We start from the raw sequence: 576716 nt of genomic DNA on the forward strand, positions 1-576716 counted from the left end.
TCTCTTACGTTGTCGTTTTTTTCCGCTAGGAAATGACGGCTCCGAACAGGACCAATGAGGAGTGTGCGTAACCAGCGCGAAGAAAGAGGAAGAAGGTTGAGAGGGGACTGGCTTTAGTACCTGGACTGGACATAATAGAAGGACTAATGTTGGAAGGCTCATGGGAGCTGTAGTTTGTTCTGGATTCACAAACTTTAAAGCTGTTTGTTTCCAAGTTTTTCCTGCAGTTTGGACATGGATTTTGAGCTTTTCTAAGGCTGCTGTGTTTTTCCTAATTGTAATAAAGCGAAGGAAGAATAGCATAATCCTCGCCTCCGTGTCCTTAATAGAATTGAAACTTACCGTTACATAAGCTAGGCAAATTTCGATTGTGCTGCAACTAAATTCAAATTATGCACTAGACAACAGTAAAATGCTGCCTGAAAAAAAATGAAGAACACCTTGAAAAAAGCAAACACTCATAAGGAATGCAAGAATAAGCAAATCATGTGAAATGTATTCAGGAACAACATGGTTACCTTAACAGTTTTAAACTCATTATTCAGAAATGTAAGGGATTTTTCCTGAAAAATTCAGGACATGGCTACAGGACCAGGAAGGAACCCGTTTTAATGTCCATTGCTTATATCCTTTCAAAATGTAAGCAGTTTGGTTTAAAAAAAAAATCACATCCCGGAACACAGAGCCGCAGTACACATTTTATAAGCTAAAATAATTAAAACAGTTGAAAACGATTGTATTAAACATTTCCACTTCACCCATCAACCAGGTATTGCAGTCCCTTTATGAATGGTGCACTTCCCCACTCTGGGAAAACAATCTTGTTCAAAGAAAGAAGAAAAAAGAAAGCGCTTTCACTGGAAAACTCTGTAAAGTGGTTCTAATATGTGTGGATGTAAATAATAATCTGGCCTGTCTGCTGACCACTCTGTATTGCTTAATTTAGGTATTTCATTTTTTTTCTCTCCGTCCCGAGGTTTTTCTTTGGATTATAAAACGGTCAGTAAATGAGGAAATATCCAGCCAAAGTGTCAGCCTATTTTGGATCCATTTAACAGAGAAACAAATAAAGAAAGGGTGATGCAAGACAGAGAACATAAGGGCTCTTGAAGTCAGAACCTAAGCAGGAGCGAGACAGAGACAGAAATGGGTATGAAGGAAAAGACTGCATCATTCTGGGACACTAATAAGCGCCCCAAACCATGGCACAGTGGCTGCTGCTTATGCAATTCTCGTTATACATAGTCATCCATATTTATCCGTTTTCATCACTTTTACTCCATAGTTTAACTTTTTCATCCATCGGTACTCCATATGCAAGGAAATGCCATTTCCTGTGTTTCTCATATTCAAGCTGGGCCTTCCGAACCTCTTCATGCAAGAATACGTACAAAAGCCAAGTTCATCTAAAAGCAGTTTATTCAAAACCCAATGCATTTCGGGGCTCCAAGGCCCCTTCGTCAGGGGTAACTGTAAAGTTAATTAAACAAGCATTGATTAGCAATCCGCCTCTTTGTATACTGAATAACATTATTATTAGATGCAATTCATATGAAACCTACATGTGATTTAATGATGTTGTGTGAATTAAAAAACGTGCTAATATCTCCCTCTTAGTGTAATCACTACTATAAAGTACATGCTTTTTTAATTTTTTTAAACTTTCCTTAGTAATCACCAGATTGCCTACACATTTTTGTGCTCTCGTGTCTATGAAATTCACCCCTCCCTTTATCCCCGTCATCAACAACCCGCTACGACAAGCTCCCTCTCCTAACAATTCGCATTTCTATGCCTTTCTCTCCTAACCGCTATCGGAAACATGCTGTTCATTCTCTCTCTTAACACACCCACACATACCCCAATCATACTAGTTCACTACTAAATCCCCCGTTCATCTTACACTCTTCAGCTCAAGCCGTCCGTATCTAAATCCCAATTCATCAGAACGTAATTACAAAATGTTTACAAATCCCTGCTTTCATAACACTTTCTCCCGCATCTCAACTTTCAAAACCGCCACACGTACCTGCTCAAAAAATATCTGTCTTCCTCACTGCGTGACAAAAGAGAGTATTCTCGGCATTCGAAACGCCCAACCTTTAAACCTTTAAACCTTTAAGGAAAAGAGACAGCATAACAAAGGGCAGAGGGCGGGTGGCCTCTTTGACTCCAGGCAGATCAAGTACAGGGCCATTAGGTAGCGCTTTCACGCGATAATGGACCTGCCACAGACAGGAGAGAGAGGGGAAATTCTTTTGTCCCCTCGTCCCCCCCACCCTTGTCCCCCGTGTCCCCCCCCACTCCAAAATCTGGGGGGATACATCCCCCGCATCCCCCACACTTCCTACGCCCATGAGCAGTGCCCCCCGGCCCCCCTGATCTCCGCGTGGCCCCCCTCCTCTGTGACCTCAGACAGACCCGAGCCCCTCCACCCCCTGCAGACGCTGCTTAATTTCTGCCCCCCCCCGCGGGCATCGTAGGAATCACATGACCCCGAGTGACGCACTCAGGCGCGGGGGAGGAAGTGACACGGACGCGACCCCAAGGCTCGGACCCGGGTCTGCAGCACCAGCGTCGGAAGCTCTGGCCCACGCGCCACACCCGCTCGCTGACTCAAGGCTGCGACCAGCGTCCACGAGCACGGGGAGGGAGGCAGCTCTGCCTCCCAGGACACTCCGTCACATCCTGAGCCTCCTTAGACCCGCGGAGACCCCGACCGAGAGAGGACAAGACCCCGTAAAACAACACCATGAACACCCCCCCCAACTGTGGAACCGCACTCACTAAACAACCCCTCAGACACCGTGCGCACCGCCGACACCGTCACACTACTGCGCTCAAGGCTCTATACTTGCACCCACATTGTTCAATCTCTATTTAGAACCACTGGGAGATCTCCTAAGTAAATCCGGGATCCACTATCATCTCTATGCAGACGACACTCAAATCTACCTCAAGGTCGCCTCCACTCACGATCTCTCCGTCCTAAGCTCTACTCTGGACTCCATTCAAAACTGGATGTCAACTCATCAACTGATTCTGAATCCCTCCAAAACTGAATTCCTCCTCTTCTCCTCCTCACTCTCTCCTCCCCCGGTGCAATCATGGATGGATCAGATGAATCTACTTAACAATAAACCCATCATTGTTGACAGCGCAAAATCCCTTGGTGTCATACTCGACAAAAAACTCAATATAATCTCCCACATCAATTCCATTGCAATGTCTGCACGATACCAACTGCGCCTTCTTTGGGGAATCCGTCGCTTCTTCCCGGAGCAGGACCTTATAACCCTGGTGCAATCGCTGGGCCTCTCCAGACTAGACTACTGCAATTCTCTTCTTACTGGCCTCCCCAAATCCCACTTGTCCCCCCTTAAATCTGTTCTCCATTCAAAAGCTCGTTTCATTTATGGGGCCAAAAGAAGCGACCACATCACACCGATGTTATCCACCCTCCGCTGGCTTCCCATCGAGGCTAGAGCTATCTACAAGACTGCCTGTATCACCCACAAAGCCTTGCACTCCTCCTCTCCTCCCTACCTGGCGAATAAACTGAAACTCTCTGGAGGCTCTAGACCATCACGTAATGCGGAAAATCTAGTGCTCGAACCTCCCACTTTCAAGAAGGAAAGAACGATGGCCCAATCCTTTTCAGGCAACGCGGTGAGAATCTGGAACTCCCTTCCGCCTCAGCTCCGGACCACCACCCCCTCCCAGGCCTTCAAAACTGACCTCAAAGTTCTCCTCCTCCAAAGACACTTCCAAACTTAATTCACGCCCTCTCTATTATCTGAAGGAAGACCTTTTAGTATAGAAAATGTCTATTCTCCATGACTATGGAAGTGCCTTCCCAGTGTGTTCATGTGGTTAGAGTGAATGCCATTTATTGCAGTATTATCCTTCTACCTGTGTTTGGTACTCTTTGTAACATGCACACGTCACTTTTCTCTTGTAACACATTGTTTGCTACCTCTTATATTTTGTTTGCTTTTGATACTTGCACAAGTGCCACCATTGCCTACGTAAAGTTTGTTCTTGTGTTTGAGTGTCCTCCATTTATTGCAGTATTATACCTCTAATTGTACTTTGTACGCTTTTGTAACTTGCACACGTCACTTTTTCCTCCTGTAATGCACCGTTTGCTTCCTGTTATATGTTGTTTGCTCACAATTGTCACTTTTGCCTCATGTAATGTAACGTTTGCTCTTGTAATTTGTTCACCTGTAATGTTCTCTTGTATCAGTTCTGTTCCTATTGTGAAGCCTCTGACACCGGGTAAAGTCCGCGCGAAATAAAAACGCATAAATAAATAAATAAAGTGTGTGTGGCTGTGCTCAGTGTGTGGTTGTGTGTAGTGCATGAGTGTGTGTGGCTGTGCTCAGTCTGCTGTGAATGGGGAGAGGCGGGATCTTCTTCACTCGCGACATCCCCTCTTGGTCCAACAGTTTTTACAATTCCCTTAACGTCGTCTCCTCCTCCTCTATCCCTTATGGGAAACAACAAAAAATTTCCCCCTCTGGGTGCTTCAATGGCTACCTCACTATCTCACTCTATAACAACGGTACTGTCATGATCCAAGGCAAAGACTCTTGCCTCTCGCTCTTTGACCACCTCTTCCCCACCTTACTCCCCGTCTCTGCAACCGGGTTTCCCCTTGACTCTCCTTCCAGCTCCACCCATTACTCCCTTTCTCCTCCGCCGACCCCACCCCACTCCAATTGGCTGCACTCTCGAGAAGCGCAGGTCGGCCCTTTTCCCTTCCCCCCCCAACTTACCTCATCGCCTATTCCTCCCCCCCCACAGTATGTCCCCTCCCGCATTACTTCAGCCTTACCACTAGCTAACACGCTCCTCGTCCCATCTGCACTATCACGATACTCCAATCTATTCTCCTCCCCCATACTTCTTCCCATCACCCCCTTCTTTAGTCCACCTCTCCTCCAACACTCTTCCCCAATTAACTGTCGCTATGCTCCCCTTAGCCCTCCTTCCGTCCCTCCTCTCAACCCCTTCATTCCCTCGTCATTCACCCCGTGTTTGCCACATTCCCACTGCATCTCGCTCCTCCCTCCTACTCCTCCAGTACTGCCGCACTACCCCCTTTCCCCTCCTAGGAACACCTTCCTTCTCCCTCCCTCGGGCCCAGCAGAACCACTTCCCCTCCTCAACTTCCCTTTCTCTCAACCCCCCTCACTCTGCCAGATGACCGTTCCCTCGCTGCTTCCTCTCCTAACTGACAGGACCTCCGCAACCAATGCACCTCTTTTCCGCCCAAACCTCCTACACTCCCATGACGCCACACAGGCCTCCCCCCTCCTACTTCCCTGCCGACGTGTTCCGCACATTTCTCCCTCTAAATTTGTCCCTAATTCCTCTCCCTCTTGCAACACCAACAATGACAACTCTCCCTTAACCCCCAATTCACTTACTCCCGCTCCCAACCTCCACCTTTCCCCACCTGTGAACCCCACGCCCGACTCACCTCCTGTCCCCCAACCTCTCCCTGCCTTCCACCACCAATTCCACCCCCCCCTTATTTCAATCGAGCCACCCAACCTTCCATGTTCTGCCTCTTTCTCACTGGAAAATACGCTAGGCTCCCTGATCACCTCCATCTCCCAGCTTACAGCTGCCATTTCACTTTTATGCTCTAAGATCTCCACCCCTCCATGCACCTCTACTCCCTCCCAACTTCCCCGGAGTTGCACCTCGCCCCCTCACCCCAACACAGCCAAGCTCAACCTGTCGTCTGCAAACGTCGTTAACTCACACAAGCCCTTGAACGCCACCCTTCTTCAACAGGCATACCCTAGCAACCCCACTATCTACACTATTCCGACCATCACCTCTGTCAGAACAAAGCGTCCACCTAAACCCTCCCGAGCACCCCCGCCAATGTACAATATCCCGATCACTCTTCAGAGCCCAAGTGCCCCCGTCACCAAAACAGTCTTGACGGAGCTGCGCTGCATGCTTCACAACTGCAGATCTGCAGTAAAACACAAACTTGAAATCTCCGATACCATCACCCTTCATAATATTGACATGCTCTTCCTCACAGAGACCTGGTTCAAAGATACATCTCACTCTATATTTGATCTCCTATTACCCACAGGCTACTCTTTATTTAGGAATGACAGAACTGACAACACGGGGGGGGTGTTGCAGTCACCTTTAGAAACACCCTCCAACTCAAGGCCTCTCCTAACAGCTCCTCCAAAACCTTTGAATGCCTTTCTCTTGAGCTTCAATTGCAACACCGTTCACCGCTCAGATTCCATGTCATTTACCGCCCGCCTCGTAGTGGCCCTTCGTTTATGGATGAACTCACCGACTTCATCAGCGACCAATACTCGCGAAGTGACAATCAGACCTTCGTGGGTGACTTCAATCTCCACTGGGGAGTACCGCAAGACTCCTCTGCGAACTCATTGGCCACTTTCCTATCTACTAACGATCTTATCCAACACTGCACTGAATCAACCCATTCTAAGGGCGCAATCCTGGACCTTGTTATATCTAAAGCAGGCATGCTTTCTACCACTACCCCAATTCATGTAGATTGGTCTGACCACCTCCTCATCCCATTCTCTCTTCAACTTTCACACTCTATAACTCTTTGCCAACCCAAGAGGGCCATCTCATGGTTCCGGGATGCTAAAAATATTGATGTCGGTCCCCTCTGTGAATCAGCTTTGCTATCCCTTCCAAGGCTCGACCCGAACCTAGATGTTGACGAACTCACCTCTCAAAGCCTCACAGTTCTTGCAGCTGAAATTAATAAAGTCGCTAAAAAAGGTTAAGGCCCACTCCCTCAGCACCTTGGTTCAACAAATCCCTTTATGAGGAAAGGAAGCAGCTAAGATCCCTGGAGAAACAATGGAGGCAAGTGCCCTCCTCCGACAATTTGGCCAAGCTTCGCTCAGCAAGATCCAAGTACCACAAGCACATCTTCCTTGGGAAAGTGGCGCACTTCAAAACCCTCCTTGACTCAGCCAAAAATAGACCCACAAAACTATTCGATCTCATCAAGATTCCTAGCTGCTCTCCCCCAACCTCCAAGTTGGAGGATTCTACAAAGAGAGCAGCGGATTTTGCTATTTTCTTTGATGAAAAAGTGAAATCACTTGTGGATCAGGTCGCTCATCCTACCCCTCCAGAGGAGCGCAAATCCTTAGCCATTTGGCAGAACTTTGACCCTATATCTGAAGATGCCCTTCTCAAGTGCATACGAGAAACGAAGCCATCCAACCATTCTCTTGACCCTATCCCCAGTGCCATTGCCATTGACTTCTATACCCATTCCCTCTCCTATTGGACCACTCTGATCAACCTCTCCCTCTGGCAAGGCTCCCTTCCTGCCTCCTTCAAAACTGGGCAGGTCACCCCTCTTCTGAAAAAACCCACTGCTGATGCGAATGACCTCAACAACTTCCGCCCCATCACTAACCTCCCCTTTCTGGCGAAGATCACAGAAAGATGTGTAGCAAAACAACTCTCTTGTCATATCAAGGACAATGACCTTCTAGACCACTGTCAGTCCGGCTTCATCCAAAACTGCAGCACTGAAACAGCCCTACTGCAAGTTGTTGATGACGCGTTGAGGATACTCGATTCAGGGGGGTCCTGTCTGCTAATTCTCCTTGACCTTTCCGCAGCCTTTGACACTGTCAATCACAATACCCTCCTCAATATTCTTCAACAGAGAATGGGCATGGAGGGCACTGTGCTTAAATGGTTTGCATCCTTCCTTTCTGGCAGATCCCAAATGATCAAAATAGCGAACAGTCTTTCACCTCCTGTGGCGGTAGGTCAAGGTGTTCCCCAAGGCTCGATACTTGCTCCCACACTGTTCAATCTCTATTTAGAACCACTGGGAAATCTCCTAAGTAAATCCAGGATTCACTATCATCTTTATGCTGACGACACTCAACTCTACCTCAAGATTGCCTCTACTCACGATCTTTCCATCCTAAGCTCCACTCTCGACTCCATTCAAAACTGGATGTCAACTCATCAACTGATTCTGAATCCCTCCAAAACTGAATTCCTCCTCTTCTCCTCCTCACTCTCTCCTCCCCCGGTTCAATCATGGATGGATCAGATGAATCTACTAAACAATAAACCCATCATTGTCGACAGCGCCAAATCCCTTGGTGTCATACTAGACAAAAAACTTAATCTAATTCCCCACATCAATTCCATTGCGAAATCAGCTCGATACCAACTGCGCCTTCTTTGGGGAATCCGTCGCTTCTTCGCGGAGCGGGACCTTATAACCCTGGTGCAAGCACTGGTCCTCTCCAGACTCGACTACTGCAATTCTCTTCTTACTGGCCTCCCCAAATCCCACGTGTCCCCACTTAAGTCTGTTTTCCACTCAGCAACTCGTTTCATTTATGGGGCCAAAAGAAGCGATCACATCACACAGATGTTATCTACACTCCGCTGGCTTCCCTTTGAGGCTAGAGGTATCTACAAGACCGCTTGTATCACCCACAAAGCCTTGCACTCCTCCTCTCCTCACTACCTGGCGAATAAACTGAAACTCTCTGGAGGCTCTAGACCTTCACGCAATGCGGAGAATCTACTGCTTGAACCTCCCACTTTCAAGAAGGAAAGAACGATGGCCCAATCCTTTTCAGGCAACGCAGTGAGAATCTGGAACTCATTGCCGCCTCAGCTCCGGACCACCGCCTCCTCCCAGGCCTTCAAAAGGGACCTCAAAGCTCTCCTCCTCCAGAGACACCTCCAAAAGTAACTCTCTTTTATCTGAAGGAAGACCTCCCACTACTGATAATTTCTACTTCGCATGTCCATGGAAGTGCCTTCCCAGTGTGTTCTTGCGGTTAGAGTGTTTGCCTTTTATTGCAGTATTATCCATGTACTTGTGTTTGGTACCCTCTTGCAACTTGCACTCACCACTTTGCCCCTGTAACACACGGTTTGCTTCCTCTCACAGGTTTTTTACCTTTGATACTTGGACAAGTGCCACTTTTGCCTACGTAATCGTTTGTTCTTGTGCTTGAGTGTGTAACATATACTGCAGTATTATACCACAAATTATACTCTATTTTCTCTTGTAGCCTGCACACTTGTCACTTTTCCTCTTGTGCACTTTTTACTACCTCATGTATTTTTGGTAGCCCACATTTTTACTACCTCATGTACTCTTGGTTGCTCACAATTTGTTGCTCGTGTAACGTTCTCAGTTTGTATCATTTCTGTTCCTATTGTGAAGCGCTCTGACGCCTTCGGGTAAAGTCCGCGCTATATAAAAATGCATAAATAAATAAATAAAATAAATAAAATAAAGACCAAGACTCAGGGCAAGGGTCTCTCTGCACTCGAGTGGAAGTGCGAGCCCCCACTGATGTTTGCGGTGGTATTTGCTGGGGGGATGGAAGGGGCTTCCTGCCCAGGGCTACCAAAGGGAGAGAGTCCTTTCTCTCTCGCGTGGCCACCAGCCACCTCCCTTGATGGTTCACAGCTCCGGCCCCCTAGGGACCAAAAGGGGTACTGCAGGGGTCCAAGGTGGGCTCGTCTGCTGCCCGTGCGTGTTCCTCTCGGGGGTGGGGGCGCCTCTCTGGGGTCAAGGACAAGGGGCGCAGCTGTGGCCGTAGGGCCCGGCGGGCCTCTGTGGGTTCTGGTCGTGGGCTCACAGCCCAGGTTTCCTCGACGGGGTCGGCTCCCCCCCCCCTACGTGCACCCAAATTCCTCAGGAACGACCGTGTCCTGTAGCAGCGCTTCGCCCCGGTGCGCAGCCTTGCTCAATTTTTACAATTATTGATTTTACCAATGCTTCTTGAACGCCACACAAGAAGCAACTTACACGGACATTTCCCTTAGTAAAGTAGTGTGCCTAACTACGGTTCGTGCCTTCCCACTAGCGGGCTGATACTCTGGCCCCTTCGTTCTTAAATGTCCGCTCTTTATCGTTTTCAATGCCACAAAGAGCCCTGCTTTAAGTATGAAGTAAAGCAGCGTTATGTGGCGCGCACAGGATTGTGGGTATGCAGAGTGCTGTTGACGCGCTGACTCTTCCTCTCGAGCCTCCCGACCTCTAGCGACAAGCATGGGCGTTGCACCTCCCGCTCCTTCGCGCAGAACACAGCAGCCGAGGAGGCTCGCCCGCCCTAAGAAGCTCACATTTCACACAAAACACGGAGTTTCTTGAACAGAAACCCTCCAAAAATTGATGTGCAGCTTCCGCTTCTCACGGCCCCTCGAAGTGCGCGTGATCCGCGGAACAACATTGACCAAAAGTTACATGACATGTAGACGTGTTCGCGCAATCACAATCAAAAATATCACTTACTACTAGTAGGGTGACTTTGCAGCGTTGACGTGCCGGTCATTTTCATGAACGCCTTTGCATGCAGAGCTAAAAATACTCCTTCTGCTATTACACAAACGCCTGCGTCGCCTGTACTGATGAATCGGGTGTTTGCCGCTGAGGCTTCTGGGTATGCAAATGATGGTGCTTAGGCACGCCCCCTCCAGTACCAGCAAGCCTCCTGCAGCAGCCCCATGGTTTCTTGTGCCCTGGATCCAGGCTGAGAAGAGTCTCAAAATCCAGCAATAAAGGGAATGTGTGAAGCTAATTTAATAGTGACAAAAAGTGACACTAGAAGTCCCACCAGAAGTAATGCTGCTGGAATAAACAAAAGAAGCATTGGCATAGCCAATAGGTCTTGCCTTTGGGAACTAATAAGTGTTAAGGCAGAGATATTGAGTTTGTGTTTGTTTTTAAGCTGTGTTGTGCAGAAGTCTGCAGTATGCTGAAATGTTATAATAAAGAAGTGTGAGAAGCATTTTTGTTAGTTTAGTTATGATACAAAATGACGATGATAAAAAACTATTAATTAGAAGTAATGATTTGAGGTTTTTTTATGTTTGAATGCTGGCAACTTGTATCTGCCTGTTCTATTTGTTGCTTTTTATGGTGTTTATTGTTAAAGGGGTGGGTATAAATAACAGGAGAGTGAAGGTTAGTTAGTTAGTGAGAGGGATAGATTTAGTGAGTTAACTAGTGAGAGATAGTGAGAGATTGAGAGAGTTAGTTAGTAAGAGTGATAAAATTAGTGAGAGAGTCAGTTAGTGAGAGTGAGAGAGTTAGCGAGTGACTTAGTGACAGAGAGTTATTGAGTTAGTGAGAGAGAGTTATTGAGTTAGTGAGAGTGAGAGAGTTAGTGAGAGTGAGAGAGTTAGTGAGTGAGTTAGTTAGTGAGAGAGAGTTATTGAGTTAGTTAGAGTGAGAGAGTTAGCGAGTGAGTTAGTTAGTGAGAGAGAGTTATTGAGTTAGTGAGAGTGAGAGAGTTAGCGAGTGACATAGTGAGAGAGAGTTATTGAGTTAGTGAGAGAGAGGTATTGAGTTAGTGAGAGTGAGAGAGTTAGTGAGAGTGAGAGAGTTAGTGAGTGAGTTAGTTAGTGAGAGAGAGTTATTGAGTTAGTGAGAGTGTGGTAAAATTAATTACCTGGTACTGAATTTCTATGCGGTAAAGTCAATAAGAATAACTCATAATAAATAAGAGGCAAAATCCGTGATATTTGAGGTTTCTCAAAAGGGTTTTATTCCTATAAAAGGAATTGGGATTAGCTTTGGCTCGAGCCAAGGTGGCATAGTATTCCGTCACCACGCAGGTTCGGGAAGGGACAGACAGAGTCAATGGTAATATGCAAGTAAGCAAGTATGCGACAATACATTATTGACAGGCATTCCTATATATAGTCAATGCATTACAGTAAAGGAATATGCAGGAGGCGTAACATCTGAGAGAAGAGATAAGAATGCATGTACGTAATACAATAAGGCGTTACAATAGGCGTGCATGAAGGCGTGAACAAGAACGTCATTTAACATGATGTCACAAGTAGGCGGATCCATGAGTGAATCCGGCAGTGTCAGCAGAAATACTTGGCAGAGATGCGCGCGCAGCAGGATGACGTGTAATGTACGTGCAACTTGAGGGGTGAAAGGGAACTTGACATTTAGCCCTACATGTGGAGACAGAAGTCTGGATGTCAGATCAACCTAATCCCGAATCGTATCTAATATCTCATGTTTAAGGAACTGTATTATCTGGAAGGGAAAGGTCTCTCGGACAAGAGGCTATTCTTTACTGACTGGGAGTGCGTGTATAAGCGTCTACGTGTCTGTATGAGATGCGAGGGAGGGCATGGGCTTACCATGGAAACAGAGCCATGAATTACTTGTATAGAGACAGTAAGGCCAAGCCCTTTACTCTGCAGCTGGAAGGATGTTGACATGAAACTACTAGACAGGAATGTATTTTTCGAGGAGTGGAGCAGATAATTCGAAGGTTGAATACAGTCTTGGCAGGCAACAGGCTGGGCTAAGCACCGTTAGCCGCATAGGAAGTAAGACAGAGGTCACGGGTACAGATGCAAGTCCAGGTTTGAGATTCAGAGTCAGAAGACAGGAAAAGCTCGATGGCACATTTCAGGGCCTACTTTGCCAGAGCTGGTTAACGTGTAAGATACACTCACATAAAGACGTTGGCATGGCATATTTAGGAACGGACTATTCGACCCATTCATGGTGGATCTGAAAGAGGACATATTAACGTTGGACGCAAATGTATTTGCGTCTTCATAGCTTGAAGGGGAGGGAACATACATGTACTTGTAACGTGTACACGGAGTCGTTGGGGTCTAAGATAGGGGACACAATTGATCACAAAATTTATATTTCCTCATTCCCTCCTTGTCCCCTACGGACCCTTCATGATATATCGATCTGCATAAATCGATCAATCTGTTCATGTAACATCATTTGCTCTTCTTTTTTCTTTTGTCGTTTTGAATGGGAATTTGGATGCGGAATGCATGACGTAGCACACAGGCCGCAAATCGCCGGTCCACATTGCAAACATAGGCAGCAACTGAATACTATGAGAAGGCCAATACCTAGGAAGGATAGGATCTTCCATCCCCAAGCTGTTAACGTTGTCCAGAACCAACCGGACCAAGTCCAGGTGCCTGGATTCTGATGTATCAGACTTGCAATTTTATGGAGTCGTGTGATGGCTTTGTATACCGTCGGCGCGTTTTCTGGGATGAAAACACAGCAACTTGACCCGATGACCTTACAGGCTCCACCCCTATCAGCTAGGATGACGTCAATAACGAGACGATTTTGAAGGACAACAACCCGCATGGCGGACTGCTCTTCTGTTAGGTTACCTAGAGCGGAGGTAGTTTCATTCACTACTGCTTCGAGGGTTCTTGTTAATTTGCGTATCAGTTTACTATTGAAGACAGCACCTAAGTAGGGAAAGAAACCTTTATTGAAGTCTGTGTATTGCTCCCATGCCGTTTCAGTGTAGTCGACAATCGGGAGATCTCTTCGGAATCTATTGTATTTCTGTGATAATCAGGAGGAGCTAGGAAAACAGGGGGCAGAAGGAATGCAATGTAACACGTACCATCCCAATCTGGAGGCAAACGTATGTATGCGGTATGGCCACAAACGAAGTAGGAATGACGTGTAGCTCTAAACGTGGATTTGCCTTGATCACTGAATTCGATCACAGTAGTACATTTACTCTGACCTAAGTGTATGGAACCATTCTTTCTGATACATAATTCACCTGTGACTGGTAATACTGACATAGCAGGCAATACTGGTGCGGCTTCGGACTCAACAGTAAGAATCATGAGATTAATTGTGTAATTACCTAATCCATATACTTCATTTTCTAGATCAGTTCCTGTTCTAATGGGGAGTCCCTTCTTGTCAGGGTAACAGACTTTGAGTAGAACTGAGTTCAAGTTTCCCCAAACCCAATTCCCATCGTGGACAGCAATGTCAGAATCTAAGGAATTAATCAATCTAAACCATGCTCCACAGGAGCCATTGTGAGTGAACGGGTACGGAAAAAGGGGCAGAACTCCCTTGTATTTCTGGTAGGGAGGGAGTCGGCCACATATCCAACAGTTCGTAGCATTATTAGTCTGGTGAGAGTGATGTAACATACTAATGAATGTGTTGTTGCGCAGCGCAAGTCTGTAAGATAATTCTTGAGGAGGCAATTCACTAAAAGAATGTTCAGCGGAAACGTTATAAGCAGATTGTGCTCGCTTGAAAATAGGGTAGTAGATGTGCAGTAAAATACTAGCAGCAATAATTAGAAGACTTAGAAAAAACATAATTAGTAACGTCACTATACAGTGACTACGAAGTGATTTACGATATGCATTTTTCTTGATTTGTCTCTGTCTATCTCTCTCTCTATCTCGATCTAGGGGATACATGTCAGAAACTAATTTAACCGATTCACCTAGGGGAGGACTTAAACAATTAAACTGTCTGACTTGCTAGATCGTAATTTCAGTCTATATTCTTCAGCGGCTGTTTTCTCAACCAAAGGGAGTTTTGAATCAGTTTGTGTAGGAGGGCAGGGCTTAGAGTCCAAGTCCGAAGGGAGTCCGTGGAATTTCTTGACGTGGCTGGAATGCAGCCACCCTTTCCTGCCCTCAATCTTCACAGCTGTCCTTGTTGTTAGAAGAACCAATTTCGGAGTTTGCCAGCGGGGCTCCAACGGACTTCTCCGATCGAAGTTGCGCACAAAGACAAAATCCCCCGGGACCACCTCGTGGGGCTTCACATCAGTGTTGTCGGGAAAAGCTGCAGCTACCTGTGAACGACAAGATTGTAGTGCAGACATCAAGGAGGCAAGGTAATCTGTCAGCATAATACAGTCAACATCGGTAATTTTACGAGGAATAGGCGTCCCCCACATATTCGGTGGCCTACCAAAGACCACTTCATACGGGGATAGCCCGGTTCGAGAATGTGCCACCATCCTCATGTAGAAGAGGGCAACCGGTAAAGCAACTATCCAGTCAACACCCTTCTCTCTACAGATCTTGGAAAGTCGGATTTTCAGGGTCTGATTATGGCGCTCCACGAGACCTGCTGCCTCGGGATGCCGGACACAGTGGAACTTCCACTGATAACCTAACAGGAGTGTAATGTGTTTCACAAGTTCGGATGAGAATGGCTGACCATTATCTGAGTACACGATACGGGGCAAACCATACCGTGGGAAGAATTCACGAACCAGCTGCTTGGCAGTGGTCGGAGCAGTATAATCTGGGACTGGATATGCTTCTGTCCATCGGGAGAGAGCACATACGACTACAAGGACATATTTGAAACCTCGACATCGGTCCATCTGGATATAATCCATCTGGAGAATTTCAAAAGGGTGATCGGGAGGCTGGAATCCACCTTTCTCTACAGGAACGCTTTTACCTGGATTGAACTGACAACAAATCATGCAAGTACGCACTTTTTGTTTCGCTGCTGCTCGTAAATTCTTATTGTACCATATGTGTTGAATGCTGTCTAGCATTGCCTTTTCTCCTAGGTGTGCTGGGCTATGTATCGTGTTGATGATGACCTGAACCATAGAGTCGGGGAGAAACCATATAGATTTTCCCTTCGTCATCCATCCTTGATCTGTTTGGATCCCTCCTAGTTCAGTCCACTTCTTGATTTCGTCTGGTGTGGCATGCGTCTGTATGTCAATTACATCATGGGCGGGATCCCTGACTGTCATGTAGTGTGTCGGTATTCCTATCTGTTTCTGGTCATTTACATGAGTTCGGTTTTGAGCAGTCTGCTTTGCTGTTTGGTCTGCCAGGTCGTTACCCTGGGATATTGCATCGGTAACCTTTGTATGTGCCTTACACTTCATAATAGATATCATAGTAGGTAGATGTATTGCATCTAACAAGGCTTGAATGAGGGGACCGTGCTGGATGTTGGCACCGTGAGAAGTTAAGTAACCTCTTTCTCGCCAAAGAACTCCGAAATCGTGAACGACTCCGAATGCATAACGTGAATCAGTGTATATGTTAACTCTCTTATTCTTGGCTTGAATACAGGCTTGTGTCAGAGCAATGAGCTCTGCTGCTTGAGCTGACAGGGTGTCAATACAATTGGTTTCTATAACTTCGGTTTCTGTTGTTACTGCATACGCAGCCACTAACTCTCCTGTACTTGTCCTCATACATGAACCATCTACATAAAGTGTCAGGTCTGGGTCTGGTAATGGGACATCTGTCAAGTCTTGTCTAGGTTTTGTCGTAATATTAATGACTTCAATACAATCATGCTTCAGTGGGTCTACACCACTTACTGGCAAAAGTGTGGCAGGATTCAATGTACTGCAGCGTCTGATTTCTATGTGTGGTTGAAACAATGTCAATTCATAACCTGTCAGTCTTGCTATGGTCAAGTGTTGGGTCTGTGTACGATTTAAAAGGACTTCCACAGAATGTGGAACTTGTACTGTCAATTGATGCCCTAATACAATGGAATCGCTCTGTCTGATTGCTAAAGCTGTCGCTGCGACTGATTTCAAACATGCAGGCAGTGCTCGGGCTACTGGATCTAATGTGCTAGAAAAGTAAGCACACGGTTTGTGTGAACCTGCTTGTTCCTGAGTGAGGACTGACAAGGCAGTACCTTCACGTTCTGTAACAAAAAGTGTAAAAGGCTTATTATAACATGGTGTTGCTAAAACTGGTGCTTGACATAAGGCTTTCTTTAAGTCATCAAAAGCTTGTGTATGTTCCTGAGTCCAAGGAAGGACAGCCGAAGTCGCTGCCTCCTGAGTTGTCAGCTGAATGAGTGGTTTTGCTAGAAATGCATATTGGGGAATCCATTGTCTGCAGTACGAGGTGAGGCCTATGAAAGCCCGTACCTCCTTTTGTGTTTTCGGCGGTGACATGTTTACAATTAACTGGATGCGGTCTGGAGTGAGCTGTCTCCCCACTTTGGACAGCAAGTGACCCAAGTACACAACTTGCTGAACACAGAATTGTAGCTTTGAAGGGGAAACCTTGTGCCCCTTGTCAGCTAGAAAATTTAAAACCTTCAGTGATGCTTTTTCACATTCGGGTTCGCTTCGTGCGGTGATCAACAGATCATCGACATACTGGAGTAGGGCGGTGTTAACAGGCATGTGAATACTGTCGAGTTGTCTTTTCAGTGCTTGGCTATAGATGCTGGGGCTTTCTGTGAATCCTTGAGGTGCGCGCGAAAATTTGAAACTTCGTCCATTTAAACTGAATCCGAACAAGTATTGGCTTTCTGGATCAATAGGGACGCTAAAGAAGGCGTTCTTGAGGTCAATTACAGTGAAGAACGTCGCTTCGGAATCAATAGCTGTCAATAATGACGAGATATCTGGAACCACAGGATACTGTGGTACAATGCATTTATTCAATTCGCGCAGATCAATAACTAATCGATAAACAGGTGGTGCTTTTGGATCAGTACGTTTAAGAACTGGGATGATAGGAGAGTTACATACATTGGAGTCGGTCTCCACAACCACTCCTTGTGCAATGAGCTCGTCAATTATTCTCAGCAAAGCCACTACAGCATCTGGGGGTAGCTTGTACTGCCGAATTCGTGGTAATACCACTCCTGCTTTTAGTGTGACTCGATATGGTGTAATGTGCATACAACCTACATCAGTGGGGCCTTGCGCCCACAAGTGTGCAGGTACATTCTGTAACCGGGGATCTATGTCTCTTAATACATAATGGCCTTTAAAATCTCGTAAGAATAATCGTACTCCTTCCGGAGAGCAGCTCCTAGGGCTTTCAGTGTTTTTATACCTAATAGGTTTTCTGGGCATGCTTTCGTAAGTAACAAATCTGTAGTCTGTGTCAAAGGACCAACTGCAAGGGGAAGTGGCTGTGATACTTCATTAATAATAGGCTTTCCTGAAAATCCAAGGGAAACATTCTGTGAGCCTGAGAGGGGTGCCCCTGGAACCTCATTGTGACTGATTGTGGTCCTGCTTGCCCCTGTGTCAATTAAAAACTTCCTATCTTTTCCTAACACTTGACTGTGTACATAGGGACCCTCTTGATCTACAGGAACTTCAATAAGGGGCAAGCCAAACTCCCTCTCTAGGCTGTTTCATGTGTACCGTTGATAGTCAGGGTAGTCATTCTGTGCATACTGGTACATCTGTTGTGTCGTGTTCTGTGTTGCAGTAATAGGCTGTTGCTGTGGCACTGCTACTGTTTGTGATGGAGCTGGCATAGGCGGAATGTGTTGTATATTCTGTTGTACTTGTTGCTGGGCTTGATCTTGTCTAGGTACACGCGGTCTCTCCTTGGTCTTACCCGTGGAGATATTGTGTTTCAGAACTGCACAATCGTTTACATAATGACCTGGCTGCTTACAATAGTTACATGTCCCTTTCACAGGAGCCGTCGAATTACTAGGCTGAGTCGTGCCCTTTTTGTGACCATCAGCAGGAACTGACTGGGCACCTAACATTTTCATTTTCGTGTCTTTCATACGTCTTTGTTCGTGTTCTTGTTCTTCTCTAATTCTATTCTGATGGTACTGTAACATTTGTAACATTTGTGAAGGGGTGTTAGCTTGCCATGTGCTTTCAACTTTCAGTACTCTGTTCTTAACCTGGGGCAGTGAGTTCTCGACTAATTTTGTTACAAAAAGGTGTGGGTATGACTCGCTACTTGGTTTCAGGCCGCTATTAATACCAAAACATTTCTCAAATCGAGTATAGAAATCACTAGTGTCTTCCTCAGGTTTCTGTTTACAGGCTGTGATTGCACCCCAATCTTCCTTTTTCGTACTCAATAAACGCGGCAATACTTGTACTAACAATCCTGGTAATGCCTTGACTTTGTCTCCAAGCCCTACGCCGGCAATTCGGACGTTTTCTTCGTTTTCTAATGCAGCCCAATCAATTTTTGTGTCTCCCACCTCCCACTCCTTTTTCTTTGAGTTTCTCATATATACCTGGAGGTAGTAATACTTTCAATATTTTCATAAGGTCTGGATAAGTGTAATCGCCCATTAATAACATATCTTTTATTTCACGGTGAAAACCTGCGGGATCCTTGTCATGGCTAGGTACTAATTTTTTCATTTCCAATAATTCTATTTTAGTTATGGGTGCGTACACAAACACGCGTCTGAGCGTATTGTCTGCATTCTGAACTGGGTGTACTTCTCTCAACGGATTCTGTCTGTCCATGTAATACATTTTCCTTTCCCTGCCATGTGTTGTATCGGTCTGTGGGCATAAGAAGGCACTATATCTGTGTCGTTGTTCTAGGATTACTTTAATTAGATCGGTGCCTAGACCTCTCCATTTATTCATGAGTAATTCTGTTAATATATCATGCAGGGGGCCTGGATCGGAATGTTGGCTTCTATACAATAGAAGTAGGTGCTGTATCATGTATGTACCAGCTAAACGCTGTTCACTTGGTGTCATATTCAGGAATGTGTGTGCTAACGCATCATCACTATATTTCTCGGGACTGTCAGCCCATTGTACTGCTGACCTCGCTAATTCTTGTTCGTCCATAGAATCGAGCACATGGTACCCCATTCGTTCTCGGAGCCTGTTGTCAGTGGCTTGGAATAAGTGTTCAGGAGTTCTCGGGTTACACATAGCTTCCTGAAACATTCTTTTACTTTCTGGACGCACTGGGCGTATTGAATTATTAAAAGATCTTCCTTTACCTACGTAAGCTATCATTTCTCTAACTGGTAATTGTGTGTGCTCTGCTGTCTCGTCTTGTTCGTTCTCCTCCTCTGACAATTCAAGTTTGTCTGAATCAATTTCCTGTGGTGGCTGTCTTTGTTCATGCATTTTTATTACTGCACCTCTGATTCTTCGGTACATATTATCTATACAGGCCTGTTTATCGTGATTCCCATCTGCTATATTCTGGCCCCACCTGTGGAGTGCTTTTACGTCATCCGGGTTCATACCCGGCCTATCCACTTCTCTTATTAAACAGTTTATGAAAAACCGTAATATCTTGGCTTGGGTATCTACTTTCTGGTAGGCCATGGCCTCCTTAATACTTTCAGGTCCTATCCCTGTTTGGACAAACCGATATATTTGATCTAGATGATCTACCATTCCGGGTAACGTTAATAAAAAGTTTGTGACTCGTCGCAATCGTACTGATGCGAGCAACATTCTTTCGTCATTCTTTTTACCGGGTACTGGATCATATCTACAGTCTGCTAGACGATCTCCATATACTGTTATATCGCCTGTTCTAGGTGAACGTTGCTGTGCTAGGTCTCTATAGGTCAATCGATGGCCAGATGGCGGGGTCTGGAAACCTGCCGCTCCTCCGGACGCACCACCTGAGGTGTCGGCTCCGAAGGGGTTCGTTGGGTGCAGAACAGGGGGGGCAGGTCCTGGAAGAGGTGGAAGGACGGCTGGAAGACCTAGAGGAACGGGGGGAGGAGTAGCTTGTCGGGGAGGAAGGAGCTGGCCAGGAGGAGAGGTGCGTGGCGGTGCGGTATTTACATATTCGGGAGCTACATCGTCTAGATAGGAAGAAAGGAAAATGTCCTTTGCTGTTTTAGGATGCACTTTGATTGGGAGCATGGGAGGTGGTAGGTCTTTTGGTACTTCCGGAGTGGCCTTAGGTAAACCTTCGGCCAGGAGGGGATACATACCATTTCTAAGGGTGTTCAGTTGTCTGTCCACTTGTTCTAATTTTACTCGGATACCTTCCTCGACTAATACGTTTTCTTGGGCCTTGTCTGGATCCTCTTTCCTTTTCCCTTCTTTTCTAAGTGCTTTTTCTATACGCCTATGCGATTCTTTACGCCACAATTCGATGGCATCTTTCTGTGACTGTCTGGCTTTCTTTTTTCGTAATGCTTCTTCTACTCTCATGATGCAATCTGCATCCCATGTCCCAGCAGCGGGCCATCTCTGATTCTCTGATAGTTCTTTAGTGTAGTCCACCCATAAGTCAAGAAATAAAACAGCATCTAGGCCGTGCTTGTGGTACATAAAGTACCCTGGAGTGTCCCTAGGTGGAACGGGAACAGCTTCCTCTAGTATCCCTTTTCTAGTCTTTATCTGTCTTAATTTAGAGAATAACGGCATCTTAAAAATCTGGCTACTTGATTCTTACTCAGATATGAACATAATGAACACATTAATCACAATAATGACGATCGAACAATCACTCATACCACGACATTTTAAGACACATTAAAACATTTTGACATGAATAATAACAATCAGAATGAAACTAGCTAACTGCATAATACTAGATACACTATTCAATAGTGCAGACTGGATATACTGCTAAACAGTACAGATACACTGTCTAAAACAGTGCAGACCAGGTCTGTGTACCCAAACCTGTCTTGACCGGCACAACCTAATGTGCACGTCTAGATGCGTCCCCAGCAACGGTACTCACCGGGAAGCACGGAAAACAGAAGGCCTCGGAAACCCTGGACTGGACTCGACTGGATTCGGACTGGATTCGAACTCGACTCGTGACGCAGATACTTCGGAACTTCGGAACCTGGTGGGCCTCCGTATATCTCGGATCTTGCTCTCTCAGCTGGGCTCTGGTCGGGATCCTCCGCACTTCTCACCGCCTCGTCTGGGTGTCGATCGCGGCCTCAGTCACCTCCGTTGGCCTGAGGGAGATACAGGAAATCCTGCGGGTACGCGTAGTTTCCGTCCGGCTGTGGCAGGGGGCTAAGCCTGCAAAGCACCTCCGGCGGGTGAGAGGGGGGAGGCGGTCCCTGTTCGGGCGCCAATTATGTGGTAAAATTAATTACCTGGTACTGAATTTCTATGCGGTAAAGTCAATAAGAATAACTCATAATAAATAAGAGGCAAAATCCGTGATATTTGAGGTTTCTCAAAAGGGTTTTATTCCTATAAAAGGAATTGGGATTAGCTTTGGCTCGAGCCAAGGTGGCATACCATTCCGTCACCACGCAGGTTCGGGAAGGGACAGACAGAGTCAATGGTAATATGCAAGTAAGCAAGTATGCGACAATACATTATTGACAGGCATTCATATATATAGTCAATGCATTACAGTAAAGGAATATGCAGGAGGCGTAACATCTGAGAGAAGAGATAAGAATGCATGTACGTAATACAATAAGGCGTTACAATAGGCGTGCATGAAGGCGTGAACAAGAACGTCATTTAACATGATGTCACAAGTAGGCGGATCCATGAGTGAATCCGGCAGTGTCAGCAGAAATACTTGGCAGAGATGCGCGCGCAGCAGGATGACGTGTAATGTACGTGCAACTTGAGGGGTGAAAGGGAACTTGACATTTAGCCCTACATGTGGAGACAGAAGTCTGGATGTCAGATCAACCTAATCCCGAATCGTATCTAATATCTCATGTTTAAGGAACTGTATTATCTGGAAGGGAAAGGTCTCTCGGACAAGAGGCTATTCTTTACTGACTGGGAGTGCGTGTATAAGCGTCTACGTGTCTGTATGAGATGCGAGGGAGGGCATGGGCTTACCATGGAAACAGAGCCATGAATTACTTGTATAGAGACAGTAAGGCCAAGCCCTTTACTCTGCAGCTGGAAGGATGTTGACATGAAACTACTAGACAGGAATGTATTTTTCGAGGAGTGGAGCAGATATTTCGAAGGTTGAATACAGTCTTGGCAGGCAACAGGCTGGGCTAAGCACCGTTAGCCGCATAGGAAGTAAGACAGAGGTCACGGGTACAGATGCAAGTCCAGGTTTGAGATTCAGAGTCAGAAGACAGGAAAAGCTCGATGGCACATTTCAGGGCCTACTTTGCCAGAGCTGGTTAACGTGTAAGATACACTCACATAAAGACGTTGGCATGGCATATTTAGGAACGGACTATTCGACCCATTCATGGTGGATCTGAAAGAGGACATATTAACGTTGGACGCAAATGTATTTGCGTCTTCATAGCTTGAAGGGGAGGGAACATACATGTACTTGTAACGTGTACACGGAGTCGTTGGGGTCTAAGATAGGGGACACAATTGATCACAAAATTTATATTTCCTCAAGAGTGAGAGAGTTAGTGAGTGAGAGGGAAAGAGTTAATGAGTGAGTTATTGAGAGCGAGTTAGTTAGGATCATCAATTATAAGTGAAATGGAAATGTCAGAATTTCATTGTTTCAGTTTACTCCACCCAGGAGTAAAGAAAAAAAACAACTCCACTAACCCATGTCATACACTAACTACAGGCCGCCAGTACAGCTGTACCGGGTCCACACCGGTGTGACGGTGAAGCACCCTCTACAGGGACAAGCTACAGACGGTACATTCTCTACTCTGTCCACCCGACGGCAAGGACAGGATACAGCATCCATGGCAGAGTCTACTCAGGACAGAGGTCAGGGACCCGAAGGCATGCACTAAATGCAGCAATTTGTTAATATGCTTTATAAGGTCCACCCTGGACCAACAGGAGCTCCCCTAGCAGGGGTGGATAGCAGACCCTGCTCTGGGAGGAGTAAAGTTTAATAGATGACTGACTGAGAAGAGGTGTGCAGAGAAGGATCGGGTTTATTCCAAGCCCCATCCAGTGAAGATGTAGTGGCAAGAAGAGGAATTTGCCCCAGAGCTCGATGCCCTGGCAGTGGAGGGCAGGTAGGGGCAGTGGAGGGCAGGTAGGGGCAGTGGCGGGCAGGTAGGGGCAGTGCAAGGATTTCAGTAGCGCAGGCGCGTAGTGCAAACAGTATGCATGGGAGGGGGTGGGCCAGGTAATTAGCAGGGACACCAGCAGGTATCTACAAGGCCTTCAACTCCCACTCCACTCAAAAACAGCCGGTGTGGAAGGAAAAAGCAGTATGCACCGCACAGCACACACGGCCTACAACTCCCACTCCACTCAAAAGTGGAAGGAAAAATCAGGATGCACCGCACAGCTCACACGGCCTACAACTCCCACTCCACTCAAAAGCAGCCGGTGTGGAAGGAAAAAGCAGGATGCACCGCACAGCACACACAGACTACAACTCCCACTCCACTCAAAAGCAGCCGGTGTGGAAGGAAAAAGCAGGATGCACCGCACAGCACACACCGCCTACAACTCCCACTCCACTCAAAAGCAGCCGGTGTGGAAGGAAAAAGCAGGATGCACCGCACAGCACACACAGCCTACAACTCCCACTCCACTCAAAAGCAGCCGGTGTGGAAGGAAAAAGCAGGATTTACCGCACAGCACACACGGACTACAACTCCCACTCCACTCAAAAGCAGCCGGTGTGGAAGGAAAAAGCAGGATGCACCGCACAGCACACACGGCCTACAACTCCCACTCCACTCAAAATCAGCCGGTGTGGAAGGAAAAAGCAGGATGCACCGCACAGCACACACGGCCTACAACTCCCACTCCACTCAAAAACAGCCGGTGTGGAAGGAAAAAGCAGGATGCACCGCACAGCAGCCGGGGTGGAAGGAAAAAGCAGGATTTACCGCACAGCACACACGGACTACAACTCCCACTCCACTCAAAAGCAGCCGGTGTGGAAGGAAAAAGCAGGATGCACCGCACAGCACACACGGTCTACAACTCCCACTCCACTCAAAAGCAGCCGGTGTGGAAGGAAAAAGCAGGATGCACCGCACAGAACACACGGCTACAACTCCCACTCCACTCAAAAACAGCCGGTGTGGAAGGAAAAAGCAGGATGCACCGCACAGCACACACGGACTGCAACTCCCACTGTACACGTCGAAGTGGCCGGTCACCTGTGGACTGCGGTAGCGCAAGCAAGCAGCATCTCGCCAACCTCTTAAGTCACAGCAGAAGCCTTTCATGATCGTGGCCTCCACCTAGCATGCACCTCACCCGATGAACAGTGCCTAGACGCCGGCACAGCGCTTCATAAAGGTTATTATTGGTGCAGACGAGACAGCTCTTGTGGTCTCACTTCACCAGATGGTGAATAGTGAGACTAGTAAAATATAGGGCGAGGGAGACACTTCTAGGCGTGGCTGGTCCAAACAGATACTCTTGATGTTGAGGTTCAGTCTGCTGCCGGTGCTCGCCAGGTAGAGAGCGAGAGGTGCAGGACGAGACATTCGTGTCACAGGTTCATGCAATCGTGGTCAAGTGGAGAAGCCAAGGTTTGGATCACACCCTTCAGACATAAGCTCATCAACATCGCCTTTTACTGATCACCTTGAATGATGTACATTTAGGGGTCACCTGGGGTGGGGACAGTGCCCCCTGAGAGCCCCCCTCCATGCAGGCCGAAGCAACAAACTCTGAGTTCCAGAAACAAAGTGGGGACTGTAGGAAAAGCACCCCCTCGAGTCTGCATGAACATGCCACAGACTGGCCAGCACAGACTTCATTGCACGTCTACAAATAACAAATCCCTCGATTCATGCAGCCCTCCGAGGCTCTAGCTTGCTGCATGAGTTCTTACCAACAGGAGCTAATAACAAGAGCAAGCAAGCATTTGCAAAACCAATGGTGCTAGCCTTGCAAGAAGGTGGAACTCTTAGTTTTATTGGAAGCATGTGTCACAAACTGAAAGCAAATGATAAACACTGCCCCCATGTGCTTGCAATAAAAACGTGCAGTGTAAAAACAGTAACTCGTGGTTGTTTTACTAGTGATGTTTTACAAATGCCAATGCTTTCAGTTCTCACAGGCATTTTATCATTTCTTAAGTAGACCACACTTAACCCAGCACTTAAACTGCAGGCAGCTGAAATGGCACTTCACAGAAGCTAGTTGGAACAAGAGACAGAAAAAAAATGCAATCAAAAACAGAATTCTATGTTTGATGTTATGAAGGACCGTGCTTGTTTTTGCCTTTATGGTGCAATCACCCAGATGAAGGTTTACCCGGGAGTGGCGAAGCCGTATGAGAGTACTAGGCAGTCACCTACGACACAAGCTAACTGGGTCGCCAATATATATCTAAAGAACCCAGTTCCAGAAATTAAAAGAGACACAAAAACTGGGGCACATACTGCATGGTCTGCCTATGGAGATAGGGTTCATTACCATGCACCCATGTGTGGGCTACACAGAAAGGCAGTGAGTGGAGCGGCCACACTGAAGACTGCCGAAGGGCATCTAGACTCCAATCCACTCATCTCCACATGACCAAAATGTGGGCTTCGGAGCAAAGAGATTATCTCCCAGCCCCCACTTCTCCCAGATGCAAACAAACAAAAAACACACTGGAGCACCTAGACAATATTTACCACCTGCCAAGCCACCCTCTACGTGTACCATTTGAAATGGCAAAAGTTGGCTCTTTCATTTGAACTTCACGCCTGCCAAATTATGCTACACTGAAGAACACGAGTGCAAAGTCAGGGCATCCCAAATGTGCCATTTACACGTCAGAAAATAAAACAAACTGTGCTTAAACATAACAGAGTCTGGATAAAAGGAGTTTCGTGTTTTCGGGGGTCTTCGTTTTCTGCTCACAGAGCGCCCAGCTCCCGGGACAGAACTGTATTCTTCGCTGCAGTCTCCCACGGATAGGACACGCGTATCCCAACACCCATAACAAGAGCTTCAGCACACACACCACTCACACTGGACAAAAGTAACTCCCTGGTCAGGACACGTCATCTTTGAGAGAGTCAATGGACGGCAAAGCACGGCGGCCTTCCAGCATCTGTGGACACAGTGGTTCAACAGGTACCGACTGGTATATATCGGTCAATGTTGCCGAAGTGTGAAGATTAGCCAGCTTTGAATACTGACCCAGTGATCCCCATTGTGACAGCTTGTGTAAGTAAGAAAGAGTGAGAAGGGACACGCCGCCCTCCCTAGCTTGAGGAATGCATGCACTTACACATGTAGACAAGAAAGGCACAGCAAAGTGAGAACAATTCACGTATTTGATTTAAAACAAGCCCAGCCGCGAATACAACTGCAGCGTCCCGCGAGTGGTGCATGTACGCTTGCGAGACGCTGCTCATAACAGCAAGCCATAGACAGGAAGTCCCGCGAGTGATGCACGAGCACTTGCGAGCCGATTCACGTAACAGCAAGCCGTAGGCAGGAAGTCCAGAGCAAATCCAAGAGGCCATTTTTCCTAGAGCAGCGCATGCTCGCTGCCTGGACAAGACCTAAAAAGGGAGTGACAGAAGGTCACATGGATGGCAGGGGTTCAAAGATCAGTTATGGCTCCAAAGTGAGCAGTATAGACGCTCTGGTACCTCTCGACTGTCAACAGTGTCTCTATGGTTACACATTATTCAGCGCCTTGAGACCCTCACGGGTATGTAGTGCATGTGAGAAGTTGGCCTGGTATATGATGTCCACTATTCTAGTGGGCACCTTACACCAGTCCAAACGACCCTTATTGATGGTAGGTTATAAAGTCAACCTTATAGAAAGCTATTCTAGTGGTAACTGTTGAGAGCTGCCGTCAGGCTAAGACTTTGAGATGAGTTAAGCAAGTTGTTTTACCAATTATAATCTCTTGAATGATCAAATGAAAGCACACCACACAAGGTCTATATTAAATATATATGTATTTATTCTAAACACAACCCCTCTGCACTCTTTATAAGGTCAGAGATAAAAGTACAATAAAAGGAACTTAATTAGCATACGGTAAGTTGCACAGTATATGTTACGCCCTAGGGGCCTCACAAACCATATAATAAAATAGAGGTATAAGAACCACGTCAGGAATAGAAAGCAGGCCTGGGCCTGTGGAATCACTGGGGCTATTCAGGACAACCAAAGGTTAGGAAGTAGGAGACCTACGGGAGACGCGTGCAGTGTCTAAACACAGCTGGGGGTTACCATTGAATATCTATGGAGAACGAACAAGTTACAAATTTACATTTCAAGGACACTTCAAGGTTAACTACGATGGAACACTTTTAGACTAGAACACTTTGAGAGTCAAGAACCACTGTAGCATTGGAGTACTCGTGGCACCTCACCAAGGGAAGCCGGGTGCATAGATCCCTTTTGGTGTCAGGTTTCGTCGTCGATTCCAATGGAGAGCTGTGAAGACAACCAGAGGAAAAGTGTCCAGGTGGATCCAAGGGTGGATCGAAGATCTGAAGAACCTGAAAGCAGAAGGGACATAGTCTGGGTCACTAGCCAGTGACCAGGATGTCGATGGGAAGCTGCCAACCAATGTCGGGTAAATTCAGGTGAAAGAGGTGAAGTTTGTCTCTTCAGCCACGTGGTCCAGGAGAGGAGATGACAACTATGAGCTGGATTCGAGCTGTTCCACAAAGGATCTATCTGGTTGACTGCAGTGTCGGATTCCGAATTGGACCCAAAAAGCCTTGGCAGGTGCAATCCACGCAGAATGTCGAGAATGGCTTCGGTGCAGACCAGCAAGAAACTAAGAGGATGAGTGCTGCAGTCTCACCGTTGTCCAGCATGGTCCTGATGTCGTCGATGGCGGCGATGAGGGCGGTCTCGGTGCTGTGGTCGCTGCCGAACCCTGATTGGGAAGGGTCCAGGATTCTGTATTCTTCGAGGTATCGAGTTAGCTGTCTGTTGGTGATCTTCTCTATGACCTTGGCCGGGAATGGGAGCAGAGAGATTTGCCGGAAGTTCTTGAGGTCTGTCTTGGGTTTTTTGAGTAGGGCGTTGATCTCGGCATGTTTCCAGCTCTCTGGGAAGGTCACGGTCTTGAGGGAGAGGTTGATGACGTTGCACAGGTGGGGTGTGATGGAGCTGCTTACTTTGTTGAAGACGTGGTGCGGGAGTGGGTCTAACGGAGAGCTGAGTGGATTGTGCTCATAGTCTTGATGGTGTCATCGGTGCTCAGGCTGGCCGAGGCTAGCATGGGGTCGTGGTCGAAGATGTGCTGAGAGTCTGTTGTGTTGCTGTCTGATGTGTCTGTCTGGGTGTTGAAGCTGTCGTGGATGTCTGCTATCTTGCGGTAGAAGAAAGTGACGAGGGAGTCGCACAGGGCTTGCAACGGTGGTATGTCGTTGGTGTTGGAAATGGGGTTAAAGAGTTCCTTCACGATGTTGAAGAACTCTTTGCTATTGCGTGCAGTGTTGTCGAGTCGGTCTTTGAAGGATGTCCTCTTGGCAGCCCTGATGAGATGGTGGTGGTTGCGGAGGGCGTCCTTGTGTGCTGTGTGGCTGTCCGGGGTCTGTTCACTTTGCCATTTCTTCTCTAATTTCCGGCAAGCTCGCTTGGAGGCTAGGAGTTCTGGGGTGAACCAGCTGGCCCTCTTGTTGGTGTCTCTGTGGGGGGATTTCTTCAGCGGGATAAGGGTGTTGGCACAGTCCTCGATCCAGCGTCTGAGGCTGTGGGCAGCGTCGTCGGTGTTGGAGGGTACAGTGGGTGGGCTGAAAGCGAGGTTTACAATTGGTTGGTCTTCGTTGATATTGCTCCAGCAGCGGTGGGGGATCTGTTGGATGCGATGGTGAGTGGTGGGTTTCTGGAAGGTGAAGTGGATGCAGTGGTGATCGGTCCAGAGGAGTTCGGTGGTGTGGTTGAAGGAGACGTGCAGGCTAGAGTAGAAGATGGGGTCAAGCGTGTGGCCGGCGGAGTGGTGGGCGTTGTGACGAGTTGTGTCAGTCCGAGGTTGGTGAGGTTATCGATTAGAGTTGTGGAGTTGCTGTCTTTGTTGTTCTCAAGGTGAAAGTTCAGGTCTCCGAGGAGGATGTAGGTCTTGGTGTGCGTGCTGATGAAGTTGGCGATGGAGTCGCTGTACTGGGGGCGGAGTCCTGGGGGTCGGAAGACGAGGGGGCCTCTGAGGGTGGAGTTGGGGTCTGTGTGGTTCTGGAAATGCATGTGTTTGGCGGTGCTTAGAGTGTCATCGTGCTGTACGAGACGCTGATGGTGTTCTTGTGGATGATGGCAATTCCTCCTCAGAGTCCGTTTGTGCGGTCTCTGCGGATGATCTTGTAGTCGTCTGGGATGGCTATGGCAATGTCGGGTGCAGAGGAGTCGTTCATCCACGTCTCTGTCAGTTAGGCGACATCTGGGCATGTTGTGTCAAGCAGGTCCCAGAGCTCGATGGCGTGTTTGCGTGCAGAGCGGGTGTTTAGGAGAATGCATTGGAGGTGGTTGAGGTATTTCTTGGCAGGTGGTTCGTTGGGTCTGAGGCTGGTGTAGCTGCAGTTCTGGCAGGTGAAGGGGCCTCGTTTGCGTTTCGGGGCAGCCTTGAGGCAGGTGTGGGTCCATCCGGGGTTGAGGGTGTGCAAAGTGCTGTCATCGTAGTGGCAGCATTCATTGTGGTGGGTGCGGGGACCAGGGGTTCTCGCGCAGGGCGTGGTCCAGGTGCGGACGGGCACAGACGGGCTTGCCTTTGGCGCTCCAGTGGCACGCCCGCTGCACACGGCCATGCAACGGGCGGCATATTTGGGGAGGTGGGAGGGAGGAGGCAGCTGGGAGGTGAGGGCAGCAAATGGGGCGGGGCCACAGGGGATGCAGCAGCGGGAGCAGGGCGACTAAGGGAACAGAAAGCAAAGGGCACAAAATAGTGGGGCAGCGAGTAAAACAGAAGGCCAAATGGCACGAAAATGCAGTGGCAATGAATGGACCAGAAGGCAAACAAGCATTTGCAATGCAATAGGTCTCGCATTAATAAAGTTTGAGCTTTTGGCATTGCTAATAATAATGCAACACCAATAGCTCAAACATTCAGTAATGCGAGACCTATTGCATTGTTAAAGCCAATTGCTTTGCTGTACAATGCCATTAGCAAAGCAAATGGCTTTAACTTAATCAAAGGCGAGACCTATTGCATTTTCAATGCTTGTTGTTAAAGGCATCTATTAAGAATAAAGGCCTGGCTTCACAAAATTAATCTCCTTTATTTATCCTCTGAAAAATGTATAGGCCATTTTGCTCCCTTGTTTATGACGCTTAGGGTATGCTACATATGTAAATTTGCAACTTTTATTACTGTGTAGCATTTGTGAGCTTTAGAAGTTAAGGGCAGATAGCTCATATTATTATGGTTGAAAAGATTGTGTTGCTTGTGCGACGAAGAAGTAGAAACTGCTGTACATATGCACTTCTTTCTATGAAAAGTTTCCCTGTTAATGATGGAATGTGCGGGAATTGTATTTTAAGCAAAAATCAACTAATTTTGTTAAATAATGCCAGCATTTTTATTTTATTTTATTCTTTTCGAGAACGAATGCCTGCGTCCCTTTCTCTTTACAGAGTCCACATTTCGTGGAACTTGATTCATCTCTCTAATCCTGCTGGGATAGAGCCATCACTCACACAGGTGAGACGCCGAAACTAATTTTGTTAAATAATGCCAGCATTTTTATTTCATTTTATTCTTTTCGAGAACGAACGCCTGCGTCCCTTTCTCTTTACAGTGTCCACATTTCGTGGAAATTGATTCATCTCCCTAATCCTGCGGGGATAGAGCCATCACTCACACAGGTGAGACGCCGAAACTAATTTTGTTAAATAATGCCAGCATTTTTATTTCATTTTATTCTTTTCGAGAACGAACGCCTGTGTCCCTTTCTCTTTACAGTGTCCACATTTCGTGGAACTTGATTCATCTCTCTAATCCTGCTGGGATAGAGCCATCACTCACACAGGTGAGACGCCGAAACTAATTTTGTTAAATAATGCCAGCATTTTTATTTCATTTTATTCTTTTCGAGAACGAACGCCTGCGTCCCTTTCTCTTTACAGTGTCCACATTTCGTGGAAATTGATTCATCTCTCTAATCCTGCTGGGATAGAGTCATCACTCACACAGGTGAGACGCCGAAACTAATTTTGGTAAATAATGCCAGCATTTCCATTTAGAATTATACTTTTGAATCTTGAATGCACTTCATTCAACTTGCAGGTTGTCGCGATTATCATACAACTCACCAGCACTGTTTGCAACAGGTAAGACTGAGTCCATTAAAATCGCCCTCGTTAATGTATTTTAAAAATTCTATTCATTACAAAAATTCCATATTTATCAACAGATGCATCTGATTAATCGCTTGACATTACGTGTGCTATTGAATTAGTACAATCATCAAAGTAGGTAAGATTGCTTCCTATAATACTTAGACATCTAATAAAAACAAATCACTAGTTAAACCTCCCCAACAACACAGACAAATAACGTTTTGATGAATTAAAATGCTAATAAGATAATAATAACACAAAAAGGCATCGATTTAATTAGTTTCCTTATTGTTTTCCTTTCCACAGAACCCCTGAGGAAGGAACATTTAGTTCCGAAATACATTGGGTTAGGAGTCAAAGGATGAAATGTATAATGTTATGAAATGTTCTATGCATAATGTTTGAAACAAAATGTAATGAAAAGATAATGTAAATGATTATTCAAGGTTGAATGATTGACTTCCTTGTATACATGATTAAAATGTTTTCAAGGAATACCACTGTCAGAGTCCTAGCCGCCTCAGGGGCTAGGCCACTTACAAAGACACATGCATGCCATAAGCGGTCATCGTGGTGACACTCTTGGTCGTGGGCCCACAGGGGGCTCACACACACCTAGTAATCCAGGTCAGCTACTATTACATTGGAGACGCAGGTGACGTGCGCAAGGAGGCAGCTCAGCTGGTAACTGTTATGCAGCACTGCCAACGGCAGTGCCCCCAGTACATGCAGCAGACGTGCATAGTACAACTCCACGTGACTGGAGTCGAGCATGTGTCCGGGATGGTCTGCCATTGCGTCAGTGGCTCTGCATGAAGCGGCACTGGCTTGCCCTGAGACAGTCCGGTGGATGAAATGGCACAGCTCGATGCAATGAGCAGTGTCTGTGTGCAATGGGTGCAGGCCTTGGTTGGGGTGGGATTACGTGTGAAGGCCATTTCACGCACACCAACAATGACCAAGGACTACTGCGTGTGGGATGTGTACACGTTGGACTCATGTCGGGCAGTGCGAAGTGTGTGAGTCGCAAACAAATGCTATCGTATCTGTCATGGGGTGCTAGGCACATGCAAGTTCCTGCTTAGAGCTGCAGATGTGCTACCGCCTGATAGTACCGACAAAGGACCGTTCAACCCTACAATAACTTCAACAGCTGCATGCATACCAGAGACATACAGAGGCCGGTCGTGGGTGTGGTGGGACATCTGCAACCTGGGATTTATGGATGACATGCCCAGCACGATGCACATGAGCGGACTCTATGTGTCACGTTGCCACACAGCTGCACCTCCCTGCCACAGGCACCCACACTTGCGTGCGATGCATGGTTGCATCACTTGCACTCCTATTGGACACCATTCTAATGACCGTCCGTGCATGTCCAGCGCCATGCCAACAAAAACGTTGGCCTTTGAAGGTTTACGCCCACTTGGGTGTAGGCCAATGGTCCGCACAGGTCGGACACAGGTGTTCAGCACATGGCTGACTGGGATCGCGCTGCGAATGAGGCCAGGCAACAGACTAATGCATCTGCAAGACTGATACACATGACACCTGGCATGCATGTGCCAAGAACCCAAGCGTCCTCGCGCTCCTACATGCCCCCGTACCCGCGGGCCTGCCCTCCTGGTACATGCCACACTGCAACATCGTGTACTGTGGCCCTGGTGACAACAACACCCCAAAACAAAGACACACTTTCCATACTTCATGCATCAGCACATGTTCGGACCACCCTCTGCCCCCCTGCCGAACCAACACATGCAGCCTGTGCATGCAGCGGGGCAGGTGTGGGGCTACATGTCAAGGGCCACTGCCAATGCTAAGGTGACATGGCAACGTCCGCAGAAGACAGCACACTGTGATGTTGCGGGGCCCGTGCCCATCATGCTGACACAATGAACACACGGGCACACTTGCTCAGATGTTTATGGGATTTGTAAAGTGCCTGACTACCCATGGGCATCCATCTCAGCGCTGGGGTGATTCAGAGGTAAAGGCAATCAACACTCAGTCCTACGGGATGAGCCATGTCTTAAGTCTTTTCCAAAAGGAGGCTTCATTTTCAGTGAGTCGGAGCTCTGGGTCTAGGCTGTTCCAGAGCGTGGGAACCAGATGGGTGAAGGATCTTCCACCCCATCTGGTTCTTTTGGTTGTAGCCGCTTTCATCAGGAATTTTGAACTTGATCTGAGATGTCGGTGGGGCGAATAGTGAGGAACCAGCTTTTGGATAAGGGCAGGGCCCCTCCCGTACTTGGCTCGATGGGCACGGCTTAAGGACTTAAATTTGATTCTGGCTTGGATCGGGAGCCAATGCAATTCCCTCAATCCTGATTTGACTGATTGACGTCAGGGTATGTTCAGAAGCAGTCGGGCAGCAGCAATCTGCACAATGTGTAGTCTGTTTGTTACATATTTAGGAGAGCTCAGAAAGAGAGAGTTGCCGTAGTCCAGTCTCGATATAACTAAAGCCTGGACTATGGTCCTCCTTGCCTCCTCTGGGAGTAGGGATATGATTTTTCTAATCGTAACATCCCGAAACAGGTCCCAGACAATTTTTTGGCATGTACCTTGACGGGCGGGGGGCGAGGGGGGGGAGGGGGGGAGCGACAGGCTCTCAGAGCAGCTCTTTCACCACTGCTCACCAGGGGGGGGGGGGACAGGCTCTCAGAGCAGCTCTTTCACCACTGCTCACCTGGGGGACAGACTCTCAGAGCAGCTCTTTCACCACTGCTCACCGGGGGGGGGGGACAGGCTCTCAGAGCAGCTCTTTCACCACTGCTCACCTGGGGGACAGACTCTCAGAGCAGCTCTTTCACCACTGCTCACCGGGGGGAAAGACTCTCAGAGCAGCTCTTTCACACTGCTCACCGGGGGGACAGACTCTCAGAGCAGCTCTTTCACACTGCTCACCGGGGGGACAGACTCTCAGAGCAGCTCTTTCACACTGCTCACCGGGGGGACAGACGCTCAGAGCAGCTCTTTTACCACTGCTCACCGGGGGGGACAGACTCTAAGAGCAGCTCTTTCACCACTGCTCACCGGGGGGACAGACTCTAAGAGCAGCTCTTTCACCACTGCTCACTGGGGGGACAGACTCTCAGAGCAGCTCTTTCACCACTGCTCAACTGGGGGACAGGCTCTCAGAGCAGCTCTTTCACACTGCTCACCAGGGGGACAGGCTCTCAGAGCAGCTCTTTGTCCACTGCTCACCAGGGGGACAGGCTCTCAGAGCAGCTCTTTCACCACTGCTCACTGGGGGGACAGGCTCTCATAGCAGCTCTTTCACCACTGCTCACCTGGGGGACAGGCTCTCAGAGCAGCTCTTTCACCACTGCTCACCGGGGGAACAGACTCTCAGAGCAGCTCTTTCACACTGCTCACCAGGGGGACAGGCTCTCAGAGCAGCTTTTTGTCCACTGCTCCCCGGGGGGACAGGCTTTCAGAGCAGTTCTTTCACCACTGCTCACCGGGGGGGGGGGGGGGGGGGGGACAGGCTCTCAGAGCAGCTCCTTCACCACTGCTCACTAGGGGTGGGGGTGGGGGACACGCTCTCAGAGCAGCTCTTTCACCATTGCTCACCGGGGAGGCAGGCTCTCAGAGCAGCTCATTTACCACTGCTCACCGGGGGGGGGGGGGGGCAGGCTCTCAGAGCAGCTCTTTCACCACTGCTCACTGGGAGGGACAGGCTCTCAGAACAGCTCTTTCACCACTGCTCACCGGGGGGGGGGGCAGGCTCTCAGAGCAGCTCTTTCACCACTGTTCACCAGGGGGGTGGAGAACAGGATCTCAGAGCAGCTCTTTCACACTGCTCACTGTGGGGGAGGGGGACAGGCTCTCAGAGCAACTCTTTCACCACTGCTCACCAGGAGGGGGGGGGGGCAGGCTCTCAGAGCAGCTCTTTCACCACTGTTCACCAGGGGGGCGAGAACAGGATCTCAGAGCAGCTCTTTCACACTGCTCACTGTGGGGGAGGGGGACAGGCTCTCAGAGCAGCTCTTTCACCACTGCTCACCGGGGGTGCAAGCTCTCACAGCAGCTCTTTCACTACTGCTCACTAGGCAGGGGGGAGGGGGGCGCAAACAGGCTCTCAGAGCAGCTCGTCTTGCACCACTGCTCACCTGGATCCTGTCTGGGACGGGGGTAGTGGAATGGTTTAAGATGAGGGATGAATGCCCCACATCCTGCTACTGTTCACCAGGTGCTACCTCAGAGGTGGGGGAGGATGCTGGGGGTAGGAGGGGTGGGGTGAATGCCTTACATTCTGCCACTGCTCGCCAGGCTCCATCTGGGGCCCTGGACTCCATGCCTGGGGGAGGTTGGGGTAAGAGAAGGGATGAATGCCCCACGTCCTGCCACTACTCACCAGGTCCTATCTGGGGCGGGGGGAGGTTGGGGTAAGAGGAGGGATGAATGCCCCACATCCTGCCACTGCTCGTCAGGTCCTATGTGAGGCGGGTGGAGGTTGGGGTAAGAGGAGGGATGAATGCCCCACGTCCTGCCACTGCTCACCAGGTCCTATCTGGGGCGGGGGGAGGTTGGGGTAAGAGGAGGGATGAATGCCCCACGTCCTGCCACTGCTCACCAGGTTCTATCTGGGGCGGGGGGAGGTTGGGGTAAGAGGAGGGAAGAATGCCCCACGTCCTGCCACTACTCACCAGGCCCTATCTGGGGCGGGGGGAGGTTGGGGTAAGAGGAGGGATGAATGCCCCACGTCCTGCCACTGCTCACCAGGTCCTATCTGGGGCGGGGGAGGTTGGGGTAAGAGGAGGGTTGAATGCCTCACATCCTGCCACTGCTTACAAGGTCCTATCTGGGGCGGGGGAGGTTGGGGTAAGAGGAGGGATGAATGCCCCACGTCCTGCCACTGCTCCCCAGGTCCTATCTGGGGCGGGGGGAGGTTGGGGTAAGAGGAGGGATGAAAGCCCCACGTCCTGCCACTGCTCACCAGGTCCTATCTTGGGCGGGGGGAGGTTGGGGTAAGAGGAGGGATGAATGCCCCACGTCCTGCCACTGCTCCCCAGGCCCTATCTGGGTCCCTGGACTCAATGCCTGAGGTGGGAGAGGGTGTTGGGGTAGGAGGAGGAATGAATTCCTCACATTCTGCCACTGCTTACCCGGTCCTATCTTGGGCGGGGGGAGGTTGGGGTAGGAGGAGGGATGAATGCCTGACATCCTGTTAATGCACACCAGGTCCTGGCTGGGACCAGGGGTGGGAGAGGATGTTTGGGGCTACAAGGAGGGAAGAATGCCCCAAACCTGCCACTGCTCACCAGGGCCCATCTGGAGCCCTAGAATCCATGCCTTGGGGCATGGGGCGGTGGGAGGAGGAGGAATGGAGTCCACATAACAACTGATGATGAGGGAGCACTACCATGTGGGCTCCCTCAGGTGACCATTGGAGACGTGGTCCCCTCACAGAGTGCAAATGACAGATGGAATTCAAAACAATGTCATACATTCACCCCAGGACACAGATCCGCGTCTGAATCCATCATGTATTTGCTCTCCATGCCATTCCAGCTTGGACCCAGCCATATGCAAATCAGTCTTGACCATGTGCCTCATGGGAACAGTCCAGCCCGAACTGGCAGGCCAGGACCTCCCTGGACAGTTGTCTGGTATCATCTCTCATCAGTGTAAACACAATGGAGCTGCTCCCAGTGAGGGGGAAATAGGTGCAAGTGTTTCCTAGTCTGTGAGTGCAGCCATCTCACAAAAAGTGAAGGCCTGGTCTCACACACCACCTAGATCAGTCCTCGCCCTCTAGAAACTCGAGGCCATGTTATCAAGACTCGGAAATAAAATTATTGCTGTTTTATCGGCAGGAAACTGCCGCTAAAGCGGCGATAATGGGCTTGATAATATGGCCTTGTGAATTCCCATAGAAGCCCAGGTTCTGGTGTTAACCTGGGATTCTATAGAAATTCACAAGGCCATATTATCAAGCCCATTATCGCCGCTTTAGCTGCAGTTTCCTGCTGATAAAAGCGGCAATAATGTATCGCCCTTGGTTTGATAGAGGGCGGGTATACACCTGGAGACAGGGATGCGCTTCTAAACTAAGTGGGGGCCCTTTGAGAAAAAAGTGAGTTATAAAACCATTACAGATGTCAAATTAAGTTTAATATTGCTTGCATTTATATGGTGTTTTAAAAATGTGGTCGGTGTGTTGGGGATGTACTTGTCCCCCCACCGATGTCAGAGGGTTGACATGTTTCTGCCTGGTGGACCAATAGGGTCCGCAGCATTCATCAGGACCTAAGTGAGAGATATTGTGGCCTCCGCTCCTACCAAACTGTGGTGAGAGGGTATACACTGTGTGGGGTGAGCAGGATCACACTCCACTGCGAGGTGGCCTTGGTAACTAAAGTCCTAAGGATGGGACCAAGAGCCCCATTGGAGGGTGAGGCTACATCGAGGAGAGGAGCCAGCCGACAAGTGTTTCATCAGCAGGACAATGCCTGTGACTCATCAGGTGAGCGGTGGGTCCGGTGATAAAGACGAAAATCACGTTGAGAGAGTGAAAAGGCAAAGGTCGATGGGCGACGGATGTCTTGCACTTGCAGTCAGATACGACTGGGACGCGGTCTCCTGGAGAGGCGGTGTATCTCCTGGTCTGGGTCAGACGGGATGTGCTGATGAAACACGTGTCGGCTTGCGTTCTGTAAGGATACAAAAGAAAGAAGACATATATAAAGTTTAATATAGTCTTCACGATTCTATTGGTGCCCATTGTTTTGTCTCAATCTACCAAACTACATAGTATTGTTTGTACCTAGCGTGTGCCCAGTACCTGCGGTTGAATTTTGTGTGGTGTTCAGGCATTTTGTGTCTGATCGCCTCTGAGAGGCTTCAGGGTTTTCCTCTATACTTGTGGCACCGCCCTACACTTATTCTTCCTGTCCATCACTACACACCCTTACTGCACTGCGTGAGCGCCCTATACTGTACAATCCAAACCCTCAGCAGAACTCACCCGGGACCAGAACTATGCCTGGGATCACAGAACGTCAGTATGTAGGAATGAGTCACCATACCACATCAGTACCTCAGGGCCTCTATCCAGAGGAGCGCATAGTGCCTCATCTGCCCTCCTAACCTTCCCAGAGTAACAGGTAAGTTGGCACCCTAGCACACAACACTCTAGTCCCCTCAGGGACCCACGGTAACAGATCACCACCTCTCATTCTCTCACTCCGGCATGTACATAATAAACAAAAATAAGACACAAGAACAGTTTACAATATTTATTGAAACTATTGTGCATTATTATGAATCAACCGTGCTGCAACTAGAAAGCAAACAAAACTTAGTAGTGTAATTAGCATCACTAATTAACCGTACCCAATGAAAAGCCTATCATGGTTAACAGTGCATCTGCATAAACCTGTCCTCACAATAATATATCAGTGATCTCTCGGATGATACTGTGCGTCATACCTGGCATTTGCCGTTAGCTGGTCTGCCTCTCAAATTGTGCAGAGCTGGTGAGCTCGTTCCCGGACCTTTCACCTGCTAGAAATTCTTCTCTCTATTTTGAAAATGGCAAGTCTCGGCCTTGGACGAAACGTTCAGACTGACTCCCAGCAGAAGAGCTGGCTTATAAAACATGTGCAACCTATTTCTAAAATAACAGAAATGCACAAAAACAAGCGTGTTACCTCGTAACGTGTGCAAAGCAAAAGCAGCCGACAACATGTGTAGTCAGGCTACCATAGGGGAAAATGACAGTGGACCCTATGGGGACTCACAACAGTCGGTGGAAAGGTTTAAGTGAAGACCCTTCGGGGTGGAACGACAGGAAGCACGCAAGGGTGGAAACAGTGGAATCAGTTCAACTGCTGCCTCTTCTAGTGGGGTCCAGCTTGGCGGCAACATCACAATTCAATACACGATCCGTCATACTCAGGAAATGTACTGATAAATCATCAAAGACTTAGGGGCATATTTACAAGCCCCTTGCGCCACTTTTGCTTCACTTTTCCCATGTTCAAAGTGATGCAAAAGTGGCGCAAGGGGCTTGTAAATCCGCCCCTTAGTGTACCAAAAACTTCGACCCTCAATCCATTGAAACCAGCCGAAATAGCAGTTCCAGTTCATTTGTAATACAGAATTCCCATAAATTGAACAATGTTACACAATTTGCATGAAAGCTCACAATTCAGGCTAAAACTAGCGGTGTCTTTGCAGGTTGTAGTGCCATGTTGTACAAACACGGTGCAGTACCAATACCCCCACCCACAATCAAGTCGCCGCATGAAAGAAGTATGGGGCATATTTTGAGTTCTGGCGCATCTCTGTAAATCAGCAGGGATGCGCCAGAACAAATGCGTCACGCAAAACTACCCTTGCGTCACGGCGGGTGCGCCGCGTTTACAATGCGGCGCGACGTGGAGCAGATGTTTGACGCATCTCGTGACGTAAAGGCGGCGCATCGCTGGAGTCGTGTTGCGCTTGCAACGCGACTCCAGCAATGCTCGGGTGTGCCCTATACTTAACGTGCTGCGTCAGTCCTTATGCCTGCTTCAAGCAGGCGTCAGGAATTGACGTAGCAGCGTCGCACAAGTGCCTGCGTGAAATCTTGTAGATTTCACGCAGGCACTGTTGCGAGGCGCTCCTGCCCCGGAACGCCCACCCCGCGCCGGAACGCCCACATGTGGCGCAGGGCTTTACAACGTGACGCATCTGCATAGTTGTGTCACGTTGTAAATGGGTGGCAGGGATGCGCCACATTTACGCCGCCGTTGCGTGACGCAATGGCGCCGTAAACGTGGCGCAAGTGCCTTGTAAATCTGCCTATAAGTGTCAAAGAGACTGAGGCTGACGACAGATCCTACCAGCTTCATGTTTTTATCCCAGAATGAAGACTATGAAAGTTGTCTGCGCCATCTTCCCTGTCCTCTACTCCTTCTCTCTTTCTTTACTTTCCTCCTTCCCTTTTGAGGGCGATATATAACAATGCCAATTGCAAGTACGCCGCCTACTCTAACCTCACTGGCGTACCACATCTGTACTGTACTTACAAAATTCTTGTAATAATAACTTTTGATATATTGAAATAATAAATAAAATTAAAAGTATTTTCCATCAAGAACCTAATCCTACTTATTTAAGACCATGGTGGAATCCGAGACCTCCCTGATAATGACATTGCGGAAATTTCCAAAACCCGGACGCGTCTTCGCACCCCTGATGCGTGGTGCTCGGCAGGCCAAAGAAGAGGCGCAACTGTCTGGAAGAAGCTGCAGTGTCAGTCTGGACGGTCCTGTCTCACTCAGGTCTGTTAGTGGGTAAACACACGAGTACATAGTGGAAGTACCCTAACCCCACGGAGCCTGTCCGCTCTTTATCGTTTTCAATGTCACAAAGAGCCCTGCATTTAGTATGAAAGTGAAGGAGCATTATGAGGCGCGCACAGGATTGTGGGTATGCAGAGTGCTGGTGACGCTGACACTTCCTCTCGAGCCTCCTGACCTCTAGCGACAAGAAGGAGCGTTTCACCTCCCGCTCGATCGCGCAGGCGCGCGTCACTCATTACGCACGGCGCCTCGTTTTGCGTCACGTGACGTCGTGACGCCTTCCGTCACCCAGTGTTACACGCGCTGCGATGAAGCCTTCCTGTGGGAAGCAGCGGGCGCTCCTCTCCCCGGCGAGGACGGACCGCCCCTCCCCCCACACGCTCACATTTCTCAACCAATCACGGAGTTTCTTATTCAGAAACCCTCCAAAAATTACAATAACTTCCGCTTCTCACGGCCCCTCGGAGTGCGCGTGCATCGCAGAGTTCTATAACAACATACAAGATACACGTTCGAAAGTTGTGCTATACACATAATCACGATAACTTACTACTGGGAGGGTGACTTTACAGCGGTGACGTGCCGTTCACTCTTATGAATGCCTATGAGTGCCCCGCTACATGCGCTCCTTCTACTCCTAAACAAACGCCTGTGTCGCCTGTAGTGATGCATCGGGTGCTTGCCGCAGAGACTTCTGGGTTGCAAATGTCTGTGGCTGGCCACGCCCCCTCCAGTGACAGCAAGGCTCCTGCAGCAGCCCTATGGGGCGATCCATCAGTTTCACTTATTTATTATTCAAGGTCCCTCTATTGGGCGCTAATGGCTTTGCCAGTGCTTCCTTTCCATTTCCATTTAGTACAATACACTAGTAACCCGAATTTCCCTTAGAAACGTAGTATGCCTACTTTCGTGCCTTCCTACTTGAGGACTGATACTCTGACCTCTTCGTTCTTAAACGTCCGCTCTTTATCGTTTTCAATGCCACAAAGAGCCCTGCATTTACATGAAAGTAAAGCAGCATTATGAGGCGCGCACAGGATTGTGGGTTTGCAGAGTGCTGGTGACGCACTGAATGTTCTTCTGGAGCAACCCGACCTCTAGCGACAAGAAGGAGCGGTGCACCTCCCCCAGACGCGCGTCAGTCCTTACGCACGGCGCCTCGTTCTGCCGCACGTGACCCTGTGACGCCTCCCGGTAACGCCTTCTTGAGGGAAGCAGCGGGCGCTCCTCTCCTCAGCGAGGTCCAGCCTCCCCAGGGGCCCACATATTTCAACCACAAACGGAGTTTCTTGTTCAGAAACCCTCCACAAATTACAAGACAATCCGCTTCTCACGGCCCCTCGGAGTGCGCGTGACCCGCGGAGTTTGCAACAACATAGATACAGAACAGAAAGTTGTGCTGTACACATAATCACGATAACTTACTACTGGTAGGGTGACTTTACAGCGGTGACGTGCCGATCACTCTTATGAATGCCTGTGTGTGCACAGCTACAGGCGAACATTCTAGTCTTAAACAAACGCCTGTGTCGCCTATACTGATGAATCGGGTGTTTGCCGCAGAGGCTTCTGGGTACGCAAATGTTGGTGCCTGGCCACGCCCCCTCCAGTGACAGCAAGGCTCCTGCAGCAGCCCCATGGGGACTTGTGCTCTGGATCCAGGCTGTGAAGAGTCTCAAAATCCAGTAATAATCACACAGGCACCATATCAGGACAGGGAGGGCGAGATTTAAAATAGAAAATCAGGAGAATGAAAATCCCCCATTGACTTCTGTTGTGGAAAATGCAATTTCAGGCAAGAGACGGCTAAAAAAAAGGGCATTTGTGGCTTGAAAAATCGGTAGTCTCCCGCCTGAATCGGGTCTATTATCATTAGGGCTCCAGGTTTTATGGTATTTATTTTCTTAACATTTCCGTCTGTATTTATCCATTTCTATTTTGTGTTTTGCGTATAAATGTAGTTGAAAAACAGTACATTTCCATATTTATTCAAATGATAGACCCACATTCATACTTTGATGTCTGTTGTGTTTTAGCTATTTGAGTTGCGAAATATTACATAAAAGTACACCCACTGGCAAATATTAGCATTATACCACAAATGTATGTTGACAAATGCAGTTATTTCAAGAAATGTCATCCAGTTATTTAATTTTCCATGCTTTCATATGCTCAGCTGTTGGGCGAAATTCATGAAAGATAGCACAAAGGGTCGCTGAAAAGAAGCATATTTTCTGTATTTATCCATGTTTACAAATAAATGCAGACGGAAAACACAATGTTTTCTGTCTGTATTTATCTGTAAAAATCAGTAAAAACGGAAAACAGGGAGCCTTAAGTATCATGTATGAATAAAAGGCTCCGTGGGGTTAGGGTACTTCCACAATATACTCGTGTGTATACGTGCCAACAGACCCGATTCATACAGGACAGTCCCGACTTTTGAAGCCAAAAAGGCTATCTCTCCCTGACATGGCAGCTTCTTCAATGCAAGTCAATGGGGAAATGCATCTAGCCCTGCCCAGTACCACGCATCAGGAGTGAGACTGATAGAGCGCGCAGGTCGCCCGACTCCTTGATTTACCAATTTACACGCATTGGGCCCATGACGTGCTTATGACTGTATTTTTATGAGTCGGACGAGTTTACACGACAACCATCAGTAATTCGCGTGTTTTTCCTTGCCACTATTATCAGAGTACCTGACTTACCACCTTGACACAGGTACCTATATTTCCGATAGATCAGGAGCTATCAGAGGATAAAAGATAAGACTAGCGAATATATTTTATACATTTAATAACACTTTATACCTTTTGTAATAACCACAGACACCTGAAGAGTTTTAAGAATTTTATCTAGAAATAGTTTAAAGTGCATATGCCATGAGAACTAAACTCATACAGATTAGAACATCAATAATCAGGAGTAACCCTAAAATGCAGCTAGGGATGGGAGTGAGTAACATCGAGTTTCAGCAATCTAAAGGAAAAAGGTAACAAGGAACATGCTATTCAGTTTCAGGCTTATACTAAGGCAGGTAAGTGGAAAGAACCTACTACTTGGCTGGAACACTAACATTCATCAGTGAAAACCTGACCTTATACTATCTCACTACTTGAAGGCTTTGATACTAAGGGAAGGTAAAAATGGAACACACTGTATAAGCCAACAGTTCAATAATATCCTACCGGGAAGGGAATAAGTGGAACAAACTAAATAAACATTTGCGTGTAAAGTTCTTTCAGAAAATGACAGGGAAAATATCATCGGCAAGAATGCTTTATTAAAAGGAAGAGAAGAAGAATAGAATGACGAACACCCACACTTAGATATTTACCTAGGACAGGAATGAGGACTAACCCTGGCCACGGGTCAGTTGGGGAAAAGGCGAGGACAAGGACCCTCAAGGAATTAGAATGCCAGTAGGCGAGCAGGTACAGCTCATGGACAGTCAGGACAGGATAGCCCTCAGGATTTGGATCAGGACTGGGCTCGTCACTAGGGTACGACCAACACCTGCAGCTTCGAATGCAACGCCTGCGCTACTCCCTCTCTGCACGGAATCCGCCAATAACCCCAATTGGGTTCTCGAATCTCCCAGCAAAGTGCTCTGCCAGCACTTAAGACTATTCCACCCCTTGGAGTTTGAGGAAATTACGGACAGAGTTCTCCGCAGCTCTCTGTATCAATCACCTATAGAGTTCGTAGGGTCAGTGACAGGTCAGCTACTCGGACAAGTCGGACAATTCCCCTTGCTAAACCTAGACTAGTTATACTGTTTTCGGGTCAGTGGACCACCCACAAATGTTGCAAATGACAGGATCCCCAATTTCGGATTGGACAAGAGAGGTGGTTAGGTCATTGTCACCACCTAAAATTTTGTGTTCCCACAATGAATATTTAATTTTCGTACCCACCCCTTTACATTCCCGTTCCCATGGCATGTGAAAGGTGTAATACAATAGAACACACATAAAATATGTACATTTGTATCAATTTTGGGTACAGCCGAAATCTTCTCCTGGTGCAATGGTGACTTTCCCAGGCGCATCTCAGCTTCAGTAGCCAGCTGGCTTGGTTTCACTTCTGCGCAGTTTGGCTTTTCCCTCATCACGTGATATGGGTGACATGGGTTTCAAAGATGGAGTGGCTCCCCACTCCCAGGCCCACAGATACGCGGTACATGAAAAGTAAGCGAAAACAAATTAGAAACACAGAAAAAATGAATACACTGTACACCATGATCAGCTACACTGCACCCTTTACTTTATAATATCTATAGCACTAGGGTTTTAGGCAGAAATAGACAGCTGAGCCAAAGCGGCGGTAGCAAGCAGAAGGCATGTTAAAAACAAAGCGGCCATATTAGCAATACTGCGCATGTGCGAAAAATCCCTCCAGAACTACGAGTGCGTCACATCACATGAGTATGACCGACGCATGCGCAGACTGAAATCCCGCATAGCAGCGGCCATGTCAGTTGCAAGCTTCGTTAGTATTAATAGACACATAGGCAAGCATCTCTGGGACACCCGCGTTTTGTGTGAAAGTGCATTATTAATTACAAAACTGATTGATTAATTACTTTATGGGTTATGTGAGGTTCTTGAATGTGAGCAAGTCGCTTTACGTGCGAATCCTTGCTCCATCAAGACTAACACATTTTACTGCTGGTGTCCACATCAATAGACTAAAATGCATTAGTCACGCAATTATAGCGCTCGGGGAACACTGCAGGAGCCGTGCTCGAGGAACAGCTGCGCAGCCCTGAGCGATCGCTCTGGCAGGCGTTGTGCTAGTAGAGCATGCTTTCTCACTTGTAATGTTTACACACTGCAGTGCCTCCTAATGAAGGATCTCAGGTGCCCATGGAGAATTAATCAATCAATCAATCAGGGGGCAGGTGTCTGTCAGTAAATATTCCAGGCAGACAGTCAACCGTGGGGATCCTGGAGGCAGCACCTTGCCTGTTGTTTGTTCCCGGCAACGCACCTGCCCCACTGTGACCTCGCACGGGCTGATTGACCAGAGTCAGACACCTCCAGGCAGCAGCTTTATTTTAAGTTGCTGCAACAGCACAATAAATGCAGAAATCACCCGCCGTCACCCGCTCCCAACCTGCTGAGGGTTTCAGATCGCTATGAGTAAAATTTTAATAAATTCAGTGTAATTATGAGTGACATTTCAACAGCTATGAGTGACACTTACTCAAAAGCAAAATCAAGCAATGAAGACGAGGAAAAACATATAAATATCAGAAGTTACACCCATTTGAGCAACAAGAAACTCTAAGTAGATCTTAAAACTGCTGCAATGCAGCAGAAATGGAAGGGCAATAGCCAGAGACAGACTGCACTTCAAAGTAACAGAGGGCAGGGGGCACTACAGCTGCTAAGAAGAAGATCTCATTGGTGTGATCATTCATTGTGCAACTAGGGGATTATACCATGAGGCCCAAGCACAGGCATATTTGTAATTATACCACCATATTGCCGAATCCATCATTCAAGTCTTAAGTATTGATGCGTGTAAGTAAACACTGTAAAAACCCTGTGAGTGACACACCCATACCTTTACATTCTGTCCTTGCATCTCCTGGCTCCAAGGACAGGGTATGTGCTCTGCAGTGTTTGCTGGTTACCCCTACATTTAGTAATTGAATAATGTGTTGTTCACAGCGTGTCTGCGTCTCCTCTTCCACCGCGCACTCACCTTGAGCAATGCAGTGCTGCGGGCTTATGCGTGGGTGCACATTAAACACACTATTAACAGTTTCCTGAACACATCCAACAGTGCAGTGCGTGCAGGCTCGGTGTCATACTGTAGAGATAATACACGGTGCACTGCATGTTAAGAACGACTCCACCTCCGATAGGTAATATTAACTTCAAAGTGTTTATTCATGGGTTCCTGGTTCCTCATACATAGAGAGTGATGCCAGCAAGACCCAGCACAACAGCTACTCCTGGCCAACTGCCCCCAATGTTCCTATTCTAATACCGATCATGTCCCTCACCAACCTTCCACTCACAAGACTTCAATGTCCCACACACAATACGAAAAACAAACACAACAAAACAACAATAGATGAATGACACATGCCCTTTCCCCCCTTAGAACTCCAACTACCAGGAAATAAATATGCACACTTTAAGTAACTAAAATATAATATTATTCCATCACAAACGTCTTAATATGACCAGGCAATTTACTGTCTCTCGCACTTCGAAGTACTCTCACATCTGGATCCCTCTGACCTCCACCATTGGCCACCCCACAACTCCCACACATCTCACTCACCCAAGTGTTTGTTTCAACCCTTGAATACACCTCATCACCCATCAAGTATCCACTAACAGTGTCATGCATGCCACACTCCTGACCATTATGTCCTCTAACCTCCTTGCAATCACTAACATGGCATAAATTCCGCACTCTCCCATCTTCAAGCTTCACTGCACCTTCCAACACCTTTACGATCCTCACTGGATCAGACCAACGAGGTGCCCCCTTTTCCACTAGGCCTGGTTTCCTCACTCGCACATACTGACGTACCAAAATATTCAACATCTTCTTACCCATATTGATTCTGTTCTTGACCTGAGTTTGACTACGTTCCATATTCCTCTTCATCAGAAGCTCAACCTCTGACTTCCCCTTCTCTTCCTTCTTAATCCACAAACACCAAGGTACAAGTTTTGAATAAGGTTACCTTCCTCTTAACCCCTCAAATGGCATTCTACCTGTTACTGAATGAGGTGTAATCGTGTTTGATAACAACATACTTTGAAGAGCTTTCTTCCATGATAACCCAAACTTAAGTGCCAATTGTATTGTCTCTGACAATTCCACTGAACCGCTCAACCTGGCCATTACTTTCGGGGTAATACAATGACGCCCTTACATGATTTCACTTTTCCAAAAACTACTGCATCTTACTTGATGTAAGCACCACCCCATTATCAGAAACCAACGACTCTGGTACACCTTCCCTGGAAAAACATAATTCAAAAAATAAATAACCACCTCCGTGGTCACACTGCCATCCATATGAACTTCCGCCCACTTAGAGTAATGCCCAATGAGAACAATGGCATATGCCTCCTTGAATGGTAACATGGTAAATGGCCCCATAATATCAATTGGTACTTTCCGTCATGGCTCATCAGATAAATCTACTGTTTTCAAAGGGACCACCACTGGTTTAATCACTTTTTCACTATTCCATAAAATACAAAGGGAGAAAGCATGTTACAATGCTAAATGGAAACAGGTTTAAAACATACCTATATTTCAGCCTCCCTTGCTAGTAGGTTATTTTATATCTACAGCAGGTCTCATAGGATTACATGGGCGGCCCCATAACTCTGGTATGAGCAGAAGTGGAGCACATTGAGTTCTGCACAAGCTCTCAGCATGCGAATGTTCTCCAAGTGTGTGTGATCATGCCTGCACAGTGCACTATTAAACGCGCCAGTATCAGAGCTGGCCACAGCTGCATGTGTGTTATGTCTAGAACATGCGGTGGTCATACCGAACAACAGACACGGTGACCAAGATGACCTTGACTGTCACGGCACTAACTGTACAAACAAAACTCACGAAACAGTTTAGAAGTGCATAAAAACAAGTTATTCTCGTGTGAAGTAAAATACTCAGCTTCTCTAAAGAATAGCGCTGTTGCGTGCCGTGTGCAAAGCAAAGCAGGAAAGTAAAAATGGCGTTTAAACTTCTAATAAGCCATGCTAACTTAACACTGTGTGAAATGCAAAGCTCAGCTCCACTACACCCTCCCTTGATCGGAGCACGGATAAGAACGTGGGCAATTTAGGAAAGCAGAGTTCAAGTTCAAAAAGTTGAATCAAGTTCCAATTTGCCATAAACGAACATTTTTGTGTGAACTCCGAATTATGGAACTAAACACAAAGTCAATATACACCTCTGGCGTGTACAAATCACGGTAGGTGAGAAAAAGTCAAATTTAGAAAGTTGCTGTTAATACACGACTGCCGTCGTGAAAAAAGAGAGGGTACGAAAAAAACTGTCTCACTCCAACAGCGTGTAAGCACAGTACGTTGCAACAGCCTCCAACAGGAAGTCATTGTTCTCATCTGAAAACATTTCAGCCATCCAGTTCAGTAATGGAAAGGAACGTACATGTTCTTCAACGACTGAGCCTCCAGCACCACCAGAGGACAACTCGGGTCTTCCTCAATGTAACTGTGTGCCAAGAAGTCATGCGTCGCTGCAAAAACATTCCAATGTCCCAGTATTTTATTTATTTATTTATTTATATAGCGCGTAATCACCCCGGGGTCTCTAAGCGCTTTTTCAGGTATGTACCAACAAAATTATACAGCCGATCGTCAGAAATTACAGCACACCCCATGCTTGCTGAAAAAGCATTGTTTTCAATTTTTTTACGAAAAGGCAACAAGTTGGATTCTTTGCGCAGTTCGGTAGGTAAATTATTCCAGACAGCTGGAAAGATGTTAGAGAAAGCACGACCACCCAGGGTGGATAGTTTGAAACGCGGTTGAGTTAACAAGGTAGCATCTGAGGAACGCAGCTGTCTACCAGGCTTGTATGGGGCCAGACGGGCTTTGATGTAATTTGGCGCCTTACCATATAAAGCTTTATGCGTGATACAGAGCCCTTTGAACAAAACCCTTTGTTTGACCGGTAGCCAATGGAGTTCACGCAATAAGGGAGAAGCATGTGTTCTCCGAGGTTTCTTGAAAATCAATCTAGCGGCATCATTCATGACAATTTGCAGCTGGTTCAGATGTTTTTGAGGGAGCCCTGCATAAAGTGAGTTGCCATAATCCATTCTGGCTAGGATCAGGGCAGAAACAGCGCATCTTAGGGTGGCAAAGGACAAGAGTGAGGAATTTTTTCTAAGCTGTCGAAGTAAGCCCACACACGTGCCCCCCACTCCAGAGACTTGCCTTTGCATCGTCAAACTCCAGTCCAAGGAGATGCCCAGGCTTTTCACTACAGCTGCTGGTTTTGGAGGCACTCCTAGTTCTGATGGCCAGAACAGATCATTCCAGGGGTTGCCCATGGTGGTAATTGGCAACACCTCTGTCTTATCTGGATTTCTTTTCAACGAATTTAGAGACATCCAATTGGCAGTGTATCTCAGGATGTTCTGCATTCTTGCGTGTGCATCCGAACAATCCTCCATCTGGATGACAATTTGGGTGTCGTCGGCATAGTTGTAAATTTGGCAGTCCATCTGGTTAAGGGCCGAAATCAGGGGTTGTAAATAAACATTAAATAAAAGAGGGGAAAGGGCAGAGCCTTATGGTACACCACAGTTGATAGGTACTGTGGTTGAGGATAGGTCCGCCAGTTGAACTCTCTGAGTTCTCCCTTGGAGAAAAGAGGCGAGCCAGACAAGGGCTGTGCCCTGTATGCCAAAGTCCCTCAACCGCAGCAGCAATTGACTATGACAAACGGTGTCAAAAGCCGCGGAGAGGTCTAATAGCACCAGGGCCCCAGGAAGTTTCTTGTCAGCTCTATTCCTTAACTCATCCAGGATGAATTGCATCACTAGCTCCGTGCTATGATGCGCACGGAACCCAGCTTGGTTTTTCTCAAGTAAGATATTTTTCTCCAGGTAATCAGAGAGATATGTAAGGACGTGCTGCTCCAGAACTTTGGCCAGAAATGGGAGCTGAGAGATCGGCCTAAAGTTCTTTAAGTTCTTTACGTCTGCCCCCGTTTTTTTCAGCAGGGGGATCAACCGTGCCTCCTTAAAGGGGGATGGGACCAGTCCTATTTATAGGGAATTATTGAGGAGAGACAGAACATCTTCCTCAATGCTAGGCATGGCTAGTTTAAAAATCTCCAGGGGACACGGGTCGGCCCGAGAGCCTGATTTAACCCGCCCTACAAGGTTTGCCAATCTGTCCTTTGTAATCAAGGGCAGGGTGACTAAGGGATCATCTACTGGGCGGATGATCGGGACAATCTGTAAAGGACAGTCCAAAATTGGGGTAGTAGCTATATCCGATAAGAGATCTTTAATCTTGGTGGAGAAGTAGTCCTGAAATTTTTGGCAGTCTTCTTGCCTGAACTCAGGACTCTGCTCCTTATTTTTCCTGAGTTCCATAAGGACCTTGAAGATTTCTTTCTGTGGGTCCGGAGCTCTAGAAATCCTGTCCTCATAGAACTCAGCTTTCCTTGTCAAGATAGCATGTTTATAGGAAGCGAGCTCTTGTATGTAAAGACTCCGTGTGTTAAGGCTGTATCTCTTCCGCCATGCTCTCTCAGATTTACGTAGCATCCTCTTTTTTTCCCTAAGGGATTCATTATACCATGGGTCCCCCGCTCCTCTATCTACCAGTTTCATCCTTCGAGCTGGTGCCACGAGATCCACTACCCTATTTAATGTGTCTGTTAAGGCTTTGCAGATGATCTCTGGGTTCTGTTCCATCTTGTTAATATGAGGACGGGCTAGGAGATGAGCTACCATTTCATCCCCATCTATACGTTTCCATTTCCTCATAGCCCTCCATCCTGCTCCGGGCTTCCCCTTCTGTTCATCTACCGATATCATACCTTTCACTAGATAGTGGTCTGACCATGCACAAGGCTGCCCAACTACTGGGCCATGATCCCGGCCATGATCCGGGATTGTTATCCAAACGAGATCCAGGGTGTGGCCCTTCTGATGTTTAGGGCCCATTACCCTCTTAACTAGCCCAAAGGACCTGAGAGCCTCATCTATCCGATTGGCTTGACCTTCTTTAGGGGACTTATCCCAATGGAAATTTAAGTCACCCAAAATAATTACATTATTGTATCGAGATCGAACATCCTGGACCAATTCCAGGAATAAATCCGAGAAGACCGGCAACGCCCAGGGGGGTCGGTAGACTAGCAAAACAATCCAGAGTCCATCCCTATCCCGAGCTTGACACCCAAGACCTCGGCCCCTCCCAGGCTTTCAGCAAAGAATCTTTCGCCAGTACTCCGTGTATCGCTGCTAAGATCATAATCCCTTCGCCAGAACAAAACAAATCATGAGCAACTAAGGGGCTCATAAATTGATCATAATCCACGTCACGAGACACCGTACTGCAGAGACACATATCCAGGGTCCAGTCAAAATTTCAGCTCAGGCAATGAAAGACAGGCTGGACGCATGTGAAAACCCAAAATCGAAACGATAATCCATAAGCTGCGCTCAATGTAGCCAAAGGCAGCGCTACATATTAACTAAGCATTTGGTTACGGAGCAGCAACAGCCAGGACAGATTGTTGTGTGGCACAGGATGCGCATCCATTTTTAAACAAACAAATTAGCAGAAACACACTGCCAACTAAAGCGAGCATTAAGGGAACGCCACCAAAAAGGCTTGAAAAAATCGAATGAAAAAATGCCAGGAACACACCAAATATAGTTTGGAAAGAAGTCACAAGGCCACCACTGACAACTTTAAAAAAGTGTGCTAACCCTGTTGTGGAGGAGGCTTTAAAGATATTCTGAAGTAACTCCCCAAAATGCAGGGGTAGATCCGTATCCAATAAAGCATGCACTTCTGTGCGGGTGTTTGCTACGTGAAGGACAAATGTTTCACGAGCAGATGTAAGGGCAACTTATTTCTGAGACAATAGAGCTCTTATTCGACTCATCTTGTGGAACTCTGCTTTCAAGGTCGGGATCGACGGCCAGATGGAAACATCCAGCTTCCCATGTGGAGGAGGAAACAGAACGTTTTTACAACAAACTACTCTTTAGGAAACGGTAACCACGTAAGGAATTCCGCTGAGCATCCCACAACACTCTTCATTATTTAAAAGTAAATAACTCCTGTTTGCAAGTAAAGTAAATGTCGGTTTAATAGCCGGTGTAAGTGTGCCTTTCAAAACACAAGCCAAATTTGGCTCGTTCTGATTACATGAGCCATGCAATTGGATATTCCTACACACGAGTGAGTGATCAGGTGTTGTAGTGCAGTCTTCACCATTCAAATAAACTTCTTTACCCTCCCTCAGACACCTATAGGTAAATAGTAGCGACCATGCTTCATGGAGATAAGCACTGCCCAAAGGTTCATACCTGCCATATTGGAGGCTTTCCTTAAATCTGGAAAAACACAGCCAGAGGTGACCGGATACTGGTGATAATAGCGTTATAAATTATCGCCTTCGGTTCAATCCGTCTCTATGGGATGCGGAGTATTTAATTCTCCGGATCTTGTCGGTGTAATACGGCCTCCCTGCTCCACTCGTAACTCTTCAAAACTGGAGAAGATAGGAAAGCCTACCCCAAGATAACCAAGGAAACGGTGGCTCCCACTACTCTAACACAAAAGTTTATTATATCTAAGAAATGTATCTTGCACTAATCTGAAACTAGTGGCACGTGATCTCATGACGAATGGTATTGAGAAGAATATCGCCTCTAATTTAATACAGAGGAAGACATTCCTTTCCCATAAATCTAAAGAGCTTTTTGTCCTGATGAAGGTGCAATAATAAAACCGAAACGCTGCGTCGACAACTTTTTAATCAAGTTTTTAACATGCTCTTCATGTGATTTTTAACACTGTATTTGTAAACGGGACTGTAACTATTGTTGAATGTATTATTTTTATACTGAATGAATTGTACAATTTTTTACATAACAATCATCATTGGACATTGCGTTTTTCATATTTTACCTATTTGAATGTGTCCTTAAACATTGTGGTTTTCATTTATAAGGGTTTAAGTGTTCGCTAAAGGCGTTATTGTCAAGACAGTTTCTATGTCTTCAAAATAGGGACTCCCCTGTGCTCTTTAAGTTCAGCCACTCGAACCCAGATCATTTTATGTTTTATCGTACTACCTTTGGAATCGCGATATTCATTTTGAGTCCAAAAGAACAGATTGTAATTGTAAGTCTGGACACAGTAGTAAGAGCCACTTACAATGAGAGTAGTCACACCAGGATCTGCGTACTCCAATGCGAGCAGAAGAGCATGGAGCTCTGCCAATTGAGCCGTACAGTCTCTAATGTCTGTGTATGCACGACATCGGAATTGAACTCTTCATACACCATTGTACCGACCACATTTGTGCAGGCTAAGATATATGCCTGCTTAGACCCATGCGCAACTTGCACAGAACCGTCAGTGTAAATGATACAACGGAAATCCTCCAAAGGACGCATTGTCAGAGGAGCAGGATGAATAAGTTCATACTGTAAGTACTCCTGCAACTGCAAGGAGGCATCAAAAACAAACGTGACAACTGGAGACGTCAAAGATGTTGCCCATTGTATCCACAGTGGGTGCAAAGCTTTTGAACTTAGTACACTGGCCTTTGTCACTGCTTTTAGGGCAGGATACGGGGTAACAAACAACATGCGTTTTACCTGTGACAGTGCACGTTCCTTCAGATTCACCATTTGCACTGCTGTCAAAACTTTTTCCACAGTGGAAACCGCATTTCAGCCGAAGTGTACAAGGGTGACTTGTAAGCGATAGCTACTGTGTCTCCTTCGTTAAAAGTAAGGTATGTGATACCCACCGCCCCAGGGACGATTCTTATTACCAGGCTGGTGCGGTTATCACGAGTCAGCAAGAATTTAGATTCTAGAAGATCAGCCTGCAATGATTGCAAAAGGGCTGTATGTTCAGGCAGCCAACACGATTTGGAAAATTATAAGTACGCCCTAAATTCAAGAATCCCAGCAAGGATTGCAATTTTTTCAGTGTTGTTGGAGCGTGCAATTGTGCGCACTTCTCCAAGAAGTGAGGAGCCAAGCCTCTACCTTCATTGTTGAGCTCATAGCCCAGGAACAACACTGTGTACTCTGCAATGTGAGACTTTGCAAAGTTAAATTTGTAACCGAAGTCCACAAAACAACATATTATGCGGTTAATGCGACAGAGATGCGCCCATATTTCATAATCTGTGAGATAGATGTCATCCAAATACGATCACGCATCTGGGTCAAAGCCCTCTAAAAGAGAGACGATACGGGCAGCATACACTCCGGGACTATTTTATAGCCCATGGGCAGTCTTTTAAATTGCAGTTGTTCGCCACCACTGGTAAAACTGTTCCATTGGGAACTGACACCAGATAAGTTGTGGGCAAAAAAACCATTGGAAATGTCAAGTGTGGTTTTAAACCTTTTACGCACAGACCATCCACTAAAGCAGAGCCGTGGGTATCATGTACTGCGCAGGTACGGCTATGTGAGTTTAATTGCCGGTAATCCAATACCAAACGGTGAGAACTGTCAGGCTTGGTCACAATAAATAACGGGTTTCAATTACACCTTGATATTCCAATTGTTCAAGGATTTCTGCCACGGAAGCTTTCGCTTCACGCCACATGGGGTATTGGGGTTGAGGCTGTGGCATAGACCATAAGTGAATCTCGTGTTGGGGGGAAAATGTATCCCACCCACAGTGAGTACTGTACAAAGCTGGCGCAAATGCCTTAGCCCACTCTTCTGCAAAATCAGCGCATGCTCTTTCGATACCGTGTGCGCGAAACTAGGGAGGATTACCTCCTCCCCTCTCGGAGCTGCGAGAACAAAAGCTGAGGGTCAGTCAGCCTCTGCTAACAAAATGTCATACGTAGTTGTAAGATTTTCCCCAAAAAAACCTTTTTATAGTACGTTGTATGTCACCTTCGATAAAAAGGACAATCTCATAAAGCCTGTCAGGGGTAGCTACTCTAGTGTCAGCTGTCTCAACAACTACATATTCGTCAGTCGCTGTCACCTTCAGTAGTGGAGGCAGGGCCTCTCTCCACTATGGTAATCTCCGCTGCGCTATCCATTAGAGTCAGCGCCCATGTCTGATTCCGAAGCTGAGTGCTCACTATCTGTGGCATATCTCGCTGTTAAAGCGGCAACTATCTTTTTCTGAAACTGGGGTCTCTTCTGCGATGAATCATCCTGCTTGCCTTTCCCGTCTTTCGGGCGAGCTGGTCGCGATTCTGCTGGCCACCCCATCCTCTGCCGCCGCCACCACCACCGGACAATGAGGCCAATGTGTCCTGTTAAGAACGAGGAGAACGTTGATCAGGAACCTGAAATCGATCAGGTAACTTAATCATAGCACGGTCGCGCAAGTCATAAGCGCGCTCAGTAGACGTAGGCACTGGAGAAGCGGGATGTGACTCCTGTTTCTGTAGCTGTTTAACCTGTTTTTTGTTGTTACTCCAATTTTCCTTTTGAGATTTGGGCTGAACATCTCTATCTGATTTCTGGCTCTGAGGATGTTTTTTCTCTTTAGTAGAAAAGGGCTTGCCACCTAAAGTATTACGGTCTATGGTATTAAAAGCCGCCGTTATAATTCTCGGTAACTGACAGGTTTATCGGCATCGGGGTCCTGGGGGGGGGGTTGGTGGGTGTTGTGGCCCTCCTGGTGGTCTGAGCTGCATGATCGTTGGCTCCATGGCATTTGTTGTTCTTCAGGTGTGGCTCTGGGCTGTGGTGCTGACTGTGGTTCGACTTTACACCAGGTCAGAGCAGGTGTTAATTTCCTGGTGTTAACGTGCCTTATCGCCTGTACTGTGTTCTTAGGGCCAATCGGGCTGTTCATTGTGAATGTTGAGGAGTGTTGTTGTCGCGGCTTTTGGCACGGGAACGCCTACTCTACATCTCATTAGTGACAGTTGCTGTGGTCATCTGTGGCGATGTTTATTGCGGCTGCTATTGCTGGTAAACTGGTGCTATGCGGAGTTTGCACCAGCTTGTGAATGGGATTATGGGGCATATTACCAAGCAAAAGCAATAATTATCGCTATTGCTTAGTTAGAGACAAAAATTTACCGCTGCGCTGCGGCGATTTGTACCGCAAATAAACCTTGGTATTACCAAGGTTTATCGCAAATGCGATAAAAATCGCCGCAATGCATGAATATCGCTGAAAAGTCAGCGATATTCATGCATTACCGAGCTAATGCTCTTAGCCATGTTATCCACCTCCCATTGGCTAACATGGCTAAGAACTGCTCAGGGCAGGTGTTAGCTTTTGGAGATATTCGCGCTTAGCGCGAATATCTCCAAAAGTTGGTAATAGGAGATAGCGATGTTAGCAACTGTTTTCAGTCGCTAACATCTTGGCACGCCCACTTTGCATGTCATTAGTGATAAACTGGTGTTAGCGACAGCTAGGTAATAGAGAGATAATTTTATTTCCGCTTTCTTGGCTTTTAAAGCCAAAAAAGCAGAGATAAACCCCCTTGATAATATGCCCCTTAGTTTTTATCGTAAGTTTGGCTGCGATAAAGTGCAGTTAACTCGGCAATAGCTCTTTCCCCCTCAGTGTGTGTGAATCTAGTAATGAAAAACTTTGACGGATGGATTACAGCTCGGCGAGTCAGCAGCAAGGATTGCTACGCCATAGTGGTGGCCACATCTCCCTTACTGTCAAGATCATTTGCATGACCAATCCAACCGCCTACCGCAATAACATACATTTGTGCAAATGGTTCCTTAAAACGTACAGTCTTTTTATCGGAACAGCGGCAAAGACATCAGTTACACTTCTTAACCAAAGTCCCTATATTGGGAATTATTTGCTCTATCAATGCTTTCTTCTGTAATCTCTAGCACAATACTTCAATAACCCGGAGTTTCCCTTAGAAAAGTAGTGTGCTTTGCTACGTTTCGTGTCTTCCAACTTGAGGACTGATACTCTGGCCCCTTCAATCTTAAATGTCCGCTCTTTATCGTTTTCAATGCCACAAAGAGCCCTAATCTTAGAATGAAAGTAAAGCAGCAATATGAGGCGCGCACAGGATTGTGGGTATGCAGAGTGCTGGTGACGCGCTGAAGGTTCCTCTGGAGCCTCCCGACCTCTAGCGACAGGAGGGAGCGTTGCACCTCCCGCTCCTTCAGGCAGGGGCGCGTCATCATGTGACCCCGCGAAGGAAGCGCTGAGAACACCTCGCGCGAGGCCGACCGCCCTCAATAAACTCACATTTCAACCAATCACGGAGTTTCCTGCAGAGAAACCCTCAAATAATGTAAACCGTTTTTCGCTTCTCACGGCCACTCTGAGTGCGCGTGATTCGTGGAGAGAATATATAGAACTATCTACTGGTATGGTGACATTATACAGGTGACGTGTCAGTCAATCTCATGAAAGCCTCTGTGTGCTCAGCTACAGGCGCTCCTTCTTCTATTAAACAAACGCCTGTGTCGCTGTACTGATGAATCAGATGTTTGCCGCAGAGGCTTCTGGGTATGCAAATGAATGTGTGTGGCCACGCCCCCTTTATTGACAGCACGGTCCCTGCAGCAGCGACTTGTGCTCTTGGGATCCCAAATGTATAATTTACGTCTAGAGTCGGTTTCAAACAATGGGGGTGGGGGCGAATATTTATTTATTTATTTATTTATTTATGCAATTTTATATAGCGCGAACTTTACCCGAAGGTGTCAGAGCGCTTTACATAGGATGCAGTTGAAAACATAAGGACTGACGGTTACATGCGTAAAATGATTGCACATTCTTGCATTACATAAGAACCAGTTGAAAGCATGCGGACTTAGAATTACAAGCGTTACAAATACACTTTATTTGTTTCGGGCGTCATTTTGGACCGTGATCCAATGTTACACTCATTATTGAAGGTCCCACTATTGGCTATGCCAATGCTTCGTTATTGATAGTATATAGTACAATACACTAATAACCCGGAATTTCCCTTAAAAACGTAGTATGCCGAGTTTCGTGCCTTCCCACTTGAGGACCGATACTCTGGCCCCTTCAATCTTAAATGTCCGCTCTTTATCGCTTTCAATGCCACAAAGAGCCCTAATCTTAGAATGAAAGTCAAGCAGCATTATGAGGCGCGCACAGGATTGTGGGTATGCAGAGTGCTGGTGACGCGCTGACGGTTCCTCTGGAGCCTCCCGACCTCTAGCGACAGGAGGGAGCGTTGCACCTCCCGCTCCTTCAGGCAGGGGCACGTCATCCTGTGACCCCGCGGAGGAAGCGCTGAGAACACCTCGCGCGAGGCCGACCGCCCACAGTAAACTCACATTTCAACCATTCATTGAGTTTCTTGAACAGAAACCCTCCAAAAATTGAAAGGATTCCGCTTCTCACGGCCCCTCGAAGTGCGCGTGATCCGCGGAAAGTATCGAGCTAAAAGACGGAGAGGAGTGCTGTCCGCACAATCACCATGAAAATATAACTTCTTAATGGTAGGGTGACTTTACAGCGGTAACGTGTCAGTCACCCTCATGATACCTGTGTGTGCACAGCTATAGGGGCTCCTTCTCCTTTTAAACAAACGCCAGTGTCGCCTGTACTGATGAATCGGGTGTTTGCCTCAGAGGCTTCTGGGTATGCAAATGTCTGTGGCTGGCCACGCCCCCTCGGTGACAGCAAGGCTCCTGCAGCAGCCCCATGGTGACTTGTGCTCTGGGTCCAGGCTGTGAAGAGTCTCAAAATCCAGTAATAATCATACAGGCACCATTTCAGGACAGGGAGGGGGAGAAATAAAATAGAAAATCAGGAGAATGAAAATCCCCCATTGACTTCTGTTGTAGAAAATGCAATTTCAGGCAAGAGACGGCTAAAATAAAGGCATTTTTGGCTTGAAAAATCGGTAGTCTCCCGCCTGAATCGGGTCTATTGGCATGTATGAATAATGACCAAAGGCTCCGTGGGGCTAGGGTACTTCCACAATATACTCGTGTGCATACGTGCCAATAGGCCCGATTCACACAGGACAGTCCCGACTTTTGAAGCCAAAAAGGCTGTCTCCTGCCTGACATGGCAGCTTCTTCAATGCAAGGCAAAGAGGGAATGCATCTAGCCCTGCCCAGAACCACGCATCAGGAGTGAGACTAACACATGTTACTGCTGGTGTCCACATCAATAGACTAAAATGCTTTAGTCACGCAATTATAGCGCTCGGGGAACACTGCAGGAGCCGTCCTCGAGGAACTCAGCTGCGCAGCCCTGAGCGATCGCACTGGCATGCGCTGTGCTTGTAGAGCATGCTTTCTCACTTGTTGTAATGTTGACTCACACTGCAGAGCCTCCTAATGAAGGTGCTCCGGTGCCCTGTGGAGAATCAATCAATCAATCGATCAGAGGGCAGGTGTCTCTGTCTGAAAATATTCCAGACATGGATCCTGGAGGCAGCACCTTGCCTGTTGTTCGTTCCCGGCAACGCACCCGTCCCACTGTGACCTCACACGATCTGATTGACCTGAGTCAGACACCTCCAGGCACCAGCTTTATTTTAAGTTGCCGCAACAGCACATTAAATCTAGACATCAAAGGCCTTCACCCACGCCCAAATGAAGCCTACCTGCTGAGGGTTTCAGATCGCTATGAGTAAAAAAAAAAAAAAAAATTCAGTGTAGTTATGAGTGACATTTCAATGGCTATGAGTGAAACTTACTCAAAAGCAAAATCAAGCAATGAACAAGAGGAAAAACTAATAAATATCAGAAGTTACACCCATTTGAGCAACGAGAAACTCTAAGAAGATCTTAAAAACTGCTGCAAAGCACCAGTAATGGAAGGGCAGTAGCCAGAGACAGACTGCACTTCTCAGTCACAGAGGGCAGGGGGCACTACAGCTGCTCAGAAGATGATCTCATTGATCTGATCATTCATGGTGTAACTAGGGGATTATACCATGAGGCCCAAGCGCAGGCATATTTGTTATTATACCACCATATTGCCGAATCCATCATTCAAGTCTTAAGTATTGATGCGTGTAAGTCAACACTGTAAAAACCCTGCGACTGATACACCCATACCTATACATTCTGTCCTTGCATCTCCTGGCACCAAGGACAAGGTATGTGCTCTGCAGTGTTTGCTGGTTTGATGTGCCGGGTTTTTAGGAACCCGGTGGTGCCAGGGGAACAACACCCAGAGACCTCTTGGTTCTTCCTGTTTTGGACCACAGAAACACGGAGTCTTCTAGCTGATGTCAAGGATCGAGTTTATTGGCTGCAACCAAGTAACAAGCGTCCTAGAAGTACAACAGCACTGTGTGTATATTCTCAGGAGACTGTTCATTTTTACAGAGCCAGCCTTCTCTTCTTATACACAATATTACACTTCAGGCAAGAATTCCTAGGTTTACAGTTTAGTCATATACATATTTTCACAACAAAGGAAAAGCAAAGTCATGAGGGCTAGCCCATATTTTCGTTTGTCCAGTTTGTGATGGATTACCCAGCAAGGCCCAGAACTACCATCAGATATCGATGAAACCCCAATAAAATCGGGTACCTCCTCCTTGTAAAACTAGCCATAAAGAAGAAACAGAGACAGGTGTGTGTATGATAAAGCGTGGTTTGTATGCAGTGAATGGTTTATGACATGTTGCGCCTTGATGTTAATCTCGCTTGGCCATTGGGTTGGGGACTGCCCGAACAGGTTTGGCTGGAGGCAGTGAAGGCAGCTCGCCCAGGTCAGAGAGGAGTCAGGAAAGGTCTACGTGTCCTTTCAGCTCGATTGACTATGTAAGGGCAACCACAAGATGGATGCCGCTCACAAAATGGAACCCGAGGGTTCAAAGACAGAAAGTACGATTTTAAGGTGATTGCATCACTCGATCGTGACGCAAATGCTCAGGCATAATGCCTTAATCATTACTGGTCTGCCGATACCAAATTCGTCATAGTATGATGATGTTTTCTGACACAAGTGTTGGGCTTCGTTACCACATTATAGCAGGGTCCAGATTTTCAGAACCACAGACCCTCCTTTTGCCCTTATATAGGCAATAACTCATGCTAATGTGAGTCCAAATCTGTATTCATGAAGTCATGGAGATGCTGCTGTAGCATCATCCTGTTGCTCAGTTCATCTCTTGACACAGGCTTCCTTACACATGATGTAGCACAGAGGCCACATATTGCAGGAGCACACTGTACACATAAGCAGAACAGGAACAGAATGGCTAAGATCATTCCAATGAATATCAGAATTTTCCATCCCCAGGCAGATATCAGTTCCCAGAACCACCCCAGTAAGGACCAGTCCCCTTTATCCACGTGAATGGAATCCGAGATCCTGTGTAGTTTGGAGATGGCCTGGTATACTGTCGGAGCATTGTCAGGGACGAAAATGCAGCAACTGGATTGGATCACTCTACATACCCCACCACGATCTGCAAGTATGACGTCTAGGGCAACCCTGTTCTGAAGTGTCATAAGGCGGTCCGACTGGAGCTCCGCAGTCAAGTTACTAAGGGCACCAGCCGTTTCAATCACGGCGGATTCAACTACCCTCGTCAGTTGGCGAATGTTCCTGCTGTTCACCATAGGCCCCCAAAACGGCAGAAAACCTTTTGCGAAATCTCCAAACTCCTGTTCCGCAGTGTCGTCTTTACTCACGACACCCCTAACTGTCCTTGTCCAATGGTAATCTGCCTCTGCCGTGTAGGTGGGTGGCAGCAGAAACGAGATTAAACATGTGCCCGAAAAGTCAGGGGGCAACCATGTGTATGCTCTATTGTGGCAGACGAAGTAGGTACCCGTAGCTGCTAAAAATGAAGGAGATGTCTGAGATGAGAAGACATAAGTTTCGGTACAGACACTCTTCCCTAGCTGGGCTCTGGGGTTTTTGCCATTTCCCTGCAGACATAGGTGACCTTGGTGGGGTACTATCCAGATTGGGGAGGATTTCGTTGATTTCTGACTCTCAGTCAAGGAAATTCCATATTGAGTTACATTCCATTTACTGTAAGGCGTCAATTCACCTCTGGGGATCGTTTTAAATGTCTCGATATCCCTGCTCATATTTCTAATTCCCGCCACAAGTGCCTTGTTGCTTGAGTTTTTTCCTGGGACATATGGTTCGAGGGCAAACAGGAACATTGCTCGAAAAGCCCATAGCGAACCATTGTAGCCAAATGGCAGGACAAAATACGGGATACCCTTATCTGTCGTGTGTGGCATGAGTCCATATACCCAACAATTTGTTGTGTTCATTATAGACTGGTGCTGGTGTAGGAGTTGGACGAATGAGTTATTTACAAATTCTAGTCTTCTGGCAGGCTCGTGTTCAGGTAGAGGGTGAAAGGAGTGCGGGGAAACAGTAGTAGGAGGTGATGGTTGTGTAGTGTATGCAAATGAAACTCGAAAAGTGAATAAAGCATAACCAATCAAAAACATCATTTTGCTACACAACATAAAAATGCATGTTATTGAAAACTGTTTTCTTGCCATCACAGTGCATATTTTACTTTCAGAGTTCGTTGATCTGGCAGGTCTCTCTATTTTGGGAAACTCCATCCTCTAAGTTGCTGCCCGCGGCGGGAGGTTGATTCTGCTAAGGAGTGCTTCCGTCAGTTTAGGGCAACTCCCTTAGACCGACCAGAACCGTCGACCTAACCGTCTTCGGCTGCACCCCAAAGACTTTGGGCAGCCGCGGCCCTAGCAGCAGAACCGGATGGCGGTTCGAAAATCAAAAATGAGCAAGTTTCCTGGATGAGAGAGCTGCACAATCAAAAAAAGAAAAATGTGTTTATTTGTCCATAGTCATAGGTCTTGGCCTTAAGTTATAGCGATTTCGACCAGGAGTTGCATGGTCTTGAAACAGGAGTTCAGGCTCAGGAGTGTCCAATTGCATTGACGGTGGCACAGATCCTTGCAGAATGTTGTCGCTTTCCTCTTCAGAAGTAGTTCCGTTCAAACGTGCATCACTGAACGGCAAGAAGCGAGGCACAGTCTCGGTCTCAGAGTCAGCAATTCCCTTCTGGACCCACCGGTCATAGGGCAAAGGTAAAGGTACTCGTTTAACGTGCACGCCGTGCACCCAGCTTTTCTTGCTGTGCACACGGACTGCGGTGCAGGTTGCCAGCAGCACTTGGTGGGGTCCCGTCCAGCGAGGCTGTTCGTTCTTTGTTCACTGGAAGTTGTGTACTAAAACCCATGTGCCACGTTCAATAGCGTGGCCTGGATCATCAGAAGCTGGTGGTAGGGAACTGTGAACCTGTTGGTGCAAAATACGTAATTTAGTTGTCAATTCGTACAAATAGTCAAGCAGCACAGGATGCTCTACCTCACTAAACTTTTTGGGTCTAGGCACTCCCCATATGTTGGCCGGACGGCCGAAAACTATTTCATAGGGACTAAGTTTCACTCTACAGTGGACAGTCATTCTCGTAGATAGGAGCGCCAAGGGCAGAGCGTCAGGCCATTTAAGACCTGTGCTTGCTTGGATCTTGGCAAGCTTCAACTTCAGAGTGCTGTTATAGCATTCTACTAATCCAGCTGATTGGGGGTGATTTGCAGCGTGGAACTTCTGGTGTATGCCTAGACTCTCACAGACTCTCTTCATCACTCGTCCCACGAATTCACTCCAGTTATCACTCCAGATCATTCTCGGCATTCCAAACCTAGGGAAGAATTCCTTGACAAGGGCTTTCGCTGTGGATAAGGCAGTATTGTCCTTAAGGGGATACGCTTCCACCCACCTGGAAAAGGCGCAAACAACAACGAGTACGTACTTCAGATTGTCGCACCTTTCCATGTGGATGAAATCTAACTGCAAAACCTCGAACGGGTACGTTGGAGGTGCAAAATGACCAGCTGGAGTTGGGGTTCCCCTACCAGGATTGTACTTCAGACACATCATGCAGTTCTTGACCACGTTCTCTGCACATTTGGGTATTCCACTATTCTGCCATACTGGAGCCAACAACGTACAGATCCCTTTCACACTGATATGAGCCATTCCATGAGCCATTGTAACCACTGCAAGCACATACGCATCAGGTAACAACCATCTCTGATGTTCTGACAATTCGACCCAACAACCATTCGAATCCAATTTGCCCTTGCTTTCTCTCCATTCATTCACCTCTTTCTCTGTGGCATCGGATTGAATAGACTTCACACTCTCAATCGTGTCTTCACACATGCCAACGTCACCAATCCATCTCGCGGGGCCTGCAACATACATTCGACTCATCACATTCCTTGCAGTGTCTTTTGCAACTTCATCTGCAAATGCATTCCCATGACCAACATCATCCGTCACCTTTCTGTGTGCACTGCATTTCACAATCGCCACTTGTAGTGGCAAGGTTAGTGATTCGAGAAGCTCATTCACTAGCTGACCATGTTGAATCTTTGCACCATGCGATGTCAGGAACCCACGTTCACGCCACAATCGTCCAAAACTGTGAGCCACGCCAAAGGCGTATTGGCTGTCTGTGTACACATTCACTCGTCTTCCTTTTGCTAACACACACGCTCTTGTAAGTGCAATTAGTTCTGCTGCTTGCGCAGAATTGTGTGGGATATGTGCAGTTTCTACAATCGTATGCAACGTTGTCACAGCATATGCTGCTGTTGTATCACCATTCGGAAATTTGAAACACGAACCATCAACCCATAAAGCATCATTACATTCAGGAAGGGGAGTATCCTGCAAGTCTACTCTCCCTTCTGTCTCTTCTTCTGTCCTAAAACAGCAGTCGTGTTGTTCGACCTCATCTGTCTCTACTGGAATGGGCAATAACGTGGCTGGGTTGAGTGTATCACACCTCTTTATGTGTATGTGACTCACTAACAGTGTCAGCTCATAACTTGACAATCGAGCACTATTTAAATGCTGTGTCCTTGTTCTGTTTAGCAAAATGTCTACTGCATGTGGGACCATAACGATCAGAGTGTTATTCATTACTAACCCAGCAGACTGTCGAATACAGACAGCTGCTGCCGCAGTGGCTCTCAAACAACTTGGCAATGCCTTAGCTACGGGATCTAGAGTTGCTGAAAAGTACGCGCATGGACGCTGTTTGTCCCCAAAGGACTGTGTCAGGACTGATAATGCGCAACCTTCCTTCTCATGGACATATAACGTGAAAGGCTTACTGTAGTCGGGGTTACCCAACACAAGAGCCGAACACAATGCATCACGTAATTCGTGAAAACTTTTCTGACAATCTTCAGACCACGGAATGGGTTTTGGTGTATCCTTGCAAGTTAATGCCACCAAAGGTTTGGCCAACAAGGAGAAATTTGGTATCCATTGTCTGCAATATGATGTAATGCCCAAGAAAGCACGCACTTCTCTCTGTGTCTTTGGGACACTCAATTTTGCAATTGCTTGTATTCTCTCTGGGGTCAGCTTCCTTCCCTCCTTCGATAAGATGTGACCTAAGTAGGTCACGTCTTGTCGACAAAATTGTAATTTTGAAAGAGAGACTTTGTGCTTCATATCACATAAATGGCGTAACAATGACAAAGTGGCTTGCTTGCAAATCTCCTCAGTATCTGCAGCAACTAGTAAATCATCGACATACTGAATGAGAGTCGCACCATCAGGTAAAATGATCGTGTCAAGCTGTGATTTCAGAGCCTGACTGAATATCGATGGACTTTCACAGTAGCCCTGAGGAGCGCGTTTGAAGCGGAAGCTTCGGCCTCCTAAATTGAAGCCAAAAATATCTCTGCTCTCCTCGGCAATCGGGATGCTGAAGAAAGCATTCTTCAAGTCAATCACCGAGAACCAAGTGGCTGACGCTGGAACCATAGTCAATAGGGCAGTGATATCAGGAACAACTGGAAACTGTGGCACAACAATCTTATTCACTTCGCTAAGATCAATCACAAATCTGTAGACAGGTGGTTGAGACGGGTCAGTTCGTTTCAAAACAGGCAGAACAGGGCTATTGCAAATGTTGCCTGTTGTCTCTTCAATAACATCTTTCTCAATCAAATCATAAATGATCGCCAACAACGCTTTTTCGCCTTCACTGGAGATCTTGTATTGCGGAATACGTGGCAACCTAACATTGGCTTTCAATGTTATAACATATGGCGCTATTTCCAAAAGACCCACATCATTGGATCCAGTAGCCCACAGTATATCTGGAAGGGAAGACAATTCTGTTGGAATATTTTCCCTTGACAAGTATATTGGAGAAATCACTTTCTTACCTAAGGTAAGTTGTACTCCCGAAGGAGAACAGTACAAAGTCGCATATAATCTTTTTAACAGATCCAATCCTAGCAAGTTTTCACCACAACCTGTTGTAAGAATAAGGGGTGCTTCTAATTCACATGGCCCAACAGAAAGGGACATCGGACTAGAGATCGGGTTCCTAACCGGGGCGCCAGAAAAACCTACTGAAACATTCATTTCGCCAGACAGAGGTGCGCCAGGGCGTTTTGAGTGCATCATAGAACTCTTTGTAGCACCAGTATCCAACAAAAAAGGTTCTGGCACACCTGATGTAATCACCTCAACATAAGGTCCATTCTGATCTACTGGAACTGAAACAACTCCCTCTCTCTGTCCATGGCTGTCCTAGCAATCATTACCCTCATTCTCATTCTCTGCATAGTAGTCGTCAGTATAGTACTGAGTCGTCCTGGAAGACGCATTATTCTGTTGGTCAAAGCTGTTCATGGAATTCTGAGGCGGAAAAGGACGAGTATTCTGGGGGAAATTTCCATGGCCCCTACCTCTAGGAGCCTGTTGAATACCTCTACCTCTTGCACCTGAAACACCATTCAAACGTCGCAATAAAGCTGGACAACTACTCTTGAAATGACCCTCTTCCTTGCAATACGCACACTGATTCGGACCATACAGTAAACGCTGTTAAGAAGACTCGTTTCTTTGCGAGCTTCTTGAATACTGCTGAGGTTGCTGATAGTCGTGCTGACTAGCAGTACGAGGCGGAAAAGCTTGCTGGAGAAGGACTTTAGTTTTCAATTCTTTAGTCTTTTTATCTGCCTTCTCTAGCTCGTCTTTGCGTCTATTTTCGTAGTACTGGGCTGTGGCTAAAATCTGTGCTGACGTGGAAACAGCCCAGGCACTCTCTGAATCTTTCAATTTATTACACAGTTCAGGAAGTAAGTTATGTACAAATTTGTCTACAAACAATCTCTGGCCACCTTCTGTAGCCATATCCTGACCACTATGATTGGTGAAAGTCTCTTCAAACCTCGTGAAAAAGTCAGACACATTCTCGTCTTTCTTCTGTTTGCATGCAGACAACTTGTCCCAATTTACGCGCAATTCGGGCATCAACGTCTTCATATACGTGATAATTCTACCAGGGAGTTCCGCTACTAAAGGCTCAGGTTTAGCGCCACCAACTTGTCTAGCATCAGTAGCGGCGATATTTGCCCATGTGTCACCTAACTCTTGATCATGATCTGCATGATGAATCTTTCCCCATAAAGGCTGTGGAACAACATTTCCAAACAACATGTCTACGTCGGCTAAATTCATGATACAGGAGCTGGCAGTTTGTGATAACTCCTTATTTTAACCTGCAGGATTCCTACGGGGATCAGGCAATGTCTGTTTTAGAGCTAAAACTTCAGATCTTTTCCAGGGAACGTGTACCCATACACGCTGAAAATGCGGCGGAATTGCTGGATTCGCATTCGCATCGCCTTCCCTCCAAACTGGAGGAACCTCTCTCATGGGATACTGTCGCGCCTTTTTCCTACCTGGCATGTCATGATCGGACAGTGATCTAGAATTGCTTCCTTTACTCCTGTAAGACAACAACATCTCTATTGCTGGTTCAACATCAGCACCCACAATCATGCCTTCTGCGAACTTAAATCGTACACAGAATAATTCATTCATATCATATCATATTCTGGATCATTTCCCCTCAAATCTTCACGGAGATATACACACATCTGTTCAAATACATATCTCTGTGTAGAGGCTTCCCACTGATGGAAAACTTCCATAACAGACTGAACGTCATATTTTACAGTATCAGTAACCCATTTACGTGCTAACTCATTCAGAACTTCTCTCTCGTCTTAGTCAGGCAGTCGACTCCGCAACTGTCTACGTTCTGTATTAGGGGTCGTCTTAGGCGACCCAAAGAAAGGTGAGAAAAGACCAGTGACAGTGGTTGCTACTCTCTGTCGAACGGAAGGAGAAACTGGTGGAACGGCAGAAACGTCAGAAAAGACAGGCTGATGTAAAGCAGAAGTCGAGGCAGTAGCAGAAACAGTATTAGGATAAGCGATTGGAGCAGTAGGCGAAGTCATAGAAGAGGTAGATGGGGTATGTAGCAAAGGTGGCGGCCATTGAGAGGGCTGCGCCGGAGAAGTAGAAACCAGCTGAAGAGGGGCTGGTGCTTGAACAGGGACTGGAGTTCGTGCGGCGGGGCGTGGTATAACAAAGCGTCGCGGGGGTGCAGTAGCATCTTGTGCATAGGGGGGTGGTGAACTTAGTAGATGGGACATTAAGGGATCGCTATCAAGTTTCTCAGTTGATCCTTGTCCTTTTTGTGGCAGAACTGGGTAGCATTTATCTACTGCTAGCTTCCTACCTCTAAGCATTTGTTCATTCTCTTGCTCTTCCTCATTATCCCTGTATGCAACGGCAGCTTGTACCATTGACATACCTCTTTTATTTTTCTTTGCTAATTTCATTTCTTTCTGTTTGGCTTCCTTGCGCCATAGGCGAAAAGAGTCAAACATCGCCGGCCGGGCTTTCTTCTTAAAAAGTTTCACCTCTATATTATCTAGGATTTCTGTATCAAAGCTACCGTATTTAGGCCATTTTAAAACACCATCATTTCTGGTGTATTTTATCCACACTTCATTGTACGTGATAGGGCCTACGCCGTGCTTCACATAGAGCTCATATGTTGGAGTTCCAATTGGAGGAACCGGACACGAATCCTCTAATCGGGAGTCCTTACTATAACCAAGACAAAACAAGTTTCCAAGTCTGCTAAGACCAGGCATCTTCGCTCTCTAGTCTAGTTTCAAACTTCAAAGGATTATCGATTACGATATTCTCGTGAATACACGAGTCCCTTGGTTTTGGCGCTTGCAAGTTCCAAACAAAACGTATCTCAAGGATACCAAAAACTAAGAATCAAACTAAGGACTGGGAGACGCTCCACTTATACTTAACTGAAGTATTGAAGATCGATGACGTCACTAGAAGACTCGTCTATCGTTTCGCTCTACCAAACATCAATGGGTCCAAAACAGGGAGATAGTCAGGGCAGCAGTCCTTCGTAGCCGTCGGGACGCGGTGAACCTCGCAGCAAAGACCTTCGGAACCACGTCAACATACAGGGGTCGCTGAAGTGGCTGGCTGTCCTCTGGAATTTTCACACGAAGCTCCTCACGAACATCTGGCTTGGACCGACACCGCTTGATACCGCCCCGAGTTGGGCGCCAACTGAGGTGCCGGGTTTTTAGGGACCCGGCGGTGCCAGGGGAACAACACCCAGAGACCTCTTGGTTCTTCCTGTTTTGGACCACAGAAACACGGAGTCTTCTAGGTGATGTCAAGGATCGAGTTTATTGGCTGCAACCAAGTAACAAGCGTCCTAGAAGTACAACAGCACTGTGTGTATATTCTCAGGAGACTGTTCGTTTTTACAGAGCCAGCCTTCTCTTCTTATACACAATATTATACTTCCTAGGTTTACAGTTTAGTCATATACATATTTTCACAGCAAAGGAAAAGCAAAGTCATGAGGGCTAGCCCATATTTTCGTTTGTCCAGTTTGTGAAGGATTACCCAGCAAGGCCCAGAACTTCAATCAGATATCGATGAAACCCCAATAAAATCGGGCACCTCCTCCTTGTAAAACTAGCCATAAAGAAGAAACAGAGACAGGTGTGTGTATGATAAAGTGTGGTTTGTATGCAGTGAATGGTTTATGACATGTTGCGCCTTGATGTTAATCTCGCTTGGCCATTGGGTTGGGGACTGCCCGAACAGGTTTGGCTGGAGGCAGTGAAGGCAGCTCGCCCAGGTCAGAGAGGAATCAGGAAAGGTCTACGTGTCCTTTCAGCTCGATTGACTATGTAAGGGCAACCACAAGATGGATGCCGCTCACAAAATGGAACCCGAGGGTTCAAAGACAGAAAGTACGATTTTAAGGTGATTGCATCACTCGATCGTGACGCAAATGCACAGGCATAATGCCTTAATCATTACCGGTCTGCCGATACCAAATTCGTCATAGTATGATGATATCTTCTGACACGAGTGTTGGGCTTCGGTACCACATTATAGCAGGGTCCAGATTTTCAGTACCACAGGTTAAGAATGACTCCACCTCCGATAGGTAATATTAACTTCAAAGTGTTTATTCATGGGTTCCTGGTTCCTCATACATAGAGAGCCATGCCAGCAAGACCAGCACAACAGCTACTCCTGGCCAACTGCCCCCAATGTTCCTATTCTAATACCGATCATGTCCCTCACCAACCTACCACTCACAACACTCCAATGTCCCACACACCTTCCCCTCAATACAAATAACAAACACAACAATAGATGAATGACACTTGCTCATTTCCCTCTTAGAACACCAACTACCAAGAAATAAATATGCACACTGTAAATAACTAAAATATAATATTATTCCATCACAAACTCTTTAATATGACCACGCAATTTACTGCCTCTCGCACTTCGAAGTACTCTCACATCTGGATCCCTCTGACCTCCACCATTGGCTACCCCACAACTCCCACACATCTCACTCACCCTAGTGTTTGCGTCAACCCTTGAACACACCTCATCACCCATCAAGTATCCACTAACAGTGTCATGCATACCACACTCCTGACCATTATGTCCGCTAACTCTCTTGCACTCACTCACATGGCATAAATTCCGCACTCTCCCATCTTCAAGTTTCACTGCACCTTCCAACACCTTTACGATCCTCACTGGATCAGACCAACGAGGTGCCCCCTTTTCCACTAGGCCTGGTTTCCTCACCCGCACATACTGACCTCCACCATTGGCTACCCCACAACTCCCACACATCTCACTCACCCTAGAGTTTGCTTCAACCTTTGAACACACCTTATCACCCATCAAGTATCCACTTAGGGTCATGCATACCACACTCCTGACCATTATGTCCGCTAACTCTCTTGCACTCACTCACATGCCATAAAATCCGCACTCTCCCATCTTCAAGTTTCACTGCACCTTTCAACACCTAAGCAATTTTAAGCTTTTTTAAGCAATTGTACTGAAAGTTTTAACTTTCTCAAAGGTCTGATGGATAGGAGATGACAGGGCAGATTTACAAGCCCTTTGCACCACTTTTGCGTCACTTTTACACTTTAAAAATTGGTGCAAGGGGCTTGTAAATCTGCCCGAGATGTTTGAAGTAACTCTTAAGTTGATCTAAGCAACTATATCTTTCCCATTGTTATTGAAAGGCATTTTTGCATGAAGCTAAATCCCTTAATTCATTGCATAGAACGTGACTAGGAGAGTTGTCACAGGAAACAAAGTCACAGTCGCGTTAGGAACAGCGAGCAAAAGCGTCATAGGCGGTAGAGATACGTGTGGGAGAGACCAGAGAAGTGGCTCCCTCGACCGAAGAGGATTTTCTCGGCGGGCTTTAAACCGCTATCAACTTCGATGTGCAGAAGTCCCGTTGGTGTTCTAGAGCGTCTATCCCAGGTGCTGTTTTATTTCTTCTGTAGTCGTCTTTTCCCATTTACTATTCACCATGTGTGAAACAGTAACAATGATGGCACTGAAGACCCAAGGCCCCGGTGCTTTGCCAACAAACATTGGCACCTGAGTGACCGCTGAAGGGAAACATCCTTTACAACGCAGTGTTTACACCGCGGGGCCTTTACGACGCAGCCTTCACAACGCAAGTCGTTACTAGATTCCAACACCTTCCTTACTGTTACGTCGGCTGGAGTTGGAATAGAAAATTAAAATAATCCACAATCCAGCGCCCTCCAACGCAAGTCGTTGTAACGACTTGCATTGTGATAACTGCGTTATAATGGTAGCATGGTGTAAACACCGCGTCGTAATGACATACATCCCCCCTGAAGGCTCCTTGAAGCCCGACCGCTACTTCAGTACAGTTGCAAGCATTAATACTTTTTTTTCCGTTTTGTACTTTCTTAAATGTGATTGGGGGTCAAAAATTGTAAATTATTTCCCTTACTGACCACTATATGAACTCTGTCACTTCAACCAAAAATGAAACGCATATTATTTGCATAGTGGACGTTGCCCGTTTTGCTTGTGATAAACTGCGCACACTGTAGTTCATTGCAACGTTCCCGCTAACTTCTGCAATAAGAACTGCTTGCCTACAGCTAGCACTGGACATTTCGAGGAGTCTAAATGAGTCCATGCAAAGCACTGTGGGGCATATTACCAAGCAATAGCGATAATTATCGCTATTGCTTGGTTAGAGACAATAATTTACCGCATCGCTGCGGCGATGTTTACCGCAAATAAACCTTGGTATTACCAAGGTTTAACGCAAATGCGGTAAAAATCGCCGCAAAGCATGAATATCGCTGAAAAGTCAGCGATATTCATGCTTTAGCGAGCTAATGCTCTTAGCCATGTTATCCACCTCCCATTGGATAACATGGCTAAGAACTGCTCAGGGCAGGTGTTAGCTTTTGGAGATATTCCCGCTTAGCGCGAATATCTCCAAAAGTTGGTAATAGGAGATAGCGATGTTAGCGACTGTTTTCAGTCTCTAACATCTTGGCACGCCCACTTTGCATCTCATTAGTGATAAATATCACTGACATGCAAAGTGGGGCCCAAGATGGTCGCTATCTCCTACTAGCTGTCACTAACTGGTGTTAGCGGCAGCTCGGTAATAGGGAGATAATTTTATCTCCGCTTTCTTGGCTTTTAAAGCCAAAAAAGCGGAGATAAACCCCCTTGATAATATGCCCCAGTATTTCTGAAATCCTGTCTCTTGGTCCAGTTGGGGAGAGAAGGCATTTTTACTGCGGATTCTTCTCAACGTGCTCTACATATAACAGGTTTAGCTAAAAAGCCTCATCTAGTCCGTCTCCAAGGCAATCAGTGGAAATCTAGATTGAGGCATCATGGGAACTAAGAAGTATTAAAAGAAAATCTCATTAACCCCATCCCATTATGCCACCTTTTCCATGAGCTAAAAGGACTATGATAACAAAAAATAAAAACATTAACACATGACTGTCATTTGGCCATATTTGGAGTGTGAGACCAACCAGCATTGAGAAAAAGGAGAGCCGTAACCAGATTTGTATTGCTTCTCCACGAGGCAGCCATGCCTCTGAGTGCCCAGCTGTAGCGGGACAGTATCTTTTTACACTTTTCCTAGCTGAATGATGGTCTATCAGCCATTGCATTTCCTTCAGGTGTTACTGTTGTAGAGCTAATGGTTTGAATGTTTATGACACAGCTTTTGCATGTGAGGAAAGACTAGCTTTTGCCTGACCCTGTTTGGTGACATGCATCATTGGGCTAATTTGTTTATAAAAATGCAATCAGTGCAACACATGGCCAATACTGGAAATGTTAAACTAAATGAATGTTTCATGATTACATTCCGTGTTTATGATCCTTTAGACATGATCCAGTTCACCAGGTGCCACACTACCTTGGATGTTGTTTGATTTAAATTGTGGGTTGCCAAGAAAGAGATAATTTCAGTGATCCTCTGCTGACTTAATCTGTTTTTATCCAAAAGGCAATCTGATAATATAGCATCCTGTACATCTTGTCTTTTTTTGTTTCCTCCCATGGAGCACCTGCCAAGCACTGTATCCTTATGCTTTTGGTGTTTATGTGTTCCTTTGGGGACTCCTTTTTTATTTCTTGCCTGCTCATGTTTAACCGTGGGTGCGTGTTCTCTACTCTGACTGCCAGAAGCACTTCTTATAAGTCTTCTGTTTTGCCTTTTGTTCTCCTGGCTCATCGCAGCGCTCACTTCACGGCTGCCTTGATTATTTATTTTGTGTGCCTCATGCTCAGCACACTGCACACTTCAAGTCTGCTGTGCTTTACATTCGTTTTGTGTTCCTAATCCTTTACATGCTCGTGTTACACTGAGGGTGCATGTTATGCTTTGGTGCCTGATGCAATTCACTTAATCTCGACCGTGCTGCCCTCCCACCACCACCTCCTCCTCCCGCCCGGATTAGATCTAAATTCATCCTCGCTGCACAATGTTTGTAGCTTATTTGGAGAACAAACCCTACTGTGTGGTTTGCTAATAAACCCGCCATCTTAAAACTGCCAATATTCTCACTTTCAAAAAACACTAAAGCAGGAAAAGTACATACATAAAAAAGAGGAATAGGATTTAGACAATCATATTAAAAATTTCTTATATTTATTCATCAGAGTTTTGTGATTTATGTCACTTTTTTTGCATACAATATACCTGTCACTAAACCAGAAAAAAAGGATTCATATAAATAGTTATAAAAAATATAGACGCATATTTTCTAAATATACATTGGCAGCAGGCATTAATAACAGCCATATAGTGAAGGAACAAGGTACACATCTTACTGGCTAGACGGCCAATGTCAGAATTACATTGGTGGGAGTGCACTTTCAAGGCGGGCTAGGAGTGAGGTCCGTTCAGCAGTTTCCTTGCACTTTCTTGGTGCTGCAATGCTGCAGAAACTTGTCCTGGAATTGATCTAGCGGTACAATGGGGTGTTTTGAGCCTTTCGGCACTGCTCAAATCAAACAAATTCTACACCCTAACAAGTGAGCATCTGGGGCTTGTGTAAGCAGAGGACGTGATTTGTAAAAGTGAGGGGAGTTTTAGGGTTTGATTAACTGGTGTGGTTGAAGTGGAATCTAGGTAACTTGTTTATAACACTTCTTGCCACTTGGTGCTCCCTCATTATGCATCTGTAGCATGCTCTCGCCTTCTTACTCTCTCCCTCACACACTTTCTGCTACTCCATCTAGAGTTCATTCATCACTTCTTGCATAAACTACCTATCCCTCTATATCTTAATTTCTATCTATTCTATACAGCTCTCACCCACGTATTCAACATGTGACGTAATTGCACGACATAAATATTCTGCACACCACACAATTCCACCCCATAAAATTCCACAACTAAGAATTCCAATTCAGCCCAAATAGCTCCACTCCAAACCACATACATCCAGTCCACTCCAAACCAAAACACATAGATAAAATACATTGTCATTTTCAGTAAGCACGGGCCAAAAATCCGTTACGCTCGCGAAATTTGCAGATTTTTGGCAATTTCGCAATCAGCGAATCTCGCGAAATTGCCGAAAATTCGCAAACTCACGAGGCGGTGGATTTGTAAAAATTTTTTATGAACAGCTAACTCAAGGAACCCCTGCGCCCTTCGGCGCGATGACATAGCAACACACACATGGTCACTGGAGACAACTCTTCTGGCACTTTACGCAGCTGTAGTGTAGGAAAAGCACTATACATTTACCCAACAAGGTAGCACTTACTGTTAGCCACTGTAGACAGTGGGAAACAGTCTTTTGGGCAAATCCGCGAGTTCGCAAATTTTTTGCAAACTCGCGGTTTTATTTGCCGATTTTGCGTGAATTTGCAGATCGCAAATCCGCAAAATTCGCCCATACTTAATTTTCAGTGCAAATAGCTCTCTCACAAATGCAAGACCTATTGCATTGTAAAGGCTTGTTTAAATAGTGAAAGATTTTACTAAACCGTTCGCATTATCTAGCATGATCCCCCTTACTCAGGAACTCTGCAATGGACTATTGGACTTCTTTCAAGATAAAATGTTAGACATTTACTCTACGTTCGGCCCTACTCTGGATTGCCCGGTTCAAAACTCAGTGGTAACCAATAGTGAGCCATTCACCACCTTTCACCCGATCTCCACTCATTTAGCACTCCAGAAATTGCTTGCCTGTAAATCAAGCTCAACAAAGGACCCCTGCCTGGCATTATTATTTAGCTCTTTAGCCCCCCTCATTATCTCTCCTTTGAACTTGATTTGGAACACCTCCCTGTGAACTGGGGCTTTCTCTCTTTCTCTTGACCTGGAAAAAGGCCATGCTAATGCCTATTTTGAAAAAAACGGATGCGAATCCTTCCGTTTTTAAAAAAACACCGCTTATCTCCCTGCTACCTAAACGAGGCAAAGTATAGGAAAAAGTAGTTCAGGAGCAATTATCGAGCTATCTTGAGACGTGCCATCATTTACACGACTCACAATCCGGGTTTAGAGCCAGATATAGCACAGAGACTGCACTGCTGGAGGTTTCTGAAACCATTTGTGAATGTTTGGACGCAGGTGAAGCAGCGATGCTGGTGCTTCTCGACCTGTCCGCGGCATTCGATACAGTCTTTCATGATATTTTGCTTGAGAGACTATACAGTCTCGGGATTCAGGGTACCCCTCTAGCCTGGATCAGATCCTTTCAAGATCGCCGCACTCAACAGGTCTCCCTTCAGACATTTGTGTCCGAGGAGAAACCACTGAACTGTGGAGTCCCTTCGGGCTCCGTGCTGGGCCCGCTATTTTTGTATGCATGTCTCCCTCCTCTGGCCTCAGTGGTAGAATCTTGTGGTGTCAGAGTGATCTCTAATGCTGACAACACACACTTGGTGTTCTCATTTAAGGATCACTCTGAAGCAGCCTCCTCTAATTTTAGACACTGCTTGTGCAACATCTCCACCCGGTTGGCATCAAACATGCTTAGGCTGAACTCTGATAAAACCGAGGTGCTGTTTTTTCATCAAAAAACCCTCCTACACCTCTATTTTTTTTAATTTTTATTTACGTCATTTATAAAGCGCCTGAATCACCCCGAATGGGGCTTGTCCGCACTAAGCACATGGGCTGGGTAACAAAATTAGAAGAGTATCGTTTAGAGCTTCTTTCTGAAGTCTAAGTAATTGGTGGTGAGACGAATCTCAAGAGGCAGTTGAGTCCACAGTTTAGGGGCGAGGTAGGAGAAAGATTTTCCTCCCAACCTGGTTTGCCTTATGCCCGGGACCGTGAGCAGGCCCTTCCCTTCAGAACGAAGGGAGCGGGCCGGTAAATATTTCACTAGCTTATCCGTGAGAGAGGCAGGGCCCATCTGGTTTATGGCTTTAAAAACGATGCAACAGATTTTAAAATGTATTCTTTTGTGAACCGGCAGCCAGTGAAGCTTACGCAACAGGGGAAGTGAAGGCGCACGGTGGGGGACGCCAGTTTCCAGGCGAGCAGCAGTATTATGGACCACCTGAAGACCTTGCAATGCTGATTCCTTAGCGGCAATCAGCAAAGCATTGCTGAAGTCCAGACGGCTGAGTACCAGAGCGTGAACAAGGGTTTTACGGGTGGATACGGGTAAAAAATTAAAAACCTTACGGAGGAAGCTAAGTGCATAGAAACAACCATTTTTTTTAAGCTATGTTTTTACCCATGTTAAGATCTTTGTCCATTAACACCCCTACGTTTTTGACAACTTTCTTTGGCAGAGGCGATGGTCCCAAGTTATCAGGCCACCAACTGGGGGACCAACTGGTGTTCGCGTCTTTGAAGAGTATGACTTCAGTCTTTCCTGCATTCAGCTGCCGGAAGTTGCTGCTCGTCCAAGAAGTTGTGGCTCTCATCCCTTCTCTGAACATGTTTTGGATGTCAGGAGTATCTTTCTTGTAAGATAGGATGAGTTGAGTGTCATCCGCGTGGGAGGTTGGGATGAACCCAATCTTCCTAAGCAGAGCTGAGAGAGGAGCAATATATACATTAAACAGGGATGGGCTCAGGCAGGACCCCTGCGGTACCCCTTTGGTGACTTGGGTGGTCTTAGAAAAAAAAGGTCCAAGTTTGACTGTTTGCGTCCTGAAGCCAGGCCAAAGCAGAATTCTGGATGCCTTTAGAGCTCAATCTGTCCAGCAGGATTTGATGAGAAATGGTATCAAAAACGGCGGACAGGTCAAGCAGTACAAGAATCACTGCTTGACCATCGTCCGCCAGCATACGAATATCCTCAGTTACGTTCACCAATGTTAGTTCAGTGCTGTGCAAGGGGCGAAAACCTAACTGGGAATGATCAAGGCAGTTTGAAGCTTCTATAAAAGTAGAGAGATGGACGTTAATATGCTTTTCCGATAGTTTGCTATATAGAGGAAGTAAAGAGATAGGGCGGTAGTTGGACACCTCACTAGCAGATAGTTTTAGATTTTTCCTAATGGGCATGATCTTCGCATCCCTGCATTCTTTAGGGAGATGGCCCTGTTTAATGGAGCAATTGAGGATGGAGCAGATAGGCTTCTTTGGTGGGTAATAAATATATTGGAGAGCCCGATTTGGCTCCGGGTGACGAAATGGCGCGGGCGCGCGCAGACGGGCTTGCCTTTGGAGCGCTGCTGGCGCGCCCACTGCGCGCGTCCGCTGCACGGCGCCCTAGCATCTGCTTTTAAAGGGAAAGATGTTAGAACGCTAGAACGCTCATCTCTTCCTACCGGAAGTGTGTAAAATGCCACTGAGGAGAAATAGAAAAGAAGGAGAGACTCCCTCCACAACAATCGAGCAATGCTCGTGATGGACCGGGGAGTTTGGAGCAGAAGAATAGAACTGAATAAGTAAAAAAGATTTTCTATTTAAAAATGCCACTTGTTAGCCGCTCTGACTAACAAATTACAAAGTGCTCAAAAACGAACCATTAAAACATTATTGCTGCATCCCAGTGTCAGCGCGTCCATGATTTATGATGGTGGCCATTGGAGTTAAACCCCCTCCGGAACCTGTGGACTCAGCCAGGAATCTCGGATTCTGGTTCAACAACGAGTTATCCTGTAAATCTCAATTCAACCAGGTTTCATCAGCGTGTTTCGGTAAATTGCACATGATTCGCAAAATTCTCCTTTTTCTCCTTTGGGAATTTCGCCGGACCAATGTTCACGCCCTGATGACCTCACATCTGGACTATGCAACCTGTATCTACGCTGGGGCTCCTGCCTACCTGATCAAACGCTTACAGATTGTTTAGAACGCGGCGGCCAGGTTGATTGATAACATCCCATATCGCCACTCGATTTCTACCCACCTGAAGAAGCTTCACTGGCTTTCAGTGACCAGGCGCATTCAGTTTAAGTCACTGGTTTTGGCTTTTAGAGCAATGCAGGGTCAGGGACCGACCTACCTTAGAGCCCGACTTAAGCATGCTTTGTCTAACCGCTCACTCAGATCAAACCAACTCCGCCTTTTGGTGACTCCCTGTTTTCGCCGCTCCAGAATGGATGTCAGAGCTTTCCCAGTGATCACGGCCAAAGCCTGGAACAGCCTGCCCATGTCCTTGCAGATGGCTGAATCTGAATCTATTTTCCGATGCCACTTGAAGACCTGGCTGTTTTCCAACTTTTAGCCCTCTATGAGTAGCCGCACCTGCCGCCTGTCTTAGAGCCGGGAAACGCCCGCTGGGGGTAGCTGTGCACTTTACAAGCTTCAAATAATAATAATAATAATGTTGATTCTGTTAATGACCTTCTTTTGACTCCGTTTCACATTCCTCTTCATCAGAAACTCAACCTCTGACATCCTTTCTCTTCCTTCTTAATCCTCAACAACCAAGGTAGAAGTTTTGAAGAAGGTTACCTTCCTCTTAACCCCTCAAATGGCATTCTACCTGTTACTAAATGAGGTGTAATCGTGTTTGATATCAACATACTTCGAAGAGCTTTCTTCCATGATAACCCAAACTTAAGTGCAATTGTATTGACTCTTTGACAATTCCATTGAACCGCTTAACATGGCCATTACTTTTGGGATAATCCAATGACGCGCTTACATGATTAACACCACACTTTTACAAAAGCGACTGCATCTTACTTGATTTAAGCACCACCCCATTGTCAGACACCAACGACTCTGGTACACCGTCTCTGAAAAAAACATCCTCCAAAAAATCAATCAATATCCACCTCCGTGGTCACACTGCCATCCATATGAACTTCCGCCCACTTAGAGTAATGCCCAATGAGAACAATGGCATATGCCTCCTTGGATGGTAATGTGGAACCCAGCTACAACCTTTACCATCACAGACGCACATTTGCACTTTCGCGAAATATATCCCCAGATGAAGGCATAATGGAAATGCCGAAATGCATTGGGATGGTATGAGTGCAAAATGTTAATGGAACAGGAACAGCAGCAAACGCTTGTGAACATAACAAGCTATGAACACATGTGAATAAAACATTCAGACTACAACTCTTGGAGTAGAGTCATAATCTTTTTGTGAAACCTTGATTCAAGGACATTTCTGGATCCTAGAGGACATCTCTCAGTGTTGAGAGTGCAGCCCTTATTTCAGTACATTACGCCTCCAGACAGAAGGCGATACTCTGGAGATCCATACAACCTTAAAAACTTATTAAAAAACGCTGTGCGCCCGGCAAATAACCCTTCTTTTCATCAATGTGGTAAATGGTCCCATAATATCAATTGCTGCTTTCTCCCATGGCCCATCAGATAAATTTACTGTTTGCAAAGGGACCACCACTGGTTTAATCACTTTGTCATTTGACATGCATGCATTAGATTCCCTCACCCAATGATCCACCATACCATCCAAACCTGACCTCCAAATTTCTTCTTAAACTTTCCACCTCATGCTTGACATCCTCCAATGGTCTTCATGTCTTAACTTGATGATGTTCTTGCCCTTCCCAATAGGAGGTACAAATCTATCTCCTCTTAGGACAATACCATTACAAAAGGATAATTCCTCCTTTACCTTCCAAAATGTGCAAAATTCAGCTTGCAATTGCCATTCCAATGGCCACCCATTTACAATTATTTTTTTTTACATCCAACAGCACCACATTTTTTCCATTTCCTCTATCCATTTCACCTCAGACAACTCCAACCCATTTGCCACATCTCTGTTCCTACAACACATCACATCTTCATACATGTACGCCACATCACGTCCACTCTCCTCCATTTCCTGTGCGTTGCACCATTCCACTGGTAACTGTGACAATTCATTAGGAACACAAGTATTTTTGTCTGGAACACATACAATATCATAACAATACATTTACAACTTTGAAGTCAATCGTGCTAACTGTGTTGTTATATTTTTCCCACTTCCTGGTTTTGAAATATTCACTAAAGTGTTATGTTCTGCACAGATTCCCAATTTCCTTCCCCAAACATGCATCCTGAAACACTTTACAGTCCAAGTTGGAGAGAGTAATTCTTTCTCTATCACTGAATAATTTCTGCTCACTTGTGTAAGGGTGTGAGATGCATATGCAACCACCCACTTATTACCATCCTTCTTTTGTGATAGAACAGCTCCTACTCCGTAACCACTGGCATCCACAGATATAGTAAATCCAACCCCATGGCGCATTTACAACCTCATTCTTGATTGCTACAAACTCCTCCTTGCCAACAACCAAATGTTGCATTTTTCTTTAATAACGCTCATAAATTTTCCACCTTCGAGACATCATTTTTCACAAAATGGGAATAAAACTCTGTTAGCCCCAAAAAAGACATTAATTGTTCTTTAGGCTTGAGCTCAGGAGCATTCACAATAGCTTCAACATGACTGACGGCTTCCTTAGATAGAATGTGCCCCAAGTATTCCACCTGCCGTTTTCCAAAACCACATTTCTCTTCCTTCACTCTCAGAACATTTTTCATTACAGCATGTAAACCCTCCTTCAATGTCCCATCATGCTCTTTTTTGTCCTTTCCAACTATTAAAATGTAATCCTAAACACCTTCCCACCTGTTATGCCTGATAATACTCTGGACATCTCCCTCTGAAAATGAGCAGGTGCACCTGCCGAACGTAAAGGCATTCTTCTATACTGGATCCTGCTTTCAGTTGTTATAAAAGCTGTGCAATGCCTAGAGTCCGGACCCATCCGGATTGGCCAAATCAATTGTAGTGAATACAGTAGCCTCCCTGTGAGTAGTTGACCTGGTATATGCTGTCCGCTGATTAAAGTGGGCAGCTCGCACCAGTCCAAACAGCCTTTAGGCTGATTTAAGAGGTCAACGATAACCTTAGAAAGCTATCCAAGAGGTTGCTGTGGAGAGCAGCCTTCAGGCTTAGTCTTGAAGGAATGTTAAGCAGCTTGTTTTACCAGAATGCAATCTTATTGTATTAATTAAATGAAAGGAGAACCATACAGTAGTTATAAAAATATGTATTTATTTATATAACACTCTCTCGTACGACACAATATCTTCTACATGAATATATTCACAAAGCAAACAATACTGTAGCACAGAAACGATAGTAAGTAGCAATAAAAGACAGTGAGCCCAGAGAGGGACCAAACCATATATTAAATAGTGGTATAAGAACCACAACTCGAGTCAAGACAAGCTCTAGAGTAAGTAGAATCGCTGTGACCCCGAGGAACCACCCAAGGTGAGTAAGTAGGAACCCCACGGAGGACAGGTGCAGTGTGGGAACACGACTGCGTGATCCGTACGATTCTATGGGGAAGTTGAGGTTGAAGTTCTAAAGTTTAAGGACCCTTCCCAGTGTGTAATGTAATGTAAGATAAAAAGTTCTTATATAGCGCAAACTGCCACCCTATGGGTATTCTGGCGCTCAGACTAGAAGAAGTAACCGTCAAGCGGAGGGTCCAGAGAAACTGAAGATGGAGGGATCATGCCTTGGGGAATAGCCAAGTTTTCAGGCTCTTTCTGAACTCAATTAGAGAGTTGATTTGCCTAATACTCTGAGGTAGCTCATTCCAATGGTGAGCAGCAGCCACGCTGAAAGCCCTTCCCCCCTTGCCCCCATCCTAGAACGCTTGAATCTAGGAATTACCAGCAGTCTTGCGCTGGAGGAGCTAAGCTGCCTCTTAGGAAGGTACCAGGTAAACTTTTCCTGTAATGGGACTGAGCCCAGATCGTGTACCGCTCTGTGCACCAGACAGAGTGAATTAAAGTGTGCTTCGAAGAAACCCAGTGGAAGTTAGGAGGTTGGAGAGTTACCCCATTCATGGATACTGTAGTACCAGAGTTACCTATCCCAGGGAAGCCGGGTGCATAGGTCTGAAGTGGCGTCGGAAACCGCCCATCGATCTCAGTGGGAGACTTCAATGAAGAGTCACTGCTGGAAGGATGAAGAACGTCCGGTGGAATCCAAATGTGTATTCGGGATGAAGTGTACCTGAAAGCAGAGGGGACAGAGTCTGGGTCACTGGGAGTGGCAGGGGCTCAGTAGACAAATGCCCACCGATGCCAGGTGCTTCAGATGTGTTGACGGTGTTTGTGAATCAGCAGCCACGGGGACCTATAGATGTTGAAGACAACCAGGAGCCGGATGCAAGATGTCCCATAAAGGATGTCAAATGCTTGGGGGTTCGGTGTCCTGCATGGGCACCAACAAGCCTTGGCAATGGCACCCCACGCAGAAGGTCAAGAAGTGTAACGGTTTGGACCAGCAAAGTCCAGGAGATTCACCACAGGAAGGGGAGTCAGGGCAAGCCTGGAGCAACTAGGGAAGCCAATGGAAAACAAATTTGAACCTCAAGTGCATTCACAGGCCAGAGGCACAGGAGTTTCGAGAGGACCTCAGGTGGATTCACAAGATGACAGTCCATGGAGCACTCAGTGTGAGGAGGACAAAGATCTTGGTAAGAAATGTGCCCAGAGATTGGGGTTATCAGTAGCCCAACATACTTGTCTGGAACAGCCAACAAGTATATGCCCTTCCAAAGTATGCAGTGCACAGGGGTTCAGGTTTTGCAGCCCCAACAAGGGAGTCTGACCTGAAAAGTGGTGAAAGGGCACCTTGGACCTTGAGAGATGAAGGGACCTGCCTCCTGTTTTGCTGGGATCCTTGGAGTCCACAGGAGCTCAGGAACAGCAGACTGGTACTTTGGGATGCTGTGCCTGTTGATGCAGGGGAGTGACTCCTTCCCTCCAAGGGAGATGTCTTCAGCTGTCCTTGATGCTCCACAGGTCCTGCACAGATCCTGTACGGTGCACTGGCACAGACAATGCAGCAGACTGAGTGGGAGATGAAGTCGGGCCCAAACAAAGTCCAGCGAAGTCCAAGTGTCCAGACGGTCGAAGTTCAGTGGTTTCTGGTTCAGAATCCGAATCTAGGGTCCTACAGCCAGGTAAGCCCCTTTGTACCCAGAGGAGAGGGTTGGACAGATTCTGGGGATCCTCCCAGGGGAGGTCTGGACAGTGGGGAGGATACTCCTCTGTCCTTTGTCCAGTTTCACGCCACAGTGGGAGCCATCGGCTCCTAGAACTGGTTTGAGCTGGACTATGAACAGGGACACCAAGTGTGCCTCTTGTGCAGACTTTCAGACACTTTGGAAGTGCACCCACCCAACCCCAATACCAAATCCTGTCTGAGAGTTGGCCACAACTCCCTGTGACAGGATGCCTATTGTTCTGCCATCCCCTGCTCGAGCTTGGCTCAGCAGCAGGAGGGCAGAAATGTGTCTCTGGTCGGCAGCAACCATTTTGTGCTGTCTGGTTCGAGAAGGGTGGTACCGGGAAGACCAGGGACCCCACAAAGCTCACTTCAGAAGGGTGGAATCATACATCCCACACTCACATAGGAAGCAGAGCACGCCAACATCGAACACAATGTGGTACAAACACCAACTTGTGCACAAAAAAACAAAACAAACCAAACAAACTTTATGTGTCACGTTTCCACACAGCTGCTCCTCCCTGCCACGGGCACCCACACTTGTGTGCTATGCACGGTTGCACATCACATGCACTCCTATTGGACACCATTCTAATGTCCGTCCGTGCATGTCTAGCGCCATGCCAACAATAACGTTGGACTTCAAAGTTTTACGCCCACTTGGCTGTAGGCCAATAGTCCGGACAGGTCGGACACAGGTGTTCAGCACATGGCTGACTGGGATCGCGCTGCGAATGAGGCCAGGCACCAGACTAATGCATCTGCAAGACTGATACACATGACACCTGGCATGCATGTGCCAAGAACCCAAGCATCCTTGCGCTCCTACATGTCCCCGTTCCGGCGGGCCCGCCCTCCTGGTACATTCCACATTGCAACATCGTGTTCTGTGGCACTGGTGGTGACAATACCCCAAAACAAAGACATACTTACCATATTTCATGCACCGGCACATGTCCGGATCACACCCTACCCCCCCTGCCGAACCAGCACACTCAGCCTGTGCATGCAGGGGGCAGGTGTGGGGCTACATGTCTAAGGTCACTGCCAACGCTGAGGTGACATGGCAACGTCCACAGAAGACAGCACACTGTGATGTTGCAGGGTCCGTGACCATCATGCTGACACACGGCACACTTGCTCAGATGTTTATGTTTATGGGATTTGTAAAGTGCCTGACTACCCTTGGGCATCCATCTCAGCGCTGGGGTGATTCAGAGGTAAAGGCAATCAACACTCAGTCCTACGGGAAGAGCCATGTCTTAAGTCTTTTCCTTAAGGAGGCTTCATTTTCAGTGAGTCGGAGCTCTGGGTCTAGGCTGTTCCAGAGCTTGGGTACCAGATGGGTGAAGGATTTTCCACCCCATCTGGTTCTTTTGATTGTAGCCGCTTTCATCAGGAATTTTGAACTTGATCTGAGATGTTGGTGGGGCGAATAGTGAGCGATAAGCTTTTGGATAAGGGCAGGGCCCTTCCCATACTTGGCTCGATGGGCAAGGCTTAAGGACTTAAATTTGATTCTGGCTTGGATCGGGGGCCAATGCAATTCCCTCAATCCTGATTTGACTGATTGACGTCAGGGTATGTTCAGAAGCAGTCGGGCAGCAGCAATCTGAACAATGTGTAGTCTGTTTGTTACATATTTAGGAGAGCCCAGAAAGAGAGAGTTGCCGTAGTCCAGTCTCGATATACCTAAGGCCTGGACTATGGTCCTCCTTGCGTCCTCTGGGAGTAGGGATATGATTTTTCTAATAGTAACGTCCCGAAACAGGTCCCAGACAATTTTTTGGCCTGTACCTCCATCGTTAAAATCTGGTCCAGCCACATGCCTAGGTTTTTTATGGCTGCTTTGGGGGTGGAGATGGCCCCCAACTTGCTAGGCCAGAGGATCTCTAATCGAGGATTGAAGTTGTTACCCAGAATCATCAGTTCTGTCTTATCCCCGTTCAACTTGAGTCTACAGTTCGACATCCATGATCCAATTTTTTCGAGGCAGGGAACAAGTTGCCGGTGATCTGAGTTGAGAGAGTCTGAGATTGAAAACACTAGTTCCACTTCATCTGCATATGACACAATAGAGATACCGAATTCCTGTATTATACGGGCCAAAGGACTAGGGCTGAATATTAAAAAGAGTCAGATTCAGAGAGGATCCCTGCGGGACTCCCCATGGTGCTGAGAGAGAGTCTGACTCAAAGCCAGCCTCCATACATTGGAAGGTCCTGTCGCTCAGGAATGACGCACCCATTGCTTCACTGTTCCTCCAGTTCCAAGGTTTTCCAACCTCTAAGTCATTACTGAGTGGTCAACCGTATCAAAAGCAGCACTCAAATCTAAGAGTACCACAGCCGCAGTTCTTCCTTGGTCAAGGATAGATTTGAGTTTTTCGGTGCCCACCAACAGGGCTGACTCAGTACTATGAAGCCTATTAGGATGGCGGACGGACCTGCGTTCCCGCCATAGGAATTAGGATGTGACCGCCACCCTGGCAGTCACATCCTGTATATTTAACATTGCGGCGGTTGCTGCTTAAAGCAGCACCCGCCATAAAGTTAATGATTGCATGTTTCCACTCACTGGGTACCTTGCCTTTTTCAAAAGAGGGGTTAAATAGGTTGCATAGTTGGGTGATAATGGGTTTTCCCCCCTGTGCAAGGATATGCGGTGTGGCCATGTCCATTGGGGATCCTGACTTAATTTTCTATAGTAGAGAAGATATATGATCTGTATTTAATGGCGGGTGGACATGAGAGCAGGTGAATTGATTCCCTATGCTCACTTTGTGACATATTATAAGGGTTTTGTGGGGCTCCTAAGGTCATCATTGGATTACGGGGGAGAGAGTTGTAGATATGTTCCACTTTGCTTTTAAAGAAAGTGGGCAACCCATTGCAGCTTTCTTTGGAATATTGGGGGCTGTTTACTCCCTGGTCTACAGTGGTAAGTGATTTAATAATTTTTAAAGAGCTCCTTAGAGGAGTTGGAAGATTTTGCTATTTTTTCCTCATAGAAAACAGCCTGAGCTTTCCTAATGCTCTTATGATAGAGCTGCATAGCTATTTTATAAGATATTTTTAGTTCAGGGTCATAAGAATTCCTCCAGTCTTGTTCCAATGTTTTACCGTTTTTTTATGCAACTAGCATAGGTGAGAACCAAGAGGATCTATTCGAATTTTTGTGAGTTAGAGGGCCTGGCTTCCTAAAATTCCTGTCAGTAGAGCTATTGATCCATGTTAGCCAGTTGCATTGGGCCTCTTCTAGGTCTTTTGTGTCTGGAGGCACAGAGGACTCCAGGTCGCAGATCCAGGCCTTCAGAACTGTCCTAGGCCATTTTCTTCCTACTATTGTGTCTTCTTTATTTTGCTCCCCTACCAAAGGTATCCGGAGATGCAGTGGAATCAGGGCATGATCAGTCCACGGCATCAATATGGGATCTAGTACCTTCAGCCTCAGGTCATTTGAGAAAATAGGGTTTAAGAGGTGGCCTTTCTCATGGGTGGCTAACAGTACAAATTGTGAAAGCTGTAAAGCTTCCATATCAGCCAGGCATCTCCTGGCTGCAGGATCATTAGGCTCATCCAGGTGGACGTTAAAGTTGTCTAACACTGTAATGGCACTCTTCTCAATGAGCATGCTTGCCAACAGGTCCGGGGTCGATTCTAGAAACTACCGGCATGGTCCTGGGGGTCTGTAAATCAGTCCCCCTGAGAAAGAACATGTCACGAAAAGAGAAATTCTAAAGCTGAGGGCCTCAGATTTGACGATATTAAAGGGGGGTGTTGTGCATCCTAACTGCGCCTTGTGAATAATTGCTATGTCTCCCACTGTGGCTCCCGCTCTATCAAGGCGGGAAATTTCATAGCCCAGGGGTAAAGCCTCTACTATTTCAGGGGCTGAACTTTCCCTAAGCCAGCTTTTGGTTAGGAAATAGGACCTCCAATTCCTCGTCTTCTATTAAGAGTATGATTTCCACTGCATGCTTGGGTAGGGATCTGCTATTAATTAATCCCAATTTATTTCATGACTTTACATTGGGCCGTTCTGGCATCCAGTCCCTGTACGTGGTGCTCCCTCGTTATTCCCGTGAACCCACAGGCCGGGCAGCACAATGGTTGTGCTTACACGGTGGCTGGGCTGCTGTGTTTAAGGCTAGAAGCTCTGTGTTAGTGTAGGTAAATAAGTTTCCAGGGAGTGAGGCAATTAGGGCAGGGTTGCTGGCCCCTGGTCCCGGATGGACGCAGACGGGTGCAGACGCGCCTTAGGCACGCCCTCTGCGCATCGGTGCCATGCTTGATGTGATCTGCCCCCTAATGCGGTGATAGACTAGAGTGCCAATTTCAAAGATGGCCATTGCTTGATGGCCACCCGGAAGTCGGGAAGTTAGGAAAGTGAGCCTCCCTCCACAACAAGCAGCTCTGAAAGCTGTGGTGGACCGGAGAGTTACAAGAAGTGTATCAAAGCCCCAAGGTATTTAAAAGCAGATTTAGGAAGTAAAAACGATTAAAAGATGTGCGCGATCGCGCTGTGCAACATGCGTTAGAAGCAAGAATAAGAATTCAAATAGCAGCTAAAACAATACTAGACAGCGTAGCGCTTTCTCTGGCCAGCGAGCTATTGTTAGAGGCTGCCTCTACCTTGTAGATAGAGAAAATGGCTATGGGCACGTGCGTACGGCCACATTTATTATCAGGCACACTTACCGAGTGACACCTGTGTTGGTTGTGTGTGGGGTGTGTGCACACCAGTCAGCAAGGGCTGCCTGGTGCAGTAAGAAACCGACAACAGTGTACAACATAAAATACATAACCATTCAACCATAAAGGCCCCATGATTTGTGCTGCACAGAGTTAGTAGCTATGAATGCAGTGTGTCCTGCATGAGCCTGCCACTACGGGCCGCTGACTTGCGGTGCACTGGGGCAGGTTCACAGGTGCAGAGCAGGTTCACGGGATGACAAGGGGCCTTGTTGCAGAGAGTATCGATGGACAGTGGAGGGGGCAGAAAGCAGAGGGCAGGCCCACTCTGATACAGTCACCATGGTGGAGATGAATGGAACAGATACATGTCGGACACCAAGTCTAGTCCAGCGAGAAGAAGATGCAGAAACCCACCAGGCCATGGGCTCTGATGCCACCAAGGTCCAACCATATGGCGCCCATGACTCTGCGCACAGAGTGACACCAGTACTGTTAGGGGATGCCACTTGCAATGGGGCGTGTCCAATGGTGTGGAGTCCTCCACATCTTACCCAAGACACAGTTCCACATGTGTGACCTAATGGACCGCGGTGTAGGCCTGTGGCAGCGGTCAGCACAGGCCATTCACCAAGTGTCACCAGCATAGGTTGGATGGCCCCACCAGCCAGCGTAGTTCAGCTTCAGTGGCACCACGGGACGCATACTTGCAATGAACAGGGTTGATGGCACCACGTATCGCAAGATGCCCATATGGAACAATGCCTCACTGATCAGGGGGTCTGGAGCTGTGGCCACTGCCCCTGCTTTCGGGCCACTGCCATTCAGGCCTCAGGACACAGTTTCACATATGGTACCTACTGGTGTAGTATGTGAATGAGGATGGAGTAATGTGGGCCATCGTCGGGAGGCCAGCAATGGTCTGAAAGGCTGAAAGGGTCGCGACCCTCGGGCTTGGAGCTTTCACCTGCACGTGGTCGGCCCTACGTGACACACACTGGTGTCGGGAGGTAATCAGTGTGGCGTGGCTGCGCAGGAGCGGTCCTGACGGGTTTGGAGTCCAGCTGGCCAGGGCAGGTGCACAGGATCTCAGGCAACTCCGCTCACGTGGATGGCATCGGCCTTGTGGAGCGGCGCCACCCCAGCAGAGATATTGGGCTTTCCGGAAGAGGACCACTCCCAGGGCTACGTGCTTTTTATTCACACCCCTATGCTGACCTGGCATACACCGGGCCATCCCACTCTGCGCACGCTTAAGGGGAGGACATAACAGGCTACATTTCTGCGTACTCCCCTACTGGCCAGGATGACATAGTTGCATCCACTGTCCACTACACTACATACACCAGAGGTGTATGTCGCCATGGATATGGGTGTGTTCTGCATACTGCAGTATGTCTAGCACATCTATCCCACGCTTGGCATTGTGTACTTTCCCAATCATAGTTCTCCTGTCTCCTTCACACATGCCTGGTTGCCACCTCTCCTCATATTTGGCTATTGTGAGGCTGAGGTGCCATGCCGTTGATGGCTCATCTGTAGGGCTTGCCCAGGTTACCATTGTGAGTTGTTCGGTCATTTCTGGTATGGATCAAACGCAGATCTTTTGACTGGGTGTGAGTGTTTGATTGGTTCAGATGCTCCGTCCATCACCACCCCTTTTTGTACCGCTTCTGGTGGGTGGGCATGTTGTTTTGCATGTTGGTTGTGAATTTGTGATGTTTGCATTGCAAGGGTTGTGGGTTGCATGGTTGTGGAGTTGAGGTGAATGGAGTGTTAATTTGGAAATTGCCAAGGGGCTGTGCATTTCCCTTGGTGCCATCCTGGGAACGCTGGTTGCTGATGGACTGTCGGAGGATGGAGGTATCATGCACACTAGCTAGGTAGTTGGAGGCGACATTGGTGGGGATTCCACAGTGTTCTGTTATTGCCTGCACATTGATGTGAGACGTGTGCTTTCTGTTGTGGCGATTGTGTGTTATGTTGGCAGGGGGCACAGGTATAACATGTGTGCTGTGGATTGCCCCCAATACGTGCGTGCATCCATCTATGGCGTATGGTCCCTGCTTGGTGTCCATCGGATCCTTCGCATTGTGTTGGACTTATATGGACTGGGGTACCTGGCTGTGGTGATGTCAGGACAGGTGTGAGGTACTTGGATGTGGCTGGCTGTGTGACTCCTCCGACTCTTGCGGGTGTTGGTTGGAGGGTACCAGGGGCCAACAGGTGCACCACAGCCAGCAGCTTTGTGTGGAGTGGGATGTTGGTTGTGCGCTGTGTTGGTTCAGCCGGCCTATTGGGCCTTGTTGGCCAAGATGCGTTGGATGGCTGTCCTTTTGGGCCTGTAGTTGGCAATGACATTGTCAGGTGTTGGGTCTGAGAGGCTGGTGCATTTCCTGGGGGTCAGTTGTCTTTGTCTACGTTGACTCTGTGGTGTTCTGGAGGGGTGTTCCGGGTGTGCGTTGGGTTCCTGGGGTAGCGGCGGTTGGTGTTGTGGCCCTCTTGGGTGTCTGGGCCGCATGACCAGTGGCTCCATGGCATCTGTTGCCCTTCGATGTGGCTGTGGGCTGTGCTCCCTTTTGTGGGGCAGGCTGTGGTCTGAATTTGCACCAGGTCAGAGAAGGTGTCCAGTCTCTGCAACATAGACACCAAACTAGACCTCATGGCCAGTCACCTCAACAGAATAAAGGAACAGGTGGATAAATACAATAATAGACTAGAGCACCTTGAAACTAGAGTCTCTGACGTACACAATGACCAAACAAAGGGGAATGAACAACTACTCAAGATGGAGAAAATACTTGAAGACCTAGAGGCACAATCTAGACAAAATAACCTGAGAATTATTGAAGTCCAGAAGTCCACGGCCATTGACAATAAGGAAAAATATGTAACAAACATGATCAAGGAACTGTTTGGAGAAGTGTTCTCTCCTGATTCATAATAGAGCGGGTTCACACAACACTGGACCCCAGACCACCAGCAGGCGCACCGCCCCGTCCCATTATAGCGTGAATCCTAAACGTCAAGGATTGAGACACAGTGCTGCGATTTTCAAGTGAATGTAGCAACCTACAATACCAAGGAAATACAATCTCCTTTTACCCGGACTTTACGATTATAGTTCAGACTGACCGTAAGGAATTTTTACCAACTAAAAAATTACTCCAAAAAGCTGAGATAAAATCTGCTCCTATCCACCAATCCAAATGACGCATAACACATGGTGGCAGTGCTCATCAGTTCACGGACGCCAAAGCAGCGCTCAAATTTGCTAAAGGGCTGATTGCAACGTTGTGCAGACACTCTCCAAGGTATCAAGATTATGGAATCTGGACGAAAGTGACTGAACTTTCAACTCAAACCTCTCTGATCCACTTCAAACAATCACCACAGTACAAAGCAGCACTGTAACTGGTGGGGAAGACCTCTGCAGAGCCCACTTCAGGGTTACTTAACACAGTTTTTGTGATCTACCGCCAATGGAGCCATCCACAAGGCATGAGCCACTGTTTCACCCACGAGGAAGGCTGGGTGTACGAGAGGCTCCTCTTCGCCCCCAGGAATGAGCCCCACGCTCTTCTATTCAGACCGGGGAGGGGGTGGGGATGGATTATTCAACCAAGTTCAGGGATTGGAGGGGGAGGTTGAGGGGGAGGGGGAGGTAGGGGGGTTCATTATTCTACTGTTTTGAGAGTGTTAGATTTTGTCTAAGTTTTAGAGGAGGCCCCTGTCAAATACACATAGGTAAGCCACTGAAGCAGACAGTCTATAGGACAGATCCCATACTACTGACCTACTGTACCAGACTAAGCTCACCTTTACCCCAACCGAGTAGATGGCACACCAAGATGATGACCCTACATACCATCACCCAGATACTCATAACATACCAATGGCACCCAGAGGACTTAGGCTCCTAACGTGGAATGTTAGACGGCTCAACAACCCAAGGAAAGCTTGCCTTGTCCACTCATACCTCAACAGACACCACACAGATATCTGCTTCCTTCAGGAAATCCACCGGACCCCACCCACCTCCACTCGCCTAGAGGTGCGCTGGTGTGCAGAGGTGCACCACTCCCTGAATCCCAACTATGCCAGGGGCACTGCAATACTTATAAGGAAAGGTATCCCATGGATGCTCAGTCAGATTAAAAAAGATACTGAGGGGCGGTATGTTATAGCGGCAGGACAACTCCAACAGCAATCCCTCATACTGGTTTGCATATATGGCCCTAACATAGACGACCCCGACTTTTACACTGAGCTGTGGCACCAAATAGTGATAATGGGCCACGGAGCTATAACCTGGGGGGGAGATTTTAATGTAATCCTAGATCTGAACTAGACAGATCAGGAGCTGCTCAGCGGCCCCACCCTAAAGCAGTGGCACAACTCCATGCTTTAATGCAAGATTTCTACATAAATGATGTATTTTTATATAGGAACGGGACACGTAGGTAGGGATCATGAGTGACATTAGCACAGGAAGTGTGGTCGCGCATAGACTACTGGCTGACCACCAGAGACATGACTACATGGTCAACAGCAACAGCCATGACACGCCACCATCGGACACTGTCTGACCATGTTCTAGTGCTTCTAGAGCGTACCCTTCTCTCGACCTCAAACTGCGCCTTCACATGGCGCCACATGCACGGCGCACTGCGTGATCAGGTATTCTAGGCTGAAATACACTAGGCCATCACAGAATTTTTTGTAGTCAATGAGGGCTCAGTCAGCTTCCCCCAGATACTATGGGAGGCCTTCAAGGCGGTGGTAAGAGGGGCTTGTATCACAAAGCCGACTGGGGTGCTAAAAGCAATCCATTCCTGACTTGCTGGAAAAAGATCTGCGGGAACTCGAAACGCTACTCTGTGACATGAGGTCCCCTGCTACACTAGCTTCAATACGAGAGAAACTCACCGAATACGAGGAAGAAGCAAACCGCTAACTTCACTATTTATCCACAAATCCTAAGCGAGACAGTACAGGGAAGGTGAAGGTGAAGGTGCCAGCAAACTCCTGGGAGATATGCTATGCAGGCCTAGAGCGCAACACTATATTACGGAATGCCAAGATGAGCAATCAACAAACCAGACTTCCCCACAGGCCATACTCGACACGATGACCTCCTTCTACTCTAATCTCTACCATACTACGGAAGAGATACCTGAGGAAATGCTAATAGAATACTTTGATTCCATTGAACTGCTGTGGCTTGACGATGTGAGGTGACAGTACTTGGACTCACCCTTCACTGAAGAGTAAGTCCTGCAAGTCAACCGTAGTCTCCAGAACGACAAAGCCCCTGGTCTGGACGGCCTAACTGCCTCTTTTTATAAAGAATATGCCACCCTGCTTGTCCCTCATATGATAGTTATGTACCAAGGATCGTTAGAGGCCCAAATGCTGCCACCCTCCTTGAAAAACAATGATCATTTCCTTACCAAAACCCAGGAAATCACCACATTTATGTGACTCTTATCACCCGTGTCAGTATTTAACAGTGATAAAAAAATCCTAGTTAAACTGATTTCCAATCGAGCATGGCCCATTTTACCAGACATAATTCTCCCCGACCAATCAGACTTTGTCCCAGACATATCGACAGCACATCATCTCAGAACACAGTTCACACTCAAGCAAAGTGTGGAGCCCACATTAGCGGCGGGCCCCACCCTCCTAGGCGCCTCAAAGGCGTTTGATTCCCTGGAATGGCCATTCCTGTTTGGTCTCCTCAGGCGATTAGGATTTTGCCCCCAATTCATCCACCTCATTACTTTGCTTTATCAGTCCCCGATGGCACCCTTACACCTTAACGGAATGACATCAGCCCCATTCCAAGAGGTACCCGACAGTGATGTCCTCTTTCTCCAATTATGTTTGCCATGGCAAAGGAACCACTAGCATCCTGACTATGACAACACCACACACACATCTGCTCAAAGTCCCGAAAATCAATAGGGCAAGGATGTGTGCAGGCTCATTTGACTATCTAACAGCCAAAAAGGGGAACACTCTGCCTGGAAGATCTGCACAGGTCATCTAAGGCCAGTGTCAGGTTCTTGCAGGACCTCAGGGTTACCAGGGACCTGGCATTAAAAGGGGAGTTAGACAGGGTTGTATAATGGCCCCATTCTTATTCAACTTACATATAAATGATTTGGACAAAGTCTTATGTAACCTTGAGGTAGATTTCCCATATGTATGGCGCCGTGGACTTCCTGTTCTACTGTTTGCGGGCAATGCCGTCCTCATAGCGAGGATGGCATTAGGCCAATAAACTTTATTGGAGGCTTTTTCTAGCTTTATGTCCGACTGGGATCTGGCTATCTACCACTCAAAATCATATGCTATGCTAGTGCGACTGCGTCCAAAAGAAATCTTTTAATTTAGGGTTGGCTCATCCCCCATATGAATGTTTTCTCATACCGAGGGGTTTTTCTGGATGATCAGCTACAATAGGGGCCTCAAATCATTAAGAACAGGGGGGCTCTGATCAGGGCTAATGCGGCAATTACATTTTTCCACAAAGATAGGAAGGAAACCAATAGGTGCCTTGTTAAAGGTATATCAGGAAAAAAGCCTGGCTATGTTGTAGCCATCCTCAGCTAGGCCCACTAATGCAAGGGATTTGCCCTTCTCTGCATAAAGTCCTTTTGACCAATAGTAAGAAGTTGGCACAGAAACTGGAATAGAAAATACAGCGTTAATTAAACCTCAAGAGGTGGAACTACATTCACACAGCACCCTTCGGTAAAGTATGAGGTAGCATTCAGAGAGTGTGCCAGCAACAAGTGGGAAGGGCTATCTGTTAGCCTATTCTCGTGGACACATCTTGACAGTTACATATCAGTAACAGTTGCAGACTGAACAGGGCATGCGCAAAGTAGTGGAGGATAAATATATCTTGTCTCTAGGCAGATTTCAGGAAGGTAGGACCAAACACATGGCAGCCAAAATGGCCGACAGAAATAAAAAATGGATTCCGTAAACGGACAAGATAACGTCTAAACTCTGTCTTCTGCTAATGCTTAATCTAATTATTGCTAAATTACCACAGCTATAGCCAGTTACGGGAGTGAAATCGGGGGTCACACTATGATGAGCCCCTTACAGGTGGCAGAGAACACATTTTTAAAGCGCCTGATGTGCGCCCCACAAAGCCTTTCTAATTTGTCGGCCTGCGAAGAACTTGGGGTTCTGTTTTTGTGTGATACTCTAGCCTCGGGCCCTATTGTATTCTGGTTTAAATGCTGGCTGAATCCTGAGCTAAATCTCACTCATATTATATTGAGGGAGTGTTTGACTCTGGATAAAGCCCTCCAGATTCCATGGCTTAATTTCATCAAAGGAAACTTGGAAGAGATAGGACGTGTAGAGCTATTTTATAAGCCTGAAACAATCACCAGGAGAGATGTGGAGTCAGTAAAGTTATCCTATTTGTCTTTAAAGAAACTAGATAGGCACGAGCAGGAACTCAAGAAAGTAAGTGTCCGCAGGTTTATCATGCTCAAAATAACCCAATTACGGAGCCCGACCTCCTGGGGTCCCTGTCCACTCACGAGAAGTTTCTTCAAACCAGGTTCAGGATGAATTTGTTTCATTTTTTGCTGGCTAGACCCAAGGGCTGTCACAGAGGTCACGTGGTAGCGTCCTGTGGCTGCGACGATTTGTCTCCACAGGGTTTGCTGCACTTTATGTTCTTCTGCAAATTTGACTCTGTTCCACGGAAACATTTCCTGGTACCTCTCTTGAAAAAGTTGAATTTTAGACAAGTTCGCCCAGCCCTCTTGTACCTACAACTGTTGAATGATGACTGTTTGTTCTTTGTTGTGGAGTTTCTAAAATCTACAATGAAATCAAGGGCTTGTATGGATGTATAATGTGTGGGCCGTTGGCCCACGGGCATTTCATGGTATGTTAACCTAGCTTTCTTTAAGGTGTAAAAGAAAAGCAGGCCCATTTTTAACTTTTTTAACTTGTATGATGTTTTATGGGGCGTCTCCTCTTTATGAATTAGTACCATTGTATATTCTGATATTTTTGGCATCTCGCACTTTATATTGAGCAGTATTTTGGAGTGGGCTCGTTTTTTATGCTGTTTTTAATGTCTGAATCTTTCTATGTATTGTAAAATTTTAACTTTCATGGCTGCCTTTGTGTAACCGAATAAAGTTTATTTGGATTGGATTAGATTGGAACACTCAACCACCGTTGCTGCGTGCATAAAAATCTTAGAACACCTTCTGTAGAGGCCTAAAAACCTGGCTTTACCAGTTAAAAGCCATGCCTCCCGGTTTGCCTCCAGCTTATAACCAATGTTCCCTCTAAATTTTTGCTTGCTAAGACCAGTCCAGTTGGGGGGGGGGGGGGTTGTGTCATGTTCGAAATGAGAAAGTGCAGTGCAGGCATCTGCAACCACAGCAAAGCTACGCTAATATATGTTAGGAAACTGGGGCAACCGGCCTCCTTCCACAGTGCCAGTAATTTGTGTGGAGGATATGTTATTCAGTTTTTTGGCTACAGAAGGGTAGGCGGTGGGATAGAAGAGGGAAAGAGGTTTGTATTTATATAGCGCCTGAAACCCGTGATGGGATTTTGAAGCACTTTTTTGGGCAAGTAGAGTGCTACTTGGGAACCTATAAGGATTAGCGTTGAATTAGTATAGTGAAATATGAAAGTAGTTTGAGTGGTGGATATGTTAGTCAGTTATATGGATTGAGAAGGTTGGGGAGGGGTTGAAAGGGAAAAAGGTTTGCATTTATATAGCGCTTGTAACCCTGTGGGGGCGTTGATACACTTTATTGGTGAGTGGCACGCTACTCTGGAACTCATAAAGGATTAGTGGTGAATTAATATAGTGGAATATGGAATTTGAATGGATGAAGAGAGCCGGATTAATGAGGCCCCTACAAAAAAATACATTATCTATCTTGTTGTGCATTATGTACAGAGTATTAAAAACAAATGGTTTTGGCAAACAACAGACACAAAAAGAAATATTTCATGGTAAATCTTGTAGGGCTTTAACTGAGGAACCCATGGCTTACCATCAGTGTTTCCCAGATGTGACATTAACAGTTAAAAAAGTGGAACACTCACAATGAGGCCCTAAACGCGTGAATGTTATTACGAGCCTCTCTCCTATCCCTTTTCCAACAGCCCACATGTTGAAGCTCCACAGCAGGAGACTGGAAGGAAGCGCCATACCCAGAGATCAATAACATAACTTAGACTAATGTCTCTCTAGTAATTGATGCATGCTCCCTTGATAGTACGTACTGGGAGGAACATCCTGCTATCCTTCGTCTATGGTGGCAGCATTATGCACCCTCGTCAAGTGACGCGTCAGAAACCCCCTCCCCCTTAACTTTGAGTTTGGCTTTATGAGGAAGGATTCTTACAATATCGTAAATGCTCATTTTTGTGGAAGCCTAGTTACTCTCGCTGTGGTTATCTACCATTCTCTTCACTTCTTCTGTCCACCAAACCTCCTCCATACACCCTCACCTCACTTCCTTACATATTCCTCTTCGGAACTCTCTCTCCACTCTCCAAAACCTATACCGACTTTAATGCCCCTGTTAAGTCTACCTATCCCCTTATCACTCATTTATTTATCCTCCACTTTGCGCCCCCCGTCTTCATTCCAGTGTCAAAAGCTTAACACAATCCGCTCACCATCCCCACTAAGGCCACGGGGCCTTTATGTTCAAATCTCCGCTTTCTCGTAACTCGACTTTCTTGCTGACATCCATTTTTTCAGACGGCTGCAGTCGACACTGCTACACCTGTTACCCCGGCTTTTATAATCTCTTCTTAAGTTTCCGCCTCATGATCCTCTTTACCCGCCTGCTATACTCTTTCAGTGCTTCCTTTAAGGGCCACCCCTACCACCCTTCTGTCTCCCTCCCCACAGGGCACTTTTCTTCCTCTCCGAGCTACCTTACGTCTTTCCCCTCATACCACTGAGCTCATACACCTCCAATGCCCACCGTCCAGCTCCCCAGCCATAAAATGTTAACGTGTCCCTTTACGGTTGTGCCTCTTACGTGTTTCTCTACTGTCCCCTCTATTCTTTGTTTCTACATCCAAAGCATCACCAACTAAGTCATCCGAAGCAAGTTCCAATGAGGTGACCTAGAACTACAACTCTTAGAAACCACTGGGCGGTGAAAAGAAATGCCCACCGCGGGGGCACAGCTGCCCTAAAGAACAAGCATTGGCATAGCCAATAGGTCTCGCCTTTGGGACCTTATAAGTGTTTAGCCATGCAACAGTTGATGTTGTTGCACCAAGGATATTGTACTGCATAACTAAATACTTAGAAGGTTCCAAAGGCGAGTCCTTTTGGCTATGCCAATGCTTCTTTTATTTTATGTATTTTACTCAATCTTGCATTCCATAGGAGTGCTATCTAATTCCAGGGTGTTGTTTTTTTGTATTTTTTCAGTGTAGCAGATTACTCTTCTATAGTTCCTACTTTAAACAGAGCTCTCCATGTGCTCATAATGGGCAACAATTGATAAGTCTAGATTGGAGGCTGAATGCAGTGCTTGTTTTGACGGTGCTCGTCAGTGGGTTAAACAGGTGTTCAGAATGCGTGGTCATCCAATCCTTGGCCCCTCTGCAGGGCACACAGACAATGGTCACATATTTTAGTTGTAATTGTGATTCAATCCAGATGTGTGTGATGGAGGTATACAGTTGTTAAAATATTGCATATGGTGAAAGTAAAAGAAATTGCAGTATTTCTAGGTGAGTGGGTACGTTGTGTTTGGGGTAGTGAAGTGAAGAAGATGCGAGGAAGGGCCTTTAGTTAAGAGTGAAAAGAGGGTGATGAAGAGGAAATAGATGGGGAGTAAGATATGCAGATGAAGGAGCTGTGGTGGAAAAGGGCACACACCTCCAACACACAGTGAACAGAACAGAAGAGACCGAGTTACTCTGAAAACCACTACCCCTTCCACAGTCCTCAGTAATGTTTAATTCAATCTCACAATTTCAGGATTGAAATATTTCCAATATTAATTATTGAGAACAAAATAATTGCTATTACTAATTTATTTTAAACCAACCAGAAGTCTTGGCTGGTTTTAGGTGTATGTCAGTCATGTGACGTCCCATACACTTCCCTTGGGTCTCTTTTGTCCTCCTTCCACGTCCCATTCCATTGCTCTCTAGCATTTATCCTTACAATTTCCCTATACAGTCCCAATCCTGTTTGTCATTATTCCAATACACCAGATACGTTTCCGCTCCCAGACCTATCATATGTAAGAACAGAAGTGAAGGTTGGCAACTCTATTGTTTTTTGTAAACTTATACAAGACTCAGCACTGTACATGCTGTGCGCACTTCTCTAAAGTGGAAAAGACACAGGGCCTAATTTATGAGAAATGACGCATCGCTGTGTGAAAGCAGCGATGCGTCACTTCTCAGTGCGCACTCCTTGCGACAAACCTGATGCGTCATATTTAATGTTTGACGCATCATGTCGCAAGGAGTTACAGATACGTCAGTATTTCTGACGTATCTGTAAGCGCAAAAGTGACGCATTGCTGGAGTGTGTCTCAAAAGTGATGCAACTCCAGCAATACGTCCTTTCACATGGGGAAAGCCCCATGTGAAAGGTCTTGCATCAGTTTTACACCTGCTGTGAGGCAGGCGCAAGATTTTGACGCAACAGCGTCCTAAAAGTGACGCAGTGAAATCTCATAGATTTCACTGCGTCACTATTACGAGGCTTTTTGCGGGGGAACGCCCCCTCTGCATACATTATACCTGACGCAGGTATAATGTAGCGCAGGGGTTTACAAAGTGACGCATCTGCTTAGCTGCGTCACTTTGTAAATAGTGCGCAACAGGAGGCATGTTTTACGCCACCGATGCGTCACAAAAAGTGACGCATCAGAAGCGCAAAACTGACGCAAGGCCTCATAAATGAGGCCCACAGGCTTTATTTTTTCCAGTGCAGGAGGGGGTGGGGTGTAAAGGTTCACTGACTTCGTAAGGCATCTCCTATCTTAAACTATCAAGAGTGCACAACAGCAGCAGCCTAAAGGAGGGGGCAGGGGGTGGGGCGTGTGCTTTCTGGGTGTGAATTAAAACACTGCCTCAATACGCCAGACCGGCCCTGTGTAGCGCTGCACTGATAAGGACATTTCTAGTATATGGAGTGAAAACCACCATGAGTCACCGCATTTTACGTCTGTCTGTGGTACTTAACGTAAGTGTCAGCTCCTTGGGCACAACCTCCTAGAACATAGTTCTCACAGTTATTCCATAATTTTCAATGAATTCTCCACAAAAAAATATGTATTGAATTCCTTGTTCTTTTATTTCATGTTGTTTTCACATGAAAGTAGATTATTTTCTCAAATAATTATAATCCACAAAGTTCATTCCTTAAAGTTGATACAACACATGTAGGTACAACACGACCCAATGCATTTCGGACGGTCTGTCCTTCATCAGGGGTATTCTGTAAATAAGATAAACATACTATGTATATGGTCCTCCGAAAATGTCTAATAACATTGAAAAACATCGTCAATATGGTAAAAGTGAAGAATTTGCTAATGAGCAATCCTTATATCCCAAGTTACAGAAAATAGTTCTCATTCAACATGTATATCGCCGTGCATAAGTTAAGAAAAAAGTGACAAACGAAATAGAATCAAATGCGTATATCCGGTGAAAGTATAACCCATAGTGCTGGTAGCCCGACCATCTAAGTAAACGTAGTTGCGTATGAAAGCTAACAAAGTATAGCGTAACCAGGAAGACACCATGAAAACCCGAACGCTTGCAATACTATTCGAACTTACTGGTGAAGTAGTTTAGACGCTCGCGTCTATCTCCTACGCCCTTCGCTCCCAAGTGCAGTGAATTCAATCATATATACGGAAGTGAAGATCACCCGTGCAACAACATAGAAAAAGGACACTGTAAATAGTGGCCATCTTGAAATGGTGTGAACTCTGAATGAGTGTGAATACAAAAGAGTGATATCGGTAAAAGATCAAAATACAGGATAATCATTCAAAGGGTTTGAACATAAATATGTTGTGATGAAATGTTTTTACATATTAAAAATACTCTGTCTCAAACAAATATTATTCAAAGATAACATAGAAACTCCATCCGGTCATTCAAACCAAACGGTTTTAAAGACTGCAAAAATTTGATCCAGTGGTTCTCACGTTTAAGTAAAAAGTTGTTATTATCCCTGTCATCACGCTTTTCCACGACCTCTACAGCAGCAAATCTAAGTTGGCTGACGTTGTGTTTGTTCTCCTTAAAATGCATAGCTAGAGCGGATTTTACATTCTCAGTTCTTATATTACTCTTGTGTTCATTAATGCGTTCTTTCAATTTACGTGATGTTTTCCCGGTGTAAACCAGTCCGCATGGACATTTTTTTATGTAAATTACATTTTCCGTGTCACATGTAGCGTTCAGTCTTAAGTTGATGTTCGTACCCTTCATTGGGTGTTTCATAGATGATCCTTTTATTAAGTTGTTACAATTTTTACAGTGCAGACATGGTTGGTTGCCTTTGAAAATGACAGAAGAGGTTTGTTTGGGTTTTTTGATGATTTCTTTTAGATTGTTTGCCCTAGTGTATGCAAATAATGGTTGATCTCTAAAGACTTGATTAAAATCCTGTTCGGTGCTAACAATAGGCCAGTGTTTCAATATCGAAGTTTTGTAAGCTTTTGAAACTACTGAAAATTTCGAGACAACCACCGGTCTCCTCATGTTCTCTTTTCTTCTGACCGCCAAAGCATCCAGACGGTTAATCTTATCACATCGTTCCTATGCATTGGTTAGGATTGATTCAGGATATCCTCTTTGTTTAAAACGTTCCATCATGTTGGTGGCTTGTCCCTCATTTTTATCCGGATCCGATACTATCCTTTTAACCCGTAGTAGTTGGGAAAATGGAAGATGGTTTTTGAGAGACTTTTGATTAAATGACGTGTAGTGTAGTACTTTGTTTTTATCTGTCTTTTTTCTGTATACGTTGGTTTCCAAATGGTTATTCACTCTTGTGACACTCACATCCAGGAAAGTGATAGTGTTTTGACTCCATTCAAAAGTAAATTGAATTCGATCGTTGATTTGATTAAGTTGTTTAAGTGCTGTTTCCAAAGTTATTTGATCACCTTGCCATAGGACAAATATATCATCGATATATCTCAGGAGAACCACTGGATCAAATTTTTGCAGTCTTTAAAACCGTTTGGTTTGAATGACCGGATGGAGTTTCTATGTTATCTTTGAATAATATTTGTTTGAGACATAGTATTTTTAATATGTAAAAATATTTATGTTCATACCCTTTGAATGATTATCCTGTATTTTGATCTTTTACCAATATCACTCTTTTGTATTCACACTCATTCAGAGTTCACACCATTTCAAGATGGCCGCTATTTACAGTGTCCTCTTTCTATGTTGTTGCACGGGTGATCTTCACTTCCGTATATATGATTGAATTCACTGCACTTGGGAGCGAAGGGCGTAGGAGATAGACGCGAGCGTCTAAACTACTTCACCAGTAAGTTCGAATAGTATTGCATGCGAGCGGGTTTTCATGGTGTCTTCCTGGTTACGCTATACTTTGTTAGCTTTCATACGCAACTACGTTTACTTAGATGGTCGGGCTACCAGCACTATGGGTTATACTTTCACCGGATATACGCATTTGATTCTATTTCGTTTGTCACCTTTTTCTTAACTTATGCACGGCGATATACATGTTGAATGAGAACTATTTTCTGTAACTTGGGATATAAGGATTGCTCATTAGCAAATTCTTCACTTTTACCATATTGACGATGTTTTTCAATGTTATTAGACATTTTCGGAGGACCATATACATAGTATGTTCATCTTATTTACAGAATACCCCTGATGAAGGACAGACCGTCCGAAATGCATTGGGTCGTGTTGTACCTACATGTGTTGTATCAACTTTAAGGAATGAACTTTGTGGATTATAATTATTTGAGAAAATAATCTACTTTCATGTGAAAACAACATGAAATAAAAGAAAAAGGAATTCAATACATATTTCTTGTGGAGAATTCATTGAAAATTATGGAATAACTGTAAGAACTATGTTCTAGGAGGTTGTGCCCAAGGAGCTGACACTTACGTTAAGTGCCACAGACAGACATTTGATTGCCACACTTCTCACGTCGGGGGTGATATCCCTGGTGCACACCACAATCATTCAGTTTGGAACCAAATGAGGAGTGCGTAACCCGTATCTTTATTGTGAATTCACCGCATTTTACCTCAGCTGCTTGTCATATCAGCTACCTCCCAGCGAATACAAGAGCTAATGGCTGGTGAAACAATCTGAGCATAGACCGTTCATTGTGGCCCAATAAAGTGTTCCACTCTCCAGAAACCCTGTTCGGAAGTCGAAAGACATTGCTTTATCTCTCTCAAACGACAACGTGCATTGCACCTGGTCAAATTTCAATGCCCGTACTTCACTGCGCAGAATCAATCGATGATAAAAAGCCCTCTGCAGCACTGAGATTGATTCTTATAACGACTGTATACAGCCTCAGGTGAATACGGTGAGAACCTAATAGGATATGGAACAATGCATATTTTTGGGCTGCCTACCGGTGTGACGCTGAAAGCTAGCAACCAAAACTGTGCATGTTTAAAGTGTGCAAAGAAAGTTGGTTCACCCTAAGAATCGAACCATCTTGATTTGGACACCTTTTATGGGGCTAAATGAAAACAATGTGTAAAGATGGCAAAAAGCAGTATTTGTTACAGCAACAAGACTCTTCCTTAAGACATTAGTCTAAAATATTCACCCCAGTTTGCTTACTCTCAAAAAACCAATAGTATTCTTTCTATAGTGCTCGTATTTTTCCGATTTTCTTTGGAAAAATTGCAAACTCAATATTCTCCTGGAAGCCAAGCAGTCACAGGTGATCCATTAGAATACCGATGAGAAGCAACGGAGTAGACGTACACATCAGTACAACAAAGTAGGTGTGGGCGTCAAATTCCGTTCCGCGCACGAAACATGAAAATGTCAAAACTTCCGTGATCCACGGCGGAACGGAAGCATCTTCATTGATAATATGAATGGCAAGATTCTTTCTGGCACAGTGCTCCTGACACAAAAATTAAAGCTCAACAGGAAGCACTTACAGATATAAATAAAGCAGGTGCCCGAGTTTAAGCTCAAATTCAGTAACTCATTAATCAGCCCAAAAAAATCATGAGCTTTGTTGAGGTTGGGCAGGTGTGTTTTCTACCCATATCTACCTTCAAAAATTAGCAGGGATGCTTGATTGAGGCCTTTGCAACCTTGAATTTCACGAGCACAATCCACGTGCAGTTCCTGTGACCAGTAGCTTCTTTCTCCTCATCTGCTGCTCTGAACAGTCTCTGACCTTTTATAAACACAAGAGAGGCATGTGAACTCGCAAAGAAACCCGCCCGTTTGGCCCCACCACACACACTAGCGGTGTGCACCGTTTTCCCGCCATTTACCCACTATGATGGACAGCTCACTCTAGGGACCCTGGCTCCTTTCGGAGCGATGGGAAAGTTACACACACATGGTCACTGGAGACAACTCTTCTGACCCTTTACGCAGCTGTAGTGTGGGAAAAGCACTATACATATACATATATACATATACAGGGGTATTCAGACTAAACAGACTAAACAGGAGACTTCAGTCCGGATCTTACATGCAGCAGAAACTACAGGCTCACGGCAGCAGGAGCAGCAGCCGCGGAGGCCGCGGAAGGGCGGCGCCATGAAACGCGTCCCGCAACCCGGGACCCGCGAATTACGACCCGGGTGCCTGGAAAGGCTTGAGGCTTGTGGCTTGAGCATACCGTGACCGGGGTATCCGGGCTTGAAGCGGCAGGCCTGAGCCCGACGGACCCGCGGACCTGCGGACCGGAGGCGTTGGACTCACGGCCCATGATCCGTGGCCAGGCGCCGGGGGAAGCAGCAAGTCTCTACCATGAGCAGCAGCAGCACCAGAGGACGCGCAGTGCGGTGCGGCGACCGGTGGCATTTCCTGTGGGTCCTGCACTGAGTGGAGTGGAGAGCTGCTGCAGGCCTGCTCGCAGGAGCAAGAGCGGGAAGAGGCAGTCAGCCACCGGGGTCTACGGGGGGGCTGTGCCCGCCTCGTTGTTGGCTGTATCCCCCCCTGCCCCGCCCGCCTGCTCACCCATTGCCTGCCGCCGCCGCAGCCACCTTCAATCCCCGGCCCCAGCCTCTGCCTCAGCCACTGCCATCCTCCACCCCAAGCCCAATTCGAGCAGGGCATGAGAAAGCCGGGAGCAGGGAGGAACCGCAAGAGGCGCAAGAAGTGGGGTAGCGGCGGCGGCAGTGGTGGCAGGGGCTGCAGAGGTGCTGTAGTGCAAACTAGAGGCACCGGCCCGCACCCCTCCTGCTTCTTAGCCGCTGAGCAGGCCTTCACCAGGCAGTGAGCAGGGGGCAGGGGGCCCCAGGAGCAGTGGTGGATGAGGGAAGCACATAGTGGCGCCCCGCAGTGCCGGTGTTTATAAGAGTTGTTAAGTGACCAAATAGAGGCAGGGCGGCAGCTGAGAGGAGCGCAGGAGACGCACAGACATTCTCAGTCCCCAGCCAGAGCCTGCATAGCCCCTGCATAGCCTGACATTGCCAACTCTAGCGAGCAGGAGGATTTGTTTTAGCAGGGGAGGGCGCCTTGCTGCAAGGGACCACACGTGCAACCGGAATTGAAAAGCCTGACCACGGTCCCAGGCCATCAGCAAGAGGCCGGACCTATCTTACCAGCGAATTCACCAAACAAGGTAAATGTAAATGTACATTGATACTTGTATAGCGCACTACTCACCCTCAAGGGTCTCAAGGTGCTTGTACGAATACCACTGTGGAACCCATCCTGGCTTTCCCTGTGAAGCGTCCACTCCTGGGCACCCCCAAGGTGGAGGCCAGGCAGCCGTAGCGTTGTGGGGGCCATTGTGGAGATTAAGCAAGCTGTTGCCCAGAGTTGCAGAGTGGGACTCCATGATTGGAATAGGCACCGAGGCGAGAATAATCAGGTCCGTGGAATTTTGAGCCCAAGACCCGTTGAGGCGGGGAATTGAACCCTGGTCCCGGGCTAGACCTCTGCATCAGGGTCTGCCGCTCTAATCAGTGAGCCACACTTCTCCAGGTATACAAATAAACCAAAAAACAAACCACACTGCATCTTACGGCCAGATTCTCATGCAGGATTAAAGGAGGGTAATCCACCCATTCTGGAAATGAGGTCAGGGAAAATGCGTCAACCCGCTGAAAGAAAAATAAATAATAAAAAATGGAGGAAGCTAACCGCGGAAGCCATACTGCCTTTAGAAACAGGGAGCCCGCCAAGTCCTAGGGCGAGGTTGCTTTCAGCACCAACCCCCGAATCATAATTGAATCCCAGATGGAAAACTGGTCTTTTAAAAATTTTCTACTTAAAGGATCCAATTGCAGCGATTTACGCACCAACAGCTGAGGCTTGTAAATTACCAAGCCTCATTGTGCCACTTAATGCACTCTCCCCACGGACCAATAGCCCGTCGAACATGAACAGCGACCGACGAGGGTCCGATCTCCCTCACTTGCGACCAGCATCCTTACCCAAGTTAAAATTGGCATTAGTCACTGCTCAAGTACATCATGCCAACACTCCCACAGATGTAAGGGAAAAAATGGGAGGTAAAGTCATAAAGGTCACCACAGAGGATCCCCTCACAAAGGAAAACTGCTTAAATCTGTGTAAAAATGCAACAACCGCAGAGTTAGTTGAACCTTATGACTATACAAAGGCAACCAAGGGCGCCAAGGAGGAAACTATACTACATAGCAAGGTAACCAATTCACTTTCACAAGAAGGTAACCCATGGCTCAAACCTCTTTTTCTATCAAACGACTCTCAACTTGAGGAACTTACTGAGAGGATAACTAAGTACATAGATTTCCAAGGGAGAGCCCCACAAACAGAGCCTGGTTTTATTGACCACCATTTGAGTTCTGGCATGGTGGTTTCCACCCCTAGCTGTTCTTCCGCAAAAAGAGTCCAACAAAAACTAGCCATAAACGACTGCATCATTTTGCCAACAAACCAACTTCATCCTAATGATTCAGCGCCGATTACTATTTCATCAGGGCGCACGCTGGACTCAGAATTTAAGGACTCGAGCAAATCCCAAAGAGATCAGCCCTCTACGTCATGGACTCAATCCTTGCTAAGCACCCTTGACCAAGCAAAAAGGGTGTTGAATTATCAATCGGACAAAATGGAGGTACAGATTGATCTCATCAACTTAGTGGCGGGCCACATTTTGGGCATAAATGCAAAATTGGACTCACTGTCGCCGCTCTTAACAAAGCGGGGAAAATCAGAGGAACATACTTGCTCCAGTAAACAACAGTGTAACTGTGGATGCGGAAGCATAATTGAAAAGTTAGCAAGCCTCCCGGACATCTTGACGGACATCCTAGGGGAGGTAAAGCAAACCCGCAATAGTACCCAGGCGAAAGAATTTGAACTTAATCCGGACAAATCGCAAACAGTAAAGAAAAATTACACGAACAGGTTCTCAAGAAATAAAGCTATAACGGATCCAGAACATATTTCAAGGGAAGCAGTTTTAGAAAGATCAGCAAAAGCAACGGACGTTACTCAGCTCACCCAACAGTCCACCATCGAGAACAAGCCAACACAGAGGCAAAGGAAAAAGACCAGGAAGGCTAGACTAAAGTATAAAGAGCAACAAAACATAGATCCAGGTAACATCATTCCCATGTTCAAAATGAATATCTCCCACGAAAACAAAGTTAAATCACCTAACACTTCACGATGTGGAGTGGCTAGACAAACCGGCCCTTCAGACAAGACAATTCTATCAATCTCTTTAAGGGAAAGGGGTTTGAGTTCTGGAGCCACTATCACCCCCACCCATAAACACAATACCAAGAGTCAATCCTCCACTACAGTTCATAACCATTCGAAGGAAACAAGATCTGTCCTGATAACAAAAGAGCAAGAGCCGCGTCAAGGAAAAACGCAGCCTACAAACGTGGCTGGTTACGGCGGGTGCGTGCAAACAAAAACCAAACTAGCCCCGGTAAAAAGAAAGGGTGTACAAAATGTGCCCAAAGAAGACACCAACCGGGGCCCAAAAGTAAGAAGCACGCAGCATACATCCACAACTCCAGAAAAAAACTCAAACGAAATACATGGAGAAACAGCAGCATCAGAATCCAAATCCGTCCTAATCCCCATGCGAGTTACAGTTTTTGAAAAAGAGCGTAGATGTACGCTACTCCAAAAGGAATCAATCTTGGTCCCAAAAAAAGTTAAGTGACCCTGGATCATCACATAAAACAAAAAGCAATAAAATAGAGGTAGCAAAGGAAAGGCAAGAACAAGCCACCTCTACAACATGCGACATCAAAGAATTACACAACTCTTTAGCTCCCAAAGTAGATTCAATACAAACGTCGAAAGAGATCCTTCATCATTCAGAATCCCTTGAGTTTTAATTAACTTTTATTCCCGAATATCCAACAAAGGGGATGCAGGACATTCTCAATCGAGGTAACCTGATAAAATTGTTTAAGAAAATATCAGTATTGAAAGAGATAACCTCTAAGGACCTTTTAGTCGTCGAATTCCAACCAAACAGATACAATGCGGATGTTGAGGAAACCGTAACAACTTGGGCCTCAAAGAACCTGGTAGATAAGATATGTTCTGCAGGACCCCAGTTCGAAATATGGGGCATATCCATCGCACGACACAAACAACTGAGGTACCCCTATCCCTTACAAGATAGTAAATGCAATCAAAAAAAGGGAAACTGCAACAGAGGAAGTCAAAGCACATGCTTGCGAAGCACCCATGCTTCCTCGCCTTCAGCGCCAAGTATAAGGACCAGGGTCCTCCTGAGGTAATAGAAATTTTAAGGTATCCAATGTGTCCCCCACTCGCACCCCATCCATACACACGTGTCCCATGTATGTCATGTAATTCCTTTTTCCGTACCTGCTAGAAAGACGCATATGCGTTTGTGTCCAACGTTGACATATCAGTTATACAGTCCTCCAAGTAAATCACGTTAATTTGGCTTCTAGGCCTATGGTGCCATCGTCTTTACATGGTACACTTCTGAATAAAGCACACGTTTTCTCCATGTTTTCTGGCCCAGTCGAGCCAGGCTCTTAATCGAGGCTCCGAGTTCTTTTCTGTCTCTGAAAGCTGCAGTTTAGGTATGCATCCCTGACCTCTACCTTACATCCTGCCCAGACGAGCGGTGCCCGGCCTGGCCTGGCCTGCTTGCCAAGATGATATTTTGCCTACAGTTATCTGCTCAGCCTCCGCGAAAACACATTCCAGTCTAGTGAAATAGGTAAACATATTCCCGGCTGCAGAGCAAAGGGCCCTGCCTTCCTTTCTCCATGCAAGTAATTTACTGCTCCCGTTACCATGGTAGGCCCATGGCCCCCGCACTTCGCATGAAGATCCATATGCACGCACTAGCATTTAGTGATGAACGGCCTCTGCCCGCGAGACCTTTTACTTCAGACACTACATCCTTAAAACACAAGATACCAGATATGCTATAGGTACGGGTCGTTCTGACATCCCAGACATTAGTCTCCTCTACTAGTGCTAAAGTCAAAGCCCCCAGCTCTCCCCAGTTACACGTCATGCTCAGTTGCGCGCGCATGTATGCCAAAGTTTTCTGCTGATCCTGCAAACTTTCTCTAAGCATCCACCCACTTGTGACGTTTCTTGTGACGTTTCTCTGACATGTCAAGTGTACGCCCACGTGTACGCCTTCTTACACGCCTCCTGTTACGCACATGTGTTCTTATCTCTCTCTTTTCACCTGTTACGCCTACTGTATTCATTTCAATTATACTGTTTTACTATATATAATGTGTGATGTTAATAAAATGTTGAATGTCCCTTCCTGAACCTTAGTGGTGATGGAACCCGATGTCCCATGCCTAGAGGCATTTCATTAAAGCCCGTATGACTCAGATACCACGGACTCTGCCTCTCATTTGATTGAGCTGTTCCTATTTTCCTTTAATGTATAGAAAAATGGTTCGGTAATTTTATTTACCACATAATCTGGCGCCCGAACAGGGACTCCTCCCCTTCCCCACTCGCCGGCGATGTAACGCAGGCGCCTGACCCCTTCTACAGCCGTGACGGATCCAGTGCACACCTGCGGGTTTTCCTGCTATCTCCCTCAGGCCCACGGAGGAAACGGAGACTGCGGTCCGGCATCTAGACGAGGCAGTGAGGAATGCGGAGGATCCCGACCAGAGCCCCAAGTCGAGAGAGCAAGGTCCGAGGTATCCGGAGGCCCACCTGTTCCGAAGCGCATGCGTAGTAGCAGCCAGACGTCGTAGCAGTCCAGTCCAGTCCAGTTTCCGAGGCCTTCAGTTTTTGCTTCCCGGTGAGTACCGTTGTTGGGAACGCATCTAGACGGGTTCATTAATTTGTGCCCGGTCAAGACAGGTCTGGGTACACAGACCTGGTCCAGACGTGTTCACTTAGGTGGACACGGTATGAAGTGTCTCTTAATGGGACCGGTATTGTCTGTACTGTTTTAGCAGTGCATCTAGTAATTCAGTGATTCAGTATTCTAGTATTGTTTCTCGAGATTTTCAAAACTTGTGTCTTCTAAGTAACAGGTAACATCAGTCTGAAATGTTTTAATGTGTTTTAATGTCGTGGTATGAATGATTGTTTGTTCTTCATTACTGTGTTTATTGTGTTCACGTTCAAGTCAGCTCAAAAATGCAGCTGTTCTCGAAATTACGTCAGATAGGAACTAGGAAAGGGATACTCGAAGAAGCAGTTCCCGTCCCGCCTAGGGACACTCCCGGACATTTTATGTACCATAAGCATGGCTTAGATGCCATACTGTACTTAGACTTATGGGTTGACTACACCAAGGATCTGGAAGAGAAATATAGATGGCCTGTCTCAGGGACATGGGATGCTGATTGCATTATGAGAGTAGAAGAAGCATTATGGAAAAAGAAAGCCAGACAATCCCAGAAAGATGCCATAGAATTATGGCGTAAAGAAGCGCATAGAAGAACAGAGAAAGAAATCAGGAAAGCAGAGAGAAGTAGAGAAGAATCCGAAAAAGCTAGAGAAAGAGAGTTGCTAGAAGAAGGAGAACGAGTCAGAATAGAACAACAAGACAGACAAAGAAATGCCCTTATTACAGGTCTGTATCCTGTTCTCGCCGAGGGCCTACCCAAGGCGACCCCGGAAGTACCCCGCAACTTGCCACCACCATTGGTCCCGACTAAATTCCGTCATAAACAGACCGCAGGGGATATTTTCCTTTCTTCCTATTTAGATGATGTAGCTCCAGAATATACCAATGTACGCGTAGCACCTGCTAATAATATACATCAGCCTATTCAGTCTGTTCCAGACACGACACCTCCACCTCCCCAAGATTCGACTTCCCCACCTATTGTCACTTCCCCTCCTGTCACTACTACTGCTACTGTCCCTCCTGCTATTGGTCCTACCAATCCTTCTTCTACACTTACAACCCAGAGTCTGCCTACATTACCAACCCCTGCTTTTCATGCCTTGACACCAGTAGTGACAACACAGTCAGTTGATGGTTACGCTTCCGCTTCAGGAGGCGCAGTAGGAGGTCTCCCTGTCACCCCACCTCAAATTAAACGAATGACGCTTAGAGAATCAGCATTACAACGTACACCCAAAGCTGCGACATTCGCAGCCCTTAAACAGTACCTTACTGATTGCAGATATGATCCAGTACCAGGTGAAGACGAGATGATACTATTCTCAATACGTTTACGATGAGTCACAAATTATTTGACTATTCTACCAAATATGAGACAACATCTAGATAACATATATAATTTCATTAGAACAGGGGAGAGACCAGAATGCATTCACGAGGCTATGGCACACAATAAGGTTGAGACACAAAGAATGATCTTACGGTTTTTGATACATTGTTTGATAAGGGAACGAGACCGACCAGGTACAAGCAAAGAGGAGATGGACATCCTGATAAATTGGAGTAACAACATAGCTGATGGTAAACATAATACACAAGGTTGTATAGAATCCATGTACAGAAAGATCCGTAAAGAAATTGTAGTAATACACGAAAAAGAAAAAGCAGCTAGGGAAGCCGAGAAAGAGGAGAATGAAACTACAGAGGATGAAGATATAGATGATACAGAAGGAGACAGAGATAGAATAGCGTACGTAGGTAGAGCAAGACCTTTTGACAGACCCATACGCCCAGAAAGCAAGAAACGTTTTCTTTCTCCCATACCAGAACAATGTTCTCTTGAACATTTATTCCAAGCCACTGATAAAGTACTGAAACAACGAATAGGTTACAGTGAACTTAGTACCATGCGTGAGCAAGAACTAGCACGATCAGCAGTACAATGGGCTGGAAATAACAGTGTATATAAAGATGATTCAGTAGCGCAAACATTTTTGAATCTTTCTCCAGACGAACAGCGACTAGCTGGTATGTACATGATCCAGCATCTCATTACACTATATGAAAGTCAGCATTCTGATCCAGGCCCCCTATATAATATATTGGACGAATTACTGCTAAATAGATGGAGAGGTCTAGGTACCGATTTAATCAATACCATTCTAGAACAACGCCACAAATACAGAACTTTCCTGACTCCGCATTTTGTACCCCAACCCCAACCTATTGCTGCCACGCAACATGTCACGCAACAAATGTACCAGTATGCACAGTCAGATTACCCTGATTATCAGCAGTACTCATGAAACAGCCTAGAGAGGGAGGTTGGCTTGCCTCTTATCGAGGTTCCTGTAGATCAAGAGGGTCCCTATGTACATAGTCATGTATTAGGATAAGATAGAAAATTTTTGATTGACACAGGGGCGAGCAGAACTACCATCAGTCATGACGAGGTTCCAGGGGCACCCCTCTCAGGCTCACAGAATGTTTCCCTGGGTTTTTCAGGAAAGCCTATTGTTAACGAACTGTCAAAGCCAGTTTCCATAGAAGTTGGTCCATTGTCCCGTACCACAGACTTGTTACTTACGAAAGCATGTCCTGAAAATCTGCTTGGTATTAAAACGTTGAAGGCACTAGGAGCGGTAATATGTTGTTCTCTGGAAGGAGTGAGATTGTTTTTACGTGATTTCAAAGGTCATTATGTGTTGAGAGATTTTGACCCAAGATTGCAAAATGTACCACAGCATTTATGGGCACAAGGTCCAACTGATGTAGGTTGTATGCACATTACACCTTATCGTGTTACACTCAAGCAAGGAGTTGTACTACCTCGAATCCGACAATACAAATTGCCCCCCGAGGCTGTAGCAGCCTTACTGAAAATTATTGACGAACTGATTGCCCAAGGAGTAGTTATAGAAACTGACTCCAATGTATGTAATTCTCCAATCATACCGATTCTTAAACGAACGGACCCAAATGCACCACCGGTCTACCGATTGGTGATTGACCTTCGAGAATTAAATAAATGCATCGTTCCCCAGTACCCAGTAGTGCCAGACATTTCTTCCTTATTGACTGCCATTGATTCTGAAGCAGCGTTCTTCACTGTAATCGATCTCAAGAACGCCTTCTTTAGTGTTCCCATTCATCCAGAAAGCCAGTATCTTTTCGGATTCTCTTTAAATGGCCGAAGCTTCAAATTTGCACGTGCACCTCAAGGGTTCACGGAAAGTCCTAGTATTTACAGTCAAGCCCTGAAACGACAACTAGACAGTATTCACATGCCTACTGACACTGCCCTGCTCCAATACGTTGATGACCTGTTAATAACTGCACGGACCGAACGTGACTGCGAGCGCGCGTCACTGACTGTCTTGTATTTCTTGGCCGAAAAGGGGCATAAAGTGTCCCCTTCGAAGCTACAATTCTGTGCCCAGCAAGTGGTATACCTTGGGCACTTGCTGTCCAAGTGGGGGAGACAGTTGACACCAGACCGCATCCAGTTAATTGCACATCTGCCACAACCCAAGACACAAAAGGAGGTACGGGCCTTTATTGGCCTCACTTCTTACTGCAGACAATGGATCCCTCAGTATGCATATCTAGCCAAACCACTCATACAGTTGACAACACAGGAGGCAGAGACTTCGACTGCCCTCCCCTGGACTCAGGAACACACACAAGCTTTTGACGAACTGAAGAAAGCCTTATGTCAAGCACCTGTTTTAGCGACACCATGTTATAGCAAACCTTTTACACTTTTTGTTACTGAACGCGATGGCACAGCATTATCTGTGCTTGCACAAGATCAAGCAGGAAAACACAAGCCTTGCGCCTATTTTTCTAGTACATTGGATCCAGTGGCCCAGGCTCTGCCTGCGTGCCTCAAATCAGTTGCAGCAACAGCTCTAGCAATCAGACAAAGCGATTCAATAGTGTTAGGACATCCCCTGACAGTACAAGTTCCACACTCTGTGGAAGTTCTTCTGAACCGAACCCAGACACAACACTTGACCATAGCAAGACTGACAGGATATGAATTGACATTGTTTCAGCCACACATAGAGATCAGACGTTGCAATACATTAAACCCTGCCACATTGTTACCTTCGAGCACAATTGACCTGACACCACATGACTGCGTAGAAGTCATCAATACTGTAACAAAACCCAGACAAGACTTGACAGACATTGCATTACCCGACCCAGACCTGACACTTTACGTGGATGGTTCATGTATGAGAACAAGCGCAGGAGAGTTAGTGGCCGCCTATGCAGTGACCACTGAAACTGAAATCATAGAAACACATCGTATTGACACATTGTCTGCCCAAGCAGCAGAGCTCATCGCTCTGACCCAAGCCTGCATCCGAGCCAAGAACCTGAAAGTAAACATATATACAGATTCACAGTATGCATTCGGAGTTGTTCACGACTTCGGTATTCTCTGGCAAGAAAGAGGTTTTTTAACTTCTCATGGCGCCAAGATACAGCATGGTCCCCTCATTCAAGCTCTGTTAGAAGCAATACACCTACCTGCATCCATTGCTATCATGAAGCGCAAGGCACATACGAAAGTCACTGACACCATTTCCCAGGGTAACGACCTGGCAGATCGAACAGCTAAACTCACAGCTCAGACTCAAACAGACATACCGACAGATCCGACAAAGACTGATGTATCATCACAGACACATTGTATGACAGTGAAGGATCCCACTCTAGACGTACTCGACATACAGACACATGCCACTCCAGACGAAATAAAGAAATGGACTGAACAAGGAGGGATCCTGACAGATCAGGGATGGATGACGAAGGGTAGAGCCACATGGTTCCTCCCCGACTCTATGGTTCAAGTTATCATTATTACAGCACATAGTCCAGCACACTTAGGAGAAAAAGCCATGTTAGACAGCATTCAGAACCTATGGTTCAACAAGCATTTACGTGCAGCAGCAAAACAGAAAGTGCGTACCTGCATGATCTGTTGTCAGTTCAATCCAGGCAAAGGCATTCCCGTGGAACAAGGTGGTTTCCATCCTCCTGACCATCCTTTTGAAGTCCTCCAGATGGATTATATCCAGATGGACAGATGTAGAGGATTCAAATATGTCCTCGTAGTTGTATGTGCCCTTTCCAGATGGACAGAAGCATACCCAGTCCCAGATTACACTGCCGCGACCACTGCCAAGCAGTTGGTTCGTGAATTTTTCCCACGATACGGCTTGCCCCGTGTCGTGTACTCAGATAATGGACAGCCATTCTCATCCGAACTTATGAAACAGGTATCACTCCTGTTAGGTTACCAGTGGAAATTTCACTGTGTACGGCACCCCGAAGCAGCTGGTTTGGTAGAGCGACACAACCAGACTCTGAAAACACGATTAGCAAAGGTCTGTGCAGAAAAAGGTGTAGATTGGATAGTAGCCCTGCCAGTTGCCCTCTTCTATATGCGCATGGTAGCTCATTCCAGGACCGGACTATCTCCCTATGAGGTAGTTTTCGGCAGACCTCCCAATATGTGGGGTACGCCTATGCCCCGCAAAGTAACGGATGTTGACAGTAATATTCTGACAGATTACCTAGCTTCCTTGATGTCTGCACTACTATCTTGTCGTTCACAGGTCGCGGCTGCCTTCCCGGACAACACTCAAGTAAAACCGCATGAAATCGTTCCAGGGAATTATGTTTACGTCCGCAACTTCGATCGCACAAGCCCTCTGGAGCCAAGGTGGAAGCAGCCAAAGCTGGTGTTGATGACCACAAGGACCGCAGTGAAACTGGAAGGCCGTAAGGGGTGGCTCCACTCTAGCCACGTGAAGCGATTTTATGGATTGTGTCCAGAGACTGTAATCAAGGACTGCCCCGTTTCAGACACTGACTCTAAACTCCCCCTGTTAGAGAAAACTCCGCAGCAGGAGTACCGAGCCAAACTGAGGTCTAGTAAGTCAGACAGCGTTTAATTGTTTAAGTCCCCCTCGGGTGAAGCGGTTAGACAGGTTTCTGACATGAATAAGATAGACCCAAGTAGTCAGAGAGATAGGCGAATCGAAAAGAGAGAAAAATATTGCAAAAACTTGCATAGCAGATGCATCATAACGTTAATTTTCATGTTTATTCTGAGCATTTCGATTATATGTATAAGTTTCATGTTACATGTTTTCTTTCCTCCTTTTGGTTCACATGCACACAATTCCTCTAATGACTCTGTAGAGCACACTTTCAGCGACCTGCCCCCTCAGAATTGTCCTATCGATTAGCAATGCGCAACAATACATTCATTCGTATGTTACACCATACTCACCAGACCAGCAATGCCACAAATTGCTGGGTGTGCGGCCGACTCCCACCTTATCAGAAATACAAGGGAGCTCTGCCCCTCTTTCCCTACCCGTTTACACATAATGGTTCATGTGGAGCATGGTTTGCTTTAATGTCTTCCTTAGACAGTAAGTCCAAAGTTTCCCAAGGCAATTGGATATGGGGGAACCTGAATACAGTTATGAATAAAGCATGTTTCCCAGACGCACACGGTTTTCCCCAAAGGAAAGGGACCGATCTAGAAAATGAAGTGTATGAATTAGGTAACTTTTCCCTCAATCTCATGATCCTGAACGTCCAGTCTGAGACTAATTCGGACGTGCCGTTTATAACAGTTTTACCAGTGAAAGGCGAATTATGCGTTAGAAAGAATGGTTCAGTACATCTAGGACACAGTGATTGTAATACTGTGGTCGAATTCAGTGATCAAGGAAAGTCTACTTTCAAAGCCTCTCACCATTCCTATTTTATTTGTGGTCAGACCGCTTATGTACATCTGCCCCCTGATTGGGATGGGACGTGTTATATTACGTTCCTATTACCACCTGTTTTTCTAGCCCCACCCGATTATCATCGAAATTCACGCCTTGTGCATGTAAGACATAGAAGGGAGATCAAGTCCCCAATTGTCGATCAGACTGAGACAACGTGGGAACAATATACAGACTTCAATAAAGGATTCTTTTTCTTTGTAGGTCCTGTCCAAAACAGTAAATTGATACGCAAATTAACTAGAACACTGGAAGCGGTAGTGAACGAAACTACCTCTGCTTTAGGTAACTTGACCGAAGAGCAGTCTGCTATGAGACTTGTTGTTCTTCAAAACCGTCTTGTCCTTGACGTCATCCTGGCCGATAGGGGCGGGGCTTGTAGAGTGATCGGATCCAGTTGTTGTATTTTCATTCCAAATAACGCACCATCAGTATATAAAGCCATAACCAGGCTTCATGAAATAGCTCATCAGATACACCAGAATCCAGGCACCTGGACATGGTCCGGTTGGCTCTGGAGTGTGATATCGGCCTGGGGATGGAAAGTACTGTCATTCCTAGGAATAATACTACTCATAGTATTCAGTTGTTGTCTCTGTCTGCAATGTGGGCCAGCGATTTGCGGCTTGTGCGCCACAGCTTGTATTCCCCATCCAGGTCCACGTTCCCGTTCCCGAATGATGAAAGATGAGCAAATGATGTTATATGAACAGATAGATGGTCTCATGAGAATAGACATATCCTAAAGGGTGAAGTAGGGGCCAAGGAGGGAATGAGGTAATAGAAATTTTAAGGAATCCAATGTGTCCCCCACTCGCACCCCATCCATACACATGTGTCCCATGTATGTCATGTAATTCCTTTTTCCGTACCTGCTAGAAAGACACATATGCGTTTGCGTCCAACGTTGACATATCAGTTATACAGTCCTCCAAGTAAATCACGTTAATTAGGCTTCTAGGCCTATGGTGCCATCGTCTTTACATGGTACACTTCTGAATAAAGCACACGTTTTCTCCATGTTTTCTGGCCCAGTCGAGCCAGGCTCTTAATCGAGGCTCCGAGTTCTTTTCTGTCTCTGAAAGCTGCAGTTTAGGTATGCATCCCTGACCTCTACCTTACATCCTGCCCAGACGAGCGGTGCCCGGCCTGGCCTAGCCTGCTTGCCAAGATGATATTTTGCCTACAGTTATCTGCTCAGCCTCCGCGAAAACACATTCCAGTCTAGTGAAATAGGTAAACATATTCCCGGCTGCAGAGCAAAGGGCCCTGCCTTCCTGTCTCCATGCAAGTAATTTACTGCTCCCGTTACCATGGTAGGCCCATGGCCCCCGCACTTCGCATGAAGATCCATATGCACGCACTAGCATTTAGTGATGAACGGCCTCTGCCCGCGAGACCTTTTACTTCAGACACTACATCCTCAAAACACAAGATACCAGATATGCTATAGGTACGGGTCGTTCTGACATCCAAGACTTTAGTCTCCTCTACTAGTGCTAAAGTCAAAGCCCCCAGCTCTCCCCAGTTACACGTCATGCTCAGTTGCGCGCGCATGTATGCCAAAGTTTTCTGCTGATCCTGCAAACTTTCTCTAAGCATCCACCCACTTGTGACGTTTCTTGTGACGTTTCTCTGACATGTCAAGTGTACGCCCACATGTACGCCTTCTTACACGCCTCCTGTTACGCACATGTGTTCTTATCTCTCTCTTTTCACCTGTTACGCCTACTGTATTCATTTCAATTATACTGTTTTACTATATATAATGTGTGATGTTAATAAAATGTTGAATGTCCCTTCCTGAACCTTAGTGGTAATGGAACCCGATGTCCCATGCCTCGAGGCATTTCATTAAAGCCCGTATGACTCAGATACCACGGACTCTGCCTCTCATTTGATTGAGCTGTTCCTATTTTCCTTTAATGTATAGAAAAATGGTTCGGTAATTTTATTTACCACACTCCCGTCAGAAAACCTGGCAACAACTGGTCATCATGGTTTGGACAAAATGGATTCGGCTTGGATACCCTTGGCACTGTGCAACACACCTACCTAACCTAGAGCCTAATTTGTCCTTGGCAATTCAAAACGGGAAGCCTCCTCAGAAGTTAAAAAGGCCACAAAATGTTGCGTTTTGTTCCTGGAATGTCCATGGCTTCCAAGAAATGGCTCACGACCACGAAACGCAAGCCTTTTTCCAACAACAAGATGTAATCCTGATTCAGGAGTCATGGAATCTAAAACCTATCTCAATTTCAGGATTTAAAGAACATTACATATTTTCAGAAAGATTTTCAACCTTCGGGCATCCCCGCGGTGGATTATCAACCTACGTAGCCCAAAAATATAATTGGGAAACAGAAGAGCTGAACGTGGGTCTTAACTGGGCCCAAGTGATCAGAATTACCGAAACCCCGCCAACCGGGACTCAACAATGGCAACTTTTAATAATCAATGTCTACATCCACCCTGATAGGAAGTCACAGAAAGAAAAACACGCAAACGTAATATCATTGATAAAAGTGATGCAAAGAACTTACAAGCGATGCCCACTGTTTATCTCTGGGGACTTCAACCAAGATCTTATTGGAAAAAAACGGGGGAAGGCAAAGACTGCATCAAGTAGCGGTGGACAAAAGTTAACAACCACCTTAAGGGATCTAGGACTGTCAGTTTTCAATGGATACACAAAGGGGGATAGACTGGCAGGTATTACATACCTGAGCGGCAGGGTCCTTTCAACTATTGACTACACTACACAATTGTAAGTAAGGAGCTATTTGCCGGTATTGAATCATTTCAAATTGACCAACGCGTAGAAAGTGATCACTTTCCCCAAATAGCGAGACTGAACATCGCGCTCCCCTTGGCACCAAGCCTGCCCTCTCTTCTACACCACGCAATAAAATTCAACTTTAAAAAACTAAAATGGCGCGGGGAAGGGTTTGAAAAAATTCTGGACACTGTAAAATCCTTCATGTCCAAGATATGGCCGCAAAAAGAGGAAGAATGTGTACCCAACTGGGAGCAACTGATTCAGGTTCTACTACAAAAGTACTAGTACTAGTTTAGTTACTTGGTGCGGCAAGGAGGCAGATCTATTAAATGACCTACAGATTAAAATCTACAAAGCTGTCTTTAACCTCCCAAAATCAGCATCGCAAGTCAGGCTTGAATTTGGACTGCAAAATCAGAAATTCCGGAGCATTAGCGGCTTTGTGAAGCTCTGTCACAAACTACGCTGTGCAGACCCAGACACAATGGACTGGCTGAGCTGGGAAGAAATAAAAAAAACAGGTCGACAGAGCATCCCCGAGCATCTGGGGATCGCATTTGAAATCCAGCGTGAAAGAGCTGGATCTGGAATTAGTATGGACAACTGGGTCAGACAAAGCATGTTTAAGTAGATCAGCTAACGCAGCGGCAAAAAGGAAATCCTTTTTGGAGGACAAAAATACTCTTACGAAACGTCGGCATGGATGGACCATCATCAACTCCTTTACTGCATTAAAACCTCAAGCTTATCTCTCATCTCATTTTAGCGGGTATCTAAAAAGAGCATTCACAGACTACCAGATGGGTCTGCACGTTTCAAAAGATTTATTACTATCCTGGAAACGTACACAACAGACGGAGCAATGCCATCTTTGCGGTTACAAAACCGAAACTCTAGTCCATCTCTTATGTGTATGTCCAGCACTCATGGCTCATAGGCGACGACATTTGAAACCTATTTTTAATGAGCTAAACATTCGATCAGGCAGGCACGCAGTAACAAGCTGGCTGGGAGGTTCCTCCATAATCCTGGCATGCCGGGGAGTCACATTCCTGGCAGAGATAAGAAAATGCCTAGGTCAAGTCGAGCAGGGGAACACTGAGGAGCTATTCCATCGGAATTTACAAATTGTAAAAACTCATTAACACTCTGAGACGGCTTGAGATACCCTGGACGAAAGCTTTTAAAAAATTGTATTTTACATGATTACTTAGACGCTGAGCAGTAACAAGACCTGGAAACTTTATTTCGTAATGTTATTTTACCATGTGAAATTTTTAATAATTTTAATTAATTATGCAATAAATCTTTTTGACTTGACTATACATTTACCGAGGTAGCACTTACTGATTAGCCAGTAGAAAGTACTCCAGTTGAGTAGAGGTATCGCACAAAACTGTGGCGTCTTCTTGGATAAATATGAAGGGCAGGATTCGTTCTGGCATGATGCTCCTGTCACAAAAATTATTGGTCAGCAGGAAGCACTTACAGTTAAGATATAAGAAAGCAGGTGCCCGAGTTTAAGCTCAAATTCAGTAACTCTGGCACAGTGCTCCTGTCACAAAAATTAAAGGTCAACAGTAAGCACTTACAGATATAAATAAAGCAGGTGCCCGAATTTAAGCTCAAATTCAGTAACTCATTAATCTGCCCAAAATAATTATGAGCTTTGTCGAGGCTGGGCAGTTGTGCTTTCTCCCAATATCTACCCTCAAAAAATAGCAGGGATGCTTGATGGAGGCCTTTGCATCCTTGACTTTCACGAGCACAATCTCCGTGCAGTTCCTGTGACCAGGAGCTTCTTTCTCCTCATCTGCTGCTCTGATCGGTCTCTGACCTTTTATAAACACAAGAGAGGCATGCGAACTCACAAAAAAGCCCGCCCCCGAAATTTCTGCGAGTACGTGAAATTCCACGTGTTCGTGGAGATTTTTTACCGTTTCACGACATTTTGCGAAAGGCAAATACCGCCCACCAAAGCTTGCATCACGTAGTGATGTGTGACAGTGAAACTTTCCATTCAAGGTTAAAAGCTGATTGCGGGCCATTGTGAAAATATTTATTAATTGCTGCACCGTAATGCACCGCAATTAACATCAATATTTTCACTATGGCCCGCAATCATCCCGCAGCCGTGCTCCTTTGAGAGAAGAAAGGCATCACAGTCGTGCTTTCGGCTGCATTTCTTCTCTTAAAAGAGCACGGCTGTGGGCTGATTGTGGGCCATTGTGAAAATATTGATGTTAATTGCAGCGCATTACGGTGCTACAAATAACAAATATTTTCACGATGGCCCACCATCAGCCCTCAGCCGTACTTCATGAAGGAGGAAATACAGCAAGTGCAGGAGCCACCACAACCAGGAAATTATCATTTTTCGCGCCACTCACGTTATAAAAACGGCAGCACAAATGATCTCCTGGGATGTGCTGTGGGTGCTCGCTCCACATGAAGCACTGCGCGCTCGTTGGAACAGACATGCGCGCCGGCTTGGCGCGCACGTTGCTGAGAACACTGCTTATAACCGTTTCGATAGTGCAGGGACACACCAGTCGGTGTAGCTAGGCACATTACAAATGACTTTATTATTGTTATTATATGCACTATGTGCACAGGCTCTATATGCCCACTACTGGGCATATCCCATCAAATTTCAACCGCACGTGGCTGTGGAGGCAGACCTGCTAAATCGCACCCCCCTATTCACGGCACTATATCATCCACCCTTACAGAAAAGACAGATGTTACCACGACTGACTGTGTGCGATGGGTATGGGACGGCCTAAGACGTCAGGCATGGCTCCCATGCTTTTACGCTCCCTCCATTCTAATAATCAATAACCCACTGATACCGGCACTGGTGGACTCCAACACTAAAAACAAGCATTTGCAATGCAATAGGTCTTGCATTTGCGAGAGTTTAAGCTACTGGCATTATAAACGACAATGCCTTTAATTTATGTTTTTAAAACCAACACATAAATAACAAGCATTTACAATACAATGGTTTCGCCTTTGGAAAAGTTAGAGCTATTGGCATTGTAAATGACAAAATTTGTATTTATGTGTTGGTTTTGAAAACAGATAAATAAATGGCCTTGTTATTTACATTGCCATTAGCTTAATGTCTCGCAAATGTGAGACCTATTGCATTTGCACCCACACATACACACAGAGCCACACACACACACACACAGAGCCAGCCGCACACACACACACACACACACAGAGCCAGCCACACACACACACAGCCAGCCGCACACATACACCCACACACAGCCAGCCGCACACACACACACACACACAGAGCCAGCCGCACACACACACACAGAGCTAGCCGCACACACACACACAGAGCCAGCCGCACACACACATACACAGAGCCAGCCGCGCGCGCACACACACACACACACAGAGCCAGCCGCACACACAGAGCCAGCCGCACACACACACACACAGAGCCAGCCGCACACACACACAGAGCCAGCCGCACACACACAGAGCCAGCCGCACACACACACACACACAGAGCCAGCCGCACACACACACACACAGAGCCAGCCGCACACATACACACAGAGCCAGCCGCACACACACACACACACAGAGCCAGCCGCACACACACACACAGAGCCAGCCGCACACACACACAGAGCCAGCCGCACACACACACACAGAGCCAACCGCACACACACACACACACAGAGCCAGCCGCACACACACACACACACACACACAGCCAGCCGCACACACACACACAGAGCCAGCCGCACAGACACACACAGAGCCAGCCGCACACACACACACACAGAGCCAGCCAAGGCTGCAAAGAAGATAAAAAGTAACTAGGTAATATAAAGGAGGTGCAGGAATATGAGTAGTAGAGATTGAAAAGGTGTGTGGCACATGAAGAGGTCTGGCAACAGGTTATGAGGTAAAAAGGCTGAGTGGGTGTTAAGTAATGGGTGGGATCTGCAGAGTGGGAATGAAAGTTGTCAGGGGTGGAAGAAAGGAGCCCAGGCTGGGGTTCAGGATGAAGGGAAGAATAGCAAGCGACACAGAAGGCAAGGAGCAGCATTAGCACTCCATGTGACCTCACACTGGACAACCGGACAGAAACCGCAAGATTTCCAAACCACATATTTACATATTCTGCGCACTAATGCACCCATCACTGGAGAGACTAAATTGCATGCATCCTAGCATCAGAGGGCAAACAGCAATGGGGAGGGGCAAATGGAGAAAAGAGGCGGGAGATATTACCTGTAGCAATGGAGGAGGGGGCACAACTGGGTGCCCTGGGCCATTACCTAGAGCAAAATGCTTGATCTCAAAGAAAGTCCTGTGCACCAATTAAGCATTATGGCTAGTTTAATCTGATTTAAAAAAAATCAGCTTAGTCCGTTCCTCCTACCTCCTGGCTCCACCCTCAGGTCTGCACCCCTTCACCCCTTGCCTCTCTGACCTCTGCAGTCTGTAACCTCTGTGAAAGCTCCAGGCAGTTTCCCGGTAGCTTCACGCCAGGAGGTTTCGATGCGCCGTTTGTACTTCAATTGCTGGTACCTCACCAGCACCTCCAGCTGTTAGGATGCCGGTCCAAAGAAAGCGTCCACGCTCTGTGCGTGCATTCGGGTGTCTTTTCCACATAAACCACTGCAGAAACCTACTAGAAAGAGCACGAAAAGCAGCACAAAAGCGCAGTACCTCTCTTCAGACACTGGGTGTACACAACCGAAGACAAGAGGCCGCATTAGAACCGAAACTAAACCCACGGCTAGAAACAGGGTGCAGGGGCAAAATGTGGCGTCGACAGGGAGTCCTCTGTAGACAGGCGCAGGCAGTCACTGTTCATCTATCCTCCTGCGCTCTCCTAACCTCGCGTCTTCTTTCTACAGCACGGCTGTCCTTGAATGTGTTTATACCTTCTATTTATCCCAAACTGCCACTCAAACCAACGCGAAAACATGTATAAAGAAAGTCCACAACCGAACATTACCACTAGCAACGCTGCCAGTTGGTGTCACCCAGTGCGGTAACTCATGGTGTCACCCCCGCATCCCCCTGTGTCTCATACCTACGCATTCCTCCGTGCCCCGTACCTCAACCTCTGCACTCCCCAGTCCTTGTACCTGTTCTGGGGTTCATTTTGACCCTGCGGGGATCCCCTGCAGTGAGCCCCTGTGAGACCCTCTACAGTGAAAACCCCCTCCTCCCCCCTCCCGCCCCGCCTCTGCTCTGAATACACCCACTCCTGCCACCTGTGGGGTGGGAAGGGGGGCTCGAGAGTAGTCTACTACTTGGAATCAAAGAAACTGCACCCTGGACTCAGAATCAAAGAGCCTGGACTATGAATCAAAGAACTTGAAGTAGGACTCGGAATTGAAGAATTGTCACCAGGACTCAGAACCAAAGTACTTGAACCAGTACTCATTATTAAAAAAAACCTTCACCAGGACTCGTAATCAAAGAACCTGCACCAGGACTCAGAGACCTCAAGAACTATAAGTTGGTTTTCAGAACTAACCACTTCCAGAAACCTGAAGTTCTTGGGTGTTTTCAGCTTTTTTCCGGCTTCAAGGTCCCCTCCAAAGCTCTGCTAATGCCGCAGAACCCCAGCCCTCCATCCTTTTGGCCCGATACCTGCAGAAACCCCATCTTAAGCCACAGCGCCCCCCGCAGGACTCACCTGCCCCAGGATGCGCTCGATCTTGTCCACCGTCAGTGAGTCTCCTCTCCTGAGCTGTGTCTCGACAGTCTCGGCCGTGGGCCCCGCTGCTGCTGGTTCCGCTCCTTGGGGCCCAGCTCTGGCACAGGAGTATGAGGAGCAGGCCACTCCAGCACACTCCCATCGTCTGGAGTTGGGGTTGTACTTGGAGCTGGCTGCTAACAGCCATTAACTTTAAACCTCCTGCACCAACATTAAAACCATGTCTCCACCCCCGGCCTTTTAGGATATCTAGACCATTTACCCTCACTGCTCCACTCCCACTGACCCTACCTAGGACCTCCAACGTGGTCTCCCCAGCAGGCGCTTGCACTCACCCAATGGATGGAGACTCACGGGCTGTGGCCTAGTACTGTCCTGGTGCTGCTGGGTCTCCGCGCCGGCTCTCGTCTCGGCCTCTACTGGCTCACCGCCCAAAGGTCGCGCCACCATTTCCCCCCTCCGCTTTCAAACACCGGAGGTGCCTTTGGCGCGGTGCAGCATCATGGGAGCCGAGGGCACGCCCCTCGAGTGACCGAGCGATGGCTTGCGTGACAACCAACACGAGCTACAGGCTGCAGGCCACGGTACACATCAGTTTAACTCACACTTGTGTCCAAAATATAATATTTGGAAAAAACAATCCTAGTTATGGCGTCACCGAAGAACTAATAGGGCCACTAGAGAGAGCAGGTGTAGACATTGTAAAGGGACAAGAGACGCCGGTGGCATTTCTTCAGGGGAATGCGGCGGCAATCTTGACTGGCTCACACAAGACATAATAAAATGTACAACGGAAGTTTACCTATTTATAAAAAAAAACACGAGCAAAGTAATCTTTACGTCTATCTAGAATTAATTATTAGAAAATGATGCATGTCGGCGCACGTTAATAAATAAAAACAACGCCCTGACTTTTGTTTTAAAGTCAAGGCAACGTTCTTTTCTTGACACGAATCCCTTCTCGTATCATTTTAATGTCTTCGAAAACTCAGCCCTCGTTGCTATATTTTCTGACCTATCGCCGCAGTATACTCTCATGTTCTAACATTGTGCTTCGTTGCATGCCCTATAGACTATAGACTCAGGTCCCAGTCCCACCCACACTTGAAAGCGTATTTCTGACGCACTAAAGTAACTGCAAGGGTTGGGCCAGGCGTTGAGCAGTGCCGAAGGAAGAAAGTGCATATTGAATGAAAAATGTCCTAGTTAAGGGCCGTGCAGGCTGGTCTGCGGGGTGGGGGGTTCCATTATTTTGCATTTTGGTCGGTGTCACGGTGTCACCCCACGGTGCGGTCCGAACCCCCCCCCCACGCACCTCCCTAGTGACGCCACTGGGAACAGGTGCAGCACGACGGCTCCAAACATGCAGATCAGGGTCGGGAAATAGCCAGACTGCCGAATTCATGTGGAGCTTCAAAGCAAAAATTAAGAAGAAAAAAACCGGAATTGGCCGTTTTGTGCGACATAGTTAGTTACCCTCGGCACTGGCTCAGGGTGACCCGTCTGCTGGTTCCGAATGAAAAGATGTGTCTGAAAAGATGGGGGACTCCCTGCCCGGCCTCGACCGCTCCATCAAAGACACAGCTCTGCAGACGACCGGCTGATGATCCGCACTGCATACTTCTGCAGGTAGCCTCAGCGCACAACCACCCGTGCTTCGGGATACTTTTCTACCACCAGAAACCCATCTCCGTCCTGTAATATTTGTGGGTGATTTCAAAATGAAATTCTGAAGTATGATATATATGTTTGTGTATATATATTTCAGATATATTTATATAGCAGTAAACACTTCCAGGCTCCGATTGTGCCGTCTTCCTTGGTTGCCCCTCTCTGATTGATTGCTGGACTGTAAGGGCAAAATCCGGAAAAAAATATATATATTGCATTTAGTCACAATGAAAACCGGTATTAATACGAAATACTGCTAATAAGAAAAACATGTCAGGTCCCGGGCCGGCAGCCAATCACAGCGCGGCCCGGGGAATGACATCACGGGGTGTCCCGGCCGGCAGATTCGGGGGCATGTTTTTCGCCCTCTCCCCTTCCCATTGGCTGGAAGGTAAAATTCCAGCCAATGGGAAGAGGAGAGGGCGGGACTTAAAAAAAGACACGGAAACGCCCCCGAATCGCGTCAAGGCGGGCCCTGAACTCAGTGACGCTCCTCTCCTCCAATGGCTGGCCAGTATTTACGAGGCCAGCCACTGGAGAAGAGGGGCGTGTTCAGGCCCCCCTACTACTAACAAAAGATTTCGGCTCTGCCCACCCACTGCTTACGCAGTGGGACGGTAGCCGAAACCTAAAAAGTAAAATCATTTACAATACCTATAGCTCAAACTCTTGCAAACGATTGACCTATTGCATGGTAAATGCTTGTCTCCCTAGGCGGCGGTGCTTCTTGTTAAGATTACTATTTTGTCTCGGCTCTGAGTTATTGCCACCCCTCCTTCTTTTTTTAGGTCGAGCCTAGGCAGTGCAGCTGCCAGGTGATCTGCTGAATGTACTTTGTGGGGTCTGACCCATCCCACTGGTTCGGATTGGTTTATGTCTGTGTCATTCCAAAATCATAGCCTACAATTGGTTAATGGTTGGCACATGCCCAACCTTTTCTTGCAAGTTCAATCAATCAATCAATCTGTAATTAGTTAAGCACACTACATATCTGCGAGGGTCTCAAGGCGCTGGGAGGGCCGCTACTGATAGAACAGGCAGTGCCCTCCCGAAGGTCAGCAGGTCTTGGGTCTGAAGTAGGCTCAGTGGGAGGGTGTTCCATGTCTTGGCGGCGAGGTGGGAGAAGGATCTCCTGCCGGTAGTTGCTCTTTGGGCATGCGGGGTGGTGGCGAGTGAGAGGTCGGCAGAGTGTAGCTGGCGGTTGGGCGTGTAGAAGGAAAGTCATCTGTTGAGGTAGGCTGGACCGGTTTTGTGGAGTGCCTTGTGTGCGTGGATGAGGAGCTTAAAGGATATCCTCCTGTTAACGGGGAGCCAGTGCAAGTCTCTCAGGTGGGGGGTGATGTGGCCGTTCCAGAGTAGCGGCGGCCAAACTCTGGAACTCCTTGCCATTATCCCTAAGGAGTCTTGAGGATTTCTTAGCCTTCAGAAAGGCTTTAAAAACCTACCTTTTCCCCAGGACAGGCTAAGTTGCTGAATTTGCTGGTTCATTGTTCAAAGCGCCAGGATGCCGTTGGTGGTGACAGGTTTGTGCTATACAAATATACCACAATACACAATACAATACGTCGAGGATCCGTCGTGCCAAGGCGTTTTGGATGCGTTGTAGTCATTTGATGACCTTGGTAGGGGCTCCTGCTTAGATGGCGTGTCCGTAGACAAGTCTGCTGCTGACGAGAACCTGGGTGATTGCCTTTCTTGTATCTGTCGGGATCCATCTGTAGATCTTGTGGAGCTTGCAGAGGGCATTGAAGCAGGAGGAGGCGACGGTGCTGACTTGCTTGATCATTGAGAGCGTTGAGTCGAGGATGATTCTCAAGTTGCGTGCATGGTTGGTGGGTGTCGGGGCTCCCCCCAGTGCCGTCGGCCACCAGAAGTCATCCCAGGCTGAAGGGTTGAAGCCGAGGATGAGGACCTCCGTTTTGTCTGAGTTCAGCTTCAGGTGGCTGATCTTCATCCAGATCAGCCACCTGAAGCTCATGGAGGTTGGCTTTGGCGGTGATGGGATCCTTGGTGAGGGAGAGGATCAGATGAGTGTCGTTGGTGTAGGAGATCATGTTGAGGTCGTGCTGTCGGGTGACGTCTGCAAGCTGGGCCATGTAAACGTTGAACAGTGTCGGGCTGGGGAGGATACCTGGGGGACGCCGCAGATAATCTCAGAGGCTGTGGATCGGAATAGGGGAGGCAGTCACTCTGGGTTCTGCTGGAGAGGAAGGAGGTGGTCTATTCCAGAGCCTTGTCTTGAATCCCTGCTGCGTGGAGGCGTGCAGTGGCAGACGGTGTCGAAGGCAGGGGAGAGGTCTAAGAGATGAGTGCTGCAGTCTCACCGTTGTACAGCATGGTCCTGATGTCGACGGTGGTGGCGATGAGGGAGGTCTTGGTGCTGTGGTTGCTGCGGAACCCTGATTGGGAAGGGTCCAGGATTCTGTTTTCTATGAGGTATCGAGTTAGCTGTCGATCTTCTCAATAACCTTGGCCGGGAAGAGAACCAGAGAGATGGGCCGGAAGTTCTTGAGGTCTCTTGGGTCTGCCTCGGGTTTTTTGAGTATGGCGTTGATCTTGGCATGTTTCCAGCTCTCTGGGAGGGTCACGGTCTTGAGGGAGAGGTTGATGACATTGCGCAGGTGGGGTGTGATGGAGCTGCATGCTTTGTTGAAGATGTGGTGCGGGAGTGGGTCTAACGGAGAGCCGAGTGGATTGTGCTCATGGTCTTGTAGGTGTCATCGGTGCTCACGCTGGCCCAGGCTAGCATGGGGTTGTGGTCGATGATGTGCTGAGAGTCTGTTGTGATGCTGTCTGTTGGGGCTGTCTGGGTGTTGAAGCTGTCGTGGATGTCTACTATCTTGCGGTGGTAGAAAGTGACGAGGGAGTCACACAGGGCTTGCAACGGTGGTATGTCATTGGTGTTGGAGCCGGGGTTAAAGAGTTCCTTCATGATGTTGAAGAGCTCTTTGCTATCGTGTGCAGTGTTGTCGAGTAGGTCTTTGAAGGAGGTTCTCTTGGCAGCCCTGATGAGATGGTTGCGGATAGCGTCCTTGTTTGCTGCGTGGCTGTCCGTGTCTGATCACTGTGCCATTTCTTCTCTAGTTTCCGGAAAGCTCGCTTGGAGGCTAGGAGTTCAGGTGTGAACCAGCTGGCCCTCTTGTTGGTGTCTCTCATGGGGGGGTTTCTTCAGCGGGGTGAGGGTGTTGGTGCAGTCCTCAATCCAGCGTCTGAGGCTATGGGCAGCGTCGTCGGTGTTGGAGGGTACAGTGGGTGGGCTGAGATCGAGGTTTGCATGTAGTTGGTCTTCAGTGATATAGCTCCAGCAGCAGTGGGGGGTCTGTTGGATGCGATGGTAAGTGGTGGGTTATTGGAAGGTGAAGTGGAAGCAGCGGTGATCGGTCCAGAGGAGTTCGGTGGTGTGGTTGAAGGAGACGGCAATAACATCAGCATCTGGACCCCAAAATGCTGGCCAAACTCCTTGGGTCCTCTACCTGTTCCCTCTACACAGGTGAAAAACTTGGGAGTTTACCTGGATGACAGATTGGATATGAGGAAACAAATTAACACAGTGGTTTCTTCTACAATGTTCACTATTAGAACCACCAAGAAAATTCTCCCTTTCTTGCCTAAGGAGAGTCGGCAGACGGTGGTTACTGCACTTGTCTTGTCTAGACTTGATTACTGCAACAGCCTCTATTTAAACACCCAAGAGAGGCTGTTGCAGAGGCTACAGCTGCTGCAGAATACTGCAGCCAGGCTGATTTTGAGCTTACCCAAATTCTCCTCCATCTCTAGCGAAATTCGTAAACTTCATTGGTTACCAGTAAGACAACGGATACATTTTGAATCTTTGTGCCTTGTCTTTAGATCGCTTAAGAAGCAGGGTCCACTCTATCTTTAGGACCAACTGCAATTGTACTCACTTCCTAGATCTCTGCGCTCATCAGCGCAAAGATTAGTAAGAGTACCACCGGTAAAAAAACTCGCTGGGGTGGTAAGAGATTTGTGGTCGGGGCAGCAAAACTCTGGAACCAGCTCCCCGCCCACCTGAGATGCCGTACCGAATTACTCCCCTTCAGAAAAATGCTCAAGACCTGGTTATTCTAGAATCTTTTTCTGATTGTGCATCTTTCTTTTCCTGAAAGACAGCAGACAGCGCCAGGACACCTCCGGGTAACAGTCGCGCTATTCAAATTAATTAACATAACATAACATAACGTGCAGGCTAGAGGAGAAGACGGGGTCGAGCGTGTGGCCGGCAGAGTTGGTGGGCATTGTGACGTGTTGTCTCAGTCTGAGGTTGGTGAGGTTATCGATCAGGGTTGTGGAGTTGCTGTCGTTGTTGTCCTCAAGGTGAAAGTTCAGATCTCCGAGGAGGATGTAGTCAGAGGAGGTCAGGGTGTGCCGGCGGAGTCCTGGGGGTCGGTAGATGAGGGGGCCTCTGAGGGTGGAGTTGGGGTCTGTGTGGTTCTGGAAATGCATGTGTTTGGCGGTGCTGAGAGTGTCATCGCTGCTGGACGAGACGCTGATGGTGTTCTTGTGGATGATGGTAATTCCTCCTCCGACTCCATTTGTGCGGGTGATCTTGTAGTCGTCTGTCTATGGCGATGTCGGGTGTAGAGGAGTCGTTCATCCATGTCGCTGTCAGCAAGGCGACATCCGGGGATGTTGTGTCGAGCAGGTCCCAGAGCCCGACGGCGTGTTTGTGTGCAGAGCGGGTGTTTAGTAGAATGCATTGGAGGTGGTTGAGGTATTTCTTGTCGTGTGGTTCGTTGGGTCTGAGGCTTGTGTAGCTGCAGTTCTGGCAGGTGAAGGGGCTGTGTGTGCATTTTGGGGTTGCCTTGAGGCAGGTGTGGGTCCTTCCGGGGTTGAGGGCGTGAAAAGTGCTGGCATTGTAGTGGCTGCATTCCTTGTGGTGGGTGCAGAGACCCGGGGTTCTGGCACTGGGCCTGGTCTAGGCGCGGACGGACACAGACAGGCTTGATTTAGGGAGCCTTTGGCACTCCAGTGGCGCGCCCTCTGCGCGCGTCCATGCAGTGGCCAGCATATATGGGGAGGTGGGAGGGAGGAGGCAGCTGGGAGGCGGGAGGTGGGGGCAGCGAATGGGCAGTAAGAGAGGCAGTGCCGTAGGGGAGGCAGTAGCAGGAGCGGGGCGACTAAGGGAACAGAAGTCAAAGGGCACAAAATAGAGGGGCAACGAGTGGAACAGAAGGCAAAGGGGCACGAAAATGCAGGGGCAATGAATGGACCAGTAGGCAAAAAAGGGCAGAGGGTTACAAGGGCAGCTTAAGGACCAAAAGGCAGAGAGACACAGAGACAGCAAGGGGTACAGAAGGAAAAACCGGGCAGAGATACACGGGGACAGCGAGGGGAACAGAGGGAAAAACGGCACAGATCAAGTACCAGCAGTGTGGGAGGACAGAGAACAGCAGTCACAGACACAACAATGACAATAACGGCAATACAGGTAATACAGTGAATACAATACACTACAATACAATAAATAGCGAAAAAAAAAACAGAGATGAACAAACCTATGGCCTACCACTGGCCAGCAGGGATGAGGCGCAGGAGGGAGTCTGCGGGTGGAGGAGGGCCTCAAGCTTCCTCAGCAGCGGCGGCTGGGGCAGGGACACACAGGCGGCGCTGTGAGGAGGGGGAGCAACCTCTCTGGTAGGGTCAAGGGTCGTTCTCCTCACCACCCAGCGGCCAGCATATATGGGGAGGTGGGAGGGAGGAGAAGCTGGAAAGCAGGAGGCGGGGGCAGTCAGGGGGGTGGGCCGCAGGGGATGCAGCGGCGGGAGTGGTGAGGGGCGACTAAGGGAACAGAAGGCAAAGGGCACAAAATAGAGGGGCAACGAGTTGAACAGAAGGCAAAAACGGGCAGAGGGTTACAGGGGCAGCTTAAGGAACAAAAGGCAAAGACGGACAGAGAGACACAGAGACAGCGAGGGGTACAGAAGGTAAAACCGGGCAGAGAGACACTGGGACAGCGAGGGGAACAGAAGGAAAAAACGGCACAGATCAATTATAGGCTGCAGTGTAAGACAGAGTCACAGGCACAAAAAAATGACAATAAAGGCAATATAGTAAATACAATACAATAAATAGCGGAAAAATAGCAGAGATGAACAAACCTATGACCTACCACTGGCCACCGGAAATGAGGCACAGGTGGTAGCCTGCGGGTTGAGGAGGGCCTCAACCTTCATCAGCAGTGGCGGCTGGGGCAGGGACCCACAGGCGGTGCTGTGCGGAGGGGGAGCGACCTACCTGGTAGGGTCAAGTTAACTCCCATGGAGTATTGCCTCTGGATTGAGCAGCGCCGTGCATGCTGCTTGAATGCCTTTATCCTCTTTCCTTTCTTTCTTCCTTACGAAGAGCTTATATTTTAAAGTGTTGTATTGTTAACCTAGCCATAAATCCCCAAAGCTTTCTTTGCTATTTGGGGATTTGGAACCCCTTTTTTGTCTCTTGTTATTTTCTGTGCGCACGTTTTGGGAATTTCACTTCAAGCACATATGAAAACATTCAGTTTACTGCTTTTCGGAACATCATGTTGTGGATAATTACCTTTTATGCTACTTAAAACACTCTCAATGGACATGTCGGAAATCACACAGGTCAAGCCCGAGTTATAGCTTTAGAAGACCAAGAGCCTCATGCATCAAGCATCTTTGCCCTCGCGAGAGCAAATAGGACTTTTCTGAAGCATGAAAGGCTTTGTATTTGCAAATTAGGTAATTGCAATTTTTTGAAATTACCTATATGGCGAATGCATTCAGGAAATTGCAATTGGTCATTCCCGATGCACGTAGCCTAAATGCGAACCGTGCACTTAGAAAACGCTGATTACCTTCAACTTCAAGTTGATGGTAATTTGCACATGTATTGAAAATGCAGAAAAATGCATTTTTCAAAGTGATATGTGGCACAGTTGGGGCCCTAGGCAGCATGCAGTTCTGTGCCATTGGCGTCCCAGTTCAGTCCATCCCTAATTGACATACTAAGCCCTGAACAGTATTTTTTAATGGTGTCGGAAACGCTTCTGTTTTCTAAAGGTGTAATATCTGACATTAGTTTTTGTCCATTTTAATCCAGAAAATCCTAGCCACTGGCGGTCGTTGGATCACTCCTGAATCTCCAGAGCTCAGTGTGTGTGAATCTACTAATGAAAAAGTTACACGGACGGATTACAGCTCCCTGAGTCAGCAGCAAGGATTGCTGAGCCATAGTGGTGGCCACATCTCCCCTACCGTCAAGATCATTTGCCCTACCAATCCGCCCGCCTACCACAATAAGATACATTTTGTGCAAACTGTTCCTTCAAATGTACAGGGGGCCTCATTTATGAAAAGTGACGCATCACTTTTACAGCAGGCATAAGAAATTGACGCATTTGTGTCCTAGAAGTGGCGCAGTGAAATCTCATATATTTCACTGCGTCACTTCTACGACCCTTTCTTGCGTCAATACGCCCCCCTTGCATACATTATACCTGGTGCAGGTATAATGTGGCGCAGGGGTTTACAAAGTGACGCATCTACTTAGATGCGTCACTTTGTAAATATGGCGCAACAAGGTGCATTTTGTACGCCACTGGTGCGTCACAATAAGTGACGCACCAGTGGCGTAAAAGTGACGCACAGCCTCATAAATGAAGCCCAGTCTTTGTAGCTATTTGTGCGTGCACTCAGGGATGTCAGTGGGGCAGCAACACACATTTCAGGTCTTTCTGTGCTGCACATTGTTCCTTTCCATGCCCTGTCCAGCTGGTGTTAGTCTGCTAAGGACATCCACTGACTTCTGCCAACATGTTTTGCACACTTTAACCTCTTACACTTTAAAGGCCGGGCATAGATTAAATGTTAAAGTAAAATGTTCTTTCCTTAAGTGACTGACAATAAATCTTGAAACTCTGAGAGTTGTAAGAGTGTGAAGAGTGCATACTTTATGTTGTCTAACCGAGGTGCAGCAGGGGAGCCCAGTTCGAGCCATGCATTTGTTTACTGTATTCATTCATTATCTTCATTAGAGCCAGAGGTAGGTCCCTCCTGCCTCTGTCCTCTGCATCCACGTTGGCTGCGTTCATGATAGTCACTCGCTTTGGTAATCTATCAGTTGGGTTAGGTAGGTCTTCCATTTGTCCAGCCCACTTCATGTCCTCGTCCATTTTCTTGGTATAGGGCTTATCTCTTCGCATCTCAGGGGGATCTTCTCAAAAACGTGTGATAATCATCGGCGAAATCGGTTATCGCAATGTTTCATATCGCCGTCCTTCATGGGAAAATAACTCTGTGTTAACGTTCTATTTCCAACACGGCGATTACATGCGATATGCTCCTGATAACGCGTCAAATGTCCGCAATAAAGTCACCAGGACGGCAATAAAAATGTAAACCCCAATGCAAATGAAGTTGCGATGGGTTCAACCGCGATAAATAAATCAGCAATAATCTTCACCGGGCCTGCAAGTCACACACGGCAGGTGGGAAAAATCACTATAAAAGTAGAAAAAAACATACAAACAAAAGCAAAACATCAGCGAAGCACAATCGAGGTAGCCGGAGCAAATACAGAGGAAAACCAGAACCCCACAAGCCCCCCGGAGGACCAGCCTGGGACCTTGAGGTCAGGGAAGGCCAAGGACAAGAAGAAGAGGAAGACGCAGTTCAGTCCGCAGGCAAACAGGATCCTGATATCGGAGGTGGTAGAACACCATCAACAACTGTTTGTCACCTCCACTGCGTCATTGGCAACAAAAAATGGAATATGGCAGTCCATCGTGGACAAGGTGAATGCAGTCGGAGTGCTGAAGAGGACAATGGAAGAGGTTAAGAGGCGCTGGAAGAATGTGAAGCGCAAAACCCAGCAGAAACTCGCTAACAACCAGAAGGCAGCAATGCAGACTGGAGTTGGGAGTCCAACGCCACAGGAGGAGCTGGACGAGATGGAGGAAATGGTGTCCACCGTCATCAGTGGGGAGACGGAGGCAGGAGTGGGGGGACCGGACACCGCTCAACATGACCTGACACAACAGCACCAGGGTGAGTAACAACCAGGGACTGGGGGGACGGTAGAGATGGGCACATTGGCACAAATGCACAACTAAGTATAGCACATCTGCAGACAAACCATGTCCCAGACCCCCAACTCCCAACAAGAGACCAATGTACCCAAATCTGCAACATCTCAGCACTGTATAAGCAGAGAAGTGAAAGGCAGACCGCATGAAAAGGATAAGGGGCAGCAAAATTAGAGCTGCAGGGGTGACTATCCCGAAATGCAGCACAAACACATAACATGCAGAGCACATCACGATGCATCAACATACATGTGAACACAATGTTAAACTACATCTCCCCTTCACATTGCAGAGGGCAAACCAACACCTCTGCAGAGCAGGCAGAACCTCTGTTCTCTGATGATGAAGAGGACCACCAATCCTTCGACACCGACGCCATCCAAGAGTTCATTGACAGCCTCCGCACCCCACCTCCAGGAGCAGGGCAGCCCACTGGATCTATGAGACCCCACCCCCTGCACTGACCACACAGCAGGCACCACCACAGCTGCCTCCCAGGAACCCCACAAAGAACACCTGGCCTTCCAACACCGTGTATTGGGATGCCAGGAGAAACTGGCTGACCAGGTGTGGGCGGGGTTCGACCGCATGACAGCCAAACTAGATACCATACATGTGTATCTAAGTCCCATCAGGGACCACTCACAGTCCCTAACGGACACCCCCAGTCCGCTCCATGTCCTCCAATGATCCATGGCTGTCATCGCTGGAGTCCTCACTCAGAGACAAGAACAACTGTCTAGTCAGAGTGGATCTAGCGATGTCAACCGGGAGTTGGCACACATGCGGAGGATAATGGAGACCATGAAGCGGATGCAGGGGAAAAGAGCGGCTGCCATGGCTGCACACCAGCGAGAGGTATCTGGGATCCTCATTGCCCTAAACACCCTCCTCATGACATTGCTTCCTCAAGGCCTTGCGATGATATATGCTGCTGCTACGACTACATCCACATCTCCGCCCCCTGAAGTGTCCGTGCCACACAGCGTGGCAGACATTCCACCTCCAGCCCCTGAGGCATCACTGCCACCCAGTGCTGGAGACAGAACACCACCCACATGTGAGGCACCTGAAACAGCAGAGGATGAAGATGCAGATGAATCTGCCTTCGTGGTAAGCAGGACGCAGTAGCATTCATCTCCGCCATATGGCTGGTTTGTGCTTGGTTCTGCCCTCGTCATCATCACCTTCCACTGTCCCCAGATACACTCTGCGACACTCACCTTGGACCTTTGACATGAACTGCCATATTCTTTTTGGTCACCAATGATACTACATTCAGACTGCGGACTGTACTCTTTCTCTTCTGATGAACTTGACATTCCCTAAATGACTCTGGCTGGCCCTCCACGGGCCAAAAATGTAAAGTGGGGTTTGCATCGCCCTGTACTGCTTCAGCAGCAACACTCCACTGAATGTGCATTAAACATTCATATTCACAGAGATGTGTCATGTCTATGATCTTTCACGTGTAGAAGTACGGATGATGTAGGGTCAGTGGTTCCCACTTACGTCCATGTTGCTCATGTTGTGGGATGTGGGTCACAGGGAGATACATTGCCAATTGCGGTCCGGGTGGCGCGACACTAAAACAGAGATACACGCATTTATTACTTCCTTGTTCAGCCCAGGATGTAACCACGCCCCGAGCCCCGGGGTCATTGTTCACACCCTTGCGTTGGACTGGCATACGCCAGGCCAGCCCACTCCTCTTACGCTCACAGGCGTGGCAACAACGCTTCATGTCCCAGGTCTTCCCTGTAGGGATCTGCTGATCACAGGTCTAGTTGTCAGCATGTCACAGCCACTCCCTCATGGCTGATTTACACCCACCCCACACCCATCCGGGACATGCTTCACAGGACATGTGGCCCTGCCAATTAAAAGGGCAGGATGCACTTGCTGGACACCATTTCCACTCTCTATCTGGGTGTATCTGTGTGGTTATTATTTATGCATGAGGGACTAGGGTCCTACCACATCACATTCCCTAGTGCCGGAGGTGACATGATGGTGTCTGCACCACGAGACTCAATCATTAAAGGTCCATGACTTGTGGGGCACAGACTTGGTGGCACTGGATACACTGCGTCTGGCACAGGCATACCGCTTCGGGGTGGTGACTTTTAGTGCACTGAGGTAGGGACACTTAAAGAGCTAAGCGGGTATGCAGCCTGCGATGATACCCCGTCCTGGCGGTCCGGGCTGGTAAGGATTTGTTTGAGCCCTGCTGGACTGCAGTGTTGGCCTGAGCCAGCAGGCAGTGTGGGCCTACTGCCAAGTGACATTGCCTCTCGGGCAACAGAGGTAGTGGCACCTAAAGGGCTGAGCAGGTGCGCAGCCTGCGATGATGCCTTGGGCACTGATATGAACTCTGCCATTGTGAAATCAAGACCCAGACTCAAGTGTGTGGCCTGGTGGCCTGTGGTGCGGGGTGCATGATGCTGAGGCTGCCATGAGTTCGGGTTCCAGGCTTGAAGCATGCACCAGGACGTGGTGGGCCATCTTGGACACCCGCCGGTGTCAGAAGGTGAGCTGTGAGGCCTTGATGCGCAAGGGCGGGCAATTATCGCTGGGTGGTGGGAGGGGCTGGGGTGCAGCAGCCTGTGTGCGCAGGGGCGGGCAAGTGATGATGGCGTGTGCAACTGTATGGACTCTGCCGTTCATGACTCTGGACTCAGATAAGGGACCTGGTGAACTGCAGTGTATACCGGCACGTGGTTGGACACACACCGGTGGTAGCAGGTGAGCAGTGAGGCCTGGGTCCTCAGTGTCGGCACTCTCTTTCCCTCTCCTTCCCTCTTTCCCTCTTTCTCTCTCCCTCTCTTTCCCTCTCTCCCTCTTTCTCTCTCTCCCTCTTTCTCTCTCTCTCCCTCTCTTTCTCTCTATCTCTCTTTCACTCTCTCTCTCTCTCTCTATCCTTTGATAAGAGCATGACACACCTTCTTATCTAAAATGTTGTCTTGCAGACTGTGACTTACAGATTGTCCGGAGAAGACATAGTTGTTTTGACTTTAAAATGTTTTGTTTGGTGTTAGAAATGGGGATCTCTGACTGGCAATGGCTATCGCCAAAGCCAGGCAAAGACCACCATTCTAGTCAGGGAAAGGGAGTTACACACCAAAGATAACCCCTTCTCACCACCTTGGTAGCTTGGCAAGAGCAATCAGGCTTATCCCAGTAACAACATACTAGGAACACCACAAAAGGAACTCCACACAAGATTATATGTAAAAATAGCCTTTGTATTATCATAACCATATTAGATGGTAATCACACAATATAAACTGTGACAACTGGCACGGGCAATATTTACAGGGGATTATTTACACACGACAGGGCCACATGGGCCACTGTCAGAATTAGCACGTGGTAAAGAATAGTAAAAATAAGAACATATCATAATCTCAGAACACAACCAGTAAACACTGGCAGACTCAATACTCAGCGCCAACCTGTAACATAAATCATAACAGGCACAGTATCCATTAAGGCGACAAACTCTATTCTGCGCCAACCCCCTAAGCTAAAATCTGGTAAGCCATAATCTCCCAAACATACCTTGCCTTAGAAATAACCTCAATACCATAACCTGAGATAGGGAATACATCAAACCTAGACCCCTGGTAGAGAAATAAAACATCAGACAGTAGTAAAACCTAATAACCATAAAAGCACATCTATAAGTTTAACTCAAGGTGCATAACACATATTACAAACATTACATTTCCTAGCACCTAAAAAAAAGTACACTAGGGCTTTGCGCCCTACAAAAACTAATAGTCCCCTGGGCCAGCTAGCCATCTCTAAGGGGCTCAAATACCCTCTGTCCAAAGTCAGGACACGCTGCCAATGCAGTGACAGTCACGGGGTGCACTTGGCGCAAACCTAAACATGGCAGCTGCCCTCTACTTGCTGGGCAGCTGGGAGTCCGAAATGAAGGGCCTAATTTTAGCAGCTGGAACTAAGTGCTGCGCAGCTGTGCAGGTCAAGATGGGGGCAAAGGAGTGCGTCTCACTCCTTGGTCCAAAACATGTCCCCTAAAATGAAGTAAGGCCTAAACGGTGCAGCTGCCCACTAAATGCTGGGCAGCTGGAAAAGTTAACAATGCGGCATGGGCACCGGAGTGACGTCAGCGGCTCTTTGGTGCCGCGGCGGTGATTTTCTTTTCTGTGTTCAAATGAGGGGTAGGCTCTCTCGAGTTTAAAGATAAAGGTAGAGGCGGGGTGGGCACCCGTACTGGACCAAAATAGCGAGGTGGGCACCCGTATTAATTATTAAATACAGGCGAAGATGCTGAGTTGGCACATGCGCACTGGGCATCATCAAATGAAAGGCAAGCGGGCAGAACGAAGGGTGGGCACCTGCAATAGAGTACAAAAATAACAGAGGTAGGCACCCACAATGCCATGCTAAATGCAGCGCTGAAGGGTAGGCTCCCTCAAGATAAGGGGATAATTAAGATAAAGCGCTCCCGGGTGCGAAGGGCAAAAGACAATCAGTTCAAAAGAGCAGCTGGAGCAAAATAGTCCTAGGGCATAGCTCGTCCAGGAAGAAGTGTCCCAAGGAGTCCTCCAGGCACCCAGGGGCTGGGCAGGGCCCAGGGAGGCAAGCCTTCCCCTGGACCCCAGCAGCAGCAGGCCCCTGGTAGATTCAAATCACAAACAAGAACATCTTCATGGGGTCACAGCCCCTACTTTTATAAAGCTAAATCCTTTGTTCTCAAAGGTGCAGGCAAGGGGAGAACTAGATACAACTGGTTCTGGAGCACTCTGTTTTTCTCAGATCACCTCTCTATTCACAAGACAGGCCAGGGACATCAGACGCACCACAGGAGGTGGAGCCAGTATTGTGGAGGGAAGGCCCAGCCCTATTCAGGTCCCAGGTGCAACTCCTCCCTCCCCTCTACCTGCAGATCTCCCTATTCACCCCTGGACAGACTCATCCTGGCTCCTGGAGCCAAGCACAGCAGCCAGCCCCTGCCACTCACAAGCTAGACAGAAATGCCAACTTATAAAAGTAGCACTTCTACACTAGACACAATAAATCTTCGCACACCATTGTGCAGCATTTATCCTCACGAGTTCGCACATTCCAAACTCGACCCTGCACTCCTCACATATCAGGAACTACCATGGGCACACAGATCCCCCATGCATTCCTATGGGAGGGCAGGCCATCTCACCACACGCACTCAGAGGGCCCAAGCACTTAACAGTGGGCCACAGTGCTAAAGTGCGCAGTGGCCTAAAATCACTACCACCACGCCAAAGGCTAAAGGCAAAAAGTCTAAGGGGGAACCTGTCAAAAAGGGCCAAGTCCAACATTTGGTAATTCAAAGATGAATGAGTGATTCTCTTTTTTCTGACCACACATGCATGTTAAGTGTTGTATTTGTGCAACATCAGGCAAATTGTTTTGTTCATGATTTCGTGAAGTTGATGTGACATTTGACCTTTGACCCTGTCACCAGGAAGGTTACCCTCTCAGCTGCCACATGGTCCCCCTGTGCCGCCGCTGCCCCGCTGCCCGCTGCCCGCTTCGTCACCTGTGAGTGCTGCAAGTCCTCTTATTGCCTCAGACTGTTTTTTTCTTTTTCCTGTTCTCCTTTCTTTGCCAGTTTTCTGCCGTTCCTTGTTATCTTTATTGCTCACCTCTCTCTTTTTTCTCCGTCGCCCCTAGTGCCTGTGCCCTCCCCCACCCAGCCCCCACCCGCTCCCGTCCCTTGCGCTTCCCACCACTGCCACCCTGCGGCCTGCCCCCCTGGTGCCCCATTTGCCACCCCGATCCCACCTCCCAGCTGCTCCTCCCTCCCTTAACACTTCTCTTGGAGGGCGCACAGCGGCCGCGCCAATGGCGCGTCAAAGGAGCGCCAAAGGCAAGCCCTTCTGTGCCCGTTCGCGCCTGGACCGCGCCCAGCGCCAGAACTTCTGCCCCCCGCCGAAACCAAGAAACTCGACTGATGTACAACACCACCATCCTCCACACACTCAACACCGGCCGACCAGCCGCCTGCTCCCAAGCCACTCCGAAGCACACCCACTGACCCTTCTCCTGTCAAACCTGCAAATTCACCTGCGTCCAAACCTACATCCCACCACCCAGACCAGGCAACAACAACAACCAACTCAAGTGCATCCTGTTCAACACCCGCTCCGTCCACAAGCACGCCGCCGAACTCTGGGACCCCCTCGACACAACAGCACCAGACGCGTCTTCCTCACGGAAACCTGGATGAACGCCTGCTCAACCCCTGACATCGCCATAGCTATCCTGGGTGGCTACAAGATCACCCGAAAGGACCGCGTCAACCAAACCGGAAGATGAATTGCCATCATCTACAGGAACACCATCAAGGACACGACCAACTCCGAAGATGCCCTCACCACCACCACCGAACACCTACACTTCCAGAACCACACCGACCCCAAGACCCCCCTCATAGGAACCCTTGTCTACAGACCCCCTGGCTCATGTACACAATTCAGTGAAGACATCACCGACTTCATCAGCCCACATGCCCTCGCCTCATCAGACTGCATCCTCCAAGGGGACCTGAACTTCCACCTGGAGAACAACAATGACAACAACACCACCTTCCTGCTCGCCAACCTCGCCAACCTCGGACTCAAGCAATTGGTAAACAGCCCACCCACTACGCCGGCCACACGCTCGACCCCATCTTCTCTGCCAGCAGCCACGTTGCCTTCAGCCACTCCACCGGACTACACTGGACCTACCAAAACTGCATCCACTTCACCTTTAAGAAGATCACATCCCACCACCACCCGCAACAGATCCCCCACAGATGCTGGAGCAAAATCACTGCAGACCAGCTAACCACATCACTGAGCCAGAACCCACCTATCACCACCACTGACATCAACGACGCAGGCCGCACCCTCACACAGTAGATAGTCAACTGCGCCAACACCCTTGCACCACTGAAGAACCCTCCAGGCAATCCTGGCAACAGGAAAACAACATGGTTCACCGACGACCTCAAAGAATCAAAGAAATGCTGCAGATCCCTCGAGAAAACCTGGCACCGCGAACAGACGGCAGAAAACATGACAGCCCTTTAAGAACGCTACCCGCAAACACCTCCAGCTGATCCGCACCACCAAAACGACATTGTTCAAAGAATGGCTGGACAACAACACACACAACAGCAAGGAGCTCTTCAACATCGTAAAAGATCTCTCAAATCCCAGCGCCAACAGCAACAACATCACAGCATCACAATACCTCTGCAACTCCCTCGCCACGTTCTTCCACCGCAAGATCGCCGATATCCACAACAGCTTCGGCGCCCAGAATCCGCCCCCAGCCACCGAACCAACGCCCCCTACATCCACCCTCAGCGCTTGGACCCCATCAGCACCGAAGACACCGCCCACGCTTTGAACACCATCCACTCCGGCTCTCCTTCCGACTCATGCCCTCACCACATCTTCAACAAAGCCGACACCATCATCGCTCCCCACCTACGTAACATCAAAAACAACTCCCTCACGCCCGCCATCTTCCCAGAGAGCTGGAAGCACGCAGAGATCAACGCCCTACTGAAGAAACGCACAGCGGACCCTAAAGACCTCAAAAACTTCCGCCCCATCTCTCTTCTTCCCTTCCCGGTGAAAGTGATCGAGAAGATCGTCAATAAACAGCTGACCGCATTACTCGAGGCAAATGGATCCCTCGACTCATCCCAGTTCGGATTTCGAGCCAAGCACCTCACTGAGACCGCCCTCATTGCAGCCACCGATGACATCAGGACCCTACTCGACAACGGGGAAACCACTGCCTTCATCCTCCTAGACCTCGCAGCCGCCTTTGATACAGTCTGACATCGCACCCTAATAACCTGCCTCCACAACGCCGGGATCCAAGGCAAATCCCTGGACTGGATCACCTCTTTCCGCACCGACAGAACCCAGCGAGTCCGCATCCCTCCCTTCCGCTCCGCGGCCATCGAGATCATCTGCGGCGTCCCCCAAGGCTCATCGTTCAGCCGAACCTTCTTCAATATCTACATGAGCCCCCTCCCCACCATCGCACTCAAACACAACATCAACATCATCTCATACACCGATGTCACCCAGCTGATACTCTCCCTCACCAAAGACCCAGCCACCGCCAAACTCAACCTCCAGGAAGGAATGAAAAATGTCGCCGAATGGATGAAACTCAGCCGTCTGAAACTAAACTCGGACAAGGCGGAGGTCCGCATCCTCGGACCATCCCCATCCGCCTGGGATGACTCCTGGTGGCCCACAGAACTGGGCACCGCACCGACACCCACTGACCAAGTACGCAACCTGGGATTCATCCTGGACTCCTCTCTCACGGTGACCAAGCAAGTCAACGCCATCTCATCTTCATGCTTCCACACCCTGCGCATGTTTCATAAGATCTTCCGGCGGATCCCTACCGGAACTAGAAAGACGGTCAACCAGGCCCTCGTCACCAGCCGACTAGACTATGGGAACGCCTTATACGCAGGAACCACAATCAAACTTCAGAAAATACTCCAACGCATACAGAACGCACTTCCCACCCTCCGCCCCTTCAGCCCCTTGAGACCCTCGCGGGTGAGTAGCTGGCTCTACAAGTGTACTGATTGATTGATTGATTGATTTGGCTGGTGGGAGAGGGGGGGAGTTGCCTGGGGTAGGGCCCCATGGGGGGGGGGGGGGCAGGAGGGGGGTGTTGGGGTCCTGGGGGTGTATAGTAAGGTCGTATTTAAATGTTTTATTATTGTTACTTATATGTGTCTTTGTAGAGTCATTGATTTATTTCAATCCTATTGACATCACGATGTTCCAGAATGTTAACAGTAGCTTTCAGATGTCTGTGGGATTTTGCTGTGACCAGTCGTGGGTATTGTAGTGTTCTTTACATTACGTTATCTTGGAATGCTCTTTGCATTCTTGTTACTGGGTTCCATTTGAGGTGGTTGTCAGATCTACTCTTGACATCTAACTGGAATGGTTGTCAAGTTGTCTTCATATAACAATAAACTTACCTGCAACCCACAACATCATCTGCAAGCGATTACTTCAGGTATATTTTATGGAATAAACTACAATTTATATCGTCAACCAATTCTCTTGGATTTATTGGATTGACATGGTATATCAACATACTACAGGATCGTGGCGGTTGCTGTTGTGGCCCTCTTGGGTGTCGAGCTGCATGATCGTTGGCTCCATGGCATCTGTTGTTCCACAGCTGTGGCTCTGGCCTGTGCTCCCTTTTATGGTGCAGGTTGTCGTCCGACTTTACACCTGGTCAGAGCAGGTGTTAAAATCCCGCTGCTGACGGGCCTATCACATGTTTTGTGCCGATCTTGCTGGTCGTTGAGAATGTTGAGAAGTGATGTTGTTGCAGTTTTTTTCACGAGAACGTTTACTCTGCATATTATTAGCGATAATTGCCGGTGTCATCTGTGGCGATGCTTTTTGCGGTTGCTATCGCAGGGAAACTGGTGATATTGGATGTTAGCACCAGCTTGTGTATGGGCGATAAACTGATCGCGACTTTGGCTGTGATAAAGTGCCGTTAATTTAGCGATAAGTCCTTGAGCATATGCCCTCCAAATGTGTCTTCTCATCTAAACAAAAAAGTTACATTTCCACCTTCTACAACAGTTTTCTGATACATGCTTTCCTGCAGCGGTGTGATTGGTTTTCCCATTTTCCTCCACATGTTGTTTCCGTACTTTTCCTCTTTCCTGTTGATGCTGGAATTTTCTTTTTTTTTTATTTCAAAAACCTTTATTGAAGTAAAAAAGCATATTTACATTTTAGCCAATCCATATTGCAGGTGGCACGACATCTTCCTTGTGAAAACTGCACACAGTGCTTAGTTCTGCACAAAGAATCACAATATGCTTGATATAATCAGCAGACTAGAGGTAACTATACAGTAAATTTAGGTCACCATCAAAGGATTCTATGGGGCAGATTTATGATGCCCTTGCGCCTCTTTGCGCCGCAATTGCGTCACTTTATTTGACGCAACAGCGGCGCAGACAATGCGCCCTATTTACAACGTGACGCATCCAGGTGATGCGTCACATTGTAAAGCCCTGCGCCATAAGGAGGCGTTCCTGCGCAGGGGTGGGGGCGTTCCTGCGCAGGAACGCCTCCTGAAAGTGGCTGAGTGAAATCTATGAGATTTCACTCAGTCACGTTCTGGCCAATGCTGCGTCAAAACCATGCAGGTCGCAGCATTGTGAAGATGGGGCACCCCCAAGCCTTGCTGGAGCTGCGTGGCGCTTGCGACGCAACTGGCGCATCCCTAGGGATGCACCAGTTAACATAAATCTGCCCCTATTTGCCTAAAGAAAAAACTTCTAACTTGATAAGCCAAGGGTTATGTATGATTCATCGGAAAAAGAAGAATTCTGTTTAAGAGATCATTGCTGCCCAGTAAGACCAAACTTTTGCCTGTGACAGTGACTGTTTCGTTTCACCGCCGATACAAGACGCTAATTAGGCCGAAATTTCCCTTAGTAAAGTAGTGTGCCTAGATTCGTGCCTTGCTACTAGTGGGCTGATACTCTGGCCCCTTCGTTCTTAAATGTCCGCTCTTTATCGTTTTCAATGCCATATAGAGCCGTGCATTTAGGATGACAGTAAAGCAGCATTATGAGGCGCGCACAGGATTGTGGGTATTCAGATTGCTGGTGACGCGATGAAGGTTCCTCCGGAGCTTCCTGACCTCTAGCGACAGGAAGGTGCGTTGCACCTCCCGCTCCTTCGCGCAGGCGCTTACGCTCAGAGCATATTTCAGCGTCACGTGACCTTACGCACAGCACCTTGTATTGAGTCACGTGACCCCGTGACTTTTTCCGTCCTACAGTGGCACCTCCTCAAGAGAAGCAGCGGGCGCTCCTCTCCTTAGCCAGCCCAGACCTCGCTCCCATTAACCAACCACGGAGTTTCTTTGACAGAAACCCTACAAAAATTAGACAAGCTCCCGCTTCTCACTGCCCCTCGGAGTGCGCGTGATCCGCGGATAGCAGGTCTTGTAAAAAGACATGAGGATTCTTTTGTCCGCGCAATCACAATAATAATATAACTTCCTACTAGTAGGGTGACTTTATACCGGTGACGTGCCGTTCACTCTTATGAATGTCACTGTGTGCACAACTACAAGCGCTCCTTCTACTGTTAAACAAATGCCTGTGTCGCCTGTAGTGATGAATCAGGTGTTTGCCGCAGAGGCTTCTGGGTATGCAAATATTTGTGGCAAGCCACGCCCCCTCCAGTGACAGCAAGGCTCCTGCAGTAGCCCCATGGTTTCTTGTGCTCTGGATCCAGGCTGTGGAGAGTCTCAAAATCCAGTAATAATCACACAGGCAACATTTCAGGACAGGGAGGGGGATATTTAAAATATAAAATCAAGAGAATGAAAATCCCCCATTGACTTCTGTTGTAGAAAATGCAATTTCAGGCAAGAGACGGCTAAAATAAAGGCATTTTTGGCTTGAAAAATCGGTAGTCTCCTGCCTGAATAGGGTCTATTGGCATGTATGAATAATGACCAAAGGCTCCGTGGGGTTAGGGTACTTCCACAATATACCCGTGTGCATACGTGCCAATAGGCCCGATTCACACAGGACAGTCCCACGACTTTTGAGCCAAAAAGGCTGTCTCCGCCTGACACCGCAGCTTCTTCAATGCAAGTCAATGGGGAAATGCATCTAGCCCTCCTCAGAACCACGCATCAGGAGTGAGACTAACACATTTAACTGCTGGTGTTCACATCAATAGATTAAAATGCATTAGTCACGCAATTATAGCGCTCGGGGAACACTGCAGGAGCCGTGCTCGAGGAACTCAGCTGCGCAGCCCTGAGCGATCGCACTGGCATGCGCTGTGCTAGTAGAGGATGCTTTCTCACTTGTTGTAATGTTTACACACTGAAGTGCCTCCTAATGAAGGAACTCCGGGGCCCTGTGGAGAATCAATCAATCAATTGATCAGAGGGCAGGTGTCTCTGTCAGTAAATATTCCAGGCAGACAGTCAATCATGTGGATCCTGGAGGCAGCACCTTGCCTGTTGTTCATTCCCGGCAACGCACCCGCCCCACTGTGACCTCGCACGGGCTGATTGACCAGAGTCAGACACCTACAGGCAGCAGTTTTTTTTTAAGTTGCCGCAACAGCACATTAAATCTAGACATCACAGGCCTTCACCAGGGTCGGATTGGGATCACAATTCGGCCCGGGCACTGATGAAAAAAGTGGCCCACATTCAAGAGGCGTGGCCCATATTTAAGGGGCGTGGCCCACATTCAAGGGGCGTGCCCTTTCATGAAACACCATTTGCACAGACAAGGAATGAAAGTGGGAGGATACTGTTCTTGCACACGACACAGGGCCAAGGTGACAATGACCTACATGCTGAGCAACTAAAAAAAATAGCAAAGCCCCTTTTTGTCACAAAATTATTCCAGCCCTCCAGCACAGGAGCACCTGAAAAGCAGCAAAGCCCCTGCTTGTACTAACCTACTTAGCCCTCCCCAGACCTTCAGCTCAGGAGCACATGAACAGAGGTAAGCCCCCTGCAATTAGTAAATTAATCAGCCCTCCAGGCCTCGGGAAAATGTCCTGGCAGGGGAGCACAAAACACAGCTTTCTGGGTCATCCAAGGTAGCCAGGTAGCCAGGGGGAGGCTGAGGTGAAGCTGGTGCATGGGAAGTGCCTTCCCAGTGTGTTCTGGCAGTTTGAGTATTTACCATTTACTGTAGTATTACCTTTGTACCTGTGTATGGTACCCTTTTGTAACTTGCACACGTCACTTTTCTCTTGTAACACACTGTTTGCTACCTCTCACTTTTGTTTGCTTTAGATACTTGCACAAGTGCCACCATTGCCTACGTAACGTTTGTTCTTGTGCTGGTGTGTCTGCCATTAATTGTAGTATTATACCTCTACTTGTATTTTGTACGCTTTTGCAACCTGCACACATATCTCTTTTTCCTCCTGTAATGTATCGTTTGCTCCTCTTGTATTTTGGTTGCTCAGTATTGTCACTTTTGATTCATGTAACTTAACGTTTGCTTTTGAATTTGTCCACTTATAATTTTCTCCTCATGTATTATTGCTGTTCCTAGTGTGAAGCGCTCTGACACCTTCGGGTAAAGTCCGCGCTATATAAAATTGCATAAATAAATAAATAAAGCAAAAAATTCCAAACATCACCTGGCCCCCACAGCGAGACCCATTCTTCCTCGCCCACTATGCCCTGAATGTGAAGGGCTGTGGGCGAGGTGTTAAGACTAACACCGTTTCTGGGCTGCATGGGCGCCAGGGGGCCGAGGTGCAAATGACTCAAAGGCCTGAGAAACACCTGGCCCCCAGGGAGGCTGATTATTGCAAACAATCACCCCTCCCCAGCCCAGCCTCAGCTTGATTGCTTGGCAGGGTAGGGGTGAAGGAGAGGCCACATCTGACAATCGCTGTCTGGCAGCACTGCGAGGCTGCTTTCATTTTCTCTGTGCACTCTGTGGGACGTTTTTTTTTCTCCCCTTTCCTAGTCCACTCTCTGTGGACTGGGACAGGGGAGAAAAAAAACGGCACACAGAGGGCACTGAGGCACCGGCCCTTCGGCCCATGCCCGAATGCCCGCCTTGCCAATCCGCCCCTGGCCTTCACCCACGCCCAAATGAAGCCTACCTGCTAAGGGTTTCCGATCGCTATGAGTAACATTTTAATAAATTCAGTGTAGTTATGAGGGACTTGTGGGTTTTGCTGTTCACCCTATGTGGGAAGGGTATGCCCAGACGTGGGTCCCTTGCTCACTACGCCACTGGAGTCAAGCTATCCTGGCTGAAGACGGCTGATAGCCAGAAACTGGTCCTAGGATGCTTGATTCCGGTCCAGGGAAGACATTGCTTGGTAATTCGGGCTGGACTCTTCCCATGAGGCACAAGGGCAAGACTGATTTGCATATGGCAATGTCTGAACTGGGGTGGCTTGGTGAGCAAAATAACAATGGATTAAACCCAGATCTGTGACTGGGGGTGAATGTTTTGCCATTGTGCAACATTCAGTCCATCATCTTGTGTGTTTTGCTGCTCTAGCGAACTGCTGTATTTTCGGGACGACCTATTGGCCTTGCCTTTTTGGAGATTCGCCTGCTGCCTGTTGTCTCCCCTGCCGCCGCTGCCTAGTAAACATCAAAGGCGCGGCCGCCGAGCGGGGAGACTGCATTGACCAGCACCACCTGCATTAAGGAACACGCCCCCCTACGCGTTATGTGACGCTTAAATCCAAGCCTGACCTCCGGGGGAGCGGGAGCTCTAGCGAACTGCTGTATTTTCGGGACGACCTATTGCCCTTGCCTTTTTGGAGATTCGCCTGCTGTCTGTTGTCTCCCCCGCCGCCGCCGCCTAGTAAACATCAAAGGCGCGGCCGCCGAGCGGGGAGACTGCATTGCCCAGCACCACCTGCATCAAGGAACACGCCCCCCTACGCGTCTGGTGACGCTTAAATCCAAGCCTGATCTCCGGGGGAGCGGAAGCTCTAGCGAACTGCTGTATTTTCAGGACGACCTATTGCCCTTGCCTTTTTGGAGATTCGCCTGCTGCCTGTTGTCATCCCCCGCCGCCGCCGCCGCCTAGTAAACATCAAAGGCGCGGCCGCTGAGCGGGGAGACTGCATTGACCAGCACCACCTGCATTAAGGAACACGCCCCCCTACGCGTCCGGTGACGCTTAAATCCAAGCCTGAACTCCCGCGTCGCGGGACGCGCACGCGGACGAAGCCCGGGTAAAGGGCGGGCCCTCTGTGGCCCTCAGAGGCCTGAGGAGACTGGACTGGGCCATAGACCCTGGATCTCAAACCCAAGCCACGGACATCAGAACTGTAAGCACGCCCACATTTTCCTGCGCCTTTTGGTAATCTACGTTTGGGTCTTTTACTGTCGACCATTTGCCATTCTGCAATTTATTCTATACAGGATTTTTGTTTGTTATTTCTCTTGTGTCCCTTGTTATTTCTGTTAAGCAAAATGACTACTCGTGAAACAAGAATCAGGGCTGCGGCGGGAGGCAAAAACTTGACGGGCACATTGGACGATTTCATTATACGCACCAATTCTCTAATTGATCAAGGAATCGTATTAAGGGAAAGAAGGGTCTCTCAAGACCTTGCACTAGCTAAAATGTCGTCCCTGGGCTATATTGCCTCTGCACGCACCCCTGATAACACCTTAAGTACAATTAATCTTTTGCAGACCCATGCTGAGGTCCACAATACTATCTGTAACCAGCCAGCCTCTCGAGACTTACTGTCCCTCGATCCCCAGGCCCCTACCCCTTCAGAAACCAGTTCGGTAGTTTCATTAGTAGACACCCAAGTTGAGAGTAGTAATACCCAAAAGAGGGGGGAACGGGAGGGGGCCATTACCAAATCTAAGCGCACTAATACCATCACCTCTGGAGCCAGGAAAGCTAACCTAGCAAAGGGAGGGAGCTCTAGTGATAACACCAGTGTTAGGGGTAGCATAGAGGAGGGGAGGGAATCAACTGGGCGAATAAAAACTGGTACGGAAGAGGCCCGATCTGTTACTCTACAACCACCCCTGAGCATCCTTGATGATACCATTTTGGACAATACCCTGGCTGACATCCTTGCAGATAGCACCACAGCCGATAGTACAGGAGCCATAGAAGCAAGGGATGATTCCCTAGTTTGTACCCTAACAAAACTTATCAAAACCCTACTCACTCCTCTAGAAGTAAGGCTTCACGGCATAGAAAAACAGCTCGAGGAACTACACAAGGTCATAAAATCCCAGAACACTAACCATGCAAAAGGGCAATTCATGCAACTGTTCCAGCTGGTAAAACCCAAACAATGAATAAATGTCCATCAGTGGCAAAAAAACAACACTCAAACCCCCCTGCCGACTCTCCCTAACCCTGAGTGCAACAAAACATGTGCCAAACCCCCTGCAGCAAATGAGTCCACCAATCGAATAAATTCAGATGGTCCTATAACACAGGCTTTAATTCCTGACATAGTCCACCACGATAAAACCCAGAAGCGTCGCAATGCTAACTTACCGCCAGATGCCTGTCCTTATGTGATAGTTTTGACAGGGGTTCCGGAATTGGCCACCTCAACTATAGAACCCTTTTGGGCACTTAAAAACAAGGTATGCCACTGGCTAGACAACAATCATCCACTACCACTAAATATCTACAGTAAAATCTTAATGGTTGAGAGAGTCCCTTAGGTGGGACATAACAGGAAAAGAATACAGGGAGATTGTGTAGTAGTGACCTTTGAGGACCCCCGAACTGTGGAGCATACCTGCTTGGGGGCCTACCGAAACAACGGTACTATGATTACGGCCAGACCTCTGTCCTACTTCTACATGCCTGTCGAGCAGCCAGATAAGGGATGGAGTTGGATGAGGGATATTAATCCGGTTAGGGGAGGGAGGAGGCGTGAGGTACATAGGGATTTGAATCTCCATAGCTGGGGACGGGGTGATGAAGAGGGTTGGAATTTAATACAACGTAGAGCTGGGAGGATCCACCAAGGCGGCAATCAGTACAGTGGAGAATGGCTTGGCCCTCAGTTCATCCCCCCCGTATCCCCTGTCGTAACCGGTACAGCGAATTGGAAGCTGTCGACTGACCCCCAGCACAGGAAAAGGAATCTCCGGTCTTCCCTGTTCCATCTCCTGCATTAGACAAAACGGTTAGAAGTCGTTTTAGGTCTTCAGAACGCCTTGACAACCTACCTCTTATATTGCCTCCCTCGTTATGCGGCGATAATAATTTTAATGCCCAGTGCTCAAATTCCACCATGTGTTCGATGATGGATGAGGACCACTCTGCCCTGACAGGTATTGGCAAATGCGGACAAAAGAATCTCATAGAACCTGACAACCCATCCCATCTGGATATAACTGATGGTAGTGGCAAAGACCCTGTTTTAATACATAGTAATGGCCAAAATGGTTATCTGAACATCATTTCTTGGAACATAGCGGGCCTGGGGAAAAAACTATTGCTTCCTGACTGGAATGATTTAATTGGAAAGTATGACCTGTGCATTTTTCATGAAACTTGGTGCCTTGAACCTGTGTACAAGTCTGGTTATTCCACTTTTTTCGTTCCAGCCACCTCTTCCGGAAGGGGTCGCCCATCTGGCGGCCTGTTAATTTGGGTGAATATTTCTTTAAATTGTAAAATAATCCACCATATAGTACCTCTTCTGATATGATGAGGCTAACGATCCGGGTTCCTCAAGCTGCAGTGATTCTGGAGCTCTTTAATATATATGCCAGAAGCCTGAAAGGGGGGGGGGGGGCATATCCCCAATCATCTCCCTGCTAGCAGACTCACTCCATTCTTGCCCCCCAGACTCTTTGCCCATAATTGCCGGCGATCTTAATTGTACTTTTGAACCGCTGGCAGTGGACGGCGTGGAGGGTTTCTCAGATGAGGACGCAAAATGGGGAATTCCACAATTGACGACTGTGCCAATTAAAAAATGGACACCAGTTGTAATTCAATTAAATGCCTTGGTAATGGAGCACGCATTGGTTGCTGTGAACGGGCGCACGCCATCTGATTTTGCCGGTGCTTGCACCTATAACAGGGTTACTTGCCCCAGCAGAATAGACTATATCTTGGTCGACAGGAGGCTGTGGAGATATGTGTCAGACATGATAGTTATTCGATCCATCCATAGTGACCATAACCCCCTATCTCTTAGCTTGCGGAATTTTATTACTGAGGGGAAGCCCCTGCCCACTAATAGATCGACGCTGGCGACCAGAGAAATTGTACCTTCAAACTGCAAAAGATTCATTAAATGGCAAAAATTTGCCATTATTGAACAAAAGAGCAGTGCCCTAGGGGAGATCGCAAGAGCTCAAACGGAGAAGCTCTCTGCAATTTGTACTAACGATCTAGGTCTTGCCCAGGCTGATGTGGTCTATGTGGAGACAATTGACAAGATGGCCGCTCTCTTCCTTGACTCTCGCGGGTCTAGTCAATTGAAGAGTAGGAAATCCACAGCCAAGTGGTACAATCAAGAATGTAGAGGGGCCAAATCTAAATTGATAAGGGCCATCAAAACCCGTGATGCTGCCGAGGTTCGCTTAGCTCGAGCCGCGTACAGGCAAACATTATTGGCGGCAAAGAGGGCTTGGGATGACTCCCATTGGGAAGAGTTGAAGCAGGCTAGCCAGTCCAAAAATGGCAAGCGGTTTTGGGCTTTAGTTCGAAGAGCAAACGATGGTGATACCGAACCATTACCCAATCATATAACGGATAGGGACTGGTTTGAACATTTCAGGAGGCTGTATGAAGGGCTAGGGGTACCCGATAGTAGTGCGCCACCTGTATACTGTATACCACCTTTGTTCGCCACCGCGATCCCCATTGATCTTGTAGGACAAATAGAGGTTGAGTCAGCTATTAACAAAATTGTCCAAGGCAAGGTACCAGGCCAGGATGGCATCCCTGGCGATTTGTTCCATTCCAGCCCTAAGCAGTGGGCCTAGTTCTTCTCTCTTTTGATCAACACCCTTCTCCTTGGGTCCCCAGTCCCGAGCTCATGGAAGGGGGCTGAGGGTACCCCATTTACAAGAAGGGGCCAAGGGGTGACCCTGCCAACTATCATCCAATCAGCTTGATCGATGCTGGGCGGAGGAGAATAACATCATCTCCCAATTTCAGGCAGGCTTTAGGGCTTGTACAGGCACCGTCGACCAGGCATTTAGGCTTGTACTACTCCATTGGAAGACAGTATCCATTGGTAAAGGCGGCCTGTACCTGTCCTTTATTGACCTGAAGACGGCGTTCGAACTGGTCCCTCGAGAGCGCCTGTGGGTGGTTTTGCAGGAGATGTGGCTTCCATTGCCCATTCTGAACTTGTTGGCCTGCATGCACAACGGAATGTATGCATGCATCCGGTGGGGCACGCAGGAGCAGAAAACGGCTAAAATCCCGGCAAATAGAGGTGTCCGCCAAGGATGCGTCCTGGCGCCGACTCTCTTTTCTCTGTTTGTAAACGGGGTTGTCTCCTTTCTATCTGACATCGACGCTGATGCCCCCAGCTTGGCTGTTGTTAAAGTCCCCGCAATGCTTTTTGCCGACGACAGGCTATTGGTTTCTAAAACGCCCATGGGGCTACAAAAACTTCTGAATCGGTTTTGTGCCTTTTGCAGTTTAAGGGGCTTGGTTATTAACACCTCCAAAGCAAAGCTCCTCTACTTTAACCCTAGTAGGAAAGCAAACCGTACGCTCACACTAAATAAGGAGCCTCTAGAGCGTGTTAAATTGTTTGACTACCTAGGAATTAGGATATCCGATCAACTTAAATGGAACCCACATATTGAAAAAATGGCCCTAAACCATAAACGTGACGTGGGCGCCATCGGTAGGGAGCACAGATCTTCATTATCCAGACCCATAGCACCTGCACTGGAGATCTATTCTGCTAAAGCTAAAGGTAGTGCACTGTATGGAGCGGACCTCTGGGGCTTCAATAATGTCGATTCCCTTGTCCTGGCTGAAAATATTTTTTTTAGGGAGCTTCTGTCCCTACCTAGGGGCACGCCTTACAAACCTCTCCAACAAGACCTTGGCCGCAGATCTATTAAAGACCTTATAACCCTGCGTCCGTTCCTCTATTGGGCTAGTCTGTGGCGTACACCTGAGCTAGCTAACTACGCAGACGGCCTTAGAGAAGTTATGAATATGCCGGGGTCTCATAAAATTGTCTGGCTATCAAAGGTTAAAGAGCTGTTAAGAGCTATTGGTTTTAGTGCTGCATGGGAGACCGGTGCATCGGTTTCTAAATTGGAGGTCAAGCGAGCATATTGGTTGTGGGTCGATGGCCAAGATGCTAGAGCTGAAAACCTGGGTAGACTCACAGACGAGTTTTGTCTGCACAAGCCAGTATACTCTCTTGAACCCTACATGGACTTCATCAGAAAGCCTAAAGACAGGGCCTAATACATCCAGTTTAGATTGGGAACCCTACCGGTACGAGAACGCACTTCCAAGTGGAAACCCCCTCACCAAACACCTGCCACTTGTCCGTTCTGTAACGCTGCACTAGAAACTATTTCACATCTTTTTTTCGCTTGCAGCGCCTATAACAAACCCCGATCGAAATGGCTAAAACCTGTTTGTCGGCAGCTTGAGACTAGGAGCCATGTCTCTGCCTTAAGAATCCTACGGACAGATCCTAACACTACACTGGCCTGTGGGGCAGCAAAATTCCTCAGCTGGGCATGGGTGATTAGACTTAAAGGCCTATGACAAATTTCAATAGGTGATTTTTTACTTTTAAAATCATACTCAAAGCTGGAAATGATTTAAAGTCTTTTTATTCTCGTCTTTTAACTATTTATGAAGCGTTTTTTTAATCAAAAATGTATTGTATTTTTGTTATGTGCTTTTAAGATATTTTTTATATCGAAATAAAGCTTTAATTGATTGGTTTTGCTGTTCACCCTATGTGGGAAGGGTATGCCCAGACGTGGGTCCCGTGCTCACTACGCCACTGGAGTCAAGCTATTCTGGCTGATAGCCAGAAACCGGTCCTTGGATGCTTGATTCCGGTCCAGGGAAGACATGGCTTGGCAGTTCGATCTGGACTGTTCCCATGAGTCACAGGGTCAAGAGTGATTTGCATATGGCCATGTCTGAACTTGGGTGGCTTGGTGAGCAACCTAAGGATGGATTAAACCAAGATCTGTGATTGGGGTGAGTGTTTTGCCATTGTGCAACATTCCGTCCATCATTTTGTGTTTTTGCAGTAAATATTCCAGGCAGACAGTCAACCATGTGGATCCTGGAGGCAGGACCTTGCCTGTTGTTCATTTCTGGCAATGCACCGGCCCCACTGTGACCTCGCACGGGCGGAATGATCTGAGTCAGACACCTACAGGCAGCAGATTTATTTTAAGTTGCTGCAGCAGCAAATTAAACCCAGAAATCACCGGCCTTCACCTGCGCCCAAATAAAGCCTACCTGCTGGGGGTTTCAGATCGCTATGAGTAAAAAATTTTATAAATTCAGTGTGTTTATGAGTGACATTCCAACGGCTATGAGTGACACTTAATCAAGAACAAAATCAAGCAATGAAGACGAGGAAAAAAACAATTAAATAATAGAAGTTACACCCATTTGAGCAACAAGAAACTCTAAGAAGAACTTAAAACTGCTGCCAAGGTCCAGAAATGGAAGGGCAATAGCCAGAGACAGACTGCACTTCTCAGTAACAGAGGGCAGGGGGCACTACAGCTGCTCAGAAGATCATCTCATCGGTCTGATCATTCATGGCTACGCACTATCCTAAAACGCACATTCGATGGTATAGCATAGCAAGTGCAACTAGGGGATTATACCCTGACGCCCAAGCATAGGCATATTTCTTATTATACCACCATATTGCCGAATCCATCATTCAAGTCTTAAGCCCCCCATAGATGTATGGATGCGTGTAAGTAAACACTGTAAAAACCCTGTGAGTGATACACCCATACCTTTCATTCTGTCCCTGCATCTCCTGGCGCCAAGGACAAGGTATGTGCTCTGCAGTGTTCGCTGGTTAGGAACTTCTCCACCTCAGATAGGTAATATTAACTTCAAAGTGTTTATTTATTGGTTCCTGGTTCCTCATACATAGAGAGCCATGCCATCCTAGCAACCCTAGAACACACCTCATCACCCATCAAGTGTCATGCAAACCACACTCCTGACCATTATGTCCGCTAACTCTCTTGCACTCACTCACATGGCATAAATTCCGCACTCTCCCATCTTCAAGTTTCACTGCACCTTCCAACACCTTTACGATCCTCAATGGATCAGACCAACGAGGTGCCCCCTTTTCCAATAGGCCTGGTTTCCTCACCCGCTCATACTGACGTACCAAGATATTCAACATCTTATTACCCGACACGCGTAGATGTAAGGCACTCGCACTATTTGCATTTTAATTTTGAAATTGAGACTAATATTTGTGTTTTTAACGGTTTTTAAATAAATTGCAGACACATTGCACTTTTGGTTATCTTGCATGTAGGGCCGCTACCTCAGCCACTCTTTGCCTCTTTTCCTCTTACTCCGGTCCACGGCGGGCGTGCCCGTTTGTAGTGGACAGTATAGAGGACTGGTGGCTTCTCTACTTCCGGCTGCCTCTGGGGGCGGAACAAGCTGGTTAGCGCACTAGCGCCCGCTTACTACTTAAACCTAGCATTTCCGCCGTGCAGCGGACACGCGCAGCTGGTGTGCCAAAAGCAAGCCCATCTGCACCCGTCCGCGCCTGTTCCGCGGCCAGCGCCAGCCATGCTGCTGGGTGCCCCTCCGGTGCCCGAATCCTTTGGTCCAGGACGCAACAGCTTGAAGTGAGAGATAAGTGCTGTGGTGCCCGACCTTATGTGAGATTTCTGGGCCCCTACCTCAATATAATTGTGCCGCTTGTCTATTCACTTTTAAGTTAGGTCCCATAGCCCCTCCCAGACTACACCCAATGCGCTTTGGACCCGCAAAAGTGCAAATTGGTCTTCCACCCCCATTAAAGCCTGTATACTCAATTGTAGATCGTTTCCCGCCATTCGGATGACATTTGGATTTCCCTTGCGCCTGTGGTGCTTTCAGCACCACAGGTGAGTGCTGATGTGAGACTTTACTCCTGGCGGGTCGTTGCACATGACTCTGGGTCTTAGCAAGCGAGCACCACTATAGTAATTTACCCTTGCCATGTACAACGCTTTATGGGTGCAGGCTTCCAGATATTAAAGCCAGTCCCTTTTTTATTAGTATATTATGACAATGTTTTTACATTTTTTCTTAACGCACTCGTTAAATAACATTTGAAGATACCATAATGTGTGTGTTGTTTGGAGTGGACAACGATATATACTTGAAATCATGTTGCCTGAAAACATCGTGCGTTTAATGTCTTTGAGGCAAATTGCATTAACACCATCGATGCTAGTGTTATTTTCCTCCTGTGCTGTAACTTGAGATTCCCCATTGTTCATGACGAGCTGAGCTCGTCATGAGCGTAGAAGGAGTTAAATGAACTTTGCAAATGGGTTCCAGGTTTAATCTTCAGGTACGAAGGTTTACTGTGGAAAAAAGCTGAAGTCACACAGACTTATATTAGTTAAGTCTAGCAAATCAATACAATTACAGTTATACCCCCTCGTTGGCGTTTTTAAGCAATTGTACTGAAAGTTTTAACTTCCTCAACGGTTCGATGGATCGGAGATGACGGGGCTGATTAACAAGTCCTTTGCACCACTTTTGCGTCACTTTTAACATGGAAAAATTGGCGCAAGGGGCTTGAAAACCTGCTCCGAGATGTTTAAAGTAACTCTTAAGTTAATCTAAGCAACTATATCTTCCCCATTGTTATTGAATGGCATTTTTGCATGAAGCTAAATCCATTAATTCACTGCATAGAACGTGACTAGGAGAGTTGTCACAGGAAACAAAGTCACAGTCGATTTAGGAACAGCGAGCAAAAGCGTCATAGGCGGTAGAGATACATGTGGGAGAGACCAGAGAAGTGGCTCCCTCGACCGAAGACATCACAGGTATGGGTGTGACGTTTGTTAGCTTGCACCAGTGAATAGATGGGGCAACCACTTTATGTTTCAGTGTTTCATACCAATTTATGTGAGATATCCGATTTTTCTTTTTACACCTGTCAGTAGCAAGATTTTCTCAGCGGGCTTTAACCGCCATCAACTTCGATGTGCAGAAGTCCAGTTGGTGTTCTAGAGCGTCTATCCCAGAAGCTGTTTTATTTCTTCTGTAGTCGTCTTTTCCCATTTACTATACACCATGTGTGAAACAGTAACAATGATGGCACTGAAGACCCAAGGCCCCGGTGCTTTGCCAACAAACATTGGCACCGGAGTGACCCCTGAAGGGAAACATCCTTTACAACGCGTTGTTACCACCGCGGGGCCTTTACGACGCAGCCATCACAACGCAAGTCGTTACTACGACTTGCGCTGGATGGCGCTCTTGCTCAAAGAATAGTTTAATTTTCTGTTCCAACACCTTCCCTACTGTTACGTGGGCTGGATTTGGAATAGAAAGTTAAAATATTCCACAATCCAGCGCCCTCCAACGCAAGTCGTTGTAACGACTTGCGTTTGGATAACTGCGTTATAATGGTAGCGTGGTATAAACACCGCGTCGTAATGACATACATCCCCCCTGAAGGCTCCTTGAAGCCCGACCGCTACTTCAGTACAGTTGCAAGCATTAATACGTTTTTTTTCCCGTCTAGTACTTTCTTAAATGTGATTGGGGGTCAAAAATCATAAATTATTTCCCTTACTCACCACTTTATGCACTCTGTCACTTCAACCGAAAATGAAACGCATATTATTTGCATAGTGGACGTTGCCCGTTTTGCTTGTGATAAACTGCGCTCACTGTAGTTCATTGCAACGTTCCCGCTAACTTCTGCAATAAGAACTGCTTGCCTACAGCTAGCACTGGACATTTCGAGGAGTCTAAATGAGTCCATGCAAAGCACTGTATTTCTGAAATCCTGTCTCTTGGTCCAGTTGGGGAGAGGAGGCATTTTTACTTCTGATTCTTCTCAACGTGCTCTACATATAACAGGTTTAGCTAAAAAGCCTCATCTAGTCCGTCTCCAAGGCAATCAGTGAAAATCTAGATTTAGGCATCATGAGAACTAAGAAGTATTAAAAGAAAATCTCATGAACCCCATCCCATTATGCCACCTTTTCCATGAGCTAAAAAGACTAAGGTAACAAAAAATAAAAACATTAACACATGACTGTCATTGGGCCATACTTGGAGTGTGAGACCAACCAGAATTGAGAAAAAAGACAGCCTTAACCAGATTTGTTTTGGTTCTCCACGAGGCAGCCATGTCTCTGAGTGCCCAGCTGTAGCGGGACAGTATCTTTTTACACCTTTCCTAGCTGAATGATGGTCTATCAGCCATTGCATTTCCTTCAGCTGTTACTGTTGTAGAGCTAATGGTTTGAATGTTTATGACTCAGCATTTGCCTGTGAGGAAAGACTAGCTTTTGCCTGACCCTGTTTGGTGACTTGCATCATTGGGCTAATTTTTTAGAAAAAATGCAATCAATGCAACACATGACCAATAGTGGAAATGTTAAACTAAATGAATGTTTCATGATTACATTCTGTGTTTATGATCCTTTAGACATGATCCAGTTCACCAGGTGCCACACTTACTTGGATGTTGTTTGATTTAGATTGAGGTTTGCCAAGAAAGAGATAATTTCAGTGATCCTCTGCTGACTTAATCTGTTTTCATCCAAAAGGCAATCTCATAATAGAATATCCTGGGGGGGGGCGTGGCTACGGAGGCAACTAAGATGGCTGCATCCGCTTAGAGCTCCGCCGATCGGGCGATTACACCAGCCCCGATCCCGGGATGTGAGAGCCTTTCCTGGGGTGCCTTCCAGTTCCCAAAGATCGCGAAGCCCTGCTGCAGCGTCTGATGCCTCCATAGCCGCTAGGTCCAGCTCCAGCCGCCGCCAGTGCCCGATACCATCTGGGTCCGGCCCGGGCCTACCATCCGCCATCCTAGTGTTGCGAGGCCGAGGTGAGTCCGCGCCCCTTGCCGCACCCTTCCCAATCTCCCTCCCCGCTCCCGCCCAACCTGTTGCCTGCTCCGGTGACCCGCTCGTTGCTTGCAGCTCCCCCGCCCGGTCCCCGCTGCACGCATGGGTATTTTGGCCCTTGGGCCTACCGCGCTGCTATGAGCCGGGGCCTTGGGTGGGTGGGCTGGCCGGCCTCGTTCTCCGGTTCCGGCGGTGGTGTTGCGGGTCGTGAGTGGTAGTGCGGGTGGGGTTGGGGTTCGGTGTGGGTGGGTGACTGGGCTCCCCCTCCCCTTGGTGCCTGGTGGGTGCTCCGTGGCCGGCTGAATGGTAGGGACCCTCCGGGCCCCCCTCCCTTCCAGCCTGGGGCCTCGCTACGTTCACCTGAGCCCTGGCCCGCCCAGCTAAGCTGACGACTGCCTTCGCTGCGTGTGCCCCATCTTTTCCAAATGGATGGGCCTACCTGCTCTTCTTGCCTTCCCGATCTGGCCGCTGCATGACTTGGTCATCTTGTGTCCGGGGGACTGCTGGCCACCGTCTTCCACCGCGAGCTGCCATGTGAGCTCCTCCTGGATGTCCTGCCATTGCTCTGCTGGTGAATACTGACCCAGTGAGCCGCGTCTCTCCCGTCTCCTTGCTACTCCCCTCTGGTGGCATCAGGTCGGCCCTGGTGCGGCAACGTCCTGGAGTCACACAGTGAGATCCTATAGTTTGGTCACCTTCATTGCTGTTGCGACCATCCTGCCACGATGGTCAAGAAAGACCCTCAACAGCCTAAGCTCCAATTCGACAAGATCCCTGGGGCCATGGCGGACCCCACCGCAGGCTCGACAGCGGAGGCTGACCCCCCTCATGAGACGCCATGCTCACCAAAATGAGGGCGGGCTTCAAGGCCCTGGACGCTCCGTTTGATGATCTGGACAAAAATCTGGCCGATATGAACTCCAAGATCCAGGGTCACGATCGCAGGCTTGATGTGGTGGAATCTAGGGTGTCTGATATCGAGGACGGGGCCTCCTCCTCCCTTAAATGACTCGAAAGAATGAAAAAGATCCTTAAAGATGTGGCTTTAAAGAACGAGGCTTTGGAGGCCAGGGGGCGCCGCAATAACAGTTGTATTCTCAACGGCCACTGGCAGACTGGACACATTTGTGGAACAGCTCCTTTCTGATTTGTTTGGCAGGGAATCTTTCACGGAGGGTTTCGTTGTTGAACGTGCACACCGATCCTTTGGCCCTCGCCCCAGACCGGGCTTGCCTCCCAGACCAATTGTGGCCCGGCTCATGAACTTTAGAGATCGGGACACTGCCCTTAGAGCGGCATGTAAGAGGGGTGAGATCCAGTGGCAGGGCAGCAACCTCTCCTTCTTCCCAGATTTTACTGCCATGGTCCAGGAGGCCCAGTGCAAATATCAAAGTGTTAATGCCATGCTTAGAAACCTGGGCTTTCGATACGGCATGCTCTATCCTGCGCGTCTCAAGGTGGACATTAATGGCCGTCCCAAAATCTTTGACACTCCAAATGCGGCTCAGGAGTTTTTCCATGACTTTAAGAACAACTCGGGCGGGGCATCGAACAGATTCCAGCCCAATTCCCCGCCGCAGCAGGCTTCACAATCCAGCGTTGATCTTTCCTCCCCAACTGGGAATGATTGAAAACAGTCTCTTTGCTTTCTCCTTTTTTCTTCCGCTCCTTTGATTGTTAATTGAAAGTAACACTGTTGTCTGGTTTAGGCTCTTTGCATATGCTATTACATTCATTTTTTTTTTTTTGATATTTCACTGCTGGTTTGCCCGTCCGGCGTGGCGTTGCCATGCCTCAGGGTGGATGCCTCCATGATTTATTTTTTGGGTTGCGATGTAGGGATATTCCTCTTATGGGTATATGAGAGGTTGGGTGGTGGGTGGAGGGGGGTTTTTGTTTCTTTTTTTATTGGATGTTTCAATTTGGCAAAGTTGAGACTTGCTTTGTGTGATGTGGTGATTTTTTGCACTGATTTGTGTTTTTTGGTACAACATAGATGGTACGGTTAGGAAGTGTGCCCGGTCTTTCCGGGCTTTCGTTATTAACGTAGAATGTGCGTGGATTGAATAATAACAGGAAATGTAGGCAGGTTTTAAATTATGTTATGCGTCATCATGATGATGTCCTTTGTATGCAGGAGACCCATTTGGCTGGCTCGCAAGGCGATTTGATGGCTTCTGCTTGGGTACTGCACAGATGTTGTTCTAATTACAGCTCATATTCCAGGGGTGTTGCCATTTTGATACATAAGAGACTTTTTTTTTTTAAACTTTATTTTTGTTGCAGGAGGTACACGAATATTATCAGTCCCAAAGAAACAGGATTACCATCCAATCCCCGCGGCTTTTCACAGGGTATGTCTTATCACACAGCCATTCAGCCCACATCCCGGAGGCCGGGCGGCGTAGCTGTGCTTGTTTCCAGTAGCATTTTGCACCTTTCCCCATTTGGGCTTGTCGTGTCACGGCGGATGCCTGCATTTTACATTTTTATCCCCCTCCCACCCAACTGTGGTCTGTAGAACCAAGAAAACATTCCCCAACTTTTAGCTTGCCACATCGTATCTGTCGAGCACCTTGATGTGTAGTCATTGGTCATCAAGTCCCGAGTCCCGCCCTCTCACCCCCTTCTCCCCAGCAGTATTCCGTAGCCCAATACAGTGTACCCTTGGCTCTTCTTTACTCCCGTAGTCATGTCCTTACGGGTTCATGTTAGGTCCCAATCCAGTCTCTTACATACAATGTCTAGTGTATTGCTTCTTACTGTCCGACTTCAATCCCGTGATATTGCCTCCATTTGGCCCACACTCTTCTGAACTTCTTGGGGCAACCCCTCGCCTTATATGTCACCCTCTCCGCTACCATGTAAAGATCCAGGCCCCTTCTCCATTCCTCAATCCCTGGTGTTTCTGCGGCCCCCAGTACTTCGCTATGTCCCTCTTAGCCACCACTAGTGCCAGTACTAGGAATATTAGTTGCGGGCGTGGCAGGTCCACTTCGTTTGTCATGCCCAGCAGAGCTAACTTTGGGTCTCGTACCAACTCTACCCCCAAAACTTCTCCCAATTCCGTGAAGATGTGTGCCCAATATATTTGTATTTTGTCGCATGACCATATGGTGTGATAGAAGTCTCCTTGACATTGTCGACACCTGAGGCACGTGGGGTCAGTGATTTTCCCGGTCTTAAGGAGGCGCATTCTATCAAAGTAGGTCCTATGTAGCACATTCAGTTGAATGAGCCGCAGCCGTGATTTGATCGCAACCTCCCGGGGTTGCATCAGGACCAATTCCCAATCTAGGTCTTCCATCTCCCCCACCTCTGCCTCCCATTTTCCTCTCAATTTCAAGAGGTCGCCCAACATGTGATTAGTTAGTGTCTTATATGTGAGGGAGACGCCTGATGGACCATCTGTTCCTGGAGAAGCCTGCCTTCCAGTGGTGAGTATTCCGGCACGTCTGCCAGAGTGACATTGTGGGCCCTCCACGCATGAGCGAACTGAGTGTGTTTAAATAGTTGTGAACGGTGCAAGCCAAATTCTGTCTGTAGCATGCGGAATGATTTCAATTCACCCCTGTACACCACATCCCCGATGTGTGAGATCCCTATGTCATACCATCTTTGGAACCCCTTCAATTTCTTTATTTCTGTTAGCCATTGGCAGTGCCAGAGCGGCGTCTGACGTGTCAACCTCCCCTCCCAGCCCATGCGTTTCGTGGCACGTGTCCACGCCCTCAGAGTGATCGTTGTGGCCGGCAAGAGCGACCTCCTCACCTTACCCCCGTATAGGTAGTAATGTATAGTATGTGGTGATAGCTTATGTCTCTCCACCGCATATGTCGGGTGGTCTGCTGGGGTGTGTATCCAGTCATTAATGGGGGTCAGATGTTCTGCCCAGTAGTACGCCTCAAGGTTGGGTAGTGAGATCCCCCCACTGTACTGATGCCATTGGAGTGTTTGGAGGGCAATACGGGGTTGCTTCCCCAGCCATAGGAATGAACGTAAGTCTGCATGTATTTTGGAGATTGTGTTGGCTGGGAGAGGATAGTACTCATTCTGGAGGGCATAGAGGAACTTAGGGAGAGTAATCATCTTATACATGGCCGCCCTGCCTAGTAGGGTGAGCGGCAGTTGCCTCCATCTGGTCATGTCTTCAGTTGCGTCTGTCATTACTCTTTCTATATTCTTACAGAATGAGCGTGCCCTATCTATCGTAATATATGTGCCCAGGTACTGAAAGCCGTCTGCAGTAGTGAGCAGCTGCTCGGGTATGGCCCCCCAGTTATCAGCCCCCCGTGGGTCATAGAGAACAGACTTGTTCCAGTTGATGGTGTGACCCGCCCTCGCTCCAAATCCCTCCAATTCCTCAAACAGCGTCGGGATCGAGCACTCGGGTTTGGTGATGTATAGTAGGACGTCATCGGCGTACAATGATATTTTTTCTTGTGCTCCCCCTAGTCTGTCCCATGTGAAGCCGCTGATGTCTGGGTTCTGCCTGACCCTTGCCGCCAGGACCTCGATCGTTAGCGTAAATAGAAGAGGGGACAGTGGACACCCCTGTCTCGTGGCCCTGGAAATCTGGAACTCCCTGGATAGTCGACCATTCACCCTGACGCGTGCGGTTGGTGCTGTATACAAAAGTCTTACCCACCCCTGGAATTTCGGGCCCAGGCCGAACTTCTGTAGTGCTGCCATGAGAAAGGGCCAGTGTACCGCATCGAATGCTTTTTCTGCGTCCAGGGATAGGAACCAGTGGGGTTCCTCTCTGTCCTTAACCTCTTGGAGCCAATTGTGCGTGCGTCTAAGGTTCAGTTTAGTGGCTCTGTCTGGTAGAAATCCGGATTGGTCCGCGTGTATGAGATCTGGGAGCACCGATCTCAAACGCCCCGCCAGGACCGTAGCTAGAATCTTCACCTCCATGTTTAGGAGGGAGATGGGGCAATAGGAGGCACATTCGTCTTTGGGCTTTCCTAGTTTATGGATAGGGACTATGGTAGCCAGTGTGAGGTCTGGTGGTAGGCGGCCTTCCTGGTAGGAAGCTGCGTACAGGGCTTTGATGTGGCGTGACAACAGATCTGCGGTGCACTTAAAAAATTCCGCCGGGAACCAGTTTGGACCCGGTGTTTTCCCTGTTTTAAGTTTATTTACTGCCTCTGATATCTCGTCAAGTGTGATGTCCGCCTCCAGTGTTAAACTGGTGTCGGGAGGCAGTGTAGGTAGGTCAACCTCCCCCATGTACTGAAGTGCCTCGTCCTCCGTCCCAAGTTCCCGCGCTGTGTAGAAGCGCGCATAGTGGATTGCAAAAGCATCAGCTATCTCTCGGTCTGTATTTACCAGGCCTCCGTCTAACTTTTTAATCTGTTCCACCCATCTTGCTGCCCTTTCCTTCCTGCCCAACCAGGCTAGGAGTTTGCCGGACTTGTCCCCTATGTCGTATAACCGATGTAGTGTTGCCAAGGATTGTGTCCGTGCCTCATTCAAAACTATCTCCCTATATTCATGCTGTTTGTCTAGCAGTCTTCTCAGGGTATTCTTGATACATAAGAGACTTGAGTTTGCACACTGTTTTACACACCGGGACAGGTTTATTGATGGGCCATAAGGTCTCCTTTGTATGTATTTTTGGCCTGAATACCGATTCTCCTTCCTTTTATCACTCCCTTTCGAACCATCTCCTAGCTGCAGACACTGGTCTTCTCATCATTGGTGGGGACTTTAATTTCCTTTTGAATCATCTTAGAGACAGGACGACCTCTACCCCTAACTCCAAGCCCCATTCCCGACTGGCCCTTCGTGAGATTTGCACACACTACTCCTTGGTGGATGTTGAGGCCCATCTAAACGCACACCATCCTTCCTTCAACCATTATTCACGCTTTCACAACACATGGACAAGGTTAGACTACTGGCGGTCTCTCCTGAGGTGGCTGGCTGGTTGGGGGCAGTCCAGACTCTTCCACGCACTCTTTCTGATCATTCCCCGGTTCTCCTTCAGCTTTGAATTCCCCACGAGGGAGGTTATGAGCGGCAATGGCGCTTTCCCGGTCAGGCTTTATTGGACCCTGTCTTCACTGAGGACGTTAGGCAGGCCATAGAGGATTATTTTGATCTCAACACTGGCTCAGTTGACACCTGGGCAGTTCTGTGGGAAGGTTTTAATGCATATATTAGAGGGGTCTGCATCTCGAAACATGCCGTGGTGCTTCGGGATCTTCGTTCCACTTTGGACCGGGTGGAGGAGAAAATTGCAGCACTAGACCGGGAATTGCTTAGCTCCCCTTCTGATTCCCTTGCCACGCGCCGGCTGGAGTTGTGTGTCGAATTTCATGATGCCGCCGAGAGGGAATTGCTTTTCCTCACTAAACGATGCGTGGCTCGGCGGTACGGGGAAGGTGAGCGACGGGGCCGGTTATTGGCTAACACGCTGCGTCCCCCCAGAGGCCCCCAGTACATCATTGCAATGTCTGGAATGGACGGCTCCCCAGTCCACTCCACCCCCGCGGTGTACGACCTGTTTCTCACTTATTATAAAGACCTTTATACCTCTCGTCTCTCCGGGGATTCCAGCGGGCGGGCAGGAAGATTACTTATCTGAGGTGGCTCTGGTCTACCTCGAATGTTACATGCAGGAGTTCCTTCTAACCCCCACCACATCGGACAGTATAGTGGAGGCGATAGACGCTCTTCGCGCCTTTTCGGCTCCTGGGCTAGACAGCTTCTCTGCGGACTTTTATAAAGCATACAAAGACCTGTTGGTTCCGAGATTAGTAGAGGTATATGCCGAGGCTCTTGAGGCGGGAGTCCTCCCTCCAACATTGCGCGAAGCGGTGATCATCTTATTACCCAAACCAGGGAAGGATCCTATGCAATGTGGTCGTATCGGCCTCTTTCCTTATTAAACTTAGATTTTAAAATCCTGGCCAAAGTCATCGCCATTAGACTTTTACTGTTGATGGAGTCCATAATTTCCCCGGTGCAATCGGGCTTTGTTCCACACAGGTCTACCTCGCTTAACCTTCGCACGCTGTTCATGATTTTGCATCGCATTGATCCCTCCATGCCTTCCGCCGCCATTTTGGTGGACGCCGAGAAGTCTTTTGACTCAATTGAGTGGCCTTTCTTCCTATTGGTAATGCGCCGAATGGGCATACCGGAGTGCTTCGTGGCTACAGTGTCCCTTTTATATAATAAGCCCACGGCCCGGTAGCATCTGAATGGCACTCTCTCTGACCCTTTCCCTCTGCACCGTGGCACGAGGCAGGGATGCCCCTTATCCTCACTCCTTTTTATTTTAGCCATGGACCCCCTAGCTAGACAGAATCATCTCCAGCGTGGCCTGCAGTTTCGCACGGGATCTCTGCTGATTTCCATGTACGCTGACGATATGGCATTGTATGTCCGCCTGCCTCAAGATAACCTATCGCCTCTTATTCGGGAAATCATACGTTTCTGTAATTTTTCTGGACTTCATATTAATTGGCACAAGTATGTCATATTTCCACTGATGGCCAGCACTGTGCCTTGGGCATTTGACTTTCCGTTAGAATGGTGTGCGGATTCTGTTAAGTATTTGGGTATCCATATTCATCTTGACACTGCCTCGGTCATTCGTCTCAATTATGGCACCGCGGTTGATGCGCTGGAGGTGCAGGTCACCCGATGGCTATGCTTACCCCTGTCCATGGCGGGCAGAATTGCAATCATCAAAATGATTGTTTTGCCCCGGTTTTTATATTTTTTCAACAGCATTCCTATTTCGTTGACTAAAGTCTTTTTTTCGCAACTTCACTCAAACCTGATCCGCTTGGTTTGGGGAGACAAGACTCCTCGAGTCAGCTGGTAGGTCTTAATTTTAGCCACAGAGAGGGGAGGGCTGGGAGTACCAGATCTATATTTGTATTATTTAGTAGCTCATTACTGTTATGCATACGCCTGGTTCCATCCGGATGCCTGCATCCCTTATTTGCGACCAGAGGCCGATCTGGTCTTACCTAGACAACTTCTCACAATTCTTCCAATGGACTTCCCTAGGGACCCCTAGGACATTCCAACGGTTTCCATGTGGTAAAATTAATTACCTATGCATAATTTATAATCGATAATCAATAAGAATAACTCAGAGAAATAAGAGGCAAAATCCGGGATATTGAGGTTAACTCAAAAGGGTTTTATTCCTTTAAAAGGAATTGGGTTATTGGCTCGAGCCAAGGTGGCATACCATTCCATCACCACACAGGTTCAGGAAGGGGCAGACAGACAACATATTGTTTACAGAAGTACATATATATAGTCAATGCATTACAATGTATGAGCATGCAGTAGGCGTAACAGCTGGAAAAAGAAGAGATAAAACATGGATACGTCATAAAGGAGGCGTTACAATAGGCGTGCATGAAGGCGTGTACTAGAAACGTCACTTATCATGAGGTCACAAGTAGGTGGATCCATAGGAGAATCCTGCAATGTCAGCAAAAATATATGGCAGAGATGCGCGCGCAGCAGCTTGACGTGGGTCTGACGTATAACTGGAGGGCGAAGGGGACTTGACATTTAGCACTGCAAGTGTAGACATAAGTCGTGTAAGTGTAGACATAAGTCTGCGATGTCAGATCAACCTAATCCCAAATCGTATCTGATATCATATGTTTAAGGAACTGTAGTATCTGGAAGGGAAAAGGTCTCTCGGGCATAGACGGCTCTATACTGGATATGAGTGCGTGTACATGTGTCTACATGTCGGCATGCGGGGTGAGGGGGCATGGGCCTACCATGGCAACGGAGTCTATGAATTACTTGCACGGAGACAGAAAGACCGGGCCCACTGCTCCTGCAGCTGGGAGGATGTTTACTTGAGCTACGAGACAGGAATGTATTTTCGAGGAGTGGAGCAGATAATTCGAAGGTTGAATACAGTCTTGGCAGGCAGAGGCTAGGCTATGCGCCGGAGCCGCGCAAGGAGTAAGGCGGGGGTCACTGGTACAGAGGTAGCCTGGGCTGAGGCCCTCAGAGTCAGGAAGCAGGAAAAACTAGGAAAAGCTTGATAGCTTGATGGCAGAATCAGGGCCTTCTTCGCCAGGGCTGAAAAACATGTAAAGTGTACCACAAAAAGACGGTGGCACAGCGTATATAGGAACTGAATGTTCAATCCGTTCATAGCGGATCTGAAAGAGGACATGTTAAAGATGGACGCAAATGTATTTGCGTCTTCATAGCTGGCACAGGAGGGAAATTACATGCACTGCAAGCTAGTACATGGAGACGGTGAGGTACGCGCTGGGGAACACTACTCGATCAAAAATTATATTTCCTCATTCCCTCCTTGTTCCCCACGGACCCTTCATGATACATCGATTCTCATCAATTGATCAACTTGTTCACTTAACATCATTTGCTCTTCTTTCTTTTCGCGTTTTGAATGGGAACTTGGATGCGGAACGCATGAAGTGGCACACAGGCCGCAAATCGCCGGTCCACATTGGAGACACAGGCAACAACTGAATACTACGAGAAAGCCAATACCTAGGAGGGATAGGATCTTCCACCCCCAGGCTGATAACGTTGTCCAGAACCAACCGGACCAAGTCCAGGTACCTGGAGTCTGATGAATTAAACTCGCTATTTTATGGAGATGTGTAATAGCTTTATACACGGTTGGCGCGTTATTTGGAATGAAAATACAGCAGCTTGACCCGATGACCTTACAAGCTCCACCCCTATCTGCCAAGATGACGTCAATAACAAGACGATTTTGAAGAACAACAACCCGCATGGCGGATTGCTCCTCCGTTAAGTTACCTAAGGCTGAAGTGGTCTCAAGTACCACTGCTTCGAGGGTTCTGGTTAATCTACGGATTAGTTTACTATTTGAAACAGTACCTAGGTAGGGGAAGAAACCTTTATTGAAATCTGTATATTGTTCCCATGTGGTTTCAGTATAATCGACAAGCGGGAGATCTCTTTGGTATCTATGCTTTACCAGATTGGTGTTTCTATGATAGTCAGGAGGGGCTAGAAAAACAGGCGGTAAAAGGAATGCAATATAACAGGTACCATCCCAATCTAGAGGCAAACGGACATATGCAGTATGACCACAAACAAAATAGGAATGACGCAAAGCCCTAAACGTGGATCTACCATGATCAGTGAAATCGACTACAATAGTACATTTACTATGACCTAAGTGTACGGAACCATTCTTGCGAACACAGAGTTCACCAGTAACGGGCAATACTTCCATAGCAGGTAGAACAGGAGCGGCTTCGGATTCGACAGATAAAATCATGAATGTGACTGTGTAATTACCTAATCCATATACTTCATTTTCTAGATCAGTTCCAGTATCTACGGGGAGTCCCTCCTTGTCAAGGTAGCATACCTTAAGCAAGACTGAGTTCAGGTTTCCCCAAACCCAGTTACCTTCGTAAATAGCAGCAGTAGAAACTAGGGAATTGAGCATTTTAAACCATGCACCACACGTGCCATTGTGAGTGAACGGGTACGGGAAAAGGGGCAAAACACCCTTGTTTTCTTGGTAAGGAGGGAGTCGACCACATATCCAACAATTGGTAGCATTGGTAGACTGATGGGAGTGATGTAACATACTAATAAAAGTGTTATTGCGCAGCGCAAGTCTGTAGGACAATTCGTGAGGCGGTAATTCACTAAAAGAATGTTCGGTAGTAGCATTATAAGCAGATTGTGCACGCTTGAATATAGGATAGTATATGTGCAGCAGAACACTAGCAGTAATAACCAGCAAACTTAAAAAAAACATAACAAGTAGTGTCACTATACAGCGACTACGAAGTGATTTGCAATATGCATTTTTCTTATGTTGTCTTTGTCTATCTCTTTCTCTATCTCGATCTAGGGGATACATGTCAGAAACTAATTTAACCGATTCACCTAGGGGAGGACTTAAACAATTAAACTGTCTGACTTGCTAGATCGTAATTTCAGTCTGTAATTTTCTGAAGCAGTTTTCTCAACCAAAGGGAGTTTCGTGTCAGTTTGTGGAGGAGGGCAGGGCTTAGAGTCCAAGTCTGAAGGAAGTCCGAAATTTTTTTTAATATGGCTGGAATGCAGCCATCCCTTCCTGCCCTCTATTTTAACAGCTGTCCTCGTCGTGAGCAGGACCAATTTCGGGGTCTGCCAGCGGGGCTCCAATGGGCTCTTCCGATCAAAGTTCCTGACGAAAACGTAATCTCCAGGAACCACCTCATGGGGCTTCGTCTCGGTGTTGTCGGGAAAGGCTGCAGCTACCTGTGAACGACAAGATTGTAGTGCAGACATCAAGGAGGCAAGGTAATCTGTCAGCATAAGACAATCAACATCAGTTATTTTACGTGGAATAGGCGTCCCCCACATATTCGGTGGCCTACCAAAGACCACTTCGTACGGGGATAGCCCAGAACGGGAATGGACCACCATCCTCATATAGAAGAGGGCGACCGGCAAGGCAACTATCCAGTCTATACCTTTGTCTCTACAGATCTTAGAAAGTCGGATTTTCAGTGTCTGATTATGGCGCTCCACGAGACCTGCTGCCTCGGGATGCCGAACACAATGGAACTTCCACTGATAACCTAACAGGAGTGTAATGTTTTCCACAAGCGCGGATGAGAACGGCTGGCCATTATCTGAGTACACGATGCGGGGCAAACCATACCGTGGGAAGTATTCACGAACCAGCTGTTTGGCAGTGGTCGGAGCAGTGTAATCGGGAACTGGGTATGCCTCTATCCATCGGGAAAGAGCACACACTACTACGAGGACATACTTGAATCCTCGACAGCGTTCCATCTGGATATAATCCATCTGGAGTACTTCAAAAGGGTGTTCGGGAGGCTGGAATCCACCTTGCTCTACGGGGATGCTTTTACCTGGATTGAACTGACCACAAATCATGCAAGTACGCACTTTCTGTTTGGCTGCTGCCCGTAAATTTTTATTGGACCATATGTGTTGAATACTGTCTAGCATTGCTTTTTCTCCAAGGTGTGCGGGACTATGTATCGTGTTAATAATGACTTGTACCATAGAGTCGGGGAGAAACCATGTAGACTTTCCCTTCGTCATCCATCCCTGGTCTGTTTGGATCCCTCCTAGTTTAGTCCATTCCTTAATTTCATCTGGGGTTGCATGTGACTGTATGTCGATCACATCATGTGCGGGATCCCTAACTGTCATGCAGTGTGATGGTACCACTATTTGTGTCTGGTCGGTTACATGAGTTTGGTTCTGAGCAGTTTGCTTTGCTGTTCGGTCTGCCAGGTCGTTACCCTGGGAAATGGTGTCAGTAACCTTGGTATGTGCCTTACATTTCATGATAGAGATTGCAATGGGTAGATGTATTGCATCTAACAGGGCTTGAATGAGGGGACCGTGTTGAATATTGGCACCGTGAGAAGTTAAGTAACCTCTCTCTCGCCAGAGGACTCCAAAGTCGTGAACGACTCCGAATGCATAACGTGAATCAGTATATATGTTGACTCTCTTATTTTTGGCTTGTATACATGCTTGTGTCAGAGCAATAAGCTCTGCTGCTTGAGCTGACAAAGTGTCAATACAACTGGTTTCAATGACTTCCGTGTCTGTCGTGACAGCATAGGCTGCCACTAATTCACCTGTCCTTGTTCTCATACATGAACCATCCACATACAGTGTCAGGTCTGGATCTGGTAAAGGAACATCTGTCAAGTCTTGTCTGGGTTTTGTTGTGATAGTAATAACTTCAATGCAATCGTGTGCCAATGGATCTACTCCACTTACTGGTAATAACGTGGCAGGATTCAATGTGCTGCAGCGTCTGATTTCAATGTGTGGTTGAAACAATGTCAGTTCGTAACCTGTCAATCTTGCTATAGTCAGATGTTGGGTCTGGGTACGATTCAAAAGGACTTCTACAGAATGCGGAACCTGTACTGTCAATGGATGTCCTAACACAATAGAATCACTCTGTCTGATTGCTAAAGCTGTCGCTGCAACTGATTTCAAACATGCTGGAAGGGCTTGGGCTACTGGGTCTAATGTGCTAGAAAAATAAGCACAAGGCTTGTGTGAACCTGCTTGTTCCTGAGTGAGGACTGACAAGGCAGTACCCTCACGTTCTGTGACAAAAAGTGTAAAAGGCTTACTGTAACATGGTGTTGCTAAAACAGGTGCTTGACATAAGGCTTTCTTTAAGTCTTCAAAAGCTTGTGTATGTTCCTGAGTCCAAGGGAGGACAGACGAAGTCGCTGCCTCCTGTGTCGTTAACTGAATGAGTGGCTTTGCTAAAAATGCATATTGGGGAATCCATTGTCTGCAGTATGAAGTGAGGCCTATGAAAGCCCGCACTTCCTTTTGTGTTCTGGGTGGTGACATGTTTATGATTAACTGAATGCGATCAGGTGTGAGCTGCCTCCCCACTTTGGACAGCAAGTGACCCAGGTACACAACTTGCTGAACACAGAATTGTAGCTTCGAAGGAGACACCTTGTGTCCTTTGTCGGCCAGGAAGTTCAAAACAGTCAGTGATGCATTTGCACATTCGGGTTCGCTTCGAGCGGTGATCAGCAGATCATCGACATACTGAAGCAGAGCAGTGTGAACTGGCATATGGATGCTGTCGAGTTGTTTTTTCAATGCTTGACTATAGATGCTGGGGCTTTCTGTGAATCCTTGAGGTGCACGGGCAAATTTGAAAGATCGTCCATTTAAACTGAATCCGAACAAATATTGGCTTTCCGGGTCTATAGGGACACTGAAGAAAGCGTTCTTGAGGTCAATTACAGTGAAGAACGTTGCTTCGGAATCAATGGCTGTCAGTAACGAAGAGATATCTGGGACCACGGGGTACTGTGGTACAATGCACTTATTCAATTCGCGCAAATCAATAACCAATCGATATACAGGTGGAGCATTTGGGTCAGTACGTTTAAGAACAGGAATGATAGGAGAATTACACACGTTAGAGTCAGTTTCCACAACCACTCCTTGTGCGATGAGCTCGTCAATGATTCTCAGTAAAGCCACTACAGCATCTGGCGGTAACTTGTATTGTCGAATTCGTGGTAATACCACTCCTGCCTTGAGTGTAACTCGATATGGGGTAATGTGCATGCAACCTACATCAGTGGGGCCCTGCGCCCACAAGTGTGCAGGGACGTTCTGTAACCGGGGATCCATATCTCTCAATACATAATGGCCTTTGAAATCTCGCAAGAATAATCGTACTCCTTCAGGAGAACAACAAATAATAGCTCCTAGAGCTTTCAGTGTTTTTATGCCTAACAGGTTTTCTGGACATGATTTCATGAGCAATAAATCTGTAGTCCGTGTCAGAGGACCTACTGCAAGAGGGAGGGGTTGTGATACTTCGTTAATAATGGGTTTTCCCGAAAATCCAAGGGACACGTTCTGGGAGCCTGAGAGGGGTGCCCCTGGTACTTCGTTGTGGCTTATCGTGGTTCTGCTTGCCCCTGTATCAATGAGGAACTTTCTGTCTTTCCCTAATACTTGACTATGTACATAGGGACCATTCTGATCTACAGGAACTTCAATAAGAGGCAAGCGGAATTCCCTCTCTAGGCTGTTTCATGTGTATCGCTGGTAATCAGGGTAATCGTTCTGCGCATACTGATACATTTGTTGTGTTGTGTTTTGTGTTGCGGTAATGGGCTGTTGCTGGGGTATCGCTATTGTCTGCGAAGAGGCTGGCATGGGTGCAATATGTTGTATATTCTGTGGTACTTGTGTGGAAGTCTGATCTTGTCTAGGAGGACGCGGCTTCTCTTTGGTCTTACCCGTGGCAATATTATGTTTCAGAACTGCACAATCGTTTATATAATGACCTGGCTGTTTGCAATAATTACATACACCCTTTACAGGAACTGTCGAATTACTGGATTGGTTCGCACCCTTTTTCTGACCATCGGCGGGGACTGACTGAGCAACTAACATCTTCATTTTTGTATCCTTCATACGTCTTTGTTCGTGTTCTTGTTCTTCTCTAAGTCTATTCTGGTGATACTGTAACATTTGTAACATTTGTGAAGGGGTGTTAGCTTGCCAAGTGCTTTCTACTTTCAGTACTCTATTCTTAACTTGGGGTAAGGAATTCTCGACTAGTTTCGTTACAAAAAGATGTGGATATGACTCGCTACTTGCTTTCAAACTGCTATTAATACCAAAACATTTCTCAAATCGTGTATAAAAATCACTAGTGTCTTCATCAGGTTTCTGTTTGCATGCTGAAATTGCACCCCAATCTTCCTTTTTCGTACTCAATAAACGTGGCAACACTTGTACTAATAAACCTGGTAACGCTTTAACTTTATCTCCAAGCCCTAGGCCTGGAACTCGAGTACTTTCTTCATTCTCTAATCCAGCCCAGTCAATCTTTGCATTTCCCACCTCCCACTCTTTTTCTTTGAGTTTCTCGTATATGCCTGGAGGTAGTAGTACTTTCAGTATTTTCATGAGGTCGGGATAAGTGTAATCGCCCATTAATAACATGTCTTTTATTTCGCGGTGAAAACCTGCAGGGTCTTTGTCGTGACTGGGTACTAGTTTCTTCATTTCTAACAATTCAATTTTAGTTATAGGTGTATACACGAACACACGTCTAAGCGTGCTGTCTGCGTTCTGTACTGGGTGCACTTCTCGCAACGGATTCTGTCTATCCATGTAATACATGGTCCTTCGTTCCATAACGGGTGCTGAGTTGATCTGCGGACATAAGAATGCACTATACTTGTGGCGGTGTTCTAGAATTACTTTAATCAGGTCAGTACTTAGACCTTTCCATCTGTTCGTGACCAGTTCGATTAGTATATCAGGCAGAGGGCCTGGATCAGAATGTTGGCTTTTATACAATAAGAGCAGATGTTGTATCATGTACATACCAGCTAAACGCTGTTCACTCGGTGTCAAGTTCAAGAACGTATGTGCTAGCGCATCATCACCATATTTCTCAGAGCTGTCAGCCCATTGCACGGCTGACCTGGCTAATTCTTGTTCATCCATAGAATCGAGTACATGGTACCCCATGCGCTCTTGAAGTATTCTGTCAGTGGCTTGGAATAAGTGTTCGGGGGTTCTAGGATTACACATGGCTTCCTGATATATTCTTTTACTTTCTGGGCGCACTGGGCGCATCGAATTATTAAATGGTCTTCCTTTACCTACATACGCTATCATTTCTCTAGCTGGCAACTGTGTTTGTTCTGGTGTCTCGGCTTCCTCCTCCGCCTCCTCCTCTGTGGATTCCTGTTTGTCTGAATCTATTTCCGGTACGGGCTGTCTTTTCTCATGCATCTTGTTTATTGCAGTTCTGATTCTTCGGTACATATTATCTATACAGGCCTCTTTGTCATGCTGTCCATCCGCTATATGCTGACCCCATTTGTGGAGTGCTTTCACATCTTCCGGGTTCATACCCGGCCTATCCACTTCTCTAATAAAGCAGTTTATAAGAAACCGCAATAACTTGCCTTTAGTATCCACTTTCTGATAGGCCATGGCCTCTTTAATACTTTCAGGCCCTACTCCTGTCTGGACAAACGTATATATTCGATCTAAGTGATCTGTCATTCCAGGTAATGTCATCAGGAAGTTCGTGACTCGCCGTAAACGTACTGATGCGAGTAACATTCTCTCGTCACTCTTTTTGCCAGGTACAGGATCATATCTACAGTCTGCAAGACGATCTCCATAAATTGTAATGTCTGTTCTAGGTGTACGCTGTTGCGCTATTTCTCTAAAGCTCAGACGATGAGTTTGTGGCGGAGTCTGGAAACCTATTCCTCCGGACGCGCCTCCTGAGGCACCGGCTCCGAAAGGGTTAGTCGGGTTCGTATCAAGGGAAGTAGGAGGAGGTGGAAGATCAGGAGGAGGAATCCGGGGAGGAGTAGCTTGTCGGGGAGGAAGAGCATAAGGATTCTGACCGTTAGGCGCAGGCACTGGTGGCAATGCGGTATTAACATATGTGGGAGCTACATCGTCTAAATAAGAAGAAAGGAAAATGTCCTTTGCTGTCTTCTGGTGTGTTTTAGTCGGGAGCAATGGGGGTGGTAGGTCCTTCGGTACTTCTGGAGAGGCCTTAGGCAGGCCTTTTGACAAGATGGGGAACATGCCATTCATAAGTGTATTTCGCTGTCTATCTACTTTTACTCTGATACCTTCCTCAACTAATGCGTTTTCTCGGGCCTTGTCAGGCTCCTCCTTACTCTTTTCTTCTAGTCTGTGAGCTTTTTCTGTGCGCCTATGCGACTCTTTACGCCATAACTCGATGGCATCTTTCTGTGACTGTCTGGCTTTCTTTTTCCATAACGCTTCTTCTACTCTCATGATGCAATCTGCATCCCATGTCCCTGCAGCGGGCCATCTCTGATTCTCCGACAGTTCTTTAGTGTAGTCTACCCATAAGTCGAGAAATAAAACAGCATCTAGGCCGTGTTTATGGTACATAAAGTACCCTGGAGTGTCCCTAGGTGGAATGGGAACAGCTTCTTCTAGAACCCCTTTACGGGTTTTTATTTGTCTTAGTTTAGAGAACAATGGCATACTGAAATCTGGCTACTTGGTTCCTACTCAGATATGAACATGAACACACTATACATAGAACACGTTTAAGCACAATAATGAAGATCGAACATTCACTCATACCACGACATTTGAATGACACATTAAAACATTTCAAGAACGAACCACATTAATTGATTACAATGACAAACCTACCAACCTAATGTAACAGGATGTACCGCTAAACGGCACAGATACACCTTGTACGGGTGCAAACTAGATATACTGCTATACAGTACAGATACACTGCTGAACAGTGCAGAACAGGCTCGTGTACCCGAACCCGTCTTGACCGGCACAAACTAATGCGCACGTCAGGATGCGTCCCTAGCAACGGTACTCACCAGGAAGCACGGGAACAGAAGGCCTCGGAAACCCTGGACTGGACTCGGCGCGGACTGGATTCGGACTCGACGCAGATACTTCGGAACTTCGGAACCTGGCGGGCCTCGGTATACCACGGATCTTGCTCTCTCAGCTAGGCTCAGGTCGGGATCCTCCGCACTCCTCACCGCCTCGTCTGGGTGTCGATCGCAGCCTCAGTCACCTCCGTTGGCCTGAGGGAGATACAGGAAATCCTGCGGGTACGCGTAATTGTCCGTCCGGCTGTGGCAGGGGGCTAGGCCTGCAACGCACCTCCGGCGCGTGGGGTGGGGGAGGGGTCCCTATTCGGGCGCCAGAACTGTGGTAAAATTAATTACCTATGCATAATTTATAATCGATAATCAATAAGAATAACTCAGAGAAATAAGAGGCAAAATCCGGGATATTGAGGTTAACTCAAAAGGGTTTTATTCCTTTAAAAGGAATTGGGTTATTGGCTCGAGCCAAGGTGGCATACCATTCCATCACCACACAGGTTCAGGAAGGGGCAGACAGACAACATATTGTTTACAGAAGTACATATATATAGTCAATGCATTACAATGTATGAGCATGCAGTAGGCGTAACAGCTGGAAAAAGAAGAGATAAAACATGGATACGTCATAAAGGAGGCGTTACAATAGGCGTGCATGAAGGCGTGTACTAGAAACGTCACTTATCATGAGGTCACAAGTAGGTGGATCCATAGGAGAATCCTGCAATGTCAGCAAAAATATATGGCAGAGATGCGCGCGCAGCAGCTTGACGTGGGTCTGACGTATAACTGGAGGGCGAAGGGGACTTGACATTTAGCACTGCAAGTGTAGACATAAGTCGTGTAAGTGTAGACATAAGTCTGCGATGTCAGATCAACCTAATCCCAAATCGTATCTGATATCATATGTTTAAGGAACTGTAGTATCTGGAAGGGAAAAGGTCTCTCGGGCATAGACGGCTCTATACTGGATATGAGTGCGTGTACATGTGTCTACATGTCGGCATGCGGGGTGAGGGGGCATGGGCCTACCATGGCAACGGAGTCTATGAATTACTTGCATGGAGACAGAAAGACCGGGCCCACTGCTCCTGCAGCTGGGAGGATGTTTACTTGAGCTACGAGACAGGAATGTATTTTCGAGGAGTGGAGCAGATAATTCGAAGGTTGAATACAGTCTTGGCAGGCAGAGGCTAGGCTATGCGCCGGAGCCGCGCAAGGAGTAAGGCGGGGGTCACTGGTACAGAGGTAGCCTGGGCCGAGGCCCTCAGAGTCAGGAAGCAGGAAAAACTAGGAAAAGCTTGATAGCTTGATGGCAGAATCAGGGCCTTCTTCGCCAGGGCTGAAAAACATGTAAAGTGTACCACAAAAAGACGGTGGCACAGCGTATATAGGAACTGAATGTTCAATCCGTTCATAGCGGATCTGAAAGAGGACATGTTAAAGATGGACGCAAATGTATTTGCGTCTTCATAGCTGGCACAGGAGGGAAATTACATGCACTGCAAGCTAGTACATGGAGACGGTGAGGTACGCGCTGGGGAACACTACTCGATCAAAAATTATATTTCCTCATCCACCACCTGCTGGGCTTGGATTAGACTGCGTAGAAAGCTGGGTTTGGATCTGTTATATTCCCCAGCTTTACCTCTGCCCAACTCCTCCCTGTTTCCTATTACTGGCGAAACTTTGGTGATGCGTACACTGGCGAAATTCAATATTAGCACCACTGGCGATTTGTTCCCAGATGGACACGTCTTCCCCTTGTCGAAGGAGGCCAGATTTAATGATCGGTCCTTCATGGGCACTTTCAATCTTACCCAGTTGTGCTCGGCATTGCGGGCTGAGTATTCCTCTTCCCCATTCGCGCCTTCAGAGCTCCCACCCCTCTCCTTATTGATTCAAAGCCCGAATAACGCACATTTGATTTCTAAACTGTATAAACAGTGCTGCGCGCTCAAGCGGATGCTCGACTCCAGGCTCCGCGCTGCTTGGGAGGGTGACCTGGATGGGCCCATCTCTAACGATCAGTGGGCTTTCTGCTGCAGGGCCACATCTGACATTTTTCTGAACAGCCGTCACAAGCTGCTACATTTCAAATTCCTTCGGCGGGTGTATTTCACCCCTGCCCATGCGTACCGGATTGACAATTCTAGGCCTCACCATTGCCGCAAATGTCTTGCCCCATTCGCGGACTTTGCACACTTAACCTGGACCTGCCCTAAAATTCATGACTATTGGCTTGATATTCATTCCACCTTAGGAGACATATTATCCATACCTCTTTCTCCTTTGCCTGAAATCGCTCTTTTGAGGTTTGTACTAAATTTCACGAAGAAGGTACGCCGACTTGTGGCCTTGGGCTTCCTTTTGGCTAAACGTGAGATTGCACTGCTATAGGATAGTAAACGCGCCCCTACTCTCCGCGCCTGGTTAAATAGTATGGCGTTTTGTAGCGTGAATAGCGAGGAATATAGCACTTTACTTCCTACTTCCTCCCAACCCATCGACATTAGGGGCCAATACAGAGATTACATATCCCAACGCCAGCTAACAAGTGAGTCTCCGACACAAGCTGGCATAACCCCCTCAGGAGTATGATAGTCTCATTCTGTCTCACATAATGATTAGGATAATGGTGTATGCTGTATATTTAATTGTTTTTTCAATTTTCTGTTTTTGTTTTTGTTTCTGGATGCATAGGTCAGCTTTTCCACATGATCATTTCACGTTGTATATATATTATTATCGTTGGTGCAAATGTATCATGTCTCCTTGTTCCCATAATAGAACATCCTGTATATCTTGTTCTTTTTTGTTTCCTCCCATGGAGCACCAGCCAAGTACTGTATCCTTATGCTTTAGGTGTTTATGTGTTCCTTTGGGGACTCCTTTTTTATTTCTTGCCTGCTCATGTTTAACCGTGGGTGTGTGCTCTCTACTCTGACTGCCAGAAGCACTTCTTATAAGTCTTCTGTTTTGCCTTTTGTTTTCCTGGCTCATCGCGGTGCTCACTTCACGTCTGCCTCACTTATTTCTTTTGTGTTCCTCATGCTCAGGACACTGCACACTTCAAGTCTGCTGTGCTTTACATTCGTTTTGTGTTCCTAATCCTTTACATGCTTGTGTTACACTGAGGGTGCATGTTAAGCTTTTGTGCCTGTTGCAATTCACTTAATCTCGACCGTGCTGCCCTCCCACCACCACCTCCTCCTCCCGCCCAGGTTAGATCTAAATTCATCCTCGCTGTACAATGTTTGCAGCTTATTTGGAGAACAAACCCTACTGTGTGGTTCGCTAATAAACCCGCCATCTTGAAACTGCCAATATTCTCACTTTCAGAAAACACTAAAGCAGGAAAAGTGCATACATAAAAAAATGAATAGGAGTTAGACAATCATATTAAAAATGTCTGATATTTATTCATCAGAGTTTTGTGATTTATGGCACTTTTTTCTGCATAGAATATACCTGCCACTAAACCAGAAAAAAGGATTCATATAAATAGTTATAACAAATATAGACGCATATTTTTTAACTATGCGTTGGCAGCAGGCATTATTAACAGCGATATAGTGAAGGAACAAGGTACACATCTTACTGGCTAGACGTCCAATGTCAGAATTACATTGGTGGGAGTGCACTTTCGAGGCGGGCTAGGAGTGAGGTCCGTTCAGCAGTTTCCTTGCACTTTCTTGGTGCTGCAATGCTGCAGAAACTTGCCCTGGAATTGATCTAGCGGTACAATGGGGTATTTGGAGCCTTTCGGCACTGCTCAAAACAAACAAATTCTACACCCTAACAAGTAAGCATCTGGGGCTTGTGTAAGCAGAGGACGTGATTTGTAAAAGTGGGGGGAGTTTTAGGGGTTGATTAACTGGTGCGGTTGAAGTGGAATATAGGTAACTTGTTTATAACACTTCTTGCCACTTGGTGCTCCCTCTTTATGCATCTGTAGCATGCTCTCCCCTTCTTTCTCTCTCCCTCACACACTTTCTGCTACTCCATCTAGAGTTCATTCATCACTTCTTGCATAAACTACCTATCCCTCTATATCTTAATTTCTATCTGTTCTATACAGCTCTCACCCACGTATTCAACATGTGACGTAATTGCACTACGTAAATATTCTGCACACCATACAATTCCACCCCATAAAATTCAACAACTAAGAATTCCAAATCAGCCCAAATAGCTCCACTCCAAACCACATACATCCACCCCACTCCAAACCAAAACACATAGATAAAATACATTGTCATTTTCAGTAAGCATGGGCCAAAAATCCGTTACGCTCGCGAAATTTGCGGATTTTTGGCAATTTCGCGTTCAGCGAATCTCGCGAAATTGCCGAAAATTCACAAACTCGCGAGCCGTTGGATTTTTTAACATTTTTTATGAACAGCTAACTCAAGGAACCCCTGCGCCCTTCGGCGCGATGGCATAGTAACACACACATGGTCACTGGAGACAACTCTTCTGGCACTTTACGCAGCTGTAGTGTAGGAAAAGCACTATACATTTACCCAACGAGGTAGCACTGTAGACAGTGGGAAACAGTCTTTTGGGCAGATCCGCGAGTTCACAAATTTTTTTGCGAACTTGCGGATTTTTTTGCCGATTTCGCGCAAATTTGCAGATCGCAAATCCGCAAAATTCGCCCAGACTTAATTTTCAGTGCCAATACCTCTCTCACAAATGCAAGACCTATTGCATTGTAAAGGCTTGTTTAAATAGTGAAAGATTTTACTAAACCATTCACATTATCTAGCATGATTCCCCCTACTCAGGAACTCTGCAATGGACTATTGGACTTCTTTCAAGATAAAATGTTAGACATTTTTACTCTACGTTCGGCCCTACTCTGGATTGCCCGGTTCAAAACTCAGTGGTAACCAATAGTGAGCCATTCACCACCTTTCACCTGATCTCCACTCATTTAGGACTCCAGAAATTGCTCGCCTGTAAATCAAGCTCCACAAAGGACCCCTGCCTGGCATTATTATTTACCTCTTTAGTCCCCCTCATTATCTCTCCTTTGAACTTGATTTGGAACACCTCCCTGTGAACTGGGGCTTTCCCTCGACCTGGAAACAGACCATGCTAATGCCTATTTTGAAAAAAACAGATGCGAATCCTTCCGTTTTTAAAAAAACACCGCTTATCTCCCTGCTACCTAAACGAGCCAAAGTCCAGGAAAAAGTAGTTCAGGAGCAATTATCGAGCTATCTTGAGGTGTGCCATCATTTACACGACTCACAATCCGGGTTTAGATCCAGATATAGCACAGAGACTGCGCTGCTGGAGGTTTCTGAAACCATTTGTGAATGTTTGGACGCAGGTGAAACAGCGATGCTGGTACTTCTCGACCTGTCCGCGGCATTCGATACGGTCTCTCATGATATTTTGCTTGAGAGACTATACAATCTTGGGATTCAGGGTACCCCTCTAGCCTGGATCAGATCCTTTCAAGATCGCCGCACTCAACCGGTCTCCCTTCAGCCATTTATGTCAGAGGAAAACCACTTAACTGTGGAGTCCCTCAGGGCTCCGCACTGAACCCGCTATTGATGTAAATCTCCCTCCTCTGGCCTCAGTGGTAGAATCTTGTGGTGTCAAAGTGATTTCTTATGCTGACAACACACAATTGGTGTTCTCATTTAAGCATTACTCAGAAGCAGCTTTCTCTAATTTTAGACACTGCTTGTGCAACATCTCCACCCGGTTGGCATCAAACACACTTAGGCTCAACTCTGATAAAACCGAGGTGCTGTTTTTTCACCAAAAAACCCTCCTGCACCTCTATGATGGTGGCCATTGGAGTTAAACCCCCCTCCAGAACCTGTGGACTCAGCCAGGAATCTCGGATTCCGGTTCAACAACGAGTTATCCTGTAAATCTCAATTTGACCAGGTTTCATCAGCGTGTTTCGGTAAATTGTACATGATTCGCAAAATTCTCCCTTTTCTCCCTCGGGAATTTTGCCATACCATTGTTCACACCCTGATCACCTCACATTTGGACTATGCCACCTGTCTTCACGCTGGGGCTTCTGCCTACCTGATCAAACACTTACAGATTATTTAGAACGCGGCAGTCAGGTTGATCAATAATCTTAGAGCCCGACTTAAGCATGCTCAGTCTAACCGCTCACTCAGATCAAACCATCTCCGCCTTTTGGTGACTCTCCGTTTTCGCCGCTCCAGAATGGGTGGCAGAGCTTTCGCAGTGGTCACGGCCAAAGCCTGGAACAGCCTGACAATGTCCTTGCGGATGTCTGAATCTAAATCTATTTTCCGATGCCACTTGAAGACCTGGCTGTTTTCCCACTCTTAGCCCTCTATGAGTACCCGCACCGGCCGCCTGTCTTAGAGCCGGAAAACGCCCGCTGGGGGTAGCTGTGCGCTTTACAAGCTTCAAATAATAATAACAATAATGTTGATTCTGGTTATGACCTCAGTTTGACTCCGTTCCACATTCTTCTTCATCAGAAGCTCAACCTCTGACTTCCCTTTTTCTTCCTTCTTAATGCTCAACAAGCAAGGTACAAGTTTTGAAGAAGGTGTCCTTCCTCTTAACACCTTAAATGGCATTCTACCTGTTATTGAATGAGGTGTAATCGTGTTTTATAACAACATACTTTGAAGCGCTTTCTTCCATGATAGCCCAAACTTAAGTGCCAATTGTATTTCCTATTTGACAATTCCATTGAACCGCTCAACCTGGCCATTACTTTTGGGATAATCCAATGACGTGCTTACAGGATTAACACCACACTTTTACAAAAGCGACTGCATCTTACTTGATGTAAGCTCCACCCCATTATCAGACACCAACGACTCTGGTACACCTTCCCTGCAAAAGACATCCTCCAAAAAATCAATAACCACCTGTGTGGTCACACTGCCATTCATATGAACTTCTTCCCACTTAGATTAATGCCCAATGAGAACAATGGCATATGCCTCATTGGATAGTAATGTGGTAAATGGCCCCATAATATCAATTGCTACTTTCCACCATGGCCCATCACATAAATGTACTGTTTGCAATGGTACCACCACTAGTTTAATCCCTTTGTCACTTGACATGCATGCATAAGATTCCCTCACCCAGCGATCCACCAAACTATCCAAACCTGACCTCCAAATTTCTTCTTAAACTTTTCACTACATGCTTGACATCCTCCAATGGCCTTCATGTCCTAACTTGATAATGTTCTTGCGCTTCCCAATAGGCGATACAAACCTATCTCCTCTTAGGACAATACCATTAGAAAAGGATAATTCCTCCTTTACCTTCCAAAATGTGCTAAATTCAACTTGCAATTTCCAGTCCAATGGCCACCCATTTACAATTGTTTTTTTTTACATCCAACAGCACCACATCTTTTTTCATTTCCTCTATCCATTTCACCTCAGGCAACTCCAGCCCATTCACCACATCTCTGTTCTTACAACACATCACATCTTCATACATGTACGCCACATCACGTCCACTCTCATCCATTTCCTGTGCGTTGCACGATTCCACTGGTAACTCTGACAACCTATCAGCACCACAAGTATTTTTGTCTGGAACACATACAATATCATATTAATACATTTGCAACTTTGAAGCCAATCGTGCTAACTGTGCTCTTTTATTTTTCCCACCTCCTGTTTTTGAAATAGTCACAAAAGAGTTATGGTTTGCACAGATTTTGAATTTCCTGCCCCGAACAGACACCCTGAAACACTCTACAGCTCAAGCTGGAGCCAGTAATTCTTTCCCTATTATTGAAAATCTTCTGCCCACTTGTGTCAGTGTGCGAGATGCATATACAACCACCCACTCATTGCCATCCTTCTTTAGGGATAGAACAGCTCCTACTCAGTAACCACTGGCACCCACAGATTTTTTTGTTGTAAAAATATATCTTTATTTGTAAAGATTTTGGTGCATGATAAATTTTAACCAATCCCTTGTAGGGTGGTGTACTTTTTACCAGTCCAAAGTGTGGTGCTCGCAAACATGTACTTTGGTGACCGTCCTGAGCTCATCAGAAGCGGTTGCTCCTCACCCTGCTCCCTGCTCTGAATCTGGTATTGTAGCGCTATACTGCCATCCTGCTCTTTGACTCTGAAATCAGTTGCGCTTTGCTCGCATTGCTCCTGCAATTATTTGTGCCTGATTGTAATTGTATCGTAGCGCTATACTGCTGATCTACGCATTAATTGCTATTCGAGTGTGCATTGCTGCCTTTACCTGCTTTATTTATTTGTGCCTGATTGTGCCGGTGACGCTTCCCTTTTCATAGCGATTGTTGGGACCCCAGTCTCGTCCTGTTTGGCTTTTGGCTTGCTGCCATTTTGTTGTTTGTTGTTGTGCCTCCCAGCCCGGCCCTCCATCCCGCTCCCGCCTCCCAGCTGCTCCTCCCTCCCACAGAAAGGTTAGGCTCTACCCTCCAGAGCAAGCGCTGTGACCGTCTTGAGTTCATCAGAAGCGGTCGCTCCTCACGCTTCTCCCTGCTCTGAATCTGGTATCGTAGCGCCCGGCCCTCCACCCCGCTCCCGCCTCCCAGCTACTCCTCCCTTGCTCCGGCCCCCACCACTTTCTACTAATGACAGATGCACTTACGCGCAGCGTCCACGCGCAGCGGACACGCCCTATGCGCGCCGAAGGTGCGCCAATGGTAAGCCCGTCTACGCCCGTCCGCGCCTGGACCGCGCCCAGCGCCAGACCCCCTGCCCCCGTAAAACCCACTCCACCCGCATAACGTACAACGCCACCACCCTCTCAGCACTTAACCCCGGCCGCCTCCCAGACTGCTACCAAGCTGCACCAGGACACACCCATGGACCCTTCACCTGCCACTCCTGCAAGTTCGACTGCATCAGGACCCACACCAAATCGACAAACTCCAAACAGAACTCCGACACTAACCACCTGAAGTGCATCCTGCTCAACACCCGTTCAGTCCACAGACACGCCATTGAACTATGGAACCTACTCGACACCACTTCGCCGGACGTCGCCTTTCTTACAGAAACCTGGATGAACGCCTCATCAGCACCCGACATCGCCATAGCCATCCCGGACGGCTACAAGATCATCCGAAATGACCGCATCAACCAAACAGGAGGAGGCATCGCCATCGTCTATAAAAACACCATCCACATCAAGACCAGTTCCGACGATAACCTCGCAGCCGCCGAACACCTTCACTTCCAGATCCACACCGACCCCAAGACCACACTCAGAGGCACCCTCATCTACAGGCCACCAGGACCCCGCACACAATTCAGCGAAGACATCACTGACTTCATCAGCCCACACGCCCTCCCCTCCGAGGAATACATTCTACTGGGAGACCTCAACTGCCACCTGGAAAAGAACAACGACAGCAACACCACCACCCTTCTGGACAACCTCGCCAATCTCGGACTCAAACAACTTGTTGACAGCCCCACCCACTATGCCGGGCACACGCTCGACCCTATCTTCACCTCCAGCAAGCACATCTCCTTCAATCACAGCTCTCCATTGGACGGACCACAGCTGCGTTCACTTCAACTACAAAAAGACTACGACCCACACCCACCCACAACCAATTCCCCGCAGAAACTGGAACAAAATTACCACCGACCAGCTCTTCACATCGCTCCACCAAAACCTTCCTGCCAAATCTTCGGACCCAAACCAAGCAGCCACCAACCTCACACAATGGATCACCCACAGCGCGGATGAATTAGCACCCTTGAAAAACCATCAAATTAAGCAGGGCAGCAAAAAAGCCCCCTGGTTCAATGATGACCTTAAGAAAACCAAGAAGATCTGTCGCACCCTCAAAAAAGCCTGGCGAAAAACCCAACCACTGACAACCTAGCTACCTTCAAGAACGCCATCCGCAAACACCACCAACTGATCCGATCCACCAAGAAATCAGCATTCAAAAGATCGACTCGACAACAACGCCCACAACAGCAAGGAACTATTCAACATCGTCAAAGAGTTTACCAACCCCACCGCCGGCACCAACGACATCACTCCCTCCCAAGACCTCTGCGACTCTCTAGCCTCATTCTTCCACAACAAAACCACTGACATACATAACAGCTTTTGAGACCAATCCACCCCACCCACCTCCGAACTAAAAACCCCCTCCAACAACCTTTACGCCTGGAACCCAATCACCACTGAAGACACCATCCGCCTGACGAACACCATTCACTCAGGATCGCCAACCGACCCATGTCCCCACTACATTTTCAACAAAGCAGACTCCATTATTGCACCCCATCTCCGAGAAGTCATCAGCTGCTCCCTCAACTCCGCTACCTTCCCGGAAAGCTGGAAACATGCCGAACTCAGCGCCCTCCTGAAGAAACCCACAGCAGACCCCACTGAACTTAAGAACTACCGCCCCATTTCGCTCCTCCCATTCCCCGCCAAAGTCATTGAGAAAGCCGTCAACAGTCAACTCGCCGCCTTCCTCGAATCCAACAAATCCCTCGACCCTTCGCAGTCTGGCTTCCGAGCCAAACACAGCACCGAGACCGCCCTCATCACAGCAACAGATGACATTCGAACTCTACTGGACAACGGAGAAACAGCTGCCCTCATCCTACTTGACCTCTCCGCAGCCTTCGACACAGTCTGTCACAGCACCCTTACACACCGCCTCAGCAACGTCGGAATACAAGGAAAAGCACTGGACTGGATCATCTCTTTCCTCGCCGGAAGAACCCAGAGAGTCCGCCTCCCCCCTTTTAGATCAGAGGCCACCGAAGTCATCTGCGGCGTACCACAAGGATCACCACCCTCTTCAACGTATACATGAGTCCCCTCGCATTCATCGCTCGCCAACACAACCTCAACATCATCTCCTACGCAGACGACACCCAGCTGATCCTCTCCCTCACCAATGACCCAAACACCGCCAACACCAACCTACACAAAGGGATGAAAGAAGTAGCCGAGTGGATGAAGAACAGCCGTTTAAAACTGAACTCGGACAAAACGGAAGTCCTCATCTTAGGATCATCCTCCTCCGCTTGGGACGGCTCATGGTGGCCACCGGCCCTGGGAAATGCACCCAAACCAACGGACCACGCACGTAACCTGGGCTTCATCCTAGACTCCTCCCTCTCGATGACCAGACAAGTCAACGCCGTATCATCATCATGCTTCAACATCCTACGTATGCTAAAAAAAAAATTCCGCTGGATCCCCACCGAAACAAGAAAGACGGTCACCCATGCACTGGTCACAAGCCAACTGGACTACGGAAACACCCTTTACACCGGAACCACAGCCAAACTACAGGAAAAAACTCCAACGCATCCAAAACGCCTCAGCCAGACTCATCCTAGACGTCCCCCGCCAAGCTCACATTTCCTTTCACCTGAAAGACCTCCACTGGCTCCCCGTCAACAAGAGAATAACATTCCGTCTCCTCACCCACGCACACAAAGCCCTCTACGACCTAGGACCCGAATACCTCAACACGCGCCTGTCCTTTTACACCCCCACCCGCCAACTTCGATTGTCCAATCAAGCCCTTGCCGCAATTCCACAAATCCAAAGATCCACCATGGGTGGAAGATCCTTCTCCAACTTAGCGGCCAAGACCTGGAATTCTCTCCCCACCCACCACCGCCTTACACAGAACCACCTCTCCTTCGGAAAACAACTAAAAACTTGGATATTCGATAAGTAAAGTACCGACCCCCCCCCCCCCTCCCCCGCCCTCAAGCGCCTTGAGACCCTCTGGGTGAATAGTGCGCTATACAAATTTTAAACTTGAACTTGAACTTGAACTTGGTGGTTTCCATCTAGATTCATTAATATATTAAGACTTACCCCATGTTGGGGGGTCTTTTGTGATGCTTTAATTAGCCATTTGGCCCACTCTTTATATTTCCATGTTTGGCTAGCTTCCGCCTGGCCTAAATTTTTAATGTCATACATTACATATATCATTGCTTTATTGAAACATAACTTTAATAATTCAATTGTGGTCAGTTGTTTGTGGGAGAAAAGTAATAGGTTTGTGGAGAGCTACAGGGTTTCTTTCCCTGCGTTGATTATTTTTCATGCGGTCTCTTTGTCTGCGGAGGGTAGAACCAGGCCGTAGAGAATGGAATGTTCTCATGTTGTAGGTTTGTCATGGAGGTGATGTGTTTTAGGAGCTTGCCCAGCTTCTTCCATAGTTTCTGTGCATATAGGCAGATCCACATCAGATGAGTTGTGGTTTCTTCGTGTAGGCAGCTTTCTCTGGGACATTTTTGTTTTCTCGCCATCCCTCTGGGATGTTGGAACTGTCTGGTGGGGAGGCATTTGTGGACAACCATCCAGGTTAAGTCTCTTTGCTCATTGGTCAGGCGTTTCCAGCTTACTTGTTTCTACGTTTCAGCTGTCTTTTTTTCCGGTCAGTTGGCGATAGTGTTCATTGTTGTTTGATTTTCAATGTCTGTGGTCAGTTGTCTTGCTGTAGTTTTCTCCCCAATGTCTTGTAGTAGAGCTTTGTTTTTCACCATGAGGGGTTCTAGGCATATGTACATTGGCATCATTTTTAAATGGAAAGGGACCCTGCAGCAGCTCAGATCCCTAAGTGACACCTATAACCTACTGGGCATCCTGCACAAGGAGGAGGGTTCGGGAGACGAATCTGGCGTGCCCGTCACAATCGGCGCCCCCGACAAGTGCTAGAGACGGCTGGCAAAAAGTGAGGCACAAGCGCCCTAAGAAAAAGGTCAGCAAGCCGGACCCAGAGACCATGGCACAGGAACACGCAGCCGCTATCCAAGAAGTGACAAAGGACACAGCCAGCACACCATGTGACATTGTGACTGGGGCCCCTGATGAGCACAGCCGCCAAGCGGCGAGAGGGTGGGGGCGGGGAGCCGACAGGTTGCCGTTGCCATTGCCTACCCGTCAACGCTACACTTTACCACGGATCCAGTTGGACTGATGACTGGACCTGGGACAATGTTCGCTTATGACTCACTCACAGTTGGGGTCGGGGTAGGAGGGTGGGGAATGGGAGGCTGCAGTGGGAGTTTGGGAGCTAGGGGTGTTGGGGGAAGAGAGGGAGGGAGGGGAGGTTCTCCTCCTGGCGGTATCGTTTTGTGAACAAGCATTTTCAGCGGTATTTGTTTATTTGACTGACCCTCGCAGCCTAGAAGCGCTTTGCTCGCGCAGCGCCGCAATTTTCTATTTAATTAATTAATTGCTAGCGCGACCTTGCTGAGGCTGGCTGAATTGATTTTGGTACATTGAGGCTTGTGTATTTACCTGCAATTGTCCTGCACACTCGGCGCTGTAGTGTATTTGCTGCCCCTGGCTCCATTAGCCTTTGACCCTCCATTTTGTTGTTTGTTTTCCCCTGGTCCGCCCCTCCTCCCGCCACCGCCTCCCAGCTGCTGCCCCTCCCACGCTCCGCCCCCTCCAACATCCATTTATGGCCAATGTCCCCACGCGCAGCGTCCACGCGCCCAATCCGCGCCGAAGGTGCGCCAAAGGTAAGCCCGTCTACGCCCGTCCACGCCTGGACCGCGCCCAGCGCCATACCCCCTGGCCCCCGTCCCTCCCAGCCCCCCCGCATTACCTACGATGCCGCCACCCTCCTAGCCCTTAACCCCGGTCGCGCCCCCAACTGCGTCCAAGCCGCCCCTGGACACACCCATGGACCTTTCTCTTGCTACTCCTGCAAATTCATCGGCACCGACAACATCTCCGCTACGACCACAACACAGATTCCCGACCCCAACCACCTAAAGTGCATCCTTCTCAACACTCGATCGGTCCACAGACACGCCATTGACCTATGGAATCTACTAGACACCATCTCTCCAGACGTCGCATTCCTAACAGAAACTTGGATGAACGCTTCCTCCGCCCCAGACATCACTATTGCCATCCCTGAAGACTATAAGATCACTCGCAAGGACCGTACCAGCCACACAGGAGGAGGAATCGCTATCGTCCATAAGAAATCAATCCGCATCTCAACCAGCTCTGACGCCAACCTCGCTAACTCTGAACACCTTCACTTCCAGATCCACATCAACCCCAAGACCACACTCAGAGGCACCCTCCTCTACAGACCACCAGGACCCCGCGCAAAATTCAGTGAAGACATCACAGACTTCATCACCCCACACGCGCTCCCCTCCAAAGACTACATCCTTCTGGGAGACATCAACTTTCACCTTGAAAAGATCAACGACCGCAACACCGCCACCCTCTTAGACAACCTCGCCAACCTCGGACTTAAACAACTAGTCACTTCCCCCACCCACATCGCAGGTCACACACTCGACCCCATCTTCACCTCCAGCAATCATGTCTCCTTCAGCCACACTACGGATCTCCTCTGGACTGACCACAGCTGCGTTCACTTCACCTACAACAAACCAAAACCCACCAACCACCTCCAACCAACTCTGCAAAGAAACTGGAACAAAATCACCACGGACCAGATCTCCGCATCGCTCCTTCTAAACACCCCAGCCCACTCTTCTAACGCAAATGAAGCCGCCGCCAACCTCACCCTATGGTTATCCAACACCGCCGACACCTTAGCACCACTGAAAAAACGTCTAAGCAAACCTGGCAGCAAAAAGGCCTCATGGTTCAACGATGATCTTAAGAAGTCCAAGAAACTCTGCCGCTCCCTTGAAAAGGCCTGGAAAAAAGACCCAACCACTAGCACCAAGGACGCCTTCAAAAACGCCACCCGCACTCACCACCAACTAATCCGTAAGGCCAAGAAAACAGCATTCAAGGATCGACTTGATAACAACGCCCACAACAGCAAGGAACTTTTCAACATCGTCAAGGAATTTTCCAATCCCTCGGCCAACTCCAACGACATCACCCCCTCTCAAGCCCTCTGCGACTCCCTAGCCTCATTCTTCCACAACAAGATTGCAGACATCCACAACAGCTTCGACAAACAACCCGGAAACCAACCCACCCTACCCATTGCTGAACATTCTCCCCCCGTGAACACCCTTAACGACTGGAACCCAATCTCCACTGAGGACACAATCCGCCTGATGAATTCCATCCACTCAGGATCCCCCACAGACCCATGTCCTCACCACATCTTCAACAAAGCAGACTCCGTCATAGCACCGCACCTCCGAGACGTCATCAACTGCTCCTTCAACTCCGCCACCTTCCCGGAAGACTGGAAACACGCTGAACTCACCGCCCTTCTGAAAAAACCCACAGCGGACCCCACCGAACTCAAAAATTACCGCCCCATCTCGCTCCTTCGATTCCCGGCCAAAGTCATCGAGAAAGCTGTCAACAACCAGCTCGCCGCCTTCCTCTAAGCCAACAAATCCCTCGACTCCTCACAATCTGGCTTCCGAGCAAAACACAGCACTGAGACCGCCCTCATCGCAGCAACAGACGACATTCGAACTCTACTGGACAATGGAGACACAGTCGCCCTCATCCTCCTCGACCTCTCTGCAGCATTCGACACAGTCTGCCACAGCACCCTTTTACAACGCCTCAATAACATCGGAATCCAAGGAAAAGCACTTGAATGGATCACCTCGTTCCTCACCGGAAGAACCCAGAGATTCCGCCTCCCACCATTCAAGTCCGAGGCCACTGAAGTCATCTGTGACATACCACAAGGATCCTCACTCAGCCCCACCCTCTTCAACGTATACATGAGCCCCCTCGCGGCCATCGCCCGCCAACACAACCTCAACATCATCTCTTACGCGGATGACACTCAACTAATCCTTTCTCTCACCAATGACCCCAGCACCGCCAAAACTAACCTACACGAAGGAATGAAAGAAGTTGCCGAATGGATGAAACAAAGCCGTCTGAAACTGAAACAGAAGTCCTCATCTTAGGTACATCCCCCTCTGCATGGGACGACTCCTGGTGGCCGGAAGCCCTCGGAAAAGCACCCATCCCGACAGACCACGCACGGAACCTTGGCGTCATCCTGGATTCTTCACTCTCAATGAACAGACAAGTCAGCGCCGTATCCTCTTCCTGCTTCAACATTCTTCGCATGCTCAGAAAAACATTTCGCTGGATCCCCACCGAAACAAGGAAAACAGTCACCCATGCTCTGGTCACGAGCCGACTGGACTACGGAAACACCCTCTACGCAGGCACTACCGCTAAACTCCAGAAGAAACTCCAACGAATCCAAAACGCCTCAGCCAGGATCATATTAGACATCCCACGCAACGAACACATCTCTGGTCACCTTAAAGACCTCCACTGGCTACCCGTCAATAAGAGGATCACTTTCCGACTGCTAACCCACGCACACAAATCACTCTACGACATCGGACCAGAATGCCTCAACTCACGACTGTCCTTCTACACCCCCTCCCGCCAACTACGTTCTTCCAGCCAAGCCCTCGCCACTGTACCTCGCATCAACAAGACCACCATGGGAGGCAGATCCTTCTCATACCTGGCTGCTAAAACATGGAACTCACTCCCCGCTTACCTTCGCCTTACCCAGAACCACCTAGCATTCAGAAAGCAACTTAAAACGTGGATATTTGACAAGTAATCCTCCTCCCCTTTCTAAGCGCCTTGAGACCCTCTGGGTATGTAGTGCGCTATATAAATTCTCTGACTTGACTTGACTTGACTCCTTGTCCACGGAATTCTGAGTCCACACTCTGGATCCATAGGCCGGTCCACGTAGGACGGGGGATGACCCCACTACAGACTTTTGCAGGCCCGGCGCGCGCTTAGCTAATCCCGCAGACCACTTACAATGACACATCCCTTGACAGTTCTCTCGCTCAACGTGAGAGGGCTTAATAACCCTGTCAAGCGCAAAGCGGTCCTATCCTTCCTGGAACATTCGAAAGCAGACATTTGCCTCTTACAGGAAACACATTTGGTGCCTAGAGATCAGCATAGACTCAAGTCCCGATCCTTTCCTTGGCAGTTTTTTTCCTTTGCCCATAAAAAGGTAGCCGGGGTAGCGATACTAGTAGCCAAATCCTTTGGGGGGAGGGTCCTGCAGAAGGAGGCTGAGATCAGGGGTAGGTTACTCGTCCATCGCTTCCAAGTAGCGGGCCAACCGTTTTTAGTGGGAACTGTATACGCTCCCAATGCAGGTCAAGAGAACTTTCTGCACACTGCTCTAGAAGCGGCCATAGCCACTACACATCCACACTTACTACTCGGGGGTGATCTTAATCTCGTGTTTCACAACACTGCGGACCGCTCTGGCCAGAGGTCCGGTCAGGTGGGGGCACTGTCAGCAACGGGACACACTCACATTTCGGACTTAGATCTCGTTGATCTATGGAGGCATGCTCACTCACACGCAACGGCGTACACGTACTACTCAGCGGCCCACAAAACGCATGCGCGGCTTGATTATTTTTTGTGTTCTTCCCAACTGATCCCTCAGGCACAAGATGTGGAGATACTCCCGGCCTCTTTGTCTGATCATTCGCCGGTAGTGGCGTCCTTTCTCGTCACGGCCGCACCCGTTCCCCAGAGGCACTGGAGACTGCGAGACAGCCTCTTACAGACTCCGGCCACGCTGGAGAGGATTAGAACAGCGCTCGCTCAGTTCCTTATGCACAACGCCATTGAGGATGCATCTAAAGCCACACAAAGGGCGGCCCTTAAAGCGGTCCTCCGCAGTGAATTTATCTCTATAGCTATAGCTACAGCTAATAATGGAGAACGCGTGCAGAAAAGAGCCGAACTCACTCAACGATTGGCGGAACTGGAACAGATGCATCATCGCACCGGGGCAGCACTGGCGTGGCGCCAACTATGCACCGAAAGGAAAATGCTGGCTGCCCTGGACCAGGACGTGGCGGAATACGCCACCATGCGCCTCAGACATGCGTACTATACCGGAGGAGACCGCTGCGGGAAACTGCTGGCGAGCAGACTGCGGGAGCAGCGCCAGAGACAACATATACGAACCCTTCAACCTGACCAGGGTGCCCCCATCACCGATGACGCGGCCATCGCCGCAGCCTTCGGCGACTATTACGCTGCTCTCTACACCGCTGACCATCTCGACCCACAAGATGGCCATGACTACCTGCAGGGCACAGCCCTCCCATCCCTGAACGAGGCGCAGGCGGCGTTTCTCGATCGCCATATAGGCCTCGAGGAGGTCATATTGGCGATTTCTCGCCTTAAATTGGGGAAATCCCCAGGTGCGGATGGCTACACGGCGGACTTTTATAAGACCTTTTGCCCGCAAGTGGCCCCCCTGCTACGTGACCTCTTCAACACATTCGATCAGCCTGGTGCCATCCCCCCCGACCTCCTAGAAGCGGCCATCTCAGTAATTCCCAAACCCGGGCGGAATCCCGCCCGTTGCAGCTCGTACCGGCCGATCTCCCTATTGAATATCGATCTGAAGCTCTATACCGGCATCCTTGCAGATCTACTAGCACCGTATATGCAGCAACTAGTGGAGCCTGATCAGGCGGGCTTCATCCCACAACGGCAAATGAACGACAATACCAGGCGGGTCCTTCACCTCATCGAGGCCGGGTCGCGGACGAGGCCGGGCTGTATCCTCCTCACCATGGATGCGGAGAAGGCATTTGATAGGGTGCAGTGGCCCTATCTAGACCTGGTGCTACAGCGCTTCGGAGTAGGAGAGACCCTTCGCAACCGTATATTTAATTGTTATCGCCAACCTAATGCTGCAGTCCGGGTTAACGGCCACACCTCCCCGCGGTTTGAAATTGGCAGAGGGGACCAGACAGGGGTGCCCACTCTCTCCCCTCCTGTTCGCGCTCTATATGGAGCCGCTGGCGCAGGTAGTGAGGCAACATGGCCTCATTTCTGGCGTCCCCTTTGGCTGAGACACGCAAAAGATCAGTCTATACGCTGTTGATATCTTACTATCCCTGACCAACCCGATGCAGTCCCTCCGGGCTCTCTTTATAGAGCTTCACACCTTTGTGCTTGCGTCGGGCTTTAAGATCAATGTGGAGAAATCAGAGGCCCTGAATGTATCACTGTCACCGGAGGTATTGGAGGACGCCAAGGCAGAATTCGATCTACAGTGGTCGGAGACCGCCATCCCTTACTTAGGAGTCCTGTTGGCGCCGACGGTGCAGACCACCGCGGAGGCCAACTACGCTAGACTCCGGGACAATCTCAGGAGGTGGAAACACCTCACCTTATCCTGGCTCTGCCGGATCGCAGCCGCCAAGATGACCCTGCTGCCCCAGATTCTTTATGTATTCCAGACCCTCCCTTTACATCCACCGGCAGGGTGGCCTCAGAAGGCACAATCGGATTTGGAGCGCTTTGTTTGGAACGGTCGACGTCCGCGGTTTAAACATGCGATTGCCATGCTCCCCCCTGAACATGGTGGTGTAGGCGTGCCAGATCTCACGCTATACTTCCAGGTGACGCAGCTGCGCACATTAGTGGAATGGCACCAACTAGAATCAGGCAAACACTGGCTCTTTCAAGACCAGGCGGTGGTGGGCCGTCCACTCCAGGGCATCCCGTTTTTGGCCGTGGCATGGGGTCTCACCTCCTTCCCCTCACCGATGACACCGATCTTCGACAATCCTGACTTCACACCTGGCCTCGACTCTCGGGCCCATGCAACCTGGAGGGGGACTCCTTGCAGAAACGTGGGACATATGTTCGACCTCAAAGGCATTCTCCCTTTCCAGAAGGTGAAAGAGGACTATGGTGTTCCCGAGACAGATCGTTGCCCTACCTGCAGGTCCGACACTGGGTTCTACAACCATCGATCCAACCCGGGGCACATCTCCAACTCACCCCATACGAGAAGTGGCTGTTGACACGCACATCTGACAAAAAGCTGATTTCAGACCTCTACCAGCACCTGCTCCTCACTAACATACATACCTACAACGCTGGGAGGGTCAGATGGGAGAGGGACCTGGGGCGACAACTCACATGGAAGGAATGGGAGGGGGTTTATTAGAGAGCCAGGCACTCGGCGTACCACACAGGCCTCACCAAAATCATGACCAAAGTTTCCACCTACTGGTACCATACACCCAAACGGCTACATCGATGGGACCCCCTGGTTAGCGACCGCTGTTGGAGAGTGTTAGACGGAGACCCAGAGGGTCGGCCGAGTACTGGGGGAGAGGCCTCCGGTGAGGGCCGTCTCCGGCGATCGTACAGACAAGTAACTTCCCCCCCACAAATGGACACCACAAAAGGATGCGATCTACACACTTTATATAGGATTCTTGAGGCAAGGTTGTCAACGATACAGTGGGGGCAGGACACGAGGATCCTCCCAATTCTAGTCTCTGCAAGGTAAGGGGTAACGGGACAGTCTTGGTACCGGTCCAGTACAGGGGCGGCCAGAAAGAGCTCACAATCCTCGAGCTCAGGGGTCCGTAAGGTCGGGCCGCGGCAGCGCCAGCAGGCTAGGATGATAGTTCTCGGCAAGGAGGGCCGCGGCAGCGCCAGCAGGCTAGGATGATAGTTCTCGGCAAGGAGGGCCGCGGCAGCGCCAGCAGGTTAGGATGACTTCACGTTGCAGAAGGCCGCGGCAGCGCCAGCAGGCAAGAGCGATGATTCACAAGGATGGGCCGCGGCAGCGCCAGCAGGTCCAGACAAAGATGCACGTTGCAGAGGGCCGCGGCAGCGCCAGCAGGCTTCGGAGAGGGTTCACAAGGCAAGGCTGCGGCAGCGCCAGCAGTCCGTCAGGGATGAGTTCTTCAAGGTGTCTCTCGACTCCAGGATACAACTGCCTTCCTGCTCTGGAGCGGCCCCAGTTATAGGTCTGGTCTCCTTTGATGTCCGGACCCTCGCGCTTGGAGGTCGGGAGGTCCGGGATGAGGGAGTCCAGACACCCAGCAGGGGGGTGGAGCCAGCGCCCGGGGAGGCTGGGGGCGATCGGCACCTGGCGGGGGAGAGCCATCGACACTCCTTTCTCCCATTGACCTGCCAAGTGGTCTCTTCACCTCCTGGGTGGATGGTGGTGCCTCGATGTCGGGGCCTGGCCAGGCCCAGTGTTGGGGTCGAGCCGAGGCTACACGGCCTCGTGATGTAGTGTCCAAGATGGCGGCTGGGCCGGGACAATGGTGCTGATGGAGGCCCGGGCCAGCCGATACGGGGTTGTTCGGGAGCAGGCGTCCCGTTGGGGACGGGTTGCGGGTTGCCTCGGTGGGTTGCCGGGATGGTTCCTTCTGAGGATACAGGGAGAGCCGGTGTCTGGGCCCTATCATGCGGGGAGGGAGCGGGCCTTCCACGAGGCCTGTCCAACATGCGTCCCCCCCAGCTGAAGGCAGGTAGAGTCACCCATCCTCTTGGGTACTCTCCTCGCCGAGGCGGAAAAAGCGTGACAGGCCGTCCGCATTGGCGTGGTCCTGGCCAGGACGATGCTCCACAGTGAAGTCCATCCCCTGTAAGGAGATGGACCATCGCAACAGTTTTGGGTTCTCCCCCCGCATTTGCATCAGCCACTGCAGGGGTCGGTGGTCTGTCTGTACCCTGAAGTGAGTACCGAAGAGGTAGGGCCGGAGTTTCTTGAGGGCCCATACCACTGCGAAGGCCTCCCGCTCGATGGTGCTCCAACGCTGTTCTCGAGCTAGCAGGCGTCGGCTGATGAAGGCCACTGGCTGATCGACTCCCTCGGCGTTGAGTTGAGAGAGGACTGCCCCAACGCCATGATCTGAGGCGTCCGTCTGGACTATGAATTCCCGGCTGTAGTCGGGGGCCTGGAGCACGGGGGCTGTGCACATGGCGGTCTTCAACTTCTCGAAGGCCGCTTGACAGTCCGGAGTCCAGTTGACTGTTTTGGGGGTTTTCTTGGATGTGAGTTCTGTGAGGGGCCCCACAATGCTGCCATAGTCCTTTACAAACCGCCGGTAGTATCCGGTGAGCCCCAGGAAGGCTCGGACCTCGGTTTGGGTGACAGGTGGTTGCCAGGACTGGATGGCAGCGATCTTGAGCTGAAGGGGGGCCACCAGACCACTCCCCACTTGGTGTCCGAGGTAGGTCACGGACCCCTGGCCAATCTGGCATTTGCTGGCTTTGATGGTGAGGCCGGCCTGCTGGAGGGCGTGCAGGACTTCTCGGAGGTGGTGGAGGTGGTCAGCCCAGTGGCGGCTGTACACAGCAATATCGTCCAGGTAGGCGGCGCTGAATTCTTCGAGGCCCGCCAGTACCTGGTTCACGAGTCGTTGGAAGGTAGCTGGAGTGTTTTTCATGCCGAATGGCATCACTTTGAAGTGGTAGTGGCCATCCGGGGTAGAGAAGGCGGATCGTTCTTGGGCCCTGGGGGTGAGGCCGATTTGCCAGTAGCCCGCTGTTAGATCGAAGATGCTCAGGTAGCGGGCAGCCACCATGCGGTCAACCAGCTCATCCGCCCGGGGGATGGGGTGAGCGTCGGTTCTGGTAACGGCGTTCAGGCCCCGATAGTCCACACAGAACCGGAGCTCGGGGGCAGCGCCTGGGGCGGCAGCCTTGGGGACCAGTACGACTGGGCTGGCCCAGGGGCTGTCGGATGGCTCGATCACTCCTAACGCTAGCATTTTGGTGACTTCGTTCTGGATGCAGGTGCGCACCCGATCTGGCACCCGGTACGCCCTGTGTCGAGTAGGTGGACTATCCCCGGTGTCCACGTCGTGAAGGCACCAGGGGGTGACCCCGGGGGTGAGGGAGAACAGGTTTGCAAATTGTAGCAGGAGAGCTCGGCAGTCTTGGCGTTGCTCCGGGGCCAAAGCGTCGGAGAGTCTGACCCCTTCCACTGAGCCATCCTGTTCACGGGTCCTCAGTAGGTCAGGGAGAGGCTTGGAGTCTTCTTCCGTCCCACTATCTGTTGCCATCAGTAGGCTGAGTTCCGAGCGTACGAAGTGGGGTTTGAGTCTGTTGGCGTGGAGGACCCTGAGGGGGTTCCGGGGGGACTCCATGTCGATCAGGTAGGTGACGGGGCCCTTGCGCTCTATTACCTTGAAGGGTCCTGTCCATTTGTCCTGCAGGGCACAGGGATCGACCGGAGACATCACCCAGACTTGTTGTCCCGGTTCGAACTCGATGGAGGAGGCATGCTGATCGTACCATTTCTTCATGTCCTCCTGGCTGGCCTCAAGGTTGGCTTTGGCGAGCTCCCTGAATCGCCGGGTCTGGTTGCGGAGGGTCAGGAGATATTTATACACATCTGGAGGAGTCTTCTGGGGGGGCCATCTCCCATCCTTCCTTGACCAGGCTGAGGGGACCCCGGATGGGGTGTCCGTACAGGAGCTCAAAGGGGCTGAAGCCGAGGGATTTCTGGGGGACTTCTCGATAGGCGAATAGGAGGCACGGGAGCAGCACGTCCCATTGGCGACGTAGGGGCTCTTCCAGGCCCATGATCATTCCCTTGAGAGTGCGGTTAAACCGCTCGACCAGTCCATTTCCTTGCGGGTGATAAGGGGTCGTGAATTTGTAGGTGACCCCGCACTGTTGCCAGAGAGACCTCATGTACTTCGAGATAAAGTTTGTGCCCCTGTCGCTGACAACTTCCCGGGGGAAGCCCACTCGAGAGAAGATCCCCATCAGGGCTCGGCCTACCACAGGCGCTGTCACGGTTCGAAGGGGAATGGCCTCGGGATAGCCGGTGGCGTGGTCCACCAGGACCAGGATGAACCGGTGCCCCTGTGCCGTTCGGGGGTCCAAGGGCCCCACAATGTCTATTCCCACCCGTTCGAACGGGGTGGTGACGACGGGAAAGGGTTGCAAGGGTGCTTTGATCTTTCGGCCGCTCTTCCCGCTGGCCTGGCAGGTGGGGCAGGCCCGGCAGTGGTTGGAGACATCATTTCGCATTTTGGGCCAGTAGAAGTGAGTTACTAGGCGGTTGTACGTTTTGTCTTGCCCCAAGTGCCCAGCGAGGGGGACATCATGTGCCAAGTTCAAAAGGAAGTCTCTGAAGCGGAGGGGTACTACCAGCACCCGACTGGCCCCCAGCTCGGCAATTCTTTGCTCACTGTAGAGCAGGTCATTGTCCCAATAAATCCAGTGGGCCCCTGAGGTGTCTCCTGTGCTCTGGGCGAGGGCTTGCTGCCGGAGTCCCTCGAGGGAGGGACAGGTTCTCTGCTCTTGTCGGAATTGTTCCTGGGTGGGACCACCCTCTTGACGCCACTGGGCCAGTTCGGGAAGGTCCTGGAGTCGAACGGGCCCTTCTTCGTTGTGTTGGGGGGGATTGGCCCTCAGGGTGGCTCCCTCTGGGACGATTGGGGGAGGAGGCTCTGGCCATTCTGGTTCTTTGGGACTGGGGATGGCGCGGGCGGTCATGGATCGGGTCGTTACCCAGGCCCCTTCAGGGAGGCCCAACATCCCCAGGTGCTCTCTTCTTTCGACGGCTGCCCAGGGGGAACTCTCGAGGTCGTTCCCCAGGAGGCAGTCCACAGGTGCATCATCGCGGACAGTCACTTTCAACATTCCGGACACTCCTCCCCATTTGAAGGGGACGCAGGCCATCCGACACAGGCTTTCTGAGTTGTCGGCTGACCGGACGGGGCAAAGGATGTTTGGCAAGATCTGATCCGGGGTCACCAGATGACAGCGGACTGCCGTCACACTGGCCCCGGTGTCGCGTAGGGCTTCAGCCCGGCGCCCATTAATGTTGACCCACTGGCTGTATTTCTGCATATTGGCGGGTAGGGGGGCCCGCGGGATCATGTCCCTTTCCCCGAGGCAGACCAGGGACATGGCGGCTGGTTCCCACTCGGGCTGGTCGGCCTCGTACTCCTCAGGGTCTTCTGGGGTTTGCTCTTTCCCCAGGGCGGCGGCAGCGACCTGGCGGGGCATAGGGTTCTGGTTCTTCGGGCAATTAGGATCATTGGCGTAGTGGCCGGGTCGCTGGCATCGGTGGCAAGTAACGTTGGCCCGGAACCCTGGACGCATCGGGGGGTTTCCCCTGCCGGCCGGGGGCGGGGTGTTGCTGGCGGGAGCCACCGGGACGGCGTCTCTGCCCCGACCCTGGCCTCCTCCTCCCCCTCGGGGGCGATGGGGTCCTTGGTTGGTTCTGTTCGGTTCGCTGGGCCCGTTTTGGGCAACTCGGGTGCTTTCCCATCGGTCAGCTTCGGCGGCGAGTTGCCGAGGTTCAGTCAGTTTACTGTCGAGGAGGTGCTGCCTGAGCTCGACAAAGCAATTGTTAGAAAGGTGCTCCCACACAATAAGGTCAAAGAGTTGCTCGTAAGTGGTCACCTTGCTGCCCTTGATCCACCCCTCGAATGCTCGGCTGAAGAAGTTTACGTACTCCACCCAAGTTGTACCCGGGATCTGTTTGCAGTCGCGGAACCGCTGGCGGTACATCTCGGGCGTGAGTCCGTATCGAGTGAGGAGGGCGGCTTTCATGTGGTCGTAGGATGTCATCTGATGGTCCGGGAGTTGCAGCAGGGCGTCTCGCCCTTCGTTGACGAACCTCCCCCATAACCCGTCTCCCCAGTTGCTCCGGGGAATCCGGTGGGAGGTCATGGCTACCTCATAGACTTTGAACCATTGCTGGATATCATCGTTCCGGTAATACTCTCTGACGACATCCTTGGGGATGTGGACTTTAGGGTCTGTAGTGGCAGGAGTGTTCGGGCGCTCGGGAACCCCGAGATCTTTGTTTTGTTTCCGAAGCTCTATTTCTTTTAGGTTGCGCTCATGTTCGTAGGCTAGCTTTTTCTCTTCTAACTCTCTCTGTCTTTGTTTCTCTTCCCGCTCCTCTCGGAGCCGCAAGTGTTCCAACGTTATTTTTTGTTCCGCCAATTTCAGTTCTCCATCCAAACGAAGTTTAGCCAGCTCCAATTCATGGAGCCTGCTTTTTTCCCGTTCTCGGATCTCCTCTGGGGAGAGACCCAATCTTCTTTCTTCCGTCGGAGGGGTGCTCGTTTCCGGTGCCTCGAGGCTTTGGTTTTGGGGTACGGCCGTACCCGTCTCTGCCCAAGATTCCAGGGCCTTTTTGAAGTCCTCTTTCGTGCTCAGTCCTGTGGTAGCAATGCCTAGTTCTATGCAGAATTGCTTTAGTTCTCTGTGGTTGTACTCTTCTAGTTTCTCCATCTGGAATTTTTCTGTGGTTCCGCTCTCTTTTGTTGTCATTGTGGTTGAGTCGTGGGGTGAGTTACTCTCTGTACGATTACGCGTTGGTTCGGATCGCGCCGCTGGCCACCAATGTTAGACGGAGACCCAGAGGGTCGGCCGAGTACTGGGGGAGAGGCCTCCGGTGAGGGCCGTCTCCGGCGAAGTAACTTCCCCCCCACAAATGGACACCACAAAAGGATGCGATCTACACACTTTATATAGGATTCTTGAGGCAAGGTTAACAACGATACAGTGGGGGCAGGACACGAGGATCCTCCCAATTCTAGTCTCTGCAAGGTAAGGGGTAGCGGGACAGTCTTGGTACCGGTCCGGTACAGGGGCGGCCAGAAGGAGCTCACAATCCTCGAGCTCAGGGGTCCGTAAGGTCGGGCCGCGGCAGCGCCAGCAGGCTAGGATGATAGTTCTCGGCAAGGAGGGCCGCCGCAGCGCCAGCAGGCTAGGATGATAGTTCTCGGCAAGGAGGGCCGCGGCAGCGCCAGCAGGCTAGGATGATAGTTCTCGGCAAGGAGGGCCGCCGCAGCGCCAGCAGGCTAGGATGACTTCACGTTGCAGAAGGCCGCGGCAGCGCCAGCAGGCAAGAGCGATGATTCACAAGGATGGGCCACGGCAGCGCCAGCAGGTCCAGACGAAGATGCACGTTGCAGAGGGCCGCAGCAGCGCCAGCAGGCTTCGGAGAGGGTTCACAAGGCAAGGCTGCGGCAGCGCCAGCAGTCCGTCAGGGATGAGTTCTTCAAGGTGTCTCTTGACTCCAGGATACAACTGCCTTACTGCTCTGGAGCGGCCCCAGTTATAGGTCTGGTCTCCTTTGATGTCCGGACCCTCGCGCTTGGAGGTCGGGAGGTCCGGGATGAGGGAGTCCAGACACCCAGCAGGGGGGTGGAGCCAGCACCCGGGGAGGCTGGGGGCAATCGGCACCTGGCGGGGGAGAGCCATCGACACTCCTTTCTCCCATTGACCTGCCAAGTGGTCTCTTCACCTCCTGGGTGGATGGTGGTGCCTCGATGTCGGGGCCTGGCCAGGCCCAGGGTTGGGGTCGAGCCGAGGCTACGCGGCCTCGTGATGTAGTGTCCAAGATGGCGGCTGGGCCGGGGCAATGGTGCTGATGGAGGCCCGGGCCAGCCGATACGGGGGTGTTCGGGAGCAGGCGTCCCGTTGGGGACGGGTTGCGGGTTGCCTCGGTGGGTTGCCGGGATGGTTCCTTCTGAGGATACAGGGAGAGCCGGTGTCCGGTCCCTATCATGCGGGGAGGGAGCGGGCCTTGCACGAGGCCTGTCCAACAGAGAGGGTGTGGGGAACTCGGAACATTAGAACACCTGCTTTGGAGCTGTGCCTGGCTCCAGCCTTACTGGACCCCAATCCTGGATTTGATAGACTCACACCTAGACACTCAACTACCTAGATTCCTGGCCTATGTCCTGCTGGGCCTTCCTAACGCCCTGATGTACCCCTTGAAATCCTGGAGAGGGAGGCTTATTGCGTTATCACTAGGGGCAGCCGTACAGAATGTTGTAGCACATTGGAGAGCCGTCCAACCCCCACTGCAACTGGGCTGGCAACATAGGCTTTGGGCGATCCTGGGAACGGAGAAGCTGTCGTTGGCTAAGGCAGGGAAAGGGGCAGAATTTGCAGCGCTCTGGCGGCCGTTTCTGACCCTGCTGACTGGAGTAGCCCCGCTACTTACGACTGCTGCATCTTGCGGACACCCCGCTTCCGGAACCTAAGACGCAGCCGCGCAAACGCAAGCGCTACACTTGATGACGCACACTAGAGAGTTGACCAACTATGGTTTTCGTTCTTGCTCTGTGGACAAGGAGAGGGGTGGTTGTGGGAGGAGGGTGGGAGAGGAGGGTTTGTTTTTTCTTTCTTTTGTTCTCTCTGTTCATCCCTGCTTCATTATCAGCGCCATTTACACCTGCATTGCAATCCTTATGACGCGGCCGGCCCGGATGGGTTGTAGGCGGCTTGCTGTGTTAATCCTAGCGGTCGGTGCTCCCGATAGTCATGTATACACAGTGGAACTGTCTTTGACCGCCTCGTGCTCGGGCTGGTGCAGATGGCTGTATAAGATGCAACGTTCTTTTTTGTAGCTCAATAAAAAAGATTTAATACTAAAAGTAGCCTGTTCAGTTTTTATGGCATGGCTTTGGTTGGAGGTAAACCACAGCTATGTATAAAAGGATTGGTAGTACATCAGCTTTTGTGACCAAGATTTTCCCTTCCAGGTTTAGCTTTCTTGTGCCCTAGAGGTCTAGTTTGTTTGTTTTGTTGCTTCTTGTCCGTTTTTTCCCCCTTTGTGTCTTGGGAGAAGTGGATACCTAAGATTGTGGTGGGCTCTGTGGTGGTCTTGACGGGTAGCTTGGTTAGGTTGCCCCATTGGCCCTTGGTGAGAACTGTTGTTTTCGCCTCGTTTAGGGTTAGTCCGGATGCTTGGCTGAAGATTTGTACATGCAAAATAGTTCTCCTCACTGCTTGTGGTGTTTTGCAGATTACTGTGAGGTCGTCCATGCAAGCAATGCATTTGGCCTCCAGCCCTTTGGCTCCTGGTAATAGTGTCCCTCTGATGAGTTTGTCTTTTCTGATTTGTATCAGTAAAGGTTCCAGGGCACATATGACGAGGGCTGGGGATAGGGGGCAGCCTTGACGTACTCCTGTCTGGATGCAAAAGGGGATAGACAGTGATCCATTTATATTTACACAGCTAGTTGCGTTTGTAGATAGCATTTCAATTGTTTGTATGAAGACGTGGGGGAACCCCATCTTCTTCAGTCCTTGTAGGAGGAAAGAGTGTGCTACTCTGTCAAAGGCTTTATTGAAGTCTATTGCAAGGATGCCGACTGCTTCTTTCCTGTCTTTGGCTGACCCGATTCTATCCCTCAGTGTTATAAGGTTGTCCCAGATTTGTCTGCCTGGGCTGCGCAGGTTTGATCTTCGTGTATTACGGTTCGTAATACTTTCTTCATCCTGTTGGCTAGAACCTTTTTGAAAAGCTTGTAGTTCACGTTTAAAAGGGAGATTGATCTCCAGTTACCAATGTTTTTTTCTGGTACTTTTTTGTGTATCAGAGATATTATCCCATGACAAAAACCGTCTGGGATGGAGTTGTTCCATACACATTTATTGAACATTTCTATTACATCGGTGGCTATGATAGGCAGGCAAACTTTGTAGATATCCCATGGGAGCCCATCCACCCATGGGCTAGATAGCTTGTTACATTTCTGTAGAGCTTGCAAGAACTCTTCCCCTGTGAGCTCTTTCTTCATAAAATCACTTTCATTAGATTACCAACAGTTTTTAATTAAGTCAGCATGTTGTGAAATTAAATCCTGGCTTTCATTTCCTCTTTGGTACAGTTTTTCATAAAACATTCTTGCCACTTGTTTATATTTTTCTGTCCCTTCCTGACTTTCCTCTTCCTCGTCTATCAGCTCCTGAATTTCTTTGTGAACTTGTGTTTTATTCCTAAGCAAAAAGGAGGTGCATTTTTCTCCCTCTTCATAGTGTTTTATTCTGGCGTTGTAGATAGTCTCCTTCCCTTTTTCTTCTAACCATGTGTTCATTTATTGTTTTGCCTTTGTCATTTCGTGTTGTATTTTCCTCTCTAGGCCATCTAACTTGTGAAGGAGAGCTATTCTATCTTGCAGGATGTCAAATTGTTCTGCCTTTTGTGCGCTTCTTTCTCTCCCTATGGTTTTGAAATGGGTGGCTATATGTTGTTTGTTTGCACCCACCAGTCTGCCATGGATGTGTGATGTAGTTTGTTGTCTCTTAGGTCTTTGTATATTGCCTCAAAATCCTTCAGTGTGCTTTCTTCTTGGAGGAGGGCAACATTCAGTTTCCAATACCCTTTCCCTCTTTTCGTGTTTGCTTGTATCTGGTAGGTGGCGGTTATCAAGGAGTGGTCTGAGAAGGATGTGGTATCGGTTATCCCCGTTATTATGCAGGGACGCTAATGCCGTTACGAACTTGTGGATGCCACTTACAATTATAAGGTGACATATAAAACCTTGGAGCCCTCCGATATTACCCGCTATTTGGAGCTAAGCGATAGGAGATTAACTACTTAAGATAAGCAGTATTTACGAAACTTACACCTTTACCACATCGTCATTACTCTTCTGTGGATCACAATTTTTTAAGCCCTGACGAAGTTACGCATTGTAACGAAACGCGTTGGCTGTTTCATCTGGTATAATTACCGAAATAAAGAAGAGAACTTTTTTGAACAATAACATTGCCTTCTTGATCCTTTTGAGTGCGCCTCCTACCTTTCGTTTATTGTCTTGTGTGGTGTTGATGTTTTTGTTGCAGAAGATGAAATCAATACGTGATTTAGTGATGCCTTTGTCTGAGTGCCATGTAAAATGTGAGCCAGGCTTGTGTTTGTCTCTGTATGTGTCTTTTAGGTTTATGTCTTTAAGGAGAGCGTGCAGTGTTTTTGCTGATATGTCTAAGTTGTAGTTGGTTGCTTTCCCTATCCCGTCTTTTTCCTTTAAAATGCAATTAAAATCCCCTACTAGGAAGGTAGGGTGTGAACCTGTAAGGAAAAATGTGATTATGTTAAACAATGCTTCCCTTTCTTTTTTGTCTGGTGATGCATAAACATTAAATATTTGGAAACGTTTCGGCATACAAGTTAATTCTGGTTAGCATTGCCCTTCCTGCACTTATAATAGTTTCCTTGGTTATTTGTGTATTACAGTTTTTGCAGAGGATCGCAATGCCGGCATTTCTGTTCCCTCCCCCTGACCATGCAGTTGGAACTAGTGTCCGCCAGTTTTTTATCTCTGCATAGTTTTTTTAGGTCTAAAGAACATTCTTGCAAGCATATGATATCCACATCAACATTTTTGCAGTATTCCATTACTGTCAGTTTCTTTGAGTGTTGCCCAAATCCTCTGATGTTTAAAGTAGCGAGCGTGATCGCCATTAGTATTATTTGTGTACTCATCGTGAGATGTGTTTTTTTATGATGGTGACCATGGTGAATCCATATTTTCTGACATCCCACCATTCATTACGGGGGTTAGTGGACCATATTCCTCTGTTATCCCGAAGAATGGAGAAAAGATGGCGTTGTTTGTGTCCTGTGATTTGGCTGGTAATTGAAATTCCTGGGTTTCTGGGATCTCAGGGGCAAATTACCAAGGGCATGTAGCACCGCTTTCTCAGCGAATTGTGCCAAGAAACGGCGATACTGCTAGAGCCCTATTAACAAGGGCATTTTAAAGCCTGGCGCAAGCCCACTTTGCATGTCGGCGATTAACATTGCTAATGACATGCCAAGTGGGCGTTCCCACGTCCAACCACATGAAAAATGTGGTTGGAGGTGGGAACACCCTATTTCCTAGGCAGGCGTTGGGAGAGGGAGACCTGCGATAAACTCTTTTATCGCAGGTCTCCCAACGCCTGCTCTGACCAGGTGTTAGGGCATTGATAACATGGGGGAGTGGATCATAACGCTGAATCCACCCCCCCCCCCATATTATCAAGGCACACATTAGCGCATAAAAACAACGTTTGTTTTCATGCAATAATATGCCGTATCGCCGACTATCGCCGGATTTCAATTTGCCTACGTGATGCGTGTTGATAATTGCGTGCTAAAACGGCAATGAAATCCGGCGATAGCCAGCGATATGGGGATGTGCGTTGTGCGTTTACTAACGCACTTCTTGGTAATATGCCCCTTAGTTTCCTCCTGAACCTCCTCTTCATCAGAGAGGTTTTGTAGCATGTTGAACTTCCCCTTTACTACTATCTCTTTTGCTTTGGGGAATTAGTTTTTTGGGGCGTGGTTTGGCGTTTTCCTTTTATGGTTTCTGTGACCTTTTGGGAGTTGCCACCCTTCATCGCCCATGTCATTTTGAGTATCAAGCTTCTTTCCCTCATGCTATTTTTTCTATGACTGACTCCATCTGTTGAACTGCTATCACAATTTGGGTGTGTTGTTTCCCTGTGGTTCTTGGGTTGTGTTGTTTGTTTTGGTCTCTTGCCTTTGTGAGTTATTTCCTTGTTGCTGTTCTGTGTTATTGCTTTCACTGTTCATGGGATCTGCTTGTTGGTTTTGTTCTGTGTCTTTCATGATTTCTTCTCTGAGTTTCTTAAACGCTTCTAGATGGTCAGTCTATGTCTATTTCTTGATCTTGTTTGGCCCCTTCTGTTTGATCTATAACATTGAAGGGGTAGTTGTTTTTGCTTGTTGATGCGCTCTATCCTTTGTCTTTTGTTACCTGGACATAGGAGTTTTTCCTCATGGGGCATGAGTTGAATAAGTGTTTGTCGCTCCCACACATATTGCATCTCTTAGGTTTGGGGCATTCAAAGGTTTTGTGCCCGGTTTCATTGCAGTTCTTGCATACTTCTTTGTTGCAATTTTCTTTGGTGTGTCCTAAAGTTTGGCAGGATCTACAGAAGGTGGGTTGGTTGGGATAGTTGAGAAACCCTTTGTTTGCTCCTATAGAGAAGGTAGCGGTGGGTGTATGAGGTTCCCCATGCCTGTTTCATCTTGTTTACGTTTCCATAGGTACCTCATTTTTCCATTCCACACTCCCAAGGAACTTTTCAGGTGCCACCCCCTCTGATTTTTTCACAGTATTTACGTAAGAATAGCTCAACATCTTGATCAGGGACATAATGGTTATACATGTGGATTGTTATTAGGATTTCCTTTATCGCAGTTGCATTGTCATGGTTATTCCCTTCATGGCCTCTTCATTTTTAAAAATAAATGTGCTATACATTACGTTGCCTACTGTTGCTTCGTTAGTGAAATTAAATTCATGCACTCCCCTACTGGGATATTCCTGAATACATCTTAATTGATCTATTTCCACTTAAACAATTTTTCGAGTAAAACAATATATTGTAAACCTTTCACATTTCTTTCCTCCTCCTGGACTTCAATTTTAATTGTGTTGTGTCCTTGCTTTGGCACATTTTTATGATATTGCGAGTCTGAGACCATTGCGCTCCATACTGGCGCCATCTCCCAGGGAGAAATAGTTCCTGTTTATGTGCTTGTTTGGTCAGCCACTGCACAGCCATCGTTGTTAAGAGTGAGGGAGGGAGAGAGGGTGACCGGCTAGGAATGGTGAAATAAGAAACCCCTGTTCAACTCAGTAGCACTCGGTCTGTTGTCCCGACACTCACTGTTGAGCTCCTGTTCGTGTGGAGCTCGGATGGGAGGCGACAGACGTGCGCTCGATTTTGCAGTGGGGGGGCAAAATCCGACGATTTAAGTCTGGAGCTGTGTTCTTCCGACACTGGGCAGTCTGGTCCTGCGGGTGTAGGGCAGTAGGGGCCCGAGGTGGAGTCGTCGCAGCAGGCAGGGGTGGCGGGTGGGTGGACATGCGTCTCACAGGTTCCTGGCTCAGGTGCGAGATTCCCTCAGAGGTGGGGGGAGCCCAGACGGCCGGCGGGCTCCTGGTTGCGGTAAAATTGGAGCCGCCTTCGGTCCTTTCGTCCCTCAGCTATGTGCAGTGACCAGTCGTCCGCATGATGCAGGTGTCCCTCAAGTTTGGCTTTCCCAGGTAGCGCAGCCTCACCAGATGCGAGTCCCAGCCCCTTAGTTGGCCTACCCCGAGTTCTCCCTGGACTCTTCCTCCCTCTACTCGTTGGTGCGCAGCCCGGTCTCAGACAAGCCAAGGAGTGCAGGCCCAGCACCTTCAAGTGTTGGGGAGCGGAGTCAGACCTCCCAGCCAGACCCCAGACTAGGTGAACCTACCTGAATCAACCCCCATTACAAACAACTTCAAACACGGCGCATTTACAACCTTATTCTGTAGTGTAGTTCCTAGTTTCCCACTAGGCCCTGCGCATTGGAATAACATAAACAGTAGTATCGACGTGGAACTGCGGATATTCCAGGCCTCCACTGACTATGCTAAACTTAATTGGGTGTGTTACCAACTAGCTCAGAGGTCACTGGAAACTTTCTTCTCTGCATGGGAAGTGATCAGCTTCCCTGGCACAGACAAGAAGGGATTCAGCTTTCCAACAACCGTGCAACATGACAACTTTGCTCCTCAGATCAAGAGTCGATCTCTAGGGTCGTGTGAAACAATAGACAGGTATTTCACTCAGTCAGTTTAGTGCAGTTTACTTTCACGGTATGTAGAGAATAGAGAGACGGGCGTTTGTCAATAAAAGGTTAACATTTATTGAACAGTCTTTCTTCTCGTACAAGAGAAATGTATTGCCACAATTGCAAGACTTGTTATTATAAAAAGTACGTACAGTAAGATAAGTATTGCGAAATAGAACTGTAAAAGCATTGATATGGTTTCTTAGCCATACAATGGTTTAAAAGTAATAAAACATATATACAGTCATATATACATTAGGCTAACATACTCAACTGGTGCTTCTAACTAAGCCTACCCCAGTGTGCCTGACCTAAGCCTAACACGTGGAAGGGGAGTAAGTAAGTAGCTTTAAGTTAAGTTGGTTTTGCCAAGGTTTGCTTCAAGAATTCTCGTCTAAGGGTTTAGTCAACACCATACCTCTGAATAGAATGATGGAAGTCTGGTATTTCCTTCATGGGGCACTCAATATCCCAGTCACCCGCGAGGGCAGACCGGAAACGCTGGAGCTGGATTTCTCTGCAGGAGAAAGGCAGCGGCTCTCTTCTCAGCGCGTCGGGAGGAGGAGGGGGGACAGCGTCCGCGGCAGCTGGAATCTGCTGGGCTCTTCGCAGAGGGACGGCTGTTCAGCTCCTAAGCGTACTGCACCATCGTTCGCGCTTTGGCAGCGATAATGGTATCAGTAGCTTCACCACCAAGGGACAGCAGCAGCAGCCTACTGCCTGCAGCAGCAATGGGATGCACACAGGGTGCACAGCAGCATACAACAGCACGACAGCTTATTGCTTAAGGCAACGTTGGTAATATTTATACCTGACAGGTGCCGGGTTTGACGCAAGTCTGCTGGACATAAGACGTCAATTAAAGATGTCACTAGGAAGTGATAGTTATCAGTTGCTCATTAGAGTTCCATTACTAATCAAAACACAGCAAGCGGGGATTTCCAGGTTTGCTGAGTTTTTATCTTGTTGAAGAACTCGGAGTGTTAATCTAGGAATATCAGATAGTGACTTCTGCTCTGTCATTGCACTAATTGGTTGCAAAGGAAGGGGCAGAGAACTATGCTGGAATGTGGCTCTGTTCGTGTGAGGCCAGAGATGACTTTCTGAAAATCGCACTTAAACGGTTATGCCAATATAGGGAATAAATGGATTTATAGCCGAATAGGGGCATAAGGTCACAGTATCGATCAGGAACCTAGATAAACACGCAACACCCACTCCACGTATTCATGTCCATCAAATTACTAAAACTAGAGCAATTAGATGCATGTGTAACATTGCCCACCCCAAAATACATATATGCATTCGAAATAGGCGTATTTGTAATACATGAAATTTAGGTAATGTACGTTTTTTGAAGCATAGAAATCATTCAAAAAATTATTGCATATGAAATCAATGAACGATTATGCAAAAGAATTACACATGAAGTATCTCTGACAGAAGAAGGGCGAGATAAATCATCACATATAAATGCATTGTAATAACATGTGCTAGAGGCTGATGTAATGTTGTTATGTCTCTAGATGTGTTTAGAAATAGAAGTGTGAAGCTTCTGTTCTCTAAGAATAGTTTTTACGTTAAGCAAAGAATTGTTCGTGCCAAAAAAAAAAGGTGAATATTAAAAACGTCCAATTCAAAAAGAATTATTGCTTGAACGGGGAAATAGAGTTCCAAAGCTTTTTGCAGTTTTTGTTGATCAAAACTGAAGGCCGAATTCAGAGTTCATGGGAACGCTGTGAGTCGGAAAGCTTCTCCAAAGTTATTGTTTCTGTACGGGTGAGAACATCGTATCAGACAGGCTCTCAAAGAATTGGTCTACAAAATCAGGTGACAGTTCAACCAAATTCGATAGCGCTGTAACTTGGCGTGTGAGAATGATTGCTGTCATCGTAGTCAGGAGCAGCAATGCTCACAGATGGTCGTACCTGGGTGATGCTGCTTTTGTCGCTTGCTCCACTGTTACCACCTAGTCGTAGCACAGGAGTCTCAACGAATGCCGTCATCAGGATTGGTAGCCGCTGGGTACAACACAATGCGTGAGCCGTTATTGGACTGAGCAAAGTATCGACGTCCATTGGTACTGCTGATGAAAGTGAAAGACAGATGTCCAACACGCACTCATCTCCGCATAGCATACATCGTAGTACCGGTAAGATACAGTTCTGCCATATAGGTCTGAATGAAAGGAACCAGGTCATGTTTAGATCTCTCAGCCTGGCCAATCCAAGGACGTTAGTTATCCTGTCCCGGTAGCGCATTGCTAGGATTGTTTCTTCCATTCCCATGGGAGCTATGTCTGATTTTCGGCTTGCCATAACGAAGCAGGAGGGTCAAAAATAAAATCCCTGCTACAAGTCCCAAAAATAATGGTATACCGCCAAAAACAGAGTGTACAAAATTAGGAACGATTCCCAAAATTGCCTGGAAGGGTGTTAGCAGTCCCGTAAAGACTGTCTTAAATATGCCTGGGATGCTTGTGGCACTAGACACGTTAAGAAGTTGGCTAAGCATTTGTACGAAATGCACGGGGCAATTTGTTGATAAAAGGTCATGAACTTCAGTAGCTGTCCTTGCAACTAGAAGATCATACGTCTCTTTTGATGACGTTATAGGCACTGTTGTCTGTAAAAGTACAGATTTCATTTTGCTTAAAGTATCAATTCGTATAGAATAGAGATTCAGACGAGGCCAGATGGGAGTCACTGTGTCTGCAGGCCCACTCTGGAACAATGCTTGCATAGAGCATTTGACCATGGATGTTACGCTTACTAGATAACTTTTCCCTGGCACAAGGCCACAACATCTGTGATCCGTTCTAAGAATGTAACTCCCGTTTGAAAGTTGCATAAAGAAGGGCTCTATCTGAGTTGCAGGTGTGACTAGCTGGTGGCATGAAAGGTTGTTAGAATTTCCATCACATGCTCCGTGTAAATTAATACCCTGACACAAAAGTATACCGCTTAGTGAATGTTTACAGTTGTCACCACTAAGAAATACATTTTTGTCGCTGTCACTATAGCAAGAATGTGTGTATGGTAATTTCCATTCAGATTTTACATATCCTTTACCCAATTGTTCATACTGGCAAGCAGGTATGTACTCAAGGCACTTTTTAAATTGGAAAGTTGTTATCGGAATTGTGATAATTCCGTGTATTATCCATTCAATGACAGGACTCTCTGACATTGTCAATGGTAATCTCTCGAGTTTTTCGATGCTCAGGATTGTATAGTCTGCTCCTTTCTGTGCCAAACTGATCTGTTTATCAGTAAGGTTAAAAATGGAAAATAATGACGTTGTGTTGATTAAACGCCAAGGCACATAGCCTGAACGAAGATTTTGCAGCGTCCAGCCTAATTCTATAATAGAACGCAATTGCGACTGGCCATGTTGTAACATTAGCAAGTCTCTGTCTATCACATCAAAGGCAGATGATACAATATTGTCCAACGAATATATTCTGGAAGACAGAGTCATTAACCCATTGTCTACTACAGAAAGTGATTTCTCCAAATTAATACGATCAATTTCTCGTATTTTTTCAGCAGTTTCAATTTGTTTGACTTTCCAAGCCTCGTTGTAAGCAGCATAGATACTGGTCGCTATGAAACGCTTTTGACGCTGTTTGCGTGGTCCAAGAATGAAATCGCGCAAATCAGCACCATCTTTTAGTAAAGACAAGTGTTGCTTAATTTCAGCCAGTGTGGATGATGTTAGCCATTCAAGGCAGAGTTTCCCTACCCTGTATGTTGTTATTATCCCTGGATGTTGTCTCTGGGAGTATCTCGGGTCTAATCTGGTCATTTTTAACCCCTGTGTTTTATTCAGGAATCTATCTTGACAGCTTTTTGTGTCAGTAGGCCAGATTAACCACTTTTTCCAATCAGGATGTGTTCTGTTAAAATGTAAAATTTGTGACACGTCTAACTCAATATCTGTAGTTGCATTTTCAGGTATTGGCTTTGGTATAGACGGTGTTTTAAGGTCTTTGTTCTTAGCTAGGCCAAGACAAGATGTTTGGTGTATTGTGTCATTTAAAAACAACATTTGTTCTGGTATCGTGCAGGTTCTAAATAGTGCTTCAATGCCTTGCACCTGCCAATCTTTTGTACCCCAAATTGTTTTCGTTTCAATATTATTTTTCCAATAATCAAAACCAAATGTCATCATTTTGTCATAAAATGCTTCTGAATATATCAATTTAGAATTTGTCAGCATTGTTTTCATTCCTGTTTTATCTAACAGTTTGTAATAAAACGTTTCTGCATTACTGGTGTTAAAACCTGAGAAGTATTTGAATTTCTCAAAAAATGCTTTAGAACTGCTTTTAGGTGGTGTAGCACAATGTTCCCATTGATTATACATAAAAACATTTCTAGGCTGTGCAGATTTATGCAAATAATGATCACCATAGTGTGTGTAACAGAATAACTGCTCATAACTAGATGAACCTTGTAAATAATCATGATCTGTGAATCTAGCTGACATTACTAAATCAGACATCATGTCATTAATACTGTTAAAGTCCCAATCATCAGAGAATGTACTAGGTTTTACAAAGTCACTTAAGGAAATCTTCAGTTGATGAGGATACTTCAAGATTTCGACCGGACCATATATCTCATAGTCTGTTTTCTCCCATACTACCCCACCAGGTATTGGAATTGCTGTGACATTTACTGTTGACAGTTCTCTTTTCTTCACGTGTGATGATCTGTGTGGTTTCAGGACTAGGTTGATGTTCTGACTTGCTGTGTCCATTCAATTGTAATGAACTTTCCTAAAATTAAAACTAAAATTAGGCAGAGTAGGAGTATGAATACCCCTGAAATAATCCAATGCTCAATCAACGGTGAATCCAGATATAATTCTTTGATTTGTTGAAGGAGTCCTGTTGTATTTTCTTTAGAATACTTTTTTGTTTCTGGCATCACTTCGGGGTCGTTTTGATCTTCAGAGAAGTTGTCAAAGTTGATGAAATAACCAGAGGCAGTTCTGTCAATTGATGGGATTGTTCTTTCAATCTCTCTTTCGGTAGCACTTTCTGATGCCACATTAGTGTAGACTGGTGTTGTTTCTTGACGAACTGTTTCAATCTGTGTCTCAAGAGGCACGAGTTCCATGGCATTATTGCATAGTCCTTCATTGTGCACTGCAGGCTGATCGAATGTGATTAGTCTTTCAGTTTGAACCTCTTGGATTGTTGCAAGTTTGGGTATTCTGTTGTTTCTTGGGAGTCCACTGGGCCTACTGTTGATTATAGGCCACATGCTTGTGGTTTTACCAGGTCGATGGACACGACTCTGTTCTCCTTTTTACCAGCAAGGGGCGGTAGTACAACTGATCTTGTTCCGGTGACTGCCAAGACAGGTACTGCTTTTCTGTAAGAAGGCCCAAATTCCTTCTTAACCGCGATCTTTTCTCTGACTAGATCCCCAATCTTTGGAATCCAGACAGGCCTTGCTGGGGCTGTTGCTGGTGGTGCCTCGTCAGTGGTACCTGGCTGTTGCTTTAACTTTATGTTGCTTAAGGATTTTCTTGTTTCATTCAGTTCCTGTAAAACAGCCAAACGATCTTTGATGTCAAAGTCTGTTGTTTTTCTGACTATCGAGGTCCTGAATACGCATTCTAATTCCGAACAATAGTTCGTATGGGCTGAAACCTTTTAGAGAATTTCTTGGCATGTTGTTAAGACTAGTCTGGACACTTATTAAATGTTTGACCCACCCAGCGCCTGAACCTAATACCTTCGCTGTTATAGATCGCTTTATGTCCCGGTTTTTTCTTTCTACCACACTATTCCCTTCGGGGTGCGACGGACAAGAATACCGCAACCCAATTCCCATGCTAGCCATGGCCTCCCTATAAGCTCGAGAGCTAAAAGCAGGACCCTGGTCAGAATGGAACGTGGTAATTGCGTATGTGCCGATAAAGACTCGCAAATCTTTTATAACCGTTCTAGCGTCAGCCGAGCGCTGGAGGCCTCATCCATATGAACCTCGTACAGGAATCCACTGCTACCATGATATATCTATAGTTGCCGTCCCTTTGTAGGGGACCACAGTGGTCCAGGTAAACACATGCAAATGGTTTATCCGAGATAAGAAGGGGTGTCTGCGCTGGTCGTTTTACTGTTGATACTTTTATCCTTTGGCATATGTCGCATTCTAATACATACTTTTTAGTTTGTATTCTCAAGCGAGGCCACCAATATCTCTGTTTTAATAGTGATATTGTTGCGGAAACGCCAGCGTGTGCAGAAGCAAGCCCTTCGTGTGCCGCTTTGATTAGTCCTAACCTGTGTTCCCTGTTTGGAATTACTCCATCCCCCACTCCAGGGATTCGAGCAAAAGGAACGGAGTTTGCATCGATTACGTATGCATAATTGAGTGGATAGTTCACGGGTAGTGCTGCACAGTCACCTTTTACGGTCGTTTTTACTGCCAGCATGGTTTCCCCGTCTATGTATTTATCTGTACGCTTTTTTGTGGCTACGGAAGCCGGTTTAGTTGCTTCCGCTGTGGCTGTATTAGCCAATGAATTCCCTGCAACGTGAACGCCATCACGTTGAAGACTCTGTGCGTGAATCACGTGAGTCTTTTGTAGTTCTTTGTGTAAAAGAGCTACCTGTTTCCAGAGCATTTTATGCTTTATTGTGGCACCTGTGTCATCTTTGTAGTCGTTTTCGATCCAACTCTGCAGCTTATTGTTGTAAGAGTTGACGCAAAAATGAGAATCGCACACTATAAGTGTCGGGAATTCACGTTCTGCATTTTCGAGCGCCATCTTTAAACATCTGATTTCAGTTCTCTGAACCGAACAGTTTTTTACAGATTCAGTTTTTGTTACTTTCGGTCTGAATTTACCGCACAGCCAACGACCTTTAATAATCGCACATGCTGCATCGTAGGATTTTCTCTCTACGTTGAAATGCTGTACAAAGCTATCTGTATATATTATACAGGCGTATTGTGGGAGAGGCAGAATTTCGATTGGCAGAGGATATTCTTCTTCATATTCTAAATCAATCAGTTCTTCGAATTGCGGGGCGAAATAGTATTTCACATCTTCCGCTCCTAGAGAATCTATACACTGTATCCATTTCGGATCCAGTGACACTGTAGGCAGGTTTACTGGGCTGAATAGCGCCTCGAAGGCGGATTCCGCTGTGAGGATATTAATCCGTTTGCCGTGTGCTAGTTCTCGTTCATTTGCTAATGCGATTTGCACTGCTTTCACAGTTCTTTCTGTGTGACTGAATGTTTTTTCTGCTTGTGTGTACAAGTGAGATTTAATTGAAATTGGTACCTTTTCTCCCTCATTAGAGGTTAGGTACGTGAATCCGCATCTTCCTGGGATGATTCGGATTACAAGATCGATCGTGTTGTCACGTGTATCTAATTTTGTTTTTGCTAACAAGTCTGTTTGCAATGATCTCAAAATTTCTGTGTGTTTTTGAGTCCAATTGATTTGTTTAAAATCAGGTTTTATTAGTTCGTAGAGAGGTTTAACCCTCTCTGCGTAATTTAGGATGTAAGTTCTTCCAAAATTCAGAAAACCTAGAATGGATTGTAAATTCTTCAGCGTTTTTGGAGCTTGGAGTACAGCGCACTTCTCTAAGAAGTTGTCCGCTAGGCTTTTCCCTTCACTTGATAATTCGTACCCTAAGAATAGTACTGTCAGATGGGCAATTCGAGACTTTTTAAAGTTGAATTTGTAACCCTCTGCTGCGAACCCAAGTATAATGGTGTTCACTCTTTTCAAGTGAGTATCCAAGTCGTCGTCTGTGAGATAGATATCATCTACGTAAGATAATGCCTCGTCATCATAGATTTGTAGTAACTCTGTTACCCTAGCTGAGAATAGTACTGGGCTGTTCTTGAACCCCTGTGGGAGTCGACAGAATTTTTCCTGTGACCCAAATGCAGAGAAAGCGGTCAAATATCTGCTTTCTGGTGCAATGTTTTGACAAAAGAAACCATTAGATATGTCTAATGTAGTTTTATATTTTTTCCTAACTATGTGAGTTTTGTACTGCAAATGTTTTGCAACATGTATTAAGATGTCTGTAGTCCAAAACTAGACGATATGAATTGTCTGGCTTGGAGACAGGAAACAAAGGATTGTTCATTTGAGAGGTGCATGTTTCAATCACCCCCTGGTACTCAAGTTGATCTAAGATCTCCCTGACCTGTTTTTTAGCTTCTTGCTTTATGGGATACTGCCGTTGGGCAGTTGGTTCAATTTTTAGTTGGATTTTGTGAGGAGGTGAATCCTCATCCCATCCTACATGATTTTTATACAATGCAGGTGCCTGGGCTACTGCCCATTTCCTTGCATAGGTATATTTTTTGTGAATCGGAATGTGATTCGAGAAGGCAGGCATAATCACTTCTTCGCCACGAGGGCACTCCCTGACAAACTCTGGGGGCCAATCTTTTTCAGCTAACAGAATATCATAGCCTTTTGAGAGTTTATCCCAAAACAGACCCTTTATTTTCCTAGTCTTATCACCCTCTATACGCAATGTTATTTCGTATATTTTATGGGGCTCGCTAAGTCTGGTGTCGGCAGTTTCAACCTGAATGTATTCATTCGTGTCCACTGTCTCCAGATGACTCATCAAGATCTTGCGCGCTATACTGATTTCTGCTGCACTATCCAACATTGTCAATGCCCACTCCCCGTTTTTCAACTGTGTCCTCAGTATTCTCGGCATGGTTGATTACTCTAATACTGGCTACCTTCTTTTTAGGAAATTGAGATTTTTTACTCTGAGCAGGTTCCTTGTCTTTGGACTTGGTGTGCTCTCCTGGGTCAGACCGTCCTCTTCTTTCCGAATTCTGTGGAAAAGATTGAGAGGGACGTGTATCAATACTTTGATATCTATCAGGTTTTTTCAGATTATCCCTATTTCTAAGGTTATATCTTTTCTCAGAGGGCTCCCTCTGGGGAGACTGGTGTTCTCGAGTCGGAGTTCTTTCCCTCAATCGAGGAGACCTTCCTCTGGACTGGAAAACTATTTCCTTGGGAGTGGATTGTTTATTTCCATCCCAGCTCTTTTTAGGAGTGTTTAAATTATTTTTAATGAATAATTTTTCAGGATTTTCGAGCAGTTGGGGCTTTACTGGTTTCCAACCCAAGCTGTCTCTACCTAATTCTTCATAGCATTTTTCTATGATTTTTGCAAGCTCAACAGGATCTTCTATAACTGTTTCCTTCAACTTCTGGCGGATCGCCACAGATGCTGCTTCTCCTTTTATGTTGGCTAATAATATAGCCGAGACCTGCTTGAAGTCTTTCAGTAATTTCATACCTAGATTTAAAGCGGGCTCTGGACCGTATTCATTTTGAATCTGTTTTAGCACTTCTGGTATTACCGCCATAGACGGAACACCGTGTGTTTTTGTGTAAATGGAAGCAAAGACTGTACCCCAAGTGTCGCAGTCCTCCACGTGTGGTGCGATTCCCATTGGAAGGCAGATGGTCAAGATTCTGTGTTTCTCTATAGGGGTAGTATCAGGAAATACTGCCTCTATTTGAGTGATTTTCTGTGCTAACCAGAAAGGAATTTGTTCCCGTTTTACGGGTGTTTTACCAAGACATGACTGTATGTTCTGTGGTGTAATTTTATTTGTATTCCCCTGATGAGGGGTCAGCTGTGGTGTATTAACAGCTGGTTGGACTGTTGCAGTCCGCATTACATATTGGACTAATTGCCTATGTATTTTTATTAATGTTTTTAGCTGTACTAACAGCTCTTCTTTAGACATTTTTACAATGTCCGGATGTGGTGTGTAGCTGGCTAGAACCGGCCACGTTGCTCCTGGTCTACCTAGTGGACCGAGCCTAGTTATGTGATCATTATGTTTTAGGGCGCCATTAAACCAGAGCAGGTGCTCTTGAAATTTAAGTGGAATTTCAATCTCCTCGAAAGGTGCGTACTCTTCCGGAGGTTTCTCTATTTTGTAATAGTGAAACTCTTTTGTTGTAGCGTTTACCGCTGGAAAGTTTATCCATGAATAGAATACCTCTGTCTGCCGATACTCGTGAGCCTCTATCACAAAAATTACTGTACCACCTTGAGGTGTCAGTCCGTTCTCTATAATTTTTAATCTTATAGATCTTCTTAACTGGACCGGGATTATTATTGCATCCGGTTCTGTCTGTAGGAGGCTCGAGTCCTCCTCAATTAGTAGGGATGCCAGCCTAGCTGCTTCCCTTTCTTTTTCACTGTCTGACATTTTATAAATGCAGGCTTTGCAGAGCAGGTCTCCAAGGAGACAAAGATTAGGTGCACAATATTTTGGAACACTGTATCCTTCAACGTTGAATAAACCAGAGCTTTACATAGGAATCTCTTCCTACTGAGTTCGGGCGGATTTTAACCTTTCACCCACTCCAGACGTCTATTGGAGTATTTACGGGAGAATGGGGTGTGAAATATGCACGACTGAGTTACTCTAACGTCTTGCGTTAGTTTATCGCCTTACCAAACGTTGGGCGCCATGTAGTGTAGTTCCTAGTTTCCCACTAGGCCCTGCGCATTGGAATAACATAAACAGTAGTATCGACGTGGAACTGCGGATGTTCCAGGCCTCCACTGACTATGCTAAACTTAATTGGGTGTGTTACCAACTAGCTCAGAGGTCACTGGAAACTTTCTTCTCTGCATGGGAAGTGATCAGCTTCCCTGGCACAGACAAGAAGGGATTCAGCTTTCCAACAACCGTGCAACATGACAACTTTGCTCCTCAGATCAAGAGTCGATCTCTAGGGTCATGTGAAACAATAGACAGGTATTTCACTCAGTCAGTTTAGTGCAGTTTACTTTCACGATATGTAGAGAATAGAGAGACGGGCGTTTGTCAATAAAAGGTTAACTGATGTAAATGAAGATGGATTGACCTGCTCGTGCAGGTTTCAAAAAATGCTTGGCGCTTGTGCAGATTTTCGAAAAATGCTCGGCGCTTGTTAGAAGAATGCGACGAGTTCCTGAGTCAAGTTTACCACAAATGCAAAGTCCCAAAAATCGATCACAAGTGAACGATCGATCGGTGATTTAAATAAAAATAGAGGTTCACTCATTTGACAAACAGATTAGCTAAAACAAAGTCTTACTGATGCACTCACCGCGTGTTTAAGCAGAGTGATGACTTCTTTAGTTTCTTTAAAAGTCGAGTTGGCTTGCACTTGAATTGTGAAATCAGGGTTTGCACACAGAGATGTAGTTCTTTGTTTCAGGCTGTGAGGAGTAGGGTTCCAACGGTTGCAGGTTACTTGAAATACCAGTAGCTGTAAATTATTACTTTAGTATCTTGGTTATTCACTTATGCAAATGTCTTTCTTAGTTTCTTCCAGAATGAGTTTTCTTCTTCAATCTGAATTTCTCTTCTTCAATCTGAATTTCTCTTCTTTAATTTGAATTTCTCTTCAGTCTACAACAAACAAGATTTTCGCGTGGTTCTTTTCTCACCAGTAGAGTTTCACTCCCTCTGTAGTTGTTTAGCTTCTCTGCCCATCGTCGCCATGTGATGTAAATGAAGATGGAGAGATCATGGAAGGTTATAAGGCATTTATTATGCACTACAGAGAAAAGCTGGTGATCCCATCAGAAAGCAGAGAGCTAACTGACTGGGCAGAATACAGTGGATAATGACATCAAGGAAATGGAATGTTAAACTTAAAGTGATACAGCAAAACATAAGTGAAGAGAATACAACATTAACATTTATTGAACAGTCTTTCTTCTCGTACAAGAGAAATGTATTGCCACAATTGCAAGACTTGTTATTATAAAAAGTACGTACAGTAAGATAAGTATTGCGAAATAGAACTGTAAAAGCATTGATATGGTTTCTTAGCCATACAATGGTTTAAAAGTAATAAAACATATATACAGTCATATATACATTAGGCTAACATACTCAACTGGTGCTTCTAACTAAGCCTACCCCAGTGTGCCTGACCTAAGCCTAACACGTGGAAGGGGAGTAAGTAAGTAGCTTTAAGTTAAGTTGGTTTTGCCAAGGTTTGCTTCAAGAATTCTCGTCTAAGGGTTTAGTCAACACCATACCTCTGAATAGAATGATGGAAGTCTGGTATTTCCTTCAGGGGGCACTCAATATCCCAGTCACCCGCGAGGGCAGACCGGAAACGCTGGAGCTGGATTTCTCTGCAGGAGAAAGGCAGCGGCTCTCTTCTCAGCGCGTCGGGATGAGGAGGGGGGACAGCGTCCGCGGCAGCTGGAATCTGCTGGGCTCTTCGCAGAGGGACGGCTGCTCAGCTCCTAAGCGTACTGCACCATCGTTCGCGCTTTGGCAGCGATAATGGTATCAGTAGCTTCACCACCAAGGGACAGCAGCAGCAGCGTACTGCCTGCAGCAGCAATGGGATGCACACAGGGTGCACAACAGCATACAACAGCACGACAGCTTATTGCTTAAGGCAACGTTGGTAATATTTATACCTGACAGGTGCCGGGTTTGACGCAAGTTTGCTGGACATAAGACGTCAATTAAAGATGTCACTAGGAAGTGATAGTTATCAGTTGCTCATTAGAGTTCCATTACTAATCAAAACACAGCAAGCGGGGATTTCCAGGTTTGCTGAGTTTTTATCTTGTTGAAGAACTCGGAGTGTTAATCTAGGAATATCAGATAGTGACTTCTGCTCTGTCATTGCACTAATTGGTTGCAAAGGAAGTGGCAGAGAACTATGCTGGAATGTGGCTCTGTTCGTGTGAGGCCAGAGATGACTTTCTGAAAATCGCACTTGAACGGTTATGCCAATATGGGGAATAAATGGATTTATAGCCGAATAGGGGCATAAGGTCACAGTATCGATCAGGAACCTAGATAAACACGCAACAATTCTTGATTGCTACAAACTCCTACTTGTGTTCTTGCCAACAACTTAATGTCGCATTTTTCGTTAATAATGCTTATTAATTATCCAACATATATGGAACAAAGCTTTTGGATCATCAGTGTCCCAACAATGACACCTAAAGGTTATACCAATGCTTTTTAGGTCTTGCGTATAGCGTTGCTGTGCAACACACTGCCATCGCTCTGTGAGGCATTCTGTATACACTATACTGGTTAAGCTTAATTTAAGCTCCGCCGACTCTACACCCATGTTTTGATTGGGTTACATCATAAATGCAGTGTTCTCATTGGTTTTCCCATTATTAGTCCCTCCTCTTAACGGTCATGTTGTCATTTGTAGCCTTCCGAGGCTATCAGCCCCTTTACCGTAATGCTATTTTTTCCTTGTGTCCCCCCCTCTCCTGCAGTCCGTCACTTTTCAACCCCCTGCACCACTCCCCCCACCCCTCCATTTCATGCCTTTTTCGACTCCCGCACTTTAAAAAAAAATGCAATAGGGCTTGTTTAAATACGAGTCCTATTGCATTTATAAATGCTTATTTTTCCTGGGATTGGCTGACTCAATGCGCACTCTATTTTGCCTGACTTCCTCCCGGCCTGCCCCTCACTTCCGTTTCTCTTGTCCTTCCTCCGTTTGTCATCACTCTGCCGACTCGTGAAGTACTTCAGCGCACTTCTTCAAAACATGATAATTGATGCCTTGATCCTGTTAGTTATTTTGAAAACGTGTGGTGTTTGTTCTTCCAATATTCATGGTGCGGTTTAGAGGAAGGCTGTGACAGGTTAGAAAGAGGAACCAGGGACGGCTTTTGGAACTTGAAGGCTTTGGTAGGCCTTGCAAGACGCCGAGCTGAAAGCGGCAGTGGTTGGAGAGGTGAATTTATTTGGGGAACGACTTGAAGAGCCTTTTTCTAATTTTACATAAACAGTTCCCCCCACTTTTTGCTTTAATAAAACAACCAGCACGACTCCTGAACAGTTAGGGCCCGATTCACAGAATGAATTTAAGGCTAAATCCTAAACTTCGGTATTCACAGAATGAACGTACTACTTTCGGTATTCACAGAATATATTTAAGACTACTAACATTACGTCCGCACTGGGGCCGGAAATTCCGGCCCGGGGGTGAAGGTTCCGGGCCGGAGGCGGTGCTTCCGGCTTGGAGGCGGAGCTTGCAGCTTGGAGGCGGAGCTTCCGACTCAGAGGTGGGGAAGATCTGCCTCCGGGCTGCAAGCCACGCCCCCAAGCCGGATGCTCCACCTCCGGGCCGGAAACTCCGCCCCCCGGCCGGAATTTCCGAGTGCAGACGTAAAGTTAGTAGTCTTAAATATATTCTGTGAATACCGAAAGTAGTACGTTCATTCTGTGAATCCCGAAAGTAGTAAGTTCACTCTGTGAATCCCGAAAGTAGTAAGTGCATTCTGTGAATACCAAATAGTAGTAAGTTTAGGATTTAGTCTTAAATTCATGCTGTGAATCGGGCCCACAGTGCCGACCTTGAGGTGCCGATAAGGTGCCGCCAGTATTTTGACTCCATGATGTGGTAGGCGAGGGAGAAACAAGCCTGGGTGCCTGCGCCCCGAAAGAAACGTAAATGTAAAAGTGCTGTCCTTCTGATTGAAACTTATATTTTAAAAAAATGTTTGCACTAGGTCTGTTTTTATATCACAAACACAAAATTTGGAAATACTTGTTTTATTTGAAACACTGAAGGGCATATTAGCAAGGAACCTCGATAAAATTATCGCAGTTTTATCGGCAGGAAACTGCCACTAAAATGGCGATAATGGGCTTGCTAATATGCGTTATAGAATTCCAATAGAATCCCAGGTTAGATGTGCTGCACATGCGTGCTTGCCTGTGAGTCCTCTTCCTATTGTCTCGTGCAGTGGTGCAATTGCAGCAATGGGGTGCACTTTACATGTGCATAAATGTAGGGGCAGATTCACAAGCCCCTTGCGCCTCTTTTACACCGCCTTTGCGTCACTTTTGTGACGCAGCGGTGGCGCAAAAGATGCGCCATGGTGCGGGGTATTTACAACGTGACTCATCTGGGAGATGTGTCACGTTGTAAAGCCCTGCGCCAGAAGGAGGCGTTCCGGCGCAGGAGGGGAGTTCCGGCGCAGGAACGCCTCCTTAAAGTGGCTGAGTGAAAGTTACAAGATTTCACTCAGTCACTTTGGGGCCCATGTTGCGTCAAAACTCTGCGCCTGCTTGAAGCAGGCGTAAGGATTGACGCAGCATTAACAAGATAGGTCCCCCAGAGCATTACTGGAACTGCGTCGCGCTTGCGACGCAACTCCAGCAATGCGCCGCCTTTACGGCACAGATGCGCCGCGCTTCTGTGCAGTTTTTGCCCCATCAATGGTGGCGGATGCATGGCGCACAATAAGTGGTGCATCCCTGCTGATATGCAGAGTTGCGCCACTTATTGTAAATCTGCCCCAAAGTCTTTCATTTTGATTTCAAACCCCTACTACTACCACCCCTGTTCTCCACTGTTTCCTCTCCATCCCATTTCCTAGGGCAAATGATCACTCCACCGCAAACAAAAAAGCATAACTAAAAACAGTGTAATTTGCAACGCCAATAGCTCTAACTTTCTCTGATTGCATGGCATACTGGTGCCAGTGGTAATTCCTCATTCTAAGTCCCACCTTCCTCTTTTTGCCGATATTGCCTGCATTGGCAAAGACGGAATGTGCCAGTACTTGGGGTTTAGGGGGTGGGGGCATTATTTTCCCATACGGCGGCCTTATCTAGAGGGTTAAAAGGGGCCTGAATGGAACATTGGTGTTAAAGAGGTGAGAGTGTGGGCGTCCTGTGCCTACTTTGTGACCTAAACATCCCAAGTGTTCGCCTTTTCCTCAACTGTGCCAGCCTGCGCTGCAAGAGGAGATACTGAAACGGTCCATAAAGTCAAACCAGTTGCATTGCAAATGCTTGCTTTTCTTATAACATCATTAGTTTGCGCACGAAACACTAATGAGGCGAAATCTCCCTTAGTAAAGTAGTATGCCTAAGTACGGTTCGTGTCTTCCTGCTTGAGGACTGATACTCTGGCCCCTTGTTCTTAAATGTCCGCTCTTTATCGTTTCAAATGCCACAAAGAGCCCTGCATTTATATGCAAGTAAAGCAGCATTATGAGGCGCGCACAGGATTGTGGGTATGCAGAGTGCTGGTGACGCGGTGACTCTTCCTCTCGAGGATCCTGACCTCTAGCGAGGTAAGGGAGCGTTGCACCTCCCGCTTCTTCACGTAGGAGCGCGTCAGTCCTTACGCACGGCACCTCGTTCTGCGTCACGTGACTGTGTAACGCCTTCCGATGGCGCCTGCGGGAGCTTCCCCTCGTCAGCGGCCGAGGAGGCCCGACCGTCCCTGGGAAAATATCATTACACCAACCACGGAGTTTCTTGTACAGAAACTCTCCAAAAATTGAAGACATTTCCGCTTCTCACGGCCCCTCGAGGTGCGCGTGATCCGCGAATTTGCTTACTTAAAATGTAAAAAAGGTTGGATGGTTGCTGACCCGTTCGCGCAATGACGATAAAAAATATCACTTATTACTAGTAGGGTGACTTTACACCGGTGACGTGTCAGTCGCTCTCATGAGCTACAGGCGCTCCTTCTACTGTTAAACAGAGGCCTGTGTCACCTGTAGTAATGAATCAGGTGTTTGCCGCAGAGGCTTCTGGGTATGCAAATGTTTGTGGCTAGCCACGCCCCCTCTGGCAAGGCTCCTGCAGCAGCCCCATGGTGACTTGTGCTCTGGATCCAGGCTGAGAAGAATCTCAAAATCGAGCAATAAAGGGAATGTGTGAAGCTAATTTAATAGTGACAAAACGTGACACTAGAAGTCCCACCAGAAGTAATCCTGCTGAAATAAACAAAACAAGCATTGGCACAGCCAATAGGTCTTGCCTTTGGGAACTAATAAGTGTTAAGGCAGAGATATTGAGTTTGTGTTTGTTTTTAAGCAGTGTTGTGCAGAAGTCTGCAGTATGCTGAAATGTTATAATAAAGAAGAGTGAGAAGCATCTTTGTTACTTTAGTTATGATGTATAATGTACAACAAAATGACGATGATAAAAAACTAATAATTAGAAGTAATGATTTGAGGTTTTTTATATGTTTGAATGCTGGCAACTTGTATCTGCCTGTTCTATTTGTTGCTTTTTATGGTGTTTATTGTTAAAGGGGTGGGTATAAATAACAGGAGAGTGAAGGTTAGTTAGTTAGTTAGTGAGAGTGATAGATTTAGTGAGTTCATTAGTGAGAGACAGTTAGGTAGAGATTGAGAGAGTTAAGAGTGATACAATTAGTGAGAGAGATAGTGAGAGTGAGAGAGTTAGCGAGTGACTTAGTGAGAGAGAGTTAGTGAGAGAGAGTGAGAGAGTTATTAAGTTAGTGAGAGAGAGTTATTGAGTTAGTGAGAGTGAGAGAGTTAGTTAGTGAGTTATTGAGAGTGAGTTAGTTATGATCATCAATTATAAGTGAAATGGAAATGTCAGAATTTCATTGCTCCGGTTTACTCCACCCAGGAGTAAAGAAAAAAGCAACAAAAAAAACAACTCCAGTAACCCATGGTATGCACTAATTACAGGCAGCCAGTAAAGCTGTACTGGGGCCACACCGGCGTGACGGTGAAGCACCCTCTACAGGAACAGGCTACAGACGGTAAATTCTCTACTCTGTCCACCCGACGGCAAGGACAGGATACAGCATCCATGGCAGAGTCTACTCAGGACAGAGGTGAGGGACCCGAAGGCATGCACTAAATACAGCAATTTGTTAACATGCTTTGTAAGGTCCACCCTGGAGCAACAGGAGCTGCCCTAGCAGGGGTAGATAGCAGAGCCTGCTCTGGGAGGAGTAAAGTTTAATAGATGACTGACGGAACTTGTTTATTCCAAGCCCCATCCAGTGAAGATTTAGTGGCAAGAAGAGGAATTTGCCTTTCTGCCCTGCAACGGACACCAGATCTCGATGCCCTGGCAGTGGAGGGCAGGTAGGGGCAGTGCGAGGATTTCAGTGGTGCAGGCGCGTAGTGCAAACAGTATGCATGGGAGGGGGTGGGCCAGGTGGATAGAAGGGACACCAGCAGTTAGCTACAAGGCCTTCGGCACCCACTCCACTCAAAAGCAGCCGGTGTGGAAGGAAAAGGCAGGATGCACCTCACAGCACACACGGACGACAACTCCCACTTCACTCCAAAACAGCCGGTGTGGAAGGAAAAAGCAGGATGCACCGCACAGCACACACGGACTACAACTCCCACTCCACTCAAAAGCAGCCGGTGAGGAAGGAAAAAGCAGGATGCACCGCACAGCACACACGGACGACAACTCCCACTCCACTCAAAAGCAGCCGGTGAGGAAGGAAAAAGCAGGATGCACCTCACAGCACACACGGCCTACAACTCCCACTCCACTCAAAAGCAGCCGGTGTGGAAGGAAAAAGCAGGATGCACCGCACAGCACACACAGACTACAACTCCCACTTCACTCCAAAACAGCCGGTGTGGAAGGAAAAAGCAGGATGCACCGCACAGCACACACGGACTACAACTCCCATTCCACTCAAAAACAGCCAGTGTGGCAGGAAAAGCAGGATGCACCGCACAGCACACACGGCCTACAACTCCCACTCCACTCAAAAGCAGCCGGTGTGGAAGGAAAAAGCAGGATGCACCGCACAGCACACACGGCCCACAACTCCCACTGTACACGTCGAAGTGGCCGGTCACCTGTCGACTGCAGCAGCGCAAGTAAGCAGCATCTCTCCAACCTCTTAAGACACAGCAGAAGCCTTTCATGATCGTGGCCTCCACCTAGCATGCACCTCAGCTGATGAACAGTGCCTAGACACCGGTGCAGCGCTTCATAAAGGTTATTATTGTAGCAGACGAGACAGCTCTCGTGGTCTCACTTCACCAGATGGAGAATAGTGAGACTAGTACAGTACACGGTGAGGGAGACACTTCTAGGCGTGGCTTAACCCAAACAGATTCTCTTGAAGTTGAGGCTCAGTCTGCTGCCGGTGCTCGCCAGGTAGAGAGCCAGAGGTGCAGGACGAGACATTCGTGTCATAGGTTCATGCAATCGTGGTCAAGTGTAGAAGGCAAGGTTTGGATCACACCCCTCAGACACCAGCTCATCATCATCGCCTTTTACTGATCACCTTGAATGATGGACATTTAGGGGTCACCTGGGGTGGGGATTACCATCCACAGCGCCCCCTGAGAGCGCCGCCGTGCAGGCCGAAGCAACAAACTCTGAGTTCCAGAAACAAAGTGGGGACTGTAGGAAAAGCACCTGCTCGAGTCTGCATGAACATGACACAGACTGGCCAGCACAGACTTCATTGCACGTCTACAAATAACAAATCCCTCGATTCATGCAGCCCTTCGAGGCTCTAGCTTGCTGCAGGAGTTCATACCAACTGGAGCTAATAACAAGAGCAAGCAAGCATTTGCAAAACCAATGGTGCTAGCCTTGCAAGAAGGTGGAACTCTTAGTTTTATTGGAAGCATGTGTCACAAACTGAAAGCAAATGATAAACACTGCCCCCATATCATATGCTTGCAATAAAAATGTGCAGTGTAAAAACAGCAACTCGTGGTTGTTGTACTAGTGATGTTTTACAAATGCCAATGCTGTCAGTTCTCACAGGCATTTTATAATTTGTTAAGGCACAGCTTTCCAAACTGTGTGGCGCGACACGTTACTGTGTCGCGCCCCACACGTAGGTGTGTCGCGCGATGCAACGCAATAACGTCTGCCCAATTTTAGGCCGGGGAATGCGACTCGAGCCCCCTCACTTAAGGATTGAAAAGTGCACGCGACGTGCAAGGCGTAAGGTGGAGCAGCTGCAGAGAGGAGCCTTGAGGTCAGGCGCTCGATCCCGGACTCAGTGGGTGTAGTGTTGCAGTGAGTTCTGGATCCTACAGTGGAGGCATTGTTGGAGTGTCACAGCGCGTATCATCTGCGCGGTGTCACGGTCTGCAGGTGACTAAGCCGGGATTCGCCTGCAGAACGGTAAGGAGAGGGCTCAAGGGGGTGAGCGCTTGGAGAGCATTAGGCGGCAAAGACCCGATGAAGGCACCTTAACGCTAGACTTCGCTTAAGCGTTTGTAAACAGAGGTGCACATCGGGTGGTGGAGTCGTCTAAGGTAACATTTTCTCCCGTATTTACTCCATTTCATTCCAGATTGTGTTCCTTGGCGTCCCTCTCACCGGACACCAGTTCGAGTTTGTAAATATTATGAACTCGGTAGGTGCACAACTATATGTACACTCTTTTCGAGTGGGGGCGCTGAGATAGGATAAGAAGAAGGTTGTAGTTTAATGACAGCCCCATGAACAACAAGGGGGCTAGGTATAAGATACGAATGACCATGTTAAATGTGAGGAAACAAACGATTGAAAGGGCCTCCTGCATTCTCCATACATCAGGTCAAGAATGGGCAAGTGATAAGACATATTTGAGCAGGACTGAAGGGTACAATTTGTTACCGGGAATATAGCTCTACGCTAAATAATGGGGCTCTAATGGTTTTTACCTTAGAGAGACATAACAGAAAAGGAATGATAGTAAGAATAAGTGACTACTAAGAGTGTCTGTACTATCTTCTCTTTTATTACGACAGTGAATGTTTTCCCGCATTTGAGGGAACTGTCTCCACACTCATCACGGGAGGGGTACGGATCTAGTGGACCTACCTCATCCGAGAGGTATCATTCTCCGAAGTACGGAGAAACTGAGAGTGGCACTGAATGCGGCGGTCCTGAAGAAGACCGGAGTGACCCGATGGGCACATACAGAGCTGTCGAAACATGTTGACTCTGGCAGTGGTAGGAGGGAAGCTTTGAGATCACTTACTTGCCGCCGAGAGTCATAACCTGGAACCAGTCTGAACTTACCTGTCAGCCGCCACCGCCGAGAGTCATTCCAGGCCATAACATCACGCCAGAGCTGACGCCCAAGCCGCCACCGCCGAGAGTCACACCAGGCATTTCGAAACCGCGCCGCCGCTCCGGGGGGACTACAGCTCCCGGCAGGCCTCGCGGCGGCGCGCGAAAGTGACGCGAGACGCGCTAGCTGAGCGCGCAGAGGCTGCATAAAGGGGCAGGAGACCGGCAGAGCGGGGGAGAACACTTACTTGCCGCCACCGCCGAGAGTCATAACCTGGAACCAGTCTGAACTTACCTGTCAGCCACCACCGCCGAGAGTCATTCCAGGCCATAACATCACGCCAGAGCTGACGCCCAAGCCGCCACCGCCGAGAGTCACACCAGGCATTTCGAAACCGCGCCGCCGCTCCGGGGGGACTACAGCTCCCGGCAGGCCTCGCGGCGGCGCGCGAAAGTGACGCGAGACGCGCTAGCTGAGCGCGCAGAGGCTGCATAAAGGGGCAGGAGACCGGCAGAGCGGGGGAGAACACTTACTTGCCGCCACCGCCGAGAGTCATAACCTGGAACCAGTCTGAACTTACCTGTCAGCCGCCACCGCCGAGAGTCATTCCAGGCCATAACATCACGCCAGAGCTGACGCCCAAGCCGCCACCGCCGAGAGTCACACCAGGCATTTCGAAACCGCGCCGCCGCTCCGGGGGGACTACAGCTCCCGGCAGGCCTCGCGGCGGCGCGCGAAAGTGACGCGAGACGCGCTAGCTGAGCGCGCAGAGGCTGCATGAAGGGGCAGGAGACCCGCGTCGAGGGACGCGAGCGGGACGCCCGGGGCGAAGCCCGGGCAAAGGGCGGGCCGTCTGAGGCCGTCCGAGGTCGGCCAAGGTTGGGTTGGGCCAGGAACTCTGCCCATTCATCTACAGGCCTGCAGACGATTACTGTCTTTCCAATCCATCGACCTCCAGGTAAAACATTAACTACTATTTCAGGCTCTAAGTCTTGTTATTGCATCAAAGCCATCTGCACATATGCCTGGTAGAAAGTTAACATCAGCCACCAACACCATGGAGAATTATTTAGTCCAGGTAGTGGCGAAAATAAATAGTGATAGAAGGTCTTCTTTGGGTTTGGATTCATCTACACAATCTCCACTAGTAGACAAAGAGACAGAGGACTCTTTTGACCTGATAAACAATAGCCTCTCTGGAGTGGCACATGCCTCCGCACAGGACACTGTTACCATTCAGCCCAGTGGCATAGTAGCCAGTACTGAAGATAACAGCGATAATGAAGTAGTGACTCTGAGCCCTATGACCTGTGAGCCCATCATCCCTTCTACTGTTCCTATTCCGGCACCGAGGGTTACAGGGGCTAAAAGAAAAGCTATACAAAAACGGGTGGGATTAAGGTCAGCTAAAAATAAAATTGCAACACCACCAAGGAAAATTTCGGACGAGGAGGAGGACGATCTGACGGGGGAAACCTATGTGACCTTCTCTAATATTCAATTTCAGAAATTTTGCACTTTGATGGACACAAAAATCAAAGGGATAGTCAAACCCTTGATAAGCAAAATTGATAAACTATCCGCTGAGGTGACTAAACTGGAAGGTCTTCTTGGAAAAACTCTGGGTGAAGTGGGGAAACTCCCAGAAGTCATTACGTCCAGTGTTCAACCTTTGGTTAATGATATTCAAGCAATTAAATGGCCACCTATTGTTGCCCCAAACCCCCCAGTGGCTCCTCTAATAAACTCACTGGAAAATACCTCTGGTGCTGCACCCTCCGCCCATTTTAATGGTGAACCTAATACCTCGAAAGGGTCATTTGAGCTGGTGGTGGAAGCTTCGCCACTAGTTCTTGTATTAGCAAATGTGCCTCCTCTGGCTCCCGGTGAAGTTGAAACAACATCATCACTTCTAAACAAATCTCTATCTTGGCTAACCAACAACATGGCCATATCTCCGTGGGGTAACAGCAATTGGCTGAGGAACTGGTAAATGCAAGAAGAGTGGAGTGGATTGGGAACAGGGAAAAAAAGTTCAAGGGTGATTGCGTTGTGCTCAATCTCTCTGACCCTGAGGTACTACCAAACGTATTGCCTAACATTTTTCCACCACAGAGACGATCTACTTCCATTGTACCACTGACTCTTGACTTCTTTTACCCCCGGAAAGGCAGAGGCCCCAATCCAAGTACCTTAAGAACAAAATGGAACGTTGTAACCAAAAGGGGTAGCAAGAATTTTGGTTCCGTTGAGTGGGGTCTAGGTTTGGAAAACAGATTTTCTGCTCTTTCCAATCTAGATGCTTGTGATTGACAAATAACTAATTGTATGCCTCAGCTGCAAATATCTTCAGCCACTTGCACAATAGGGGGGCATAATCGAGCTATGGGTTCACCAAATGAGTCATGTAATCCAGATGTTCCAGTAGGATTAACTTATTCAATTGTAAATGACAATGTTAATGTTGATGTAAATTTGAATGGGCTTGATCACAGTTCTGAAATATGTGCGGAGTATGCCTCCGGGAACTTTCTATCTTGGAATGTAGCAGGGCTCTGTTCCAAAATGGACTGTGGAGAATGGTTTGTATTTGTCAGCAAGTATGACGTTTGCATTTTTCAAGAAACATGGGCCTGTGATCCTGTTTTTGCTTTGGGGTATCTGAATTATTATGTACCGGCTATTAAAGGTCCCAAAGGGAGACCGATGGGAGGACTCACTATATGGGTCCGTCAGTCCCTGAAGATCTTAGTAAAAAATCTAGAGCTCAATCACAAAGATATCCAGCTCATTAGACTTATGAGGGACTCATCCACCTCCATTGACATTTATAATCTATACGCTAGAGGAGGAAATGCTGGTAAATCAGTGGTCCTATCGTCTCTGTATAATTACCTAGATATCCACTCTTCTGGGAATAACATCATATTGGCAGGAGACCTAAACCGTACTTTTGAACCCCTTGATACTGGTGAGGCTTTTCTAGGTGCGGAGGAAGACAAGATTTGGGACATCCCTGCACTTGACCTAACCCCAATAACTCGCTGGACCGAGGATATCTTAGGTCTGAATGCCATGTGCCTTGAACATGGGTTAAGGGCTTTGAATGGTCGTACTAAGTCAGACAGAGTATCAGCCATGACTTTTAATAATGGAAGATCTAAGAGTCGTATTGACTATGTTATATGCAGTATGTCCCTATGGTCATCTATTATTGATATGGAGGTTAAGGAAATGCTCGAGAGTGACCACAATCCTCTTTGTGTTCTCCATAAATGGTGGCTGTCTGATGTTACTGCCCCTAGTGCTTCTGTTGATCCCTTACCCCCGCTGATTGTGCCTACAAATGACTTACGCAGGCTGAGGTGGACTAGTATTAAAACAGATCAGCTGGTTCTGGAAAAAATAAGTATGGCAACTGACAAGGCTATCAAGGCCCTTGAGGGTGAAACTGGGCTCCCTCCTAGCAAAAATACTGTCACCAAGGTCCATGAAGTTCTCTTTAATGAAATCAAAGGCCATTTTCTGAAACCGGCAAATAAAAAGATCTGTGCCCACAGACCAGCACGATGGTACAATCATGAATGTAGGTTGGCAAGAACCTCCTTGGGTGATGCTATCAAAAACAAAAATCTAGAGGCTATTAGATCTGCCAGGAAGCAATATAAACAGTGCATAGCAAAAGCGAAAAAAGATTGGGATGAGGCACACTGGAACAATTTAAAAAATGCAAGTGATCGTAAGGACTCCAGGTTATTTTGGCATATAGTCAAATGGGGACATGACAGGATAGAAGAGGCAAGCACTAATAATGTCCCCCAGGATGCTTGGGTTAAGTTTTTTAGCGAACAGTATGCTTCTAGAGATCAGGCAGTGGATAGAAGGTGCCAGCACTTCTTACCAACTGAGGATGACATCTTCACCAAGAACGAAATAGTCACTGCCCTTAAAACTGTTCGAAGTGGGCGGGCCCCTGGTATTGACGGGGTGCCGGCAGATGTTTTTCTGAATGACACTGATAGATGGTGCAAATATATTCATCTGTTGATAAATTTGATTACCAGAGGGGCAGATATTCCAGTGACCTGGCGGGGTGCTGTAATCATCCCTATATACAAGAAAGGAGATCGAGCGCAGCCCGGTAACTATCGCCCCATTAGTTTAATAGACACCATCCAGAAAATAGTGGGGCGAGTAATTGTTAATAGGTTGCTCGATTGGGCTGATGAATACAACATTTTATCCCCCTTTCAGGCTGGATTTCGCAGGGCAACCAGCACTGTGGATCAAGTCTTCCGTTTCCAACTGATACAGTGGAAGACCGTGGTGCTAGGCGGAGGTAGCCTGTATGCAGCATTCGTTGACTTGCGGGCTGCCTTCGACCTGGTACCTAGGGCGAAACTGTGGGAAGTGCTTGAGACACTAGGGGTCCCTGGGGATCTGTTGATTTTAATTATGCGACTGCATGAGGGCAACTATGCCAAAATACGATGGGGAGAAGATATGGGAACGACACTGCCGAATTTCCAGTTGAGCGCGGGGTTCGGCAGGGATGTTCAATGGCCCTTACTTTGTTTACCCTTTTTATTAATGGTATTGTTTCCTGCATGCAATCTTGGGCTGTGGACGCCCCTTCTCTCGCTGGTGAGAAAGTCCCCATTTTAATGTTCGCCGATGACACTTTAATTTTATCAAAAACCCCTAGTGGTTTACAAAAAGCATTGGCAATATTTGACGAGTTCTGTGTTGATCAACGACTTGAGGTGAATGCGTCCAAGACAAAACTCATGGCTTTTAACCCACATAGAAATTTTAAATCAAAAATTACCATGAGTGGCCGCATTCTTGAAGTTGTAAAATCCTTCACTTATCTGGGGATCCTGATCTCCAATGACAATAAGTGGCAGCAACACCTTAATATTGCTACATTAAGGCACAAGCAGCTAGCCGGCACTATAATCAAGGAGCATAGGAAGTCACTGACAAAACCCATTAAACCACCCTTGATAATATATGAGGCAAAAGCAATTGGGTCTGCTTTGTATGGTGCGGAGCTATGGGGGTACGAAAACCTCCATGAACTCCAACTATCTGAAAATAAATTTTTGAGGTCGTTGACAGGTACCCCACAGAGCAGTCCGTTATTGCCCCTGCGTTATGAGTTAGGTAGAAGAGAAATCACGGAAAAGGCCAAACTACGTCCGATATTATTCTGGCGTAGACTTTGGACTACGCCAGAGCTCTCTCATTACGCGGAAGGGTTTACTGATGTTATTAAAGCTGACCATTATAACAAAATCAGATGGTTTAAAACACTAAAGATTGCACTGTTTAACCTAGGACTACATGCTTTATGGACTGATCCTACTTGGGCTTTATTTCCCTCAAGTCTGTTTTAAAAGACATATTTTGGGAATACGTTGCCAATAGGAGCAGGCTCAATACTAACAGCGGGACCATGGCCACTGGCTACCTAGAAGTTAAAATGTACCCCATTTATGAAAAGTATTGGGATTACATAACGAACCCCTTGGACAGGAAATTGCTATTTCAATTGAGGGTAGGCTCGCTCCCCCTTCGTAATTTAACAGCCAAATGGAAATCAGGGGGGGTAGCACTATGTCCAGCCTGTGGGGTAGGAAAAGAAACCCTAGGTCACTTCCTGTTTTGTTGCCCAGTATATTTTGCCCCAAGGCAAGCCTGGTTGGCTCCTATGTGTAGGAATTTAGGTACAAAAAGTAGTATGGTGGCACTGCGTATAGTAAAATCCACTACCGAAGAATGGATCAATATTGCAATTGCAAAGTACCTGGGGTGGGCGTGGGTTTTAAGGCAGAGACTGTTGGTAGTTAATCACTCGCCATCAAGTTGATCAGAGACTGCTAGACAGTTGTCTATTCTCTGTAACTGCTTAGTAAATAGTCAGAGACTGCTAAACTAATGTTTATTCTCTGTAAATCTTTTAGTTGACCAGAGACTGCTAGACTTTTGTCTATTCTCTGTTTATGTTTATGTAATGTGTCATTGGCTTGAGCGTTGAACTTTTAATGTAATGAATTTTTTGAGGATTTTTATATTGCTATTATGAATATCACCCCTCTGGTGTTTCTCTTCCGACGGTAATGATTTTTGCACCTGTATATATGATGTGTCATTGTTTTTAATTCTCTAAATTGTGTATAGTTTTTAATTGTTAAAAATGTGTAATGTGCTTGTCTGATTGAGTATGTAAATTTAATCGGTTTTTATTATATGTTTGTTTGTTTTGCTTTTATGAGTAATACTCGAATAAAGCACTTTTGAATCCGAATCCGATTCCTAACTATCTCGTTGTGGCTTTTTCCCATCCTCTTCCTTATTTTTAATCTTGATAGGGGTGTCAAGAAAAGCTTAATAAAGGTTGTGTTCTGGTTGACATCCTTAATCAGTTTTAATCACCTTTCCTAACTGCACTTTTCGTCGCACTTTTTCAGTGGTGGTCACTTGGTGTTCGCACGGCTTTCACCAAGATTTGTGTTACATGTCGTTTATGTCCACTTGTCTTGACTGTATGTCTTGTTAAGTGAAGTTTATTATTTTTTCCCCCTCCCTAATGCTCCGCCCTGTGTGTGGCTACACCAGGGCGTATTGCAAGCAGGCCCGATGATGAAGCATGTCACATACTGCGGTATGTGAGTGAGGGTAGTTTTTTCAAATGGAGTGATTTGCCTTATTGGGGCTTTCTCTGTTTATTTTTGTTATTCACTCTATACACCCCCTTTGTGCGTACATTAGAGTTTCTTGGGGGTCTGGGGTGGTAGAGTATAAATAGTCTTGACACTCACCCCTCTTCTGTGTTTGATATTTTGAGAGCGGCAGCTTATCCGCAGGGGCTACTAGGTTTTAATTCTACACCTCATTCCAACTAGGGTAGACATTTTAGTATCTTACCTTTCCTACACGTTTCTTACATTATTAGTGCCACCTCAATTTCTTATTAGTCGCCTCCGAATAAACGTCACTGATGGATCTAATTCCAGGTCTATCCTTTGGGGAGGATATTGTCTCTGATATCCTGGCAGGACCCTCCCTTTTAGGTGATAGGACTGTCACGGCAGTGTTAGCTCAGGGGGAAAAGGTTGGAATACTTATTGGAGCTCAATAAGAACCAAGTTAGAACTATCCTTCATGGGGCAATCCTCACTGAATACTTGCGGGTTAATGCTACCCCTAGAGGCCTTCTTGTGACCAACGAGCCTCTTATCTTCTTGGAGGATGAGGAATTCAGACGGGACTGGGCTCTGGTGTCATGGAAATGCACCAGAGACTGGTTGGTGCTAATCATTCGAACAGCGAAACGATTGTCAGATGCTCTATTGATTAAAATACAGACGACCGAAGCAGGTCTACAGGCGGATATCGTCATGGCAACATTTGACCATAAATTAGATCAGATTAACACGAAACTGGCGGAGTACAGGGACCATTTGATTCACTCTAAAATCTCCAAGTTACAAAAAGATTTGAAGAATTTTACAAGGGAAAAGGCATACCCTTATACATCAGACGAGTATGCCAAACAGAAAATGGCAGAAGGTAATAAGAACAACCAACAAGGCCGCCCTCGCCAATATACCACCAGCAGTTCAAGTGAAGGGAGTGAAAATGAGGTTGCGGTAATTAGAGGGGCCCGAGACCCCAATTTTTCCAACAACCCTTCCAACCATACCCTAATCAAGCCTTTAACTGGCCAGTGATGGGCTTTCCACCTGCGGGGCAATATCAAAATCAATCATATGGGAACCAACAATTCCAGAACCCGGAGTTTCAGAATGCTCAGTTCCAAAACTTCCAAGGGCCTTTTTTAGGGGGGGCCCGGGGGAGGGGACGAGGCAAGCAAAAGACATCAGCGAGGGTCAACTGGTCCAACCAGGACCCGGAGATTACCCAACGAATCACCAGGAGCATGGCACAGGGAACGACACTGAGCACGAGCCGAGACAATCATTAGTGGTCAACTTGTCTTCTCACTCCTTATCTAACCTTCAGGAACAAGTTCTTGAAAAGGGCTTGGGGTTTGTACCTACGAATTATCCTGATTACGACAGGATTTAGCGGTCTTTTTCCGGAACGTAAGATGGAAAGTCTTCTTCGAGAACCAAGACTCATTGGATAGACATAAAGGCGATACACCCTTTCGCCCTAAGTCGACTTTTACACCGCAATTAGCAGTCCTCCCACCCCAGATTGCTGCTTTCGAGGAAGCAGTGATCCACGATCTAGAGTCAGTAAATTTGGCAGACTCAGGATATTTCTTCAACCTCTCGAATCAGGAAAAAGAAGCACTGAAGGAATTGGGGTCAAATAAAGAAATCATTTTGAAGCCTGCAGATAAGGGCGGGGCGACCGTAATCATGGACATTGATACTTATCGTGGCGAATGTCTCCGCCTTTTGGCTGACCCAAGAACCTATCAACAATTGAGAGAAGACCCTACCGAAGAGATCACCACAGAAATTGTAATTATGGTAGAGGAGGCGAAGGGGAATGATTGGATCACACAGCAGGAAGCGGAGTTCCTTGTGAACAAACAACCAAGGACTCCGTATTTCTATGCCTTGCCTAAGATCCATAAAGCAGTGCGACCCCCTCCCGGGAGACCCATTGTCTCCGGGATGGGGTCCCTGCTGTAACCCCTCTCTGAGTTCTGCGACTTCTATTTAAAGCCAATGGTCCAAAAACTACCGACCTACTTAAGAAATACTTTAGACGTTCTGAACTTGTTGAAAGAGATACCGTTCAACCTGGACGAGGAATTCTTGATAGGGCTTGACATAGAAGCCCTATATACAAATATACCGCAACGGAAACCCTCAGGGTTTTGGAAACATTACACTTTGAGGGGGAGTGGCCCTACAAAACACCTCGGTCCTTCATCTTACATCTGACCGAAATAGCCTTGACCAGGAACTTTTTCGTATTTGAGGGGTCATTGTATCTCCAAACCCACGGGACCTCAATGGGGAGTGTGTTCGCCCCTAGTTTAGCAGGGCTATATGTGGGGGCTTTCGAACAGATGACGATCCTTGATGCCAACGGTCCATGGGCTAACAATCTGCGACTATGGCGGCGTTATATCGATGACGTCCTAGTGATTTGGAGAGGCGAGAGAACATCTGTAGACCGTTTCCTGGAGTGGCTCAACGCCCAGAATCGTTCCTCCATTTCACTTCGACTATCACCAAAACCCATTTACCATTCTTGGACCTAGTGATCGAATCCTCTAATGGCACCCTGAAGACCAAAGCTTTCCACAAACTAACAGACAAGAACTCCTTACTGGCATTTGGGAGCTTCCCCCGCGCTCCTTACGGGAGAATTTACCAGTGGGCCAATTCTTCCGTATCCGCCGGAACTGTTCAGATAGGGAGGATTTTGTGGCCGAATCGGAGATTTTGACAGAGAAACTGCAACAGAGGGGCTACCCGCAGAGAGTGATTAAGAAGGCTAGGAAAAGGGCCCTTAATGCTAATCGGGAGTTATTACTCACGAAAACTGTTAGACTGGAAATGAAAAAGCCAGTGTTTGTGTCTACCTTTAACACGGCAACACATCAAATAAAACGTCTGGTCCTACAGAACTGGAAAATTCTCAACACGGGAGTATGAATATGGAAACACCCCTCTTCTCCTTCGGGCGCAGCCAAAACTTGAAAGATCTCCCGATACACACTAGACCCAGGGATCTGGGAGGAGTGAGGGAAACTAACACACTAACTGGCTTACCAAAACTGACTGGTCACACCAGATGCGGTTCATGCAGCGTCTGTCACCTTACGTGCAACTCTAAAACTCTTGATCTCGGCCTCCGTACTCCCTGGGAACAGAGATCCCATACCAACTGTAATTCCCAGGGAGTAATATACCTAATAACATGCCCCTGCCAAAAAAGGTATGTGGGGATGACAAGTAGAAAAGTGCGCGTGAGAATCACTGAACATCGGAGCACGATAAGGTGTGGAAAGACTAATACAAGACTCACTGCCCACTTTCTAGAAAAAGGACATGATATTGATGACCTAAGGTGGACCGTTATTGAGAATATTCAATTAGGTAGACACCAAGCTGACGAACAAAGCCTTTTGATCCAGCGGGAGCAGAGATGGGTGTACCCGTTGAAGAGCCATGTGGTGGGACTAAATGATGATATCCCATGGCAAGCATTGAGCAGGCAGTGAAGTGCTATGAAGCAATAAGGCTGGATAACTTTGATCACCTTGTACATTCCATTGAAAACAATGAGAATCCCTTATTGGCTGTTGTATGGCTCCATGGGCTATTACCGCCTATACATCATTTCCCCTCCCAAATCCTAAAGATTCCCTAGGAGATATAACATCTAAACGCGAATATTTATTCTCGGGCTCTTGGGAGTTAACAATGCGACCGGGGAGAGACAACTATAATGGTCCACAGGGGTTTGAGCTCGACCTTAAGGAAGTGATTCACCTGTTGAGCTGTAGTAATACAGTCCCTATGACATAAAGCACACATTACAGCCATGGCAATACCACATATGGAATGGATGGGATTGTGTCGTGAGTTGCCTTACCCCGGAATGACTGTTCTATTCCTATTGACCGACTGACTCTATAATTCCCCAGGGCTATCATTGGCAGGGTTACCCCATTAATTATTACTTTGACACCTAGGGGGCACACTGCGGTAAAATAAGAGCTATTGTAATGTCATGTATTAGACTGCAGAGCGCTTGCTACGCAATGCAACACACACCGTGGCGCCATAGGAGCCTCGAACCTACGATTTGGTCCGTTACATGCCTGTAAAACTACATTTCCCATGATATGGAGAACGCTCCACGTGACGACGCTGACGACGCGGTCACGTGGGACGCTCTAACCGGCAGTGAACATCTTTTAAGCTCTGAAAGACACCGCGCGTATCATCTGCGCGGTGTCACGGTCTGCAGGTGACTAAGCCGGGATTCGCCTGCGGAACGGTAAGGAGAGGGCTCAAGGGGGTGAGCGCTTGGAGCGCATTAGGCGGCGAAGACCCGATGAAGGCACCATAATGCTAGACTTCGCTTAAGCGTTTGTAAACAGAGGTGCACATCGGGCGGTGGAGTCGTCTAAGGTAACATTTTCTCCCGTATTTACTCCATTTCATTCCAGATTGTGTTCCTTGGCGTCCCTCTCACCGGACACCAGTTTGAGTTTGTAAATATTATGAACTCGGTAAGTTCACAACTATATGTACACTCTTTTCGAGTGGGGGCACTGAGATAGGATAAGAAGAAGGTTGTAGTTTAATGACAGCCCCATGAACAACAAGGGGGCTAGGTATAAGATACGAATGACCATGTTAAATGTGAGGAAACGAACGATTGAAAGGGCCTGCCTTCTCCATACATCAGGTCAAGAATGGGCAAGTGATAAGACATATTTGAGCAGGACTGAAGGGTACAATTTGGTACCGGGAATATAGCTCTACACTAAATAATGGGGCTCTAATGGTTTTTACCTTAGAGAGACATAACGGAAAAGGAATGATAGCAAGAATAAGTGACTACTAAGAGTGTCTGTACTATCGTCTCTTTTATTACGACAGTGAATGTTTTCCCGCATCTGAGGGAACTGTCTCCACACTCATCACGGGAGGGGTACGGATCTAGTGGACCTACCTCACCCTAGAGGTATCATTCTCTGAAGTACGGAGAAACTGAGAGTGGCACTGAATGCGATGGTCCTGAAGAAGACCGGAGTGACCCGATGGGCACATACAGAGCAATCGAAACATGTTGACCCTGGCAGTGGTAGGAGGGAAGCTTTGAGATTCCTAACTATCTCGTTGTGGCTTTTTCCCATCCTCTTCCTTATTTTTAATCCTGATAGGGGTGTCAAGAAAAGCTTAATAAAGGTTGTGTTCTGGTTGACACCCTTAATCCGTTTTAATCACCTCTCCTAACTGCACTTTTCGTCACACTTTTTCAGTGGTGGTCACTTGGTGCTCGCACGGCTTTCACCAAGATTTGTGTTACATGTCGTTTATGTCCACTTGTCTTGACTGTATGTCTTGTTAAGTGAAGTTTATTATTTTTTCCCCCTCCCTAATGCTCCGCCCTGTGTGTGGCTACACCGGGGCGTATTGCAAGCAGGCCCGATGATGAAGCATGTCACATACTTCGGTATGTGAGTGAGGGCAGTTTTTTCAAATAGAGTGATTCGCCTTAATGGGGCTTTCTCTGTTTGCTTATTTTTGTTATTCACTCTATACACCCCCTTTGTGCGTACATTAGAGTTTCTTGGGGGTCTGGGGTGGTAGAGTATAAATAGTCTTGACCCTCGCCCCTCTTCTGTGTTTGGCATTGTTGGAGTCTCAGCGGCGGTCTGCAGGCCTAGAGAGCAGGTAAGCTCCTTATTGTCCACCTGAAAGTAGTGCAATAGGAGCTCCCATTGTGTACTAAAATCTTTCGTTTTCCCCTAGCTCACTTAAAAAGCTTTTCCATCGTCAGAAGCCACCACAGCCTCTCGATCCATTGTGCCTCCTTAGGTGATGAAATCTGTCCCCATAGTAGAGCCAGAACAGATTGTTTGGCCACCAGCAGTAGGAGGGAGATGAGGTGTCCTTTTCTACATCCCAGGAGCTCGTTCTCGTCGCCTGAGTTGCACAATAAAATAAATTCCGGGCAGCAGGTCTGTTTCAATCAGGTGTATCGCTATCAAAATACATGCAGAGAAAGTCTGAATCTTTGGACAGGTCCAGAGGATGTGTGTCAGAGATACGTCCCCACTACACTCCTCCAAGTGTGAAGGGCTTCCCTCCCCATTCATACGGGCAATGCACAGTGGAGTGTATTGCCACCTACATAAGATGTTGAGTGTTCGCACTCTCCTGGCAGTATGAGAGATAAAGTAAGTCACTCGCTGGAGTATCTCTTGCCAGAGGTCTGAATCTGACATAATGTGGAGTTCTTTCTCACAGGCCCTATATTTTTGGATATTGCACGTGAGTCCTTGGGGCCCATAAGAAGGTATTACTCAAATGGTGTCAATGGCCTGGCTGCTGTGTGTGTGTGTGTGTGGGAAGTGTGTGTGTGAGTGTGGATGTGTGTGTGTGTGTGGGGGGTGTGTGTGTGGAGGGGGTGTGGGGAGGGTGGGGTGTGGGGGGGGGTGGGGCTGGTGGGGTTTGTGTGTTTGGGGGGGTGTGTGGGGGGATGTGTGGGGTGTGTGTGTGTGGGGGGGGGTGTGGGGGTTGTGTGTGTGGGGGTGGGATGGGGTGTGTGTGGGGTTGTAAGGGTATGGGTTGTGTGTGTGTGTTGGGAGGTTGTGTGTATGGGGGGGGGGGGTTGTGGTTTGTGCTCGCTCGCTGTGCTCGCGTTACCATGTCCCTGAAATTTTTTCCACAAAAAGGTGTGTCACCAACATAGAAAGTTTGGAAAGCTGTGTGTTAAGGAGACCAGACTTAACCCAGCACTTAAACTGCAGCCAGCTGAAATGACACTTCACTGAAGCTAGTTGGAACAAGAGACAGAAAAAAAATGCAATCAAAAACAGAATTCTATGTTTGATGTTATGAAGGACCATGCTTGTTTCTGCCTTTATGGTGCAATCCCCCATATGAAGGTTTACACGGGAGGGGTGCAGCCGTATGAGAGTACTAGTCAGTCACCTACGACACAAGCTAACTGGGTCACCAATATATATCTAAAGAACCCAGTTTCAGAAATTAAAAGAGACACAAAAACTGGGGCACGTACTGCATGGTCTGCCTATGGAGATAGGGTTCATTGCCATGCACCCATGTGTGGTCGACACAGAAAGGCAGTGAGTGGAGCGGCCACACTGAAGACTGCCGAAGGGCATCTAGACTCCAATCCACTCATCTCCACATGACCAAAATGTGGGCTTCGGAGCAAAGAGCTTATCTCCCAGCTCCCACTTCTCCCAGATGCAAAAAAACAAAAAAAACACACTGGAGCACCTAGACAATATTTACCACCTGCCAAGCCACCCTCTACATGTACCAATTGCAATGGCAAAAGTTGGCTTTTTCTTTTGAACTTTACGCCTGCCAAGGTGTGCTACACTGAAGAACACGAGTGCAAAGTCAGGGCATCCTAAATGTGCCATTTTCACGTCAGAAAATAAAACAAACTGTGCTTAAACAGAACAAAGTCTGGATAAAAGGGGTTTCGTGTTTTCAGGGGACTTCGTTTTCTGCTCACAGAGCGCCCAGCTCCCGGGACAGAACTGTATTCTTCGCTGCAGTCTCCCACGGATAGGACACGCGTATCCCAACACCCATAACAAGAGCTTCAGCACACACACCACCACACTGGACAAGAGTAACTCCCTGGTCAGGACAGGTCATCTTTGAGAGAGTCAATGGATGGCAAAGCACGGCAGCCTTCCAGCATCTGTGGATACAGTGGTTCAACAGGTACCGACTGGTATATATCGGTCAGTGTTGCCGAAGTGTGAAGATTAGCCAGCCCTGAATACTGACCCAGTGATCCCCATTGTGACAGCTGGTGTAAGTAAGCAAGAGTGAGAAGGGACACGCCCGCCCTCCCTAGCTTGAGGAATGCATGCACTTACACATGTAGACAAGATAGGCACAGCAAAGTGGGAACAATTCATGTATTTGATTTAAAACAAGCCCGGCCACGAATACAGCTACAGCGTCCCGCGAGTGGTGCCCGTACACTTGTGAGACGCTGTTCACAACAGCAAGCCATAGGCCGGAAGTCCCGCGAGTGGTGCACAAGCACTTGCGAGCCGATGCACGTAACAGCAAGCCGTAGGCCGGAAGTCCAGAGCGATTCCAAGAGGTATTTTTTCGAAGAGCAGCGCATGCGTGCTGCCTAGACAAGACCTAAAAAAGGAGTGACAGAAGGTCACACGGATGGCAGGGGTTCAAAGGTCAGTTATGGCTCCAAAGTGAGCAGAATAGACGCTCTGGTACCTCTCGACTGTCAACAGTGTCTCTATGGTTACACATTATTCAGCGCCTTGAGACCCTTATGGGTATGTAGTGTGTGTGAGAAGTTGGCCTGGTATATGATGTCAACTATCCTAGTGGGCCCCTTGCACCAGTCCAAACAACCCTTATTGATGGTGGGTTATAAAGTCAACCTTATAGAAAGGTATCCTAGTTGTAGCTGTGGAGAGCAGCGTTCAGGCTAAGACTTGGAGATGAGATAAGCAAGTTGTTTTTACAAATTATAATCTCTTGAGTATCAAATGAAAGGACACCACACAAGGTATACATCAAATATATATGTATTTATTCTAAACACAAACCCTCTGCACCCTTTATGAGGTCAGAGGTAAAAGTACAATAAAAGGAACTTAATTAGCATGCGATAAGTTGCACAGTATATGTTATGCCCTAGGGGCCTCACAAACCATATAATGAAATAGTGGTATAAGAACCATGTCTGGAATATAAAGCAGGCCTAGGGCCTGTGGAATCGCTCGGGCTATTCAGGACAACCAAAGGTTAGGAAGTAGGAGATCCACGGGAGACGCGTGCAGTGTCTAAACACAGCTGTGGGTTACCATTGACTTTTTATGGAGAACGAACAAGTTACAAATTTGCAGTTTAAGGACACTTCTAGGTTAACTACGATGGAACCCTTTTAGACTAGAACACTTTGAGAGTCAAGACCCACAGTAGCATCGGGGTACTCGTGTTACCTCACCCAGGGAAGCCGGGTGTATAGGTGCCTTTTGGTGTCAGGTTTCGTCGTCGATTCCAATGGAGAGCTGCGAAGAAGTGCTGCAGGCGACTAGAGGAAAAGTGTCCAGGTGGATCCAAGAATGGATCGAAGATCTGAAGAACCTGAAAGCAGACGGGACATAGTCTGGGTCACTAGCCAGTGACCAGGATGGCGATGGAAAGCTGACAACCAATGTCGGGTAAATTCAGGTGAAAGAGGTGAAGTTTGTCTCTTCAACCACGTGGTCCAGGAGGCGAGATGACAACCAGTAGCTGGATTCGAGCTGTTCCACAAAGTACATCTGGTTGACTGCAGTGTCGGATTCCGAATTGGACCCAACAAGCCTTGGCAAACGCAATCCACGCAGAATGTCGAGAATGGCTTCAGTGCAGACCAGCAAGAAACTAAGAGGATGAGTGCTGCAGTCTCACCGTTGTCCCGCATGTTATGTTATGTCATGTTCATATTTATTTATAGAGCGCACATACACCCGTAGGTTTCATGGCGCTAATGTCAGAGGACCAGATACCCTCCCTAAGCGTAGGCCTGCTTGAATAACCACGTTTTCAGGGACTTCCTGAAGACCAGAAGATTGTCACAATTCCTGAGTGAAAGGGGAAAGGAATTCCAGAGGGTAGCCGCCAGGAAGGAGAAGCAGCATCATCCTCGCCTTTTCCTATTAAATGAGGGGATGGTGGCCAGACTGAGATGGGCGGAGCGTAAGTTGCGCTGGGGTTTGTACTCAGTTATCATATGTTTAATAAATTTGGGGCCATTGCCATGCAATGCTTTAAAGGCAGTGCAACCGGTCTTAAAGGCAATCCTTTGGGCCATCGGTAACCAGTGAAGTTTTTCCATACCAGGTCTGGCAGACTGCCATTTGGGTTGTTTCCAAATGAGTCTTGCCGCCTGATTTTGGACCATCTGGAGTCGTTTCAGCAGTCCGGCTGGAAGACCAAGGTACAGGACATTCGAGAAGTCCAGACGGGAGAGTACTAGGGATATTATTACCTGTACGAGTGCCGAATGAGTCAGCAAGTGTGTAATTTTCCTAATTTTCCATAGTTGGAAAAAGCTGGAGGAGACAATAGCTCCCACCTGTTCTTTAAGTGACAGGTCGGCACTTAGGATAATCCCTAGGCTTTTGATCGATTGAGAAGCCGTGGGCGGAGAGCTCATGTCTAATGGCCTGAAATTAGGACCCCAGCTAAGCTCACTCTTCCCGGGCAGAACTAATTCTGTCTTGTCCGGGTTGAGTTTAAGATGATTTAGGTCCATCCACCTCTGTATGTGAGACATTGTTGTCTGGAACTCATCAACAGAATCCGGAGAGTTCAGGGGAATTATTAGCTGCAAATCGTCAGCATAGTTAAAAATGGTGACTTTACGGTATTTTAGAGAGTGTAACAAAGGTCTGCGATACAAGTTAAATAGGAGTGGCGAGAGTGACAAGCCTGCGGCACCCCACAGGAAGAAGGCAGTTTCTGGACTGTAAATGTTTCGAGTCTCACTGACTGCGTCCGATTGCTGATGAAGGAGGCTATCCATCCATGCGCGGATCCCCTGACGCCGGCCTGCTCGAGACGGTTTAACAGAATGTTATAGTCGACCGTGTCGAAAGCGTCCGACAAGTCAAGGAGCACCAGAGCTTGATGGATGTCCTTGTCTGCGTTAGCTCTTAAGGTGTCCTGAACTGCAAGAATCACAGTTTCCGTGGAGTGTGACGGACGGAATCCGGCTTGATTCTGTTCTAGATAGTCAGATTGCTCGATAAAATTTGAGAGACATCTAGACACGTAAGCCTCAAGAAGTTTAGAAAAGAAAGGGAGGAGAGAGATGGGCCTATAATTAGCCGGGTCCGGCGGGTCTGCACCCAGTTTCTTCAAGATTGGGACAACCGTGGCGTTTTTAAACGAGCAGGGGACCTTGCCCTGTGAGAGAGATTCGTTCAAGAATGGAAGAATGCTCAGAGGCAGAGCTGAGCAGACCTCTTTCAAGATGTGTGGGGGGCAACTGTCATTGGGTGACCCGGAATTTACCCGAGATAAAAGCTCCAAGAGTGTTTTAGGGTCGATGAGGGGGAGGGCATCAAGAGAATGTGGATTATAACAGATGTCGTCCATAGGTTCTAAACTGAGCGAGTCAGGGATGCTCCTTTTTATAGTAGCGATTTTATTTATAAAGAACTCATTAAGTGAGTTGCAGAGCTCCAGGGTGGGGCCTGAATTGGATCTGTTCTATCGCTGTTGCAGAGGTCGTTTACTATTTTAAAAATGTCCTTAGATTTGTTTTTAGAATTTACTATTTTCTTTGAGAAATAGTCAGCTTTACTTTTTAGAATGGTTTTTAGATATTCTCTGCGGGCTGTAATATACTCCTCCTTGTCTTGCGGGCAGTATTTCATTCTCCAAATCCTTTCTTTCTGGTGCAGTTCCAATTTTAGTTTCCTTAGTTCAGAGGTGAACCATTTATGGGCCCCCATGCAACGTGTGTGGGAAAACTTAACCATAGAAGCATGGGTATCAGCGGCCTCTGATGGCCAGTTTGAGATCTTTCCTTCAATGATGTCTGCCGCCTTGCCAGTTGTAGGCTGCGTAGATTTCAGGGTTTCTATGAAAGCCGATGTATTTACAGATTTCCATTTTCTGGTTATACCTCCCGCCTGAGGTAGTGGTTTGATGTAACCATCGATGGTAATTGTAAACTGAATTAGATGATGGTCAGACCAAATACAGGGCCTGATGGACGGGGTTGAGAGTGACAGATTGTGAGACCAAATTTGGTCCAAAATGTGACCCTTTTCATGAGTGGGAGCGTGTATGTGCTGGACCAGGTTAATATTCGAAAACAGTTCCTGGAGTTCGACTGCCTGAGGTCCACCTGCGTCGTTATTGAACCAATAGTTCAGGTCCCCGACTAGGAGAGCTTTCGGGAAGTTGACCACAAGAGAGGCCAGCTGTTCTCCTAGAGACATTGGGAATGCGGTCAGCGCTCGTGGGGGACGGTAAATTAATACCAGTACCAGGGCGCCGCTGTCTGCTTCAAGTTTGATGACCAGATTCTCAGTCTCTGTAAGAGAAAGGGGGGTAAGGGCCAGAAACCTGTGATTTTTATGAGTGATGGCTGCCACCCCACCACCCAATTTGCCCAGAGGACGGTTTGCTGCTAAGATATAATAGTCGGAGGGAAGTGCTGCTAAAATATCAGGTAACGAATCCTGAGTTAGCCAGGTTTCCGTAAGTAATAAAATATCTCTTTTTTAGTCGACTTTGTAAAGTGTTGATTGGGGTGGGTTTAACACTACCAGTACCTCACTAACTTACCAGTCATTACTACTCCAGTCCTGAGTATGTCCTGATTCCCTGTGCTGCTGTAATTTAACACCCAGTCCGCCCCTGGCTGGGTTCATAAACGATTGTTATACCCTTGTGAGGCACGCCTGGGCTAGCTCTGTATTTCAGCCACTTAACGGCCCCCTTGTTCAGCGGGACATTTTTGTCTATATAATCCCGCTCCTGACCACACATGTTCCTCCAGCCAACCTTTGCTGTCCCGATCGGACTGTCGCCTGTCTTACCATGTCTCAACTGCACCACGACCATTCCCACCAGTAGTATTCACTACTAAAATGGCCGCCTTGTAACCCCTCTTCCGTTCGTTCACCTATGCGGTGTAGACTCCTCACCAATTTGCCACCACGGCGCATGCACGGTCGGTAATGAGAGACGCCACACCCACGAAAGCGCCGACATGGCGGGCTAGCGATGGTTTTTAAGCCAGGTTTCCTCCCAGGGCTCGCCACCAGATGCTCTGCGTCCTGCCTGAGCGCTGCACGTGGGGGTAGGTTTAAACGGCCTGGACCGCGCGTTGCTGTAGGTGAGTAGTTTGGGAGCCTCCATTGTTGACGACACCCAGGACTCTCAACTTGATACTTGGTAAGTCGGTAACACTCTACCTCTTATAAACCCTTGGTGCTCGTTGCTGTGGAGGATTTTGTGCCTCCAGGATTCAGCGCTTGATGTGAGGCGTTTTTTGGTTACCCAGGGGGGTGCTGCCGACCAGCTTGCCAGGCATGGCCACGTTCCCATCCTCCCGCAGGTCTGCCAGCGGGGGTGAGATATGGGCGGTGTGCAGCTCTCTGGCTTAGCGGTCCCCTTGGGAGATTACCAGCCTTGATTGTTGCGTCTTGTCTAAACAGGCAACCCTGATTTCCACGCAACTTTGACTCTGGGCTCGAGGAGAGTTACCAACTGGCTCGAGCTACTCTTGACGAGTACTATGGGCTCATACTGCATATTTTGTGCATATTGTGACTACGGTTGCCCCTTTATGCCTCTTGCCACTTTGTAAACATGATGCCCTCCTTCTGGCATTCTTTCTATCCCCTAGGTACCATACCTAGTTGCCGGTCCCACGGGAGCAGTCTGCGGGGCACCTTAGGGACAACCCGGCGGTAAGCACAGAGCCCTGGGTTGCTTCTTTCGCAGCTTTCCTCTTTGTTCTCTCCCTGTTGTTTGCTTCTTGCTCAAAATGAGATTGTTATTGCATAACTAGGGTATCTGTTCTCCATTAATACCCACTGTGCTTGTTTATGCCTTAACTCACTCTTATGTGTGTGTACAACAGAGAGCTTATGTGTAATAGTGTACAAAAAATGTTGTACTCACTACGTTGCTCTGTGCTGTGTTTTCTATCCTCTAGGTCGCATTACCTAGGCAGGACCAATTGGCCTGCCCGCCCACAGATCTACCTATTAAGGTTGTATCTCACATTGTGTTTTCATTTCTTTATTTGTTTTTATTTATTACTTTTTTCTTTGTGTAGTACGTAACACTTATGGTCCTGAAGAATTGCCATTTAGGCAAGAAACATGTTGACCTGACCTGAGGGCTGTAGATACTCTACTGTAACTTTTTCTAGCAGATATCTCCCCTCCCACCCTTTTAACCAAGAGAGTCAACCACGCTAATAAAGTCCATTGTGGATTGACCCACCTTTTTTAACTCACTTTCACCTCACGACTACACTTCCCCTGCCCTCTCACACGCATGCATCATATGACTGGAACAAAAGATCTCCGTTAAAGAGCCCCGGTCTCGGGAGCCCGTCAGACATTGCAGCGCCAGTCTGACTAGGAGCAGAACCCATATGATGAAGCATGACACCTAGTTTACTGGGTGTGTGAGGGTTTTAGTTCCAACAAGGGAATTCCCCAATTCCCCCCTTCTCGCTCTTCTTAGTACACCCACATAGCTTTCTCTTCGCCCGGGGAACTTTGTACCTTTCTTGTGTTACATATGTAAATTTGCAACTTTTATTACTGATGAGTTTTCATTTGTGAGCTTTAGAAGTTAAGGGCAGATGGCTCATATTATTATGGTTGAAAAATTTGTGTTGCTTGTGCGACGAAGAAGTAGAAACTGCTGTACATATGCTATTTTTCTGCAATGTACTATGTGTATGACATATGTACAATGTCACAAAGCACAGAACTGTCACCATCCCTACCAGAATGTAAGCATTTTGCGGCGAGTGTGCTGTTTTTCCTTTTCTGGAGCCTTAAGTGTATTCATGCATATACGGCTGTAGTGTTTATTAGTACTGATTAAAACCGGTCTTTTCCAAACTTTTCGTCGTGTCACTTGTCTCTCCAAAGTGCCCTGAAGCAAACGCTCACTGGAAAGACGCTGTCAAAGTGCCACTTGAGTATGCTGCAGATATTAACCCTTTGGGAGTCGCCGGTCAACATCAACAACATCATTCATTCTGTAATGAGGCTCAGTGAAATGCCTGCAGGAGGGATCACTGGTGGCGGCATGTTTGGGCGAACGCTGAAGCACGAGTAGGTGGCTCCTACCCAAGTGGAGTTGTGATTTATTCTTTCTACCACTCAAAGACTTCTAAATACACTGCGTGGCACTTGCATCTACATACAGAGAAAGCGAGTGGTGAATGGTTAACACTAATTAACATTACCATACAGACGCCTCCAAGAGTGTCATTGCAATGTGTGTGTACAAAGCGCACAATATTTTACACAGGATGTGGGGCACTCACCAACCTCCTGTATATGTGTACAGATATAGAGACCCCAAACCGCGGAGGACGTGGCCCCGTGTTAGACAGGGACCTGGAGGGTCGGCCGAGGACAAGGGGAGAGGCCTCCGGTGAGGGCCGTCTCCAGCGATCGTACAGACAAGTAACTTCCCTCCCACAGATGGACACCACACAAGGATAAGGTTGACGTTCTTTATATGCAGGTCTTAAAGTACGGTAGTATGGTACAGTGAGATCAGGACGCGAGGATCCTCTCAATTCTAGTCTCTGGAAGGGAAAGGGGGTAGCGGGACAGTCTTGTTACCAATCTGGTATTCAGATGAGACGGTGGGTAGCTCACAATCCTCGAGCTCGGCGTTCGGGAAGGTCGGGCCGTGGCAGCGCCAGGAGGTCCCAAGGAGGTCGTAGGTAGCAACGGGCCGCGGCAGCACCAGCATGTCCCGACGACGAGGGTGGTAGCAAGAGGTCGCGGCAGCGCCAGCAGGTCCCCACGAGGATGAAGGTTACAACGGGCCGCGGCAGCGCCAGCAGGTCCCACGAGGATGAAGGTTGCAGAAGTCCGTGGCAGCGCCAGCAGGCAGGACGACAGTTCACAAGGCAGGGCTCCGGCAGCGCCAGCAGTCCGTCAAGGATGAGTTCTTCACGGTGTCTCTCGACTCCAGGATACAACTGCCTTCCTGCTCTGGAGCTGCCTCAGTTATAGGTCTGGCGCCCTTTGATGTCCGGACCCTCGCACTTGGAGGTCGGGAGGTCCGGGATGAGGGAGTCCAGACACCCAGCAGGGGGGTGGAGCCAGCGCCCGGGGAGGGTGGGGGCGATCGGCACCTGGCGGGGGAGAGCCATCAACACTTCTTCCTCCCATTGACCTGCCAAGTGGTCCGTTCACCTCCTGGGTGGATGGTGGTGCCGGGATGTCGGGGCCTGGCCAGGCCCAGGGTTGGGGTCGAGCTGAGGCCACGCGGCCTCGTGGTGCAGTGTCCAAGATGGCGGCTGGGCCGGGCAATGGTGCTGACGGTGGCCCGGGCCAGTGATACAGAGATATCCGGGAGCAGGCGTCCCGTAGGGGACGGGTTGCGGGTTGCTTCTGTGGGTAGCACCTGGAGGGCCGGTGTCTGGGCCCTGTCATGCGGGGAGGGAGCGAGCCCTTCATGAGGCCTGTCCAACACCCCGCCTTGTAGAGCAGCGATGACTACTTGTAGCGACATCTGTTGTTGCCTCGAGCATGTTTTGCTCTTTGACATAAGTGATAAGACAGGACTGATAGGAGTGTGCGGTGAGGTCTGCACCAGAACAGTCTGCAATGAGAGCGCTGACAGCCAAGACCTGAGTAGTACACTTTCACAATATGTGCTGGGTCTATTTTTAGTGAATGGCCCCCTGGTATCAGCTGGACAGTTCATGCATTTCTTTCTATGAAAAGTTTCCTTGTTAATGATGGAATGTGCGGGAATTGTATTTTAAGTTAAAATCAATAGGTCAGCAACAAGTCACGCCAGTGAAGCTCTACTGAATAAACTGAGAGAGGGAGGATGAGCAGAAAAAGACCGAGCGCTGAGCAAGGGGACAGGCACAGAAATGAGGGAAGAATGAAACGAACCGGACTCCGGAGGTGGGGGGCTGGGGGTTGCTGCTCCTGGGTTATTCACTGCTCAGTGCCCAGCAGCCGGCCTGATTCCTCCTCTGTGGCGATGCCTCGCTCCTACCTTGGATGCAGCTGACCCCTGACCTGCTGCAGCTTCACAGGCAAAGGAACATCACCACACTGCCGAAGATCACACAAAACCTGCTTTTACAGTCAAAAAGAGATCTAACTGGCCTGCTTTTACCCACAATCCCCATGACGTGTCCGGTAGGCATACTTTCAATTCTTTCTCGGGCAGAGGGGTCGTGAAATGGGAGCCGCAAGCAAAATGGCGAAGCAGAAAGCCCCCTCCCCCCTTGGACGCTGACTGAGATTAGTCAGAGCAGCGCCAGCGGAGTACATCCCGTGGTTAGCGAGCCCTGCCACCTTCGCACCTGGGATCGGGGGAGGCGCCCCAAAAAAAGAAAATAAACAGCGGCCGTGAAATGGGAGCCGCAAGCGTGCCAGTGGAACAGAAGAGCTTGATGGGGGCTAGGGGAGGGCAAAACCTCCGTAAGTAAGTAGAAGCAGATGGCGGCCATAAAACGGGATCTGAGCTAAGAAAAAGTAGTCCCTAAATAGACTGATTACAGCCCAGCAGCGTAACTAAACAGTAGTTAGTCAGTGCTGCTTCCTGCAAAACGGCAGCACAAAGGAAGTGACGTTTTGCATCCCAAACCAACCATAAGCAAGATAAGAAAGAGCAATGCAAAGTTCAACAAATGGCAAGCAGCAGCACATATTAGCTTCCAATAGGCGGAGTTTCACTCAACATTTACATTACTTTAGTCCCGCTGAGACAGCGCATGCGGCGCATGCGCTGCCCAACACGAGACCTAAAAAGGGCAGAGGGTAACAGGGCAGCTTAAGGACCAAAAGGCAAAGACGGGCAGAGAGACACAGGGACAGCGAGGGGAACAGAGGGAAAAACCGGGCAGAGAGACACGGGGACAGCGAGGGGAACAGAGGGAAAAAACGGACAGAGAGGCACAGGGACAGCGAGGGGAACAGAAGGAAAAAACGGGCAGAGAGACACGGGGACAGCGAGGGGAAAAGAGGGAAAAACCGGGCAGAGAGACACGGGGACAGCGAGGGGAACAGAAGGTAAAACCGGGCAGAGAGACACAGAGACAGCGAGGGGTACAGAAGGAAAACCGGGCAGATAGACACGGGGACAGCGAGGGGAACAGAGGGAAAAAACGGCACAGAGACACGGGGACAGCGAGGGGAACAAAGGGAAAAAACGGGCAGAGAGACACGGAGACAGCGAGGGGAACAGAGGGAAAAAACGGGCAGAGAGACATGGGGACAGCGAGGGGAACAGAGGGAAAAAATGGGCAGAGAGACACGGGGACAGCGGGGGGAACAGAGGGAAAAAACGGGCAGAGAGACACAAGGACAGCGAGGGGAACAGAAGGAAAAACCGGGCAGAGAGACACAAGGACAGCGAGGGAAACAGAAGGAAAAAATGAGCAGAGAGACACGGGGACAGCAAGGGGAACAGAGGGAAAAACCGGGCAGAGAGACATGGGGACAGCGAGGGGAACAGAAGGAAAAAACGGGCAGAGAGACACGGGGACAGCAAGGGGAACAGAGGAAAAAAACGGCACAGATCAAGTACCAGCAGCGGGGGAGGACAGAAAACAGCAGTCACAGGCACAACAATGACAATAAAGGCAATACATGCAATACAGTGAATACAATACACTACAATACAATAAATAGCGGAAAAATAGCAGAGATGAACAAACCTATGACCTACCACTGGCCACCAGGAATGAGGCACAGGTGGTAGCCTGCGGGTTGAGGAGGGCCTCAAACTTCTTCAGCAGCGGCGGCTGGAGCAGGGACACACAGGCGGTGCTGTGCGGAGGGGGAGCGGCCTACCTGGTATGGTCAAGTTAACTCCCATGGAGTATAGCCTCTGGATCGAGCAGCCCCGTGCATGCTGCTTGAATGCCTTTATCCTCTTTCCTTTCTTTCTTTCTTCCTTACGAAGAGCTTATATTTTAAAGTTGTTTTATTGTTAACCTAGCTACAAATCCCCAAAGCTTTCTTTGCTGTTTGAGGATTTGGAACCCCTTTTTTGTCTCTTGTTATTTTCTGTGCGCACGTTTTGGGAATTTCACTTCGAGCACATATGAAAACATTCAGTTTACTGCTTTTCTGAACATCATGTTGTGGATAATTACCTTTGATGCTACTTAAAACACTCTCAATGGACCTGTCGGAAATCACACAGGTCAAGCCCCAGAGTTATAGCTTTAGAAGACCAAGAGCCACATGCATCAAGCATCTTTGCCCTCGCGAGAGCAAAAAGGACTTTTCTGAAGAATGAAAGGCTTTGTATTTGCAAATTAGGTAATTGCAATTTTTTGTGATTACCTATATTGTAAATGCATCTAGGAAATTGCAATTTGCCATTCCCTAATGCCGATGCACGTAGCCTAAATGCGAACTGTGCCTTTAGAAAACCATGATTACCTTCAGCTTCAAGTTGATGGTAATTTGCACATGTATTGAAAATGCACAAAAATGCATTTTTCAAAGTCACATGTGGCACAGTTGGGGCCTGAGGCACAATCCAGTTCTGTGCCATTGGCGTCCCAGTTCAGTCCATCCCTAATTGACATACTAAGCCCTGAACAGTATTTAATTAATGGCGTCGGAAACGTTCTGTTATCTAAGGGTATAATATTTGACATTCGTTTTTGTTCATTTTAATCCAGAAAATCCTAGCCCCTGGCAGTCGGTGGATCCCTCCTGAATCTCCAAAGCTCAGTGTGTGTGAATCTACTAATGAAAGAGTTACACGGATGGATTACAGCTCCCTGAGTCAGCAGCATGGATTGCTAAGCCATAGTGGTGGCCACATCTCCCCTACTGTCAAGATCATTTGCCCTACCAATCCACCCGCCTACCCCAATAAGATACATTTTGTGCAAAAGGTTCCTTCAAATGTATAGTCTTTTTAGCTATTTGTGCGTGCACTCAGGGATGTCAGTGGGGCAGCAACACACATTTCAGGTCTTTCTGTGCCTGCACATTGTTCCTTTCCATGCCCTGTCCAGCTGGTGTTAGTCTGCTAAGGACATCCACTGATTCTTCTGCCAACATGTTTTGCACACTTTAACCTCTTACACTTTAAAGGCCGGGCGTAGATCAAATGTTAAAGTAAAATGTTCTTTCCTTAAGTGACTGGCAATAAATCTTGAAACTCTGAGAGTTGTAAGAGTGTGAAGAGTGCATACTTTATGTTGTCTAACCGAGGTGCAGCAGGGGAGCCCGGTTCGAGCCATGCATTTGTTTACTGTATTCATTTGTTATCTTCATTAGAGCCAGACGTTGGTCCCTCCTGCCTCTGTCCTCTGCATCCACGTTGGCTGCGTTCATGATAGTCACTCGCTTTGGTACTCTATCAGTTGGGTTAGGTAGGTCTTCCATTTGTCCAGCCCACTTCATGTCCTCGTCCATTTTCTTGGTATAGGGCTTATCTCTTCGCATCTCAGGGGGATCTTCTCAAGAACGTGTGATAATCATCAGCGAAATCGGTTATCGAAATGTTTCATATCGCCGTCCATCATGGGAAAATAACTCTGTGTTAACGTTCTATTTCCAACACGGCGATTACATGCGATATGTTCCTGATAACGCGTCAAATGTCCGCGATAAAGTCACCGGGACGGCGATAAAAATGTAAACCCCAATGCAAATGAAGTTGCGATGGGTTCAACCGCGATAAATAAATCAGCAATAATCTTCACCGGGCCTGCAAGTCACACACAGCAGGTGGGAAAAATCACTATAAAAGTAGAAAACAACATACAAACAAAAGCAAAACATCAGCGAAGCACAATGGAGGTAGCCGGAGCAAATACAGAGGAAAACCAGAACCCCACAAGCCCCCCGAGGACCAGCCTGGGACCTTGAGGTCAGGGAAAGCCAAGGACAAGAAGAAGAGGAAGACGCGGTTTAGTCCACAGGAAAACAGGATCCTGATAACGGAGGTGGTAGAACACCATCACAACTGTTTGTCACCTCCACTGCGTCATTGGCAACAAAAAATGGAATATGGCAGTCCATCGTGGACAAGGTGAATGCAGTCGGAGTGCTGAAGAGGACAATGGAAGAGGTTAAGAGGCGCTGGAAGAATGTGAAGCGCAAAACCCAGCAGAAACTCGCTAACAACCAGAAGGCAGCAATGCAGACTGGAGTTGGGGGTCCAACGCCACAGGAGGAGCTGGACGAGATGGAGGAAATGGTGTCCACCGTCATCAGTGGGGAGACGGTGGCAGGAGTTGGGGGACCGGACACCGCTCAACATGACCTGACACAACAGCACCAGGGTGAGTAACAACCAGGGACTGGGGGGACGGTAGAGATGGGCACATTGGCACAAATGCACAACTAAGTGTAGCACATCTGCAGACAAACCATGTCCCAGACCCCCAACTCCCAACAAGAGACCAATGTACCCAAGTCTGCAACATCTCAGCACTGTATAAGCAGAGAAGTGAAAGGCACACCGCATGAAAAGGATAAGGGGCAGCAAAATCAGAGCTGCAGGGGTGACTATCCCAAAATGCAGCACAAACACATAACATGCAGAGCACATCACCATTAGCAACAATGTGTTACAATCCGCAACACGTCCACAACAGAACAGAGGAAACAACTGGTGCCGCTTGTGTGTAGATACTGGCCAATCACATTTGGCATAGCAGGGAAATGTGAGTTGAGAATGTACAAGTACAAACACACATCTGTGATGTTGTCGAAATGTCCACTGTCCCGCATCAAATAGGCAGCTCCTCCCAAACAGTCACAATGTACACTGTCATGCAGTCTGTATGTAAACATGTAAAATACATCAACATACATGTGAACACAATGTTAAACTACATCTCCCCTTCACATTGCAGAGGGAAAACCAACACCTCTGCAGAGCAGGCAGAACCTCTGTTCTCTGATGATGAAGAGGACCACCAACCCTTCGACACCGACGCCATCCAAGAGTTAATTGACAACCCCCGCACCCCACCTCCAGGAGCAGGGCAGCCCAGCTGCATCTAGGAGACCCCACCTCCGGCACAGACCACACAGCAGGCCCCACCACGGCTGCCTCCCAGGACCCCCACGAGGAACACCTGGCCTTCCAACGCAGTGTATTGGGGTGCCAGGAGAAACTGGCTGAACAGGTGCACGCGGGGTTCGACCACATGACAGCCAAACTAGATGCCATACGTGGGTATCTAAGTCCTATCAGGGACCACTCACAGTCCCTAACGGACATCCCCCAGTCTGCTCCATGTCCTCCAATGATCCATGGCTGACATCGCTGCAGTCCTCACTCAGAGACAAGAACAACTGTCTAGTCAGAGTGGGTCTAGCGATGTCAACCGGGAGTTGGGACACATGCGGAGGATAATGGAGACCATGAAGCGGATGCAGGGGGAAAGAGCGGCTGCCATGGCTGCACGCCAGCGAGAGGTATCTGGGATCCTCATTGCGCTAAACACCCTCCTCATGACATTGCTGCCACAAGGCCTTGCGATGATAAATGCTGCTGCTACGACTACATCCACATCTCCGCCCCCTGAAGTGTCCGTGACACAGTGTGGCAGACATTCCACCTCCAGCCCCTGAGGTATCACAGCCACACAGTGCTGGAGACAGAACACCACCCACATGTGAGGCACATGAAACAGCAGAGGATGAAGATGTGAATGAATCTGCCTTCGTGGTAAGCAGGATGCAGTAGCATTCATCTCCACCATATGGCTGGTTTCTGCTTGGTTCTGCCCTCGTCATCATCACCTTCCACTGTCCCCCGATACACTCTGCAATACTCACCTTGGACCTCGACATGGACTGCCATATTCTGTTTGGTCACCAATGACACTGCATTCAGACTGCGGACTGAACTCTTCCTCTTCTGATGAACTTGTCATTCCCTAAATGACTCTGGCTGGCCCTCCACGGGCCAACAATGTAAAGTGGGGTTTGCATCGCCCTGTATTGCTGCAGCTGCAACACACCACTGAATGTGCATTAAACATTCACAATCACACAGATGTGTCATGTCTATGATCTTCCAGGTGTGGAAGTACGGATGAATGTAGGGTCAGTGGTTCCCCCTTACGTCCATGTTGCTCATGTTGCGGGACTTGGGTCACAGAGAGATACATTGCCAATTGCGGTCCGGGTGGCGCGACACTAAAACAGAGATACACGCATGTATTACTTCCTTGTTCAGCCCAGGATGGAACCACGCCCAGAGTCCCGGGGTCATTGTTCACACCCTTGCGTTGGACTGGCATACGCCAGGCCAGCCCACTCCTCTTACGCTCACAGGCGTGGCGACAACGCTCCATGTCCCAGGTCTTCCCTGTAGTGATCTGCTGATCACAGGTCTAGTTGTCAGCATGTCACAGCCACTCCCTCATGGCTGGTTTACACCCACCCCACACCCATCCGGGACATGCTTCACAGGACATGTGACCCTGTCAATTAAAAGGGCAGGGCGCACGTGCTGGACACCATTTCCACTCTCTACCTGGGTGTATCCGTGTGGTTATTATTTATGCATGATGGACTAGGGCCCTACCACATCACATTCCCTAGTGCCGGAGGTGACATGATGGTGTCCGCACCACGAGACTCAATCATAAAGGGTCCATGACTTGTGGGGCACAGACTTGGTGGCACTGGATACACTGCGGCTGGCACAGGCACACCGCTTCAGGATGGTGACTTTCAGTGCACTGAGGTAGGGGCACCTAAAGAGCTAAGCGGGTGTGCAGCCTGCGATGATACTCCATCCTCGCTGTCCGGACTGGTAAGGATTTGGTGAGCCCTATGGACTGCAGTGTTGGCCTGAGCCAGTGGGCTGTGCGGGCCTACTGCCACGTGGCATTGCCTCTCGGGCAAACAGAGGTAGTGGCACCTAAAGGGCTGAGCAAGTATGCAGCCTGCGATGATGCCGTGTGCACTGATATGATCTCCGCCATTGTGAAATCAAGACCCAGACTCAAGTGTGTGACCTGGTGGCCTGTGGTGCGGGGCTGCATGATGCTGAGGCTGCCATGGGTGCGGGTCCCAGGCTTGAAGCTTGCGCCGGCACGTGGTGGGCCCTCTTGGAGACACGTCGGTGTCGGAAGGTGAGCAGTGAGGCCTGGATGCCCAAGGGCGTGCAATTATCGCTGAGAGGCGGGAGGGGCTGGGTTGCAGCAGCCTGTGTGCGCAGGGACGGGCAAGCGATGATGGCGTGTGCAACTGTATGGACTCTGCCATTCATGACTCTGGACTCAGATAAGGGACCTGGTGGACTGCAGCGTATACTGGCACGTGGTTGGACACACACCGATGGTAGCAGGTGAGCAGTGAGGCCTGGGTCCTCAGTGTCGGCACTCTCTCTCCCTCTCTTTCCCTCTCCCTCTCTTTCTATCTCCCTCTCTTGTTGAGAATGTTAAGAAGGTGTGTTGTCGCGTCTTTTTGCACGGGAACGCCTACTCTGCATCTCATTAGCGATATTTGCCGGTTTTCAACTGTGGCGATGATTTTTGCGGTTGCTATCGCAGGGAAATTGGTAATATCGGATGTTAGCATGCTACTTTGGCTGCTAACTTGGTGATAAGCCCTTGAGTATATGCCACCTCATTTATACAAAAAAAAGTTACATTTCCACCTTGTAGAGTAAGTGGCAGATTTACAAGCCCCTTGCGCCTCTTTTACGCCACTGTTGCGTCACTTTTATGACACAGTGGCGGCACAAAAGAGGCACCATGGTGCAGGATATTTACAACGTGACGCATCTGGGAGATGCGTCACATTGTAAAGCCCTGCGCCAGAAGGAGGCGTTCCGGCGCAGGGGGGGCGTTTTGGTGCAGGAACGCCTCCTAAAAGTGACTGAGTGAAATACTGAGTCATTTTTACGTCCATGCTGCGTCCAAACCCTGCACCTGCTTGAAGCAGGCGTAAGGATTGACGCAGCATTGGACAGATAGGGCCCCCAGAGCATTGCTGGAGCTGCGTCACGCAGCAACGAGCCGCCTTTACGGCACAGATGCGTCACGCATCTGTGCCGTTCTTGCCCCGTGGCGGCGCACCCATGCTGGCGAAGCCGTGGCGCACAATAACTGGTGCATCCCTGCTGATATAAAGGGATGGAGCATTTATTGTAAATCTGCCCCAAGTTTCTGTAATACGTTTTCAATCCCTTATTCCCCACTTTTCTGTTGTTACTTTTATAGCCCAATGAAATGCGCGAGGCGGCCGCTCCCAAGCATTCCTTTAAGGATACAAATGCCATTGACTGAGTTTATTGATTTTACCAATGCTTATTGAAATGTCACTCAAGAAGCAAATTACCCAGAACCCTCCCTTAGAAAAGTAGTGTGCCTAACTACGGTTCGTGTCTTCCTACTAGCGGGCTGATACTCTGGCCCCTACGTTCTTAAATGTTCGCTCTTTATCATATTCAATGCCATAAAGAGCCCTGCATTTAGTATGAAAGTAAAGCAGCATTGTGAGGCGCGCACAGGATTATGGGTATGCAGAGTGATGGTGACGTGCTGCCTCTCCCTCCGGAGCATCCCGATCTCTAGCGACAGGAGGGAGCGTTGCACCTCCCGCTCCTTTGCGCAGGCGCCTCGTACTGAGTCACGTGACCCTGTGACGCCTCCTCTCCTCAGCAGCCGAGGAAGCCCGACCTCCCCAGGAAGCTCACATTTCTGTCCAATCACGGAGTGTCTTGTACAGAAACCCTCCAAAAATTGATGCATGTTCCGCTTCTCACAGCCCCGCGGAGTGCGCGTGATCAGCGAAACCTAAAGCATAATAATTTGTATAAGTTGTACATCTGTTCGCGCAATCACGATAAAAAATATCACCTAGTACTAGTAGGGTGACTTTACAGTGGTGACGTGTCAGTCACTATCATGAATGCCTTTGCATGCAGAGCTACAAATACTCCTTCTCCTATTAAACAAACGCCTGCGTCGCCTGTACTGATGAATCGGGTGTTTGCCGCAGAGGCTTCTGGGTATGCAAATGTTTGTGGCTGGCCACGCCCCCTCTAGCGCCAGCAAGGCTCCTACAGCAGACCCATGGGGACTTGTGCTCTGGGTCCAGGGGGTGAAGAGTCTCAAAATCCAGCACTAAAGGGAATGTGTGAAGCTAATTTAATAGTGACAAAAAGTAATCCTGCTGAAATAAACAAAACAAGCATTGGCATGGCCAATAGGTCTTGACTTTGGGAACTAATAAGTGTTAAGGCAGAAAGATTGAGTTTGTGTTTGTTTTTAAGCTGTGTTGTGCAGAAGTCTGCAGTATGCTGAAATGTTATAATAAAGAAGTGTGAGAAGCATTTTTATTACTTATGATGTATAATGTACAACAAAATGACGATGATAAAAAACTATTAATTAGAAGTAATGATTTGTGGGGTTTTTTATGTTTGAATGCTGGCAACTTGTATCTGCCTGTTCTATTCGTTGCTTTTTATGGTGTTTATTGTGAAAGGAGTGGGTATAAATAACAGGAGAGTGAAGGTTAGTTAGTTAGTGAGAGTGATAGATTTAGTGAGTTAATTAGTGAGAGATAGTTAGTGAGAAATTGAGAAAGTTAGTAAGAGTGATACAATCAGTGAGAGAGTTAGTTAGTGAGAGTGAGAGAATTAGCGAGTGACTTAGTGAGAGAGAGTTATTGAGTTAGTGAGAGAGAGAGAGATTTAGTTAGTGAGAGTAAGAGAGTTAGCGAGTGACTTAGTGAGAGAGAGTTATTGAGTTAGGGAGAGAGAGTGAGATTTAGTTAGTGAGAGTGAGAGAGTTAGCGAGTGAGTTATTGAGAGTGAGCTAGTTATGATCACCAATTATAAGTGAAATTGAAATGTCAGAATTTCATTGCTCCGGTTTACTCCACCCAGGAGTAAAGAAACAAACAACAAATCTGGATTGGACCCAACAAGCCTTGGCAACAGCAACCCACGCAAGATGACAAGATTGGTTTCGGTGCAGACCAGCAAGGTCTGAGGAACTCACCCTTTGGAGGGGAGTCAGGGCACATCTGGGGCAACCAGGGAAGCCATGGAAACAAAGTAGATTCCTTCAGGGGGACCCACTAGCCAACGGACTAAGGATCACGAAGGCACCTTGAGCGTAAATGCTGAAAGCGGGCCCACGGAACACTCGTGGAGTGTAGGCCCAGAATCTTCCAGGCAAAAGGTGCTCAGGGCTTGGACTACAAGTAGCCCAATGCACAACTTCAGGAAAGCTCGGGAAGTAGATGTATTAGCAAATGTGCAGGATGTCCAGGAGTTCCGGTCCCACGTCTCTTGTGATAGCTACAGGTCTCAGCTTTGCTGGGGACTCGTGTCAGCCTCGGCAATATCTGGAAGTCTGTGTCCTGTGTCGCAGATTCTTCGGGATCCGTGAGGAGCCTTGAAAATGCAGACTGGCAAGATGCTTCTTTGGTGACTGTTTGAACAGGGGTGTCACTCCTTGACCCCAAGGGAGATTTCTTCCATCTTCCAGTCGATATGGAATGTCAAAGGTCCAAGATATATGTTGCAGAGTTTTGTCCAGGGTCATCTAAAGTCTCAGTGACTGGGTTCCTATACTTATACTAAGTTTAGGGGTTGGACTAACTCTAGGGTCCCACCTATGGGAGGACCTGGGGAGGGGGTGGTTATACCCCTTCCCCTTTGTCCAGTTTCACACCAGAGCTGGGGCTGAGTGCCCCAGCAACCGGTTTGAACTGGGAAATGCATGGGCCGCCTTGTGTGCCCCAGGCAGTGTCTGAAAAGCATTCACTGAATGCAACCCACCCTGCCCCAATACACTAAAGCCTGTCTGGGGAGGTCCTGGCACCTCACAGGACAGGAAACCTATTGTTCAAGCCTCTCCTGCCGGAGTTTCATCCAGCAGCAGGAGGTCAGACTCGTGTCTGTGGCAGCAGCATCCATTTTGTGATGCTGAGGCTCTTTTAAACATTTACCGGGTATACCAGTGTGTACATGTCTTTTCCCTCTAGAAGTGTTGAATTCTACCCCTGCCGCCAGAACTGGTGGGGGTTGGGGTAGGATTCCAAAGTGTTTGACACCAAACACAACATGTTTTGATGCAGCCAAACCAAAGTTAGCATTTACTGCGAGGTTATAATGCACTTAAGAGTAAATAGTATGGCTGTATCATAGAACAGCTATAAGGAAGGGTTTCCGAAAGCTGCAGAGGGGCTCAGCTCATGCTAGGGCACACTCTCACATAAAACCAAGCACTCTGCCTTCAGGATTTTCGAGGCCTACCATAGGAGTGACTTATAGGTTAATATGTGTCTATATATAGATATATATTGATATAGGTATACTATATCTAAGTAAGGGGTGCTTACACCACCTTACCCAGGCTGCAAGTGCAGACCTGTGGTGCCATTATTGAAGGCTTCCCAGGGGTGGCATAACACATGCTTCAGCCCCTGGTAGGCCTCTGGGGTACCTATACCCTTGGTACCTAAGGTACCTATACTAGGGACTCATAAGGGTAACCAAGTAACCAATCTGGAGTGTACCTAAAACGTGTAACCAATTTAGAGAGAGAACAGCTAGGCAAACTATCAACCACCACGTACTACAAACCCACGGCAAGAAATTCACTACTGGCCTTTGAAAGTTTCCACCCACGACCACTAAGGGAGAACCTGCCCTATGGCCAATTTCTACGCATAAGGCGCAATTGCAGCAATAAGGAGGACTACAACACACAGGCCACAGACCCTTCCCACAGACTACAACAACAAGGCTACCCAAGAAGGATCATCGACAGGATCAAGAAACAGGCAAAAACCAAAATAGAGATGCCCTCCTGGAAACACCGACCCGTCAAGAAACAATAACACCATTGCCCTGTGTCACTACGTACAACCCTATCTCCAATTCAGTGGGTAAAATCATCAAGAAAAACTGGAGAATCATCAACACGGGCAAACGAGACTGGGACCTGCCCCTCTTTGACTACAAAAAATCGAACAGCCTACGGGATCAACTCATCTCTACACGGCCTAGAACCACGGAAACCACCACCAACCCTACACTACATTTAGTATGGAACCTTCCCAAAGTCACAGGTCACTACCCCTGTGGCGATTGCAGCATTTGCCATCTCACGAGTCAGTTCTTCGATCCTGCTGACACGGGGAAACATCATTAAGGCTATTTCCTGCATTTTGGTTTCAGGTTCAGTAGGTGGAGGGAAGATCTATTTTATTTCGTCATTGTTTTAAAAATAGCGTGAATAACCCTGAACACCTACCTGACTTATTATACACTCTTGTGCCCCGGTGCCTCGGTGCACCACAGCCCTGTGGCTGATTGATGTGGAGGGCATAGACAAGAGCAAAGACCGGAACCACTCACTTCCGGGAGCGCGCCATTTTGGTCGGCGCTCTAGTTGCTACACGTCCCCTGCCAACTATTTATCCCCAAAGGCACGCCAATGGCAAGCCCGTCTGCGCCCGTCCGCGCCAGTAGGTCGCCTCTCGCTAGAAACGCTGGCCAAAATCTGCCAGGTAGCTATCTTTACTCCAGAGAGGTTTTATTAAATCTGCGACCTCCATCTCACCATTGTAGCATTCCCCCACTTCATCCCCTGAGTGGCCCGTTATGCTGTCCGTGTAGCACTTTTGTACTTTCTAAACCTATGCCTTTATCTGTTTCTCCTGTCATACTCCCTCAACATCGGCTTAAAATACTACAGTTAAATGTAAGCTCACTAGCTAAACACCATGCGGAAATATATGACCGTATCATTGATGAAACTCCTGATATTTTCTTTCTGACTGAGACTTGGCGGAGTGATGATATGACGGCCACACCAAATCTGGCACTACCCCCTGAATACTCGATTTCTTTGGTGAATAGAGCGACTAGGGGAGGTGGTATCACTGTGATCACCAGGTCTAGCTACTCCTGTCTTTTTGATAAAGTTAATATGGAGGGAGGTGAATGTGCTCACTTTAGTATCTCTGTGAGCACTCATTTTACCCTTTCCGGTCTATTAATATTTAGGCCTCCCGGACCTGCCTCCGGTTTTAACAATGCTCTCTTAGAGGCAGTTGGAGCATTTGCCGTGGAATTGGTTAATTTTAGCATTTTTGGCGATCTTAACCTCCACTTTCATCTGGACCAGGACCAACGTTCTGAGCTCCAATAACATTCTGGATGAAACACAACATGGTTTCCGCGCTGGTCATAGTACCGAGACCGCGCTCTTGGCCATGACGGAACACCTGTGATCTATCCTTGACCATGGTCAAACGGCGGCACTGATCCTGTTAGATCTCAGTGCCGCCTTTGACACTGTTTCCAAGATTCTGCCCCACCGGCTTGAGGAGGCAGGGATCACTGATATGGCCCTTGCCTGGTTCAGATCATTTCGTGTTTCCACCCCTCCTTTCTTGTCTCAGGCACATCCTATTGAGCAGGGTGTCCCCCAAGGCTCGGCATTGAGCCCCACATTATTTAATCTTTATGTTCAGCCGCTAGCTGCTGTCACCAAACAATGGGACCTTGCCATCATCTTATAGGCTGACGACACGCAGCTAGTGGTTGCCCTAACAGAAGAATCTGCCCCAAATTTCTCCATGTTTAAAAGCGGCCTGACTGCCGTGGCAGACTGGATGACATCTAACTGTCTGCAACTAAATGCAAATAAGACAGAGGATTCTACTTGTTGGAAAAAACGTAGACCTATGGGGTGATCACTGGTGGCCCAATGCTCTGGGTAAAGCCCCAGCACCCAAAACAGAAGTCAAAAACTTGGGGGTCTGGCTGGATTCCTCCCTTAATTTTTGCTTGCAGACAAAAAAAGTCGCTGCTACATGCTTTGGCATTCTACGAGGTCTAAGACCTATTTTAAAGTTCTTTGACTCATCTACAAGGCAGCTGATAGTCAAGTTCACGGTTCTTTCCCGATTGGACTACGCCTGTTCCCTGCTGCTGGGAGCCAATTGAGCAGAGATCTCTCGGATACAGCGCACCCAAAATGCAGCTGCTAGAGCCTTAGTAGGCCTTCCCCGATTCTGCTCCATCTCTGATACCATCCGGAGGCTTCATTGGCTCCCTATGGCTCAGCGAATTCAGTTTAAGACTCTATGCCTGTCTTTCAAAATCTTAAAACTTGCTACTCCTAAAATGCTCTGCAACCTTTTGACCCCGTATGTTCCAACTTGCGTATTACGCTCTGCAGGTCAACATCTGGTCAGGGTACCCCGGATTAAGCGCTGCCGAGCGGGAGGATGCTCCTTCCGCTACTTAGCAGCAAAATTGTGGAACTCATTACCAGCCCACATACGAGAACTGGTAGGCCTGTTGGACTTCAGAAAGGCAATCAAAACCCATCTCTTCCCCCTAAACTAAGCTTTTCTGGAATTATGCCCTGCTGAATCTCATCGGAGTCAGTTATCTATCTGCTACAAAGCGCCGGGACGCCCCTTTGCTGGGGCAGCTGAGCGCTATATATATAAGCTATTATAACATAACATAACATACCAAAACCCTCAGTCTGGATACGGGTAAAACATGGCACCAACGCAAGCACACGAACTGCAATTCTACCAACCTAGTGTACTTGATTGAGTGCCCATGCCAGCTCCGATACGTGGGGATGACCACGAGAAAAGTACGCACCAGAATCACTGAAAACAGAAGTACGGTTCGGTGCAAGAAGACTATCAGCAAACTCACAGAGCACTTCTTAAGGCATGGACATACCACCAATGACCTTAGATGGACAGTCATCGAGCAGATCCCTGTCCACCCTACAGACAACGAGAAGCACCTACTGTCCAAAGAACAACGCTGGATCTACAGATTGTCAACCCACATGGAGGGTTTGAATGATAATATTCCGTGGAACAGCCTCAGTAGATAAGGCGTCCCCCCTGTCAATACCTGACACATCACACTCTCCCAGTGCCATCTCACCAACAGCGCCCTTGCTGGGCCTGGAATGCCCCTGCCCTGCCACATGTTCCAATGCCAAACATCCACAGTGAGACGTACTGGATCTAACACCTAGGTTGTGACCAACTCACTCACAGTTCCTTCTTAGAATGCGCTAACCCAACACTCTGTGAGACGACACTAGATCTCGCCCACTGATGCCCCCGAACCTTACTCCACCGACAGGACACTGAGCCTCCACGGCCCGACTTACTACACCGTGCCAGCGTATACACCCACAAGGGACCATCACGACCCCGCGATGTCCCTTCCAAGGAGAGCGCATGAAACACCACAGGTGTACAGGTGTAATCCCCCTGCACATCCCCATGAGCCCCCACACAGTGGGTTCATCACCTCCCTTCATGGGAGAACCAATATGCATCAACATCACTGTATACTAGCGCCCGGTACCATCTTTGTCCCGCCTAGCTGCTGCAATATGCATAAATAGAGAGGGCATCCCTCCATTACAGTGCACAGATGGAGCGCGACTGCCCTAATATGGATTAGCACTCTCCTACATGACCGCACACTTGCACGCGCATATAAACGATCTAGGCTTTTGTAATCCTGCCTAGCAGCGCCAATGAGAAAAATTTGAAAAAGCGCTACATACACCAGCATGCAAGCCTTTCTTCTATTTTTCTTCTATTTCCTCTATTGCGGGTCTTTCTTCTATTTCCTCTACAACAGGCACCTCCTCAAGACAACAGGAAGCTGAACACGCCCCGCTACAAGTGCCCAGGCCAGAACACCTGACACTGCTAACAAGCAACACCTGGCGCTTTCTCCTGGTATTTAAGTGCTCTCTACACTGAAGCTCATTTCTCACAAAGCCTGGACAGCAGGTTCATTGTGGGCCCAGCGACATCGCGCAGTAAGTACTTGAGTTCGACTTTGTTAACGGTACAGCCACCATTCATGCTACCCCTGGCTGTATTTGTGTGCGCATCCTTTTACCGTTACCTTGTTGGGTCCAGACTACCCCCTCCCCCAACAGCCTTTTTCCTTTTCTTCCCCAAATGTAGAGTGCACATGGTCCTGGCCCCCGGCTGAGCTCCATGCTGAGTTGTTTGCAAACATCTGGTGTAAGCAACTCCCCTTTTAATGTTTTATTCCTTCACCACTGTTTACTTCGGTTACGGTACTTAGGACTAATTTCACATACATTAACGCATATTGTGAGATCGGCCACACTTTCACTACCCACCACTGACGCCAACACAACCGCCTTGTCCGTGGTCACCTCTAGGCACCCAGCGCGGCCTCACTGAATGCTTTTAGCCCGCTACAAGGAGCCTTTACTTAAATGTTATGTCTGTTTTCTTTACCCCAACAGGTACAACTCGAGAGGAAACACCTCTTGCACATATAAGCACCGTAATGTGTGCTTTACACACAGGGGACTGACAAACTCATACAAACCCCTGTAATACCCTACACATATAAGGTCCTGAAGAAAGCCAGTAGAAGAAAAGGCCTGGCTGAAACTAGTTGACCGCACAGGACGTCAGAGTCCAGAAGCCCACCGTGCATGTCCAAAAGCCTTTGTTTTTATTCACTGCCTGGGGCCCACCATTAAAACAGTCTTTTAGACCCCTAGGACAGTATTTTAAACCTCACTCAGAGCACACTCAGAGCACCCTCACGAACCATAAAAATCCCTCCACAGTAGACTGGCATCAAAGCACTCCTGAAGTACACTCCTTTGAGATCCTCCCTAACGTAGGGGGAGAACCAAGAAGATGCCTTCAAAACAAAGAGCACATCTTGCTGAACGATTCGAATCGGTGGTGGCCCCATCCTCTTAGGACTACCACAAAAACAGTTATGGGCACAAATACAGTCCCATTATAAGCCCCTGCAAAGCATTATGGGACGAGATTAGCAGTGGGAAGTGAATATTATAGTATCCAAATAATTCTACAAAGAGCTGCAGTTCACCTCGTCGTCCCCGGATGTCCCTGATGAGGCAACTGCAATAGCATTTAAAATATTATACATCAAGCTGCAGTTCACCTCGTCGTCCCAAGATGTCCCTGATGAGGCAACTGCAATAGCATTTAAAATATTATACATCAAGCTGCAGTTCACCTCCTCATCCCTAGATGTCCCTGATGAGGCAAATGCAATAGCATTTAAAATATTACACATCAAGCTGCACTTCATCTCGTCGTCCCAAGATGTCCCTGATGAGTAAAATTCAAAAACATTGAAACCCTTTCATGAATGCTAATAATGATGCTAATCTTATCCCATAATGCTTTGCAGGGGCTTTTTGTTGTATTTTTGCCCATAACTGTGCTTGGGGTGGTTCTAAGAGAATGGGACCACCACTGAATTGTTCAGAATGATATGCTCTTTGTGTTCAAGGCATCTGCTTGGTCCTCCCCCTAGGTTAGAGTCCCCCAAAATCATCTCCTCTCTCATTGTCTGATGTTTATCAGTTCATTTTTGTGAATTGGTTATATGCTTTTAAGCATGTAAAGTTGGTTTATCGAAGCAGTTGTGGATGCAGTTTAATAACTGGTTCTGCTTCATGGAATGGAATTACTGCTCATGCCTACAGAATACTTAACAGATGAATTGATGGAATATTTACCTGCAACCTGTGAAGTCATATATACTAATGGATGTATTAAACAAACTCTACAAGAAATGCCAATTGTAAAAAAAATATAATAAAGAAATACTTGTAACATCTAAGAAAAGTAACATGTTTATTTATTTTAATACAAAACTGCCTTAAAACTGCCTTAGAAAAAAAAGTTACCATTCATTTACTTGTATAATAAAACTTACATATATATATATATATATATATATATATTTTTTTTTTACGAAGCTAACTGGCGAAACGCGTCTGTCAGGGGTGAAGGGGGGTTTGGAAACGAATAAACATTGATACATCACGACATCGGAGTGCTTGCTAAGTATTTTCTTGACCCGGACTGGTTGGATTGTGTGGCGACATAGATATATATATATATATATATATATATATATATATATATATATATATATATATATATATATATATATTTCTTTACACCAACTTTCGTAGTTCAAAGAAGGAAACTCGAGCCTCGAATTCATAAGCGTGATGATTTTAATTAAGCAAAAATGGTCAAAACGCCCGACGCGTTTCGGTGCAGCCGCACCTTGGTCACGGGTAACATCAGTTTGTTCATTTGTCCTTTTTAAAGTGATTCAAAGTTCAAAAACATAAACATAAAAGTAGGACTACCCGTCCTTAGCAAGTACGTTTAAGACCCACAATGGCGGCCATCTTTGAATGTCTATCAGAATCCACAGTGTTATTTAGTGTGTATTATACATTGTATATCGGTGATGCTTAATCTGAACAGCACATATAAATACTGAAGATAACATAATAACATTGTAACAGCATGTTATAATGACCACAGGCTTAAGTACCAGTTCCTGAATATCCCAGCTAATTCTAATTACATATTGAATTCATATTAAAATTCATATTGAATTCCTGTGGAGGTCCAATTAATCTCGCCCCAGTGGGCATATTCAATATCTTCCATAATTGTTGATGATTGAATTGTGTGGTATTGTGCCCAAGTGGGCATAATTCAACACCATTGCATACTGTTATGTCTGTTTGTTCAAAATTAATGAATGAATACTGCCCTAGTGGGCTAATTGCGTCCTTCTAATGTCATCACCAATTATAACATCTTTCATAACTTGACACCATATTAGATTCCATTTCATTTCATTTGGCTGCCACTAGGTCCACTTCCCAACTTCCTATGGACAACTTGTCTCCTACAAATATAAACAAAGAAAGAATACAATCACTAAAACATGAATACAGATAAAAACTGATAAAAAACTTCGATTCATACAGTGTTCAGATCATTACATATGGAGTGGGTTGAGACAGTACATTCATTAGCCCAGATGAACAGATAACTCTTCATCCTTGTTCAGACCCAACGGTTGATCTGTGTCATATTTAATTATCATTCTGGACTCAAGTTGCCGGAGCTGTTTAAGTCTATTACCTCCTCTTTCAGAAATGGGAATCCTGTCAAGGGCACAAGTCTTTAAAATGTTTGGCACCACAGGCCACCAGGTCACACACTTGAGTCTGGGTCTTGATTAAACAATGGCAGAGATCCTATCAGTACACACGGCATCATCGCAGGCTGCACACCTGCTCAGCCCTTTAGGTGCTACTACCTCTGTTTGCCCGAGAGGCAATGCCACGTGGCAGTAGGCCCGCACTGCCGGCTGGCTCAGGCCAACACTGCAGTCCATAGGGCTCACCAAATCCTTACCAGTCCGGACAGCGAGGATGGAGTATCATCGCAGGCTGCACACCCTCTTAGCTCTTTAGGTGCCCCTACCTCAGTGCACTGAAAGTCGCCAACCCGAAGCGGTGTGCCTGTGTCAGACGCAGTGTATCCAGTGCCACCAAGTCTCTGCCCCACAAGTCATGGACCCTTTATGATTGAGTCTCGTGGTGCGGACACCATCATGTCACCTCTGGCACTAGGGAATGTGATGTGGTAGGGCCCTAGTCCCTCATGCATAAATATTAACCACACGGATACACCCAGATAGAGAGTGGAAATGGTGTCCAGCACGTGCGCCCTGCCCTTTTAATTGGCAGGGCCACATGTCCTGTGAAGCATGTCCCGGATGGGTGAGGTGTGGGTCTAAACCAGCCATGAGGGAGTGGCTGTGACATGCTGACAACTAGACCTGTGATCAGATCACTACAGGGAAGGCCTGGGACATGAAGCGTTGTCGCCACGCCTGTGAGCGTAAGAGGAGTGGGCTGGTCTGGCGTATGCCAGTCCAACGCAAGGGTGTGAACAATGACCCCGGGGCTCTGGGCGTGGTTCCGTCCTGGGCTGAACAAGGAAGTAATAAATGCGTGTATCTCTGTTTTAGTGTCGCGCCACCCGGACCGCAATTGGCAAAGTATCTCCCTGTGACCCAGTCCCACAACATGAGCAACATGGACGTAAGGGGGAACCACAGGACGATGCAAACCCCACTTTACATTGTTGGCCCGTGGAGGGCCAGCCAGAGTCATTTAGGGAATGACAAGTTCATCAGAAGAGGAAGAGTACAGTCCGCAGTCTGAATGCTGTGGCATTGGTGACCAAACAGAATATGGCAGTCCATGTCGAGGTCCAAGGTGAGTGTCGCAGAGTGTATCGGGGGACCATGGAAGGTGATGATGTGGAGGGCAGAACCAAGCAGAAACCAGCCATATGGCGGAGATAAATGCTACTGCGTCCTGCTTACCACTAAGGCAGATTCATTTGCATCTTCATCCTCTGCTGTTTCATGTGCCTCACATGTGGGTGGTGCTCTGTCTCCAGCACTGGGTGGCAGTGATACCTCAGGGGCTGGAGGTGGAATGTCTGCCACACTGTGTGTCACGGACACTTCAGGGTGCGGAGATGTGGATGTAGTCGTAGCAGCAGCATTTATCATCGCAAGGCCTTGAGGCAGCAATGTCATGAGGAGGGTGTTCAGGGCAATGAGGAACCCAGATACCTCTCGCTGGTGTGCAGCCATGGCAGCCGCTCTTTCCACCTGCATCCGCTCCATGGTCTCCATTATCCTCCGCATGTGTGCCAACTCCCGGTTGACATCCCTAGACCCACTCTGACTAGACAGTTGTTCTTGTCTCTGAGTGAGGACTCCAGCGATGTCAGTCATGGATCATTGGAGGACATGGAGCGGACTGGGGGTGTCCGTTAGGGACTGTGAGTGGTCCCTGATGGGACTTAGATACCCACGTATGGCATCTAGTATGGCTGTCATGCGGTCGAACCCCGCCCGCACCTGTTCAGCCAGTTTCTCCTGGCACCCCAATACACTGCGTTGGAAGGCCAGGTGTTCCTCGTGGGGGTCCTGGGAGGCAGCCGTGGTGGGGCCTGCTGAGTGGTCTGTGCAGGGGGTGGGGTCTCCTAGATGCAGCTGGGATGCCCTGCTCCTGGAGGTGGGCTGCGGGGGCTGTAGATGAACTCTTGGATGGCGTCCCTGTCGAAGGGTTGGTGGTCCTCTTCATCATCTGAGAACAGAGGTTCTGCCTGCTCTGCAGGAGGTGTTGGTTTTCCCTCTGCAATGTGAAGGGGAGATGTAGTTTAACATTGTGTTCACATGTATGTTGATGCATGGCGATGTGCTCTGCATGTTATGTGTTTGTGCTGCATTTTGGGATAGAGAGGTATAAATGCCTTCAAGGGGATTTGTTTGGAAAACAATTGGTGATTCAAGCTGATTTCAAAGGATAAATTAATGATCCTTACAAGCAATCAATGCAAAAATGAAGTACATATTTGATTCAGTATATAACCTCTATTTGGTCAAGACATATAAACAACATATAAACAACAAACACAAAGGTGTATTGGAAAAATAAAATTTATCAAAAAATTAGAAGGTAAGTGATTTCATATATACAGATGGGAATAATACAGAAATGATTAGGGCTGCAGGTACACAAATAAGTCAATTAATAAGTGACTGAACAGAACCTAAAAACACCTATCCCAAATCAAAATGAATAAAACAGAGCAGGGATGAGATGAAGGTTGACGTTTCGTTCTCCTAAATAGCACTTTCGGAGACCATCTTCAGGACTGATGTCAATTATGAACTGTATATGACCAAATGTAATCTTGATTGCAATGCTGCAAGTCTAAAGAGGTTGTTACTCGATCACGATTTCATGTATGGCGGAGCTACTGGAACTGCTCCTAATTCCGTGTGATGCCCACACCTTTGTAAATTATGGTAGGACGGCTGTAAATTTCAATACCACCGACCGGTAATCTATTGCTCAATATTATACGCACATAATCTAAAAACGAGTGGTATATTCTTCATAGACCATGGAAATTAAATGGGCAGAGAGTCGAGTTGGACCGCAAAGTCGAACAGACTCATATAGATCTTCAAATATTCAGTGTGAATACTCCAGTATCTCCAAGTGATTCGAGGTGAAAACGACAAGCAGCCAGCTGGATGCTCGTCGTTTTCACCTCGAATACTGGAGTATTCGAGGTCCAAGGGGGGAGGGGGCTTTCTGCTTCATCATTTTGCTCGCGGCTCCCATTTCACGGCCCCTCTGCCTGAGAATGAATTGAAAGTATGCCGACCGGACATGTCATGGGGATTGTGGGTAAAAGCAGGGGCAGCTGCATCCGAGGTAGGAGCGAGGCATCGTCGCAGAGGAGGAATCAGGCCGGCGTCTGGGCACTGAGCAGTGAAAAACCCAGGAGCAGCAACCCCCACCCCCCTACCTCCGGAGTCCATCGTTTCATTCTTGTCTCATTTCTGTGCCAGTCCCCTTGCTCAGCGCTCGGTCTTTTCCTGCTCATCCTCCCTCTCTCAGTTTATTCAGTAGAGCTTCACTGGCGTGACTTGTTGCTGACCTATTGATTTTTGCTTAAAATACAATTCCCGTACATTCCATCATTAACATGGAAACTTTTCATAGAAAGAAATGCATGAACTGTCCAGCTTATACCAGGGGGCCATTCGCTAAAAATAGACCCAGCACATATTGTGACAGTGTACTACTCAGTTCTCGGCTGTCAGCGCTCTCATTGCAGACTGTTCTGGTGCAGACCTCACCGCACACTCCTATCAGTCCTGTCTTATCACTTATGTCAAAGAGCAAAACATGCTCGAGGCAACAACAGATGTCGTAACAAGTTGTCATCGCTGCTCTACAAGGCGGGCCTCGTCCTCCGCGGTTCGGGGTCTCTATATCTGTACACATATAGAGGAGGTTGTGAGTGCCCCACATCCTGTGTAAAATATTGTGCGCTTTGTACACACACATTGTAATGACACTCTTGGAGGGGTCCATATGGTAATGTTAATATAGCCTTGTAGCCCGCCGTAGAGGGCTATACCGGCTATTAAAGGCCCTCTCCAGCATTAAAGGCCTGAGCCGAAGGCGAGGGCCTTTAACAAGGGAGAGGGACTTTAATAGCCGGTATGGCCCAGCTACGAAGGGCTATAAGGCTATTAGAACATTCTGCCACTAGAGGGCAGAATGTTCTAACAAAAAAGAAACAAAGCCTTATGGGAGCGTGAGGGGATTGGAATCCCCTCAGGCTCCCTGAAGCCTTTGTTCACAGCCAGAGCTGTGAACAAAGAAGCATTGGAATGATGGAGCTCCAGGCTTATACCAGCCATTATAAGCCCGGAGCACTCCATTGTTTTCAATGGAGCTCCCAACGTTCCAATGTTCTAATGAGTGTTAACCATTCACCACTCGCTTTCTCTAAATGTAGATGCAAGCGCCACGCGGTGTATTTAGAAGTCCTTGAGTGGTAGAAAGAATAAATCACAACTCCACTTGGGTCGGAGCCACCTCCTCGTGCTTCAGCGTTCGCCCAAACATGCCGCCAGCAGTGATCCCTCCGGCAGGCATCTCACTGAGCCGCATTACAGAATGAATGATGTTGTTGATGTTGACCGGCGACTCCCAAAGGGTTAATATCTGCAGCATACTCAAGAGGCACTTTGACAGCGTCTTTCCAGTGAGCGTTTGCTTCAGGGCACTTTGGAGAGACAAGTGACACGACGAAAAGTTTGGAAAAGACCGGTTTTAATCAGTCCTAATAAACACTAAGAACAGAAAATGAATTCCACAGGAAAGATCCTCATCTGCTGCTCTTAAGAGACTTTTCAACTCCAGTGCTTAATTTGTAAAAACAAAATAGTGCCAGGGCTCTCCTCAGGAGGCCACTGCAGCTTGCACCACACATTGCCCCGGCTGGTGCTGCCTATGATAGCAACAACACAACTGCTAACTATCACAATCTTACACGCGTGACAATTCGGCCTATTCCAGGCCCCCAAAGCTATAAGAATGGTTTGGGCGGTAAGTAATAGTCATTTTTATTGTATACTGAATTAATAATTGACTGTTGTTGTGGTCATCTCAGACAGCACCCCTTTGTGGCACACTGCTACAGGCGCTGCTGGTGTTGACAATTAAGTTTCGGTGCTGAGCACTGGAAATCTCCGGCTCAAATTAAGCACTGTTCAGTTCTAATCAGGGTCGGACTGGCCTATTGGGAAATCAGGCAGTGCCTGATGGGCTGATCTGGAAGGTCAGTATATGGGCCGGTGTTTTGACATTCACCGCAGCCTCTGGCCAGTGCGGGCTGATCCACTCTTCCTGGCTCCCTCGACTCCCGTCCACTTCCTTCCACGCAAGTCACGAGTTTGTTGCAGAGAGAACTACACTTCCCGTCGGAGGAATGTGTTTTTTCAGAGCAGTATTGTTGATGTCATCGCATAACACCTAAATCGTATTTAATATCGGTATAAAGCCGAAAATGTTATTTGTCAATTCAGGACTGGAGTGTCACAAAATCATATTTTCTTGAAAATAAGGCGCACTTCGAAGTAAGAGAGTATGTGTCTGTGTGCTTGCTTCCTTGCGCATATGTACATTTCTTTCTTGCAGGCAACATGCAGTTCTTTTACAGGATAAGTAAACATACATATATTGTTCGGCTTTAAAATAATTTCTTCCTCTAAGAGTGAGAAGTATCGTACGCTTCGCTGAAAAATAATCCCTTTCAACAAAGTTTAATGAAATAGGTGAAATTATTTACATTTGTAAAAAATCGTTGAAATAATTGAGTAAAAGAGATTATGCGATGTTCTAATTCATGCAACTGTTTACTAAAAGAAAACAAAATATTATTCTAATGTACATATTTTGGAAACCATCTAAAAAACCACTACAGCCGTATATGCATGATTACACTTAAGGCTCCAGAAAAGGAAAAACAGCACACTCTCCGCAAAATGCTTAAATTCTGGTAGGGATGGTGACAGTTCTGTGCTTTGTGACATTGTACATATGTCATACACATAGTACATTGCAGAAAAATAGCATATGTACAGCAGTTTCTACTTCTTCGTCGCACAAGCAACACAATCTTTTCAACCATAATAATATGAGCCATCTGCCCTTAACTTCTAAAGCTCACAAATGAAAACTCATCAGTAATAAAAGTTGCAAATTTACATATGTAGCAGACCCTAAGCGTCATAAACAAGGGAGCAAAATGGCCTATACATTTTTCAGAGGATAAATAATGCAGATTAATTATGTGAAGCCAGGCCTTTATTCTTAATGGATGCCTTTAACAACCAGCAATAGGTCTCGCCTTTGATTAAGTTAAAGCCATTTGCTTTGCTAATGGCATTGTATAGCAAAGCAAATGGCTTTAACAATGCAATAGGTCTTGCATTACTGAATGTTTGAGCTATTGGTGTTGCATTATTATTAGCAATGCCAAAAGCTCAAACTTTATAAATGCGAGACCTATTGCATTGCAAATGCTTGTTTGCCTTCTGGTCCATTCATTTTCGTGCCCTTTTGCCTTCTGTTCCACTCGCTGCCCCACTATTTTGTGCCCTTTGCTTTCTGTTCCCTTAGTCGCCCCGCTCCCGCTGCTGCATCCCCTGTGGCCCCGCCCCATTCGCTGCACCCACCTCCCAGCTGCCTCCTCCCTCCCACCTCCCCATATATGCCGGCCATTGCATGGCCGCGCACAGCGCGCATGCCACTGGAGCGCCAAAGGCTCGCCTAAGGCAAGCCCGTCTGTGCCCGTCCGCGCCTGGACCACGCCCAGCACCAGAACACCTGGTCCCCGCACCCACCACAAGGAATGCTGCCACTATGATGCCAGCACTTAAACACCCACTCTGCACGCAAACACGCCGTCGAGCTCTGGGACCTGCTTGACACAACATCCCCAGACGTCGCCTAACTGACAGAGACGTGGATGAACGACTCCTCTGCATCCGACATCACCATAGCCATCCCAGACGACTACAAGATCACCCGCAGAGACCGCACAAACAGAGTCGGAGTAGGAATTGCCATCATCCACAAGAACACCATCAGCGTCTCGTCCAACACCGATGACACTCTCAGCACCGCCAAACAAATGCATTTCCAGAACCACACAGACCCCAACTCCACCCTCAGAGGTCCTCTCGTCTCCCGACCCCCAGGACTCCGCCCCCAGTACAGCGACTCCATCGCCGACTTCATCAGCAAGCACACCCTGACCTCCTCTGACTACATCCTCCTCGGAGACCAGAACTTTCACCTTGAGAACAACAACGACAGCAACTCCACAACCCTAATGGATAACCTCACCAACCTCGGACTGAGACAACTCGTCACAACGCCCACCCACTCCGCTGGCCACACGCTTGACCCCGTCTTCTACTCTAGCCTGCACGTCTCCTTCAACCACACCACCGAACTCCTATGGACCGATCACCGCTGCATCCACTTCACCTTCCAGAAACCCACCACTCACCATCACATCCAACAGATCCCCCACCGCTGCTGGAGCAATATCACCGAAGACCAACTACATGCAAACCTCGCTCTCAGCCCACCCACTGTACCCTCCAACACCGACGACGCTGCCCACAGCCTCAGATGCTGGATCGAGGACTGCGCCAACACCCTCATTCCGCTGAAGAAACCCCCCCACAGAGACACCAACAAGAGGGCCAGCTGATTCACCCCAGAACTCCTAGCCTCCAAGCGAGCTTGCCGGAAACTTTAGAAGAAATGGCAAAGTGAACAGACCCCGGACAGCCACGCAGCACACAAGGACGCCATCCGCAACCACCACCATCTCATCAGGGCTGCCAAGAGGACATCCTTCAAAGACCGACTCGACACTGCACACAATAGCAAAGAGCTCTTCAACATCGTGAAGGAACTCTTTAACCCCAGCTCCAACACCGACATACCACCGTTGCAAGCCCTGTGCGACTCCCTCGCCACTTTCTTCTACCGCAAGATAGCAGACATCCACGACAGCTTCAACACCCAGACAGCCCCAACAGACAGCAACACAACAGACTCTCAGCACATCATCGACCACGACCCCTTGCTAGCCTCGGCCAGCGTGAGCACCGATGACACCATCAAGACCATGAGCACAATCCACTCAGCTCTCCGTTAGACCCACTCCGGCACCACGTCTTCAACAAAGCAAGCAGCTCCATCACACCCCACCTGCACAACGTCATCAACCTCTCCCTCAAGACCGTGACCTTCCCAGAGAGCTGGAAACACGGAGAGATCAACGCCCTACTCAAAAAACCCAAGGCAGACCCAAGGGACCTCAAGAACTTCTGGCCCATCTCTCTGCTCCCATTCCCAGCCAAAGTCATCGAGAAGATCATCAACAGACAGCTAACTCGATACCTCGAAGACAACAGAATCCTGGACCCTTCCCAGTCAGGGTTCCGCAGCAACCACAGCGCTGAGACCGCCCTCATCCCCGCCACCGACGACATCAGGACCATGCTGGACAACGGTGAGACTGCAGCACTCATCCTCTTAGTTTCTTGCTGGTCTGCACCGAAGCCATTCTCAACATTCTGCGTGGATTGCGCCTGCCAAGGCTTGTTGGGTCCAATTCGGAATCCGACACTGCGGTCAACCAGATAGATCCTTTGTGGAACAGCTCGAATCCAGCTCCTAGTTGTCATCTCGCCTCCTGGACCATGTGGCTTAAGAGACAAACTTCACCTCTTTCACCTGAATTTACCCGACATTGGTTGGCAGCTTCCCATCGCCATCCTGGTCACTGGCTAGTGACCCAGACTATGTCCCTTCTGCTTTCAGGTTCTTCAGATCTTCGATCCACCCTTGGATCCACCTGGACACTTTTCCTCTGGTCGCCTGCAGCACTTCTTCGCAGCTCTCCATTGGAATCGACGACGAAACCTGACACCAAAAGGCACCTATGCACCCGGCTTCCCTGGGTGAGGTAACACGAGTACTCCGATGCTACCATGGGTCTTGACTCTCAAAGTGTTCTAGTCTGAAAGGGTTCCATCGTAGTTAATCTAGAAGTGTCCTTAAACTGTAAATTTGTAACTTGTTCATTCTCCATAAAAGTTCAATGGTAACCCACAGCTGTGTTTAGACACTGCACGCGTCTCCCGTGGGTCTCCTACTTCCTAACCTTTGGTTGTCCTGAATAGCCCCAGCGATTCCACAGGCCCTAGGCCTGCTTTCTATTCCAGACGTGGTTCTTTTACCACTATTTTATTATATGGTTTGGGAGGCGCCTAGGGATAACATATACTGTGCAACTTATCGTATGCTAATTAAGTTCCTTTTATTGTACTTTTACCTCTGACCTCATAAAGAGTGCAGAGGGGTTGTGTTTAGAATAAATATATATATATATATATGAAATATACCTTGTGTGGTGTGCTTTCATTTGATCATTCAAGAGATTATAATTGGTAAAAACAACTTGCTTAACTCGTCTCCAAGTCTTAGCCTGAAGGCTGCTCTCCACAGCTACCACTAGGATAGCTTCCTATAAGGTTGACTTTATAACCTACCATCAATCAGGGTCGTTTGGACTGGTGCAAGGTGCCCACTAGAATAGTGGACATCATATACCAGGCCACCTTCTCACATGCACAACATACCCATGAGGGTCTCAAAGCGCTGAATAATGTGGAACCATAGAGACGCTGTTTAGAGTTGAGAGGTACCAGAGCGACTATTCTGCTCACTTTGGAGCCATAACTGGCCTTTGAACGCCTGCCATCAGTGTGACCTTCAGTCACTCCCTTTTTAGGGCTTGCCTAGGCAGCACGCATGCGATACTCTAGGAAAAATTACCTCTTGGAATTGCTCTGGACTTCCGGCCTATTGCTTGCTGTTACGTGCAGCAGCTCGCAAGTGCTTGTGCACCACTCGCAGGACTTCCGGCCTATGGCTTGCTGTAATGAGCAGCGTCTCGCAAGTGTACGCGCACCACTTGCGGGACGCTCTAGCTGTATTCGTGGCCGGGCTTGTTTTAAAACAAATACATGAATTGTTCCCACTTTGCTGTGCCCTTCTTGTCTACATGTGTAAGTGCATGCATTCCTCAAGCTAGGGAGGGCGGGCGTGTCCCTTCTCACTCTTGCTTAGTTACACCAGCTGTCAAAATGGGGATCACTGGGTCAGTATTCAGGGCTGGCTAATCTTCACACTTCGGCAACACTGACCGATATATACCAGTCGGTACCTGTTGAACCACCAAGTATCCACAGATGCTGAAAGGCCACAGTGCTTTGCCGTCCATTGACTCTCTCAAAGATGACCTGTCCTGACCAGGGAGTTACTTTTGTCCAGTGTGAGTGGTGTGTGTGCTGAAGTTCTTGTTATGGGTGTTGGGATACGCGTGTCCTATCCGTGGGGAGACAGCAGCGAAGAATACAGTTCTGTCCCAGGAGCTGGGCGCTCTGTGAACAGAAAACGAAGTCCCCTGAAAACACGAAACCCCTTTTATCCAGACTCTGTTCTGATTACGCACAGTTTGTTTTATTTTCTGACGTGTAAATGGCACATTTGGGAAGCCCTGACTTTGCACTCGTGTTCTTCAGTGTAGCACAACTTGGCAGGCGTAAAGTTCAAAAGAAAGAGCCAACTTTCCCATTGCAAATGGTACACGTAGAGGGTGGCTTGGCAGGTGGTAAATATTGTCTAGGTGCTCCAGTGTGTTTTTTTGTTTTTTTGCATCTGGGAGAAGTACGGGCAGGGAGATAAGCTCTTTGCTCCGAAGCCCACATTTTGGTCATGTGGAGATGAGTGGATTGGAGTCTAGATGCCCTTCGACAGTCTTCAGTGTGGCCGCTCCACTCACTGCCTTTCTGTGTAGCCCACACATGGGTGCATGGCAATGAACCCTATCTCCATAGGCAGACCATGCAGTACGTGCCCCAGTTTTGTGTCTCTTTTAATTTCTGAAACTGGGTTCTTTAGATATATATTGGCGACCCAGTTAGCTTGTGTCGTAGGTGACTGCCTAGTACTCTCATACGGCTGCACCACTCCCGTGTAAACCTTCATATGGGTGATTGCACCATAAAGGCAGAAACAAGCATGGTCCTTTATAACATCGAACATAGAATTCTGTTTTTGATTACATTCTTTTTCTGTCTCTTGTTCCAACTAGCTTCTGTGAAGTGCCATTTCAGCTGGCTGCAGTTTAAGTGCTGGGTTAAGTTTGGTCTCCAAATGATAAAATGCCTGTGAGCACTGACAGCATTGGTATTTGTAAAACATCACTAGTAAAACAACCACGAGTTGCTGTTTTTACACTGCACATTTTTATTGCAAGCATATGATATGGGGGCAGTGTTTATCATTTGCTTTCAGTTTATGACACATGCTTCCAATAAAACTAAGAGTTCCACCTTTCCAAGGCTAGCACCATTGGTTTTGCAAATGCTTGCTTGATCTTGTTATTAGCTCCTGTTGGTAGGAACCCCTGCAGCAAGCTAGAGCCTCGAAGGGCTGCATGAATCGAGGGATTTGTTATTTGTAGACGTGAAATGAAGTCTGTACTGGCCAGCCTGTGGCATGTTTATGCAGACTCGAGGGGGTGCTTTTGCTATAGTCCCCACTTTGTTTCTGGAACTCACAGTTTGTTGCTTCGGCCTGCACGGGGTGGCGCTCTCTAAGGGTGCTGCGGATGGTAAACCCCACCCCAGGTGACCCCTAAATGTACATCATTCAAGGTGATCAGTAAAAGGCGATGTTGATGAGCTGGTGTCTGAAGGGTGTGATCCTAACCGTGGCTTCTCCACTTGACCACGATTGCATGGACCTGTGACACGAATGTCTCGTCCTGCACCTCTCGCGCTCTACCTGGCGAGCACCGGCAGCAGACTGAGCCTCAACTTCAAGAGTATCTGTTTGGACCAGCCACGCCTAGAAGTGTCTCCCTCGCCTTATATTGTACTAGTCTCACTATTCACCATCTGGTGAAGTGAGACCACGAGAGCTGTCTCGTTTGCTACAATAATAACCTTTATTTATTTATTTATTTATTTATTGAAGTTTTGTATAGCGCTGGCTGGACCCGAGGGTATCAGAGCGCTTCACAGCAAATAGAGATCGGTAGCAAGAAAAATAAACAAAAGGAAACAGGAATCAGAAGCAGCAGGTAGGAAATAGAGTTTGTAAAACAGCAGCTTGAGCGCAATAATGATCGGAGTTCACGAGCGAATCAATCGGCTCTGGTTCAGAGAAATATCGGACTTCACTATCCGGCGTGTGGTTCTCATTAAGCACCGGAGCGTTGAAGCGCTGCGTCTGTGTCTAGGCGCTCTTCATCGGGTGAGGTGCATGCTAGGTGGAGGCCATGATTATGAAAGGCTTCTGCTGTGTCTTAAGTGGTTGGCGAGATGCTGCTTGCTTGCGCTGCCGCAGTCCACAGGTGACCGGCCACTTCGAATGTACAGTGAGAGTTGTAGGCCGTGTGTGCTGTGGGGTGCATCCTGCTTTTTCCTTCCACATCGGCTGTTTTTGAGTGGAGTGGGAGTTGTAGGCTGTGTGTGCTGTGCGGTGCATCCTGCTTTTTCCTTCCACAACGGCTACTTTTGAGTGGAGTGGGAGTTATAGTCCGGGTGTGCTGTGCGGTGCATCCTGCTTTATTCTTCCACACCGGCTGCTTTTGAGTGGAGTGGGAGCTGTAGTCCGTTTGTGCGGTGCGATGCATCCTGCTTTTTCCTTCCACACCAGCTGTTTTTGAGTGGAGTGGGAGGTGTAGTCCGTGTTTGCGGTGCGATGCATCCTGCTTTTTCCATCCACACCGGCTGCTTTTGAGTGGAGTGGGAGCCGAAGGCCTTGTAGCTACCTGCTGGTGTCCCTTCTATCCACCTGGCCCACCCCCTCCCATGCAAACTGTTTGCACTACGCGCCTGCACCACTGAAATCCTTGCACTGCCCCTACCTGCCCTCCACTGCCAGGGCATCGAGCTCTGGTGTCCATTGACTAGGCAGCTAGTGGTCCAAGTGTCAGTGCTGTCCCGGCTCACTCGCTTTTGGTGGGGATTAATCAGTCGGAACTCACCCGGATGCAGCGAGTTCAAAACGCTGCAGCCAGAGTGGTGATTGGTGTGCCAAGGTACTGTTCGGTCTCTAATGCGTTGCACTCTCTCCACTGGCTTCCGGTGAACCAGAGGATCAAATTCAAGGTGTTATGCCTTGCCTTCAAAATCCTCAAGGGCTCATCTCCCCAAATATTGGAGAATTTGTTGAGGCCATATGTACCCTCACGGACCCTTAGATCCCTGGGCCAAAATCTGGCAGCGGTTCCGCGCTTCAGACTGAGCAGAGTAGGCGGTCGCTGTTTCCGGGTGTTAGCGGCGAAGCACAGGAATGCTCTCCCCCCTCACATCCGGGCCCTTGGAGATCTCTTGCTGTTTAGACGGGCTATCAAGACTATTTTATTTGTCTAGTTTTTCTCTACCTGATTCTTTCGTTGAGCCATTTGTCTCTAGCTTTTTAACAGTGTTGTGTTTTGGGTGCCTTGCATTGCGCCTGGACACCCCTTTGCTGGGGCAGCTGAGCGCAGTATAAGTTAAGATAACATAACATAACATTGCAGGGCAGAAAGGCAAATTCCTATTCTTGCCACTACATCTTCACTGGATGGGGCTTGGAATAAACAAGATCCTTCTCTGCACCCCTCTTCTCAGTCAGTCATTTATTGAACTTTACGCCTCCCAGAGCAGGGTCTGCTATCCACCCCTGCTAGGGCAGCTCCTGTTGCTCCGGGGTGGACCTTACAAAGCATGTTAACAAATTGCTGTATTTAGTGCATGCCTTTGGGTCTCTCACCTCTGTCCTGAGTAGACTCTGCCGTGGATGCGTTATCCTGTCCTTGCCGTCGTGTGGACGGAGTAGAGAATTTACCGTCTGTAGCCTGTCCCTGTAGAGGGTGCTTCACCGTCACGCCTTTGTGGCCCCGGTACAGCTTTACTGGCTGCCTGTAGTTAGTGTATGACATGGGTTAGTGGAGTTGTTTATTTCTTTACTCCTGGGTGGAGTAAACCGGAGCAATGAAATTCTGACATTTCCATTTCACTTATAATTGATGATCATAACTAACTCACTCTCAATAACTCACTCACTAACTCTCTCACTCTCACTAACTAAATCTCACACTCTCTCACTAACTCAATAACTCTCTCTCACTAACTAACTCACTCGCTAACTCTCTCACTCTTACTAACTCAATAACTCTCTCTCACTAAGTCACTCGCTAACTCTCTCACTAATTTCATCACTCTTACTAACTCTCTCAATCTCTCACTATCTCTCAGTAATTAACTCACTAAATCTATCACTCTCACTAACTAACTAAGTAACCTTCACTCTCCAGTCATTTATACCCACCACTTTAACAATAAACACCATAAAAAGCAACGATTAGAACAGGCCGATACAAGTTGCCAGCATTCAAACATAAAAGAAACCTCAAATCATAACTTCTAATTAATAGTTTTTTATCATTGTCATTTTGTTGTACATTATACATCATAACTAAACCAACAAAAATGCTTATCACACTACTTTATTATAAAATTTCAGCATACTGCAGACTTCTGCACAACACAGCTTAAAAACAAACACAAACTCAATCTTTCTGCCTTAGCACTTATTCCAATTCAAAAATCTTTATTTCGATCACAGATCATAAAAGATACAACAAAAACAGACATTTTAAAAACTTATTAAACATGAAGTGATCAGTGATAAAAATCATTAAATATTAAATAAAACACTCGGGGAAATCGCTGAAGGAGTCCATTATACCAGTCTTTTCAGCATGCGAGTTCGAGTAACCCATAATGCAGTTAAAAATTTTGACAGTGCAAAAACTACATAAGGGGAGAGGTCAGATTTTAGAACTCTATACGCAGTATGAAAAGATCTAAATCCCAGGTTCCTAAGCATAGGGACTAGCCAATATTTTCTACTTCGGTCATAACCCCTACAGAAGAAGATTGCGTGGATGTCATCCTCTTTCGGGTAGGCACACATCGGGCACGATGGTGTCGTAGAACACGCTGTCCAAGACGCTGTGTACGAGGCCAGAGGCAGACATCCATAGCGCCACTGGAGGAACAATTTCCTTGTTAATGCGGGGGAAATATTGTCCAATACCTTTTCAAGAGAGTAAGTGTCTTTAATTTTCAGGAATGATTTTGTCAGGGACCCCTCAGGGGAATTATTGAAGGCTTTAGTGAGCATCAAGTCATTGTAGGCGCTCGTAAGTACCTTCTTGGAGGTTTTCGTGCATGAATTGATAGGGTCAGACCATAATTCTGAGAGCCCAATTTCTTCGAGCCTTCCCTTGACATAGGTCAGCCAAGGAATCTTCTTTGTCTTCCCTATTTCCAGGAATTCCTGTAATTCCTCTCTGTAAGTTATAAGATCAGGGCTAGACCACAGACGCCTCCAGAATTTTAGGGGTTTGAGTCCCAGTTCCTCTGTTATTGGAGTGATACCCAGATCTAGCCTGAGTGGCAGTAATGGGGTACTCTGGGGAAGGGTGGCTAGCTGTCTCAAAAATTTGTTCTCACTGACCTGCAGCTTCGGGTGTTGAATATAGCCCCACAGCTCACCCCCATAAGTAACCCCTGCTCTCGCTTGCATCTTGTATATATGAATAATTGGGGCAAGGGGTCGATAGCTTGATTTATTCGCCAGGCGCAAAGTGCCACCTGCCAACTGTGCCAGTTTGATGGTCATTTTGGCCTGGTGGGATGACCAAGCGAAATATTCATTTATCGTAATGCCCAAGTATTCAATGTTATGGACCCGTTCTAACTGGATCGTTCCTAGGTTGGGAGGGGCTCTATTTCGGGCGCTCGGATTTAAAATCATAAATTTGGTTTTTTGGGGGTTTATTTCCAATCCCCTCTCAGAGCAAAAGTCTAGGAAGCCATCCAAAATACGTTGGATCCCCATCGGAGATTTAGACAGCAGCAGGGTGTCGTCCGCAAACATGATTGCGGGCACCCTGTTGCCAGTCAACTTTGGGGCATCAGAGTTAGCAATCCTGTTGAGGTGGGCAACTACCCCGTTCACAAAGATACAAAACAGGGTGGGTGCAAGCACGCAACCCTGTCTTACACCTCTGCGAACGGGGAACCTTTCGGTTAGCTTGTCACCTTTGCCACACCTGACGCGGGCATAATTGTTGGAGTGGAGTCTCATCAGGATTGCCAAAATGTCCTCAGGGACGTTCAGGTCCTTCATGACGCTCCACAACCTTGCTCTGGGAACCAAATCGAAGGCGGCACGAAGGTCTACAAAGATGGTGTATAGACTGCCGCCCTCGATAACCGCTGTTCTCCAATAGAGCAGTTGAAGCCTGAAGATTTGGTCAGTGGTAGATACACCCTCCCGAAATCCTGCCTGGTATGGTGACAGGATATCCATTTCTTGAATCCACTCCTGCAAACGATTTAAAATCAGTCTGCCAAAGAGTTTTTGGGATATATCTATCAGACTGATAGGACGATAGTTGGATGGGAGCAGAGGGGATCCCTTTTTAAAGATTGGGACTACCTCTGCTCCCATCCAAGTATCTGGTACAGTCATTCCACCCTGAATAGCATTGAACATAAGTGTGAGGTACGGTGCCCAAATCCCTGGTTCCTGTTTGAACAGGTCCCCCGGAACCCCGTCCAATCCAGGTGCTTTTCCAGCAGATAAGCTCTTAATGGCCTGCCTCACTTCTTTCTCTGTAAAAGGAGGCCCGGAGGGGGTTGGACAAGTCAGAGAGCACTCGTTAGTGGGATCCCCAACACCCTGCTCATACAATGCTTCAAAGTGGGCCTGCCACGCAGAAGGGGCTATATTTGGCTCAAGTGCTGGAGATAGCTCAGTCGTACCATTCGCTACTACCCGCCAGAATTTACGTGAATCTCTGGTTGATAGTGCTTTCGTGAGGGTCTCCCAGTAATCATGATCCCATTCCGCCTTGGCATTCACCACAAGGCTCTTGTAGTTTTTTCTCCTGTCACTAATTTCTTCCCTGCCAAGGCGTCCCTTAATAGCAGCTATCAAGTGCGCCTTTGCATTCCTGCACGTGGCATTATACCACGAGATCTTTGGCTTTAAGCCCTTCTTTTTCATGGCGGATGTGAACAAGTCATGTTGAAGGGAGTCTGTAATATTTTTGTGTATTGTTGCTAGTTCGCCTCTAGTTACTTCATCTAGGTCTTTAGTACCTAGCTCAAAGGCACACTCTAAAAATGGAATTAGCCTTTCATAGAGGCACGGTATTTTATTTGCGCTAGTGACTAGCGTCTCCCACTTGACTTTCCTACGATTGTTTTCGAGTAGGAGGCCTGACTTGTCACTGCCAGTTCCCTGTGAAGGTTCCTGGTTCCAGTGAAGGGAATAAGTCAATTCCAGGGAATTATGGTCGCTATCCATTCTTGGGCATACTTTAAAATCGATTATTGCTGGCCACATGAAGGTTTTGACCATAATGTAATCTAGACGGGATTCACTACCGGGTTTGTTGTAAGTCGGTTTACTTGGTATGTCCGAATTACAGCGCCCATTACATGCCCGGAGGGCCAGGTTAAGGGTAAGGGCGTTTATTTGTAAGGCCAAGGGGGTCCAGGCCTTTGGAGGTGGTGCCGCCGACTCTGGAATCAGCCAGCTAGAGTCTTCGTCCAGGGAAGGACCATCACGTAGTCCGGAGAGGGGTTCATAGTGGGAATTGAAATCCCCGCCCACTAGACAGGGGTGATCACACGGGATGTCTTCAAGAAACCTTGCTAATTCGTCTATAGTGGGGGATTCATTATACATTTTAGTCGGCCTAGAGTAGATGTTGATAACTAAAAGCTTTAATGCGCCAGGCCACTGTAATAGGACGGCCAGCAGATCATCAGAAGCGGTCTCCAGAACGGAGGCCTGACAGCCAAGATCCGTTGCTATCCCTATCATTAATCCCCCGGATGGTCTCCCCTTTCCCTCCCACTTGGCTATTTTGGTAAAAACAGCAAAGCCAGGTAGATCTACTGGTTCTCGCGCCCAGGTTTCCTGTAGTAATATTATATTTTTGGAACTAACATAAGCACCCCACTCTGGACAGTCTAATTTGCTAGAGAGCCCAGCCACGTTCCATGAAATTATGGTTAAGTGTGGTACTTCTGTACAGGACAGGCTCACAGCCATGTCATTGGATTCGTGATGGGCCATAAAATTAGGAGAAGGAAGTGTGAAGCCAAGTGGGCTGGAAACGATCAGTGGGGACGGATTTGTCATAACTGGCATCTGGATTGGTTCGTCTAGCGTTGTTGCCAGAATGTCCTCCATTCTATCTGATGATTTGAGGGGTGAAGGGCTCCGTTGCTGGGGAGCGATCTCAGAGGGAGATGAATCTCCAGACCTCCCGAGTCAATCCACCTCCTCCAGGCAGCCGAACCTGTTTGAAGTGGGGACCCCCTGCCACCAATTGAGTTGATTTTGTCCCACCAGACTATACGTTGGTCGACCAGGGTTTCTAACAGTAGACCATGACCCCTCACTCACATGTTGTTGCCTAGGAGGATAAAAAAAGGTGAGTGGCCTAACCACAATCGTGGAATTGGGCTCGAAGGATGGCCCTGCACATAAACACCGGGCTGTGAGGGGGTCAGAAAATGATACCACCACACAGTCACCGGGTATGGATTTATGCGTACGACCAATCCAGGGAACTCTCCGCACCATAAGTATATTACTTCTTTGGTGATCGGGGAGTTGTTTATTAGAATTGAGCCAGTGAATGACTTTATTTTTTAAGGAAAAATCATTTTCCTGTGATTGCTGATCTAACTCTGGAACACCCGCTAGAACAATAACGTACGACCCTGCTTCTGGCGGGAGGTCAATAAACCCTCCACGAAAATTGTGACGACTAACCTGTCGTGTTTGGTTATGCACCGAGGGTGGCCTGGGAAGGTGGTTAGCCGGTGCCCTAGATACTGTATTCGGCCTCTGTGCTGGTTTCTGCGAATAAGGAGGTTTACGTGTTGCTGAACTCGGAGTAGGGGGAGTAGTATTTACAACAATGGTACGGGGTTTTGGAATAGGCTTGGGAAGGGTCTCGGGGATGCTATGGACTCTTTGTAAGGGAGGTTGGACATATTGTGTTTCTTTAGGCTGTGAAGTGGATTCCGTTACGCATGTGAGCTTAGCATCCATTTCCTTGAGGCTCAAGCTAGCTAGAGTGACTATAGTCCTTTCCATTTCGAGGAGGTTATTCTCTATGCGAGAGAGCCTCAATTCCAGAGGGGAAAGTAACTGCTTTAACGTACCCCAGACTAGTTGAAGGAATTCACTGTCACTCTCCCTATCGTGTACGGATGCACTCACCCGACCCTCCAGGATGTTTATGCTATCCTGACTAGGAGGTATGGTAAGAATATCATCTTCGACTCGGCTAGGTAATTCAGTAGTAACTTCCCCATTAAAAACAGTATTGGTCAGTTTGGGGTTAGCGTCATTCATCCCAAGGGAACCCATGACCCTTCTATTGTTAAAAAACTTTAGCCTTGCTATTCTGGCTTTTTTCCTAGCGTGTATAGTTCTTGCCAGACATTTCTTTTTATATGCCGCAGCTTTCTTGGCGCTAAAATGACTGGCAGCTTGACTTATTTTGGGGGAGGGAAAGGAACCCGCAATACTAAATATAGGGGCAGGGGCAGTGTTCTGTAACACTGGATCAGGTGGGGAAATTGAAGGGGGATCTAAAGGGATAGTGGAGGGAGCAGGATGCATGACTGCCGTTGTTATCAGAGGGCGTAGGGCAGCAGGGCAATCAGGGGAACGAGCAGATGCAATTTCCCCCAAAGAAGATTTTTTGGCGTTAGCAATGTGCGCCGACAACCTGCGTGCAGCATCAAGTTCTAGAGAGACCTTGTGCTGCATTTTGGTGATTTCCTGGTCAATCGCCAGATTGGTTTTGACCAGGAAATCATCTATAGATCTATTGGAGTTGCTAGCCGCCATGAGGGTTTTACTCCGGCTACCCCGTGAACACATGTTACAGAGTACAAGTTAATAAATAGCTATACACACAACAATAAAACTGTAAAATGTGACAGTAATGCTAGGATGTAACAAAGGGGGTAGCCCAACCCAGCCCTCTTAGACCTCGAACGGCCTCAAACGGCCCAGTCTATGCCCTGTCTTCGCCCGGGCTGCGTCCCGCGCTGCGGGAGTGTTGGACCTTGAAATAGTGGGCGTGCTGTGCAGGGGGCGGGCCGGCGGGGAGAGCGGACCGGATGGTGAGTCCGTGGTCTTCGCAGGGACTCCTGGGTGTTGGAGTCCCTGCACACTCGCAGCCCACGCCTTACCTCGCACCCCTGCCTCCGCCCTCAGTGATCAGGTGCTGGTGAATGGACACGCACTCCTGTGCGCAGCGGCTCCCGCGAAGCGGGAGCGGCAAGCCGTGGGATTAAAACTGCCCCAGAATTCCAAAAAACAACGAAGTAAGTCACTGCCACTCCGTTCAGCGTCCCAAGGGTTGACAGGGAAGAGCGCCTTTTACAGATTCAGGTGTGCAGGGGGCGGGCCGGCGGGGAGAGCGGACCGGATGGTGAGTCCGTGGTCTTCGCAGGGACTCCTGGGTGTTGGAGTCCCTGCACACTCGCAGCCCACGCCTTACCTCGCACCCCTGCCTCCGCCCTCAGTGATCAGGTGCTGGTGAATGGACACGCACTCCTGTGCGCAGCGGCTCCCGCGAAGCGGGAGCGGCAAGCCGTGGGATTAAAACTGCCCCAGAATTCCAAAAAACAACGAAGTAAGTCACTGCCACTCCGTTCAGCGTCCCAAGGGTTGACAGGGAAGAGCGCCTTTTACAGATTCAGGTGTGCAGGGGGCGGGCCGGCGGGGAGAGCGGACCGGATGGTGAGTCCGTGGTCTTCGCAGGGACTCCTGGGTGTTGGAGTCCCTGCACACTCGCAGCCCACGCCTTACCTCGCACCCCTGCCTCCGCCCTCAGTGATCAGGTGCTGGTGAATGGACACGCACTCCTGTGCGCAGCGGCTCCCGCGAAGCGGGAGCGGCAAGCCGTGGGATTAAAACTGCCCCAGAATTCCAAAAAACAACGAAGTAAGTCACTGCCACTCCGTTCAGCGTCCTTAGCACTTAGCACTTATTAGTTCCCAAAGGCAAGACCTATTGGCTATGCCAATGCTTGTTTTGTTTATTTCAGCAGCATTACTTCTGGTGGGACTTCTAGTGTCACTTTTTGTCACTATTAAATTAGCTTCACACATTCCCTTTATTACTGGATTTGAGACTCTTCCCAGCCTGGACCCAGAGCACAAGTCACCATGGGGCTGCTGCAGGAGCCTTGCATGCACTGGAGGGGGCGTGGCCAGCGACAAACATTTGCATACCCAGAAGCCTCTGCGGCAAACACCCGATTCATCAGTACAGGCGACACAGGCGTCTGTTCAATAGGAGAAGGAGCGCCTGTAGTTGTGCACTCACAGGCATTCATGAGAGTGACCGGCACGTCACCGCTGCAAAGTCACCCTACCAGTAGTAAGTGATATTTTTTATCGTCATTGCACGAACAGATGTATTGTCAGTCGCGTTAGTATATCTTTCGCGGATCACGCGCACTCCGAGGGGCCGTGAGAAGCGGAGACATTACTAATTTGTGGAGGGTTTCTGGACAAGAAATTGCGTGATTGGTCAGAAATGTGAGCTTCCTCGGCCGCTGAGGAGAGGAGCCCCCGCTGCTTCCCTCAGGAAGGCGCCGTGAGTTAGGACTGACGCGCCCCTGCTGGGGGCGCAACGCTCCCTCCTGTCGCTAGAGGTCAGGATGCTCCGGAGGAACCTTCAGCGCGTCACTCCTAATCTGCATACCCACAATCCTGTGCGCGCCTCATTATGCTGCTTTTCTTTCATACTAAATGCAGGGCTCTTTGTGGCATTGAAAACGATAAAGAGCGGACATTTAAGAAGGAAGGGGCAGAGTATCAGTCGAAATCTCGCCTAATTAGTGTTTCGTGCGCATACTAATTATGTTAAAAGAGAAACAAACATTTGCAATGTAATTGGTCTGACTTTTGAGACCTTCTGAGTATCTCCTCCTCACTTGGGATGTGTCCACGTAGTAGGCAAAGGACGCCCACACACATACCTCCTTGACTTCAATCTTCATTTCAGCCCCTTTTAACCCTCTAGAAAAGGCCGCCTCCTAAGAAAATAAATCCGCCCCCGAAACCCCAAGTACTGGCACATTCTGTTTTTGCCAATGCAGGCAATATCGGCAACAAACGAGAGGACTTAGAATGAGGAATAACCACTGGCACCAGTATGCAATGCAATCAGAGAAAGTTAGAGCTACTGGCGTTGCAAATTACACTGTTTTTAGTGATGCTTTTTTGTTTGCGGTGGAGTGATCATTTGCCCTATTTAAAGAGCTAGGAAGGAAAGGGGATGAAGGGAAACAGTGGAGAACAGGGTGGTAGTAGTAGGGGTTTGAAATAAAAATGAAAGACTTTGGGGCAGATTTACAATAAGTGGCGCAACAGCAGGGAAGCGCCACTTATTGTGCGCCATGCCTCCGCCACCATTGATGCGCCGCATTTACAATGCGGCGCACCATGGGGCAAAAACTGCACAGAAGCGCGACGCATCTGTTCTGTAAAGGTGGCGCATTTCCAGTAATGCTCTGGGGGACCTATCTTGTTAATGCTGCGTCAATCCTTACGCCTGCTTCAAGCAGGCGCAGGGTTTTGACGCAACATGGGCCCCAAAGTGACTAGGTGTTTCACTCAGCCACTTTTAGGAGGCGTTCCTGCGCCGGAACCCCCCCCCCCCTGCGCCGGAACGCCTCCTTCTGGCGCAGGGCTTTACAACGTGGCGCATCTCCCAGATGAGTCACGTTGTAAATACCCCGCACCATGGCGCATCTTTTGCGCCGCCGCTGCGTCACAAAAGTGACGAGTCGGCAGCGTAAAAAAGGCGCAAGGGGCTTGTGAATCTACCCCTACATTTATGCACATGTAAAGTGCACCCCATTGCTGCAATTGCACCACTGCACGACACAATAGGAAGAGGACACACAGGCAAGCACGCATGTGCAGGACATCTAACCTGGGATTCTACAGGAATTCTATAACGCATATTAACAAGCCCATTATCGCTGTTTTAGCAGCAGCTTCCTGCCGATAAAACTGCGATAATTTTAACGAGGTTCCTTGCTAATATGCCCTTCAGTGTTTCAAATAAAACAAGTATTTCCAAATTTTGTGTTTCCTGATATAAAAACAGACCTAGTGCAAACATTTTTTTAAAATATAAGTTTCTATCAGAAGGACAGCACTTTTACATTTACATTTCTTTCGGGGCGCAGGCACCCTGGCTTGTTTCTCCCTCGCCTCCCACATCATGGAGTCAAAATACTGGCGGCACCTTATCGGCACCTCAAGGTCGGCACTGTGGGCCCGATTCACAGAATGAACTTAAGACTAAATCCTAAACTTAATACTATTTGGTATTCACAGAATGCACTTACTACTTTCGGGATTCACAGAGTGAACTTACTTCTTTCGGGATTCACAGAATGAACTTACTACTTTCGGTATTCACAGAATAGATTTAACACTACTAACTTTACGTCCGCCTTCGGAAATTCCGGCCTGGGGGCGGAGTTTCCGGCTGGAGGCGGAGCTTCTGGCTTGGGGGCGTAGCTTGCTGCCCAGAGGCGGATCTTCCAGGCCAGAGGTGGAGCTTGCGGCCCAGAGGTGGAGATTTCAGCCATGGCTAAATCCCCACCTCTGAGCCGGAAGCTCCGCCTCCAAGCTGTAAGCTCCGCCTCCGGACCGGAAGCCCCACCTCCACGTTGGAAGCTCCGCCTCTGGGGCGGAAACTCCACCCCCGGGCCGGAATTTCCGGCCCGAGTGCGGACGTAAAGTTAGTAGTCTTAAATCTATTCTGTGAATACCGAAAGTAGTACGTTCATTCTGTGAATCCCGAAAGTAGTAAGTTCACTCTGTGAATCCCGAAAGTAGTAAGTGCATTCTGTGAATACCAAATAGTAGTAAGTTTAGGATTTAGTCTTAAGTTCATTCTGTGAATCGGACCCTAACTGTTCAGGAGTCGTGCTGCTTGTTTTATTAAAGCAAAAAGTGGGGGGAACTGTTTATGTAAAATTAGAAAAAGGCTCTTCAAGTCGTTCCCCAAATAAATTCACCTCTCCAACCACTGCCGCTTTCAGCTCGGCGTCTTGCAAGGCTTACCAAAGCCTCCAAGTTCCAAAAGGCGTCCCTGGTTCCTCTTTCTAACCTGTCACAGCCTTCCTCTAAACCACACCATGAATATTGGAATAACAAACACCACACGTTTTCAAAATAACTAACAGGATCAAAGCATCGATTATCATGTTCTGAAGAAGTGTGCTGAAGTACTTCACGAGTCGGCAGAGTGATGACTAACGGAGGAAGGACAAGAGAAACGGAAGTGAGGGGAGGAAGTCAGGCAAAATAGAGTGCGCATTGAGTCAGCCAATCCCAGGAAAAATAAGCATTTATAAATGCAATAGGACTCGTATTTAAACAAGCCCTATTGCATTTTTAAATATCACGATTTAGTGGTGCCTTTGTCTGAGTGCCATGTAAAACGTGAGCTAGGCTTGTGTTTGTCTCTGTATGTGTCTTTTAGGTTTATGTCTTTGAGGAGAGCGTGCAGTGTTTTTGCTGATATGTCTTAGTTGTAGTTGGTTGCTTATTTGTGAATCCATATTATCATCTTATTTGTGAATCCATATTATCATCTTCTGCAAGAAAAACATCAACACCACACAATAGCACATCACCGCCACATCCTTCTCAGACCACTCCTTGATAACCGACACCTACCAGATACAAGCAAACAAGAAAAGAGGGAAAGTGTATTGGAAACTGAATGTTGCCCTCCTCCAAGAAAAGGCGCACTGAAGGATTTTGAGGCACTATACAAAGACCTAAGAGGCAACAAACCACATCACACATCCATGGCAGGCTGGTGGGTGCAAACAAAACAACACATAGCCATTTCAAAACCATAGGGAGAGAAAGAAGTGCACATAAGGCAGAACAATTTGACATCCTGCAAGATAGAATAGCTCTCCTTCACAAGTTAGATGGCCTAGAGATGAAAGAACAAGAAATGACAAAGGCAAAACAAGAAATTAACATATGGGTAGAAGAAAAAGGGAAGGGGACTATCTTCAACGCCAGAGTAAAACACTATGAAGAGGGAGAAAAATGCACCTCCTTTTTCTTTAGGAAAAAAACACAAGTTCAAAAGAAATTCAGGAGCTGATAGACAAGGAAGAGGAAAGTCAGTAAGGGACAGAAAAATGTAAACAAGTGGCAAGAATGTTTTATGAAAAACTGTACCAAAAAGGAAATGAAAGCCAGGATTTAATTTTACAACATGTTGATCTAATTGAAAACTGTTTGTCATCTAATGAAAGTGATTTTATGAAGAAAGAGCTCACAGGGGAAGAGTCCTTGCAAGCTCTACAGAAATGTAACAAGCTATCTAGCCGGGGGTGGATGGGCTCCCATGGGATTTCTACAAAGTTTGCTGGCCTATCATAGCCACCGATGTAATAGAAATTGCTTAATAAATGTGTATGGAACAACTCCACCCCAGACAGTTTTTGTCGTGGGATAATATCTCTGATACACAAAAAAGGACCAGAAAAAATCATTGGTAACTGGAGACCAATCTCCATTTTAACGGTGGACTACAAGCTTTTCACAAAGGTTCTAGCCAACAGGATGAAGAAAGTATTACAAACCGTAATACACAAAGATCAAACCTGCGCAGTCCCAGGCAGACAAATCTGGGACAACCTTATAACACTGAGGGACACAATCGGGTCAGCCAAAGACAGGAAAGAAACAGTCGGCATCCTTGCAATAGACTTCAATAAAGCCTTTGACAAAGTAGCACACACTTTCGTCCTACAAGTACTAAAGAAGATGGGGTTCCCCCACGTCATCATACAAACAATTGAAATTATATTTACAAACGCAACTAGCTGTGTAAATATAAATGGAACACTGTCTAACCCCTTTTGCATCCAGACAGGAGTACGTCAAGGCTGCCCCCTATCCCCAGCCCTCTTCATATGTGCCCTGGAACCTTTACTGATACAAATCAGAAAATACAAACTCATCAGAGGGACACTAATACCAGGAGCCAAAGAGCTGGAGGCCAAATGCATTGCTTACATGGACGACTGCACAGTAATCTGCAAAACACCACAAGCAGTGAGGAGAACTATTTTGCATGTACAAATCTTCAGCCAAGCATCCGGACTAACCCTAAACGAGGAGAAAACAACAGTTCTCACCAAGGGCCAATGGGACAACCTAACCAAGCTACCGGTCAAGACCACGACAGAGCCCACGAAAATCTTAGGTATCCACTTCTCCCAAGACACAAAGGGGGAAAAAACTGGCAAGAAGCAACAAAGAAAGTCACAAACAAATTAGACCTCTGGCGCACAAGAAAGCTAACCCTGGAATGGGAAATCTTGGTCACAAAAGCAGATATACTACCAATCCTTTTATACATAGCTGTGGTTTTCCCTTCAACCAAAGCCATGCACAGAAACTGAACAGGCTACTTTTCCCCTTTCTTTGGAACTCTACAGCGGAAAAACTGAAAAGAGAACTCATCTGCAAATCCCACGACAAAGGAGGGAAGAAAATGCCAAGTGTCGGAGACTTTTTGCTCACTAAATAATTCATGCTATGCTACAGAAGCCTGCACAACAAGAACACAAAAAGTGCAGCGTACATCAAATTTCACGCAGGCTTTTTTTTCCACTGTTTCAAACTCTACTCAGTAGCAAACAAAGTCTTTGACCTCACCACACCTCCAATGTGCATATGCCTAGAACCCCTCATGGCGAAAACCAAAGCTCTACTGTAAGACATTGGAGAGAAAACTATGGCAAGACAACTGACCACAGACATTGAAAATCAAACAACAATGAACACTATCGCCACCTGCCTGGAAAAAAGACAGCTGAAACGTGGAAACAAGTAAGCTGGCAACGCCTGACCAATGAGCAAAGAGATTTAGCCTGGATGGTTGTCCACGAATGCCTCCCCACCAGACAGTTCCAACACCGCAGAGGGATGGCGAGAACTACAAAATGCCCCAGAGAAAGCTGCCTACACGAAGAAACCACAACTCATCTGATGTGGAACTGCCTATATTCACAGAAACTATGGAAGAAGCTGGGCAAGCTCATAAAACACATCACCTCCATGACAAACCTACAACTTGAGAACATTCCATTCTCTACGGCCTGGTTCTACCCTCCGCAGACAAAGAGACCGCATGGAAAATAATCAATGCGGGGAAAGAAACCTGGGTATCTCCACGAACCTATTACTTTTCTCACACAAACAACTGACCACAAATGAATGATTAAAGTTGTGTTTCAACAAAGCAATGATATATGTAATGTATGACATTAAAAATGTAGGCCAGGCGGAAACTAGCCAAACATGGAAATATAAAGAGTGGGCCAAATGGCTAATTAAATCATCATAAAAGAGCCCCCAACATGGGGTAAGTCTTAATATAATAATGAATCTAGATGGAAACCACCAAAGTACATGCCTGCGAGCACCACACTTTGGACTGGTACAAAGTACACCACCCTAAAAGGGATTGGTTAAAATTTATCGTGCACCAAAAACTTTATAAATAAAGATATACTTGTATAAAAAAATATTTTTACAAAAAAAAAGAAATTGATGGGTGCCAGTGGTACGGAGTAGGGGCTGTTCTATCACGAAAGAAGGATGGTAATGAGTGGGTGGTTGCATATGCATCTCGCACCCTGGCACAAGTGGACAGAAATTTTTCAGTGATAGGGAAAGAATTACTTGCTCCAACTTGAGCTGTAGAGTGTTTCAGGGTGTATGTTCAGGGCAGGTAAATCAATATCTGTGCAGTCCATAACTCTATAGTGAATATTTCAAAAACAGGAGGTGGGAAAAATATAAGAGCACAGTTAGCACAATTGGCTTCAAAGTTGCAAATGTATTATTATGATATTGTATGTGTTCCAGACAAAAATACTTGTGGTGCTGATGGGTTGTCACAGTTACCAGTGGAATCGTGCAACACACAGGAAATGGATGAGAGTGGACGTGATGTGGCGTACATGTATGAAGATGTGATGTGTTGTAGGAACAGAGATTTGGCGAATGGGTTGGAGTTGCCTGAGGTGAAATGGATAGAGTCAATGGAAAAAGATGTGGAGCTGTTGGGTGTACAAAAAATAATTGTAAATGGGTGGCCATTGGAATGGCAAGTGCAGGCTGAATTTAGCACATTTTGGAAGGTAAAGAAGGAATTATCCTTTTGTAATGGTATTGTCCTAAGAGGAAATAGGTTTGTACCTCCTATTGGGATGTGCAAGAGCATTATCAAGTTAGGACATGAAGGCCATTGGAGGATGTCAAGCATGAGGTGGAAAGTTTAAGAAGAAATTTGGAGTCCAGGTTTGGATGGTATGGTGGAACATTGGGTGGTACAAAAGGGGGTGGTGATGGACGGAGTATCTGAATCAATCAAACACTCACACCCAGTCAAAAGATCTGGGTTTAATCCATCACCGTTCTTTAGCCCACCCTGCCACCCCAGTTCAGACATGGCTATATGCAAATCAGTCTGACCCTGTGCCTCATGGGAACAGTCCAGCCCGAACTGCCAAGCCATGTCTTCCCTGGACCGGAAACAAGCTTCCGAGGACCGGTTTCTGGCATTACAGCCGTCTTCAGCCCGGCTTGCTTGAATCCAGCGGCAAAGTGAGCAAGGGACTCACGTCTGAGCATACCCTGCCACACTTATGGCGGCCAAAAGCGGTACAAAAGGGGGTGGTAATGGATGTGCAAGAGCATTATCAAGTTAGGACATGAAGGCAATTGGAGGATGTCAAGCATGAGGTGGAAAGTTTAAGAAGAAATTTGGAGTCCAGGTTTGGATGGTATGGTGGAACATTGGGTGAGGCCAGTGGGCAAGCAGCAGTGGGGGCAGGACTCGAAGCGCCGAGACCAGTGGGAACATGAGTGGACTGCCAGCCTTCCCCTTGCATCACCTGGGGGCTTCATTAGCTTTTCTCACAGCAATCCCTTTAGGGGCTCGGCAGGGCTCGGCAGGGTAGAGGATGGGCAGAGGTGGGTGAAAGCAGGCAAAGCAGCGAGGTACAGAGCGGCGTCCTCCTCGTGCTGCTCAACTCTCACTCTCAGCGTCTGTCAACAGGTCGCAAATCCCGGACTGGATCTGCCAAACAAAACGTCTAATGTGAGTGAAGAACTGCAAATATCCCCAATATTAACAAAAGGGTATAAAAAGAAAACTACAGGGCAAGGAAAATTGGGGGCCAAAAAGGATAAGAAAATTATTACACGGGGGCCTTAGCCAACTTGAATATTAAATCAGTCTCTGATAATGTTATAGGTGACTTAAGTATTGAAGCAATGTTTGGGAAGTTAACGGAGCTTCTGCACGAGAAGGTAGATAATTTAGCTAGGGAAGTGCACAAGTTAAGTGGGCAGATTGATAAATGTGGTCTGAGAGACCAATTACTCCACCCAAGGGTACCCACCACCACACATATGACCAATGAACTGCCCAATTCAGTTGGTAACGGAAGTGGGGCTTCATTAGCACTTCAAACAATTAGGGAACATGGTATTGGTAAGGCATCCGTGAATCATTTATCTCCTGGAAGAACTTCTAAGGAAATTACACCATTAGTACAGGTGACACCACCCATCAAGTTAAATGATAAACCGAACTTAGGAGAAGATCAAGAAACGGGGGTTAGAAAGAAGCCAATAGATGAAACCAATAACGTAGGACCAGTAGATTTATTGGCACGTACCTCAAATAAGCCCCCCGCATCTATTAACTTGCCGTCTGAATGTGGGGCTTATGTAGCAATTCTTACAAATGTGCCAAAGCTCCGAGAAGATCAGTTAGAAACCCACGAAACACTTAAAAACAAAACACTTCATTGGTTATCTAAAAATTGTGGCTTCCCTGTGGAACGGGCCGGACAGATACTATTGACCCAGAGGGTGGGGTGGATCGGCCCTCTTACCAAAAGATGTGAAGGTGATTGTATAATAATAAATTTTAGGTCACCCATGTGGGCACAGAACACCTTATTAAGTGCCCCACGACGTTCATGTTGGGATTTTAATACAAACCTTTTGCCTCTGGGATATTTTTATAGACACCTGATGGAGAGATATAACACCGATAACCCTAATTCAAACTTTTGTAATTTCAACAAGAGGACCATACCGCCAATACAACCCCCCCGATTTATAGTTTAGTGTAGTTCCTATATTCCCAATAGGCTCTGCGCATTGGAATAATATATACTGCAGCTTAGACGTAGGACTGCGGTCGACTAGGTCTCTGCCGAATATATTAAACTGAATTGTGTGTGCCAGCTAGCTCAGAGGTCACTAGAAACTTTCTCGAAAGTACAAGAAGGGATTAGTCTCTGACAACAATATAACATGACAACTTTGTTTCCCCAGAATGAAACGTATCTCTAAAGTCGTGGAAACAATAGACGGCTATTTCACTCAGCCACTTGTGCGTGCTTCGTTTCACCAGAATTGCTAAGAAATAGAGAGACTGGCGTTTTCAATAAAAGGATTTATTGAACAGTCTTATTTCTGAAGCATAAGAAATGCACTGCTACAATTGAAATGCTAGTTAAGAAGTACAAGGTATATAATACGAATAGTATTAGTACTGCAAAAGCATGATATTGTTTCTAAGCCATAAACATAGAATACATAAAATGCATAAAATACATACAGTGAAAAAAGAGCAGCTAAAAGTACTGAACTGGTGTTTCTAAAATACGCCTACCCTGCTGTACCTAACCTAGGTCTAGTACGAGGGAGGAGTAAGTGTGGTGTAGCTTAAGTTTAGTAGTTTTGCTGCCAAGAATCTGTTCCAAGAATTCTCTAAGGGTCTAATCAGCTCCGTACCTTGGTTTAGAATGATAGAGGTCTTGTATCTCTCTCTCAGGACTCGATCTCCCAGCAACCCGCAAGGGTAGCCTGGAAACACCGTAGCTGTATTTCTCGGCAAGAGAAAAGACAGCGTCGTCTCAGTGTGTCAGTCAGAGGGTCGGCTTCCTTCGGCACTTGCAGCAGCTGGGCTTTCGGGGAAGTAGTCAGTCGATCTGCTCCTAAACCACCGTGTGTTTGACTGGGAAAATGTAGGCATATTTATACTTTGAAGATGCCGAGTTTGACGTAAGATTGGACATAATAACGTCATTGAAACCTCAGTTCCTTGAAAACTCTAGGAGTTCATGGATAAATTAATATGCAAGGAGGGGGAAGTTCCTGACTGCTGAAGGCCAAGAAATCGATGTGGATTCTCGGAGCTTAGTGGAAGTAGCCATGCCGTATTTGGGCTGCATAGGCTAATACTAAATAAGGTAATGATTTCTATGCCTATATAAGGATATGGTGAATTATACTTATATAAGGGCATGAAACGGTAAAATTACACTCGGGTTCTAGATTCCTACATAACAATAGTACCCCTATATAATAGATTTCAGGCACTCAGCTCTTTGGAAGATAATGACTGACTTCCAGAGTGCAAGGGGACCACACTGAATCAGTATAAGAAACCCCCTGTGGAGGAACAGAATACTGGATTAATATCACCCAAGGAGCTGATAATCCCAATTACCAATAGTATTAATCCTCTAACCCGAAATCCATCGATTGAGGTTGCCACCCAAGATGGCTATACGCTTGTAACCTGGAACATAGCAGGATTAGGAAAGAAGCTAGATACACCATTTTGGAGGGATTTTATTACCTCAGGCTAGGATATTATCTGCCTGCAGGAAACATGGAGTAAAGACCCAATCTATGTTGAGGGTTATACATCATACTGGTTAAGTGCAGATTTACCAAAGGCGGGAAGAGCAAAGGGTGGCCTTCTGCTACTTGTCTCAATTAAATTAATTGGGTGTAAAATCAAAGGCTGTTCCCCAGTAGATACACATAACCAAGTAATGCGGATTGAGTTCCGCAGTGGTAAAGATCTTATTTTGATTAACTATTATAACAATATTTTTACCAGTAGTAGGGTGATTTTACTGCAGGCCCTAGAAAAAGAGATAGATAGGGTATTGGCACTCTCTAGCAAACTGGCCATTATAGTATGGGTCGGAGATTTCAACATTAAAGTGTGCCCGTTGGCACAGTCTAAGACATGTGTATTTCTGAATGGTCATCATAGTGCGGATGACATTAATGCTAACCACTTACATTTTTCCCATGGAGACTACGGCTCAACCCTAAATACCATGATGGCAAAATTTGATCTTGACTTACTTGATTGCTCTAAGAGAAGGGGTAATATTAAATGTCCAACTTTTACAGGTCGAAACGCTGACAGTAATATTGATCATATTTTAATTTCTTGCAATGGGTTATATGCAAATTTGTGGATCTCTGAACAGGTGGTAAGAGACCATAACAGTATTTCCATCTCACTATTATGTTGGGGAAACAAATTAAAAAACACTGATGAATGTTTCTCCATCATTATTCCAATAAGACCCAACGGCATGAGGATCGAATGGGATGGAGTAGATCCTGCAAAGACCCAAAGGGAGGTGGTAATGAAATGTCGGGAAGAAATTGACCGTTGTCTTAGCGATGAGGTCCACCCACATACATTACTTAATATCTCTTCCAAGATAAATAATATAATTAATAGTATCTTTACCAGGAGGACTAAAAGTAATAGAAAGACTAATGTAGGTTGGTTTGATAAAAAATGCTCCCAGGCTTAACATAACTTGAAATCTGCCCTAGGTACCAAACCCCGCAATCAAACACTTATTCATGACCTACGCCTCACATATAGGCTAGTTATTTAGGAGGAGCGGAGAAAGGAGTTTCAAGAGGAAGCGTGGGAAGAATTAAACCTGGCCGCAGACACAAACAATAGTAAGTTGTTTTGGGAGACAAAATGATTGTATGCCTGAACTTACCTCACATGTAAATGTAATGCATGGATCGAGCACTTTTCCAATATTTTTAACCCAGATAGAGAGACTTCAATTTTAACTCCAAATTATGATTTTACATGGCCTTCTTTACCGCTGCTAATTAGTATAGAAGAAGTGCATGAGGGGTTACTAAACAGCAAGGGAGGTTGTGACGAGGGGGACCCGGACTCGGATCCTCCGGGCTTACCTGTTACCATGTCCCCTCTTTCCACACAGCACACCGACTCCTGGAAAACATCGGACTTCCTGTTCAACCCCTTACAGGTCACCGAGGACCTGTGTTTCTTTAATTGGGCGGAGCCGGACCCTACACCCGCCCACCTATCGCAAGGAAAACCCAGCCCAGAGATCCCACAGGTGTGTGTTACACCCGGAGGAGGAGAAGGAGAGTGGCGACAGGAGGACGGAGCGGAGTTGCGATCGAGGGAGGAAGAGCGGAGGACGAACGAGGCGGGAGAGGACGAGCGGAGGACGGATGAGGCGAGAGAGGAGGGACAAAAATCGGAGGAGGCAGAAGGAGACGACCGAGAAGTCCAGAACAACGGAGGAGAACCGAGAGGGGTCCGAGACTTCAGCGACAAGCCAGGAGGCCAACGGGAAGGTGCATCGCCCAGCCACACTTCCCGGGAAGTGTGGCTAGAGCAGGTACGGTCACGCTTCACGGGTTGGGTGGGACGTAAGGGGGTCAAACCACCCTAAAGAAGTACTCGACATCCCGTGCACAAAACCCACCCCTTTCACCTCACTTGTACCGGGGTAGTCTGCACGTGTGACTCCTCACTCCCTTCCCCAATCTAAATCTATAGTTCACCAGGCTAACACTGGTTTCTTTCTATTCTGCTGCAGTACTCCGGCCCACGTTTGAAAACGGCGGAAGACCGGACTACACCTCCCAGACGACATCGGGAGCATCGGCGGCTCGGAGCGGCAAGAGACTTAACGGAGGACGCAGAAAACCCCCTCCCTTATTATCGAGTGCTGGTGCAGAAAAGGCGGCTGTATAAAACAATAAAACCGGCTTTACCAAAGACCCCGTTGTCAGTAAATCTGTTCGATTCCCCACGTGAAATCCCACAAGTGGTGGAGAATGCAGGCAAGGAACTAGCCATCCAGGACACAACGATGGAAGAAATGCTATAGGCTCTCATTAAAGGCCAGGAACAATTGGGATGGGCAGTGGAGCACCAGCTCGCCTCCGCGCAGCAAGACATGGACACCTTCAGGAGCACCGTGGTGGCACGACTCGAAGGAATGCAACAGACAGTCGACCCAGCCAGCAACCCGGTGAGAGAGAGCCGTCCACCTCCCACCCCCTCTGGTATATCCCTGCATAAATACATTACAGGCGAAGATCCAGATGCCTTCCTGACAAACTTCGAGAGGGTGGCTTTAGCATGTGGGTGGCCCTTGGAGAAATGGCCGTTCTTCCTCGCACCCCTGTTGACCGGAGAGGCACAGGCGGCCTACCAGGTCGCCAACAGCAATGGACAGACCCCATACGGACAAATTAAGGAAATCATCCTAGACCACCTAGGATTGGAAGCGGAGGCCTACAGGGTACGCTTCCGAAAAGAAAGAGGACTAGTAGGGGACAATCCAAAAACCCTGTTCTTTCGGTTGAAAGCCGCTGCCGATAAATGGCTCACCCCTACATCCAGCACGAAAGAGGAGATCATGGATAAAATGTATCTGGAGCAGTTCCTCGAGGCCCTCCTTTACGGGACACAGCGGTGGCTGAGACAGCACTCCAACCTGACCACCAAACAAGCCATGGAGATGGCAGCCACGATTGTCCGGGCACAACCCCGCTTGCACACTAGTGAACCGGAGAAAACGACTAGACCACCTCTCAGGCCGGACCGCCGGCCTCGACCCCCGCCTGGACTCCCTGTTCCCCGAATGATAACACCAGAGGTTCCCCAATACCGGGGTCCACAGTGCTTCGACTGTGGGGCATGGAGACATATCGCTCGCCTGTCCCCTCAAAAACGCAACCAGGAAGAACCCATGGACGTCGGCTATATACCCAAAGCTGTTATGTATACTGCGGAGCTTGGAGGTGCCTATCACGTGAGTGTCAAGGTCAACGAAACCGAGGTCCGGGCTCTCCTGGACTTGGGATGTAAACAGTCTGTAATACAGGGATGTTATGTGAGGCCCCTTCAGGTAATGCCAGACGCCCTAGTTTATATTAAGTGTGTGCACGGTGATGTCAAGGGTTATCCGGTGGCTTATATCCCCATAGAACTGGAGGGTAGGAGTACACTGGTGGTGAAGGTAGGTGTGTTGGATGCCCTCCCCGAGAAGCTTATATTAGGGACCGATAACCCCCACTTTCTAGACGTCTTTGAGGGACAGATACTCAAGGGCAGGTCGCTCGACACCTCATCTCTTCCTGCCCTGACATCCCCAGACCCCTAGGAGGGAGACAGAAGCTTTCGTTTTGCCCAGGCCAATGACTCGAACCTGTTTAATGCCTGGGAACAAGCCCACATGGATCAGAACAATCCTCAGCCCCGTTATCCCCGCTTTCTGATAAAAGACGACCTCCTCTATAGACAGGCGAAACAGGAAGACCCTCTACAGTTGTTGGTCCCGACCTGTTTCAGGGAACAAATCATGTTTAACGCTCACACGCACTTGTTGGCAGGGCATACCGGGAGCGAGAAGACCACCCAGAACGTACTGAGAAGCTTCTATTGGCCGGGAGTGTATCAAGACATCAAGACCCATTGTCAGATGTGCGATATGTGTCAGCGAAAAAACACACAGAGACCCCCAGCTGTACCCCTACAACCCCTCCCCATAATCGGAACACCCTTCGAGAGAGACGGCATGGATCTCATTGGGCCCTTACCACAAACACGGAGGGGGCATCAATACGCCCTAGTGATCGTTGACTATGCCACTTGCTTCCCAGAAGCATTCCCTCTGAAAGCCCCCACCTCAAAGAACATTGCGGAGAAGTTCCTCGAACTATTCTCACGGGTGGGATTTCCCAAAGAAGTCCTTACGGACCGGGGGACCCCGTTCATGTCAAGAGTCATGAAGGAAGTATGCCAACTTCTAGGCCTCCACGAGATACGAACGTCTGTATACCATCCCCAGACGGACGGACTGGTGGAGCGCTATAACGGGACCCTGAAATCTGTTCTGAAGAAAATTCTAACCGTAAACGGAAGCAACTGGGACCTACTACTACCTCTGGCTTTATACGTGATCCGAGGCCAGAAGCAGAGCAGTTTAGGCTGCTCATCATTTGAGATGCTGTACGGAAGACAGCCCCGGAGCCTTCTGGAGATGACCAAAGAGGTATGGGAAGCAGAGTCATCAGGAGAAACACGATCCCTACTGGAATACAGTCAAAACCTGAAGAACAAGCTGGGGAAGATACGCAAATTGGCCTTTACCCAGCTAGAAACCAGCCAAAGAAAACAGCAGACCCACTATGACAAGGGGAAGAAGTGGCGACAACTCATCATTGGCGACTGGGCTCTGGTGTTACTACCCTCTCCCACAAAAAAATTCCAAAATGAATGGCAAGGCCCATACAAAGTCATCGAGACGATAGGGAGGACGACCTATCGGTTACGATTGAGCGGGAGGAAAACCCAGATATTCCATATAAACCTACTGAAGAAGTGGTTGGGCTCACCACCCGCGTCCTCCAACCTCGCTTTCCTCACAGGAGACGACCCGGAGACAACGTTGAGAGAACTAGTGATCAACAATGAGTGGTACCAGAGCGAGCAAGAGGGGCTGTAGAAGATCCTACGACCCTTCCAGCATATATTCTCCAACCTTCCGGGGACAACCCGATTGACCGAACACCGGATTGAGACCCCTGCGGGTGTCACGGTCAAGCAACGACGATACAGGATCCCAGCTGCAAAAAGGGAAGCCATAAACAAAGAAGTGAAGGAAATGTTAAAGCTAGGAGTGATCCGACCCTCCAGAAGTGAATGGTCTTCGCCCATAGTGATGGTGCCCAAACCGGACGGAACCAGCCGGTTCTGCATGGATTTCAGGGCGCTGAATGCAGTATCCTCATTTGACGTGTACCCCATACCCAGGATAGACGAGCTGATAGAGAAACTAGGGGACTCTAAATATATCAGCACCCTGGACCTGACAAAGGGATATTGGCAGGTCCCATTAAGGGAAGAGGATCGGAAGAAAACAGCCTTCGCTACGCCAGACGGACTCTACGAGTTCAACGTACTCCCCTTCGGCCTACATGGTGCCACTGCGACCTTCCAGAGATTAATGAATGAGGTACTGAGAGAACATCAGGGATATAGTTCGGCATACCTCGATGATATCATCATATTTAGCCCGTCATGGGAGGAACACCTACAACATCTACAGAACATCCTACAACAACTACGCAGAGCCGGCCTGCATATCAACTCAAAGAAATCAAGAATCGGGTTCCAGAAAGTCAAGTACTTAGGATACGTCTTGGGGCACGGAGCCATATAACCCCAACTTGAAAAAGTGAGGGCCATTGCCGACACCCGTTTCCCAAAAACCAGAGAGAAATTAGGGCCTTCTTGGGGCTAGTAGGCTACTACCGGAGATTCATCCCCTCATTTTCAGACGTAGCAGCGCCATTGACTAACACCCTAAAAAAACATCCCAAGAACCATGACTTCCAGAGACCCTCCCCTGCAATGTGGAAAGCTTTCCAGACCTTAAAGAGAGCTATCACAACAACCCCAGTCCTTACATCCCCTGACTTCTCGAAACCCTTTATACTGCACACGGACGCCTCCGACTTCGGAATAGGAGCCGTGTTGTCCCAGGATACAGGGGCAGGCGGGGAACAACCCATCCTGTACATCAGTCGCAAGTTATTCCCCAGGGAAGTGAGATATCCCACTATTGAAAAAGAATGTCTCGCCATACGATGGGCTGTAGATAAGCTGCGCTATTACCTGGAGGGGCATCAGTTTATCCTGTATACAGACCACGCCCCTCTTCTATGGATGAGCCGCAACATCTCAAACAATCCCAGGGCCATGAGATGGTTCCTGGCCCTACAGCCCTTCAGGTTTCAGGTCCGCCACAGAAAGGGGAAAGACAATGCCAACGCAGACTACCTGTCCCGTTATCCTCTCCCCGAACGGGAGAATCCTAGGGGGGAGGGGTGTGACGAGGGGGACCCGGACTCGGATCCTCCGGGCTTACCTGTTAGCATGTCCCCTCTTTCCACACAGCACACCGACTCCTGGAAAACGTCGGACTTCCTGTTCAACCCCTTACAGGTCACCGAGGACCCGTGTTTCTTTAATTGGGCGGAGCCGGACCCTACACCCGCCCACCTATCGCAAGGAAAACCCAGCCCAGAGATCCCACAGGTGTGTGTTACACCCGGAGGAGGAGAAGGAGAGTGGCGACAGGAGGACGGAGCGGAGTGGCGATCGAGGGAGGAAGAGCGGAGGACGAGCGGAGGACGGAGGAGGCGAGAGAGGAGGGACAAAAATCGGAGGAGGCAGAAGGAGACGACCGAGAAGTCTAGAACAACGGAGGAGAACCGAGAGGGGTCCGAGACTTCAGCGACAAGCCAGGAGGCCAACTGGAAGGTGCATCGCCCAGCCACACTTCCCGGGAAGTGTGGCTAGAGCAGGTACGGTCACGCTTCACGGGTTGGGTGGGACGTAAGGGGGTCAAACCACCCTAAAGAAATACTCAACATCCCGTGCACAAAACCCACCCCTTTCACCTCACTTGTACCGGGGTAGTTAGTCTGCACGTGTGACTCCTCACTCCCTTCCTCAATCTAAATCTATAGTTCACCAGGCTAACACTGGTTTCTTTCTATTCTGCTGCTGTACTCCGGCCCACGCTTGAAAACAGCGGAAGACCGGACTACACCTCCCAGACGACATCGGGAGCATCGGCGGCTCGGAGCGGCAAGAGACTTAACGGAGGACGCAGAAAACCCCCTCCCTTATTATCGAGTGCCGGTGCAGAAAAGGTGGCTGTATAAAATAATAAAACCGGCTTTACCAAAGACCCCGTTGTCAGTAAATCTGTTCAATTCCCCATGTGAAATCCCACAGAGGTAAAGCACCAGGCCCTGATGGGGTCCCAATTGATTTATACAGAGATTACCCGGACCTCTGGGCCCCAATTTTAGCTAGGATTTTAAATGTTGCAGCAATAGGAGATTTTCCTCCATCTTGGGGTCAGTCATTGATTATTCCTCTTTTTAAAAAGGGTTCTCGTTCTGAAGCATGCAATTATCGCCCAATATCCCTGCTAGATTATAAAGGTTATGAGCAGGATTTTACTGAAAAGGTTGGAAACCTGGGCCTCAGACAATAAGATTTCATCTCCAGTGCAATATTAATTTAGGAAGGGCCTTGGAACTTTAGAACAATGTGTTAATCTTGATTTGCTTATTAGTAAATACACATTATTGAAGGGGAGCAATTTGTTTTTATGTTTTGCAGACTTGAGCAGTGCTTTCGATCTCATGGACCATTCACTCTTGTGGTCCACTCTGCTCTAATCTGGGGCCCCCAGAGAGATTGTGTTTTTTCTGGCCAGAGTTTACGAGAGATTATCGTGTAGTGTACCCTATGGGCCTATAGGAAAACGTACCCCCTTTTTTGATGTAAGAAGGGGCATCCGGCAGGGTTTTGTGCTGGCCCCTCTTTTATTTTCATTATTTATTAATCAAATTGATGTTATTTTAGGTCAAATATCGGCTGATGCCCCAATGATATATAAGAAGCCAGTCCCAATTTTATTATATGCTGACGACGCTCTTTTAATCTCACGCACCCCTATAGGTCTCCTGCGGCTTATTGATAATTCTGAAGAATTTATTAATGGCAGAAAACTTTTAATTAATAAATCTAAAACATATAATATGACTTGTGGTAAGAAAATTAATTTAACAAGGTCCTTTTATTTGGATAATACAAAGGTGCAAATGGTTAAGTCATTTTGTTATCTGGGCCTAACATTTGCCGTGAACGGGAAGTGGCTAGCTGAATATGAGAATATATGCCATAAGACGAATAGGAACACCAACAGCATATTTAAATTTGCTACAAAACTTGGGGATCATAGAATAAAAGAGATGGTAGCCATATATAATGCTAGGTGCGTTTCCTCTGCCCTGTATGGGGCTGGGGTATGGGGTCACAGCTGTGACAAATCACTCCAGCAAGATGAAAACAACTTTCTTAAGCGGCTGTTGAGTCTCCCCCGTCGGCTTCCACCAAATTAATACACAGGGAAGTTGGCATTAATTATATATCGGATTTAGCTGCCCTACGCCCCTTATTGTTATGGTGTTCTATCTGGTCCAAAAGCGAAACTGTATTCATATAGTCCATAATTAATGATTGTATAAAATTGGACCACTGTTCCCGTATCCCCTGGTTAAGCTACATAGCTCACTGGTTTAGTACCTTATTTAACTGTGATATTTATACGGAACCAGAATATGCAGCACAGATACCAAAAAGGGAGATAAAAGGTACCTTTCTGGCCCACAAAAAGGAGACCCGCAGTATATTGATTGGAGCTCAACCTACTCTTGTGTTTTATCAGCAATTGGATTTAAGAACTGGTTTCCAGGTCTATTTGACAGGCGTGACAAGACGTTGCCACCGCTTTGTTTTAACACGTCTTAGGCTAGGGATCGCCCATCACCTTGTGGCCTTTCCAATCAGGAAAAAAAGTTCTAAATCTGAATGCCCATGTGACAACACCCCCAAACAAAGTTGTTGTCATTTCTTACTTTTTTGTACATTTTATTTATATTTAAGAAAGTTCTATTTGAAGCCCATCCTTTTAAAATATAACATTCGATCTACTGCAGAGGCCATGAAACTAATATGTTCATTGGGAAGTCCGGATATTTGTTGCCATGTAGCAATTTAAATTTTAAAATGTATAGCTGCCAGAAAATCTATAGTAATATGAGCTTAAACTTTATATTTTAAAATGTATAGCTGCCAGAAAATCTATAATAATATGAGCTTAAACTTTATATTTTAAAATGTATAGCTGCCAGAAAATCTATAATAATATGAGCTTAAACTTTATATTTTAAAATGTATAGCTGCCAGAAAATCTATAATAATATGAGCTTAAACTTTATATTTTAAAATGTATAGCTGCCAGAAAATCTATAATAATATGAGCTTAAACTTGATATTTTAAAATGTATAGCTGCCAGAAAATCTATAATAATATGAGCTTAAACTTTGCTGTTTTTAAATCATGGCACATTAGTACTTTAAGAGCCTTTGAGGCATTACTTATGGGTCTGGTGGCTCAGTGGACTAACGCGTCTACTACAGGGGCCTGTGTTCGCCCTCATGGTCACAGGTTCAAATGCCGGCAGGTCCACTCAGCCTTTCATCCACCTGAGGTCGATAAAATGAGTACCATTGAGTTGGGTAACAACAAACATCTGTTATTCAGCGGCAAGACACCCGTAGTGGTGAACGTGCGCTTTACAAATACACATGTTATGTTATGTTATGGGGACTGTATCTACTGCCTGGAATGCACTCGCTAATTTGCCCTTTACAAATTATTTGAACGTATTGGAATATGATGTTCTATTGTTTAAACTGTGCATCACCGCTTAGATTATTTGCCATTTTGGGAGATTGATTATGCTTTCAATTGACTATGGAAGGCAGTATAAAGGGGAATTTGTATCCTGCAGATCTTAGAACATATAGGGCATGTTTACTGTGTAATTCGCGTACTTTGCACATTATTACTTACATTTGCACATTACTCTTTTTTGCACTTTAAACGTTTACAGAAGGTACTTAACAGCGTAATTTGCACATTGAGGATTTTAGAGTGTTTTAAGGCACTTTATTCCGTAATTTGCACATGTTGTGCCCCGCTAAGAGCTTTTGCTATCTAGTGCAATTTGACTGATATAGTAATAGTTGATAGAGATTTGTTTAGCGACAACATTTAGTCTAGGCTGTAAGAGTTATATGTTTTGGAGTATGTATAATTTTATGCGTCAGATAATTTGTATATGTCTATTTCTTTGAAGATAATGATTAATGATAGGTGCCGTCATTAATAGTGAAGGATAATATTACCAAAATGTATATATTTGTGATGATTTTAATATGTTTATTTGTGATTGCTTATATGGTTGTGCTTTGCAAACCGGATAAAGCATTTTGAACTGAACTGAACTGGGTGAGGGAATCTAATGCAAGCAAGTCAAGTGACAAAGTGATTAAACCAGTGGTGGTACATTTGCAAACAGTAGATTTATTTGATGGGCCATGGTGGAAGGTAGCAATTGATATTATGGGGCATTTACCACGTTACCTTTCAAGAAGGCATGTTATCATTGGGCATTACTCTAAGTGCGCGGAAGTTCATATGGATGGCAGTGTGACCACGGAGGTGGTTATTGATTTTTTGGAGGATGTTTTTTCCAGGGAAGGTGTACCAGAGTCGCTGGTGTCTGATAAGCATGAACCTGTTCAGCATGATCTGCTAATCCGATCCCTGGCCTCACTTGTGCTCTCCTTCGCGCCAGGACACTCTCGAGTAACAGTGCGCTCTACAAATGCATTATAACATAACATAACATGATGGAGTGGAGCTTACATCAAGTAAGATGCAGTCGTTTTTGGAAACGTGTGGTGTTAATCATGTAAGGGCATCATTGGATTATCCCAAAAGTAATGGCCAGGTTGAGCGGTTCAATGGAATTGTCAAAGAGTCAATACAATTGGCACTTAAGTCTGGGTTATCATGGAAGAAAGCTTTTCAAAGTATGTTGTTATCAAACATGATTACACATCATTCAGTAACAGGTAGAATGCCGTTTGAGGTGTTAAGAGGAAGGAAACCTTCTTCAAAACTTGTACCTTGTATGTTGAGGATTGAGAAGGAAGAGAAAGGGAAGTCAGACGCTGAGCTTCTGATGACGAGGAATGTGGAACAGAGTCAAACTCAGGTCATTAACAGAATCAACATTATTATTATTATTATTTGAAGCTTGTAAAGTGCACAGCTACCCCCAGCGGGCGTTTCCCGGCTCTTAGACAGGCGGCAGGTGCGGGTACTCATAGAGGGCGAAGAGTTGGAAAACAGACAGGTCTTCAAGTGGCATCGGAAAGTAGATTCCGATACAACCATCTGCTAGGACATTGGCAGGCTGTTCCTGGCTTTGGCCGTGATCACTGTGAAAGCTCTGCCACCCATTCTGGGGCGGTGAAAATGGGGAGTCACAAAAAGGCTGAGATGGTTTGATCTGAGTGAGCGGTTCGACTGAGCATGCTTAAGGCTGGCTCTAAGGTAGGCCGGTCCCTGACCCTGCATTGTTCTAAAAGTTAAGACCAGTGACTTAAACTGAATGTGCCTGGTCACTGAAGGCCAGTGAAGTTTCTTCAGTTGGGGAGAAATCGAGTGGCGATATGGGATGTTATCGATCAACCTGACCACCGCGTTCTGAACAATCTGTAAGCGTTTGATCAGGTAGACAGGAACCCCAGCGTACAGACTGTTTGCATAGTCCATATGTGAGGTGATCAGGGTGTGAACAATGGTCCGGCGAGATTCCGGAGGGAGAAAAGGGAGAATTTTGCGAATCATGTGCAATTTACCGAAACACGCTGATGACAGGAAACCTGGTTGAATTGAGATTTACAGGATAACTCGTTGTTGAACCAGAATCCAAGATTCCTGGCTGAGTCCACAAGATCCGGAGGGGGGTTCAACTCCAATGGCCACCATCATAGAGGTGGAGGAGAGTTTTTTGATGAAAACACAGCACCTCGGTTTTATCAGAGTTGAACCTGAGCGTGTTTGATGCCAAACAGGTGGAGATGTTGCACAAGCAGTGTCTAAAATTAGAGAAAGCTGCTTCAGAGTGATCCTTAAATGAGAACACCAATTGTGTGTTGTCATCATAAGAAATCACTCTGACACCACAAGATTCTACCACTGAGGCCAGTGGAGAGAGATATACATTAAAAAATAGCAGGCCCAGTGCTGAGCCCTGAGGGACTCCACAGTTCAGTGGTTTCTCCTCGGACACAAATGGCTGAAGGGAGACCTGTTGAGTGCGACCATCTAGATAGGATCTGATCCAGGCTAGAGGGGTACCCTGAATACCGAGACTGTATAGTCTTGCAAGCAAAATATCATGAGAGACCGTATCGAATGGCGCGGACAGGTCAAGAAGCACCAGCATCGCTGCTTCACCTGCGTCCAAACATTCACAAATTGTTTCAGAAACCTCCAGCAGCGCAGTCTCTGTGCTATATCCGGATCTAAACCCGGATTGTGAGTTGTGTAAATGATGGCACATCTCAAGATAGCTCGATAATTGCTCCCGAACTACTTTTTCCAGGACTTTGGCTGGTTTAGGTAGCAGGGAAATGGGGCAGTAATTTTTAAAAACAGAAGGATCTGCATTCGTTTTTTCAAAATAAGTATTAGCATGGCCTGTTTCCAGGTCAAAGGGAAAAAGGTATAGCCCCAGTTGACAGGGAGGTGTTCCAAATCAAGTTCAAAGGAGAGATAATGAGGGGGGCTAAAGAGCTAAATATTAATGCCAGGCAGGAGTCCTTTGTGGAGCTTGATTTACAGGAGAGCAATTTTTGGAGTTCTAAATCAGTGGAGATCGGTGTAGGAAGGTGGATATCTGACTATGGTTACCCCCAACTTTTTGCCTGTGTTTAGCTGGTTTTTGACTTAGTTGGCCTGGGATCCTGCTATTCAGGGCCCCAGGCTATCTTCTCTCTCTGTAAAATGGACTCCATGTACTTTAGGTACATAACCAATTGGGAATTGGGTCACCTTTGTGAGCCCCTGTATAGTGTACCATAGGTACCCAGGGCATAGGTGCATCCAAGGCCTACCAGGGGCTGCAGCATATATTATGCCACCCCTGGCTGGCCGCCACATTGACACAACTGGCTGATCACTCAGCTGGGGCAAGGTCATGTAATCACCCCTTGCTTAGGTATAGTATCCCTATACCTACCCTTACAGATAGACACATAAGTACCTGTGAGTCACTCCTATGGCAGGCCTTGACAATCCTGAAGGCAGAGTGCTTGGTATTAGGTGAGATGGTGCTCTGGCATGAGCTGAGCCCGTCTGCAGCTTTCGGAACCATGTCCTTATAGCTGTTCTAGATATAGCCATACCATATACTCTTACGTGCATTATAATCCTCGCGGTTAAATACTAACTCTGGTTTGGCTTTATCAAAACATGTCGAGTGAGGTGTCATTCATTTTGGAATACTACCCCCTCGCCAATCTTGGCGACGGGGGTAGCATTCCACCCTTCTAGAGGTAGAAGACATGTTATTATCTTTAATCCCGGTTAAAGCTAACTCGAGCCTCAGCATCACAAAATGGATGCTGCTGCCACCGACACAAGTCTGACCCCTGCTGCTGGGAGTCCTTCCAGCGAGGGAGGCTTGGTCAATAGGTTTCCTGTCTTGGGAGGTGCTAGCACCACCCCAGACAGGCCATAGTGTATTGGGCCAGGGAGGGTTGAATAGAATGAGACATAGCCTGGGGCACACAAGGTGTCCCATGCATAGCCCGGTTTCAGCCAGTTGCTGGGGCACTCCAGCCCCAGCCTTGGCGCGAAACTGGACGAAGGGAAAGGGGTGTAACCACCCCCTTCCTGGTCCCACCCATAGGAGGGACCTAGTAGGTAGTCCAGCCCCCTTTAGTCCTATAAAGATGGGAGCTGGCCCAAGAGACTTTAGATTTGATCCTGATTTGAAACTTGAAACGAAACTCTGGACCTTCGACATTCTGCGATGCTTAGAAGACTGAACAATCTCCCTTGTGGTCAAGGAGTGACCACCCAGTGTAAACAGGCACCATCCAGTGATCAACGGTTTGCTTTGTTGACGCTCCTGCCGGAGCCCGAGCACAGAGCCTGACAAGACCTGGACTTCCAGACACTTCTGACCCTGATCCACAGCCACAGCAGAGCTGAGACCAGTGGAGGCGACGAGGGACGTGGTACCGGCCATCTTGAGAAACCTGAACATCGTTGACTGTGCAGATTCCGAGGTACCCTTTGAATCTGTGCATTGGGGATTGAGAAGCGCCAGCCCGAGCATCCTGTGTGCCGAAGCACAGCCCTCTACACTCCTCGAGTGTCCCGTGGGGCCTGCTGGTACTTTGGTGCTCGACATGTCCGTCCGGTCACTGGCCCGTTGGCTAGTAGCCTCTGTGACGATGAACCGTTTGAATTTCACTGCTGGTCTGGTTGCTCCAGACTGGCCCTTGATTCCCTGCAAAGGAGAAGCCATCCAGACCTTGCTGGTCTGACCAAGAATCCATCTCTACTTCCTGCGTGGGTTGCCTTTGCCAAGGCTTGTTGACTCCAATCCGGACAACAACAGCGCAGACAGCGAGAACCTTCATGGGACAGTCCATCTCCAGCTCCTGGTCATCGACGACGCCTCCTGGTCCACGTTGCTGCAGGGACAAGCTTCATGACATCACCTGATTGCTCCGTGACATCGCCTGGTTCCTTCCTGGTTCCTTACTGGTCACTGGCTAGTGACCCAGACTCTGTCCCCTCTGCTTTCAGGTACTCTTCATCCTCGATCCACTCTTGGATCCACCTGGACATCTTCCTCCTGGTTGCCTGCAGCATCTTCTTACAGGTCTCCATAGGATCCAGCGACGAAACCTGACACAACTTTGCACCATGCACACGGCTCCTGTGGGCAAGGTAATGCGAGTACTACGGTGCTCCTGTGGGTGTTGACTATCCTAGTGTCCTAGTTTCAGGTAGCTTTCTCCCAAGTGATCCGGAAGTGTCCTTAATCTTCTAATTTCTATTGACTTTTGTTCCCATTGATTTCCTATGAGAACCCGCATGTGTGTTTAAACACTGCACACGCATCCCGTGCTTCTTAACTATTGTTAGTACAGCGTAGCCCCAGCGATTCCCTAGGCCCTAGGCCTACTCCTTTTTCGTGACGTGGTTCTTATACCACTGTTTTAATATGTTTTCTTCGCCCCTAGGGCTCTACTGTATATTGTGTAACTTACTGTATGATAATTAAGTAACTTGCTATGTGCTTGGGCCTCTGATCTCATAAAGAACTCAGAGGGATTGTTTAGTTAATAAATACATCTATATTTTATATATAACCTGTGTGGTGTCCTTTCATTTGGTATTCAAGGGGTTACATATGGTAAAACAGCTGGCTTTACATGCCTTCTGAAGTTTTAGCCTAAGACTGCTTTGTCCAAGCTACCGCTAGGATAGCTGGTCTATAAGGTTGTCTTTACAACTATCACCATAAGTGTTGTTTGGATTGGTAAAGGATGCTCACTAGAATAGTGAACATCATATACCATGCCAACTTCTCACAATCGGGTGAAAGGTGGTTATTGGCTCACTATTGAGTTTTAAACCGGGCAATCCAGAGTAGGGCCAATCGTAGAGTAAATGTCTAAAATATTGTCTTGAAAGAAGTCCGATAGTCCATTACAGAGTTCCTGAGTAGGGGGAATCATGCTAGATAATGCGAATGGTTTAGTAAAATCTGTCACTATTTTAAAAAGGGTTTTCGAAGATTTACCAGTGGAGTTTACTTTCTTGACAAAATACTCTCTCATTACTGAGCGCTTAATTTTGTGAAAATTCTTAATCGCGGTTCTGTAAATTGATTTAGCCTCTGTTTCATAGGATAGTCTCCAATTCTGTTTGAGTTTCTTGCACAGACTTTTTTCAGCACGCAGAGTGGGGGTAAACCAGGGGGCAGATGTTTTTTTCTAGAGGAGACAATAGGTTGCTCTGGGGCAACTGTATCAAGGCCAGAGGCGAGCCAATAATTAAAGTTAGATACATCTAGTTCCAAATCCCTCCCCAACTGCAGATGGGTTCGAGAAAGGGCGGGGGCCAAAATGTTACAAGTGATTTTAAACCATTTCCTACTGTGATCCCGGGCCAAAGAGGAATTAGTTGATTGAGACAGAGTAGCCACACTAAACAGGATTAAAAAAAATGGTCTGACCATGTAAGAGGTATAGGCGGAGCCGTAGGCAGATTAGGGTTGTTCGTAAACGGTAAATCTGGAATATGGCCGGCCCGATGGGTAGGGCCTCTAACATGCTGAGTTAGATTAAGGCCTTCTAGGATTCTAGGAGCTGGGCAGCTTTAGTGCACTGAGTATCATCCACATGTAGGTTAAAATCACCAAGGATTTTAAAATGTGTATGAGCAGATGAAAGCATGGAAAATTAAATAACTGGATGACATTTCTTGAAATAACTGCATTTGTCAACATACATTTGTGGTATAATGCTAATATTTGCCAGTGGGTGTACTTTTATGTAATATTTTGCAACTCAAATAGGTAAAACACAACAGACATCAAAGTATGACTGTGGGTCTAATATTTGAATAAATATGGAAATGTACCGTTTTTCAAGTACATTTATATGCAAAACACAAAATAAATATGGATAAATACAGACGCCTGAAATTGCATTTTCTACAACAGAAGTCAATGTGGATTTTCATTCTCCTGATTTTCTATTTTAAATCTCCCCCTCCCTGTCCTGAAATGTTAACTGTGTGATTATTATTGGATTTTGAGACTCTTCTCAGCCTGGACCCAGAGCAAAAGTCCCCATGGGGCTACTGCAGGAGCCTTGCTGTCACTGGAGGGGGCGTGGCCAGGTACAGTCATTTGCATGCCCAAAAGCCTCTGCGGCAAACACCCGATTCATCACTACAGGCGACACAGGCATCAGGAGAGCCTGTAGGTGTGCACTCACAGGCAATCATGAGAGTTATTGACACATGACCGGTGTAAAATCAATCTGCTAGTAGTAAGTTATCGTGATGGTGTGGACAGCTAAACTTTTAATTCAATATCTTAATCTTTTGTTCAATACACCGCGGGTCACGCGCACTCAAGCGGGATTTTTAAAATTTTTTGGAGGGTTTCTTAACTAGAAACTCCGTGACTGGTTGAAATGAGAACAGCCGCGGTGTGGCCTCGCTCATGAAGCCACAGTCGCGCGCGTGACGCGGGGTGACGTAAGATGTCACAGCGTTGCGTGACTCAGAATGAGGCGCCGTTGACGTAAGACGTCACACAGCGTCGCGTGGCTCAGAACGAGGCGCCGTGCGTAAGGTTTCCTCCGCCTCCATTGGCTGGTCAGGATCCTCGGTGTGCTCCTCGGTGTCTTCCATGTCCGCCTCAGTCCCTTCCCCAGCAGTAGTCTCCTGTGCCTCAGCGCCCTCTGCAGCATCCTCTGGTTTCTTCTCCTCGGGGTCTTCCATGTCCCCTGTGCCTCAGCGCCCTCTGCAGCATCCTCTGGTTTCTTCTCCTCGGTGTCTTCCATGTCCCCGTCGGTCCCTTCCCCAGCGGCAGTCTCCTGCGCCTCAGCGCCCTCTGCAGCGTCCTCTGGTTTCTTCTCCTCGGTGTCTTCCATGTCCCCGTCGGTCCCTTCTCCAGCAGCAGTCTCCTGCGCCTCAGCGCCCTCTGCAGCGTCCTCTGGTTTCTTCTCCTCGGTGTCTTCCATGTCCCCGTCGGTCCCTTCTCCAGCAGCAGTCTCCTGCGCCTCGGCGCCCTCTGCAGCGTCCTCTGGTTTCTTCTCCTCGGTGTCTTCCATGTCCCCGTCGGTCCCTTCTCCAGCAGCAGTCTCCTGCGCCTCAGCGCCCTCTGCAGCGTCCTCTGGTTTCTTCTCCTCGGTGTCTTCCATGTCCGCGTCGGTCCCTTCTCCAGCAGCAGTCTCCTGCGCCTCAGCGCCCTCTGCAGCGTCCTCTGGTTTCTTCTCCTCGGTGTCTTCCATGTCCCCGTCGGTCCCTTCTCCAGCGGCAGTCTCCTGCGCCTCAGCGCCCTCTGCAGCATCCTCTGGTTTCTTCTCCTCAGTGTCTTCCATGTCCCCGTCGGTCCCTTCTCCAGCGGCAGTCTCCTGCGCCTCAGCGCCCTCTGCAGCATCCTCTGGTTTCTTCTCCTCGGTGTCTTCCATGTCCCAGTCGGTCCCTTCTCCAGCGGCAGTCTCCTGCGCCTCAGCGCCCTCTGCAGCATCCTCTGCTTTCTTCTCCTCGGTGTCTTCCATGTCCCCGTCGGTCCCTTCTCCAGCGGCAGTCTCCTGCGCCTCAGCGCCCTCTGCAGCATCCTCTGGTTTCTTCTCCTCGGTGTCTTCCATGTCCCCGTCGGTCCCTTCTCCAGCGGCAGTCTCCTGCGCCTCAGCGCCCTCTGCAGCATCCTCTGGTTTCTTCTCCTCGGTGTCTTCCATGTCCCCGTCGGTCCCTTCCCCAGCAGCAGTCTCCTGCGCCTCAGCGCCCTCTGCAGCATCCTCTGGTTTCTTCTCCTCGGTGTATTCCATGTCCCCGTCGGTCCCTTCTCCAGCAGCAGTCTCCTGCGCCTCAGCGCCCTCTGCAGCGTCCTCTGGTTCCTTCTCTTCGGTGTCTTCCATGTCCCCGTCGGTCCCTTCTCCAGCAGCAGTCTCCTGCGCCTCAGCGCCCTCTGCAGCGTCCTCTGGTTCCTTCTCCTCGGTGTCTTCCATGTCCCCGTCGGTCCCTTCTCCAGCAGCAGTCTCCTGCGCCTCAGCGTCCTCTGCAGCGTCCTCTAGTTCCTTCTCCTCGGTGTCTTCCATGTCCCCGTCGGTCCCTTCTCCAGCAGCAGTCTCCTGCGCCTCGGCGCCCTTCTGCAGCATCCTCTGATTTCTTCTCCACTGTGTCTTCCATGTCCCCGTCGGTCCCTTCTCCAGTGGCAGTCTCCTGCGCCTCAGCGCCCTCTGCAGCATCCTCTGGTTTCTTCTCCTCGGTGTCTTCCATGTCCGTGACGGTCCCTTCTCCAGCGGCAGTCTCCTGCGCCTCAGCGCCCTCTGCAGCATCCTCTGGTTTCTTCTCCTCGGTGTCTTCCATGTCCCCGTCGGTCCCTTCCCCAGCAGCAGTCTCCTGCGCCTCAGCGCCCTCTGCAGCATCCTCTGGTTTCTTCTCCTCTGTGTCTTCCATGTCCGCGTCAGTCCCTTCTCCAGCAGCAGTCTCCTGCGCCTCAGCGCCCTCTGCAGCATCCTCTGGTTTCTTCTCCTCGGTGTCTTCCATGTCCCCGTCGTCCCTTCTCCAGCAGCAGTCTCCTGCGCCTCAGCGCCCTCTGCAGCATCCTCTGGTTTCTTCTCCTCGGTGTCTTCCATGTCCGCGTCGGTCCCTTCTCCAGCAGCAGTTTCCTGCGCCTCAGCGCCCTCTGCAGCATCCTCTGGTTCCTTCTCCTCGGTGTCTTCAATTTCCCCGTCGGTCCCTTCTCCAGCAGCAGTCTCCTGCGCCTCAGCGCCCTCTGCAGCATCCTCTGGTTTCTTCTCCTCGGTGTCCTCCATGTCCCCGTCGGTCCCTTCTCCAGCAGCAGTCTCCTGCGCCTCAGCGCCCTCTGCAGCATCCTCTGGTTTCTTCTCCTCGGCGTCTTCCATGCCCCCGTCGGTCCCTTCTCCAGCAGCAGTCTCCTGCGCCTCAGCGCCCTCTGCAGCATCCTCTGGTTTCTTCTCCTCGGTGTCTTCCATGTCCCCGCCGGTCCTTTCTCCAGCGGCAGTCTCCTGAGCCTCAGCGCCCTCTGCAGCATCCTCTGGTTTCTTCTCCTCGGTGTCTTCCATGCCCCCGTCGGTCCCTTCTCCAGCAGCAGTCTCCTGCGCCTCAGCGCCCTCTACAGCATCCTCTGGTTTCTTCTCCTCGGTGTCTTCCATGTCCCCGTCGGTCCCTTCTCCAGCAGCAGTCTCCTGCGCCTCGGCGCCCTCTGCAGCATCCTCTGGTTTCTTCTCCTCTGTGTCTTCCATGTCCCCGTCGGTCCCTTCTCCAGCAGCAGTCTCCTGCGCCTCAGCGCCCTCTGCAGCATCCTCTGGTTCCTTCTCTTCGCCCATGGCATCATAAACACCGACATGTCCCCGTCGGTCCCTTCTCCAGCAGCAGTCTCCTGCGCCTCAGCGCCCTCTGCAGCATCCTCTGGTTTCTTCTCCTCGGTGTCTTCTGTGTCCCCGTCGGTCTGTGGTAAATAAATAAATAATACCCTATTTTTGAGTGCATGAATGAATAAATAACAGATAGCTCAATAAATAAGAGTCAAGATTCGAGGTAGTAGGAGTTTTTGCAGGTTTATTACAGCATAAGGACAGGATCAGGACAACCTGCATAGGATGAGCAGAACGACAGGGCCCAGCAGGACAACTGGGACCCAGTAGGGGAAAAAGATGCCCAGCAGCTGCTGGGGCTTGGTCTGGGATGAGCGCGCTAACATTCAATAACATAACATTGATATATATATACATAGCGCAAACACATAGCATTACATTGCAGTAGGCGTAACAGTGGGTGGAATAGAAGGCGTGACGTGTAACAGTCGCGAGAGATAACAGTAAAAGTGGGTGTAACTGGGAGTTTACATAGACATGTGATGCAAACGTAACAGAATACGTCATGAATGGGCGGAAACATAGGAGGGGGCTACCTAAGGAGCCGGGACCTCTAACCTAATGGTGCGCGAAAACTGGCAATGACGTGTTACTAGGAGAAGTTGGGGGCTACGAACTCTGTGCTAGGAGCAGAGACTAGAGTCTGGAGGGTCGGAGCGACATGTACCTAAACCCTATCTGGTATCTAATGTTTAGGGAACATGTTGATATAAACTAGAAGTCATGAGGGGAAAAGCTAACCTGATTCTAAGACTGGACCATGCATTATTCTACATGTAGTGCGTGAAGAATATTAAATGACCATTAAATACAGTATTTCTCTAACGTGGAGCCGAGAAGGCTAGACAATGACGGAAACTATTGATGCAGTTCAGTAGCTTAGGAATGCAGAAGAGGAGGACTGAACTGATAGCAGGAACTATAACATACTTTTGGCAGACTCAGAGGCAGAGCCGGGCTGCACCGGGCACTGCTAGGCAGGAAGTAAGTGAAGGGTCGAGGATACAGGTGGGGGCTGTATCGCTCCTCAGCGAGGCTTTCAGGAGACAGGAGCTGAATCTGTGGTCCGGGCCCTTTTGAGGCCTAGAAACGGGGACTTTATAATTGAATAACGTGCACACTGAGAAACGTGGCAACATTACTTACATAGGCCTGATATTCGTAGTATTCACGAGGACTGGAAAATAGCACACTAGAGGTGGACACAACTGTAATTGCGTCTTTAATCAGAAATGGGGAATAACATATGCATATTGGTCATGCATACATAACATATGATGGATGAGGCGTAGGGACACAGAACATGGCAAAATTTACTTTTCCACATTCCCTCCTTGTCACTACGTTTACATCAGGAAACATCAATATTCATGATACCGTCTATCATTTCATACAGTACCATTTGCTCGTCTCGAATTGTCTTGGAACGGGATTTAGAACGGGGCTTGGGACTAGGAATACAAAAGGTAGCACACATGCTGCAAATCGCAGGGCCACATTGTATACAGAGGCAGCAGCTAAATATGATCGCTACTGCAATACCTAGGAAGGACAGGACTTTCCATCCCCATGCGGAAATTATATTCCAGAACCAACCGGACCATGTCCAGGTGCCTGGATCTTGATGTAACAGATGGGCAATTTTATGAAGTCTGGTTATAGCTGAATAAACAGACGGCGCGTTATTTGGAATGAAAATGCAACAACTAGATCCGAGAATTCTACAGGCCCCGCCCCTATCGGCCAGTATGACGTCAAGGACGAGACGATTTTGCAAAACGACAAATCTCATAGCAGATTGTTCTTCGGTTAGGTTACCTAGAGCAGAGGCAGTCTCATTTACTACAGCTTCAAGGGTTCTTGTTAACCTACGGATTAGTTTACTATTCTGGACAGGTCCTATAAAGAAAAAGAAACCTTTATTGAAATCTGTATACTGTTCTAGAGTAGTTTCAGTTTGATCGACAATTGGGGACTCCCTTCTAGGTCTAGTGTGTACTAAGAAAGAATTCCTATGATAATCAGGTGGGGCTAGAAAAACAGGTGGCAGTAGGAAGGCAATGTAACAGGTTCCCTCCCAATCGAGGGGCAGACGAACATATGCGGCTTGACCACAAACAAAATAAGAATGACGTGAAGCTTTGAAAATAGATTTCCCATTGTCACCATACTTGACAACAGTAGTACATTCACTATGACCTATATGTACAGAACCATAACTACGGATACATAATTCGCCTTTGACTGGTAGTACTGAAATAGCAGGTAAGTCTGGAGTAGTATCAGACTGAACATTCAGAACCATGAAATTCGACGAATAATTTCCTAAATTATATACCTCATTTTCTAAATCTAAACCTGTTCTGTGGGGAAAACCTTGCTTGTCTGGAAAACATGTACTGTTAAGAAAAGACATATCTGTTGAGGATGACGATAACGTGGACCATGCTCCACACGAACCATTGTGTGAGAATGGATAAGGAAAGAGTGGCAGAACTCCCTTCGATGTCTGGAAAGGGGGGAGTCGACCACACACCCAACAATTAGTGGCATTGCTGGTCTGGTGTGAATAATGTAACATACGGATGAATGTGTTATTACGCATGGCGAGGCGGTATGCATATTCGTGAGGAGGCAGATCACTAAACGTGTGCTCTACTGTAGCATTAGCAGACATATTTACATGAGGAACTGGTAAATACAGAAAAAATGCGTAGCTGGTGCAGGAAATCATTAGGCTGATAAATAATATGAAACTCAGAAAAACGATGCATTGTAGTGAACTGCGACTGACTCTCTCACTATGGGGGTCTATTTTATACATGTCAGAAACAGTCTAACCGTTTCACCTAGGGGAGGACTTATACAATCAAACTGGCTGACTTATTAGACCTGAGCTTTAACTTATACTCCTGTTGCGGAGTTTTCTCTAACAAGGGAGGGGTTGTAACAAAGTCTGGTGCGGGACAGTCCTTTAAAACAATGTTCTGGCAATCCTTCGAATCCTGGGAAATGTTCTTGGCAATGTCTTTGACGACTGGCTTTGGTCCTTTAAAAAGTTTTACATGAGAGAGGTGGACCCACCCCTTCCTGCCTTCTAACTTGACGGCAGTTCGGGTGGTCAAGAGGACTTGACGTGGCTCTTTCCAACGTGGTTCCAGCGGACTTGATCTGTCAAAGTTGCGGATCATCACCAACGACCCTGGAACGATCTCGTGCGGTGCCACCTCGGTATTGTCTGGAAATGCGGCGGCAACCTGTGAACGACATGAGTTGAGGGCAGACATCAAGGAAGCTAGGTAATCTGTCAGCATATTACATGAAACATCGGTAATACTTCGGGGTCTAGGAGTACCCCACATGTTAGGGGGGCGGCCGAAAACGACCTCATACGGGGACAGACCTGATCTGGAATGTGCGACCATACGCATGTAAAACAGAGCGACTGGCAAAGCTACTAACCAGTCCACACCTTTGTCTTTACAGACTTTTGCTATACGGATTTTCAGAGTCTGATTATGTCTTTCTACTAGTCCAGCTGCTTCTGGATGGCGTACACAATGGAACTTCCACTGGTACCCTAACAACAGGGAAACGTGTCTCATGAGTTCGGATGAGAATGGCTGACCGTTATCAGAATATACGACTCTAGGGAGTCCGTATCTAGGGAAAAATTCACGAACCAACTGTTTGGCAGTGGTCGCGGCTGTGTAATCTGGGACTGGATATGCTTCTGTCCACCTGGACAAAGCGCATACTACTACAAGGACATACTTGAAACCTCGACATCGCTCCATCTGAATATAATCCATCTGGAGGACCTCAAAAGGGTGGTCAGGGGGCTGGAAACCACCTTGTTCCACCGGGACACTTTTACCTGGATTAAACTGACAACATATCATACAGGTACGGACTTTCTGCTTGGCTGCAGCTCGTAAATGCTTGTTGAACCAAATGTTCTGGATACTGTCTAACATAGCTTTTTCTCCTAAATGTGCTGGACTATGTGCGGTATTGATAATGACTTGAACCATAGAATCGGGGAGAAACCATGTGGCTCTACCCTTCGTTAACCATCCTTGATCTGTCTGGACCCCTCCTTGTACAGACCATTTCTTGATTTCATCGGGAGTAGCATGTAACTGGATATCTATGACATCTTGTGTAGGGTCCTTAACTGTCATGCATGTAATCAGATCTGGAGTATGTGTCTGATTAACTGGAATGTCTGGAGTCTGTGCTGTAAGCTTGGCTGTGCGGTCTGCTAGATCATTACCTTGGGAAATAATGTCTGTGACTTTCGTATGTGCTTTGCACTTCATGATAGCAATAGATGTCGGTAAATGTATGGCATCTAACAGGGCTTGAATAAGGAGACCATGCTGAATCTTGGTTCCATGAGAAGTCGTAAAACCTCTCTCCTGCCAGAGCACTCCGAAGTCGTGTACAACTCCGAATGCGTAACGTGAATCTGTGTAAACATTAACCTTCAGGTTCTTGGCATGTATACAGACTTGTGTCAGAGCAACTAGCTCTGCTGCTTGAGCGGACAGAGTATCAATACGGTGTGTTTCAATAACTTCAGTGTCAGTAGTCACTGCATACGCGGCGACTAGTTCTCCTGTACTAGTTCTCATACATGAACCATCCACATAAAGTGTCAGGTCAGGATCTAGTAACGGAATGTCTGTCAGGTCTTGTCTTGGCTTAGTCGTAATGTTAACTACTTCCACACAATCATGTGGGTCTGGATTTGAATTGACTGATGGTAACAGTGTAGCAGGATTCAGGACGTTGCAGCGTCTAATTTCTATGTGTGGCTGGAACAGTGTCAATTCATAACCTGTTAAACGTGCAATTGTCAAGTGCTGAGTCTGTGTTCGGTTTAAAAGAACTTCTACTGAATGTGGAACTTGTACTGTCAGGGAATGTCCTAAAACTATGGAATCACTTTGTCTGATAGCTAGTGCTGTGGCTGCAACTGACTTGAGGCACGCAGGCAACGCCTGGGCGACTGGATCTAATGTGCTCGAAAAATAAGCACAGGGCTTGTATTGACCTGCTTGATCTTGTGTGAGAACAGATAATGCTGTACCTTCGCGTTCTGTAACGAAAAGTGTAAAAGGCTTACTGTAGTTCGGTGTAGCTAGAACTGGAGCTTGACATAGGGCTTTCTTTAACTCGTTGAAACTAAGTGTATGTTCAGATGTCCAAGGGAGGACAGTCGATACGGCTGCCTCCTGTGTCGTTAACTGTATCAATGGCTTGGCTAGAAATGCATACTGGGGAATCCATTGTCTACAATAGGAAGTAAGGCCGATAAAGGCACGTACCTCCTTCTGGGTTCTGGGCTGGGGAAGACTCGCTATTAACTGGATACGGTCGGGTGTCAACTGCCTACCCCTCTTGGACAGCAAGTGTCCTAAGTATACCACTTGCTGGACACAGAATTGAAGCTTCGAAGGTGACACCTTGTGCCCCATCTCGGCTAGAAAATACAGAACTGTAAGTGATGCTCGCTCGCAGGCACGTTCAGAACGGGCTGTGATCAGTAGATCATCGACATACTGGAGCAGGGCAGTGTCAGTTGGCATGTGAATATTGTCTAGTTGTCTCTTGAGTGCCTGACTGTAAATACTAGGGCTTTCTGTGAAACCTTGAGGAGCGCGTGTAAACATATAGCTCCTTCCATTTAAACAAAATCCGAAAAGAAACTGGCTGTCTGGATGAATTGGAACACTAAAAAATGCATTCTTGAGGTCAATAACAGTGAAAAACATGGCTTCGGAATCAATGGCAGTTAACAGAGAAGAAATGTCTGGAACAACTGGGTACTGAGGAATAATACATTTGTTAAGCTCTCGTAAATCAATCACTAATCGATATACTGGGGGTGCATTCGGATCAGTACGTTTCATGACTGGAATGATCGGAGAATTGCATACATTGGAGTCAGTTTCTACAACTACCCCTTGAGCCATAAGCTCGTCAATAATTTTGGATAAGGCTGCTACAGCCTCAGGTGGCAATCTGTACTGTCTGATTCGGGGTAACACTACACCTGATTTGAGAGTCACACGATAGGGTGTGATTTGCATGTAACCTACATCAGTTGGACCTTGCGCCCATAACTGCTGCGGAACATTAGACAATCTTGAATCAAAATCTCGTAATACATAGTGACCCTTAAAGTCACGTAGGAACAGACGTATTCCCTCTGGGGAACAACAAATAATTGCACCTAATTCTTTCAATGTCTTAATACCCAATAGATTTTCTGGACATGACTTAGTAAGTAACAGATCAGTAGTACGGGACAATGGACCTACTTCTAGAGTAACTGGCTGAGATATTTCATTAACTATGGGTTTTCCTGAAAATCCAAGGGAAACATTTCTTGAGCCTGAGAGCGGAGCCCCTGGAACTTCGGCATGACTAATTGTGGTCCTACTTGCCCCTGTATCGATCAAAAACTTTCTGTCTTTCCCTAATACTTGACTATGAACATAGGGACCTTCTTGGTCTACAGGTATCTCGATGAGAGGCAAGCCTACCTCCCTCTCTAGGCTGTTTCATGAATATGACTGGTACTCTGGATACTCAGACTGTGCATACTGGTACATCTGCGATGTAACGTGCTGTGTTGCAGCAATAGGCTGCGGTACTGTAACTGTCTGTGGTGCATTCTGTGACTGAGGAATCTGTGAAACTTGTTCTTGTCTAGGCGGACGTGGTCTTTCTTTAGTCTTACCAGTAGCTATGTTGTGCTTCAGAACTGCACACTCGTTTATAAAATGACCTGGCTGTTTACAATAATTGCAGTTCCCTTTAACGGGAGCTGCAGGATGACTGGCTTGATTCGGACCCCTCTTCTGACTGTCTTGGGGAATAGATTGTGCAACTAGCACTTTCATTTTCGTGTCTTTCATACGTTTTCTCTCGTGTTCTTGCTCTTCTCTGATTCTATTCTGGTGGTACTGGAGCATCTGGAGCATCTGGGACGGACTATTTGCTTGCCAGGTGCTTTCGACTTTCAAAACTCGGTTTTTAATCTGTGGACTTGAATTCTCGACCAATTTGGTAACGAAAAGATGAGGGTATGACTCACTACTTGTCTTGAGACCACTGTTAATACTGAAACATTTCTCGAATCTAGAATAAAAATCACTAATATCTTCTTCTTGTTTCTGTTTGCAGGCTGAGATTGCATCCCAGTCTTCTTTCCTAGTTGTCAATAATCTGGGTAAAACTTGAATCAATAATTCTGGTAATTCTTTACATTTATCTCCAAGACCGGTACCTGGTACTCGTGCCTTGTCTTCAGCTTCTAGAGCTGTCCAATCGATCTTTTTCTCTCCCACCTCCCATTCTTTTTCCTTTAACTTTTCATACACCCCTGCGGGTAGCAGAACCTTTAACATTTTAATGATATCTGGGTAGGTGTATTCTCCCATACGGAGCATGTCTTTTAATTCTCGATGGAACCCTGCTGGATCTTTGTCATGACAGGGAATTAATTTCTTCATCTCGAGGAGTTCCATCTTTGATATCGGAGTGTATACAAACACTCGTTGCATGTCGCCACCCGCCCCTTGGACTGGGTGGACTTCTCGTAACGGATTCTGTCTGTCTATGTAAAACGGTTTACTTTCTGGGGGTGAGACATGAACAAAATGCGGGTTCAGGAACGTTCTATACTTGTGGCGCTGTTCTAGAATGACACTAATTAAATCGGTACCTAGACCTCTCCATCTATACTGGAGTAACTCGTTCAGGATATCATGTAACGGACCTGGATCAGAATGTTGACCCTCATACAGGGTAATGAGGTGCTGGATCATATACATACCCACCAGTCGTTGCTCGGCTGGGGGCAGTTTCAGAAACATTTGTGCCACTATTTCGTCTGGAAAAGTGGTAGAATCAGTAATCCATCGGACTGCTGATCGGGCTAGTTCTTGTTCGTGCATAGTACTTAGTTCGCTATAACCGACTCGTGATTTCAGAATGTGATCGGTAGCTTGAAATACTTGTTCTAGAGAGCGCGGCTCTCGTGCTGGATGATGAAAAATAGACTTAGGTTCTGGACGTAAATGGCGATCTGGAAATCTGGATTTTCCTACATACGCTATTCTGACGGGATTCTCGTCTTCCTCTTCAGGATCAGAGGCACTTTCTTTCTCGCTTACTTGTGCTGCTTTACGCTGTTCGTGTAACTTTATTATTTCTTTACGAATTTTCTTGTACATACTTTCCATGGCACTAATGGTCTTGTGCTTACCCTCGGCTATATTATCACTCCACCTTGTTAGGATTCTCATGTCGGCGGGATCTTTAGTCGGGTAATCTTGTTCTCTTATTAGACAATTGATCAGGAACTTTAATATCATGAGCTGAATCTCGGCTTTCCGTTGGGACATAATCTCGCCAATACTTTCTGGATCATCCCCTGTACGGATGAAACGATATATTCTGTCTAGATCTTCTTTCATATTCGGCAAGGTGACTAGATACTCGGTCACTCTTCTTACACGCAAGGAATATAAAACCATAGTATTTTCGCCTGGAACTGGATCATAACTACATTCGTTAAGGGCTTGCCTGATTTCTGCGACAGACTTATTACTCTTGGGAGTACGCTGTGATGCTTGAGCATGTAATTCGAGTGCTGATAAACGCTTGTGTGGCGGCGGGGTTTGAGGAGGACCTCCTCCTGCGGCCCCTAGACTAGAATCGTCGACTGACATTCTTCGTGCTTGCAGGGTCGGTAATTGTAACGTGGGCTGAACTTGTATGGCGGGCTGACCCGGGGGTACCGTAACAGGTACTCCGGTGCCTGGAAGAGCGGGAAGTGCCTGATTTACAGGGACAGGTGGAGCGCGAACTGGATTTGCATATTCTGGGACTGTGTCATCCAAATAGGACGAAATGAAAATATCAGCTGCGGTCGGTTTGTGACGTAGCTTGGTCGGAACTAATGGTGGCGGGAAATTACTGGATGCCTCCGGGGTCGCTTTTGGCACACCTTCGGCAAGAAGAGGATACATACCCTTAATAAGGGCATGCCTCTGTCTGTCTGACTGTTCGGCTTTGACTTGTTCACCTATCTCGATTAATTCTCTTTCTTGGGCTCGTTCTTGGGATTCTCTACTTAACTCTGACTTTCTGACTTCCTTTTCCGTTCTTCTATGCGCTTCCTTACGCCATAACTCGATGGCATCTTTCTGTGACTGTCTGACTTTCTTTTTCCATAATGCTTCTTCTACTCGCATGATACATTCGGCATCCCATGTACCCGATACGGGCCATCTATACTTTTCTTCTAACTGTTTGGTATACTCTACCCATAAATCTAAATACAATATGGCGCTTATGCCATGTTTCTGATACATAAAGTGACCTGGACTGTCCCTTGGCGGAACAGGAACTGCTGCTTCCAGCAGACCCTTTCTAGTTTTTAACTGACGTAACTTTGAAAAGAGCGGCATTCTAAACTTAAATCGGAACACAATACAATACACGAAAAACAATAACAATTGGGAAAACAATTCAGGCATACCACGACATTGAAAATACATTAAACAACATCATAAATAACAGTTCGAACAGAATACTACCTGAAAAATACTGAAAACAGAAACAGAACAGAATTCTCGAGAACGGAACAGACTAGAGTTACTGGATGCACTGCTGTAACAGTACGAAACATACCGGTCCCATAAAGGAACACATCAAGACCCGTATCCACCTAGGTGAACACTTCGTTTGCGGGCTTGGGTACCACCAACCCACGGACCAGAGTCAATTTAGACTGACCCTGTCTAGACACTACCCCAGCAATGGTACTCACCGGGCAGCACGGAACGGAAGGCCTCGGACGGGACTGGACTACGACGACGAACTTCGGACTTCGGACTTCAGTTACGGGTGGACCTCCGGATACCTCGGACCTTGGACTCTCGGCTTGGGCTCTGGTCGGGACTCGCCGCGTTCCTCCACCGTCTCGTTCGGATGCTGGACCGCCTCCTCCGTCTCCTCCGTGGGCCTGAGGGATACTTGAAGCAGAAATATCTGCACTTGGCCAGAAGAGTTCCGTCACGACTGCAGGGGGTCAGGGGGTCGGCGTGGCTTCACCGACGCGTGGGGAAAGGGCAAGTCCCTATTCGGGCGCCATTATGTGGTAAATAAATAAATAATACCCTATTTTTGAGTGCATGAATGAATAAATAACAGATAGCTCAATAAATAAGAGTCAAGATTCGAGGTAGTAGGAGTTTTTGCAGGTTTATTACAGCATAAGGACAGGATCAGGACAACCTGCATAGGATGAGCAGAACGACAGGGCCCAGCAGGACAACTGGGACCCAGTAGGGGAAAAAGATGCCCAGCAGCTGCTGGGGCTTGGTCTGGGATGAGCGCGCTAACATTCAATAACATAACATTGATATATATATACATAGCGCAAACACATAGCATTACATTGCAGTAGGCGTAACAGTGGGTGGAATAGAAGGCGTGACGTGTAACAGTCGCGAGAGATAACAGTAAAAGTGGGTGTAACTGGGAGTTTACATAGACATGTGATGCAAACGTAACAGAATACGTCATGAATGGGCGGAAACATAGGAGGGGGCTACCTAAGGAGCCGGGACCTCTAACCTAATGGTGCGCGAAAACTGGCAATGACGTGTTACTAGGAGAAGTTGGGGGCTACGAACTCTGTGCTAGGAGCAGAGACTAGAGTCTGGAGGGTCGGAGCGACATGTACCTAAACCCTATCTGGTATCTAATGTTTAGGGAACATGTTGATATAAACTAGAAGTCATGAGGGGAAAAGCTAACCTGATTCTAAGACTGGACCATGCATTATTCTACATGTAGTGCGTGAAGAATATTAAATGACCATTAAATACAGTATTTCTCTAACGTGGAGCCGAGAAGGCTAGACAATGACGGAAACTATTGATGCAGTTCAGTAGCTTAGGAATGCAGAAGAGGAGGACTGAACTGATAGCAGGAACTATAACATACTTTTGGCAGACTCAGAGGCAGAGCCGGGCTGCACCGGGCACTGCTAGGCAGGAAGTAAGTGAAGGGTCGAGGATACAGGTGGGGGCTGTATCGCTCCTCAGCGAGGCTTTCAGGAGACAGGAGCTGAATCTGTGGTCCGGGCCCTTTTGAGGCCTAGAAACGGGGACTTTATAATTGAATAACGTGCACACTGAGAAACGTGGCAACATTACTTACATAGGCCTGATATTCGTAGTATTCACGAGGACTGGAAAATAGCACACTAGAGGTGGACACAACTGTAATTGCGTCTTTAATCAGAAATGGGGAATAACATATGCATATTGGTCATGCATACATAACATATGATGGATGAGGCGTAGGGACACAGAACATGGCAAAATTTACTTTTCCACAGGTCCCTTCTCCAGCCGCAGTCTCCTGCCCCTCAGCGCCCTCTGCAGCATCCTCTGGTTTCTTCTCCTCGGTGTCTTCCATGTCCGCGTCGGTCCCTTCTCCGGCAGCAGTCTCCTGCGCCTCAGCGCCCTCTGCAGCATCCTCTGGTTTCTTCTCCTCGGTGTCTTCCATGTCCTCGTCGGTCCCTCCTCCAGCGGCAGTCTCCTGCGCCTCAGCGCCCTCTGCAGCATCCTCTGGTTTCTGCTCCTTGGTGTCTTCCATGTCCCCGTCGGTCCCTTCTCCAGCGGCAGTCTCCTGCGCCTCAGCGCCCTCTGCAGCATCCTCTGGTTTCTTCTCTTCGGTGTCTTCCATGTCCCCGTCGGTCCCTTCTCCAGCGGCAGTCTCCTGCGCCTCAGCGCCCTCTGCAGCATCCTCTGGTTTCTTCTCCTCGGTGTCCTCCATGTCCCCGTCGGTCCCTTCTCCAGCAGCAGTCTCCTGCGCCTCAGCGCCCTCTGCAGCATCCTCTGGTTCCTTCTCTTCGCCCATGGCATCATAAACCCCGACATGTCCCCGTCGGTTCCTTCTCCAGCAGCAGTGTCCTGCGCCTCAGCGCCCTCTGCAGCATCCTCTGGTTTCTTCTCCTCGGTGTCTTCCATGTCCTCGTCGGTCCCTCCTCCAGCGGCAGTCTCCTGCGCCTCAGCGCCCTCTGCAGCATCCTCTGGTTTCTTCTCCTCGGTGTCTTCCATGTCCCCGTCGGTCCCTTCTCCAGCAGCAGTCTCCTGCGCCTCAGCGCCCTCTGCAGCATCCTCTGGTTTCTTCTCCTCGGTGTCTTCCATGTCCTCGTCGGTCCCTCCTCCAGCGGCAGTCTCCTGCGCCTCGGCGCCCTCTGCAGCATCCTCTGGTTTCTGCTCCTTGGTGTCTTCCATGTCCCCGTCGGTCCCTTCTCCAGCGGCAGTCTCCTGCGCCTCAGCGCCCTCTGCAGCATCCTCTGGTTTCTTCTCCTCGGTGTCTTCCATGTCCTCGTCGGTCCCTCCTCCAGCGGCAGTCTCCTGCGCCTCAGCGCCCTCTGCAGCATCCTCTGGTTTCTTCTCCTCGGTGTCTTCCATGTCCCCGTCGGTCCCTTCTCCAGCAGCAGTCTCCTGCGCCTCAGCGCCCTCTGCAGCATCCTCTGGTTTCTTCTCCTCGGCGTCTTCCATGCCCCCGTCGGTCCCTTCTCCAGCAGCAGTCTCCTGCGCCTCAGCGCCCTCTGCAGCATCCTCTGGTTCCTTCTCTTCGCCCATGGCATCATAAACCTGCTCTCTCAATCCCTCCCTTTCTTTCTCGTCCAAATCATCTGCATTTTCTATCATTGGATCCTGTTCTTCCTCACCTGGCAGTCCTCCCAGTGCATTTCCAAAGACACCACAGTTCTTTCATGCAGCAGGAAGGAAAGGAGAATGGCAGGTGCACCGCTAGAGGTCGGGATGCTGCAGAAGAACCTTCACAGCGTCACCATTAATCTGCATACCCACAATCCTGTGCGCGCCTCATAAAGCTGCTTTACTCTCATACTAAAAGCAGGGCTCTTTGTGGCATTGAAAACAAGAAAGAGCGGACATTTAAGAACGAAAGGTCTAGAGTATGAGCCCGCTAGTAGAAAGGCACGAAACTAGGCATACTACGTTTCTAAGGGAAATTCCGGGTGATTAGTGTATTGTTCAATATGTTGTTAAACACGAAGCTTTCGCAAAACTTATAATGCCCAAAAGAAGGATCTTGAATAACAAGTGTAAATGGTGGATCGGAGGCAGAAATGACGCCCAGAGAAGGAAGGAAACAAATGAAGTGTGGTGATGTGTATTGCGCAACTTGGAACCATTCTATGTCACTGGGAATGTTCCATGTACAGTGTTCCAGCATAGGCAGTTATTACCTTGCCATCGACCTGCCTGCTGGGACGGCTCTCCCTTCCTTCAATAAACTACACTTTATGAACATACTCTTCGTGTCCTGATGCCATCTTTTCACTGGCGACTGAGGACGGGATCTACCCAGCGATCCTGCCAACTCATCAGGAAGAATCTTCAACGTTCACCGTTTTTTTTTAAAGAAAATTCCACAGTCATCACACGCAAAACTGTGAGTAAATTTCAAAATTTTCATCTACAAGCACTTACTCGCGCGGGAGAGCCGTACCCATTAAAAAAATATATATATATATGAAAAGGAAAGCACAAAGAAGCCCTTCCGTTTCTTTCAAAGACTTCTCCAGAACGAACTATACTCAGAAGAACTTTCTCTGAATGTACACGCGACTGCTGAACGCACACGCGACTGCTAAACGCACACGCGTTTCACAATCTAAACATTATTTCACTTAAATGCGCTGCTGTCCTCACCGTGTCTCAGCTCATTAACGAAGTCTTCCATCGACGCTGCGAGATCTTCCCTCGACGCTGCGCACATAACAATGATGACGTCGAGGAATCTTGAGTGAATGACGCGACCAGCCTTCTACTGTTAACCAATTACAGGCTCGTTTCCACATATTCACGTCCTGTACTGGCTCGTGTGTTTATCGCCATAGTAACCAACTCCCCATTGACTGAAGCCGGAACTGGATTGTCACCTGCGCCTCGCTACACGAGTTGTCCGCTTCAAAAAGGAATTGAGATCTACACGTCAAACACTTTTACCATTTTCCAGTTCCTTTAAAAAAAAAAAAAGAAGTTTAAATCATTCCTCGTGTTTGTTGCCGGCTACTCGCTGAACGCTGTGAAATTATTTAAAACGTCAAACTATTATAACGCTGACACGCACAGCTTATTCTTGTGCTTGTTAGACAATTTTCCTTGTTTACTTATTTCTTGTCTACATACGCTGTTTTCTTTTCGTCATGCACCATTTGGAACAGAAAAGAGACAAGGTTTAAGAGAAAATACAGGATCTACTGCTACATACCCCCATCTAGTGGCAGAAGTTGGAACTCATAAGCACATTTTTTTTTTATTTTTCTCTTTCTTTTCCTCAACACAACTCATTGCTTCTGTGATACACACACAATTATTACAGTGTGTACAATTTTTTGCGGCATATCACTTTTGTGATACACTCACATTTTTGTGGGTGTAAATTCTGGGGGTATTGAAGCACATTTTTCACTACCAGTATACATATATATATTATTTTATTGAATATGTCCTAATTTTCAAATAACTTTATTGGAACCAATTCAAACTACCTAAAGTAATCTACATTTCATCAGTAATTATTCCATCTAACTATGCAAAGCGTCACTCCACCAGCTCCGTTCTTGCAGGTACCTGGTGATCCTCCATTAGAATGGAAATTATGGGTCAGATCGTTCATGGCTTACTTAGGTGCCATTGATGGTCAAAGATATAGACCGGAGAGGAAAAAGAACCTCATGTACTATCATTTGGGGGTCGAAGGTCAGAATGTTTTTGACCATTTACCTCCATATGATCCACCTGAGGGTCAAGATCCTGATGAGTTTGAAATAGCCAAGGCGAAATTAGAGAGATATTTTACCAAAACAAAAAACTTAGTTGTACATAGGTATAAGTTCTTCACAAGGACACAAAAGAGTGATGAAAATATTGATACCTTTATAACTGCTCTAAAAATGTTAGCTGCAAACTGTGAATTTGACAATTTTACATCACATCTTATTAGAGATCAGCTTGTTGCACGTTGCTATTGTAAGGAAATTCAAAAGAAGTTGCTAACATGTAAAGACCCCTCACTAGATAAGGCGGTAGATATAGCTAAGAGCATAGAAACCTCTATGGATGATGTCAAACAGCTGGAAACAGCCTTGTCTAATACTGCAATCTCTGGTGCCATATCCAGTACCACAATCTCTGGTGCTATATCTAATTCTCCTGCAACCAGAACTCCTTTTATGTCGCGTGGCAGTTTCAGAAGACCCTATTCTTCTAGAGGTGGTAGATTCAGACAGTCTGACTCTAGATTGTTCTGCTATAGATGTGGTTCTTCCTCTCATGTTTCTTCTTTTAGGAACTGTCCTGCAGCCAACCAACAATGTGGACAGTGCGGCAAAATGGGGCATTTTGCCAAGATATGCATGAGGGGCAGGAGAGGAGGCACAAGAGGAAATGTTCGATGTGTCATCAATGATGAAAGTATGAACGAAAACGGTGACAATTTTTCGTATGAGGGTGATCTTTCTCATGAAGACGTCATGCATCAAGAATATGTAGTTGTAGACATGGTTTCTCATGACAAAAGTATTTCTCATGACATTCCTGATCCCGAAGTTGATGTTATCATTGGAAAAGATCACGTTCAGTTGCTAGTCGACACTGGTGCACGCATAACCATTATTTCACAAGCTAAATACACCAAATGTTGGCATGACAAGAGTTTATTACCCCCAGATATCCTTACTGTGGCCTTTGAAGGCAGTAGGATTAATTTACTTGGATTTTTCTGGGCTGACATCAATGTATTAGGAGTAACTATCAAGGGGAAAGTGTATGTGGCTAAGAAAGGAATTAATGTTCTTGGTCTTATTCACCAAGCTGAAATAGGTCTAACTATCAAGCCAGGATTAGCTAATCCAGTTTTCATTGACAAACAGATTAAAGACACTCCCGTTACCACGATCAACAATAACATTCTATGCACTCATGCGCACAACACTTGGGAACAGAAGTTTAGTAGAATTTTCGAGAACCGTCTTGGAAAAATCACTAACTTTCAGCATACCATCAGAGTGAAGGACAATGTTGTTCCCACCAAGCACAAATTACGCAATGTTCCTTTGAGCATCAGGAGCGATCTGTCTAAACACTTGAAGGCTCTGTGTGATCAAGGGATCATTGAAAAAGTCGAATCTACTCTATGGCTTTCCCCCATTGTCTTAGCCAAGAAGAGGTCAGGAGATTTGAGAATGTGTGTGGACTTACGCACCCTAAATGAAGCCATTTGGGTTGATGGGTTTCCTTTGCCACGAATTGAAGACCTTATTGCCAAAGTGGGGTCATCCTCGTGGTTTACGACACTCGATCTCAAAGCTGCCTATCATCAGGTAGAATTAAACCCTCAATCTAGACATCTCACTGCCTTCGTCACTCCTGATGGTGTTTTCCAATTTTGTCGTCTTCCCTTTGGGCTGGCATCAGCCGCAGCTGTCTTTCAAAGACTCATGTCGGAAATGTTTGCCCATAATCCCAATGTAGTTGTCTTTCAAGATGACATTCTCATCTTTACCAAAACAGAGAGTGAGCACGATCAAGCGATTAATGAAGTTTTCGAAGTTCTCAAGAATAGAGGTCTGACCCTGCAGAAAGCTAAGTGTATTTTCAAGGCCAAAGAAATAGAGTATTAGGGCACAATATTTCAGAAAAAGGCATCAAGCCTAGGCCTGGTTTAGTTAAGAGTATTATTGAGGCACCAGCTCCTCAAAACCGGGAACAACTGTTGTCTTTCCTCGGTTTGTGTGAGTTTTACGCAAAATTAATGAAAGATTTCGCAACAACTACTGAATGTTTCAGGTCTTTACTAAAGAAAGGAGCTGTTTTTGGTCAGAAGAATGTAAAAAAGGTTTCCAGATTATCAAAGATCATATACTTTCAGCTCCAGCTTTACAGGCATTTGTTGAAGGAAGACAAACTTTTGTCACGGTTGATGCATGTGAGTATGGTTTGGGCGCAGTTCTTTCTCAGTGTTCTGGCGGGAAGGAGTATACAGTCGGTTTTGCCTCCCGCACCCTTCGTCCTGTAGAACGGAAATATTCCGTCATTGAGAAAGAACTTCTAGCATGCACGTGGAGTGTGGAAAAATTTAAATCATATCTGTGGGGCAGGTCTTTTGTTCTCAGAACAGATCATCGACCTTTAGTTGATATCTTAAATGGAAAAAATGTCAAACGCACGACAGCTCGTTTAGCAAGGTTGTCCACGAAATTACTTGAATTCTCCTTTAGCGTCGAATACATACCTGGGGGAAGAAACAGCAGAGCTGACTGCCTTTCCAGGCTTCCCATAACCGACAGTGATGAACAAGATTGGGAGACTGAAGTGGAGGAGTGTTTTGTTGCTAATGTTTGTCAAGAACCTATTTCTTTTCTAGAGGATGATTGGATCAAAGCACTAAGTAATGATGTAATTCTAAAAGAAGTTTCCTCTCTTATCAGAAAGGGGTGGCCGAAAGAGAAATGTCTTTCTCCCGATCTCCAAATGTTTTGGAAAATTAACACTGAGCTCTCAATGGAAAATAGTGTAATTGTCCGTGGTGACAAGTTGGTTCCTCCATCATGTTTTAGAGAGAAAATTATTTTGGCAGCACATTCTGGCCATCTCGGTGCTACTATTACTAAAAGAAAAGTGAGGTCTGATTTCTGGTGGCCAAAAATGGACTCTCAGATAGATGAGATTGTCAGACTATGTCCACGTTGCAGTGCCAGTGACAAGGTATTAGTGTTGGAGGGCCTTGTTGAATCTAAGGTTTCTGTTCCAGGTCGTGCTTGGCAGAAGTTGGGAATGGACTTTTTGGGACCATTCCATGTTCTTCCCAACAACTCCAAATACTTCTTGGTCCTCATTGATCATTTGTCAAGGTGGGTCGAAGTGGAACCAATCAGTATACCAAATTCTAAAAGTGTCATTGATTGCTTGAATAGTATCTTTTTGAGAGAAGGTTATCCAGAGGAAATTTTAACCGATAACGGAGTTCAATTCATCTCTCATGAAATGAACTCCTTTCTGAGGTCGTGTGGTATCAAACACACCAGAACTCCTCTTTATCATCCGCAAAGCAATGGCAAAACTGAAAGGTTTAACAGAGTTATTGTGGAGTGTGTTCAATCTGCTTTCAAATCTAGAAGTTGTGTATTTAAAGCAGTTAAAGATCTTGTATGGTCCTACCGCACTTCTCCTCATTCTGCTACCAATTATACTCCCTTTGAACTTATGAGAGGGAGGAAAGCTTGTTCACAAGTATATCCTTTTTGGATGGTAAGAAATTTTCATCAGAGTGGCGACATGAGCAATATGTGGGATGCTGCTCATAGAAAATCCTCTGATGTGTGTTCTAAAAAGGTTAGACCTGGAAGGAAAATGTCTCATAACATTCAGATTGGAGATTGGGTCAAAGTTAAAAATCCTGTTTCAGTTAGGAAAGGGCTTTCAAAGTTTTTAGATTCTCAGCAAGTAGTGGATACTCGCAAGAATGCGGTCAGATTGACCAATGGCAATTGGTGGTGTACTTCCCAAATCGCAAAAGATCCCTCTGGTTTTTCAAGTAATGTCAACTTTAAAAATGTTTCAGAGGGGAATGGGGTTAGGAAAAGTACTAGAATGTCTGTCAGACCTAGCAAGCTGCGAGATTATGTTTAACCCTGCTGTACTTTTCACTTGAATCTAACAGGCTGCGTAGTTATGCTCAACCCTACTTTTTCCCTCATTTATTTTCCCATTATCTGTGTTTTACTTTCATTGTATTTGATGTTTTGGTGGTTCTCTTTCCAAAGAGGGGAGGTGTGGTGATGTGTATTGCGCAACTTGGAACCATTCTATGTCACTGGGAATGTTCCATGTACAGTGTTCCAGCATAGGCAGTTATTACCTTGCCATCGACCTGCCTGCTGGGACGGCTCTCCCTTCCTTCAATAAACTACACTTTATGAACATACTCTTCGTGTCCTGATGCCATCTTTTCATGAAGTGTATCCCCCCTCCCCCATTGTTGGAAACCGGCTCTAGACGGAAATTATACAAATCGCTGCTGCAGGAGCCTTGCTCTCACTGGAGGGGGCGTGGCCAGCCAGTCATTAGCATACCCAGAAGCCTCTGCGGCAAACACCCCATCCGTCACTGCAGGTGATACAGGCCTCTGTTTAACAGTTGAAGGCGTATGTGTTGCTGTGCACTCAGAGGCATTCATAAGGGTGACTAGCACGTCACCCGTGTAAAGTCGCTCTAATAGTAGGAAGTTATATTGTTATCGTGACTATGCGGACAGAGCATGTTTCAACCAATAAATAGAAATTGGCCCTCCGCGGGTCACGCGCACCTCGAGGGGTCGTGAGAAGCGGAAGTTGTTGAAATTTCTGAAGAGTGTCTCTGTAAGTTGCTCCGTGATTGGTTGAAACGTAAGGCCTCCAGGGGGGCGGTCGGGCCTCGCTGAGGAGAGGAGCGCCCTAGCCTCCCTCAGGAAGGCGCCACGTGACACTGGATGACGTAGATAAATGCGGCACTAGATAAAGATTTGGGGGCAGATTTATGATGCCCTTGTGCCTCCTTGCGCCGTAAATGTGATGCAACGGCAGCGCAAACAATGCGCCCTATTTACAACGTGACGCGGAAAGCCCTGCGCCATGAAGAGGAGTTCCTGCGCAGGGGGGGGCGTTCCTGCGCAGGAACGCCTCCTAAAAGTGGCTGAGTGATATCTATGAGATTTCACTCAGTCACTTTCTACGTCAATTCCTTAAGGGTGACGCAGCATGCATTGAATAGGTGGCTCCTGTGCATTGCAGGAGTCATGTCGCACTTGCGACATGACTCCTGCAATGCGCCGCCCGTACGCCGAGAGATGCGTCACGCATCCTCACTGCCTTGCACCATGGTGCGTCGCATCATAAATGCGGCGCACCATGGGTGGCGGAGCAGTGGCGCATGTTAACTGGCGCATACCTGGGGATGCGCCAGTTAACATAAATCTGCCCCAAAGAGCGGACATTTAAGAACGAAGGGGCAGAGTATCAGTCCTCAAGTTGGAAGGCACAAAACTAGGCACACTACGCTTTAAGGGAAATTCCGGGTTATTAGTGTATTGTAGTATATGTCATTAAACACGAAGCATTGGTAAAGCCAATAGTGCCCAATAGAGGGGCCTTGAATAATAAGTGTTACAGATGGATCAAAGTCTGAAATGACACCCAAAGAAGGAAGGAAACAAAGATAGTGTATCCGCCCCCATTGCTGGAACCGACTCTAGACGAAAATTATACATTTGGGACCCAGAGCACAAGTCCCCATGGGGCTGCTGCAGGAGCCTTGCTGTCACTGGAGGGGGCGTGGCTACCCACAATCATTTGCATACCCAGCAGCCTCTGCGGCAAACACCCGATGCATCAGTACAGGCGACACAGGTATTTGTTTAACAGTAGAAGGAGCGCCTGTAGCTGTGCACACAGAGGCATTCCTGAGAGTGACTGGCACGTCACCGCTGTAAAGTCACCCTACTAGTAGGAAGTTATATTTTTATTGTGAATGCGCGGACAGGACAACTCTCTACCGTGTGTTGAATAGAATTCATCGTGGCTCACGCGCACTCCGAGGGGCCGTGAGAAGCGGGAGTTGTTTGAAATTTTTGAAGGGTTTCTGTACAAGAAACTCCGTGATTAGTTGAAATGAGAAGTGGCGGTGGCGGTTTGGCCTCGCTGAGGAGCCCCCGCTGCTTTCCTCAGGAAGGCGTCACAACGTCACGTGACGCAGAACGAGGCGCCTGCGCGGAGGACTGACGCGCGCCTGTGCGAAGGAGCGTGAGCTGCAACGCTCCCTCCTGCCGCTAGAGGTCGGGAGGCTCCAGCGGAACCTTCAACGCGTCACCAGCACTCTGCATACCCACAATCCTGTGCGCGCCTCATAATGCTGCTTTACTTTCATACTAAAAGCAGGGCTCTTTGTGGCATTGAAAACGATAAAGAGCGGACAGGCTCCGTGGGGTTAGAGTACTTCCACAATGTACTCGTGTGGAAACCTATCAACAGACCTGAGTGAGACAGTACGTCCAGACTGACACTGCAGCTTCTTCAATGAGGAACTGCATCTAACCCTGCCAAGTGCCACGCATGAGGAGTAAGAGTGCAGATTTTCTTATGCGGAAATGCATCTACTCCTGCTGTCATCAGCCTCAGTCTCTTAGACACCTAGGGGATAAAATGATCTCCCTATCAGCAACAGGGTGATTCGTTGCTAAGCCTCGTTAGCGAATCGTTGGTAATATGTAAAAACAGTTTCAATCGGGTCGGGGACAATCGATATTTGCCCGGCGGTATTGCCTCTGTGACCCTCTAGTCATTTAAATCAATGAAGAGGCAGGCGCTGGAGACTGGAAAGCAGGAAACAAGGTTTTTTATTCTCTCCGGAGGAGAACACAACGAAACGGACAGAAGGTATCGTTCTGAGGTGCTCTAACTTACGTTTGAGGCCTGGCCCCTTATATACAGTGTTTTATGGTTTTTATTGCAGTTTACATATATGTGACAAAGCTTTGATATACGGAAAGACATACCCGGAATCCCCCTTTGGGGCCCGTTCCCACACACATTTACAGTTGAAATCCCCACCCTAATCACAACAGGTGATGAGCATCGCGCAGCTGGATAATCCGCCGAGTCACGGAATGTGGGGAGTTTGATTGGATCTCATGGGGTGGGGGCTTTGATCAACCCGGGGATTTCTTTGATGGGGGAAGCTTTCTATTGTACGGGGAGGGGCGAGGGTGGTATCGGCGGAGCTGGGTGTCGGCTTGGGAACGGGGAGGACAAAACGGGCACACGGGGAAAAAAGGGGGGTTTGCATCTAAGGGCCGGAGATCATGAAAGGAAAGCAGGGAGGTGTCGCGCTGGGAACAGGATGAGGGCCGGGGGCAGAGCAGCGCCGAAGAGGGGTTTATGATTCAAGGCAGGTGCAAGCAGGGGGTGGTCAGCGGGCAGGCTTAGCGAAGGCAAAGGGCTATGTCAGGGGCCAGCGGCATGCAAAAAGGGTTTGTTCTGATCGGGGCATCTTAAAATGGCGGGCGCGCACGACAAAAGTGTGGCATCAGGGGAAGAGGCAAGATGGCGCAGATAATGTTCACCAAAACGCACTAATTTTCCACAGTCCCTCCTTTAACATATTCAAGACATCTTGTTGGTTCATTTTCTACTCGGGTCTATTGTGGTGAGCATGAGAGAGAGAACGGTAGGAAACCCAAGATAAAGAGTTGTAAACAATACATTTTGAGGTTTCTAGTTTTTAGGAGGTGCACCTATTTGATGAACTTTGATAAATTTGTTCAGCAGGAAAGTCATAGGAATGAAATACAAAAACGGCGAGCAGCAAGTACATATCATAACGTAAACTGGCAGGTTAATACATATTTCGGATTCGGATTGGAGCAGGATCAATACAATGGTGGCTGGGAGAGGAATGAGGCGTAGAAAAAAACGGTGGTTGAGGATGTCAAATGTTCGAAGTTTACGAGTTCTCATTGTTCTTTGTGGTCTTTCGTTGGCGCTGTTGAGCACCGGCGGTGGAGCTACAAGTCCGGCTCTGTTCTAAGTTCTGCGTTGCAGGGCACGACCCTTTCCTCGCGTTTCTGGTCGGAAAGGTCCTTTTCGCCCCGTGTCCTTTGAGGTGATTGTCAGAAAGTTCCGATGGAAGAAGAGCGTTCAAAACAGTCTATAGGGTAGGTCAGAGGAAAAAGGGGGGGATGGAGCAAGGCCAAATTAGGAACAAACTAGGGGAACGAGAGACTTCAAATAGGCGGGCGTGTGACGGAATTCAGAGAGCGGGGACTTGTCGACAGGCACTGGACGTCGAGCAGGGGCATCAGGTCGACCCTTTCTTTTCATGCTGTCGAAAACAGTGCCTCGTCCTGCAGCTCTTTTCAGTCGTGGTCTCGCCTTGGCTAATGTCGCAGGTGTCCCTTAGCCTGCAGTCGGGCCTCGTGCTCCCACATCCGGTCCTTCTCTCCTCCAACAGCAGTACCCTTAAACAAGTTTGAAAAGACAGTTTTTTAGAAAATTTTCGGATGAAGATAATCAAAAAAGTCTATTTCTCTCCCAGCTCCAGGCAAAGAATGAAAATGTCCGTCATTTTTAACGTTCACAACTGGCATATGAATGACCGGTGGCGGACCTGCTGGATTTACTATGACCTTCCTTCATAATCATTTATTACAGGCATGACAGTTCATCTGATGGTAACCCACCTTCGGGAGATAAATCTGGCAAAGATATGCCGTTCTCTAGAGTTTCACATTTACAAAAGGGTACAGTGAGTCGTCAACATGGTACTACACAGGTATTTTGCTGAGAGACGAACATGGCTAAACATTTCCTTTCTATCGGTGCATCCTGTTTTTCAGCTACTGCGAGGTTCATTTTGACGATTTCTTTACCTTGCTCTAGTCTGTTAACCTTGTAAAACATCATTCTGGGTCCTACGTAACCTTTTACAGCCCGGTTACTTAACTAGGAAGGACAGGGGATTTATGGGAAACAACCAGGGACATAGACAGGGGAGGCAACGGGGGTGATCGTTTTTCTGGTTTGGGTATTGCGACGATTCGGGGAGGGGAGGGTCGCGTATTCTGAGGTCCTTGTTTTATACTATAGGAGCCGTTGACATGTAGTTCCCTTATTTCGGGCCAGATTAGGGAACCTCTGTCGTCTTACCTGTCCTTTCCCTTACGGCCCAACCTGGGTTCATTGACTTCTAGCGGAAAAGGAGAGGTAATGACGCGGCCTCAGGGTGATTGCATTAAAGACAAATGTTTGTGCAAATACTGACGGTATTTGAAGCCAATTAGGTGGTGTGCTAGGGGTGGCAATCTGCCAATTTCGGGGCTAACCACTCGGAAGAGTGGTAGTGAAAAAATAGAGAGAGAGTGAGAGAGAGAGAGAGAGAGAGAGAGAGAGAGAGAGAGAGAGAGAGAGAGAGAGAGAGAGAGAGAGAGAGAGAGAGAGAGAGAGAGAGAGAGAGAGAGAGAGAGAGAGAGAGTGCAACGGCAGGCTAAATAGTACACGTGCAACGGAGAGGGCGGCAGTGCGTTCGAGAAAGGCTATTTAGTGCATTACACAGTAAAGGGTATTCACGAGTCCACGTTAGAATCTTGTAATCATGCAGTTTGAGCATTAGACAGGGTAGAGGGGACGTGCTTTGGGAAAAGGAAAGAAGAAAAAAGGAGGTACCATTTTGTCGCACTTTCTCGCATTCTCGGTCCTTTGACCAGTTGGGTCAACGCCTCAGCCACACACACACACACATTCCCTCACAGTTTCGCATCATACGTAACGTGGGTTCATTCGTCCGGTCTGGTTTAAGGGTGATCACTTTTTATCAGGTTGTGCTAATTTTTCGGGTTTGTTCGATACGTGAGTAGTTTGCAGGCGTGCTTAGACACCACCCTGCGGCGCTAGTCCGTTTCGTGCACTTAGACATGGCAAGGTCTCAGATCTTCGCCACACCTTGGCTGTAATCTCTGATGTAACCTGCAGAGGGAGGAAAAAAAAAGGGGAGGGGGTGGGGGAGACAGCATTCGCGCGCATACAAATACATGGATTCATAAGTCCTTTACTTACCTCTAACTCGTCTTTCCTCCTTGGGGCAGGGTCCCCGGGGATATGGTTTTCGGAGTCGAGGGGGGGTAGTGTGTTCATGTAGGGCGTGTGCGGGGAAACATAAAAAGGAAACCAGAGGTGCCTAGTGCGAGGTATCTAGTCAAAGGATATATCTCACTATCGGGATCCTTAAACCTCTTTCAACGCCGTGGCGTTCTAAAGTTCTTCGGTTCTTGGGTCCCTGCTACTTTGGAACGTTGTACTTTACAATATTTACATTATTTCATTTCACCCTCCTTTTACATTCCCTCATTTACACCATTCGTTTTACCCATCCTTGGAAGTCACGGTCTTCCTCTACGCGAGAGTTCATGAGTCAGTCGCGTACTTTCAAGACGGAGTGTCGTGTTGTCGATCCGATCCGTCCTCCAGGGCTGGGCAACCATCTTCCTTTAACCTTAAAGAGAGAGCAGAGTAGGGTGCACAGAAAAAGAACTTTCCTACCCATCCCATATTGTTTTAAAATAAAGCATGCAATACCCGTCCATAGTTTCAAAGACTTTATTTTGCAAATTCATTTCAGCATATGGATTAGGAGGGTGTGGTCGTATTTGGTCGGTCGTGGCAATGGCTAAAGTGCGTACAGTGGGGGGTGTCGTTTGCAACAGTAAAAACATCGGAAAGTTTTATTCATTCATTTGTGAGAGACTAAAACGTCTATTAATTGGCTGGGGGTTCGGGGGCATATATTTTCATAATTTAGAAACATAATCATAACAGTTGTAATCAGATTTCCTATATACATACCGTACGCATGTATCGTAAATGAGGTTTACATCAGTTATAAAAATATAATACATTGTATATTCGTAATCAACGTTTGTAACGGGGATCTTTTCATACTGTTCGTCGAGTGAGCTCTCCTTGTCTTTTCTAGCCAAGTGTACAAAGGATCACAAAAATCTCAGAACATCAAGTTTATATTAGTGCGAAGGAACACCACGAGGTGTTCGTAAGTTCCGATTGATACCAGCGCCATTTTGGGCGGGGCCGGCACAGTCCGGAAGCAGCATCAGGGGGAAATGTTTCCATTACTGGCAGTTTGGACCAGAGCCCTTTTCGGCAGTTCTAGAATTCACGCTAACAGAAGGTGTGGCAATGTCATGTTTGTTTCGTTGGCGATCGAAGCAGCCGTCCCTTACCGGAAACCTGCAAAGGCCGAAGGCTCCGCCGGGGACCTTTGTATGATCTTCAAGGCTGCGGAGATGCTGCCGGAGATGGGGGCTCGTGCTCCATGGGACAAATGTTCGAGTTGTATGGCTGGCCGAAGTTACTCTAGTGGCCGGGGCCCGCCTTCCAGCGGATCCAGACGCCATTTTGAGGCCCTACAGGGGCCACCCTCGTCGAGTTTGCAAGAATGGAAGAGACCCTTCGGAGTGAAAGGAAGAGGTCCCTGTTTTGTGAGAGCGGGACGTTCAGCTGGGGTGCAGCTGTGATGCCCCCACCTGGGGGGGCGAGGGAGACTCGTTCACATCGTCTCCTTCTCCCGGTGCACTCCATGCCGCTCCTTTTCATCGCCCTGCATGAAGGCCTCTCCACATCCGGTGTTCCCTAAGTGTCACCATTGTACGTTCGGTGCTGCGCAAATACTGGGGTGCCACCATTGTGTGTTCGGTGCTGCGCAAGTACTGGGGTGCCACCATGGTGTGTCCGGTGCTGTGGAAGTATGGGCACCATCGCCTGACTGGGGGTGTTCGGCGTCGGACTGGGGGCTGGGAAACCTCCTACCGGTGGAGGTGGGAGAGGCTCGTCCGCGTCGCCTCTCCCTCCCAGCCCAACTTGGACAAATTGTTGTGGAGGTACGTGCAGGACATCCCGCCGTCCAGGACTGCTGCGGCTGTGACAGAAGAGAAAAGGAAGAGATGCCTCGCTCTCCTCTTGACATGTGGCGGGACTACCTTAGTCTTTCCAGGCCCGTTGCGGCCGGCCAAGGAGACATGTGGCGGGACTACCTGCAAATGCCCAGGCTGCGGGCTCCTGCCTCTCCTCCGGCTCCCCCATACGTTAAGATTTCCTGACCAAGAGTTGGCGGCGGGGCTCGCCTTATATGGGTTGCCGTTGGTTGGGCGTAGCCGTAACCCTGCCCTATTTTGGAAGGTTCCAGAATGGGGGGGGGGGCGAATGTTCTGTTTGACTTTCATTTTCTACAGTTTATCGTTATTATTCCTTGTTTGTTGTGTTAAATTAAAAGTTCAAGTTTATTAATGTTCTACGGATTTTGTTTTATCATTTCTTTCTTTCCAGGTTGCTTTTATGCTAAGTTTCTGCTAACAGGGGTCGAGTAACACGGAAACACGTGTAGAGGGGTGACGCAGATTTGTACATTTACATACACACGAACTCAGACGGGGGACAGTACAAGTACGACATACAAAGACCCAAGACAAATATAGAAACAGTTATCGGTCATAATTATCTCTTTCCGTCTGTAAGTTTTTAAACGAGGCTGGGTTCCCGTCTTGACATTTCCCGACCTAGGAGAACTTGATCATGCCGCTGAGATTTTCCTGGCGAAATCTGTGCCATCGGGCATAATCAAACGTGGTGGTTCTGTCTGGCCTGTCTATGTAAGTCGGGTTCTTCTCTGTCTCGCGCCTTTTCTCGTACTGTCGGTCTGTCGTTCCTGTCGGTCCTCTGCTCCTACTCACGCTCAGTAGAGTCGGGCATTGGGCTTTCCAGTGTCCGACATACCTACAAAAAGCGCATTGGTCTGACCCTAAGTCTGGTCGTCCTTGGTATAGTGTCGGGGGGTAAGTTGTGGGTAGCGGTGTCCTGGGGTTGTCCTGTCGGTATATTTCCCTACTTGGTTTATCCTCGTCTTTTCTCTGTCGTTTCGTAGCCTCTCTGCGCCACATACCGAGACTGTCGAGCATAATTGGCGTCGTCTTATTATTTCGAAGGGCTATTTCTAACGTTTCTATTTTATCAAGGTCAAAGGATCCTGTCAGTGGCCACTGTTTGTCTTGGCTATCTTCGGTATACCTGTGCCATAATTTATTATAAGCTATGGTGACTAACCCATAGTTTATGAACATGTCCTTATTAGGGGTGCCTTCTAGTGGAGCCATATGGTCCACCTCTAACACCCGGTCCGGGCTAAACAGGCTATTTATCAATGGGGAGAAGACAGACATGACGGCTCGTAACGAGGGACTAAAAAGTCAGCACTGCCTATCTTATCACTAGGTGCAAAGACTAGACAGAATATTTCTATTCTACGTTGTTTGCAGGCAGTGAATACCTCATGGATCCCAAAAAAAACCAATAGACCAACAAAATAACAATGGGGAGAATGAGTAGGACCGCAAAGATCTGCGTTACCTACCCTTTTCACTATCTGCAAAAAGGATGGTCTCTTCCCTGCTTGCAGACAGAGAATCTCCAGGAAACAATAGTTTGTGAACAACAGTTCAGTTTCAAGCAATTATTGAGTGGGGGAGAAAAAGAATAAGCACGGCTGCTACCCTACCTATCCTCCACTGCTTGCAAAGGGAGAGAGAGCCTGTTGCTTCTCCGTTTGCCGACAGTGAATCTCTAAATAAAAATAAACAAGGCAATACTAGTATTTTGAACAATCAAGCGATCAAAACAAATTTCGCAATTAGTCGTGGCAACACGACCTTACCCGGACCATGTGGACAGTTTCTTGTCTTCCGAATCCAGCGCCCGATCGTCCTCTTTTTCTCGTATTTCTCACGGCACTCCTGATGGTTCCCAGTCAGGACCGTAGATCACTCGAGAGAGGTCTGTTCGGAACTAGTGAAGTTCGGATGATCGGCTGCCAGACGAGGGTCTATTGGGCAAGAGCTCTCCCGATCGTTGCAGTCGTTCACTCTGTCGTCGGGACCTCTCCCACTGGATCCACGAGTCGCTGATGGGCCCCACGCTTGGGACGCCAATTGTAAAAACAGTTTCAATCGGGTCGGGGACAATCGATATTTGCCCGGCGGTATTGCCTCTGTGACCCTCTAGTCATTTAAATCAATGAAGAGGCAGGCGCTGGAGACTGGAAAGCAGGAAACAAGGTTTTTTATTCTCTCCGGAGGAGAACACAACGAAACGGACAGAAGGTATCGTTCTGAGGTGCTCTAACTTACGTTTGAGGCCTGGCCCCTTATATACAGTGTTTTATGGTTTTTATTGCAGTTTATATATATGTGACAAAGCTTTGATATACGGAAAGACATACCCGGAATCCCCCTTTGGGGCCCGTTCCCACACACATTTACAGTTGAAATCCCCACCCTAATCACAACAGGTGATGAGCATCGCGCAGCTGGATAATCCGCCGAGTCACGGAATGTGGGGAGTTTGATTGGATCTCATGGGGTGGGGGCTTTGATCAACCCGGGGATTTCTTTGATGGGGGAAGCTTTCTATTGTACGGGGAGGGGCGAGGGTGGTATCGGCGGAGCTGGGTGTCGGCTTGGGAACGGGGAGGACAAAACGGGCACACGGGGAAAAAAGGGGGGTTTGCATCTAAGGGCCGGAGATCATGAAAGGAAAGCAGGGAGGTGTCGCGCTGGGAACAGGATGAGGGCCGGGGGCAGAGCAGCGCCGAAGAGGGGTTTATGATTCAAGGCAGGTGCAAGCAGGGGGTGGTCAGCGGGCAGGCTTAGCGAAGGCAAAGGGCTATGTCAGGGGCCAGCGGCATGCAAAAAGGGTTTGTTCTGATCGGGGCATCTTAAAATGGCGGGCGCGCACGACAAAAGTGTGGCATCAGGGGAAGAGGCAAGATGGCGCAGATAATGTTCACCAAAACGCACTAATTTTCCACAAATATGCCCCCTATTTCTTTCATGCGGTGACTTGATTGTGGGTGGGGGTATTGGTACTGCACCGTGGGGCATATTACCGTAGCGATATCTATCGCTAAATAGGCTTAACAACAATTTTTTTATCGCTGCCTATCGCTGGATATGTTAGCGGAGAAAACATGCTATTAGCAATGTTTTTCTCCATTGTGCTAAAATATCCAGCGATAGCGGCGAAATACGTGAATATCGCTGAGAATACAGCAATATTCACGCATTAGCGACAAAATGCTCTTAGCCATGTTATCCACCTCCCATTGGATAACATGGCTAAGAACTGGTCTGAGCAGGCGTTAGTATTTGGCGATAGCGGGAATATTTCCATCGCTACGCCTGCCTTGCTTATAGGCTATAGCAGCGTTAGCGACTGCTTTCAGTCGCTAACAGGTTGGGTATGCCCACTTTGCATGTCCGCTAACATGTAAAGCGGGCACCAAACCGCTCGCTATCGCCTAAAAGCTGTCGCTAACATCAGTTAGCGACAGCTTGCTAATAGAGCAATAGAATTATCGCCCCCCTTGGTAATATGCCCCACAGTTTGTACAACATGGCACTACAACCTGCAAAGACACCGCTAGTTTTAGCCTGAATTGTGAGTATTCATGCAAATTGTGTAACATTGTTCAATTTATGGGAATTCGGTATTACAAATGAACTGGAACTGCTATTTCAGCTGCTTTCAATGGATTGAGGTTCAATGTTTTTGATACACTAAGGGGCAGATTTACAAGCCCCTTGCGCCACTTTTGCATCACTTTGAACATGAGAAAAGTGGCGCAAGGGGCTTGTAAATTTGCCCCAAAGTCTTTGATGATTTATCAGTACATTTTCTGAGCATGACGGATCGTGAATTAAATTGTGACGTTGCCGCCGAGCTGGACCCCACTAGAAGAGGCAGCAGTTGAACTGATTCCACTGCCTTCACCCTTGCGTGAGGGGAGGAGGGGTGCTGCTACGGCTCGAAGAGCCATGTCTTGAGGAGTTTTCTGAAGGCGAGTAGGTCTTGGGTCTGCCATAGGAGGGTAGGGAGGGTGTTCCAGGTCTTGGCGGAAAGGTAGGAGAAGGATCTGCCGCCGGAGGTCGTTTGTTGGATGCGGGGTACAGCGGCGAGGGCGAGGCTGGCGGAGCGGAGCTGGCGGGTGGGGGTGTAGAAGCTGAGGCTGCTGTTCAGGTAGGCTGGTCCGGCGTTGTGGAGTGCTTTGTGTGCATGTGTGAGGACCTTGAAGGTGATCCTCTTGTTGACGGGGAGCCAGTGTAGGTCTCTCAGGTGGGAGGTGATGTGGCTGCGGCGGGGGACATTGACGATCAGTCGGGCGAAGGCGTTTTGGATGCTTTGTAGTCGTCATAGGTGTTTGACTGGGATTCCTGCATAGAGTGCATTGCCATAGTGCAGTCTGCTGCTGACGAGGGCCTGTGTCACCGTTCTTCTTGTTTTGGTCGGGATCCACTTGTAGATCCTGCGGAGCATGCAGAGGGTGTTGTAGCAGGTGGAGGAGACGGCGTCGACCTGTTTAGACATGGAGTGGGAGGAGTCGAGGATGAATCCTAGGTTGCTTGCATGGTCGGTGGGTGTCGGTGCTGTTCTCAGTGTGGTCGGCCACCAGGAGTCGTCCCAGGCCGAGGTGGTGGGTCAGAGGATGAGGAACTCTGTCTTGTCCGAGTTCAGTTTCAGCCGGCTGTTCCTCATCCTTTTGGCGACGGCCTTCATTCCCTCGTGGAGGTTGGTTTTGGCGGTGTGTGGGTCCTTGGTAAGGGAGAGGATGAGCTGGGTGTCATCGGCATAGGAGATGATGTTAAGGTCGTGATGGCGGGCCACTTGTGCGAGGGGGGCCATGTAGACGTTGAACAGCGTCGGGCTGAGGGATGAGCCCTGGGGGACGCTGCAGATGATGTCGGTGGCTTCGGATCAGAAGGGCGGGAGGCGGACGCTCTGGGTTCTGCTGGAAGGAAGGATGTGGTGCAGTCAAGGGCCTTCTCTTGGATTCCGGCTTCTGGGAGGCATGTCTTAAGAGTGTGATGGCAGACCGCGTCGAAGGCGGCTGACAGGACCAGGAGGATGAGGGCTGATGTTTCGCCGTTGTCTAGTTGCACCTGATATCGCCTGTGGCGGCGATGAGGGCTGTCTCAGTGCTGTGGTTTTGTCTGAACGCGGACTGGGACGGGTCCAAGACGTTGTTGTCTTCCTGGTAGCGGGCCAGTTGCATGTTGACTATTTTCTCGATGACCTTCGCCGGGAACGGGAGCAAGGAGATGGGCCGGAAGTTCTTGAGGTCCTTGGGGTCCGCCTTGGGCTTCTTTCGGAGGGCATTGATTTTGGCGTGCTTCCAGCTTTCCGGGAATGTCGCTGTTTCGAAGGAGATGTTGATGACCTTCCGTAGTTGGGGTGCAATGGCTGTGTCTGCTTTGTTGCATACGTGGTGTGGGCACGGGTCTGACGGAGATCCTGAGTGGATGGAGTTCATGACATAGCGTGTCTCGTCGTCGTTAACGTTGGACCAGGAGGTCAGGCGGTTGGTGCTGGTGGTGTTCACAGGGGAGGCGGTGTCTGGCATAGTCAGGGCAGTCGTGGTGTTGAAGCTGTCATGGATGTCAGTGATCTTGTGGTGGAAGAAGATGGCTAGTGAGTCGCACAGTTCTTGTGAGGGCGGGATGTCATTGGCGTTGGCGCTGGTGTTGGAGAGTTCCTTTACAATGCTGAAGAGCTCTTTGCTGTTGTGTGCGTTGTTATCCAGGCGGTCTTTGAAGGAGGCTCTCTTGGCTAATCTGATGAGGTGGTGATGTCTGCGGGTGGTGTCCTTGTGGGCTGCGTGGTTGTCTGGTGTGCGTTTGTGGAGCCATATCTTCTCCAGTTTCCGGCATGCACGTTTGGAGATCTGGAGCTCGTCGGTGAACCAGGTGGCTCTCTTGCTGCCGTGGCTGTTGGAGGGTTTCTTGAGCGGGGCGGGGGTGTTGGCGCAGTCGTCGATCCACTGTCTGAGGTTGCGGGCTGCGGCGTCTGGGTTGGTGTGGTCAGTGGGTGGGTTCTGGTTGTTGGACTTGGCCCATTTTCCCCCAAAATTGTTCACTTTTCACCCCCCTATGTTAGGATGTCTCCCCCATGGTAATAAAGTTGTATAGGCCATGTGTGGTATGAGATGCCCGGTTTACTATGACCATGTAATGCAATGGTGTGAGCACTTGTTAATCCCCCATCAAGAAAATGCACCTTACTGAAATATTGCATTTAAAATGGATGCCAAGGCTATGTGGTGTGCCATCTGACTGCAGTGGGTTAGCGGTCTAGTTGTTTGGTACTCAGCCACCCCAGCATTTGGAGGAAAAGCCTGGCACCCAGGGTGCTCCGCTCCTCCCCCTGAACCAGTTTGAGCCATTTTCCCAGAGGATTCCAGAAGCTTCTGGCACTGTCTGGTAGGTGGGGTGAGGGGCATATAAATAAGGGGGCTGTGCCACCATGTGCTGAGGCAGAGCAGGGACAGGAACGTTTTTTGAACGTTTAGCTCATCCATGTCCTTTAACTTGATATATTAACGTTCTTTCCCACGTTTTCAACACGGACTCTCATTTGTTTGGCAGTCATTCAGCATCTTGTGATGCTCTTGTCCTTGAACTGGGAAGTACAGGCACAGGCCACTCATTTCAGCTGCTGCCTCTCGCAGGATTTTGCACATGCGTCTTTTACTTCAGACTACGGCCATCTTTCAACAGGCCTCAGAGGCCCACTCGGGAACTATCATAGAGACAAACACAAATAACTGTTAATTATTGAATTTAAGCCTGTTCTGTTTACCTCCCCCTTCATTAAAGTATTCCCATTAGTAATTACCTAGTAATTTAAGCACGTTTATTTGTTTTATACTTACTTAGATTCACAAACTTGCCACAAAGACATAGACAAAAGCACATTTAAGCTGCATTCAGTTAGATTAATAGCTGCTCATTAATTTAGAGACGTGACAATAATACAGAATTAATTTATTATGATTGCAACATAAGCATAGTTAGTTTTCCCATGTGAATTTATGTAGGTGCAAATTTATTCTAGGTTGATTAATTCCACACTCCAAACAATTAGTTTACATTATCGTTATAGGGTTATGATTTCGAGAGGGGCTTACAAAACTTTGTTTCTACCCTGGCTCTGTCAAGAGTCAGGTATTTGTTGCCCCGGTGTAAGACCATTTCCTGGAACATTTGCAGAAATATGTGCAGAATGAACTAATGAGGATTGTGTGGATTATATTAGGAGCTTTAACATTATTTGCCTCCAAGAAACATGGCACCAGGCTGATATTGTGGTGGACGGGTATGGTTACCTTTCCGTCCATGCAATACCCTCACCGGCTGGGAGGGTGAAAGGAGGACTTGTGACTTTATTCGTAGTCAAATACGGGCACATATAAACCCACGTTGTAAAAACCTCACCTTGGTATCAGCTAATCCCGATTTCCAATGTATGCCGGGCTAAGTTATTGCTAGTAAACTGGAATTACAATAAATTTGACCAGAATAGCAGCCACATGATTGAGGAGCTACAGGTGCTGATTACTAACATCGCTGGGAAGAGGTGGCCCTTGTGTATCCTTTGGGTGAGGAATTTTATTTGCACAATTTTCTCTTTCCGAGTCAGTGGAGTCTGTGGGCTGTTAGACAAGGAGGGTCAGCCACAGCCACATTTCATACATACCCTACAGGGTGAGGCCTTGAACTTTATTATAATTGACATGACCTGGTCCTTATTAACACTTTGGCTGCATCGAACGTTTAGTTCCAGTGCTGAACGTTCGAGAAACTGGTGGGGCACCGTCGGCCAACGGACGTTCCCAGCATTACCAAGGTAGTGCACGCGACGACCGTTGGCCGACGGCAGCAGCCAAGGGGTTAACACTAATAATTTGGTCTGCAGCTCTATACCCCAGTGTCCCACCTACATTGAAGGAGGTAGAGAAAGCACTATTGCTTTTATGTTTATTACTAGAAAGTACTCCCTGCTAGTTGGTGACTTCGAGGTAGCACCAAATACTGCAAGTGACTATATCCCTTTAACCGTTCTCTTTCATATAAAATCTAGGGTTGGGCAAGTTGATGGGAGCCCTATTGATTTTAATCAAAATAAAGGGTTGAGACTAAGCTGGGGTAACGTTGATCCCATCCAATTTGAAGCAAAAACCGCCACGACAAATTTAAATCTCAACATGAGTTGTCTCCATGCGGACTCCCTGCCTGATGAGGTGGTTCTTGATTTTGAACTGATCTGTGCAGATGTGGCAACAGATCTGACCAGATCATTTATAAAAGGGGAATTTCAGGAGGTGCGATGGTTTAATGCTGAGAGTTCCAGAGCGCATAAGAATCTTAAAATAGCCCTCCATGCCAGTCCCCGTGATCGAACACTAATTCAAAATTCAAGGCAGACCTACAAGGGCACCATTAAGCCAAGACAAGAGGAACTTAGGAGTTTGGCTTTGAGGACTTGGAAAGAGCCAGTGCCCTGAAAGAGTGTAAGAATTTTTGGGACATAATTAATCGCCCCCTTTTTAAAGATGGCCTTGGATTCACAGATCCTAGGGGCAACCTGGGAATCCCACTTTCAGCAATATTTAACCCAAAAAATAGATGAAGGAAGTGGGGAACCAGTTTTTGACCTATCATTGGCCTCACAATTAAGTTCATCACTCACAGTGGCAGAGATTGAGGAGCCCTTGAGAGAGGAATTAGCATGAAAGCCCCTGATGGGGTCCTTTGGATCTGGTTAAAAGAAACCCTAGTTATGGGCACTCTTGCTCACTAATGTTTTTAAAGCTGTAGTGATTAGCCCCATTCCATCAACCTAGAGAGAGGCTATTGTGGTTCCAGTATATATGAAAGGTAACAGGAGTGACCCTGCCAGTTATAGGCCAATCTCATTAATCGACGCCACTGTAAAGGTATTAGGGAGGGTTATCATTACGTGTCTTGAGACCTGGGCGAATAGTGCAGTGATTGTGTCCAGATTGCAATATGGTGTAACAAGGGGGGTGGGCACCACAGAACAGTGCCTCATTGTGTCCCTTATTATGGGCAAGTACATGAAGGCCAGGAGGGGTTCTATCCACCTGGCGTTCATGGTCTAGTCTAGAGCTTTCGACACAGTTAATCGCGACAAGTTGTGGGGAAAAATGGAGCAAATGGGTTTTGAAGAGGCTCTTGTATCCCCCTGCGTAGACGTCATACCTCTACAATGGTTGCCATATGATACGGTTCTAGGGGGGAGAAGACGGGGCCCATTGTCTCCACAGAAGGTGTTCGGCAGGGCTGCATTCTAGCCCCATTCCTCTTTTTTAATGTATACAAATGGTTTAGAGGCTTTTTTAATTGGAGAAGGAACTTGATTTCCCAAAAAGTGGATGCAACGCGATTCCAATGTCATCTTATGCGGATTATGCCGTTTTAATGGCTTTGACAGCCAACAGCCTCCAAAAGTCATTGGATGCTTTTACCGATTTTATGGCGGCGTTGGACCTAAAAGTACCTTTTATTAACTCTTATGTCATGGTGTGTGGCCCTAAAGATACGAAAACTAGGACGTTTGAGGTTAAGGGTAAGATCATTGACAAGTTGAAAAATGTTACATACTTAGGGAATATTTTCAATGATACTTTGAATTGGGACCACCTTATTACAGCTGGGGTACAACATACTAGTCGGGTTGTGGAGCGGTTATTTCACTTTGCCCGCAAGCTAGTGACAGAACTGGATAGCCTTTAAAGTATATTGCGCGTGACATGTGACCAATGTCTGCCTGTCATGTGAAAATGTAGTCAACAAGTGGCTGGGTCCCAGGTGGGGCGACTCAGACTCACATGTGCACAGCGAGGGGTTTAAATACTAACAAGGTGACAATTTTCCCCACAAATTACACAATTAATCAATAATTGTTATTCAGTTGTATCCAACATACAATTTAATTCTCATTGTATGATTAATTAATCCATTGAATATCATAAGATTAAATATTCACAGTCTGACACATCTTTATAAAACAACAACTCTAATGTTCTAAATTACAAAATAAGATATCACAATAAAAATGTTGCCCAATGCATTTTGGGACTGCCTATCCCTTCGTCAGGGGCAAATCTGCAAAAATAATAATGAAATCAATTGCGGTGCACAATATTTGAACCATCATTGTATTTACAACACTTCATCACTCAGTTCATGAAAACTTATGTCAATTTCCATCTTGAATACAATGTAAACCTGTTCATGCCGAAAAGCCCAGTGTCAATGTGACCAGATTGATGTGAAAAAGTAATGCAAACGAATGGTAGAACACAAACGCTGTCTCCCAATAATTAGCCCGTGGCCCGCCATGAACTGCATGGTGATGAAATGAAAGCTTGTGTCAGTATGGGCTATTCATGAATGTAAACAAACACCATCGTGCCCCTCTCCCATAATTCTTACCAATGAGTGTGTCGCTTTCCTTCCACAATACGAAGTGAACCTCTTGTGGACATCAAAATTCTGTATAACAAACATAGCTTATGTCAGCGCTACATCCTCATCAGCTCTAAGTATCCATCTGCACAGAGAACAACTTTTGGAGGAAGAAATTTACAATATCAAAAGAGACATGTCAGCAAGGGTGGAAGAAGGAGCGTGGAATCAATTCTTGGAAGATTTAAACATCAAACTTGATAAATATAGGAAAGAGATACAAGAGATGAAGTTGAGAAAATGTAAACGTGATACGATAGATTACAAGCTGAACGAAGTGTACACGTGGGCGGAAGTATATGCCCAAAAACGATTCACCCGGAGAACCAACATCGGATCATCAATCCATGCATTCCTTTACTGTGTATTGTACCTTTAAAAGGTTTGTAACAAACCTTCCCACTCAAGAACTCACATTTTTTGTCAATCTTTTCTATATTTACTGTATTTTGATATGCAGTTTTGTACCTTCTCTCTGGGACACGTTGCCTCATAAAAAATTGAGGTTAATTGCGTCCCTGATCCACCCAACTCTTGGGTGTGCTTTTCAGGTGTAGGATTTTATGGGTACAGCGCACCCACAGCACCATCGTTGTACCACCTGAATGCTGAACTGATACAGACATCAGTAGTATATTTAGGGAAATGGGAACTATTTTGTCTGCGGGCATGCTGTGACTGGGGCTGCTCAAAAGGATTGAAGTATTGCTTGGAACCTTGAAGTTCAGAAGTGGGGACAGCAGTCCTGGAACATTCCTCCCCTTTCACACAATAGTTTTTACAGCATGCGCACTTCAGATGGCGACCCCCAAACTATCTTCGAAGACTGCTATGATGAGTCCCTGCCCTATCGATGTGGCGTTAGAACCACTGTGTGATGCCACACTCATGAAGGTCGATCTGAGTAATGTTGGGTTGGATAGTTTGAGGGCTGAGGGCTTTGTAACCTCTGCCCTGTAGAAGGAGCTTTTCACCATTACAGATAAATAATAATTATTCCATTCACTTCAATATGGATTTGAAACTACCTCAGACTAGTGAAAGCTAGAATAGACAGCTCACAAGCAGGGACTGAACCATAGATGCAAAATGGCAGCTCAAACCTGATTCAAGTTATGACTTGTAATATGAATCCAAAAGTGGTGTTTCTACACGAAACTCAGCTCTCCAAGATGGAAGCAATAAACTACACAACAGATGTTAAGGGTTGGTTTCTGATAGAGTAATTTCACCCATGCACAGTGGGATCTGATCTGGATAAAATCAGGGGCTCCACCCTAGATGGGCAGATACAAAATGATGCGGAAGGATGTTATGAGAGTCTGAAAAGATTGGTGGGTAACCTTCTGGTGATAATGGGAGGTGATTTCACCTGTAAAGAGGGTGGGCTTGTGGAAGGTCCTTTCCCCCGTTACCCACTGCTTCTAGTTAATTGAATGTACAAGAAATGCAGGAAGGACGGTCAGTAGGAGATAAGCCATGTAATGCGGGCAAAACAACCTGACATGGCTGACGGTTCCTGCTCAGCAGTGAGCACACTGTGTACACAATTTGATACATTCTACCATAGTTCTACTGTGAGTGGGTAGAGTGGGTCTTAGATGCAAAATATCTATAAAAAACATTCCCAGATCATAACCCTCTATTTCATTCAGTCATTTGATAACTTTATTTCGGTCATTGACCATAAAAGTTCAGATAAAATACATACAGGCACGGTGATAAAATCCATAAATACAAGCAGTTAAAAAGTTATTAAACAACGAGTTGGTCAAAAGGCATCAAAGAAGGGAGAATAAGAGGAAAAAGGAATAATAGAGGGGGGTTGCTCCAATTAGGTTCTTGTCAGAAAGGTGGTCCTTCTACGCCACATGCCATGTAAGAAGCGGGAAACAGCAAACACAGTGGGAGGGGAGGTATCATATGTTAAAATTCTGCAAGCCTGTGCACATTGTCTAAGTCCCAAGTTTCTGCACAGTGGAGCCAACCAGCATTTCCGTATTTTGCTATACGCCGGGCAGAAGAACAGGACATGGAGGATATCTTCTGTGCGGTTATTGCAGGCTGGGCAGGTTCCCTCATTTGAGATAGTCCATTTAGAGGTCAGCGCCCTGATGGGCAAGCAGCTATGCCTCAGTTGGATATATAGTTTTCTCGCAAGAGGAGGCTGCACTAGGTCTAAGAATTCTTCCTTCTTGGGCTCAGTTTTCACCTGCAGGAATTCAGTTGTTAGCCTACCCAGAGTTGACGAGTTGTGTAGCGAGTTGAGGGTGTGATTTCTCAAGATAGCCAACAGTTCTGATCTCTGGAACCTAGGACAGCTCTCCCCCGGGACTCCCACAATTGAAGCAAGCCAATTTGGTAAAGCATAACCTTAATGTGGGATAACCAGGGTATAATTTTGTTCTTGAGTTGCCCCCAGACTGCTAAAAATTCCGCTCTGTAGTCAGCTAGTTCCGGTACAGTCCAGAGCCTTCTCCAGTAGAGCAAGGGTCGTGCGGCTATAAGATCTTTTATGGACTCAAGGCCCATATCTAGCCGCACCGGTATGAGGGGGGTGCTTTGGGGTAAGCCTACCAAATTTCTCATGAAAGCCTGTTCCACCCTGAGCAGACTCAGTGCGTTCTTGTGCCCCCATAATTCTGCCCCATACGTAGCTGCTGACCTGGTCTGGGCTCTATAAGTTTCAAGAACGGGGGAAACTGGTTTAAATTGTGTAGTTTTATGAAATTTCCCAATGCCCCCTGTAATCTGTGAAAGTCTCAGGGCAGATCTAGAGACCTGGTGACCCCAGTCAAAATCTTCAGTTAACGTGACACCCAGGTAAACAAAGGTTTTCACCCGCTCGAGCGAGGTGCCGTTCAAGACAGGGTTCGGGCGGGTGTGCCTTGGGGATTGAAAACCATAAACTTGGTTTTATCCAAGTTAACCTCCAATCCCCTTGTGGCACAAAAAGTTGAAAACCCATCCAGAACCCGCTGGATGCCTGTTGATGTTCGAGATAACAACAGAGTGTCATCTGCGAACATCACAGCAGGCACCCTTCCAGTAGCCAATCTCGGGGCATCGTTATCCCTAACTCCATCAAATTCCTCTATCAAGCCATTGACGTAAAGGCTGAAGAGTGTAGGGGCAAGGGCGCAACCCTGGCGTACACCCCTGGTTACTGGGAAGGGGGCCGAGAGTTCGCCATTCCTTCCACACCTGACCTGGGCATAGTTCCCGGCATGGAGTCTGACCAAGACATCTAGTAAATAGGATGGGAGGCCTAGTTCTTCAATTACTCTCCATAATTTCTCTCTGGGCACAAGATCGAAGGCGGCCTGCAGGTCCACAAAAACAAGGTAGAGGCTGCCACCCTCTACTCTTGCAGTTTTCCAGAAAAGGACCTGCAGCCTAAAAATCTGATCCAGGGTCGAGATGCCTGATCTAAATCCGGCTTGGAAGGTGGTCAGTATTCTGTGCTCCTCTATCCAACCCAGTATCCTATCCAGTAGAATCCAGCCCATTAGTTTTTGGGTAGTGTCTAGAAGACTAATGGACTTGTAGTTGGACGGGGATAACGGGCAGCCCTTCTTGTAAATGGGGACGATCTCAGCTCCCAACCAGGTTTCCGGTAACTCGGAACCCCAAAGGATCGCATTAAACAGGACTACAAGATGCGGAGTCCAGATTTTGGGCAGGGAGCGAAAGAGGTCGCCGGGTAATTTGTCAAGGCCTGGAGCTTTGTTTGCGCGCAATCTTTCGATAGCGGACTCCACTTCCTTTAGGGAAATACTCTCTAGGTTTGGAAAGGGAGTCATCACCCTTTCGTCCAACGGGCCCCTCCGACGACCCAGGCCCGAGGCCCCCGACAGTCAATACTCGTGCGGGGGGTCTGGAGCCGGGGAAGTGAAGGGTCCTATCTGCCCCTGACAACTGGGCCTGTCTGTGATACGCATCAACACCAGTCTCCGGGCTTGTGTAAAGAGCTGCGAAGTGTGACTCCCATACTGAGGGGGCTATATTTGGGAAATTAGCCTCACCCACCCCTTTTGTACCAGCATTGATTAGAGCCAAAAATAATTTAGCATCCTTTAAAAGGAGCGCTTGTCTCAATTCTTCCCACCTGGCTTCCACCCACTCTCTCTTGCCCCTGGTGATCTCCTTTTTGTACCGCTGTCTAGTTGCCCTAATTAATGGCATATCTTTGGATTTTATTGCTGCAAGGAGGACCCTTTTTACTTTCTTGCAGGTACAGTCGAACCAAGGGTGCGACCTAGGAATGCTTCGTTTGTTTCTACTAACTGGGTAGAGTACCTCCCCTATTGTCATAGCTAGTTGCGTATGTATTTGTACGGGTTGCCGGCAAGAAGCCGGCTCACCCATCTCGCTTATATAGGGAATTGCAATCTGGTATATTTTTGAGAGGTTAGTGGGAGAATTCGCAAAGTGCGGCCATTTTACCCTTTTCCTGTTGTTAGTTACCGTGAGAGGTGTTCTCACCATGGCTGGTTCTGGGGCAGGATTTGTAAAACCAAAAGACCCAGGCTTGAGGGTTAGAACCAAGGAATTATGATCACTATCATGCCTTGGTACAACCCTAAATTCTTTCAGTCTATCCCAATGTTTTGCCTCCATCATGATGTAATCTATGATGGAGGTATGATTTGCCCTATTGTAGGTGACTACTCCTGGACAGTCGTGGTCCAATCTCCCATTGCACGACCGCATAGACGTTGCAAGGGTGAAGGATTTTATCTGGAGCACCAACGCTGTCCATGCTCTCACTGGGGTGATCTTCGGGTCTGGGATATGCCAGAATGAGTCTACCTCGTCTTGTTCGCTAACCTCCATGCTACCCAGAGGCTCGAATTGGCAGTTAAAATCACCACCCAAGATTATTGCAATAGAGGGGTCCAAACAATGGATAAATGTATCACGTGCTATAGTTACATTTGATTCCTGCTCCTTTTTAACTGGCCTTAAGTAGATAGTTTATTATGGCTACTTGTGGGTTACTTTGGGGTGTTAGTAGGACACACTGGACATCCAGGGAATTACTTTGCATTTGTTTTGCCTGGATGCCCAAGTGGGTACCAATCCATATCGATAGTCCGACGGAAGGGCGGCCTCTTCCTGTCGATACTGCTAGAATATCATAGGTTGCAAAGGCTGGGCTATTGCTCTCCTCCATTGCCCAGGTCTCCTGCATAAGGCAGATATCGTGAGCAGCCATAAAAGAATGCCAATCTGGTGTATGCAATTTATTTTTTAGCCCGGCTATGTTCCAGGAGATTATTTTTAAACAACCTTCCACTGGTTTGTCTAAGCCTTGAGCTTCCCTCCCTCCATTTACAGGGGAGGTATCCGGGTTCCCCTTTTCTCTGGTCCCCTCCTTCTCCTAGGAGTAAAGTATTGAATCGTCCCCTGTAGTGGTGAATGTAACCTTTTCCTCCACTGCCCATCGCCCAATGGCCTCTTTATTAGTAATTTGTAATGGGGAGTTCCCCTTAATTTTAAGTCAATCCACCTCCTCAAGCACACTGAACCTATTCCAATGGGGTCGAAGGAGGTGTGTAGGATTATGTGGAAACAAATCCTCCCCAAATGTTGGCCTATATTGCATTCTGCTTGTTGGTAAGTGGATTCCCCTGTTATAGTGGATCCCGTTGGGGTGGGTTGATCTCCAAGTGGGGGTAGGGTAGAAGAATGATAAATGTAATGGGCATATTTGGGAATTTGATCTGCGATAGGGGGCATTGCAGATGTAATCCACAGCGGAGGTGTCCCACGTATTTATATCTCATAAACAGTATGGAGAATTTTGCTTAAAGGAAGGGTAACATAGGAACATGCTAAGAAAAATAAGTGTATGACTTTTCATTTAGTAGATGGCGAAAAGCATGGAAAATTAACGTATGCAAAGGTATGTCTTTATTGAAGCAAAAGACAGAAAAATAGAAGGTGCACAATAGACTTTTCAGCACTATATTTACCTAGACTGGTGTGAAGACCAACCCTGGCCACGGGTCAGTTAATGACAGGAAAAACCCCAAGGAAGGACAGTCATCGACAGGACAGCAGGTGCAGAATGGACACCCCAGGACATGACAGGAAACCCAGATTAGGATCAGGACAGGATCACCAAGGAACGACCAGCACCCGAAGTTCGGAAGCAACGCCTGCGCTCCACCCTCTCTGCAGCTATCAGTCAGAACCCCGATTGGGTTAGCGAATTCCCCAGCAAAGTGCTCCGCCAGCACTTAAGGTTTAGAAAAACCTCCAGAGTCTATGGAAATTTTCGGACAGAGTGCTCCGCAGCCTCTCTGTATCAGTCACATATTGAGTGCGTTGGGTCAGTGACAGGTCAGCTATTCAGACAAGTCGGACAATTTCCCGAGCTAAACCTAGGCTAGTTATACTGTTTTCGGGTCAGTGTACCACCCCCCAAATGTTGCAAGTGTAAGAATCCCCAATTTCGATTGGTCCCCAAATAGGATAGGTCAACACACCAATCACATTTCATTTCTATAAGCCTGCATTAACATATTCTGGGACCGCCTATTGATTTTGGGGTTCCCATGACATACTCTACGGAATACAATGAAATAAAATACATTTGTTGCATTTGCAGGACAGTTTAGCTTCTTCTGCTAGGTGAGGGTGCATTGCCCAGGCACATCTTGGCTGAGACCTCTGGTTGGCAGGGATTCAATGCCACCGGCAGAAGACTGTCATGCGCAGAAAGGTTGTTCAAGATGGATTCACGAGTGTCTCTCAGACCCACAAGAACGCGGTACATGAAAAATAAGCGAAAACAAATTAAAACGCAGAAATAAATGAATACACTGTATACCATGAATAGCTACTCTATACCCCTTACTTTATATATACTATGGCACTAGGCTTAAGTGCAAATAAACAACAACACGAAAGCAGCTGTGCAAGCTTCACCATGTGAGGATACAAAGCAGCCATCTTAATGCTAATGCGCAAGCGCAAAGATTCCCACCAGAACTGCAAGTACGTCACGTCACGTGAGTGTGACTAACGCATGCGCAGAAGAAAACCCACCAAGCAGTGGCCATTTTTAGTTACAAATGTTATTGAGCTAGTAAACACATAGGCAAGCGTCTCTAGGACCCCCCCAAATGTCAAAATAAAGGGAAATTAGTAAGACAAAACAGATTGGGTTACGCTGTTACATGTTATTCGAGGTTCATGAATTCAAGCAAGTCGCGTAATATGCGAATCCTTGCTCCATCATTAGTATAGGTGGGGCAGGGGGACTGCCTTTGTGCACCTTGTTATACCTGGTCAGGAGGGACTGTTCTTTCCTTCCTTTTACATGAGTACATTAAGGCCCTAACGGGGTCAGAGTTTTACATGAGTACATTAAGGCCCTAACGGGGTGACCGCTCGAGCCTACCCCAGGCGAGGTCGCCCCACTTCCGCCGCTCCTGCCTGCTGTTGCCAGCACGCTGCCCTGCTGAATGCTGCGCACTCCTGCTACCACCTCCGTTTTTTCGCCGCTGTTTGCCAACTACTGCGTGCCTGGTTTGCCCTTTGCATTTCGCTTGTTGTATTTAACACCTATTTCCCCTTTTGCCTTCTGTAACCTGCTGTGTGCCTGTTGTCTCCCCTGTCTGCTGCCTGTGTACTTAGCATTGTTCCCCTTTGCCTTCTGTACCCCTCTCCCCCGCTTCTGCTGCCCTCCCCCACCTGTGTGCTCCCCCCAGCCGCCGGACGAGCCAGCCGCCGCTGAGCCGCCCTCGGTCCTCCTTCCCGCCACTGCCCTCTGGCATCTCCGCCCCCCCTCCTGCCCATTGGCCGCCCCGCTCCCGCCACCCAGCTGACCCGCCCTCCCGGCTCCTCACTTATGACGCCCCCGGAGTAACCGCGCAGCGGACGCGCGCAGCGGGAGCGCCGAATGAGCGCCGAATGAGCGCCAAAGGTAAGCCCGTCTGCGCCCGTCCGCGCCGGGCCCGCGCCCAGTGCCAGGAACCCTGGACCCCACCGACGGAAGCCTACCCGACTGACCTACGAGGCCACGGAAACCAACGCACTCAACACCGGCCGAACCCCGGGTTGCTACTGAGCCACACCGAGACGCACCCACGGACCCTTCAGCTGCCACTCCTGCAAGTTCACCTGCAACCGGACCCACGCCACACCAGCACCCACCAAGCCGAACTCCAGCACCACCCACCTGAAGTGCATCCTGATCAACACCCGCTCCGTCCACAGACACGCCGTCGAACTCTGGAACCTGCTCGACATAACCTCACCAGACGTCGCCTTCCTCACGGAAACCTGGATGAACGCCTCCTCAGCGCCCGACATCGCCATTGCCATCCCGGACGGATACAAGATCATCCGGAGGGACCGCATCAACCAGACTGGAGGAGGCATCGCCATCATCCACAGGAACACCATCCGCATCACGACCTACACCGACAACACCCTCAAACCCGCCGAGCACCTGCACTTCCAGATCCACATCAACCCCAAGACCACCCTCAGAGGCACCCTCATCTACAGACCCCCGGGACCACGCACACAATTCAGCGAAGACATCGCCGACTTCGTCAGCCCGCACGCCCTCTCCTCCGCTAACTACATCCTCCTCGGGGACCTCAACTTCCACCTGGAGAACAACAACGACCGCAACACCACCACCCTGCTGGACAACCTCGCTAACCTCGGACTCAAGCAACTGGTGACCACCCCCACCCACTACGCCGGACACACACTCGACCCGGTCTTCTCATCCAGCAAGGACATCGCCTTCAGCCACGCCACGGGACTCCACTGGACGGACCACAGCTGCGTCCACTTCAGCTTCAGAAGGACCACGATCCACCATCACCAGCAACAGGCTGCACGCAGAAGCTGGAACAAGATCACTGCCGACCAGCTCGCCACTTCCCTGAGCAAGAACCCTCCCACCAGCACAACGAACCCCAGCCAAGCGGCCACCAACCTCACGAAATGGATCAGCAACTGCGCAGACGACCTCGCCCCTCTGAAGACCCTGACAAGCAGACCCGGCAGCAAGAAAGCCCCATGGTTTAACGACGAACTCAAGAGCTCCAAGAAGAACTGCAGAGCACTCGAGAAAACCTGGCGCAGAGACCCAACACCAGACAACATGACTGCCCTCAAGCTCGCCACCCGAAAACACCACCAACTGATCCACGCCACCAAGAAAACCGCATTCAAGGAACGACTGGACAACAACGCACACAACAGCAAGGAGCACTTCAAGATCGTAAAAGAGCTCTCCAACCCCAACGCCGGAAACAACGACATCACCCCGTCACAAGACCTCTGCAACTCCCTCGCCTCCTACTTCCACAACAAGATCGCGGACATACACAACAGCTTCAGCACTCAACCGACGCACGCCACGACCGAACCACCGCCCCCCACCACCACCCTCCGCGCCTGGACCCCGATCAGCACCGAAGACACTGTCCGCACGATGAACTCCATCCACTCTGGATCTCCGACCGACCCCTGCCCCCACCACGTCTTCAACAAGGCCGACGCTGTCATCGCACCCCACCTGCGGGACATCATCAACACCTCCTTCGACACCGCCACCTTCCCAGAGAGCTGGAAGCACGCCGAACTCAGCGCTCTACTTAAGAAACCTTCAGCCGACCCCACCGACCTCAAGAACTACCGCCCCATCTCGCTGCTCCCGTTTCCGGCAAAAGTCATCGAGAAGACCGTCAACAAGCAACTAGCCACCTTCCTCGAGACGAACGGCTCCCTCGACCCCTCGCAGTCTGGCTTCCGGGCCAACCACAGCACCGAGACTGCGCTGATCGCAGCTACCAATGACATCCGAGCCCTGCTCGACAACGGAGAAACTGCGGCCCTCATCCTCCTGGACCTCTCCGCGGCGTTCGACACTGTCTGCCACCGCACCCTAATCCAGCGCCTCAGCAACATCAGAATCCAGGAGAAGGCACTGGAGTGGATCATCTCCTGCCTCGCCGGAAGGACACAGAGAGTCCGCCTCCCCCCGTTCAGTTCGGAGGCCACCGAAGTCATCTGCGGCGTCCCTCAAGGCTCCTCACTCAGCCCAACACTCTTCAACGTCTACATGAGCCCCCTCGCAGCCATCGCACGCCAGCACAACCTCAACATCATCTCCTACGCCGACGACACCCAGCTGATCCTCTCCCTCACCAACGACCCCGCCACCGCCAGAGCCAACCTGCATGAAGGAATGACAGACGTAGCCAAGTGGATGTCGAACAGTCGCCTGAAACTGAACTCAGACAAGACGGAAGTCCTCATCCTGGGATCCTCACCCTCCGCCTGGGATGACTCCTGGTGGCCCCCCGCCCTGGGCAGCGCACCCAAACCTACAGACCACGCACGCAACCTGGGCTTCATCCTGGACTCCTCCCTCTCCAAGACCAGACAAGTCAACGCCGTCTCCTCGTCGTGCTTCAACATCCTGCGCATGCTACGTAAGATCTTCCGATGGATCCCCACAGAGACCAGGAAGACGGTCACCCAGGCCCTCGTCACCAGCCGTCTGGACTACGGCAACTCCCTCTACGCCGGAACCACCGCCAAACTCCAGAAGAGACTCCAGCGGATCCAGAACACCTCAGCACGACTCATCCTGGACATCCCCCGTCGCAGCTACATCTCCGGACACCTGAGAGACGTGCACTGGCTCCCGGTCAACAAGAGAATCACCTTTCGGCTCCTCACCCACGCACACAAAGCCCTACACAACCAAGGCCCAGGATACCTCAACAGCCGCCTCAACTTCTACGCTCCCAAACGCCAGCTTCGATCGACCAGCCACGCCCTCGCCGCCGTCCCCTGCACCCGAAGAGCCACCACAGGAGGAAGGTCCTTCTCCTACCTGGCCGCCAAGACTTGGAACTCTCTTCCGACCCACCTCCGCCTGACCCAAGACCACCTCGCCTTCAGGAAGCAGCTCAAGACCTGGCTGTTCGAGCAGTAGCGGACCCTCCCCCCCCTAGCGCCTTGAGACCCTCCGGATGAGTAGTGCGCTATATAAATGCCTTGATTGATTGATTGAGAGTGCCTCATAAGAATCATATGCATGTCCGGTAAAATAAGAGTGCGTGGGAATTACACAGCATCAGGACATTCTCATACCAGCTAACTCACACGGTGTCACCGTGTGACACATGATATGGGCACCCATCATACGCATGAGAGAGCAACACACGGAGGACCTGGTCCCGAGTGGGTGGTACATTCCTGTTTGTGCAGTGAGTGGAATGTCAAGCTTCGAGGCTCACACATCACCCTGCAACTTTCCCTTGAAACATTGTGGCAGATCAAACTTAGTGAAATGTTCCTTGGAAGAACATGAAATTAATTCAGATCTATGCAAAATATGGTGCAAAAAATATAAATGTTTGCATTTAATTCCTCATTTTTCAAGAGGAGATTTCTGAACATTAGGGGCAGATTTACAAGCCCCTTGCGTCACTTTTCCCATGTTACCAATGACGCAAAAGTGGCGCAAGGGGTTTGTAAATCTGCCCCCAGGTATTTACTGCACCCAGTAAATAACTCGCCATTTTGCAGCCCACTTGTACTCAGGGCCTGAGGTCGCTGCCTCCTGATATGGACCAGCAGGCGTTAAGTATTCACAGATGGTCTGTCCCAGCGGCCGGCAGGGGCTCTCAACAGCAACCCGGGGGGGGAGGGAGAGAAGGCCCCTGCAGCCAGTCGGACTCAGTGGCCAAGTATCACTAAAGCAAAACCCATCTGCACCATTGTGCACAGGCACACCTGAATGAGGCTGTACATAGGCCCTGAATAATCAATCAATCAATCAGGACACTTATAAAGCGCACTACATAAACGTGAGTGTCTCAAGGCGCTGAATAATGTGTAACCATAGAGACGCTAGTGACAGTCAAGAGGTACAAGAGCGGGGAAAAACCTTTATAACGCAACTTTTCGCACGCAGTGCTATTACAACGCAGACTTTAAAACGAAAACCATTACAACGCATTACACTGGGGGGCGCTCTAGGATAGGGAATAGTTTTAATTTACTATCCAACACCTTCCCTAGTGTCCCGGGGACTGGTGTTGGAATAGTAAATTAAACTATTCACTACCCAGCGCCCCCCAGTGTAATGCGTTGTAATGGAATGCGTTTTAAAACTTGCATTGTGACAGCATGCGTGGTAAAAGCATGCGTTGTAACAACGTACATCCTACAAGAGCGTTTATCCTGCTCCCTTTGGAGCCATAACTGACCTTTGAACTCCTGCCAACCGCCTGACCTTCTGTCACTCCCTTTTTTTGTTTATTTTGTTGTTTATTTCGGCAGGATTACTTCTGGTGGGACTTCTAGTGTCACTTTTTGTCATTATTAAATTAGCTTCACAAATTCCCTTTATTGTTGGTTTTTGAGACTCTTCTCAGCCTGGATCCAGAGCACAAGTCCCCATGGGGCTGCTGCAGGAGCCTGGCTGTCACTGGAGGGGGCGTGGCCAGCCACACTCATTTGCATACCCAGAAGCCTCTGCGGCAAACACCCGATTCATTTCTGCAGGTGACACAGGCGTTTGTTTAATAGCAGAAGGGGCGTCTGTAGGTTTGCAGACAGAGGCATTCATGCGGGTGACTGACACTTCACTGGTGTAAAGTCACCCTACCAGTAGGAAGTGATATTTTTAAAATCATTGGCAAACTACACAGTCTAACATCGTTTATTCGCAGCTGCGCACTGTCCGTGTGTCACGCGCACCCCGAGTGGCCGTGACGCCGGGAGGCGAACGCTGTAATTTTTGAAGGGTTTCTGCACAAGAAGCTCCGCGTGAGGGTGAAAATGGGGAAAAAACGGATTCTAAAGCTGCGCTCATTACTGGGAGTTAAATATATCCAGGCAATGAGCTGAGGTACGTGTTCACTGAGGCTCGGGCCGTCATGGGGACGGTCGGCAACGACCGGGTGACGGAAGACGTCACAGCGTCACGTGACGCAGAACGAGGTGCCGTGCGTCACAACGAGGGAGCGGGAGGTGCACCGCTGCTTCCTGTCGCTAGAGGTCAGGATGCTCCGGAAGAACCTTCTGCGCGTCATTCCCAATCTGCGTACCCACAATCCTGTGCGCGCCTCATAATGCTGCTTTACTTTCATATAAACGCAGGGCTCTTTGTGGCATTGAAAACGATAAAGAGTGGACGTTTAAGAACGAGGGGCAGAGTATCAGTCCGCCAGTTAGGCACACTACTTTACAAGGGAACATTTCGGCTAATTAACGTTTCGTGCTCATCTATGGATAGTACAAGTAAAACATGCATTTATAATGTAATCAGTTTCGCTTTTGGGACCTTGTGAGTATTTTCTCATGCAGCACAGGCTGGCACAGCTGAGGAAAGGCGATCACTTGGGATGTGTACATAGAAGGCTAAGGACCAGAGCAATGAGAAGTAGAACAGGCTCATAGAACACATGGCCCCCTCCCTAAAAGCAAGTACTGGCCCATTCTGTCTTTGCCAATGCAGGCAATATCATCAGAATGAGGAATTACCACTGGCACCAGCATGCAATGCAATCAGAGAAAGATAGAGCTATTGGAGTTGCAGATGACACTTTTTTTAGTTATGCTTTTTTGTTTGCGGTGGAGTGATCGTTTGCCCTATTTAAAGAGCTAGGAAGGAAAGTCATAGGTGTTTGACTGGGATTCCTGCATAGAGTGCATTGCCATAGTGCAGTCTGCTGCTGACGAGGGCCTGTGTCACCGTTCTTCTTGTTTTGGTCGGGATCCACTTGTAGATCCTGCGGAGCATGCAGAGGGTGTTGTAGCAGGTGGAGGAGACGGCGTCGACCTGTTTAGACATGGAGTGGGAGGAGTCGAGGATGAATCCTAGGTTGCTTGCATGGTCGGTGGGTGTCGGTGCTGTTCTCAGTGTGGTCGGCCACCAGGAGTCGTCCCAGGCCGAGGTGGTGGGTCAGAGGATGAGGAACTCTGTCTTGTCCGAGTTCAGTTTCAGCCGGCTGTTCCTCATCCTTTTGGCGACGGCCTTCATTCCCTCGTGGAGGTTGGTTTTGGCGGTGTGTGGGTCCTTGGTAAGGGAGAGGATGAGCTGGGTGTCATCGGCATAGGAGATGATGTTAAGGTCGTGATGGCGGGCCACTTGTGCGAGGGGGGCCATGTAGACGTTGAACAGCGTCGGGCTGAGGGATGAGCCCTGGGGGACGCTGCAGATGATGTCGGTGGCTTCGGATCAGAAGGGCGGGAGGCGGACGCTCTGGGTTCTGCTGGAAGGAAGGATGTGGTGCAGTCAAGGGCCTTCTCTTGGATTCCGGCTTCTGGGAGGCATGTCTTAAGAGTGTGATGGCAGACCGCGTCGAAGGCGGCTGACAGGACCAGGAGGATGAGGGCTGATGTTTCGCCGTTGTCTAGTTGCACCTGATATCGCCTGTGGCGGCGATGAGGGCTGTCTCAGTGCTGTGGTTTTGTCTGAACGCGGACTGGGACGGGTCCAAGACGTTGTTGTCTTCCTGGTAGCGGGCCAGTTGCATGTTGACTATTTTCTCGATGACCTTCGCCGGGAACGGGAGCAAGGAGATGGGCCGGAAGTTCTTGAGGTCCTTGGGGTCCGCCTTGGGCTTCTTTCGGAGGGCATTGATTTTGGCGTGCTTCCAGCTTTCCGGGAATGTCGCTGTTTCGAAGGAGATGTTGATGACCTTCCGTAGTTGGGGTGCAATGGCTGTGTCTGCTTTGTTGCATACGTGGTGTGGGCACGGGTCTGACGGAGATCCTGAGTGGATGGAGTTCATGACATAGCGTGTCTCGTCGTCGTTAACGTTGGACCAGGAGGTCAGGCGGTTGGTGCTGGTGGTGTTCACAGGGGAGGCGGTGTCTGGCATAGTCAGGGCAGTCGTGGTGTTGAAGCTGTCATGGATGTCAGTGATCTTGTGGTGGAAGAAGATGGCTAGTGAGTCGCACAGTTCTTGTGAGGGCGGGATGTCATTGGCGTTGGCGCTGGTGTTGGAGAGTTCCTTTACAATGCTGAAGAGCTCTTTGCTGTTGTGTGCGTTGTTATCCAGGCGGTCTTTGAAGGAGGCTCTCTTGGCTAATCTGATGAGGTGGTGATGTCTGCGGGTGGTGTCCTTGTGGGCTGCGTGGTTGTCTGGTGTGCGTTTGTGGAGCCATATCTTCTCCAGTTTCCGGCATGCACGTTTGGAGATCTGGAGCTCGTCGGTGAACCAGGTGGCTCTCTTGCTGCCGTGGCTGTTGGAGGGTTTCTTGAGCGGGGCGGGGGTGTTGGCGCAGTCGTCGATCCACTGTCTGAGGTTGCGGGCTGCGGCGTCTGGGTTGGTGTGGTCAGTGGGTGGGTTCTGGTTGTTGGACTTGGCCCATTTTCCCCCAAAATTGTTCACTTTTCACCCCCCTATGTTAGGATGTCTCCCCCATGGTAATAAAGTTGTATAGGCCATGTGTGGTATGAGATGCCCGGTTTACTATGACCATGTAATGCAATGGTGTGAGCACTTGTTAATCCCCCATCAAGAAAATGCACCTTACTGAAATATTGCATTTAAAATGGATGCCAAGGCTATGTGGTGTGCCATCTGACTGCAGTGGGTTAGCGGTCTAGTTGTTTGGTACTCAGCCACCCCAGCATTTGGAGGAAAAGCCTGGCACCCAGGGTGCTCCGCTCCTCCCCCTGAACCAGTTTGAGCCATTTTCCCAGAGGATTCCAGAAGCTTCTGGCACTGTCTGGTAGGTGGGGTGAGGGGCATATAAATAAGGGGGCTGTGCCACCATGTGCTGAGGCAGAGCAGGGACAGGAACGTTTTTTGAACGTTTAGCTCATCCATGTCCTTTAACTTGATATATTAACGTTCTTTCCCACGTTTTCAACACGGACTCTCATTTGTTTGGCAGTCATTCAGCATCTTGTGATGCTCTTGTCCTTGAACTGGGAAGTACAGGCACAGGCCACTCATTTCAGCTGCTGCCTCTCGCAGGATTTTGCACATGCGTCTTTTACTTCAGACTACGGCCATCTTTCAACAGGCCTCAGAGGCCCACTCGGGAACTATCATAGAGACAAACACAAATAACTGTTAATTATTGAATTTAAGCCTGTTCTGTTTACCTCCCCCTTCATTAAAGTATTCCCATTAGTAATTACCTAGTAATTTAAGCACGTTTATTTGTTTTATACTTACTTAGATTCACAAACTTGCCACAAAGACATAGACAAAAGCACATTTAAGCTGCATTCAGTTAGATTAATAGCTGCTCATTAATTTAGAGACGTGACAATAATACAGAATTAATTTATTATGATTGCAACATAAGCATAGTTAGTTTTCCCATGTGAATTTATGTAGGTGCAAATTTATTCTAGGTTGATTAATTCCACACTCCAAACAATTAGTTTACATTATCGTTATAGGGTTATGATTTCGAGAGGGGCTTACAAAACTTTGTTTCTACCCTGGCTCTGTCAAGAGTCAGGTATTTGTTGCCCCGGTGTAAGACCATTTCCTGGAACATTTGCAGAAATATGTGCAGAATGAACTAATGAGGATTGTGTGGATTATATTAGGAGCTTTAACATTATTTGCCTCCAAGAAACATGGCACCAGGCTGATATTGTGGTGGACGGGTATGGTTACCTTTCCGTCCATGCAATACCCTCACCGGCTGGGAGGGTGAAAGGAGGACTTGTGACTTTATTCGTAGTCAAATACGGGCACATATAAACCCACGTTGTAAAAACCTCACCTTGGTATCAGCTAATCCCGATTTCCAATGTATGCCGGGCTAAGTTATTGCTAGTAAACTGGAATTACAATAAATTTGACCAGAATAGCAGCCACATGATTGAGGAGCTACAGGTGCTGATTACTAACATCGCTGGGAAGAGGTGGCCCTTGTGTATCCTTTGGGTGAGGAATTTTATTTGCACAATTTTCTCTTTCCGAGTCAGTGGAGTCTGTGGGCTGTTAGACAAGGAGGGTCAGCCACAGCCACATTTCATACATACCCTACAGGGTGAGGCCTTGAACTTTATTATAATTGACATGACCTGGTCCTTATTAACACTTTGGCTGCATCGAACGTTTAGTTCCAGTGCTGAACGTTCGAGAAACTGGTGGGGCACCGTCGGCCAACGGACGTTCCCAGCATTACCAAGGTAGTGCACGCGACGACCGTTGGCCGACGGCAGCAGCCAAGGGGTTAACACTAATAATTTGGTCTACAGCTCTATACCCCAGTGTCCCACCTACATTGAAGGAGGTAGAGAAAGCACTATTGCTTTTATGTTTATTACTAGAAAGTACTCCCTGCTAGTTGGTGACTTCGAGGTAGCACCAAATACTGCAAGTGACTATATCCCTTTAACCGTTCTCTTTCATATAAAATCTAGGGTTGGGCAAGTTGATGGGAGCCCTATTGATTTTAATCAAAATAAAGGGTTGAGACTAAGCTGGGGTAACGTTGATCCCATCCAATTTGAAGCAAAAACCGCCACGACAAATTTAAATCTCAACATGAGTTGTCTCCATGCGGACTCCCTGCCTGATGAGGTGGTTCTTGATTTTGAACTGATCTGTGCAGATGTGGCAACAGATCTGACCAGATCATTTATAAAAGGGGAATTTCAGGAGGTGCGATGGTTTAATGCTGAGAGTTCCAGAGCGCATAAGAATCTTAAAATAGCCCTCCATGCCAATCCCCGTGATCGAACACTTATTCACAAGGGCACCATTAAACCAAGACAAGAGTAACTTAGGAGTTTGGCTTGGGAGGACTTGGAAAGAGCCAGTGCCCTGAAAGAGTGTAAGAGTTTTTGGGACATAAATAATCGCCCCCTTTTTAAAGATGGCCTTGAATTCACAGATCCTAGGAGCAACCTGGGAATCCCACTTTCAGCAATATTTAACCCAAAAAACACCTTAATAGATGAAGGCAGAGATTGAGGAGGCCCTTGGGAGAGGAATTAGCATGAAAGCCCCTGACGGGTCCTTTGGATCTGGTTAAAAGAAACCCTAATTATGGGCACTCTTGCTCACTAATGTTTTTAAAGCTGAAGTGATTGGCCCCATTCCATCAACCTAGAGAGAGACTATTGTGGTTCCAGTATATAAGAAAGGTAACAGGAGTGACCCTTCCAGTTATAGGCCAATCTCATTAATCGACGCCACTGTAAAGGTATTAGGGAGGGTTATCATTACGCGTCTTGAGACCTGGGCGAATAGTGCAGTGATTGTGTCCAGATTGCAATATGGTGTAACAAGGGGGGTGGGCACCACAGAACAGTGCCTCATTGTGTCCCTTATTATGGGCAAGTACATGAAGGCCAGGAGGGGTTCTATCCACCTGGCGTTCATGGTCTAGTCTAGAGCTTTCGACACAGTTAAACGGGACAAGTTGTGGGGAAAAATGGAGCAAATGGGTTTTGAAGAGGTTCTTGTATCCCCCTGTGTGGACTTCATACCTCTACAATGGTTGCCATATGATACGGTTCTAGGGGGGAGAAGACGGGGCCCATTGTCTCCACAGAAGGTGTTCGGCAGGGCTGCATTCTAGCCCCATTCCTCTTTTTTAATGTATACAAATGGTTTAGAGGTTTTTTTAATTGGAGAAGGAACTTGATTTCCCAAAAAGTGGATGCAACGCGATTCCAATGTCATCTTATGCGGATTATGCCGTTTTAATGGCTTTGACAGCCAACAGCCTCCAAAAGTCATTGGATGCTTTTACCGATTTTATGGCGACGTTGGACCTAAAAGTACCTTTTATTAACTCTTATGTCATGGTGTGTGGCCCTAAAGATACGAAAACAAGGACATTTGAGGTTAAGGGTAAGACCATTGACGAGTTGAAAAATGTTACATACTTAGGGAATATTTTCAATGATACTTTGAATTGGGACCACCTTATTACAGCTGGGGTACAACATACTAGTCGGGTTGTGGAGCAGTTATTTCGCTTTGCCCGCAAGCTAGTGACAGAACTGGATAGCCTTTAAAGTATATTGCGCGTGACATGTGACCAATGTCTGCCTGTCATGTGAAAATGTAGTCAACAAGTGGCTGGGTCCCAGGTGGGGCGACTCAGACTCACATGTGCACAGCGAGGGGTTTAAATACTAACAAGGTGACAATTTTCCCCACAAATTACACAATTAATCAATAATTGTTATTCAGTTGTATCCAACATACAATTTAATTCTCATTGTATGATTAATTAATCCATTGAATATCATAAGATTAAATATTCACAGTCTGACACATCTTTATAAAACAACAACTCTAATGTTCTAAATTACAAAATAAGATATCACAATAAAAATGTTGCCCAATGCATTTTGGGACTGCCTATCCCTTCGTCACGGGCAAATCTGCAAAAATAATAATGAAATCAATTGCGGTGCACAATATTTGAACCATCATTGTATTTACAACACTTCATCACTCAGTTCATGAAAACTTATGTCAATTTCCATCTTGAATACAATGTAAACCTGTTCATGCCGAAAAGCCCAGTGTCAATGTGACCAGATTGATGTGAAAAAGTAATGCAAACGAATGGTAGACCACAAACGCTGTCTCCCAATAATTAGCTTGTGGCCCGCCATGAACTGCATGGTGATGAAATGAAAGCTTGTGTCAGTATGGGCTATTCATGAACGTAAACAAACCCCATCGTGCCCCTCTCCCATAATTCTTACCAATGAGTGTGTCGCTTTCCTTCCACAATACGAAGTGAACCTCTTGTGGATATCAAAATTCTGTATAACAAACATCGCTTATGTCAGCGCTACATCCTCATCAGCTGTAAGTATCCATCTGCACAGAGAACAACTTTTGGAGGAAGAAATTTACAATATCAAAAGAGTTATGTCAGCAAGGGAGGAAGAAGGAGCGTGGAATCAATTCTTGGAAGATTTAAATATCAAACTTGAGAAATATGGGAAAGACATACAAGAGATAAAGTTGAGAAAATGTAAAAGTGATATGATAGATTACAAGCTGAACGAAGCATACACGTGGGCGGAAGTATATGCCTAAAAACGATTCACAGGGAGAACCAACATCGGATCATCAATTTCTGCATTCCTTTACTGTGTATTGTACCTTTAAAAGGTTTGTAACAAACCTTTTCTTAATTGACTGTATTTTGATATGCAGGTTTGTACCTTGTCTCTGGGACATGTTGTCTCATGAAATTGAGGTTGATACCGCCCCCTAACCACCCAACTCTTGGGCGTGCTTTTCAGGTGTAGGATTTTAGGGGTACAGTGCGCCCACAGCACCATCCTTGAACGGTACCACCTGAATGCTGAACTGATACAGGCATCAGTAGGATATTTCGGGAGATGAGAACAGTTTGGTCTGTGGGCATGCTGTGACTGGGGCTGCTCAAAAGGATTGAAGTATTGCTAGGAACCTTGAAGTTCAGAAATGGGGACAGCAGTCCTTGGACATTCCTCTCCTTTCACACAATAATTTTTACAGCATGTGTACTTCAGATGGCGACCCCCAAACTATCTTCGAAGACTGCTATGATGAGTCCCTGCCCTCTCGATGTGGCGTTGGAACCACTCCGTGATGCCTCACTCACGAAGGTCGATCTGACTAATGTTGGGTTGGATAGATTGAGGGTTAAGGGCTTTGAAACCTCTGCCCTGTAGAAGGAGTATTTCACCATTACAGATGTGTAATGTTAATTCCATTCACTTCAATATGGATATGAAACTACCTCAGACTAGTGAAAGCTAGAATAGACAGCTCACAAGCAGGGACTGAACCATAGATATAAAATGGCAGCTCATACCTGATTCAAGTTGTGACTCATAATATGAATCCAAAAGTGGTGTTTCTACAAGAATCTCAGCTTTCCAAGATGGAAGCAATAAACTACACAACAGATGTTAAGGTTTGGTTTCTGCTAGACTCTTTTCACCCATACACAGTGGGATCTGATCTGGGTAAAACCAGGGGCTCCACCCAAGATGGTGCAGATAAATGATGCAGAAGGATGTTATGAGAGTCTAAAAGATTAGTGGATAACCTGCTGGTGATAATGGGAAGTGATTTTAACTGTAAACAGGGTGGGCTTGTGGAAGGTCCTTTCCCCTGTTACCCACTGCCTCTAGTTCATTGAATGTACAAGAAATGCAGGAAGGACTGTCTCAGGAGGAGATGAGCCATGTAATGCGGGCAAAACAACCTGACATGACTGACGGTTCCTGCTCAGCAGTGAGCAAACTGTGTACACAATTTGACACAATTCTACCATATTTCTACTGTATAGAGTTGCCTCAGTTTAAGATGCAAAATATCTATAAAAAACATTCCCAGATCATAACCTTCTATTTATGATGATACTGTGGGGCAAACCTACCACCCACGTACCATTATGGTGATTATAGGCAGGCGCATTGCTAGACAGAGCCTTATTTGGGTCTATTGCACAGGTTATAAATCACCATTTCAGGGGAAATGAAGGCTCTGTTGCAAAAATGCACATGAATGGGAGTTCTTCAAGGTCATGATTCGAGGAGAATGCATCACAACTTTTAAGGAGGTGTGAGATGTTCTCCTGAGAGAACACATGGCACTTTAGGCTGTTTTTAAACATCTTGAGAGTGACACGTCCCAGCCCCTGAGTTGCACATTCATCTGGTAATTAAACACTGAACTTACGCCACATAACTGAAGAGAATAAAAAGCTACCATTACACCACTAAACTACACTCTGAAGGGGATATATCAGGGATACTGCTCTCCAAACTCCAGCACTTGGAACCAGTGAGCCCAGAACCACTCTTGGCTGCCTCTAACACCACTTCACTGCTGAATCTAGATCATAAAATATGAGGGAAGGTGACTGCTAGTGGGCTACTGTGAGTGATGCATCACCTGGCACAATTGTACCAATATGGATTTGTGCCAAACTGTAGAACCACTCCAGTTCTGAGACAACATGTGCTAAGACTTATATCAGCCAAGTCTCTTGCATTTACTTGTCTTGTTTCGTGTTGAGATGGTTCAGTGATCCCACACGCCACAGCGACCACAGCATCAATTACCACCTGACAATCTGCCCTGGAAAGGTCTTGTCCTCCTCTTCCCTCTCCTCTACAACAGCAGGTCTTGCTGCAGTTCTCAGTAGACCTGCTGTGGGTATTGTTCATACTTTCTGATACAACAGGTACTTCCTGTTCATTAGTACTGCCTGACAAACCAATGTGTTTGACCGCATCACAAGAGGCTGGCGTGTTAGTGCATGGCCAGTTTGTGCTTGTCAAAGGCCTCGCTTACATTACAGAGGCACCAACAGTATAAAAATGGGAGCAGGAGCCCGCTGAAGTACAGTACTCTGGAGCAACACCCCCAAACCCAGCTAGATCAAATGAATGGGGCTGACTGCAGCTCCCGCACAGCAGAGGAGGAGTCGAAAGATCAAATGAGGCATAGATGCCACATGAGATGGTAAGACAGATATTAACATGCTTTGTGCTGCTCAGGTCTACTCAAGGGGTCCCTGGCGCCACAGACCTTTATTGTAGACAAGGCCGGGCCAAGGACTAGAAAGGGAGGAAGCATCCCTTGAGAGAGCAATGGAAGATCTATCTTACCAATGATGATGTACTGAGTTATCTGTCTTGGTTGAGCACTTATTTGACCTTGTAAGGACTGTGGAAAGGACGAATGGTGAGTGGAAAAGAAAGCAGTGGCTTAGCTAGCAATTATGAAGCAGGTGCAGTGGCACCGGGATTTTTCAGGGTCAAATGCACTCAAATTATGGCTGCATTTTACTGTCACACCAGTGGATGTGGGGTCCATTATCCTTGCTTACTTCGGGGCCCATGACCCCCTTGCTGTGTCCCTGAATGAAAGTGGACATTTCTGGATGTTGTAGCAGTGTAAAGATTGTAGTTCAGCTTTACACCTATGAGTAAATCTTAAGCATCACAAACTCTTTGTTTCAGATATGACAGCAGAAAAATGTGCTGGGAATACATGTTAAAGGTGCCAGGGGATTGGCTCATTAGTCTTTGTGAATCTTCTCTACCTTAATTGAAGATGTTTGCTTGGTTTCCCTAGGGGACATGAAGCCCTCACAGGCTTGGACTGGATCAGCATCAGCTCTGCCTGCAATGCATAAATACAGCTGCTGCACGTATGGCCTCAAGACCCTGCAGTGGCAGAGAGGGCTGCTGCTGGCTCACAGCCATGTGGGTTTCCAATCCAGAGGAGGTGTCTACCAGGAAGACGTGCCCACGGTAGGGAGGGCTGCCCCTGTCCATTGCACTGTCTGCAAGGAGCCCTCGAAGGGTATCTGCTGTGACCCCAGCTGAGACTTCCACCAGAGGACCCTGGCTCTGCGACAGACCACCTTCAGAACAAAAAAGGTATGTTTAATTACACTGTATATATGTATAGGATATTTCGATTGGGTAAACCTAACCAAAAGGAAAACAATTTAAAGATATGATCTGTGTCATTTTATAATCTAATAGTGTTTGCAACTTCAGCCAGCCCTAACTTGTGTTATTTGTGAGGACAGGTGGAAAAAGAGGTGCCTTTTTTAAGTGTCAGAGTGCTTGCCTAAGTCACAGCTTTAAATCTGATGCACAATTAGAATATATTCATTATTAAACACCTTGCCAAGAGGGTGAGGAAATTCAAAACACGAGTCAATCAGTATCCTGCTCTCCCCAAGTGTCCTACATGGATTGACACATCTCAGAAGCAGGTTGACATTATTCATAAAGTGGCGCCCTGTCCTAGTCAGGACATCACTCAGTGTTGTTTCAAAGACCCTCACAGCCCCCATTGGTGTCATGCTTCATTATTGGGTCTTATCCTGGTCCCAAAACAGGGATGGGCTCAACCATCTATTGGTTACCACTGAGTTTTGAACCGGACAATCCAGAGTAGGGCCGGACGTAGAGTAAATGTCTAAAATGTTATCTTGAAAGAAGTCCAATAGTCCATTACAGAGTTCCTGAGTAGGGGGAATCATGCTAGATAATGCGAACAGTTTAGCAATATCTATCACTATTTTAAAAAGGATTTTTGAAGTAATACTGGTGGAGTTCACTTTCTTGACAAAATACTCTCACATTACTGAGCGCTTAAGTTTGTGAAAATTCTTAATCGCGGCTCTGTAAAATGATTTAGCCTCTGTTTCATAGGATAGTCTCCAATTCTGTTTGAGTTTCTTGCACTGACTTTTTTCAGCGCACAGAGCGGGGATAAACCAGGGGGCAGATGCTTTTTTCTAGAGGAGACAATAGGTTGCTCTGGGGCAACCGTATGAAGGACAGAGGAGAGCCAATAATTAAAGTTAGATACATCTAGTTCCAAATTCCCCCCAACTGCAGATGGGTGCGAGAAAGGGTGGGAGCCAAAGTGTTACAAGTGATTTTAAACCATTTCCTACTGTGATCCAGGGCCAAAGAGGAATTAGTTGATTGAGACAGAGTAGCCACACTAAACAGGATAAAAAAATGGACTGACCATGTAAGAGGTGTTGGCGGAGCCGCGGACAGATCAGTAAATCTAGAGTACGGCCGGACCGATGGGTAGGGCCTCTAACCCGCTGGGGTAGATTAAGGCCTTCCAGGGTTTCTAGGAGTTGGCCAGCTTTAGTGCACTGAGCATCATCCACATGTAAGTTAAAATCCCCAAGTATTATAATATGTGTATGTTTAAGCGACATATCAGCCGCAATATTATAAAAATCTGTAAGATGTTGAGGCGGGGAGCTAGGGGGTCTATTCGATACAGCAGAGATGCTGAAATACATTCCTTCTAAGGGGCTGATGTTAGGGATTTTCCCAGCCCGAACGTCGGATCACTGCAATCCCACCACCCACCTTGTTGTTAGGCCTATTTATTCCCAACAAAACGATAATCAGGAGGGATGCCAAGATTGAGGTCGGGATTAGAAAAGTCCCTAACCCACGTTTCCCAGGCATGAGTGGCAAGGAAAAGCAAAATGTCATCTGAATGGCGGGGTAGTGATCTACAATTGAGTAAACAGGCTTCAATGGGGGTGGAAGACCAATTTGCCCTTTGCGGGTCCAAGCGCTTTGGGTGTAGTCTGGGAGGGGCTACGGGATCTAACTTAAATTGAGACGGGCCTATAAAACTCATATAAGGTCGGGGCACCACAACTCTTATTTCTCACTTGAAGCAGTTGCGACCTGGACCAAAGGATTCGGGCACCGGAGGGGCACCAAGCAGCATGACTGGCGCTGGCAGTGGAACAGGCGCGGACGGGCGCAGACGGGCTTGCTTTTGGCGCGCCAGTTGTGCATGTCCGCTGCACGGCGGAAATGCTAGGTTTAAGTAGTAAGGGGGCGCTAGTGCGCTAACCCGCTTGTTCCGCCCACAGAGGCAGCTGGAAATAGAGAAGCCGGCAGTCCTCTATACTCTCCACTACAAACGGGCACGCCTGCACTGGACCGGTGTAAGAGGAAAAGAGGCAAAGAGCGGCTGAGGTAGGGGCCCTACATACAAGATAACCAAAAGTGGAATGTGCCAGCAATTGATTTAAAAACAGTTAAAAACACAAATATTAGTTTCAATTTCAAAATCAAAACGCAAATAGCGCGAGTGCCTTACATCTACGCGCGTTGGGTAATAAGAAGATGTCGAATATTTTGGTACGTCAGTATGTGCGAGTGAGGAAACCAGGCCTAGTGGAAAAGGGTGCACCTCGTTGGTCTGATCCAGTGAGGATCGTAAAGGTGTTGGAAGGTGCAGTGAAACTTGAAGATGGGAGAGTGCGGAATTTATGCCATGTGAGTGAGTGCAAGGAGGTTAGAGGACATAATGGTCAGGAGTGTGGTATGCATGACACTGTTAGTGGATACTTGATGGGTGATGAGGTGTGTTCAAGGGTTGAAGCAAACGCTAGGGTGAGTGAGATGTGTGGGAGTTGTGAGGGGGCAAATGGTGGAGGTCAGAGTGATCCAGATGGGAGAGTTCTTCCGAGTGCGAGAGAGAGTAAATTGCCTGGTCATATTAAAGAGTTTGTGATGGAATAATATTATAATTTAGTTACTTACAGTGTGCATATTTATTTCTGGGAAGTTGGTGTTCTAAGAGGGAAATGAGCATGTGGCATTTATCCATTGTTGTTTTGTTGTGTTTGTTATTTGTATAGAGGGGAAGGTGTTTAGGACATTGGAATGTTGTGAGTGGAAGGTTGGTGAGGGAAATGATCGGGTATTAAAATTGGAACATTGGGGGCTGTTGGCCAGGAGTAGCTGTTGTGCTGGGGCTTGCTTGCAGGGCTCTTTATGTATGAGGAACCAGGAACCGATGAATAAACACGTTGGGGCAGATTTACAATACCTGATGCATCCCTGAATATCCCCAGGGATGCACCAGTTATTGTGCGCCGCGGCACCGCCACCATGGATGCGCTGCATTTACAATGCGTCGCACCATGGGGCAAAAATGGCACAGATGTGTGACGCATCTGTGCCGTTAAGGCAGCACATTGCTGGAGTTGTGTCGTAAGCGCAACGCAGCTCCAGCAATGCTCTGGGGGGCCCTATCTGTCCGATGTTGCGTCAATCCTTATGCCTGCTTCAAGCAGGCGCAGGGTTTTGACGCAGCATGCGCTCAAAAGTGACTGAGTGAAATCTTGTAGATTTCACTCAGCCACTTTCAGGAGGCGCTCCTGCGCCGGAATGCCCGCCCCGTGTAGGAACGCCTCCTTCTGGCGCAGTGCTTTACAACGTGACGCTTCTCCCAGATGCGTCACGTTGTAAATACCCCTCACCATGGCACATCTTTTGCACCACCGCTGTGTCACAAAAGTGACACAACAACGGCGTAAAAGAGGCGCAATGGCCTTGTATATCTAACCCTTTGAAGTTAATATTACCTATCTGCTGTGGAGTCGTTCTTAACATGCAGTGCACCATTAATTATCACCACAGTATGACACGAGCCTGCACACGCCGCACTCTTGTACGTGTTCAGGAAACTGTTAATAGTGTGTTTAATCGGCACCCACGCATAAGCCCGCAGCACTGTATTGCTCAAGGTGAGTGCGCGGTGGAAGAGGAGACGCAGACACGCTGTGAACATCACATTATTCTATTACTAAATGCAGGGGTAACCAGCAAACACTGCAGAGCACATACCTTGTCCTTGGTGCCAGGAGATGCATGGACAGAATGTATAAGTATGGGTGTATCAGTCGCAGGGTTTTTACAGTGTTTACTTACACGCATCAATACTTAAGACTTGAATGATGGATTCAGCAATATGGTGGTATAATAACAAATATGTCTGGGCTTGGGCGTCATGGTATAATCCCCTAGTTGCACCATGAATGATCAGACCAATGAGACCATCTTCTGAGCAGCTGTAGTGCCTCCTGCCTTCTGTGACTGAGAAGTGCAGTCTGTCTCTGGTTATTGTCCTTCCATTTCTGGTGCTTTGCAGCAGTCTTTAAGATCTTCTTGGAGTTTCTTGTTGCTCAAATGGGTGTAACTTCTAATATTTATTAGTTTTTCCTCGTCTTCATTGCTTGATTTTGCTTTTGAGTAAGTGTCACTCATTGCCCTTGAAATGTCACTCATAACTACACTGAATTTATTACAATTTTACTCATAGCGATCTGAAACCCTCAGCAGGTAGGCTTCATCTGAGCGCGGGTGAAGGCCGGTGATTTCTGGGTTTAATGTGCTGCTGCGGCAACTTAAAATAAAGCTGCTGCCTGGAGGTGTCTGACTCTGGTCAATCAGCCCGTGCGAGGTCACAGTGGGGCGGGTGCGTTGCCGGGAACGAACAACAGGCAGAAAGAGGTGTGGCGCCGCGGCCAGGGCGGCCAGGGCGGCTGACTCCGGAATCTGGGGACCACGGTTCGATCCCCGGCTCCGGCGGCAGATTAGCCCAGCACCATGTGACTCTGGGCAATAGCTTGCTTAATCTTCCCGACGGCCCACAGCGCCTAGAGACCCTTACGGGTGATTGTGCGCTATACAAATGTGGATTATGTGGATTATCAGGCAAAGTGCTGCCTCCAGGATCCATGTGTGGAATATTTAATGACAGAGGCACCTGCCCTCTGATTGATTGATTGATTGATTCTACACGGGGCACTGGAGCAACTTCATTAGGAGGCTCTGCAGTGTGTAAACATTACAACAAGTGAGAAAGCATGCTCTACTAGCACAGCGCATGCTAGTGCGATCGCTCAGGGCTGCGCAGCTGAGTTCCTCGAGCACGGCTCCTGCAGTGTTCCCGAGCGCTATAATTGCGTGACTAATGCATTTTATTCTATTGATGCGGACACCAGCAGTAAAATGTGTTAGACTCACTCCTGATGCGTGTTACTGGGCAGGGCTAGATACATTTCCTCTTTGACTTGCATTGAAGGGGTTGCATGTCAGGTGGAGACAGACTTTTTGGCTTCAAAAGTCGGGACTGTCCTGTGTGAATCGGGCCTGTTGGCACGTATACACACGAGTATATTGTGGAAGTCCCCTAACCCCACAGAGCCTTTGGTCATTATTCATACATGCCAATAGACCCTATTCAGGCGGGAGACTACCGATTTTTCAAGCCAAAAATGCCTTTATTTTAGCCGTCTCTTGCCTGAAATTGCATTTTCTACAACAGAAGTCAATGGGGGATTTTCATTCTCCTGATTTTCTGTTTTAAATGTCCACCTCCCTGTCCTGAAATGTTGCCTGTGTGATTATTGCTGCATTTTGAGACTCTTCACAGCCTGGATCCAGAGCACAAGTCACCATGGGGCTGCTGCAGGAGCCTCGCTGTCACTGGAGGGGGCGGGGCCAGCCACAGTCATTTGCATACCCAGAAGCCTCTGCGGCAAACACCCGATTCATCACTACAGGTGACACAGGCGTTTGTTTAACAGGACAAGGAGCGCCTGTAGCTGTGCACTTAGAGGCATTCATGAGAGTGACACGTCACCGCTGTAGACTCACCCTACTAGTAGGAAGTTATATTATTATCGTGACTGCGCGGACAGGTATACTGACAGTTTATTGTTTTTCACTTCGTGGGTCACGCGCACTCCGAGGGGCCGTGAGAAGCGAAACTTGATCCCATTTTTGGAGGGTCTCTATACCAGAAGCTCCGTGATAGGTTGAAATGTGAGCTCCCAGGGGCGGTCGGGCCTCCTTGGCCGTTGAGGAGAGGAGCGCCCGCTGCTTCCCTCAGGAAGGCGGCATCTCAGCGCGCGCGTCACCGGGAGGCGTCACAGGTCACATGACGGAGAACGAGGCGCGTGCGCAAGGACTGACGCGCGCCTGCGCGAAGGAGCGGGAGGTGCACCGCTCCTTCCTGCCGCTAGAGGTCAGGATGCTCTAGAGGAATATTCAGTGCGTCACTCCTAATCTGCATACCCACAATCCTGTGCGCGCCTCATAATGCTGCTTTACTTTCATATAATTGCAGGGCTCTTTGTGGCATTGAAAACAATAAAGAGCGGACATTTAAGAACGAAGGGGCAGAGTATCAGTCCGCTAGTAGGATAACACGAACCGTCATTAGGCACACTACTTTACTAAGGGAAATTCCGGGTTATTAGTGTATTGTACTATTTGATATTATAAACGAAGCATTGGCAAAGCCAATAGTGCCCCATAGAGAGAGATCTTGAATAATCAGTGTATCTGATGGATCAGAGTCAGAGAGGACGCCCTGACAAGAAAGGAAACAAATGAATTGTATCTGCCCCCCTCATTGCTGGAAACCTTGTAGAAGAAACCGACGCTAGGTGAGAATTATGCTAGTGGCTGGACTGAGGGTCTCAGTGGAGGCCACCCCCGGGAAGCAGAGCCCGAACACCAATGGAGAGGATTGGCGGGAGATAAGGGAAGGGAGACAAGGAAGGAGAAAGAGCAGGCCCACCAGATAATAGGGTGGGCCAGCGTAGTCGTAAATCTAGGGTTAGGAATGTGGTGGGGAGATAGGGGTATTTTAAGGTGGGCACCGGGCACAAGGCCCTCTTTCTCCGGGGAATTTTGTCAGGAGAAGAGGTGCGGCGACAGAGTGTGAGGTGAGGGGGGGGCAGGGTCTGGGGGTGGGCTGCAGTGAAGTGGATACAGGAGGGTGAGGGGCACAGGACAGCAGGGTGGCGGGGAGGGGGTTGCGGAGGCCGCGTGTGCAGAGAGTGATGCACAGGGTGAAGGGGGGATCGGCTTCGGGCCATTAGCAGGGGTCCTGCTCGCTGATGGGACAAAGGAACAGGTGAAGAACGGGAAGCGCGCAGAGTGGGGAATGCTGATCAAATTTTAAAAGAATGGGGGGCCTAGCAAAGACTGAGCAGGGCTGTGGCGGAAGGGAGAAGAAGTGTGTTAGTCAATGCCCACAATATTAGCTGAAAGCAACGGCACAAGGGGCCTCTGGGGATGGGGGGACTGCTGGGGGGTCCTTGGTTTGCTGGCACGGGACGGTGGGGTTGAACAGGGGCTGGTAGTGGTTTGTGTTCGGGGCGGTATAGATGCAAGAGGGGGTGGGAGGCATGCGAGGAATGCAGGTAGCTGGTGTGGCGGCGCTGGCTGAGGGCTGGAGGTCTCTTGGCTCACTCACTCGCGCAGAAGGAGATCGCATAGCTGACATGGAGCAGATCCACTCCCGACTTTGCCCTGGTGCGGGAGGGGGGGGAGGGGCTAGCAATGAAGGGTAACAAAGGTTTTGGTAAAATAAGTACGGGACGAGGCGGCGTCAGCGGGACAGTGGCGCGCGTCAGAAGGGGGGCAGAGGTGCCACGGTGCTCAACGCAACATCAATAGCAGCGGAGGGGGGGCGATGAAAAGGAGATCAGGTGCGAAGGATGGCCTGGGCGGGCACACGGGAAGACCTGGGGCCTCATTTATGAGCCCTTGCGTCACTTTTGCGCCGCTGATGAGTCACTTTTTGTGACGCACCAGTGGCGTAAACAATGCGCCTTGTTGCGCCATATTTACAAAGTGACGCATCTAGGTAGATGCATCACTTTGTAAACCCCTGCGTCACATTATACCTGCGCCAGGTATAATGTATGCAAGGGGGCGTATTGACGCAAGAAAGGGTCGTAGAAGTGACGCAGTGAAATCTATGAGATTTCACTGCGTCACTTCTAGGACACCGTTGCGTCAAAATCTTGCGCCTGCCTCATAGCAGGCGTAAGACTGACGCAAGCCATTTCACATGGGGCTTGCCCCATGCGAAAGGAAGCATTGCTGGAGTTTTGTCACGTTTGTGACACACTCCAGCAATGCGTCACTTTTGCGCTTACAGATCCGTCAGAAATGCTGACGTATCTGTAACTCCTTGCGACATGATGCGTCATACATTAAATATGACGCATCAGGTATGTGGCAAGGAGTGCGCACTGAGAAGTGACGCATCGCTGCTTTCACGCAGAGATGCGTCATTTCTCATAAATGAGGCCCCTGGGGCGCAGGGAGGGGCGCACTGGTAGGGTTGGCTGGTTGCAGATGGCTGGGGGCTCAGCTGAGGGTTTGGGTGCAGGGATGGGGCCGGCAGCACAGGGTGTGGCTTGGCAGGACAGTGGAGGTGTGTCTGCCACGGGTCCGATGGGTGGCGCTCGGGGCACCTGAAGGAACAGGCTGCAGCACGCAGGGTGGAGTGGCAAAGGAATAACGTGGGGGGAGCAAGGACACGAAGTGGGTGGAGGGTACTGCTGGCCTGGTGGTGGCGGATGTCAATTCGGGGTGGGCATGCTGGGCACGGAAGCAGATGGGATGAAGCCGAGCACACGGAGGGTAAGTGCGAAGGCTGGGATAGGTGTGTACCAAGGAGGACTTGTGCGCAGGGAGGGGTGCGCGTGAAAGGGTTGGCTGGTGGTTTGAAAGTGTTGAGGGCTCAGGGAAAGTTCGTGGATGCGTTGTTGGGGTCGGGAGCACAAGAGTTGCTTGGCAGGACAGTGTGGAGGGAGGTTCGTGGGGATGCTGGTGGTGGCCTATGCGGAACTGCCGACACGAGGGTGATGGGTGTGGGGGTGCCACGCAGAGAGTTGCCCTCAACAATAAGGGGAAGAAAATAAACAACGGCACGGAGGGTTCGAGGCAGGAGGACCAGGAGTAGGGGTGTGCTCTGCCACGGGGCAGCCGGGTTACGGTTGCGCCGTGTGGGCTCAAGGACAATAAGGGGGTGGATGGTGATGCGGGCCAGTTGGTGGAAGTTTGCAAGGTGGGCGTGGAGATGTGTTGAGAGGTGCGCATCTGTCGGCGGGGCGCGGCTCTCTAATTGGTGGGGCTGTTTTCGGAGGGAGGTCTTGGTGACTGTTACGCAGAGAGGTAACGTCAATCGAGTAAGAGGGCGATTTCACATCTTAAAGATGATCGCCGTTAAGTGCCGATTAGGTTAGGGAAGGTGCAGGAACTCCTGGTAAAGAAGAAACTTCACGGGGTCACTGTTTCATGCATTGTTCTGGGAGGTCGAGGGACAAAGAGAGGTAACTTGCTCGGTTAGTACTGCGAAGTGACTTGGAGGTGCGAGAACGTCCCCTCAAGGCCACGGTAAGGATAGAGAAAGAGCGCCAATTAGGTGGCCAGGAGGAGGCATAATAGGGTCGGATTGCAGGGAGAGGGGAGGGATGAGAAGGGCTGGGGGGAGGGGGCAGTCCAGGACAATGAATGTAGAGAGATAAGGATCTGGGCGCGGGCAAGGGAGGGACAGTTTGGTACTATTCGGAAAATTATTTATTTATGCGTTTTTATATAGCGGGACTTTACCCGAAAGTGTCATGCCTCCGATACAAAGGGAACGGAAGGGAGATATTACATGTAGCAACGTCATATCGGTTGGATGGCACTGGTTGATGAATAGGCACTCAAGGTATACTGCAGGAATTAGGCATTGATCTAGTAATACAGAGCTTGTTGGGCATCAAGGGGCTCCCAGCAGCGGCTACCAGCTAAATTGAGCTATTAATGCATAGAATGTCATTAGGCGCTGTCCCGGTGAAATGTACGTGTATTTGGGCTCGGGGGGATAGCAGGGTGCAAATGAGAAGAAGCGGTGATAGAAGAAAAGGGCGCCAAAGGGAGTGGGGGGATGGGGCAACAACGCAAGCAGCCTCGGAAGACTCAGCGTATGGGCTTAGTGACAAGAAAAAGGGGGCATCAGAGGAAAGGATTTGGTAAAATGAGGAGAACAGGGAGGGGCGCGGATGGTACGGGCTGGCGAATTGGGTTGGTAAGGGTGGGGGGCGGAGTCTGATCCATCAGACATGACAGGGAGCGGCAAGGAAAGGGGGCCCCGGTTGGCGGAGCGAGGGGAGGAGGGAGCAGGGAAAAGTTGGGGACACTCCTTTCCCCCCTCTGGGGAAAATTAAATAAGGAGGCAAGGGTCAACACAGCAGGGATACGAAAGAAATGTCTACATGACAATTTGGTAGTTCGGAGGTTCACTTGGGGAATAGTTAATAACAGACCTCTGCCTCGTGATAGCGTGAAGAACCCACTCCTGGTATCGGCGGGGAGAGCGCAATAAGTTAAAGTCGGAAGGATTGTTTGCAGGAAGCGTCTGTTGGAGGCATTTATGACAATGGCGCGAGCGATGTGTCCACGGGGGCGAGGGGCACAGCCCGGCAGGAAAAGGAGCGCAATAGTAGCTAGAGAGAGGGGATGAAAGGGTGGCGTACAGGAGGCGGCCTCAACACTTCGTTGCGCTACTAGGCTCTCGTCCCGTACACAAGCGAGGACTGGGTCCAGGGGTGAAGGGCTGTCTGTCTGTCTGCTCGTGGTCGTAAGAAGTGACTGGGGCCCAGGGGGGAGGGCTGTCGGTCTGGCTGGTCGGTGTCGTAAGCAGTGACTGGGGCAGGCGGTGGTCAGCATGTGTGCTACAGGCCGAGGCTCCGGGCATCTACGAAGTCAATAATATCTATACGGGGTGAATGACGGATGACTGTGGGAATGGGGGCGGATGTCGAGATGGGGGATGGGGCCAGGCAGAGCTAGAATACGGGGCTTAAGGACGTGCATGGGTCCGAGGAGGGTTAGGGTGGGTGAGGAGCGCCACCTTCATTAAAGACTTTGAGGACAAACGGCGGAAGCGCATGAGGGGGCTCCTCCGCACAGCACATGGACTCTGATTACATCTGGGTTACCCCCCTCCCGCTATTCTCATTTCTCCTCGGCCTCAGGTGGAAGGGGCGGGGTGGGGCTTGCGAGGAATGTGGTGGGTTGCAGTGCCAGGCACTGGTGAGAGCTGCACCCACTGGTGGGCCCCAGGTGACTGGGAGTTACTGAAATACCCCCTCCATCAGACCCCATCCACTGAGTCAGAGACCCCTGTGTGGGTAAAATACCCCCTCCGTCTTCAGACCCCATCCACTGAGTGAGAGACCCCTGTGTGGGTGAAATACCCCCTCCATCAGACCCCATCCACTGAGTCAGAGACCCCTGTGTGGATGAAATACCCCCTCCGTCTTCAGACCCCATCCACTGAGTCAGAGACCCCTGTGTGAGTGAAATACCCCCTCCGTCCTCAGACCCTATCCACTGAGTGAGAGACCCCTGTGAGGGTGAAATACCCCCTCCATCAGACCCCATCCACTGAGTCAGAGACCCCTGTGTGGATGAAATACCCCCTCCGTCTTCAGACCCCATCCACTGAGTCAGAGACCCCTGTGTGAGTGAAATACCCCCTCCATCAGACCCCATCCACTGAGTCAGAGACCCATGTGAGGGTGAAATACCCCCTCCATTAGACCCCATCCATTGAGTGAGAGACCCCTGTGTGGGTGAAATACCCCCTCCATCCTCAGACCCCCTCCACTGAGTGAGAGATCCCTGTGTGGGTGAAATACCCCTCCATAAGACCCCATCCACTGAGACAGAGACCCCTGTGAGGGTGAAATACCCCCTCCATTAGACCCCATCCATTGAGTGAGAGACCCCTGTTGGGTGAAATACCCCCTCCGTCCTCAGACCCCATCCACTGAGTGAGAGACCCCTGTGTGGGTGAAATACCCCTCCATAAGACCCCATCCACTGAGTCAGAGACCCCTGTGTGGGTGAAATACCCCCTCCGTCCTCAGACCCCATCCACTGAGTGAGAGACCCCTGTGTGGGTGAAATACCCCCTCCATCAGACCCCATCCACTGACTCAGAGACCCCTGTGTGGGTAAAATACCCCCTGCATCAGACCCCATCCACTGAGTCAGAGACCCCTGTGTTGGTGAAATACCCCCTCCATCAGACCCCATCCACTGAGTGAGAGACCCCTGCGTGGGTGAAATACCCCCTCCATCAGACCCCATCCACTGAGTGAGAGACCCCTGTGTGGGTGAAATACCCCCTCCATCAGACCCCATCCACTGAGTCAGAGACCCCTGTGTGGGTAAAATACCCCCTCCGTCTTCAGACCCCATCCACTGAGTGAGAGACCCCTGTGTGGGTGAAATACCCCCTCCATCAGACCCCATCCACTGAGTGAGAGACCCCTGTGTGGGTGAAATACCCCCTCCATCAGACCCCATCCACTGAGTGAGAGACCCCTGTGTGGGTGAAATACCCCCTCCGTCCTCAGACCCCATCCACTGAGTGGGAGACCCCTGTGTGGGCGAAATACCCCCTCCGTCCTCAGACCCCATCCACTGAGTGGGAGACCCCTGTGTGGGTGAAATACCCCCTCCATCCTCAGACCCCCTTCACTGAGTCAGAGACCCCTGTGTGGGTGAAATACCCCCTCCGTCCTCAGACCCCATCCACTGAGTGAGAGACCCCTGTGAGGGTGAAATACCCTCTCTGTCCCCAGACCCCATCCTCTGAGTGAGAGACCCCTGTGTGGGTGAAATACCCTCTCTGTCCCCAGACCCCATCCTCTGAGTGAGAGACCCCTGTGTGGGTGAAATACCCTCTCCATCCTCATACCCCCTCCACTGAGTGAGAGACCCCTGTGTGGGTGAAATACCCCCTCCGTCCTCAGACCCCATCCACTGAGTGAGAGACCCCTGTGTGGGTGAAATACCCCCTCCGTCCTCAGACCCCATCCACTGAGTCAGAGACCCCTGTGTGGGTGAAATACCCCCTCCGTCCTCAGACCCCATCCACTGAGTGAGAGACCCCTGTGTGGGTGAAATAACCCCTCCATCCTCAGACCCCATCCACTGAGTGAGAGACCCCTGTGTGGGTGAAATACCCCCTCTGTCACCAGACCCCATCCACTGAGAGAGAGACCCCTGTGTGGGCGAAATACCCTCTCCGTCAGACCCCATCCACTGAGTGAAAGACCCCTGTGTGGGCGAAATACCCCCTCCGTCCTCAGACCCCATCCACTGAGTGAGAGACCCCTGTGTGGGCGAAATACCCCCTCCGTCCTCAGACCCCATCCACTGAGTGGGAGACCCCTGTGTGGGTGAAATACCCCCTCCATCAGACCCCATCCACTGAGTCAGAGACCCCTGTGTGGGTGAAATACCCCCTCCATCAGACCCCATCCACTGAGTCAGAGACCCCTGTGTGGGTGAAATACCCCCTCTGACCTCAGACCCCATCCTCTGAGTGGGAGACCCCAGTGTGGGTGAAATACTCCCTCCATCAGACCCCATCCAATGAGTGAAAGACCCCAGTGTGGGTGAAATACCCCCTCCATCAGACCCCATCCACTGAGTGAGAGACCCCAATGTGGGTGAAATACTCCCTCCATCAGACCCCATCCACTGAGTGAGAGACCCCTGTATGAGTGAAATACCCCCTCCGTCCTCAGACCCATCCACTGAGTGAGAGACCCCTGTGTGGGTGAAATACCCCCTCCGTCCTCAGACCCCATCCACTGAGTGAGAGACCCCTGTGTGGGTGAAATACCCCCTCCATCCTCAGACCCCATCCACTGAGTGAGAGACCCTTGTGTGGATAAAATACCCCCTCCATCAGACACATCCACTGAGTGAGAGACCCCTGTGTGGGTGAAATACCCCCTCCCTCAGACCCCATCCACTGAGTGAGAGACCCCTGTGTGGGTGAAATACCCCCTCCGTCCTCAGACCCCATCCACTGAGTGAGAGACCCCTGTGTGGGTGAAATACCCTCTCCGTCCTCAGACCCCATCCACTGAGTGAGAGACCCTTGTGTGGGTGAAATACCCCCTCCCTCAGACCCCATCCACTGAGTCAGAGATCCTGTGTGGGTGAAATACCCCCTCCGTCCTCAGACCCCATCCACTGAGTCAGAGACCCCTGTGTGGGTGAAATACCCCCTCCCTCAGACCCCATCCACTGAGTGAGAGACCCCTGTGTGAGTGAAATACCCCCTCCCTCAGACCCCATCCACTGAGTGAGAGACCCCTGTGTGAGTTAAATACCCCCTCCCTCAGACCCCATCCACTGAGTGAGAGACCCCTGTGTGAGTGAAATACCCCCTCCATCAGACCCCATCCACTGAGTGAGAGACCCCTGTGTGGGTGAAATACCCTCTCCGTCCTCAGACCCCATCCACTGAGTGAGAGACCCCTGTGTGGGTGAAATACCCCCTCTCCATCAGACCCCATCCACTGAGAGAGAGACCCCTGTGTGGGTGAAATACCCCCTCCATCAGACCCCATCCACTGAGTGAGAGACCCCTGTGTGGGTGAAATACCCCCTCCGTCCTCAGACCCCATCCACTGAGTGAGAGACCCCTGTGTGGGTGAAATACCCTTTCCGTCCTCAGACCCCCTCCACTGAGTGAGAGACCCCTGTGTGGGTGAAATACCCCCTCCGTCCTCAGACCCCCTCCACTGAGTCAGAGCCCCCTGTGTGAGTGAAATACCCCCTCCCTCAGACCCCATCCACTGAGTGAGAGACCCCTGTGTGGGTGAAATACCCCCTACGTCCTCAGACCCCATCCACTGAGTGAGAGACCCCTGTGTGGGTGAAATACCCCCTCTCCATCAGACCCCATCCACTGAGAGAGAGACCCCTGTGTGGGTGAAATACCCCCTCCATCAGACCCCATCCACTGAGTGAGAGACCCCTGTGTGGGTGAAATACCCCCTCCGTCCTCAGACCCCATCCACTGAGTGAGAGACCCCTGTGTGGGTGAAATACCCTTTCCGTCCTCAGACCCCCTCCACTGAGTGAGAGACCCCTGTGTGGGTGAAATACCCTCTCCGTCCTCAGACCCCATCCACTGAGTCAGAGACCCCTGTGTGGGTGAAATACCCCCTCCATCAGACTCCATCCACTGAGTCAGAGACCCCTGTGTGGGTGAAATACCCCCTCCATCAGACCCCATCCACTGAGTCAGAGACCCCTGTGTGGGTGAAATACCCCCTCTGACCTCAGACCCCATCCTCTGAGTGGGAGACCCCAGAGTGGGTGAAATACCCCCTCCATCAGACCCCATCCACTGAGTCAGAGACCCCTGTGTGGTTGAAATACTCCCTCCATCAGACCCCATCCAATGAGTGAAAGACCCCAGTGTGGGTGAAATACCCCCTCCATCAGACCCCATCCACTGAGTGAGAGACCCCAGTGTGGGTGAAATACTCCCTCCATCAGACCCCATCCACTGAGTGAGAGACCCCTGTGTGAGTGAAATACCCCCTTCGTCCTCAGACCCATCCACTGAGTGAGAGACCCCTGTGTGGGTGAAATACCCCCTCCCTCAGACCCCATCCACTGAGTGAGAGACCCCTGTGTGGTTGAAATACCCCCTCCGTCCTCAGACCCCATCCACTGAGTGAGAGACCCCTGTGTGGGTGAAATACCCCCTCCATCCTCAGACCCCATCCACTGAGTGAGAGACCCTTGTGTGGATGAAATACCCCCTCCATCAGACACATCCACTGAGTGAGAGACCCCTGTGTGGGTGAAATACCCCCTCCCTCAGACCCCATCCACTGAGTGAGAGACCCCTGTGTGGGTGAAATACCCCCTCCGTCCTCAGACCCCATCCACTGAGTGAGAGACCCCTGTGTGGGTGAAATACCCTCTCCATCCTCAGACCCCATCCACTGAGTGAGAGACCCCTGTGTGGGTGAAATACCCCCTCCCTCAGACCCCATCCACTGAGTCAGAGATCCTGTGTGGGTGAAATACCCCCTCCATCCTCAGACCCCATCCACTGAGTCAGAGACCCCTGTGTGGGTGAAATACCCCCTCCCTCAGACCCCATCCACTGAGTGAGAGACCCCTGTGTGAGTGAAATACTCCCTCCCTCAGACCCCATCCACTGAGTGAGAGACCCCTGTGTGAGTTAAATACCCCCTCCCTCAGACCCCATCCACTGAGTGAGAGACCCCTGTGTGAGTGAAATACCCCCTCCATCAGACCCCATCCACTGAGTGAGAGACCCCTGTGTGGGTGAAATACCCCCTCCGTCCTCAGACCCCCTCCACTGAGTCAGAGCCCCCTGTGTGAGTGAAATACCCCCTCCCTCAGACCCCATCCACTGAGTGAGAGACCCCTGTGTGGGTGAAATACCCCCTCCGTCCTCAGACCCCATCCACTGAGTGAGGGACCCCTGTGTGGGTGAAATACCCCCTCTCCATCAGACCCCATCCACTGAGAGAGAGACCCCTGTGTGGGTGAAATACCCCCTCCATCAGACCCCATCCACTGAGTGAGAGACCCCTGTGTGGGTGAAATACCCCCTCCGTCCTCAGACCCCATCCACTGAGTGAGAGACCCCTGTGTGGGTGAAATACCCTCTCCGTCCTCAGACCCCCTCCACTGAGTGAGAGACCCCTGTGTGGGTGAAATACCCTCTCCGTCCTCAGACCCCATCCACTGAGTGAGAGACCCCTGTGAGGGTGAAATACCCCCTCCGTCCTCAGACCCCCTCCACTGAGTGAGAGACCCCTGTGTGGGAGAAATACCCCCTCCGTCCTCAGACATTATCCACTGAGTGAGAGACCCCTGTGTGGGTGAAATACCCCCTCCATCCTCAGACCCCATCCACTGAGTGAGAGACCCCTGTGTGGGTGAAATACCCTCTCCGTCCTCAGACCCCATCCACTGAGTCAGAGACCCCTGTGTGGGTGAAATACCCCCTCCATCAGACCCCATCCACTGAGTGAGAGACCCCTGTGTGGGTGAAATACCCCCTCCATCAGACCCCATCCACTGAGTCAGAGACCCCTGTGTGGGTGAAATACCCCCTCCCTCAGACCCCATCCACTGAGTGAGAGACCCCTGTGTGGGTGAAATACCCTCTCCAACCTCAGACCCCATCCACTGAGTGAGAGACCCCTGTGTGGGTGAAATACCCCCTCCGTCCTCAGACCCCATCCACTGAGTGAGAGACCCCTGTGTGGGTGAAATACCCTCTCCGTCCTCAGACCCCATCCACTGAGTGAGAGACCCCTGTGTGGGTGAAATACCCCCTCCATCCTCAGACCCCATCCACTGAGTGAGAGACCCCTGTGTGGGGGAAATACCCTCTCCATCCTCAGACCCCATCCACTGAGTGAGAGACCCCTGTGTGGGTGAAATACCCTCTCCGTCCTCAGACCCCATCCACTGAGTCAGAGACCCCTGTGTGGGTGAAATACCCCCTCCATCAGACCCCATCCACTGAGTCAGAGACCCCTGTGTGGGTGAAATACCCCCTCCATCAGACCCCATCCACTGAGTCAGAGACCCCTGTGTGGGTGAAATACCCCCTCCATCAGACCCCATCCACTGAGTCAGAGACCCCTGTGTGGGTGAAATACCCCCTCTGACCTCGGACCCCATCCTCTGAGTGGGAGACCCCAGTGTGGGTGAAATACCCCCTCCATCAGACCCCATCCACTGAGTCAGAGACCCCTGTGTGGGTGAAATACTCCCTCCATCAGACCCCATCCAATGAGTGAAAGACCCCAGTGTGGGTGAAATACCCCCTCCATCAGACCCCATCCACTGAGTGAGAGACCCCAGTGTGGGTGAAATACTCCCTCCATCAGACCCCATCCACTGAGTGAGAGACCCCTGTGTGAGTGAAATACCCCCTCCGTCCTCGGACCCATCCACTGAGTGAGAGACCCCTGTGTGGGTGAAATACCCCCTCCGTCCTCAGACCCCCTCCACTGAGTCAGAGCCCCCTGTGTGAGTGAAATACCCCCTCCCTCAGACCCCATCCACTGAGTGAGAGACCCCTGTGTGGGTGAAATACCCCCTCCGTCCTCAGACCCCATCCACTGAGTGAGGGACCCCTGTGTGGGTGAAATACCCCCTCTCCATCAGACCCCATCCACTGAGAGAGAGACCCCTGTGTGGGTGAAATACCCCCTCCATCAGACCCCATCCACTGAGTGAGAGACCCCTGTGTGGGTGAAATACCCCCTCCGTCCTCAGACCCCATCCACTGAGTGAGAGACCCCTGTGTGGGTGAAATACCCTCTCCGTCCTCAGACCCCCTCCACTGAGTGAGAGACCCCTGTGTGGGTGAAATACCCTCTCCGTCCTCAGACCCCATCCACTGAGTGAGAGACCCCTGTGAGGGTGAAATACCCCCTCCGTCCTCAGACCCCCTCCACTGAGTGAGAGACCCCTGTGTGGGAGAAATACCCCCTCCGTCCTCAGACATTATCCACTGAGTGAGAGACCCCTGTGTGGGTGAAATACCCCCTCCATCCTCAGACCCCATCCACTGAGTCAGAGACCCCTGTGTGGTTGAAATACTCCCTCCATCAGACCCCATCCAATGAGTGAAAGACCCCAGTGTGGGTGAAATACCCCCTCCATCAGACCCCATCCACTGAGTGAGAGACCCCAGTGTGGGTGAAATACTCCCTCCATCAGACCCCATCCACTGAGTGAGAGACCCCTGTGTGAGTGAAATACCCCCTTCGTCCTCAGACCCATCCACTGAGTGAGAGACCCCTGTGTGGGTGAAATACCCCCTCCCTCAGACCCCATCCACTGAGTGAGAGACCCCTGTGTGGTTGAAATACCCCCTCCGTCCTCAGACCCCATCCACTGAGTGAGAGACCCCTGTGTGGGTGAAATACCCCCTCCATCCTCAGACCCCATCCACTGAGTGAGAGACCCTTGTGTGGATGAAATACCCCCTCCATCAGACACATCCACTGAGTGAGAGACCCCTGTGTGGGTGAAATACCCCCTCCCTCAGACCCCATCCACTGAGTGAGAGACCCCTGTGTGGGTGAAATACCCCCTCCGTCCTCAGACCCCATCCACTGAGTGAGAGACCCCTGTGTGGGTGAAATACCCTCTCCATCCTCAGACCCCATCCACTGAGTGAGAGACCCCTGTGTGGGTGAAATACCCCCTCCCTCAGACCCCATCCACTGAGTCAGAGATCCTGTGTGGGTGAAATACCCCCTCCATCCTCAGACCCCATCCACTGAGTCAGAGACCCCTGTGTGGGTGAAATACCCCCTCCCTCAGACCCCATCCACTGAGTGAGAGACCCCTGTGTGAGTGAAATACTCCCTCCCTCAGACCCCATCCACTGAGTGAGAGACCCCTGTGTGAGTTAAATACCCCCTCCCTCAGACCCCATCCACTGAGTGAGAGACCCCTGTGTGAGTGAAATACCCCCTCCATCAGACCCCATCCACTGAGTGAGAGACCCCTGTGTGGGTGAAATACCCCCTCCGTCCTCAGACCCCCTCCACTGAGTCAGAGCCCCCTGTGTGAGTGAAATACCCCCTCCCTCAGACCCCATCCACTGAGTGAGAGACCCCTGTGTGGGTGAAATACCCCCTCCGTCCTCAGACCCCATCCACTGAGTGAGGGACCCCTGTGTGGGTGAAATACCCCCTCTCCATCAGACCCCATCCACTGAGAGAGAGACCCCTGTGTGGGTGAAATACCCCCTCCATCAGACCCCATCCACTGAGTGAGAGACCCCTGTGTGGGTGAAATACCCCCTCCGTCCTCAGACCCCATCCACTGAGTGAGAGACCCCTGTGTGGGTGAAATACCCTCTCCGTCCTCAGACCCCCTCCACTGAGTGAGAGACCCCTGTGTGGGTGAAATACCCTCTCCGTCCTCAGACCCCATCCACTGAGTGAGAGACCCCTGTGAGGGTGAAATACCCCCTCCGTCCTCAGACCCCCTCCACTGAGTGAGAGACCCCTGTGTGGGAGAAATACCCCCTCCGTCCTCAGACATTATCCACTGAGTGAGAGACCCCTGTGTGGGTGAAATACCCCCTCCATCCTCAGACCCCATCCACTGAGTGAGAGACCCCTGTGTGGGTGAAATACCCTCTCCGTCCTCAGACCCCATCCACTGAGTCAGAGACCCCTGTGTGGGTGAAATACCCCCTCCATCAGACCCCATCCACTGAGTGAGAGACCCCTGTGTGGGTGAAATACCCCCTCCATCAGACCCCATCCACTGAGTCAGAGACCCCTGTGTGGGTGAAATACCCCCTCCCTCAGACCCCATCCACTGAGTGAGAGACCCCTGTGTGGGTGAAATACCCTCTCCAACCTCAGACCCCATCCACTGAGTGAGAGACCCCTGTGTGGGTGAAATACCCCCTCCGTCCTCAGACCCCATCCACTGAGTGAGAGACCCCTGTGTGGGTGAAATACCCTCTCCGTCCTCAGACCCCATCCACTGAGTGAGAGACCCCTGTGTGGGTGAAATACCCCCTCCATCCTCAGACCCCATCCACTGAGTGAGAGACCCCTGTGTGGGGGAAATACCCTCTCCATCCTCAGACCCCATCCACTGAGTGAGAGACCCCTGTGTGGGTGAAATACCCTCTCCGTCCTCAGACCCCATCCACTGAGTCAGAGACCCCTGTGTGGGTGAAATACCCCCTCCATCAGACCCCATCCACTGAGTCAGAGACCCCTGTGTGGGTGAAATACTCCCTCCATCAGACCCCATCCAATGAGTGAAAGACCCCTGTGTGGGTGAAATACCCCCTCCATCAGACCCCATCCACTGAGTCAGAGACCCCTGTGTGGGTGAAATACCCCCTCCATCAGACCCCATCCACTGAGTCAGAGACCCCTGTGTGGGTGAAATACCCCCTCTGACCTCGGACCCCATCCTCTGAGTGGGAGACCCCAGTGTGGGTGAAATACCCCCTCCATCAGACCCCATCCACTGAGTCAGAGACCCCTGTGTGGGTGAAATACTCCCTCCATCAGACCCCATCCAATGAGTGAAAGACCCCATTGTGGGTGAAATACCCCCTCCATCAGACCCCATCCACTGAGTGAGAGACCCCAGTGTGGGTGAAATACTCCCTCCATCAGACCCCATCCACTGAGTGAGAGACCCCTGTGTGAGTGAAATACCCCCTCCGTCCTCGGACCCATCCACTGAGTGAGAGACCCCTGTGTGGGTGAAATACCCCCTCCGTCCTCAGACCCCCTCCACTGAGTCAGAGCCCCCTGTGTGAGTGAAATACCCCCTCCCTCAGACCCCATCCACTGAGTGAGAGACCCCTGTGTGGGTGAAATACCCCCTCCGTCCTCAGACCCCATCCACTGAGTGAGGGACCCCTGTGTGGGTGAAATACCCCCTCTCCATCAGACCCCATCCACTGAGAGAGAGACCCCTGTGTGGGTGAAATACCCCCTCCATCAGACCCCATCCACTGAGTGAGAGACCCCTGTGTGGGTGAAATACCCCCTCCGTCCTCAGACCCCATCCACTGAGTGAGAGACCCCTGTGTGGGTGAAATACCCTCTCCGTCCTCAGACCCCCTCCACTGAGTGAGAGACCCCTGTGTGGGTGAAATACCCTCTCCGTCCTCAGACCCCATCCACTGAGTGAGAGACCCCTGTGAGGGTGAAATACCCCCTCCGTCCTCAGACCCCCTCCACTGAGTGAGAGACCCCTGTGTGGGAGAAATACCCCCTCCGTCCTCAGACATTATCCACTGAGTGAGAGACCCCTGTGTGGGTGAAATACCCCCTCCATCCTCAGACCCCATCCACTGAGTGAGAGACCCCTGTGTGGGTGAAATACCCTCTCCGTCCTCAGACCCCATCCACTGAGTCAGAGACCCCTGTGTGGGTGAAATACCCCCTCCATCAGACCCCATCCACTGAGTGAGAGACCCCTGTGTGAGTGAAATACCCCCTCCATCAGACCCCATCCACTGAGTCAGAGACCCCTGTGTGGGTGAAATACCCCCTCCCTCAGACCCCATCCACTGAGTGAGAGACCCCTGTGTGGGTGAAATACCCTCTCCAACCTCAGACCCCATCCAATGAGTGAAAGACCCCAGTGTGGGTGAAATACCCCCTCCATCAGACCCCATCCACTGAGTGAGAGACCCCAGTGTGGGTGAAATACTCCCTCCATCAGACCCCATCCACTGAGTGAGAGACCCCTGTGTGAGTGAAATACCCCCTCCGTCCTCGGACCCATCCACTGAGTGAGAGACCCCTGTGTGGGTGAAATACCCCCTCCGTCCTCAGACCCCCTCCACTGAGTCAGAGCCCCCTGTGTGAGTGAAATACCCCCTCCCTCAGACCCCATCCACTGAGTGAGAGACCCCTGTGTGGGTGAAATACCCCCTCCGTCCTCAGACCCCATCCACTGAGTGAGGGACCCCTGTGTGGGTGAAATACCCCCTCTCCATCAGACCCCATCCACTGAGAGAGAGACCCCTGTGTGGGTGAAATACCCCCTCCATCAGACCCCATCCACTGAGTGAGAGACCCCTGTGTGGGTGAAATACCCCCTCCGTCCTCAGACCCCATCCACTGAGTGAGAGACCCCTGTGTGGGTGAAATACCCTCTCCGTCCTCAGACCCCCTCCACTGAGTGAGAGACCCCTGTGTGGGTGAAATACCCTCTCCGTCCTCAGACCCCATCCACTGAGTGAGAGACCCCTGTGAGGGTGAAATACCCCCTCCGTCCTCAGACCCCCTCCACTGAGTGAGAGACCCCTGTGTGGGAGAAATACCCCCTCCGTCCTCAGACATTATCCACTGAGTGAGAGACCCCTGTGTGGGTGAAATACCCCCTCCATCCTCAGACCCCATCCACTGAGTGAGAGACCCCTGTGTGGGTGAAATACCCTCTCCGTCCTCAGACCCCATCCACTGAGTCAGAGACCCCTGTGTGGGTGAAATACCCCCTCCATCAGACCCCATCCACTGAGTGAGAGACCCCTGTGTGGGTGAAATACCCCCTCCATCAGACCCCATCCACTGAGTCAGAGACCCCTGTGTGGGTGAAATACCCCCTCCCTCAGACCCCATCCACTGAGTGAGAGACCCCTGTGTGGGTGAAATACCCTCTCCAACTTCAGACCCCATCCACTGAGTGAGAGACCCCTGTGTGGGTGAAATACCCCCTCCGTCCTCAGACCCCATCCACTGAGTGAGAGACCCCTGTGTGGGTGAAATACCCTCTCCGTCCTCAGACCCCATCCACTGAGTGAGAGACCCCTGTGTGGGTGAAATACCCCCTCCATCCTCAGACCCCATCCACTGAGTGAGAGACCCCTGTGTGGGGGAAATACCCTCTCCATCCTCAGACCCCATCCACTGAGTGAGAGACCCCTGTGTGGGTGAAATACCCTCTCCGTCCTCAGACCCCATCCACTGAGTCAGAGACCCCTGTGTGGGTGAAATACCCCCTCCATCAGACCCCATCCACTGAGTCAGAGACCCCTGTGTGGGTGAAATACCCCCTCCATCAGACCCCATCCACTGAGTCAGAGACCCCTGTGTGGGTGAAATACCCCCTCCATCAGACCCCATCCACTGAGTCAGAGACCCCTGTGTGGGTGAAATACCCCCTCTGACCTCGGACCCCATCCTCTGAGTGGGAGACCCCAGTGTGGGTGAAATACCCCCTCCATCAGACCCCATCCACTGAGTCAGAGACCCCTGTGTGGGTGAAATACTCCCTCCATCAGACCCCATCCAATGAGTGAAAGACCCCAGTGTGGGTGAAATACCCCCTCCATCAGACCCCATCCACTGAGTGAGAGACCCCAGTGTGGGTGAAATACTCCCTCCATCAGACCCCATCCACTGAGTGAGAGACCCCTGTGTGAGTGAAATACCCCCTCCGTCCTCGGACCCATCCACTGAGTGAGAGACCCCTGTGTGGGTGAAATACCCCCTCCCTCAGACCCCATCCAATGAGTGAGAGACCCCTGTGTGGTTGAAATACCCCCTCCGTCCTCAGACCCCATCCACTGAGTGAGAGACCCCTGTGTGGGTGAAATACCCCCTCCATCCTCAGACCCCATCCACTGAGTGAGAGACCCTTGTGTGGATGAAATACCCCCTCCATCAGACACATCCACTGAGTGAGAGACCCCTGTGTGGGTGAAATACCCCCTCCCTCAGACCCCATCCACTGAGTGAGAGACCCCTGTGTGGGTGAAATACCCCCTCCTTTCTTAGACCCCATCCACTGAAAGAGAGACCCCTGTGTGGGTGAAATACCCCCTCCCTCAGACCCCATCCACTGAGTGAGAGACCCCTATGTGGGTGAAATATCCCCTCCATCCTCAGACCCCACCCACAGAGTGATAGACCCCTGTGTGGGTGAAATACCCCCTCCATCCTCAGACCCCGTCCACTGAGTGAGAGACCCCTGTGTGGGTGAAATACCCCCTCCGTCCTCAGACCCCCTCCACTGAGTCAGAGCCCCCAGTGTGAGTGAAATACCCCCTCCCTCAGACCCCATCCACTGAGTGAGAGAGCCCTGTGTGGGTGAAATACCCCCTCCGTCCTCAGACCCCATCCACTGAGTGAGAGACCCCTGTGTGGGTGAAATACCCCCTCTCCATCAGACCCCATCCACTGAGTGAGAGACCCCTGTGTGGGTGAAATACCCCCTCCATCAGACCCCATCCACTGAGTGAGAGACCCCTGTGTGGGTGAAATACCCCCTCCGTCCTCAGACCCCATCCACTGAGTGAGAGACCCCTGTGTGGGTGAAATACCCTCTCCGTCCTCAGACCCCCTCCACTGAGTGAGAGACCCCTGTGTGGGTGAAATACCCTCTCCGTCCTCAGACCCCATCCACTGAGTGAGAGACCCCTGTGAGGGTGAAATACCCCCTCCGTCCTCAGACCCCATCCACTGAGTGAGAGACCCCTGTGTGGGTGAAATACCCCCTCCGTCCTCAGACCCCATCCACTGAGTCAGAGACCCCTGTGTGGGTGAAATACCCCCTCCCTCAGACCCCATCCACTGAGTGAGAGACCCCTGTGTGAGTGAAATACCCCCTCCCTCAGACCCCATCCACTGAGTGAGAGACCCCTGTGTGAGTTAAATACCCCCTCCCTCAGACCCCATCCACTGAGTGAGAGACCCCTGTGTGAGTGAAATACCCCCTCCATCAGACCCCATCCACTGAGTGAGAGACCCCTGTGTGGGTGAAATACCCCCTCCGTCCTCAGACCCCCTCCACTGAGTCAGAGCCCCCTGTGTGGGTGAAATACCCCCTCCGTCCTCAGACCCCATCCACTGAGTGAGAGACCCCTGTGTGGGTGAAATACCCCCTCTCCATCAGACCCTATCCACTGAGAGAGAGACCCGTGTGTGGGTGAAATACCCCCTCCATCAGACCCCATCCACTGAGTGAGAGACCCCTGTGTGGGTGAAATACCCCCTCCGTCCTCAGACCCCATCCACTGAGTGAGAGACCCCTGTGTGGGTGAAATACCCTCTCCTTCCTCAGACCCCCTCCACTGAGTGAGAGACCCCTGTGTGGGTGAAATACCCTCTCCGTCCTCAGACCCCATCCACTGAGTGAGAGACCCCTGTGAGGGTGAAATACCCCCTCCGTCCTCAGACCCAATCCACTGAGTGAGAGACCCCTGTGTGGGTGAAATACCCCCTCCGTCCTCAGACCCCATCCACTGAGTGAGACACCCCTGTGTGGGTGAAATACCCCCTCCGTCCTCAGACCCCCTCCACTGAGTGAGAGACCCCTGTGTGGGAGAAATACCCCCTCCGTCCTCAGACCCCATCCACTGAGTGAGAGACCCCTGTGTGGGTGAAATACCCCCTCCATCCTCAGACCCCATCCACTGAGTGAGAGACCCCTGTGTGGGTGAAATACCCTCTCCGTCCTCAGACCCCATCCACTGAGTCAGAGACCCCTGTGTGGGTGAAATACCCCCTCCATCAGACCCCATCCACTGAGTGAGAGACCCCTGTGTGGGTGAAATACCCCCTCCATCAGACCCCATCCACTGAGTCAGAGACCCCTGTGTGGGTGAAATACCCCCTCCCTCAGACCCCATCCACTGAGTGAGAGACCCCTGTGTGGGTGAAATACCCTCTCCGTCCTCAGACCCCATCCACTGAGTGAGAGACCCCTGTGTGGGTGAAATACCCCCTCCGTCCTCAGACCCCATCCACTGAGTGAGAGACCCCTGTGTGGGTGAAATACCCTCTCCGTCCTCAGACCCCATCCACTGAGTGAGAGACCCCTGTGTGGGTGAAATACCCCCTCCATCCTCAGACCCCATCCACTGAGTGAGAGACCCCTGTGTGGGTGAAATACCCTCTCCATCCTCAGACCCCATCCACTGAGTGAGAGACCCCTGTGTGGGTGAAATACCCTCTCCGTCCTCAGACCCCATCCACTGAGTCAGAGACCCCTGTGTGGTTGAAATACCCCCTCCATCAGACCCCATCCACTGAGTCAGAGACCCCTGTGTGGGTGAAATACCCCCTCCATCAGACCCCATCCACTGAGTCAGAGACCCCTGTGTGGGAGAAATACCCCCTCTGACCTCAGACCCCATCCTCTGAGTGGGAGACCCCAGTGTGGGTGAAATACCCCCTCCATCAGACCCCATCCACTGAGTCAGAGACCCCTGTGTGGGTGAAATACTCCCTCCATCAGACCCCATCCAATGAGTGAAAGACCCCAGTGTGGGTGAAATACCCCCTCCATCAGACCCCATCCACTGAGTGAGAGACCCCAGTGTGGGTGAAATACTCCCTCCATCAGACCCCATCCACTGAGTGAGAGACCCCTGTGTGAGTGAAATACCCCCTCCGTCCTCAGACCCATCCACTGAGTGAGAGACCCCTGTGTGGGTGAAATACCCCCTCCCTCAGACCCCATCCACTGAGTGAGAGACCCCTGTGTGGTTGAAATACCCCCTCCGTCCTCAGACCCCATCCACTGAGTGAGAGACCCCTTTGTGGGTGAAATACCCCCTCCATCCTCAGACCCCATCCACTGAGTGAGAGACCCTTGTGTGGATGAAATACCCCCTCCATCAGACACATCCACTGAGTGAGAGACCCCTGTGTGGGTGAAATACCCCCTCCCTCAGACCCCATCCACTGAGTGAGAGACCCCTGTGTGGGTGAAATACCCCCTCCTATCTTAGACCCCATCCACTGAGAGAGAGACCCCTGTGTGGGTGAAATACCCCCTCCCTCAGACCCCATCCACTGAGTGAGAGACCCCTATGTGGGTGAAATACCCCCTCCATCCTCAGACCCCACCCACAGAGTGATAGACCCCTGTGTGGGTGAAATACCCCCTCCATCCTCAGACCCCGTCCACTGAGTGAGAGACCCCTGTGTGGGTGAAATACCCCCTCCGTCCTCAGACCCCCTCCACTGAGTCAGAGCCCCCAGTGTGAGTGAAATACCCCCTCCCTCAGACCCCATCCACTGAGTGAGAGAGCCCTGTGTGGGTGAAATACCCCCTCCGTCCTCAGACCCCATCCACTGAGTGAGAGACCCCTGTGTGGGTGAAATACCCCCTCTCCATCAGACCCCATCCACTGAGTGAGAGACCCCTGTGTGGGTGAAATACCCCCTCCATCAGACCCCATCCACTGATTGAGAGACCCCTGTGTGGGTGAAATACCCCCTCCATCAGACCCCATCCACTGAGTCAGAGACCCCTGTGTGGGTGAAATACCCCCTCCCTCAGACCCCATCCACTGAGTGAGAGACCCCTGTGTGGGTGAAATACCCTCTCCGTCCTCAGACCCCATCCACTGAGTGAGAGACCCCTGTGTGGGTGAAATACCCCCTCCGTCCTCAGACCCCATCCACTGAGTGAGAGACCCCTGTGTGGGTGAAATACCCTCTCCGTCCTCAGACCCCATCCACTGAGTGAGAGACCCCTGTGTGGGTGAAATACCCCCTCCATCCTCAGACCCCATCCACTGAGTGAGAGACCCCTGTGTGGGTGAAATACCCTCTCCATCCTCAGACCCCATCCACTGAGTGAGAGACCCCTGTGTGGGTGAAATACCCTCTCCGTCCTCAGACCACATCCACTGAGTCAGAGACCCCTGTGTGGGTGAAATACCCCCTCCATCAGACCCCATCCACTGAGTCAGAGACCCCTGTGTGGGTGAAATACTCCCTCCATCAGACCCCATGCACTGAGTCAGAGACCCCTGTGTGGGTGAAATACCCCCTCTGACCTCAGACCCCATCTTCTGAGTGGGAGACCCCAGTGTGGGTGAAATACCCCCTCCATCAGACAGCATCCACTGAGTCAGAGACCCCTGTGTGGGTGAAATACTCCCTCCATCAGACCCCATCCAATGAGTGAAAGACCCCAGTGTGGGTGAAATACCCCCTCCATCAGACCCCATCCACTGAGTGAGAGACCCCAGTGAGGGTGAAATACTCCCTCCATCAGACCCCATCCACTGAGTGAGAGACCCCTGTGTGAGTGAAATACCCCCTCCGTCCTCAGACCCATCCACTGAGTGAGAGACCCCTGTGTGGGTGAAATACCCCCTCCCTCAGACCCCATCCACTGAGTGAGAGACCCCTGTGTGGTTGAAATACCCCCTCCGTCCTCAGACCCCATCCACTGAGTGAGAGACCCCTTTGTGGGTGAAATACCCCCTCCATCCTCAGACCCCATCCACTGAGTGAGAGACCCTTGTGTGGATGAAATACCCCCTCCATCAGACACATCCACTGAGTGAGAGACCCCTGTGTGGGTGAAATACCCCCTCCCTCAGACCCCATCCACTGAGTGAGAGACCCCTGTGTGGGTGAAATACCCCCTCCTTTCTTAGACCCCATCCACTGAGAGAGAGACCCCTGTGTGGGTGAAATACCCCCTCCCTCAGACCCCATCCACTGAGTGAGAGACCCTATGTGGGTGAAATACCCCCTCCGTCCTCAGACCCCCTCCACTGAGTGAGAGACCCCTGTGTGGGAGAAATACCCCCTCCGTCCTCAGACCCCATCCACTGAGTGAGAGACCCCTGTGTGGGTGAAATACCCCCTCCATCCTCAGACCCCATCCACTGAGTGAGAGACCCCTGTGTGGGTGAAATACCCTCTCCGTCCTCAGACCCCATCCACTGAGTCAGAGACCCCTGTGTGGGTGAAATACCCCCTCCATCAGACCCCATCCACTGAGTGAGAGACCCCTGTGTGGGTGAAATACCCCCTCCATCAGACCCCATCCACTGAGTCAGAGACCCCTGTGTGGGTGAAATACCCCCTCCCTCAGACCCCATCCACTGAGTGAGAGACCCCTGTGTGGGTGAAATACCCTCTCCGTCCTCAGACCCCATCCACTGAGTGAGAGACCCCTGTGTGGGTGAAATACCCCCTCCGTCCTCAGACCCCATCCACTGAGTGAGAGACCCCTGTGTGGGTGAAATACCCTCTCCGTCCTCAGACCCCATCCACTGAGTGAGAGACCCCTGTGTGGGTGAAATACCCCCTCCATCCTCAGACCCCATCCACTGAGTGAGAGACCCCTGTGTGGGTGAAATACCCTCTCCATCCTCAGACCCCATCCACTGAGTGAGAGACCCCTGTGTGGGTGAAATACCCTCTTCGTCCTCAGACCCCATCCACTGAGTCAGAGACCCCTGTGTGGTTGAAATACCCCCTCCATCAGACCCCATCCACTGAGTCAGAGACCCCTGTGTGGGTGAAATACCCCCTCCATCAGACCCCATCCACTGAGTCAGAGACCCCTGTGTGGGAGAAATACCCCCTCTGACCTCAGACCCCATCCTCTGAGTGGGAGACCCCAGTGTGGGTGAAATACCCCCTCCATCAGACCCCATCCACTGAGTCAGAGACCCCTGTGTGGGTGAAATACTCCCTCCATCAGACCCCATCCAATGAGTGAAAGACCCCAGTGTGGGTGAAATACCCCCTCCATCAGACCCCATCCACTGAGTGAGAGACCCCAGTGTGGGTGAAATACTCCCTCCATCAGACCCCATCCACTGAGTGAGAGACCCCTGTGTGAGTGAAATACCCCCTCCGTCCTCAGACCCATCCACTGAGTGAGAGACCCCTGTGTGGGTGAAATACCCCCTCCCTCAGACCCCATCCACTGAGTGAGAGACCCCTGTGTGGTTGAAATACCCCCTCCGTCCTCAGACCCCATCCACTGAGTGAGAGACCCCTTTGTGGGTGAAATACCCCCTCCATCCTCAGACCCCATCCACTGAGTGAGAGACCCTTGTGTGGATGAAATACCCCCTCCATCAGACACATCCACTGAGTGAGAGACCCCTGTGTGGGTGAAATACCCCCTCCCTCAGACCCCATCCACTGAGTGAGAGACCCCTGTGTGGGTGAAATACCCCCTCCTTTCTTAGACCCCATCCACTGAGAGAGAGACCCCTGTGTGGGTGAAATACCCCCTCCCTCAGACCCCATCCACTGAGTGAGAGACCCCTATGTGGGTGAAATACCCCCTCCATCCTCAGACCCCACCCACAGAGTGATAGACCCCTGTGTGGGTGAAATACCCCCTCCATCCTCAGACCCCGTCCACTGAGTGAGAGACCCCTGTGTGGGTGAAATACCCCCTCCGTCCTCAGACCCCCTCCACTGAGTCAGAGCCCCCAGTGTGAGTGAAATACCCCCTCCCTCAGACCCCATCCACTGAGTGAGAGAGCCCTGTGTGGGTGAAATACCCCCTCCGTCCTCAGACCCCATCCACTGAGTGAGAGACCCCTGTGTGGGTGAAATACCCCCTCTCCATCAGACCCCATCCACTGAGTGAGAGACCCCTGTGTGGGTGAAATACCCCCTCCATCAGACCCCATCCACTGATTGAGAGACCCCTGTGTGGGTGAAATACCCCCTCCATCAGACCCCATCCACTGAGTCAGAGACCCCTGTGTGGGTGAAATACCCCCTCCCTCAGACCCCATCCACTGAGTGAGAGACCCCTGTGTGGGTGAAATACCCTCTCCGTCCTCAGACCCCATCCACTGAGTGAGAGACCCCTGTGTGGGTGAAATACCCCCTCCGTCCTCAGACCCCATCCACTGAGTGAGAGACCCCTGTGTGGGTGAAATACCCTCTCCGTCCTCAGACCCCATCCACTGAGTGAGAGACCCCTGTGTGGGTGAAATACCCCCTCCATCCTCAGACCCCATCCACTGAGTGAGAGACCCCTGTGTGGGTGAAATACCCTCTCCATCCTCAGACCCCATCCACTGAGTGAGAGACCCCTGTGTGGGTGAAATACCCTCTCCGTCCTCAGACCACATCCACTGAGTCAGAGACCCCTGTGTGGGTGAAATACCCCCTCCATCAGACCCCATCCACTGAGTCAGAGACCCCTGTGTGGGTGAAATACTCCCTCCATCAGACCCCATGCACTGAGTCAGAGACCCCTGTGTGGGTGAAATACCCCCTCTGACCTCAGACCCCATCTTCTGAGTGGGAGACCCCAGTGTGGGTGAAATACCCCCTCCATCAGACAGCATCCACTGAGTCAGAGACCCCTGTGTGGGTGAAATACTCCCTCCATCAGACCCCATCCAATGAGTGAAAGACCCCAGTGTGGGTGAAATACCCCCTCCATCAGACCCCATCCACTGAGTGAGAGACCCCAGTGTGGGTGAAATACTCCCTCCATCAGACCCCATCCACTGAGTGAGAGACCCCTGTGTGAGTGAAATACCCCCTCCGTCCTCAGACCCATCCACTGAGTGAGAGACCCCTGTGTGGGTGAAATACCCCCTCCCTCAGACCCCATCCACTGAGTGAGAGACCCCTGTGTGGTTGAAATACCCCCTCCGTCCTCAGACCCCATACACTGAGTGAGAGACCCCTGTGTGGGTGAAATACCCCCTCCATCCTCAGACCCCATCCACTGAGTGAGAGACCCTTGTGTGGATGAAATACCCCCTCCATCAGACACATCCACTGAGTGAGAGACCCCTGTGTGGGTGAAATACCCCCTCCCTCAGACCCCATCCACTGAGTGAGAGACCCCTGTGTGGGTGAAATACCCCCTCCGTCCTCAGACCCCATCCACTGAGTGAGAGACCCCTGTGTGGGTGAAATACCCTCTCCGTCCTCAGACCCCATCCACTGAGTGAGAGACCCCTGTGTGGGTGAAATACCCCCTCCCTCAGACCCCATCCACTGAGTCAGAGATCCTGTGTGGGTGAAATACCCCCTCCGTCCTCAGACCCCATCCACTGAGTCAGAGACCCCTGTGTGGGTGAAATACCCCCTCTGACCTCAGACCCCATCCTCTGAGTGGGAGACCCCAGTGTGGGTGAAATACCCCCTCCATCAGACCCCATCCACTGAGTCAGAGACCCCTGTGTGGGTGAAATACCCCCTCTGACCTCAGACCCCATCCTCTGAGTGGGAGACCCCAGTGTGGGTGAAATACCCCCTCCATCAGACCCCATCCACTGAGTCAGAGACCCCTGTGTGGGTGAAATACTCCCTCCATCAGACCCCATCCAATGAGTGAAAGACCCCAGTGTGGGTGAAATACCCCCTCCATCAGACCCCATCCACTGAGTGAGAGACCCCAGTGTGGGTGAAATACTCCCTCCATCAGACCCCATCCACTGAGTGAGAGACCCCTGTGTGAGTGAAATACCCCCTCCGTCCTCAGACCCATCCACTGAGTGAGAGACCCCTGTGTGGGTGAAATACCCCCTCCCTCAGACCCCATCCACTGAGTGAGAGACCCCTGTGTGGTTGAAATACCCCCTCCGTCCTCAGACCCCATCCACTGAGTGAGAGACCCCTTTGTGGGTGAAATACCCCCTCCATCCTCAGACCCCATCCACTGAGTGAGAGAACCTTGTGTGGATGAAATACCCCCACCATCAGACACATCCACTGAGTGAGAGACCCCTGTGTGGGTGAAATACCCCCTCCCTCAGACCCCATCCACTGAGTGAGAGACCCCTGTGTGGGTGAAATACCCTCTCCTTTCTTAGACCCCATCCACTGAGAGAGAGACCCCTGTGTGGGTGAAATACCCCCTCCCCCAGACCCCATCCACTGAGTGAGAGACCCCTATGTGGGTGAAATACCCCCTCCATCCTCAGACCCCACCCACAGAGTGATAGACCCCTGTGTGGGTGAAATACCCCCTCCATCCTCAGACCCCGTCCACTGAGTGAGAGACCCCTGTGTGGGTGAAATACCCCCTCCGTCCTCAGACCCCCTCCACTGAGTCAGAGCCCCCAGTGTGAGTGAAATACCCCCTCCCTCAGACCCCATCCACTGAGTGAGAGAGCCCTGTGTGGGTGAAATACCCCCTCCGTCCTCAGACCCCATCCACTGAGTTGTGGAAAAGTAAATTTTGCCATGTTCTGTGTCCCTACGTGTCCTCCATCTTATGTTATGTGTGCATGATTAATATGCATATGTATTCCCCATGTTCGATTAAAGACGCAATTACAGTTGTGTCCATCTCTAGTATGCCAGTTTCCAGTTCTCATGAAAACTACGAGTATTAGGCCTATGTAAAGTTACGTTGCCACGTTTCTCAGTGTGCACGTTATTTCATTGTAAAGTCCCCGTTTTCTAGGCCTCAAAAGGGCCCAGACACCAGATTCAGCTTCTGTCTCCTGAACCCTCGCTGAGGAGCGATACAGCCCCCACCTGTGTTCCTGACCCTTCGCTTACTTCCTGCCTCACAGTGCCCGGTTCAGCCTGGCTCTGCCTACGAGTCTGCCAAGAGTATGTTATGATTCTAGTTATCAGTTCAGCCCTCCTTCTCTGCATTCCTAAGCTACTGAATCGCATCAATAGTTTCCGTCATCGTCTAGCCTTTACGTCTCCATGTAAGAGAAATACTGCATTTACTGGTCATTTTATATTCTTCAACACGCACTACATGTAGAATAATGCATGCATCAGTCTTAGAGTCTGTTAGCCTTTACCCCGATAACTTTTGGATTCTATCAACATGTTCTCTAAACATCAGATACTAGATATTGTTTAGGCACATGTCGCCCTGACTCTCCAGACTTCAGTCTCTGCTCCTAGCACAGAGTTCATAGCCCCCAGCTTCTCCTAGTAACACGTCATTGTCAGTTTGCGCGCACCATTAGGTTAGAGGTCCCGGCTCCTTAGGTAGCCCCCTTCATGTTTCCGCCCCATTTATGACATATTCTGTTACGTTTACATCACATGTCTATGTATACGCCTTGTTACACCCACTTTCACCCTTATCTTTCGCGACTGCTATTGACCACACCCACTGCTCCGCCTATTGTATTCACTGTAATGCAACTGTTTTAGTATATATGCTTGTGTACTGTTATTAAAGTTAGCGCGCTCATTCCCTGTCCCCCCTGCAGGGCCCTGCCATCCTGTTCCCGTGCAGGTTGTCCTGTTCCTGTCCTTTATGCTGTATTAAACCTGCAAACTCCTACTACCTCGAATTTTGACTCTTATTTATTGAGCTATCTGTTATTATTATGTCCAGTCAAACCTAGATCCGGTATTATTTATTTATATACCCCTGTGTGGGTGAAATACCCTCTCCATCCTCAGACCCCATCCACTGAGTGAGAGACCCCTGTGTGGGTGAAATACCCTCTCCGTCCTCAGACCACATCCACTGAGTCAGAGACCCCTGTGTGGGTGAAATACCCCCTCCATCAGACCCCATGCACTGAGTCAGAGACCCCTGTGTGGGTGAAATACCCCCTCTGACCTCAGACCCCATCTTCTGAGTGGGAGACCCCAGTGTGGGTGAAATACCCCCTCCATCAGACAGCATCCACTGAGTCAGAGACCCCTGTGTGGGTGAAATACTCCCTCCATCAGACCCCATCCAATGAGTGAAAGACCCCAGTGTGGGTGAAATACCCCCTCCATCAGACCCCATCCACTGAGTGAGAGACCCCAGTGTGGGTGAAATACTCGCTCCATCAGACCCCATCCACTGAGTGAGAGACCCATGTGTGAGTGAAATACCCCCTCCGTCCTCAGACCCATCCACTGAGTGAGAGACCCCTGTGTGGGTGAAATACCCCCTCCCTCAGACCCCATCCACTGAGTGAGAGACCCCTGTGTGGTTGAAATACCCCCTCCGTCCTCAGACCCCATCCACTGAGTGAGAGACCCCTGTGTGGGTGAAATACCCCCTCCATCCTCAGACCCCATCCACTGAGTGAGAGACCCTTGTGTGGATGAAATACCCCCTCCATCAGACACATTCACTGAGTGAGAGACCCCTGTGTGGGTGAAATACCCCCTCCCTCAGACCCCATCCACTGAGTGAGAGACCCCTGTGTGGGTGAAATACCCCCTCCGTCCTCAGACCCCATCCACTGAGTGAGAGACCCCTGTGTGGGTGAAATACCCTCTCCGTCCTCAGACGCCATCCACTGAGTGAGAGACCCCTGTGTGGGTGAAATACCCCCTCCCTCAGACCCCATCCACTGAGTCAGAGATCCTGTGTGGGTGAAATACCCCCTCCGTCCTCAGACCCCATCCACTGAGTCAGAGACCCCTGTGTGGGTGAAATACCCCCTCCCTCAGACCCCATCCACTGAGTGAGAGACCCCTGTGTGAGTGAAATACCCCCTCCCTCAGACCCCATCCACTGAGTGAGAGACCCCTGTGTGAGTTAAATACCCCCTCCCTCAGACCCCATCCACTGAGTGAGAGACCCCTGTGTGAGTGAAATACCCCCTCCATCAGACCCCATCCACTGAGTGAGAGACCCCTGTGTGGGTGAAATACCCCCTCCGTCCTCAGACCCCCTCCACTGAGTCAGAGCCCCCTGTATGAGTGAAATACCCCCTCCCTCAGACCCCATCCACTGAGTGAGAGACCCCTGTGTGGGTGAAATACCCCCTACGTCCTCAGACCCCATCCACTGAGGGAGAGACCCCTGTGTGGGTGAAATACCCCCTCTCCATCAGACCCCATCCACTGAGAGAGAGACCCCTGTGTGGGTGAAATACCCCCTCCATCAGACCCCATCCACTGAGTGAGAGACCGCTGTGTGGGTGAAATACCCCCTCCGTCCTCAGACCCCATCCACTGAGTGAGAGACCCCTGTGTGGGTGAAATACCCTTTCCGTCCTCAGACCCCCTCCACTGAGTGAGAGACCCCTGTGTGGGTGAAATACCCTCTCCGTCCTCAGACCCCATCCACTGAGTCAGAGACCCCTGTGTGGGTGAAATACCCCCTCCATCAGACTCCATCCACTGAGTCAGAGACCCCTGTGTGGGTGAAATACCCCCTCCATCAGACCCCATCCACTGAGTCAGAGACCCCTGTGTGGGTGAAATACCCCCTCTGACCTCAGACCCCATCCTCTGAGTGGGAGACCCCAGTGTGGGTGAAATACCCCCTCCATCAGACCCCATCCACTGAGTCAGAGACCCCTGTGTGGGTGAAATACCCCCTCTGACCTCAGACCCCATCCTCTGAGTGGGAGACCCCAGTGTGGGTGAAATACCCCCTCCATCAGACCCCATCCACTGAGTCAGAGACCCCTGTGTGGTTGAAATACTCCCTCCATCAGACCCCATCCAATGAGTGAAAGACCCCAGTGTGGGTGAAATACCCCCTCCATCAGACCCCATCCACTGAGTGAGAGACCCCAGTGTGGGTGAAATACTCCCTCCATCAGACCCCATCCACTGAGTGAGAGACCCCTGTGTGAGTGAAATACCCCCTTCGTCCTCAGACCCATCCACTGAGTTAGAGACCCCTGTGTGGGTGAAATACCCCCTCCCTCAGACCCCATCCACTGAGTGAGAGACCCCTGTGTGGTTGAAATACCCCCTCCGTCCTCAGACCCCATCCACTGAGTGAGAGACCCCTGTGTGGGTGAAATACCCCCTCCATCCTCAGACCCCATCCACTGAGTGAGAGACCCTTGTGTGGATGAAATACCCCCTCCATCAGACACATCCACTGAGTGAGAGACCCCTATGTGGGTGAAATAACCCCTCCCTCAGACCCCATCCACTGAGTGAGAGACCCCTGTGTGGGTGAAATACCCCCTCCGTCCTCAGACCCCATCCACTGAGTGAGAGACCCCTGTGTGGGTGAAATACCCTCTCCGTCCTCAGACCCCATCCACTGAGTGAGAGACCTCTGTGTGGGTGAAATACCCCCTCCCTCAGACCCCATCCACTGAGTCAGAGATCCTGTGTGGGTGAAATACCCCCTCCATCCTCAGACCCCATCCACTGAGACAGAGCCCCCTGTGTGAGTGAAATACCCCCTCCCTCAGACCCCATCCACTGAGTGAGAGACCCCTGTGTGGGTGAAATACCCCCTCCGTCCTCAGACCCCATCCACTGAGTGAGGGACCCCTGTGTGGGTGAAATACCCCCTCTCCATCAGACCCCATCCACTGAGAGAGAGACCCCTGTGTGGGTGAAATACCCCCTCCATCAGACCCCATCCACTGAGTGAGAGACCCCTGTGTGGGTGAAATACCCCCTCCGTCCTCAGACCCCATCCACTGAGTGAGAGACCCCTGTGTGGGTGAAATACCCTCTCTGTCCTCAGACCCCCTCCACTGAGTGAGAGACCCCTGTGTGGGTGAAATACCCTCTCCGTCCTCAGACCCCATCCACTGAGTGAGAGACCCCTGTGAGGGTGAAATACCCCCTCCGTCCTCAGACCCCATCCACTGAGTGAGAGACCCCTGTGTGGGTGAAATACCCCCTCCGTCAACAGACCCCATCCACTGAGTGAGAGACCCCTGTGTGGGTGAAATACCCCCTCCGTCCTCAGACCCCCTCCACTGAGTGAGAGACCCCTGTGTGGGAGAAATACCCCCTCCGTCCTCAGACATTTTCCACTGAGTGAGAGACCCCTGTGTGGGTGAAATACCCCCTCCATCCTCAGACCCCATCCACTGAGTGAGAGACCCCTGTGTGGGTGAAATACCCTCTCCGTCCTCTGACCCCATCCACTGAGTCAGAGACCCCTGTGTGGGTGAAATACCCCCTCCATCAGACCCCATCCACTGAGTGAGAGACCCCTGTGTGGGTGAAATACCCCCTCCATCAGACCCCATCCACTGAGTCAGAGACCCCTGTGTGGGTGAAATACCCCCTCCCTCAGACCCCTTCCACTGAGTGAGAGACCCCTGTGTGGGTGAAATACCCTCTCCAACCTCAGACCCCATCCACTGAGTGAGAGACCCCTGTGTGGGTGAAATACCCCCTCCGTCCTCAGACCCCATCCACTGAGTGAGAGACCCCTGTGTGGGTGAAATACCCTCTCCGTCCTCAGACCTCATCCACTGAGTGAGAGACCCCTGTGTGGGTGAAATACCCCCTCCATCCTCAGACCCCATCCACTGAGTGAGAGACCCCTGTGTGGGGGAAATACCCTCTCCATCCTCAGACCCCATCCACTGAGTGAGAGACCCCTGTGTGGGTGAAATACCCTCTCCGTCCTCAGACCCCATCCACTGAGTCAGAGACCCCTGTGTGGGTGAAATACCCCCTCCATCAGACCCCATCCACTGAGTCAGAGACCCCTGTGTGGGTGAAATACCCCCTCCATCAGACCCCATCCACTGAGTCAGAGACCCCTGTGTGGGTGAAATACCCCCTCTGACCTCGGACCCCATCCTCTGAGTGGGAGACCCCAGTGTGGGTGAAATACCCCCTCCATCAGACCCCATCCACTGAGTCAGAGACCCCTGTGTGGGTGAAATACTCCCTCCATCAGACCCCATCCAATGAGTGAAAGACCCCAGTGTGGGTGAAATACCCCCTCCATCAGACCCCATCCACTGAGTGAGAGACCCCAGTGTGGGTGAAATACTCCCTCCATCAGACCCCATCCACTGAGTGAGAGACCCCTGTGTGAGTGAAATACCCCCTCCGTCCTCGGACCCATCCACTGAGTGAGAGACCCCTGTGTGGGTGAAATACCCCCTCCCTCAGACCCCATCCAATGAGTGAGAGACCCCTGTGTGGTTGAAATACCCCCTCCGTCCTCAGACCCCATCCACTGAGTGAGAGACCCCTGTGTGGGTGAAATACCCCCTCCATCCTCAGACCCCATCCACTGAGTGAGAGACCCTTGTGTGGATGAAATACCCCCTCCATCAGACACATCCACTGACTGAGAGACCCCTGTGTGGGTGAAATACCCCCTCCCTCAGACCCCATCCACTGAGTGAGAGACCCCTGTGTGGGTGAAATACCCCCTCCTTTCTTAGACCCCATCCACTGAAAGAGAGACCCCTGTGTGGGTGAAATACCCCCTCCCTCAGACCCCATCCACTGAGTGAGAGACCCCTATGTGGGTGAAATACCCCCTCCATCCTCAGACCCCACCCACAGAGTGATAGACCCCTGTGTGGGTGAAATACCCCCTCCATCCTCAGACCCCGTCCACTGAGTGAGAGACCCCTGTGTGGGTGAAATACCCCCTCCGTCCTCAGACCCCCTCCACTGAGTCAGAGCCCCCAGTGTGAGTGAAATACCCCCTCCCTCAGACCCCATCCACTGAGTGAGAGAGCCCTGTGTGGGTGAAATACCCCCTCCATCCTCAGACCCCATCCACTGAGTGAGAGACCCCTGTGTGGGTGAAATACCCCCTCTCCATCAGACCCCATCCACTGAGTGAGAGACCCCTGTGTGGGTGAAATACCCCCTCCATCAGACCCCATCCACTGAGTGAGAGACACCTGTGTGGGTGAAATACCCTCTCCGTCCTCAGACCCCCTCCACTGAGTGAGAGACCCCTGTGTGGGTGAAATACCATCTCCGTCCTCAGACCCCATCCACTGAGTGAGAGACCCCTGTGAGGGTGAAATACCCCCTCCGTCCTCAGACCCCATCCACTGAGTGAGAGACCCCTGTGTGGGTGAAATACCCCCTCCGTCCTCAGACCCCATCCACTGAGTGAGAGGCCCCTGTGTGGGTGAAATACCCCCTCCGTCCTCAGACCCCCTCCACTGAGTGAGAGACCCCTGTGTGGGAGAAATACCCCCTCCGTCCTCAGACCCCATCCACTGAGTGAGAGACCCCTGTGTGGGTGAAATACCCCCTCCATCCTCAGACCCCATCCACTGAGTGAGAGACCCCTGTGTGGGTGAAATACCCTCTCCGTCCTCAGACCCCATCCACTGAGTCAGAGACCCCTGTGTGGGTGAAATACCCCCTCCATCAGACCCCATGCACCGAGTGAGAGACCCCTGTGTGGGTGAAATACCCCCTCCATCAGACCCCATCCACTGAGTCAGAGACCCCTGTGTGGGTGAAATACCCCCTCCCTCAGACCCCATCCACTGAGTGAGAGACCCCTGTGTGGGTGAAATACCCTCTCCATCCTCAGACCCCATCCACTGAGTGAGAGACCCCTGTGTGGGGGAAATACCCCCTCCGTCCTCAGACCCCATCCACTGAGTGAGAGACCCCTGTGTGGGTGAAATACCCTCTCCGTCCTCAGACCCCATCCACTGAGTGAGAGACCCCTGTGTGGGTGAAATACCCCCTCCATCCTCAGACCCCATCCACTGAGTGAGAGACCCCTGTGAGGGTGAAATACCCTCTCCATCCTCAGACCCCATCCACTGAGTGAGAGACCCCTGTTTGAGTGAAATACCCTCTCCGTCCTCAGACCCAATCCACTGAGTCAGAGACCCCTGTGTGGGTGAAATACCCCCTCTGACCTCAGACCCCATCCTCTGAGTGGGAGACCCCAGTGTGGGTGAAATACCCCCTCCATCAGACCCCATCCACTGAGTCAGAGACCCCTGTGTGGGTGAAATACTCCCTCCATCAGACCCCATCCAATGAGTGAAAGACCCCAGTGTGGGTGAAATACCCCCTCCATCAGACCCCATCCACTGAGTGAGAGACCCCAGTGTGGGTGAAATACTCCCTCCATCAGACCCCATCCACTGAGTGAGAGACCCCTGTATGAGTGAAATACCCCCTCCGTCCTCAGACCCATCCACTGAGTGAGAGTCCCCTGTGTGGGTGAAATACCCCCTCCGTCCTCAGACCCCATCCACTGAGTGAGAGACCCCTGTGTGGGTGAAATACCCCCTCCATCCTCAGACCCCATCCACTGAGTGAGAGACCCTTGTGTGGATGAAATACCCCCTCCATCAGACACATCCACTGAGTGAGAGACCCCTGTGTGGGTGAAATACCCCCTCCCTCAGACCCCATCCACTGAGTGAGAGACCCCTGTGTGGGTGAAATACCCCCTCCGTCCTCAGACCCCATCCACTGAGTGAGAGACCCCTGTGTGGGTGAAATACCCTCTCCGTCCTCAGACCCCATCCACTGAGTGAGAGACCCCTGTGTGGGTGAAATACCCCCTCCCTCAGACCCCATCCACTGAGTCAGAGATCCTGTGTGGGTGAAATACCCCCTCCGTCCTCAGACCCCATCCACTGAGTCAGAGACCCCTGTGTGGGTGAAATACCCCCTCCCTCAGACCCCATCCACTGAGTGAGAGACCCCTGTGTGAGTGAAATACCCCCTCCCTCAGACCCCATCCACTGAGTGAGAGACCCCTGTGTGAGTTAAATACCCCCTCCCTCAGACCCCATCCACTGAGTGAGAGACCCCTGTGTGAGTGAAATACCCCCTCCATCAGACCCCATCCACTGAGTGAGAGACCCCTGTGTGGGTGAAATACCCCCTCCGTCCTCAGACCCCCTCCACTGAGTCAGAGCCCCCTGTGTGAGTGAAATACCCCCTCCCTCAGACCCCATCCACTGAGTGAGAGACCCCTGTGTGGGTGAAATACCCCCTCCGTCCTCAGACCCCATCCACTGAGTGAGAGACCCCTGTGTGGGTGAAATACCCCCTCTCCATCAGACCCCATCCACTGAGAGAGAGACCCCTGTGTGGGTGAAATACCCCCTCCATCAGACCCCATCCACTGAGTGAGAGACCCCTGAGTGGGTGAAATACCCCCTCCGTCCTCAGACCCCATCCACTGAGTGAGAGACCCCTGTGTGGGTGAAATACCCTCTCCGTCCTCAGACCCCCTCCACTGAGTGAGAGACCCCTGTGTGGGTGAAATACCCTCTGCGTCCTCAGACCCCATCCACTGAGTGAGAGTCCCCTGTGAGGGTGAAATACCCCCTCCGTCCTCAGACCCCATCCACTGAGTGAGAGACCCCTGTGTGGGTGAAATACCCCCTCCGTCCTCAGACCCCATCCACTGAGTGAGAGACCCCTGTGTGGGTGAAATACCCCCTCCGTCCTCAGACCCCCTCCACTGAGTGAGAGACCCCTGTGTGGGAGAAATACCCCCTCCGTCCTCAGTTCCCATCCACTGAGTGAGAGACCCCTGTGTGGGTGAAATACCCCCTCCATCCTCAGACCCCATCCACTGAGTGAGAGACCCCTGTGTGGGTGAAATACCCTCTCCGTCCTCAGACCCCATCCACTGAGTCAGAGACCCCTGTGTGGGTGAAATACCCCCTCCATCAGACCCCATCCACTGAGTGAGAGACCCCTGTGTGGGTGAAATACCCCCTCCATCAGACCCCATCCACTGAGTCAGAGACCCCTGTGTGTGTGAAATACCCCCTCCCTCAGACCCCATCCACTGAGTGAGAGACCCCTGTGTGGGTGAAATACCCTCTCCGTCCTCAGACCCCATCCACTGAGTGAGAGACCCCTGTGTGGGTGAAATACCCCCTCCGTCCTCAGACCCCATCCACTGAGTGAGAGACCCCTGTGTGGGTGAAATACCCTCTCCGTCCTCAGACCCCATCCACTGAGTGAGAGACCCCTGTGTGGGTGAAATACCCTCTCCATCCTCAGACCCCATCCACTGAGTGAGAGACCCCTGTGTGGGTGAAATACCCTCTCCGTCCTCAGACCCCATCCACTGAGTCAGAGACCCCTGTGTGGGTGAAATACCCCCTCCATCAGACCCCATCCACTGAGTCAGAGACCCCTGTGTGGGTGAAATACCCCCTCCATCAGACCCCATCCACTGAGTCAGAGACCCCTGTGTGGGTGAAATACCCCCTCTGACCTCAGACCCCATCCTCTGAGTGGGAGACCCCAGTGTGGGTGAAATACTCCCTCCATCAGACCCCATCCAATGAGTGAAAGACCCCAGTGTGGGTGAAATACCCCCTCCATCAGACCACATCCACTGAGTGAGAGACCCCAATGTGGGTGAAATACTCCCTCCATCAGACCCCATCCACTGAGTGAGAGACCCCTGTATGAGTGAAATACCCCCTCCGTCCTCAGACCCATCCACTGAGTGAGAGACCCCTGTGTGGGTGAAATACCCCCTCCGTCCTCAGACCCCATCCACTGAGTGAGAGACCCCTGTGTGGGTGAAATACCCCCTCCATCCTCAGACCCCATCCACTGAGTGAGAGACCCTTGTGTGGATGAAATACCCCCTCCATCAGACACATCCACTGAGTGAGAGACCCCTGTGTGGGTGAAATACCCCCTCCCTCAGACCCCATCCACTGAGTGAGAGACCCCTGTGTGGGTGAAATACCCCCTCCGTCCTCAGACCCCATCCACTGAGTGAGAGACCCCTGTGTGGGTGAAATACCCTCTCCGTCCTCAGACCCCATCCACTGAGTGAGAGACCCTTGTGTGGGTGAAATACCCCCTCCCTCAGACCCCATCCACTGAGTCAGAGATCCTGTGTGGGTGAAATACCCCCTCCGTCCTCAGACCCCATCCACTGAGTCAGAGACCCCTGTGTGGGTGAAATACCCCCTCCCTCAGACCCCATCCACTGAGTGAGAGACCCCTGTGTGAGTGAAATACCCCCTCCCTCAGACCCCATCCACTGAGTGAGAGACCCCTGTGTGAGTTAAATACCCCCTCCCTCAGACCCCATCCACTGAGTGAGAGACCCCTGTGTGAGTGAAATACCCCCTCCATCAGACCCCATCCACTGAGTGAGAGACCCCTGTGTGGGTGAAATACCCTCTCCGTCCTCAGACCCCATCCACTGAGTGAGAGCCCCCTGTGTGAGTGAAATACCCCCTCCCTCAGACCCCATCCACTGAGTGAGAGACCCCTGTATGAGTGAAATACCCCCTCCGTCCTCAGACCCATCCACTGAGTGAGAGACCCCTGTGTGGGTGAAATACCCCCTCCGTCCTCAGACCCCATCCACTGAGTGAGAGACCCCTGTGTGGGTGAAATACCCCCTCCATCCTCAGACCCCATCCACTGAGTGAGAGACCCTTGTGTGGATGAAATACCCCCTCCATCAGACACATCCACTGAGTGAGAGACCCCTGTGTGGGTGAAATACCCCCTCCCTCAGACCCCATCCACTGAGTGAGAGACCCCTGTGTGGGTGAAATACCCCCTCCGTCCTCAGACCCCATCCACTGAGTGAGAGACCCCTGTGTGGGTGAAATACCCTCTCCGTCCTCAGACCCCATCCACTGAGTGAGAGACCCTTGTGTGGGTGAAATACCCCCTCCCTCAGACCCCATCCACTGAGTCAGAGATCCTGTGTGGGTGAAATACCCCCTCCGTCCTCAGACCCCATCCACTGAGTCAGAGACCCCTGTGTGGGTGAAATACCCCCTCCCTCAGACCCCATCCACTGAGTGAGAGACCCCTGTGTGAGTGAAATACCCCCTCCCTCAGACCCCATCCACTGAGTGAGAGACCGCTTTGTGGGTGAAATACCCCCTCCGTCCTCAGACCCCATCCACTGAGTGAGAGACCCCTGTGTGGGTGAAATACCCCCTCCATCAGACCCCATCCACTGAGTCAGAGACCCCTGTGTGGGTGAAATACCCCCTCTGACCTCAGACCCCATCCTCTGAGTGGGAGACCCCAGTGTGGGTGAAATACCCCCTCCATCGGACCCCATCCACTGAGTCAGAGACCCCTGTGTGGGTGAAATACTCCCTCCATCAGACCCCATCCAATGAGTGAAAGACCCCAGTGTGGGTGAAATACCCCCTCCATCAGACCCCATCCACTGAGTGAGAGACCCCAGTATGGGTGAAATACTCCCTCCATCAGACCCCATCCACTGAGTGAGAGACCCCTGTGTGAGTGAAATACCCCCTCCGTCCTCAGACCCATCCACTGAGTGAGAGACCCCTGTGTGGGTGAAATACCCCCTCCCTCAGACCCCATCCACTGAGTGAGAGACCCCTGTGTGGTTGAAATACCCCCTCCGTCCTCAGACCCCATCCACTGAGTGAGAGACCCCTGTGTGGGTGAAATACCCTCTCCGTCCTCAGACCCCATCCACTGAGTGAGAGACCCCTGTGTGGGTGAAATACCCTCTCCGTCCTCAGACCCCATCCACTGAGTCAGAGACCCCTGTGTGGGTGAAATACCCCCTCCATCAGACCCCATCCACTGAGTCCGAGACCCCTGTGTGGGTGAAATACCCCCTCCATCAGACCCCATCCACTGAGTCAGAGACCCCTGTGTGGGTGAAATACCCCCTCTGACCTCAGACCCCATCCTCTGAGTGGGAGACCCCAGTGTGGGTGGAATACCCCCTCCATCAGACCCCATCCACTGAGTCAGAGACCCCTGTGTGGGTGAAATACTCCCTCCATCAGACCCCATCCAATGAGTGAAAGACCCCAGTGTGGGTGAAATACCCCCTCCATCAGACCCCATCCACTGAGTGAGAGACCCCAGTGTGGGTGAAATACTCCCTCCATCAGACCCCATCCACTGAGTGAGAGACCCCTGTGTGAGTGAAATACCCCCTCCGTCCTCAGACCCATCCACTGAGTGAGAGACCCCTGTGTGGGTGAAATACCCCCTCCATCAGACCCCATGCACCGAGTGAGAGACCCCTGTGTGGGTGAAATACCCCCTCCATCAGACCCCATCCACTGAGTCAGAGACCCCTGTGTGGGTGAAATACCCCCTCCCTCAGACCCCATCCACTGAGTGAGAGACCCCTGTGTGGGTGAAATACCCTCTCCATCCTCAGACCCCATCCACTGAGTGAGAGACCCCTGTGTGGGGGAAATACCCCCTCCGTCCTCAGACCCCATCCACTGAGTGAGAGACCCCTGTGTGGGTGAAATACCCTCTCCGTCCTCAGACCCCATCCACTGAGTGAGAGACCCCTGTGTGGATGAAATACCCCCTCCATCCTCAGACCCCATCCACTGAGTGAGAGACCCCTGTGAGGGTGAAATACCCTCTCCATCCTCAGACCCCATCCACTGAGTGAGAGACCCCTGTTTGAGTGAAATACCCTCTCCGTCCTCAGACCCAATCCACTGAGTCAGAGACCCCTGTGTGGGTGAAATACGCCCTCCATCAGACCCCATCCACTGAGTCAGAGACCCCTGTGTGGGTGAAATACCCCCTCCATCAGACCCCAACCACTGAGTCAGAGACCCCTGTGTGGGTGAAATACCCCCTCTGACCTCAGACCCCATCCTCTGAGTGGGAGACCCCAGTGTGGGTGAAATACCCCCTCCATCAGACCCCATCCACTGAGTCAGAGACCCCTGTGTGGGTGAAATACTCCCTCCATCAGACCCCATCCAATGAGTGAAAGACCCCAGTGTGGGTGAAATACCCCCTCCATCAGACCCCATCCACTGAGTGAGAGACCCCAGTGTGGGTGAAATACTCCCTCCATCAGACCCCATCCACTGAGTGAGAGACCCCTGTATGAGTGAAATACCCCCTCCGTCCTCAGACCCATCCACTGAGTGAGAGTCCCCTGTGTGGGTGAAATACCCCCTCCGTCCTCAGACCCCATCCACTGAGTGAGAGACCCCTGTGTGGGTGAAATACCCCCTCCATCCTCAGACCCCATCCACTGAGTGAGAGACCCTTGTGTGGATGAAATACCCCCTCCATCAGACACATCCACTGAGTGAGAGACCCCTGTGTGGGTGAAATACCCCCTCCCTCAGACCCCATCCACTGAGTGAGAGACCCCTGTGTGGGTGAAATACCCCCTCCGTCCTCAGACCCCATCCACTGAGTGAGAGACCCCTGTGTGGGTGAAATACCCTCTCCGTCCTCAGACCCCATCCACTGAGTGAGAGACCCCTGTGTGGGTGAAATACCCCCTCCCTCAGACCCCATCCACTGAGTCAGAGATCCTGTGTGGGTGAAATACCCCCTCCGTCCTCAGACCCCATCCACTGAGTCAGAGACCCCTGTGTGGGTGAAATACCCACTCCCTCAGACCCCATCCACTGAGTGAGAGACCCCTGTGTGAGTGAAATACCCCCTCCCTCAGACCCCATCCACTGAGTGAGAGACCCCTGTGTGAGTTAAATACCCCCTCCCTCAGACCCCATCCACTGAGTGAGAGACCCCTGTGTGAGTGAAATACCCCCTCCATCAGACCCCATCCACTGAGTGAGAGACCCCTGTGTGGGTGAAATACCCCCTCCATCAGACCCCATGCACCGAGTGAGAGACCCCTGTGTGGGTGAAATACCCCCTCCATCAGACCCCATCCACTGAGTCAGAGACCCCTGTGTGGGTGAAATACCCCCTCCCTCAGACCCCATCCACTGAGTGAGAGACCCCTGTGTGGGTGAAATACCCCCTCCGTCCTCAGACCCCATCCACTGAGTGAGAGACCCCTGTGTGGGTGAAATACCCCCTCTCCATCAGACCCCATCCACTGAGAGAGAGACCCCTGTGTGGGTGAAATACCCCCTCCCTCAGACCCCATCCACTGAGTGAGAGACCCCTGTGTGGGTGAAATACCCCCTCCGTCCTCAGACCCCATCCACTGAGTGAGAGACCCCTGTGTGGGTGAAATACCCTCTCCGTCCTCAGACCCCATCCACTGAGTGAGAGACCCCTGTGTGGGTGAAATACCCCCTCCCTCAGACCCCATCCACTGAGTCAGAGATCCTGTGTGGGTGAAATACCCCCTCCGTCCTCAGACCCCATCCACTGAGTCAGAGACCCCTGTGTGGGTGAAATACCCACTCCCTCAGACCCCATCCACTGAGTGAGAGACCCCTGTGTGAGTGAAATACCCCCTCCCTCAGACCCCATCCACTGAGTGAGAGACCCCTGTGTGAGTTAAATACCCCCTCCCTCAGACCCCATCCACTGAGTGAGAGACCCCTGTGTGAGTGAAATACCCCCTCCATCAGACCCCATCCACTGAGTGAGAGACCCCTGTGTGGGTGAAATACCCCCTCCGTCCTCAGACCCCCTCCACTGAGTCAGAGCCCCCTGTGTGAGTGAAATACCCCCTCCCTCAGACCCCATCCACTGAGTGAGAGACCCCTGTGTGGGTGAAATACCCCCTCCGTCCTCAGACCCCATCCACTGAGTGAGAGACCCCTGTGTGGGTGAAATACCCCCTCTCCATCAGACCCCATCCACTGAGAGAGAGACCCCTGTGTGGGTGAAATACCCCCTCCATCAGACCCCATCTACTGAGTGAGAGACCCCTGAGTGGGTGAAATACCCCCTCCGTCCTCAGACCCCATCCACTGAGTGAGAGACCCCTGTGTGGGTGAAATACCCTCTCCGTCCTCAGACCCCCTCCACTGAGTGAGAGACCCCTGTGTGGGTGAAATACCCTCTGCGTCCTCAGACCCCATCCACTGAGTGAGAGACCCCTGTGAGGGTGAAATACCCCCTCCGTCCTCAGACCCCATCCACTGAGTGAGAGACCCCTGTGTGGGTGAAATACCCCCTCCGTCCTCAGACCCCATCCACTGAGTGAGAGACCCCTGTGTGGGTGAAATACCCCCTCCGTCCTCAGACCCCCTCCACTGAGTGAGAGACCCCTGTGTGGGAGAAATACCCCCTCCGTCCTCAGTTCCCATCCACTGAGTGAGAGACCCCTGTGTGGGTGAAATACCCCCTCCATCCTCAGACCCCATCCACTGAGTGAGAGACCCCTGTGTGGGTGAAATACCCTCTCCGTCCTCAGACCCCATCCACTGAGTCAGAGACCCCTGTGTGGGTGAAATACCCCCTCCATCAGACCCCATCCACTGAGTGAGAGACCCCTGTGTGGGTGAAATACCCCCTCCATCAGACCCCATCCACTGAGTCAGAGACCCCTGTGTGTGTGAAATACCCCCTCCCTCAGACCCCATCCACTGAGTGAGAGACCCCTGTGTGGGTGAAATACCCTCTCCGTCCTCAGACCCCATCCACTGAGTGAGAGACCCCTGTGTGGGTGAAATACCCCCTCCGTCCTCAGACCCCATCCACTGAGTGAGAGACCCCTGTGTGGGTGAAATACCCTCTCCGTCCTCAGACCCCATCCACTGAGTGAGAGACCCCTGTGTGGGTGAAATACCCTCTCCATCCTCAGACCCCATCCACTGAGTGAGAGACCCCTGTGTGGGTGAAATACCCTCTCCGTCCTCAGACCCCATCCACTGAGTCAGAGAACCCTGTGTGGGTGAAATACCCCCTCCATCAGACCCCATCCACTGAGTCAGAGACCCCTGTGTGGGTGAAATACCCCCTCCATCAGACCCCATCCACTGAGTCAGAGACCCCTGTGTGGGTGAAATACCCCTTCTGACCTCAGACCCCATCCTCTGAGTGGGAGACCCCAGTGTGGGTGAAATACTCCCTCCATCAGACCCCATCCAATGAGTGAAAGACCCCAGTGTGGGTGAAATACCCCCTCCATCAGACCCCATCCACTGAGTGAGAGACCCCAATGTGGGTGAAATACTCCCTCCATCAGACCCCATCCACTGAGTGAGAGACCCCTGTATGAGTGAAATACCCCCTCCGTCCTCAGACCCATCCACTGAGTGAGAGACCCCTGTGTGGGTGAAATACCCCCTCCGTCCTCAGACCCCATCCACTGAGTGAGAGACCCCTGTGTGGGTGAAATACCCCCTCCATCCTCAGACCCCATCCACTGAGTGAGAGACCCTTGTGTGGATGAAATACCCCCTCCATCAGACACATCCACTGAGTGAGAGACCCCTGTGTGGGTGAAATACCCCCTCCCTCAGACCCCATCCACTGAGTGAGAGACCCCTGTGTGGGTGAAATACCCCCTCCGTCCTCAGACCCCATCCACTGAGTGAGAGACCCCTGTGTGGGTGAAATACCCTCTCCGTCCTCAGACCCCATCCACTGAGTGAGAGACCCTTGTGTGGGTGAAATACCCCCTCCCTCAGACCCCATCCACTGAGTCAGAGATCCTGTGTGGGTGAAATACCCCCTCCGTCCTCAGACCCCATCCACTGAGTCAGAGACCCCTGTGTGGGTGAAATACCCCCTCCCTCAGACCCCATCCACTGAGTGAGAGACCCCTGTGTGAGTGAAATACCCCCTCCCTCAGACCCCATCCACTGAGTGAGAGACCCCTGTGTGAGTTAAATACCCCCTCCCTCAGACCCCATCCACTGAGTGAGAGACCCCTGTGTGAGTGAAATACCCCCTCCATCAGACCCCATCCACTGAGTGAGAGACCCCTGTGTGGGTGAAATACCCCCTCCGTCCTCAGACCCCCTCCACTGAGTCAGAGCCCCCTGTGTGAGTGAAATACCCCCTCCCTCAGACCCCATCCACTGAGTGAGAGACCGCTGTGTGGGTGAAATACCCCCTCCGTCCTCAGACCCCATCCACTGAGTGAGAGACCCCTGTGTGGGTGAAATACCCCCTCTCCATCAGACCCCATCCACTGTGAGAGAGACCCCTGTGTGGGTGAAATACCCCCTCCATCAGACCCCATCCACTGAGTGAGAGACCCCTGTGTGGGTGAAATACCCCCTCCGTCCTCAGACCCCATCCACTGAGTGAGAGACCCCTGTGTGGGTGAAATACCCTCTCCGTCCTCAGACCCCATCCACTGAGTGAGAGACCCCTGTGTGGGTGAAATACCCCCTCCCTCAGACCCCATCCACTGAGTCAGAGATCCTGTGTGGGTGAAATACCCCCTCCGTCCTCAGACCCCATCCACTGAGTCAGAGACCCCTGTGTGGGTGAAATACCCACTCCCTCAGACCCCATCCACTGAGTGAGAGACCCCTGTGTGAGTGAAATACCCCCTCCCTCAGACCCCATCCACTGAGTGAGAGACCCCTGTGTGAGTTAAATACCCCCTCCCTCAGACCCCATCCACTGAGTGAGAGACCCCTGTGTGAGTGAAATACCCCCTCCATCAGACCCCATCCACTGAGTGAGAGACCCCTGTGTGGGTGAAATACCCCCTCCGTCCTCAGACCCCCTCCACTGAGTCAGAGCCCCCTGTGTGAGTGAAATACCCCCTCCCTCAGACCCCATCCACTGAGTGAGAGACCCCTGTGTGGGTGAAATACCCCCTCCGTCCTCAGACCCCATCCACTGAGTGAGAGACCCCTGTGTGGGTGAAATACCCCCTCTCCATCAGACCCCATCCACTGAGAGAGAGACCCCTGTGTGGGTGAAATACCCCCTCCATCAGACCCCATCTACTGAGTGAGAGACCCCTGAGTGGGTGAAATACCCCCTCCGTCCTCAGACCCCATCCACTGAGTGAGAGACCCCTGTGTGGGTGAAATACCCTCTCCGTCCTCAGACCCCCTCCACTGAGTGAGAGACCCCTGTGTGGGTGAAATACCCTCTGCGTCCTCAGACCCCATCCACTGAGTGAGAGACCCCTGTGAGGGTGAAATACCCCCTCCGTCCTCAGACCCCATCCACTGAGTGAGAGACCCCTGTGTGGGTGAAATACCCCCTCCGTCCTCAGACCCCATCCACTGAGTGAGAGACCCCTGTGTGGGTGAAATACCCCCTCCGTCCTCAGACCCCCTCCACTGAGTGAGAGACCCCTGTGTGGGAGAAATACCCCCTCCGTCCTCAGTTCCCATCCACTGAGTGAGAGACCCCTGTGTGGGTGAAATACCCCCTCCATCCTCAGACCCCATCCACTGAGTGAGAGACCCCTGTGTGGGTGAAATACCCTCTCCGTCCTCAGACCCCATCCACTGAGTCAGAGACCCCTGTGTGGGTGAAATACCCCCTCCATCAGACCCCATCCACTGAGTGAGAGACCCCTGTGTGGGTGAAATACCCCCTCCATCAGACCCCATCCACTGAGTCAGAGACCCCTGTGTGTGTGAAATACCCCCTCCCTCAGACCCCATCCACTGAGTGAGAGACCCCTGTGTGGGTGAAATACCCTCTCCGTCCTCAGACCCCATCCACTGAGTGAGAGACCCCTGTGTGGGTGAAATACCCCCTCCGTCCTCAGACCCCATCCACTGAGTGAGAGACCCCTGTGTGGGTGAAATACCCTCTCCGTCCTCAGACCCCATCCACTGAGTGAGAGACCCCTGTGTGGGTGAAATACCCTCTCCATCCTCAGACCCCATCCACTGAGTGAGAGACCCCTGTGTGGGTGAAATACCCTCTCCGTCCTCAGACCCCATCCACTGAGTCAGAGAACCCTGTGTGGGTGAAATACCCCCTCCATCAGACCCCATCCACTGAGTCAGAGACCCCTGTGTGGGTGAAATACCCCCTCCATCAGACCCCATCCACTGAGTCAGAGACCCCTGTGTGGGTGAAATACCCCCTCTGACCTCAGACCCCATCCTCTGAGTGGGAGACCCCAGTGTGGGTGAAATACTCCCTCCATCAGACCCCATCCAATGAGTGAAAGACCCCAGTGTGGGTGAAATACCCCCTCCATCAGACCCCATCCACTGAGTGAGAGACCCCAATGTGGGTGAAATACTCCCTCCATCAGACCCCATCCACTGAGTGAGAGACCCCTGTATGAGTGAAATACCCCCTCCGTCCTCAGACCCATCCACTGAGTGAGAGACCCCTGTGTGGGTGAAATACCCCCTCCGTCCTCAGACCCCATCCACTGAGTGAGAGACCCCTGTGTGGGTGAAATACCCCCTCCATCCTCAGACCCCATCCACTGAGTGAGAGACCCTTGTGTGGATGAAATACCCCCTCCATCAGACACATCCACTGAGTGAGAGACCCCTGTGTGGGTGAAATACCCCCTCCCTCAGACCCCATCCACTGAGTGAGAGACCCCTGTGTGGGTGAAATACCCCCTCCGTCCTCAGACCCCATCCACTGAGTGAGAGACCCCTGTGTGGGTGAAATACCCTCTCCGTCCTCAGACCCCATCCACTGAGTGAGAGACCCTTGTGTGGGTGAAATACCCCCTCCCTCAGACCCCATCCACTGAGTCAGAGATCCTGTGTGGGTGAAATACCCCCTCCGTCCTCAGACCCCATCCACTGAGTCAGAGACCCCTGTGTGGGTGAAATACCCCCTCCCTCAGACCCCATCCACTGAGTGAGAGACCCCTGTGTGAGTGAAATACCCCCTCCCTCAGACCCCATCCACTGAGTGAGAGACCCCTGTGTGAGTTAAATACCCCCTCCCTCAGACCCCATCCACTGAGTGAGAGACCCCTGTGTGAGTGAAATACCCCCTCCCTCAGACCCCATCCACTGAGTGAGAGACCCCTGTGTGAGTTAAATACCCCCTCCCTCAGACCCCATCCACTGAGTGAGAGACCCCTGTGTGAGTGAAATACCCCCTCCATCAGACCCCATCCACTGAGTGAGAGACCCCTGTGTGGGTGAAATACCCCCTCCGTCCTCAGACCCCATCCACTGAGTGAGAGACCCCTGTGTGGGTGAAATACCCCCTCTCCATCAGACCCCATCCACTGAGTGAGAGACCCCTGTGTGAGTGAAATACCCCCTCCGTCCTCAGACCCATCCACTGAGTGAGAGACCCCTGTGTGGGTGAAATACCCCCTCCCTCAGACCCCATCCACTGAGTGAGAGACCCCTGTGTGGTTGAAATACCCCCTCCGTCCTCAGACCCCATCCACTGAGTGAGAGACCCCTGTGTGGGTGAAATACCCTCTCCGTCCTCAGACCCCATCCACTGAGTGAGAGACCCCTGTGTGGGTGAAATACCCTCTCCGTCCTCAGACCCCATCCACTGAGTCAGAGACCCCTGTGTGGGTGAAATACCCCCTCCATCAGACCCCATCCACTGAGTCAGAGACCCCTGTGTGGGTGAAATACCCCCTCCATCAGACCCCATCCACTGAGTGAGAGACCCCTGTGTGGGTGAAATACCCCCTCCGTCCTCAGACCCCATCCACTGAGTGAGAGACCCCTGTGTGGGTGAAATACCCTCTCCGTCCTCAGACCCCATCCACTGAGTGAGAGACCCCCGTGAGGGTGAAATACCCCCTCCGTCCTCAGTACCCTTCCACTGAGTGAGAGACCCCTGTGTGGGTGAAATACCCCCTCCGTCCTCAGACCCCATCCACTGATTGAGAGTGGGGAAGAGGTGTGGTGCCGCGGCCAGGGCGACTGACGCTGGAATCTGGGGACCACGGTTCGATCCCCGGCTCCGGCGGCAGGTTAGCCCAGCACCATGTGACTCTGGGCAATAGCTCGCTTAATCTTCCCGCCGGCCCCCAGCGCCTAGAGACCCTTACGGGTGATTGTGCGCTTTACAAATGTGGACTTTTTTTACTTTTTTACCCCTGTGTGGGAGAAATACCCCCTCCGTCCTCAGACCCCATCCACTGAGTGAGAGACCCCTGTGTGGGTGAAATACCCCCTCCATCCTCAGACCCCATCCACTGAGTGAGAGACCCCTGTGTGGGTGAAATACCCTCTCCGTCCTCAGACCCCATCCACTGAGTCAGAGACCCCTGTGTGGGTGAAATACCCCCTCCATCAGACCCCATCCACTGAGTGAGAGACCCCTGTGTGGGTGAAATACCCCCTCCATCAGACCCCATCCACTGAGTCAGAGACCCCTGTGTGTGTGAAATACCCCCTCCCTCAGATCCCATCCACTGAGTGAGAGACCCCTGTGTGGGTGAAATACCCTCTCCGTCCTCAGACCCCATCCACTGAGTGAGAGACCCCTGTGTGGGTGAAATACCCCCTCCGTCCTCAGACCCCATCCACTGAGTGAGAGACCCCTGTGTGGGTGAAATACCCTCTCCGTCCTCAGACCCCATCCACTGAGTGAGAGACCCCTGTGTGGGTGAAATACCCCCTCCATCCTCAGACCCCATCCACTGAGTGAGAGACCCCTGTGTGGGTGAAATACCCTCTCCATCCTCAGACCCCATCCACTGAGTGAGAGACCCCTGTGTGGGTGAAATACCCTCTCCGTCCTCAGACCCCATCCACTGAGTCAGAGACCCCTGTGTGGGTGAAATACCCCCTCCATCAGACCCCATCCACTGAGTCAGAGACCCCTGTGTGGGTGAAATACCTCCTCCATCAGACCCCATCCACTGAGTCAGAGACCCCTGTGTGGGTGAAATACCCCCTCTGACCTCAGACCCCATCCTCTGAGTGGGAGACCCCAGTGTGGGTGAAATACCCCCTCCATCAGACCCCATCCACTGAGTCAGAGACCCCTGTGTGGGTGAAATACTCCCTCCATCAGACCCCATCCAATGAGTGAAAGACCCCAGTGTGGGTGAAATACCCCCTCCATCAGACCCCATCCACTGAGTGAGAGACCCCAGTATGGGTGAAATACTCCCTCCATCAGACCCCATCCACTGAGTGAGAGACCCCTGTGTGAGTGAAATACCCCCTCCGTCCTCAGACCCATCCACTGAGTGAGAGACCCCTGTGTGGGTGAAATACCCCCTCCCTCAGACCCCATCCACTGAGTGAGAGACCCCTGTGTGGTTGAAATACCCCCTCCGTCCTCAGACCCCATCCACTGAGTGAGAGACCCCTGTGTGGGTGAAATACCCTCTCCGTCCTCAGACCCCATCCACTGAGTGAGAGACCCCTGTGTGGGTGAAATACCCTCTCCGTCCTCAGACCCCATCCACTGAGTCAGAGACCCCTGTGTGGGTGAAATACCCCCTCCATCAGACCCCATCCACTGAGTCAGAGACCCCTGTGTGGGTGAAATACCCCCTCCATCAGACCCCATCCACTGAGTCAGAGACCCCTGTGTGGGTGAAATACCCCCTCTGACCTCAGACCCCATCCTCTGAGTGGGAGACCCCAGTGTGGGTGGAATACCCCCTCCATCAGACCCCATCCACTGAGTCAGAGACCCCTGTGTGGGTGAAATACTCCCTCCATCAGACCCCATCCAATGAGTGAAAGACCCCAGTGTGGGTGAAATACCCCCTCCATCAGACCCCATCCACTGAGTGAGAGACCCCAGTGTGGGTGAAATACTCCCTCCATCAGACCCCATCCACTGAGTGAGAGACCCCTGTGTGAGTGAAATACCCCCTCCGTCCTCAGACCCATCCACTGAGTGAGAGACCCCTGTGTGGGTGAAATACCCCCTCCCTCAGACCCCATCCACTGAGTGAGAGACCCCTGTGTGGTTGAAATACCCCCTCCGTCTTCAGACCCCATCCACTGAGTGAGAGACCCCTGTGTGGGTGAAATACCCCCTCCATCCTCAGACCCCATCCACTGAGTGAGAGACCCTTGTGTGGATGAAATACCCCCTCCATCAGACATATCCACTGAGTGAGAGACCCCTGTATGGGTGAAATACCCCCTCCCTCCGACCCCATCCACTGAGTGAGAGACCCCTGTGGGGGTGAAATACCCCCTCCTTTCTTAGACCCCATCCACTGAGAGAGAGACCCCTGTGTGGGTGAAATACCCCCTCCCTCAGACCCCATCCACTGAGTGAGAGACCCCTATGTGGGTGAAATACCCCCTCCATCCTCAGACTCCACCCACAGAGTGATAGACCCCTGTGTGGGTGAAATACCCCCTCCATCCTCATACCCCGTCCACTGAGTGAGAGACCCCTGTGTGGGTGAAATACCCCCTCCGTCCTCAGACCCCATCCACTGAGTGAGAGACCCCTGTGTGGGTGAAATACCCCCTCCGTCCTCAGACCCCATCCACTGAGTGAGAGACCCCTGTGTGAGTGAAATACCCCCTCCGTCCACAGACCCCATCCACTGAGTGAGAGACCCCTGTGTGGGTGAAATACCCCCTCCCTCAGACCCCATCCACTGAGTGAGAGACCCCTGTGTGGGTGAAATACCCCCTCCGTCCTCAGACCCATCCACTGAGTGAGAGACCCCTCTGTGGGTGAAATACCCCCTCCATCAGACCCCATTCACTGAGTGAGAGACCACTGTGTGGGTGAAATACCCCCTCCATCAGACCCCATCCACTGAGTGAGAGACCCCTGTGTGGGTGAAATACCCCCTCCGTCCTCAGACTCCCTCCACTGAGTGAGAGACCCTTGTGTGGATGAAATACCCCCTCCATCCTCAGACCCCATCCACTGAGTCAGAGACCCCTGTGTGGGTGAAATACCCCCTCCGTCCTCAGACCCCATCCACTGAGTGAGAGACCCCTGTGTGGGTGAAATACCCCATCCACTGAGTGAGAGACCCCTGTGTGTGTGAAATACCCCCTCCGTCAGACCCCATCCACTGAGTGAGAGACCCCTGTGTGGGTAAAATAACCCCTCCGTCCTCAGACCCCATCCACTGAGTCAGAGACCCCTGTGTGGGTGAAATACCCCCTCCGTCCTCAGACCCCGTCCACTGAGTGAGAGACCCCTGTGTGGGTGAAATACCCCCTCCGTCCTCAGACCCCATCCACTGAGTGAGAGACCCCTGTGTGGATGAAATACCCCCTCCGTCCTCAGACCCCATCCACTGAGTGAGAGACCCCTGTGTGGGTGAAATACCCTCTCCGTCCTCAGACCCCATCCACTGAGTGAGAGACCCCTGTGTGGGTGAAATACCCCCTCCGTCCTCAGACCCCATCCACTGAGTGAGAGACCCCTGTGTAGGTGATATACCCCCTCCGTCCTCAGGCCCCCTCCACTGAGTGAGAGACCCCTGTGTGGGCGAAATACCCTCTCCGTCAGACCCCATCCACTGAGTGAAAGACCCCTGTGTGGGTGAAATACCCCCTCTGCCACCAGACCCCATCCACTGAGTCAGAGACCCCTGTGTGGGTGAAATACCCCCTCCGTCCTCAGACCCCATCCACTGAGTGAGAGACCCCTGTGTGGGTGAAATACCCCCTCCATCCTCAGACCCATCCACTGAGTCAGAGACCCCTGTGTGGGTGAAATACCCCCTCCGTCCTCAGACCCCATCCACTGAGTGAGAGACCCCTGTGTGGGTGAAATACCCCCTCCATCCTCAGACCCATCCACTGAGTGAGAGACCCCTGTGTGGGTGATATACCCCCTCCGTCCTCAGACCCCATCCACTGAGTGAGAGACCCCTGTGTGGGTGAAATACCCTCTCCGTCCTCAGACCCCATCCACTGAGTGAGAGACCCCTGTGTGGGTGAAATACCCCCTCCATACTCAGACCCCATCCACTGAGTCAGAGATCCTGTGTGGGTGAAATACCCCCTCCGTCCTCAGACCCCATCCACTGAGTCAGAGACCCCTGTGTGGGTGAAATACCCCCTCCCTCTGACCCCATCCACTGAGTGAGAGACCCCTGTGTGAGTGAAATACCCCCTCCCTCAGACCCCATCCACTGAGTGAGAGACCCCTGTGTGAGTGAAATACCCCCTCCCTCAGACCCCATCCACTGAGTGAGAGACCCCTGTGTGGGTGAAATACCCCCTCCGTCCTCAGACCCCATCCACTGAGTGAGAGACCCTTGTGTGGGTGAAATACCCCCTCCGTCCTCAGACCCCATCCACTGAGTGGGAGACCCCCGTGTGGGTGAAATACCCCCTCCATCCTCAGACCCCCTCCACTGAGTCAGAGACCCTGTGTGAGTGAAATACCCCCTCCGTCAGACCCCATCCACTGAGTGAAAGACCCCTGTGTGGGCGAAATACCCCCTCCGTCCTCAGACCCCATCCACTGAGTGGGAGACCCCTGTGTGGGTGAAATACCCCCTCCATCCTCAGACCCCCTCCACTGAGTCAGAGACCCCTGTGTGGGTGAAATACCCCCTCTGCCCTCAGACCCCATCCACTGAGTCAGAGACCCCTGTGTGGGTGAAATACCCCCTCCATCCTCAGACCCCATCCACTGAGTGAGAGACCCCTGTGTGGGTGAAATACCCCCTCCGTCCTCAGACCCCATCCACTGAGGGAGAGACCCCTGTGTGGGTGAAATACCCCCTCTCCCCTCAGACCCCAGCCACTGAGTGAGAGACCCCTGTGTGGGTGATATACCCCCTCCGTCCTCAGGCCCCCTCCACTGAGTGAGAGACCCCTGTGTGGGCGAAATACCCTCTCCGTCAGACCCCATCCACTGAGTGAAAGACCCCTGTGTGGGCGAAATAACCCCTCCGTCCTCAGACCCCATCCACTGAGAGGGAGACCCCTGTGTGGGTGAAATACCACCTCCATCAGACCCCATCCACTGAGTGAGAGACCCCTGTGTGGGTGAAATACCCCCTCCGTCCCAGACCCCATCCACTGAGTGAGAGACCCCTGTGTGGGTGAAATAACCCCTCCATCCTCAGACCCCATCCACTGAGTGAGAGACCCCTGTGTGGGTGAAATACCCCCTCTGTCACCAGACCCCATCCACTGAGAGAGAGACCCCTGTGTGGGCGAAATACCCTCTCCGTCAGACCCCATCCACTGAGTGAAAGACCCCTGTGTGGGCGAAATACCCCCTCCGTCCTCAGACCCCATCCACTGAGTGAGAGACCCCTGTGTGGGCGAAATACCCCCTCCGTCCTCAGACCCCATCCACTGAGTGGGAGACCTCTGTGTGGGTGAAATCCCCCCTCCATCCTCAGACCCCCTCCACTGAGTCAGAGACCCCTGTGTGGGTGAAATACCCCCTCCGTCCTCAGACCCCCTCCACTGAGTCAGAGACCCCTGTGTGGGTGAAATACCCCCTCTGTCACCAGACCCCATCCACTGAGTGAGAGACCCCTGTGTGGGTGAAATACCCCCTCCATCAGACCCCATCCACTGACTGAGAGACCCCTGTGTGGGTGAAATACCCCCTCCGTCCTCAGACCCCATCCACTGAGTGAGAGACCCCTGTGTGGGTGAAATACCCCCTCCGTCCTCAGACCCCATCCACTGAGTGAGAGACCCCTGTGTGGGTGAAATACCCCCTCCGTCCTCAGACCCCATCCACTGAGAGAGAGAGACCCCTGTGTGGGTGAAATACCCCCTCCATCCTCAGACCCATCCACTGATTGAGAGACCCCTGTGTGGGTGAAATACCCCCTCCGTCCTCAGACCCCCTCCACTGAGTCAGAGCCCCCTGTGTGGGTGAAATACCCCCTCCGTCCTCAGACCTCCTCCACTGAGTGAGAGACCCCTGTGTGGGAGAAATACCCTCTCCGTCCTCAGACCCCATCCATTGAGTGAGAGACCCCTGTGTGGGTGAAATACCCCCTCCATCCTCAGACCCCATCCACTGAGTGAGAGACCCCTGTGTGGGTGAAATACCCCCTCCGTCCTCAGACCCCATCCACTGAGTGAGAGACCCCTGTGTGGGTGAAATACCCCCTCTCCATCAGACCCCATCCACTGAGTGAGAGAGCCCTGTGTGGGTGAAATACCCCCTCCGTCCTCAGACCCCATCCACTGAGTGAGAGACCCCTGTGTGGGTGAAATACCCCCTCTCCATCAGACCCCATCCACTGAGTGAGAGACCCCTGTGTGGGTGAAATACCCCCTCCATCAGACCCCATCCACTGAGTGAGAGACCCCTGTGTGGGTGAAATACCCTCTCCGTCCTCAGACCCCCTCCACTGAGTGAGAGACCCCTGTGTGGGTGAAATACCCTCTCCGTCCTCAGACCCCATCCACTGAGTGAGAGACCCCTGTGAGGGTGAAATACCCCCTCCGTCCTCAGACCCCATCCACTGAGTGAGAGACCCCTGTGTGGGTGAAATACCCCCTCCGTCCTCAGACCCCATCCACTGAGTGAGAGGCCCCTGTGTGGGTGAAATACCCCCTCCGTCCTCAGACCCCCTCCACTGAGTGAGAGACCCCTGTGTGGGAGAAATACCCCCTCCGTCCTCAGACCCCATCCACTGAGTGAGAGACCCCTGTGTGGGTGAAATACCCCCTCCATCCTCAGACCCCATCCACTGAGTGAGAGACCCCTGTGTGGGTGAAATACCCTCTCCGTCCTCAGACCCCATCCACTGAGTCAGAGACCCCTGTGTGGGTGAAATACCCCCTCCATCAGACCCCATGCACCGAGTGAGAGACCCCTGTGTGGGTGAAATACCCCCTCCATCAGACCCCATCCACTGAGTCAGAGACCCCTGTGTGGGTGAAATACCCCCTCCCTCAGACCCCATCCACTGAGTGAGAGACCCCTGTGTGGGTGAAATACCCTCTCCATCCTCAGACCCCATCCACTGAGTGAGAGACCCCTGTGTGGGGGAAATACCCCCTCCGTCCTCAGACCCCATCCACTGAGTGAGAGACCCCTGTGTGGGTGAAATACCCTCTCCGTCCTCAGACCCCATCCACTGAGTGAGAGACCCCTGTGTGGGTGAAATACCCCCTCCATCCTCAGACCCCATCCACTGAGTGAGAGACCCCTGTGAGGGTGAAATACCCTCTCCATCCTCAGACCCCATCCACTGAGTGAGAGACCCCTGTTTGAGTGAAATACCCTCTCCGTCCTCAGACCCAATCCACTGAGTCAGAGACCCCTGTGTGGGTGAAATACGCCCTCCATCAGACCCCATCCACTGAGTCAGAGACCCCTGTGTGGGTGAAATACCCCCTCCATCAGACCCCAACCACTGAGTCAGAGACCCCTGTGTGGGTGAAATACCCCCTCTGACCTCAGACCCCATCCTCTGAGTGGGAGACCCCAGTGTGGGTGAAATACCCCCTCCATCAGACCCCATCCACTGAGTCAGAGACCCCTGTGTGGGTGAAATACTCCCTCCATCAGACCCCATCCAATGAGTGAAAGACCCCAGTGTGGGTGAAATACCCCCTCCATCAGACCCCATCCACTGAGTGAGAGACCCCAGTGTGGGTGAAATACTCCCTCCATCAGACCCCATCCACTGAGTGAGAGACCCCTGTATGAGTGAAATACCCCCTCCGTCCTCAGACCCATCCACTGAGTGAGAGTCCCCTGTGTGGGTGAAATACCCCCTCCGTCCTCAGACCCCATCCACTGAGTGAGAGACCCCTGTGTGGGTGAAATACCCCCTCCATCCTCAGACCCCATCCACTGAGTGAGAGACCCTTGTGTGGATGAAATACCCCCTCCATCAGACACATCCACTGAGTGAGAGACCCCTGTGTGGGTGAAATACCCCCTCCCTCAGACCCCATCCACTGAGTGAGAGACCCCTGTGTGGGTGAAATACCCCCTCCGTCCTCAGACCCCATCCACTGAGTGAGAGACCCCTGTGTGGGTGAAATACCCTCTCCATCCTCAGACCCCATCCACTGAGTGAGAGACCCCTGTGTGGGTGAAATACCCCCTCCCTCAGACCCCATCCACTGAGTCAGAGATCCTGTGTGGGTGAAATACCCCCTCCGTCCTCAGACCCCATCCACTGAGTCGGAGACCCCTGTGTGGGTGAAATACCCCCTCCCTCAGACCCCATCCACTGAGTGAGAGACCCCTGTGTGAGTGAAATACCCCCTCCCTCAGACCCCATCCACTGAGTGAGAGACCCCTGTGTGAGTTAAATACCCCCTCCCTCAGACCCCATCCACTGAGTGAGAGACCCCTGTGTGAGTGAAATACCCCCTCCATCAGACCCCATCCACTGAGTGAGAGACCCCTGTGTGGGTGAAATACCCCCTCCGTCCTCAGACCCCCTCCACTGAGTCAGAGCCCCCTGTGTGAGTGAAATACCCCCTCCCTCAGACCCCATCCACTGAGTGAGAGACCCCTGTGTGGGTGAAATACCCCCTCCGTCCTCAGACCCCATCCACTGAGTGAGAGACCCCTGTGTGGGTGAAATACCCCCTCTCCATCATGTGGAAAAGTAAATGTTGCCATGTTCTGTGTCCCTACGTGTCATCCATCATATGTTATGTGTGCATGATTAAATATGCATATGCATTCCCCATGTTCGATTAAAGACGCAATTATAGTTGTGTCCACCTCTAGTATGCCAGTTTCCAGTTCTCGTGAATACTACGAATATCAGGCCTATGTAAAGCTACGTTGCCACGTTTCTCAGTGTGCACGTTATTCCATTATAAAGTCCCCGTTTCTAGGCCTCAAAAGGGCTTGGACACCAGATTCAGCTCCTGTCTCCTGAAACTTCGCTGAGGAGCGATACAGCCCCCACCTGTATCTTCGACCCTTCACTTACTTCCTGCCTCACAGTGCCCGGTTCAGCCTGGCTCTGCCTCTGAGTCTGCCAAAAGTATGTTATGATTCCAGTTATCAGTTCAGTCCTCCTTCTCTGCATTCCTAAGCTACTGAACTGCATCAATAGTTTCCGTCATTGTCTAGCCTTTCCGGCTCCATGTAAGAGAAATGCTGCATTTAATGGTCATTTAATATTCTTCATCACGCACTACATGTAGAATAATGCATGGTCCAGTCTTAGAATCAAGTTAGCCTTTCCCCTCCTGACTTCTAGTTTATATCAACATGTTCTCTAAACATCAGATACTAGATACTGCTTAGGTACATGTCGCCCTGACTCTCCAGACTTCAGTCTCTGCTCCTAGCACAGAGTTCATAGCCCCCAGCTTCTCCTAGTAACACGTCATTGCTAGTTTGCGCGCACCATCAGGTTAGAGGTCCCGGCTCCTCAGGTAGCCCCCTCCATGGTTTCCGCCCCATTCATGACATATTCTGTTACGTTTACATCACATGTCTATGTATACGCCCTGTTACACCTCTTTTCACCCTTATCTTTCGCGACTGCTATGCGTCACACCCTTTGCTCCACCCACTGCTCCGCCTATCATATGTACTGTAATGCAACTGTTTTACTATATATGCTTGTGTATTGTTATTAAATGCTAGCGCGCTCATCCCAGATCCAGCCCCAGCAGCTGCTGGGCCCTGCCATCCTATTCCTATGCAGGTTGTCCTGTTCCTGTCCTTTATGCTGTAATAAACCTGCGAAACTCCTACTACCTCGAATTTTGACTCTTATTTATTGAGCTATCTGTTATTCATTTATACATTCAAAAATAGGGTATTATTTATTTATTTACCACATAATGGCGCCCGAACAGGGACTTGCCCTTTCCCCACGTGTCGGTGAAGCCACGCCGACCCCCTGACCCTCTGCAGTCGTGACGGAACTCTTCTGCGCACCGGCAGATATTTCTGCTTCAAGTATCCCTCAGGCCCACGGAGGAGACGGAGGAGGCGGTCCAGCATCCAAACGAGACGGTGGAGGAACGCGGCGAGTCCCGACCAGAGCCCAAGCCGAGAGTCCAAGGTCCGAGGTATCCGGAGGCCCACCCGTAACTGAAGTCCGAAGTTTGTCGTCCGTCGTCGTAGCAGTCCAGTCCAGTCCGAGGCCTTCCGTTCTTGCTGCCCGGTGAGTACCATTACTGGGGTAGTATCTAGACAGGGTCAATCTAATTGACTCTGGTCCGTGGGTTGGTGGTACACAGACCCACAAACGAAGTGTCCACTTCGGTGGATGCGGGTCCTGACGTGTCTCTTTATGAGACCGGTAACTTTCGTACTGTTTCAGCAGTGCATCTAGTTCCTGTTCTAGTCAGTTCTGTTCTCGAGAAAATTCATGTATTTTGTGTTCCGTATTCCAGGTAGTATTCTGTTCGAACTGTTATTTTTAAATGTTCTTCATGTATTTTAATGTCGTGGTATGAATGGGGAATAAGTATCGTGTTTATTGTGTATTGTATTGTGTCTAGATTATAGTTCAGTCATGCCGCTCTTTTCGAAATTACGTCAGTTAAAAACCAGAAAGGGTCTGCTGGAAGCAGCAGTTCCAGTTCCGCCTAGGGACAGTCCAGGTCATTTTATGTATCAGAAGCATGGCATAAGCGCCATACTGTATCTAGATTTATGGGTAGAGTATACCAAACAGTTAGAAGAAAAGTATAGATGGCCCGTATCGGGTACATGGGATGCCGAGTGCATCATGCGAGTAGAAGAGGCATTATGGAAAAAGAAAGCCAGACAGTCACAGAAAGATGCCATCGAGTTATGGCGCAAAGAAGCTCATAAAAGAACTGAAAAGGAAATCAGAAAGTCAGAATTAAGTAGAGAATCCTTAGAACGAGCACAAGAAAAAGAACTAATCGAGATAGGTGAACAAGTCAAAGCCGAACAGTCAGACAGACAGAGGCATGCCCTTATTAGGGGTATGTATCCTCTCCTTGCCGAGGGCTTGCCAAAAGCGACCCCAGAGGCATCCAGTAATTTCCCGCCACCATTAGTTCCGACCAAGCTACGTCACAAACAGACCGCAGCTGATATTTTTATTTCGTCCTATTTGGACGACACAGTCCCAGAATATGCAAATCCTGTTCGCGCTCCGCCAGTCCCTGTAAATCAGGCACTTCCCGCTCCTCCAGACACCGGAGTACCTGTTACGGTACCCCCGGTCCAGCCCGCCATACAAGTCCAGCCTACATTTCCATTTCCCACTCTGCCAGGACGAAGAGCCTCAGTAGACGACTCTAGTTTAGGGGCCGCAGGGGGAGGTACTCCTCAAACCCCGCCGCCACACAAGCGTTTAACGACAGCCGAATTACATGCACAAGCGTCACAGCGTACGCCCAGACATCAGACTGTAGCAGAAATAAGAAAATCCCTTGCCGAATGCGGCTATGATCCAGTCCCAGGCGAGGATAATATGGTTTTATATTCATTCCGCGTAAGAAAGGTGGCCGAGTATCTAGTCACCTTACCGAATATGAAAGAAGATCTAGACAGAATATATTGTTTCATCCGTACAGGGGATGATCCAGAAAGCATTAGCGAGGCCATGTCTCAAAGGAAAGCCGAGATCCAGCTTGTATTTATTATTTATTATATAAAATATATTAAAGTTTCTGATCAATTGTCTAATAAGAGAACAAGATTACCCGTCTAAAGATCCGGCTGAAATGAAAACCCTGACAAGGTGGAGTGATAATATAGCCGAGGGTAAGCACAAGACCGTCGGTGCTATGGAGAGTATGTACAAGAAAATCCGTAAAGAAATAATAAAATTACACGAACAGCGTAAAGCAGCACAAGTAAGCGAGAAAGAAAGTAACTCTGATACTGAAGAGATAGAAGACGAGAATTCCGCCAGAATAGCGTATGTAGGAAAACCTATATTTCCAGATCGCCATTTACGCCTAGAACACAAGTCTATTTTTCATTATCCAGCACCAGAACAAGGTTCTCTAGAACAAGTGTTTCAAGCTACCGATCATATTCTGAAATCACGAATCGGTTACAGTGAGTTGAGTACTATGCATGAACAAGAACTAGCCCGATCAGCAGTCCGATGGATTACTGATTCTACCACTTTTCCAGACGAAATAGTGGCACAAATGTTTCTGAAACTGCCCCCAGCCGAGCAACGACTGGTGGGTATGTATATGATCCAGCACCTCATTACATTGTATGAGGGTCAACACTCTGATCCAGGCCCGTTACATGATATCCTGAACGAGTTACTCCAGTATAGATGGAAAGGTCTAGGTACCGATTTAATTAGTGTCATTCTAGAACAGCGTCACAAATATAGAACGTTTCTGAACCCGCATTTTGTTCATGTCTCACCCCCAGAAAGTAAACCATTTTGCATAGACAGACAGAATCCGTTACGAGAAGTCCACCCAGTTAGAGGAACGGGTGGCGAAATGCAGCGAGTGTTTGTATACACTCCGATTACAAAGATGGAACTCCTCGAGATGAAGAAATTAATTCCCTGTCATGATAAAGATCCAGCAGGGTTCCATAGAGAATTAAAAGACATGCTCCGTATGGGAGAATACACGTATCCAGATATAATTAAAATGTTAAAGGTTCTGCTGCCCGCAGGGGTGTATGAAAAGCTCAAGGAAAAAGAATGGGAGGTGGGAGAGAAAAAGATCGATTGGGCAGTCCTAGAAGCTGAAGATAAGGCACGAGTACCAGGTACCGGTCTCGGAGATAAATGTAAAGAATTACCTGAATTATTAATACAAGTTTTACCCAGATTATTGACAACTAGAAAAGAAGACTGGGATGCAATCTCAGCCTGTAAACAGAAACAAGACGAAGATATTAGTGATTTTTATTCTAGATTTGAGAAATGTTTTAGCATCAACAGTGGCCTCAAGACAAGTAGTGAGTCATACCCTCACCTTTTTGTTACTAAATTAGTCGAGAATTCAAGCCCACAAATTAAAAATCGAGTTTTGAAAGTCGAAAGTACCTGGCAAGCTAATACCCCGTCCCAGATGTTGCAGATGCTCCAATACCACCAGAATAGAATCAGGGAAGAGCAAGAACACGAGAGAAAACGTATGAAAGACACGAAAATGAAAGTACTAGTTGCACAATCTGTTCCTCAAGACAGTCAGAAGAGGGGTCCAAATCAAGCCAATCCTGCAGCTCCCGTTAAAGGGAACTGCAATTATTGTAAACAGCCAGGTCATTTTATAAATGAGTGTGCAGTTCTGAAACACAACATAGCTACTGGTAAGACTAAAGAAAGACCACGTCCGCCTAGACAAGAACAAGTTTCACAGATTCCTCAGCCACAGAATGCACCACAGACAGTTACCGCACCGCAGCCTATTGCTGCAACACAGCACGTTACACAGCAGATGTACCAGTATGCACAGTCTGAGTATCCAGAGTACCAGCAGTATTCATGAAACAGCCTAGAGAGGGAGGTAGGCTTGCCTCTCATCGAGATACCTGTAGATCAAGAAGGTCCCTATGTTCATAGTCAAGTATTAGGGAAAGACAGAAAGTTTTTGATTGATACAGGGGCAAGTAGGACCACAATCAGTCACGCCGAAGTTCCAGGGGCTCCGCTCTCAGGCTCAAGAAATGTTTCCCTTGGATTTTCAGGAAAGCCTATCGTAAATGAGATTTCAAAGCCAGTTACTCTAGAAGTAGGTCCATTGTCCCGTACTACTGATCTGTTACTTACTAAGTCATGTCCAGAAAACCTACTAGGCATTAAGACACTGAAAGAGTTAGGTGCAGTTATATGCTGTTCCCCAGAGGGAATACGATTGTTCCTACGTGACTTCAAGGGTCACTATGTATTACGAGATTTTGATTCAAGACTGTCTAATGTTCCACAGCATTTATGGGCGCAAGGTCCAACTGATGTTGGTTTTATGCAAATCACACCCCATCGTGTGACTCTCAAGCCAGGTGTAGTGTTACCACGAATCAGACAGTACAGATTGCCACCTGAGGCTGTAGCAGCCTTATCCAAAATTATTGACGAGCTCATGGCTCAAGGAGTGGTTGTAGAAACTGACTCCAATGTATGCAATTCTCCGATCATTCCAGTCATGAAACGTACTGATCCAAATGCACCCCCAGTATATCGATTAGTGATTGACCTACGAGAGCTTAATAAGTGTATTATTCCTCAGTACCCAGTTGTCCCAGATATCTCTTCCCTATTGACAGCCATTGATTCCGAAGCCACGTTCTTCACTGTCATAGACCTCAAGAACGCGTTTTTTAGTGTTCCTATTCATCCAGACAGCCAGTTCCTTTTCGGATTTTGTTTAAATGGAAGGAGCTATAAATTCACACGAGCTCCTCAAGGTTTCACAGAAAGTCCTAGTATTTACAGTCAAGCACTTAAGAGACAACTAGACAACATTCACATGCCAACTGACACTGCCCTGCTCCAGTATGTCGATGATCTACTGATCACAGCCCGTTCTGAACGTGCTTGCGAGCGAGCATCCCTTACAGTCTTGTATTTCCTAGCCGAGATGGGGCACAAGGTGTCCCCTTCTAAGCTTCAATTCTGTGTCCAGCAAGTGGTCTACTTAGGACACTTACTGTCCAAGAGGGGTAGGCAGTTGACACCAGACCGTATCCAGGTAATAGCGAGTCTTCCTCAGCCCAAGACCCAGAAGGAGGTACGTGCTTTTATTGGCCTTACTTCTTATTGCAGACAATGGATTCCTCAGTATGCATTTCTAGCCAAACCACTGATACAGTTAACGACACAGGAGGCAGCCGTATCGACTGTTCTCCCTTGGACATCTGAACATACACTTAGTTTCAATGAGTTAAAGAAAGCTTTATGCCAAGCTCCAGTTCTAGCGACACCGAACTACAGTAAGCCTTTCACACTTTTCGTTACTGAACGCGAAGGTACAGCATTATCTGTTCTCACACAAGATCAAGCAGGACAATACAAGCCATGTGCTTATTTTTCGAGCACATTAGATCCTGTAGCCCAGGCTCTGCCTGCGTGCCTCAAGTCAGTTGCAGCCGCAGCCCTAGCTATCAGACAAAGTGATTCCATAGTCTTAGGACATACCTTGACAGTACAAGTTCCACATTCCGTGGAAGTTCTTTTAAACCGAACACAGACTCAGCACTTGACAATTGCACGTTTAACAGGTTATGAATTGACACTGTTCCAGCCACACATAGAAATCAGACGCTGCAACATTTTAAATCCTGCTACACTGTTACCATCAGTTACTCCGAATTCTGCCACACATGACTGTGTGGAAGTAGTTAACATTACGACAAAGCCAAGACAAGATCTGACAGACACTCCGTTACCAGACCCCGACCTGACACTTTATGTGGATGGTTCATGTATGAGAACAAGTACAGGAGAACTAGTCGCCGCGTATGCAGTGACTACTGACACCGAAGTTATTGAAACACACCGTATTGACACCCTGTCTGCTCAAGCAGCAGAGCTAGTTGCTCTGACACAAGCCTGCATACACGCCAAGAACTTGAAAGTTAATGTTTACACAGATTCACGCTACGCATTTGGAGTTGTACACGACTTTGGAGTGCTCTGGCAGGAGAGAGGTTTCATGACTTCTCATGGAACCAAGATTCAGCATGGTCTCCTTATTCAAGCTCTGTTAGATGCCATACATTTACCGACATCTATCGCTATCATGAAGTGCAAAGCACATACGAAAGTTACTGACACCATTTCCCAAGGTAATGATCTAGCAGATCGCACAGCCAAGTTTACAGCACAGACTCCAGACATTCCAGTTAATCAGACACATACTCCAGATCCGACTACATGTATGACAGTTAAGGACCCTACACAGGATGTCATAGATATCCAGTTACATGCTACTCCCGATGAAATCAAGAAATGGTCCGAACAAGGAGGGGTCCAGACAGATCAAGGATGGTTAACGAAGGGTAGAACCACATGGTTTCTCCCCGACTCTATGGTTCAAGTCATTATTAATACCGCACATAGTCCAGCACATTTAGGAGAAAAAGCTATGTTAGACAGTATCCAGAACATTTGGTTCAACAAGCATTTACGAGCTGCAGCCAAGCAGAAAGTCCGTACCTGTATGATATGTTGTCAGTTTAATCCAGGTAAAAGTGTCCCGGTGGAACAAGGTGGATTCCAGCCCCCTGACCACCCTTTTGAAGTCCTCCAGATGGATTATATTCAGATGGAGCGATGTCGAGGTTTCAAGTATGTCCTTGTAGTTGTATGCGCTTTGTCCAGGTGGACAGAAGCATATCCAGTCCCAGATTACACAGCCGCGACCACTGCCAAGCAGTTGGTTCGTGAGTTTTTCCCTCGTTATGGACTCCCTAGAATCGTATATTCTGACAACGGTCAGCCATTCTCATCTGAACTCATGAAGCATGTTTCCCTGTTGTTAGGGTACCAGTGGAAGTTTCATTGTGTACGCCACCCTGAAGCAGCCGGTCTCGTAGAGAGACATAACCAGACTCTGAAAATCCGAATTGCAAAAGTATGCAAAGAAAAAGGTGTGGACTGGCTGGTAGCTCTGCCAGTCGCTTTATTTTATATGCGCATGGTCGCACATTCCAGATCAGGTCTGTCCCCGTATGAGGTCGTTTTCGGCCGCCCCCCAAATATGTGGGGTACTCCTAGACCCCGAAGTATTACCGATGTTTCAAGTAATATGCTGACAGATTACCTAGCTTCCTTGATGTCTGCCCTCAACTCATGTCGTTCACAGGTTGCCGCCGCATTTCCAGACAATACCGAGGTGGCACCGCATGAAATCGTTCCAGGATCCATGGTGTTGGTGAGGAATTTTGACAGATCAAGTCCGCTGGAGCCTCGCTGGAAAGAGCCCCGACAGGTCCTCCTCACCACCCGTACAGCCGTGAAGTTGGAAGGTCGCAAAGGCTGGGTGCACCTTTCTCATGTAAAAACAATTTAATGGACTGAAACCCGTCTTAAAGAACATTTCCCAGGATTTGAAGGATTGCCAAAATATTGTTCTCAAGGACTGTCCCGCAAAAGACATTGCTACAAACCCTCCCCTGTTAGAGAAAACTCCGCAACAGGAGTATAAGTTAAAACTCCGGTCTAGTAAAATAAGTCAGTCAGTTTGATTGTCTAAGTCCTCCCCTAGGTGAAACGGTTAGACTGTTTCTGACATGTATAAAATAGACCCCCATAGTGAGAGAGTTAGTCAAGACTCAATTCGATGTATCGTTTTTCTAAGTTTCATATTATTTCTCAGTATTATGATTTCCTGCACCAGTTATGCATTTTTCTTGTATTTCCCAGTTCTTCATGTAAATAAGTCTGCTAATGCTACAGTAGAGCACACGTTTAGTGATCTGCCTCCTCATGAACTCTCTTACCGCCTCGCTATGCGAAATAACTCATTCATCCGCATGTTACATTACTCACACCAGACCAGCAATGCCACTAATTGTTGGGTGTGTGGTCGACTCCCCCCTTTCCAGACACCGAAGGGAGTTCTGCCACTTTTTCCTTATCCATTTTCACATAATGGTTCGTGTGGAGCATGGTCCACGTTAACGTCATCCTCAACAGATATGTCTTTTCTTAACAGTACATGTTTTCCAGACAAGCAAGGTCTCCCCCACAGAACCGGGTTAGATCTGGAAAATGAAGTGTATAATTTAGGTAACTATTCTTCGAATTTCATGGTCCTGAATGTTCAGTCTGATACCACTCCAGACTTACCTGCTATTTCAGTATTACCAGTCAAAGGCGAATTATGTGTCCGAAATAATGGTTCCGTACATGTAGGACATAGTGATTGTACTACTATTGTCAAGTATAGTGACAGTGGGAAATCCATTTTCAAAGCTTCACGCCATTCTTATTTTATTTGTGGTCAAACTGCATATGTTCGTCTGCCCCTCGATTGGGAGGGAACCTGTTACATTGCCTTCCTACTGCCACCTGTTTTTCTAGCCCCATCTGATTATCACAGGAATACACATCTAGTACACATTAGACATAGAAGGGAGTCCCCAATTGTCGATTATACTGAAACTGCCCTAGAACAGTATACAGATTTCAACAGAGGTTTCTTCTTCTTTATAGGACCTATCCAGAATAGTAAGCTAATCCGTAGGTTAACAAGAACCCTCGAAGCTGTAGTAAATGAGACTGCCTCTGCTCTAGGTAATTTAACTGAAGAGCAATCTGCTATGAGATTTGTCGTTTTACAGAATCGTCACGTCCTTGACGTCATACTGGCCGATAGGGGCGGGGCCTGTAGAGTCATCGGATCTAGTTGCTGCATTTTCATTCCAAATAACGCGCCGTCTGTTTATTCAGCTATAACCAGACTCCATAAAATTGCCCATCTGTTACACCAAGATCCAGGCACCTGGACATGGTCCGGTTGGTTCTGGAATATAATTTCCGCATGGGGATGGAAAATATTGTCCTTTCTAGGTATTGCAGTAGCGATCATATTCAGCTGCTGTCTCTGTATACAATGTGGCCCTGCGATTTGCGGCATTTGTGCTACCTCTTGTATTCCTAGTCCCAAGCCCCGTTCTAAATCCCGTTCCAGGATAATTCGAGACGAGCAAATGATACTGTATGAAATGATAGATGGTATCATGAATATTGATGTTTCCTGATGGAAACGTAGTGACAAGGAGGGAATGTGGAAAAGTAAATTTTGCCATGTTCTGTGTCCCTACGTGTCATCCATCATATGTTATGTGTGCATGATTAAATATGCATATGCATTCCCCATGTTCGATTAAAGACGCAATTATAGTTGTGTCCACCTCTAGTATGCCAGTTTCCAGTTCTCGTGAATACTACGAATATCAGGCCTATGTAAAGCTACGTTGCCACGTTTCTCAGTGTGCATGTTATTCCATTATAAAGTCCCCGTTTCTAGGCCTCAAAAGGGCTTGGACACCAGATTCAGCTCCTGTCTCCTGAAACTTCGCTGAGGAGCGATACAGCCCCCACCTGTATCTTCGACCCTTCACTTACTTCCTGCCTCACAGTGCCCGGTTCAGCCTGGCTCTGCCTCTGAGTCTGCCAAAAGTATGTTATGATTCCAGTTATCAGTTCAGTCCTCCTTCTCTGCATTCCTAAGCTACTGAACTGCATCAATAGTTTCCGTCATTGTCTAGCCTTTCCGGCTCCATGTAAGAGAAATGCTGCATTTAATGGTCATTTAATATTCTTCATCACGCACTACATGTAGAATAATGCATGGTCCAGTCTTAGAATCAAGTTAGCCTTTCCCCTCCTGACTTCTAGTTTATATCAACATGTTCTCTAAACATCAGATACTAGATACTGCTTAGGTACATGTCGCCCTGACTCTCCAGACTTCAGTCTCTGCTCCTAGCACAGAGTTCATAGCCCCCAGCTTCTCCTAGTAACACGTCATTGCTAGTTTGCGCGCACCATCAGGTTAGAGGTCCCGGCTCCTCAGGTAGCCCCCTCCATGGTTTCCGCCCCATTCATGACATATTCTGTTACGTTTACATCACATGTCTATGTATACGCCCTGTTACACCTCTTTTCACCCTTATCTTTCGCGACTGCTATGCGTCACACCCTTTGCTCCACCCACTGCTCCGCCTATCATATGTACTGTAATGCAACTGTTTTACTATATATGCTTGTGTATTGTTATTAAATGCTAGCGCGCTCATCCCAGATCCAGCCCCAGCAGCTGCTGGGCCCTGCCATCCTATTCCTATGCAGGTTGTCCTGTTCCTGTCCTTTATGCTGTAATAAACCTGCGAAACTCCTACTACCTCGAATTTTGACTCTTATTTATTGAGCTATCTGTTATTCATTTATACATTCAAAAATAGGGTATTATTTATTTATTTACCACAATCAGACCCCATCCACTGAGAGAGAGACCCCTGTGTGGGTGAAATACCCCCTCCATCAGACCTCATCCACTGAGTGAGAGACCCCTGAGTGGGTGAAATACCCCCTCCGTCCTCAGACCCCATCCACTGAGTGAGAGACCCCTGTGTGGGTGAAATACCCTCTCCGTCCTCAGACCCCCTCCACTGAGTGAGAGACCCCTGTGTGGGTGAAATACCCTCTGCGTCCTCAGACCCCATCCACTGAGTGAGAGACCCCTGTGAGGGTGAAATACCCCCTCCGTCCTCAGACCCCATCCACTGAGTGAGAGACCCCTGTGTGGGTGAAATACCCCCTCCGTCCTCAGACCCCATCCACTGAGTGAGAGACCCCTGTGTGGGTGAAATACCCCCTCCGTCCTCAGACCCCCTCCACTGAGTGAGAGACCCCTGTGTGGGAGAAATACCCCCTCCGTCCTCAGTTCCCATCCACTGAGTGAGAGACCCCTGTGTGGGTGAAATACCCCCTCCATCCTCAGACCCCATCCACTGAGTGAGAGACCCCTGTGTGGGTGAAATACCCTCTCCGTCCTCAGACCCCATCCACTGAGTCAGAGACCCCTGTGTGGGTGAAATACCCCCTCCATCAGACCCCATCCACTGAGTGAGAGACCCCTGTGTGGGTGAAATACCCCCTCCGTCAGACCCCATCCACTGAGTCAGAGACCCCTGTGTGTGTGAAATACCCCCTCCCTCAGACCCCATCCACTGAGTGAGAGACCCCTGTGTGGGTGAAATACCCTCTCCGTCCTCAGACCCCATCCACTGAGTGAGAGACCCCTGTGTGGGTGAAATACCCCCTCCGTCCTCAGACCCCATCCACTGAGTGAGAGACCCCTGTGTGGGTGAAATACCCTCTCCGTCCTCAGACCCCATCCACTGAGTGAGAGACCCCTGTGTGGGTGAAATACCCTCTCCATCCTCAGACCCCATCCACTGAGTGAGAGACCCCTGTGTGGGTGAAATACCCTCTCCGTCCTCAGACCCCATCCACTGAGTCAGAGACCCCTGTGTGGGTGAAATACCCCCTCCATCAGACCCCATCCACTGAGTCAGAGACCCCTGTGTGGGTGAAATACCCCCTCCATCAGACCCCATCCACTGAGTCAGAGACCCCTGTGTGGGTGAAATACCCCCTCTGACCTCAGACCCCATCCTCTGAGTGGGAGACCCCAGTGTGGGTGAAATACTCCCTCCATCAGACCCCATCCAATGAGTGAAAGACCCCAGTGTGGGTGAAATACCCCCTCCATCAGACCCCATCCACTGAGTGAGAGACCCCAATGTGGGTGAAATACTCCCTCCATCAGACCCCATCCACTGAGTGAGAGACCCCTGTATGAGTGAAATACCCCCTCCGTCCTCAGACCCATCCACTGAGTGAGAGACCCCTGTGTGGGTGAAATACCCCCTCCGTCCTCAGACCCCATCCACTGAGTGAGAGACCCCTGTGTGGGTGAAATACCCCCTCCGTCCTCAGACCCCATCCACTGAGTGAGAGACCCTTGTGTGGATGAAATACCCCCTCCATCAGACACATCCACTGAGTGAGAGACCCCTGTGTGGGTGAAATACCCCCTCCCTCAGACCCCATCCACTGAGTGAGAGACCCCTGTGTGGGTGAAATACCCCCTCCGTCCTCAGACCCCATCCACTGAGTGAGAGACCCCTGTGTGGGTGAAATACCCTCTCCGTCCTCAGACCCCATCCACTGAGTGAGAGACCCTTGTGTGGGTGAAATACCCCCTCCCTCAGACCCCATCCACTGAGTCAGAGATCCTGTGTGGGTGAAATACCCCCTCCGTCCTCAGACCCCATCCACTGAGTCAGAGACCCCTGTGTGGGTGAAATACCCCCTCCCTCAGACCCCATCCACTGAGTGAGAGACCCCTGTGTGAGTGAAATACCCCCTCCCTCAGACCCCATCCACTGAGTGAGAGACCCCTGTGTGATTTAAATACCCCCTCCCTCAGACCCCATCCACTGAGTGAGAGACCCCTGTGTGAGTGAAATACCCCCTCCATCAGACCCCATCCACTGAGTGAGAGACCCCTGTGTGGGTGAAATACCCCCTCCGTCCTCAGACCCCCTCCACTGAGTCAGAGCCCCCTGTGTGAGTGAAATACCCCCTCCCTCAGACCCCATCCACTGAGTGAGAGACCGCTGTGTGGGTGAAATACCCCCTCCGTCCTCAGACCCCATCCACTGAGTGAGAGACCCCTGTGTGGGTGAAATACCCCCTCTCCATCAGACCCCATCCACTGTGAGAGAGACCCCTGTGTGGGTGAAATACCCCCTCCATCAGACCCCATCCACTGAGTGAGAGACCCCTGTGTGGGTGAAATACCCCCTCCGTCCTCAGACCCAATCCACTGAGTGAGAGACCCCTGTGTGGGTGAAATACCCTCTCCGTCCTCAGACCCCCTCCACTGAGTGAGAGACCCCTATGTGGGTGAAATACCCTCTCCGTCCTCAGACCCCATCCACTGAGTGAGAGACCCCTGTGAGGGTGAAATACCCCCTCCGTCCTCAGTACCCATCCACTGAGTGAGAGACCCCTGTGTGGGTGAAATACCCCCTCCGTCCTCAGACCCCATCCACTGAGTGAGAGACCCCTGTGTGGGTGAAATACCCCCTCCGTCCTCAGACCCCCTCCACTGAGTGAGAGACCCCTGTGTGGGAGAAATACCCCCTCCGTCCTCAGACCCCATCCACTGAGTGAGAGACCCCTGTGTGGGTGAAATACCCCCTCCATCCTCAGACCCCATCCACTGAGTGAGAGACCCATGTGTGGGTGAAATACCCTCTCCGTCCTCAGACCCCATCCACTGAGTCAGAGACCCCTGTGTGGGTGAAATACCCCCTCCATCAGACCCCATCCACTGAGTGAGAGACCCCTGTGTGGGTGAAATACCCCCTCCATCAGACCCCATCCACTGAGTCAGAGACCCCTGTGTGTGTGAAATACCCCCTCCCTCAGATCCCATCCACTGAGTGAGAGACCCCTGTGTGGGTGAAATACCCTCTCCGTCCTCAGACCCCATCCACTGAGTGAGAGACCCCTGTGTGGGTGAAATACCCCCTCCGTCCTCAGACCCCATCCACTGAGTGAGAGACCCCTGTGTGGGTGAAATACCCTCTCCGTCCTCAGACCCCATCCACTGAGTGAGAGACCCCTGTGTGGGTGAAATACCCCCTCCATCCTCAGACCCCATCCACTGAGTGAGAGACCCCTGTGTGGGTGAAATACCCTCTCCATCCTCAGACCCCATCCACTGAGTGAGAGACCCCTGTGTGGGTGAAATACCCTCTCCGTCCTCAGACCCCATCCACTGAGTCAGAGACCCCTGTGTGGGTGAAATACCCCCTCCATCAGACCCCATCCACTGAGTCAGAGACCCCTGTGTGGGTGAAATACCCCCTCCATCAGACCCCATCCACTGAGTCAGAGACCCCTGTGTGGGTGAAATACCCCCTCTGACCTCAGACCCCATCCTCTGAGTGGGAGACCCCAGTGTGGGTGAAATACCCCCTCCATCAGACCCCATCCACTGAGTCAGAGACCCCTGTGTGGGTGAAATACTCCCTCCATCAGACCCCATCCAATGAGTGAAAGACCCCAGTGTGGGTGAAATACCCCCTCCATCAGACCCCATCCACTGAGTGAGAGACCCCAGTATGGGTGAAATACTCCCTCCATCAGACCCCATCCACTGAGTGAGAGACCCCTGTGTGAGTGAAATACCCCCTCCGTCCTCAGACCCATCCACTGAGTGAGAGACCCCTGTGTGGGTGAAATACCCCCTCCCTCAGACCCCATCCACTGAGTGAGAGACCCCTGTGTGGTTGAAATACCCCCTCCGTCCTCAGACCCCATCCACTGAGTGAGAGACCCCTGTGTGGGTGAAATACCCTCTCCGTCCTCAGACCCCATCCACTGAGTGAGAGACCCCTGTGTGGGTGAAATACCCTCTCCGTCCTCAGACCCCATCCACTGAGTCAGAGACCCCTGTGTGGGTGAAATACCCCCTCCATCAGACCCCATCCACTGAGTCAGAGACCCCTGTGTGGGTGAAATACCCCCTCCATCAGACCCCATCCACTGAGTGAGAGACCCCTGTGTGGGTGAAATACCCCCTCCGTCCTCAGACCCCATCCACTGAGTGAGAGACCCCTGTGTGGGTGAAATACCCTCTCCGTCCTCAGACCCCCTCCACTGAGTGAGAGACCCCTGTGTGGGTGAAATACCCTCTCCGTCCTCAGACCCCATCCACTGAGTGAGAGACCCCTGTGAGGGTGAAATACCCCCTCCGTCCTCAGACCCCATCCACTGAGTGAGAGACCCCTGTGTGGGTGAAATACCCCCTCCGTCCTCAGACCCCATCCACTGAGTCAGAGACCCCTGTGTGGGTGAAATACCCCCTCCCTCAGACCCCATCCACTGAGTGAGAGACCCCTGTGTGAGTGAAATACCCCCTCCCTCAGACCCCATCCACTGAGTGAGAGACCCCTGTGTGAGTTAAATACCCCCTCCCTCAGACCCCATCCACTGAGTGAGAGACCCCTGTGTGAGTGAAATACCCCCTCCATCAGACCCCATCCACTGAGTGAGAGACCCCTGTGTGGGTGAAATACCCCCTCCGTCCTCAGACCCCCTCCACTGAGTCAGAGCCCCCTGTGTGGGTGAAATACCCCCTCCGTCCTCAGACCCCATCCACTGAGTGAGAGACCCCTGTGTGGGTGAAATACCCCCTCTCCATCAGACCCCATCCACTGAGAGAGAGACCCGTGTGTGGGTGAAATACCCCCTCCATCAGACCCCATCCACTGAGTGAGAGACCCCTGTGTGGGTGAAATACCCCCTCCGTCCTCAGACCCCATCCACTGAGTGAGAGACCCCTGTGTGGGTGAAATACCCTCTCCTTCCTCAGACCCCCTCCACTGAGTGAGAGACCCCTGTGTGGGTGAAATACCCTCTCCGTCCTCAGACCCCATCCACTGAGTGAGAGACCCCTGTGAGGGTGAAATACCCCCTCCGTCCTCAGACCCCATCCACTGAGTGAGAGACCCCTGTGTGGGTGAAATACCCCCTCCGTCCTCAGACCCCATCCACTGAGTGAGACACCCCTGTGTGGGTGAAATACCCCCTCCGTCCTCAGACCCCCTCCACTGAGTGAGCGACCCCTGTGTGGGAGAAATACCCCCTCCGTCCTCAGACCCCATCCACTGAGTGAGAGACCCCTGTGTGGGTGAAATACCCCCTCCATCCTCAGACCCCATCCACTGAGTGAGAGACCCCTGTGTGGGTGAAATACCCTCTCCGTCCTCAGACCCCATCCACTGAGTCAGAGACCCCTGTGTGGGTGAAATACCCCCTCCATCAGACCCCATCCACTGAGTGAGAGACCCCTGTGTGGGTGAAATACCCCCTCCATCAGACCCCATCCACTGAGTCAGAGACCCCTGTGTGGGTGAAATACCCCCTCCCTCAGACCCCATCCACTGAGTGAGAGACCCCTGTGTGAGTTAAATACCCCCTCCCTCAGACCCCATCCACTGAGTGAGAGACCCCTGTGTGAGTGAAATACCCCCTCCATCAGACCCCATCCACTGAGTGAGAGACCCCTGTGTGGGTGAAATACCCCCTCCGTCCTCAGACCCCATCCACTGAGTGAGAGACCCCTGTGTGGGTGAAATACCCTCTCCTTCCTCAGACCCCCTCCACTGAGTGAGAGACCCCTGTGTGGGTGAAATACCCTCTCCGTCCTCAGACCCCATCCACTGAGTGAGAGACCCCTGTGAGGGTGAAATACCCCCTCCGTCCTCAGACCCCATCCACTGAGTGAGAGACCCCTGTGTGGGTGAAATACCCCCTCCGTCCTCAGACCCCATCCACTGAGTGAGACACCCCTGTGTGGGTGAAATACCCCCTCCGTCCTCAGACCCCCTCCACTGAGTGAGAGACCCCTGTGTGGGAGAAATACCCCCTCCGTCCTCAGACCCCATCCACTGAGTGAGAGACCCCTGTGTGGGTGAAATACCCCCTCCATCCTCAGACCCCATCCACTGAGTGAGAGACCCCTGTGTGGGTGAAATACCCTCTCCGTCCTCAGACCCCATCCACTGAGTCAGAGACCCCTGTGTGGGTGAAATACCCCCTCCATCAGACCCCATCCACTGAGTGAGAGACCCCTGTGTGGGTGAAATACCCCCTCCATCAGACCCCATCCACTGAGTCAGAGACCCCTGTGTGGGTGAAATACCCCCTCCCTCAGACCCCATCCACTGAGTGAGAGACCCCTGTGTGGGTGAAATACCCTCTCCGTCCTCAGACCCCATCCACTGAGTGAGAGACCCCTGTGTGGGTGAAATACCCCCTCCGTCCTCAGACCCCATCCACTGAGTGAGAGACCCCTGTGTGGGTGAAATACCCTCTCCGTCCTCAGACCCCATCCACTGAGTGAGAGACCCCTGTGTGGGTGAAATACCCCCTCCATCCTCAGACCCCATCCACTGAGTGAGAGACCCCTGTGTGGGTGAAATACCCTCTCCATCCTCAGACCCCATCCACTGAGTGAGAGACCCCTGTGTGGGTGAAATACCCTCTCCGTCCTCAGACCCCATCCACTGAGTCAGAGACCCCTGTGTGGGTGAAATACCCCCTCCATCAGACCCCATCCACTGAGTCAGAGACCCCTGTGTGGGTGAAATACCCCCTCCATCAGACCCCATCCACTGAGTCAGAGACCCCTGTGTGGGAGAAATACCCCCTCTGACCTCAGACCCCATCCTCTGAGTGGGAGACCCCAGTGTGGGTGAAATACCCCCTCCATCAGACCCCATCCACTGAGTCAGAGACCCCTGTGTGGGTGAAATACTCCCTCCATCAGACCCCATCCAATGAGTGAAAGACCCCAGTGTGGGTGAAATACCCCCTCCATCAGACCCCATCCACTGAGTGAGAGACCCCAGTGTGGGTGAAATACTCCCTCCATCAGACCCCATCCACTGAGTGAGAGACCCCTGTGTGAGTGAAATACCCCCTCCGTCCTCAGACCCATCCACTGAGTGAGAGACCCCTGTGTGGGTGAAATACCCCCTCCCTCAGACCCCATCCACTGAGTGAGAGACCCCTGTGTGGTTGAAATACCCCCTCCGTCCTCAGACCCCATCCACTGAGTGAGAGACCCCTTTGTGGGTGAAATACCCCCTCCATCCTCAGACCCCATCCACTGAGTGAGAGACCCTTGTGTGGATGAAATACCCCCTCCATCAGACACATCCACTGAGTGAGAGACCCCTGTGTGGGTGAAATACCCCCTCCCTAAGACCCCATCCACTGAGTGAGAGACCCCTGTGTGGGTGAAATACCCCCTCCTTTCTTAGACCCCATCCACTGAGAGAGAGACCCCTGTGTGGGTGAAATACCCCCTCCCTCAGACCCCATCCACTGAGTGAGAGACCCCTATGTGGGTGAAATACCCCCTCCATCCTCAGACCCCACCCACAGAGTGATAGACCCCTGTGTGGGTGAAATACCCCCTCCATCCTCAGACCCCGTCCACTGAGTGAGAGACCCCTGTGTGGGTGAAATACCCCCTCCGTCCTCAGACCCCCTCCACTGAGTCAGAGCCCCCAGTGTGGGTGAAATACCCCCTCTCCATCAGACCCCATCCACTGAGTGAGAGACCCCTGTGTGGGTGAAATACCCCCTCCATCAGACCCCATCCACTGATTGAGAGACCCCTGTGTGGGTGAAATACCCCCTCCATCAGACCCCATCCACTGAGTCAGAGACCCCTGTGTGGGTGAAATACCCCCTCCCTCAGACCCCATCCACTGAGTGAGAGACCCCTGTGTGGGTGAAATACCCTCTCCGTCCTCAGACCCCATCCACTGAGTGAGAGACCCCTGTGTGGGTGAAATACCCCCTCCGTCCTCAGACCCCATCCACTGAGTGAGAGACCCCTGTGTGGGTGAAATACCCTCTCCGTCCTCAGACCCCATCCACTGAGTGAGAGACCCCTGTGTGGGTGAAATACCCCCTCCATCCTCAGACCCCATCCACTGAGTGAGAGACCCCTGTGTGGGTGAAATACCCTCTCCATCCTCAGACCCCATCCACTGAGTGAGAGACCCCTGTGTGGGTGAAATACACTCTCCGTCCTCAGACCACATCCACTGAGTCAGAGACCCCTGTGTGGGTGAAATACCCCCTCCATCAGACCCCATCCACTGAGTGAGAGACCCCTGTGTGGGTGAAATACCCCCTCCATCAGACCCCATCCACTGAGTCAGAGACCCCTGTGTGGGTGAAATACCCCCTCCATCAGACCCCATCCACTGAGTGAGAGACCCCTGTGTGGGTGAAATACCCCCTCCGTCCTCAGACCCCATCCACTGAGTGAGAGACCCCTGTGTGGGTGAAATACCCTCTCCGTCCTCAGACCCCCTCCACTGAGTGAGAGACCCCTGTGTGGGTGAAATACCCTCTCCGTCCTCAGACCCCATCCACTGAGTGAGAGACCCCTGTGAGGGTGAAATACCCCCTCCGTCCTCAGACCCCATCCACTGAGTGAGAGACCCCTGTGTGGGTGAAATACCCCCTCCGTCCTCAGACCCCATCCACTGAGTCAGAGACCCCTGTGTGGGTGAAATACCCCCTCCCTCAGACCCCATCCACTGAGTGAGAGACCCCTGTGTGAGTGAAATACCCCCTCCCTCAGACCCCATCCACTGAGTGAGAGACCCCTGTGTGAGTTAAATACCCCCTCCCTCAGACCCCATCCACTGAGTGAGAGACCCCTGTGTGAGTGAAATACCCCCTCCATCAGACCCCATCCACTGAGTGAGAGACCCCTGTGTGGGTGAAATACCCCCTCCGTCCTCAGACCCCCTCCACTGAGTCAGAGCCCCCTGTGTGGGTGAAATACCCCCTCCGTCCTCAGACCCCATCCACTGAGTGAGAGACCCCTGTGTGGGTGAAATACCCCCTCTCCATCAGACCCCATCCACTGAGAGAGAGACCCGTGTGTGGGTGAAATACCCCCTCCATCAGACCCCATCCACTGAGTGAGAGACCCCTGTGTGGGTGAAATACCCCCTCCGTCCTCAGACCCCATCCACTGAGTGAGAGACCCCTGTGTGGGTGAAATACCCTCTCCTTCCTCAGACCCCCTCCACTGAGTGAGAGACCCCTGTGTGGGTGAAATACCCTCTCCGTCCTCAGACCCCATCCACTGAGTGAGAGACCCCTGTGAGGGTGAAATACCCCCTCCGTCCTCAGACCCCATCCACTGAGTGAGAGACCCCTGTGTGGGTGAAATACCCCCTCCGTCCTCAGACCCCATCCACTGAGTGAGACACCCCTGTGTGGGTGAAATACCCCCTCCGTCCTCAGACCCCCTCCACTGAGTGAGCGACCCCTGTGTGGGAGAAATACCCCCTCCGTCCTCAGACCCCATCCACTGAGTGAGAGACCCCTGTGTGGGTGAAATACCCCCTCCATCCTCAGACCCCATCCACTGAGTGAGAGACCCCTGTGTGGGTGAAATACCCTCTCCGTCCTCAGACCCCATCCACTGAGTCAGAGACCCCTGTGTGGGTGAAATACCCCCTCCATCAGACCCCATCCACTGAGTGAGAGACCCCTGTGTGGGTGAAATACCCCCTCCATCAGACCCCATCCACTGAGTCAGAGACCCCTGTGTGGGTGAAATACCCCCTCCCTCAGACCCCATCCACTGAGTGAGAGACCCCTGTGTGAGTTAAATACCCCCTCCCTCAGACCCCATCCACTGAGTGAGAGACCCCTGTGTGAGTGAAATACCCCCTCCATCAGACCCCATCCACTGAGTGAGAGACCCCTGTGTGGGTGAAATACCCCCTCCGTCCTCAGACCCCATCCACTGAGTGAGAGACCCCTGTGTGGGTGAAATACCCTCTCCTTCCTCAGACCCCCTCCACTGAGTGAGAGACCCCTGTGTGGGTGAAATACCCTCTCCGTCCTCAGACCCCATCCACTGAGTGAGAGACCCCTGTGAGGGTGAAATACCCCCTCCGTCCTCAGACCCCATCCACTGAGTGAGAGACCCCTGTGTGGGTGAAATACCCCCTCCGTCCTCAGACCCCATCCACTGAGTGAGACACCCCTGTGTGGGTGAAATACCCCCTCCGTCCTCAGACCCCCTCCACTGAGTGAGAGACCCCTGTGTGGGAGAAATACCCCCTCCGTCCTCAGACCCCATCCACTGAGTGAGAGACCCCTGTGTGGGTGAAATACCCCCTCCATCCTCAGACCCCATCCACTGAGTGAGAGACCCCTGTGTGGGTGAAATACCCTCTCCGTCCTCAGACCCCATCCACTGAGTCAGAGACCCCTGTGTGGGTGAAATACCCCCTCCATCAGACCCCATCCACTGAGTGAGAGACCCCTGTGTGGGTGAAATACCCCCTCCATCAGACCCCATCCACTGAGTCAGAGACCCCTGTGTGGGTGAAATACCCCCTCCCTCAGACCCCATCCACTGAGTGAGAGACCCCTGTGTGGGTGAAATACCCTCTCCGTCCTCAGACCCCATCCACTGAGTGAGAGACCCCTGTGTGGGTGAAATACCCCCTCCGTCCTCAGACCCCATCCACTGAGTGAGAGACCCCTGTGTGGGTGAAATACCCTCTCCGTCCTCAGACCCCATCCACTGAGTGAGAGACCCCTGTGTGGGTGAAATACCCCCTCCATCCTCAGACCCCATCCACTGAGTGAGAGACCCCTGTGTGGGTGAAATACCCTCTCCATCCTCAGACCCCATCCACTGAGTGAGAGACCCCTGTGTGGGTGAAATACCCTCTCCGTCCTCAGACCCCATCCACTGAGTCAGAGACCCCTGTGTGGGTGAAATACCCCCTCCATCAGACCCCATCCACTGAGTCAGAGACCCCTGTGTGGGTGAAATACCCCCTCCATCAGACCCCATCCACTGAGTCAGAGACCCCTGTGTGGGAGAAATACCCCCTCTGACCTCAGACCCCATCCTCTGAGTGGGAGACCCCAGTGTGGGTGAAATACCCCCTCCATCAGACCCCATCCACTGAGTCAGAGACCCCTGTGTGGGTGAAATACTCCCTCCATCAGACCCCATCCAATGAGTGAAAGACCCCAGTGTGGGTGAAATACCCCCTCCATCAGACCCCATCCACTGAGTGAGAGACCCCAGTGTGGGTGAAATACTCCCTCCATCAGACCCCATCCACTGAGTGAGAGACCCCTGTGTGAGTGAAATACCCCCTCCGTCCTCAGACCCATCCACTGAGTGAGAGACCCCTGTGTGGGTGAAATACCCCCTCCCTCAGACCCCATCCACTGAGTGAGAGACCCCTGTGTGGTTGAAATACCCCCTCCGTCCTCAGACCCCATCCACTGAGTGAGAGACCCCTTTGTGGGTGAAATACCCCCTCCATCCTCAGACCCCATCCACTGAGTGAGAGACCCTTGTGTGGATGAAATACCCCCTCCATCAGACACATCCACTGAGTGAGAGACCCCTGTGTGGGTGAAATACCCCCTCCCTAAGACCCCATCCACTGAGTGAGAGACCCCTGTGTGGGTGAAATACCCCCTCCTTTCTTAGACCCCATCCACTGAGAGAGAGACCCCTGTGTGGGTGAAATACCCCCTCCCTCAGACCCCATCCACTGAGTGAGAGACCCCTATGTGGGTGAAATACCCCCTCCATCCTCAGACCCCACCCACAGAGTGATAGACCCCTGTGTGGGTGAAATACCCCCTCCATCCTCAGACCCCGTCCACTGAGTGAGAGACCCCTGTGTGGGTGAAATACCCCCTCCGTCCTCAGACCCCCTCCACTGAGTCAGAGCCCCCAGTGTGGGTGAAATACCCCCTCTCCATCAGACCCCATCCACTGAGTGAGAGACCCCTGTGTGGGTGAAATACCCCCTCCATCAGACCCCATCCACTGATTGAGAGACCCCTGTGTGGGTGAAATACCCCCTCCATCAGACCCCATCCACTGAGTCAGAGACCCCTGTGTGGGTGAAATACCCCCTCCCTCAGACCCCATCCACTGAGTGAGAGACCCCTGTGTGGGTGAAATACCCTCTCCGTCCTCAGACCCCATCCACTGAGTGAGAGACCCCTGTGTGGGTGAAATACCCCCTCCGTCCTCAGACCCCATCCACTGAGTGAGAGACCCCTGTGTGGGTGAAATACCCTCTCCGTCCTCAGACCCCATCCACTGAGTGAGAGACCCCTGTGTGGGTGAAATACCCCCTCCATCCTCAGACCCCATCCACTGAGTGAGAGACCCCTGTGTGGGTGAAATACCCTCTCCATCCTCAGACCCCATCCACTGAGTGAGAGACCCCTGTGTGGGTGAAATACACTCTCCGTCCTCAGACCACATCCACTGAGTCAGAGACCCCTGTGTGGGTGAAATACCCCCTCCATCAGACCCCATCCACTGAGTCAGAGACCCCTGTGTGGGTGAAATACTCCCTCCATCAGACCCCATGCACTGAGTCAGAGACCCCTGTGTGGGTGAAATACCCCCTCTGACCTCAGACCCCATCTTCTGAGTGGGAGACCCCAGTGTGGGTGAAATACCCCCTCCATCAGACAGCATCCACTGAGTCAGAGACCCCTGTGTGGGTGAAATACTCCCTCCATCAGACCCCATCCAATGAGTGAAAGACCCCAGTGTGGGTGAAATACCCCCTCCATCAGACCCCATCCACTGAGTGAGAGACCCCAGTGTGGGTGAAATACTCCCTCCATCAGACCCCATCCACTGAGTGAGAGACCCCTGTGTGAGTGAAATACCCCCTCCGTCCTCAGACCCATCCACTGAGTGAGAGACCCCTGTGTGGGTGAAATACCCCCTCCCTCAGACCCCATCCACTGAGTGAGAGACTCCTGTGTGGTTGAAATACCCCCTCCGTCCTCAGACCCCATCCACTGAGTGAGAGACCCCTGTGTGGGTGAAATACCCCCTCCATCCTCAGACCCCATCCACTGAGTGAGAGACCCTTGTGTGGATGAAATACCCCCTCCATCAGACACATCCACTGAGTGAGAGACCCCTGTGTGGGTGAAATACCCCCTCCCTCAGACCCCATCCACTGAGTGAGAGACCCCTGTGTGGGTGAAATACCCCCTCCGTCCTCAGACCCCATCCACTGAGTGAGAGACCCCTGTGTGGGTGAAATACCCTCTCCGTCCTCAGACCCCATCCACTGAGTGAGAGACCCCTGTGTGGGTGAAATACCCCCTCCCTCAGACCCCATCCACTGAGTCAGAGATCCTGTGTGGGTGAAATACCCCCTCCGTCCTCAGACCCCATCCACTGAGTCAGAGACCCCTGTGTGGGTGAAATACCCCCTCTGACCTCAGACCCCATCCTCTGAGTGGGAGACCCCAGTGTGGGTGAAATACCCCCTCCATCAGACCCCATCCACTGAGTCAGAGACCCCTGTGTGGGTGAAATACCCCCTCTGACCTCAGACCCCATCCTCTGAGTGGGAGACCCCAGTGTGGGTGAAATACCCCCTCCATCAGACCCCATCCACTGAGTCAGAGACCCCTGTGTGGGTGAAATACTCCCTCCATCAGACCCCATCCAATGAGTGAAAGACCCCAGTGTGGGTGAAATACCCCCTCCATCAGACCCCATCCACTGAGTGAGAGACCCCAGTGTGGGTGAAATACTCCCTCCATCAGACCCCATCCACTGAGTGAGAGACCCCTGTGTGAGTGAAATACCCCCTCCGTCCTCAGACCCATCCACTGAGTGAGAGACCCCTGTGTGGGTGAAATACCCCCTCCCTCAGACCCCATCCACTGAGTGAGAGACCCCTGTGTGGTTGAAATACCCCCTCCGTCCTCAGACCCCATCCACTGAGTGAGAGACCCCTTTGTGGGTGAAATACCCCCTCCATCCTCAGACCCCATCCACTGAGTGAGAGAACCTTGTGTGGATGAAATACCCCCACCATCAGACACATCCACTGAGTGAGAGACCCCTGTGTGGGTGAAATACCCCCTCCCTCAGACCCCATCCACTGAGTGAGAGACCCCTGTGTGGGTGAAATACACTCTCCTTTCTTAGACCCCATCCACTGAGAGAGAGACCCCTGTGTGGGTGAAATACCCCCTCCCCCAGACCCCATCCACTGAGTGAGAGACCCCTATGTGGGTGAAATACCCCCTCCATCCTCAGACCCCACCCACAGAGTGATAGACCCCTGTGTGGGTGAAATACCCCCTCCATCCTCAGACCCCGTCCACTGAGTGAGAGACCCCTGTGTGGGTGAAATACCCCCTCCGTCCTCCGACCCCCTCCACTGAGTCAGAGCCCCCAGTGTGAGTGAAATACCCCCTCCCTCAGACCCCATCCACTGAGTGAGAGAGCCCTGTGTGGGTGAAATACCCCCTCCGTCCTCAGACCCCATCCACTGAGTTGTGGAAAAGTAAATTTTGCCATGTTCTGTGTCCCTACGTGTCCTCCATCTTATGTTATGTGTGCATGATTAATATGCATATGTATTCCCCATGTTCGATTAAAGACGCAATTACAGTTGTGTCCATCTCTAGTACTCCAGTTTCCAGTTCTCATGAAAACTACGAGTATTAGGCCTATGTAAAGTTACGTTGCCACGTTTCTCAGTGTGCACGTTATTTCATTGTAAAGTCCCCGTTTTCTAGGCCTCAAAAGGGCACAGACACCAGATTCAGCTTCTGTCTCCTGAACCCTCGCTGAGGAGCGATACAGCCCCCACCTGTGTTCCTGACCCTTCGCTTACTTCCTGCCTCACAGTGCCCGGTTCAGCCTGGCTCAGCCTACGAGTCTGCCAAGAGTATGTTATGATTCTAGTTATCAGTTCAGCCCTCCTTCTCTGCATTCCTAAGCTACTGAATCGCATCAATAGTTTCCGTCATCGTCTAGCCTTTACGTCTCCATGTAAGAGAAATACTGCATTTACTGGTCATTTTATATTCTTCAACACGCACTACATGTAGAATAATGCATGCATCAGTCTTAGAGTCTGTTAGCCTTTACCCCGATAACTTTTGGATTCTATCAACATGTTCTCTAAACATCAGATACTAGATATTGTTTAGGCACATGTCGCCCTGACTCTCCAGACTTCAGTCTCTGCTCCTAGCACAGAGTTCATAGCCCCCAGCTTCTCCTAGTAACACGTCATTGTCAGTTTGCGCGCACCATTAGGTTAGAGGTCCCGGCTCCTTAGGTAGCCCCCTCCATGTTTCCGCCCCATTTATGACATATTCTGTTACGTTTACATCACATGTCTATGTATACGCCTTGTTACACCCACTTTCACCCTTATCTTTCGCGACTGCTATTGACCACACCCACTGCTCCGCCTATTGTATTCACTGTAATGCAACTGTTTTAGTATATATGCTTGTGTACTGTTATTAAAGTTAGCGCGCTCATTCCCTGTCCCCCCTGCAGGGCCCTGCCATCCTGTTCCCGTGCAGGTTGTCCTGTTCCTGTCCTTTATGCTGTATTAAACCTGCAAACTCCTACTACCTCGAATTTTGACTCTTATTTATTGAGCTATCTGTTATTATTATGTCCAGTCAAACCTAGATCCGGTATTATTTATTTATATACCCCTGTGTGGGTGAAATACCCTCTCCATCCTCAGACCCCATCCACTGAGTGAGAGACCCCTGTGTGGGTGAAATACCCTCTCCGTCCTCAGACCACATCCACTGAGTCAGAGACCCCTGTGTGGGTGAAATACCCCCTCCATCAGACCCCATCCACTGAGTCAGAGACCCCTGTGTGGGTGAAATACTCCCTACATCAGACCCCATGCACTGAGTCAGAGACCCCTGTGTGGGTGAAATACCCCCTCTGACCTCAGACCCCATCTTCTGAGTGGGAGACCCCAGTGTGGGTGAAATACCCCCTCCATCAGACAGCATCCACTGAGTCAGAGACCCCTGTGTGGGTGAAATACTCCCTCCATCAGACCCCATCCAATGAGTGAAAGACCCCAGTGTGGGTGAAATACCCCCTCCATCAGACCCAATCCACTGAGTGAGAGACCCCAGTGTGGGTGAAATACTCGCTCCATCAGACCCCATCCACTGAGTGAGAGACCCCTGTGTGAGTGAAATACCCCCTCCGTCCTCAGACCCATCCACTGAGTGAGAGACCCCTGTGTGGGTGAAATACCCCCTCCCTCAGACCCCATCCACTGAGTGAGAGACCCCTGTGTGGTTGAAATACCCCCTCCGTCCTCAGACCCCATCCACTGAGTGAGAGACCCCTGTGTGGGTGAAATACCCCCTCCATCCTCAGACCCCATCCACTGAGTGAGAGACCCTTGTGTGGATGAAATACCCCCTCCATCAGACACATTCACTGAGTGAGAGACCCCTGTGTGGGTGAAATACCCCCTCCCTCAGACCCCATCCACTGAGTGAGAGACCCCTGTGTGGGTGAAATACCCCCTCCGTCCTCAGACCCCATCCACTGAGTGAGAGACCCCTGTGTGGGTGAAATACCCTCTCCGTCCTCAGACCCCATCCACTGAGTGAGAGACCCCTGTGTGGGTGAAATACCCCCTCCCTCAGACCCCATCCACTGAGTCAGAGATCCTGTGTGGGTGAAATACCCCCTCCGTCCTCAGACCCCATCCACTGAGTCAGAGACCCCTGTGTGGGTGAAATACCCCCTCCCTCAGACCCCATCCACTGAGTGAGAGACCACTGTGTGAGTGAAATACCCCCTCCCTCAGACCCCATCCACTGAGTGAGAGACCCCTGTGTGAGTTAAATACCCCCTCCCTCAGACCCCATCCACTGAGTGAGAGACCCCTGTGTGAGTGAAATACCCCCTCCATCAGACCCCATCCACTGAGTGAGAGACCCCTGTGTGGGTGAAATACCCCCTCCGTCCTCAGACCCCCTCCACTGAGTCAGAGCCCCCTGTATGAGTGAAATACCCCCTCCCTCAGACCCCATCCACTGAGTGAGAGACCCCTGTGTGGGTGAAATACCCCCTACGTCCTCAGACCCCATCCACTGAGGGAGAGACCCCTGTGTGGGTGAAATACCCCCTCTCCATCAGACCCCATCCACTGAGAGAGAGACCCCTGTGTGGGTGAAATACCCCCTCCATCAGACCCCATCCACTGAGTGAGAGACCGCTGTGTGGGTGAAATACCCCCTCCGTCCTCAGACCCCATCCACTGAGTGAGAGACCCCTGTGTGGGTGAAATACCCTTTCCGTCCTCAGACCCCCTCCACTGAGTGAGAGACCCCTGTGTGGGTGAAATACCCTCTCCGTCCTCAGACCCCATCCACTGAGTCAGAGACCCCTGTGTGGGTGAAATACCCCCTCCATCAGACTCCATCCACTGAGTCAGAGACCCCTGTGTGGGTGAAATACCCCCTCCATCAGACCCCATCCACTGAGTCAGAGACCCCTGTGTGGGTGAAATACCCCCTCTGACCTCAGACCCCATCCTCTGAGTGGGAGACCCCAGTGTGGGTGAAATACCCCCTCCATCAGACCCCATCCACTGAGTCAGAGACCCCTGTGTGGGTGAAATACCCCCTCTGACCTCAGACCCCATCCTCTGAGTGGGAGACCCCAGTGTGGGTGAAATACCCCCTCCATCAGACCCCATCCACTGAGTCAGAGACCCCTGTGTGGTTGAAATACTCCCTCCATCAGACCCCATCCAATGAGTGAAAGACCCCAGTGTGGGTGAAATACCCCCTCCATCAGACCCCATCCACTGAGTGAGAGACCCCAGTGTGGGTGAAATACTCCCTCCATCAGACCCCATCCACTGAGTGAGAGACCCCTGTGTGAGTGAAATACCCCCTTCGTCCTCAGACCCATCCACTGAGTTAGAGACCCCTGTGTGGGTGAAATACCCCCTCCCTCAGACCCCATCCACTGAGTGAGAGACCCTTGTGTGGTTGAAATACCCCCTCCGTCCTCAGACCCCATCCACTGAGTGAGAGACCCCTGTGTGGGTGAAATACCCCCTCCATCCTCAGACCCCATCCACTGAGTGAGAGACCCTTGTGTGGATGAAATACCCCCTCCATCAGACACATCCACTGAGTGAGAGACCCCTATGTGGGTGAAATACCCCCTCCCTCAGACCCCATCCACTGAGTGAGAGACCCCTGTGTGGGTGAAATACCCCCTCCGTCCTCAGACCCCATCCACTGAGTGAGAGACCCCTGTGTGGGTGAAATACCCTCTCCGTCCTCAGACCCCATCCACTGAGTGAGAGACCCCTGTGTGGGTGAAATACCCCCTCCCCCAGACCCCATCCACTGAGTCAGAGATCCTGTGTGGGTGAAATACCCCCTCCATCCTCAGACCCCATCCACTGAGTCAGAGCCCCCTGTGTGAGTGAAATACCCCCTCCCTCAGACCCCATCCACTGAGTGAGAGACCCCTGTGTGGGTGAAATACCCCCTCCGTCCTCAGACCCCATCCACTGAGTGAGGGACCCCTGTGTGGGTGAAATACCCCCTCTCCATCAGACCCCATCCACTGAGAGAGAGACCCCTGTGTGGGTGAAATACCCCCTCCATCAGACCCCATCCACTGAGTGAGAGACCCCTGTGTGGGTGAAATACCCCCTCCGTCCTCAGACCCCATCCACTGAGTGAGAGACCCCTGTGTGGGTGAAATACCCTCTCTGTCCTCAGACCCCCTCCACTGAGTGAGAGACCCCTGTGTGGGTGAAATACCCTCTCCGTCCTCAGACCCCATCCACTGTGTGTAGGAGAGTAGGGTCTGCTATCCTATGGTCACCCCAAATTTTTGCTTTTTGCTTCACTGGTTTTCGACTACTGAGGCTGTTGGCCTGCTGATCAGACCCCCAGCCTGCTGTTCTCTCACTAAATTAATGACACATGTGCTATAGGCACATACCAATTGGAAATGGACTCCTTGTCAGCCCCTGTAGAATGCACTATAGGTGCACAGGGCACAGGAGCCACTAAGGCCTACCAGGGGCTGCAGCATATCTTTTGCCACCCCTGGCTGGTTCTTAAATTGACACAACTGGCTGATCACTCAGCTGGGGTAAGGTGGTGTACACACCCCTTGCTTAGATATAGTATACCTATGTCTAAACCTATATCTGGACACATGTAAACCTGTGAGCCACTCCTATAGACAGGCCTCACCAATCCTGGAGGCTGGGTGCATGGTTTTTATGTGAGATGGAGCTCTAGCATGAGCTGAGCCTGTCTGCAGCCGTCGGGAACAAATCCCTAAGCTGTTTCAGGATAATGCCATACCATATACTATTAAGTGCCTTATAATCCTCGCGGTTATTTAGCAACTCTGGTTTGGCTTTATCAAAACATGTCGTGTAAGGTGTCATACGCTTTGGAATACCATCCCCTCGCCAGTTCTGGCGACGGGGATGGCATTCCACCCCTCTAGAGGGGTAAGACATGTTACTTCACTTTAATGCGGTTGATTTCTCCAAAGGCCTTAAGATCCACAAAATGGATGCCTCTGCCACAGACAAATGTCTGGACCCCTGGAGCTGACCGAAACCCAGTCGAGGGGGTCCTGGACAAAGGGTTTCCTGTCACAGGAGGGTGTCACCGCCCTCCAGACAGGAGATAGTGTATTGTAGCAGGGAGGTTTGAAAGAAACCAGACACTGCCTGGGGCGCACAAGGCTGCCCCTTGCATAATCCGGCCAAACCGGTTCTGGGGCACTCCAGCCCTCGTGCCAGGGCGGCCTGGATCAAAGGAAGGGGGTGTATCCACCCACTTCCTGGGTCCCACCCATAGGAGGGGACCTAGCAGGTAATCACGCCCACCAGATTCGAATAAGAGTGGGAGCAGTGCCAATGCACATCAGATTTCCTGGAAGAAACATTTGAAACGATATTCTGGACCCTTCGCCCTCCATCTCAACGTGGAAGCCCGAAGAATCTCCCTTGTGGTCAAGGAGTGACCACCCTGCAGCAGCAGGCACCATCCAGCCCTCGACGTCTACTTAGTTGCAGTTCCCGCCGGAACTCGAGCGACTGAGATCGACGAGATCAAGCCTGCCCAGCTTCTAACAGCCCGATCCACAGTTCATGCAAAGCTGAGACCCGTGGAGGCGACCGGAAGCGTGGGGCACGCCATCTTGAAGTGACCACGAGACGCTGACCGTGCAGCCCACGAGTGACCCTCGAAGCTGTACACCGGGGTTTGAGAAGCCCCCACCCTGAGCTACTCCTGAGCCGAAGTTCAGCCCTCCACACTCGACGAGTGCTGCGTGGGGCCCTTTGGCACGATTTGGCTCAACGCGTTGGCCCGGTCACTTGCCAGCTGGCTTGTGGTCCCTGTGCCGACGAACTACAAAAGAAGACTCGTGATTCTGGTTGCTCCAGATCCACACCAGCTCCCCTGAAAGGGAGCCCCGACTCTGACCTTCCTGGTCCGAGTGAGACGCCATCTTCCAATCCCGCGTGGATTGCTCTTACCAAGGCTTGTTTGCTCCAAACCGGAAGCCGACTGCACCGACGGTGAGAGCCTGCGTGGGACAGATCGTGACCTGCTCCTGGACGTCGCAGATGCCCCAGAGCCCACGTGACAGCGAAGAGAAGCGCCTCGACGACCACCTGATTGCGCCCAACATTGCCTGGTTCCGTCCTGGTTCCACCCTGGTCACTGCTGAGTGACCCAGACTCTGTCCCCTCTGCTTTCAGGTACTCTACAACTTGAGTCCACCCTTGGACTCCACCGGACACTTCGTCTTCACCCTGCCTGCAGCCCTTTCAGCTTCAAGCACCAAGAGCCTGCGTGTCAAAACCCGACGCCACTTCGACCCTGTGCACCCACTTCCTGTGGGTGAGGTAACTTTGCTCCGCCGGTGTTCCCACACTGGTGCACACCTCTAGGGTCTGTGTGTTAAGTTTTGTTCCTCTAGGTTCAGCGGAAGTGTCCTTAAACTTTAACTATTTGACTTTTACGCACCATTGGTTAACATTGGTGCATGCGTGCGCTTTCCGCACATCTCCCGAATCCCGAGGGCCATTCCCGACTTCAGCATTGCTTGTCCTGACTGCTCCCAGCGATTCCCTAGGCCCTAGGCCTAACCACTGTTCGAGTGGCCTCTCTTATACCACTTGTTTAGTATATGGTTTGAGTGGCCCCCTGCCCTCATCCATAATTGTGCAACTTTGTATGTTTAAACAGTGCTTTTGATTTAACGCTTGTGCCCCTTTATTCATAAAGAATACTGGGGATTGTTTTTAGTAATAAACACATATATTTTTATAATATATACTTGTGTGGTGTCCTTTCATTTGGTATTACAGGATTGTATGTGGTAAAACAGCTCGCTTAACACGACCTCTTAAGTTAAGCCTTTAGGCTGCTTAGTCCATGCTACCCCTAGGATAGCTTGTCTAATAAGGTTGACTTACAACCAGACACCATAAGGGGATTGTTTGGTCAGGTAGTAGGTGGTTCCAGAATTGGAAACATCCCCTACCAGGCCAACTTCTCACATTGGTGGCAGCGGTGCGGATTTGAGCTTGCTGTTGTTTTACCATTGCAATCTTTATATCAAATTGAAAGATCACATCAAGTACCTCTAGGTACATATAAAATCAAAAGCTTAGCATATTAAGTTCTACTGAACTTAGTAGTTGTAGGTTGAAGGGAGTAGCACACCCCTGACTACAACTCACTAGCAAGGTCCAGTAGGAAAACACTTAGTGTAGGTAAGTGCACCACTTACACCTCACTAGTAACCATGTCTGACACAGGAAAAGCCTCAGGGTCTGCTCCTGTGACAGTTGACCCTACCCAGGCAACTTTTGGATATGACAAACTAACCCGCAGAGACTTGATTGCCTTGTGCAAAGCAAGAGGGTTAAAAAGGGGCAGAAGCCCCACCTGCCTAATCCTGGTAGAAATCCTAGAACAGGATGACTTAGAGAAGGCAAAAGCAGCTTCCCTAGATACAGGAACTGGAGGGAACCCCCCTGTAGTTGATCCCCCTGAAGAGGAGGATGATGATGACTTGGATGAGGACTCAGATGGTGGGGACTCACAAGTACAGGATCAGGGTAGCCAGGTTCCAGTTGGTAGGCTTAGCCAGGCCAACTTGGACCTACTGGGGAATGGAGAGGGCCAGCACCTCCCCAGAACCCAACATGTGATTCTCCCAGGCAACAGAAGAGTGAGATCTCCCTCAGGGGACTCTCATCTTTCTAGTGCCTCCAGAGAATCAGAGAGAGGCATGAGTGCTTCTCAGAAAGCTGAGCATAGGGCTAGAATGAGGGCTGTCAGACTCCAGATAGAGAGAGAGGAGGTAGCCCTGAGTCAAGCTAAGCTTACCTTAGCTCAAGCTAAACTTGCCTTGGCAAGAGAGCAGAAATTAAGTGGCTTAGATGTCACTGGTGGCAGCAATTTTCCAAGAGAAAAAGACAGGGCCTATGACAATAGAAACCTGACCAAGATTGTGCCCCCCTTTAAAGAAGGGGATGACATCCACAAATGGATGACTGCTCTTGAGAGAGCCTGCATGGTACAGCAGGTTCCTGAGAATCAGTGGGCTGCAATTTTGTGGTACTCCTTTTCTGAGAAAGGGAGGGACAGGCTCCTCACAGTTAGACCTGAGGATGCCAAAAACTACTCTGTTTTGAAGAGTGCTCTCATTGAAGGGTATGGCCTAACCACTGAGCAATACAGGTTGTTGTTCAGAGACACCCAGAAAGCACAGACTCAAGACTGGACTGATTTTGTGGAGTGTGCCACTAAGGCTTTGGAGGGTTGGTTACAGGGAAGTAAAGTTTCAGACTATACAGGATTGTACAATCTTATGATGAGAGAACAGATCCTTAATAACTGTACAAACCAGCTGTTGCATCAATACCTTATTGACTCTGATCTGACCTCTCCCCAAGAATTGGGAAAGAAGGCAGACAAATGGGTCAGAACAAGGATTAAGCAGAAACCCCAGAACCAAGGTGGTGACCAGAAGAAAACAGACCAGAAGGGTGGTAATCAGAATCAGAAAGATAAAGAAAAAGACCAGAAGTCTTCAGGCCCCCAAACTAATAGTAAGGAGGGTGGTTCCCAAAATGGTAACAAGAAGAAGAAGAACAAAGGTCCAAAGACACCTTGGTGTAATACCTGCAAATCAGTTTCACACTGGGGCAGTGAGTGCACCAAGGCAAATCCAGTTCCCACCACTACAGCTCCTAAAGCAACTGCAACCCCAAGTACAGTAAGCAGTGGTGGAACACAGTCCAAGGGTGTAGCTGGGTTGACCCTGGGTATTGAAGTAGGATCTGGCCTAGTCAGAGTCCCTACACAGGCAGTTCTCCTGTATGATGTGGACATTGAGTTGCCCACTGCAGTAAGCCCCACTAACCTGGGCAAATACAGGCAGACTCCCTTAATAAATGAGAAACTGGCTCAAGCTTACAGGGACACATGTGCTAGTGTCACCATGGTGACCCCTGGCTTTGTGGACCCTGGACAGATTGTACTAGGAGAGAGCTACCTAGTAACCAATGCAAGCAACTCCACTACCTCCCATAGTGTGGCAGTTGTGAACTTCTCCTGGGGAGGGGTTGATGGCCTAAAGAAAGTTGTGGTGAGTGCAGACCTACCAGTAGACTGTCTGTTAGGCAATGACCTTGAAAGCTCAGCATGGTCAGAAGTGGAGTACAGGACTCATGCAGAAATGCTAGGGATTTCAGAGCATGTCCTTGCCATGACAAGGGCTCAGGCTAAGAAGTGCCTTCCTGAACCAGTGGTGGATCTTGAGACAATAGACCAGCCACAACCCAAGAGAAGGAGCAAGAGAGGAAAGGCCTCGCCTTCCACCTTGCCCCAGGTTGAGGATCAGCTTTCAGAGGAAACTGATTCTGCAGCCCAAGAGGAGACTGTCTCTGAGGAGCTTGAACCTGACCAGGTTGAGTTTCTGGGGACAGGGGGACCCTCAAGGGCAGACCTGAGGCAGGCTCAATTAGATTGCCCTTCCCTTGAACCCCTCAGACAGCAGGCTGCTGCTGAGGCTGCTGGGGATGCCCAAGGTACCCATACTGTGTATTGGGATGAGGGACTCCTTTACTCAGAGGCTAGAGCCCCCAAGCCTGGCATGACCAGGAGGTTGGTGATACCTCTGCAGTTTAGGGGATTCCTCCTTACCTTGGCCCATGATATTCCCCTTGCAGGACACTTAGGCCAGAACAAGACGTGGGACAGGCTTGTTCCACACTTTCACTGGCCTCACATGTCAGAGGATGTCAAGGAGTTTTGTCGCTCCTGTGTCACTTGCCAAGCCAGTGGTAAGTCAGGTGGCACAACAAAGGCCCCCCTAATACCACTACCTGTGGTGGGGGTCCCCTTTGAGAGAGTTGGAATTGATATTGTGGGTCCAATGGACCCCCAAACAGCATCTGGGAACAGATTCATACTGGTGGTAGTGGATCATGCCACCAGGTACCCAGAGGCTATTCCCCTAAGGACCACCACAGCACCTGTGGTGGCAAAAGCCCTCATTGCAGTTTTCTCAAGGGTGGGCTTTCCTAAGGAGGTACTATCAGATAGAGGGACAAATTTTATGTCCAGCTATCTAAAAGCAATGTGGAAGGAATGTGGAGTAAACTATAAGTTTACCACCCCATATCATCCACAATGCAATGGGCTTGTGGAGAGATTTAACAAGACCCTTAAAGGCATGATAAAAGGATTACCAGAGAAGCTCAGGCGGAAATGGGACATTCTTTTACCCTGCCTGCTCTTTGCTTACAGAGAGGTCCCACAGAAGGGGGTTGGCTACAGCCCTTTTGAACTTTTGTTTGGCCACCCTGTGAGAGGTCCATTGTGTTTGGTGAAGGAAGGATGGGAGTTACCTCTCAAAAAGCCCAAACTAGACATAGTGGACTATGTACTTGGTCTCCGCTCCAGGATGGCTGAGTACATGGAAAGAGCATCCAAAAACCTGGAGGCCAGCCAAGAATTGCAGAAAGCTTGGCATGACCAAAAGGCTGTACTGGTAGAGTTCCAACCAGGACAGAAGGTATGGGTACTGGAGCCAGTGGCTCCAGCAGCACTCCAAGACAAATGGAGTGGACCCTATCCTATTATTGAGAAGAAAGGGGAAGTCACCTACTTGGTAGACTTTGGAACACCCAGGAGCCCTCACAGGGTAATCCATGTGAATCGCTTGAAAGCATTTGTAGACAGGGAGGACATGAGCTTGCTCATGGCCACAGATGGGGAACAGGAGGAAGAGAGTGACCCTCTCCCAGACCTGCTTTCCCAGAACCCTGATGATGGTTCAGTTGATGGAGTAGCCTTGGCAGGCAGCCTCACTGACCAGCAACAGAGGGACTGCAGACAAGTTTTGCAGGCTCACAGGCAAATGTTTTCACTCACACCCAGCCAAACTGACTGGTGTACCCATGTTGTGGACACTGGTGACAGTCTGCCTGTCAAGAATAAGATCTACAGGCAACCTGATCATGTCAGGGATTGCATCAAGGCTGAGGTGCAAAAGATGTTGGAGCTTGGAGTGATTGAGCCATCAGAGAGCCCATGGGCCAGCCCAGTAGTCCTGGTGCCAAAACCTCATACCCAAGATGGTAAGAGAGAAATGAGGTTTTGCGTGGATTACAGGGGTCTCAATGCTGTCACTAGGACAGATGCTCACCCCATTCCAAGAGCAGATGAGCTCATTGACAGATTGGCTTCTGCCAAGTTTCTGAGCACATTTGATCTGACAGCTGGCTACTGGCAAATCAGACTAGCTGAGGAGTCAAAAGCCAAAACAGCATTCTCTACCCCTAGTGGACATTATCAGTTTGTGGTAATGCCCTTTGGGTTGAAGAATGCACCTGCCACTTTCCAAAGGTTGGTGAACCAAGTCCTTACTGGGTTGGATGACTTTTGTGCAGCTTATCTGGATGATATTGCTGTCTTTAGCTCCACCTGGGAGGATCACCTGATCCACCTGAAGAAAGTTTTGGAGGCCCTGCAAAAGGCAGGCCTAACTATCAAGGCCACAAAGTGCCAGATAGGGCAGAGTAAGGTTGTATACCTGGGCCACCTAGTAGGTGGAGGCCAGGTTCAGCCACTGGAAAGCAAAATCCAGGCCATACAGGACTGGGCTCCTCCAGTTACCCAGACACAAGTCAGAGCCTTCTTGGGCCTGACTGGGTATTACAGAAAGTTTGTGAAAAACTATGGGTCTATAGTGACACCATTAAATGACTTGACATCCAAGAAGATGCCAAAAAAGGTTCAGTGGACAGTTAGCTGTCAGAAGGCATTTGAAGACCTGAAGAAGGCCATGTGCTCTGCACCTATCCTAAAGAGTCCTGACTACTCCAAACAGTTCATTGTTCAGACAGATGCTTCTGAGTTGGGGGTGGGAGCTGTACTCTCACAACTTAATCAAGATGGTCAAGACCAGCCAATTGCTTTCATTAGCAGGAGGCTAACCCCAAGAGAAAAACGTTGGTCAGCCATTGAGAGGGAGGCCTTTGCTGTGGTTTGGGCATTAAAGAAGTTGAGGTCCTACTTGTTTGGAACTCACTTCCTGGTGCAAACAGACCATAAGCCCCTCTTATGGCTTAATCAGATGAAGGGTGAAAATCCCAAACTGCTCAGGTGGTCCATTTCCCTACAGGGGATGGACTTTACAGTGGAGCACCGCCCAGGGACTGACCATGGTAATGCAGATGGTCTCTCCAGGTACTTCCACTTAGAACATGAAGACTTATCTGGTCAAGGTTAGTTTAATGTCCCTGCGTTTGGGGGGGGGTTGTGTAGGAGAGTAGGGTCTGCTATCCTATGGTCACCCCAAATTTTTGCTTTTTGCTTCACTGGTTTTCGACTACTGAGGCTGTGGGCCTGCTGATCAGACCCCCAGCCTGCTGTTCTCTCACTAAATTAATGACACATGTGCTATAGGCACATACCAATTGGAAATGGACTCCTTGTCAGCCCCTGTAGAATGCACTATAGGTGCACAGGGCACAGGAGCCACTAAGGCCTACCAGGGGCTGCAGCATATCTTTTGCCACCCCTGGCTGGTTCTTAAATTGACACAACTGGCTGATCACTCAGCTGGGGTAAGGTGGTGTACACACCCCTTGCTTAGATATAGTATACCTATGTCTAAACCTATATCTGGACACATGTAAACCTGTGAGCCACTCCTATAGACAGGCCTCACCAATCCTGGAGGCTGGGTGCATGGTTTTTATGTGAGATGGAGCTCTAGCATGAGCTGAGCCTGTCTGCAGCCGTCGGGAACAAATCCCTAAGCTGTTTCAGGATAATGCCATACCATATACTATTAAGTGCCTTATAATCCTCGCGGTTATTTAGCAACTCTGGTTTGGCTTTATCAAAACATGTCGTGTAAGGTGTCATACGCTTTGGAATACCATCCCCTCGCCAGTTCTGGCGACGGGGATGGCATTCCACCCCTCTAGAGGGGTAAGACATGTTACTTCACTTTAATGCGGTTGATTTCTCCAAAGGCCTTAAGATCCACAAAATGGATGCCTCTGCCACAGACAAATGTCTGGACCCCTGGAGCTGACCGAAACCCAGTCGAGGGGGTCCTGGACAAAGGGTTTCCTGTCACAGGAGGGTGTCACCGCCCTCCAGACAGGAGATAGTGTATTGTAGCAGGGAGGTTTGAAAGAAACCAGACACTGCCTGGGGCGCACAAGGCTGCCCCTTGCATAATCCGGCCAAACCGGTTCTGGGGCACTCCAGCCCTCGTGCCAGGGCGGCCTGGATCAAAGGAAGGGGGTGTATCCACCCACTTCCTGGGTCCCACCCATAGGAGGGGACCTAGCAGGTAATCACGCCCACCAGATTCGAATAAGAGTGGGAGCAGTGCCAATGCACATCAGATTTCCTGGAAGAAACATTTGAAACGATATTCTGGACCCTTCGCCCTCCATCTCAACGTGGAAGCCCGAAGAATCTCCCTTGTGGTCAAGGAGTGACCACCCTGCAGCAGCAGGCACCATCCAGCCCTCGACGTCTACTTAGTTGCAGTTCCCGCCGGAACTCGAGCGACTGAGATCGACGAGATCAAGCCTGCCCAGCTTCTAACAGCCCGATCCACAGTCCATGCAAAGCTGAGACCCGTGGAGGCGACCGGAAGCGTGGGGCACGCCATCTTGAAGTGACCACGAGACGCTGACCGTGCAGCCCACGAGTGACCCTCGAAGCTGTACACCGGGGTTTGAGAAGCCCCCACCCTGAGCTACTCCTGAGCCGAAGTTCAGCCCTCCACACTCGACGAGTGCTGCGTGGGGCCCTTTGGCACGATTTGGCTCAACGCGTTGGCCCGGTCACTTGCCAGCTGGCTTGTGGTCCCTGTGCCGACGAACTACAAAAGAAGACTCGTGATTCTGGTTGCTCCAGATCCACACCAGCTCCCCTGAAAGGGAGCCCCGACTCTGACCTTCCTGGTCCGAGTGAGACGCCATCTTCCAATCCCGCGTGGATTGCTCTTACCAAGGCTTGTTTGCTCCAAACCGGAAGCCGACTGCACCGACGGTGAGAGCCTGCGTGGGACAGATCGTGACCTGCTCCTGGACGTCGCAGATGCCCCAGAGCCCACGTGACAGCGAAGAGAAGCGCCTCGACGACCACCTGATTGCGCCCGACATTGCCTGGTTCCGTCCTGGTTCCACCCTGGTCACTGCTGAGTGACCCAGACTCTGTCCCCTCTGCTTTCAGGTACTCTACAACTTGAGTCCACCCTTGGACTCCACCGGACACTTCGTCTTCACCCTGCCTGCAGCCCTTTCAGCTTCAAGCACCAAGAGCCTGCGTGTCAAAACCCGACGCCACTTCGACCCTGTGCACCCACTTCCTGTGGGTGAGGTAACTTTGCTCCGCCGGTGTTCCCACACTGGTGCACACCTCTAGGGTCTGTGTGTTAAGTTTTGTTCCTCTAGGTTCAGCGGAAGTGTCCTTAAACTTTAACTATTTGACTTTTACGCACCATTGGTTAACATTGGTGCATGCGTGCGCTTTCCGCACATCTCCCGAATCCCGAGGGCCATTCCCGACTTCAGCATTGCTTGTCCTGACTGCTCCCAGCGATTCCCTAGGCCCTAGGCCTAACCACTGTTCGAGTGGCCTCTCTTATACCACTTGTTTAGTATATGGTTTGAGTGGCCCCCTGCCCTCATCCATAATTGTGCAACTTTGTATGTTTAAACAGTGCTTTTGATTTAACGCTTGTGCCCCTTTATTCATAAAGAATACTGGGGATTGTTTTTAGTAATAAACACATATATTTTTATAATATATACTTGTGTGGTGTCCTTTCATTTGGTATTACAGGATTGTATGTGGTAAAACAGCTCGCTTAACACGACCTCTTAAGTTAAGCCTTTAGGCTGCTTAGTCCATGCTACCCCTAGGATAGCTTGTCTAATAAGGTTGACTTACAACCAGACACCATAAGGGGATTGTTTGGTCAGGTAGTAGGTGGTTCCAGAATTGGAAACATCCCCTACCAGGCCAACTTCTCACACTGAGTGAGAGACCCCTGTGAGGGTGAAATACCCCCTCCGTCCTCAGACCCCATCCACTGAGTGAGAGACCCCTGTGTGGGTGAAATACCCCCTCCGTCAACAGACCCCATCCACTGAGTGAGAGACCCCTGTGTGGGTGAAATACCCCCTCCGTCCTCAGACCCCCTCCACTGAGTGAGAGACCCCTGTGTGGGAGAAATACCCCCTCCGTCCTCAGACATTATCCACTGAGTGAGAGACCCCTGTGTGGGTGAAATACCCCCTCCATCCTCAGACCCCATCCACTGAGTGAGAGACCCCTGTGTGGGTGAAATACCCTCTCCGTCCTCTGACCCCATCCACTGAGTCAGAGACCCCTGTGTGGGTGAAATACCCCCTCCATCAGACCCCATCCACTGAGTGAGAGACCCCTGTGTGGGTGAAATACCCCCTCCATCAGACCCCATCCACTGAGTCAGAGACCCCTGTGTGGGTGAAATACCCCCTCCCTCAGACCCCTTCCACTGAGTGAGAGACCCCTGTGTGGGTGAAATACCCTCTCCAACCTCAGACCCCATCCACTGAGTGAGAGACCCCTGTGTGGGTGAAATACCCCCTCCGTCCTCAGACCCCATCCACTGAGTGAGAGACCCCTGTGTGGGTGAAATACCCTCTCCGTCCTCAGACCTCATCCACTGAGTGAGAGACCCCTGTGTGGGTGAAATACCCCCTCCATCCTCAGACCCCATCCACTGAGTGAGAGACCCCTGTGTGGGGGAAATACCCTCTCCATCCTCAGACCCCATCCACTGAGTGAGAGACCCCTGTGTGGGTGAAATACCCTCTCCGTCCTCAGACCCCATCCACTGAGTCAGAGACCCCTGTGTGGGTGAAATACCCCCTCCATCAGACCCCATCCACTGAGTCAGAGACCCCTGTGTGGGTGAAATACCCCCTCCATCAGACCCCATCCACTGAGTCAGAGACCCCTGTGTGGGTGAAATACCCCCTCTGACCTCGGACCCCATCCTCTGAGTGGGAGACCCCAGTGTGGGTGAAATACCCCCTCCATCAGACCCCATCCACTGAGTCAGAGACCCCTGTGTGGGTGAAATACTCCCTCCATCAGACCCCATCCAATGAGTGAAAGACCCCAGTGTGGGTGAAATACCCCCTCCATCAGACCCCATCCACTGAGTGAGAGACCCCAGTGTGGGTGAAATACTCCCTCCATCAGACCCCATCCACTGAGTGAGAGACCCCTGTGTGAGTGAAATACCCCCTCCGTCCTCGGACCCATCCACTGAGTGAGAGACCCCTGTGTGGGTGAAATACCCCCTCCCTCAGACCCCATCCAATGAGTGAGAGACCCCTGTGTGGTTGAAATACCCCCTCCGTCCTCAGACCCCATCCACTGAGTGAGAGACCCCTGTGTGGGTGAAATACCCCCTCCATCCTCAGACCCCATCCACTGAGTGAGAGACCCTTGTGTGGATGAAATACCCCCTCCATCAGACACATCCACTGAGTGAGAGACCCCTGTGTGGGTGAAATACCCCCTCCCTCAGACCCCATCCACTGAGTGAGAGACCCCTGTGTGGGTGAAATACCCCCTCCTTTCTTAGACCCCATCCACTGAAAGAGAGACCCCTGTGTGGGTGAAATACCCCCTCCCTCAGACCCCATCCACTGAGTGAGAGACCCCTATGTGGGTGAAATACCCCCTCCATCCTCAGACCCCACCCACAGAGTGATAGACCCCTGTGTGGGTGAAATACCCCCTCCATCCTCAGACCCCGTCCACTGAGTGAGAGACCCCTGTGTGGGTGAAATACCCCCTCCGTCCTCAGACCCCCTCCACTGAGTCAGAGCCCCCAGTGTGAGTGAAATACCCCCTCCCTCAGACCCCATCCACTGAGTGAGAGAGCCCTGTGTGGGTGAAATACCCCCTCCGTCCTCAGACCCCATCCACTGAGTGAGAGACCCCTGTGTGGGTGAAATACCCCCTCTCCATCAGACCCCATCCACTGAGTGAGAGACCCCTGTATGGGTGAAATACCCCCTCCATCAGACCCCATCCACTGAGTGAGAGACCCCTGTGTGGGTGAAATGCCCTCTCCGTCCTCAGACCCCCTCCACTGAGTGAGAGACCCCTGTGTGGGTGAAATACCCTCTCCGTCCTCAGACCCCATCCACTGAGTGAGAGACCCCTGTGAGGGTGAAATACCCCCTCCGTCCTCAGACCCCATCCACTGAGTGAGAGACCCCTGTGTGGGTGAAATACCCCCTCCGTCCTCAGACCCCATCCACTGAGTGAGAGGCCCCTGTGTGGGTGAAATACCCCCTCCGTCCTCAGACCCCCTCCACTGAGTGAGAGACCCCTGTGTGGGAGAAATACCCCCTCCGTCCTCAGACCCCATCCACTGAGTGAGAGACCCCTGTGTGGGTGAAATACCCCCTCCATCCTCAGACCCCATCCACTGAGTGAGAGACCCCTGTGTGGGTGAAATACCCTCTCCGTCCTCAGACCCCATCCACTGAGTCAGAGACCCCTGTGTGGGTGAAATACCCCCTCCATCAGACCCCATGCACCGAGTGAGAGACCCCTGTGTGGGTGAAATACCCCCTCCATCAGACCCCATCCACTGAGTCAGAGACCCCTGTGTGGGTGAAATACCCCCTCCCTCAGACCCCATCCACTGAGTGAGAGACCCCTGTGTGGGTGAAATACCCTCTCCATCCTCAGACCCCATCCACTGAGTGAGAGACCCCTGTGTGGGGGAAATACCCCCTCCGTCCTCAGACCCCATCCACTGAGTGAGAGACCCCTGTGTGGGTGAAATACCCTCTCCGTCCTCAGACCCCATCCACTGAGTGAGAGACCCCTGTGTGGCTGAAATACCCCCTCCATCCTCAGACCCCATCCACTGAGTGAGAGACCCCTGTGAGGGTGAAATACCCTCTCCATCCTCAGACCCCATCCACTGAGTGAGAGACCCCTGTTTGAGTGAAATACCCTCTCCGTCCTCAGACCCAATCCACTGAGTCAGAGACCCCTGTGTGGGTGAAATACGCCCTCCATCAGACCCCATCCACTGAGTCAGAGACCCCTGTGTGGGTGAAATACCCCCTCCATCAGACCCCAACCACTGAGTCAGAGACCCCTGTGTGGGTGAAATACCCCCTCTGACCTCAGACCCCATCCTCTGAGTGGGAGACCCCAGTGTGGGTGAAATACCCCCTCCATCAGACCCCATCCACTGAGTCAGAGACCCCTGTGTGGGTGAAATACTCCCTCCATCAGACCCCATCCAATGAGTGAAAGACCCCAGTGTGGGTGAAATACCCCCTCCATCAGACCCCATCCACTGAGTGAGAGACCCCAGTGTGGGTGAAATACTCCCTCCATCAGACCCCATCCACTGAGTGAGAGACCCCTGTATGAGTGAAATACCCCCTCCGTCCTCAGACCCATCCACTGAGTGAGAGTCCCCTGTGTGGGTGAAATACCCCCTCCGTCCTCAGACCCCATCCACTGAGTGAGAGACCCCTGTGTGGGTGAAATACCCCCTCCATCCTCAGACCCCATCCACTGAGTGAGAGACCCTTGTGTGGATGAAATACCCCCTCCATCAGACACATCCACTGAGTGAGAGACCCCTGTGTGGGTGAAATACCCCCTCCCTCAGACCCCATCCACTGAGTGAGAGACCCCTGTGTGGGTGAAATACCCCCTCCGTCCTCAGACCCCATCCACTGAGTGAGAGACCCCTGTGTGGGTGAAATACCCTCTCCGTCCTCAGACCCCATCCACTGAGTGAGAGACCCCTGTGTGGGTGAAATACCCCCTCCCTCAGACCCCATCCACTGAGTCAGAGATCCTGTGTGGGTGAAATACCCCCTCCGTCCTCAGACCCCATCCACTGAGTCAGAGACCCCTGTGTGGGTGAAATACCCCCTCCCTCAGACCCCATCCACTGAGTGAGAGACCCCTGTGTGAGTTAAATACCCCCTCCCTCAGACCCCATCCACTGAGTGAGAGACCCCTGTGTGAGTGAAATACCCCCTCCATCAGACCCCATCCACTGAGTGAGAGACCCCTGTGTGGGTGAAATACCCCCTCCGTCCTCAGACCCCCTCCACTGAGTCAGAGCCCCCTGTGTGAGTGAAATACCCCCTCCCTCAGACCCCATCCACTGAGTGAGAGACCCCTGTGTGGGTGAAATACCCCCTCCGTCCTCAGACCCCATCCACTGAGTGAGAGACCCCTGTGTGGGTGAAATACCCCCTCTCCATCAGACCCCATCCACTGAGAGAGAGACCCCTGTGTGGGTGAAATACCCCCTCCATCAGACCCCATCCACTGAGTGAGAGACCCCTGAGTGGGTGAAATACCCCCTCCGTCCTCAGACCCCATCCACTGAGTGAGAGACCCCTGTGTGGGTGAAATACCCTCTCCGTCCTCAGACCCCCTCCACTGAGTGAGAGACCCCTGTGTGGGTGAAATACCCTCTGCGTCCTCAGACCCCATCCACTGAGTGAGAGACCCCTGTGAGGGTGAAATACCCCCTCCGTCCTCAGACCCCATCCACTGAGTGAGAGACCCCTGTGTGGGTGAAATACCCCCTCCGTCCTCAGACCCCATCCACTGAGTGAGAGACCCCTGTGTGGGTGAAATACCCCCTCCGTCCTCAGACCCCCTCCACTGAGTGAGAGACCCCTGTGTGGGAGAAATACCCCCTCCGTCCTCAGTTCCCATCCACTGAGTGAGAGACCCCTGTGTGGGTGAAATACCCCCTCCATCCTCAGACCCCATCCACTGAGTGAGAGACCCCTGTGTGGGTGAAATACCCTCTCCGTCCTCAGACCCCATCCACTGAGTCAGAGACCCCTGTGTGGGTGAAATACCCCCTCCATCAGACCCCATCCACTGAGTGAGAGACCCCTGTGTGGGTGAAATACCCCCTCCATCAGACCCCATCCACTGAGTCAGAGACCCCTGTGTGTGTGAAATACCCCCTCCCTCAGACCCCATCCACTGAGTGAGAGACCCCTGTGTGGGTGAAATACCCTCTCCGTCCTCAGACCCCATCCACTGAGTGAGAGACCCCTGTGTGGGTGAAATACCCCCTCCGTCCTCAGACCCCATCCACTGAGTGAGAGACCCCTGTGTGGGTGAAATACCCTCTCCGTCCTCAGACCCCATCCACTGAGTGAGAGACCCCTGTGTGGGTGAAATACCCTCTCCATCCTCAGACCCCATCCACTGAGTGAGAGACCCCTGTGTGGGTGAAATACCCTCTCCGTCCTCAGACCCCATCCACTGAGTCAGAGACCCCTGTGTGGGTGAAATACCCCCTCCATCAGACCCCATCCACTGAGTCAGAGACCCCTGTGTGGGTGAAATACCCCCTCCATCAGACCCCATCCACTGAGTCAGAGACCCCTGTGTGGGTGAAATACCCCCTCTGACCTCAGACCCCATCCTCTGAGTGGGAGACCCCAGTGTGGGTGAAATACTCCCTCCATCAGACCCCATCCAATGAGTGAAAGACCCCAGTGTGGGTGAAATACCCCCTCCATCAGACCCCATCCACTGAGTGAGAGACCCCAATGTGGGTGAAATACTCCCTCCATCAGACCCCATCCACTGAGTGAGAGACCCCTGTATGAGTGAAATACCCCCTCCGTCCTCAGACCCATCCACTGAGTGAGAGACCCCTGTGTGGGTGAAATACCCCCTCCGTCCTCAGACCCCATCCACTGAGTGAGAGACCCCTGTGTGGGTGAAATACCCCCTCCATCCTCAGACCCCATCCACTGAGTGAGAGACCCTTGTGTGGATGAAATACCCCCTCCATCAGACACATCCACTGAGTGAGAGACCCCTGTGTGGGTGAAATACCCCCTCCCTCAGACCCCATCCACTGAGTGAGAGACCCCTGTGTGGGTGAAATACCCCCTCCGTCCTCAGACCCCATCCACTGAGTGAGAGACCCCTGTGTGGGTGAAAAACCCTCTCCGTCCTCAGACCCCATCCACTGAGTGAGAGACCCTTGTGTGGGTGAAATACCCCCTCCTTCAGACCCCATCCACTGAGTCAGAGATCCTGTGTGGGTGAAATACCCCCTCCGTCCTCAGACCCCATCCACTGAGTCAGAGACCCCTGTGTGGGTGAAATACCCCCTCCCTCAGACCCCATCCACTGAGTGAGAGACCCCTGTGTGAGTGAAATACCCCCTCCCTCAGACCCCATCCACTGAGTGAGAGACCCCTGTGTGAGTTAAATACCCCCTCCCTCAGACCCCATCCACTGAGTGAGAGACCCCTGTGTGAGTGAAATACCCCCTCCATCAGACCCCATCCACTGAGTGAGAGACCCCTGTGTGGGTGAAATACCCCCTCCGTCCTCAGACCCCCTCCACTGAGTCAGAGCCCCCTGTGTGAGTGAAATACCCCCTCCCTCAGACCCCATCCACTGAGTGAGAGACCGCTGTGTGGGTGAAATACCCCCTCCGTCCTCAGACCCCATCCACTGAGTGAGAGACCCCTGTGTGGGTGAAATACCCCCTCTCCATCAGACCCCATCCACTGTGAGAGAGACCCCTGTGTGGGTGAAATACCCCCTCCATCAGACCCCATCCACTGAGTGAGAGACCCCTGTGTGGGTGAAATACCCCCTCCGTCCTCAGACCCCATCCACTGAGTGAGAGACCCCTGTGTGGGTGAAATACCCTCTCCGTCCTCAGACCCCCTCCACTGAGTGAGAGACCCCTATGTGGGTGAAATACCCTCTCCGTCCTCAGACCCCATCCACTGAGTGAGAGACCCCTGTGAGGGTGAAATACCCCCTCCGTCCTCAGTACCCTTCCACTGAGTGAGAGACCCCTGTGTGGGTGAAATACCCCCTCCGTCCTCAGACCCCATCCACTGAGTGAGAGACCCCTGTGTGGGTGAAATACCCCCTCCGTCCTCAGACCCCCTCCACTGAGTGAGAGACCCCTGTGTGGGAGAAATACCCCCTCCGTCCTCAGACCCCATCCACTGAGTGAGAGACCCCTGTGTGGGTGAAATACCCCCTCCATCCTCAGACCCCATCCACTGAGTGAGAGACCCCTGTGTGGGTGAAATACCCTCTCCGTCCTCAGACCCCATCCACTGAGTCAGAGACCCCTGTGTGGGTGAAATACCCCCTCCATCAGACCCCATCCACTGAGTGAGAGACCCCTGTGTGGGTGAAATACCCCCTCCATCAGACCCCATCCACTGAGTCAGAGACCCCTGTGTGTGTGAAATACCCCCTCCCTCAGATCCCATCCACTGAGTGAGAGACCCCTGTGTGGGTGAAATACCCTCTCCGTCCTCAGACCCCATCCACTGAGTGAGAGACCCCTGTGTGGGTGAAATACCCCCTCCGTCCTCAGACCCCATCCACTGAGTGAGAGACCCCTGTGTGGGTGAAATACCCTCTCCGTCCTCAGACCCCATCCACTGAGTGAGAGACCCCTGTGTGGGTGAAATACCCCCTCCATCCTCAGACCCCATCCACTGAGTGAGAGACCCCTGTGTGGGTGAAATACCCTCTCCATCCTCAGACCCCATCCACTGAGTGAGAGACCCCTGTGTGGGTGAAATACCCTCTCCGTCCTCAGACCCCATCCACTGAGTCAGAGACCCCTGTGTGGGTGAAATACCCCCTCCATCAGACCCCATCCACTGAGTCAGAGACCCCTGTGTGGGTGAAATACCCCCTCCATCAGACCCCATCCACTGAGTCAGAGACCCCTGTGTGGGTGAAATACCCCCTCTGACCTCAGACCCCATCCTCTGAGTGGGAGACCCCAGTGTGGGTGAAATACCCCCTCCATCAGACCCCATCCACTGAGTCAGAGACCCCTGTGTGGGTGAAATACTCCCTCCATCAGACCCCATCCAATGAGTGAAAGACCCCAGTGTGGGTGAAATACCCCCTCCATCAGACCCCATCCACTGAGTGAGAGACCCCAGTATGGGTGAAATACTCCCTCCATCAGACCCCATCCACTGAGTGAGAGACCCCTGTGTGAGTGAAATACCCCCTCCGTCCTCAGACCCATCCACTGAGTGAGAGACCCCTGTGTGGGTGAAATACCCCCTCCCTCAGACCCCATCCACTGAGTGAGAGACCCCTGTGTGGTTGAAATACCCCCTCCGTCCTCAGACCCCATCCACTGAGTGAGAGACCCCTGTGTGGGTGAAATACCCTCTCCGTCCTCAGACCCCATCCACTGAGTGAGAGACCCCTGTGTGGGTGAAATACCCTCTCCGTCCGCAGACCCCATCCACTGAGTCAGAGACCCCTGTGTGGGTGAAATACCCCCTCCATCAGACCCCATCCACTGAGTCAGAGACCCCTGTGTGGGTGAAATACCCCCTCCATCAGACCCCATGCACCGAGTGAGAGACCCCTGTGTGGGTGAAATACCCCCTCCATCAGACCCCATCCACTGAGTCAGAGACCCCTGTGTGGGTGAAATACCCCCTCCCTCAGACCCCATCCACTGAGTGAGAGACCCCTGTGTGGGTGAAATACCCTCTCCATCCTCAGACCCCATCCACTGAGTGAGAGACCCCTGTGTGGGGGAAATACCCCCTCCGTCCTCAGACCCCATCCACTGAGTGAGAGACCCCTGTGTGGGTGAAATACCCTCTCCGTCCTCAGACCCCATCCACTGAGTGAGAGACCCCTGTGTGGGTGAAATACCCCCTCCATCCTCAGACCCCATCCACTGAGTGAGAGACCCCTGTGAGGGTGAAATACCCTCTCCATCCTCAGACCCCATCCACTGAGTGAGAGACCCCTGTTTGAGTGAAATACCCTCTCCGTCCTCAGACCCAATCCACTGAGTCAGAGACCCCTGTGTGGGTGAAATACGCCCTCCATCAGACCCCATCCACTGAGTCAGAGACCCCTGTGTGGGTGAAATACCCCCTCCATCAGACCCCAACCACTGAGTCAGAGACCCCTGTGTGGGTGAAATACCCCCTCTGACCTCAGACCCCATCCTCTGAGTGGGAGACCCCAGTGTGGGTGAAATACCCCCTCCATCAGACCCCATCCACTGAGTCAGAGACCCCTGTGTGGGTGAAATACTCCCTCCATCAGACCCCATCCAATGAGTGAAAGACCCCAGTGTGGGTGAAATACCCCCTCCATCAGACCCCATCCACTGAGTGAGAGACCCCAGTGTGGGTGAAATACTCCCTCCATCAGACCCCATCCACTGAGTGAGAGACCCCTGTATGAGTGAAATACCCCCTCCGTCCTCAGACCCATCCACTGAGTGAGAGTCCCCTGTGTGGGTGAAATACCCCCTCCGTCCTCAGACCCCATCCACTGAGTGAGAGACCCCTGTGTGGGTGAAATACCCCCTCCATCCTCAGACCCCATCCACTGAGTGAGAGACCCTTGTGTGGATGAAATACCCCCTCCATCAGACACATCCACTGAGTGAGAGACCCCTGTGTGGGTGAAATACCCCCTCCCTCAGACCCCATCCACTGAGTGAGAGACCCCTGTGTGGGTGAAATACCCCCTCCGTCCTCAGACCCCATCCACTGAGTGAGAGACCCCTGTGTGGGTGAAATACCCTCTCCGTCCTCAGACCCCATCCACTGAGTGAGAGACCCCTGTGTGGGTGAAATACCCCCTCCCTCAGACCCCATCCACTGAGTCAGAGATCCTGTGTGGGTGAAATACCCCCTCCGTCCTCAGACCCCATCCACTGAGTCAGAGACCCCTGTGTGGGTGAAATACCCCCTCCCTCAGACCCCATCCACTGAGTGAGAGACCCCTGTGTGAGTGAAATACCCCCTCCCTCAGACCCCATCCACTGAGTGAGAGACCCCTGTGTGAGTTAAATACCCCCTCCCTCAGACCCCATCCACTGAGTGAGAGACCCCTGTGTGAGTGAAATACCCCCTCCATCAGACCCCATCCACTGAGTGAGAGACCCCTGTGTGGGTGAAATACCCCCTCCGTCCTCAGACCCCCTCCACTGAGTCAGAGCCCCCTGTGTGAGTGAAATACCCCCTCCCTCAGACCCCATCTACTGAGTGAGAGACCCCTGTGTGGGTGAAATACCCCCTCCGTCCTCAGACCCCATCCACTGAGTGAGAGACCCCTGTGTGGGTGAAATACCCCCTCTCCATCAGACCCCATCCACTGAGAGAGAGACCCCTGTGTGGGTGAAATACCCCCTCCATCAGACCCCATCCACTGAGTGAGAGACCCCTGAGTGGGTGAAATACCCCCTCCGTCCTCAGACCCCATCCACTGAGTGAGAGACCCCTGTGTGGGTGAAATACCCTCTCCGTCCTCAGACCCCCTCCACTGAGTGAGAGACCCCTGTGTGGGTGAAATACCCTCTGCGTCCTCAGACCCCATCCACTGAGTGAGAGACCCCTGTGAGGGTGAAATACCCCCTCCGTCCTCAGACCCCATCCACTGAGTGAGAGACCCCTGTGTGGGTGAAATACCCCCTCCGTCCTCAGACCCCATCCACTGAGTGAGAGACCCCTGTGTGGGTGAAATACCCCCTCCGTCCTCAGACCCCCTCCACTGAGTGAGAGACCCCTGTGTGGGAGAAATACCCCCTCCGTCCTCAGTTCCCATCCACTGAGTGAGAGACCCCTGTGTGGGTGAAATACCCCCTCCATCCTCAGACCCCATCCACTGAGTGAGAGACCCCTGTGTGGGTGAAATACCCTCTCCGTCCTCAGGCCCCATCCACTGAGTCAGAGACCCCTGTGTGGGTGAAATACCCCCTCCATCAGACCCCATCCACTGAGTGAGAGACCCCTGTGTGGGTGAAATACCCCCTCCATCAGACCCCATCCACTGAGTCAGAGACCCCTGTGTGTGTGAAATACCCCCTCCCTCAGACCCCATCCACTGAGTGAGAGACCCCTGTGTGGGTGAAATACCCTCTCCGTCCTCAGACCCCATCCACTGAGTGAGAGACCCCTGTGTGGGTGAAATACCCCCTCCGTCCTCAGACCCCATCCACTGAGTGAGAGACCCCTGTGTGGGTGAAATACCCTCTCCGTCCTCAGACCCCATCCACTGAGTGAGAGACCCCTGTGTGGGTGAAATACCCTCTCCATCCTCAGACCCCATCCACTGAGTGAGAGACCCCTGTGTGGGTGAAATACCCTCTCCGTCCTCAGACCCCATCCACTGAGTCAGAGAACCCTGTGTGGGTGAAATACCCCCTCCATCAGACCCCATCCACTGAGTCAGAGACCCCTGTGTGGGTGAAATACCCCCTCCATCAGACCCCATCCACTGAGTCAGAGACCCCTGTGTGGGTGAAATACCCCCTCTGACCTCAGACCCCATCCTCTGAGTGGGAGACCCCAGTGTGGGTGAAATACTCCCTCCATCAGACCCCATCCAATGAGTGAAAGACCCCAGTGTGGGTGAAATACCCCCTCCATCAGACCCCATCCACTGAGTGAGAGACCCCAATGTGGGTGAAATACTCCCTCCATCAGACCCCATCCACTGAGTGAGAGACCCCTGTATGAGTGAAATACCCCCTCCGTCCTCAGACCCATCCACTGAGTGAGAGACCCCTGTGTGGGTGAAATACCCCCTCCGTCCTCAGACCCCATCCACTGAGTGAGAGACCCCTGTGTGGGTGAAATACCCCCTCCATCCTCAGACCCCATCCACTGAGTGAGAGACCCTTGTGTGGATGAAATACCCCCTCCATCAGACACATCCACTGAGTGAGAGACCCCTGTGTGGGTGAAATACCCCCTCCCTCAGACCCCATCCACTGAGTGAGAGACCCCTGTGTGGGTGAAATACCCCCTCCGTCCTCAGACCCCATCCACTGAGTGAGAGACCCCTGTGTGGGTGAAATACCCTCTCCGTCCTCAGACCCCATCCACTGAGTGAGAGACCCTTGTGTGGGTGAAATACCCCCTCCCTCAGACCCCATCCACTGAGTCAGTGATCCTGTGTGGGTGAAATACCCCCTCCGTCCTCAGACCCCATCCACTGAGTCAGAGACCCCTGTGTGGGTGAAATACCCCCTCCCTCAGACCCCATCCACTGAGTGAGAGACCCCTGTGTGAGTGAAATACCCCCTCCCTCAGACCCCATCCACTGAGTGAGAGACCCCTGTGTGAGTTAAATACCCCCTCTCTCAGACCCCATCCACTGAGTGAGAGACCCCTGTGTGAGTGAAATACCCCCTCCATCAGACCCCATCCACTGAGTGAGAGACCCCTGTGTGGGTGAAATACCCCCTCCGTCCTCAGACCCCCTCCACTGAGTCAGAGCCCCCTGTGTGAGTGAAATACCCCCTCCCTCAGACCCCATCCACTGAGTGAGAGACCGCTGTGTGGGTGAAATACCCCCTCCGTCCTCAGACCCCATCCACTGAGTGAGAGACCCCTGTGTGGGTGAAATACCCCCTCTCCATCAGACCCCATCCACTGTGAGAGAGACCCCTGTGTGGGTGAAATACCCCCTCCATCAGACCCCATCCACTGAGTGAGAGACCCCTGTGTGGGTGAAATACCCCCTCCGTCCTCAGACCCCATCCACTGAGTGAGAGACCCCTGTGTGGGTGAAATACCCTCTCCGTCCTCAGACCCCCTCCACTGAGTGAGAGACCCCTATGTGGGTGAAATACCCTCTCCGTCCTCAGACCCCATCCACTGAGTGAGAGACCCCCGTGAGGGTGAAATACCCCCTCCGTCCTCAGTACCCTTCCACTGAGTGAGAGACCCCTGTGTGGGTGAAATACCCCCTCCGTCCTCAGACCCCATCCACTGAGTGAGAGACCCCTGTGTGGGTGAAATACCCCCTCCGTCCTCAGACCCCCTCCACTGAGTGAGAGACCCCTGTGTGGGAGAAATACCCCCTCCGTCCTCAGACCCCATCCACTGAGTGAGAGACCCCTGTGTGGGTGAAATACCCCCTCCATCCTCAGACCCCATCCACTGAGTGAGAGACCCCTGTGTGGGTGAAATACCCTCTCCGTCCTCAGACCCCATCCACTGAGTCAGAGACCCCTGTGTGGGTGAAATACCCCCTCCATCAGACCCCATCCACTGAGTGAGAGACCCCTGTGTGGGTGAAATACCCCCTCCATCAGACCCCATCCACTGAGTCAGAGACCCCTGTGTGTGTGAAATACCCCCTCCCTCAGATCCCATCCACTGAGTGAGAGACCCCTGTGTGGGTGAAATACCCTCTCCGTCCTCAGACCCCATCCACTGAGTGAGAGACCCCTGTGTGGGTGAAATACCCCCTCCGTCCTCAGACCCCATCCACTGAGTGAGAGACCCCTGTGTGGGTGAAATACCCTCTCCGTCCTCAGACCCCATCCACTGAGTGAGAGACCCCTGTGTGGGTGAAATACCCCCTCCATCCTCAGACCCCATCCACTGAGTGAGAGACCCCTGTGTGGGTGAAATACCCTCTCCATCCTCAGACCCCATCCACTGAGTGAGAGACCCCTGTGTGGGTGAAATACCCTCTCCGTCCTCAGACCCCATCCACTGAGTCAGAGACCCCTGTGTGGGTGAAATACCCCCTCCATCAGACCCCATCCACTGAGTCAGAGACCCCTGTGTGGGATAAATACCCCCTCCATCAGACCCCATCCACTGAGTCAGAGACCCCTGTGTGGGTGAAATACCCCCTCTGACCTCAGACCCCATCCTCTGAGTGGGAGACCCCAGTGTGGGTGAAATACCCCCTCCATCAGACCCCATCTACTGAGTCAGAGACCCCTGTGTGGGTGAAATACTCCCTCCATCAGACCCCATCCAATGAGTGAAAGACCCCAGTGTGGGTGAAATACCCCCTCCATCAGACCCCATCCACTGAGTGAGAGACCCCAGTATGGGTGAAATACTCCCTCCATCAGACCCCATCCACTGAGTGAGAGACCCCTGTGTGAGTGAAATACCCCCTCCGTCCTCAGACCCATCCACTGAGTGAGAGACCCCTGTGTGGGTGAAATACCCCCTCCCTCAGACCCCATCCACTGAGTGAGAGACCCCTGTGTGGTTGAAATACCCCCTCCGTCCTCAGACCCCATCCACTGAGTGAGAGACCCCTGTGTGGGTGAAATACCCTCTCCGTCCTCAGACCCCATCCACTGAGTGAGAGACCCCTGTGTGGGTGAAATACCCTCTCCGTCCTCAGACCCCATCCACTGAGTCAGAGACCCCTGTGTGGGTGAAATACCCCCTCCATCAGACCCCATCCACTGAGTCAGAGATCCCTGTGTGGGTGAAATACCCCCTCCATCAGACCCCATCCACTGAGTCAGAGACCCCTGTGTGGGTGAAATACCCCCTCTGACCTCAGACCGCATCCTCTGAGTGGGAGACCCCAGTGTGGGTGGAATACCCCCTCCATCAGACCCCATCCACTGAGTCAGAGACCCCTGTGTGGGTGAAATACTCCCTCCATCCGACCCCATCCAATGAGTGAAAGACCCCAGTGTGGGTGAAATACCCCCTCCATCAGACCCCATCCACTGAGTGAGAGACCCCAGTGTGGGTGAAATACTCCCTCCATCAGACCCCATCCACTGAGTGAGAGACCCCTGTGTGAGTGAAATATCCCCTCCGTCCTCAGACCCATCCACTGAGTGAGAGACCCCTGTGTGGGTGAAATACCCCCTCCCTCAGACCCCATCCACTGAGTGAGAGACCCCTGTGTGGTTGAAATACCCCCTCCGTCTTCAGACCCCATCCACTGAGTGAGAGACCCCTGTGTGGGTGAAATACCCCCTCCATCCTCAGACCCCATCCACTGAGTGAGAGACCCTTGTGTGGATGAAATACCCCCTCCATCAGACACATCCACTGAGTGAGAGACCCCTGTATGGGTGAAATACCCCCTCCCTCCGACCCCATCCACTGAGTGAGAGACCCCTGTGGGGGTGAAATACCCCCTCCTTTCTTAGACCCCATCCACTGAGAGAGAGACCCCTGTGTGGGTGAAATACCCCCTCCCTCAGACCCCATCCACTGAGTGAGAGACCCCTATGTGGGTGAAATACCCCCTCCATCCTCAGACCCCACCCACAGAGTGATAGACCCCTGTGTGGGTGAAATACCCCCTCCATCCTCATACCCCGTCCACTGAGTGAGAGACCCCTGTGTGGGTGAAATACCCCCTCCGTCCTCAGACCCCATCCACTGAGTGAGAGACCCCTGTGTGGGTGAAATACCCCCTCCGTCCTCAGACCCCATCCACTGAGTGAGAGACCCCTGTGTGAGTGAAATACCCCCTCCGTCCACAGACCCCATCCACTGAGTGAGAGACCCCTGTGTGGGTGAAATACCCCTCCCTCAGACCCCATCCACTGAGTGAGAGACCCCTGTGTGGGTGAAATACCCCCTCCGTCCTCAGACCCATCCACTGAGTGAGAGACCCCTCTGTGGGTGAAATACCCCCTCCATCAGACCCCATTCACTGAGTGAGAGACCACTGTGTGGGTGAAATACCCCCTCCATCAGACCCCATCCACTGAGTGAGAGACCCCTGTGTGGGTGAAATACCCCCTCCGTCCTCAGACTCCCTCCACTGAGTGAGAGACCCTTGTGTGGATGAAATACCCCCTCCATCCTCAGACCCCATCCACTGAGTCAGAGACCCCTGTGTGGGTGAAATACCCCCTCCGTCCTCAGACCCCATCCACTGAGTGAGAGACCCCTGTGTGGGTGAAATACCCCATCCACTGAGTGAGAGACCCCTGTGTGTGTGAAATACCCCCTCCGTCAGACCCCATCCACTGAGTGAGAGACCCCTGTGTGGGTAAAATAACCCCTCCGTCCTCAGACCCCATCCACTGAGTCAGAGACCCCTGTGTGGGTGAAATACCCCCTCCGTCCTCAGACCCCGTCCACTGAGTGAGAGACCCCTGTGTGGGTGAAATACCCCCTCCGTCCTCAGACCCCATCCACTGAGTGAGAGACCCCTGTGTGGATGAAATACCCCCTCCGTCCTCAGACCCCATCCACTGAGTGAGAGACCCCTGTGTGGGTGAAATACCCCCTCCATCAGACCCCATCCACTGAGTCAGAGACCCCTGTGTGGGATAAATACCCCCTCCATCAGACCCCATCCACTGAGTCAGAGACCCCTGTGTGGGTGAAATACCCCCTCTGACCTCAGACCCCATCCTCTGAGTGGGAGACCCCAGTGTGGGTGAAATACCCCCTCCATCAGACCCCATCCACTGAGTCAGAGACCCCTGTGTGGGTGAAATACTCCCTCCATCAGACCCCATCCAATGAGTGAAAGACCCCAGTGTGGGTGAAATACCCCCTCCATCAGACCCCATCCACTGAGTGAGAGACCCCAGTATGGGTGAAATACTCCCTCCATCAGACCCCATCCACTGAGTGAGAGACCCCTGTGTGAGTGAAATACCCCCTCCGTCCTCAGACCCATCCACTGAGTGAGAGACCCCTGTGTGGGTGAAATACCCCCTCCCTCAGACCCCATCCACTGAGTGAGAGACCCCTGTGTGGTTGAAATACCCCCTCCGTCCTCAGACCCCATCCACTGAGTGAGAGACCCCTGTGTGGGTGAAATACCCTCTCCGTCCTCAGACCCCATCCACTGAGTGAGAGACCCCTGTGTGGGTGAAATACCCTCTCCGTCCTCAGACCCCATCCACTGAGTCAGAGACCCCTGTGTGGGTGAAATACCCCCTCCATCAGACCCCATCCACTGAGTCAGAGATCCCTGTGTGGGTGAAATACCCCCTCCATCAGACCCCATCCACTGAGTCAGAGACCCCTGTGTGGGTGAAATACCCCCTCTGACCTCAGACCCCATCCTCTGAGTGGGAGACCCCAGTGTGGGTGGAATACCCCCTCCATCAGACCCCATCCACTGAGTCAGAGACCCCTGTGTGGGTGAAATACTCCCTCCATCAGACCCCATCCAATGAGTGAAAGACCCCAGTGTGGGTGAAATACCCCCTCCATCAGACCCCATCCACTGAGTGAGAGACCCCAGTGTGGGTGAAATACTCCCTCCATCAGACCCCATCCACTGAGTGAGAGACCCCTGTGTGAGTGAAATACCCCCTCCGTCCTCAGACCCATCCACTGAGTGAGAGACCCCTGTGTGGGTGAAATACCCCCTCCCTCAGACCCCATCCACTGAGTGAGAGACCCCTGTGTGGTTGAAATACCCCCTCCGTCTTCAGACCCCATCCACTGAGTGAGAGACCCCTGTGTGGGTGAAATACCCCCTCCATCCTCAGACCCCATCCACTGAGTGAGAGACCCTTGTGTGGATGAAATACCCCCTCCATCAGACACATCCACTGAGTGAGAGACCCCTGTATGGGTGAAATACCCCCTCCCTCCGACCCCATCCACTGAGTGAGAGACCCCTGTGGGGGTGAAATACCCCCTCCTTTCTTAGACCCCATCCACTGAGAGAGAGACCCCTGTGTGGGTGAAATACCCCCTCCCTCAGACCCCATCCACTGAGTGAGAGACCCCTATGTGGGTGAAATACCCCCTCCATCCTCAGACCCCACCCACAGAGTGATAGACCCCTGTGTGGGTGAAATACCCCCTCCATCCTCATACCCCGTCCACTGAGTGAGAGACCCCTGTGTGGGTGAAATACCCCCTCCGTCCTCAGACCCCATCCACTGAGTGAGAGACCCCTGTGTGGGTGAAATACCCCCTCCGTCCTCAGACCCCATCCACTGAGTGAGAGACCCCTGTGTGAGTGAAATACCCCCTCCGTACACAGACCCCATCCACTGAGTGAGAGACCCCTGTGTGGGTGAAATACCCCCTCCCTCAGACCCCATCCACTGAGTGAGAGACCCCTGTGTGGGTGAAATACCCCCTCCATCCTCAGACCCATCCACTGAGTGAGAGACCCCTCTGTGGGTGAAATACCCCCTCCATCAGACCCCATTCACTGAGTGAGAGACCACTGTGTGGGTGAAATACCCCCTCCATCAGACCCCATCCACTGAGTGAGAGACCCCTGTGTGGGTGAAATACCCCCTCCGTCCTCAGACTCCCTCCACTGAGTGAGAGACCCTTGTGTGGATGAAATACCCCCTCCATCCTCAGACCCCATCCACTGAGTCAGAGACCCCTGTGTGGGTGAAATACCCCCTCCGTCCTCAGACCCCATCCACTGAGTGAGAGACCCCTGTGTGGGTGAAATACCCCATCCACTGAGTGAGAGACCCCTGTGTGTGTGAAATACCCCCTCCGTCAGACCCCATCCACTGAGTGAGAGACCCCTGTGTGGGTAAAATAACCCCTCCGTCCTCAGACCCCATCCACTGAGTCAGAGACCCCTGTGTGGGTGAAATACCCCCTCCGTCCTCAGACCCCGTCCACTGAGTGAGAGACCCCTGTGTGGGTGAAATACCCCCTCCGTCCTCAGACCCCATCCACTGAGTGAGAGACCCCTGTGTGGATGAAATACCCCCTCCGTCCTCAGACCCCATCCACTGAGTGAGAGACCCCTGTGTGGGTGAAATACCCTCTCCGTCCTCAGACCCCATCCACTGAGTGAGAGACCCCTGTGTGGGTGAAATACCCCCTCCGTCCTCAGACCCCATCCACTGAGTGAGAGACCCCTGTGTGGGTGATATACCCCCTCCGTCCTCAGGCCCCCTCCACTGAGTGAGAGACCCCTGTGTGGGCGAAATACCCTCTCCGTCAGACCCCATCCACTGAGTGAAAGACCCCTGTGTGGGTGAAATACCCCCTCTGTCACCAGACCCCATCCACTGAGTCAGAGACCCCTGTGTGGGTGAAATACCCCCTCCGTCCTCAGACCCCATCCACTGAGTGAGAGACCCCTGTGTGGGTGAAATACCCCCTCCATCCTCAGACCCATCCACTGAGTCAGAGACCCCTGTGTGGGTGAAATACCCCCTCCGTCCTCAGACCCCATCCACTGAGTGAGAGACCCCTGTGTGGGTGAAATACCCCCTCCATCCTCAGACCCATCCACTGAGTGAGAGACCCCTGTGTGGGTGATATACCCCCTCCGTCCTCAGACCCCATCCACTGAGTGAGAGACCCCTGTGTGGGTGAAATACCCTCTCCGTCCTCAGACCCCATCCACTGAGTGAGAGACCCCTGTGTGGGTGAAATACCCCCTCCATACTCAGACCCCATCCACTGAGTCAGAGATCCTGTGTGGGTGAAATACCCCCTCCGTCCTCAGACCCCATCCACTGAGTCAGAGACCCCTGTGTGGGTGAAATACCCCCTCCCTCTGACCCCATCCACTGAGTGAGAGACCCCTGTGTGAGTGAAATACCCCCTCCCTCAGACCCCATCCACTGAGTGAGAGACCCCTGTGTGAGTGAAATACCCCCTCCCTCAGACCCCATCCACTGAGTGAGAGACCCCTGTGTGGGTGAAATACCCCCTCCGTCCTCAGACCCCATCCACTGAGTGAGAGACCCTTGTGTGGGTGAAATACCCCCTCCGTCCTCAGACCCCATCCACTGAGTGGGAGACCCCCGTGTGGGTGAAATACCCCCTCCATCCTCAGACCCCCTCCACTGAGTCAGAGACCCTGTGTGAGTGAAATACCCCCTCCGTCAGACCCCATCCACTGAGTGAAAGACCCCTGTGTGGGCGAAATACCCCCTCCGTCCTCAGACCCCATCCACTGAGTGGGAGACCCCTGTGTGGGTGAAATACCCCCTCCATCCTCAGACCCCCTCCACTGAGTCAGAGACCCCTGTGTGGGTGAAATACCCCCTCTGCCCTCAGACCCCATCCACTGAGTCAGAGACCCCTGTGTGGGTGAAATACCCCCTCCATCCTCAGACCCCATCCACTGAGTGAGAGACCCCTGTGTGGGTGAAATACCCCCTCCGTCCTCAGACCCCATCCACTGAGGGAGAGACCCCTGTGTGGGTGAAATACCCCCTCTCCCCTCAGACCCCAGCCACTGAGTGAGAGACCCCTGTGTGGGTGATATACCCCCTCCGTCCTCAGGCCCCCTCCACTGAGTGAGAGACCCCTGTGTGGGCGAAATACCCTCTCCGTCAGACCCCATCCACTGAGTGAAAGACCCCTGTGTGGGCGAAATAACCCCTCCGTCCTCAGACCCCATCCACTGAGAGGGAGACCCCTGTGTGGGTGAAATACCACCTCCATCAGACCCCATCCACTGAGTGAGAGACCCCTGTGTGGGTGAAATACCCCCTCCGTCCTCAGACCCCATCCACTGAGTGAGAGACCCCTGTGTGGGTGAAATAACCCCTCCATCCTCAGACCCCATCCACTGAGTGAGAGACCCCTGTGTGGGTGAAATACCCCCTCTGTCACCAGACCCCATCCACTGAGAGAGAGACCCCTGTGTGGGCGAAATACCCTCTCCGTCAGACCCCATCCACTGAGTGAAAGACCCCTGTGTGGGCGAAATACCCCCTCCGTCCTCAGACCCCATCCACTGAGTGAGAGACCCCTGTGTGGGCGAAATACCCCCTCCGTCCTCAGACCCCATCCACTGAGTGGGAGACCCCTGTGTGGGTGAAATCCCCCCTCCATCCTCAGACCCCCTCCACTGAGTCAGAGACCCCTGTGTGGGTGAAATACCCCCTCCGTCCTCAGACCCCATCCACTGAGTGAGAGACCCCTGTGTGGGTGAAATACCCCCTCTGTCCTCAGACCCCCTCCACTGAGTGAGAGACCCCTGTGTGGGTGAAATACCCCCTCCGTCTTCAGACCCCATCCACTGAGTGAGAGACCCCTGTGTGGGTGAAATACCCCCTCCGTCCTCAGACCCCATCCACTGAGTGAGAGACCCCTGTGTGGGTGAAATACCCCCTCTGTCACCAGACCCCATCCACTGAGAGAGAGACCCCTGTGTGGGTGAAATACCCCCTCTGTCACCAGACCCCATCCACTGAGTGAGAGACCCCTGTGTGGGTGAAATACCCCCTCCATCAGACCCCATCCACTGACTGAGAGACCCCTGTGTGGGTGAAATACCCCCTCCGTCCTCAGACCCCATCCACTGAGTGAGAGACCCCTGTGTGGATGAAATACCCCCTCCGTCCTCAGACCCCATCCACTGAGTGAGAGACCCCTGTGTGGGTGAAATACCCCCTCCGTCCTCAGACCCCATCCACTGAGAGAGAGAGACCCCTGTGTGGGTGAAATACCCCCTCCATCCTCAGACCCATCCACTGAGTGAGAGACCCCTGTGTGGGTGAAATACCCCCTCCGTCCTCAGACCCCCTCCACTGAGTCAGAGCCCCCTGTGTGGGTGAAATACCCCCTCCATCCTCAGACCTCCTCCACTGAGTGAGAGACCCCTGTGTGGGAGAAATACCCTCTCCGTCCTCAGACCCCATCCATTGAGTGAGAGACCCCTGTGTGGGTGAAATACCCCCTCCATCCTCAGACCCCATCCACTAAGTGAGAGACCCCTGTGTGGGTGAAATACCCCCTCCGTCCTCAGACCCCATCCACTGAGTGAGAGACCCCTGTGTGGGTGAAATACCCCCTCTCCATCAGACCCCATCCACTGAGTGAGAGACCCCTGTGTGGGTGAAATACCCCCTCCATCAGACCCCCTCCACTGAGTGAGAGACCCCTGTGTGGGTGAAATACCCTCTCCGTCCTCAGACCCCCTCCACTGAGTGAGAGACCCCTGTGTGGGTGAAATACCCTCTCCGTCCTCAGACCCCATCCACTGAGTGAGAGACCCCTGTGAGGGTGAAATACCCCCTCCGTCCTCAGACCCCATCCACTGAGTGAGAGACCCCTGTGTGGGTGAAATACCCCCTCCGTCCTCAGACCCCATCCACTGAGTGAGAGGCCCCTGTGTGGGTGAAATACCCCCTCCGTCCTCAGAGCCCCTCCACTGAGTGAGAGACCCCTGTGTGGGAGAAATACCCCCTCCGTCCTCAGACCCCATCCACTGAGTGAGAGACCCCTGTGTGGGTGAAATACCCCCTCCATCCTCAGACCCCATCCACTGAGTGAGAGACCCCTGTGTGGGTGAAATACCCTCTCCGTCCTCAGACCCCATCCACTGAGTCAGAGACCCCTGTGTGGGTGAAATACCCCCTCCATCAGACCCCATGCACCGAGTGAGAGACCACTGTGTGGGTGAAATACCCCCTCCATCAGACCCCATCCACTGAGTCAGAGACCCCTGTGTGGGTGAAATACCCCCTCCCTCAGACCCCATCCACTGAGTGAGAGACCCCTGTGTGGGTGAAATACCCCCTCCGTCCTCAGACCCCATCCACTGAGAGAGAGAGACCCCTGTGTGGGTGAAATACCCCCTCCATCCTCAGACCCATCCACTGAGTGAGAGACCCCTGTGTGGGTGAAATACCCCCTCCGTCCTCAGACCCCCTCCACTGAGTCAGAGCCCCCTGTGTGGGTGAAATACCCCCTCCGTCCTCAGACCTCCTCCACTGAGTGAGAGACCCCTGTGTGGGAGAAATACCCTCTCCGTCCTCAGACCCCATCCATTGAGTGAGAGACCCCTGTGTGGGTGAAATACCCCCTCCATCCTCAGACCCCATCCACTAAGTGAGAGACCCCTGTGTGGGTGAAATACCCCCTCCGTCCTCAGACCCCATCCACTGAGTGAGAGACCCCTGTGTGGGTGAAATACCCCCTCTCCATCAGACCCCATCCACTGAGTGAGAGAGCCCTGTGTGGGTGAAATACCCCCTCCGTCCTCAGACCCCATCCACTGAGTGAGAGACCCCTGTGTGGGTGAAATACCCCCTCTCCATCAGACCCCATCCACTGAGTGAGAGACCCCTGTGTGGGTGAAATACCCCCTCCATCACACCCCCTCCACTGAGTGAGAGACCCCTGTGTGGGTGAAATACCCTCTCCGTCCTCAGACCCCCTCCACTGAGTGAGAGACCCCTGTGTGGGTGAAATACCCTCTCCGTCCTCAGACCCCATCCACTGAGTGAGAGACCCCTGTGAGGGTGAAATACCCCCTCCGTCCTCAGACCCCATCCACTGAGTGAGAGACCCCTGTGTGGGTGAAATACCCCCTCCGTCCTCAGACCCCATCCACTGAGTGAGAGGCCCCTGTGTGGGTGAAATACCCCCTCCGTCCTCAGAGCCCCTCCACTGAGTGAGAGACCCCTGTGTGGGAGAAATACCCCCTCCGTCCTCAGACCCCATCCACTGAGTGAGAGACCCCTGTGTGGGTGAAATACCCCCTCCATCCTCAGACCCCATCCACTGAGTGAGAGACCCCTGTGTGGGTGAAATACCCTCTCCGTCCTCAGACCCCATCCACTGAGTCAGAGACCCCTGTGTGGGTGAAATACCCCCTCCATCAGACCCCATGCACCGAGTGAGAGACCCCTGTGTGGGTGAAATACCCCCTCCATCAGACCCCATCCACTGAGTCAGAGACCCCTGTGTGGGTGAAATACCCCCTCCCTCAGACCCCATCCACTGAGTGAGAGACCCCTGTGTGGGTGAAATACCCTCTCCATCCTCAGACCCCATCCACTGAGTGAGAGACCCCTGTGTGGGGGAAATACCCCCTCCGTCCTCAGACCCCATCCACTGAGTGAGAGACCCCTGTGTGGGTGAAATACCCTCTCCGTCCTCAGACCCCATCCACTGAGTGAGAGACCCCTGTGTGGGTGAAATACCCCCTCCATCCTCAGACCCCATCCACTGAGTGAGAGACCCCTGTGAGGGTGAAATACCCTCTCCATCCTCAGACCCCATCCACTGAGTGAGAGACCCCTGTTTGAGTGAAATACCCTCTCCGTCCTCAGACCCAATCCACTGAGTCAGAGACCCCTGTGTGGGTGAAATACGCCCTCCATCAGACCCCATCCACTGAGTCAGAGACCCCTATGTGGGTGAAATACCCCCTCCATCAGACCCCAACCACTGAGTCAGAGACCCCTGTGTGGGTGAAATACCCCCTCTGACCTCAGACCCCATCCTCTGAGTGGGAGACCCCAGTGTGGGTGAAATACCCCCTCCATCAGACCCCATCCACTGAGTCAGAGACCCCTGTGTGGGTGAAATACTCCCTCCATCAGACCCCATCCAATGAGTGAAAGACCCCAGTGTGGGTGAAATACCCCCTCCATCAGACCCCATCCACTGAGTGAGAGACCCCAGTGTGGGTGAAATACTCCCTCCATCAGACCCCATCCACTGAGTGAGAGACCCCTGTATGAGTGAAATACCCCCTCCGTCCTCAGACCCATCCACTGAGTGAGAGTCCCCTGTGTGGGTGAAATACCCCCTCCGTCCTCAGACCCCATCCACTGAGTGAGAGACCCCTGTGTGTGTGAAATACCCCCTCCATCCTCAGACCCCATCCACTGAGTGAGAGACCCTTGTGTGGATGAAATACCCCCTCCATCAGACACATCCACTGAGTGAGAGACCCCTGTGTGGGTGAAATACCCCCTCCCTCAGACCCCATCCACTGAGTGAGAGACCCCTGTGTGGGTGAAATACCCCCTCCGTCCTCAGACCCCATCCACTGAGTGAGAGACCCCTGTGTGGGTGAAATACCCTCTCCGTCCTCAGACCCCATCCACTAAGTGAGAGACCCCTGTGTGGGTGAAATACCCCCTCCGTCCTCAGACCCCATCCACTGAGTGAGAGACCCCTGTGTGGGTGAAATACCCCCTCTCCATCAGACCCCATCCACTGAGTGAGAGAGCCCTGTGTGGGTGAAATACCCCCTCCGTCCTCAGACCCCATCCACTGAGTGAGAGACCCCTGTGTGGGTGAAATACCCCCTCTCCATCAGACCCCATCCACTGAGTGAGAGACCCCTGTGTGGGTGAAATACCCCCTCCATCAGACCCCCTCCACTGAGTGAGAGACCCCTGTGTGGGTGAAATACCCTCTCCGTCCTCAGACCCCCTCCACTGAGTGAGAGACCCCTGTGTGGGTGAAATACCCTCTCCGTCCTCAGACCCCATCCACTGAGTGAGAGACCCCTGTGAGGGTGAAATACCCCCTCCGTCCTCAGACCCCATCCACTGAGTGAGAGACCCCTGTGTGGGTGAAATACCCCCTCCGTCCTCAGACCCCATCCACTGAGTGAGAGGCCCCTGTGTGGGTGAAATACCCCCTCCGTCCTCAGAGCCCCTCCACTGAGTGAGAGACCCCTGTGTGGGAGAAATACCCCCTCCGTCCTCAGACCCCATCCACTGAGTGAGAGACCCCTGTGTGGGTGAAATACCCCCTCCATCCTCAGACCCCATCCACTGAGTGAGAGACCCCTGTGTGGGTGAAATACCCTCTCCGTCCTCAGACCCCATCCACTGAGTCAGAGACCCCTGTGTGGGTGAAATACCCCCTCCATCAGACCCCATGCACCGAGTGAGAGACCACTGTGTGGGTGAAATACCCCCTCCATCAGACCCCATCCACTGAGTCAGAGACCCCTGTGTGGGTGAAATACCCCCTCCCTCAGACCCCATCCACTGAGTGAGAGACCCCTGTGTGGGTGAAATACCCCCTCCATCAGACCCCATCCACTGACTGAGAGACCCCTGTGTGGGTGAAATACCCCCTCCGTCCTCAGACCCCATCCACTGAGTGAGAGACCCCTGTGTGGATGAAATACCCCCTCCGTCCTCAGACCCCATCCACTGAGTGAGAGACCCCTGTGTGGGTGAAATACCCCCTCCGTCCTCAGACCCCATCCACTGAGAGAGAGAGACCCCTGTGTGGGTGAAATACCCCCTCCATCCTCAGACCCATCCACTGAGTGAGAGACCCCTGTGTGGGTGAAATACCCCCTCCGTCCTCAGACCCCCTCCACTGAGTCAGAGCCCCCTGTGTGGGTGAAATACCCCCTCCGTCCTCAGACCTCCTCCACTGAGTGAGAGACCCCTGTGTGGGAGAAATACCCTCTCCGTCCTCAGACCCCATCCATTGAGTGAGAGACCCCTGTGTGGGTGAAATACCCCCTCCATCCTCAGACCCCATCCACTAAGTGAGAGACCCCTGTGTGGGTGAAATACCCCCTCCGTCCTCAGACCCCATCCACTGAGTGAGAGACCCCTGTGTGGGTGAAATACCCCCTCTCCATCAGACCCCATCCACTGAGTGAGAGAGCCCTGTGTGGGTGAAATACCCCCTCCATCAGACCCCCTCCACTGAGTGAGAGACCCCTGTGTGGGTGAAATACCCTCTCCGTCCTCAGACCCCCTCCACTGAGTGAGAGACCCCTGTGTGGGTGAAATACCCTCTCCGTCCTCAGACCCCATCCACTGAGTGAGAGACCCCTGTGAGGGTGAAATACCCCCTCCGTCCTCAGACCCCATCCACTGAGTGAGAGACCCCTGTGTGGGTGAAATACCCCCTCCGTCCTCAGACCCCATCCACTGAGTGAGAGGCCCCTGTGTGGGTGAAATACCCACTCCGTCCTCAGAGCCCCTCCACTGAGTGAGAGACCCCTGTGTGGGAGAAATACCCCCTCCGTCCTCAGACCCCATCCACTGAGTGAGAGACCCCTGTGTGGGTGAAATACCCCCTCCATCCTCAGACCCCATCCACTGAGTGAGAGACCCCTGTGTGGGTGAAATACCCTCTCCGTCCTCAGACCCCATCCACTGAGTCAGAGACCCCTGTGTGGGTGAAATACCCCCTCCATCAGACCCCATGCACCGAGTGAGAGACCCCTGTGTGGGTGAAATACCCCCTCCATCAGACCCCATCCACTGAGTCAGAGACCCCTGTGTGGGTGAAATACCCCCTCCCTCAGACCCCATCCACTGAGTGAGAGACCCCTGTGTGGGTGAAATACCCTCTCCATCCTCAGACCCCATCCACTGAGTGAGAGACCCCTGTGTGGGGGAAATACCCCCTCCGTCCTCAGACCCCATCCACTGAGTGAGAGACCCCTGTGTGGGTGAAATACCCTCTCCGTCCTCAGACCCCATCCACTGAGTGAGAGACCCCTGTGTGGGTGAAATACCCCCTCCATCCTCAGACCCCATCCACTGAGTGAGAGACCCCTGTGAGGGTGAAATACCCTCTCCATCCTCAGACCCCATCCACTGAGTGAGAGACCCCTGTTTGAGTGAAATACCCTCTCCGTCCTCAGACCCAATCCACTGAGTCAGAGACCCCTGTGTGGGTGAAATACGCCCTCCATCAGACCCCATCCACTGAGTCAGAGACCCCTGTGTGGGTGAAATACCCCCTCCATCAGACCCCAACCACTGAGTCAGAGACCCCTGTGTGGGTGAAATACCCCCTCTGACCTCAGACCCCATCCTCTGAGTGGGAGACCCCAGTGTGGGTGAAATACCCCCTCCATCAGACCCCATCCACTGAGTCAGAGACCCCTGTGTGGGTGAAATACTCCCTCCATCAGACCCCATCCAATGAGTGAAAGACCCCAGTGTGGGTGAAATACCCCCTCCATCAGACCCCATCCACTGAGTGAGAGACCCCAGTGTGGGTGAAATACTCCCTCCATCAGACCCCATCCACTGAGTGAGAGACCCCTGTATGAGTGAAATACCCCCTCCGTCCTCAGACCCATCCACTGAGTGAGAGTCCCCTGTGTGGGTGAAATACCCCCTCCGTCCTCAGACCCCATCCACTGAGTGAGAGACCCCTGTGTGTGTGAAATACCCCCTCCATCCTCAGACCCCATCCACTGAGTGAGAGACCCTTGTGTGGATGAAATACCCCCTCCATCAGACACATCCACTGAGTGAGAGACCCCTGTGTGGGTGAAATACCCCCTCCCTCAGACCCCATCCACTGAGTGAGAGACCCCTGTGTGGGTGAAATACCCCCTCCGTCCTCAGACCCCATCCACTGAGTGAGAGACCCCTGTGTGGGTGAAATACCCTCTCCGTCCTCAGACCCCATCCACTAAGTGAGAGACCCCTGTGTGGGTGAAATACCCCCTCCGTCCTCAGACCCCATCCACTGAGTGAGAGACCCCTGTGTGGGTGAAATACCCCCTCTCCATCAGACCCCATCCACTGAGTGAGAGAGCCCTGTGTGGGTGAAATACCCCCTCCGTCCTCAGACCCCATCCACTGAGTGAGAGACCCCTGTGTGGGTGAAATACCCCCTCTCCATCAGACCCCATCCACTGAGTGAGAGACCCCTGTGTGGGTGAAATACCCCCTCCATCAGACCCCCTCCACTGAGTGAGAGACCCCTGTGTGGGTGAAATACCCTCTCCGTCCTCAGACCCCCTCCACTGAGTGAGAGACCCCTGTGTGGGTGAAATACCCTCTCCGTCCTCAGACCCCATCCACTGAGTGAGAGACCCCTGTGAGGGTGAAATACCCCCTCCGTCCTCAGACCCCATCCACTGAGTGAGAGACCCCTGTGTGGGTGAAATACCCCCTCCGTCCTCAGACCCCATCCACTGAGTGAGAGGCCCCTGTGTGGGTGAAATACCCCCTCCGTCCTCAGAGCCCCTCCACTGAGTGAGAGACCCCTGTGTGGGAGAAATACCCCCTCCGTCCTCAGACCCCATCCACTGAGTGAGAGACCCCTGTGTGGGTGAAATACCCCCTCCATCCTCAGACCCCATCCACTGAGTGAGAGACCCCTGTGTGGGTGAAATACCCTCTCCGTCCTCAGACCCCATCCACTGAGTCAGAGACCCCTGTGTGGGTGAAATACCCCCTCCATCAGACCCCATGCACCGAGTGAGAGACCACTGTGTGGGTGAAATACCCCCTCCATCAGACCCCATCCACTGAGTCAGAGACCCCTGTGTGGGTGAAATACCCCCTCCCTCAGACCCCATCCACTGAGTGAGAGACCCCTGTGTGGGTGAAATACCCCCTCCATCAGACCCCATCCACTGACTGAGAGACCCCTGTGTGGGTGAAATACCCCCTCCGTCCTCAGACCCCATCCACTGAGTGAGAGACCCCTGTGTGGATGAAATACCCCCTCCGTCCTCAGACCCCATCCACTGAGTGAGAGACCCCTGTGTGGGTGAAATACCCCCTCCGTCCTCAGACCCCATCCACTGAGAGAGAGAGACCCCTGTGTGGGTGAAATACCCCCTCCATCCTCAGACCCATCCACTGAGTGAGAGACCCCTGTGTGGGTGAAATACCCCCTCCGTCCTCAGACCCCCTCCACTGAGTCAGAGCCCCCTGTGTGGGTGAAATACCCCCTCCGTCCTCAGACCTCCTCCACTGAGTGAGAGACCCCTGTGTGGGAGAAATACCCTCTCCGTCCTCAGACCCCATCCATTGAGTGAGAGACCCCTGTGTGGGTGAAATACCCCCTCCATCCTCAGACCCCATCCACTAAGTGAGAGACCCCTGTGTGGGTGAAATACCCCCTCCGTCCTCAGACCCCATCCACTGAGTGAGAGACCCCTGTGTGGGTGAAATACCCCCTCTCCATCAGACCCCATCCACTGAGTGAGAGAGCCCTGTGTGGGTGAAATACCCCCTCCGTCCTCAGACCCCATCCACTGAGTGAGAGACCCCTGTGTGGGTGAAATACCCCCTCTCCATCAGACCCCATCCACTGAGTGAGAGACCCCTGTGTGGGTGAAATACCCCCTCCATCAGACCCCCTCCACTGAGTGAGAGACCCCTGTGTGGGTGAAATACCCTCTCCGTCCTCAGACCCCCTCCACTGAGTGAGAGACCCCTGTGTGGGTGAAATACCCTCTCCGTCCTCAGACCCCATCCACTGAGTGAGAGACCCCTGTGAGGGTGAAATACCCCCTCCGTCCTCAGACCCCATCCACTGAGTGAGAGACCCCTGTGTGGGTGAAATACCCCCTCCGTCCTCAGACCCCATCCACTGAGTGAGAGGCCCCTGTGTGGGTGAAATACCCCCTCCGTCCTCAGAGCCCCTCCACTGAGTGAGAGACCCCTGTGTGGGAGAAATACCCCCTCCGTCCTCAGACCCCATCCACTGAGTGAGAGACCCCTGTGTGGGTGAAATACCCCCTCCATCCTCAGACCCCATCCACTGAGTGAGAGACCCCTGTGTGGGTGAAATACCCTCTCCGTCCTCAGACCCCATCCACTGAGTCAGAGACCCCTGTGTGGGTGAAATACCCCCTCCATCAGACCCCATGCACCGAGTGAGAGACCCCTGTGTGGGTGAAATACCCCCTCCATCAGACCCCATCCACTGAGTCAGAGACCCCTGTGTGGGTGAAATACCCCCTCCCTCAGACCCCATCCACTGAGTGAGAGACCCCTGTGTGGGTGAAATACCCTCTCCATCCTCAGACCCCATCCACTGAGTGAGAGACCCCTGTGTGGGGGAAATACCCCCTCCGTCCTCAGACCCCATCCACTGAGTGAGAGACCCCTGTGTGGGTGAAATACCCTCTCCGTCCTCAGACCCCATCCACTGAGTGAGAGACCCCTGTGTGGCTGAAATACCCCCTCCATCCTCAGACCCCATCCACTGAGTGAGAGACCCCTGTGAGGGTGAAATACCCTCTCCATCCTCAGACCCCATCCACTGAGTGAGAGACCCCTGTTTGAGTGAAATACCCTCTCCGTCCTCAGACCCAATCCACTGAGTCAGAGACCCCTGTGTGGGTGAAATACGCCCTCCATCAGACCCCATCCACTGAGTCAGAGACCCCTGTGTGGGTGAAATACCCCCTCCATCAGACCCCAACCACTGAGTCAGAGACCCCTGTGTGGGTGAAATACCCCCTCTGACCTCAGACCCCATCCTCTGAGTGGGAGACCCCAGTGTGGGTGAAATACCCCCTCCATCAGACCCCATCCACTGAGTCAGAGACCCCTGTGTGGGTGAAATACTCCCTCCATCAGACCCCATCCAATGAGTGAAAGACCCCAGTGTGGGTGAAATACCCCCTCCATCAGACCCCATCCACTGAGTGAGAGACCCCAGTGTGGGTGAAATACTCCCTCCATCAGACCCCATCCACTGAGTGAGAGACCCCTGTATGAGTGAAATACCCCCTCCGTCCTCAGACCCATCCACTGAGTGAGAGTCCCCTGTGTGGGTGAAATACCCCCTCCGTCCTCAGACCCCATCCACTGAGTGAGAGACCCCTGTGTGTGTGAAATACCCCCTCCATCCTCAGACCCCATCCACTGAGTGAGAGACCCTTGTGTGGATGAAATACCCCCTCCATCAGACACATCCACTGAGTGAGAGACCCCTGTGTGGGTGAAATACCCCCTCCCTCAGACCCCATCCACTGAGTGAGAGACCCCTGTGTGGGTGAAATACCCCCTCCGTCCTCAGACCCCATCCACTGAGTGAGAGACCCCTGTGTGGGTGAAATACCCTCTCCGTCCTCAGACCCCATCCACTGAGTGAGAGACCCCTGTGTGGGTGAAATACCCCCTCCCTCAGACCCCATCCACTGAGTCAGAGATCCTGTGTGGGTGAAATACCCCCTCCGTCCTCAGACCCCATCCACTGAGTCAGAGACCCCTGTGTGGGTGAAATACCCCCTCCCTCAGACCCCATCCACTGAGTGAGAGACCCCTGTGTGAGTGAAATACCCCCTCCCTCAGACCCCATCCACTGAGTGAGAGACCCCTGTGTGAGTTAAATTCCCCCTCCCTCAGACCCCATCCACTGAGTGAGAGACCCCTGTGTGAGTGAAATACCCCCTCCATCAGACCCCATCCACTGAGTGAGAGACCCCTGTGTGGGTGAAATACCCCCTCCGTCCTCAGACCCCCTCCACTGAGTCAGAGCCCCCTGTGTGAGTGAAATACCCCCTCCCTCAGACCCCATCCACTGAGTGAGAGACCCCTGTGTGGGTGAAATACCCCCTCCGTCCTCAGACCCCATCCACTGAGTGAGAGACCCCTGTGTGGGTGAAATACCCCCTCTCCATCATATGGAAAAGTACATTTTGCCATGTTCTGTGTCCCTACGTGTCATCCATCATATGTTATGTGTGCATGATTAAATATGCATATGCATTCCCCATGTTCGATTAAAGACGCAATTATAGTTGTGTCCACCTCTAGTATGCCAGTTTCCAGTTCTCGTGAATACTACGAATATCAGGCCTATGTAAAGCTACGTTGCCACGTTTCTCAGTGTGCACGTTATTCCATTATAAAGTCCCCGTTTCTAGGCCTCAAAAGGGCTTGGACACCAGATTCAGCTCCTGTCTCCTGAAACTTCGCTGAGGAGCGATACAGCCCCCACCTGTATCTTCGACCCTTCACTTACTTCCTGCCTCACAGTGCCCGGTTCAGCCTGGCTCTGCCTCTGAGTCTGCCAAAAGTATGTTATGATTCCAGTTATCAGTTCAGTCCTCCTTCTCTGCATTCCTAAGCTACTGAACTGCATCAATAGTTTCCGTCATTGTCTAGCCTTTCCGGCTCCATGTAAGAGAAATGCTGCATTTAATGGTCATTTAATATTCTTCATCACGCACTACATGTAGAATAATGCATGGTCCAGTCTTAGAATCAAGTTAGCCTTTCCCCTCCTGACTTCTAGTTTATATCAACATGTTCTCTAAACATCAGATACTAGATACTGCTTAGGTACATGTCGCCCTGACTCTCCAGACTTCAGTCTCTGCTCCTAGCACAGAGTTCATAGCCCCCAGCTTCTCCTAGTAACACGTCATTGCTAGTTTGCGCGCACCATCAGGTTAGAGGTCCCGGCTCCTCAGGTAGCCCCCTCCATGGTTTCCGCCCCATTCATGACATATTCTGTTACGTTTACATCACATGTCTATGTATACGCCCTGTTACACCTCTTTTCACCCTTATCTTTCGCGACTGCTATGCGTCACACCCTTTGCTCCACCCACTGCTCCGCCTATCATATGTACTGTAATGCAACTGTTTTACTATATATGCTTGTGTATTGTTATTAAATGCTAGCGCGCTCATCCCAGATCCAGCCCCAGCAGCTGCTGGGCCCTGCCATCCTATTCCTATGCAGGTTGTCCTGTTCCTGTCCTTTATGCTGTAATAAACCTGCGAAACTCCTACTACCTCGAATTTTGACTCTTATTTATTGAGCTATCTGTTATTCATTTATACATTCAAAAATAGGGTATTATTTATTTATTTACCACATAATGGCGCCCGAACAGGGACTTGCCCTTTCCCCACGTGTCGGTGAAGCCACGCCGACCCCCTGACCCTCTGCAGTCGTGACGGAACTCTTCTGCGCACCGGCAGATATTTCTGCTTCAAGTATCCCTCAGGCCCACGGAGGAGACGGAGGAGGCGGTCCAGCATCCAAACGAGACGGTGGAGGAACGCGGCGAGTCCCGACCAGAGCCCAAGCCGAGAGTCCAAGGTCCGAGGTATCCGGAGGCCCACCCGTAACTGAAGTCCGAAGTTTGTCGTCCGTCGTCGTAGCAGTCCAGTCCAGTCCGAGGCCTTCCGTTCTTGCTGCCCGGTGAGTACCATTACTGGGGTAGTATCTAGACAGGGTCAATCTAATTGACTCTGGTCCGTGGGTTGGTGGTACACAGACTCACAAACGAAGTGTCCACTTCGGTGGATGCGGGTCCTGACGTGTCTCTTTATGAGACCGGTAAGTTTCGTACTGTTTCAGCAGTGCATCTAGTTCCTGTTCTAGTCAGTTCTGTTCTCGAGAAAATTCATGTATTTTGTGTTCCGTATTCCAGGTAGTATTCTGTTCGAACTGTTATTTTTAAATGTTCTTCATGTATTTTAATGTCGTGGTATGAATGGGGAATAAGTATCGTGTTTATTGTGTATTGTATTGTGTCTAGATTATAGTTCAGTCATGCCGCTCTTTTCGAAATTACGTCAGTTAAAAACCAGAAAGGGTCTGCTGGAAGCAGCAGTTCCAGTTCCGCCTAGGGACAGTCCAGGTCATTTTATGTATCAGAAGCATGGCATAAGCGCCATACTGTATCTAGATTTATGGGTAGAGTATACCAAACAGTTAGAAGAAAAGTATAGATGGCCCGTATCGGGTACATGGGATGCCGAGTGCATCATGCGAGTAGAAGAGGCATTATGGAAAAAGAAAGCCAGACAGTCACAGAAAGATGCCATCGAGTTATGGCGCAAAGAAGCTCATAAAAGAACTGAAAAGGAAATCAGAAAGTCAGAATTAAGTAGAGAATCCTTAGAACGAGCACAAGAAAAAGAACTAATCGAGATAGGTGAACAAGTCAAAGCCGAACAGTCAGACAGACAGAGGCATGCCCTTATTAGGGGTATGTATCCTCTCCTTGCCGAGGGCTTGCCAAAAGCGACCCCAGAGGCATCCAGTAATTTCCCGCCACCATTAGTTCCGACCAAGCTACGTCACAAACAGACCGCAGCTGATATTTTTATTTCGTCCTATTTGGACGACACAGTCCCAGAATATGCAAATCCTGTTCGCGCTCCGCCAGTCCCTGTAAATCAGGCACTTCCCGCTCCTCCAGACACCGGAGTACCTGTTACGGTACCCCCGGTCCAGCCCGCCATACAAGTCCAGCCTACATTTCCATTTCCCACTCTGCCAGGACGAAGAGCCTCAGTAGACGACTCTAGTTTAGGGGCCGCAGGGGGAGGTACTCCTCAAACCCCGCCGCCACACAAGCGTTTAACGACAGCCGAATTACATGCACAAGCGTCACAGCGTACGCCCAGACATCAGACTGTAGCAGAAATAAGAAAATCCCTTGCCGAATGCGGCTATGATCCAGTCCCAGGCGAGGATAATATGGTTTTATATTCATTCCGCGTAAGAAAGGTGGCCGAGTATCTAGTCACCTTACCGAATATGAAAGAAGATCTAGACAGAATATATTGTTTCATCCGTACAGGGGATGATCCAGAAAGCATTAGCGAGGCCATGTCTCAAAGGAAAGCCGAGATCCAGCTCATGATATTAAAGTTTCTGATCAATTGTCTAATAAGAGAACAAGATTACCCGTCTAAAGATCCGGCTGAAATGAAAACCCTGACAAGGTGGAGTGATAATATAGCCGAGGGTAAGCACAAGACCGTCGGTGCTATGGAGAGTATGTACAAGAAAATCCGTAAAGAAATAATAAAATTACACGAACAGCGTAAAGCAGCACAAGTAAGCGAGAAAGAAAGTAACTCTGATACTGAAGAGATAGAAGACGAGAATTCCGCCAGAATAGCGTATGTAGGAAAACCTAGATTTCCAGATCGCCATTTACGCCTAGAACACAAGTCTATTTTTCATTATCCAGCACCAGAACAAGGTTCTCTAGAACAAGTGTTTCAAGCTACCGATCATATTCTGAAATCACGAATCGGTTACAGTGAGTTGAGTACTATGCATGAACAAGAACTAGCCCGATCAGCAGTCCGATGGATTACTGATTCTACCACTTTTCCAGACGAAATAGTGGCACAAATGTTTCTGAAACTGCCCCCAGCCGAGCAACGACTGGTGGGTATGTATATGATCCAGCACCTCATTACATTGTATGAGGGTCAACACTCTGATCCAGGCCCGTTACATGATATCCTGAACGAGTTACTCCAGTATAGATGGAAAGGTCTAGGTACCGATTTAATTAGTGTCATTCTAGAACAGCGTCACAAATATAGAACGTTTCTGAACCCGCATTTTGTTCATGTCTCACCCCCAGAAAGTAAACCATTTTGCATAGACAGACAGAATCCGTTACGAGAAGTCCACCCAGTTAGAGGAACGGGTGGCGAAATGCAGCGAGTGTTTGTATACACTCCGATTACAAAGATGGAACTCCTCGAGATGAAGAAATTAATTCCCTGTCATGATAAAGATCCAGCAGGGTTCCATAGAGAATTAAAAGACATGCTCCGTATGGGAGAATACACGTATCCAGATATAATTAAAATGTTAAAGGTTCTGCTGCCCGCAGGGGTGTATGAAAAGCTCAAGGAAAAAGAATGGGAGGTGGGAGAGAAAAAGATCGATTGGGCAGTCCTAGAAGCTGAAGATAAGGCACGAGTACCAGGTACCGGTCTCGGAGATAAATGTAAAGAATTACCTGAATTATTAATACAAGTTTTACCCAGATTATTGACAACTAGAAAAGAAGACTGGGATGCAATCTCAGCCTGTAAACAGAAACAAGACGAAGATATTAGTGATTTTTATTCTAGATTTGAGAAATGTTTTAGCATCAACAGTGGCCTCAAGACAAGTAGTGAGTCATACCCTCACCTTTTTGTTACTAAATTAGTCGAGAATTCAAGCCCACAAATTAAAAATCGAGTTTTGAAAGTCGAAAGTACCTGGCAAGCTAATACCCCGTCCCAGATGTTGCAGATGCTCCAATACCACCAGAATAGAATCAGGGAAGAGCAAGAACACGAGAGAAAACGTATGAAAGACACGAAAATGAAAGTACTAGTTGCACAATCTGTTCCTCAAGACAGTCAGAAGAGGGGTCCAAATCAAGCCAATCCTGCAGCTCCCGTTAAAGGGAACTGCAATTATTGTAAACAGCCAGGTCATTTTATAAATGAGTGTGCAGTTCTGAAACACAACATAGCTACTGGTAAGACTAAAGAAAGACCACGTCCGCCTAGACAAGAACAAGTTTCACAGATTCCTCAGCCACAGAATGCACCACAGACAGTTACCGCACCGCAGCCTATTGCTGCAACACAGCACGTTACACAGCAGATGTACCAGTATGCACAGTCTGAGTATCCAGAGTACCAGCAGTATTCATGAAACAGCCTAGAGAGGGAGGTAGGCTTGCCTCTCATCGAGATACCTGTAGATCAAGAAGGTCCCTATGTTCATAGTCAAGTATTAGGGAAAGACAGAAAGTTTTTGATTGATACAGGGGCAAGTAGGACCACAATCAGTCACGCCGAAGTTCCAGGGGCTCCGCTCTCAGGCTCAAGAAATGTTTCCCTTGGATTTTCAGGAAAGCCTATCGTAAATGAGATTTCAAAGCCAGTTACTCTAGAAGTAGGTCCATTGTCCCGTACTACTGATCTGTTACTTACTAAGTCATGTCCAGAAAACCTACTAGGCATTAAGACACTGAAAGAGTTAGGTGCAGTTATATGCTGTTCCCCAGAGGGAATACGATTGTTCCTACGTGACTTCAAGGGTCACTATGTATTACGAGATTTTGATTCAAGACTGTCTAATGTTCCACAGCATTTATGGGCGCAAGGTCCAACTGATGTTGGTTTTATGCAAATCACACCCCATCGTGTGACTCTCAAGCCAGGTGTAGTGTTACCACGAATCAGACAGTACAGATTGCCACCTGAGGCTGTAGCAGCCTTATCCAAAATTATTGACGAGCTCATGGCTCAAGGAGTGGTTGTAGAAACTGACTCCAATGTATGCAATTCTCCGATCATTCCAGTCATGAAACGTACTGATCCAAATGCACCCCCAGTATATCGATTAGTGATTGACCTACGAGAGCTTAATAAGTGTATTATTCCTCAGTACCCAGTTGTCCCAGATATCTCTTCCCTATTGACAGCCATTGATTCCGAAGCCACGTTCTTCACTGTCATAGACCTCAAGAACGCGTTTTTTAGTGTTCCTATTCATCCAGACAGCCAGTTCCTTTTCGGATTTTGTTTAAATGGAAGGAGCTATAAATTCACACGAGCTCCTCAAGGTTTCACAGAAAGTCCTAGTATTTACAGTCAAGCACTTAAGAGACAACTAGACAACATTCACATGCCAACTGACACTGCCCTGCTCCAGTATGTCGATGATCTACTGATCACAGCCCGTTCTGAACGTGCTTGCGAGCGAGCATCCCTTACAGTCTTGTATTTCCTAGCCGAGATGGGGCACAAGGTGTCCCCTTCTAAGCTTCAATTCTGTGTCCAGCAAGTGGTCTACTTAGGACACTTACTGTCCAAGAGGGGTAGGCAGTTGACACCAGACCGTATCCAGGTAATAGCGAGTCTTCCTCAGCCCAAGACCCAGAAGGAGGTACGTGCTTTTATTGGCCTTACTTCTTATTGCAGACAATGGATTCCTCAGTATGCATTTCTAGCCAAACCACTGATACAGTTAACGACACAGGAGGCAGCCGTATCGACTGTTCTCCCTTGGACATCTGAACATACACTTAGTTTCAATGAGTTAAAGAAAGCTTTATGCCAAGCTCCAGTTCTAGCGACACCGAACTACAGTAAGCCTTTCACACTTTTCGTTACTGAACGCGAAGGTACAGCATTATCTGTTCTCACACAAGATCAAGCAGGACAATACAAGCCATGTGCTTATTTTTCGAGCACATTAGATCCTGTAGCCCAGGCTCTGCCTGCGTGCCTCAAGTCAGTTGCAGCCGCAGCCCTAGCTATCAGACAAAGTGATTCCATAGTCTTAGGACATACCTTGACAGTACAAGTTCCACATTCCGTGGAAGTTCTTTTAAACCGAACACAGACTCAGCACTTGACAATTGCACGTTTAACAGGTTATGAATTGACACTGTTCCAGCCACACATAGAAATCAGACGCTGCAACATTTTAAATCCTGCTACACTGTTACCATCAGTTACTCCGAATTCTGCCACACATGACTGTGTGGAAGTAGTTAACATTACGACAAAGCCAAGACAAGATCTGACAGACACTCCGTTACCAGACCCCGACCTGACACTTTATGTGGATGGTTCATGTATGAGAACAAGTACAGGAGAACTAGTCGCCGCGTATGCAGTGACTACTGACACCGAAGTTATTGAAACACACCGTATTGACACCCTGTCTGCTCAAGCAGCAGAGCTAGTTGCTCTGACACAAGCCTGCATACACGCCAAGAACTTGAAAGTTAATGTTTACACAGATTCACGCTACGCATTTGGAGTTGTACACGACTTTGGAGTGCTCTGGCAGGAGAGAGGTTTCATGACTTCTCATGGAACCAAGATTCAGCATGGTCTCCTTATTCAAGCTCTGTTAGATGCCATACATTTACCGACATCTATCGCTATCATGAAGTGCAAAGCACATACGAAAGTTACTGACACCATTTCCCAAGGTAATGATCTAGCAGATCGCACAGCCAAGTTTACAGCACAGACTCCAGACATTCCAGTTAATCAGACACATACTCCAGATCCGACTACATGTATGACAGTTAAGGACCCTACACAGGATGTCATAGATATCCAGTTACATGCTACTCCCGATGAAATCAAGAAATGGTCCGAACAAGGAGGGGTCCAGACAGATCAAGGATGGTTAACGAAGGGTAGAACCACATGGTTTCTCCCCGACTCTATGGTTCAAGTCATTATTAATACCGCACATAGTCCAGCACATTTAGGAGAAAAAGCTATGTTAGACAGTATCCAGAACATTTGGTTCAACAAGCATTTACGAGCTGCAGCCAAGCAGAAAGTCCGTACCTGTATGATATGTTGTCAGTTTAATCCAGGTAAAAGTGTCCCGGTGGAACAAGGTGGATTCCAGCCCCCTGACCACCCTTTTGAAGTCCTCCAGATGGATTATATTCAGATGGAGCGATGTCGAGGTTTCAAGTATGTCCTTGTAGTTGTATGCGCTTTGTCCAGGTGGACAGAAGCATATCCAGTCCCAGATTACACAGCCGCGACCACTGCCAAGCAGTTGGTTCGTGAGTTTTTCCCTCGTTATGGACTCCCTAGAATCGTATATTCTGACAACGGTCAGCCATTCTCATCTGAACTCATGAAGCATGTTTCCCTGTTGTTAGGGTACCAGTGGAAGTTTCATTGTGTACGCCACCCTGAAGCAGCCGGTCTCGTAGAGAGACATAACCAGACTCTGAAAATCCGAATTGCAAAAGTATGCAAAGAAAAAGGTGTGGACTGGCTGGTAGCTCTGCCAGTCGCTTTATTTTATATGCGCATGGTCGCACATTCCAGATCAGGTCTGTCCCCGTATGAGGTCGTTTTCGGCCGCCCCCCAAATATGTGGGGTACTCCTAGACCCCGAAGTATTACCGATGTTTCAAGTAATATGCTGACAGATTACCTAGCTTCCTTGATGTCTGCCCTCAACTCATGTCGTTCACAGGTTGCCGCCGCATTTCCAGACAATACCGAGGTGGCACCGCATGAAATCGTTCCAGGATCCATGGTGTTGGTGAGGAATTTTGACAGATCAAGTCCGCTGGAGCCTCGCTGGAAAGAGCCCCGACAGGTCCTCCTCACCACCCGTACAGCCGTGAAGTTGGAAGGTCGCAAAGGCTGGGTGCACCTTTCTCATGTAAAAACAATTTAATGGACTGAAACCCGTCTTAAAGAACATTTCCCAGGATTTGAAGGATTGCCAAAATATTGTTCTCAAGGACTGTCCCGCAAAAGACATTGCTACAAACCCTCCCCTGTTAGAGAAAACTCCGCAACAGGAGTATAAGTTAAAACTCCGGTCTAGTAAAATAAGTCAGTCAGTTTGATTGTCTAAGTCCTCCCCTAGGTGAAACGGTTAGACTGTTTCTGACATGTATAAAATAGACCCCCATAGTGAGAGAGTTAGTCAAGACTCAATTCGATGTATCGTTTTTCTAAGTTTCATATTATTTCTCAGTATTATGATTTCCTGCACCAGTTATGCATTTTTCTTGTATTTCCCAGTTCTTCATGTAAATAAGTCTGCTAATGCTACAGTAGAGCACACGTTTAGTGATCTGCCTCCTCATGAACTCTCTTACCGCCTCGCTATGCGAAATAACTCATTCATCCGCATGTTACATTACTCACACCAGACCAGCAATGCCACTAATTGTTGGGTGTGTGGTCGACTCCCCCCTTTCCAGACACCGAAGGGAGTTCTGCCACTTTTTCCTTATCCATTTTCACATAATGGTTCGTGTGGAGCATGGTCCACGTTAACGTCATCCTCAACAGATATGTCTTTTCTTAACAGTACATGTTTTCCAGACAAGCAAGGTCTCCCCCACAGAACCGGGTTAGATCTGGAAAATGAAGTGTATAATTTAGGTAACTATTCTTCGAATTTCATGGTCCTGAATGTTCAGTCTGATACCACTCCAGACTTACCTGCTATTTCAGTATTACCAGTCAAAGGCGAATTATGTGTCCGAAATAATGGTTCCGTACATGTAGGACATAGTGATTGTACTACTATTGTCAAGTATAGTGACAGTGGGAAATCCATTTTCAAAGCTTCACGCCATTCTTATTTTATTTGTGGTCAAACTGCATATGTTCGTCTGCCCCTCGATTGGGAGGGAACCTGTTACATTGCCTTCCTACTGCCACCTGTTTTTCTAGCCCCATCTGATTATCACAGGAATACACATCTAGTACACATTAGACATAGAAGGGAGTCCCCAATTGTCGATTATACTGAAACTGCCCTAGAACAGTATACAGATTTCAACAGAGGTTTCTTCTTCTTTATAGGACCTATCCAGAATAGTAAGCTAATCCGTAGGTTAACAAGAACCCTCGAAGCTGTAGTAAATGAGACTGCCTCTGCTCTAGGTAATTTAACTGAAGAGCAATCTGCTATGAGATTTGTCGTTTTACAGAATCGTCTCGTCCTTGACGTCATACTGGCCGATAGGGGCGGGGCCTGTAGAGTCATCGGATCTAGTTGCTGCATTTTCATTCCAAATAACGCACCGTCTGTTTATTCAGCTATAACCAGACTCCATAAAATTGCCCATCTGTTACACCAAGATCCAGGCACCTGGACATGGTCCGGTTGGTTCTGGAATATAATTTCCGCATGGGGATGGAAAATATTGTCCTTTCTAGGTATTGCAGTAGCGATCATATTCAGCTGCTGTCTCTGTATACAATGTGGCCCTGCGATTTGCGGCATTTGTGCTACCTCTTGTATTCCTAGTCCCAAGCCCCGTTCTAAATCCCGTTCCAGGATAATTCGAGACGAGCAAATGATACTGTATGAAATGATAGATGGTATCATGAATATTGATGTTTCCTGATGGAAACGTAGTGACAAGGAGGGAATGTGGAAAAGTAAATTTTGCCATGTTCTGTGTCCCTACGTGTCATCCATCATATGTTATGTGTGCATGATTAAATATGCATATGCATTCCCCATGTTCGATTAAAGACGCAATTATAGTTGTGTCCACCTCTAGTATGCCAGTTTCCAGTTCTCGTGAATACTACGAATATCAGGCCTATGTAAAGCTACGTTGCCACGTTTCTCAGTGTGCACGTTATTCCATTATAAAGTCCCCGTTTCTAGGCCTCAAAAGGGCTTGGACACCAGATTCAGCTCCTGTCTCCTGAAACTTCGCTGAGGAGCGATACAGCCCCCACCTGTATCTTCGACCCTTCACTTACTTCCTGCCTCACAGTGCCCGGTTCAGCCTGGCTCTGCCTCTGAGTCTGCCAAAAGTATGTTATGATTCCAGTTATCAGTTCAGTCCTCCTTCTCTGCATTCCTAAGCTACTGAACTGCATCAATAGTTTCCGTCATTGTCTAGCCTTTCCGGCTCCATGTAAGAGAAATGCTGCATTTAATGGTCATTTAATATTCTTCATCACGCACTACATGTAGAATAATGCATGGTCCAGTCTTAGAATCAAGTTAGCCTTTCCCCTCCTGACTTCTAGTTTATATCAACATGTTCTCTAAACATCAGATACTAGATACTGCTTAGGTACATGTCGCCCTGACTCTCCAGACTTCAGTCTCTGCTCCTAGCACAGAGTTCATAGCCCCCAGCTTCTCCTAGTAACACGTCATTGCTAGTTTGCGCGCACCATCAGGTTAGAGGTCCCGGCTCCTCAGGTAGCCCCCTCCATGGTTTCCGCCCCATTCATGACATATTCTGTTACGTTTACATCACATGTCTATGTATACGCCCTGTTACACCTCTTTTCACCCTTATCTTTCGCGACTGCTATGCGTCACACCCTTTGCTCCACCCACTGCTCCGCCTATCATATGTACTGTAATGCAACTGTTTTACTATATATGCTTGTGTATTGTTATTAAATGCTAGCGCGCTCATCCCAGATCCAGCCCCAGCAGCTGCTGGGCCCTGCCATCCTATTCCTATGCAGGTTGTCCTGTTCCTGTCCTTTATGCTGTAATAAACCTGCGAAACTCCTACTACCTCGAATTTTGACTCTTATTTATTGAGCTATCTGTTATTCATTTATACATTCAAAAATAGGGTATTATTTATTTATTTACCACAATCAGACCCCATCCACTGAGAGAGAGACCCCTGTGTGGGTGAAATACCCCCTCCATCAGACCCCATCCACTGAGTGAGAGACCCCTGAGTGGGTGAAATACCCCCTCCGTCCTCAGACCCCATCCACTGAGTGAGAGACCCCTGTGTGGGTGAAATACCCTCTCCGTCCTCAGACCCCCTCCACTGAGTGAGAGACCCCTGTGTGGGTGAAATACCCTCTGCGTCCTCAGACCCCATCCACTGAGTGAGAGACCCCTGTGAGGGTGAAATACCCCCTCCGTCCTCAGACCCCATCCACTGAGTGAGAGACCCCTGTGTGGGTGAAATACCCCCTCCGTCCTCAGACCCCATCCACTGAGTGAGAGACCCCTGTGTGGGTGAAATACCCCCTCCGTCCTCAGACCCCCTCCACTGAGTGAGAGACCCCTGTGTGGGAGAAATACCCCCTCCGTCCTCAGTTCCCATCCACTGAGTGAGAGACCCCTGTGTGGGTGAAATACCCCCTCCATCCTCAGACCCCATCCACTGAGTGAGAGACCCCTGTGTGGGTGAAATACCCTCTCCGTCCTCAGACCCCATCCACTGAGTCAGAGACCCCTGTGTGGGTGAAATACCCCCTCCATCAGACCCCATCCACTGAGTGAGAGACCCCTGTGTGGGTGAAATACCCCCTCCATCAGACCCCATCCACTGAGTCAGAGACCCCTGTGTGTGTGAAATACCCCCTCCCTCAGACCCCATCCACTGAGTGAGAGACCCCTGTGTGGGTGAAATACCCTCTCCGTCCTCAGACCCCATCCACTGAGTGAGAGACCCCTGTGTGGGTGAAATACCCCCTCCGTCCTCAGACCCCATCCACTGAGTGAGAGACCCCTGTGTGGGTGAAATACCCTCTCCGTCCTCAGACCCCATCCACTGAGTGAGAGACCCCTGTGTGGGTGAAATACCCTCTCCATCCTCAGACCCCATCCACTGAGTGAGAGACCCCTGTGTGGGTGAAATACCCTCTCCGTCCTCAGACCCCATCCACTGAGTCAGAGACCCCTGTGTGGGTGAAATACCCCCTCCATCAGACCCCATCCACTGAGTCAGAGACCCCTGTGTGGGTGAAATACCCCCTCCATCAGACCCCATCCACTGAGTCAGAGACCCCTGTGTGGGTGAAATACCCCCTCTGACCTCAGACCCCATCCTCTGAGTGGGAGACCCCAGTGTGGGTGAAATACTCCCTCCATCAGACCCCATCCAATGAGTGAAAGACCCCAGTGTGGGTGAAATACCCCCTCCATCAGACCCCATCCACTGAGTGAGAGACCCCAATGTGGGTGAAATACTCCCTCCATCAGACCCCATCCACTGAGTGAGAGACCCCTGTATGAGTGAAATACCCCCTCCGTCCTCAGACCCATCCACTGAGTGAGAGACTCCTGTGTGGGTGAAATACCCCCTCCGTCCTCAGACCCCATCCACTGAGTGAGAGACCCCTGTGTGGGTGAAATACCCCCTCCATCCTCAGACCCCATCCACTGAGTGAGAGACCCTTGTGTGGATGAAATACCCCCTCCATCAGACACATCCACTGAGTGAGAGACCCCTGTGTGGGTGAAATACCCCCTCCCTCAGACCCCATCCACTGAGTGAGAGACCCCTGTGTGGGTGAAATACCCCCTCCGTCCTCAGACCCCATCCACTGAGTGAGAGACCCCTGTGTGGGTGAAATACCCTCTCCGTCCTCAGACCCCATCCACTGAGTGAGAGACCCTTGTGTGGGTGAAATACCCCCTCCCTCAGACCCCATCCACTGAGTCAGAGATCCTGTGTGGGTGAAATACCCCCTCCGTCCTCAGACCCCATCCACTGAGTCAGAGACCCCTGTGTGGGTGAAATACCCCCTCCCTCAGACCCCATCCACTGAGTGAGAGACCCCTGTGTGAGTGAAATACCCCCTCCCTCAGACCCCATCCACTGAGTGAGAGACCCCTGTGTGAGTTAAATACCCCCTCCCTCAGACCCCATCCACTGAGTGAGAGACCCCTGTGTGAGTGAAATACCCCCTCCATCAGACCCCATCCACTGAGTGAGAGACCCCTGTGTGGGTGAAATACCCCCTCCGTCCTCAGACCCCCTCCACTGAGTCAGAGCCCCCTGTGTGAGTGAAATACCCCCTCCCTCAGACCCCATCCACTGAGTGAGAGACCGCTGTGTGGGTGAAATACCCCCTCCGTCCTCAGACCCCATCCACTGAGTGAGAGACCCCTGTGTGGGTGAAATACCCCCTCTCCATCAGACCCCATCCACTGTGAGAGAGACCCCTGTGTGGGTGAAATACCCCCTCCATCAGACCCCATCCACTGAGTGAGAGACCCCTGTGTGGGTGAAATACCCCCTCCGTCCTCAGACCCCATCCACTGAGTGAGAGACCCCTGTGTGGGTGAAATACCCTCCCCGTCCTCAGACCCCCTCCACTGAGTGAGAGACCCCTATGTGGGTGAAATACCCTCTCCGTCCTCAGACCCCATCCACTGAGTGAGAGACCCCTGTGAGGGTGAAATACCCCCTCCGTCCTCAGTACCCATCCACTGAGTGAGAGACCCCTGTGTGGGTGAAATACCCCCTCCGTCCTCAGACCCCATCCACTGAGTGAGAGACCCCTGTGTGGGTGAAATACCCCCTCCGTCCTCAGACCCCCTCCACTGAGTGAGAGACCCCTGTGTGGGAGAAATACCCCCTCCGTCCTCAGACCCCATCCACTGAGTGAGAGACCCCTGTGTGGGTGAAATACCCCCTCCATCCTCAGACCCCATCCACTGAGTGAGAGACCCCTGTGTGGGTGAAATACCCTCTCCGTCCTCAGACCCCATCCACTGAGTCAGAGACCCCTGTGTGGGTGAAATACCCCCTCCATCAGACCCCATCCACTGAGTGAGAGACCCCTGTGTGGGTGAAATACCCCCTCCATCAGACCCCATCCACTGAGTCAGAGACCCCTGTGTGTGTGAAATACCCCCTCCCTCAGATCCCATCCACTGAGTGAGAGACCCCTGTGTGGGTGAAATACCCTCTCCGTCCTCAGACCCCATCCACTGAGTGAGAGACCCCTGTGTGGGTGAAATACCCCCTCCGTCCTCAGACCCCATCCACTGAGTGAGAGACCCCTGTGTGGGTGAAATACCCTCTCCGTCCTCAGACCCCATCCACTGAGTGAGAGACCCCTGTGTGGGTGAAATACCCCCTCCATCCTCAGACCCCATCCACTGAGTGAGAGACCCCTGTGTGGGTGAAATACCCTCTCCATCCTCAGACCCCATCCACTGAGTGAGAGACCCCTGTGTGGGTGAAATACCCTCTCCGTCCTCAGACCCCATCCACTGAGTCAGAGACCCCTGTGTGGGTGAAATACCCCCTCCATCAGACCCCATCCACTGAGTCAGAGACCCCTGTGTGGGTGAAATACCCCCTCCATCAGACCCCATCCACTGAGTCAGAGACCCCTGTGTGGGTGAAATACCCCCTCTGACCTCAGACCCCATCCTCTGAGTGGGAGACCCCAGTGTGGGTGAAATACCCCCTCCATCAGACCCCATCCACTGAGTCAGAGACCCCTGTGTGGGTGAAATACTCCCTCCATCAGACCCCATCCAATGAGTGAAAGACCCCAGTGTGGGTGAAATACCCCCTCCATCAGACCCCATCCACTGAGTGAGAGACCCCAGTATGGGTGAAATACTCCCTCCATCAGACCCCATCCACTGAGTGAGAGACCCCTGTGTGAGTGAAATACCCCCTCCGTCCTCAGACCCATCCACTGAGTGAGAGACCCCTGTGTGAGTTAAATACCCCCTCCCTCAGATCCCATCCACTGAGTGAGAGACCCCTGTGTGAGTGAAATACCCCCTCCATCAGACCCCATCCACTGAGTGAGAGACCCCTGTGTGGGTGAAATACCCCCTCCGTCCTCAGACCCCCTCCACTGAGTCAGAGCCCCCTGTGTGAGTGAAATACCCCCTCCCTCAGACCCCATCCACTGAGTGAGAGACCGCTGTGTGGGTGAAATACCCCCTCCGTCCTCAGACCCCATCCACTGAGTGAGAGACCCCTGTGTGGGTGAAATACCCCCTCTCCATCAGACCCCATCCACTGTGAGAGAGACCCCTGTGTGGGTGAAATACCCCCTCCATCAGACCCCATCCACTGAGTGAGAGACCCCTGTGTGGGTGAAATACCCCCTCCGTCCTCAGACCCCATCCACTGAGTGAGAGACCCCTGTGTGGGTGAAATACCCTCCCCGTCCTCAGACCCCCTCCACTGAGTGAGAGACCCCTATGTGGGTGAAATACCCTCTCCGTCCTCAGACCCCATCCACTGAGTGAGAGACCCCTGTGAGGGTGAAATATCCCCTCCGTCCTCAGTACCCATCCACTGAGTGAGAGACCCCTGTGTGGGTGAAATACCCCCTCCGTCCTCAGACCCCATCCACTGAGTGAGAGACCCCTGTGTGGGTGAAATACCCCCTCCGTCCTCAGACCCCCTCCACTGAGTGAGAGACCCCTGTGTGGGAGAAATACCCCCTCCGTCCTCAGACCCCATCCACTGAGTGAGAGACCCCTGTGTGGGTGAAATACCCCCTCCATCCTCAGACCCCATCCACTGAGTGAGAGACCCCTGTGTGGGTGAAATACCCTCTCCGTCCTCAGACCCCATCCACTGAGTCAGAGACCCCTGTGTGGGTGAAATACCCCCTCCATCAGACCCCATCCACTGAGTGAGAGACCCCTGTGTGGGTGAAATACCCTCTCCGTCCTCAGACCCCATCCACTGAGTGAGAGACCCCTGTGTGGGTGAAATACCCCCTCCGTCCTCAGACCCCATCCACTGAGTGAGAGACCCCTGTGTGGGTGAAATACCCTCTCCGTCCTCAGACCCCATCCACTGAGTGAGAGACCCCTGTGTGGGTGAAATACCCCCTCCATCCTCAGACCCCATCCACTGAGTGAGAGACCCCTGTGTGGGTGAAATACCCTCTCCATCCTCAGACCCATCCACTGAGTGAGAGACCCCTGTGTGAGTTAAATACCCCCTCCCTCAGACCCCATCCACTGAGTGAGAGACCCCTGTGTGAGTGAAATACCCCCTCCATCAGACCCCATCCACTGAGTGAGAGACCCCTGTGTGGGTGAAATACCCCCTCCGTCCTCAGACCCCCTCCACTGAGTCAGAGCCCCCTGTGTGAGTGAAATACCCCCTCCCTCAGACCCCATCCACTGAGTGAGAGACCGCTGTGTGGGTGAAATACCCCCTTCGTCCTCAGACCCCATCCACTGAGTGAGAGACCCCTGTGTGGGTGAAATACCCCCTCTCCATCAGACCCCATCCACTGTGAGAGAGACCCCTGTGTGGGTGAAATACCCCCTCCATCAGACCCCATCCACTGAGTGAGAGACCCCTGTGTGGGTGAAATACCCCCTCCGTCCTCAGACCCCATCCACTGAGTGAGAGACCCCTGTGTGGGTGAAATACCCTCCCCGTCCTCAGACCCCCTCCACTGAGTGAGAGACCCCTATGTGGGTGAAATACCCTCTCCGTCCTCAGACCCCATCCACTGAGTGAGAGACCCCTGTGAGGGTGAAATATCCCCTCCATCAGACCCCATCCACTGAGTGAGAGACCCCAGTATGGGTGAAATACTCCCTCCATCAGACCCCATCCACTGAGTGAGAGACCCCTGTGTGAGTGAAATACCCCCTCCGTCCTCAGACCCATCCACTGAGTGAGAGACCCCTGTGTGAGTTAAATACCCCCTCCCTCAGACCCCATCCACTGAGTGAGAGACCCCTGTGTGAGTGAAATACCCCCTCCATCAGACCCCATGCACTGAGTGAGAGACCCCTGTGTGGGTGAAATACCCCCTCCGTCCTCAGACCCCCTCCACTGAGTCAGAGCCCCCTGTGTGAGTGAAATACCCCCTCCCTCAGACCCCATCCACTGAGTGAGAGACCGCTGTGTGGGTGAAATACCCCCTCCGTCCTCAGACCCCATCCACTGAGTGAGAGACCCCTGTGTGGGTGAAATACCCCCTCTCCATCAGACCCCATCCACTGTGAGAGAGACCCCTGTGTGGGTGAAATACCCCCTCCATCAGACCCCATCCACTGAGTGAGAGACCCCTGTGTGGGTGAAATACCCCCTCCGTCCTCAGACCCCATCCACTGAGTGAGAGACCCCTGTGTGGGTGAAATACCCTCCCCGTCCTCAGACCCCCTCCACTGAGTGAGAGACCCCTATGTGGGTGAAATACCCTCTCCGTCCTCAGACCCCATCCACTGAGTGAGAGACCCCTGTGAGGGTGAAATATCCCCTCCGTCCTCAGTACCCATCCACTGAGTGAGAGACCCCTGTGTGGGTGAAATACCCCCTCCGTCCTCAGACCCCATCCACTGAGTGAGAGACCCCTGTGTGGGTGAAATACCCCCTCCGTCCTCAGACCCCCTCCACTGAGTGAGAGACCCCTGTGTGGGAGAAATACCCCCTCCGTCCTCAGACCCCATCCACTGAGTGAGAGACCCCTGTGTGGGTGAAATACCCCCTCCATCCTCAGACCCCATCCACTGAGTGAGAGACCCCTGTGTGGGTGAAATACCCTCTCCGTCCTCAGACCCCATCCACTGAGTCAGAGACCCCTGTGTGGGTGAAATACCCCCTCCATCAGACCCCATCCACTGAGTGAGAGACCCCTGTGTGGGTGAAATACCCCCTCCATCAGACCCCATCCACTGAGTCAGAGACCCCTGTGTGTGTGAAATACCCCCTCCCTCAGATCCCATCCACTGAGTGAGAGACCCCTGTGTGGGTGAAATACCCTCTCCGTCCTCAGACCCCATCCACTGAGTGAGAGACCCCTGTGTGGGTGAAATACCCCCTCCGTCCTCAGACCCCATCCACTGAGTGAGAGACCCCTGTGTGGGTGAAATACCCTCTCCGTCCTCAGACCCCATCCACTGAGTGAGAGACCCCTGTGTGGGTGAAATACCCCCTCCATCCTCAGACCCCATCCACTGAGTGAGAGACCCCTGTGTGGGTGAAATACCCTCTCCATCCTCAGACCCCATCCACTGAGTGAGAGACCCCTGTGTGGGTGAAATACCCTCTCCGTCCTCAGACCCCATCCACTGAGTCAGAGACCCCTGTGTGGGTGAAATACCCCCTCCATCAGACCCCATCCACTGAGTCAGAGACCCCTGTGTGGGTGAAATACCCCCTCCATCAGACCCCATCCACTGAGTCAGAGACCCCTGTGTGGGTGAAATACCCCCTCTGACCTCAGACCCCATCCTCTGAGTGGGAGACCCCAGTGTGGGTGAAATACCCCCTCCATCAGACCCCATCCACTGAGTCAGAGACCCCTGTGTGGGTGAAATACTCCCTCCATCAGACCCCATCCAATGAGTGAAAGACCCCAGTGTGGGTGAAATACCCCCTCCATCAGACCCCATCCACTGAGTGAGAGACCCCAGTATGGGTGAAATACTCCCTCCATCAGACCCCATCCACTGAGTGAGAGACCCCTGTGTGAGTGAAATACCCCCTCCGTCCTCAGACCCATCCACTGAGTGAGAGACCCCTGTGTGGGTGAAATACCCCCTCCCTCAGACCCCATCCACTGAGTGAGAGACCCCTGTGTGGTTGAAATACCCCCTCCGTCCTCAGACCCCATCCACTGAGTGAGAGACCCCTGTGTGGGTGAAATACCCTCTCCGTCCTCAGACCCCATCCACTGAGTGAGAGACCCCTGTGTGGGTGAAATACCCTCTCCGTCCTCAGACCCCATCCACTGAGTCAGAGACCCCTGTGTGGGTGAAATACCCCCTCTGACCTCAGACCCCATCCTCTGAGTGGGAGACCCCAGTGTGGGTGGAATACCCCCTCCATCAGACCCCATCCACTGAGTCAGAGACCCCTGTGTGGGTGAAATACTCCCTCCATCAGACCCCATCCAATGAGTGAAAGACCCCAGTGTGGGTGAAATACCCCCTCCATCAGACCCCATCCACTGAGTGAGAGACCCCAGTGTGGGTGAAATACTCCCTCCATCAGACCCCATCCACTGAGTGAGAGACCCCTGTGTGAGTGAAATACCCCCTCCGTCCTCAGACCCATCCACTGAGTGAGAGACCCCTGTGTGGGTGAAATACCCCCTCCCTTAGACCCCATCCACTGAGTGAGAGACCCCTGTGTGGTTGAAATACCCCCTCCGTCCTCAGACCCCATCCACTGAGTGAGAGACCCCTGTGTGGGTGAAATACCCCCTCCATCCTCAGACCCCATCCACTGAGTGAGAGACCCTTGTGTGGATGAAATACCCCCTCCATCAGACACATCCACTGAGTGAGAGACCCCTGTATGGGTGAAATACCCCCTCCCTCCGACCCCATCCACTGAGTGAGAGACCCCTGTGGGGGTGAAATACCCCCTCCTTTCTTAGACCCCATCCACTGAGAGAGAGACCCCTGTGTGGGTGAAATACCCCCTCCCTCAGACCCCATCCACTGAGTGAGAGACCCCTATGTGGGTGAAATACCCCCTCCATCCTCAGACCCCACCCACAGAGTGATAGACCCCTGTGTGGGTGAAATACCCCCTCCATCCTCATACCCCGTCCACTGAGTGAGAGACCCCTGTGTGGGTGAAATACCCCCTCCGTCCTCAGACCCCATCCACTGAGTGAGAGACCCCTGTGTGGGTGAAATACCCCCTCCGTCCTCAGACCCCATCCACTGAGTGAGAGACCCCTGTGTGAGTGAAATACCCCCTCCGTCCACAGACCCCATCCACTGAGTGAGAGACCCCTGTGTGGGTGAAATACCCCCTCCCTCAGACCCCATCCACTGAGTGAGAGACCCCTGTGTGGGTGAAATACCCCCTCCGTCCTCAGACCCATCCACTGAGTGAGAGACCCCTGTGTGGGTGAAATACCCCCTCCATCAGACCCCATTCACTGAGTGAGAGACCACTGTGTGGGTGAAATACCCCCTCCATCAGACCCCATCCACTGAGTGAGAGACCTCTGTGTGGGTGAAATACCCCCTCCGTCCTCAGACTCCCTCCACTGAGTGAGAGACCCTTGTGTGGATGAAATACCCCCTCCATCCTCAGACCCCATCCACTGAGTCAGAGACCCCTGTGTGGGTGAAATACCCCCTCCGTCCTCAGACCCCATCCACTGAGTGAGAGACCCCTGTGTGGGTGAAATACCCCATCCACTGAGTGAGAGACCCCTGTGTGTGTGAAATACCCCCTCCGTCAGACCCCATCCACTGAGTGAGAGACCCCTGTGTGGGTAAAATAACCCCTCCGTCCTCAGACCCCATCCACTGAGTCAGAGACCCCTGTGTGGGTGAAATACCCCCTCCGTCCTCAGACCCCGTCCACTGAGTGAGAGACCCCTGTGTGGGTGAAATACCCCCTCCGTCCTCAGACCCCATCCACTGAGTGAGAGACCCCTGTGTGGATGAAATACCCCCTCCGTCCTCAGACCCCATCCACTGAGTGAGAGACCCCTGTGTGGGTGAAATACCCTCTCCGTCCTCAGACCCCATCCACTGAGTGAGAGACCCCTGTGTGGGTGAAATACCCCCTCCGTCCTCAGACCCCATCCACTGAGTGAGAGACCCCTGTGTGGGTGATATACCCCCTCCGTCCTCAGGCCCCCTCCACTGAGTGAGAGACCCCTGTGTGGGCGAAATACCCTCTCCGTCAGACCCCATCCACTGAGTGAAAGACCCCTGTGTGGGTGAAATACCCCCTCTGTCACCAGACCCCATCCACTGAGTCAGAGACCCCTGTGTGGGTGAAATACCCCCTCCGTCCTCAGACCCCATCCACTGAGTGAGAGACCCCTGTGTGGGTGAAATACCCCCTCCATCCTCAGACCCATCCACTGAGTCAGAGACCCCTGTGTGGGTGAAATACCCCCTCCGTCCTCAGACCCCATCCACTGAGTGAGAGACCCCTGTGTGGGTGAAATACCCCCTCCATCCTCAGACCCATCCACTGAGTGAGAGACCCCTGTGTGGGTGATATACCCCCTCCGTCCTCAGACCCCATCCACTGAGTGAGAGACCCCTGTGTGGGTGAAATACCCTCTCCGTCCTCAGACCCCATCCACTGAGTGAGAGACCCCTGTGTGGGTGAAATACCCCCTCCATACTCAGACCCCATCCACTGAGTCAGAGATCCTGTGTGGGTGAAATACCCCCTCCGTCCTCAGACCCCATCCACTGAGTCAGAGACCCCTGTGTGGGTGAAATACCCCCTCCCTCTGACCCCATCCACTGAGTGAGAGACCCCTGTGTGAGTGAAATACCCCCTCCCTCAGACCCCATCCACTGAGTGAGAGACCCCTGTGTGAGTGAAATACCCCCTCCCTCAGACCCCATCCACTGAGTGAGAGACCCCTGTGTGGGTGAAATACCCCCTCCGTCCTCAGACCCCATCCACTGAGTGAGAGACCCTTGTGTGGGTGAAATACCCCCTCCGTCCTCAGACCCCATCCACTGAGTGGGAGACCCCCGTGTGGGTGAAATACCCCCTCCATCCTCAGACCCCCTCCACTGAGTCAGAGACCCTGTGTGAGTGAAATACCCCCTCCGTCAGACCCCATCCACTGAGTGAAAGACCCCTGTGTGGGCGAAATACCCCCTCCGTCCTCAGACCCCATCCACTGAGTGGGAGACCCCTGTGTGGGTGAAATACCCCCTCCATCCTCAGACCCCCTCCACTGAGTCAGAGACCCCTATGTGGGTGAAATACCCCCTCTGCCCTCAGACCCCATCCACTGAGTCAGAGACCCCTGTGTGGGTGAAATACCCCCTCCATCCTCAGACCCCATCCACTGAGTGAGAGACCCCTGTGTGGGTGAAATACCCCCTCCGTCCTCAGACCCCATCCACTGAGGGAGAGACCCCTGTGTGGGTGAAATACCCCCTCTCCCCTCAGACCCCAGCCACTGAGTGAGAGACCCCTGTGTGGGTGATATACCCCCTCCGTCCTCAGGCCCCCTCCACTGAGTGAGAGACCCCTGTGTGGGCGAAATACCCTCTCCGTCAGACCCCATCCCCTGAGTGAAAGACCCCTGTGTGGGCGAAATAACCCCTCCGTCCTCAGACCCCATCCACTGAGAGGGAGACCCCTGTGTGGGTGAAATACCACCTCCATCAGACCCCATCCACTGAGTGAGAGACCCCTGTGTGGGTGAAATACCCCCTCCGTCCTCAGACCCCATCCACTGAGTGAGAGACCCCTGTGTGGGTGAAATAACCCCTCCATCCTCAGACCCCATCCACTGAGTGAGAGACCCCTGTGTGGGTGAAATACCCCCTCTGTCACCAGACCCCATCCACTGAGAGAGAGACCCCTGTGTGGGCGAAATACCCTCTCCGTCAGACCCCATCCACTGAGTGAAAGACCCCTGTGTGGGCGAAATACCCCCTCCGTCCTCAGACCCCATCCACTGAGTGAGAGACCCCTGTGTGGGCGAAATACCCCCTCCGTCCTCAGACCCCATCCACTGAGTGGGAGACCCCTGTGTGGGTGAAATACCCCCTCCATCCTCAGACCCCCTCCACTGAGTCAGAGACCCCTGTGTGGGTGAAATACCCCCTCCGTCCTCAGACCCCATCCACTGAGTGAGAGACCCCTGTGTGGGTGAAATACCCCCTCTGTCCTCAGACCCCCTCCACTGAGTGAGAGACCCCTGTGTGGGTGAAATACCCCCTCCGTCCTCAGACCCCATCCACTGAGTGAGAGACCCCTGTGTGGGTGAAATACCCCCTCCGTCCTCAGACCCCATCCACTGAGTGAGAGACCCCTGTGTGGGTGAAATACCCCCTCTGTCACCAGACCCCATCCACTGAGAGAGAGACCCCTGTGTGGGTGAAATACCCCCTCTGTCACCAGACTCCATCCACTGAGTGAGAGACCCCTGTGTGGGTGAAATACCCCCTCCATCCGACCCCATCCACTGACTGAGAGACCCCTGTGTGGGTGAAATACCCCCTCCGTCCTCAGACCCCATCCACTGAGTGAGAGACCCCTGTGTGGGTGAAATACCCCCTCCATCCTCAGACCCCATCCACTGAGTGAGAGACCCCTGTGTGGGTGAAATACCCCCTCCGTCCTCAGACCCCATCTACTGAGAGAGAGAGACCCCTGTGTGGGTGAAATACCCCCTCCATCCTCAGACCCATCCACTGAGTGAGAGACCCCTGTGTGGGTGAAATACCCCCTCCGTCCTCAGACCCCCTCCACTGAGTCAGAGCCCCCTGTGTGGGTGAAATACCCCCTCCGTCCTCAGACCTCCTCCACTGAGTGAGAGACCCCTGTGTGGGAGAAATACCCTCTCCGTCCTCAGACCCCATCCATTGAGTGAGAGACCCCTGTGTGGGTGAAATACCCCCTCCATCCTCAGACCCCATCCACTGAGTGAGAGACCCCTGTGTGGGTGAAATACCCCCTCCGTCCTCAGACCCCATCCACTGAGTGAGAGACCCCTGTGTGGGTGAAATACCCCCTCTCCATCAGACCCCATCCACTGAGAGAGAGACCCCTGTGTGGGTGAAATACCCCCTCCATCAGACCCCATCCACTGAGTGAGAGACCCCTGTGTGGGTGAAATACCCCCTCTGTCCTCAGACCCCATCCACTGAGTGAGAGACCCCTGTGTGGGTGAAATACCCTCTCCGTCCTCAGACCCCCTCCACTGAGTGAGAGACCCCTGTGTGGGTGAAATACCCTCTCCGTCCTCAGACCCCATCCACTGAGTGAGAGACCCCTTTGAGGGTGAAATACCCCCTCCATCCTCAGACCCCATCCACTGAGTGAGAGACCCCTGTGTGGGTGAAATACCCCCTCCGTCCTCAGACCCCATCCACTGAGTGAGAGACCCCTGTGTGGGTGAAATACCCCCTCCGTCCTCAGACCCCCTCCACTGAGTGAGAGACCCCTGTGTGGGAGAAATACCCCCTCCATCCTCAGACCCCATCCACTGAGTGAGAGACCCCTGTGTGGGTGAAATACCCCCTCCATCCTCAGACCCCATTCACTGAGTGAGAGACCCGTGTGTGGGTGAAATACCCTCTCCGTCCTCAGACCCCATCCACTGAGTCAGAGACCCTTGTGTGGGTGAAATTTCCCCTCCATCAGACCCCATCCACTGAGTGAGAGACCCCTGTGTGGGTGAAATACCCCCTCCATCAGACCCCATCCACTGAGTCAGAGACCCCTGTGTGGGTGAAATACCCCCTCCCTCAGACCCCATCTACTGAGTGAGAGACCACTGTGTGGGTGAAATACCTTCTCCGTCCTCAGACCCCATCCACTGAGTGAGAGACCCCTGTGTGGGTGAAATACCCCCTCCGTCCTCGGACCCCATCCACTGAGTGAGAGACCCCTGTGTGGGTGAAATACCCTCTCCGTCCTCAGACCCCATCCACTGAGTGTGAGACCCCTGTGTGGGTGAAATACACCCTCCATCCTCAGACCCCATCCACTGAGTGAGAGACCCCTGTGTGGGTGAAATACCCTCTCCATCCTCAGACCCCATCCACTGAGTGAGAGACCCCTGTGTGGGTGAAATGCCCTCTCCGTCCTCAGACCCCATCCACTGAGTCAGAGACCCCTGTGTGGGTGAAATACCCCCTCCATCAGACCCCATCCACTGAGTCAGAGACCCCTGTGTGGGTGAAATACCCCCTCCATCAGACCGCATCCACTGATTCAGAGACCCCTGTGTGGGTGAAATACCCCCTCTGACCTCAGACCCCATCCTCTGAGTGGGAGACCCCAGTGTGGGTGAAATACCCCCTCCATCAGACCCCATCCACTGAGTCAGAGACCCCTGTGTGGGTGAAATACTCCCTCCATCAGACCCCATCCAATGAGTGAAAGACCCCAGTGTGGGTGAAATACCCCCTGCATCAGACCCCATCCACTGAGTGAGAGACCCCAGTGTGGGTGAAATACTCCCTCCATCAGACCCCATCCACTGAGTGAGAGACCCCTGTGTGAGTGAAATACCCCCTCCGTCCTCAGACCCATCCACTGAGTCAGAGCCCCCTGTGTGAGTGAAATACCCCCTCCCTCAGACCCCATCCACTGAGTGAGAGACCCCTGTGTGGGTGAAATACCCCCTCCGTCCTCAGACCCCATCCACTGAGTGACAGACCCCTGTGTGGGTGAAATACCCCCTCTCCATCAGACCCCATCCACTGAGAGAGAGACCCCTGTGTGGGTGAAATACCCCCTCCATCAGACCCCATCCACTGAGTGAGAGACCCCTGTGTGGGTGAAATACCCCCTCCGTCCTCAGACCCCATCCACTGAGTGAGAGACCCCTGTGTGGGTGAAATACCCTCTCCGTCCTCAGACCCCCTCCACTGAGTTAGAGACCCCTGTGGGGGTGAAATACCCTCTCCATCCTCAGACCCCATCCACTGAGTGAAAGACCCCTGTGTGGGTGAAATACCCCCTCCGTCCTCAGACCCCATCCACTGAGTGAGAGACCCCTGTGTGGGTGAAATACCCCCTCCTTCCTCAGACCCACTCCACTGAGTGAGAGACCCCTGTGTGGGAGAAATACCCCCTCCATCAGACCCCATCCACTGAGTGAGAGACCCCTGTGTGGGTGAAATACCCCCTCTGTCCTCAGACCCCATCCACTGAGTGAGAGACCCCTGTGTGGGTGAAATACCCCCTCCGTCCTCAGACCCCCTCCACTGAGTGAGAGACCCCTGTGTGGGAGAAATACCCCCTCCATCAGACCCCATCCACTGAGTGAGAGACCCCTGTGTGGGTGAAATACCCCCTCCGTCCTCAGACCCCATCCACTGAGTGAGAGACCCCTGTGTGGGTGAAATACCCTCTCCGTCCTCAGACCCCCTCCACTGAGTGAGAGACCCCTGTGTGGGTGAAATACCCTCTCCGTCCTCAGACCCCATCCACTGAGTGAGAGACCCCTGTGTGGGTGAAATACCCCCTCCGTCCTCAGACCCCATCCACTGAGTGAGAGACCCCTGTGTGGGTGAAATACCCCCTCCGTCCTCAGACCCCATCCACTGAGTGAGAGACCCCTGTGTGAGTGAAATACCCCCTCCGTCCACAGACCCCATCCACTGAGTGAGAGACCCCTGTGTGGGTGAAATACCCCCTCCCTCAGACCCCATCCACTGAGTGAGAGACCCCTGTGTGGGTGAAATACCCCCTCCGTCCTCAGACCCATCCACTGAGTGAGAGACCCCTGTGTGGGTGAAATACCCCCTCCATCAGACCCCATTCACTGAGTGAGAGACCACTGTGTGGGTGAAATACCCCCTCCATCAGACCCCATCCACTGAGTGAGAGACCCCTGTGTGGGTGAAATACCCCCTCCGTCCTCAGACTCCCTCCACTGAGTGAGAGACCCTTGTGTGGATGAAATACCCCCTCCATCCTCAGACCCCATCCACTGAGTCAGAGACCCCTGTGTGGGTGAAATACCCCCTCCGTCCTCAGACCCCATCCACTGAGTGAGAGACCCCTGTGTGGGTGAAATACCCCATCCACTGAGTGAGAGACCCCTGTGTGTGTGAAATACACCCTCCGTCAGACCCCATCCACTGAGTGAGAGACCCCTGTGTGGGTAAAATACCCCCTCTGTCCTCAGACCCCATCCACTGAGTCAGAGACCCCTGTGTAGGTGAAATACCCCCTCCGTCCTCAGACCCCGTCCACTGAGTGAGAGAACCCTGTGTGGGTGAAATACCCCCTCCGTCCTCAGACCCCATCCACTGAGTGAGAGACCCCTGTGTGGATGAAATACCCCCTCCGTCCTCAGACCCCATCCACTGAGTGAGAGACCCCTGTGTGGGTGAAATACCCTCTCCGTCCTCAGACCCCATCCACTGAGTGAGAGACCCCTGTGTGGGTGAAATACCCCCTCCATCCTCAGACCCCATCCACTGAGTGAGAGACCCCTGTGTGGGTGATATACCCCCTCCGTCCTCAGGCCCCCTCCACTGAGTGAGAGACCCCTGTGTGGGCGAAATACCCTCTCCGTCAGACCCCATCCACTGAGTGAAAGACCCTTGTGTGGGTGAAATACCCTCTCTGTCACCAGACCCCATCCACTGAGTGAGAGAACCCTGTGTGGGTGAAATACCCCCTCTGTCCATCATACCCCATCCACTGAGTGAGAGACCCCTGTGTGGGTGAAATACCCCCTCCATCCTCAGACCCCATCCACTGAGTCAGAGACCCCTGTGTGGGTGAAATACCCCCTCCGTCCTCAGATCCCATCCACTGAGTGAGAGACCCCTGTGTGGGTGAAATACCCCCTCCATCCTCAGACCCATCCACTGAGTGAGAGACCCCTGTGTGGGTGATATACCCCCTCCGTCCTCAGACCCCATCCACTGAGTGAGAGACCCCTGTGTGGGTGAAATACCCTCTCCGTCCTCAGACCCCATCCACTGAGTGAGAGACCCCTGTGTGGGTGAAATACCCCCTCCATACTCAGACCCCATCCACTGAGTCAGAGATCCTGTGTGGGTGAAATACCCCCTCCGTCCTCAGACCCCATCCACTGAGTCAGAGACCCCTGTGTGGGTGAAATACCCCCTCCCTCTGACCCCATCCACTGAGTGAGAGACCCCTGTGTGAGTGAAATACCCCCTCCCTCAGACCCCATCCACTGAGTGAGAGACCCCTGTGTGAGTGAAATACCCCCTCCCTCAGACCCCATCCACTGAGTGAGAGACCCCTGTGTGGGTGAAATACCCCCTCCGTCCTCAGACCCCATCCACTGAGTGAGAGACCCTTGTGTGGGTGAAATACCCCCTCCGTCCTCAGACCCCATCCACTGAGTGGGAGACCCCCGTGTGGGTGAAATACCCCCTCCATCCTCAGACCCCCTCCACTGAGTCAGAGACCCTGTGTGAGTGAAATACCCCCTCCGTCAGACCCCATCCACTGAGTGAAAGACCCCTGTGTGGGCGAAATACCCCCTCCGTCCTCAGACCCCATCCACTGAGTGGGAGACCCTTGTGTGGGTGAAATACCCCCTCCATCCTCAGACCCCCTCCACTGAGTCAGAGACCCCTGTGTGGGTGAAATACCCCCTCCGTCCTCAGACCCCATCCACTGAGTGAGAGACCCCTGTGTGGGTGAAATACCCCATCCACTGAGTGAGAGACCCCTGTGTGTGTGAAATACACCCTCCGTCAGACCCCATCCACTGAGTGAGAGACCCCTGTGTGGGTAAAATACCCCCTCTGTCCTCAGACCCCATCCACTGAGTCAGAGACCCCTGTGTAGGTGAAATACCCCCTCCGTCCTCAGACCCCGTCCACTGAGTGAGAGAACCCTGTGTGGGTGAAATACCCCCTCCGTCCTCAGACCCCATCCACTGAGTGAGAGACCCCTGTGTGGATGAAATACCCCCTCCGTCCTCAGACCCCATCCACTGAGTGAGAGACCCCTGTGTGGGTGAAATACCCTCTCCGTCCTCAGACCCCATCCACTGAGTGAGAGACCCCTGTGTGGGTGAAATACCCCCTCCGTCCTCAGACCCCATCCACTGAGTGAGAGACCCCTGTGTGGGTGATATACCCCCTCCGTCCTCAGGCCCCCTCCACTGAGTGAGAGACCCCTGTGTGGGCGAAATACCCTCTCCGTCAGACCCCATCCACTGAGTGAAAGACCCTTGTGTGGGTGAAATACCCTCTCTGTCACCAGACCCCATCCACTGAGTGAGAGAACCCTGTGTGGGTGAAATACCCCCTCTGTCCATCATACCCCATCCACTGAGTGAGAGACCCCTGTGTGGGTGAAATACCCCCTCCATCCTCAGACCCCATCCACTGAGTCAGAGACCCCTGTGTGGGTGAAATACCCCCTCCGTCCTCAGATCCCATCCACTGAGTGAGAGACCCCTGTGTGGGTGAAATACCCCCTCCATCCTCAGACCCATCCACTGAGTGAGAGACCCCTGTGTGGGTGATATACCCCCTCCGTCCTCAGACCCCATCCACTGAGTGAGAGACCCCTGTGTGGGTGAAATACCCTCTCCGTCCTCAGACCCCATCCACTGAGTGAGAGACCCCTGTGTGGGTGAAATACCCCCTCCATACTCAGACCCCATCCACTGAGTCAGAGATCCTGTGTGGGTGAAATACCCCCTCCGTCCTCAGACCCCATCCACTGAGTCAGAGACCCCTGTGTGGGTGAAATACCCCCTCCCTCTGACCCCATCCACTGAGTGAGAGACCCCTGTGTGAGTGAAATACCCCCTCCCTCAGACCCCATCCACTGAGTGAGAGACCCCTGTGTGAGTGAAATACCCCCTCCCTCAGACCCCATCCACTGAGTGAGAGACCCCTGTGTGGGTGAAATACCCCCTCCGTCCTCAGACCCCATCCACTGAGTGAGAGACCCTTGTGTGGGTGAAATACCCCCTCCGTCCTCAGACCCCATCCACTGAGTGGGAGACCCCCGTGTGGGTGAAATACCCCCTCCATCCTCAGACCCCCTCCACTGAGTCAGAGACCCTGTGTGAGTGAAATACCCCCTCCGTCAGACCCCATCCACTGAGTGAAAGACCCCTGTGTGGGCGAAATACCCCCTCCGTCCTCAGACCCCATCCACTGAGTGGGAGACCCTTGTGTGGGTGAAATACCCCCTCCATCCTCAGACCCCCTCCACTGAGTCAGAGACCCCTGTGTGGGTGAAATACCCCCTCTGCCCTCAGACCCCATCCACTTAGTCAGAGACCCCTGTGTGGGTGAAATACCCCCTCCATCCTCAGACCCCATCCACTGAGTGAGAGACCCCTGTGTGGGTGAAATACCCCCTCCGTCCTCAGACCCCATCCACTGAGTGAGAGACCCCTGTGTGGGTGAAATACCCCCTCTCCCCTCAGACCCCATCCACTGAGTGAGAGACCCCTGTGTGGGTGATATACCCCCTCCGTCCTCAGGCCCCCTCCACTGAGTGAGAGACCCCTGTGTGGGCGAAATACCCTCTCCGTCAGACCCCATCCACTGAGTGAAAGACCCCTGTGTGGGCGAAATAACCCCTCCGTCCTCAGACCCCATCCACTGAGAGGGAGACCCCTGTGTGGGTGAAATACCACCTCCATCAGACCCCATCCACTGAGTGAGAGACCCCTGTGTGGGTGAAATACCCCCTCCGTCCTCAGACCCCATCCACTGAGTGAGAGACCCCTGTGTGAGTGAAATAACCCCTCCATCCTCAGACCCCATCCACTGAGTGAGAGACCCCTGTGTGGGTGAAATACCCCCTCTGTCACCAGACCCCATCCACTGAGAGAGAGACCCCTGTGTGGGCGAAATACCCTCTCCGTCAGACCCCATCCACTGAGTGAAAGACCCCTGTGTGGGTGAAATACCCCCTCCGTCCTCAGACCCCATCCACTGAGTGAGAGACCCCTGTGTGGGCGAAATACCCCCTCCGTCCTCAGACCCCATCCACTGAGTGGTAGACCCCTGTGTGGGTGAAATACACCCTCCATCCTCAGACCCCCTCCACTGAGTCAGAGACCCCTGTGTGGGTGAAATACCCCCTCCGTCCTCAGACCCCATCCACTGAGTGAGAGACCCCTGTGTGGGTGAAATACCCCCTCTGTCCTCAGACCCCCTCCACTGAGTGAGAGACCCCTGTGTGGGTGAAATACCCCCTCCGTCCTCAGACCCCATCCACTGAGTGAGAGACCCCTGTGTGGGTGAAATACCCCCTCCGTCCTCAGACCCCATCCACTGAGTGAGAGACCCCTGTGTGGGTGAAATACCCCCTCTGTCACCAGACCCCATCCACTGAGAGAGAGACCCCTGTGTGGGTGAAATACCCCCTCTGTCACCAGACCCCATCCACTGAGTGAGAGACCCCTGTGTGTGGTCAAATACCCCCTCCATCAGACCCCATCCACTGAGTGAGAGACCCCTGTGTGGGTGAAATACCCCCTCTGTCCTCAGACCCCATCCACTGAGTGAGAGACCCCTGTGTGGGTGAAATACCCTCTCCGTCCTCAGACCCCCTCCACTGAGTGAGAGACCCCTGTGTGGGTGAAATACCCTCTCCGTCCTCAGACCCTATCCACTGAGTGAGAGACCCCTTTGAGGGTGAAATACCCCCTCCATCCTCAGACCCCATCCACTGAGTGAGAGACCCCTGTGTGGGTGAAATACCCCCTCCGTCCTCAGACCCCATTCACTGAGTGAGAGACCCCTGTGTGGGTGAAATAGCCCCTCCGTCCTCAGACCCCCTCCACTGAGTGAGAGACCCCTGTGTGGGAGAAATACCCCCTCCATCCTCAGACCCCATCCACTGAGTGAGAGACCCCTGTGTGGGTGAAATACCCCCTCCATCCTCAGACCCCATCCACTGAGTCAGAGACCCCTGTGTGGGTGAAATACCCCCTCCCTCTGACCCCATCCACTGAGTGAGAGACCCCTGTGTGGGTGAAATACCTTCTCCGTCCTCAGACCCCATCCACTGAGTGAGAGACCCCTGTGTGGGTGAAATACCCCCTCCGTCCTCGGACCCCATCCACTGAGTGAGAGACCCCTGTGTGGGTGAAATACCCTCTCCGTCCTCAGACCCCATCCACTGAGTGTGAGACCCCTGTGTGGGTGAAATACCCCCTCCATCCTCAGACCCCATCCACTGAGTGAGAGACCCCTGTGTGGGTGAAATACCCTCTCCATCCTCAGACCCCATCCACTGAGTGAGAGACCCCTGTGTGGGTGAAATGCCCTCTCCGTCCTCAGACCCCATCCACTGAGTCAGAGACCCCTGTGTGGGTGAAATACCCCCTCCATCAGACCCCATCCACTGAGTCAGAGACCCCTGTGTGGGTGAAATACCCCCTCCATCAGACCGCATCCACTGATTCAGAGACCCCTGTGTGGGTGAAATACCCCCTCTGACCTCAGACCCCATCCTCTGAGTGGGAGACCCCAGTGTGGGTGAAATACCCCCTCCATCAGACCCCATCCACTGAGTCAGAGACCCCTGTGTGGGTGAAATACTCCCTCCATCAGACCCCATCCAATGAGTGAAAGACCCCAGTGTGGGTGAAATACCCCCTGCATCAGACCCCATCCACTGAGTGAGAGACCCCAGTGTGGGTGAAATACTCCCTCCATCAGACCCCATCCACTGAGTGAGAGACCCCTGTGTGAGTGAAATACCCCCTCCGTCCTCAGACCCATCCACTGAGTCAGAGCCCCCTGTGTGAGTGAAATACCCCCTCCCTCAGACCCCATCCACTGAGTGAGAGACCCCTGTGTGGGTGAAATACCCCCTCCGTCCTCAGACCCCATCCACTGAGTGAGAGACCCCTGTGTGGGTGAAATACTCCCTCTCCATCAGACCCCATCCACTGAGAGAGAGACCCCTGTGTGGGTGAAATACCCCCTCCATCAGACCCCATCCACTGAGTGAGAGACCCCTGTGTGGGTGAAATACCCCCTCCGTCCTCAGACCCCATTCACTGAGTGAGAGACCCCTGTGTGGGTGAAATACCCTCTCCGTCCTCAGACCCCCTCCACTGAGTTAGAGACCCCTGTGTTGGTGAAATACCCTCTCCGTCCTCAGACCCCATCCACTGAGTGAAAGACCCCTGTGTGGGTGAAATACCCCCTCCGTCCTCAGACCCCATCCACTGAGTGAGAGACCCCTGTGTGGGTGAAATACCCCCTCCGTCCTCAGACCCCCTCCACTGAGTGAGAGACCCCTGTGTGGGAGAAATACCCCCTCCATCAGACCCCATCCACTGAGTGGGAGACCCCTGTGTGGGTGAAATACCCCCTCCGTCCTCAGACCCCATCCACTGAGTGAGAGACCCCTGTGTGGGTGAAATAGCCCCTCCGTCCTCAGACCCCCTCCACTGAGTGAGAGACCCCTGTGTTGGAGAAATACCCCCTCCATCAGACCCCATCCACTGAGTGAGAGACCCCTGTGTGGGTGAAATACCCCCTCCGTCCTCAGACCCCATCCACTGAGTGAGAGACCCCTGTGTGGGTGAAATACCCTCTCCGTCCTCAGACCCCCTCCACTGAGTGAGAGACCCCTGTGTGGGTGAAATACCCTCTCCGTCCTCAGACCCCATCCACTGAGTGAGAGACCCCTTTGAGGGTGAAATACCCCCTCCGTCCTCAGACCCCATCCACTGAGTGAGAGACCCCTGTGTGGGTGAAATACCCCCTCCGTCCTCAGACCCCATCCACTGAGTGAGAGACCCCTGTGTGGGTGAAATACCCCCTCCGTCCTCAGACCCCCTCCACTGAGTGAGAGACCCCTGTGTGGGAGAAATACCCCCTCCGTCCTCAGACCCCATCCACTGAGTGAGAGACCCCTGTGTGGGTGAAATACCCCCTCCATCCTCAGACCCCATCCACTGAGTGAGAGACCCCTGTGTGGGTGAAATACCCTCTCCGTCCTCAGACCCATCCACTGAGTCAGAGACCCCTGTGTGGGTGAAATACCCCCTCTGTCCTCAGACCCCCTCCACTGAGTGAGAGACCCCTGTGTGGGTGAAATACCCCCTCCATCAGACCCCATCCACTGAGTGAGAGACCCCTGTGTGGGTGAAATACCCCCTCCATCAGACCCCATCCACTGAGTCAGAGACCCCTGTGTGGGTGAAATACCCCCTCCCTCAGACCCCATCCACTGAGTGAGAGACCCCTGTGTGGGTGAAATACCCTCTCCGTCCTCAGACCCCATCCACTGAGTGAGAGACCCCTGTGTGGGTGAAATACCCCCTCCGTCCTCAGACCCCATCCACTGAGTGAGAGACCCCTGTGTGGGTGAAATACCCTCTCCGTCCTCAGACCCCATCCACTGAGTGTGAGACCCCTGTGTGGGTGAAATACCCCCTCCATCCTCAGACCCCATCCACTGAGTGAGAGACCCCTGAGTGGGTGAAATACCCTCTCCATCCTCAGACCCCATCCACTGAGTGAGAGACCCCTGTGTGGGTGAAATACCCTCTCCGTCCTCAGACCCCATCCACTGAGTCAGAGACCCCTGTGTGGGTGAAATACCCCCTCCATCAGACCCCATCCACTGAGTCAGAGACCCCTGTGTGGGTGAAATACCCCCTCCATCAGACCCCATCCACTGAGTCAGAGACCCCTGTGTGATTGAAATACCCCCTCTGACCTCAGACCCCATCCTCTGAGTGGGAGACCCCAGTGTGGGTGAAATACCCCCTCCATCAGACCCCATCCAATGAGTGAAAGACCCCAGTGTGGGTGAAATACCCCCTGCATCAGACCCCATCCACTGAGTGAGAGACCCCAGTGTGGGTGAAATACTCCCTCCATCAGACCCCATCCACTGAGTGAGAGATCCCTGTGTGAGTGAAATACGCCCTCCGTCCTCAGACCCATCCACTGAGTCAGAGCCCCCTGTGTGAGTGAAATACCCCCTCCCTCAGACCCCATCCACTGAGTGAGAGACCCCTGTGTGGGTGAAATACCCCCTCCGTCCTCAGACCCCATCCACTGAGTGAGAGACCCCTGTGTGGGTGAAATACCCCCTCTCCATCAGACCCCATCCACTGAGAGAGCGACCCCTGTGTGGGTGAAATACCCCCTCCATCCGACCCCATCCACTGAGTGAGAGACCCCTGTGTGGGTGAAATACCCCCTCCGTCCTCAGACCCCATCCACTGAGTGAGAGACCCCTGTGTGGGTGAAATACAATCTCCGTCCTCAGACCCCCTCCACTGAGTGAGAGACCCCTGTGTGGGTGAAATACCCTCTCCGTCCTCAGATCCCATCCACTGAGTGAGAGACCCCTGTGAGGGTGAAATACCCCCTCCGTCCTCAGACCCCATCCACTGAGTGAGAGACCCCTGTGTGGGTGAAATACCCCCTCCGTCCTCAGACCCCATCCACTGAGTGAGAGACCCCTGTGTGGGTGAAATACCCCCTCCGTCCTCAGACCCCCTCCACTGAGTGAGAGACCCCTGTGTGGGAGAAATACCCCCTCCGTCCTCAGACCCCATCCACTGAGTGAGAGACCCCTGTGTGGGTGAAATACCCCCTCCATCCTCAGACCCCATCCACTGAGTGAGAGACCCCTGTGTGGGTGAAATACCCTCTCCGTCCTCAGACCCCATCCACTGAGTCAGAGACCCCTGTGTGGGTGAAATACCCCCTCCATCAGACCCCATCCACTGAGTAAGAGACCCCTGTGTGGGTGAAATACCCCCTCCATCAGACCCCATCCACTGAGTCAGAGACCCCTGTGTGGGTGAAATACCCCCTCCCTCAGACCCCATCCACTGAGTGAGAGACCCCTGTGTGGGTGAAATACTCCCTCCATCAGACCCAATCCACTGAGTGAGAGACCCCTGTGTGAGTGAAATACCCCCTCCGTCCTCAGACCCATCCACTGAGTGAGAGACCCCTGTGTGGGTGAAATACCCCCTCACTCAGACCCCATCCACTGAGTGAGAGACCCCTGTGTGGTTGAAATACCCCCTCCGTCCTCAGACCCCATCCATTGAGTGAGAGACCCCTGTGTGGGTGAAATACCCCCTCCATCCTCAGACCCCATCCACTGAGTGAGAGACCCTTGTGTGGATGAAATACCCCCTCCATCAAACACATCCACTGAGTGAGAGACCCCTGTGTGGGTGAAATACCCCCTCCCTCAGACCCCATCCACTGAGTGAGAGACCCCTGTGTGGGTGAAATACCCCCTCCTTTCTTAGACCCCATCCACTGAGAGAGAGACCCCTGTGTGGGTGAAATACCCCCTCCCTCAGACCCCATCCACTGAGTGAAAGACCCCTATGTGGGTGAAATACCCCCTCCATACTCAGACCCCACCCACAGAGTGATAGACCCCTGTGTGGGTGAAATACCCCCTCCATCCTCAGACCCCGTCCACTGAGTGAGAGACCCCTGTGTGGGTGAAATACCCCCTCCGTCCTCAGACCCATCCACTGAGTGAGAGACCCCTGTGTGGGTGAAATACCCCCTCCATCAGACCCCATCCACTGAGTGAGAGACCCCTGTGTGGGTGAAATACCCCTTCCATCAGACCCCATCCACTGAGTGAGAGACCCCTGTGTGGGTGAAATACCCCCTCCGTCCTCAGACCCCATCCACTGAGTGAGAGACCCCTGTGTGAGTGAAATACCCCCTCCGTCCACAGACCCCATCCACTGAGTGAGAGACCCCTGTGTGGGTGAAATACCCCCTCCCTCAGACCCCATCCACTGAGTGAGAGACCCCTTTGTGGGTGAAATACCCCCTCCGTCCTCAGACCCATCCACTGAGTGAGAGACCCCTGTGTGGGTGAAATACCCCCTCCATCAGACCCCATCCACTGAGTGAGAGACCCCTGTGTGGGTGAAATACCCCCTCCATCAGACCCCATCCACTGAGTGAGAGACCCCTGTGTGGGTGAAATACCCCCTCCGTCCTCAGACTCCCTCCACTGAGTGAGAGACCCTTGTGTGGATGAAATACCCCCTCCATCCTCAGACCCCATCCACTGAGTCAGAGACCCCTGTGTGGGTGAAATACCCCCTCCGTCCTCAGACCCCATCCACTGAGTGAGAGACCCCTGTGTGGGTGAAATACCCCCTCTGTCCTCAGACCCCATCCACTGAGTGAGAGACCCCTGTGTGGGTAAAATACCCCCTCCGTCAGACCCCATCCACTGAGTGAGAGACCCCTGTGTGGGTGAAATACCCCCTCCGTCCTCAGACCCCATCCACTGAGTCAGAGACCCCTGTGTGGGTGAAATACCCCCCTCCATCCCCATCCACTGAGTGAGAGACCCCTGTGTGGATGAAATACCCCCTCCGTCCTCAGACCCCATCCATATGTTGTTTGAGTGCGCAGGACTTTGTGTTAGTGTTGTTGGTAAGGATGCCAGCTCTGATGTTTAAGGCTGTTTCAATTGCTTGAGATAGGTGCCTGATGGCTCGGCTGTTTTGCCATCGGACCCCAGAGTGGTACGAGTCCTTTTGCTGCATCGAGTAATTGTGATGCGGCAGAGTCCGCTTGGTCTGTGTCTTTGGAACGCCTTTCTCGTGGTGTTCTGCAGGTGCTGTGTAGGTTGGAGGCAGAACAAAGGCGATGTAGCATGTGCCCCCCCAGCCTTTTGGGAACCAGGTGTAGGCTTTGGTACCACAGATGAAGTACATGTTGGGTAATGCAACAAATGTGGGGGGCTCGGCAGTGTTCAGAGTTCTTGTTATTTGACATGGTTTGTGACCCATGATCTTTGTCCCGTGGCCTTCAATGTAGACAAGGCCAGAGACGTTTACCACCGATAGGGCCACTGTCAGAGTTGCGGCAGTACTTTTCTTCAGACCCCATCCACTGAGTGAGAGACCCCTGTGTGGGTGATATACCCCCTCCGTCCTCAGGCCCCCTCCACTGAGTGAGAGACCCCTGTGTGGGCGAAATACCCTCTCCGTCAGACCCCATCCACTGAGTGAAAGACCCCTGTGTGGGTGAAATACCCCCTCTGTCACCAGACCCCATCCACTGAGTGAGAGAACCCTGTGTTGGTGAAATACCCCCCTGTCCATCATACCCCATCCACTGAGTGAGAGACCCCTGTGTGGGTGAAATACCCCCTCCATCCTCAGACCCCATCCACTGAGTGAGAGACCCCTGTGTGGGTGAAATACCCCCTCCATCCTCAGACCCCATCCACTGAGTGAGAGACCCCTGTGTGGGTGATATACCCCCTCTGTCCTCATGTGGAAAAGTAAATTTTGCCATGTTCTATGCCCCTACGTGTTCCCCATCCTATGTTATATGTGCATGATTAATATGCATATATATTCCCCTGTGATTGATTAAAGACGCAATTATAGTTGTGTCCAACTCTAGTATGCCAGTTTCCAGTCCTCGTGAAAGCAACGAGTATTAGGCCTATGTTGCCACGTTTTACAGTGTGCACGTTAATTCATTGAATTGTCCCCGTTTCTAGGCCTCAAAAGGGCCCGGACACCAGATTCAAGCTCCAGTCTCCTGATCCCGCTCCGAGGAGCGATACAGCCCCCACCTGCATCCCTGACCCTTCACTTATTTCCTGCCTCACAGTGCCTGGCCCGGCCTGGCTCTGCCTGCCTGTCTGCCAACAGTATGTTATGCTTCTAGTTATCAGTCCAGCTCCTCGTCTTTGCATTCCTAAGCTACTGATCCGCATAAACAGTTCCAGCTATGGTCTAGTCTTTATGTCTCCATGTAAGAGAATTACTGTATTAATATTCATAGAATATTCCTAGCACACGCATTACACGAAGAATATATGCATGCACCAGTCTTAGAGTCAAGTAGCCTTTCCCCTCCTGACTTTTAGTTTCTATCAACATGTACTTCTAAACACAAGATACCAGATATGCCATAGGCACATGTCGTCCTGACACTGCAGACTTTAGTCTCCTCTTCTAGTGCAGAAGTCATAGCCCCCAGTTCTCCCTAGTCCCACGTCATAGCCCGTTTGCGCGCACCACTAGGTTAAAGGTCCCAGCTGCTCAGGTAGCCCCCTCCATGTTTCTGCCTATTTCATGACACTTCTGTGACGTCTACATCACATGTCTATGTATACGCCCTGTACACGCCTTCTTGTTACACCCATTTTGTCCTTATCTTTCGCGACTGCTACGAGTCACGCCTACTGCTACGCCTACTGTATTGAATGTAATGTATTCCTATATATACTGTATACTGTTAATGTGAAGATACCCCACTCCCCATTTTGTTCCTGTCCCCCGGCAGCTGCCATCCATGCCATCCCGTGGTTTCTATTTCAGGCTGTCCCGTTCCTGTCCCCTCCCTTATGCCTGATTAAAGCCTTCAAGACTCAGAATACCTCGAATCCTGTCTCTTATTTATTGAGCTATCTGTGATTGCTAATTCAGTCAAAAATAGTACCGGTAATTAATTATTTATTTACCACATAATGGCGCCCGAATAGGGACTTGCCCTTTCCCCACGCGCCGGCCAAGCCACGCAGGCCCCCTGACCCTCTGCAGCCGTGACGGAACCATACAGGGCACGTGCAGATATTTCTGCTTCAAGTCTCCCTCAGGCCCACGGAGGAGACGGAGACTGCGGTCCAGCATCCAGACGAGGCGGTGAGGAATGGGGCGAGTCCCGACCAGAGCCCAAGCCGAGAGTACAAGGTCCGAGGTATCCGGAGGCCCACCTGTAACTGAAGTCCGAAGTTCGAAGTCCGATGTCGTAGCGGTCCAGTCCAGTCCAGTCCGAGGCCTTCCAGTTCTTGCTGCCCGGTGAGTACCATTGCTGGGGTAGTATCTAGACAGAGTCATTAATTTGTCTCTGGTCCGATGGGTTTGGGTACGCAGATCCAACACGAAGTGTCCACCTAGGTGGATGCGGGTCCTGACGTGTCTCTTTATGGGACCGGTATGTTCTGTACTGTTTTAGCAGTGCATCCAGTAATTCTAGTAAGTCCGTTCTCGAGAAATTCATGTGTCTATGTACCAGGTAGTATTCTGTTCGAACAGTTATTAATGTTATTTGATGTGTTTTCAATGTCGTGGTATGAGTGATTCGTTTTGCTGTTCATTACTGTGTTTATTGTGTATTGTATTGTGTTCAAATTCAAGTCTAGAATGCCTCTGTTTTCAAAATTACGTCAGATAGGAACCCGGAAAGGGTTACTTGAAGAGTCAGTTCCTGTCCCGCCTAGGGACAGTCCAGGACATTTTATGTACCATAAGCATGGCTTAAGTGCCATATTGTACTTAGACTTATGGGTCGACTACACTAAAGATCTAGAAGAGAAATATAGATGGCCTGTATCAGGTACATGGGATGCCGAGTGCATCATGCGAGTAGAAGAAGCATTATGGAAAAAGAAAGCCAGACAGTCCCAGAAAGATGCCATCGAGTTATGGCGCAAAGAATCTCATAGAAGAACCGAAAAAGAAATCAGAAAAACAGAGTTAAGTAGGGAATCCTCAGAGAGAGCCCAAGAAAGGGAACCTCTAGAAGAAGGTGAACGAGCTAGAGCAGAACAGTCAGACAGACAGAGAAATGCCCTTATTAGGGGCATGTATCCTCTTCTTGCCGAGGGCTTGCCAAAGGCAACCCCGGAAGCATCCAGTAATTTTCCGCCATCATTAGTTCCGACTAAGCTACGTCATAAACCGACCGCAGCTGAAATTTTTCTTTCGTCCTATTTGGACGACACTGTCCCCGAATATGCAAATCCTGTTCCGCCTGCTCCCGTTAATAATGTAATTCCTGTTTCTCCAGCTACTGGTCCCGTGGGTCCAGTTAATGTTACAGCACCTGTTACAGCACCCCCGGCCCAGTCCACAGTACATGTACCCGCTACATCAGTCACTCTCCCAGCACGTACAGTACACACCAACGATTCCAGTTTAGGAGCAGCGGGGGGAGATTCTCCTCGTACCCCGCCTCAACACAGACGTATGACGCTACATGAACTAGCGTTACAGCGTACGCCAAAAGTGTCTACATTCGTAGATATCAAGCGAGCACTTACCGAATGTCGTTATGATCCAGTTCCAGGCGATGGTAACCTGGTCATATATTCATTACGTTTAAGACGGGTGACCGACTATTTGGACACCCTGCCCGATATGAGAGAACATCTAGACAGAATATATCGTTTTATCCGTACAGGAATGAATCCAGAAAGTATTCACGAAGCCATGGTTCAAAGAAAAGTCGAGACTCATGCTTTTAAAGTTTTTAATTAACTGTTTAATAAGAGAGCAAGATTGTCCGGAAAAAGATCAAGAAGAAATGAAAGTCCTGACTAGGTGGAGTGACAATATAGCCGAGGGAAAACACAAGACACAAAATTGTATAGAGAGTATGTACAAGAAAATCCGTAGAGAAATCATAAAGATACACGAGAAACGTGAAGCAACACAAGCAACCGAGAAAGAGAATGACTCTTCTACTGAAGAGGTAGACAGCGAGAATCCCGACAGAATAGAGTATGTAGGTAGAACTAGACTTTCCGACAGACATTCACGTCTAGACTACAAGAAAAGTTTTCCTTCTCCAGTACCAGAACAGTGTTCCCTCGAACAAATATTCCAAGTTACCGGTAAAATTCTGAAATCCCGTATTGGTTATAGTGAACTTAATACTATGCACGAACAAGAACTAGCCCGATCAGCAGTCCGATGGACTACTGATTCTACCACGTTTCCAGATGAAATTGTGGCACAAACGTTTCTGAAACTACCCCCAGCCGAGCAGCGACTGGTGGGTATGTATATGATCCAGCACCTCATCACATTGTATGAGGATCAGCATTCAGATCCAGGTCCGTTACATGATGTATTGAACGAGTTACTCCAGTACAGATGGAAAGGTCTAGGTACCGATTTAATTAGTGTCATTCTAGAACAGCGCCACAAATACCGAACGTTTCTGAATCCGCACTTTGTTCACGTCTCACCCCCAGAAAGTAAATCATTCTACATAGAGAGACAGAATCCGTTACGAGAAGTACATCCAGTCAAGAAAGAGGGTGGTGGTCTAGAACGAGTATTTGTTTACACCCCCATTACAAAGATGGAACTCTTAGAGATGAAGAAGTTAATTCCCTGTCATGACAAAGATCCAGCAGGGTTCCACCGTGAATTAAAGGACATGCTCCGTATGGGAGAATACACGTACCCTGATATCATTAAAATGTTAAAGGTCCTGTTGCCTGCGGGCATATATGAAAAACTTAAAGAAAAAGAATGGGAGGTGGGAGAGAAAAAGATAGATTGGTCCGCATTAGAAACCGAAGATAACACACGAGTACCAGGTACCGGTCTTGGGGATAAAGCTAAAGCTTTGCCCGAACTGTTAATACAAGTCTTGCCAAGACTACTAGCAACGAAAAAGGAAGACTGGGATGCCATCTCAGCCTGTAAACAGAAACCAGACGAAGATACTAGTGATTTTTATTCTAGATTTGAAAAATGTTTCATTATTAATAGCGGTCTGAAAACAAGTAGTGAATCGTATCCACATCTTTTTGTTACCAAACTAGTCGAGAATTCCAGTCCACAAGTTAAGAATCGTGTACTGAAAGTCGAGAGTTCTTGGCAAGCTAATACTCCGTCACAAATGCTCCAGATGCTCCAGTACCACCAGAACCGAATCAGGGAAGAGCAAGAACATGAAAGAAGACGTATGAAAGACACGAAAATGAAAGTATTAGTTGCACAATCTGTTCCACAAGACAGTCCGAAAAGGGGTCCGAATCAAGCCAGTCATCCTGCAGTTCCCGTTAAAGGGACATGCAATTATTGTAAACAACCAGGTCATTTTATAAACGAATGTGCAGTTCTGAAACACAACATAGCTACTGGTAAGACTAAAGAGAGACCGCGTCCGCCTAGACAAGAGCAAGTCTCACAGATTTCCCAGCCACCGCAGAATGCACAACAGACAGTTACAGCACCGCAGCCTATAGCTGCAACACAGCACGTTACACAGCAAATGTACCAGTATGCACAGACAGAGTATCCAGATTATCAGCCATATTCATGAAACAGCCTAGAGAGGGAGGTAGGCTTGCCTCTCATCGAGATACCTGTAGATCAAGAGGGTCCCTATGTACATAGTCAAGTATTAGGGAAAGACAGAAAGTTTCTGATTGATACAGGGGCAAGTAGGACTACTATTAGTCATGACGAGGTTCCAGGGGCTCCGCTCTCAGGCTCTAGAAATGTTTCCCTTGGATTTTCAGGAAAGCCGATTGTTAATGAAATATCGAAACCAGTTACTCTAGAAGTTGGTCCACTGTCCCGAACTACAGACTTGTTACTCACGAAATCTTGTCCAGAAAATTTGTTAGGCATTAAGACATTGAAAGAATTAGGTGCAATAATTTGCTGTTCCCCGGAAGGGGTACGTCTGTTCCTTCGTGATTTTAAAGGTCATTATGTATTACGTGATTTTGATCCAAGATTATTGAATGTACCACAGCATTTATGGGCGCAAGGTCCAACTGATGTAGGTTGTATGCATATCACACCCCATCGTGTCACTCTGAAACAAGGTGTGGTATTACCACGAATCCGACAGTACAAATTGCCCCCTGAGGCCGTAGCAGCCTTATCCAAAATTATTGACGAGCTCATAGCTCAAGGAGTAGTTGTAGAAACTGACTCCAATGTATGTAATTCTCCTATCATTCCGATTCTGAAACGTACTGATCCAAATGCACCCCCAGTTTATCGATTAGTGATCGACCTTCGAGAACTTAATAAATGTATCATACCCCAGTACCCAGTGGTTCCAGATATTTCTTCCCTATTGACAGCCATTGATTCTGAAGCTACGTTCTTCACTGTTATTGACCTCAAGAACGCATTCTTCAGTGTCCCCATTCATCCAGACAGCCAGTTTCTTTTCGGTTTCTGTTTAAATGGAAGGAGCTATAAATTCACACGAGCTCCTCAAGGTTTCACAGAAAGTCCTAGTATTTACAGTCAAGCACTTAAGAGACAACTAGACAATATTGACATGCCAACTGACACTGCCCTACTCCAGTATGTCGATGATCTATTAATCACAGCCCGTTCTGAACGTGACTGCGAACGTGCGTCACTTATAGTCTTGTATTTCCTGGCCGAGATGGGGCACAAGGTGTCCCCTTCGAAGCTTCAGTTCTGTGTCCAGCAAGTGGTCTACTTAGGACACTTACTGTCCAAGAGGGGTAGGCAGTTGACACCTGACCGTATCCAGTTAATAGCGCATCTTCCACAGCCCAAGACCCAGAAGGAGGTGCGAGCTTTTATCGGCCTCACTTCTTACTGTAGACAATGGATTCCTCAGTATGCATTTCTAGCCAAACCACTGATACAGTTAACGACACAAGAGGCAGCCGTATCGACTGTCCTCCCTTGGACCCAAGAACATACACTTGTTTTTAACGAGTTAAAGAAAGCTTTATGCCAAGCACCTGTTCTAGCAACACCGAACTACAGTAAGCCTTTTACACTTTTTGTTACAGAACGTGATGGTACTGCATTATCTGGTCTCACACAAGATCAAGCAGGACAGTACAAGCCCTGTGCTTATTTTTCTAGCACATTAGATCCAGTAGCCCAGGCGCTGCCTGCGTGCCTCAAGTCAGTTGCAGCCACAGCTCTAGCTATCAGACAAAGTGATTCCATAGTGTTAGGACACTCCCTGACAGTACAAGTTCCACACTCCGTGGAAGTTCTTTTAAACCGAACACAGACTCAACACTTGACAATTGCACGTTTAACAGGTTATGAACTGACACTGTTCCAGCCACACATAGAAATCAGACGCTGCAACGTTTTGAATCCCGCAACACTGTTACCCTCTGTTACTTCTAATCCTGCCACACATGACTGTGTGGAAGTCGTTAACACTATGACAAAGCCAAGACAAGACTTGACAGATATTGCATTACCTGATCCCGACCTGACACTTTATGTGGATGGTTCATGTATGAGAACAAGTACAGGAGAACTAGTAGCCGCGTATGCAGTGACTACTGACACTGAAGTTATAGAAACACACCGTATTGATACCCTGTCTGCTCAAGCAGCAGAGCTAGTCGCTCTGACCCAAGCCTGCATACGTGCCAAGAACCTGAAAGTTAACATATACACAGATTCACGTTATGCATTCGGAGTCGTACACGACTTCGGAGTACTCTGGCAGGAACGAGGTTTCATGACTTCTCATGGAACCAAGATTCAGCATGGTCTCCTCATTCAAGCTCTGTTAGATGCAATACATTTACCGACAGCAATTGCCATTATGAAGTGCAAAGCACATACGAAAGTTACTGACATCATTTCCCAGGGTAACGACCTGGCAGATCGTACAGCCAAGCTTACAGCTCAGACTCCAGACATTCCAGTTAACAAGACCCTGACACTCATTCCAGATCAGACAACTTGTATGACAGTTAAGGACCCTACACAAGATGTACTAGATATCCAGTCACATGCTACCTCTGATGAAATCAAGAAATGGTCCGAACAAGGAGGGGTCCAGACAGATCAAGGATGGTTGACGAAGGGAAAAGCCACATGGTTCCTCCCCGACTCAATGGTTCAAGTCATTATTAATACAGCACATAGTCCAGCACACTTAGGAGAAAAAGCCATGCTAGACAGCATCCAGAACATTTGGTTTAACAAGCATTTACGAGTAGCAGCCAAGCAGAAAGTGCGTACCTGCATGATCTGTTGTCAGTTCAATCCAGGTAAAAGTGTCCCGGTGGAACAAGGTGGATTCCAACCTCCTGACCACCCTTTTGAAGTCCTCCAGATGGATTATATTCAGATAGAGCGATGTCGAGGTTTCAAGTATGTCCTTGTAGTTGTATGTGCTTTGTCCAGATGGACATAAGCATATCCAGTTCCAGATTACACTGCCGCGACCACTGCCAGGCAGTTGGTTCGTGAGTTTTTTCCCCGCTATGGTTTGCCAAGGGTCGTGTATTCAGATAACGGCCAGCCATTCTCCTCCGAACTCATGAAACAAGTTTCCCTTCTGTTAGGGTACCAGTGGAAGTTCCACTGTGTACGACACCCCGAAGCAGCTGGTCTAGTTGAGAGACACAATCAGACATTGAAAATCCGCATTGCTAAAGTATGTACAGAAAAAGGTGTAGATTGGTTAGTAGTTCTGCCAGTTGCCCTATTCTATATGAGAATGGTTGCACACTCCAGATCAGGTCTGTCCCCGTATGAGGTCGTATTCGGCCGCCCTCCTAATATGTGGGGTACACCTATGCCCCGAAAGATCACAGACGTTTCCAGTAATATGCTGACAGATTACCTAGCTTCCTTGATGTCTGCCCTACACTCTTGTCGTTCACAGGTTGCCGCTGCATTTCCGGACAACACCGAGGTGAAACCGCATGAAGTCGTTCCAGGAGAGTTTGTTCTGGTTCGAAATTTTGATCGTTCAAGTCCGTTGGAGCCCCGTTGGAAGGAGCCCCGCCTAGTGTTATTAACAACAAGGACTGCCGTAAAGCTCGAGGGCCGTAAAGGCTGGGTGCATACCAGCCATATCAAGTAATTCCATGGATTACGGCAAAAGACATTTATCAAAGACTGCCCTATTCTTAAGGACTGCCCAGATACAGACTCTAAACTTCCCCTGTTAGAGAAAACTCCGCAGCAGGAGTATAAAGCAAAGCTCCGGTCTAGTAAAATAAGTCAGACAGTTTAATTGTTTAAGTCCCTCTCGGGTGAAGCGGTTAGACAGGTTCCTGACATGTATGAGATAGACCCACATAGTGAGAGAGTTAGTCAAAACTCTAAGAGATGTACCGTTATTCTGTTCTTCCTAGTATTTCTGAGTCTTATGGTTACATGCATAAGTTATGCCTTACATTTATGTTTTCCTATTTCACATGTACATATGTTTTCTAATGTTACAGTAGAGCACACATTTAGTGATCTGCCTCCTCACGAGTTATCCTATCATCTTGCTATGCGTAATAACACATTTATCAGAATGTTACACTATTCACACCAGACCAGCAATGCCACTAATTGTTGGGTGTGTGGTCGACTCCCCCCTTTCCAGACACCGAAGGGAGTTCTGCCACTTTTTCCCTATCCGTTTTCACATAATGGTTCGTGTGGAGCATGGTCCACATTAACGTCATCCTCGAATGATATGTCCCTTCTGAATAGAACATGTTTCCCAGACAAGCAAGGTTTTCCCCACAGAATAGGTTCTGATCTAGAAAATGAAGTATATGATTTAGGTAATTATTCCTCCAATTTCATGGTTTTGAATGTTCAGTCCGATACTACTCCAGATTTGCCTGCTATTTCAGTCCTACTCGTCAAAGGCCAATTATGTGTCAGAAAGAATGGTTCCGCACATGTAGGTCATAGTGATTGTACTACTATTGTCGAGTATAGTGACAGTGGGAAATCTATTTTCAAAGCCTCACGTCATTCTTATTTTGTGTGTGGTCAGACCGCATATATACACCTGCCCCTCGATTGGGATGGAACATGTTACATTGCCTTCCTACTGCCACCTGTTTTTCTAGCCCCATCCGATTATCACAGAAAAACACATCTAGTACACGTTAGACATAGAAGGGAGGTCGAGTCCCCAATTGTCGATCAAACTGAAACTGCTCTAGAACAATATCAAGACTTCAATAAAGGTTTCTTTTTCTTCATAGGTCCTGTCCAGAATAGTAAGTTAATACGTAGGTTAACCAGAACCCTTGAAGCAGTAGTGAATGAGACTACTTCCGCTCTAGGTAACTTAACTGAAGAGCAATCTGCTATGAGATTTGTCGTGCTCCAAAATCGTCTCGTTCTTGACGTCATACTGGCCGATAGAGGAGGAGCTTGTAGAGTCATCTGATCTAGTTGCTGCATTTTCATTCCTAATAACGCGTCGTCTGTTTATTCAGCTATAACCAGACTTCATAAAATTGCCCATCAGTTACACCAAGATCCAGGCACCTGGACATGGTCCGGTTGGCTCTGGAGTATCATATCTGCCTGGGGATGGAAAGTATTGTCATTTCTAGGTATAGCAGTAATGATCATATTCAGTTGCTGCCTCTGTTTACAATGTGGCCCTGCGATTTGCGGCATGTGCGCTACATCTTGTATTCCTAGTCCTAAGTCCCGTTCCAAGACAATTCGAGACGAGCAAATGATGCTATATGAACAGATAGATGGTATCATGAATATTGATGTTTCCTGATGGAAACGTAGGGTCAAGGAGGGAATGTGGAAAAGTAAATTTTGCCATGTTCTATGCCCCTACGTGTTCCCCATCCTATGTTATATGTGCATGATTAATATGCATATGTATTCCCCTGTGATTGATTAAAGACGCAATTATAGTTGTGTCCAACTCTAGTATGCCAGTTTCCAGTCCTCGTGAAAGCAACGAGTATTAGGCCTATGTTGCCACGTTTTACAGTGTGCACGTTAATTCATTGAATTGTCCCCGTTTCTAGGCCTCAAAAGGGCCCGGACACCAGATTCAAGCTCCAGTCTCCTGATCCCGCTCCGAGGAGCGATACAGCCCCCACCTGCATCCCTGACCCTTCACTTATTTCCTGCCTCACAGTGCCTGGCCCGGCCTGGCTCTGCCTGCCTGTCTGCCAACAGTATGTTATGCTTCTAGTTATCAGTCCAGCTCCTCGTCTTTGCATTCCTAAGCTACTGATCCGCATAAACAGTTCCAGCTATGGTCTAGTCTTTATGTCTCCATGTAAGAGAATTACTGTATTAATATTCATAGAATATTCCTAGCACACGCATTACACGAAGAATATATGCATGCACCAGTCTTAGAGTCAAGTAGCCTTTCCCCTCCTGACTTTTAGTTTCTATCAACATGTACTTCTAAACACAAGATACCAGATATGCCATAGACACATGTCGTCCTGACACTGCAGACTTTAGTCTCCTCTTCTAGTGCAGAAGTCATAGCCCCCAGTTCTCCCTAGTCCCACGTCATAGCCCGTTTGCGCGCACCACTAGGTTAAAGGTCCCAGCTGCTCAGGTAGCCCCCTCCATGTTTCCGCCTATTTCATGACACTTCTGTGACGTCTACATCACATGTCTATGTATACGCCCTGTACACGCCTTCTTGTTACACCCATTTTGTCCTTATCTTTCGCGACTGCTACGAGTCACGCCTACTGTATTGAATGTAATGTATTCCTATATATATTGTATACTGTTAATGTGAAGATACCCCACTCCCCATTTTGTTCCTGTCCCCCGGCAGCTGCCATCCATGCCATCCCGTGCTTTCTATTTCAGGCTGTCCCGTTCCTGTCCCCTCCCTTATGCCTGATTAAAGCCTTCAAGACTCAGAATACCTCGAATCCTGTCTCTTATTTATTGAGCTATCTGTCATTGCTAATTCAGGTAAAAATAGTACCGGTAATTAATTATTTATTTACCACACTCAGACCCCATCCACTGAGTGAGAGACCCCTGTGTGGGTGAAATACCCCCTCCATCCTCAGACCCCATCCACTGAGTCAGAGATCCTGTGTGGGTGAACAATGTGATAATACACAAAATCGGAAAGAAATCTGTCCAAAGTCGGTTCTTGGAGTTTCATGTGTATCCCCTTTTATTTGGTCAAAAGATCATTGATAATTCACAGCCAGCCGACACGTGTTTCGTTGTAGGACTGTACACACACAGTTACTACAACTCTTCAGGGCTGGAAAAAATATAAAATGGATGACCTAAGTGACAAGCCTGCTTAAAAAGTTCAAGCGATAGATTTACAAAATGTTTACCCAGAAGTGACATTTCTTATTCAGAAACACCTCATCGTGAGGAACCCATAAATTAATTAAGTTCAATGGTGTACTGAGAGTTTGTGAGTGACCAAATCATACTTATATTTCCAAAAAAGGTTGATTACATATATGCGTAGTGGTAGAGAGTGAAAATTGACACCCGTGTCAAATCTAAACACATTAGATGATTGTACATAAAAAACATTATTTTTTTCTCTTGATAATTGTTTCAATACACATTATAACTCAAGGTATTAAAAGTGTGACACAAAACCGCAGGCAGTTCCCATGAACGTGACAAAGCGTAAAGGATTATAAGCTACCTCAATGGCTGAATCCTCAGTAGTTAGGCTAATCATATATGTCAGGTAGAGAAAAAGGAAGAAAAATGGAAAGGTCATGGTATTAGTAATCCATTATTTGATTTTATTGCGGGCTATTAGGGGTTTTACCGCTCGGTCGTTTGTAATCCTCCAAATAGGACGGGTAGAACCAAATTCGGCAATTCGAGACCATACGCGGACTAGTTAGTTGTTGGTCACGCT

This window comes from Lissotriton helveticus (genome assembly GCF_964261635.1).
Source record: "Lissotriton helveticus chromosome 1_1 unlocalized genomic scaffold, aLisHel1.1 SUPER_1_unloc_28, whole genome shotgun sequence".
NCBI lineage: Eukaryota > Metazoa > Chordata > Amphibia > Caudata > Salamandridae > Lissotriton > Lissotriton helveticus.